The sequence below is a fragment of the Canis aureus genome, chromosome 11 (genome assembly GCF_053574225.1).
Source record: "Canis aureus isolate CA01 chromosome 11, VMU_Caureus_v.1.0, whole genome shotgun sequence".
In the NCBI taxonomy this organism is placed as follows: domain Eukaryota; kingdom Metazoa; phylum Chordata; class Mammalia; order Carnivora; family Canidae; genus Canis; species Canis aureus.
In genome coordinates, this window is record NC_135621.1 from 62,241,741 (window position 1) to 62,729,327 (window position 487,587).

At 39.5% G+C, this 487,587-nt stretch overlaps 1 protein-coding gene and 4 long non-coding RNA genes across 36 annotated transcripts in view; 4 read left to right on the top strand and 1 right to left on the bottom strand.

Annotated features, from left to right (window-relative positions):
* LOC144324194 (uncharacterized) overlaps positions 1 to 38,258 on the top strand; it is a 580,701-nt gene extending 542,443 nt beyond the window's left edge. For all 4 annotated transcript variants that reach the window (XM_077915487.1, XM_077915489.1, XM_077915486.1 and 1 more), the window contains 4 exons: positions 9,658 to 9,823; positions 23,110 to 23,232; positions 37,154 to 37,256; positions 37,356 to 38,258. The gene's annotated coding sequence lies outside the window, so the exon portion shown is untranslated. The remainder of the gene's footprint in view (positions 1 to 9,657; positions 9,824 to 23,109; positions 23,233 to 37,153; positions 37,257 to 37,355) is intronic.
* Positions 38,259 to 186,221: 147,963 nt separating this feature from the next.
* On the bottom strand, positions 186,222 to 471,235 carry LOC144324204 (uncharacterized). 17 transcript variants are annotated; one of them, XR_013389721.1, is made up of 15 exons: positions 362,111 to 362,231; positions 349,411 to 349,478; positions 347,412 to 347,568; positions 346,927 to 347,100; positions 343,093 to 343,247; positions 342,236 to 342,333; positions 341,041 to 341,134; positions 340,351 to 340,445; positions 312,549 to 312,619; positions 286,297 to 286,384; positions 278,084 to 278,148; positions 277,575 to 277,778; positions 269,925 to 269,973; positions 268,744 to 268,781; positions 267,518 to 267,998 (listed from the first exon to the last, which is right to left on the bottom strand). It is a non-coding gene; the product is annotated as an uncharacterized LOC144324204 (long non-coding RNA). The 17 variants fall into 17 exon arrangements; XR_013389722.1 differs by lacking the exon at positions 268,744 to 268,781; XR_013389716.1 differs by lacking the exon at positions 268,744 to 268,781 and having other exon boundaries at positions 269,684 to 269,973.
* LOC144324201 (uncharacterized) lies at positions 318,542 to 350,416 on the top strand. 4 transcript variants are annotated; one of them, XR_013389696.1, is made up of 6 exons: positions 318,542 to 318,676; positions 334,681 to 334,797; positions 338,827 to 338,982; positions 343,603 to 343,726; positions 347,281 to 347,475; positions 350,135 to 350,416. It is a non-coding gene; the product is annotated as an uncharacterized LOC144324201 (long non-coding RNA). The 4 variants fall into 4 exon arrangements; XR_013389697.1 differs by lacking the exon at positions 350,135 to 350,416 and adding an exon at positions 347,855 to 348,204; XR_013389694.1 differs by lacking the exon at positions 347,281 to 347,475.
* On the top strand, positions 359,001 to 407,112 carry LOC144324200 (uncharacterized). 6 transcript variants are annotated; one of them, XR_013389692.1, is made up of 4 exons: positions 359,001 to 359,388; positions 363,453 to 363,498; positions 396,780 to 396,891; positions 405,506 to 407,112. It is a non-coding gene; the product is annotated as an uncharacterized LOC144324200 (long non-coding RNA). The 6 variants fall into 6 exon arrangements; XR_013389689.1 differs by lacking the exon at positions 359,001 to 359,388 and adding an exon at positions 362,270 to 362,403 and having other exon boundaries at positions 363,453 to 363,586; XR_013389691.1 differs by lacking the exon at positions 359,001 to 359,388 and adding an exon at positions 362,270 to 362,403.
* Positions 450,629 to 486,396, top strand: LOC144324203 (uncharacterized). 5 transcript variants are annotated; one of them, XR_013389709.1, is made up of 8 exons: positions 450,629 to 450,822; positions 453,232 to 453,382; positions 469,629 to 469,817; positions 470,054 to 470,106; positions 483,503 to 483,576; positions 483,985 to 484,220; positions 484,564 to 484,665; positions 484,777 to 486,396. It is a non-coding gene; the product is annotated as an uncharacterized LOC144324203 (long non-coding RNA). The 5 variants fall into 5 exon arrangements; XR_013389708.1 differs by having other exon boundaries at positions 484,567 to 484,665; positions 484,777 to 486,395; XR_013389706.1 differs by having other exon boundaries at positions 484,567 to 484,898; positions 485,838 to 486,376.
* The last annotated feature ends 1,191 nt before the right edge of the window (positions 486,397 to 487,587 follow it).

Below are 487,587 nucleotides of genomic sequence, written 5' to 3' on the forward strand. Positions count from 1 at the left end.
TTTCCCAGAGCTCAGCTGTTATGGATGAAATTGCTTTCCCCCCCCCCTTTTTAAGGTCTCTGTCATGTTGTAACATCAAAAACACAGTACCATGGGCTTCCTGCCCCCATCCCCACTCAAAAGGAGAGATGCTATAGGAAACGATTTGCCTAGGAGAATACAAATATTATATTGTAAGTTTTTTTTATTTGTTTTGTATTGTAAATTGTATATTTTAAATGGCTTATGGGAAAAGATAAGTTCCTGGGCTAAGATATACCAAAAGCTCACAGGGGGTCTTTTGTGATGGGAGGTGGGTTTTTTACCTTATTTCAGATTCAAGACCAATAAGAACTTTATACAATCTTCTGGACAAAGCTTGCTACATCCTAATCTCTGCAAATCCACTCCGTTCTGTTCACTGCTCTCCGTATTAATCAGTTCTACACAACTGTACCTTTCTCAGTACTGTTACACATACTGCATTTTTATGCTTCTGCTACTGAGTGGCCATTTCTATATTTTTGCTTTATCTTGCATTCAGTTACTCACAACTTGGTCTGTAGAATAGGATACCATCATTGCCTACATTTAGGTAGCAGCACATTATGTCATCTTGCTTCATATATTTTACTTCTATGTCTTTTAAGAGGAAGCACATTTGAGAAATCTTGGCTCTGCCTTTGGGGAGGAATCATTTACCTTCTTTCATTCAGGCTGAAATTTGTCTCCTCACTCCCTTTGGTAATAAAAGAAACAACAACTTATTTACATCTTCTCAGATCCTATTAGCTCAATTGCCTAATTGTTGTAGTTTTAAGAAAGACCAAGTCATTTTCTTGCTTTCAATCATTGTTGGTCTATTTTATGGGATCCACAATGCCACATTCACACGTCTGCTTACTTTCTTCGGAAAGGTTTTTCTGTTTCACTCTGACGTGCAGCATCCTGTACATGGTCCATTTCCCTCCCACGAATAGGAAATATGGCTGAACAGTGTTCCTGTAAAAGAACAGAGAGGAAGGTATTAGTCCAGGCAATCTTGCCCATCGGACTCTATGTCTGAGGATGAGCGTATTTGATTCTATATGAATTTGCTCTGGTTTTTCCTCTCTCTTGTCTTTTCTTGTGTCTTAATACTTCCTTAGAATACATTTTCCTACCTAAGATGGAGCTCTCCTTCTCTCTTTTGGCAATGCGAGTAAACCAGGGTGTGGAATATTACCCATGCAACCCACTCTCTGAGAGGTACTGCTGGCTGAAGCCACACTGTTCATATGCCATTCTATACCCAACTGTGGATAATAACAGAATTGATTTTACCCGAGGAAAGACAAAGGAACCTCAGGGCTGCTTTCTGCATTATTTTGTTCTCAGGTTATTCTGCTCCGAATGGTAAGATCTCTCACTAGAATACTGGGTCACATTTAGCTTCCTTTATAGCAAGGCCCCCGTGGGGGAACTTCTGGCATTGGGCTATGAGGTGTTACTGTTCTGTGCCTGTGTGTGTGTATGTGTTGTCATCGTCAAATTGTAACATAAATAAATTTGTATTTTCAAGTCCCCATGAATACCTTCTTCTTTTTCTTAATTATTGAGAAACTCGATTTTAAGCTAGAGACTAAAACTTGGCTTTCAGATACCATGAAAGGTGGATTTAAAGAAGAACGTTCTTCAATAAATTGTACTATGACCATGAATAAGTCAACCTACATAAATTATAAGGGCAATGCTGATAATGGCCACTATAAATCGGGTGCTTAGTACATCTCATGGATGTTCCAGTTGCCTCAGGCTTATTAATTCACTAATTTGTTACAACTCCATTAGGTTATGTATTACTTTTATCCCTATCTTCCAGATGTAGAAACTGAGGCATAGACAGGTCCTACTTATTCAAGCCACAGGTGGTGACAGATCTAAGATTCAAACCAGGTGGCATTGGCTCCTGAATCTTGACTCTTAAATTCTGCACTTTCTATCTCTATTGAGAGAAAAATCTATAGCCTTTCAAATAGTGAGCATCATATCAGCAAGATCTGTCACAAATAATTTAAGAAAATTCTGATGAAATAATGTCTAATGGTAATGACTTCATTCCTAATACCTTAATCATGATTCTTTCAACTACTTTATCCCTTAATATTTAAACAACCCAACACTCTATCTTGAATAATGTAGGGCATTCTGTGAAGTTAATAACATCTAATGGTGGTTGCCTTTAAAAAAAAATCCAAATCTGGTGTATTTGTGATATGATTCTTTATACTGTTACTTAGAATTTACATTTCCATCTGACTCTACTTTCTGTGGATGATGCCTGATTCTTTTGGGAAGGTGAGTAGGTACCTACCCATCAAGGGTGTCTCTGGAAAGCTCAGAGGGAGAATCAACTAGAAGGTTCAGTTTTTGCCTGTGCTTAACAGTGTGCACCACCAGATGTGCGTTCCAGGGCTGATCTTCATAATCAGATGTCTGCAGAGAAAGTCAGTGAATGTTTAAGGGTCCATGCTCACAGCAACTTTCTAAGCCAATGTCAGGTTGAGTTCTTTTAGCTTGCTGTTCCAGAGTTGCCATGAATGTGCTTGGAAGTCCTACATACACACAGACAAAGAATGTATTGGATATTCTGGAATTTTGAAGGTTCAAGGAATAGTGGTTTTATATCTATCCATATATTATCTATTACTAGCCGACAATCGCTTGCTTCTAGTTCATGTAGAATTAAGAATGGTGAATGGAATGTTCTGTTGGTCTTCTACACGTGTTACCTATTGGATTGTGTGAATAAGCATCAAATTACTGGTCGGAAATTGCAAATTAGCACAGTTTAGCATAAATATCATAAAGCTTTCTGGAGCCCCAAAAGAATTCTTTATATCTAGCTCTGGCTCCAACTGAGTCTTCACTATTTGATCAATACATCAGATCAAGAATAAGTGGAGCCCCAAAGTCACACCATCTTATCAAAATAATTATCTTTAATTAATATAATTATTGATCATGTAGTAGAAGTCACTGTCTACATGATATAAGGCTTTTAGGATTTCATGGGAATGCTTTACAACTTAATTATGTTTCCCTGGGAGATTATAACATAATTCAATTTATTTTCCCATGTGTTTCATCAATCATTATGTGAAGAGAAGGAATATCAGAATCTCATTTCTATGTCAATTCTTGAAGAATTTAGACAAGTCATTTCAGTAGTACAGAGCTGATTAGAAGAAGACAGAGTCCCTCCCACATGAGAAAGATCCCATGTGTGATCTAGTGATCGTTCCACATTATTTTAGTTTTGTAGTATGTGATGAGACTAACTACAAAAGCCCGTGATAGCTCGTATGTTCCAGCTTTCAAAGCAGACCAAATTCAGCCCTACATAGAGTTTCCTTCATAGATGTGTAAGGAGGTGTGTTTGTTCTTCTCCAGGCTTTGGTTTTCTTTTCCAGGGAAGCAGGTGGTATTTAGGCTTCCTTTCACTTGCAAAGCTCAGTGCTCTAGTTTTGTTTGTGATTTAGCTCTTCCAGTGTCTATAGTGATGCATCTCAAAGTTCAGTGTGCTTCTGAATCACTGAGAATCTTGTTAAAATGAAGACTCTGAGTCAGTGGGTCTAGGTGGGACCTGGGCTCCTGCCTTTCTGGTAGGCTCCCAGATGATGCTGAAGCTGCTGGTCCGTGAACCACTCTTAGTAGCAAGGATCTAACTGATTCACAGAGACAAAGGGGGAAAGACTAGCTCTTTATCTTCCATTTGCTTTCCTCCCAGGGCTACGATTCTCAACGACTTTCTTCTGCAGATCACTGCAGCATGCCTCCTCTTCCCTAGCTGTACTACATAGAACTGGGGCTTCAAGAACACCGAGTGCATCCATACAGAGCACAAATCCCTTTGCCAAGAAGGAAACCACAGAGCTTATCAGGAAAGATGTGTGTGCCTGTAATGTCAGCCATCCCCGGCATGCTGAAATATGAAATAAATGAGGTGGAGTTTAATTTTAGGGTCTACAAATTTGTAATGTGTTCATCATTCCTGTTGCCACTGTGCATGGCAGGTTGAAGTTGGCAGACATGTTTTGTGAGGAGAGCTGCGTTTGAATTCTGGTTAAATCAAGCACTCAGCCCAGCCCCTCTCTTGTCCCTTCTCTAATCTCTTCTTGCAGTGGTGAGAAACAGATGCCACTCGTCCTCTTCGAGGGATCCCCACTGGAGATGTGCTTTGGCTTTCCTGGGGGCAGGCTTTTGGGGGGATTTTCCCAAGCTGGACTGCAGACCGGCTTCCCAGCAGAGGGCGCCCTGCCCCAGTGCCACAGCCCCAGAGCAGTTTCCTCCTCTTGGTGGGGTTGACTTCTCTCCCCCTGGGCTGGTCAGGGCTCCCGGAGGATCAGAAGTGGGCTCTCACGGAGAGAGGAGATGAAGACTACAGTAAGGGAGAAAAATCAAATCAAATCATTTCTGATCTGAATCAGTGACTTCTAAAATGAAAGGTCTACTCTGCTACTGTTAATGGGCAGCTTTTCCTAATTCTCCACTATTACAAGACTAACTCGCCTTTCTTAAAGCTTCTCTGAACCTTGCATTGTCCAGCATTTGTATCTTTCACTTTAATGAGAGCTAAATAAGAATTATATAGAGAATTTTAATAATTCTCACTGGACAGTTAATTAAGCAGTGAGAAGTCTTTAGAACTGTTACTCTTTCTGCCTTTTTACAGACAAGTGCTTCCACAGATTCCAACGGAAGAGGTCACATTTATACATATATAGAAAATGATGTGTGGGTTAGTAATTTTTCTCAGTAACAAATGACCTCCCTAACGAGCTGAAATAGTGAAGTAAAAGTCCACCTTTTGTGGCCCAGTTTCCCTGAACTCTACTTTCCACTTCTCCTCAAACTTCTTTGCACAGGAAATGAATTCCCTCTACCTTTTTTGGGGGGTGGGGGGTGGCGCTTAAATGTGTTGATCTTAAGTTTTCCAAATTTGTTGTTCTTCTGTAAATCATATGGGCATGACCCAGCCTAGTCATTCATTATAAAATTCTTTTCTTTTCTTTCTTTTTTAAAAACAGCTTCTGTTTTTCTTCATTTTTGATGGATCCTACCACAAACTTCAGCTAGAGTGAGTGCAGACGACCATAACATTACTCTCACATAGAGGGTATTTTATTAAGTCCAGCAGTTAAAAATGTACAAAGTTCCTTGTAATAATCCATTCATTCTGTTCTCGCCTGATTCTTGGAGTAAGCCTGCACAATTATTCAAATCCCAGCTTTTAGCTACAGCATACACCTCGCCATGGGGCTATGCCTCTGTAATCTTGCTTTGGTCTTGCATGTCAAATGGAATTAACTCCCATAAGAAATGTGTGCGAAGACAACCCAAAGTGTCTAATCCTGCTGCTGTCTTAAATTTCTGAAACTCTGAGCTGTCATCTTTTTCTATTGCTTTGTTGAAGTTCTCACTTATGCTTCAGTCCATCCAAAGCTGGAGTTTAGGAAAATTTGCATTTTTATATATTTTTTCAGTTATGCTCTCCCTTGGCCTTTTCACATGTTCTCTTTGTAGAAGGATTTTTTTTTTCTTCCTTCAAATTCCAAGACCATTTTATACGCAGTGGAATTTCAACGAGAGGTGAATTCACTTTTTTTCCCCCCTGGGAGTACACAACTTGAAACACAGACAACACTAGTTGAAGATTCACAAGCCAAATCCAAACAGATATGAGCGAGGGTGTGTGTGTGTGTGTGTGTGAGAGAGAGAGAGAGAGAGAGTGAATGTGTCTCAGAGTATTGCATGAGAGAGAGGAGAGAAGGAATAATGATATCATTATTACTATACCTTAGCCACTCACCTAGCTAATCACAAAAACTAATTCTATCTCGATTGAATCTCAAACTGCATCATCTCCCACATGAATAAAATGCTTGGTGAAATGAGCTTGGTGAGTCTACTTGTATGTTGTATTAAGAGTAGATTAGCTCGATGAGTAATTTCGTACTCTTCCTTCTCTAGGGGGCATACCGTTTTAAAATCTTGAATGCAGACAGTGTCCTCTTCCTTCTTCACCATATCCTGAACTCCATTTACCACCTCCTGCTATTCCTAGACGTGAGGAATCTGGAAAAATACTCAGTATCTTGAATGCAAAGCAACCCCTTAATAAATAGTGTTAAAGTCCTTTGGATGAGTAAGAACAGATTGTTCTATTCTTTCTGAGTGGCTTCTCCTGTTGCCTCAATTTACAAATTATATCATTCAATCTGGAAAAGAAAGCTGCCCGGCTTTTAGTAAACTTTCAGCCTGTGTGTTCATTCTGATAATTACACGTGGTACCTATTTTTAAATCACCAGTTATTCAGCATCGTGGGTTTTCCGAGGTGTCTTGACTAAGTGAGGTGTGGAAGGGTGAAATTGTAACTTGGTGTGGTGGATATTTAATAAGTGGTAAACCGCAGCATTCTCCATTTGGAAGTTAATTAAGGCCACTAGCTGACCGGGCTTGTGCAGAAAACATGTTCATGGTTTAGCCATGGAAACAGTCACAACAACGCTCAGCTAAAAATAAATGGCCTTAAGAGACATTTTCACTGATCACTCTCGAATGCTTATTGTTTTTTTAATAAAGGAATTGTCACACGTTTGAGGTAATACCCAGTAGCACCAGCTCCTTCAGAGACTTTAAGTTTTACTTATGCCTGGTCAGTGGAAATCGGAACGATGAGTGATGTTTGGGGACAGCCACGTGACCAAATCGTGTTTTTAATGCTATGTGCAAGAATGTCTCCTAGAAAGTAATCATCTGCTATGTTCTCTTGAATCTCTTTGCCTAGTTAATAATGGCCTTTAATATGTGGATGCAACTAGTTTTGGCACAAGATAAGTGAACTCTCTAGCATCAAATAGGTTATTTTATCCAAATTGGGTTTGAGTTTGTTGAAGAGCCCTTCTTTAGTGACAGACAATATAATATGAATTATGTTTCTGTGTGCTCATTGTTTCTTCATGATGAAAGGACTGTAATAAGACAATATATTTTACTGTACAATATATTACTTTGGCTAATAGGATTGAAAAAGCACATGAAATGTAAATGTCCCTTCAGCATCTGGATGGTGAAGTTGGATTGTCTTATCAAATATCTTCATGCTCTTCTAGGATCCAGCAATATTTAGGGCAGCTGAAATAGGTGATAGCGAACGTGATGAAGGTGTAACTAAGATAAAGCGGTATCAAGGAGGCCAAAGTGATTCTGGGGCTTTGTGAGGCTGCTTGATTTCAAGTTGTTTTTAATGGAGCTCTAAGGATTCTGTTTTAAACCACTGTGGTAATGAACACACTCAGGTAATCTTGGTCTGTGAATCCTTCCATTTGATTTAAACTATCTTACTGACATCGGAGCATATTGGGACCAGGTATTACAAGAATTCATCTGCTTTTCCATCCCTCCATACTCCAGTGGGTCTCTCTAGGCACATCTTGAGCAGAATTTTGAGCTCAAATGACACTTCTTCCTTGGCAGGACTTGTTAGAGGGGGAAAAATGGCACAATGGGACAAGTATTCTTACCACTTTCCAAGATCTGTACCTCGTATGTTGCATACCCCATCATGTAAGCAAATATAGATCCTATCAAAGTCTGCGAACTATAAAAATTCAGGTCTAGGTTGCCTGGGCGGCTCAGTAGGTTAAGCGTCTGCCTTCAGCTCAGGTCATGATCCCAGGGTCCTGGGATCGAGTTCCACATCAGGCTCCCTGCTCAGTGGGGAGTCTGCTTCTCCCTCTCCTTCTGCCCCTCCCCTAGGTCCTCACTCTCTCTCTCTCTCTCTCTCTCTCTCTCTCTAAGAAAGAAATAAAATCTTTTTTAAAAATTCAGGTCTGGATTTAAGACATCTTCCTTTTTCTCCTGGCCTTATCAGCATCAGAATATTCTATACAAAATTGACCTGGACTTGTCATCCCTACAAATTCTCATTTGTGGCTCTTTTTAGCCTAAGAGGAGACAGCAAACGTCTATCTCTATTGATATCAGTTGAGTTTTTTTCTGGCTCCATTTTTCTCATTGGCTACTTTACATGAATGCAATTTTTGCTGGTTTGTTCCTCCTCCTTCCCACTCTCCTTTCATTTTTGTTATTTGTTCTAATTTAATTTGAAATGCCCAGCATCTGACTGTAATCAGGTGAGGAGGCTCAGGAGACTTCCAGCAAGAGCAGATCTCCTGAAAAGGGTCTTTTGGACACAACAGAATGAGCCTTTATTTATTATCTCAGGGATAACAAAACCGGGAGAGAGCAAGACTGCGTGGCGGCTGTCCTTTCAAGCGGCAGCAACTTAGTGAAACACTCTTGTCCCTAGGGTGTGAACAGACCGCCCCTTGGCTCAAAGTCATCCTGCTGTCCCTGGCTGCTGGTTCTCTAGGCCAACAAAAACAAGCATAACAAAACATACAGAGAAAGTGTCAACAGAAACCCCTCTCTTAGAGCCTCGCTTTTGGAAGTAGACTGGATTTGCAGTCCACACAAAGGCTCTGGGCAAGGATTCACTGGCCGTGGCCCATACTTAATACTGCGACTCCCATCCATGGGGTGGGACACGTGGCTTATTAGGCACATGTGATCTAGTTCTTCCATGATTCCCTAAGGAAGAACCTCCCTGTACACCAAATGAAGATTATTGAAGAGCAATGAACACTGGACTTTGCAAAGAATGATGTGGGCTTAAATTCGAGCTTTGTAACCTGCAAAAAATTACCCTCTCTAACCCTCAGTTTCTTCTTTGGCAAACTGGACACAGCATGATTTCTCTTCCTGATTGTGGCAATCAAATGAAATACAGAGATGTGTTATCGTTGAGAAAAATATTAAAATGTTTATACCAATGTAAAGCCAAAAAATAGGGGAACCATTCAGAAGTATGAGATACTACTATCATTAATATTATTATTATCTTCAAAATGCTAGGTCACTTTCCTCCACACCAGAAATGGGTGGTGGTCCTCATCCCGAAATTCAGGCCTGGATCTACCAAATCCAGAGTCTCTTCTGCTCTCTTGCAAAGAGGAGACAGCTTATGTCTGCTCCCTCACTTCGCAGAAATGTTGCAGAACAGCTCAGTGAGAGGAGCTGTAAGGCAGCCTCCCCTGGGTCCTTCATGCCACAGATATTACAGATAAGCAATTATCTTGGGTATTTAATGTTCATGTGTTGTGAGTTTTCAGGAAAGGTTGAGAAAAAGTCAAAAGTTCATGATAGTCTGTGGTTCAGTTCTTGCAGGAGAGAAGCATGATGAAGTGGGAAACTGACAGCTCTAACCTATCAGACCATAACCAGTGTCCAGCTACATGATTTTTTCAGGATGTGGATATATTAGCTTTTGTGTAGTTAGTAGCCAAATGGAGTTTTGGTCAATGCAGGTACTTCATCTTGCCACATAGTCTGCCTGAGACTTGTGTGGATAAAGAGAGATAATGAGACTCCGTAGGAAACAGGGGTAGAACAAAGGAAGGATGAAAAGAAATGATAAAATCTATGGCCCAGGCATGTCTGTTCCCTTTATCCCTAGCATTTAACCCAGGGGCTGGTTTTGTTGAATGTTACATGATTGAAAATAACTGTAGAAGACAGTGACCATGCCATCTTTTTTTTCCTTTTTCACACTCCACGCCGTTAAACCTACGCAGGACCTCTCACAGCACCATATACAGAATGGGCACCCAGTGCATTGTGATACCAAAAGAAATTTGCCAGAATATTCCACACTCATCAATAAAGCGGAAGGCCCTGGAAGTGTTGACAACATCTAGATGATGGACAGAATGCAGTGGAGTCTGTTTCTGGCAGTCTGGAGTAAGTAAACCATTGAACGTTTTTCCGTTGCAAGGGAAGAAGTGACCATGCTCAAAGCTTAGACATGAGCCTGAATTGCCTGTCATCTGGGCATTTCCCAGCTGCTTTTGCAACACACACCCACAAGCCTATGAGAGGAGAAGCAGAAAGTAGAAGCTGCTTAAGCCCCGACAACCTTTGTGTCCTCATCTGTAAAATGGGCTAGAGCTTTCTGAGTCTCAGAATTGTAGGAAATGAGTGATATAATGTGGGTTAAACCGAATCCCGGTGTCTGGCTTGGAGGAAGCATTCAACAAAAGGGAACAATTTTTATTAGGAGGAAGCGTATAACTCTTATCTTTGAAAAGAGCCCCTTCTCTCTCCCTGCCTCCTCCTTCAAGCCTTTGAGGCATTTCTGTAGTAATTGGCTGCTGGGGCTTGGCATCTATCTGTAGAGAAATACATTTTTTTGTGAAAGGGCTCTGAGGTGGTGGTGCGAGGCGTTTATTAGTGATCTAAGGCAACCTAAGTTGCCTCTGGTTTTTATTGACGGTTTCTAGCTGGAGGCACACAAAGCACAGGCACTAAAGGGTGAGTTACTGTTGGTTGCTACTCTCTAGACCAGCAGGGACTTGGTGAGCTCTTGGAGGACAGAGTGTCTTGCATCAATCAACAGTGACCCCTCTGGCTGCATATGTACAGGCATAAAGAGGCTCCTAAATTAGCCTCTGTTCTCCTTAGCTGGACAGATAGAAGATGAAATGCAACCCCTGGAGTGGGAGGAAATGTGTGGTAGAGGATTGAGCCATAATCTGGAAATTCAGGCTGACCCCTCCTGCCCAAAACATATCTGATGTGGTTTTATTTTCTACGAGCCTATTAAAGTATATATACCTAATAATCTGACATTGTGTGAGAAAACAAAGGGAATGGAAGATCTGAGGGTAGAAGGGAATAGAAGTTCCAGGGATAGAGCAAATAGTAAATCCATGAACTCATGATTATTTCCTGTGTTATGAAATGTCCATTGCTTGCTTTCTATGAGGCATAAGACCAGTATGTGGAATCCCATTCCAGACGCATATGTCACAAAACTACATCCAGGACCATGGCGTCGTCTCAGAGACAACTAAGGCAGAAAGTGTGGCTAACTCACCACAGACCCGACCCTGCTGCCGCCAAAGTGAATTCAGAAGGCCTGCTCCACATCTGTTCATGCACACAGTGGTCACCACCACACACCCTTGAGCTCTGAAGAACTATGAGAAGTATTCCTTTCTCAGAGTTCCCAGGCCATCTCAGGATTATCTTCCTTGAGGAGGGGATAGGTTGTAAACCTCAGAGGCTTGTGGTGGTCTGGACACACATGGGGATTCCCTTTTTAATAACAACAATTAATGCGTATGGAGTACTCAGGCCAGATGCTGTTCACGTCACACTTCACACATGTCAGATGCATTTAAATCTGTCAAGAACCCTATGAAATGGGTCCTATTATAATCCTCATCTATGTTGAGGAGTTTAAGGCAAAGAGGTTGAGTGATCTCTCCAAAGTTACATAACTAACAAGGTAGAGCTGGGATGTGGATCAGACTGTCGGACTTGGGTCATGTGCTCTTAACCATTAAAGCATACTTACTCTGCCCTACGCTTACACCAGGGAACTTGGGAAGTGAAGCCAGACTCTTTGTCAACAGATGATTCCTCTTCTAACCCGGGGAAGAAGGATACTAAGGAGATCCCAATTTGGAGAGTCATCTTAGAATTTGTCCTTCTGGGATCTGTAGGTCCTCCCTCTGAAACAAACATAAAACCCAAATTCAAGAGGCAGTTTCCAGATTCAAAGTTGTCCTGATCAGGACTCCCTTCTAGGACCACTCTGAACAATGTCGATACGGGAGGTGGCCTCGGGAGTCACACAAGGAGACCAACAGCTTTGAGGTACTTTTGACTCTCTTGAAGGCGGCCCATTGCTCTTAGCAGCAGCAAGTTCTACAGAAAAATGTCAACCTGAAGGTGGGTGCCACGTTATCACCGGCGTGGGATTAACCTGTAGAGATTGTGAGCATGCAGGAATGCCACACAGTGACTCCATTTACTTCTGTTTGCAAATTAACTCAGGAAGGACCTTTGAAATTTATGTTATGCAAAGATACAACCTGGTTCCTCCTCTCATGTCTCCTCACCCTCCCCTGACTCCCCTGCCTCCCACCACCAACACCACCGCACATTTTTAAAGTCCTTTCAAGTTTTCAAAGTGCTTTCATATACATACTCCATTCTTTATGTCAGGTCAGAGCAAAATTTTATTGCATCTGGCCAAAGGCCATTTTGAAACTTTAAGAGAAAAAAAGGACATGCTGCGTGATCTTTGACATGAAGGGATTAAAACAGAGCAAAGTTAAAGTTAGAAAGAATTTATGAGTTTTATATATATATACACACACATACATATAACAGACTGACCAAAGACTTTACGTGTTTTTTTAACAGTTGAGGTTTAGGCAAAAACAACTAGAAGATGTAAACAAATTATTTAAAAGTAGCATTTATCCATCTCTGATTTTAAACAGCTAATAGAAGCTCATGACAGAAAAACTGAGGGATGCGGAAGTGAAAAATCAAAAATATAAACATCTATAATCTCATTATGCAGAAAAAAATGATTATGTTTGAGTACAATCCCCTAGTTTTATGTTACACACACACACACACACACACACACAATGGAGTTGGAAATTTCTTCATGCTGCGCTCAGATATGCAGAAAATAAATGCTGCCCTTTAATTTCTAAAAACTCTGATCTAGTCCATGTAATTCCACTTCACTGAATGGTAAAAACAACTTATTATCCATTAGCAGTATTTCAGTCACTTCTGGTTTGTAGGTCTCCTTTCATTTTAACATTCAATCCATTCAAAGTTACGATGGTTTATATAGAGTCTTCTTTGAAAGACTTAGTCTCTTGAGGAAAATGCTCAGTCTTTCAGATTGTCCTCAGACTCCCCTCCCCGCTTCTCTTCCTCAAGACGATGTCCTGGAGTCTGAGAAATAAGGCTATAGCTAACACAGACTTCAACCCAGAGTGGAATACAAAAAAGGCAAAGAAGGCCACTCTTCTGAGATGCCTGATGTCAGAGAAGCTCCTGACTCCAGCCCCCGGCACGTGGCTTCCCAAGCGAGGGCACCACCTTGAAGCACACATTCATGCACGACTTTGCCAACCCGAAGTCACATGCCTGCCAAGGGGCTTGATTGGAGGCAGAGGGAAAGGGCTGCTTGAGTCTTTGTCCTGGGTCTGGTCCTGCAGCTCTCTGAGGCAAGGTCTCTCCTTGGCCTGGCTGCTCTTTGCCCCCCGGGTGTCTACAGGTTTGAATTGGGACCTGCTCTTCTATATGGTCAGATCTCTCAGCTAACCACACCTTCCCCTCATGCCTCTGGCTCACCTCAGCTTTGGTTGATGCTTTTTGAGTCTGTGCTATTTAGTGAAGCCAGCCTCTGCCCTGGAAAGTCCTCTTAGTGTCTGCTGGGAAGACTCCATGCCCTCCAACAAGGGGAGCCCCACGCTAAGCCCACTGTGCCCAGCTAGGCCACTCTGAGCCCTCTCTTCAGGGATTAACAGATTTTTGAGTCTTGTTCACGCTATATGGGAAGTGGGAACAGCTTATAGGATATAAATTGTCCACCTTCTTCTTTCTACCTAGGCAATACCACTGGGTTCCTTTTATGTCGTCATCCCCCATTGTGCATCTAATTGAGATAATTTGAGCGTCTACCTGATTTAGAACTCTTAAACTAATGGAAGGTCAAAGGAACAAAGGGAGAGGTTTTAAGAAACTTTTGTAAAATTTACAGTGTGTTTTCTGCGTCTCATCCCAAGCTCATACTTTTTCTTCATAAAGAATCGAACCCCTATGGAAGTGTTTTAGTGCTGCACCTCTTGAGTCCAGAAGAATTTTCAAGGGAATCATCTGCTTCAGTGATTTTGGCTTCTGCTAAGTTTATGTTTGTCATCTAGAACAACTTTTGGTGCAAACTCACAGCATGATATACAGAACCAATTTTAGTTGATTATTTATACAGTTGATTGAAAATTTGCATTTCTGCTCAAATTCTCACTTCCTTATTTGTAAGAAAAATAATTAGTGCTCCTTGCAATTGTTATGGGATTTGAACAGTAGCCTTTTGAAACTTATACAGAATGAAACAGTAGAACTTCAACATTGAGAAGATAAGAGGTTTCTTTCTGGCTAATTAAAGGAGCAAGAATTATGGAACTTTATAGCCATTTAATTATGTCATTAACGTGAGAATTGGCCAGCAATGGAGGGAGAGACTGCCATGGGCCACCCTGTAGATCAAATCTGATCTTTCAGGGCTTTGCCAGTGCTTAGACCGTGACTCACTGCATTTTTGAAAGATTGTAACTAGATTGACACATTGGCTAGAAAGATACCTAATAACTTAGTTAAAATGTCACCAACACATATTTTCCTAATAGGTTTCTTTTTGTTGTTGTTGTTGATAGAAGTGTTAAACATGGTCGAATCACCTCTGAATATTAAAAATCAAGGAACCAAAATGTTCCTTCCGTGTGGTCAGCGGGGTAGTTAGACACACTTCCGACGCGTATGTCTATGTGTCAGGTGGAAAAATAATCATACCTTTGCCATACTGATCCTAGATGGTATTAATAATTTTTATTTTTTACTTTATAGATATTTCTTTGATCCTACATACCAAGGCCTCTGTTTTCCCTCATTTAATCTTCTCAACAAACCTATGAGGCAACTTCTATGACACCTGTTTTACAAACAATGGCAACTGGGCCTCAGAGACACTAACCAACTGGCCCTACATCCTATAGCTAATAAGTGAGAGTCTGTCGAGACGTTAATGACTCAAAGACCGTCCCCTTACCTACCTCGATGTGCTACCTCCTTTCCCTACACTACCCTACCAGATCTGTTGTGAAGATCAAATACAACCAGGCATGTAAATACATAAGCTATTTTCAACTAGGGAAATTCTTTTCAAGGTATTTTTCCCGCTCTATGCTCAGTTATATTTTGTATCTTTACACTGTCAATAAAAATATAATGGATGACATGTATTGAGGATTACAAAAATTTTTTTAAAAAAGGATATAATGGCATCTGCCTGTTTGCCCCATTTTTCGATTTGTCTTTGATTTCTGTCAGAAGAATCATAAAATTATTTCTAGTTTGTGTATTAGAATTTGTGGTTGGGAGGGAATCATCTATGATTTTCCATGATTTGTATCTCAGTTAATAAAGCAGTGCAGTCGAAGTCCTAGTAGTGGTATCCTTTGGAAGAAAAGTTACCTAGGAAATTATATGCTCTCTGGGAGATATGCTCTCCTACTCAAATTATCTTCTTCGAAAAAGACATACACAAACATGAGAAATGATTTTTTTCAGGAAGTATTAGAATATGATTTGCTACTAGAACATTGAATCTGCATAGCCTTCTAGGACGGTGGGAGTAGAAGATGGAGCAGAATGATACAGAGAGAAGGAAAGATAAATATTGTTAAAAGACTAGCTTTTCCATGTCATTGGCACAATTTTGTTCTGACAAATTTGAAAGATTAAAAAATAGAAAGCAGACATAAAACAAACATTTGGGGGGATATACATGCACTTTACAAATTCAATTAGCTAAACATTTTCCAGCTATCTTCAAAATGCCCTCTACTAAGTCAGAAAAACTTTGACCACATAAACTCTTGACCCCCTGACCTCGAAGGGCACCTTATCTTGTCTAATCAATCAACCCACAAGAATTGTTTTTGAGTTTCTATGAAGTGCTCCAGACTCTGATGATCCCTTGTCCCTTCACACCCTCATCTTGGCAGACCAAATTCCATCCTGGTTTCTCCTCTATTATACAATTTGGTCTTCTTTTTACATTCCAGACTTTTTCCACTTACTTTTTAATTTCTCTTAACTGACTTCAAGTGCCTTACCAAGAAAAAATAGGCACTTTCGACAAGTGGAAAAAGCTGCTTCAATTGGTAGATTTTTGCTTTTCTCTCTCCTAGAATAATTGCTGTCTTTTGCTTCCTTGCCATTTCATCATGTTTCTTGAGATTGTGGTATGGTGTGTATACTATACGCCAGGAGAGAGTCTTCTAAGACCATGCAAACTCTTCTTTTTCCTCTTCCATTAGTACTTCAGTGTATATCTGGTCATCCATGCATTTTCCTTCAGTGATACACTGGTATTTAAATTCTTATATGGAGGCCACCCTTCCTATAAGCATAAGCAAAAATGTGGGAACATTTCTTCCATATCATTATCTGTTCTGTATCTCCTCTTCTATTTCAAATCCCACTCTTTGTTGGTCCCTCAGTATCATTGGGATGCCCTATTTCTGTGTTCTTATGATGTATTGTTCAGTTGTAGCATTTATTTTAAAACAACATTATCTGATTATTTATCTTCCTTCACCAGTAGACATCTTGGTGGCAAAAACTATATCTAACGTCTATCCTCAGGATTTAGCACAGGATGGAGGCCATAGTAGAGGCCGGGTGACAACAGATGGAAAATAAACTGTTCAGTGGAATGGTTGCATTAAATGAAGGGTGGGATATTTGGGCTAAGGGAAAGGATTGCTAAGGAAGAATAAGAAAGTAACATGAGTTGATTTGGAGAATATAAAAAGCTAAAGGCACATTCATTAATATCTGCAGAATTCTTCCCTTTTCATCTATGGAAAGAGAAGAGAGTACTTTGCTTGAGCCGCAGGCATCATCTATCTCCTCCCAGATTAGAGAGTTTCCAGCCAAGTGAAGAATTAAGCAAGGCCTGCATTATTTGCTGATGTCACCTTAGTTATCTCCCATAACCAAAAGCCAGGTAGGGTCTAAAAGGCTTTTACCAGCTCTGAAAGTCAAGTAATTTGCACATACATGTATTGAGAGCCCACTTTGGACTGCAGCTACAGACATAAAGACAACTGGGACATGGTCTCGTAATAATTCCATTTTCTCAACCAAATTAGCTATTCGTGTCACTACAGCTGTCTCTATCTCAGACATTCATAACACCACTTGAGGAGATCTCTAATCCTTTCTTGTGAAGTGACTTCTTTTCCTATAGTGTGCCATTCCTCTCTGCTCATTGTGAATTTAACCTTAAATTTTCAGTAAATGAGATAGCCAAATCGGGTTCTAATAGTTAATGTTAAATTGGTAGTTTCTTACTATATATTACATTTTCAGCTATTTACTTAATATATTTATTGTGCAATGACCATATGTCAAGAATGCTCCTGTCCACAGGAATATATACATGAACAATATAGAAAATATTCCTATTTTCATAGACCTTTTATGCCCATGGGGCAGACAGTAAACACACATATAAATGTATCAGCCAGCATTTTTTTCTACAATAATGCTGTGGAACAAATAGCCCTAAAGATTTCTGAATTAAAACACCAAACACTCACTTGTCTCATTAGCAATTCTGTGGGTCAGCTGGAATTGCAGGGTTCAGCTTATCATGCTTGAAACTGTCAGTTGAGATCTGATCCACTAGTCCGGAGAAACCAAATCCCTGGACCAGTAGCTATCTGGGTCATGTGTTTCTCATGAGGAATGGCAGGAGTACAAGAGAACAAGCCAGATCATGCCAGCAAGTCTAAAACTCTGCTACTGTCACATTTATTAACATTTTATTAACCAAGACAATTCACATCCAAGCCCAATATGAATGGACCAATGAAGTCTTTTTCATTCATGGTGGGAACACTTGTAAGTCCTATGGAAAAAAATGAATGCATAATTTCATAGTAGGAAATAAATGAACAATTAAAAATAGTAATTCAATCTATCTACCAGTGTCTGCTGTCTTGGTCACAATTTTTTAGGATCCCTCTGCATTTGAGGTATACTCAGTCTGTACCCAGGAAACCTACAGAGGCTCACCCAGTGATGGCATCAGCTTCAAAGTCCATGATCTCATGATCTGTGTCAGATCTAGATGAACTGCTCTTGATCTAGTCACCTAAGAGTTGAAAAGATATGTTATCTGCCTCCACATTTCTAACATACAATGTTGGAATAGGGACAGGATAAACAAACACCTGCATGCAACATGGAACAAACTAGGAGAATAGTAGAAGTCACCGCTTTCTAGCAATTTTGAAATTCTGCTGGGCAAATTTGGCTGGTTTGCCTACAAAGAGCTTGGTTTATACCTTGGTTAGGCTCTGGTGCTACACCTGAGAGTTCATCACCAGTCTACTCTGCCTTTGGAACTTCTTCCTGTTTCATCCTGGTCTTTCTGGCAGTTCTAGAGAATATGCCCTGCTGTGTTGCTGAGCAGATTTCTCAATCTGCACCCTGCCTGTGAAATTTTGGGGGCCCAGAGATCTTTATGAATCTCAAACATACATAGTCTTTTAAAATCCAGGCTAAGGGGCACCTGGGTGGCTCAGTGGTTGAGCATCTGCCTTCGGATCAGGTCGTGATCCCGGGGTCCTGGGGTTGAGTCAATCATCAGGCTCCTTGCAGGGAGCCTGCTTCTCCCTCTGCCTATGTCTCTGCTGTCTCTGTGTCTCTCATGCATAAATAAACAAAATCTTAAAAAAAAAAACAAAACAGGCCAGTGGCAATTTTCCCAATACAACTCTCTCAAAATTTCTGGGGGATTCCCATGTAGATTCTAGTCAACTATACATGCTGAATGCCTACTCATTGTTCTTTTAGAGGCATGAATCTTTCTAGATGTAAGTGTAGGTCCTCTACTCGTGAGTTGCATTCTAGATCTCCTTGATCTTTTCAGGGGTCTTAACAGAGTGTGTGACAACCACTTTTTAAATTTTGTCTTTGCTGTATGGTAGTGTCCTAATGTCACATTTTTAGAGAGAAATGGTTTAAATTTTCAAACTTACACTTCCCAGAATTCCTAGGTTCTTTCAATACCCCTCAATCCTCCTTACAAACTAGTCAATTTTTTTCCAAGTTCATTTCTCTCATGTAGTTATTTATCAATTGTGGATAATAGCAGCCAACTCATACCACGAATACTCTGTCTCAGAAATGTTCTAACCCTTGCTGTAAGTACACATAGTACATTCTTCTGCCTTCTAAGTTATTGCAGCCAATGGTTTCATCCAGTTTTTTGTTACTATACAATATGGATTATCATTTTTTCCCCAGCTTATTACAGTTTTTTTATAGTTTTCTCTCTACTTGCTACATGATCCCAAACCAAATGATGCATATTTTAAAGGATTTTGACAGTAGAAAGCCATTTCTGGTATAATTTCTATGTTAATTAGTAATGGCCACATTAATGATGAATGATAAGCCTCACACTCAAACCCAAATAATTAGAGGTTCAAACAGCAGTGTTTATTTTCTTGTTAATGGCCCTATGGGTTGGCTGAAACAGCACTACTTCAGGTTATGGGTTCTAGGCCTCTGATTATGTTCAGTTTTGTTCTAACAGTATCTTCATTCTTCTTCAAAAAGTGACCACCTATGACATATTTTTCTTATAGGGAATGGCAAGAGCACCAGGGCACAAGCAGACACACAGCATATTTAAAGTCTCTGTTCTTATCAAGCCTACCACCATTTAATAACCAATGCAAGTTAGTCACATGGCTAAGCCTAACGTCAATTGGGTGGGGATCATTTTCCACCTGTGGTGACATGGCATGCATATTATCGCAGGATGGGAATCAAGAATTGAGAACAGTTCGATCTAGCACACATGCAAACAAAATATCAACTAGGATAAATGCCGTTAAGAAAATAAATCAGAGTCATGTTTAGACAATGCCCAGAAAACTGTTAAGAATAGTTTCTTGGAGATGACATTTACACTGAGGCTGATTGTCTTCCAGCCAGAGGGAAAAGATGATATAAAGACCCGGATGTGGGGATAAGCTCAGCTCAGGGTGATGATGGAGGAACTGAAATAAGACCATGGGGAAAATGGTAGGAGATGAAATCTATGAATCAGGTAAAGGCCAGGTTGTTTAGACCTCTGTTAGAATTACTGTTATATGCAATATTATTCTGGACATTTCAGAGAATTATTTACCAAACGCTGAAAAAATTATTCGTGAGTTTTACTGGTTGTCATGATAACCCATGAATTCAACCAGTCTGGAAAGTGTTATACAAATTGAATTGTATAAGCAATTCGAAATAATGTACCTTTTCGCCAGTTCTTCCTGGAGTGTTGACCTACTAAGTTGTTTCAATGGGGATACCTGAAAATGCTAAGAATTCTTGACTAGAGAGGGACCAGCTCAATCAAATACCCAAAGAGAGAAAATGGTGGCTTCTGCAACAACTTGGTTTCTTAACATTTCTGGGTATTTCTTCCCCCCCTGGGCTTCTTAGAGCTAAATGGAGATGTAAAGGTTTCGGAGGCTCCTTTCTCCCCTTACTCTCACTCTTGGGAAAAACCTCTTATTTTTTTGCTCCCCAGGGGGGTTTCTTGATCTAAAATGCGACAGCTCTGATTGCTGGCAATGCATCTTCCTGGGGAAGTTACGTACTGTGGCTCTGGACAGAGCGGCAAGCTGGGGTGTGAACCGTACAGGTGCAGCCCATGCCCTTGGGAAAGTTCATGCCTTATCAGGGTGAAGAAGGACTTTCAGTGGGGCATACTCACGACCACTGAGAGTGTGGTTACCTGCAACATTGGCTATAAAGTATCTCAGAATTTCACCAAACCAGAAACACAAAGATACTAAACATTCAGAAGCCCAAATTCATGAAGTCCGGAGTCTGGTGGTCTCTAGAAATGACCATCGATCTTTGTCCTATGTGAAAACTTTTTTTAAAAATTGGTTTTTAACTAACCAGATTTTCTTTTGTCCTCACCTCTCTATAGACTCGGGGAAAAGAGAACTATTCTCTTTTCAAAGACATGAGAAAAGTAAACCCAAACTAGCGACAGGGAGAAGCTACTGCTGTCCCTGGGTTATGATGACACCTCTCCAGGTGTGCCCTTGACTTCTATTAAGAACGACCAGCTACACAGGTGACACACACAGCTGTAAATTTTCGCTGCGGCATCTTTTAGCAAGAAAGGGTCTGGGTCTAGATGCATCAGAATATGCCGGCTGGCAGAGCTCAGACACAATTATGTGGTTTTTCAGGAGAAAAAAAAAATGCGACAGTGTTTATTTCACACACATTTGTTTGTCAGACTTCAGAGCGCTGGGCAGAGATCAGTTAAGCATCGCCACCTATCCCATAGGTTGCACCTCATTTTCAGGTGGGTCTCCGAGGTCATTAGCACTGAGGCAGCTCATCCTGTGTTCAGCTCCTGTGCCACGAGATAGGACAGGAATCCCGCCAGGAGGAGGACGTGGGTCCTGGCTCCTAAGCATCCCCGCTGGACTCCAGCTGCCAGCACCGCCCAAAGAAGAGAGCGTGCCGCCTGGCCTGAAGAAAGCTCCCAGCCCAGGAGAGTGGCAGGTTAAAAGCCTATAGGATGGTTCAATCAAAGGCATTGCCTTCCTCTGTCCTGTGCCGCTATTGTACATTGGAACACATGCTGCTAGGAGACAAAGAGGACACACGTTTATTTTCAAGCGTAGGACTTTGGAACCACTTGGGAAGAATATTCTTGATTGAGAACCAAAACATTCCATGATGCTTAACAAACCTGCAAATTGAAAAATCAGCATCGGCCTGTGCAGCCTCGAGGCAGGAGAAGGACCTATACCCTGCAAAATAAAAAAATAAAATAAAATAAAATAAATCAAAATATCCCTTAAATGATATTTGTGTGCATTTGCAAAATTACCGCTTTCTGAATCAAAGTCTCAAGCTGTTTTCATCTGAGAACATATGTTGTGCCGTGAGACAATATCTCGGCTGCCGCCGCCCATGCCATACCCGGCGCATCGCATAATGGACAGGCCTGCGAAGGAGGCACTGCAGCTCAGGCAATGCCCCTGTAATAATATTTTAAAATAAATGATATGCATCATTAAGTCACCGAGGATGACTAACTCAATTTTAGAAAACCCACAACTCTAGCAATCATAGTTACAGCTCTGATTTGAATATTTTCACTTTCACCTGCGCAGCCAGTGGGAGCCAGTCAAGCAGATTCGCGTCCAGACTGTACTCTCAGAGGAGCAGGAAGGAACCTATGATTATGTAGTTACAGTAACGTCGGCTCCATGCCTCCTGTCCGCCTGGGCCTCTTAGACTTTTCCTGCCTCCCTTCCTGCCTTCTTATTTACATATCACAGGCATCCTCTTTGTAAAGTTATTTTAAATAATTTATTAGATTGATCTTTTTAAAATTCTACCCTGGCTAAATGTCATAAGGAGAGAGAGAGAGAGAGAGAGGGAGGGGAAAAAAAAAAGTCTTCTAAACTTATTTAAAGGTTTCTACTGGAGTAGGCCAGTTACCTGCTTCACTGCTGATATTCTAAAAATACCTCCATGTCCGTACTATTATCCATTCTTCACGTCCAATTGCTCTGTTATGGTAATAGTCAGAAGCACACCATGCAGTAATTACTTACAGCTGACTGAAGAAAAGAATATTCAACTCCCCCACTGTTCCACTAGAAGGTCTTTATGCACTATTAACTCATTCCTGTTTATTAATACTCTACTGGTAATTCAGACTGCTGCCTCTCAGGTTTGTAATAGGAGGACTATTAAACAGCAATTACTGACCATATGGGTTGGCGAATATTTGTTGTTTTTTTTTTGGTGGGCATCCCCCCCCCCCTTCCGACTTGTTTTTTAAGAAGCCATATTACAACATAGTAAAAGTAACATCACATCTGCATGAGATTAACAGGCTTGGCAATATTTCCCCCTTAGAAAATGCGAATTTATTCCCAGATTATCATTGCTGGCTTAGGAGAACGAGATCGGGGGAGAGAGAGGAAAATGGGGAAGGTTGTGCACGTGTGGGGAGACCCCTACTTTGGAAGATATCTTGGCTCTTGCCTTCCCTATCATTGCTCCGTAGGCTGTTTCCTCTCCGTAGGCTGTTTCCTTCCTGACTCACCCTCAACTTCTGAAGCAATAGGCATATTTATTGAGGAATCCAAACCGAATACCATTTCCCCTTTCGAGTTCCCCTAACCATTTGGAAGTGGCCACTTTAAAATTTAGCATTTAGTACACGCATCCCCCAAAGAGCAGGCACGTATAGGACCCCAGGAGATGGCGAAAGGCCCCTCCCGGGAGAGGGATGGCGTGAGTAATGGGTTCAAGTGGGGCAGGCAGGTGGTAAACGATGATTATGGTGATAATAACGCCTGCCTCTCTCACAGGTAGTGAGCCCTAAGCACGTGGCCAGCATTAAACGCATTTAAATGGAGATACATCTTTGAGATCAATAGGGAGTCCAGGAGCTGATTTCCATGGAGAAGCTGATGAGTTGAGAACCTGAGCAGGTAAGTCACGATGGGCCACCTCCACTGGAGCAGTGGCAGAGAGCCTGGGTTGTCTGGGCTCTCGAAACAGCCAGCTTTTGCTCCAGAGTGGCCAGCCTCCTTCAGTGCTCCTTGGGGCTTCTCTTCCACTTTCCCCCATTCCCATGAGGGTCATTCTCTGTGTCCAAACCCTTTTAGCCCTTCAGTAAACAGATCAGTCCTCTGAAAACTCTAGCTTGCCCCAATCTCACCCTTGCCATTCTGTCAAGCGAATCTTGTTTACCTCTGGTAGGTGATTGTAGCTGGCCTAGCACTGGTCCTTTGTCACCTGCTGGTGTTACCTGTGGGAGTGCTTTCTCTCTCAGATATACTCTAAATCCTTGAAGACAGGGACCATGGCCTTTAAACTTTTCTTCAATTTAACCCTGCACCTGATTTGGTAATGGACACTCAGTTGGCATTAGGCAGAGGTTGGAAGAATCCAATGGAAATATGTGAAGGAAAAATGAACACCAGTCCCTATGTTTCCTTACTCTATGGAGGGGTAGGAGTTGTAATTTCTATGTTAAGTATGGGAACACAAACAAGAAATAACAAAAATAAACAACAACAAAAACAAAATGACAAATACCAGCCCCAAAGCATAATAGTACCAAGCTAATGCATAACATTTAATTGATGTTCAATGAAATGAATTCAATTAAATGTGTTAAATCAGATCAGAGCTTCTTCACAGTGGGTCTAAACGCTAGGGAAAACTGTAAGGAATTTACTTCATCCACGAGCTGATTTGATCTAGAATCCTGGATTTCTAATGGCCCAGAGTATCTTCAAGGGGATGGGGTGCTTCTTGAAGAATCTCTATGGTGGGCTCCTTTAAAAACACAGACTGAACCCAGGCTGGATCAGACCTACTTGGGATGATTCGAAAAGCACCATAGGCTCAGCCTGTCCCCAGATGTCTCATAAATTAAAGGACCTGGTAGGCACCTTAGAGATTAGCTACTCCAGTGGATTTGCAAAGTAATTTTGTTTGTTTTTATGACGGTTGTTTTTAAAGCAGAATTTATGTTTTCCGTTTAAGCATTATGCAGGATACTGATTAAGATGGAACAGCTCTGGTTGAAGTCAGGTTGGGAAGTGTAGATACCCAATGTGGTAACTCAGCTGATAAAGCCACAGAGGCCCTTCTAGGAGACCCTACTGTTCCTTTATGAAACTATCTGAACACTGTATGAGAAGCATTTTTCTACTCCAGCACCCTTTTGATACAAATGCATAGACTGAATGCCTAATTTCTTTTTTTTTTAATATTTATTTATTCATGAAAGACACAGAGAGAGAGAGAGAGAGAGAGAGAGAGAGAGGCAGAGACACAGGCAGAGGGAGAAGCAGGCTCCATGCAGGGAGCCCGACATGGGACTCGATCCCGGACTCTGGGATCACGCCCTGAGCCAAAGGCAGACGCTCAACCGCTGAGCCATGCAGGCGTCCCTGAATGCCTAATTTCAAATCCACAGTTAGACAACAGCAGTATTATCCCTGGAATTCAATCTCTTGGCTAATTAGCAAAGTGGTTTCTTTTGTCGTTTGTTTGTTTTCTGTGTCACCTACCTGTGCTGGTGGATTATGTCTTGGCGACCAGCAGGCCACCGTTAATAGGTATGTAAGGGCCATTGGAGGACCAGTACACGAGACCTCCTCTTAACACAGAGCTGAGAGGGGTTTGAAGTCCGATGAGCCAAGGGGGATTGGATGGAGTAGGCAGAAACTCCTGACGATCCTAAATGCCAAACACATGTGGGGTGGAGGTGGTTCGCTTACACTTGGCCATGCTGGCGCTTCGTGGTCAAAGTCTCGGCACTGGCTTCAGCTCATTTGAGTATCACACATTTGTCCGGTCCTGGGTCACATGTGCGTACCCATTTCAGTGCTGCCTGAGTTGAGTGGAATTGCCACAGGGATTTGCTCAGAGTGCTGGAGATTCGGCTCCCCCTGCCTCCACCCTACTCTACAGCAGAGTAGAGGTCGTATTGTCGTCTTTTTAGTGTTTAAAAATTGGGCTGGGGAGAGGAGGGCTGGGGGAAGTCCACATTGCAGACTGTCCTTTCCTCCTTTCACTAACAGAGGCACCAGGAGGTAGGAAACAATACGACATGGGGACTCAGAGGATCTGGATTCCAGATTCTCACCAGTTAGCTGCGTGTCTTGGGGACATATTATTTAACCTCTCTGTCCCCCCGTGTCCTCATCTCTAAAATAATGCCCTCTGGCCCAGATTTGCTTCTAAAATATATTTGGCTTTACTGGGCCATCAAAAAATATATATAATTGTCTCTATATTAGTCACCCTGAGATAAATAATATTAAAACAAAACAAATGATTATAAATAGTCACATTATGAATAAAACACTCATATATGCCAAGAATTTTAAATTAGGCTGCATGACAAAAACATTTATTTCTGATATCAGTGAAAACTCGAGATAAGTCAGTAAAGATGGTATTAAGCCTTGTAAATATCATCCAACTGTGACTTGGAGCTGCAGAACTCTCCCCGTGGGTGAGAACATCTGGGCAGTCTGTTGGCTTCGTTGCAGGCATTCACTTACTCAGTACATACTCACTTTGTTCTTACCAAGTCTCATTATTCAATTAGTAGACATATATTAAGTCGATGCCATTGATTCATTCAATAAGTGTTATTCAATGCATCTTTAAGGAAGAACCTGCTACCTATGTAACACTGTTGACAAAAGTAATAATAATAATAATAATAAATAATAAAAAGGTAAGTCCTTATTATTATTATTGCAAAGAGCTAATACTCTCATTCAGGCGTGATTTACCTTTATTAAAGATAAATAACTTTACATGACAGTGATGATAAGGGTCCAAGAGAAGGATAAAGGCTATAAGGGTGGGGAGTATGGGGGACTGGTTATGTGGCTAGCATGGACCAGAAGGGTTTTAGCAGGCCTCTGGCTGTCCCTTGACATGTGATAATATTAGCACAGGTGGAGAGGATGAGAGAGGTCACTTAGGTTAGGGAACAGTATGTACAAAAGCAATGAGTTGCATTAGATTAAGAGGTGTATGAATTTAGTAAAGGTCTGTGTCTGTCTGGAGAAAAGGGTTCCCATAAGAGACTAGTGGAAGCAGCGAGTGTGGAGCCTTCCATTTGGGAGAGGTATGGAAACTCAGGTAAAGGATTTTGGCCATTATCTCACAGGCAGAGAGATTTTTCTTTTTTCTTTTTCTTTTTCTCTTTCTCTTTCTTTTCCTTTTCCGTTTTCTTTTTAAGGGCTTTTTGATTAATGGAAATGTTTTTATTAGTGAAATCACAGCAGAATCCTCAGGACCAATGCAGAAAGAAAAAGGGAGGCCACAGAAAATCACTGGGGAAGCAGGTGAGACAAGTTCCAGCAGCAGAAAACCTAACTGAGGTAGCAGAACTTGGAGGGCCCGTGGCAAAAGCAGACACCCAAACAGAGCCTCCATTTCAGGGCTCAGCTTCTCTTGCTCTGGATTCCGTGGGCTAGAAGGCAGTGTGGGGTGCAAAAGGAAATGTCTCGAGGTGGATACGGGAGGAAGAGAAGAATTAAAGGAAGAAATGGGGAGAAGATAGATGGAGACAGGGAATCAGACAAGAGTGAGGGATGAGAGGAACAAACAGCACCTGGTCAATGAGGTGGAAGACAAAGGAAATTAATCCGAATTATTATGTGGCAGGTTGGAGTTCAACTCCCAGATTTAGGTGCGCAAGTGAATGCAACCATTTTTATGGGAATTCTCCTGTTTCTATGTCAAGGCCATGTTTTGCAGGATGCAAGTCATGTCAACTCAGACACTGCAACTTCCTCCCATCGAATCCCTGAGGTCGTCTCTCATTCCCAGGGCCCTCAATGGTACCAAGGTGATGGAGATGGCTGGCGGCAGCGTGGGGCATCTGCCCTCGGTTGCCATCTGTCCGCTGGGCACGTGTCAGGACTGCCACAGGCAGCAAACCATACAGATCACCCTGAGGCAAGCTGCATTCAGGGCCTCCCAGGGCCGCTTCTGTCTCTTCTCCTCCACTACAGAATCATGGCACTTGTGCCCTGCTGGGGGCGGGGAAGGAACATTGGCCTGGAAGGAACACCCAGTGCCATCTTCCTACCAGAGTTGCTATATCCCTGGCTGGGTCTTCCTTGCTTTTGGAAAACAAAGGTATCTGAGGTTCTGTCCCCCAGCCTTCTCCCCACCCTCAGAGACCCAACCCCACAGTAGGACCGATCTGTTTCTAGATCTTCCTTCCTTCTATTCCAACTCCCCCCTACCCCCACAAATGCAGGCAATTGTCTCTATTCTTTTTTTTTTTTTTAAAGATTTTGTTTATTTATTCATGAGAGACACAGAGAGAGAGGCAGAGACACAGGCAGAGGCAGGCTCCTTGCAGGGAGTCCGACGTGGGACTCGATCTCAGGTCTCCAGGATCACACCCTGGGCTGAAGGCAGCACTAAACCGCTGAGCCACCGGGGCTGCCCAATTGTCTCTATTCTTGAGGGCACCCCGTCTGTGATGCAGCTGAAACATTAATAGGCAGGAAAAATGACATAGAGGGTTATGTGACTAAAGGTCACTCATCTTATCAGTAAAAAAAGAAATAAATAATAAGTAAAAATTTGCTAGCTTGACTACCTTTCTCTTATCCTTCTTTTCTCCTTTCTTTCCTTTTCTCTCTGTTCTTCTCTTTCTTTCTTTGTTACTTTCTTTCTCTTCTTTCCTCCTGGTCTCCCAGAGGACTTATTACGTGCCAGGCAGTATATAGGGACTGGGGATAGCATAGCTAACAAATGAAACATATGCTTTCATGAACTGCCATTCCAGTAGGGGCGATGGACATTGAAGACGTGCACACACAGACTCACAGTTTAAATTGTGGTCAGCGCTCTGCTCACTCTGGCAGCACATATACTAAAATTGGAATGCTACAGAGATAAGCAAGGATGACAGGTAAATTCTTTTTTTTTTTTAACTTTGTCAAAGACAGGTAAATTCATGAAGCATTCCATATTTTTTTAGAGAACAAACTGAGGGTTACCAGAAGGAAGGTGTGCAGGGGGATGGGTTGAAAAGGTGATGGGGATTAAGTAGTACACCTGTGATGAGCACCGGGCGATGTATGGAAGTGTTGCATCACTATATTGTACACCTGAAGCTAATATAACACTGCATGTTAACTCACTGGAATATAACTAAAAACTTAAATTGTGGTCAGCACTATGGGTTCTATGAGAAAGCACTAGGGAGGACTTAATTTAGGCAATCAAAGAAGATCTTTCAGAGGAAGACGCGTTTGAGTTGAGAACTCAAAGATGGTGATGAGAGCAGTGTAGGCAGAGAGGATGGCATAGGCAAAGACTCGATATGTTCACGGAGCTCAAAAATACTTGTGACAGAAGTGCTTCAAAAAGGAAAAATGGAATAAGATGTGGTTGGAGAAAGAGACAGGATCAAAGTCTACATGGCTATATCGGGCAAGTTAAGAAATTTGGGTTTTATTTTAAGCTTAATAGGAAATAAACTTAAGCAGTGGAATGGCATAATCTGATTAACACTTAAAAACATTATTTTGGCCGGTCTGTGGAAAATGGATTGAAGTGAGGAAGGATGGAAAAGAAAAGAGTAGCGGGAGTTGGGGGCTCTTCAGGTAGTCCTGGGGGGAGATGACGTGGCTTTGGAGCAGAGTCCTCCAAGTGAAGATGGAAAGGAATGGAAGAAATCAGGGTATGTTTTGGGGTTAGAGTTGTCAGGTTATTGGATTTGAAGTGTTAGGAAAAGAGATGTCCCCAATTTCAGACATGGAAGACTGGTTGTATGTGATCCTATTTACTGATGAGAAAGACTACAAAAAGAACAGGTTTGGACAGAAAGATTTTTTTAAAAAGATTTTATTTATTTGTTTATTTATTTCCTTACTTATTTTCAGAAAGAGAGAGACCGAGGGGCTGAGGGAGAGAGAGAATCCTAAACAGACCCCACTGAGCACGGGGTCCAATGTGGGGCTTGATCCCACAGTCCTGAGATCATGACCTGAGCCAAAATCAAGATCAAGAGTCAGATATCCAACCCAGGCACCCCCAGACAGGAAGATTTTGGGTTCCCTGCAAGAAGATCTTTCGTCTTGTGGTATTATGACCATAGCAGAGACAATGGTGTAGACTAACATGGTGTTTCCAATTTCTGAGCGTGAGAAAGAAATTATTTACTAGCATCCCTCGTCATTAATTGCAATCTTTTAACCAAGTTCGAGGAAATGAATTTTGAGAAAATATGTCCTTTTCTGTCCAATTCATGTGACCATCCCAACTCTTTCTGTGGTAATTTTGGAGGCAATCTCTTCTAGACGCCACAGCTGCCAGATGGGGGAGCCTTTTCAGCCTGGGTCCCTGAAGGCCTGGCTCAGAGCTCTCTGCTCACCCTCAATGTGTCCTTCTTAGGAGTAGGGATATGCTGAGATTGCGAGAATTATCGGTGGCTAACTCTTTAGGAATTCTGAATTGTTTATTAGGTAGGATCACTACTAAACATTAAATAAGGAAAACTTAGAGAAATTATGGTACAAACGCAGGTACTGTATATTCCACACTTACCCCTTCCCAATTATCTTACCACATTCATCTGCATTCTTGAGGTGTTTAGGTCAATTTTACTCCTGTGCTAAAATACTACAGGATGGTGCGATCGTGTGCTTCTCTTTCCCACTCTGTGTTCAGTGGCATCATGGGGGGAGCCTGAACTCAGCCATGGTGGGAGTATTTGTGCCTTGACAATGAGCACGTGCTACAGAGCAGGGCTTGGTAAATTGTTGGGCTGAAAACTTATGAAAACGGTGGGGAAAATGTCAATAATACAGATGAGAGGTATGCTGGGTTTGTAGCTGTTATGTTGTGAACAGCATAAAAAGTTAAGAAAACGTTTAGAACTATTATCTAATCAGCAAGAAGCTGCTGACGTCACCGGTGAAGTTCTAGCAGTCATCTTTGCAGGTTTACTTTTATCCAACTTGTCAATGTAAACAGGTTATTCAATCAGAGATTGAATAAACAGGTGTGGGTTTTTCGATGGCAAGAGTGAGCGGTGCATTTCTACACCATTTTAGGTCATCATTATAGCCACAGATTTATTTGCTTTTTTTTTTTTTTTTTTTTTTAGTATGGGATAAAACACATGACGGTCTCAGCAAAACCCTGTGCTGAGCTACCAGCTAAGCTACATTAATTCAAAGTAAGGAAGGAAAACCTCTCTCTCTCTCTCTCTCTCTCTCTCTCTCTCTCAGATCCTGCATCTAACTCCTCACCACCTGTTGTTCATTCTGCATCCTGTAACTCTCTCAACTTTGCTTTCCACTCTCTCTGCTGACATTGCTCTAGTCCAGCTCTTTGTCATAGTTTTCTGAGCTCAAAATAGTTCCAGCTTGTCCCTCTGGGTCTTTTGCCACATTACTGCTAGAAGTGTTAACTTTAGACTGATGAAGCCGGATCAAGTACTCCAGAAGATGTGGTATAGAGATGCAGTGGGATATTATTCAGCCACAGGTAAGAGGAGAATTCTGTTTGCAACAACCTGGATGGGCCGGAAGAGCATTATGTTGAGGGAAAGAAGTCAAAGACAACCACCATATGATACCGCTTACATGTGGAATATGAAAGAGCCAAACTTGGAAAACCAGAATAGAGTGGTAGTTAACCCAGGGTTGGGGAAAATGGGGAGATACTGGTCATAGGTTGTAAACTTCTAATTACAAGGTTAAATTTGGGGATCTAATGTGCAGCACGGTGATTTTAGTTAGTAATACTATATCATATCCTTGAATGCTATAAAGAGAGTAGATCTTAAATGTTCTCACCACAAAAAGAAAATGGTAATTATGGGGCATGATAGAGGGGGAAACTAATACTATGGTGATAATTAGTTTGCAGTTTGTAAATATATCAAATCAGCATGTTGTAAAACTTCAACTTATACAAAGTTATAGTTCAATTACATCTCAATAGAGCAAGCAAAAATAAATTAAAAAATAAATACTGGCCTTCATGGTCCAAAAGATAGTATCTGGACTTTTCGATGTGTATACGAGGCCCTTCACCGGGTGTCCCTAGCCTACTTTCAAATCTTAACTTCCATTTCTCTCTCTCATGCCCCTCACACAGCCACATCACCACTTGCTGGTTGCTGAATATGCCACACGGTTTTAAATGTCCGTGACTTGCCCTACTTTTCCACCTGTGATCTCATTGTTTTATTTTTTATTTTTATTTTTTGATCTCATTTGTTTTAAAGCCTGGTCAAAGGTTATGCTCTCATTTAAGCTTTCCTCAGTCTCCCCAAATGGTGGTCCTGCCAATGTGCCCCTAGTGCTCGTCTGTCTGTACCTCTGTGAAGCAGCACATTGTCTCCTAATCACTCCGGTAGGTGTCTGACCTGTCCACAAGCCTTGAGGGCAGGCACTTTAGACAGCCCAGGGCTCGGCACAAAATGGACACTCAAAAGTTTTTGGAGATTTTTCTTTCCAAATGATGTGCATGGACTTAGGACCCTTCACTGACGTTATTTATCCACAGCCTTGAAATGAAGTACAATTTACTGAAAAGCCCAGGACCGCTGATCAACTTGCTAAGTAGTGCTTTGCCTAAAATGAGTTGCACAAGTGGCAACTTTTCTAAGTTTTGCATCCCAGGTCAGCCACAATACACCACTGACATATCTGAATGCATTTACAGAACACATTTGAAGGTTTTCTCTTCATGCCAGGAGGTTCCCACCATAGGTGGGTTTGATGAACATTCTCATATGCATGTGTCCAGTTATATGCTAAACAACTGCTACATGAATTTATTTGCAGTTTAGACAACTTACTTTATTTATTTATTTTTTATTTTTTTAAAATTTATTTATGATAGTCACAGAGCGAGAGAGAGAGAGGCAGAGACACAGGCAGAGGGAGAAGCAGGCTCCATGCACCGGGAGCCCGACATGGGATTCAATCCCGGGTCTCCAGGATCGCGCCCTGGGCCAAAGGCAGGCGCCAAACTGCTGTGCCACCCAGGGATCCCTAGACAACTTACTTTAATGTCATGTTTTTTGCTGTTTCACTTTTTAAAAAAGTAGTAGGTCCAGAACAATTCTTGGGTGTCAGAGCTCAGTGCTCCACAGTCCATAAAAAGTAAGTGATGTCGTAAGAGTGTTATTATATCCAGGCTCTGCTCACTGATGTATGCTCCTCCACACTCATGTATAAGGTCTAAGCTTCCAAGCGTGTGGTATTAGGTGGTTAAACTACAACAGTGTTAATTTGTGGAAAAGTGTGATTCATATAGCCATGCAATAATCACTAACCCAAGACTAGAATTAAGGGGAAGTAGACAAAATGAGTTTTGTTCCCATGTATTGGCTGGATGACTTACATATCTCTTACTATCATGGGCTGAATTGTATCCTGCCAAAATTCATTATTGAAGTCCTAACCACCAGTATGTAATTGTATTTGGAGATACGGCCATTAAATAGGCAAAGTTAAAATGAGATCACTGGGTTGGACCCTAATCTAATATGACTTGTGTCCTTAAAAGAAGAAGTTAGGACACAGGCATACTCATAGAGGGAAGATGACACTGGGAGAAGTTGGCCATCTGTAAGCTAAGGAGAAAGGCCTGGAACAGACCCTTTCATCATGGCTCAGAAGGGGCCAACTCCTCCAACAATATGATATTGGACTTCTAGTCTCCAGAATTATGAGAAAATAAATTTTTTTTCAGCCTCCCAGTCTGCGGTACTTTGTTATGGTATCCCTGGCCAATTAATATACTTACCTTCTAGGGTTTGGGATACCTCACACATTAATGGGAAGTAATAACTTATACTTATGTATCAGTAGGTCATTGCCACCACAATGATGTACACAAAATCGTACTCTAACTCAGTAGCATACAAGTTATTTTGATCCACGCTTCAGTGGGTCAGCTAGGCGGCTCAACTTTAGGTTATGGGGTGACTGAGAAAGTTTCTTTATTCTGGAGCTTAAACTGAAGGGATGAGGACTGTGGGGAATGTTCTTCTCATGGCAATGAAAGAAATGCAAGATAAGTCCAAGCATACAAGCATATTTAAAATCTACTCTCAGGGGATCCCTAGGTGGCTCAGTGGTTTGGCACCTGCCTTTGGCCCCAGGATCTAGTCCCTCATTGGGCTCCCTGCATGGAGCCTGCTTCTCCCTTTGCCTGTGTCTCTGCCTCTCTCTCTGGTGTCTCTCATGAATAAATAAATAAAATTTTTAAAAAATATTAAAAAAATAAAATAAAATCTGCTCTCAAATATCTCCTGTGATACCCCATTGACTAAATCAAGTCATATGACCGAGCTCAGTTTCAGTAGATGGGGAGGGAAATATACTCTGAGCATCATGAAGCTAAGGCAATTATGTAAATATATAAATATGTAAGAGAATGAAGGGTTGGAGGCAATAATTAAATTTAAATCATTTGTTATGTAGAGGCAAGAGGCTGGACATGATAACTTTTATGGTCATTCCTCTATAGGGTATATGGTTTCATGACACTTACTTAGAGTCTAATTTAATTGAGAGCTTACTATGCACTAGATCCTCATCTAAAATCTTTACAAGGGTTAGTTTATCCAGTTAAACCACACAAATATATAATTTATTATGAACAATACCCTGCATGACCTGATCAAATATGAGATAATGATTTGTGGTATAACACATCAGATGGTGATTTACCATTTGCAGACATTTCAAATTCAGTCCCCAGATTCAGAATAAGGTGGGTAGGCATTCTACAGTACACAAAGCATCCACAAACTGGTCAATTCATTGGCAAATGTCATCATGCTTGTTTTGACCTTTCTCTTAACTCAAACTATAGGATCCAAACAAACACACAGTTGAGGTCTTGCCTCGAAATGGGCATTTGACTCACCTATCAAGGTGTATCAGAAATAAGTTTCAGAAGATATTGCTGCAGTTAGTCTATATGTAAACTCTGTGCCTTGTGACTCCAAAGCAGTGGCATTCATGGTGGGAAAACATGGAAGATTGGAATGGCCCCTTTTAATACTGTCCCATAGCTACCAATATCTGTATTCTGCTTTCTCCTGGTTCAGGGAAGTGTCTAATTTTTGCATGGTAAATATAAGCCAACCCATGCTAAATAGTCCTTATAAAGGAACTGAGGTTCAGGGATGTCATTGCATGATTATTACAATTGGTTCCCATGACCCACAATTCAGAGCCTATTACTTTAGGGAAGATGTGAAATCATTGCTAAATCTTAGCTTTGAGGACATAGGAAAATGGGAATGATTGCTATTTTTCCCTCTTCTCTAGAAACCCCTTGAATCCCATTAAGGGACAAGTTCAGCTATTATAATAGAAAACTACGTGAAAGGGCCTTTTCTAGAATCACAGATGTCAGTGCTTTGAGGATGTATGGCATCGAGATGACTATATATTTTGTGGCCTATAGATTAGATAACAAGTGGATAAATCAGGAATCTTGTATAAGAAATGTGTTTGCAACATCCAAGCCTGTTCTTAGATACTGATTAATAATGGTTTTTCTAACCAAATAATACCAAAGCCTGTTACTAATATTGATCACAGGGCACTTGTAAATTTCCAACCCCATGTATGCCTCTTGCCTATATTTGATCCCTCTGAAAAATAAGGTGGATTTCCCCCCCATGCAATAGAAATAAATAGGGCCCCACTAACTGATGACATTTGCCATAGATCAAATAACAATTTGGAGCTGGAGAGGAATGACTGGAGCCTTCACCTTTGTAACAATCATTGAGATCTGAGGAGAGACAAGTGCTACCTCACAGTCCTTTGCACATGTTGACTCACTCCAGTTTGGGTGTAAAATTTAGAAAGGCAATGTGTAAAATGGTCCCTGGGCCTTGGTGAGATTTCTCAAAGGCAGTGTGAAGTCCACGTGAGCAGTGCATACGGTTAGGATGAGAATAACCATCAGTGTTCCACAGTATGTGCTCGCTCCAACATCCAGATTCTTATTTGGTCTCCCAGTTTGGGACAGTTTGACATCCTAACAAAAGGTAGTTTAGTCACCTTGGTAAATGACTTCACGTAGACTATTCTTACAGGATGTAGTTCTATCCAAGCAAAGAAAACAAACCTGAACAAAAACAATGCTGGAGGAGCAGGTGTTCTAGCCGTTGGAGAGAAGTCATTAGCGTGACATTACTCAATCACTTTGTTTCTCTTATAATAATATATTATTTATTAGAAGCATTGCTTTTTTTTTCTGTCTGTGTCACTTTTTATAAATTTCACATCTAACATTTTTCCCCTTTGGGTGTGCCACAACAGAAGCAAGTCATGTTTGCAGAAGGTGAGCCAGAGAAATTTTAATCCTGTTTTGACTAAAGCTCTCTCCTAAGCTCCTTTAGAAACCAATATAACATTTAGCAAGACACTGCTGATACTTTTTTGTCTTTTCTGGGTTTCTCAAATCCAAAATGTTGCATTTCAGCGCTTAGAGAAAATTAAAAACAAAAAAACCCTATTTCTCGTGTCCCTTCCTTGAAAAGCATGAAAGGAAGAGTATCTGCATTAAATGATTCCATGAACACTTTAATAAGCAGACCAGACACAGATATTCATGGTTAGTGCATTTGCTTGCAGTGTGGAAAGAGCAGTGAGACAGCGGAATGCTTTCCCCTCATCATACTAGTTGAGAGTAAAAGGGATTCCATTTTCTAGGTATCTTATTTAGTAAAACTAAACAAAGCTTCCAGATTTAGAGCCTTTAAGTGAAGACAATAGAGTGTGTTAAGTAGCCAGCTAATATTCTGCTAAAAACCCGACAACCCTCAGGGAGGCCTCATAGAGTGTCTATTATTGGATTGTGAGTCTCATCCAACATGTTTTTGATTTGGATAACTCCAATTCTACCCCCATTCCCTCGCCATTTCAAGCAGCACTATCACAGTTCAGGCAATCAACAGAGACCTGGAGGAAGAGAACATTAGATCTGCTCTTGGGAACGCAGGGGAGACAGCATGTTAAAACTGGGGCATTCGCCTCAAAATTGGGGCATGTGGTGCTCTTACAGAGAAGACTCTCCTCAGAAACTTCCTGTCATTCCCTCGAGACTGTATCAAGTTAGCTTGGATGTGACACTATGAAAATGCTACAGATGCAGCAGGAGAAATCATTTCTTTTCCTAAGATGATTATCGCCAACAAAGAACTTGTGCCAAAAATAAGTAAACTTACCTGATGCATTTAATAGGCACTCATTGGTGGAAGGAGAGGGAAGGTGAAACTTGGAAAATTTGTACTTCCTGCGTGTTCATCTTCTGTAGTCTGGCTTGGGTGAGTAGGGGTCACATAGAAAGGAAAGTAGGCCAAAATGAGAGGCAGACAATAAAAAGGAAGTTTTTTTTTTTTTTTTTTATCAAGAAGTTTCCCCATATTATTGATAGTGTCATTGTTAGGATCTAGTGTTTCCACTAGGAACCTCAAATATGCAAATAAAAAAGTGGTCGTGAACATAGTCACTTCACAATTAGCCACGTTGATGGAAGACAAACATACGGCGGGGACTTGGGGAAGTGGAGAGAACACATGCACTTAGGTAGATAACTTTTCATTACCTTAGGCTCCTATTGGCATTAATGATGTTTCACAAGGGCTCGGACTGTAGGGAAGAGGCTGAACAAAAATGAACATGTAAAATCTAGCAGTGAGTGTGTAGGAGTGCCATCCAAGGCCAGTGTGATCCCTGATGCTTGCGCTACAGTTAGCAAATGTTTACTATCCCCTCATAATGTGCCAGGCAAAGCTCTAAGTCTCCTCTGTGATAAGTTATTTAAATCCCCACAACAATGGCAATTGTTATTTCCATTCTACAGAAAGTGGTACTTTTACCTGTGTACCCCTTCATTTGAAGAACATCTCCTTGAAGTATTGGGACATTCCGTTCTTGAATCTCCATCTCTCATTCTGAAACTTTTGGTGAGAATTGTGCGGATCTCATCCTATAAAAAAATGAATTGTCCTGTTTCACCGAAGATCCTACTTTATAACTATGTCTAAATATCATTTGTCTTCTAGAAAACCCATAAAGAGAAGAGCCCAAGGATGTGAAAGAAGGCTTGGAACATGATGATGGTGAAATAGCTCTCCTGGGGAAATGAAGGGACACTCTCACCCCGAATTCACCTGAATGTGTGGCGTCCAGTGAAAGGGACCAGAGAGGATGGTGTTTGTGAAATGTACACGTGACCTTTCCAGCACTGATGCCCCTGTAGATGTTTTCCCAGCCCCCTTTACACTATCCACACAGCATGATGTGCTTGGGCAGGCCTTTTGCCTCATTTTTAAGCCTCGAAGATGGAATTAAGAAGGTGGTACGAACAGAATGAATGGAAGCAAATGAAATGCAAAAAGAAGCATTTATTCAACCTCAGGAAGAAAGACAAATAGGTCTTTCTTAAGTTGGTATAGAACTATTGGATCATTCCTTATAGAATTGTTCCTTCTTAATTTTAGTAAATATTTCAATTTGGGGGAAATACCTTCCCTCGCTAATAAGATATAAAATGAGTACACTTCACATATTTGCAGCTCTTTCTCTAGAATTTCATGCTAATTTTGCCTCTCTCCCTCCTCTTGGTATTTCTTTCTGTGCAAGTCATTCCTGTATGTTTCTTCCAATGTGTTTTGCACCAAGAAAACACAACAGAGCATCAAAGCTAAGCAGAACAGATCAAGGCAGAGCTTCACCTTTCTCCGTGAAGTGCTTCCAGACTTCTTCAGATGTAAAGCTCTTGAAGGCAGGAAACATGTCTATTGTATCTTTGTTGGTATCTGGCACATATTAGGTACACAGTAAATTATCTGACGGTATCAATTAATGAGCAAACAAGAATGGAAGAAGAAAGTAGATGTTTTTATAAGGCTCTTGAAGAAGAGTTATAGAACATTTTGGAAATGGGCCCACTTTGTTTCCAAAGGAAATTTATATGTTTCCAAAGGAAATTTTACTTTCAAATTAAAAAAAAAAAAAAAAGTTTACCCAAATGAGATTTTGGGGGATTTCATGTGATTAACTCTTTACATTATCTTGTAGTAATTATACAGAAATCTCTATTTATGTAAACATGGTGAATGCATCATAACACTAGAATAAGTGTACAAATACTGCATGTCAAATTAGGTTATAATCACTTTCAAGGGACGTGATTTCCTAGTTAAACAGATTCGTTTACATCTTGCGAAATAAAAAATAAGTGAAAATAACTATATAAAATCAGGCTTACAGCTGGACAGATCTTCTTGGCAATGGTCCAGGCACTGAGCAGGGAAAGCCCTCCAGCTGAGGGCTGCTCAGGATGCCCAAGATGACTGCAGGCTCGGCCTGGAGAGGGGTCTTTGCCTGCTGTCCTGACTTCTCTCGGTCCCTGGCTGTCTGTGGGGAGATGGGCTTGTCTTCACATTTTGACTGAGACGCTCCGCCGTGAGGGGTTTGTGGAAGGTTGCAGGGGAGATTGGAACCTTGCTCGGTAGAGGAGAAAACAAAGCCAGTTCAATACTCCACCCTTAGGTAAAAAGCATAGTAGGATGAGTCAGGGATCCTCTAACTGGAAAGCAAATAGTTGAGGTAGATTGGAATCGCGGGAGCTCAGAGTCCGAGTTTGAGAACCACCGACCATTTGGTCCAACGCTCGTAACACAGATGAGGAAACCGGCTGCAAGGCCAGAAGTGGCCTGAGACGGAGACCCGTAACTTTCCTTCCAGACCTGGTGCTTCTCTGTGGGAAAACCAGAGCTCACCCTGTCAAGGGACTTTTTAAAAAGCTGTTCATGTTGATGCATATTTTAAAAAAAAATACCTTCTGCGTCACCCTGGCTCAGCTGACACCGCCTGCGATGTCCCCTGGCTCGGTGACGGAGGGCCGTCCGGTGACCCCAGCCGGGCGCAGCGGAGCATGTGGCTCTGGACTCTGGGCCAACCGGACACAGTTGGCCTTTCACGAAGCTTCAGTAAACAGGGGGCTTTGGGTTATCTTTTCTCCGTGTCCCCATCATATTCATTTGCTACTTATTTTCATGAATTACAAGAAGTTACCAAAGCAGTGATTTTTTTTTTTTCTTTTAACCCATGAATTCTGACTTGGGGGTAACTCCACATTTCTGCTATTGAATACTTTCCTGTTGTTGGTGTTTAATTGATACTCCTGTTTGTTTAAAATATATTTGTTGAGCACTCGTTCTATGCCATGCTGCATGTACATTAGCTGCTTCTCGTGTTCCGTTGGTTGAATTGTCCTGAGCAGGGCTTGGCAAACGATGGCCTGTGAGCCAAATCTGGCCCACTGCCTGTTTTTGTAAATAAAATTTTATTGGAGCACAGTCATACTCATTTGTTCGCATATTGTCCATGGCTGTTTCTGCACGACAGCAGCAGTGCTGAGTAGCTGGGCTAGAGACTACATGGCCCATAAAGACTAAAATATTTGCAATTTGGCCCTTGACAGAAAATTTTGCCAACCGTGGTCTTGAGTGTGAACGCTCGATGATCTAGCTGGCTCGATAAGAGAGCCAAATAAAATAGATGACACTAAATTAGCCACCCCGAGCACTACTCACTCACTCTCAAGTGTTTGTGGCCACGAGTCATAACCGTGGCATGGAACAATGAGGAGGGTAGAGGCAAAACAGTCTTCTGAGAAACACAAGCCTTCTCCAGATTCATTTAAATCATTTTCAAACCCTGTTCCTGGAACCATCCCTAATCTGTACTAATACTACAAACTTGTAGCTTTTGCATTACGAATTTATTGTTATTTCTTTTACCTCCTTTTTTTTTCAGGGAAAAGGTAATTAGGCTATAAACAGAGGCCTGACAACTAATTTCAGTCAAGGCAAAATTAATACAAAGCAAGCAGATAATTTTAGTCACGTGAAATTAAAATAGATATTTTTTAATGACATTCTGAAAAAAAAAATCCAAGTCTATTTTTTTTTTTTTTGCCCTTTGTTTTCCCCTACCTTACCCTGTTCTCATGTAATCCCGACTTGTGTAGGTAGTGACATGTGCTAATTTAGGTGAAGCGCCAGCCCACGGCTACAGCCGTCCCCACTATTGATCTTCGCGTGGAGGCCTGCTTCTTCTCTGGGCTTTTCAGGGATTTCTGTACGCCGCAAAGACAGCAAGCACATCAGAGGGAAAGGTAGGCACTGCCCACCCCTTAAATTGCCAAATTTTCGTTGACATTAATAAGAGCCCGTTCGCTCGATCTATTTTAGAACTTCAAAAATTTAAAGGGTCGTGGCACCAGTAGGTGTGTGTGTATTTCCGGGGGGAGACACCGACACTGCTCGGTCCTGTCACTCCAAGAACGTGCTGAATGTGCATCTCAATGTCAGCAGCACCTTGAGATGCTCGCTCCAGAATTATCACCTGCCTTCGGAAAACCATAACCCTAAAAATATTGATTGGTTAAAAGGCAGGATCTGAAGGAATGAGCCAGTGTCTCTGTGAATTATCCTAATCAAATAAGGGTAGTATTAACCTAGATACTCACTGATCTGCCAGTATTTGGTTTGAAATGTAGGCATCTCAACTGAAGTTATGTGTTTCATTCTTTTGAATATTTCTCCCAGACATTTAAATACATTACCACTAAGCCAGAACCAAGAAAAGCATAAAAAGCATTTTAGGGAATAAATTCAGCAAGTTTCCATTTGTACCAGATAGTAAAATTGTTGACATGCATTATGAGGCGTGTGTATTTTTCAGCGTGTCAGGTGCGGGGCACGTGCTCAGGACGGGCTGTCGGGGCTGCGAGGGGGTCTGCGGAAGGTCCCCGGCCACTCAGAAAGCCCCGAAGAGAGAATTTCCGAGTCACCTGGCAGAGCTATTTAGGCAAGTCAGAAGAAAAGCTTATTTCATTAATTATGCTATAAATGTAACTTCAGCGAAGGGTAACCAGCTAAACACAGGACGAGGGGCTGGTGGGGGTGCTCTCCGCTGAAGTGTGGCGCCGAGCGCAATTTTATTTAGAGGCACTTCCATTACTAAGGAGGCTATGAGTTGATCGACTGTGTCTTCGAATTAACTACAGCGCTGGAAACACAAATTGCAAACCAGCGTGAAGTCACAAAGGGAACGGAGCAAGGAGGAGAAGTGAAGGCGGGGACCGAGCGGGCGCGTCGCGGGCCTGGTCGGAGACAGGTGCGGGCCCAGCTGCCCCGAGGCCGGACGGCCTGGTCCCCTCGCTGGGCACCTGCGGGCGGCCCGATGGCTTCCCGGGCACCTGCGGGCGGCCCGATGGCTCCCCGGACACCTGCGAGCGGCCCGATGGCTTCCCCGGCACCTGCCAGCGGCCCGATGGCTTCCCGGGCACCTGCGGGCGGCCCGATGGCTTCCCCGGCACCTGAGAGCGGCCCGATGGCTTCCCGGGCACCTGCGGGCGGCCCGATGGCTTCCCGGACACCTGCCAGCGGCCCGATGGCTTCCCCGGCACCTGAGAGCGGCCCGATGGCTTCCCCGGCACCTGAGAGCGGCCCGATGGCTCCCCGGACACCTGCGGGCGGCCCGATGGCTTCCCGGACACCTGCGAGCGGCCCGATGGCTCCCCGGGCACCTGCGAGCGGCCCGATGGCTTCCCGGACACCTGCGAGCGGCCCGATGGCTTCCCCGGCACCTGAGAGCGGCCCGATGGCTCCCCGGACACCTGCGAGCGGCCCGATGGCTCCCCGGGCACCTGCGAGCGGCCCGATGGCTTCCCGGACACCTGCGAGCGGCCCGATGGCTTCCCCGGCACCTGAGAGCGGCCCGATGGCTCCCCGGACACCTGCGGGCGGCCCGATGGCTCCCCGGACACTCGCGGGCGGCCTGATGGTTCCCGGGGCGCCGGGGCCCGTGGTTTCAGAGGAGCCCAGGTATTTGCTGGAGGCAAACGCTGGCGTCCCGCCTGCTGTGCTCCGACGCTAGGATGGAAGAGCGTCGGTGAGGGAAGGGGCCTGGCCTGGGAGCGTCTCGGCCACGAGCTGCTCGTGGGGCCCCTGAGGAAGGTTCGGTGGAGCCCGGGGTGCAGCGAGGCCAGAGGGCGGGGGCGGAGCCTGCGGCGCCCCTGGGTACCCCCCCCCCCGCCCCGACCCTCCCCCCCGGCGGCGCCCCTGGGTCCCTCGCCGCCCAGATCCGCCCCCCACCCCCCCCCGTACTGCGCCCCTGGTCCCGCCTCCCCCCCCCCCCGTGCTCCACTGGGTCCCACCCCGACCACCCCCCCCCCGGGCGCCCCTGGGTCCCACTCCCCGCCCTGCCCCTCCCCTCGGTGATGCTCCGCAGGGTCCCGCCTCGCCCCAACCCCCACGGCGCCCCTGGGTCCCACCCCGCCACTCCCCTCCCCTCCCGCGGCGCCCCTGGTCCCGCCTACAAACACCCCCCACCCCGTGCTCCGCTGGGTCCCACCCTGCTCCGACCGCCCCCCCCCCCCCCCCCCCCGGCGGCGCCCCTGGGTCCCGCCCCGCCCAGATCCGCCGCCCCCCGTGGTGCGCCCCTGGTACCCGCCCCCGTGCTCCGCTGGGTCCCCCCCGCCCCGCCCCGCCCCCCCCCCGCGGCGCCCCCCCTGCGTCCTCGGGATGGAGAGGCGGGGCGCACGGCAGCAGCAAGCTGCAATCCTCCTGAGAGTCACGGTACCTTTGTCCTCTTGTCCTGATGCCTTGGCTGAGTTTTCTCCAGATTCGGGGCTCAGGATTATAGTTCGGTTCCCCCACAAACGTCCGGGATGCCGTTTCCTCGTGAAAACCCTAAATCACAATCTATGGAGGCGTCATTCTGTGCCCCGTCCCCGGCAGCGCCACGTTGCCCTGGTGGGGAGCCGCGCTTGGGGCCGCAGCCACCCACCCCGGTTAGGCCCTGACCCGGGTTAGCCTCCCCCTCCCCCCGCGGTTGGCAGAGTGATCCTGCAGCTTGAGCCCTCTTGCCCTCGGAAGATACCCCAGGGCAGACTGTTCCCCACGGTGTGACATCTTTGGAAACCCTGTTTCTCTCTGGCCTTTGGGCTCTCCAGCTCCTAAATCCAAGTCAAGCCAGTTGAAAACCCTAAGGCACATGCGCGGTGCCTGGGCCTCACCGGGCCTCACCGGGCAACCGCGTGTCCTCCCACCACCGGCTGGGGGGATGTTAGGGCAGCAGCTCGCCAGGGGCCTGACTGCCGTGTTTACACGCGGGAATCGACTACCACCACCAGACACTTGGTTAGTCACACTCCCAAGAGAGTTGGTTGTCAACCATCTACCAGCACATGGCTGGTTAGAAATCTGGGCACTTGGCAAAAAAACTCTGCAAAAAAACCCGCATCCCGATTTCATGCCACTTAGAGTATGTCCCGATGCGCTTGGTTTGTTAAGACACTAAATTTCTTTGCAAAACCTTTAAATATATCCTTTCACAGCCTTTTGAAACTACAGGTAGGGGACCCTCAACGTGTCTCCTCGGAGAGGGAGAGGGAGGTCTGGGAACAAAATTAGCTACTTGTTTAAGGCTATGGATGTTTGTGAACATGCAAGTGTGCTTTAAATTACACATAATTTTAAACAACTGTGTAAAAAGAGTTTTAAAAGTTTAATGGTGCTGAACCACGGAGAGGAATTAAAAATTGAAAAGGAAATACAAAGCTATACCTTGTTTTTCTGCTCGAAAAAATAAGTTTCCTTCTCATTTGCAATTAAGATGGACGAATTTGCATAAAATGTGTAAAATTAGAGATAATTGAACTACAGTAGCTATAAAATGGCTTTTCCACTTAAAAAATAAATCAGATGTCCACTAAAAGGGTGTAAGAGCCATGCCCCCCCCTCCCGCCGCCCCCCCCGGCTTTGCCTCCCTCTCACATTCGGGTCTCTGGTATTTTTCACACTTTTATAGCTGATTTTTATTGCCAAACAATCCTTGGAGTTTGTGGCAGCTCTGAGACAGCAGCTGGCCCAGGCAGGCCTGTTAACTCTGGCACGTTAAGGACCCTTCAGAAGATTTCAAATCCAGCCTCAGCACCCAGGTCAGTAGATCAAATCCAGGGAGACCTTAGGGAGGCTGCACGTGGGGGCTGGAGGAAGAGGGAACATGGGGGAAAGGAAGACAAGAAGAGCCAAAGCACAGAAATGCCTTTAAACTATACATCAATAGCGGTTTTTGTTTCCCTGCACCAGGGCCTCCCCCGGGAACCTCGAGTTTAAAAGGGCCAGTCTGGAAGAGAGTGCACCAGTGATCAAAGTGGCCGCAGATGGTGTCCCCAGACTGATGTCTGTGTCCCACTGAAGGAGACTTTCTTCCCGGGGTGAGGTACAGCCTCCATCACTCGGAAGGTAAGCGGAGACCAGCCCTGAGCAACCTCGTGAAGCCCGGGCTCGGCCTCTTCCCCGTGGCCCATGGCTTGGGCCCAGGGGTGGGCTTTGCCCTCCCGCGTGGGGGCCCAGGCCTGTGGTGACGGCACCCAACAACCGTGTACCGTTTGTTTGCTGTTCTCCCGAGATGTTCGGGACGTTCGGTATGGACAGGTGTTCTAGCCACTTGCCTCAGCGGCCCTCCTCCTCCGAGCCACAAGCCCTCCAAGGGCAGGGACCATCTTGTAAGCACAGCCTTGGGGGGGATGGGGGGTGGGGGTGGTGAATTTCGCAGCTAAAATGTGGGATTGGATGTTGAATCCTCAGAACTGTGACAAAGCTCTCACGGCTATATAAATGGAAAAATGAAACTCCAATAAAAAAAATATAAAAAAAGCAAACAACCCAAAAAACACTACCACCACCATCCATTTCCAGAAAAAAAAAAAAAAAAAAGGAAAAATGCTAGCTATAGTGCTCTGTCTTCTGCTATGGAGTAAAAAAAATCACAGTTGGTTTTTTTGTTTGTTTGTTTTGTTTTGTTTTGTTTTAGATCATGATAATAAGTTAAAACAAAGATGAGTGGTCTCTCCGAGCACGGTGAGATGTCTCCTACCAAGCCGTTTTGCCCGTGACCCTGCACCATCTGCTCATGCCATGCCTGTGTGGTATGCAGTGGATCCCAGAGCGTCGAGGAGGTATGTAAAAAAAATGTTTGTTGATTTGATTTGACAACCTTTATTCTCAGGAACCCAGAGCCTTCTCGGTCAGCTCTGTCCGGAGAGGCCCTTCCCAGCACCGCTCTCTGCTGCTAATGTTCCTACTCAGTCTACGTCACATCTCTTTAAAATAAATACCAGAAAAGATCCTGCAGTTCCCTTAACTCGTCCCCTCTCTTTGGAAGTTTTCGGCTGATTTGATAATAGGGAATTGGGTTACCGATTCAGTGTGGGACCCCTGCCCAGGAGTTTGTTTGCCTTCAATTCGGGGCATCCTGGGGATGACATGTTGACTCACGGTAGCAGTTTCGCTGGCATCGGAGACACCACAGAGGCCGGTGGGGAGTATTAGGAGCAGGACACGAATATTCTGAACCCCCAAAAAACTGCACTACCCGGAGAGCTGTCTTCTCCATTTTTTCCATCAAGCTAGCCTGGAAGGGCTCCCCCTTGACCATGGGTGTGTTCATTTCACTTACCCTCTGGCATGTCCACTTCCCAGAAAGAATCAACATAGACGTAAAATTATTTTTACACATTCTGGTTTCCATGTGAAGGTGTGTGGCTAAAAACGGATTCATCTTGAATAACGCATGGCACGTAAACCATCTAATGTGAATGCTGCACCATCAGTCTTTATATGGCCTAACGCACTAGCACGCCAGGATGAAGAAGGGCTGGAGGTGTTCTTGAGGCCGCACCTTGAAGAATGAGGAATGCAGAGGGGCCGCTCAGGCCAGAGAGGGTGATGTCGGAACCTGGTCATTGGCGGCCGAGGGTTGCGAGGGCTGGACTACACACCACCATTCCCTTCTTTGTGCCTATTGACACCTCCCACGACTTCAGAATCTTGCTCAACGTAGTGTCCCAAGAGCAGCTAATTGGGGTTGGCCAGAGCGACCGTGCTCCTTTGGCACTCCGGATATTTAGCATAGAAAAGTATGGTGAAAAAAATAAATAAATAAAAATAAATAAAAGTATGGTGAATAACGCTGGGGGTAGGATGTGCAAGTTTCTGGATTATTTTTTCTTCTAGTTGATGAGTACAAGCTCTTCCAAACCTCGGGAAAGACTTGGGCTTTGCGGACACTGAGTCTTGTTATCTTCTTCCTTTTACTCCACCAGCAGCTTTTCAGCCTGTTCACGTGGGTATGTAGGAACACAAAACTAGTTTTCATGCAAAGCCAGAAAAGTCAAAAAGAGAGAAAAAAAAAAAAAAAGAAAAGAAAGCAAAAGTAAGATACGTACCACATGATCTTCAGAGTTTTTGCCAGTGGGCCGCAGAGTTGGATCGCCATTGGCTAGCTCTCTACTGTCAAAGAATGTCCTTCACGAGCCCATTCGATGACTGGGACTCCAAGGACAGGGCACTACACTGCTTGAGGTCACTGAGGGGCATCACGGCACCTTCGGGGCCACTTGACCATCATCTTTGCATTCACCCTGTCCTTGTGTAATTACTGAATGTCCCTTCCCTCCCCATGGGAAATGAGCCCTTAGCTTCTTCTTTCCAGCTAGGAAACTTCCATCTTCTTGGAGGTAATATAAATTCTACTCAACGTAAGTTCTACAATTACTCAGGAGTCTTTTGTGTAATATGGAAACTTCAAGCAGGGGACCCGGAGCATTTTCTTTCATCGGCCTGATTCTAATGTTCCTGGACCACTAAAAAGAAATCTCCTTGGCTTTTCTCTTGTCCGGCGCTCCGCTTGCTCTGAAGCACGTTCAAAAGCCAGCCCTGTGGTCGGATGATGCCTCCTCCGCTGATGTCATTGGTCCAGCGCTGCCACTTCCCCACACTCGCACTACTCCACGGTACCGCAGAGCAGACTACTGTTGTGCAGACCTTCCTTATTGCGTAAATGGCTACATTATCACTGTGTACACATTAGGACGGGCAAATGGGCCCCTTAAGGCAAATAAGGGTTCAAATAACCCAGACAAGGTAGCCCAACTGAATTGAGGATTCACCCTTGTTACAACCTTATTGCTTTATGGCACATGAACTAGTGGAAGGGACAGACTGTTGCAAGTGTGTTTCTACTCATCCTGCTGGCAAATCACAGCTTTATTACAGTAATGAGCCTGACCATATTTCTGTGCTTATGCATATTAGGCACCAAATGTATTTTCTGGCCTGCCAGCCTGTGGTAGTAACTAACACGAGCAATTTGTCCTGGGTTACAGTGTGTGTGCATGCATTAGGTATGAGCATGTTAGTTGCTTTGGGTGATAAAATGCTACATGTTTCATCATGCGTATTTTTATATGCACAACTTAACTGTATGCAAAATAGCTTGGCAATTAACCAACCCAACTTATTAGTTTACTACAAGATTATTGCATAAATATGTGAATTGGGGATAACCACAATTTCGAGTTAGCAATATTAAAAATTTCGTGGGGTTATTAAGTATCTAAAGAAAAATGAGGTCTTCTTTTTTTCCCTCTATGGTATAAGTGTTAAGGTTCTTTTAAAAAAAAAAATGTCTTCAGGGACACCTGGGTGGCTCAGTGGTTGAGAGTCTGTCTGCCTTTGGCTCAAGGGCGTGATCCAGGCATCCTGGGATTGAGTCCCACGTCGGGCGCCCTGGCTGGAGCCTGCTTCTCCCTCTGCTGGTGTCTCTGCTTCTCTCTGTGTGTCTCTCATGAATAAATAAATAAAATCTTTTTTTTTTTTTTTTTTTTTTTTTTTTACAAAGTGCTGATTCTCTTCTCAGGTGCATTTCCATAGATAACCCTGAGTGACACCCTAACTTTTTGGACGCTGTGGGATCTGAGACCCTGAATCCCCCTATACTCCTCGTGAGCTGACATTTGGCCTCTGGCCCATCAGCTCTCGGGTAAAGGGGGATGGTCATTATTGTAATTTCTTCCCCGGGATCATCTTTTCTGTATGCCAATTGTTAGGTCCATGATTATTAAAAAGTGACATGAGCATAATTCAGCTCAGCCGCTAAAAACCGTGTATATTTTCCGTGGAGCGCGGGGATGGCAGGGCTCGGGGCTGTTGGCCCAGGGGCCTGCGGGGACAGGACCGACCCCGGAGCACACACCCGCGGAGCCACGTCCCCCTGAACTCACAAGCAAAAGCCAACGGTCTCTCCCGCCCTGCTGCAAAACAAACAATCGGACAAAAAAAAATGAGTACGGAATATGGAATTGGTGCAAAATTAGAGGGTTGGCTGGAGGGTTGCCTTCTGCCGAGGGCACTGCTCCTGCCGCTGCTTGTGCACACGTCGTGTGCTGCGCCATGTCACAGGATGGCTCCCTTCCTCCACTCGGGTTGGATTTATGTAAATGACCGCACGGGACAGGTGCCTTTATTTAGTTGCTACTAAAGCCGGAATCATGTTGTACAAGAGCTGATAACATGAAATAACATGAAATCAGTGGGCTTATCCCTTCTGAAGCTTGTTTTACGGTACTGGTATTTCTCCCTAGCAAATCCTGCTGCGTTTTTAAGTAATACGATAAAACAACATAAATGTCTTTGTGGCTAAAACTGATTGTTTCAGAAGGACCAGGGCTGTTTTATTCTTGTTTTCATCTCCTCTGCACTGAATTTTTGAACACATGACCAGCTCCCTGGCCCTCGTGTGTGCAGTAGGCTATTTGCGTGTGGACCCCCACAATTATTCAGGCACCAAAGGGAGGGAAGGTGGGAGGGAACCCCATGCTGACAATAGCAACACCCCCAAATAAATAGAAAACCAAGACCGAAATGTGCCTTTTGCAGTCCTGTCACAGATTAATATGGCTCATGATAGATACTTAGTTCTCTGACAGTTTCCCCTGCACCTTCGCTGGGAAGTTGATAGAAATTACTCCAGCTGAATGCTTAAAGCAGATGTTATCCCATTAATTAGCTCTGGACCCGGGTACACTCGAGACTTTCCCATTTTCAGGCCGAAAGGAATTGGTCCCAGTGAGCTTGCTCTATATCCACATTTAGTATCATCTCATAAACAGCAGTGAAAACACAGCAGGCCCTTGATGAAGACACATTAGCTTATTTCTAATTTAAAGTTATGTTGCTTAACCTTAATGTAATTGGTCACCGGTGGCCAACTGTTTGTATAGTGTGTTGATGACCAAAGAGATGTAATAAATTATAAAACTCTCTGCTTAAATGGAGGGGACGACTGTTTTGTTAAAAGCTTTGCATGTAATAATGGTAAAATAATTACACCTCAAGCCGAATAACTGTGAAGCTGTTAATACGAACAACAGAGTTGTTCTCAGGATAGCTCGGTTCGTCCCCACTTAAAGCGAGTCCGTGAGCCTGGCTCTTGTATTTAGCAAAAGAGTAACTTTGAAAGTTGAGTCTCACACCGATTAAAATAAATGGGTAAGTCATCCTGTTATCTTACTCGGGGATGATGGTGATGAGTAGTAGCGAGGTGGAGGGAATGAAAATAGCCCATCGCTGTGGTTAACCGGGAGACAAAAGGCACAAACAATTCCCTTCTGTCCATCGGTTTGTAGTCACTGCCAGGCTCGTCTTTAAAGAAGACTTGATTAGCTGGTGGAGTAACCGGGATAATAATCAGATATGAAAGTAATTGACACAACTTTAATGTTTAATAATGAACAGCATGCCAGGGGCAAAATAGAGGGAAACTGTCTTCTTTTCTGAGAACAGGTTCTGACTTAAAATTTCTTAGGCCAAATCTAGAGAGCGATGCCTTGAGGTTTGGGAACTACGATTCTAGGATTATAATCAGAGCTATAAATGTGGCTAACGTGAAATCACACGAGTAACAATACTCCATCTATCAGGGGTAACGATACTCTTTCCATAGGTTTCCTGTGTCACTGTTGAAAATCTTAGCCCCCTCTCTCCCCGTTAAAGGCTCGCGACTCTAGTTGGAAGTGCAAAAGTGAAGTAAGCACGGTGGCGCTTCTGTCTGGGTGCTCTTTTTTCCTGTCCTGGTTGGATTGTGTCAACTAGCTTCGCTGTAACAAGTCTGAAAAGTTTCTGCTTTTCTCAAAAGATAGTCCTTTTCTCTAAATATTTGCGTTGTGAATTTGGATCACCTCCAAAGGGTGCTCGCCCCACAATAGAGAAACGGCATTTCTCTCCCTTCTCACATTACATTTCTAAGAAAGACCTTCCAATAATTTAAACTATTTACAGTACCTCCAGGTCATTATTTCCTCCTCTCCTCACCCCCCCCCCCTTCACTGGAATACCCTGGGATACTATTTAAGGCTGACTTTCTGAGTTACCCCACAGGATCAGTTTACAAAATGAGACTTCACCATGTGAAAGTCATTATTTTGTTTAACACAACTTGCAATGTTAAGGGATTCTTTTTCCTTTTTATTTTTTATTTTTATTTTATTTTTTTTTTGATTTGCCACTTTCACACAAACACTGTCGTGACCGGTAGTGTCAGTTATGAAAACCCCACAGCTCATATGTATCCCTTCAGGGCCGATCTATCAGCATTATTTGGGGCTAATTCATAAAATCAAAGATACTGATGAGAAAACAAGAGGAGAATTAATGGATTTTTTTTTTCCTTTCTTCCGGGGCAGGGGTAGTAGGATTTTTTTAAAAAAGGAAAAACTGCCTATGAAATGAACAATTCTGCACGATGACTAAGACCCTAACAGAGGCTTCTGAGCAATGAGAGGACAGTGGGCCATCCCACGAAGACCATGCTAATTGAAGCTGTAAAAGGGGGAGTCCCCGAGTTTGTACAGGAAACAGTTGTGCTCTGGAAATAAGTTCAGAGCTACCCCCTCTTAATGGTAAAAATGACTCGGTTGCTGTTCCAACTAAAAATCAATGTGGCTCACAATTTTAATAAGGAACATGAATCTGAAAACGTGTTTAGTATCAGGTTATATAAACACACCCTAATGAGATACCATAAAATCCATCACATTAAAGGCTGGTTTCCTGCAAGGTATATTAGCTAAAAATGCTCCATATATTAGGTCAGTATACAGCAGTACACATAATAAAGCAGCTCTGTCAAGATAAGATGCATGTTTTGCCCCTTAAAACTGTTATGTTTTGCACATTTTATAAGGTTCCTTGAATACATGAATAAGATAAGTTATTCCCATCTCTTTCTTAAGCAATCTCAGAAATGGCTATGACCTGAAATTGGAATTCTTGTAAACACCCATCCGAAGAAAATGTGTGCGGCTCTGTCTTAAAGAGACGGTACATGTTTAATTATCCCAACTTCTTCTAGCAGAATACTATTAACATGCACATTAGCATCATCTCATTGGTTCATCCTGCTGCTCCACCTTAGGGGCAGCAGTAGGAGCTAATCTTATTGCTCCCATGCGCATAATAATGAAATTTGGTCTTGTCTCAAGGCAGCGTTCTTTGGTCTAAAGTACAGCTGGAGACGTTCCTGTTCTGGAAATTTTCTGACCGATTCCTTGCAAAAGATAAAGAAATAAAATAAAATATAGTCCCAAACAACGATGGTGAAATACATTGTTTTACCGTGGGTATCAAATATTAAGCAATTAAAGATACGGATGACTTCATGTGTGAATAAAGCCAGGAGCAGAAACTGAATTCCTAGATGCCTCTATTTGTATACATACCAAGGAGCACACCCCACATGTAAACTCCAGATAATCAGTGGATACCAGTGAAAGTTCTGGTCCTGAACGCTATCTTCGGCTGCGTATGGGTGGGTTACAAATAAACCCATCCCATAGAAAGAACCCTTTCCTCGGGTCCTTTTCATCCATTTTCCAAGAAACAATGACAAGATCTCATGGAATATATAATACCCTGGCCTTTTTGCATGCAATGTTGGAAAGCTCTAATAAGAGAAATATGCATACACCGCCTCGCACACACAAGAATACATGTGAATTCAAGGCTACTGAATTAAGGGAGGTTGTTCCAACATTTCCCCCACTGTCCATTATTTGTATTCAAGGTTTTTGAAATGACATTGTAATCTGATGATGCACCAGCCTATTATATTGTCTAGCAGGACAAATATCCTTGCGTTTTCTCTGTAGAACTAACACAATTTTTCCATGTCAGAGGTGCATAATATCCTGGCGGTCATAAGGAATGATGCTATTAATCCTCTTGGGCAATCTCCAGGTCTGATTATTAGGGAAATAAATTTGCATGCTGCATATGAGCTAGGTGAATCACCGAGAGCACAAATTATATTTCCTGACAGCAAGTTAGAGGATGGAGCCGTGTCGCTTTTTTATCTTTCCCCCCCTCTGAAAGCTATAGAATTTCAATTCATTACATGAGATTGGTTAGAATTCAAGTCTCTTTTTAAGTTGATATTAAGTTGAGTCTGTTATCTCTGTGAAGGCTGGTAGGTTCCCCAGAGTATCCACCTAATCACTACTTAAAAAAATCGAAACGTATAGTTAGTGTCATGATTTAGGTACCAGAGCTCCTTTATTTATCAGCACAGAGTGAGATAATTTCAATTTGAGCCTCCATAGCCCTCATGAATTTAACTGACTTGAAAGCTTTTCACCCCTGCTCCCTTCCTCCCTCCCCCTTTTGTTGCATATTGTAATAATAGTCATTCCGGGCACCTTCCTCGCTGCCATGCCAAGCATTGCACTAGGCTCCTTCCTCCGTCGTACAGACCCGATGCCCGCCAGCCAAGCTTGTGCACGCAGCCCCGACTTCTCTCTCCACATCTGACTGCCTCCTCTTTGCCAGCAGTACTGCCAGGCGGGTCTGCATTCAATATCCATGATGAATGTATTTTTATTATTTCCAGGGGTTGGCATCTCAGAAACCTTTTTGCATTATTAAATTTGAGCAGAGAGAATGATAGCAAATAAGAGCATAATAAATTGCTTTATGTCCTAATGTATTAATTAAGCAGACATTTATTATAATGGTTGTTTTATAGACCCATTGTAAAAATGTATGATTGTGTGCTGATCCTCTTAGCCGGAGCCACATATGGGAACCCGGGTGGATGGCTTGTGACGTTTGTCAGATTGGAAAGGGTTCACCGGGTCCAGTCTGCAAATTCACAGGGAAGCCGAAGAAGCTGGCTGAGGGGTGAGTTTGGTGAAATAGTGTCGCTAGCTTGCAACCAAGTCGGGAATCCTTTTCTTATTATTGTGGTTACGTATAAAAATAAAAAATACACACGGCGCACGCAGTAAAGGCCTTTTGTTGTGTAGTGCTTTCCAGTTTTTAAAATCCGTTTACAGATGAATGCACCGCAAGAAGATACACTAGATTATAGAGCCGTCCTTCAATTCAAAAATGTGTATTATTACCATTGCTTGAAACAGAAATACGTGTGCACTTCGGAATAATAAGAATAATGGCAAATCCAGGAGGCAGGCAATCTTGGAATATGGAAGAGCGGAGGATTTTAGGTTATGTTTATTTATTCAGAGCGAACCCAAAGCAGCACAGCTCAGAGGGCTCTCTCTTGGCCTTCTGATTACCTGAGCCACGGGTAATCGGCAGAAAAACAATTCTTTTGTGGGTTGGGTTAAGTGATTCATCTACCGTTTTTCCAAACAAATAAACAAATAAATAAAAACTTATAGCAAGTTCTTCCATCACTTTGCTTGCCTATGCAGTTGAAATCGTTTCGGTGCAATCGTTTGCAGAACAGAAATACCTGTGTGTCACAGGTGTGCTTCTTAGGCACGCGGCTTGTGACTCTGCACAGTCAGAAAATGTTCTCTACATGTAGGGACAGGAAGCACCAGTTGGAAGGCACTCAGGGGATGTCCACGGGGAGGGATGCCGGGGTCTCCGGGGGCTGTTTCCTGACCCTCATATGGGGGCTACTTGGGGCTTCAAATAGTAGCGATTTTCAGCACTGTTTGCTTTAATTCCTGCCTCATCCTGGACACTGAGGCAGATAATTAGAGGTGATTTGTGATGAGCTCAGAAGAGGACATGAGGTTAGAAGCTAAAAACCCCTAAAACCGGGGATCCTTGGGTGGCACAGTGGTTTGGTGCCTGCCTGTGGCCCAGGGCGCGATCCTGGAGACCCAGGATCGAATCCCACGTCGGGCTCCCGGTGCATGGAGCCTGCTTCTCCCTCTACCTGTGTCTCTGCCTCTCTCTCTCTCTCTCTCTCTCTGTGTGTGACTATCATAAATAAATAAAAATTAAAAAAAAAAACCCTAAAACCAATTACTGCAAGTTAAGCAAACCAAACCCATTCCCAGAGCCCCCCTCCACTCCTCTTCGGGAATTCGGCACTTGGGCTGGCTGCAAAGCAGGTGTTGGAATGCCCAGGGAGGGGGGAGATGGAGAAGGGGTGAGGCGGGAACCCACTGCTCCCGGAGCGGGTGTGGGAGTCCTGGAGCCCCACCACTGGCCGACCTTGGAGAAGAACAGTAGGGGCCATGCAAGGTGCATCCACGAACTGGTAGCCAGACGACACACGATCCCGGAAAACGCCGGCCTCCCTATGCATGATGCGAAAACAGTCACCCAATTCAGTGAAAATACATCAATTTGACAGGAATCTTTATATTTAGAAAGTGATAAAATCCGAGTAATCAGGGTTTGCTACACTCGGACCAGTTGTTCAGATATTAAGTATAGGTTACAGGAGGGAGGTCTCTTCCTTAACGGAGAGCATCCTGTTAGGGACCTAGTTTAGGTTGTTTTCCTTGGGGCCCACGTGGGGCCTTACGTCAAGGGAAGGAGTGTAGCTTCACTTCAGATGTGAGCACGCTCCGGTCCAAGCGGTTCAGTCAATACCCAAGCTCAGAGCTAGTAGGTCATAGAGCTTGCGTTCAAATATGACTCTGATGACTAAAATCTTGTGTTTTTCTTCCTGAGCCAATGTTTCCCCTAAAGAGAGAGAGAGAGAGAGAGAGAGAAAGGGGTAGAAGAACACCTAAGAAGAAGGAGAGAGAGAAAGAGAATTTGGTTTTTCTAAATGAAAGGGAAAGAGGGAGGTAAATTCGATCTAAAATATTCTTTTATTTATGTATTTTTCTCCGCACTTCTGCTCCAAACTTGAGACTCGGTGCTCTGTCTTTCCATCTACAGGAATCACATGTAAACCGTTTCTTTCTTTTTTTTTTTTTTCATGTAAACCATTTCTTTTTTTTTTTTAAGATTTTATTAATTTATTCACGAGCGACAGAGAGAGGGAGAGAGAGAGAGAGAGAGAGAGAGGCAGAGACAGAGGCAGAGGGAGAAGCAGGCTCCATGCGAGGAGTCCGACGCAAGACTCGATCCGGGGTCTCCAGGATCACGTCCTGAGCGGAAGGCAGGTGCTAAACCGCTGAGCCACCCAGGCTCCCTGTAAACTGTTTCTCTTTGCTCTTGGGGATTAAAGGAAGGAGCTTCAGGTAGTAACATGACTTCTGGTCACTGTCTTTCTCAGAAGATTTCATCAGATCCAGGGTCTATGAAGCCACCTGTCCCCGGATTATACTGTTTGGACCCAGACAGGGTCAGGTGTAAATTAAATCTTGCTCTTTCCTATTACGTCTCTGAGAAAGCCATTCACCCTCTGTAAGTGTCCTATCATCATCAGCAGCAGCAGCATCATCATTATTATTATTATTATGCTCCATAGGCTGAAACTGTAAAACCTCATGAAGCTCAAAGTGTAAGACCTCATGAAGCACACTAAACTCTTCCAAGTCTCTGGCCAAAATGCCAATCTGTGTAGTCCAGACCATCAAGCCAGCAGAATCCAATCCTCCTAGGTCATTACCGACCCAGCATTAAAAGAGCCACCGCCTGGCCGGGCCCCGCGCTGAGCACGAGCCCCTGGCGGAGCCCGTGGGGCCTCTGAGAACTGCTGGGCTAGAATCACCATCATTTCTGCGCTACGTTTTCCCCGGCCCATGCAGAGAACAAGAGTTTGTACTTTAGGGTTTTCCCACGAGTCCCATCATTACCCCAATACAGGAACGGGGCTTTGGTGGACATTTTACGGATGTGGCAACTGAGTGGTGGCGATTTGGAAAGACCTGCCCGATGCCACCGATAACTCACAGACCAGGGCCCGAAACTTGGGGGCTTCGGCAGCTCGTGGCACCCTTTTAGGGTACCCAGCACTTGGGTCTTGAAGTTCAGGCCGATCGTTCAGAAAAGAGAGTGGGATATTTTCCACCGAGTTGCCCGGCCAGCGTCAGGAGCTAGAGAACCCCAAGCTTCGCAGAGGGTTGGGAGGGCTTCAGAAATTGCACAATTGGGACAACACTCGTACCACTTGGGTTTCTGCGGGCCTTGGATTCCAACCACAGCACACTTGTCCTGAAAACAGGAGCTAGCTTTCTTTGCAGGATTGTGCCCAGGGCCCTGGCATCCACTGGGGAGATGGCAGGGTACGGTTAGCTTCTGTGCAGTGACCTATCATGACAAAAAAGGAATTTCACACAGCCCAAGCAGCTGACAACACAGCTCACCTTTCAGGGAAAATGTAATATTTTCTGATAAGCAGCTTATGCTAGTTTTCTTAGCAAATAGCCCGAAAGCATTTCTGTCTGTGGCATTTCTAGATGTGATAAGTTGAAGGGAACCCTTCTGACCACGCCATACCCAAGCAGACCCTCTTGGTTCGGGGGACAGCTATTTGGAAAGATGTAAACATGTGGCAATTTGAAAATGATATAAAGTAATTGATCACGGAGACAGCCCAGAGCATGCATTGTTAGCACAAATACATGTCCCTGTTTATGGAGTTGTAAACAGAGGAGTGTATATTTATTGTTGGAGGCAGAGGCCAAAGCCTGGGGCAAGATTAGGTCAAAGCCTTGTCACTTTTGCACATGGCCATGCATAAAAGCTATGCACATATTTCAGTAGTAGTATTTTCTAACGCGTGCTGTTCAAAGAACGAGGGACGGGTGTGTGTGGGTGCTAGATGTCCCCATCCTGGGTTTCATTTGCTTGTTCTGACAACCTAATGAGGTGACACCCTTGGTGTTTTGAAGAACCGAGAGCCAGGAAAGTCCAGTAGCTCACCTGACCTTAGGAAGATAATTACAGGCAAGAGCGACAATGTGAACCGAGTTCTGACTCCAGGGCCCAGGGTCTCCACCACACCGTTCTGCCTCCACGACTGGAAAAGCCAGGTCCTCGTTGGGCCTGGGGCTTGCCCACCTGTGCTCGCCTGGGTGACACACCCAGACTAACGCTCCGAGCCTGTGAGGACAGGCACCGGGGGACTTTGTGCCCCTCTAATCACAGACCAAAGCAAATGAAGGAGGTGCGGGTCTCCTCCCCTGTCTGAGGCCCACAGGCCTGGTCAGGCTCTGGTGAAAGGTGGAGACAGTCCTTCGGGGAAATCTCCAAGTGACTCCCAGCCCTTGCATTGCAAAGAACGCTAGGGCGCCTACAGAGTTTGCTTTCATAAATTTGGTTGCAGGCTATTTTGAGGGAAAATGCATCCCATCTTCCCTTTACCTTGCAGGTATTCGGTAACTATTAGACCACATTTTAAAATGAATTGTGTGCACTGATGTTAGAGAAGGTTAGACTCTCTGAGCTGCCACCAGTGACATATGACTACAGTGACAGACAGTCAGCGGTATTCAAACTGAATTAATCAGAAAACACAGCCTACTTCAATGTGACGTTTAGAGGGAGGAGGAATAGCTACTTATTTACCAAAGGGATGTCACTGAACCATCTTTCTATCTGGAGATAGCCTATGGCTACAGAAGCCTTTCAAACCAGCGGGAGAGCGATAAACTACACTCAGAGCCAGGCCTTTTAGGCCGACGCCTCTTGTTCTCTCATCTCCTTCCTCAAGCTGGCCCCGGTTATTTTATTTTGGGCAAGGCCACCCGATGAAGTGGGGGCCCTGGACGCCGTGTACGGGGACCGCAGGGACACAGAGAGCCTTTGGGGCTGGAGGCATTGTCTCTGATCATTCTCCAAAGCGAACACACGTAATGTGGCAGCACCCTGGAAGGAAGGAAATTTGGGAAGAACGGTGATAGTGGGGCCCTAATTTTCCAAATATGTGACGCTAATTATGCAAACGGTGAGAATCCTGGAATCTCTTCATCACGCGTGTCATACAATGGAACTATCACTCAGCCTACCTCGACATTATACAGTAATAATGTTATTTCACGTTGGCTAGTTGACAAGCCTGGGCCAATGCTGTCTATCAAACAAAACTGTTGTGCCAGATTGTATCTTGGCGATAAGTAGAGGAGCCACTCCGAGTCTGTTTATGTATTAATCAAGGCATCAGACTCACATCGCTCTTTCAGGTACATCCTTTACTAAACAATAAAGAACGCCCCTGGATACAAGGTGTCTTAGCTCGAGCTGCCACAGCAAGGCACCATAGGCCGGGTGGCCTCAACGACAGAGATGTATTTCTCATCGTTTTGGAGGCTGGAAGTCTGAGATCAGGCTGCTGGCAAGGTCACGGTCACATTCTTGTTGCGACCTCACATGGCAGAAAGAGAGAGAGAGCGAGCTAGCTCTCTGATGTCTCCTCTTATAAAAACTCTATCCTCATGAGCTCATCTAAATCCGATTATTTCCCAAAGGCTCTGTCTCCAGATACCATCACATTAAGGGTTGGAACTTCAACATACACGTTTCGGAGGGGCAAGTCAGTCCACGGCACCAGAATATGGCTGAGACCACCCCTACCGCCACCTCACCTCTCCTTTGCTCACAAACTTTTATTTAAGCTCCAAGTATATTGTGATGAGTTCTTAGAGTTGGTCCCATTTTTTCCCTAAGAGTATAGGAAATCATCTTGCTATACCCCCCCCCTCCAATTGTACATGCTCCTCACACTTACGCAAGTGAGACAGACCCTATGCGAATTTGTCATAATGGCAAGCAAACTACTTTGCACTCAGGACCGGCTAGATGTGGTAAGATTTGTGGGATGATTATGACACTTGTCCCAATAAAAAGTATTTTGCTTCTAGAGCAGATCCAAAATAACACGTACATTTTTACATGAAGTCACTACTCCTCCTTTCTACTTCGTGCTTAACAGGCACACTTATTTTTTTGACGTTTCATACTAGTCACAATGGGTAGGGGTATTCGGATCTCGGTGCCCGAAAGGTCTAGGATTCCAGTCTGAAACCAAACCTACAGTGACAACGTCTGTTGGACATCTGAAAGCAACATCAATGATTTTCTTCACCCGGTTAGTGTTGGAGTATTTCAGATGAGTTGTTGAAATAAAAAAGCCTCAGCCCTTAGGTGATACGCGTGTAGGCAGGGATCAGATGTGAAATTCTTTTCTTTCCTTTGTTTCTTTTCCTTCTTTCTTTTCTTCCTAGAAGCTGGGAAAAAAACTGAGGGGTTTATACCATTTAAGGAAGAGATTATTGAGCAATTACGAGCCAGGATTGACTTGTTAAGAGGTTGGTGGAACTTAAAGGCTGAGTCTACATAACACAAAGTGAAGAGGATATTTGGTAATTATTATTTAATTTGAGCAATCTTTGCCAAGAGGTCCTTTTACAATTAATTAGTCTTCATTTAAACACAATTTCACAAGTGGACCTCCAAGTATCACCTCAGGAGAAAAATGCAGTACCAATGATGTTACTATACCAAGACATATCATAACGGAATCTATGACATGGCACAAATAATTATCCATGACCAAAACAAAGCAGTCCTTAGTGTTCAGAATATTTCTGTCTCTCTCTCTCTCTCTCTCTCTCGTTCTCTCAGAAAAAGATAGGACATTTTTCGAGACCTGTATAGAATGACTTAGTAAAATGTTTCAATTCATGTAGATTGGTGATGCTGTGGGACTTGAACTTCGAACATGCTGTTAAGTAAACTTTTCAAGGCTTTATCAGGGAGTTGCCTCCGTCAGTTGGTAGTACAAACAAAGAAGACCTTTCAGTCTGATCTGGGGATGATGCCAGGATGGAAGGCACAGTTTTCTTCTATGTATTTTAATTCAGCTCCATTGATTTCAACTACCTGGGAAGTACACATGCGTGTGACACCCACGCTGTTGCAGGCACTGTGCCTTCCAGGTAATGAGCTCCTGCTAGATAGCAAGTGATTTACGGACAGGAAGCAGATCTTAATGGACTTGGCATCCCCGATGCTTAGCAACGACAGGCAAGTGCGAAGGGGCACAGTGTGTTTGGGGAACGCAGTCCTGGATGGGACTGGACCGTGAGTGGGAGGGCAACAGGATGGGGGAGCTGATCACAGAGGGTGTTGAACACCGTCAAGAGAGTCTCAAATAATGATGCAGAAATCAGAGAACGTTCCTGTGGTAAAGACTTGAATCCACATAACATCCATGCCACTTCTAGTGCAATTTATCTGGTTGGCTTTTTTTGTCTGTTTGGTCTGTAAAGAGGGAGGTAGTATTTTCTGTTTTGTGGTCTCTGTTGCAGCCACTCAGTGCTGCAGCCATCGTAGCAAGGAAAGAAGCCACAGAGAATACGTGAGCAAATGGACCAGGCTAAATTTAGCCCATGGGTCACAGTTTGGTGACTTTGGATCTAGTTCAGTACTTGCTTTCTTTATTTTCCCCCTAACAAAAGATCTTTTGACTGAAGTTTCCTGAATGACAGAAGTAGTCTTAATGCGCAACATTAGTAATAGTATTCTTTTAAGTCACACACCCAGTATTCGGATCAAAAAATAAATAAATAAATGAATTGTCATTTATTAACTCAGAACTCTCCATACCTTCAAAGCCTATATTTGTAAAGCTCAAGTTGAATTATAGGAATATGGATTGAGTGGTGAGTGAACACTGCAATGATCCTACCAAAAATAATGTTCGAACAGAAAAATTGAATTTCAGTGACCCTGTTAGACTAATGTAAAGTGAAAATATCAAGAAACCACTCAATTCTTCTGAGAGGTCTGCATCCACTTCCAGATGACACTCGGCACGGAGACAAAGCCAAGCTAAGTTCTTCGACCTGTGCCAAATTTCCTCAAACATGAAAACTTGAGTCACGTGAGGTACCGGGTTAGATTCTCAGGTGAGCCTCAGGCCATCCTTGTCTGGCAATGAAGGAACCCGAACCCTGGACTGTGTCTGGCTTAAGAAGTTGCGCAACCTCTGGCAAGAGTTTTTCAGAGCACAGTTGTCACCCTGGCAGTCAAGTGTAAACGAACATCTGGAACTTCCACCTCCTTCCAAATACTACCGTTACAAGACTTGGTCACGTTTGAAAAGATAGTGGTAGTAATAGCAATGGCCCAGCAAGGAACTGGCTGGGGCCCTTTGGGTGGGCGAAGAGTGAGTGACATCGCCTTTGCTTCTTCTCCACTAGCTTCCTGAGCATCTCTTCTGCCCAGGCGTGATTTTTCTCCCTGTAGTAGTTTTTGAGTATTTGAATGGTAGATCACACACCTTTAAGGCTGTTATTTTCAAGTTTTAATAATGTTTTGCAACTCACTTCCTGTTTCTCAGCTGCCAACCTCGCCAGAAGCATTCCTTGTCAGGTACTAATTTGGGTGACGTGACGACCACTTGATCTAAATTTTTGGTGGGTAATTACTGAGTCAGAAGTGAGTAATTTTTTGATATCCAGTGGCAGTCAGAAAGGTGGGTATTTTACTACCCACTCATTAGAGATTCTCCAGTAGTGAAATGTCCTGAATTTTGCTCTGTTTGCAGACAGAAGAAAAATCTGACTGCTCAAATGAAAAGTAACTTCCTGCTTATTTTGGCAGCACTTACGGGGTGTATTGAAGTTTTTTATTATCAACCCACTCCAGATTTTCATTGTACCTGCAATATTAATTTTGTATTGATCAAAGTCTACTGAAATGACTTTCTCCCTTTTTTAAGTTATAAAGATCTTACATTTAATTTAAAAAAATAGTTGAAGATATTTCAGTTATTAAGGATTTAAGAAATAGGAGTAGTCCTCAGTAGTAAATCTTAGTACTTGAGAGTAAAGAGTGCCATCCTTTCTGTGAAAGTGCTAGCCTAGTCCTTTTCATGGAATGCTTTTGAGTGGAGACCTTTCATGTTTCCCAAATCATTCATTTGCTTTTCCTACCAGAGGAAATGAACAATGGAAATGTCTTGGAATTCCTTGGGTAATACATGAAATATCACGCAATCTCCAAGCAAGCTCATGTACCCATTTATTGGAAGAGGTCAAATGAAAGATGACATTTTTATTGTGGTAAACTTCTACTTCTAGTAACAGACATCAACATACCACATCATATCATATTCCTTTCACTGCAAGCAGAAAGTTGAATTGACATTACATACACTCAGATTTTTTCCTTTATTTTTTTTAAAGATTTTATTTATTTATTCATGATAGACACACAGAGAGAGGCAGAGACACAGGCAGAGGGAGAAGCAGGCTCCATGCCGGGAGCCCAACGCGGGACTCGATCGTGGGACTCCAGGATCGCACCCTGGGCCAAAGGCAGGCACTAAACCACTGAGCCATCCAGGGATCCCCGATTTTTTCCTTTAATACTGTCCCATGATTGAATCACAACTTTTCGCTGTAATTAGCCCAAATGCATAATATAGAGTTACGCTTTCGTAATGCAGTTTCAATATTGCAAATTCTATGCACAAAGATCCAGTTTAAAAGTGAAAAATTATTTAATTGATTTGAATAGATTATTTAAGAAATATTGAATTGCATCAAATACTTTTGTGTTAGTTTCCCATGGCTGCTGTAACAAATTAGCACAAAAACCTGTGTGGTTTAAAGAAATGTAAATTTATCCTCTCATAGTTCTGGAGACCAGAAGTTCAAAATCTCTTCTATTATTGGGTCTAAATCAATGTGTCCGCAGGGCTATTGCTCCCTGTGGAGGCTCTAGGGGTAAGCCTGTCCCTTGCCTTTTCCAGCTTTCTGTGATTACCCAGGCTTCCTTGCCTGTGACTGGCTCTCTCCAAATTCTGTCTCCGTTGGTCACATGGCATTGTCCTCTTCCGTGTGTGTGTGTGTGTGTGTGTGTGTGTGTGTGTGATCTCCCCTTGCATCCCTCTTACATGGATACATGTGGTTGCATTTAGGGCCCACTCGGATCCTCCAGGGTGCTTTCCCCATCTCATTAAGACCATTAACTTAATCATCTCTGCTAAGACCCATATTTTGATATATAAGATATATAGCAGGATATAAGATAACTAGCAGGATCCAGGCAATGGGAGGTGGATTTCTAGGGGGCAGGAGTTTTTCACTGACCCCAAATACTTATTGAATATTGACACTGTGCTATACAAAATACCATGTACATCCTCATCGCAGTACTATCTTTTGCAGGGGTTTGGACAAAATAAAACTCACTCCCACTTGACAATAGCAGAGATTGTTAAAGTAAGGAAAGGATAAATTATGCCTTGAAATTAAGTATGGATTTGAAGGCAGGAATAAGGTTGAGAGAAATTCCCAGTGAGCGGAAGACTTGGGTGGAAGCTGTAGAAAGAGAGGAGCTTGGCATGTAGACTGTGGCACTGGGGTAGATGGAACTTTGGGTTCTAAAACCAGACCCTTAGGTTCGAATCCTCACTTTGCCTTTTTCTACATATGTATCTTTTTGATCTTTCTGGACATCAGAGTTTTCATATTTATAGTGGAGATACAGGTATCTAACTCATTGGGGTTAGTGCAATTTAGTAAAATATCAGTTGCTGCTATCTTTCTTAAATGTCTAATATCTCCTTATGTTATTTGCTTAATTCTCTTCAGAGGTAGGTGGAGTGTAAGTCTTACGTGAATTACTGAGAGGAACTAGTTTCTCAAATGAACTCATTTCTTTATTAATTACAGTCCAGGGGTGCCTGGGTGGCTCAGTCAGTTAAGCATCCAACTCTCCATTCTGGCTCAGGTCATGATCTCAGGGTGGTGAGATCGAGCCCTGTGTCAGGTTCCACACTCAGCATGAGATTCTTTCTCTCTCTATCCTTCCACCCCTCCATCCTGCTCTCTTTCTTTAAAATAAAATTTAAGAAATATTAATCACAGTCTAGCCCTATTAATCACAGAGCCCTAAGATGAAATTGTAATGACAACACTCCAGCATGTTTTGTTTTTGTTTTTGTTTTTGTTTCTTACCTACAGAACCTTCAAGTAAGGAGGGGATAGATTTCAGCAATTCTGAGATGCATGTGGCTTTCACTACTGTGGCTTATAATCACTGCTATGTCACAGCTTAATTGGTAACAATTTTCCTTTCTCAGTGGTATGTAAAATAATGGCAAATTTTATAGCCATGGCCCCTTAGATTTGACAAAATGTGGGTTTTGTCTCATGATATGGGTGGGGAGACTGAGTCGCCATATGCTTTGTTCAGACAAATCAGGGATCCAGGTTTAGCGATAAACTTCAGTTTCTGGCTCAGTTGTGTATTTTCTTCTCCAGATGGAGCCCCTTGAGTGGTCTCTTACAGACCTTGCATGCTGGGGAAGAGGCAGCACGGTACAGCAAAAGGAACACGTGCTTCACAATGACAATGACACAGACCCGAGTTCATACCCAGACTCCGACCTGCGTCACCCTGACCAAGTCGCATGGCCTCTCTGAGCTTCAGTGAGCCCATCTGCTCGAAGGTATTGATGACACATTTCTCCAAAAGGTCAAAGTAGGAATCTCCTCAGGTTCCCAGGGCAAATGGGGAAGGCTCACCAGATGTTGCTCTGCTCCTTCTATCTTGCAGTGAGGGGGTGCCATGTGACTAGTTCTGGCCCGGGGGGCTGCACGTGCCACTCTGGGCCTAGGCACACTAGAGCTGTTGCACACTTCCGGTGCCTCAACCCCTGAGAACCTGGGGGATCGGATGTCCTACAAGGCGCAGTTCGTTCTGAATAATTCTGGGGGGCGTAGGCCAGCCCACCCCCAGACGTTCCCATGAGACCAGAGCTGGACAGAGAGGTAACTGTGTGTCCTGTGGAGCTGCTGAGGCATAGAGGACGCTATTTATTGCTGCGGAGTGCCACAGCTGTTAGTTCCACGATGCCACCTACCAGATGACCACAAACAGAGCAGTTTGACACCCCACACATTGGTTTTCCAGTTTCTGGGGATCAGAAGTCCAGGTTGAAAGGGGCTCCATTGTCTGCTTACGGTCTCATGGGGCTGGAGTGGAGGTTTCAGTGAGAAGGGAGCTCTTGTCAGGCCTTAGAATCTTCTCCCAATCTCACTGGTTATTGAGCACATTCGTTTCCTCAAGCTCCACGGGTGGAGGTCTCCTCTTTGCTGGCTGCTCTTAGCTCCTGGAGGCCATCTGCCTTCCTGACCGTGGGGTCCCTCCCACCTTCACACCAGCAACAGAGCATTACATTCTTCACAGGCTTCAAATCCCCGATTTCCCCTTCTGTGGCCAGTCAGAGAAAACTTTCTGCCTTTCAAGGGTTCGCGTGATTAGTTCGGAGCCACCCAGATAATCTCCCTATTTTAAGGTTAATTGATTTGGGGTCTTAATTACATCTGAAAAATCCCTTCTCAGCAGTACCTAGATTAGTGTTTGTGTGTAGGCACCAAGGGGTGGGAGTCCTGGGGATCAGCTTAAAATTCTGCCTATCCCAACGGCGTATCTTAATTTACAGAGTACCACCCACCTAACAGGTGCTTAACAAATATTAATTTTCTCATCACCACACTCGGATTGAACATTTATCCACATATCAGTATTTCAGAGTATTTTGTACTTTTAGTTTTTTTTAACAAGGAAATATTACAAAAACCCATCCCCCTTGTGAAGACTCTTAGTTCTTTCCCCTCTTGTAAGAGGAAGAGAAACCCTGTTATCACTTTGGTGAGAATAATGTCAAGCCATTTGCTATTATTTATGTGAATACATAAATACCGGTATCAAATAGAGAGTGTGGCTTGGTGTGTGCACATGTATGAGGTTTCGAGTGTCTGTGTGTGTGTGTGTGCACACAAATGCATGTTTTGACATAAACAGCATCACACTAAATGTCTGAAATGCTTGCTTTTTCACAGAAGAGCAAATCTTCTAGATGTTTCCATATTAAAGCATACAGAACACTTGTACATCATAGTCCACTGTACATCATAGTCCACAGTTGTTACCCCACATTATATCAAAGGCTATTGGTGGGCACTTAGACTGATTCAAACCTCAGCTTTCACAAATAATTGTGTAATAAACACTCTTGCATATGACTCTTTGTAATCAAGTATGAATGTCCCTCTAAGTTAGATGGTGAAAAATGGATTTGCCGTGCCATAACTAACATAAATATGTTTTAAATTGTGATCAGTGCTGCAAAATTACTATAATAGTTTTACTCCCACCAGCAAGTGTAAAGGAGCACCTGTTTCCACATATCCTCACCAACACTTGGTCAAAGTTGTTAACGTTTTTGCAACTTTATGTGTGAATATAATATCCTACTCTGGTTCGGGGATCATTCGTTGATAACGTTGGGTTTTTAAAATATTTGGATTTGGAGTAATTTACGAGATATTGAATTGCCCACTCTCAGCAATGTGACAACATGTAGTCTTTTCTCTACTGTGGTTCAATTTCCTGAATACTCGCCTCCTTATTCTTCCTTTGAGGTCTAAGAAGGACCCATTTCTTTCTTTTTTTATTGGAGTTCAATTTGCCAACATATAGCATAACACCCAGTGCTCATCCCGCCAAGTGCCCCCCTCAGTGCCTGTTACCCAGTCACCCCCACCCCCCCGCCCACTCCCTTTCCACCACCCCTTGTTCTTTTCCCAGAGTTAGGAGTCTCTCATGTCCTATCTCCCTCACTGATATTTCCCACTCATTTTCTCTCCTTTCCCCTTTATTCCCTTTCACTATTTTTTATATTCCCCAAATGAATGAGACCATATAATGTTTGTCCTTCTCCGATTGACTTACTTCACTCAGCATAACACCCTCCAGTTCCATCCACGTCGAAGCAAATGGTGGGTATTTGTCGTTTCTAATGGCTGAGTAATATTCCATTGTATACATAGACCACATCTTCTTTATCCATTCATCTTTCGATGGACACCAAGGCTCCTTCCACAGTTTGGCTATTGTGGACATTGCTGCTGTAAACATCGGGGTGCAGGTGTCCCAGCATTTCACTGCATCTGTATCTTTGGGGTAAATCCCCAGCAGGGCAATTGCTGGGTCGTAGGACAGATCTATTTTTAACTATTTGGGGAACATTCACACTGTTTTCTAGGTTGCATTTCCACCAACAGTGCAAGAGGGTTCCCCTTTCTCCACATCCTCTCCAACATTTGTGGTTTCCTGCCTTGTTAATTTTCCCCATTCTCACTGGTGTGAGGTGGGATCTCATGGTGGTTTTGATTTGCATTTCCCTGAGGGCAAGTGATGTGGAGCATTTTCTCATGTGCTTGTTGGCCATGTGTATGTCTTCCTCTGTGAGATTTCTGTTCATTAAGAAGGACCCATTTCTATTGATACTCTATTTCATGTCCTTGAATCTCCTTTGAAGTCATCAGCATTTTGGAAATTCTTTGCCTTGAGATAGGAAGAAAGAGGGCAGTGGGAGATGATAAATTAGAGATATTAATAATAAAAACCATCATACTGCCCCTGCCCCAGATGGGTCTGATAATCTTAATGATCAGCTGTGCTTGTGTGCTGTGCTCAGGTGCTTTTGTAAAGATACCTATAGCAGCAAGGCACAGAGCCACCAGTTAAGACTTAAAGAGTAGGACTTTGTAATATGCATCGAAGGCAGCATTGGCTGGTTCAATGCCAGCCCATCGTTTGCTATCTTCTACTAGTAAAACTCTTTCAGTGAATATGGAATTAATGGGGAAAATATTGATTTTGGTTGTTAATTTGCTTTCAAAAATTGAGCTCCTGCAATCTTGGAAGAGTAAGTCTAAGACATATCTGTTTATCCATTTATTCCTATTAAAATGACACTTCTAGAAAATATTATCTGGTATTAATCAGGTGAATGGTGTTATAAATGCCAGGGTTTATGTTTATTATACTTATTAAACTGGTCCTGATATCTCATAAAAATAAAATAAATGGCAGGGTTAGAAATGGAATACTTTGTATAATTCTTCAAATCTTTAATATTCTGTTTATTAAGTTTTTATTGAAATACAATACATGGAGGACAGAGTGAGTGAGTGGAGTCTCAGAGCTATATAGCAGCTGAGCTCCAGCAGTCCTAAGAGAAAACATAGTCCTGCGTCTGTGGTTTTTTTTTTTTAAACAAAAATCTCTTAGACTTCTGAAGTCTCTACATTCCTGGAAATTTGTTTTTCAGAACTAGCAGGGGGAAGGAAGCCACCTTTCCCTTTAGGATGTGCTTTTGTTGAAGATAAAGGGCAGACTTAGAGACTTTCCAATCATCCAGAGCTGATTGCATTTACCATTGCCACTTGTACATAGAAACAACCTTAGCAGTGGGAGCAGAAGGAGCAGGGAAGGGAACCATGACAGAGGCTTATGGAAGCACACAGGCCGAGAAGGCCACTCAGGGAATTCTTGGGAACAAAAATAATGGTGACGCTTGCACCATCGTTCCTTCACCTAATATTAACCGTGCTGAGCATGGGATATGCTCTTGCTTCTTGGTCTGGGGAAAGAGAGCAGCAAAATTGAAATGAGCAGCTGGAGTAGGAACTTCATGGCAGTCCAGTCGAGTGGAAGGCTGGCTCTTTCAGGGGATAGGACACAGGAGCAGCCCTGTTGCTAAAACATATGAGCAACTTTCACCGTCAGGGGGTCCAACCCTTTCGCGAATCATTGAACTCCCTGTGCCTGCTTTCACAAGCGGCCAGTGATAGTATCAATGATTTTTGAAATAGCCCTCATATAGCCGAGAGAGGAAGCTAATTATGATAAAGCAATCTGAGTGCTTCTAAAGTAAAGCAAGATATTATTAGAGGAATACTAAAGCATTCCACATGCACCTCAAATCTGAGTGGCCACATTTCTTGTCTCTCTCTAATCTGCATGTCAGCTCTGACCACACAGAGGAATGACATGTAAAGTAGGCACAGCAGGTAATTGCTTTCATAGGACAAATGGAGAAATTCTAGAAATACCTCCAGTGTCTATGACTGAGGATAGAGACTGCAGAATCATTTTTGTTGAAGAAATCATTGAAACTATAGGGAGGGAAAAAAAAAAACATTCTCTAGGAGAAAACATCTAGAGCTGATACCATTCAAGACGGACCTATAAACATTCTGGAAACTTTTTCTGTAGAAGGACAGATAGTAAATATTTTAGGTTCTGCAAACCACACGGTCTCCTTAGCAAATATCCAATTCTGCTGTTGTAGTTGTAGCAGGAGAGCAGCCACAGACAATACATACAGAAGTGAGTGTGGCTGTGCTCCAAGAAATCTTCATTTGCCAAATCAAGTGGCAAGCAGGATTTGGCCGTGGGCCCATATGATGACTCCTGCTCTAGATCGTAAGCCTCCTGAGGACAGGGACCCTTTTCTTATTCATTATGTGTCCCCAGTAACCCCTGTGATTGACAGAGTGGAGGCATAACTAAGATTCATGGAATGAATAATAAATTATTACTTTCCTCGGTTTACTCATTCAAATTAAATGTTGTGTTCAGATTCTGTTTCAGCACACTTTTTGTGGGTGCCTAAAATGTAACAGGCACTGGGCTATTTTATCTGACAGCTTCAACTGTTTTCCTTCTTGGCCTTATCCTTCTTTAACGTCAACTCCGTTTTTGTTTTTGTTTTTATTTTTATTTTCTAGTTGCTTCTGTTTAGCTTATTTTGACTGTCAGAAATCCCTCAGAAGGGATTGAAAGTAGAATAAGCATATGTGAGAAAATAAACAATGAGTGTTTTATATGAATTTGCATTTTTGATGTACTTATTTTACTGAAATTTATCCTTTAAATGAGACATCATTCCCTAACATGATTCTATGTAACACCAGTCCTGCAAGATGCTTCTTGAGAAAAGGTTTCATAAAAAAAAAAAAAAAAAAAAAAAAGTTGAGAAACTGTATATTTGGTGACTGGAGAGTCAATCAACAAAGACCCTAGGTCCTATGGTACAGAATCAAAGAATCCTGAAAAGTTTTGTTTGACCCCCTCATACAAGAGCCTGTGTGCAAACACCACCAACAAATGTCATTTGGTGCAGGATCTCAGCAAGTGCATGGGCCCCTCGTTCTTTCAGAGTCCTTTGGAGATGTGAGAGAGGTTTGCAGGAGCACACAGCAGGCTCTACTGAAGGACTGTAAAGGAATCTGCCACCATTTTGCTTTCCCTTTGTATGATGTAAACATGAGAACAGCCTTCCGTGGGGAGAACTGGGCTCAGACATCTTGCAGTCTGAACTTGGACACCAGTCACTTGGGGTATTGCTGGAAATTCCAGTTGCCCAGCATCCAGAGTCTCAGGGGCCTTTGGGAGATTGAATCTCATTGCCATCCTGATGCTGAGGAAAGGAACTTCTGTACCTATGGGGAGTTGTAGCTGCCCCTGCTGAGAATGTTGGAGCCACTGACCCTGCTGGCTCATTCTTGGGCATCACAGAGAGGGATCCCATAAATGCAGTTTTCCAGTTGTCTTTTGTATAGAAACCCACTCTTCTTCCTTTCCATAGGTGTCCATATGTGCTGCTTTGCAAACTACCAGTTAATAGTTTAGGGAGCCAGTGTTCTGTGGGACTTGCTTTGGAAATACTCTGTTAACTACTGTGACTGAATTTTTTTTTTTCAAATGGCCGCAAATGTTCACTTTTCCCTGTATCCACACCCTTTGCACTGTATCTCTGTGGCTTTTCCATTAAAAAGTAGAGTCTCTTTCCTCTACCCTTGAATCTGGTCTAATGCTGTGAGCTGCATCTGCTAATGGAATTTGGTGGAGATGCAAGGGCACCAGCTCTGAGGCTTTCACTCCTTCTCGGACCACTGCCAACACTATGTGAATAAGTGTGGGCTCTCTTACCGGGTGTTGGAATAATGCATGAGTCACCTCTGTTGTCCTAAGCCAACCATCAGACAACAGAGTGAGGGCATCCCAGACCACCAGCCTCCAAAAGATCCCTAAACATGTGAGAGATCCCAGCCATGACCATCAGAGCTGATTACCCAACCCACAGCTGATAACAGCAAGCCCAGCAGACATCAGAACTACCCAGCTGATCATTAGACTCATGAGCAAAATAAGTGTCTAATGTTTGAAGCCACTGAGTTTTGGGGTTCAGGTAGCTGTGGGCTATTGTTGTGATGCAGTAATTGCCTCCGACACAGCTATGAATTTTTGGCCTTTTTATATTCCCTCTCTCAGTGAAGAGAATCATACCAGGAATGTATATGTGTTAACAAAGGATTATTGTAGAGGTATTGTTTTCACTCAACACAGGCAATCTTGTATCATCATAGACCAATAATATGAAATTATTGCGTGTGTTGGAGGCAGGTTGGATCTCAGTAGTCTAAAAGAACATATGCAGAGCTATTTTTCTGCTTCTCTCCCATAGAGCCTTTCCTTCTGACTGAATCCACCAGGTAGCAGATAAAATACACATGCAATCAGGCGACATTTCTGGAGATTTCTTTCCGTTCTGAATTTTTTTGATGACCTGTTTTTGTCTGGAAATAATAATGGGCAATAATAAAAATGAGAGCCTTTTTGTCACTGGGTTTTAAGCTCGAAAGGTAGAAGAGGAATCTTCTCAAATGGCTAGAAGGATAGAAACAGTAAAATGACACAGCAGTACCCTCCTTCCCTCCCTCCCCCAGTTCCTGTCCAGGGGGAAAATATCGAAGCACAGAGGCCTCTCTCCTCTCAAAAAAGCATTCATGGGTAAACAAATCGGTGCCATTTTGCCTGTGCCCTGAGAAGCTGTGAGTGTAGCATGGGGAGAAAGGATCTATCTTCTAGGGCAACAAAACAACTGCTGAGCTGCTCACAGAAATCGGGGGCTCGCTGGACCCGTGGAATTCCCATACCACACACTCGAGGCACTTAACTAGTGCTGTTTGCTGGGATGCAGCCAACTAATTGAATTTAAATTAATGATGTACATTTCTTTTAGTTTAAGTTGTTAAACTGTATTTCCATGTTTGATAGTCATTTGCTAAATCTTGGGAAAACATTGCATATATAATAATATGCTCGAATCCCCTGTAGCATTAAAAAAAAAAAAGCTAACAACTTATATATGATTTACTCATTTGAAACACATCTGTATTTTAAAGAAACATTAGTATAATCAGGAGAGGGATTGTGCTATTGATTTGAATTCCAATTCAGATATTATTTAGGGAGACTGTATCAGAAACAAAAGATGTGCTTCTGTCCTTCTCAAAAGGGGAAGACTTTGGCTCACTTTTTTTCAAAAAAGAAAAATGAGATGTAAGAAATAAATAATTCTTCATGACATAATAATTCTTTTTAAATTTAATCAGGCATAATTCTTTTTTACTTTTCTTTAGCTCTCTGAACCCTAAACAGCAGAGGTAAAAAATAATTTACTCCTAGCCAACTAATTTGAAAAACTAAATATGTAATCTTTTCCCAGCATAAATGACTTGATTCTTTGCACTTTGCTAATTTGGGAAAAAATGCATAAGGTTGCAGAAAATTAATGAAGAGCATTTAAAGCAGATTTCTTGATTTTTTTTCTCATTATCTTTATCTATAGTGAATTTATCACAAAACAAACATAGACAAGATGCTTGCATTTGGCTTATAACATATGTGGGTCTGCTCTTTCCCTATCTATAATATCATGGTGGAAAATACATAGAGCTAAGGGTGAGAATACATGGATTCTAGTTTCATCTCTAGAAGTTAGGAACCAGGAAAGCTCGGGTGGGTTGCTTAGCATCCCTATAAATTGGTTGACTTATGTATTAAATAGTTGCAAATATCAAATTGCCAATATTTGGCCACTTTGGAACAGCAAAAATGACGACTTTATATGGTTTGACCTAAACCACTCTGTCTTACAGGGTTACTGCAGGAAATAAATTTTTAAAACATTTTGCAGTACTAGAAGATGTATGCAAATGCTAAAATATAAGATTATTATTCTACTGTGTGTGTGTGTCTGTGCGTGTGTGTTCGCAGGAAACCCACTTGGTGCAGCTGTGATAATAATTGATACAGATAACCACACACTGATTTGCCTGGAGTGCAAAGGGGATTGAGGGGACTGGATGGCATGAGCCCACTTTCATGATGGCCCATTTCTTCTCCATTGGGATGTCCAAAATTTGGCCTTTACTTTAAAAAAAAAATACGAGTTAGAGATTGAGTAGCAAGAAGAGGATTTGTTGCCTACCTACCAGTCTTTCTTGACCTGTCAGGCAAATTAATAAACTAGCTTCTCTGTAGCCATCATCAGAATGCCAAGCCTTCGTAATGCGGTCCAAATGTGTCTTTCCTTCAAAGACACTTAAGCGCTAGATTCTGGTTCAAAAGCAAGTCATGGGGGGCAGTCCCAGGTTACCAAACACCTGAACCCCTTAGGTCCCTACTGCAACGTCTCTGCTGCCTCCCATCCCCTGTGCCCTCCACCCACAGGGCGCCCAGATGAACTCCACAGCTCCTTCTTCTTGCTGACTTAGGCGGCTCATCCTAGCTCAGCCACGCTGGGTCTTTGACTTGAGCTCCTGTGGAAGTTGCCAGCCCATCTGCAGGGTTGGCTGAAGAAGGGACACTACGCAATGCCATGGTGGGATTTAGTGGTTTCGGGAGGAGGAAACAAGTTACCTTTCTCACAACTTTCTCATTTATGACTCTGGCCTATTGTGGGGCCTGACTCTACAGTCTCCCCTAAGATTTTGTGGACTATTGTGCATTCTTAGAATTTTTACTTATACTGGTCTGGGTGGGTTTCCGACACCTCTAGACGTGGGGCTCATGCTCAGGGTATGTGCCTGTTCCAGGGACACCGCTCTTGCTTCCACAGACCTTTGGCTTGCTTACGAATCCCTAGACCTATTCCTTCTCCTGCCTTTAGACTCCTGTCTTGCTATTTTATGTGAATTATGTCATCATATTGAAGGTTTTTTTTTTTTTTTTTGTTAATGCAACTTATTTATCAGGTTTATATTCAAGTGATATTTGGTCTTTTATCAGAACTAAATTCAATCTAACGTTTAAAAGAAAAAAAGGGGGATTTATGAATATTAAAGCTATCCAAAGGCCTGTGTTAATAGACCAGAAAGTCCACATCCAAAGAGGATGTCCAAGAACCTTCTGAGTCATGATGGCACTGTTAGAATATTTGCTGTGGGCACCCCCGGTGGCTCAGCGGTTTAGCGCCGCCTTCAGCCCAGGGCCTGATCCTGGAGACCCAGGATGGAGTCCCACGTCGGGCTCCCTGCATGGAGCCTGCTTCTCCCTCTGCCTGTGTCTCTGCCTTTCTCTCTCTTTCTCTGTGTCTCTCATGAATAAATAAAATAAAATAAAATAAAATAAAATAAAATAAAATAAAATAAAGAATATTTGTCGAGCCTCCCACACGGCCTATTTTTGAGGAGGCAACTTTTGATGGTTGCAAGAAAAAAGGAAGTCACATTTCAGAACCGCACCTGGAAATGCATATTTTAAGGTCACCTTCTGATGTGATTATAAGTGATATCAATACTTTTTCCACTGTGAACCCCAAATCAGGGCTTTTTATCGATTCAGATGGACAATTACAGCTGCCAGTAGCTTAAAATAAATAAACATAAACAAACGGCAGAAAACCCAAATCGAACATTTTGCCCCCAGTCTCACTGATTCCCAAAGGTGTAAGTGGAGCAACCAGGAGGCAGTGGGTGTTCTTGAGTCTGTTTGGATAGAGCCTCTTACAGACCTGTTTTATGCAATCCTGGCATGGATGGCCTTTTGTATTTTGCAGGCAAGAGGAGTCCTCCTGCTGTAGTCTCACTGAAGGACAGAAGTGACACCGCTCTCCAGGAGATATTTCTTGTTTAAACAAGTTACAAGAAGATTATTTGAAGGGTAACAGCCAGGTTATGTACCCCATAAAAGTACGAATGATTTACAAATATTTAACAAGGAAAAAACTAATTATGCTGCTCCTGTCACAGAGAGGCCAGCCTCAGAAATGGTATAATCAATATGGGAATGTTAGCTGTAATACAGTCTGTCAGCTTTTTAACCAACCAACCAAAGGGGGAAAAAAAAAAAAGAAGAATCAGAAAGTCTATAAACAAAGTTGAGGCCTCTCCTCCAACCTTGTGAATAATACGTATGTGGTTTCATGCACCTTCCACATGTCAGGTATCTGAACGTACAGAAGTTATTTCTAAGGCCATGTGGTCCGAGTGTAAATGGAATTCTAAAAGAACTGGTGGCTTCACCATGGGTCACTGTACACAAAATATAACATTTTGTTCTCTGGCTCTGGTTAGTGTTTTTTAGAACCACCAAGTCAACAGGAATTTGACTCCACTAGAGACTCCGGAAATCATTTTTCTTACGATGTGCATGTGTTTGAAGAAGTGCACGTTGTTGCCTATTTTTGAGTGGTATTACATGGCTATATAAATTTAATGATACAGATGTGTTGGTGGGTATCTAAGAGCCAGGAAAATTGCCTGGTAGAGAAGCATCACCCTGGAATACAAAAAGCACAGACGTAGCTCTCAGAATAGTGTGGATAAGGGGGGAACCACATAATGGGCATGAGCCCAGCTGGAGTCGGACTCTATGAGTTTAGTTCCCAGCTCCGGCCGCTCAGTATCTATGATTATGGGTAAGACAAATGCAGTACAAATGTTTCATCTGAGAATAAAACGAACGGTGGGGGTGATTTTATAGGGTCATGGTGAAGATGAAATAATACATGGCAAGTTCCGAAGACAAGCTCCAGGACATAGTAGATACTCAATAAATATTAGCGAATAGCATAAAGCCAAAGGCTTTCCCATCTGTGATTTATGTTGTCTTAGCCTTGCTAACCTCCAGGTACAAACGAGGTGGCCTCCCAGTCATGGGAAAGGCCCAAACTTTGCTGTCTTTTCGCCAGCAACTGCCCAGCCTTTGGAAACGAAGCCCTCGGAGTGATGCTCGCATCACTGGTGTTCCCGGACTGTGTCACATGAGTTCAGAGGTTGCCTCTTACTCTTCTGCGTGGTACCGGTTCACCCTAAAGCCCCTGGTGATGATACGTTGCCGTGGAACCTGCAGCCAGGATCTATGCAAACGGTGATGCCCATGCCCAGGGCTCTGTCTCCCTTGCGCTGCTGCCAGAATCACCAACCGCAAGGAGTTGGGTTGGGGTCATGCCTCTGACTGTCCCCCTCACTACTCGGCAGCCCCACGGGACGTGGAGAGGTCTCTCTCCTCCACGCCACAGCACATTTTATTGCTATGGCATTAAAACGGCTCCTTCGCTTCTGGTGCCTTTAAAACAAAGCAAAACTTCAGCCTTTGCCCACAGCACCCTCCACAAGCTGCACACACGCATCTGTAGGGGCCGAATAGAGACCGACAGGCGACAGAAATGCTGTGCTTTCCTCTCCGTTTCTGGCTTTCTGTCAGGCATCAGTACAAAAGAGCACTTTCCCAGCCAATTTTCTCAGGAAATTGGTTCCTCGAGACCCTGGCCAATACACCAGGCCTTGGTACAGGCCCAGGCACATCTGAGCACCAGCTTAGGCTCAGTGGACGTAATTGGCATGAAATTCTTCTATATCCCAACAGGATTTTACCCCATGTGGTTTTGGGGGACGTGATTTAACCCATGGCCAATATCTGGGTCATATAATATTGATGGCTCTGACAAGGCTCCCTGTGTTACATGTTCGGAGATGGGAACCCTCCTGGCTTCTACACATAAAGTTCGCGGAGTTGGGCAGCCTCTGATTTGTAGCTTTGTTTCAGTAGTTTGGGTTGGTTACCACATTTTACATTGTAATAACTTTACTTTATTGCTACTGTCACAACAAAGCAAAGCAGCTATTATCTTATAACAAACTAAAGCTACATTTCTAAACCATCGCATCTAACCAAACTACAGTGCTGTAACACCTAATTTACAGTTTATTCCAATTGCATGGACACGAGGAGCATAAAATAAAAATAAAAAAATATATATATCAGATTTCATTGGCTCGTCTGGGCCGAGGGCTTTGAAGTTTGGGAAGATGGTTATAAAACTGCTGAGGTTCCGAGTCGCTCACGAGACTTCTGAGCGCCGGCAGCTCTTCGGGGCTGACTTACAAGTGTCCCCCTGGTAGATGGCTGTCGCACCCCGGTCCTCTCACTTCTGTCCAACAAGCCGGGGCCTGCTCCCCCAGGTTTGTGCAGAACTGCCTTTCCTGGACTGCGTACAGACACTGCTGCATAAGGGATTCTCAGACGTCCCCAGAAGGTGAAAGGATCTCAGAGATAACCCAACCACGCCAGCCAGTGGAGGGCTTGGGGGTGATAGGAGAGATTCCCAGTGCAGAGGCAGAAGCGCAGGGTGGCTTGTGGGTGCCCCTACACAGCGCACTGGCGTGTTTCCAGCGAGGAGCGTGGCTCTGGTTAATGTTAGGGATCAACTACCTTTAAAATAAACTAGAGAAATGAAAGCCTGATTCCTTTTTCCTTCTTACAGGCTCCTGCCCAAGATCCTTCAGGTTCAGAATGGCCACTCCGCTCTCACCCCAGACGGATCTTTCCTTTAAGAGCCAACCACTTCCAAAAGATAATGGCTAAGAAGTTCCTAATGAAGACTTAACCTGGGTGTTAGCTCCCCACCCAACACACACACACACACACACACACACACCAGCCTGACAGGATGAGCTCTTCCCGGAGCTTCCATAACTCTCAGTTATTCCCTAAACCATGGCACCTGTGGCAGCGTGGCACTCAACAATCTGGGTGAAGAAGCATTTGGAAAATGGGATGGCTGAAGCATAATATGGTAGCATGGGACTGGGAGAAATTTAGAGTGGCTCTCAGGCTCCCGTGGTCATGGGTCAACGTGAAACTGCCATTTACTGGGAGCGGTAGAGATTTGTGATGGATGAGAGTGGATTGCCTACTTTTTTATATGGCCATTTAGCTACGCTAACCGTTCATCACTTAGGCTGTATCTCCTTACATTGCTAGTCATATTTTTCAGCCTAGCCTGGTGGTTTCCACCAGTTAGTGACCAGGAAACACCGGTTTATCACTATGGGGGTGGTGCTCCCCTCAAACCTGGGCAAGATGGACCTTGGATATCAGACTTTAGAGTCTCTCTGCTCCTCTCTGCAAGGTGACCAGCTCGCAGGATTATGGGAGTGAGCCCAAGCAGAGTGTTTGCCCTTACTTCTAGACCATGTTCCATGCATGCTGAGCATGCTTCCAAGGCCAGTGCAGGCTTCCCCCAGCTCCAGCTCTGTATGGACAACTACACTGTGCATGACTCGTAGGTGCACATTTGGGCCTCTGGAGTGGTTGAGGTGAGCATAGGGATGGCTGTTCGCAGGGATAGAAGGTGAAAAAGTCTAGATGTGCAGATGGGGGTGTCTGCATAGATGTGGTGTGGTTAATCCAGCCTATGTGGGAAGTGAGGGTGTTATGTCATGAGGCCGGATTTGGGAACTGAAGTCCAGCCTTCTCCATACCTTCAAGTTCCAGTGGAGCATTCCAAGGACTCCAAAAAATTTAATTTGGAATCTGAATTTCTAGGTTATTATAACCATGTATTCACCAAGGTAAGGGGATAGAACCCCCCCTTTTTTTTTAGAATAGATTGTTATCTTGATATAATTTAATATTTAGATGTGTGGTTACATGTACTCTTGCCCTGGATCCTGAAATGTCAGAGGTGGTCTGACCGGGGCCACTAAGAAACACTTTATAATTTACAAAGCACGCCTTGCAGAATGTGGCCATCACAGCTCCCAGTGTTGAACCTCATGAGGTTCTATCATGGAGAATTGGCATTTCAGTGGGTCTGAGACATGGAAAGAGACATGTCATGGGTTCAGGAAGTTGGACATCAGGAGGAACCTGATTCTTTTCTGCTAAATTATTTTGATCTCTCACTATTTCAGACCCAGTCTCATTATCTTCAAGCTTAATCTATTCTCTGATCCTATCATGTTAATTTTCCTTCTTTCCTTTGAAATAATAACATTATAGTATTTGATTTTGTTTGTCTCTCCTCACCCTACCCCCTGGGTGTTGTACTGAATTTCTTCGTGTTTGTGTAATCTGTGCTACTCGTCCACATTCTGTCCATCATCGGGAGGGTTAGACTACTTTATTTTCCTTCCAGTTTTAGTAACGTCTGTATTTCTCAAATCTGAAGCATTGCTTTGACTGTTTTCTGCTTCTCTCACCTTTTCCTTCCATTCTCTCTGTCTTTCCTTTGCTAGTTCTTCATTCATGTCGAGCTGCATCTGCATAGAGCAGGACCACTTGATTTTCTCAAAATACACTGGGCAGAAATGCCCAGACCAGAGTACAGAGAGGTATCTCCAAGCTTTAAAGGGAGCCTTTGAAAAACCAATGTACGCAGGTGAGACCAGAGCAGGATTGTCCATCATCCCCTGGTTTAGGAGGCTGTCAGGCAAAGAGGGAAAGAGAAGGTGTTTGTTGGGAAGGCGAAGGCCGAAAAGATGACACTGAGGTGAGTGCAAGAGGAGAGTTTGAGAGAACCTGGGAGGCAAGGGGACATTCATAACCGATAGCTGAGTTTCTGTGGAGAGTCACTGGGTTGCAGCATTATTTTCCTTTCCTGCTCATCTCTTCAGTTGCTACAGTGACATGGAAGTGAACGGCCGCTGCAAGGACAGCTCCTTCAGCAGATCCTTAGTGAAAGGCATCTGTCTGCCCACCTGATGCCTCGACAAGGAAGTGGGAGGCAGTTCCTACTCTCACGATGCTTACCATGATCCTGGGGCACCTACATGCACACACATGCAGATACTATGGGCTCGAGTTGTTTTCTCAGAACAGGCAAAGGATAAATCTCAACCTCACCTGTCTTATGGTCTTCATTGACATTTGTCCCACAGGGAAATGGGAAGGAGGTCTCTTTTCTGCACAGCCAGGACAACACACACAAATGTATGAGTGATTGTCATTTAGAGCATGCCGTAACAATGGGTTTAGTTACAGGAATGGAGGAAAGGGAGAGGGCAGGGCAGGAGTCAGGTAGCCCAGCTCTTCTCCAGCTGGAGAATGGAGGAAAGAAGATTGATACGTGGTGGGGAGGGGGGGGAAGGGAAGCCATTAGATGTCATGGGATGTGATGGCCTCTCTTGGCTGCAGCTTGGAAAAGGCAGATGTGTTACAGAGGTACATGGGGTACTGGAAGGACACGGGAGTTCTGTCCACATTCCAGCTGGGACTCTAGGATAGAGCATCGCTTCTTGGCTGTTCTCACTCTGTTCATCTACACCCTTCGATCCTAACCCCACCTTACCAACTTCAAATGCTGCTATATGAAAGTAAGCCTGGCTTCCCAGCCTGGTTAGGCAGAGAGAAGTCCTTCAATTTATCTTTCACAGGTCACTCTCATATCCTGTGTGCTCAGGAAAGACTCAGAAGTCCCTGTGTCTTTTTTAGAAGGGATTTAGAGGGCAGCTGAGTTGTGATCCAGTTGGATTGTGATAGCACATCATAAGCCTACCTGAGACAAGATAGCTTTCAGCAGAAGCTGGGGATTGGACATCAGCCAGGGGTCGGTGGAAGGTGTGGCAGGTCCAAGGTAAAGGGAGATGTAGGGAGAAAGCTATAAGACCTTGATACAACCGAGAGAGAAAAGGTTATGAGTTATACCAGCCACAGTTTTCATCCATGACCACTGAAGGCAAGAGGCATTTTGAATATCCCTACCCCCTACACCCAGTTCACTTTAATTTTTAGGAGAGTTATATGACAGAGATAGCCTACATTCAGAGTGGGTTGGGGTCTGCAGTCAACACGGAAATGGTTTTCCTACTGAAGATGAAAAGATACAGGAAATCAGCTCTGTCATCCAATTTAGGGTGGCCACAACCATCCCACTTTCGGCTAGACTTTGGGAATCTGAGCTAGCTGCCCACCCAAAGAGGGGATGGAGGACCCAGTGATCAAGCCCATAGCTGGGACTAGCACACAGCAAAATAGCAAAACAGGCAGGGATAAACTGGCCAGGTGACAGGAACAAGAGAGCTTAATCTGATTTTAACAGAAATGGGGATTTTATTTCCCTCAAAAATAACAAAATGGTAAAAAAAAAAGAAAAGAAAAGAAAAGAAAAAGGGCCACTGCAAATGCCCTCCCTCCACCCCAATTCATGCCTTGTGGCTAACTTTTAGCTCGGTGCTGATATGGGCATCCTCAGTTTCTCTTCAATTGTACTTAAAGAATACATTCGCTTATTGCAAAGTACTCCACAGGCACAAACTTAAATTCTGGTCCGTATACACAAAATGCTCACAATTAATTATGTCAAGAAAATGAAACTCACAAATATTCACAGGCACCACAAGAAATAGAAGTAAAAGGATAAAGCATGTGGCTGGCAATCAGGTTACAGGGACAGGATTAAGCTGTGCTTCGCTAGTGACTGCCCACGACAAGAAGAGGTGGACTCCGGCAGGGCGCAGCCAATGGCCAGGACCCAGGAGAGATGACATCAGCTTGCGGGGTTGGTGGGGTTTACCCTGAAGAAAAAACCAGATGAAGGGTAGAAGCAGGCAGTCACGGGGCGGCCAGATGAGCTACAAAGGATGCAATCAATCAGAAATATGGTGCCGCTTACCCCAGCTTGAAACTCCTTGCTTTGGTATCACACTGTCAACTGGTCCAGCTACCAATAAAGCGGGCGACACCGTGGGGTGGGAGAGTGACAACCCCCTCACCGCACTCCTAGCTTCGAAGAGGGTATTTGCGAGTTGGGAGGGACAGCCCGGGTTTGCCTCCAATCACAAGAGCAGCTTGCAGATGCCACCTGGTATTAGAGTTGCTGGAAGCTGAAATTCTGTGATAAAACTATGGGTGTTTTCGTGCAATTCACCTGCATCAAGACTTTACCAAGTATAAGTAACGACCGTGATCCAATCACAAATAATAAGGGTGGGATGGAGGTGGGAAGGAATCTGCGAAATGAAAAGCAATTCCAACGAGATTGAAATACCATGTCCCATTCAATTCATGATATGAACGTGCAGCGAAAGGTGTAAACATTTTATTCTTTGAAATTGGGCTTGTGAAAGAACGCCAAATTGTCAGCTGTCCACAGTGACCACTTGTCTCAGTCCAGCTCTGAATAGAAGGAACGCCTGAGCTGGATGTTAAACAGAGAGCATGATGTCAAAGTGCAAATAGTCCAGATAAATAATAAGGCAAGAGGAGTGGATTTCTGATGGGGAGGACTCATCTGGTCTGGACTTCTGCTCCCAAGCACATGAAATTTGGGGAGTTCTCATGGCGGGGCTTGCTGGGCTCATTTGCCAAACAGAAAAGCCCTAACTAATGTCCTTCTTTGGCGAGGATGTACCCCCACCCCGAGCCCCACCCCCTGCCCCAGATCTCGCAGCTTAGCTTTCCTGTAGGCGTTGGCCACACTCTGGGATGGCATGGAGACCAAGATAGGAGCTGTGAAGTCAGGCAGGTTTGGGCTTGACTCTCGGCTCCATCCCTTACCGGTTGTGGACATGAGCCAAATATACTCATCCTTTTTTAGAAAGTCTTCAGCGTCCTCATGTAAAAAATAAGAATAATATCAAAGACCATGTAGAGATATTGTATTGCTTGAAATAACACAATTAAAACATCTATCACCTGGGGAGAACGCACTGAGTGGTAGCTGTGATCATTACTATTTCAGCTTTGTCTTCCTCACTGCAAAAATGGTGAAGAACAGCAATTCTTTCTGCTACATCCAGGCTTTCCCTGCCTGGAGTATTGAATAGCAGATATGCATCTGATAGACTTTTAAATAGTCATTTTCTTGGCATATCTTGACATTGTCCCATTTGATAATTTACCCATCTGCCCCAGAAAAAATCACCGAAACATGACTGAAGATGGGTTTTCACGACCTAGGAATCAATTGCCATAGTAGGAAATCTACTTGCACATTTTTTTTTTTTTTTATACTCTAGACTACGGTGGCTGTTGATTTTGCCGGCCCGTTATGCCTTTCCATCGTTCTTTGAGTGACATCTCTTCCTTTTAGTTATAGGATTAGAGTTTGACCCAAGCCTGGCCATTCACAGTCCTCCAACCACTTGGCCATTGTGCTTGGCCAACACATAGCCATGTGACCCAAGCTGGTCCAGCTGATGTACTGGGAGAAAAAAAAAAAAAAGCCGTTGATTCCTCTGAAGTTATGAAGCTAAATCTGTTTAATCTGGTGCCATCAAATGCCATTTCTTTATCATAGGAAGGGCACCTTGATGCTAGTACTAAGAGCTAACATTAGTTGAATGCTGACTATGGACAAGTACTGTTCTAAGAATTTTATTTGTGTTATCTTACTTAATCCTGTTCAGGTTTTCTATTTCTTCCTGTTCCAGTTTTGGTAGTTTGTGGTTTTCCAGAAATGCGTCCATTTCTTCTAGATTGCCTAATTTATTGGCATACAGCTGCTCATAATATGTTTTTAAAGTCATTTGTATCTCCTTGGTATTGGTTGTGATCTCTCCATCTTAATCCTGACAATATGCTTATCTTGTAGTTAATTCCATGATAGATAAGGACATTCAAGCACTGAGAGGTAAAGCGACTTGTTCCACATCACATAGCTAGAAAGTGATGGAGACAGACATGGAATCTATGTAGTTGGTGTCATTAATCTCTTGGCCAGTAGTTCTCAGTTGGTGGCAGTGTTTTCTTCCAGGGGATGTTAAGCAATGTCTGGAGATATTTGTGGGGGTTGAAATATGCGCAGGAAGCATCACTGATACCTACAGAGGAGAGGCTAAGGACGCTGCTAAACATCACACAATACACAGAACAGCCCCCACCCCTGCACACACACCACAAATAATGATCAAAATGCAAATAGTCTCGAGTTTGAGGAACTCTACTGCAGGTTATTCGAGTTCCCAAGTCCTGATGGACAGAAGTGACAAAAATACCCAAATGATGCCAGTGCTAGTCCCCGAGGCTCGCGGTATCACGAGCCAACCTCAGAACCTTCTCAGCTATCTAAGCCAGAGATGCGCTTTATGTTGAATACAGTTTTGAATGAGGTGTTTTTCCGGGTTGCAATCAGGAGAACCCTGACTAACGCATATACAGATCTCCTTCTTACACTACTCCGGTCACAGATGTCTCAAAAGATGTGTATGATTCCGCATGTGCCGCCGATTTTCTACCGACCATCAGGATTATAGGGACTGTTTTTCTCTCTACATATCAAGAAGCTTAATTAGCACTTTTGGGAAAATGTGATAGTGATGAGCTATAAGCCATCACACTTATCACATGGGTCAGGGTGGAAATGATCCTCGACAGTGTTTTTCTCTACCTTTAATTTAGAAATTATGATTCAGTGAGAGAGACTTTCTCAGACACTTAGACTTAGAGGCAAATGCATGCTCAACACATCTGCTCCGGGAACCTTTCTTATGTACATTTTACTTTCTTATCTTTGCATCCGCTTTGGAATTCTTTCTAATCCTATGTGCATAATAATAGACTCATATGTTCTACAAACCACAAATAAGTCCACGTGTCTGTGTGCCTGAAGGTCAGCAAACTACTTTCTTTTTTAGGCATAATCAAATGATTACCCGCACCTAGAAACAACTAGAAACAACTGGAGAGCTGGAAACGAAGTCTTTATGTAATACCTAGGATATCTGCAAATTTAGGAAATGTAGAACAGACCTGGGAAGTAGACAACAAGCTCCCATCAGTATATGGGATGCTAATATTTGTTTAAAAGCCTCAAACTTGGGGCACCTGGGTGGCTCAGAGGTTGAGCATCTGCCTTTGGCTCAGGTCATGATCCTGGGGTCCTGGGATCAAGTCCTACATCAGGCTTCCTCCATAGAGCCTGCTTCTTCCTCTGCCTATGTCTCTGCCTCTCTCTGTGTGTCTCTCATGAATAAATAAATAAAATCTTAAAAAAAAAACCCTCAAACTTAGGATGTCTGCTATATATTGGGCATGTCACTTGTAGCAATGAGGTGAACATTTTGATACTTAAGAATAATATATCTTATAGGCAAATCCGTGTGTGTGTGTTTTAACAGGTCTGGGTTTTTCATATACAGATACTTTAAATTATGAAATAAATCCTTAAGTAAACCAAATCTTAAATTATGAAATAAATCCTTAAGTAAACCAAATCTTAAAAAACCAAATCTGAATTACATTGAACTCTTTAGATGCTCTTAATTGTTTTTTATGGAGTATGTGGCTTTAAAACATTTCACGTTGTCCACTGATGCTAGAATGTGTTTGGTTTCTTACTCTTAAGGCCTTTCATCTAATTAAAACAAATGATCGAAGATCTCTGTTTTATAATGGAGACACTAAATAATTCTCAAATAGACTTCTTTGGGGTTGCAGAGATCATAAAAAGATAAAAATGATTTTCCCCAGCCCCATTGAGACCACTGTAGATGACATCAAGTAACTTCTCATCAATGCCAACCATTTCCTTGGATGGCATTTTCTAGGTATTATATTTTTCTCTCTTTGTTTTACTTGTACTTCTTTCACTTGTAAACATTTCCTTTTGTTAAAACAACTTTGTAAAATGTTGTCTCCCATCATCTTTAAACTTGGTGAGCACAGATGTTAAAATTCACTATCTTATATTGTTTTGTGCGAGTGTATCATTGTATTCCAATTAGATAAATGTAAGGGGTTCTTTTAAATCTAACAATCTTCTATCTATATGTTCCATTAAAATCTGCTGGATAGTTAATGGGCAGCATGACAGAAGGGGAAAACTATAGCTGGGTTTTAATTGTATTTATTAGTTGTGTACACTGGAAGAGGTGCACTGAGTCCTCAGTGGCCCCCATTGGTAATAACACACTAATGTTTCTGAGCATGGAAAATTAACTAGTACCAGACTTAGAGAGCGCAAACAACTGGTGAAATGGACAACATATATGAAATAACCGTTTTCAATTGATGGACACCAGGCAATGCAGAACCGTGATCCTTCGGAAAAAGAAACTAGTGAGGTAAGTCCTATAATGGCCCTGACTTTCAGCCTAGAGGCATGTGACAGACCACAGGAAAAGGAGGGAAATAAAGAATGGAAACTAACATGAAGAGACAGATGTTGGAATTTGTGATGCAGAGTGGTATAGAGGAGCAACACAGAGAACTGCTCTAGGACTCTGTTAGGGGTTTTTATGAGTCTCTGGCTAGAAATCGCACAGGGGATCTCCAGGTTGCTCAGGAAAGAAACACTGGGTGCTGCCAGCTGAACAACCCCCAGACTTCACAGAGCACTGGAAGACTTTCATGTTTGCATCAATAGGTTGGAGAGAAAAAAAAAATCCAACATCAGGAAAGGAAGAGGTGATAACACTGTATATCCAAAATTCATTAAATATATATTAAGGTAATATAAAAAACATTAAGCCAATAAAGTTGACAACTTAGATGAAATAGATAAGCTGTTTAGAAGGCAGAAATTACCAAAACTGACACTTAGAATAAATAGGAAATATAAATAGCAGTATATGTGTTAAAAGAATTGAATTGGTAATTTAAAAATGTTCCCAAAATAAAAATTCTAGGCCCAGATAGCTTCGCTGGTGAGTTTTGTCAATCATTAAAGAAAGACATGGTACCAATTTTATGCAAATTCTTTCAAATACCAGAGGAGGAGAGAACATTTTCCAACAGAACTTATGAAGTCATTATTACCATGACACCAAACCAAGACAGACATTATAGGAAAAAATTATAGATCAATATCCCTCAAGAGCATAGATGCAAAATTGAACAAAATGTTTGCAAATCAAATCTAGCAATTATATGAAACGGATATACATGATGACCAACTGGGTTTTATTCCCAAAGTGCAAGATTAGTTGAACATTCACTAATCAACATAAAATCACCACGCCACCAGAATAAATGAGGTAAGTTGTGTGTGTGTGTGTGTGCGTGTGTGTGTGAGGGATTCATAGTACCTGCGGAAAAAATGTCATCAAAATTCAACATCCATTCCTGATATAGTCAGCAAACTAGAAATAGAAGGGAATTTCCTCAAATTGAGGAAGATAAGTATCAGAAAACCTACATGACAAAGCCCCATTTTCAAGTACTCAGATCCGTGGAACCAATGACTTATCTTCTCTGATCACCTCCTATTGCTTGATACGTGCACCTGCTCCAGTGTGGGCCTCATCTTCGTGTGACTAATGACTTAATGGGGTCTACCTAGACTTGCTGTCAATGAACCTAGGTTCATAAATCGGCAGCACTGAAACACCTGGGTGGCTCAGCGGTTGGGCGTCTGCCTTCGGCTCAGGTCGTGATCCCAGGATCTAGGATCGAGTCCTGCATCAGGCTCCCTGCATGGAGCCTGCTTCTCCCTCTGCCTGTGTCTCTGCCTCTCTTTCTCTCTGCGTCCTTGGGAATAAATAAATAAAATCTTTAAAAAATTCTGCAGCACTGATTATTGCAAAGATTGTCTACCTTAGCAGTTATTATTCTCATGTTCAATTCTGATATTTCCAAATAAGCTATAACTTCTCTGAATGCAAGGACCAATTACACAACTCCTCTACTGCTGTTCCCAAATCTTGTATTTATTATAGCTACACACTTAACAAATGCTTTGTGGTTGATGATGATGGTGTTGATTTAATTTGTTGTAGCCAATAGCATGGTATGAGTTAGAATTTTAGATAATTGTGAGCAAAGATAACAATCGTATTGTTATATCAACGCTTCCATGGTTTAAAAATGCACGTGTTCTGATTATAGACGTTTTGATAAGAACAGGTGTTGAAGCACCCCGGGTAAAGATCCATCACTTTCGGAAGCATGGACTTCAGTAACAGAAATGCCAACCAGTGATGCATCTCAGGGAATAAATATTTCATGCCCATAGATGCTTTCAAGAAGAAAACATGGGTTATTAAGTAATATGCAAATTATTAATAATGTGAGCCTGAATCACATTAGTGTTTTCTCAGTAATCTCTAAGTGTGGCTAATTTTCTGCAGTATTCCAAAATATATGAAAGCTACCATTTAAATATGTCCTCTCTAGATGCCAAATACAGTGATAGGTTTCTATTCTATTTTCCATTTTCCTTAGTGTATTGTTGAAAAGTGATATTCATACCCATTAGACAAATGTAGTTGGAATTGTTGCAGTTATATATAACACATCAACACCTGCTTGTTTCTTCTCATTAAAAATGTGATATGTACTGAAATCTGGTTGCATTTGAAAGGGTGAAAATGCATATCAAAAGCAAATCAAAGATTTTGTAAAAGAGCAGTGGTGCAAACCTCTGAGAGTATCACTTCTTGAAGATGATGTATTGAAATCTGTCCTTTCTATGAATTTCCATGCACAGCCTCTTTAACTGGTGAAGGCTCCTTCTCCTAACCTGATGGGTTTTTAATGGATGTGTTGGGGGATAAGGTGTAGGGCTTTCATTTATGTGACCTTTCCAGTAGTAGGTGAATAATGAGAGTATTCAACAAACATCTTTTTGACTGTCGCATCTTATCCTGCATCACTGTGGAATTCACTCAAAGGACACTTGGACTGCACTGGCATCACAAATTTGTGAAAGACGTAGTTTCCGTGTATCTAGAACCTACCTGTGTTTTTCAGGGTGGTGCAGCTAGAAGAAATGAAGCTGCTTCAAGAAGTATGACCTTCTTTCCATGATGATAAGGGTTTTCAAAGGGGGGTTTAAACAGGTCTTGGTTATCTCTAGTTTGACCCAAGAAGACATGGGTTAATGATTACTGACACAGGCCACTCATGGTGCATTCTCATGCCTGAACTATGTATGATCAAATCACAGAGTTTTTTATTTTAATCAATGTGAATTGCTTATATGTTGCTTTCTTCGACTGCCCCTTTCCAAACATGATGCGGCAATCTATGATTTGGGTTATATTGTCCTTAGAAGGGTGTTTATATGATTTGGCTATTCATCCTTTCTTCTCAATAGTAAAAGCTATTTCTTTTTATTTAGCTTATTCCTTCTGTTTATTAGATACAAGAATGTGGGCCAGTTATAATTTGGCTAAGAAATCAAAACACGAGAAAAAGACACAGGAAAGATTTTGTGTTTAAAATAATTAGACAGTAGGCTACTCACTGTTACAACCTCAAATCTGAGTGACTTTACACAACAAAAGTGACTTCTTGTTCATTTTAAAATGAAAAGAAGACCTGTATAGTCATTCAAGAGCTATGTTCCTTTCACATCGTGTCTCCAACACCCTCTAGGTCCTCAAAGATTTCTCCATTCAACTGACACAGACATAAAGACCAGAGTAAGGGTCATTTGGGGGAGATTTTATGGACCAGGACATTTGCCAGGACCTTGTGATGATGCCCACAACTGAACTGCAAAGGAGGCCAAGAAATGCACTCTGTGTGACCCGAAGGAGAGAGGATACTATTTGTTGGATAACTAGCAATCAGTGCTACATAAATTGATATGCCAATTTCAGAACTACAGTGCAAAACTCAAAGACTCAGATAAAACTCCAAGCCCATCACTAAAGCCTTCTATGAAAAATTGTGTAGGATGTTTACTCAATGAACCACTTGGTCAGCGACATACAATGAAGTTTCTTCCACAGTATGCTGGATATTAGTAATAAAAGAATCACATATCTTCACTCTCATCATCCATTCTTTTGTTGATTGGCAATTGATTGGCAACCACATTTCTTGAGTTCTAGAGCTCCCAGGCTTAAGGCAGTATTAATCTTGAGTGTGAAGCTATATATCCCTCAAGCCAAGATTCTTAGAGTTCATCATATAATTAAAACATCTCCAAAATAGTCATCATGTTATATTCATAGTAGTAAGTAAGGCTACGCCAGAGGCTACAGAGCTGTGGGGGAAAAAATAGGGGTCATTCTCCTTTAAATAAAATGTGGCATATTTTCTACTAAAAATGAAATTTTTTTGAAATAATAGGTAAGCTGTCCTTGTTATTCATAAACATCTTATTTATGCATCTTCACTGTTGTGATAAATTAGCTGGGTTTGTTTTATATTTCCCTACAGTTTACTTTAAATAATCCTTCACAGTCATTCACCACAAGACCACATAAGGTTCTTTTTTTAATACCCAGAATGCTGAAATAGCATTTTGAGCACAGACTGTAATGCATAACAAGTGTATTATTTCTTCCTGGGAATGCCATGCAAAAACTTGTTCCTCTCATATTGTCTGTTTTTAGTTTAATTCCTTAAGGCTTCTCTGTATTTTAAAGGGTGATATACTTTGACCTTACAACCACAAATCACCCCCAACTTTCCTTCCCCTGCACTCCCTATCAGCCACATTCTAGCGTAACCATATCCTGAATTTCATTGCCACAAAACACTGACCATTTAAATGAGATTATTAACATAAGACACTGCTCACTCTTTTTCCTCTAATATCATCTTTTAGTTTTTCAACCACACCCAGAAAGCCTGCTCTATTTCTTAAGAAGCATTCACTCCTTCCTCCCACCTGCCTCTCCCAATCCAACAGGGCTGATGTCTGTGACAAAAGGTGGCTTAAAAACAAAACAAAACAAAACAAAACAAAAAAAACACGTGAATGCTGATTTTCAATTCTAACATCCGCCAACCACCCAGAATCCATGCACCCATCCCACTACCACTATTGTCACCTATATGCCCATCTACAATCCATTATCATAGAGGAGACACCCGTTAAAGGAGATGTATTTGATCTATTTGAGTTCCACTTTAGGGGTGTCTTCTTGTGTTGCAGACCTGACTGAGACTGAGGAGCATAAATGTGTTAAAGTGCTTACTCATCTTTTTAAGTGAAAGGCTGTAGAGAATTCTATGAAGTCATTCGTTCAAAAGCATATTGAGTATGCTTGGTGAAGCAACTTGAAGATGACAAGATAAGACCTACAATCTGATTCTTGGAGTTCACTGCTAAGTGGGAAGAGACAGCCACATCAGGAGTAGGAATGCGGTAAAGGCTGTGGGGGTAGGTGCAAGACCCACACAATTCCACATTTCTTTGCTTTTCCCTGTTATTTTCTCTGGCCCAAATGACCCTCCACTTTCAATTTTAAAACATTACTCATCTTGTGTTATATTCAGTATTTGGATGTCCTTAATTCATGCCCCACCCTGCCAGGAAGAAGCACCACTTCCTTGGTACTAATAGTAACTTCCTGTATAGCCTACATTATCTATGTTATCATAATGTATCATAATCACCTGGTCACATACCTCCTTCCCTGTGGGAGTCCTTGAAGCCAGGGTCACTTCTTACTAATTTTTTTTTTCTTACTAATTTTATATCACTGGTGCCTAGGACAGTATCCAGAAAACAGCACATCAGTATATACATTTGAACCGAACAAATTCCATCAGGCAGGACAAGCCAGGGAATATTTATACAAAGGATGATGTTTGGGGAGGGAAGAGGGAGAAATATACCCCAGATGTGAGAACAGTATGTGCAGAGGCACAAAGATGTGGGAAATACAGAACAGGGGCAGGGTGGGAACAAGGACTCAGCATTTCAGTGTTTCACAAGCATGCAGTAGGCGATGGGAAGGAGATGTAGGAGTGTAGGAAATGAAATTGCTGAAGTGGGTAGATGATAAAGGTTTTCATAGAGCAACGTTCTGAGAGAAAACCTAATTCAAAGCTTTGGTCCTTAAGTTTTTGAAGAGTACAGAGCCCTTCGAAATTTCCGAGCATCCATACACCCTTCCACAGAAAATAAGCAACTTGAATGCACAAGCACTGTCACTATTCTGGGGGCCTCGAAATACCCAAAATCCATCCAGGGAATCCTAGGAGGGGGGAAAAAGTTTGCTGAGCTTTTGCCTTCTCAGTAGAGAGACCACTTTTATGGTAATCACTTATTAATGACTCCGTTGTCTTGCCACTGGGACTTTTCCCCCACACGTCATCTGTCCATCAGAATGTTAGGAACCTACGTACATGGAAGCTTAGCAGAAAGGTCCCAAAGAAGCCACACAGCCTGGGCTAGCCTAGGCCCAAGCTGATGATGGCCAAAGAATTCTTGTAGCTCAGTTCATCGCAATGGAACACCGCTGAGGAGGTTGAGACCCACATCTTGGTGTGATAAGCCTTGTGATCTTTGTGGAGCATCCTGGCTACTCAGCTTCTGAAGAAATGACTAATCCGTAAGAAGGCCGTCCTGAGTCAGATCCTAAAGTTTGTCCAACCCCTCACTCTATCTCCCATACCGTGAAGGGGTTGTAGGGAGGTATGGCTGGGTATGAAAACAGACTCTGACACTAAACTTGGAAACTTATGGATGTTTTCTATTTAAGCCTCACATCCCTCCATCTCCTGCTGTGTATCTATTTTCCATAAACGTTTTTCATTCTGCAAACTTTTCATGAGACCCGTTATTGTTTATTCCTACGCTGTATCTTAGATTAAGATCTTTTATAAGCTAAAGAATTCTCTGAGGCAAGAGTATTTATGCAGAAATATTAAATAGAATATCATTCCATGCAGGGGTTCCCGGGTATAGAAAGTGTGGAATGTTCTTTTCTGAGATTTTTATGTTTTCTTCCAGAAGTTTCTTCCGTTACCAAGCTCATTACTATAGAGGTTTTCAAGTAGGTTCATTTAGGGTCCCGAGTTTGAGGAAATAACGCAAGCCAGGTTTCTTTGTGATTTCTCAATTTTTGTACAGCGGAGAGAATTAGTCTCCATACATTACACAAACGTAGTAAATTCATGAATTCAGTGAAAAAAGAATTCAAAACAATGAGTTGATTCATTCAACAAACCTTTCAATACCATGTTAATGCTGCAAACACACACATGGTTTACATTAAATAAATATTGAGTGATTGTAGTTGAGAAACAGGCAAAGCAGGGGAGGGAGTTAGTAGGTTTTCCTATAAGAGCAGAAACAATAGAAGAAAAGGAGAAAGGGAAGTGGTTTTGTTTGTGGTGGTCTGTGAGTGGTTCTGAATTATACGACTTTATAGGGAACCCTGATTCGACCCTGGGAAAGAAAAAAGACTGATACAGTTAAGTAAAGGGAGAAATGATCTTTATTCACCCAATTTGGGCTGGAATAGGTGGGAAGAGGCTTTAAATTATGAATTTTGCAGCAACAAAACTTACCAAGGCAGTTTCTTAAAGCCCCGGAGAAATTATTATGGTTTTCATCTTCAGGTCGGCCCTGGCTTTGAATAGCAGCCTCGGAGAGTTTGAAGCTTCCTCTCTGTACTCCCGTTCCCCCCTCCAGCCATCCAGCGTTGGAAGCCTTTTCATTTCAGAGACCAATCGAGTATGTTTGCCAACGAGAAAGTTTTCACTAGACTCACTTCTCTATTTTCTTTCTGACGCAGAAAGCTGGAGTCAGACCTCTGGCCAATAGGAGGGCATTGACAAATCCCTATCCTGGCCAGGACATAAAATATTTATACTCGGAGAAAGCTAGACTAAGTAGTCTGCGGAGTATTTTGCAGTGTAGAAGCCAAACACCTCCCTAAAAGAGTGGAGCGTGTTCACAAAAGTTCCTCTTTACAGATTGAAAAGTAAACTATGATTTCCATAGTAGAGGATCTCTTGATGTTCCTTGGACCGGTGCACACCATGGAGCGTCTCAAATCACAGTTTGCTTGATGGAAGGGTGGGGGGAGATGGGGGAGAGGATTTTTCTTTTTTTGAGTTACTTCTTTACTTCCTTATTGGCATTACCAAAGGCGTCAGCTCCTGGGTGGGAGGGGTAGGATGCAAGGAGGAGGCAAGATTTCCCTTCCTAGAGACGAGTCGCACAGCCCCTGACCTGGATGGTGGCCTTGGGTGGGAGTTTGGAGCAGGGCCTCTTGTCTCACCGCCTCGACATTATTTGGAATTGTGGAAAGAGGAGACGGCTTTGATGTTGAAGACACTCAAAGGAAAGCAAAGGACAAGGGGAAAAGCGCCGTGAGTATAGCACCGCTGACCCTAGACAAGCCTTGGCTGGTCCTCCTGGCCCCGCCTCATAGCCACGGCCTCTCCATCAGCAGCAAGGGGCAGAGAGGGCTTTCCTTTTAGTTGAAAGCAGAGGGTGAGCTGAGCAGGCGGTTCAGAGGGTCATTAGAAAGCATCAAAGGAGGCAGCCTCATGATGGTAATAAGACGGCTGTGAGGAAATAAAGTGGGCATTGATCTGCACTATCGAGTGTGACATTTTAACCGAAGCTAAAAGCCAAGAGCAAATCTAGCCCTCTTATTCATCTGCCTGCCTGTTTTAGTAAATTGTCTTCCCCCTCCCCCCAAACCACTGGCCTCAGAGGTCACTTCATATTAGCTGGCTTGTTAATACTGAGGCAATCAATACTTAATCAACAAGTAATGGGATTTTGCAGTCATCCTGTATGATCTTTCAATAAAGCCCCGAATCCATCTCGGCCCATTCCAAGCCTGACGAAAGGTGTGCAGTTGCAGCAGCCCCTGGATTTGATGGTCTGATGCTCCTCGGCTGATCTGCATCTTATTAAGACACCAGGCAGCCACCGTCCTTCACCCCTTTGTGTCCTGATCCCCACAGAGCACAGCGTGGCACAGAATCCAGGCATCTGAGATTTTACATGCATCAGTAGGAAAATTCAGATGTCTTTACTGCACAAGGCTCAGGACTCTTTGGTAGCATTATACAATTAAAAAAATGAATACATAGAGGCCTGGAGAGAGAAGAGAAGCAGCCAACAGGGGAATTTAAAAAGGGATTAATGGCTGATTTAATAGATGATATTAGGCCAGGGAGCCGGAATCCCTACATGTCCCAATTTTTGAACTCTGGGCTGCCCATGCTATTCTCCAGATGGGCTCAGGGTATGATGAAGGGAAAGAGACAGGGCTTGGCCCCAGGCTCTGGACATCCAGAGAGCTTCCGAAGGAGCCACCTGGGGACTATGATATGGCGAGAAATTGGTTTTGGGACACAGAACTCGGTTTTCAGTACTCCCTTGGTATCTTGATGAACGTAGGTGTTTCGTCCACTCCTAATGCTGTAGTACTGCCTTCCGTAGATGTTCGAAGGGGTCTCCTGACCAGGGAAAGCCTTGCTGCAGGCCTCACAGGATCCTCCAGAGCAGGCTTTCTTTGGTGAATTAGCCACTTGCCCTCGTCTCACCCTTAAACTTTCAGGCTTCGAAAATGATCTTGGTAATATCTGACTCTGTGGTGCCAGTTCATGCTAATGAAGGTCAGTGAGTGATGACTAAAACTGGAAAGCCCATTTATTGTTATAAGTTTCAAGCAAATAACCTATCAGACAAATGGGACAGACACAAGGGTCTCCGCCTGCATATCCCTGCGCTTCGGAGAAGAAGCTACGTTATTAGAAGATTGATTGGCAATCACAGAATGAGATCGAGGGGAATTAGGAGATAGTATGAACATCTAATGGCAGCTAGATCTAGCACCATGATGCATCTGACTCTACAATCGGCGAGGCCTGCCATTCTGCATTGATGACCAAACTTTCTGTGAACACCTCAACCGTTACGTATGTGTATTGTTCCCTGACAACCTAGTGAAATAGTGTCCACGTTGTACAGATGAGTAGACTGAGACTTAGAGAGTGGTTGAAAGGTGTATCTAAAGACATACAGGAGCTAACATATAGGGAAGCAGAGATCCAAACCCACACAGCCTGAGGCCGGGCCAGTGATAAAAACTCCCAAGCCACGTTGCCCTGCTTCTGCCATTTACTAGCTGTAAGACCTTGAGCATGGCCCTTAAAATAGCTAGGCCTTAGTTTCTCTAAACAAGGCACTGGGAATACTAACCACGCCTATCTCATTGGGTTGAAGATTAAATGAGTGATGCAGTTATAGTCTTTAGTAGAAGAGTTTGGCCTAAACACTCACTAAATGTTAGTAATATTATGATATGGTTGTAGCATCATCATAGGCATGCTTGATACGTCATCTTCTCGCCTGCACTCTGTGGATGGGCTCTGCCAATGTTTCCCCCGGGAACACTTCTTTGTTTAGGGTAAAAGCGGACCTACTACTTCTCTAAGCGGTACAGTCTTCCTTTAGCTATGTTAGTGACCTCAGTCATGGGGTAGAATCTTCTGGGAGGCATAGGAGTTATTCTATCACTTTTTGGTTCATATTTTATCTCCTGGAGGTAGAACAGATTTCCAGGTACTCTGGTGGAAGCTGTGAGTAGCAGGGTGCTAGCTAAGAAAATGGATAAATGGATGGTTTTTCCCTTTGTATTGCCTGTGGCTGCTAGGAGGATGCACAACATCAAACATCTATTTTCAAGAAAGTCATTAGATCGGCATTAAAAATAGTCATGAGGATCCTAGCAGCTAGGGTGAAAAAAGAAACTAAAATATATGGCTTCCTTTATCTGATTTAATTTACCTGTTTCCAGGACAGATAAAAATGTCCCTAAATACTAAACTTCTCTTTTAATGGTTCATTTCCTTTTACAGACTCTCTTTCCTAATAACAGAAACGATGCAGGTTCACCTTTTAAAATTCAAACTGCATGAACATTTCCAAAATAAGAAGAAAAAGATTTTGGTAATGGAACTCCTTAGTTGAGCTTGACTTCAGCCATTGTGCTTTCCATCACCGGCTTGGTTGGCTTGCCCTTCCCTAAATATTGTGCTCCTCGGGTCCCTCGGCTGCTAAACAATTGCTTGTAATTTCTGTAACTGCAGAAAGCCTCCCCCGCCCCGTTTCTTTATTCAGCCTAATGCTGCCACCACAGCTAACCTTGCTCACACGAGTGTCACAGCTCCCCTTGAAGATCTTCCTTTAAGTTAGAGTTGTGCTCACCTCCTTTGGAACTTTCCTCCAGTTGTTATGATCACGAGGAATGCCCCCGCCTCAGCCTTACTAACCCACACCTGAATTGAAGATGCTTTCTCCATGAAATTAGTTCTGAAACTTCAATCCTGCTGATTTTCTTCTGTGAGCCTCCCCAGTACTTACAGTCTATACTCCATGATTGGCCAAATTACGTTGTCCATGTTTTCTGTTCTGATACTTGCATGTGCATCTTATCTCCCCTATTAGATCACAATTTCCCTTGTGGAGGGACCCAGTCTTAGATTTCTATCAAGTTTGTATAAAAGCATTAAGCACATGGTAGGATTTTAATATATACTCGTGTTTGTTTTAATATATACTTAATTTGTTATCATGGTTAAGAGTATTATTATTATTACCATCATCATCATTCTTAAAAGCTATAACAATACATGCTTCACCATATAAACGTAATAATTGCTAAATTATTCTTTACCAAGCAATCCTCCAGCTAAAGATTTGACATATGTATTCTGATTCAATCCTCAAAAAGTGATCTGGGCAAAAAAAAAAAAAAAAAAAAAAAAAAAAAAAGTGATCTGGGCTAGGTATCATTACCCTTACTTTATAATAGCTGAGAATTCTGAGTTTCTAAACATTTAAGCAATTTGGTCAAGATTGCAGAACTGGGGGAATGGTGGACTTGGGATTTGAAAGCAGATTGATGTGATTCTTATTAATTCACACTACACCACATGCACCTGTCTTGCAAATGTTCTTTCAGTTTGTTTCTTTGTAAATTGACACCTGACCTCTAAGTTTGTGAAACTGACCAAAAGAACTTTCTTTGAGTGAAAGAAATTCTACTTTTTACTCTTAATACACACAATGTTACTGCCCCAGCGACCTGGGCTTTCGTCTCCCAGCCCATAGCACAGCTCTTCACCTGTATTGCTCTTCCTGACACTCAAGAGAATACTTCCTTCTTCCTATTTCCCAGTCTTTCTTCATTTTGTAAAATTGAATATTCAGGTCAGATGCTTAGAAAACACTTCAGAAGGAACACTTCTTGGGCCATCAACTATGGCTCACTTTTCTTTTGGAAAACAGAAGTATCTATACAATAATAGATAAGGGACTTTGAACCAGTTCCCTGAAATTCCTAGAGGAACCTCTCAAAGAGGGCAGCTCATTTTGGCTTTCATCTCCTGCTTTAGGATTGCTCAGAGTATCATGGTTGGAATGGGATCTTGGAAAGTGAAGTTTTCTGGGCTCTACTGAGGTAATAACACTTATTTAAAATTAATAAACTACATTTTTTAGAGCGGTTTTAGGAACATAGCAAAACTGAGAGGAAGGTAAAATATAGATTTCCCATACCCCCCCGCCCCGCTCTTACACACACATATGGCCTCCCCCATTACCCGAGTTCCACACTACAGTGGTACATTTGTTACATTGGATGCAGCTCCATTGACACCTCATTGTCATCCAAAGTCTATAGCTTACATTAGGGTTCATTCTTTGTGTTGTATAGCCCATGAATTTTGATAAATGTAAAAATTACATGTATCCACCATGATACTATCACTGAGCGTTCTCACTAAAGCTATTCCTATTCATCTCTCCCTCTTTCCTTTTTTTTTTTAATTTTTTTTTTATTTATTTATGATAGTCACAGAGAGAGAGAGAGGCAGAGACACAGGCAGAGGGAGAAGCAGGCTCCATGCACCAGGAGCCCGACGTGGGATTCGATCCCGGGTCTCCAGGATCGCGCCCTGGGCCAAAGGCAGGCGCCAAACCGCTGCGCCACCCAGGGATCCCTCTCCCTCTTTCCTAACCCCTTGCAATCTTTCATTATCTTTTTATCGTTTCCAAGGTTTTGCCTTTTCCAGAACATCATATAGTTAGAATCACATGGTATGGAGTCTTCCGAGATTGGCTTCTCTCACAGTGCTATGCATGTAAGTTTCCTTCATGCCTTTTGGTGGCTCCATGGCTCATTTCTTTTGAGCACCAATGATATTACATTAACTGCATGTACCACAACTTGTCTATCCACTCGTTTACGGAGGACATCTTGGTTGCTTCCAAGTTTTAGCCATTATGAACAAAGTTGCTATAAATATCCATGTGCAGGTGTTGGTGTGGATGTAAGTTTTCAGCTCCTTTGGGTAAATACCAAGGAGCACAACTGCTGGATTGTATGGTAAGAGTGTGTTTAGTTACGTAGGAAACCACCAAACTGTTTTCCAAGTGGCAATACCATTTTGCATTCCCATCATCAAGGAATGAGAGTTCCTGCTATGTATGGCATATCTTTCCCAGCATTCATTGTCAACATTTTGGATTTTGGCCATTCTAATAGACATGTAGTGGTATCTCATTGTTGTTTCAGTTTGAAATTTCCTAGTGACATGTGGTGTTGAACATTTTTTCATAGGCTTACTTGCCATCTCTATATCTTTCAGGCTAAGTGTCCTGGGAGTATTCAGTATTATTACTGAAGAACATTTAGTGTTCTAAGTATGCTGGTATGTAAGTAGCTCCATAGCTTGACACAAACCATCAAACTTCAAGAAGTTACATGTCAGACGGTAAGAAAGACGTGATTGCATAGAAAGACTGCTCGAAAAGCAGCCATAGTAATAAACTTCACGCCACAGAGCTTAGCTCGGGGACCTACTGACTATGTTAGTCCCCACTTCTCAGCATCAGCATCAACAACATTCTGTTTCTCCTCTGCTCCACTTCCCAGCACTCTGAGGTCCTTCTGACTCCCTGATCATTCTCCGGCCTGTCCTCCTTAATTTGCCTTTTAGTAAATAGGCTCTTCTTTTATATTCAAACCTGCCTTTCATTTCTTGATGTTGACTTCAGAGACATTCAGAGACCTGGCACCTGTACACCAGGGGCTGTGGATCTTAGAGCCATTGGTGCTCTGGGTCCTCCCAGTGCTTTCAAGGCAGGGCAACTGATGCCAGTGACTATTACAGTTTTCCATTAGGAAAGTCAGGCTCATCTCTCATTCTGCTAAGCAAAAATGCCCAGTTGCCATCTGGAGAAATTGGCCATGCCGCTTCTTTGTGAGGAAAACTGACAAGTACTAGTTGAGTAGGTCCTTCTAGTCACCTATTGAAGAGGGTTACTAAAGGGAAGTAAAGAAAAATCTCTAGACCACTTAGAGGGAAGGACCCAAAAAACCAAATCTGTGAATGCATGTACCTTGATTTCTTTTATGCCCTGAGCTAGAGGTCAGTGCTGACTTTTCTGGCTTTTCAATGACTGTAGGAGAAGGGATTTTGTACTTTCCTTGAGACACTAATTGTCATGCCAAGAAAAATTCAAAGGCTTTAAAGTGACTGGATATAGAAGGAAAGAAAACCCCACATCTATGTGCTGTGTAGCTCCCTTTGTACCCTCCTTTCCCCCTCCTCCCTCGCCCCTGCCCTCTCCACCTCTCCACCTCTCCACCTCTCCACCTCTGTACTGGCTTTGGGCAGAGAAATCCCCATATGTGAACTACTTCAATGTATTCCTTACCATCTGGCTTATAGTTGCTTTTGGCTAAAGGGAAGCACCAGCGGGAGATCTGTAGGCAAGATGAGAGGGGGGTGGGTATTGTTCTTTAGGCTCCCTTCCTGCGGGGTCACTGTGGGTTGACCATGTTTCTCTAGTGAAGACCCCAGCTCCTGTGAGTGAGGCAGCCTTTTCCCCTGCTACAGCCTGCCTCCCTGGGTTCTGTTCTTCCTCCCTTTGCCCATTCAGTCAGGAGAGGTAACGGATCCCAACTGTTCCCAGCCTCACAGTACTACATATACTTTTATGTTTCCCACATTCCTGTTTTTTAAATTGCCCCTTTATTAGGCTTTTAAAAATTATCCTATTGAGTGTGCTATCACTGACTGTCACTGATACCGTATACAATAATAACACATTAAGAAGGAGGAAATGCCTAAAGACTCTTAATATCTAAATAGAAATGCAAAATTTGGAGGGCTTCCTGAAAGAAAAAAATATTGTACCTTCTAACTTGAGAGGACTCTTTTACGTGAGCTATGAGTATAGTATATGTTTATATTTTGGAAGGGGATGGTGGTAAACTTAGAAATTAGGATGAGCATCACATGTGAAAATAAATGATGCTGTGAATGGCATACTTCTCTAGTGATTATGATAAAGCCCCAACTCTTAATTTGGATAAATTGCTAACAACCCAACTTAGCACACCCATTTGCAGTAATCATTATTTTGCTGACTTGGCTCTATGTCTGGCTTGCATTTCAATAGTGAATGCAAAGCCTATAAGCATTTAAGGGCTTTCTTGCTACACATCTCCCTATTCACAAGGAACCCAACCCAGAATCAGAACGTCCCAATGCCTGTGCTGTATTTCTGGTTGAACATTAAGAACTTTTGAAGTATGGTTTAACTCTTAAATGCTGTCAAGGGTCTTTTGAATCAGTTGCGAAAGCCAGTTGTAAAGTTCAAAAGACATCATTTCAAAACTAAAACCATTAGCCAACTGCTTTATGGACATAGTGAATTGTGTTTAGATGAAGCGCTTAACCTCAGCATGCACTCAGTCCTTGCTCTGTCACACATGCACGATAAAGGACATGAGCGGGCATGTGCATCAAATGAGTCTGGTCCAATCATTACCTGAATGTCTTTCTAACAATCAGCCAAATTAGCAAGCTGCGTTATAATGATCCCCCCCACCCCCCCGTTGGCCACTTTTGTGAGTTAGGAGAGTCATTTAGAAAAGAGCCCTGGTCTGGGAGTTCTGGCCCTAGTCTATTACTAAGCAACCAGTTTGAGTGTTTTGGAACAAGTCATTTAACTTCTCTGAGCTTCTGTTTCCTTATCTATAAAGGGGAGCATTTGCTAAAGTTCTTTTCCATACTGAAGTACTCTGGCCAGGCCCCTCCAAATGTTTGTGGGTTCCATTTCTCTGCAGTGGTGTTACTTTGGTATCTTGAAGATGGATGTCTGGAGTTTATCAGGGCATTTATTTGCATGCATAGACATCTCAAGGAGGTTGAGAGAGAGAGAGAGAGAGAGAGAGAGCTATGTATTCTGAACATTGGTACTCTGTCCCCAAGACACAGTGGTACCCACCTCTGCTCCCTAGAAACCAAACGCATCTGCTGGCTTAATATCAGCTTGACCTTCCAAGTCCATATCTTTGTTCCAGGCCAGCTTTGATTTCATTTTCAGCTGAGTTGTCTATTTTTCTTTGATGTGATAGTTTATAAAGCAAACTTGAAGGGACTCTGAAATTGGTCTGGGCAGTGTTGTTTTAGCAGAGGCCTTGAACCTCAGTGGAAGAAGGCCAATCTTACATTCTGCATGTATTTTACCAAAGATGACAGTCCGTAGCTAATGCCTTAGAGCCTGCATTTTGAAGCCACCTTTAACTGAGTACAGCTCAGATGGAGAGAAGGGCAAGGAAAGGCAAATGAACATCTGGCAAGGCCAAGAGTGTTATGAGTTGTATCCAATACCAAGCATGTCCTGATTAAATATTTCATGCTTTCCCCAGCTAGACATCACCTAACTATCAGCTGTTCTCTTCAGCGGGGATAAATTCACCTTTATGAGAGGATGCAGTAGCTGGGATTATAAGAGCATGTTTAAGAAGCATCATGAAACCTTTGTTTGCACCTGCTTGTGTGACCCAACTCCCATTCCTCCTTCCCTCCTCTCTCTTCCTTGCTTCCTTGCTTTCTCTTCTTTTCTTCTCGTCCCATCCCTATCTTATCTTGAAGGACAGATTTTACCCAGAAGAATTAGGCTGTTCTTTCTTTCCTTCCAACTCCAGGATCCACACTCTCCGCAGAGTTAAAGGTGGCTACAAGCTGCTTCCTGCTAGCTCTGGAACCTTCCAGTATGGGCCGTGAGCTGCACTGGACTGTGCTGTGTGTCTGAAAATTTGGTATTGTTTTCTTTTGCAGAGTTCTTAGCTATGTTGTTAGGTGAATAGGCTTTGTGGTGGCTGTATCTTTTGTTGGGTTCCTCATCATTAATATGTAGTCTTCTTAATCCTATTAGAGCTTTTTTCCCCTTAAATATTATTTTGTCTTATATTAATATTGCTATCACCTTCTTTTCAGTGAGTATTTACATCATGCATATATATTTCTTTCCTTTATCTAATGTGGCTTTGCTTAGGATATCTCCTTTGTATAGCATATAACTTTATCTGTTTAACCCTATCTGATCATCTATTTAATACATATTAAATTTATTTAATATGCATGTTTATGTACTTACTGTGCATTTGTACATATTATTTGCACTTATTGTGATTACTGGTATATTTTTTGTTATTTCAACCATCATACTTTGTGTTTGCTATTTACTATCCTTCTCGTTTTCTTCATTTCAGCCTTCTTTTAAATTGAGGTTCTCTATATGCCTCTCCAGCCATCACCATCTATTTTCTTTCTACATTGATTTGGAATGTATGCATTACTTTTCAATTTGCTTGATTTTTTAATATACTTACATGACTATAACTTTTTACATATATACAGAAACTCATTTTTTTCCTGTTTTTGTCCTAAATAGTTGAATGGTATTAGCACAATCTAGTTACAAACATTCCTTCTATTGTCTTATAATTTTGCTTATATTAATGTAAAAACAAGGGTTTGGAAAGGCAATCAATACAGACTTAAATTATCTGTTAACTTCAATAAGTTTCTGTGATCTTCACAGTTTAATTTTCCCCCTAAATCTTTCTTTTGGTATATTTCATTTTATTTCTGAAGAAGTGTATATTTAATCATTCTTTTAATGGGGATCTGTCTGGGAAAAAGCAGTCTTCATTTTTATGTGTCTAAAAATGTCTCTATTTTTGAAAGATAGCATAGCTAGGCATAAAATTCTAGGGTTGACAATTTTCCATCAATTCATTGAAAATAAGAATCTGCTATCATGTGGCCTCTAATGTTGCTACTAAAAGCCTATTGTCTCCAAAAAATAAAATAAAACCAAATACCTATCATCTCCTCTGGGTAACATGACTTATCTTTATAGGAATGTATAAGATTTATTTATTTATTTGTTTCTTTTTTTCTTCATTAACAATATATGATATTTCCAGTGGCTCAACAGCTTCATCAATAGTTGGTATTTTTAATTTTAGTCATTCTAGCAGATATAGCATATTGTCATTTTAATGTGCATTTTTCTAATGGTTAATGATGATGAACATCTTTTTCTGATTGATTAGTTTGTTTTTGTGTAAGTACAGGTTTTTTTTTTTTTTAACTGAAGTGTAACTGACACACACTGGTATGTTGGTTTCAAGTGTTCAACATAATGGTGCTGTAACTCTATACATTATGCTATGCTCAGCACAAGTGTAGCTACCATCTGTTACCATACAATGCTATTAGAATACCACTGACTATATTCCTTATGCTCTACTTTTCAACCCCATGACTTATACATTCCATAACTGGAAGCCTGTATTTCCCACTCCCCTTCTCCCACTTTTACCCATCATTCCTTCCATCTCCTCTCTGGCAACCATCAGTTCATCAGTTTCTTCCCTATTTATGGGTCTCTTTTTGCTTTTGTTTGTTTGCTCGTGTTGTTTTTTAGATTCTACCTATAAGATAAATCATATAGTGCTTGTCTTACTCTGTCTGACTTATTTCACTTAATATAATACCCTCTAAGTGCATCCATGTTGTTGCAAATGGCAAAATTTCATCCTTTTTAAAGGCTAAGTAATATTCTAGTGTGTGTGTATGTGTGAGTGTATCTCACATCCTCTTTATCCATTCGTCTTTTGGTGGACACACTTAAGATTGTTTCCATATCTTGACTATTGTAAATAATGCTGCAAAAAACATAGAGGTGCATATATCTTTTTGAATTAGTGTTTTCCTTTTCTTTGGGTAAGTAACTAATAGTGGAATCACTGGATTATATTGTATCTTTAATTTTTTGAGTAACCTCAGTACTGTTTTCCATAGTGGCTACCTGAATTTACATTCCCACCAACAATACATGAGGGTTCCCTTTTGTCCACATGCTTGCCAACACTTGCTATTTCTTGTGTTTTTGATTCTAGTCATTTTGTAACCAGTGTAAGGTGACTTTATATTATGGTTTGGATTTGCATTTCCCTGATGATCAGTGATGTTGAGCATCTTTTTCTTTTTAAGATTTTATTTATTTATTTAGTCATGAGAGACACACAGAGAGAGAGAGGCAGAGGGAGAAGCAGGCTCCACGCAGGGAGCCTGATGTGGGACTCGATCCGGGGACTCTGGGATCACACCCTGGGCTAAGGGCAGATGCCCAACTGTTGAGCCACTCAGGCACCACTTGAGCATCTTTTCATTGTGTCTGTTGGCTATCTGTATGTCTGTTTTGGAAAAATGTATATACAGTTCTTTTGCACATTTTTAATCAGATTATTTGTTCTTTTGGTGTGCAGTTGTGTGTTCTTTATATATTTTGTAATATCAACCCATTACCATAATTTAAATTGACATATCTGGTAAGGGGTTAGTATTATTATTTATTTATGCATTTAAAATAGAGTATATATGTTAAAGCATGAAATTATGGCTCCATCTTGAATGAACAAACTTTTAAAAAAATACTGGTGATATTTTAAAAATGTTAATAGTCAGAAATACAAACAGGCAATGAAAAATTTGATTCAACCACATAGAAAACCTGAAGTCATGTATATTTTTGTTTAATTGTATATTAAAAACATCTTTCCACTTTGAGAGATAACCTTCTATATCACACTTTAATGACTTTATGGAGAAACATCTGAACTTTAGCTAGAGATACTCAATGGTACTTTAGGAAAATCGCATATAGACATTGTCTCTCTTTTCTAATATTCTGTTAACTTCTGAAGGGCATGAGGAAAGGATGAGGCTATGCTCATTTCATATTTTGAGATAAATGGATGGGTACAATAATAAGTAAACAATGAATGGTTGAGTGTTTCAGTAAAAGAGTAAGCAAATGCATAGTTGGTAATGTGAACAAGAAAACCACTACAAGTTGTACATTCCTGCTTATTTAATCATCTCCCAGGTCACGTGGTTACAAGGAAAGATGCTACTAAGGCCCTTAAGTCTTGTAATGACTTTCAGCATGTTTTAGTATAATGTCAATGTATAAAACAGCACTATTTAGAACATCTTACTGCATAAGGAGTGGCTCTATTGCTGCCTCTCAAATTTCTTATAGGTCTTGGAATCATTTAGAGGATCACTTAATTTTTGAGAATGAATAATTTTATATTTTTTCTAAAAAGAGTGAGTCCTTCTGCATGTCTGTTTACACATTGACTAGAAATGTGTGTGTGTTTGAACACACACACACATGTGGGCATTAAGTACATTATTCAGACTGACCTCAGCACAAGTATTTCTGCATGGAGCTCACACATAATCCAGATACCAGAGATGGATTCCTTTCTAGAAGTCCATAATGGCTAAGAGAATCAGTATTCCTGTGTCAGGGACCAGCATGCCATGTTCTGAAGATACAACATGAATTGACATTAAAATCTTGCTTGGACTTATTAAAGCTAGACTAGAAAAGACCCTGTTTCTGGACCAGAAAAAGGACCTTTACGTCTAACCACGCTCTCTGTAACCTCTTTGTAAGAGGACCAGGCAAGAAACTGTATATCATTTGAGATATCTCTTATACCAGAAAATAATTTAAGGCTCATCAGCTGATGATTGGTTGATAAAGCCCAACACATTAGATTTTCAAAATCATCATTATTTGAAATAAAATAGTCAAATTTAATTTCTACCCACTAGAAATGTCTATTAAGTAGTCGTAAATCTTAGAATTGCAGGGGCTGTCTAGAGAGCATCTCATCCAATGTCTCATAGTCATGTGGGTAAAATGCTAGTATTTTTATTTAATAGTACTATGTTTCAGGCAATGCACTAGGCCCTGCTGAACAAAACATAAACACTGCCTTCTAGTAATTTAGGTTCAGTATTTTACAGATGAAGAATCTGATATGCCTCATGTTATGTAAAGGTCTTACTCATAGACATACAGCCAATCAATGATACAGAAAAGATTAGAACCAATGCTTCCTACAGATAAATGAACTGCAATCCATTTTACACAAAGCAAATCCTACATGTATTAACTGATATTAGTGTAATAAGGTTTTTAAATGGAGTTCCAGAATATTGAAACAAAAGTAACCCAAATGTCCAGCTCCAGTATCATTTATTATAATAGTAATAGTTATTTCTTTATATTTACTAAATAATTACACTTCATAGAAATCCAATGGAATAAACTTATTAAACCCATTTTACAGAGGAAAAAACCCTAAGGCACTAGTTCATAAGGAATTTGCCTTAAATAACAGGGCTTATAATTGGCAAAAGAGGATATAATATCCTGGCTCCTAACCACTCTACTATCTGGCTTCTCAGGAGAGTAATCATTGATATTACAAGGTCAAGAAATATTTTCAAATCATAAATAAGTAATAAACCTCATTTTTTGGCTACATGCTCCCTAGTTCTAAAAAATCTTTGAAAAAAAAATCAAGAAAAAAAAGAAACAAACCAAAAAATATTCCCTTAACTATAGAAAACAAGCTGGTGTTTACTGTAAGGGAGGTGGGTGAGGGGATGAGTGAAATAGGAGATGGGGGGATTAAGAGTACACTTATCATCATGAGCACTAAGTAATGTATAAAATTGTTGAATCACTATATTGTACACCTGACACTAATATAACACTGTATGTTCACGATACTGAAATTAAAATAAAACAAATAAAAACAAATAAAAAATGACCTTTGAAAAATCTATAGCTCAAATTCTTATTAATTAGAAGACCTCACATCTTGGCTATGACAAATTAAAGGCTATTCTTGAGTGCAGTGGGTCCCATTTCTCTTTGAAAATGGGTACTTTTTTGACATTTAAAATTCTCAGTTCTTCTTTATACATTTAGTTATTCATACATTTCTTGCCAAACCTATAGATTTCTGAACACCTTACAGTTGTTTACAGTCTTCTAGTTCCTAAAGTTGGATTAGCATTGGGCTAAAAGCATTTGAAAAACAGAGATGCATTTCTTGATACATTTTTTATATTGGTGTTTCAGTTTTTGTTCTCTTAAATGCTCTATTTTTCTCTGAAATAAAATTAATACTTTTTTTTTCAATTGTTCATATTTTGAAATAATCCCTCCAGGACAAAGACAGGCTCTTAAATCTATAGTAAAATAGAAACATTTCACCAGAAAAGATTTCTTTGCACTTTTAGCTCTTGGAATTATATCTCCTATGAAAATGAACTTCATACTTCCACTTGCATAGCCCTGCAGCTCTCACAAGAAGGAAAAGGAAAGAACAAGGAAGGCAGGGAGGGAGCTCTTTGGGATGTACGCAAGTATCACACCAAGTACTAGATCATGCTTTTAGTCCTAGAAATTGGAATTTATAATAGCTTATTCTCTCTATGTTCGCAAGTTAAAAGCGTATTATCAATTTTCCAAAGAAGAATGCAGAGTTTTTAGAGTGACAATCCAGAACACATGCATTTATAATTATATAATATAGTGTTCAATATATAGTAGGCAGTCAATGTTCTCTGGTTGATTTGTTTGATATACTACTATAAACAATATGCCATTAAGTGGAAAAACTAATAATTGCTCTTAGCCCATCCATATCATTTCGATGTTAGCAACACCAGGGGCCTTAGTCTTTATTCCCTAGTTATACTTAAGGTTGATCTCAGGGAGAAAGCCTTATGACTCTGAGGATATAATTATTAGCTAATATATTGTGTCTGAACAATCAAACTATTGTGTATTGTAGAAGGAAACTGTGTTTCCTAGGTTATCCCACTACAATATACAAGATAAAACTCTTAAAAGTTTTACCTTGGAAATAATAGGCTTTGTGTACCAAATTTAGGAAACATATACATCACAAAACAAGCCTTTGTGTCTCATTATAAAGCACTCAGTGGTAAATTTCTTTGAAAAGTTGAGCAGGATACAAAAGTAAAATAGTGTAGGGAAGGCCATTGTGGGTAGAGACTGCTAGTTTTCCCCCAATAAATATGTTCCTCTAGTCTTGCAGTCAAAACTTCAGATGTGTTTCCGTATCTGGGATGGCTAAATAAGCTTTGATTGGCTGACTCCCTCACAGTTAACAACTAAAAACTATAGACAAAATATACAGACAGTGACTCAAAGGCACTGGAGATTGAACAAAGCAGGTGGATTCTGGGGGAAGTTGACATTATGAAAAAGAGAATGGCCAGTTGATTTGCCAATTTTTATGGCTTTTAGACTAAGGGCAAATCACAGTTGGCACTGAGTAAGACTTAAAACTCTAAGAAAAAACCTACAAGCTGTTGATAGAAAGGAACAGAGGAAAGAGTTTGAGGCAAACAAAGCAAATGTAAAGAAGGAGTCCATTCCAAAAATGAGAAATACAAAGAGAAGGGATTCCAATTTCTGTGCCTAGAATCTGTCCAAATCTCTGGCTTTACTCTGAACCATATATGGGCAAAATAGAGTCCAGCTAAATATTAAAGAACTGAACTGGTATTTGACCTGTAGCTCAAGAGACAGAATTCTTGGTTTGAATCTGACCAACTTAATTGCCTCCTAAAACAAACAAAAACAACTTATCTTTCTGGGGGAATAAGACAGAATCCAGTGTCCTTATTACAGAATATTTACAATATTTAGGGTATATTTCAGAATTATTTTACATACAAAGAAAGGGGGAAATGTTACGCACTTTTAAAATAAAAGACAATCCATGTAAACCAACACCTTGATGACCAGGATTCTGGAATACACAATTATGTGCAATGATGTGGAAGGCAATATGCTTATAATTAATAAAATATAGGATTGTTCAGTAGAGATATAAAAACTTAAAAAGAAACTAAACAGAAATTCTAGAACTGGAAAATTATAACAAGAAAGAAAAATGTAAGTCGATGGACTTAGCAAGAGGGTGGAGACAGCTAAGGACAGTCAGTGAACTGGTAGGCAGGGGATTAAAAATTATCAAACCTGAAGAACAGAGAGAACAAAAGATTTAGAAAATAAGTCCCAGGGGCAGGTAATGCACAGGCATGCCTTGTTTTATTGTACTCTGCTTTATTGTGCTTTGCAAATATTGCATCTTTTATAAATTGAAGGTTTGTGGCAACCCTGCGTCAAATAAGTCTATAAGGGGTACTTTTCCAAGGGCATTTGCTCCCTTCATGTCTCCGTGTCACATTTCGGTAACTCTTGCAATATTTCGAACTTTTTAATTTTGATTAACTGTGTTATGGTGGTCTGTGATCAGTGATTCTGACTTGATGAAAGCTCAGATGATGGTTGGCATTTTTTAGCAGTAAAATATTTTTAATCAAGATCTGTACATTTCTTAGACATAATGCTACTGCACAATTAGTAGACCACAGTATGATGTAAACATAACTTTTATATGCACTGGGAAACCGAAAATTTATCTGACTTTCTGTAGGGTGATACTTACTTTATTGCAGTGGTCTGGAACCAAATCCACAGTATCTCCCAGGTAGGCCTGTAATAACAAAAGATCAAATATGCCTGTAATTGGAGTCTCAGGAGGGAAAGAAAGGGCCAAAAAAACTATTTGAAGAATAATGGCTGACAAGCTCCAAAGTTTGGGAAAAGACATTCATTTACAGAATCATGAAGCTTAGAACATCCTAAGCAGGATAAATAGGAAGAAAAAATATGCTTAAATACATCATAATCAAACGACTAAAAAACAAAGATAAAAAAGAGACTCCAGATTTTCAGCTGGCTATGTGGTTGCCTAAAATAAAAATTACACTTCTCTGGAGTGCCTGGGGGGCTCAGTTGGTTAAGTGTCTGCCTTTGGCCTAGGGTCCTTGGGTCCTGGGATCGAGCCCCACATAAGGGTCCCTACTCAGCATGGAGTCTGCTTAGGATTCTCCTTCTCTCTCTGACCCTCTCCCCACTTATGTGCTCTCACTCTCTCTCTCAAATAAATAAATAAAATCTTAAAAAACAAACAAACAAAACAGGGGGATCCCTGGGTGGCTCAGCAGTTTAGTGCCTGCCTTCAGCCCAGGGCATGATCCTGGAGACCCTGGATCGAATCCACATCGGGCTTCCTGCATGGAGCCTGCTTCTCCCTCTGCCTGTGTCTCTGCCCCGCCCCCCCCCGCCCCCCGTGTCTTTCATGAATTAAAAAAAAAAAAAACCCACAGAACTACATCTCCCAGTCTCCCTTACAATGAAGTATGGTCATGTGACTAAATGTTGACCAACTGTATGGTAGGGACAATGAGACATGCAATTCCCAGGATGTGTCCTTAAAGAAGAGATGTGCATCTTCTTCTCCTTTTCTGCCTCCTTGCTGACTGGAGCACGATGTGATGTGATGGAAGTCTTCTTGGGCTGTGAACCAGAGCAACCCCCTCAATGGGAAAGAGACAACTGAGAAGGAACCCGGGGCTTCTGATGCACAGAGGACCATCTTGGCTTCAAAATGACCTCGTACTGGCCTCAGGATGCTGTCTGAGACAGAAATAAATGTACCTTTTAATCTTGGAGAAAAATGAAATTTTTATCTGTTGCTTTTGATTTTCCGATCATACAACTAAACTTATACTACACGATACAGCTAAAAACATTTTGTATCAATGTCAGGGAACACTTTACACAGGGCAAAAAGCAAACATGAATAAGTCAGAAGTCTGGCAAAGAAGTAATTAGATTTTTTTTTAATTTCTACTTTAATAAGGTAAGAGGTTATTAGTGGAATCAAAGTGCTATTCTCTTTGGTATTTTTCCCAAGCTTAATGTAAGTAATGCTTTGTTAAATGGCTCAGAGGAGTTTTCAATCAATCAACTTCAGAAAACAAAGGAAGAAAGTCATAAACATAATTGAAGGAGCTTACTGATATTTTCCATTTTCCTCCTTATAAATTAAAGCCAGTGCTCATTCACTGTCTCTCACCTGTTCTCATCTAACCTCTCCCGAAGGTCTTGGCTTGCCAAGAGGTTTCCCCAAGCCTCTATCTCTTTTTACTAGACAAGAAAGGCTCCATTGTTTCAGCATGTAGGGGAGGTGGCTGGCTTTCTCCACTTCCTGTTGGTGCAGAACTGTGGCCCCCCGATGGGGCTGCGGATTGTGGTGGGTCCTTCTAGATGTCTTATTGGACTGGCCCCATCTTCACAGGATTTTCAGCTCTGCCCCCAACTCTCCCTGGGGTTCAGTGAGGTAGATACCATTTAACGTTGTTGCCCTATTAGGGAACAGGTACCTCTTGCACCATTTTTCAGCACCTTTTGTTTTTAAGAGTATAAAAGAGCCAGTATTTTTTAAACATCAACAATGGCATCTCTATCTATGTAGCGGTGTATCTACGTATCTGTCTATTTATCGAGTTTGTCTAAATACTTTCTAATATATACGTATGTATCTCTGTATTGGACAAAGTGTTTAGGAAATAAGCCATTAATTTAAAGCAGGAGCTTAGAGCCAAACACTGCATTAGGCCATTTAAGTGGCTGACTATCTAGTGGTGAATGTTTCTCCTGTTTTTTGATCTCGTGGGTTGCCTGTGAAAGGGGTGGCCAGCCAGCTTCCACGTGACTCTCACGTGGCTTCATCGTCAGCAGCTGCTGATGCTCCAAGAATCAATACTTGAGTGCAAAACATCAGGGAGATTTGATGTCAAGACTTTCTCACTAGTGCTGTCCAACTGATACCTCCTCTGAACACTCGCGCAAGGAAGCAGAGCTTTTCTCTCTGTGCCTATCTTGCACTTAATGCCAATTTAAATTAAATGTAGACAGGAGGATGGCAGCTACCCAGGGTCCTTCATTTCCTGTACCCGTGTAATGACTAATCCAGGGAATTTTGGTACTTTGCAGGTTGCAGTATCTTCTCTTGCTTCACTTCGATAAAATCCCTGTGACTCATCCTCTGTGGTCTCAAGCTCGGAGCCCTGGTTGACTTGGAGGGTCATCGTATGCTCTACGAAGGCAGGCTTCAACCTGCCTTCAACCCAGGCTCTTTGAGCCCTGATGGGCAGGCACAGAGAAGGCAAAAAATTAACCCGTGTCTCAAAGGAGCTTAGAAGTAGAAGATTAGGAGAGGTGTTTGGTGTAAGATGGGGGCTATGACCATTACTGTTGCAGGTTGAATTGTGTCCTCATCCCCAAAATTCATTTGTCGAAGTCCTAATCCTCAATGTGACCTTATTTGGAAGTAGGATCTCATAGATGCAAGTAATTTAGAGGAAGTCATACCGGTGTAGGGTGGGCACCTAATCCAGTGTAACTGGTATTTTTATGAAAAGGTGAAATTTGGGTATAGACACACACACAGGGAGCACACCAGGTGAAGACTGGAATTCTGCTATCTCAAGCCAAGGAACCACCAGAAGCCAGGAGAGGGGCCAGGAACAGAGCCTTCTCTAGTGCTTTCAGAGGGAGCACGGCCCTGCCAACACCTTGATCTCAGACTTCCAGGCTCCAGCGCTGTGAGACAATAAATTTCTGTCGTTTAAGCTGCTCAATTTGTAGTACAGCAGCCATAGGAAACGACTACAGTGAAAAATACAGAGACGCGAATCTACAGGGCAGATCCTAGGGAACGCTACATCTATAGACACTATTAATATCTAGCATTTTCCGAATGTTTATCATGAGCTACATGTGTGCTTTTCCATTTAAAGCTCACAACCAGTCTCTAAGGTAAGCTCCGCCACCACCCCATTTTCTGGATGGGAACTAGGGATCAGACTGGCTAAGGAAATCGCCGAAGGTCACATAGCGAGGGGAGTATGGGAAGTGGACGCGGGAGATCCTGAAAGAGCTGGTGAGTGGAAACAGGACCAGAGTGTGGTGTAGACTCCAATCTCTCTCACTGATGCATCTCTCTGTACCAAACACGAATCGATTCTCAGAAGAGCAAAACTACGCTCTTGAGGAAAATAGAGCCACCGTGGTCTGTTCCTGGAAAAGACCACCAAACTGGTTCTGCAATTCTCCCACTTTAACAATGTGAATTAATACCCCCAAAGAGATATAAATTTGCATGAGACCAAGAAGCTAGTGTGGGATTATCAGCAGGGACCATGCCCCCTGGCCCCTGTTCAGTCCCTCTTCGCTCCACCACCTACCCGTGTAAATCATGTTGACCTGGTGAGGTCTCTGGACCACATGAGCTCTCTCCCCACCATTCTTTTTTAATGAGAGCTCCGCAGAGTTCCCTCCTCCTGGCTGGACCCCACCCAGGGCTGGGGAGGAGGTTTCCAATCAGTGGTGCCCAGCCCTCGGTTTTGCACCCTCTTCAAGCTTGGACAAAAAGAAAAACGGTCCCTCTCTTCAGCACTGACACACCACTCTTTCCCCAAGCACGCAAAGGTCCTGCCAAGGGCCTTCTTGGTAAATATTTACCTCGAATCGTCACAGGCCTGAATCATCCGCTGTCCAGAGAAGCAGAATGGTGATTTTGGACATTTGGAATCTGGAACCCGTGATGAATAGAAATACAGCCCTGCATGCCGTCAGAGTCTCCGTTCTGCCAAGGGAAAATGTACTTTATACAGCCACAGGCTTGACCTCCAAGAGCCTTAAAAGGCCTCACATATTCAAAGGTGCATTACCAGGCCTTACACTAATTCATCATGATAGCTAAAGTGCTCTGTGTAAACCACAGGAGATCTCAGTCCCCTGGGCATCCAGGAGTCAGCTTTAATTGCTTCGAGTTTAGCACAGGGAACCATAAGGGAACATAGGGGAAAGACTATTTGCATATTGTTTGCAATAAAGCTTAGAAATGGTTCCAGATGTCTGAGCTGAAACCTTCTCCCCAAAAGTTTATCCAAGGTTGGGACTCAGCACAGGCCAACCTGAGAGGCGTTCCAGCCAGCTTCTCGCCTCCTTCTCCGACTCAGAGTTTGCAGGTTGCAACAAGAACACTCAAGACAAATTTCTATTCTGAGCAGGCTGGACATGATTTATTAATTCACTTTTGAAATAACAATTGCAGTTGGGAGGGATCTGCTGAAAGCCTTAATTACATTAGAAAATATGCTTCACTATAGTCTGCCCCTATCCAGCGTACAGAACACATAATTATCATAATTTTCAAATTTTATTATTATTATTTGAAAAAAAAAAGTGACGGAGAGCAGACTCGACCAACTTGGCCACTTCAAAGCAGTGGCTGAGTCGCATTTGAACCTTCGAAGGGGTGATTTCCCCAACTTGCTTGTTAAGGCCCCTTAAATGGGAGACCATCTTCGGGCTGTGGGAGCCGCAGAGAGCATTTGCCCGACAGAACCAGCTTCCCAGTCCCTCTCTCCTCCTTTGTGCCGAGAGGGAAATGCTCAGGTGTGCTGTTGCCAGAGTGATTAGGCTAGCTGGGAACTCTCCTTGGACAGGAGGTTGGAAAGCCTTTGGGATCATGCCCTCTCATCCTTGTTAAATGACTGCGAGTGTGTGTGTGTGTGTGTGTGTGTGTGTGTGTGTGCGTGCGTGTATCTGTGTGTGTGCTGCAGCACACACACCTGCCTGGAGGGAAGCAGTTTGATTTCATTTCTTTTTAAAGGCCCAGAGTGTTTTTTTTAAAGAGAAAGCAAAACATTTCCGGAAATGAAGGAGGGGGTGGGGTGTCTGTGTTAAGCAGCAAGGGTAGGAAGCAGAAGTCTCAACTGTTATCATTGGCTTTGTTATCAACGGCCCATGTCTTCAGAAAGCCTCTGTCTCTGGGTCTTCCATCTGTCACCCCAGGGCAAGCAGACCCTCCCTCTGTTTCTTTGGGTGGCTGTGATGTTTATCAGACTAATGAGTTCAGTTCTCGTGGTGATGCTAAAGTGGCGGGCTGCAGCACGCCCTGCCCCAGCCTTCCCCTCACCTATGGATTATCTGCCTTCCCTTCTCCAAGCCTCCTCATTCCACGTTTCCTTGATCTTTAGATATTAAGGAAACTCGGGCTTGAGTTAAAGCATTTTGAATAATTCAAACTCTGTTCAAGTGGATCCATTTAGAAAAACCAGCCAAACAAACAAACAAACAAAAATTAAAAAAAAAAAAAGCAGCAACAAAAGGCATAGGGAAGACTGGTTGCCTCAAATTTAGCTTGAAGATAACTCATTGTTTTGTAAACTCTCCCCTCCCAGAAAGGTGTCTAGTGGTGATCTGAAGAGGGGGCAGTGGAGAAGGCACAGTGGATTTGAACCAAGTGAGCTGGAGGGCAGCCCTGGCTCGGCCATGCACCAGGGCCATGACCTGCAGAGACTCCCTCACGCGTGTGGGCTGCTTCTCCCTCAGGTAAAACTGGAGTCATCATCCTGGGTCTTCTTCCTGAGAGAATTTCTCTGAGGATCTTATAATAGAGCTCACGTTGACGTTGCTTCAGATCTTTCGAAGGGCTTTGAAAATGCAAGATGGCATTATCAGAACTGACTCAGAGCCCTGAACGGTAGGGACATAACAAACATTTCTCGAAGTGGGTCAACTTCCTACTTTCCATTTTACAATAAGAAACAAGGCAGATGCTTTGCTATCTCCTCAAATGACCCAGTCCCTGCCTACATATTTCCTGAATGTCTGGGCTCTGGGTTTCTTGGTGAGAAGAACTGCAAAAGCAAACGTGTACACTGAGGGGACTGATCTTTCTTGGAAAGAGCATTTTATTCTCACCCAAGGACACGGACAAAGCATATATGTGGAACAAATGACAGCATGTTAGTCGTGAACATCTAAAGATGAAGGGGGCCTTGGAGAAATTAATGTTCGCTTTCCATCTTCCAACTTCATTTTCAGAAAGAAGAAGCCAAAGCTGAAAGTTTCAGTGACTCTCCCAAATCCTGTGGTTTTGTCACATGGCTGCAGGAGGTCTCTGATTTCCCACCAAGTCCTAAAACCTTTGTATTCCTTTTCCACGAAGCATCCAGTAGGACCACTTCTCTGAAGAACATAACTTCAGAGATACTGCCCTTGTCTAAGAGCCACGGCTTATAGATCAGGAGCCCGAGGTCCATAAGGCCCTCTGCTGAGCTGGAAGCAAGAGTAGCTATAGTTACCTGGAAAGACACAGAAAAGCTTTCTTCCGGGCCCCAAGCAGCTCCCCCATGACTCACATGGACAACTGCTTCTTGAGAGGCACCTGTGTAAAAACTTTCTTCATACCCTCAGCTTTATTTGTTTTGGAGGCTGCTGTATGGACAAAGAGGGCTCTACTTCAGTTGTCCCTGGCGGAGATGACCAGAGCTTGTGTTCCAACCCCTCGTCGCTGGGAACATCCACTTCTCTTTTCAGGTCACAGGCAAATATCCCCGTGTGCCTCAAGCTCCTCCCAGCATTCATTTTGATTTCCTTCACACAAGTGGATGAGTCAATCTTCTGACCAGATTAAGAAGAAAGATTGCTCTCTCTGGTTTTCTGAGAGAACAAGGTCAGCTGGCCTGCGGACCCAATGAAGAAGAGCAAAGACCAAAGAAAGAATTTTAGGAGTTGGCACTCTTTCAGGTCTTCTTCCTCGAGTAAGTGCATCTTTAAACAAGTGGAGATCATGTCAAGCAGCCCTTCCTTCTACTCGGAGACTTATCAATTCAAGTTCTTGTAGCTCCAATGGAAGAGTTGAGTAAAGTCTTCCTTCAAGGACATATTGCTTCCAAGCACTATTATTTCAGAACTCCGAGTTTATACACTTTGACGAATATTCTGGAGACCTGAAAGGAAGAGAATAAACAGACCGTGTGACCCCAGGAGTAGAAGGAATAAAACAACATGGAATCCGAAATTTGACGGCACTATTGGCTTAAAAATTTAAGAATAGTTCACCTAACACTTTGGCCACTTGGGTGCGTGGGGAGATAGCCGTGCGCAGCTCCTGGCACAGCAGAGTGGCCGGGAAGAGAGAAGCAAATGGCTTGTGTCTTAGTTCTTCCCACAAGAACTCCTCCTCTCTACCTCCAAGCTTCTCTAGCACAACTGGATCAATTTTTAAACCCATCTAACTAGTGTTGGTGGTAGTGAAAACACCTTGCTCATCAAAATATCAAAAATGGGAGCACATCACCATGGGCCCTGCTCTTGGGAGTGTAACATGGGAAGAAGGCCCATACTTCCTGACTCAAACTGTGAGAACTACAACCGGCCTGAGACTCTGCTATGTCTGCAGTCCACTGTTTCCACATCTCCACCATCGTCAGACTACCCTCAGCCCGATACGCACAGCACATTTGCCCCTCTCCCTTCGTAGTCTTATTGCAGATATCTGTGTCAACCTGATTTTACAGGTAGGAAGTGGGGTGGAGCATAATAGTGCATCCTCTGCACTGCCTTGAGTGAATCTCTTGATCAGCCTGGGATGGCGGAGTTGACCATGAGGTATGGAAGAGGACATGGAAGATTAAGGAAGAGCCCAGAAAAGCCATTGGACGAAATGCCTGGATGCTTGGACCAGTGACCCACTGAGCAGTGCCAGAGGTGCTCTGCCCTGCAGGGCAGGGGTGAGTGGAAAGGGACTCTGGGAACCCAACCGTGAGGCTGACAGCTGGCGAGACCAACAGTGCTCACTCTTTTTGGCTTATTCTGAAACTGAAGAGTTGCCTTTCGCACGTTTGCTTTTAAAAAATTCTTCACCTCCCTTGTCTTGAATGTTTACTGTCAACATCCCTCCTCTTCTCCCCACTTTGGAAAGGTGTAAAAGAGGTACCATATGTGGACTCCCTCTGCTGACATGTTTCTAAAAGACCTTGTCAACTGGTACTAATTGTTGTGACTGCACACTTTCATTCGTCTTGGATGCTGCCGCACACTTGTCTTGCCTTTAACATTCTGGGCCAATCCCACATTCCTGTACAGCTTCGTTGCCACGGACAAGACTTTAACTTCCAGAACCTTCTCCTTTGCCAGTACAACACCCTTCCTATCAGGTGGCCCAGCATCTGTAGAGCTCAGTGTGACTTGAAGCGAAGGCTCCTGTTCCTTTGGACCTACCTTTCCCTCAGTGGAGGGGGCCCAGTCACTGGCTTTACTCCTTCGTTCCCATTAGAGGCTGTTGAGCAGCATATTCATCACAGGTGGGCCGTGTTTAGGAACTCAGTGCATTATTCATCAAGTTACCTCTGTTGATATGCGCGTTGTTGACCTGCACCTCACAAGGGCACCAATCAATGCTACAACTTTCTATCTCCAACAAAACCCCTGTGATCTGATGGACTCACTGGGCAATATTAAAACCTGAGGAGGGAAGCGAAAAGGGAGGCTTTATGAAAGCGACTTCCGAACACTATCCAATTATTAGTATGCTTTTTCATAATACTGACGGTTTCACATTTTATTGAGAGAGTGAATTTTTCCCTAGCTCTCTTGGGAATGATTTTATTGAAAGCATCAGAACGAAGAAGATGGCTGCATCATTTCTGCAGTGCCAAGGGTCAGAATCTTTGACTGGCTCGGTGTAATGTGCACATATAAAATTTCACTCAGTGCTTATTCATTGCCTTTTATTTAATATATAATCTGGCTAGATCCACTTTTGTTTCTTTACATTTACTGCTTGCCTGCGTTAAGCTCTTCTTTTGGCTGCTTTAATATGTATATATTAAATTGTGTATACACACATGCACACACACACACATATTTACTCTGATCGAGTCTTGCTTAAAGGGAGTACTTCCTTGCTTTTGCTCTTTTTATACCATAAGTCCAGGGGCATAGGTAGAAATGTCAGGCCGTCCACAGGAAAGTACTTTCCTGGAGATCCCCATTTAGTCGAGAATGCTACTGTTCCTTCAAAAGTAAATGTCTGCTCCTTTCCTTATCCCTCTTTGCTTTCTCTGTATCCCATACCCACCCCCATCCCATTAAAAATCATTCTCACTCCACAGCCAACAGAGAGCACTTTAAAATACGATGGTTTTTTTTTTTTAGTTGAATTATTAAAATGCACAAAACCAAATCCAAAGAGCCAAGTTTCTGAGGAGAGCTTTCCTACTAAAAGGAGTGACCTCTCCTCCAGGTTCTAATCAATGAAGAAGAGTCCCAAGTTGACAAATGCAGAATGATCAGTTTTATTTGTGAAACTCTCCAAATAACTCTCCAATAACTCCTAGGGGAGTTATAATCCAACTTCATAAAGTTGGATTAAAGAATGACTTTGAGATCTGGGCCAAAATCATTGCTTCTTACACCTCCTTGTTGGATTGATGGTAGCAGATTCTCGGTGAAGAATGGGCCTGTAGGTTAGCAGTTCATTAAGCCGCATTTATAGAAAGATCCAAGCTAACACTACCTAAACAAAAGGGAAATGCATTTATCTCCCACATAAAGGGCTCTTAAAGAGGCAATATAGGGCTCCCGTGGTGGCTCCAGTAAGTCATCAAGGACCTAGATTCCCTCTAGGTTATGGCTTTGCATTTCAAATATGCTTGTGATCCACTGGAGTGTACCCCCTCACTCCTTCAAGACACTTTTCAGATGCTCCATGTAACATTCTCACATCTCTTTGGCCAAAACCTAATCACATGGGTGTAAGGAGCTGCAAAGGAAGCACATCTTTTAGCTAGATACTTTTAGGCTGGCTAATCATTAGGGTTCTTATTTTTAAAGAATGGTAGAGAGAATCTTTAGAGGCATGTAGCAGTCTCTGCAAAACTTGACTATGAAAGGATTATTTCTGAACCTTAAGTCTAAGCTTGCCTCCTTCTTATTGACTCCATCACCCATAAAATAAAAACCAACCTTATAATCATGACATATAAATAGGGTGGCCATATAATTTATCATCCAAACTGGGATATCTTTGTGAGTAAAAGGGAAAACTATTAATAATACACCAGGACAACAGGAGTACACTGACTGTCCTAAGCAAATTGAAATATATGAAGTAAGGCCTATCTACCTTTTAGATGTCACCTCCTTCCACTTTCCCACTTGCACTTCATTCTATATCTATAAAAAGAGTTGAAATTTCCCCAAATGCAACATGACTTTCTGCATGTCAGCCCGTGGCCTGGAATTTCCTTGCTCAACCTTGTACCTGGCAAATCTCTGTTTGTGCCCTCCACTTCCTACCCCAGGTCAGCTGTGGCCCTGAGAAATCTCCCCTAACAATCTCTCTCAATTTACAGAGCAGTAATCACTTCCTCTTTTATGCGTTTGTCCACTGAAAATTATTTGCTCGCATGTTTACCTTGCTGTCGGGTTAGGTAGCTTATGCTATGACAGCAACCAAACTCATCAGAATTTATCTATGGCTTATACTTCGTGACCAATTCCATTTGGCCGAAAAGCTCCGGTTTCTTGTCACTCATTGCAGGTTGAATGAAACTACATGAATTTGAAGTCAGTAGCTAAATATCTGTGTCCAAAAGGACTAGCAACACCAGAAATAATCACATGGGAAGTGTGCTCAAAAAAAAAAAAAAAAAAAGATTGAGGTCAGCATTCTATTTTTCAATCAGATATATACAGATATATAGGCTAGTATTCTAGTGCCTAAAAGTTAAATGATCATTGATCAAGGATGAAGGTTGGCTGAATTCTCTACTAGTCTTTTTCTTTTTTAAGAATAATTTTTAAAAAAGATTTTATATATTCAATGGACACAGATAGAGTATAAGCAGGGGAAACGGCAGGCAGAGGGAGAGGGAGAGGGAGAAGCAGGTTCCCTGCTGAGCAGAAAGCCCGATGCTAGGCTTCATCTCAGGACCCTGGGATCATGACTTGAGCCAAAGACAGATGCTTAACCCACTGAGCCATCCAGGCACCCCTGCTCTAGTCTCTAACACCCTGCCAGGAACACATGGATAAGGTGTGGTAGGCAAGCATAAAGAGCCACGGAGGGAGAGAGACATCCCTGAAAGCTTCTCAGATGGTGAGCGCAGTTGGCAAACCTTATTGAACAAAAAATATGTTGCCAATAACTGAGGAGTGGCCAGTTATTATCAATAAAACTAAGTCCTTCCTTCCAACCCATTTTTTTTTCATGCAGACGTGCCACGTCTTTTCTCACCTGAGTCATCAGAGATGCAGTTGCCAATTTCTGAAGAACAGAGGAAGTAAATGGCCGTTGAGTGCTTCTTTGCACATCAAGTTAGGGAGGATGTGGTGTCCATAGTGTCTCCCGGCATGATTAGAATGTCTGAGTAGGGAAGCACGCCGTCCGCTTGACTCTTAATGACCATATAGGACACTGGGGAGGCCCTTGGTGGGAAGATATTCTGCAAACAGAGCCATTCTAAATAAGGCTCATTGAGGTGTACACTACTCTCCGGGAATGCCTGCTAGTAATAATAAGGATGACCACTTTCTCTCTGCTTCACTTCTCATCTGTAAGATGGGCTAATAAATTCTTCATTCCCACCCCCACCAACGTCCCAAGAACAAATTCATAACAGTCACTCAGTCATCATGCATTTATTATTCAACACATAGAAGTTTACCAGGCACGTACCAAGGGGCCACGTAAGTGTGCAAAAGCATCACCGGTTTGACATTCCTTCTGAAAGTACTTCCTTACACTGGCTCTTCTAACGGTACATTTGATCGGTTTAATTATTTTAGCTATAAAAGGCGGAGACATCAGATTACCCCCAATCCACATGCACCCAATGGAACAGGAAGCAGAGACAGTCTCTTCCCTGCCTCTGCTTTGATAACGGCCTGGGATGCGGTAAGTGTTAGGATGAGGGGTAGAACCAGACTGTCATTTCTGACCACAGGTTTCTCTCTGTATAGCTGTTGGAGAAACAGGCCCCAGGCCGTTCAGGGGGCTGCTGTGAATTCCTTTAGCCTTCGGAAAGGCCAACCCACAGAGCTGAAGGGGACTGTGAGAATGTTATTGCAACTTCTTAATTCAAAACATCACTGGAAAGAGAGACTTCTTGGGATGGGGCCGGAGAGACTGGGGCCCACTCAGCTGGGATGAATTAGGAGGACTGCAGGGTTGGTTTTGCCCCCTTGTGGTTAGAGGCTTAGGGACCCCAGAGCACAGCAGTGATACTTACCATTGAATAAAGGAGGTAGCGGCACCTGGATGGCTCAGTGGTTGAGCGTCTGCCTTTGGCTCAGGTCGTGATCCCAAGGGTTCTGGGACGGAGTCCTGCATCCGGGCTCCCCGCAGGGAGCCTGCTTCTCCCTCTGCCTATGTCACTGCCTCTCTTGTGTGTGTCTCTCATGAATAAATAAATAAAATATTTAAAAATAAATCAATAAAAATAAAGGCAGTAGCTAGGTGGAAAGGAAGGGTGCTATTTGGGATCGGCAGAGCCATTACCCATTGGTGTGACCTCAGCTCTCAAGACCCTAGTCCTTATGCAGGCAAATTGAGAAGGATGGACTAGATCACAAAGCATTCAATTCTTTCTGCCTTTACTGGTGAATGACTCTAGACACATAACCTGTGACACTGGGGTTCCCCCAACACATTTCCTGAAGGCAACAGAGGCCGTTTAAGTCCCGGTGGTCTCTCCTTTAGAGGCCACTACATCTAAGTAAGAGCGAAGATAGAGAACATATTCCTCAAGGAAGTTGGATTGAAGCAAATCACAAAAAGTGACTCACTCTAACCCAGAAAGGACTAAGACCATCCCCAACTCCTGCATTACAGGGGCAATAGAGGACCCATCTTTAAACTCATAGAGTGACACCGCCCCCCCCCCCAAAAAAAAATGCATAAATTCATGGAGTGAGAAGTGAAACAATGGTTTTTAATTGCTGGGCTATTGACCATCGATCGCTCTACGTAAGGATGAGAATCCCTCGAGAATCCCTCGGGCGTGACGTTGTAGGGCTTACTCTTCTCCCCTTTCTGGAGCTTGCTCACTGATCTTACAACATTGTAAAACAGATGAACACGCCATTTATTCTTTTCTTTCTATATTATCTTTCTAGATTTTCTAATCTGTCCTATTGTATTAAGCAGATAATTCTTAATTTAAAGGTTCTGACCAGATCAAGCTGCAGATGTGCATTTTGGGGACTAGTGTTTCTTAACTCAGTGGCTTGTTACCATCTCTTAATTTTTTGGCCCAAAGAGAAATGGATTGTATGCTCTTTTCTGGGGCTGTACCAGGTTTGAACAAAACTAAGGATACCATTTAGTTCATCACATAGAGAAGATGAAATTAATTTGGGGCACGTTATTTAAAGATGGGTTATAGTTAATCTTTTAGGGTAAGCTACTAATCCTCAGTCACCAGGGATTGTTAACAAGAAGAATATCAGGTAACCAGAAAAAAAATGGATTACACTATTCAGTTAAAAGTGGCAGAAAAAAGAGAAACTCATAAACTCCTTTACCAAAACCTGTTTCTGCCTGGCAAGAGTGAAAATGGAGACAATGAAATCATTTTCAGCAAATTATTAGTGCAATATATTTTTTTCCTTTCAAGAAAAAGAAACTAAAGAATGGTTGTGGCCTTTTGTTGTAGATAGCTTTTCAGAACAGTGTAACGTAAACAGATTATCTGCAGTGTTTATTCAGTGTGAAAAAACAGTTCCAAGAGCCCCAGGTGCTTGCCAAGATCATAATTGTACCTTCTTAAATACTTTCATTACTTGGAAGTACAATAAGCGAAGCGGGGACACATGCTTTCCATTTTCTTGTCAACAAAACACCTCCAAGAAATTAAGCTCTATTTTCTCTAGAAAATGTCTCTAGAACTGTTCAGGGTACATGAAAAGGGAAGGAAGGTAGGGCTTTCGTTTAATTTTTTTATGACCTTCAAAAGTAGCTCATAAAAATGGCCCCTCCACAGAAAGAGGAGAGGTGGCATAAGCATGGGGCCCAGGGGAGCTCGAAATCAGAATATTAAAAGTAAGATGGTTTCTGTTGGGTTAAATGTGGCTGTGAGGGTGCAGGGTATTCAGGTAATATGTCCAGATTTCTCACTTGGTGAATTTTCCCATGGAAAGAGCTAAGCCACACTCAGCGAGGCGTGTGAGGAAGCCACAGGGCCAAGCTCAGGTCCTGTCTGTGTAAACTCACTGGGCCAAGTCCTGTCTTCCCGGTGGGATGAGAAATTCGTGTTGACCCTTCACCAGAGCTTGTCTGATTATGAGGTGGAAGGGGGTCCATCTCTGCCCGGTGCATTGGAAATAACTTCTGAACCAGTGACGTATCCCAAGATAGAAAGTCATATTGGCACATGTGCCCAGAAGAGGTTTGGGTCCTAAGGAAAAAGGTTTTTATGGCTTAATTCGCTTCTGTCCCATCTTGCTCTGTTCTTTCACTCCTTTTTCTCTGAGTTTCTATCCGGGCCCCTCCCAACCTGGCCTTTCTCCTTCACCTCCAGTCACCCAGGGATCACCAGCTTCATCCGCCCTCGATCTCCAGGGCGTGTCACAGCTGCGTGGAGTGTGCAAACACCTTCATGCTGCCCCCTGCTACTCTCTTCCTAGCTTGATTATGATGTGAGAGTGGTGGAAGGCCTCCTAGATCCGGAGCAACCAGAAAAGATCTCTCTCTCTTCCCTTCTTTGGTCAAGTTGGCCTCCGAACCACTGCTTGGAGGAATATACTGGTTTCTAGAGAATGTGTGGGAAGTGGAGAGAGAGAGAAAGAGAGAGATTCTGGGTGTGTACATGCGTGTGTATATGTGTGTACAGGAAGCCAATTCACTGGAACTTGTCTGATCAAAATGGTCCATGAGTTTTTGCACCTGAATTTTGGGAGAAATAGAAAGGATGCAAGGAATTAGCAATATTTGAACTCTTTTGCCAGAAGCTTCTGTATGTATCATTTTAGTTCATCCTCACACCTACCCTGCCAGCTAGGTTTTGCTAAGCCCATTCTACAGACGAAGAAACCGAGGCTCAAGGAGTTTACAACTGAGGCCAGCAAATTACAGCCCATGGACCAAAACTAGCTCACTACTGCTTTTGTAAAAAACGCTCTCTAGGGACTCAGTGACACCCGTAAGTTTGTGCAGCCTGTGACTGCTTTCACTCTCCACGGCATGGTTGGATTGTTGCAACAGGGGCCTTCCAGCCTGCAAAGACTTTACAGAACAAGTTTGTCAGCCTCTGATTTAAATAGTGTCACTGTCCTCACCCAAAAAAAAACACGTGCTAGAGATAGGATTTTAACCTGTACCTTTCTGGTTCCAGATGTCACTGGACTTGGAGACAAGAAATAAGAAACCAAGTTGATATTTGGGTTTTTATTGACTAATCACAATTTCAAATACCTATTTAATTTACAAAAAAAAAGAAAGGAAGAATGACATTGGAATGCTCTGGGGTCAATTTAGAGTTAATCCTACGTTCAAAATGTTTACAAATCCCTTTTTTTAATCCTGAATCTGAGAAATGAGAGAGGTACTGCAAGATCTTGCCAGTCATATGTGCGTCCCTATCCTTACTAAGGAAAAACAGAAGTTATTACAGTGATTTAGTATTTCTGGGGTGGCGCTGAAAAATTTGCATTGATAAATTCTCAGCTAACTCCCATGCTGCTGGTCCTTTGACGATACCTGAGTAGCAAGGGGTTAATGCCTTCATGCCAAAATCCTCAACCAAAAGATTTTGGGGTCAAACCTAAATTATGGAAAAATGAGATAATCTCTACTCATTCCCATAACCTTTGGGTTAGTAGTTATTTGACTAAAAGTGACAGATTTGAGTAGCTTAGGCACTGGTTCTCAAAGTATGATCCTAGGGTACTGCAGCATTAGTAATATTCTGGAACTGTGTCCTATGTCCTGATAACCCCTCCAGGTGATTCTTTTCTACCAAACCCATTCCAGTAATTTTGATGCCAGCTAAAGCCTGAGAATCACTGGTTTGTGCGATGGATATTTACTCAGGGTTGGTTGGTTGGTTCAAGACTTGACTTATTCATTCATTCATTCATTCATTCATTCATTGAACATCCTACAAATTTATCTTTATAATATTTCAGTCTCTGTTTAGACATTGCCCTTGTCTTTACTTAGCGGAGGAGCTAGGAAAATGTGGAATGGGGAAAAACATTCTGACATTATTCCAGAACTTTCTTCCCCTTTAGTGGGGTGCAAATAATTCCACAGGACTGGTATTATTTGACATCAGTTGATATTTCCATAGCAAAGTTTCTTATTTAACTAGTAAAGACTACCACATTTGTCTAAGATGAAAAAGGCCCTGATATACCCCAGGAAAAAGGTCTGCAAAGGCAGGCGAGGGTGAGTTCTGATCTTCAGGACTTTTTATTCAATGTCTTATTGTTCAATTCTCTCAGTACTACTGTTCTTAAGACAATCACCTGAGGATAAAAAAAACTGACCTCTTCATGGAACTAGGAGAAAAGCTTTGTCATATGGGTCAGGCACCTCCTTGTGCCACTCCAGATTATGTTGGCTCTCTTATGAAGCTTCTGGACACAACTGCCACTTCAGGGATGAACGGGTCTATGTGCATGCTCCCCACTCTGGCTTTTTTGCCCGTTGGCACCAAGGTGCATGAGGCTGCAGGACCACTGAGAACTCACCCATGCACGGCCCCAAAGGGTAGGGAAGCTAATGTCCCACAGAGAGAACCTTTGACCAGTGGTAGGCAGAAGTCCACAGATCAAGCTGCCCCCTGCCTCTCACTAACCAAGTATTGTGAGATGCAGTGGGCAAAGAGCCTTCCTTCAGAATAACATCCACCACCGTGGAGCAAGCCATGACCCTTGCTCCCCAGCAGGGCCAGCTCAGCACTCTCCTTCTTGTCTTACCCCCCCTTTCCATCACCTTGCTCCCTGGGCTTCACTCCCTAATCACATAGAAGCACAAACACGGTTGCCCCAGGTCAGCTTTCAGGAAGTGCAGGCTATGGTGCCTTTGTACACCAGAGCAGAAGTCAGAAATGCCCTCCTTAGGTTCATCCCAGGCCATGGTCAGTAGAAGTTCTAGCTCATCAAGAACGTTTGGGAAGTAGGGCAGAACGATGGCAACAGATGACTTCAGGATGGATTCGAAGAGCTCCTTGGTGGTGGAGCATGGGGATGCGAGGTCATAGTGAAGGACAGCAGTCCACACTACCGCCTGGCCTTCAGAAACCCCTGCTGAGAATTACCCAAGCCCCCACCCATAGCCATGGCAGTGAGATCTCTTGGCATTGGTTGTAAAATGTTTATTATAGGTTTTACATTTCCAGGCATGATTCTGATGGGCAAATAGAGTTGTGAACTGTTGGATTCGCATAAAAATACACACCAGAGTGAACAGATATGATTCTGAAAGCCTGAGTCTTCCACTTATTTGCCTCATGGCCTTGGGTAAGCTGTTTACCTTTTGTGAGCGTCAGTTGTGTCCTTCTAAAATGGCAGCACTGATGATACCTACCTCAAAGACTCGGGAGAGTTAAATTCATTCATAAAGAACCTGGTGCATGGGATCCCTGGGTGGCGCAGCGGTTTGGCGCCTGCCTTTGGCCCAGGGCGCGATCCTGGAGACCCAGGATCGAATCCCACGTCAGGCTCCCGGTGCATGGAGCCTGCTTCTCCCTCTGCCTGTGTCTCTGCCTCTCTCTCTCTCTCTCTCTGTGACTATCCTAAATAAATAAATAAAATATTAAAAAAATATATTTAAAAAAAAAAAAAAAGAACCTGGTGCATAGTATGCGTTCACAGCTCTCAGTTTCCTGGGTCCCCTCTCCCTACAGTAGCCTTTTCAGTAGCCTCACACTGAGTCCTCTCTGACCACACATCACCAGAACCCCTGTGGCACATACCTGGCTCCTCACCACGTACCCTTCCTTTTCCCCACTGCCCTTCACTGCTGGGAATTGCCATCCTCCAACCTGTCTGGATTATAGTCCTGAGAGATCCTGCCCAAACCCTGTCCTGCCCAGAAAGCCCTCTTTCGTGACTTCAGCCCACAGCAAGCCCTCCACCTCTGAACCTCTCTGGCACCCACTGTCTCTTCTGCTTATATTTATCCCTTCACATCTTTGGTGTGATTTTTGCATCTAATTTTCTTTTTTTCCTTTTATGTTTTTATTTTATTTTATTATCTAAAAAAATTTTTTTATTGAAGTTCGATTTGCCCACATATAGTATAACACCCAGTGCTCATCCCATCAAGTGCCCTTCTCAGTGCCTGTCACCCAGTTACCCCATCCCCCACCCACCTCCCCTTCCACAACCCTTTGTTTACTTTAATTCCAGTACCATTAATGCACAGTGTTCTATTAGTTTCAGGGGTACAATATAGTGATTCAACACTTCCATACATCACCCAGTGCTCACCACAAGGCCACTCCTTCATCTTGGGGTGATTTTTTTTAACAAGATCACACCGCTTGAGGGGAGGCATGGTGTCTCATGCTTCCTGGTAACCCCCAGAGCGCCAGCACAGCACTTCCAGTATCGGTTGCTAGTGTTGGTTGGAGAGGCCATTCTCCTTTCCTGGAGAAAACTCCGTGAGTTTGAGAAAAATGGTACCAATTACATACTCCCAGACTCCAATCCTGAATCCAGCCAAATGACTTAACAACAGAAAAGTGTCTGTTTTTCCCGGTTTGGTTTAATGATTTTCCTGTAGATCTACATCTCTTTCTATCACAAAGAAATCACTTTATCCTGCTGGGTAATTAATACAAATGTACAGTATGGCAAACATATTCCTGTAGACTGCTTATTTTGCTGGTAAATTACAGGAAATCCTATACAGTACACCTGGGATGCCCTGCAGTTTGAAATTAGAATATAAAGTGTGTCCCAGTTCCTCCTGCTTGGCCACGATACTGGTCTGATTGTGCAAGTCTTTGTAGTTAGACAAGCAATAAACTCGAATGATGGCAAATTCATTTACTTCTCTTTAGCTTAAAATTAACAAAGATTTTAATTCTAAGCTTGGAAGACCTCACCACCCCAGGTACAGTCCTCTGAGTTACTAGAAGTGGATGTGATGTGGCGTTGGCTCCCAGTTGTGAATTCATTCAAAAAACATATGCCACATACAAATTTGTAACCAAATCCTTAGAGTTTAAGGTATTTGCCAGTAAAACTCCTTGGCCAAGCTTTAGTTCTGCGTGATGTCACATCTATATGAGCCCTATGATAGCATTAAACTGGCCACAGCTGTTTCTGATTAGAGCAATATAGACCCTCTTAAAGGCAGGGGTGCACCTCTTCTCCGCCCCTTCCCCCCCTTCCTTAGTGCTTTTCTTTAACAAAAGGAGCTCTTTATGAACATGGGCAGTGGGCTCTAGCTGTTTATTCTCACAAGCAAGTTTGTGGTAATTTGGTTCAGCCCTGGAATGGTTTTTGTATGCCACAGGTGGGTGAGGCCACTCACGCACACGCACGCACACACGCACAGAGAAGGCCCAGAAAGGCTTTCTTCCTGATAATAGGTGTGTAAATCCTCCCTATGCCTGTGCCCCGGAGTATAAAGCAAACACTGTGGCAGCTTCCTTTTGGGAAGGAGTAGCCCAGCCCAGAGCAAGAAGCTTGTGGGAAGCATCCGATCTCGTGTCTCCTTGGAAGAGGAGCAGGTAAGGTGAGGACAGGTGGTGTCAACTTTGCTGAAATGTATCCTGTCTTTTTGTTACTTAGTGTGTCCAGTTCAACAGGGGTCCACATACTGTTTCTTAAAGGGTCAGATGATAAATATTTGATGCCTGCAGGCTATAGGCCCTGTTGTGACTGCTCAACTCGGCTGTGGTAGTGGGAAGCATCCATGGAAAATCCACATGTGTCTGACAATACTTTATTTGCAGAAACATCCATTGGGTGGGATTCAGCCCACAGACGTAGTTCCCCCACCTGCTCTAGTACAGGGCGACGCATGGTGTGGTGACCGGGTGCCAGTTCAAAACTGTGTGGAGATGTCCCATGACATGTCCCCTGACGTGGCAAGTATGGGCCCTGGAAGTAAATAGTTAGTAGCAATTTGATATTGCCACAATATTCGAGTGCACGAACAGTCCTTTCTTTTTCTGAAGAAAGAGGGGGCCAGCTCAGATGCTGTCAACCTGGTGTAGGGTGTTTGCAGGTGGTAAAGCCGTATACTGGCCATGCTCAGGTGGATACATATTTGTGATCGATTTGGAAACCAAAACCAGGGGCACCTGTGTGGCTCAGTGGTTGAACGTCTGCCTTTGGTTCAGGTCATGATCCTGGGGTCCTGGGATCGAGGCCCACATCGGGCTCTCCACAGGAAGCCTGCTTCTCCCTCTGCCTGTGTCTCTGCCTCTCTCTCTGTCTCTCATGAATGAAGGAAAGGAAAGGAAAGGAAAGAAAAGGAAAGGAAAGGAGAAAGGAAAGAAGAAAGGAAAGAAGAAAAAGGAAGAAGAAAAGAAGAAAGAAAGAAAGAAAGAAAGAAAGAAAGAAAGAAAGAAAGAAAAGACCAAACCCAAACCGATGAATGAGTCATTTACCACAAACAGTTCGAGACGCAACTCTACCCAACACCTGAGTCAGAAAGATGTCAGTGTTCTGTCCCAACTTCTAGCTCTACTTGCCTCTCTGAAGAAACGTGGATGTGGATGTGTAGGAAGTAATCCCCTTCTGCCTGCCCGAGACCCTGAAACACAGCATCTCTATTTGCCTTGTTGGTAGTTGAGAAGCAAAAGGCCTGTGCCTCTGTTTCTGAGAAGGTAGTGCAGTAGCATCATGAAGAAGGTTGGATTTTTTTTTTTTCTTCTTTTGGTCATGGGGTGAAAATTATTGGTCAGAGTAGACCCACAGAGAATGGGGAAGGAGGTGCAAATTCCTGAACATGGAGAAAAAGAAAAAGAAAGCATGACTTCTTGAGCCCAGACTGTTTTTGTCCCTCTCCTGACTCTCTGGAACCCCCCTCCAGCAAAGCCACCTCCCCAGCCAGACGTCTTTTATAAGGTGCTACTCACAGGGTTGGCCTCACAGTTTGTAAACACATAGAAACTTATCTGGGATCTAGAGTTAAAGTCTTCAAAACCCAAAGAAAACTTTGGAAACTTAAGGTTGTTAAGGAAAAGTATTAAATGCCAGATTTTGATGGGTTGGGAACATTTTAAGATACTAGCGCCATTGGATTCCTAGCCTTAAAAGCCATGATGTCACTGTAGAGGAATATGATGTCAGGCTGTAAAAAAGATCAGAAAGCTATTGAAAATTCCTAGGCCATGTTGGGAAGTTTATGTGGGATGCTGAACAGAAAATACAGTGTTCTTTTTCTTCTTCCCTCCACCTCCTTCACCAGCAGCTCTGCCAAAAGCACGAAGGTGAGGCAGGCGTTGCCTGGGAATATAGCTGGCTTTTATTACTAGAACTTGTTCATTCTTTAACAGAGTTGCAGTAAAACTGTTTTTTAAAAGTTCCTTGGCTTGACTACTACATGAAGTATTAAATGGTCAGCCATCCCCTTTTAGAAACAGCATTTACTTTCCATGAAGTAGGGAAGACACTTTCCTTGTGTTGACCCAGGGCTCTCGGCGACATGGCACTCATTGTGTATTTTCATTTAGGGAGACTCTGGACTTCTTGTCCTAGCTCTCTCATTGAAGGCTTATAGCCGTTCTCTCTGCTCTCTCTCACTCTTTCTCTCTCTCTCCCCAAGGACTCAATACTAATAATGTTTTTTTAAATAATTTATATTGATACACTTTCAAAGACAACGATCTCACATTCTGATGGTAAACTGTTGGGTAAATCATCTGTCAAGAATGATTAAGTAGCTGGAGAGACTGATTTATGGGGAAAGATTAAAAGAACTAAATGTGTAGAGCTTGGCTAAGCAGAGACTGGGGCACCTGATAGTCATCTACTAAAATCAGGAAGGGATGGGACTGGAGGAGAGAGGAGAATTATCTCACCTAGAAGCTGCGCTCTAACGGAGAGTAATGTGAAGGAATTCAGGAGAGGAGGATGTGAGATGGGTATCACGGAAGTCTTCCCGACACTGAGATCCATTAGGCGGTGGGCTCATCTCTCAGGAGAAGTGTAGGTCCCATCCTCTGAGATGGGAGTGCCCAGCAGGGGAGCCAGCCATACTTCAGGGACCCTTCAGATGGCTGAGCGTCTGGGAGATGGGCAGCTTCCTTCGTTCAGTTCTTTGTTTCATTTTTGCTGGGTTGCCATTCTGTTGTCTCGAGTCTTTGCAAAACATGTGTAAAACACTAGCAACTAGAACCAAAAAGAGAGGCTGAATGGTGGGTGGGCCTGGGCCCCGGATCTACTGGTTCCCCTACCTCTCTTCCCAGTATCTCAAAACCTACTGGATTAGCGAGGTGTTCGTTAAGTTAAAAGAATAAAATAAGGATAAAAGTAGAGGAAGAAAATACTCACTTTTCATTCCTGATTTGGAAGAGACACAATGCTTTGAACATTATTAGAAAAAGAAAGAAATTCACCTGAAATTCCATGGACAAAGATAAATAATGTTCACAAGCTTGTGTGTGTCACTTTTTCACCATCATGTATACATTCAATAATTTTCACTACTCTACAGTTGCTCTGAATTACTCCAAATTTGGGTGCCTCTACTTTCTACCACACTGCATATTTGGTTGCTCCAAATACAAGCAGAACATGAAACCAAGGCCCTGGTGATTGCCTTCGCCCCTAAATAGAGCTCTTGCTAAGTGCTGGAATTTTAACTGACCCATTGTGGGAATCCTCACTAGATTCAGTCAAAATGATTTATATTTTATAAATAGTAGAGAGGAGGGACCACAGATTTTAGAAAAAACAATTGTAAATATTTATAATTTTTCTCTCTTTTTTTTCTATCCACTGAGAGTGAATAGGGAATTATAAAGGGCAGATGGGCTTACTGGAGGTGAGAGATTAAAAGAGAGATAGCGAAGAGGGGAAAAAAGAGAAAGAGGAACAGCAAGAGGAAATAAAACTAATTCCAGGGGATTTACAACTTGGTTAATATTTCCATCCTCTCAAATCCCTGAGTTTCATATGTAGTTTCTGTGTGAAACACAATAGCAGCATAAGGCTAATATTAATTTGACTCTCTCTTCACAACGGATAAAATATCCTAAAATTGTGATGTTATTTAAACAAGGTCGAGAGAGAGAGAGAAGGGCATATATTGATGTGACAAGTCACTTTGAGAAAAATCAGATTATATAGCTGAGGAAAGATCATATCCAGTTAGGAAAGAAACGAAGTTTTCTGAATTTTAGATTATGTTTCATGCAACTAAAAAACTCAGAGAACACAATGGTGAAGACGAATATTTGACAGATCGCACCTGAACCCTATATATGAAAACAAACACATAAATTTTCCGATATACTGATTTCTCCAGCCTTAACTCAGTGCTCTGCTATTACAAACAAAAACAACCAGTTGTTTTCCTTAAAAGTCATTGTATGGATACTAGTGACCCAAATATTGAAGTATTTCTGTTGAAATTTTAATCTTCAAAATCTTCGCCAGGATGAAGACATAAGGTCTTAAGACTTTCCCCATAAAATTTAGGAACTCACACCAAAACTGAAAATGTAGTGTTCCTTTACCCAATAAATGGCTTTCCTCGAGTATATGTGAAATCTGTAACTGGTCAGCAATGAGACAGTGTGCCGAGCTGTACTTTGCCTTTTCATACTAATCCAAAAGGGAAGGGAAAATCGAGCCTCGCTCTTCCCACGCCCTTCAGCCCCAACTGACTTCTGCTCATTTCCCTTCTACATGGACATTCCTATACTAAAAGGAAACCAAAAAAGAGATTTGAATCTTGCTGCTAGCTTTTCTGGCTTTTCAGTTTTGTTTTCCTCTGCTGTTTGTCACTGTTGTGGATGTTTTGTGTGGGTGAGAACGCGCGCGCGTGTGTGTGTGTGTGTGTGTGTGTGGTTTAATTATATGAAAATTATACTGGGGGTTCAGTAACCAGTGGCTTGAAAATTAACTGAATTATGAAAGCTGAAATGTTGCTCATAGCATCAGTTAATGACAAGGTCACCGCCACTGTCATATTCAAAAGAAATGTCACACTTGAATGGGGCTGAGATGGCTGCGTTGTCCCAGGGTCCCAGGTAGAGACAATGAAACAGGGGCTCCTTGGGCACTGTTTCATCCAATGTTTGAATCTAATGCATTCTTCTTTCAACTCATTTTGGTTCTGCTGTGTTCCCATAACATATGGAGTCCCTAGGTATTGTGCTATAACATGGAAACTTTTGGGGCTGGGAATAACAGATCATGAATAGATTGGAAATTCTCTCTAAATGCCCCCTTGGGTGGTTGATGTAAAGGCTCATTGTGTGTTGTTTCTATCTTTTACAAAAATCAAATATGTCTAGAATTATTTGAGTCCAACAGGCTATATTAGGGATCTGAATGCCAGCATACCCCATACACTACCAGATAAATGATGACAGATGTATGCCCCTACTATCTCCTCCTATCTCCCCAGCTCTGGGCAACTGTAGTTAATTGAAAAAGAGGAAGGAGGAAATTGAGTTTGGGATGGAGTCAGTTGGAGATGAAGGGAAAATCCAAATAAAAGACTTTGATGTTAAGCCTGTCCCAAACCAGTTGGCAGAGTGGATGCAAGTACTGCATGGGAGCAGGGGGTGGGTGGCTGGAAGAGTGATAATTCTGCAGAGCAGTGAGCCAGAGAGGGAGCACGAGTGACGGGTGACTTATGACCCCAAAAGGAGATGAAGTGTGCCCCAGCTCCCCTGGACCCCAATCAACTCCCAAGGATCAGAGTGGGGCTTCAGGAGAAGAGGAGGCAGTTGGCTCCCCGGCCACCCCCAAATACTGCACCCCCGTTTCCTCAGCAGAAATATACTGAGTCTGATTTTGTATCTGCAGTGTTTCTTTTCTCTTCCTTTCTCTCTCAAGATGAGGGTTACCTAAGACATAAGACATAAACATGAATATACTTTCCTTCTTTCAATTTTTCTCTTTCCTACCTGGGGCCCAGATTCAAAGTGTCACCTTAGGGTCCTCAAGAAATTTTGTAAAAAGAAGAATTAAAAAAAAAAAAAAAAAACAGCCAATGAACAGCCAGTTTTCCTGTCACCACACTTAGGCCCTTACTGCTAACACCTCATTTACTCATCACCGTAGCCCAATGAGGCTACAACTACTGTCCCACTGTTAGAGATGAGAAAACCAAAACTAAGAGAGGAAAAACGAGGTAAGATGCCAAATACCACCCAATCGGAGAACAGCTCAACCTGGATCTGATCGAGAGCCTATCAGAAGCTGAAGTCTGTGCATGAATCTATTCACAATCTGCCTTTCGGTGCTGGGGGCCCGTAGCTAGGGTAACTCTAATTCCTGCTTTCCCCAGGACAAAATCGCTTTATACTTTTGTCCCAGTTTTCCATCTGTTTAACCTTAGCCTCAGACAGAAGTTTCCTGGTGCGGGTGATGCAGATGCTCCAGATGCAACAAAGCTCCCCAGCTTTGTTGCATCAAAGCTCCCCAGCTTTGATGCAACAAAGCTCCCCAGAGTGTTGAGGAGGTCTATCCCACTGTGGTTCCAGCAGCAGAAACAGAGCTTGGGCCTTGACGCCCCAGGGCCCAGGGAAGTGGCAGTGGCAGTTGAGAAGGTGGATTCTTGCCCTGGGCTGAGGGCTGAGTGCCCACAAGACAACAAAGGGATGTGCAGACATGTAGCACATGTCTTCTTCTCCCCAGTGTTTGTTAGCTCAACCGCTCTAGAAACTAGGGAAGGTGAAAGAAAGGGGCGGTGAGGTGGGTACAACTAGAGCAGTGAACCCTCAGTTGAGAATTAATCAATAATTCTGTCTAATTAGATAACTAAACAATATGTTGCAATTTTCTCTGATTAGTCATGCTGAAACAATAACATACTGGAGAAGGATATTCCTCAGTGTTTATAGTTCGTAGAACGAGAGCAGTTGCAAGGAACATTTTTGCAACTCTTAATCTTGGGGGAGAAAGTGTACCGACACCTAAAAGAAAATCTATCCACTCAACAGGAAAAGCTTGTGACATGCTTTGGGATGTCAACGTTGCTCAAGAAACCTCCAGGGAATAAGGCAAAAAGAAAAACAAATCCTGACCAGAGATGCCATGGGCCTAAATCTTATGATACACATAAATGTCACTGGTATCCTGTGGGGATGGAGGTGGTTGAGGGTCCCCTCCACTTACAGGTGAGGAGGGAAGCATTTGTGCCAACCTCCCATTCCCACCCTATTACCTGCCAAGATGCCCATATCGGCTGCTCTGGGTCACTACCTCAGCAAGGTAATGTGTCTGGGTTTGGTAGGCTTTTTTCCCAAAGTAGTGGGTGCTATTTCCTGTATGTGGAGCCCACATCATAGCCTTGATCTGGATTCTACGATGAAGTATTGGTCTGTAAGTATTTGAAAGCCAGTATGGGGAGAACTCAAATAGCCAATCTCTTTGAACACTTGCTAGATTGTGCTCTAATTTGACGACTTTACTTGGATTAAGTTCTTTAATATCTTCACTCCACACCTGGGGAGGGAGGGACTCATATGATCCCTTCTTTAAAGCAGACAAAACTAAGATTCCAGATGGAATATCAGGTCCAGAGTTATATCATTTGGTAGCCCATGGAGATTGGCCTCCCCTGTGGGATGGCTCTGAACAAGATGAAGAAGACTTTGAGTTTCCTCGGGTTCAATCTGGACCCAATTTATTGTTATTTTTATTTTATTGCTATTTTTTTCTTTTGTCATTTTAAATCTATTCCTGACATATTATTTTCAAAACTCCATCACGTCTGCTCTTCTCCTCGAACACGTGTCAGTGAGAGGCATGGTATTGGCACTGCTGAAAAGCAAACACCAAAATCTGATCATGCTCTGGACTGGGACAGAAACTACTTACTGCCATCGTCCTCCTTCCTCCTGATACCCACTGGGTTGGAGGCAACAGTGTGCTCAGGTGCAACCAAACAACAAAAACTCTCACCTACGTTCCTCAGACTCCTTTGCAGATATGTGGGCCCATGTGACATGATTCTGACTCAGAGAATAGATATTGAAAGATGTGTCTAGATATTTAAATAGATATTTAAAGACATGTCTTAAGTAGGAACCGAAGGAATAAGGAGGGGAATTCTGTGGGGAGATTCTCTCTTTTTTGGGGGGTAGGAGAGGGAGGAGATTCTCTTTTGACTTGATGCATGTCTTTCCTCTTCCTGCTGTCTGGAGCTATCACGGACAGTCTCTTGCAATTGGATATAAGGGAAGGACAATAGAATTGCAGAGATTTAAAGCTTTGAGTCACCGCATCAACCCTCCACTTCCACCTTCAGATCTCTCATTATGTAAGAGAAGACGTTGCGGGGATTCAGTGGAGAGTATGACAATAGCTCACAAAGTAAGGCTATAAGTACAGCTATTACTTATATTATTAAAGCCACTGTTTCCTAGGCTTCTCATTATGCAGATCAGAACCTAATCCTTAACAAATATTGGTGCTAAGTGTGAACAATTTACTAACGATTTATCTGATAAGCCCTTTGAGGACAGTAACAAGGGCTCCCGTGGAAGTTAACTGCTATCACATGGAAAAAGCATTTTATGGCCAAACAAACCTGAGAAATCCAGAAATAAATGAAATTTGACCAGATTTCTCTATTGCAGTACTTCTCAGCGCCTTTGGTAATTTAAATGTCCATTAAGAATGTTCAAGTGGGAGATTAAACAGGCACCATTTTCCAAACTTCTTCAGCCCAAGTGTTCTGATGCCTTACACAACACCCTTCCAGGAATCCTAAGCTGGATGTTTTTTTAAAAAATGTTTTCCATTTCTAATATGTTATGATTCTTTTCTCTCTAAGAATTCCTCTATTTACAGGATTTCTGAATGCACTGTGCTATTTCATTCCACCTCTTTGTTCAAACTGCTCCCTGGCCTGGAATGTAGCTTCTTAATGAACACATTAGTTGGGTGCTGTTTTGTTTTCAGTATTATGGTAAGAAATTTTCATACGTTCAATATACGGCATTAAATGTATGAAATCTTGGTGGCATAACACAAGAAATGCTTATTTGTTTCCCACAAAAAACTGCAGATCTGAGTGACTCTTTCAGACAACCGTCCTCTGTGTGGTGACTCAGACACATAGGGGGCTTTGAGCTCATGGCTCCGTGGCCCTGCCTCCCAACAGGAGGCCTCCCTCCAAGTTAACTGTATCAGAGAAAGAGAGAAAGGTAGGGGCTGTTTGTTCACCACCTCAGCTTGGATGGAAAACATGTCACTTCTTCTCATGGTTCATTGTCCAGACCTAGTCATGTGGCCCCATATGACTGCGAGAGAGCTGAGAACCCCAGTTATGTCCTATGCTAGGACACTGGTAGGCCCCTCAAGGTCAGTTACAAAGTTGGCTGAGATTGTCATTTTTTTTTTTTATTTCATTGCAAATGAGGAGAGTGAGGCTTAAGAGAAGCAAAATAACTTGTCCAAGACCACTAAAACACAGCCCAGATTTTAATCCAAGCAAAAGTCTTGGTCTCCCCGGACTCCTGACCACGGGTGGGTTTGTGTAACAAGCTGCTCTCTGCCCAGCCGCCGACCCCGTGAAGGAAAAGCTCAGAGAAGGGACCAAAAAGAAAAACATCTGATAGAAGGAATAATGTCTGCAGTCCCTCTTTACCCCCTGTGTGGACTGTGCCCCCTTTACTTTTCACCAACACTTAATGCACATCAATCCTAAAAAGAGAGAGAGAGAAGAAAAACCCACCCCTCCCCCTGCAACGCACAGACAAGTGATGCCCTTCTGCTGCTTTACAGAATAGAGAAAACAATGGGTCCCTGTGTAGAGAGTTCTAAGTCTTTTATCTTTCTGCAGATTCAACCACAGTATTGATTCTTTATTGACCTAAACTGTCCTAAGCACGGCTGTGGTTTTTTCTCATATAGTGTATGGGAGAGTTAAGGCAGATACTACTTTAATATTGATTTTTGTGAAAAAGGTGCAGGAAAGAGGGCAATTTGTGTCTGCAGTTGCTCTTCACTATAAAAGATACCATTGTTAGGAGCTTATAGCATTATATCAAGGGTCTTAATCTGTAGCAATCTTTTTTTACAACTTAGAAATAGGCTTGGGCAAATGTGTTATTGGTGTTAATGATATTTTGAAGTGAAGCAAATTTGTCAGCCTTTCTAAGTAAACTGCTCAACTTAACTATTTGAGGACTTGGCAAGTTGACTCAGTGATTGTGCAGAAATCCTAGGATTTATTTATTTTTTTGAAAGTCCTTTGGAAAGAATGTTTTCTTGTACGAACAGTGACAACAGTGTTTGCTCAATGAATTTTTGAGGAATGGGAATGATTATCTAGGGCTGAAATAAGCTATGCATCTCTGGGTAGGAGAATATTTCTTCTTTAAGAATCAAAGGATTCTGGTTCCTGGAATATTATTCTGTGATTCAGGAGAGAGGAGAGGGAGACAAAAAAAATCACTCAACAGAAAACAATTTTATTGGTTAGAGTAAAATGACTGTTGCACTTGTGGGTGGGATTTTCATGTTGTTGAATGAATAAGTATTTTTAGAAGCAGGTTCTATTTGTATGATAGAAAAGCTTCTGAAAAAGTTTCAAAAAAGCCATAAGAAATGGTAGCTTATCTGAAACTGGCCAGTTTCATTTGTTTTGATTTTAGCAAATGCACTAAAAATGGGCATTTAACAGTAAGTCTAGAGAGTTTTTCAGCCACTATAGTGTGGTTTTATTGAGGTTATTTGCTTTCCTGCATGTGGGAATAGCCAGTGAGTCAGTAAGAAATATTAATTATGTATCTACTGCACACAGAACATTCCCCAGGGCACTGGCCATAGAGGAGTACAAGACAATAATGATTTGGAGCCATGACCTCAGATAATGATGACCAGGGACTGGTAGGGAATGCCAAGGCACTGAGCTATTTGTGGGTGTGGCAAAGTGCCTGCTGAGTTATCTTTAAAAGCTCAAAGGGTTGGGTCCCCTTCAGTCACTGGATAAGTGTCATATGACAGCCCTCAAGGTTAAAAAAAAAAAAAAATCTAGTACTTCTCAAGATGCTGGGAACTCTCATCCTGATAGGGAAGTCTATACACTATTTAACAATATTAGAACGATGACTTCCACTGATGAATGGTGTATTAGTGAGCTTTAGCAGTCTCTCTACTGGGCAAAATACATCTCTTGGGTCTGATTCTTGCAGACAGATGCCAAGATGTATCAAATATTCAAATTATCACTTCCTTGTAACACCTGGTTTCTACTTAAAACCCCAAGAAATTCTGAAATAACACCTGCTCTCCAGATCATTAGTTGTATTTTAAACATTTTTCTTTAATCTAATGCTGTTGTCTGGAAATGTATAGTACTGGGACATTGAGCTATCTTGTATATATTAAAATATCATAGTACCCGGTACAGGTTATATAAGAAAAAGGCCAGAACAGGGCTCATTCCAGAAGACTAGTGATTTGATAACACCCTTAATCATCTTTTCTTTCTTTCATTTCATTTTAAATCTCCATATTGAGTTACCTGACAAAATTTGCAAACGTGCAAAAAATATGCCCCATATTGATTGACTCTTTGACATGAGAGTAAATTATCCTTACAGCTCATAAAATATATTGCATAGAAAACACATACACAGACATGAACACACACTTAGACACATACCCCCTCATACATTATGCCATGTGAAAGCTGGACAGCCATGAAAATTAACATAGGCCAATCAATGTACCAGACTCTCAAAGAAACCAATAACATGGTAAAATAAGCATTTTATAATCATTTTTTTGACACCCACAATTCCCTTAACAATTTTCTTTCTAGGGCACCTGTGTGGCTCAGTTGGTTAAGTATCCGACTTTTGATTTTGGCTTAGGTTGTGATCTCAGGGTTGTGAGATTGAGCCCTGTGTCAGGCTCCACGCTGGGCTTCAAACCTGCTTAAGATTCTCTCTTTCCTCTCCCTCTGCTCCTCCTCCACCTCCTTCTCTCTCTATATATATATATACACACACACATGTATATATGTATATTTATACATAACTTTTTTTCTAAAATCTCAACTTGTGAAGGAATTCAGACTGTCAACTTAAGGAAACTGAAAGCCGAAACCCATGACTTAAATGACGTGAGCTGAAAGCATTGAGTGGCCAGTTGGGGAGATGTCCCATGTGACTTGGAGTGGCCCAGCAAGTTAGGGGAAACCTAGTAGAGCCAATAAATATTTTTTATTTGCTTTGTTCAAATAAATCCTAATTATAATCATGGTGAACAAATGGCATACCTTTTCCTCAAAAAATTTAGACAAGAGTGGAATAAGTGGAGATTGAGGATCAGTGGAGAGAAGTTGCCACCAAGAACAATAACATCATAAAAAAATTGAAGCTCAGGGGTATGCAGGCCTGCAAGATTCCTTTAAACACCCATCCTCCCCCCTGCATGTATTCTTAAAAATACCTGCTGAGGGGATGGTCAAGAGATGGAGGATACTCTTGCTTTTACATGTTTTGAAATCATAGGAAGCATTATTAGTTCTCACAATGATCATGGCCAAGGATTATAGAGGACCTTGCACAATGAAGAACTTTCCTCCACCTTATAAAACATTTGAATTCCCTGTAACAACTGCATGTAATAAGTCCACAATGAATCTAGCCTAGGGGTGCCTGGGAGCTCAGTTGTTAAGCATCTGACTCTTAATTTCAGCTGAGATCATGATCTCAGGGTTGCAGAATCGAGCCTCACCTCAGGCTCCCTACTCAAGAGGGGAATCTGTCTGAGATTTTCTCCCTCTCCCTCTGTCCCTACCCCTGCTCACACACACTCTCTCTCTCAAATAAAGAAATAAATCTTTAAAGAAAAATCCAGCCTAGAGCATAACTCCACTTTAATATTTATGTGTTTAGCAAAATTTCAACATACACCGAATTTTTCCAGAGTATTACCCCCATGTAGGTCAAAGGAGAGCACATTTTGTTTCATTAGAATCAATGGCAGGAAACTGTTTAGTGTTTTTGGACAGTCTCATTACTCTCCTGCTTGTGGTACTGGATTTACCATTTAATCCACCTGTACCTCTCAGTCTGCATTTTAGCCATTTGACATGTACAGTAATTCTATATAATTTCAAATATCTGATTATTTTCACTTAACATACAATAAAATATATGTTTTAGGAAAGGAGTATTGGGTTTGATGGTGTTGAGAACCAACAATCAATCAATTGATCAATCAATCAGTCCAGTTTATCCATATACTATCTTAGTTCTAAACAGCCATCTTTAGGTCTTTCCTCATACTTGATTACCTCCAATTTCTTTAAAAAAAAGATTTATTCATTTATTTTATATAGAGAGCAGAGGCAAAGGGTAGAGGGAGAGGGAGAGAGAACCCAAGCAGACTCTGTGCTGAGTGCAGAGCCTGATGGTGAGGATCAATCTTACAACCCTGAGATCATGACCTAAGCCAAATCCAAGAGTTGATGGCTTAACTGACTGTACCACCCAGGCATTCCCATCACCTCCAATTTCTGACTTGATTCTCTTCTTCATTCATTACATTAGGCATTTAACACACTTTTTCTGGCCACAGTCTTACCACAGTGCCTTTGTCTATCTTGGATAAATCACTCTCCCAGGTAAACTCACCTGTGGTATCAACTTTTGTTTGCCTCTTAGAAGAAACTCTATGATCATATAATTTAATCTTATCATTTGAAGATGGCAGAAGTGATTCTCAAAGAGGTTGTCTAAGACTTGTTTAAGTTTTCCTATAGAACAGGAGGCAAATAAGACTGTGCCCTGATTATTATTCTTCCAATCTGCACATAAGGATCAGAGCCGTGTTCAGCACAGTTGTCTGCAAGAGGCTTCCAGGCTTATAAAACTGGATTATGATACAATTGCCATCTTCTGTTTTCAAAAATGCTAATATGCTTAATCAGCAGCTTCGTAGAAGAGATGTTGACAGAAATCTTCTAAGCTCCATCTAGGGCTGAGGGACTGTGGGCTGTTAGGCTTTGGATGTTCTAGTCCTATGAACAGGATTATCTCTATTATGAGATGGCTGAGTCTGGCTAAGTCCAATGCTACTAACCTCTAGTTGGCCCCATTAGATTCCTTCATTTTGAGTTCACAGTCACCATGCTTAGATTTGGTTCTCTAAGGAAGAAATAGGATGGTTATAAGATGGTCATTTTATTGTAAATTAATATGCTGACAATCTTTACGAAAAGTAAATTTCTGATTATGGTTGACTTTTTCAAGTAGCTTAACTACAGACCACAGCGAGGGAATGCATTGATCATGCTCGGACAATTACTTTGCTTCCAAGCAACACATATTTGCCATAACATCAGCTTCCTGGTTTCATTCATCATTTTCTCTAGGGTTAATTAACTGACATCTAGCTCTAGCAGATGAACCCTCTTTGGGTGCTCACTTATCAGGTATCTGATCCTGCAAGTCTGAAGTCCATGGATATGAATAACAATTTCCCACCAGAATGTAAACTCCATATGGGCAGGGATTGTTACAGGTTTTTTTCTTTTTATTCACTGCTTCATTCCCAGTGCCCAAGAGTGGGTGGCAGATCTTTTGCATGAATGCATATTTCTCTGAAGAAGACCAACCTCTAGCTTTTCCTCTGGGGCATGCCCCACCCCCACACCTCCCATCACTACTGGTGTCAGTCATACCTATTTCCTCCCCTTGGCAGCAGAAATGGTGTCCTGACATTGTCTTTCCTTCTTTTCATCAGTCCATTGTATCAGCAGGAAAGGGATCAATATACCCCTGTACACTTGTTCACACTCAGAAATGACCAATAACAACAGGGACTAAAATGAGCAGGGTTTTTTGTTTGTGTGTGTGTGTGTGTGTGTGTGTGTGTGAGAGAGAGAGAGAGAGAGAGGAAGAGAGAGAGAGAGATTTGGCTTCTGGCAGAACTGAAGAATGAGAGGAATGGGGGAGAAAACCATAGGAAAACAAAGACATTAAAGAAAGTTTACCTTTATTTATCTTTTACATGGCTTTCAGCAAATAAAGACAATGGATCATTTAGGTTGAGCCTTGTGAGTTAAAATTCAGGAAGATAAGGATGCTAAAGTCTAAAATACGTCAGTTTGATTTGGTAATATGGTACCTTTGACAATTGGTGGGGACCTGAAATAATGGTTGTGGTTTTCGGAAGGGATGAGAGGTGAGAGAATGGACTACTTTCTTCTAGAAGTTCAAGTCTGATGGAAATGAGAGAAGGTTGTAGCTAAAAGAAAACCACAGTCAAAAGATGTTTATATTTATTTTTAAATTAGGAAATACTTGAGTATGTTTTGCTGCTCATGTAGACTGAAGATATAGTGGAGAGGAGCTAATCCATGAACCAAGATTCTGCATGAGATGGGAGAGGAGAGCACCCAGAATGTAGACCCTTCCCAAAGCAACTTCAAGGTGGATCCCTAAAACAATTTCAACTTCTGCTAGGTATTAGAAATCTCACAAGAATTCCTTGCAAAGAGATATCATTGATCTTGCAAAGAAGCTTCATGATATAGTTCTGAACTATACATTTATGTCTGAACTTCCTTGTATTGCTTAGCTTCTCCCAAATACACAGCACACTCATATTTGAATTAGGTCATGGTATCTAGAGGAAACAACAGAAGTACAATGATCATACTGTTCTTACTTCTTTAAAAATCTAATCTGGAAAATTGTTTTACACTAACTTGACATCAGTCCATTGTACCATGATGCTTCTGTTTGCTAATAATGTGGTGAAAAGAAAAACCTTAGAGTTGGCTGGGGGGGTGGGGGGGGAGGTAAGAGCACCATGATGGATGAACCTCTGCATGTAGAATGATCAAAGATCCCAAATTAAACCAACAGAAATCAGAAATGACACCCCAGGTGAGTCTCTCTGGCAAGTCCTTAACAATATGAAGATATATAACCTTTTAAATTCATTTTTTCTTTAAGTGGTAGATTCTCAATAATTGTATGTCAAGGGTGGAATAAAGGAAGAGTTCAAACCCATTTACTCAGTGAACATTTCCAATCTGAACATAAATATATAGATACAGGAATACAGATGTCAATCATCACACAGAAAAGTCTCATAAATTCACTTCAGCTAACTTTACTATAACACAGAATCCAAACACAACACTAGCAGGCCCTTAGTTCATGGAAATAGTTGTAGAGAGAGTCCTCATCCTTAGCATATGTGCCTTTTGATTAACATAAATCTATAGAATTACCTTGGGAAGTCACATGCCTTAATTCTCTAATGATATAATTGCTAGCACAGTGTGGACATTTCTGCCCATTAAATATATTTCATCCATCTAAAAGGATAGTATTTAAAAGATTTGAATGACTATAACTTGCTAAAGATAGTGATTCTTTTTATCTTTCCTTATTACAAATATGGGTTTACCATATAGATTAATGAAAGGAGAGTAAATCTAGGGAAATAAAAATCATCCATAATCCCAACAGCCAGAGGCCTCAGATATCATATTTCCTTCTGGTTTCTTTTCCATGAATTTTGTACACAGCCAATATTATGTTACATAGCAATTTATAGTGTTCTGATTTTCTCATAACAGCATTCCCCCTATTATTCCAATTTTTCCAGATATTTACTTAACGAATGAAAAAAACACCATTGCATATATTAAATTGCATAATATGAAATTGCTGATATTTAACCTTTTTATTTTTTGACTTTATAAAATGGCAATTTCATAGAGTTCAGCTTACATATGTAAGAATTTACCTATCATTTCTCTATTAACATGATCGATGATTTGATTGTTTTTTTTTAAGAACATGTTGAAACGCGTGTGTTTTTGCATAATCTTTATTAGCATTTCTGATAACTTCCATAGTCTAGATTCTGAAAGGTGATAAAGCTGAGCTGAGAATAAACATCTTTATGGTATTTTAGCTTCTATTAGAAAAGGCTTTCTTCCCAAAATACTAAGCAAAATTAATTCCAATCAACAATGTCTGAGAAAGCCTGCTTCTCCACATACTTATCAACAGTGAATTTAAAAATTTCTTCAAAAAATAAAAATAAAAAAATAAAAATTTCTTCATTTATTGAAAACTTAATAGAAATACAAACAAACAAACAAAAATATAGAACCAAACCAAGCACCAATGACTTGTTTATATTTACCTTTCTTTTTTAATAGTCACATAAAATATTTTCCAGGGTTGTTAGGCATTTTAATTCCCTCTTTGGGGAATTGTCTTCTGGACTTTGCTTGTTTTGTTTTAGCTTAGTTTTCTCTCAAGTTTTGGTTGTCTTATTTACAACCTTTCCTTTCTAGTTTGTTGTTTGCTTTGATTTTGTTTATTGGACATACAAAATCTTTTATCACATAGAAAACCAAGTCTTCTTCATGTGGTCTTCTCTCTGTACCTATAGCGTGTCCAAATTGCCTCTTCCTGTAAGGGCACCTATCAGATTGGATTAGGACCAACACTAATGACCTCGTTTTAACCTCACCTCTTTAAGGACCCTGTCTCCATATGTAGTCACATTCTGAGGTACTAGGGGTTGGGGGCTTTAACATATGAATTGTTGGGAGATAAAACTTGGCCTATAACATTGTGCCAAGTAGTAATTTTATGGGTCAAACATGAGCATTCTGACTCCAGAGCCATCTCTCTTCCTTTTTTCTTTGTCTATTTTTTACTTTTGAAAGAGCTTCAGATTTATAGGAAAACTGTAAAAATTTTATATAAAGAATTTCCATATCTTTTTTACAGATTCCCTTATATTAACATTTAGATACATTTATTGCTCTTTATATATCACAATACTATTCACCAAAATTAAAAATTATTAACATAGTACTAATATCTAACCTACAGACTTTAATAAAATCGTGCCAATTAGACTGCTATTGTCCTTTATAAAGAAAGAAAAACAAGCTTTCTTACAGTCCAGAGTCCAATGTTTCATTTAGTTTATTTCCTTTAACTTTAAACATTATCTTTTTGAAAATTTTTCTTACCTCTGACAGTTTTGAAGAGTACAGGCCTGATATTTTCTAAAATATTCCTTAATTTGAGTTTGCTGATGCTTCTTCAAAATTAGATTCAGGTCATGCATTTCTGGCAGGAATTTCACGAAGAGATACCATGTCTCAGTGCTTCATATCAGGAGGCACATGATTATTGACTTGCCCCCTTACTAGCAATTCTAAATGATCTCTTGTTAAGATATTATCTGCCAGGTTTCTCCCCTGCAAAAATCACTATTTTTAATTTCCTAAATTAATAAATGTCTTGTGGGGAGATAATTTGAGACAACCTAGGCATCCTTTTCCCATCACAATTTTACCTACTAATTTTGTATCCGCTGATGATTTTTGTCTAAAATAATTATTACGATGATTATCTATGTATCCTCTGTATCTATGAATTGCAATTCCACCATTTGGAAGAAATCCTTCCTCTCCTCATTTATTTATTCATTTACTTGTATCAGTGTATACTCATAATTCTTATCTTATTCTATGGGTAACAATCTCTTCCTGCCATTATCTATTCTGTTGTTCAAACTGTTCTGTTTGGCCAGTGGTGGTCACTTCAATTTGTTTCTGTATCCTTGTGAAAAGGATACCCTTACAAAAGTCCCTATTATTCCTTGAGCATTTTCTTAATTTCTGGATCAAAAGATGTCCTGAGATTATGTTACACCCTCTCAGTTTCAGTCCTGGGATTATCTATTCCATTGAAGAGTCATAGTTTCCTTTCCTGGAGAATGACCTCTAAACAACAAGATCTAGCTCTAGGAATTCTCTCTGGTACTGAGGTATACTTGATTCTCAGCAGAGAACTAGGAAATAAGTGTTTGCATGTATACATCTCTACAGACTGTCACCTATCATTCATCTGTCTCTATCCAAATTTATTCTGTACATCTAAAACTTGTTGAAATCTTCACGTTGTGAAGATGGTCCTGATCCTGACCTACAGTCCTTCTAAATCTGCTTAAGACAATTCAATATCTCTTTGTTAAAACTGCTCAACTTTAATTTCCAGTGTATCTTTCTGACTTTTTATCCTGGAGCTTAAAGCAGACCTCACAAATCTAGGATTTGTACAGGAAAGTTAAGTAACATTCCAAAGGAACTGTATCGGAAATGATTGGAAACCCTACAGAGTTTTGATCTTTTCAATCTTTTTTTTTTTTTTTTTTTTTTTTTTTTTGGTTTGCAATTAAGAAAACCTTTAGGGCATGTACTAACCATAATCGTACCAACCCTGAGGTCTTAGGATTACTAAGTCCCTGGAAACATAGGTAGCTGAGGGGTAGGTTTAGGAATGCTGAACTCTGTCACAAATCTGGCCTCAATCCTATACTCAAGAGAGCTCTGTGTCCTAGATCAGGAGTCAGCAAATTATGACCATGCTCATTCATTTACATGTTGTCTAGGGATGCTTTTCTGCTCTCATGGTGACTTGAGTAGTTACTATGGACTATAGGACCTGCAGAACCTAGAATATTTACCATATGGCTCTTTACCAAAAAGATTTGCCTATTCCTGCACTAGATCACCCTAAGTCCTGATGTTGATCATCTTTTTGCCATATCTACATGCACACACTCATACATACACATGCACGCACACACCACATACACACATACCATTGCAAGACAATACCATCGGAAGATATTTTATACACGAGTGCTAGCTAAGGGGAAAACCCTGCCAGTGGTTGACTGTATAACATTGATGCAATCGCATTGGCATGAGGGCCTCGTCTTAGATTTCAAAGTATACTATCCCCAGACAGTGCATCAAATTAGTCTGCCTATCCATTCGGTATGGCATGCCACGTCTTTGAAAACTGGACAAATAAATGAGACCCTTGCATTTGGCAGCCTGTCTCAATTCTGTATAACTTATCAGTTTGGCTTCGTGGTACTGTCAGAGGTTGAGTGTTCATATGCCTGCATTTCTCATAATTATTTTGCGATCTAAAGAAAGGGAGACATTTGGAAAGACTATGAATACAATACCAAGTTAAAAGCCATGTGGAATGGTGTGATGTCTGCTGGTAGTGCCAAATTACCGCATGGTTGATCCAGTCGCCAAAGTCAATAAGACTGCTGGAGCAACCCAAATCCCCCTTTGTTCTACCCATAATCAGACATGTAGAGATACGGATACCAGCAATATGAATTTAACCCTGTTTTTTGTCTTACTTATTTTGGCCATCCAGACAAGAGACTCCTGTTGTTGACTTGATTTTTTTTTAAACACCTTTTACTTTACTGTGAATTAAAAATGAAACTATGCTTCTGAGCTTCTCTAACCCCAGTGTTTGCCTCAGGGCCCTCTGAACATTCTACGCTGCTGTGAAATAGTCTTTCTGGAATCAAAATATTCTGTGTGAAAATATCTTCTTCTTTGTTTTCTGATGACTCAGGCGGCTACTTACTTTGTGCACCCATCCAGATGTATTATGTTTTTATGTCCACTTCTTTTACCTGCCATAAAGCACCATCACTGTGCTGCCGGCTAAGCTTTTTGTCTTAGAGGTGGTAAGGAGGACACACACAGACTCAGGCACCAATGTTAACTCTTTGATGGGCTTGAGCGCAATGCCCTCCAGATGCACCAGAGGTTTGTATTGAGAAAGTGACGAAATTTTAATTTTACCATGCAAGGCTTTTTCATTTGTCCTCTGGTCATTTCCCCAGATCCATGAGTTCTTTAGGTGGCAAGTTTATCTCCTCATAGTGTAAAATTAGCGTTCCTAGAGAATGGAGGCTTTTAAGGAACTGGAAGTAAACATCACAGGACTCTTGAGAGTAAGAATGCTACTTTTCTTAATAATAATAATAGAGGCAGTATTTCAAATCTTTTTTTAGCATTTAGGTCACTCATTAACATCAGTGATAATCTGTCTACCCTTTCACACGTTGAATGCCCGCAAGCCTCAACACAAGATTTACACCATTCAAATCACCTCTGTGTTTCACCGTCAACTCCTAGAGGAGTACATATCACTCATAGCCCTCCCAGTCCTACCTGATAGACCTGATATCCTTGATAATGTTCAATAATGAAGCCTTTAAATTTTTTTTTTCTTTTATCCCAGAGTTTTGGCATCTTCGATCCACTAAGTTTAATTCAAAATTCTTGGGGCCTGATATTTTTCAGGAGTCAGAATATTTTGGAGTTTAGAGGGATGGATACTGAATATTATAATACCCCTCTGGCAGAGGGGGCAGATCTAGGACAACTTCTGAAATAAGATGTATCGATATTTCTACGGTGAATCATAATAACCATTCCTGGGGGTAAATAACAGCTATCAACAGTCTCCTATCAATTTAGGTAGGGTTGCGTCATTGTTCCCCAAAGATGTCAGGTCAGTTCAAGGTTTGCCACCAAATATGTTTTTTTTTTTTTTTTAAACTTTAGATATTGTGTATTGCAGCAAATAGAGGATTACTGATCTATACCAGAGGTCCGCAAAACTTTTCCATAAAGGGCCAGATAGTAAATATTTCAGACTTTTCAGGTTATGCTGTCTCTGTCTGCTACCATACTCTGCTGTTCGGCTCTTAGATAATATGGAAATGGGTGTGGCTCTCTTCCAATAAAACTATTTACAAAAACAGCCTATGGTCCCAGTTTGCTAACCCCTGATCTATATGATAGTCACTATATTAAAATTCCATACCATGGGTATCAGATCCACTGACTAGTTCGCAGTAATTTCTTTGAATTAAGTTTTAAGAATGGGAAAACTTATTTAAGTAGAGGAAGCAACCTCTGCTGCTTGTCATGCCTATTCTGTTATCTCGTCTCAAGGCAAAAGTATATACAAGAATTGTACTTATCTAGGATAGTACTTAGTATCTAGGTCTGAGTGTGAACTAGAATGTAACTTGTCATTGACCTCGTGGATAATATTATGTGATGGCAACATTCGAAAATAAGAAGTGGCTAGAATCTAGTAGTGTTAGTGTTTGTCACATTAATGATATTAAGGGAGAAAAATGTAGTTTTCCAGGCTTGACTTTAATGTCTGGTTCACTTCTTTTCTGTGACTAAAAACGTTAGCTTGAGTATTTGTTCTCTTTACATCTTACTTGCTCTGCTTTGTTTATTTTATTGGAAATAAAAGCATACAGGGGTGCCTGGGTAGCATAGTCAGTTAAGTGTCTGCCTCTTGGTTTCGGCTCAGGTTGTGATCTCAAGGTCCTGAGATGGAGCCCCACATCTGGCTCCAAGCTCAGCAGGGAGTCTGCTTGAGATTTTCTCTCCCTCTCCATCTGCCTCTCCTTCTCATACACACTCTCTTTCTCTCAGATAAATAAATCATAAAAAATAAATAAATAAAAGTACACAATTTTGGACTAAAACAAAGAACAGCTTGTCAGCTATTCATGGAAGTTTGTGTTTTTCTCTACACAATGTGGAGTAAGACTTTAATGGATCAAGTCTGAAGGGTTTCTTTGAAGGCTTGTTCTTTTAGTGGGTGTTGTCTAGTACTTCTGATTCAGATTAGGAATAGAGAGCAATAGCCCCTATGGGTGGCCTCCCAGTGTGCTGAGAAATTATGTGCCCTGAGTAGATGATCCATTGATTATTTGAATGAGATTGAGTTTAAGACATTTGATAATACTTTTTGGAAGTCAGAAGAAAAACCTCTCAACAAACTCACCAGTCTTTTCCCTGGTTGTATGAAAGGGATGATTGACGGGGGCAACCTCGAGGATTAGCTAACATTTTTGTCAATTATCTGCTAAGCTGACTGAGTAGTGACCCACGCTAAGCATGCAGCATATTTAGGCCTTCTTACCGAGCTCATTGCATCTGCTTTCTTGATGACTTCCTGTCTTTATGTGGGAAGCTACCTTCATGGTAGGTCTTATGAGTATGTGGATCAGATTTTGTGGTTTAAGGGGCCATGATCTTTTCTCTCATAGGTACAAACTTTCCAGACTTGACCTTAATTCTTAAGGGTATTGAGTTCTTCAAGAGCCTGTTGTGCATCTTGAAGGTATTTTTACATAGTGTTTCTCATGTAGCTTCACACCTTGGTTTCCCTGCTAGATCATGGGCTCCTTGAGAGCAGGAATGGGATTTTCATATGTCTGTAATCTCATCTCCATTGGTACCTGACATATGTAGACTAGATTTCAGATTAAACAAACAAATGAGCATTATGCAAACATATTGAATGACAGTTGAAAGTTAACCCAGATGAAGGTGAGGACAAATACTCTTGGCATAACTACTGGAAAAAGAAGGGTAGGTTTGAAGGACAAACTTTGTTGCTTTAAGCGGATTTGACTGGGCCAACGCTCAGAGCATGTACGAAAAGAAAAAATGCTGATGGTAATAATTTCTGCCTAATTTCACCCGGATTTAACCTGGTCACTAACTGATTTGGTTGTATTATGAGACAATGAACTTTTATCATCTATTTCTCCTTAAGGACTATTCATTTAGCAAATGAAGAAAGAAGAGTCACATGAGTTTAGAAATCACAGGCTAAAGTATGAAGACAAGCTGGGGTTTGGAGAACCAAGCACAAATGAAGTAAAGAAGACAGTTTCTGTGTAATTATTGGTTGAGGGAATATCATCTATAAGATCCTACAGGTATATATTGTAATATATACTGTTTCCCTTCTAGTCTGAGTGTGTCAGAGAAACAATCCCCCTCGTCCCTTCCATCCCATCTGGAGATGAGGGCATGTAGCAAGCAGACAATGACATCTACCCAGCTGCCAGGGCTGTGCAATGAATGAAGCAGCCCCTCAAAACACTCTGAATGGATTGCCAATTTTTATTATGTTTAAGGCAGGCGGTAATTTCAGTTTTCAATTCCACTAAGTAATAATAGTTATTAATTAGTAAATTAGGCCACTGGGTTCTAGAGGTGAGCTAACAGAATGATTAAAAATGAGAGAGAGAAAATTCACAGATAATGCTCAGGTTTCATAGAAGCCTGCCACGATTGAGAGTTTATGTTTGTACATCTCTTCAGAATGGATTGCTGCACTTAAGAGCAACTTACATTGCCTACAGTGCTGTCTGTTCAGTAATTGCAGCAAAGTGAGGTACTGCACCATACATTGTCATAAAGATGTCAAGAAATGAAGGGAGATGTTCGAGGGCTCAGCTTCTAATACTTACATTTTAAATCTGGGGGCATTAAATCCAGGGAGGAGAATTCCTGAGTATTTTTTCCCCCACACCAACAAAGGGCTTAGACATTTCTTGAGTAAAGGCTCTGAAATCAACCCCAGGGAGGATTTCTGGACTGGGTAGGTTTAATTCATTTTAGAGGCTAATTTTTGGAGCTTTATATTTCAAATATGGAGGTTTGTGCACTCTGTTTAAAAGTACTTTTCATGGCTGTACCTAGATAATAACAAAATCCCTAAAATATCATTAAGCTCCTCAAGGACTTGAGAGGTTATAACTGAAGTTTATCTTACAGGGTTCTAGATAGGCAAAAATGCAGGTAACATATCTTAAGACTATTGCAGTGTATTCTTGATACTAAGAGAAATAGTTGAAAAGTGGAAATGTCAGTCAAATTCATTCTGAAAATACAAAAATGTAGCAATTCATTGGAGCTTGACGTGATTTTTAAAAAAACTGTATAGAGGCAAATCAAATCTATGTATGAATACAGACTTTGCCTATAATGGCAAAGTGAGTTAAATCATCAAGACAGATCCCAGACTACTCTTTTTAAGAAAAATACCAAAGGAAAAGAAAAGAAAAGAAAAGAAAAGAAAAGAAAAGCAAAATAGCATTTCTTCATCCTTCTATTAAAAGTAACTATTGCGTGAATTTTGTTTAAATGAAAAATCAATCTACTTTACTCTGCTTATGTAGAAATAAGAAATAAGCATTAATTGAGATTTGAAGACAAATTTCCTGATCCAATTATTCTTTTCATCTGAACAGTCTCTCCCTGTCTTATCTTTATTTTTGCTGCCTCTGTAGAGATCCATGTTTGAAGGATTTTTCCTTCCATTTTTTCTTTTCTTTCTATTTTTGGGGGGTCTTTTTTGAGTATTTGCCTTTAGGGTCACCATGATATATTAGAAAGAGTGAGAGGAAATTAAGTTAAACCCTTGAGTCTAGTCAGTTATTTTGATCTTGGGAAAATTGTTCAACTTCTCTGAGCTGTGTTTCCTCATCTGTAATGTGGGGGATATGCAATACTTACCTCACACAGAGGTTTTGAGTTTGCTATAATGCAAAAATACTTATTCTTGGAGTATAGAAAAGAGAAAACTTGGAACTGGTTAGTTGGCACATAGCCAAAACCTTTGTTCTAGTATTTGTGTTAGACTAGATTAACTAAGACATAATCATTTGAGAGGTAGATAGACTTTGTAGCTATGAACACTGACACTGAGTATGTAACTGTGACAGCACTTAGAATGTACTTAACATATATTACTTCCTTTCCCACCTTACTAACCCTGTTCTTACGACAGACCACATGTGTGGGCATGCACACACACACACACACACACTCACAGACATACCTTGCCTTAAGTTTAATCTGTGTTTTTAGGTGTGTGTGACTTCAGTGACCTCCCGCTTATATTATATATCCCCAGAGTCCACATAAAAGTGTAAATTTCCATATTATACCACCTGACCCCATTCCATTATTTTCTTTTCAATTTGAATGCATTAGGAAATCTCATTTACTATGAGAATGAATGTTAGGTCTGTCCATTGGGTTATGTAAGTTTGGAGCTCTCATTCTAATTTTGAGTCTACAATGTAAAGAGTATAACTGTCAATTTCCGTTGGTGGAAGACCGAACACAATTTTAGAGACTGTACTAAAATACACTGGGAAGGAGAGAAAAAAGGGTTGACAGTGTTAAACTGAAACAAGATTTTCAAATAAGATTTGAAATAAGATCAAGTTCATCAGCTCTTATCATAGTAGGTCGCCCTGAATCTTGCCCTTGAGTAACCAACCAAATAACCTAACAAGCAAAACCCGGAATGATCTGTGAGGGAGACTAAGAGATTAAATCTAATGTTTGAACATCAATCCATTGCTCATCAATTGACTAGGAAAAACAAATGTCTCTGTTTGTGTCTAAAGATGTGGCATGTAAGTTCCCAGGGATCTCACCTCAGCAAAGGAGCTGGTGAGATTGAAAATGCATTTGAAGGTTAAGATGCTCTCCAGGAGTTTCTGCTTCAGTCATTGCTATCACTGAACTTTTCTGCCTTTAAGGGTTTGTAATATCTAAATTCAAATTATTCCGTCTCTAAAGCTACTCAGTGATTTTTTTCGACCACCAGCACAATGCAGTTTTCTTTTTCCTGTCACCTCATATCATCACCTATGACATAGTGTTGTGCAGGGAACACAAGCCTGGAGCTTTCATTCAAGGTCACCTCAAGCCCTCCATGGTGAGACATTTTGAATAATTTGGAATTATTTTTACTAGATATGTTTGTAGCTGTCAGACTCCAATCTACATGGTTCATAGAAGCTCAATTTATTTTCTATATTAATAGCTCATTGAGCGAACATACTATGCCAGGCTACATATATATGTAGCTTTTTTTTCCCAACGAACTCAGTGGTCTTGAATACCCAATGAAAAATGTTTCTATTATCTTTGCCTGTTTGCATTTCAAAAACTATAAGAATGTATTGATTTTTGAGACAATTATTGGGGGCTTATAGAACTTATCCTCCTGCTTGGATATGACTTTTAGAATTAAAGGGTTCATTAGATGTCCCAAGGGGAGTTTTCATATTCCAGGACAGAAAAGGGATACCATGGGTTATGCAAATAGCTCTGTCAAATGTGATGTAAAGTACTGGGTGAAATTGACAATTGCAGTCAAATATCTCAAGGTGTGATCTACATGAGACTATCTCTAAAATATTCAGGAATCCTGATAAGCTGCATTTTCAAATTTCCTTTATATTTCAGGGCTTATATTTGGTACTAGACTGTATATCAATTAAGCTATTGTACCAAGTGGAATTCAACCCCTCCCAGGCACAGGGGGCAAAACAAAGCTATTTTGAGGCATTTACCATGTAGCTGAGAAAATGAGCTTCACATAGATGAGACAATTAGAAAATTGTTGAACCACACAGTGAGTGACTAATCAGTATTGGAAGGGATAGATCAGTGTGGATTGTAAATAGCAGGTGATGACTTCATGAAGAGGAAAAATTTAAAGGAAATATTGGTATTTAAATAGAGAGGAATATAGGTTTGGGTGCAGTTCAGTGTGGGATAATAACATGAGAAAAAGCATAGAAATACAGTGTGAGCCAGCTTAATAAAATTGGAAGTGAGAATTGAGAAATAGTGGGGATAATTGGAACAGTCAAGAAGAAACTGATTTCTGGAAGTTCTTGTAAGTCAGCCAATGAGATCTGAGACTAACATGAGATATTAGGAAGTGTATGCAATACACTTTTAGGAGAGATGTGGCATGTATAGGAGAGTTATTTCTGTAGTATTATTCTGATAAAATATGCCAACGATCAAGGTTCTTAGGTCTTTGGTTTTGAGTGAACTATATGGCATCAGAGAGAAAACATGCACAACATGGTTGTGGAATTCTCAGTAGTCTTTGGAGAATTTTGTGGAAAATAGGAATGGGAATGGTATAAGAAAATAGGAAATAGGTAAATGTTCCAAGAACCAAAAAACAGGAAATGTGCATTCTGGAAACTACATGTTTTTACATCAATTTCTTAGAAATTTCAGAATTAATTTTTAAATTTCCATCTTATAAGCAAAAAAAAAAAAAATCCATGAGCATTGAATCCTTTTTTTCTTTTCTTTTTTTTATTTGAGTTCAATGTGCCAACATATAGCATAATGCCCAGTGCTCATCCCATCAAGTGCCCCCCTCAGTGCCCGTCACCCAGTCACCCCCACCCCCTGCCCACCTTCCTTTCCACCACCCCTTGTTCGTTTCTCAGTTAGGAGTCTCTCATGTTCTGTCTCCCTTTCTGATATTTCCCACTCATTTTTCCTCCTTTCCCCTTTATTCCCTTTCACTATTTTTTATATTCCCCAAATGAATGAGACCATATAATGTTTGTCTTTCTCTGATTGATTTATTTCACTCAGCATAATACCCTCCAGTTCCATCCACATCGAAGCAAATGGTGGGTATTTGTCGTTTCTAATGGCTGAAGAATATTCCATTCTATACAGAGACCACATCTTCTTTATCCATTCATCTTTCGATGGACACCGAGGCTCCTTCCACAGTTTGGCTATTGTGGACATGGCGAGCATTGAATCCTTTACAGGTTCACTAAAAACAAGTGACAACAGATAAAAGATATTTTAATTTTTAATAGCATTACTATGTCACTAGGTATTAATCTTGTATTCTAGGAAAGGATCTTATACATGGTAGGTGCTTAATAATAAATGTTGCATGGCTCCTTAAATGTATAAATTAGAGGAATAGATTTGTCTAAATCTAGATTTGTCATAATCTATGGCAATATTCTATGGGAAAAGGCAAAGAAGTGCATAGAAAATGATTATATATTTAGGTTGGCTCATTATTCCTTGTTGACTAGTCATAGTGTTTTGATTAGCATGTTGATTCCAATTGGAAATATAGTCAGTACCAATACACAGGCTGTGTTCTTGTCCCAACATTTCTATTAAAAGTTTCCATGTTGCTAAAAAATAAAATGCATGTTACATTTGAATAGGTGACACCAAGTTGGAAGGTTTGGCTATACATTTGTTGACAAGTTCAGAATAAAATATCTAAACAGGCTAGATCAGTGGCCCCCAAGATAGTTAAATGTATAACCTGAGTTAAGGAATGTGATTGAGCCATACCAGAGAGAGCAGATAGAGCTTTAGTTCAGCAAAAGAAATAGCTCAGAAATTTGTTCCTCAGATCAGGGACTCAACAAGGAGACATATATGGGCTCACACAAAAAGAGAGAGGCCTCTGAGGAAAAGAGGCCATAATTAATTATGTATCAACTTTTCCTTTCCTGGAGGTGGAGGTGGAAAACCCAAAGCTGGCCTCTATTAATCTGACACTATGACTTGTTGCCAAAAGGCCCATTTTAGTCCCTGTTCATCTATTAAGTGGAGTTGCTCTCCATTCAGAGTTAATTGCTATATAAATAATTGAAGCTCCCCCAAGATGAAGATTAAGCTCTAGCAGAACCCCTTCCCATTAGCCAAAAGAAAGCAAAAGGTATGAATTGATTAAATACAAATGAGAACCTGGAACATTCGCTCCAGCCACTCCTTTTCTATCCCTCTGTGGACAAATGCTGGTTCTAGGCTACTCTTCAGCAGGAGGCTGTCTTGCCACCGCACTCCAAGGAAATCTGTTTTATTTTTCTGATGGGATAGCACTGGGTCATCGTCAGACCTCTTCCTCCTCATCGATAGCCCAGAGTTAACATTATGAGGCAGTTAGTTTATTTAAGTGCTCTCAATTCCCCGGGAGTAGCTGAACTTGTCGTTCTTGGGATCTTTCCTCCAGAATGTATTCTCCTTCTGATTCCTTATGGATGTTCTGAGTCACCGAGTAGCATGACCCATCCCTACCTGTCCTTGGGAAACATCTCAGACCTCTACTCAGAAACTCATCCTCATAGACCAAGTCTATCCAGTTTCTCTCCCTCTCTCTCTCTCTCTCTCTCTCTCTCTCTCTCAGCTTTTTTGATGAATAGTCATCTAAAGAAGTCAGTTAATGAAATCTGCCACTCCCTAACCACACATGCGCACACACACACAAATGCACCAACTCTGCTTTAGGAGAACAATGACGGACTTCTGTGTAGCAGAATTCTACAGTCTTAAAGGGAGCACCCTGACAAACTAGCATCTTAATCAACGATGCAGTGGAAGAGGGGGTTGGGATGACAGCACCTAGAACAAATGTGGCACACGGTGTGTACTCTGTAAATATTTGTCAAATAAATGAATTATGATCACCATTCTAGTCAGTCCCTCTACTTGTATGAGCTATGACTAATGTCCTCACTGATTTTCCCAACAATCATACACACCAAGATAAGTCATGATTTTTTTTTTTTTGCAGAATCCCTCATAAGAGAGTTAGCAGGATTTTTATCTTACCCATTTGGAAACAATAACCAGGAAATAATTTTTCTAAAGACTTTTGACTATTTTCAGAGCCGAACTTAAGTTTCAAGATCGTAACACATTCAGAAAGGATGGCTTGCTCCCCTTTGTGCCCCTAACGGAAAGGACACTGAGACTTCCAGTCTATTCTGCTAGCCCAATAATGGAAACCATTTACAATGCTCTGCTTATGTGGCAGTTACTTTATAAGGTGCTTTACATACATTATTGGCTTAATCCCCAAAACAAACCAATTAGGCAGCTATTCTTCTCATTTTAAAGATGAGGAAATATATTATAAATGCTGTGCCTGAGGTCACGAAACCAGGTAAACAACAGAACAATGGTTACATCAAGTGATCTACATCTACGTTTTGATCTCTCTAGGAGAGCAGTGGATCTAAGCCAGGGTGGCAGGATTCAATCCTGACTCTGCCACTTACCATCTGTGAATTTGGTCAACACATGGAACCTCAGTGCACCTCAATTTTATCATGAGTAAAATGGGGAAGATAATATATTTATTCACAGGGTTAACCTAGGATCCAATTTAGTTCATGTAAAATATTTAGAATAATGCTTGGAACGTAGTAAGCACATAGTGTATCTTTAAAATTATTATTTGAATTCGTGTAGAACTAGCACTCAACTTTTTTGTAATTTAGCAATTAATAGTTTAATAATTCTTTGTTTTATTCTCTGTGGTGCTATATCAAGAATTAGATGACTTCATGAAGGAGTCACTTAATAAACTGAAAACTCCTTGAGGACTGAGTCCTTTGTGCCCTTTCAAAAACTGGAGGATTACCCAGCGACTATTAGACACACAATTAACACTTATGAATAAGGATGAAAAATCCAATCTACTACCCTCTCCGAACAATGTCTCTTTTACATTTGTCTGTAATTCTATAGTTTACAATGTGATTCACAGACTTAAATAGAAAAACCTCCATATAACCCCTACAAAGTATGCACCTTTATCCTGCATATCATAGCTAAGAAAGCCAAGCTTCAGAATGGCCACCAGATAAATCAAGATTTGCTTTTCTCACATAACAAGGAATACAAAGCTGTGTGGTGATTGGAATTGTTTTTCTGTCTTGATGAGATTAGGTTTGTCTCCGATGTCATATTCTCGAATTTTCTTTTGTGGTTATACTATAGCCACTTCACTTCTGGCCAAGGTGGTAGCATTTAAGGCAATGAGAAGACACAAATTTCACATGGGCCCGGTTGTTCATTGTCCTTTTGTGTGAAGGAAGAAATACTTCTCTAGGGGCTTCCTAACTCCCTAGAAAACTTTCTTTACATGACGTGGATCAAAAGTGCATTGGATGGCAGCCCCTCGTTGCAGGAAAGCCTGGGGAGGGGAAATGGTTTGGCTTTCTCACAGAGCGAGCAATAGCAAGGGGCAAGGCAGTGGTAACAGCTTTTGGTAAATTCTCAATAGTGTCTGCCACTTTTCACTACTACGCCTGCTATTCCTAACTACTGCTGCTACTAAACTTTGGCTTGACAAATACAGTATGCTCATTTGTTGTCCCTCTAGTTCATCAAGAAATGAGAAACAAGAAGCCTTTCTAGCACTGATAAAGAAAAATCGGGAGCACCTGGGTGGCTCAGTGGGTTAAGCGTCTGACTCTTGATGTCAGCTCAGGCCATGATCTCTGGATTGTGAGATTGAGTCCCGAGTCGGGCTCCACGCTGGCATGGAGGCTGCTTAAGATTCTCCCTCTCTCCCTCTCTCTGTCTCTCTCCCTTTGTCCCTCCCCCCACCAAAAGAAAAGTCAGTATTTAAAGGTGAAATAAGCATCCTTAATCCTGTTACCCTTTGACAGAAGACATTGATGACTAATATCTGGGCCTTTACAAGCACTCGACTCCTAAATTGGTCTTTAGCCAGAAGCCCAGAGCTGTAGCTTGTGTGTATGTGAGTTCCTGGTTATGTGATAACTGGAAGTACCCAGACTTTGAAATACCAAGGTCGGATGAAGCCTGTGACAATCTCTGAAAGATTCGGTTTGACTTAGATGGGGATTGAACGGTGTCTGGGCAGGAAGGGACAGAATGAATACAAACCAAGTTGGAACATTACCAGTCACATATCTTTCTCTTTAAAGTGGCTTCCTGGGAAGTTAGCAGAGCCTCAGAGGCCTTTTTCGGCAAATATAAACACCTTTCCAACATCAATCCTGGAGGCAGGGCCCAACAAGTGCAGAGGAGGGGAAACTAATTGAAATCTTTCTGAGTTTCACAAACACAACAAACTTACCCAGAAGAATTAAGTGAATATATGCTGGCATTTGTGCAAAGGATGGTCTGATTCCATCAGCTTTCCACCTCACAAGCCCTGCTTGCCCCTCTCCATATTCCCAGGGAGGTGATTACATGAATATGGTCTATTTGGAGAAGTAAAAAGAGTCTAGAACACAGGAAAAGTCAGGAAACTAGTGGGGAGGAGCATGATGGGACTGACTCAACTCTGGCTTCATATCCAAGCTGGCATGAAATGGTAACTCAGGCTATTTTGACTTTAACGTCCTCTGGGAATTCTGTAGCCACTCTACTCTTTGTGCCCCAACTTAATGGCAGTTTGGGAAGCCAAGACTGGATTTTGGAAATGAGCAAGTAAAGAGAACTTTTCTATTTATTGGATGTTCGGGAATGGAAGAAGGGGAGAAAGCATGCAGAATCACTCTATTATTGGAAAAGTTAGAAGGCCACTGGCAGTGTGTTTGCCTCACAGCTATGGTGCTAGCAGACCCAGCTGAGCTAGACCCACTGCGCTTTGTCTTTAGCACACATCTCAAAGTATTTGCAAATGTTTGGCACTTGGGAAAATGATTTTGAGCCAAGTACATTTTCTCTTAAGATAAAATGAGAGAAAGAGACAGACACACACACACACACACACACACACACAAACTGCCTATTCGGTGGAAGGGGAATCTTAATCTGATCTGTCTGCTTCTTTTATACTTAACTCATCAAAATGGGTTAGTGTTGGGTTCTTTACTGCACAAAATGCAGTGAGCTTCCATGGCCATTCCTTTTCCTAGAGAATAGGCCAGCTGTGACAGGATGATGTTTCAGGATATTGGTCCCAAAGCTAAGATTTGCGAAGTTTGGCTGAAGGCAAAGCCTGTTCTCCTCTGCTCATTATCAAACAGTTACACCGCATGCAATTGGCCATTTAGCTGCCTCCTAACACCTTGCATTGCCATCTTATAAATGCTACTGCTTTGTGGAAACACCTGCAGAGTTCCTTGGCTTATTAGCACCATTTGATCACACAACAGGAGTAAGGGAGGCTCATTTGCCTCTTGGCAAAACAGGTGAGGAGGTATTGAGCACTGGATTACCCCTTCCGTTAGTATGGCAATCCTATCAGCGAGGGAGCTTCCCTGCCATCAGTGGAAGGAAGTGGGGATCAGCAGCTTGAAGCAAGAGAAGTCTACCACAGGGCCACACAGTCTATTACTAGTAGACTAGATACTAGCTTAGCTACTCTTGCCCTTCACCTTACTGATGCTCCCCTCAGATATTGTTCTTCTTTCCTCTTGATTTTTCTCCTCAGAACAATATTCATTCTGGAACAATTTAATTCTAAGTCAAAGGTAGCTTTATGATTTTGGAAATGGTAGAGTGAAGAAAATATAAAATTGGAAATAATCACATTTGTGTCCTAAAAAGACATTGCCTAGAAGAGTGGTTGTTTAACTTTTCGGTTTCAGGACCCCTTTACACTCTAAAAAAAATTACTGGAGAGCTTATAGAACTTTTGTGTGATATGTGATATATATAAATTTTAAACATATATTATTGCAAAGCAAGACTGCAATGTAGACAAACTTCTTGTTGTGTTTCCAGAAAAAGAGTTCCAAAGAAAATTAATTTTTGGATTTCAAAATACTGATATATTAGATAATATTGGTGTTCATAGATGTTATAGCTAATACACACAAAGATAGCTAGTAAGACTACAGTAGAAGTAATGAGAAAAAAACTGAGTCTGCCTCTGAAAACTCACATTTTTAAGAAGATTATTTCTCATATACCCCTGTCCTCACAGATGCATAGCCTTCCCCATTATAAACATCCTCCACCAGAGTGGTAGACTTTTATAATTAATGTATCTTCACTGAAATTACCCAAATCCATAGTTTATATTAGGATTCAGTCTTGGAGCTGTACATTCTATAGGTTTGGGCAAATGTATAATGAAGGTTCTCAAGCTCCACCTTTTCAGGCCCCCATCCTCACCCCCAACCCCTGGCAACCACTGATCTTTTTACTGTCTCCATAGTTTTGCTTTTTCAAGAATATAATTTTGTTGGAATCATACAGAATATAGCTTTTTCAGATTGGCTTCTTTCACTTAGTAATATGCATTTAAGTTTTGATATCTCATTTCTCATTTCTTTCTAGTTTTGAATAATATCCCATTGTCTGGCTGTACCACAATTTACTTATCTATTCACCCACTGAAGGGCATCTTGGTCACTTCTAAATTTTGGCAATTGTGAATAAAGCTGCTATAAATATCCACATAACCCTGTTTATCTACATACTTATAAAACTTTTCCATATGCATGTAAGTTTTCAAATCTTTTGAGTAATATCAAGCAGCACAATTGTTGGATCATATGGTAAGAGTGTGTTTAGTTTCCAAAATGACAGTACATTTTGCAGTCTCACCAGCAATGAATGAGAGTCCCTGTTGTTCACAATGTCTCCAGAATTTGGTGTTGTCTGTGTTCCAGATTTGGGTCTTTCTAGTGGTTAAGTAATGGTATCTCATCTTTGTTGTAATTTCTATTTCCCCAGTGACGTATTATGTAGAACATCTTTTCATATGCTTACTTGCTTTCTATACCTTTTTTGGTGAGGTGACTGTATGAGGTCTTTGGCCCATTTCCTAATTGGATTGTTGTAGAGTTTTAAGAGTTTCCGTATATTCGGGATAACAGTCCTTTATCACGTGTATTTTTTGCAGATATTTTCTCCCAGCCTGTGGCTTTTCTTCTTATTCTCTTGACATGGTCTTTTGTAGAGCAAAAGATGTTAAATTTAATGAAGCTCACTTATTTTTTCATGGATGTGCCTTTGGTGTATCTGAAAAGTCATTGCCATACCTAAGGTCATCAAGTGTTTCTCCAATGTTACCTTCTGGAAATTACATAGTTTTGCATTTTACATTTAAGTTTGTGATCCATTTAGAGTTAATTTTTTATAAAGGATGTCAGGTCTGTGTCTTGATTCTTTTTTTAAATGTGGATATGTAGTTGTTCTAGCACGATGTGTTGAAAAAATAAAAAACTGTTTGTTTTATTTTATTGATTTTATACCTTCTTCAAAGATCAGTTGACTATGCTTATGTGGGCCTATTTCTGGGCTCTCTATTCTGTTCCATTAATTCACTTGTCTATTCTTTCACTAGCATTTTCACTAATGCCTTGATTACTGTAGCTTTATAGTAATTTTTCAAATCAAATAGTGTCAGTCCTGCAACTTTGTTCTTCTCTTTCAAGACTCTCCTTCAAGACTGACCTAGCTATTCTGGCTCTTTTGCCTTCCATATAAACTTTAGAATCAGTCTGTTGACATTTACTGATTGTGCACTGAATCAATAGCTCAAGGTGGGAAGAATTGACACCTTGAAAATATGGAGCCTTCCTATCCATGAACATGGAATATCTCTCCACTAAAACTCACATATTATTCCCTAAAACTACTACCTTAGGAAATTCTGGAATATATAGGCATATTGATCATCAGAATGATGCCATCATCATTACTCTTTATGTGGCTTCTGGAAAATTCTACCACATACTCATTACAGAATGAGAGTGAAAAGGCAAAAAACATTTTGGTATACTTGTAAAAATAATTTTGATCTCACAGACCTTCTACCTGGATCTTGGGAACTTCCCAAATTGATCAGCTGTTGAGCATTGCTGGACTACAGGACCAATGCCCTGAGTTTGAATCTGAGATGTGCTGCCAACTAGCAGAGGGGCTGTGAAGAGTTTAACCTCTCCATCTCATCGTCTGTAACATCAGATAATAAATAACAGAAGGTGAATGTTGAATTTGTTTTACTATGGAAAACTAACTGCAACTTCTCCTTCACCCCCTTTCATTTGTTGTATTAAAAAGATTCTAGCATTTGGGATGTGATGGCCACCTGCTTCCATCACTCCAACCACTTTAAAAGAATTTGGGAAGACTATGACATCACCATCAAGTAAAGGTAGAACAGTTCTCCTCCTGTTAATATTGTGGCCCAAATGATATTATGAGACAAGAAAGAAAGAAAAGAAAAGGAAAGAAAGAAAGAAAGAAAGAAAGAAAGAAAGAAAGAAAGAAAGAAAGAAAAGAAAAGAAAAAGAAAAGAAAAGAAAAAAAGAAAAGAAAAGAAAAGAAAAAAAGAAAAGAAAAGAAAGAGAAGTTTTTGTCTGCAAGGATAAAGGTAATAAGATGGTAGCACATTGAAAGAGGGCTACTTGAGAGTTCTTGGGCCTTAGAAAAGCAGCTAGAAACCCTGCCTTAGTGGCTACAGGCAAGTTACCCTCTTTATTGTTTTCAATTTACTTTAACAGACTTCTACATATAGATTTAGAAACGCAAATATGGGAGGGAGAGTGTGTGTACAAGATGAGTCTGGAATGTCTCATGTAAAAAGGAAAGGAAGTGCATAAAGAATGAGGACATGTTAAAACAACATCAGCTAGTTTGAAGGGGACCTCCGCTGGACATTTTGAACATACATAGATAGGTAGATAGATAGATAGATAGATAGATAATGATAGTAAGATATCATAACTTAATCAGAACTTAATCAGGTAACATAAGAATTTCTGAGTTCCTGATATGGTCATATATGGAGAAAGGGAAGTTTTCCCTTGCAGTAGAAGCCAACTAACAACAGTTTAAGAAATGAGGGAATTAGAAATCATAATTTGTTAATGTTAACTTCCTGATTTTCATTATTTTACTGCAGCTATGCAGACAATGTTTTGTTTTTAGACAATATACCTAGTAATGTGTCCAGCAGTGAGGGGTGAGAGAAAAAGAGAGAATGAGACATAAAGAGAGAAAGAAGAAAGAATGCGTCTCTCTGAAGGGTTTAGGTGTCTAGGAACTTTTTTTATTCTTGTAACTTTTCTCTGCAGGTCTGAAATTATGTTAGTTTTTTTAAAAACTAAAAACATTAAATACTTCATCACAAACTATAGGATATGCAATATATATATATATATATAAATCTATTTTACTCTATGCTATAAGGACTGTTAATTAACATCTAAATACCAAAATTAGATGCTGAGTTAGCATTTGTAATATTCAAATAAAAATGTTATATCTAAAAAGGCTGCACACCAATAACTTTATTTTTTTAGTAACTTCATTTTTGATCAACCCAGAGGTACAACTAATCAGTAAAGGGTCTTAGGGTCTTCTGATACATATGTGGGGCCTCTAACAAATAAAAAAATTATCATAATTAATATAAGTAGTGTTCAAGATGTATGGATTGACCAGAAATACTCTAGAGTACTTTTAACCTGTCATAAAATGTGTATACGAATCTAGCTAGCCATAAGGCCTCCACCCATTGTAAGGAACCCTACACTTAGGATTCCAAACAAGTCCATACACTGCCTCCCACTGTAGGTTTTTTGTTGTTTGCCTCCAACTAGAAATTTAGCTGCCAACCAATAGATGTCTCTTCTATATCTGGTGACCTTTCAGGCAACTCTCTGAGTTTATAACATACATTGGCTAACTGTTCTTATGCCTACTTGCTGATAAATATTTACTTGGTTTGAGGTTGCCTTTTAATGAAATATACCATCTGTATTATAACACCCTGGGAAAAGGAATTTTCTAGGGCTGTCATAACAAAATACCACAGATTGAATGATTTAAACAACAAAGATTGATTTTCTCATAATTCTAGAGGGTTCAAGTCAAGATTAAGGTGCTGGCAGGCTAGTTTTCTTTTGAGGCCTCTCGTCTTGCCTTGCAGAGAGCTACCTTCTTGATATGCCCTCGCATAGTTTTTCCTCTGTACGTGTGTCCCAGGTGTCTCTTCCTCTTCTTATAGAGACACCAGTCACCTGGAGTGGGGAGTCACCAACCAAATTAATGGGCTCATCTTAATGTAGTCACCTCTTTAAAGGCCTTGTCTCTAAAAATGATCACATTCTGAAGCCCTGAGGTTGGGAATTCAACCTATGAATTCGAGAGCAATAGAGACACAATTTAGCCTATGACAGATACTTAAAACCCAAACATTCCTTTAATTGTCAGAGGCTCCACATATGTATCAGAAGACCCTAATAATTGTGAATAAACAAATGGGCTTAGGTCAGTTCCTGCATCCCTTTATCTGAGGCCTGAGACAGTAGATCTTCCAGTCACAGCCACTGAGGCCCCAAACTTGCCAAGCTAGGGCCCAGCAGGCATAGGACCCAGATACTAACTAAAACTCTCCTGAGTCATTTCCAAATGCACTGGGTATACAATCTGCAAATGTTCTAAAATACCAATAAATGCAATGTGTAGTAAAAATTCATGAAAACTTTCTTAAAATACTTGTGTGGAAACTAAGGAATAGATTCAATCCAACTCCCAGACTCCCAAGTTGGGACAGAGCTTACAACTGTCATTACAAACACTGTCATTACAAACACAGACTTTATGGAATTCTGGTGACAATTAACAGCCCTGGTACATTGAGGATGAACCGTTGACACTCCACAGATGCTACTAGTACCTCGGAAAGCTACTTAGCCCTCATTCTTTATGCCTAAAACCCACCAAAACACTCTGTGGTCTCCCTAAATGTGAGTTACCATTTATAGAATTGATGGCAAAATTTAGTTTAACAATAGGTGCAACAAATATTGATGTGTGCTTTTGGAACAGTCAGGAGGTGTTTAAATGTTAAGTTCTTGATATCTCAAAATGAGCAAGCTGATGAGTTTCCTGGTTGTGTTTAATGATGTGTGATAATTCCATAAAGATCCAGTGTCATGGATATAAGCAACAAGTAACTCAAGGGGTAAGATATTAGAAGATGCTTCTCAATCATGCCTAATAATATCACCTTTGAGAGGAAAATTTTAAATAATACCTTTGCAATTTAGTTATTAATTAGAATCCAACAGGCATAACATTTACTGAGCGGTATATAATACACCATACTCATGTGCAGACATATATACATATATTCTGATATAAAAAGTTCGATTGCTCATGAAATATACATCAAACATATGAGAGACTCTCTTTTCCATGGCTCTCCAAGGAAACAGATTCCTTAATCTAACATCATTCATGTTCATCATTCCTTATGAATTCATGGCTGAGAGATCCCAGCTTTCAACTTCCAGTGATGGACACGTTCAATCTCAGCTTCAAGATGCTTTAAATTCCTTTGTTCGGTTTGGTATTGCTTTTTGGCAAAAGTGACTCTAGATTTGGGGTGGGTTAGGATACTGCACTTTCCTTTCTGGGGAATTAGCCAGAACCACCCATGTCTACGAACACAGCCACATTTAGCTCCCAGTTCTGTGGCACTCACTCTATGAGCTTTCAGTGTTCAGGCTTAGTCACTGACAGTGGTTGGTGGAGAAGAGCTGCCCAGGTGACCCTTCCAGGAAGTTCTTACTGGTGCCCTGCAGGAGTGCAGTGGGCACACTGCCTCCAATGTGGGCTCTTTCAAGATCTGCTCAGCTGACTAGACCACCTCACTGGACATGCTGCCCCTCTGGTGAGAGCCCACCACATCGGTGATTGAGTGGGGATCCTGACAGGCAAGTTTCTCTCCAGAAGACCTTCCTGGGGGACCACAGATTTGTTGGGCCCACAGAGCAGTTAGAATCCTCTCCCTGTCCAGCTCTGCTCTGCCCTCTTCTTTTCACAGATCTCAAGCTCTAAAAGAACCACATCTTATACCCAAACTTCCATTTGGGACCTGCTAGAGAACCTGACCGGTGGCAGCTTCTCCATCTGATCATCTTTTGTCTTCCTTGTCTTGCCTTCCCTGAAGCAGTGGAAAGAAAATACCCACTAATAGCCAGCAAGTTAATACCTAATTTGCATACCATTTTAAAAATATGCACAACTTTCACATGTAACTTTTTTTTTTTTTTCATGTTTATTCCATCAACAAACACAGACGGGGTGAGAGATGCTTCCTATTGGCAGAAAGCCAACACTCAGCAGTCGGGCCAGAACCACCTGACTCAAGGGCACTGGGGGCATTTCATGGATTCTGAGGGGTGTTACTCAAAACACCAAAGGGCAAGATGTAAGCTGGAGCCTGCTCTGTTTCTCAACCGTGGCCAAGGGAGAGCAGACTACTGCGAAGATTGTAAAGGAAGATGGAAGGGAGGTGGAGGGAAATGTACAGATCATTTCTTTTCCTCCGCTTTCCCAGGGGGAACAGTCACAGTGAAATTCAAGCATCAGGAGACTTGTCTATGGTGACAAAGCAGCCTCTGAAGAAAAGCACTAAAATATTTATATGTTAAAGGTAATGTTCTTTTTCCCATGAAAAAAATGGTGACTTTGGTCACCACAGCCAGACACCTGTCTGTATTTTCAAGGCATTGCCACCACTCGGTGTCACGCGTGGGTTCATCCCCATGTGTGTGGCCTGCACCTGTGTCGAAGAGGCCGGGACCATGGGACACATACGAGGAAGCCACATGCACTTTACACGAGGCTTAAATTCCTATGAAGGAATGGCTGGCTTTGTCCTTGATCTGCTCACCGAACGCTTTTTAATATTAATGCGCTGTTTAAAAATGCATCATTTACCTCCAAAGTAGCTCGGTGGGCGGCATTAGAGCCCACGGGCAAGCTACGGGGCCCGGAGCGCAGCAGCTGATTGCCGTTTATCACACACTACGGCTGGCTCCCAAGGGTCGAAACTTCCAGCACAAGTTGGCAGAGAAGAGGGGTTTCCAGCTCTTCCCTGGTGTGGAAACTCTTAAGATCAGTGTGACTTGAGCCACCCGATTCTTGGAAAGACACTGGTATGATGATACTTATGTATTTTTTTTAAGTCAGAACTTCATGTTTCATTAGTGCCATTACCCACCCCTCCGGTTAGAGCACACCTTCATGGCTTCTTTCCAAACCCTCCTAACTGTGCTTGGTGACGGGCTCAAAATACTCCTTTTGTTTCTACAGAGGCCACACACTGAAAGACACACTTCCAGTCCAATTTATGGGCTGCTCCTATTCCCACCTTCCATCCTGTGCTGCTAAAAAATATAGGATTAGACTAGAGCCAGACAGATGCTATAACTACTGTTGGAAAGAAATATAGATTTTAGCTGGGAAGCTCTAGACACCAGGAGAGAACCATGAAAATGTGAGCTGAGTGGCTGAGCTTTAACTCAGCAGAAATACTTGTTCTACTTAGTGTTTGTTATTCTCAAATGGTAAATCTTAGAGAAAACAGTGCTAGAGAAAGTGAAACCAGAGGTTTATTATGAAAATGAGCACAGAACTGAAGGCATGTTACGAGTCCCATATAATTGCCTGACGGGGGCATAGCCCATCCTGCTCAGCATGGGACTGGGCCTGGAAGTTGGATTCCGCACAGACTGATCTATTACCTTCCCCCCCCGAGTATTCTTGTACTGTTTTGTTGGGGGGGGGTGTTCCCACCTCCCTCTAACGTATATGGTGCCCAGAAATCATGTGGTTTTATTTTATTATTATTATTATTATTATTATTTTTTAATCATGTGGTTTTATTAAGAGTAGGGACCAAAAGAAAAAACATTCTTTGTTTAGCACAGTGCCTGGTTATTCTTTCCTGTGTTTGCAGACTGAAGTAAGCAGACGTTTCCTTCAAAAAACAAAGGGAAGATGGCTCAGCCTACATCAGAGTAGGGCTGTTTGTTCATTCATGTATCACTGATTCGTGGACAAAGTGTTTATCGAGGTTGCATTACGGGGGCTGAGGTTATAAAATGAGATTGAGACTGAGTTCCTTAACCTGCCCCATTGCTTGTGCAAAAGCTCTGGGGGTTCACAATTGCCCCATTATTGACCCCAACCTGGACCTGGGACTCTTCCGTGCGACCGTGGAGTTGTGTCTCCCTCTCCCTGAGCCCAGCCAAGTGGTTTATTTGGCCAAAGTGATCATCACAAATATGGAGCAACCAGAGGCTTGAGAAAGTTTGTATAATTGGACTTGCTCCTTCTTTTTTTCTTTTTTTTTAACTTTATTGAGGAATAATTGACAAATATAATTATATATATTTAAAGTGTACAGTGTGGGGATTTGCTAAATATACTCATGGAATGATCACCAACATCAGGATAATGAACACATCTATCACCTCACCTAATTAACTCTGTGTGTGCTGTGAGAACGTTTCAGGTCTGCTCTGGCACCTTTCAGGTATCCAATACCATATTATTAACTACGGTCATCATGCTGTACTCTATGTCCTGAGAACTCCTCATAACTTAAGAGCTTCTCACCCACATGGGTCATACATACCATATGCTGCCACAAACATTCTGGGTGTTTCTTCTGTCCATAAGGCAATCAGAGAGCCCTGGTATCTCTTAGTAACTGGACTTTCAAATGAGTGAAATGGATACATGGGACTATTTTCCCTAACCATGGGCTTTCCAGGCTTACCCTGTCTACTTCTCTTCACATCTGGCTCTTGGCCTCAGGCAGCCTTTCTTCACCCAGAGGTTTTTCAGGGGTCCCCCCACCTTTCGCTGCACAGAGCTATCTTCTCGGGCTAGCTAAATGAGTGGAATCAAATGCATGTGATTTGATTTGGCATTACCCTTTGCAACTAACTTAGATATTATTTAGAAGGATGAATATTGTGAAGGATATTAATTATGAGGAATATTAATCAATTTTAATTAAAGGTTGCATATGTGATTGTGCCTATGTTCAACTGGGCATCAGATTCTTGATCCAAAAAGTAACCTGATGGAGGACATTGAAAGCTGAAAGTTGTTTCAAATATCCTATAGTAACAGTGTCTTCCCTGGGAATATGAATAACCCTATATTTCCAATTGCCTGCACATAGAATCAGAGAATTTTAGAACTCAGTGGTTCTTGAAAATTATCTCCAAATCTGTGGTTGGTTTTAACAGGTGATGAAAACTGAAAAAATTTTGACGTCAAATTGGCAAATTTGAGACTATTATTAGATGTCTAAAATGTAATTTCCTGTTAAAAATTTAAGATGTGTCATACCACCCAATTTCTCGCCTATGCAATATTTGTGTGTGATATTTTAATTTTTGACTATTTAAGAATTCTTCTTGATCATCTATTTGTCACTTCAGGGCTTTAATAGCCATCCACAGGAAGCAAAATAAAAAAAAGTAAAGCCCAGGAATTTCAGAAAGATCCAGATTCTCATACTGCCTTAGGCACTTATTAGATATGGGCTACTGTTGGCCAAGTCACTCGACCTCTCTGAGCCTTGGTTGCCTATCTCAGAGGTGAGAAATAAATGAGATGAGTATGTGAGGACCTTAGTGCAGTGTCTGGCAAATAGGAAACACTCAAAATTTGATAGTTATGTTCAGTCTCCACCTCCTGCCTTATCTTTAGTAATTTTGTGTCCAAGGTGGGCTGGGAGGGGACCCTCGGCAAATTCTAAGAACCATCCAGTTAGAGTGTGTGGAATTGGCCTCCTGGAAAACCACATAAGAGCAAAGAAAACAAAATCGCAAACCCAGCATCTCACACAGAATTTTATCTCCATGTCAGAACGGGACGCCAGGAAGAGGCTTCATCATGTGCTGAGATGCTCCAGGAAGGGTGTCGCAGGCATGAAGATTTTCAGCATCTGCTCCACAGAAAATGGCTTATGTTTAAAAATAGGTATCTCTGTGTCTGTAGATCTTGAAACCAGCAGAAGATAGCTTCAGACTCTCCTCCCTTGCCTCAGGCATTTGCACTCACAAGTGTGGAGGAGGTCATGGGTATTACAAAGGCATCTGTTTAAGAAGTTGTAAGGTGGGTGCAATCTGGGAAGAGGACTTGGTCAGGACTGAGTTCAAAATTATGATGTGTAGGTGGAGAAATCCTAGCAAGGATCTAAATCAGTTTTTCATCCTAATAGTTCTTTGGGATTTGTGGGTATGGGTTAACGTTTGGCCAAGTAGGCTGGGCCGTAAAATTATATTTCAAATATTGTACAAAAAGTAATAGCAAACAAATCTAAAACCCAAAGCCTGTAGTTACTTTTGGAAACTGGTGTCTCGGGGTGCCTAGGTGGCTCAGAGGGCTGAGCGTCTGACTCTTGGTTTAGGTTCAGGTCATGATCTCAGAGCTGTGAGATGGAGCCCTGTGTCGGGCTCCATGCTGGGTGTGGAGTCTGCTTGCAATTCTCTCTCTCTCTCTCTTCTTTTGCACCCATCCCCTCTCTAAAAAAAATTATAATAATAATAACAATAAAGAAAAGAAAAAATGAAAACTGGTATCTCATAATCTTTCACTGTGAAACAAAAATGGGATTAATCAATTAATACTCTTGTGGGTTTTTTTGTTTTTTTGTTTTTTGGGTTTTTTTGGGGGGGTCGGGGGGAGGACAGTGTCAATCAATTCAAGTTATTCCAGGATAGTTCATATTATTTACATGAAGGCAGAAATAGAAATAGCCCCAACTCTTGGTGCCTATTAATAGTGTTCATGTCAAACAGCACAAGGGAAGGCACCTTAAGGAACTAAAATAATTGTTAAGAGGGCACCCAAAGCAGGTATTCACAATTTATTTCTATAACAACAATGCATTTGAACACTGTAACAATAGTAGCTTATTGTTTCCTAGTTTTAGAGGCCAGAAGTCCTCTGTCAGGTAATCAGCAGAGCCATGCTCCCTCCAGAGGCTCTAAGATAGAATCCTTCCTTGGATCTTCATAGCTTCTGGCGCCTCCCAGAGGTTCTTAGTATTCCTTGTCTTATGGTTGCGTTGCCCCTGTCTCCGCCTCCATCTTCACGTGGCCACCCTCTCTCTGTGTGTCTCTGGATCAGGGTGTCCTCTCTTCTTCTTATAAGGACACCAGTCATATTAAGATTTAGGGCCCATTCTAATCCAGCATGATCTCATCTTAATGTAACTGATGACACCTGCCAAGACGGTATTTCCAAACAAGGTCACATTCTGAGGCCCTGGTAAACATGAGTTTGGGAAACACTCTTCAACCCAGTGCAGACACCAAAATCAAGATAACGCACAGTAGTCTTTCTGTCCCGCCCAAGGAAGTCAGTCAGTCAATATTTCTTCATTGTGTGCAGTGTAATTTGTTAGATGGGAGAGCCAAGGGTGTTACTCTGGATATGAAACTTGCCTATGGTTTGTTTTTCTTCTACTTTTGTTTTCTTTATTTTTTCTTTTTCTTTTTTTTTTTTTTCTTGTAGACTCTATTGACATCATTCAACTTTGAATTTGATAGAAAGAAAACAAACAAAACCCTCCTATTTAGCAAGAGATATAGACACGTACTGTTTATTATGTCTCAAAATAACAGCCAAAGCAAAGTTTCGATGGAGAAGAGCTCATGAAAGAGATGCTTTCTCTTTCGTTTTTCCAGTTCATCATATTGTGATGTTTATTTTATTACTGAAGAATTTGCCGGACGATGGAGAAGAGAGAGGTAGAGGAAAGACAGAGCTAAACAAAGTGAACTTAAGAAATGAAAAAAAAAAAATCTGCAAACACACACACACACACATACACACAGAGTCTATATGGTTGAGTTATTTGATAGAAAGTAATATGTGCTGAACGTGCCTGCTTCCTTCCCACCTCTGGTCCAGATGTTGGCAGTCCTGAGTTCGATTCTCAGTTCCACCACTATAGGACCATGATTTATCAACCTTTCTGTCTCTCTCAAATGCAGATAATTATATGTGTCCTATCTATCTTCCAAATTCATTGTGAAGATTAAATATGATAACGAAAATGAAAGGACTTTGAATACTAAAAGAAAAATGTCCTCACGGCTGCCAAAATTATTATTCGATCCACTTGAAAACTGAATGGATATTCTTGGCAAAGCCTGAGATTTATTGTCTTCTCCAGCCTTGTAACAGTGGCCACCATTTATTGTCGCATTTATTGCTACAAAACAGCACGTGAGTTGCTTTGTATAAATTATTCCTAATTCTCACAATGACTCTGCAAAATCAACTTTATCATCCCTATCTTACAGAGAAGTCATTGAGATGGAAAAAGACTAAGTGAGCTCTAGCTGGTCCCCTCAAACTTGAGCCTGAAAGTTGCACAATTTGCAGGTGGCAAGGCCGGGATTCTTTGCCAAAGTCAAGTTAGTTTTCCTTTCTCTCCCCTCCACTGAGATTCTCCTGGGGTTTTTTATACACTCACTCGTCTGCATTGCCCTCCCTCTCCCCCATACCAAGGGTATTGAGTAAATTAGTCATTTGGTTTGAAAAAAAAAAAAAAAGTCAATCTCAGCCATTATTAGATGGCACTTGGGCTTAATCAAAAGAATTGTTTGAGAGAATTTTTCGGTTTTCATCTGGTTATTAGTGAGCTCTGAGTTTCTGTGCAGATGGAATGAAAATGAACCAACAGTGTTTTCTACACAGTTTTGCAAACCTAAGAACAACAGTTTTCCCATTTAATCCCCAGCTTAGTGCTGGTGCTTGGTGATGGCGAACAAGGGTTTTCCACTTGCTCCTCTGCTCCAGTTCAGCTGAGACCCAGATGACTCAGGGGCAACTGGTGCCCTGCCAAGTTCATCTGCCTCTCCACTGCTGGGAGTGGGTGTGTTGGCATGAGGGTACACAGAAGATGGGGTTCAGGAAGGTAGAACTGATTTCTCTTTTTTCTTTTAGCCTCTCCTTTAAAATTTTCTCTTTTGCTAATGCTTTATCATATATCTAATTTATCAGTACCATTGTGGACACGTTGGAAGTGTGCGCTCAAAATGTTTTCACTGTGCATGGATATGATCACAATGATGTTTGGAGACCACTGAGCCAGAGTAGTAGAGGCACTTAGCCCCATGTATTGGCTTGGATCTGAGTTTTTAGAACCCCAAGTATGGCCTGTTTTCTTCATAACCTCTATGAGAGTGATGGTTCTCTGGGTAAGTAGGATAAGAATGACAATATCACTTCATTTGTTTTCCCACATGATCAAGCATCAGGTTTTACCCAAGACAATGAATTAATGTATTTTGTACTAAACACCCCATCCTTCCTGGCTCACTCCAGTAGTAACTGTGCAAGGGGGACGTATCTAAATGGTAGGGAGAATCAACAACAATCAAACAGCAGCTCAGCTTCAACTGGCGTTTCTCGCAGAGCAAGCCTAATCACAGCACAGAATCACAGAAGCTCGGAGCCAGAGAATAACCAGATAACACCGAAAAATTCACTCAAGCGATTATTTTTGATTAAGCCTATTTGGTACCTCATAATGATTGAGATGAATTTATTTAAACCAAATGACTAATTTTTAATGCTCACTTTTCCAGTTAGTGACCGTTGTGACTCCTCGTGTGACCCCAAGTCACCTTGGATTCACCTTAATTTCCTAAACAGGCATGCATATTCCGTTCATTATGCGCGGAGCTCTCCTTGCCGTGGTGAGCATTGTCTCACCTCCTCTTGACTTTTGTTAATCTGACAGCCACGCAGTCCTGTCTTGGGGAATATTGCAAAGCATCTCCGATTCAATAGCATTTCTGTGGTCGAGGGGTTTTCTGTAATTACAGAAGTTCTGTAGTTGATTTGAATGTTCTATCCCTGTTGTGGAATTATGTTTGGACTTCATCCTAAAGGACCAGGAAGGGATTGTGTTTGTTTTGTTTGAACATTTCTTATCATAGAACTATGTTGGAGACAAACCCCAATGACACAAACATTCAAACAGCACCTTCAGATGTAATATTGATTTATAAAACAACAGCGCACAGCTGCCAAGCTTCACTCTTGAATACAGAAGGTCTTCAATTCCCAACAAATTACTGGCATTTCTACCAATTTACAAATTAGAGTTTCCTCAGAATGTCTCACAGTTCTTAATATTCCAGTCACCTTCCTCTTCAGCCTTCCCTCTTGAAATATGTGCGTGGGGAGGAGGGGGGAGCGAGAAAGTAGAGCATTTGTAAAATTGGAGTTAAAAAAAAATCTAGATCAACTTTTATCCTTAGGCAAATTATGCACAGAGTTAAATTAAACCACTATATGTACTTGTAGATTGAAGAATCAGAGGTGGAGGAGGGGTCAGAGACACTGAGATCAAAGTTTCTGTTCTTTGAACAAAATCCCTTTGAAAAGCCCCCATGCCACCTATTCTGCTTGTTAATGTTTTGACTGGGAGTGTCTAGCAGTGTCATCAGCAGCAGAATATTTTTCATACCATATTTTTTTTAATTTTCTGCGTGCAGCTAGCTCTGCTTAGCAGAGCACCAGATCCTTTGCCAGCTCTGTTCTATGTCTCTTAAGGGAATATTTTTGTTAATTGCAAATATTTGATTGACAAACATAGGATGCAATTAGCAGTCGGGCACAGTAGGAATGTGCAGTGAACTGGATCCCTGAACCAACGGATCTCAACTCTCTCAGCTTGATCTGAAATCGACTAGAGCATTTCAACCATATGTTTGCCTCAAACTTCCTCTTTCCTGTGAACGTTGTTATTTCCCCAAACTAGCTTCTTTTCACGTTGGTTCACCGAGGGAGCTAATTCCTCTCTGATCAAGCCAAATAAAGAAAGAAAATTCTTCACAAGTTTCAGTCTGGTGGGGCTCTTTGACCATGGCGGTAAAATTAATGTGGACAAGATTATACATGCCAGTTGTTCCTTTCCAAAGCCCTGGGTGGAAAAAGAACCTGACCTCTTTTGAATTCAACCTTTTTTATTTTCAAAGCTATTTAAAACCACCTGGCACCATCTGATTATCTTTATCAATTACATTTTGCTTCTTTCTACCTACAGCAAGATGAGTCCTTTGTTTTGTCTTATGGCAGCACATGAAATAAAGTTCTGTTTTTAAAACAGACCAGTCTTTATTAAAGGTATTCCTTATGCCACAAATCGGTTGGAGGTGCCGAAAAAGTCTGATATTATCATATATTCTGTACCCCCCTCCTCAGGGAATTAATTAAAACACAACTTAAAACTCACAGAATTTGGGGAGGGGGGCAAAGGGAAGCTCAAAGCCTTAAATCCTGGCTTTAAAAGTCTTAAGAAAATTTAAGCTGTTTTCCTACGTATATGTATCTCTCTCTATATATATATCAGAAAGTTGAAAGGCTGAAACAATAATCTCATTGAACAGGGTTCGTAGCATCGAAACACCAGTTGTCAGCTTCTTTTCACTGACTGATGCCATTCACATGTATTTGGGGGAATGAGACATACACTAGGAGTTGCTCTCTCTAAATGATAAGCAAATAGATATCAACATTGTGGATAAAGAGATAAGAAACCTCTCAAGGCAGTAGGACAGCATACTGCACGCTTAGGGACACTCCGCAAGTACATGGCAAATGATGTGGGGCCTTCAAGGAAGATGGGGAACCTGAAACCCAGGGAGATTTTAAATTAGTTCAAGGACACACTGGAAGTGCTCGGTGATATGGAAATATAGGGCAGGAATCCTGACATGCAGCCCATGAAACCAGAATGCTTGTCAAGTCTGTCAATTATAATGTGCCACACTCCAAATAAAGCTTTAAAAACGGGCATCTTAAGGCTGCAAGGCGCCTCTGTGGTTCATCTTGACCATCCTCCTTCCTCTAGAAAAGCTGCGATTAATTTTTTAAAAGTGGCGGTCTGCTCCAAACATACAAATAAATGGTGTTCTCCGTGTTTGGAATATAAATAAAACCGTGGATGAGCGAAGTAGGAATCTGGACAAACAAAAGGACAATCTCACGTTGTCTTGCTCTTCTCTTTTTTTCCCCCAACTCGGAGTGATCATCCCAAGCTCTGTGACCACGCAAATACAGGGGACAGATCTGGCTCCCGCTGAGAGCACTGGTGTAGCAGGCTCGTCGGGTGCGCGTGTGTTGTGACTCTTGCCATGAGTCAAGACTATGTCTAAACCGGTAACAAGAGCCAGAATCTCCTCGATCATATAAACCCACCATTCACCTGGGGGTCCTAGATCCTTGGATTCAGACAAATTCAGAGGTTGGAAGGGATCAGAAAGGAAATCTACCCATCCAACAGATGAGGCATCAGAGGTTCAAAGAACTGGTAAGGAGAGGGGGGTGTGCCTTTCAGATGAGGGCAGGATTACTCCTCGATGGAGGACCCATAACTACAGGGCTCGATCTCATGACCCTGAGATCATGACCTGAGCTGAAACCAAGAGTCAGACACTTAACCGACTGCGCCACCACCCGGGTGCCCCACCAGATGCTTTCCAATAGAAAACAGAACCATGCACCTGGTAGGATTGCTACATTTGTAAGGCATGTATTCACATCTGTGCTGTCTTCAGAGAAGACCGCCTGCCCTCAGGGAATCAAGTTTCTTTCCAGACATTTCTCAGTTTGCAGTTTGTTTGCTAAAGCTCTGGTCTCTGTAGGAGCTGACGTCTAAGATTTTAGACCTTGTTTGTAGGGAACCATTTTTTCCCCTTACAGCCTTCAAAGGGGCTTTCTGCTACTCAGCCAGAGCTTCTCAAACGTCAGTGTGCATCAGAATCACCTTCAAGGCCTGTTAAATTGCAGATTGCTGGGCTTCACCCCTAGACTTTCTCATTCAGTAGGTTTGGGGTGGAGCCCAGGAATCTGAATTTCCAACAAGTTCACGGATGCTGCTGCTAATGCTGACCCAGGGACCACACTTTGAGAACCATTGCTTTTTATAGAGAAGCAATGCTCAGTGTGTGTTATTGACTAAAGAAATCCTTGGCTTCAGCTGTATAGTGGTAGATAGTAAAAGAGTCAGAGAATGAAATAGTGCATGGCATGTACTAGCTGCTCAATAAATATTTCTGATTGATTGAATTGAGGCTCGATGTCACCCTCTATTTACTTATACAGGCCAAAAACACAATTTACGGTGCTGAACAGATTCCCAAACATTTCTCTTTTGGCCATACCCCAGGCTGGATTAAAATTGTGACACTGTCTAACTCTGTGAAATTGGGGAGATTTTCTATTGTTTAACAATTCTAAATCTTTGCTTCCTCAGTTTTAAAACTGCAGGAAAGGGGGATATTCTGAAGATGGAATAAAATTATTATTATTATTGCAATTCTCGGCACATTTAAAAAATATATTTTTTAAATATAACGCTCGGTGAAAACAAGTTTTCGGTAAGAGATGAAATAGGAAGCATTTTTAAAATAAAAAATACATCTTAAGTTAGGCCTTACGATCCAATTCTCTATAGAAAATCTACACATAGCCTGTGCACTGATGGGGCTCCAACGTGAAAAAAAATCATAGACATCCCCTGTACTAAAAAATATTTTTATTAGAACATTTGATGCAATTAATCAGTTTGTTTTAATTTATGGGAAATCACTAAGTGGTTTAATGGGTCGGCACATAACGAATAAATAATGGGAAACGTTAAAAACCAGTGCACTAAGTGGCCCAGATGTTCATCAGCTGTTTAGAAGCCTATATACCTGTGGCTTGGTATTAAAAAGTGAATAATATTCCACATACCTTTGTTAGTTTTCTTGCAGAAATATATATTTTAAATCTTAAAGAATAAGAGTCTAAAAAAAAAAAAACCACACAGAACAAGTTCATGGTTAGGTTTTACATCTGTTGATATTCTTTGAGTCAGATATTTATACTTTGGTTCTTTATATAAATAAGAAAAAAGACTCATTTTCTTTTTTAAAAAATATTTTATTTATTTGAGAGAGACAGTGAGAGAGAGCATGGCAGGGGTTGGGGAGCTGCAGGCAGAGGGAGAGGCAAAACCAGGCTCCCTGCTGAGCAGAGAGCCTGATGTGGGGCTTGACCTCAGGACCCTGGGATCATGAACTGAGCCGAAGGCAGATCTTAACCGACTGAGCCACCCAGGCACCCCAAAACACTCATTTTCTAAATGAGTTCCCATCATCGAATGAAATTGGGACAGTAAGTAGATCATGCAATTCCATAAAACAAATATATTATTTATGTATTTATTTTAATTTAACTCACGTAAGAAACTTACATGGTTCGTACTATATTCCATGCATTATTTTAAGTGCTTTACAAATATGATCCCATTTAATCCTTAAAATAACCCTATGGGATGGATATAATTAACGTTGCCTCCATTTAACCGTTAAGTGCAGCACAAGTAAATTAATAAAATCGCGGAAAGTCACATAGCCAGTAAATGGTTTAGCAAGGATTTGAATGTAGGCAATCTGGTCCTGAGCCCCTGCTCACTGTGTCCTACCTTCTAGTCACCCACCAAATGATCAACACTGGACTGGATGACGCAAGGATTAAGTGACCCTGCCTTCATGGAATTTACAACCTCTGGGATTAGGAATGCTACAGGGATTCCTTAAGTGACAAGTGCCAGTGTTCTGGAGTATAGACAGAGGGTGCAAACTGAGGAACCAGAGATCAAATATGGCTTGTGAGTATGTTTTACTTTGCTCCTATAATATTTTGAAATTTTTGAGCTACTGGTTTAAAAAGGAAAAACTTAGATTAATATTCCAGATTTTTAGCTGTGACAAACTCTTTAGTTTTAGAAATGCTATGCCTCAGGATCTACGTGAAACAATCAGATGGCACTAAATCTTCTTCTGTTTGCTCCAGTCCCTAACAGACACTCACACAAGACATTCACACATGTGCATGCCAACTGGTCGCATTTGCTTAGTACCTGAGTTGACCCACATACACACATATACACACATGCATATATACATATAGATACACAGACATATATATGCTATGTGTTATGTTTCATAGGACACATATATGTCATATGTCCTATGAAAGGGGTGTGGGGAGCCAAGGGGAAAGTTGTTGCCTGGCGTATTTGTAGAGGCCCAAGAAACAAAATGTTATTTGCACTGAACTTCAAAAGAGGAGGACAAGTGGTTATAACTAGACTTGGGCAAACCATCTGATTCTTTCTGATACCCTAGGCTATATCCATATAAAATATCTTGTAAATTCAACCAAATATTGAACAGCATTACAGTTTTCTGATACTTGTTTTTGCGGTGATTACCATTTGGCTAGAGTCAAACTATCCCTGCCTGCATAATGAATATCGTTTATTCAGTAAAGTATTGCTAACCTTAGTCCTCTGGACTGAAAGCTCCCTCTAAAATGAAAGAAAGCTCCCTCTAAAATGCTTGCCGCATGAACACAGCGATCTGTTTGTTCTGATCCATGCTATGTTTCTAGAACTAACACTGTGCCTGAAATGTTAGGAGAACTCAATGATGTGAGAGAGGGGGAGAAGGAAAAAGAGAGAAAAGAGGGAAGGAAGGAAGGAAGGAAGGAAGGAAGGAAGGAAGGAAGGAAGGAAGGAAGGAAGCTAGCATCTGGTGACTTATTTCTCCCAGAGCCTTCTCCCTCACTTCTAAGCACGAGTAATAGCTGCTGACCACGGGCAAGAATAGTACAAGAACTTAGTGGGAACTCTAAAGCTGTACAAGCTCTTTCTGCGTTTAGTAAAGGTCAAATTTGTAACTTGTTTTAAGAATCAAGCAGAGCCACAATTTCTCAAGGTGTGGCCCCTGGACTGGCTACATCCAAATGAAGCACTTGCTGAAAATATCAGCTCAACCCTGCCTACGCCGGATCTAATGACACACCAGAAACACCATTTCCCCGTGATGGGTAATTCCTTTGTACGCTAAACTTTGCATTCCAAACGTTGGTGGACCCACCATTCAGGAAAGGAGAGGGCTTAGCATCTCAAGCCTGTGAGCCTAGAATCACAAGATTCACACAATCCAATTCAATTCAGTTGAGGCGGAAATTATACAGTGACTTTTGAATAGATGTTAAGTCAGTCTCTCACTTCCTGATTAAGGAAGCTTTGACCTAGCTGGCGAGTGCTTTGTTAACACAGGTTTATGTTACCATGTATCTGCCAGAGTGTCACTAAAATTCGTCAGACCAAAGACTAGTAAATTGGTTCTCTCTTTGTTTGATGTAACTAGGAAACATGCTTTACTACAGAAGTTGCAAAACTTTGTTATGTTTGGCTGATGCTAGGGTTTCATAAAAAAATTTGCATGCATGCCTTTCTGGGCATGCTGCGCCCAGCCAGGCCACAGACTTCGTCACTTCCTATTACCTTTCACCAGGCTGTTGGACACACGTAGGCATAACTCTACTCAGGATGGCATCCCAAATCCAACATTTCTTACCAGCCTAGCCCAAGCCATTATTACCTCTTACCTAATTACTGCTATAATGTAATTATTGACCTTTGCTCTATATTCTCCACCCATGGGCCAGATCATCCTTTAAAAACAGCTCATGACCCTCTCATGGCTTCCCATCTCATTGGACTAAAATCCAATATTCTTCCCATAGGATTCAGTGATGCTGTTTACAAAATATGTATATAGCTCCCTGCTTACTGGACACATGGTGCAATTGTACTCCTACCCACAGATGTCCATTCTCCCCCAGCACCCCTGGATGTGGCTGTTTGACTAGATCTGGCCAATGACTGATTTGTGTAAGTGATGTGTCACTTCCTCGCTGGGACATACATTAATTGCTGATAGGAGACCCTTTGGAGATTTTATTTTCCCCTGCCATGAGGATGGGCAATTCCTGAGAGTGGCTACTCTGGCCCCCTGCCTCCCAGGGTGAGGCTGACATACTACAGAGCCTCCATGCTACCTGTGGTAGATGTGGTATGAGAAAGAAAAAAAAAAAATCTCTAGTGTCTTCAGCCACTGAGGTTTGGGGGCTATTTGTTATCCCACCATGATCTTGCATATCCTCACTACTACTCACTTTATCTCTAAAGCCCAATAAGATCTAACCTCCAGGGACCTCTCCGGGCCCTTGCCTCACCTCTTTCCCCCTTTCCCATCCTGTTCTGTTACACTCACCATCCTAGAGGAGAGCAGCTTTATTTCCAACTTGGCATCTATGCACTGTTCAAAATGCTTTATGACTACATCTTCATGTGCCGCCTTACTTTATCCAGATCTTTGCTCAAATGTTTCCTTCTTAGAGAGGATGTCTCCAACTATGTGTCTAAAGTAGCGTATTTTATTACCTTCTTTATATGTCCCTTTTTAGTTTTCTTTGTACCTCCCATAGTTTTTCTTTATCATTTTACATCCTGTCTCTAAAGCTAAAATGTAAATTCCTTGAGGGCAGGGATGTGATTTTGTTCGCAGATGCTTTCCCAGCACCTTGAACAGCCTGGGGTAGAGGATTACTAAACATAAATATTTGTTGAATGACGGGCGGCTGGGTGGCTCAGTTGGTTAAGCATCTGCCTTTTGTTCAGGTCATGACCGGGGTCCTGGGATGGAGCCTCGCGTCCGGCTCCCTGCTCAGTGGGGAGTCTGCCTCTCCCTCTGTCCCTTACCCTGCTCATGCTTTCTCTCTCTCTCTCTCTCTCTCTCTCTCTCTCAAAATAAATGAATAAAATCTTTCAAAAAATATTTGTTGAATGAATGAATTTATTTGAGCATATCACCTAACCATCTGTGTTCTCATCTGAAAGTATGAATGAACAGAGCTCTTGACCTACCGCATAAGGTTATGTTACACTTTTAGAAGTATCCAGCATAATGTGCATTACGGTCTCACCACAATGACAGGTTAATTCGCTGAATTGTTCCTGTCTCAGGTGTCAAGAAGAAACATCCTAACAATAAATGATGCATCTGAGACCAATGGGTTTGGCTTCTTTGGTTCCTTGGGTATTTTACAACCTCACTCTTGTGCCTTATGTTGAAATAATTTCAGAACGAACTCTGAGAACCAGCGGGCACCATAATGCTGCCCATGACATTGAAATCCTTCCTTCTTCTCAAAGGAGGATCCGTTTATCATTTATCTTGAAAGCACCAGCAGAGTTTTGCTTTGTCATACAAAGTTTATTGATTCTTTTATAGCAGACTTGTTTGAAAATTAATTTGGAATTTAAGCAATGACCTCTTTGAGAAATAGTGAACATTTAATTTTTTATGCTGAGCTTTCTGAACATTTAGTAATGGGGTATGAGTCACACTGAAATAGAAACTTCATTTTCCACTCTGAATACACAATACAATTTTACCTATAAAAGACAGCACATCTCAGTAAACTCTGGAAATATAAATTTATAATTTCCCTCTTCTTAGAGTTGGCCATACAATACAATTACCATAAGAAGATTGCTTTAAACATGCAATTATAAATATGGCATGATTCTATAAATTATCTGTAATTTATTTATAAATCTTCTGCTGGGGCTAATGTTTAACACATGCACATATTTTTTTTTATTCCCTTTCCCTTCAGTTCTGTCGTATCATTAGATAAATATACTTAATGAGGGTTTATTATGGAAATAAAATAATCTAAACAGCATTGTATGGTCTACTGTATTATGAAAGAGTTATTTTAAAAGCCTATTAAAGTCCCTGCTTGGGCTTGTCCAAGTTTGTGTGAGTGAGGAGTGATAACCTAGAAGAAAATTCTTATTTTGATTATTCAATCAAATACATTATCTTGTATTATTCAATCAAATCAGCTCTTTTCTCCTTTGGCTACTCCTTGTCTAGAAGTCACAGTCAGATAAAACTATAAGTCAGAAGAATAATTTCTTCTTCATGACACTACCTGAGGTATTAAAAAAGACCAGGTGGTGAGTCAACTTCTTCATGCGCTAGAAAAGCAGAAGAAAAACATGCTGCTCCTTATCTAAAAGATTGCTTTGAGGGCTAAGCATCAGTTTTTTTTTTGTTGTTGTTGTTGTTGTTGTTTTTTAAATAAATGCGTTAAGAATCTGTAGCTTGTATACGTCACAGGCAATCCTGATGTGGTCCTGCAGTCAGAGAGATACTTTAGCCTTATTGACAAAAGGGCAGTTCAATGTTGATTCATAAAATTGGATTTCTGGGGCACCTGAGTGGCTCAGTCCATTAGGTGCCCCACTCTTGATTTTGGCTCAGGTCATGATCTTAGGGTCATGAGATTGAGCCCTGTGGCGGACTCCATGCCCAGCGGTGAGTCTGCTTGAGATTCTCCCTCCCTCTCCCTCTGCCCCTCTCTCTGCTCTCTCTCTCTCTCTTTAAAATCAATCAATCAATCTATCTATCTATCCATCTTTTTAAAAAATGGGATTCCTCCAACAAATGAGGCACGGCAGACTTTTTATGACATTTTTATATTATAGATAGGACTGGCATGCTTAATCCCAATTTGATGTAATTCACCCACCTTACAAGCTTTCCAAATAAAACAAGCAAGCATCAGTCAAACTAATCCCCATGACTTGAGTTTGGGGATCCTATCCTAATCATCTCTGATTCCTTAGCATCTAAGTATACCCTTCACCTACCAGCTACTTATTAAGATACTGTACACAAAATGACATACAAGTGACCTATCCCCAAAAAGGCATTAAGGCAAAGATGGAGGGGAACTCAAAAAAATTCTACTGGGATCCCACACTCTCAGTATGTATCTCCATATGTAGATAAAGATGGTCAGAGACAATGGAGCAGGCAATGTTGGAGATGTTTCAGCTTTATTACAACACAGATGATACCAATATGTGTCTAATTCGCAAGGCAGGTGACTGTATTTTTTCCCATTACTTTTACATAGTCTTTTAAGGACAACCTAGGGCAATGGTTTTCAAGAAAGCCTTCTTCTCCCTTTGAAAACAAGTTTTTCAAGCAAAGGCTACATCAAGTCCTCTGAAATAAAATCTTACTCAAAATGTCAACAGCCTCAGCATATAAAAAAAGTACAGATGAAAGACCCACTCTGCCGGTTTCACCTTACTCACCATGTATGGTATTCCCCATGGCCATGTCCAAGGTCTTTACAGAGAACTTCAGGGCTTCTACTTAGAGAAGGAATGGCTACCTCTCGATTGTTGCACCCAACAGATGTGTGTTTGTGTGTGTGTGTGGGGGGGGTATGTATCTCGATGTTGCATCCACTAAACAGATAAAGCAATAAACACTGTATTCTATATTAATATTAAATTCGATATGAGTGTTTATCCAATTATTTTGTTCGTTGAATTATTTGTCCAGATCTATACAGGTAGACCCCTCTTAAACTGGTTGGTAAGGACAAATAAAAAAGATAGGACCCATAATCTGGTTCCATATTGTGACTGTGGAAAACAAGGAGTGATAGATTTTTTCCTCTATTGGACATATTTTCAGAATTATGCATGGGGATTTATGTGACTACCCCATGCCATTTATAACAGCGCTACAAATAACAAGGATTACGCTCATTAGCAAACATTGCTAATTTTCTAAAGGAGATGCTAGGCAGTCATGGCAGAAATGAAGGTCTCTTTTAGACAGAAGAGACAAACCTGGAAATGGGAATCCATATCTTGGTCCTGTGACTGTTTAGTGTAGTGTTTCACGAGCGGGAGAGGGAGGGAGGGAGGGAGAGAGAGATGATGCTTTGTATAATATCTCACGAGCACCACAAAGAAATGTGATGTTCATCTTAACCAGACACAGCTATGATTTTGCCATTTTTCTGTTTCTCAGAAATATTCATCAGAGCTGAAAAAGTTTCCACTCTAAGAAACTAGGGCCACATGTGACAGAGGAGAAGAGGGAACAAATAGTTATCTTAAAAAAAAAAAAAATCTTTTCTCTCTACCACTAACTTTGGACAAATAACTGACATGAAGGAGAGACAGCTTTTTATAAGGAATTAAAACTTAGTTGTCAAGTTGCCCTCGATTTTCCTCAGTCCCCATCTTACCCCAATCTTCTCATCTGTAGAGCTCGTGGTGTGCCTGCTGTTGTTTCTCTTAAGGATAATTTTTGCTTCTAAATACTGAGAAAGAATAATCAGGTGCTCGAGGAGTGGTGTCTCGGCTCGGCTCCCCGCACGTGACTGCTTTCTGTCTGGGGCTTTGTCCTGGTGCCTCCAGAGCAGACTTCCTGGGCTTTCTTTGTTGTCCTCGCCTGATAAATAAACAGCACAAAATTACTGAACTTATTATGGTAATTGAGAGAAGGAGACGGAATGCTGAGCCTGCCCCCCTCTCTGTTACCAGGCCACTGCCAAAGTTGGCGAAACCTGGGCTAACCCTCAGAGGCTGGTGTCATGTTGCCCCCCCCCACTGCCTGGACCCCCCCCTTCCCTCCCACAGGCCCCCCCAACCCTCCTCGATGATTGTTTTCTGCCCATCTTGAGCTGGGTGTCAGTTCATTTAGATTTACATCAAGTAGTAAATTAAAATAATCACTCAGCAAACACTCTGAGCTCAGTTTTCCCTTTCAGTCAGGAGTTGTGCGAGCTGCTTGAAGCATTCAAGCAGAAAATATTGCTGTCTAGATATTTGTCCTCTGGGTGATAAAGGAGGCATTGTCTTGGGACCCACTCAGGCCTCGGAGCCGATCGTCGCCGTGCATCACAGCTGTGAAGTGCGCTTTGTTATGTGTCTGAGGACTCGGGTTCAGGACCTTGTTTCTCTTGAAATACCAGACTGATCAGAGCTGCATATGTTCGGGGGAAAGCAGGGGTCGGTGGTTCTCTGTCCACATTTTTACTAGATTATTCTTGGACAGAACTCTGGGAAAATACCCTGCAGCCTAAACCATCCCAGGAGTTTTGCTTTGTTTTAATTCATTTTCTTTCTCTTTCTTGCATCTTTCTTTTTCTCCTCCCCCCCCCCAACCCTCCTCCTTCATATTCTGCATTGTTACAATCCTAGAAAATGCTGGAATTTATCTGCATGAGTCTGAAACAAAGGCTTACGGCACTGCTTTGAACCCAGTGCCATAATGTACCAAGTTATAAACCTGTTTCTTTGTGCTCTCGTTACAGTACATCTATCTGCCCGTTTAGAAATCAAAATGCAGAGTTCAGTCACCTAGGGTGAAATATAGGGTGGGCTAAAGAGATTTTTTCTTTTTTTTTTTTTTTTTTTTTTTACCATTTGTAAATGATCAATGGAACCGTGAAACAAAACAGGGAGTTGATGGGGGTGAAAGAATCTTAGAGTTGTTGCTCTGAATGAAAATTCTTTTTACAAAGGATAAAAATTATCCTTTATAAATTTCTAAGCCATCACATTTTTCTCACAGCTTTTTTGTGTAGGTATGTTATTGCTAATACTGTTTGAAGGAGTAAAATATTTGTCGCTCTAAGTAGTCAGGGAAAAATATCAAATGATAAAGAGCTTGGTGGTATTCATTCAGGCATCCGAATGAAAATCAAAATTTTTAGTCAATTATCTGATTTTTTTTCCCCAAATAGTTCCACATGCTTGGCTAATTGACTGCTGCTATCAAGTTTTGGCCAGATATATCATATTATGTTTGTATCTAAGCCGAGGTATCTATAGTAAATGGGATACTTGATACCTTCCCTATGTCTGTGCGATGGCAAATATACACCTTCAATGATAAAATTCCCTATTGGGACATGGAAGTGAAAGAACTATAATTAGCAAAAACTCACCATGAAAAAAATAGGATAGGCATGTATGTATTTACACACCCATGCATATGGTCACACGCAACTTCCTTATGAAGGAATGATGTCATATTCTGGAATTAAAATACATTCCCCTCTGAGGTGTTCTCAGTCAGGGGCGATGGAAGCTGTGGGACCCCCACTGTGGTCGCACCACGGCAGCTGCAAAGCTCACCCTTGGACCATAGGAATCTTTCCAGTACAGGTGTCCCTGCAAGAATGAGAGGTGTCATTGCACTAGCAATGCTAAGCCCTCAGGTTATGCCAAGGCTGTTGAAGTAGAATCGCCAGACAGCAAAATCATAGATCGATCCTAGTCATCTACATATTATAGTTTGTGATGTTTTTTGTGTCTTGGTGAGTAGCTGTTTAGTTCAGAATTAAAAGTTGAAGGAACGAAACCAGGGTATTTGGTCTGATTTGCTTGGGCTCCAGGGTCAGATAGCCTTTTTTGATTCTCTGTTCTACCAATGATGGCTGAGTAACCTTGAGCAAGTTACCTAACCACTCTGGGCCTCAGTTTCTCCAGTGATACGATGGGCATATTATCAACACGTACATCATTAGATTGTTAAAATTATTTCGTGAATAATGCACATTAAATGCTTAGAATGGTATCTGGCAGGTAGCAGACATGCAGCAAATATTTTATAAACAATGAAGAAATAAAAATAATGGTCCCCACAAGTATAAAAGTAATCCTGAATCCAGGAAATGCAACTCATGTTGGGATGAGATGTGTCCTAGGTTTTCTAAGGTTGATGTATGCGCCAAGATGAAGTTGTTCTGAATTAGAATCTCGTTTCAGCCATTTACTAATTGTGTGCACGAGCAAATTATTTAAGTGCTCTAGGTCTTATTTTCTATGTAATAAGATAATAACTGTCTCACAGAATTACTGTGAATATGAAAATAGAAGGTGCACGTAATTGGCTTAGTATAGCACGTGGGCAACAGGGCTGCCCTTAACGTATGCAGGATCCCAGGCCAAACAAACAAAACCAAAAATAACAACAACAAGAAAAATCTTTCCATATAACTGTTTAAATATGATTACAAAATTCAGGGGCCAGTCATTGACAATTTAGAAAAAGGGGTCGAGAAGAAAACTTAGGCATCTTCTTCTTGTGCAATCACTGTGTATTATAATCTTTCAGTGTCCAAGCACTGTCTCTTCCTGTTCAGGTACAAAGATCTTCTATTCATAGTTTTTTTTTCTTGTATATTTTAATTTTAAAAATATTAACGTTTCTGACTACAACCACAACTCCCATCATGAGAAAAGATAGCAGTGCTGTTTGTTATTGCTTATAATGCCAAGACTCTTCAGAACGTGTATGCAGTTCCCTGGTACCATTTTCTTAAAAGACTTTTATTTATTTTAGAGAAAGAGAGAGCACAGTTTGGAGGAAGGACAGAGGGAGAAGGAGAGAAGAAGACTCCCCACTGAGCTCAGAGCCCGAGAGAGAGAGAGAGAGAGAGAGAGAGAGAGAGAGAGAGAGAATAGAGCCAGACACGGGGTTGAAGCAGGGCTCAAAGCAGGCCTCAATCTCATGACCCTGAGATCATGACCTGAGCTGAAATCAAGAGTAGGATGCTTAACTGACAGCCACCCAGGTGCACCCCCCACCCCCATACCATTTTTTAAATTCTATTTACAACATTACTTGTTGTAATGTTGTTAACTCATCATCCACTGTACTGGCTTCCAATAATTCTCTCAAAAATTGTTTTTGTGCCTCGTTGACGAAAAGCATGAATGTAAGTCTTGTCCAGAGTATGCAAGATAATGTGAAGAATAACTTCTTACCTGATCACGTTAAGTTACAGTGCGGAATTCTAGTGGACGTGTAGAGCAATGTATCTACCAACTGCACTTTCTCTTGAACTAATTAGGCTAAAGCCGTTACATTCCTTGAATGTGATCTCTTTCACTGTTGTCTGCACCCCTGTCTTCCACACACATCCACCAGCAAGGAAGATAAAGGACAAGAGGCCGAACAAGAAGAATGGTCCCTTTTACATAAGAAATATCTGTCCTTGGATCAGCCTGGCTTAAACCTACCTGGACTAGTATGATGTAAACATAGCAATTAATCAATGAATCAGAAAATTAATGGAAAGGACCTATTGGCATTTTGGAGAAATGATCTTGGAAGCCTTTAGAGGAGATAGTTGTGGCCACCTGGAAATATGTCTGACACATGGCACAGAGCCTGTGGAAAGAAAGGGATAAATTCTTTGAATGCCAACAATAATGGACACACTGGGTAAATGACATCTGCAGTTGTACTCACCATCCTTAGGTATCGTAGGCTGAAGGTGTCACTGTGGATGGATGAGAGTTAAACACATGGGCCACATATGTCGCTCAAGTCAAAGGTTGGCAGAAGACTATAGTAGGTAGCCTAGAGTCCTAAACTCCTCCTATGTCTGACTTTAGAGCCATACCATTCTGACCTGACATCTCAAAAGAAATGTTGCACTTCCTCAGCAGGGGAAGTCCAGTCTCCTGGATTTGGCTGGCTGTGTATCCCCAGGACAGCCCAGGATGACCGCATAGGCTTAATTAAACCCCAGAGCTCCTGGTGTATCTGGTTGACCCCATAATTGTAGGGAATGTCTTGTTATCTCAAAGGAGAGAAACAGGTCAGGACTCAAAAGGATCCCAATTGGGGCTCAGGTAGACCTGCTAACACAGCCAGAGAGAGACAAAAATTGAGGAAGCCTCCCTATGGCTGCAATGGGATTTTCTTTTTGGGTAAGGAAGGTGAAGGAGTGAAAAAGATGCACATAGAGGCAGAGCAAATGAAAGAGAGAGGAATACACATGGCAAATAGTTGAAGAAAATACAAGGAGTGGGGTTATTGGCTTGCGTTGGAGCTGTTGGGGGCACTGAAGTAGACACAGAGACTAAAGGTGAAATGGGAAAGTTAAGAGCTTTGGGTAAAAACTCTATAATTTTAGGGGCTTATTTTATGGTAGGCTATGGGCAATGGCGACGCGATTCCAGGTTTGGAGGGAAAAGAGTAGATCATTGAAAGATTTTCAAGCAAGTGATCTGTGTTTTAGAAAAGTTCCTGGTAGAACTTTAAGGGTTGGATGAGAGTGAGAGAGGCCCTAGAGAAGAAGAAGCAGAGGGGAGGGGATAACCGAAGATTCTTACAGAGACATCAGCAGACTTCGAGAACTAACTGGATGGACACTCGAGAAGTAGATGGGCCGCATGGTGTTAGAGCATCTCTGAGATTTAGTCATTCAATTTTATTGACTGGTGTGTCCCCAAGCACTAAGTGCTGTGAAAGAAATAACAGGAGAAAGAGCAGGTCTGGTGGCGGTGGGCTGTCAGCAGGGAGGATCATCTGTATGTCAAATATGCAGACGGCCAGGCCCCTCTCTGCAGGAATGGATGCTAGAGCCCAGAGATCTCTGTTTTTAACAGGACCCCAGGTAACACCTGTCATCGGGGAAATTTGGGAAATACTGTGTGAGATAATACATTTGATTCTGGTTGGGTGGAAATAATCTAATCTATACGGATAGACCTTACAAGTGAGTCCATCTAGGGGATGCTACTACCTTTACGTGGGCGTCCGAAGCAAAGGATGTTAGAAGGAGATTTGCCGAGCTACTCTCTGGGGGAAAAAACCAACAAAAGGAGCTAAAACAGTAAGAAATAACCACCCTGGAGAGCACCTCTCTGGATTTGAGAAATGGAACTAGAAGCCTCTGCCAATAGAAACGTCTCATTCGTTGATTGAACGATTGACTCAGCCTCCCATCCCGATCCAGCCTCGGACTTTAGCATTGATTGCGTGGCCCAGACTCTCATTCTCTGATGGCAGGGCACTGCCTGCCCTGAAGGCCGCGCAAGGCCTAGCTGCTGGAAAGCCAATACCAGTGAAGGCAAAGGATCTTCTGATCGCAGGATGGGGGGGGGGGGGGGGGGGAGAGAGAGAGAGGGAGAGGGAGAGAGGGAGAGAGAGAGAGGATGGTTTATGCTTACTGCGATGCTTTTTGTCTCCATCGGGACCATAAAACAGAGAGAATTTGCTTTTGGTGCAGCCTTTAACCGGGATGCTTGTGTTATCCGAGGAACCCCCCAGACCTCTGATCCACAGCCTACACACACCATCCCATGCAAGCTAGAACCCTGAGTATCTGGATTGTTCCTGGTCTCTACAGCTAAGACTCAGCTTTCTCTGAGTGCCATTTAGCTTTTCTCTCCCCGAGGCAACGCTGTTTTAACCTGACTACTTGAAAAAAAAAAAAAAAATCTGACTACTTGATACCCGTCAAAGTCTTGGTGCATTGTTATGGCTGGTGCTTTACCTGACTCAGGTAGTATGCACTTTCACGGAAGATGTTGGCAGAGGTTCTGCCTTACACTAAAAGAGAGGCTTCAATTAGGGGATTTTAGGTGAGAACGGATGCTTTGTTTAGGTGGAGAGAAACTAACTAGTACAAGCAGAGGATGAGTAAGATTTAGGGAACAGTACTCTTTAGAATTAAAATTTTAAATTTTTAATTATAAACTCCAAATATCAATGCAGGCAATAACAACTTCTTTATTGGACCATTTAGGACTTTTAAATGAGATAACATATATAAAGTCCCAGCTGTTGGATTTGGAATATAATAAATATTAGGTTTTTTTCCCTTATACCCTCATCTCCATCTGAGTGGATATGGGTTGCTCTGTGACCATTTGCTGTGTATTTTTTCCAAGTTATTCAGCTAATAATTCTATTTAATTCCAAAGAGATAAGGATGTCAAGAAGGAACTGAGTGCCAAACCTTAGAGCTGGGGATTATATATATATATATATATATATATATATATATATATATACCATATCATATTACATATATACAATCTCATTTAAATTTTGGCAAACAGTCCTATAAAAAGTTGTAAAAATAAAGAAAAGCAGTTGCTTTATCGTATAATTAAGGTAGGGATTCTGGAACAGTCATCTTCAGGAGAACACCATGTTGTTCCTATGATAATTAAGTTGCTTAGTGCCTTTAGAAACAATAAGCCTGGCTTGACTTTAATTTTGATATCTACAGAAGCTTTAAAAATGTGGAATCTTGCACCTCACTGGCACCTGGGCGTACCAGATTGGCACCCCTATTTTGCCAAGCACTTTCGATACATCATACTCCACATGAAATAAATATATTGTGAATAAAATGTTCAAGTTGTAGAGCATGGATACTCTGATATTGCTGTGGTTGCTCAGATGCCTTTTCCCTCCTCAACTTTCTGTTTCTCAGGGGTGTTCTGAGTAGTGGAGGGTTGTCAAAGAAAATGGTGTGCTGGTGGAATAAAGTTAAGCTACCATGCTTTCCTATTCAACACCAACTCAAAGGAAATGCATATGCTATGCATTGGAAATGCTGTCAACAGTGTTCTGGCCGGGCTTAGGTACTCAAATCACTAACCTTGCCAAGGAATAAGTTTGTGAACCTCCTTTTCAGAGGTTCTGTCTCTGATATTTCAGAACCATTCAATTATAATTCTGATGCTTCCTTTTATGTGGCAGTCATGGGTTGTCAGCAAAGATAGAATTAAGAGAGGCACGTGAAGTGTGCTACGGCGCCTCATGCCTAAGGATCTCTATTTCTTTTGTTCATGGTGACAAATGACAGCCTTAAAGATATTTGTCCTGATTCCTCACTGTCCCTATGCAGGTAAAAACTTCCATTGAAGTCAAACAAGCTTCATTGAAGTTAATGGGAAGTAATGCCCTTGAAGGGAAGGAAGACTAGGGTGATTAATTTTAATTAGCCAAACATAAACAAGCATGTGTCTACAAGTAGTGACAGGAAAGTGGTTGTTTGTAACTCATAACTTAGCTTTAGGGGTCTAGGTATGGCAATTTTTGTAGAGAATCAAATAGAACTATTTCAACCCAGAAATCTAAGAATGTCCATAAGGAATAAAATTCATTCTTCATAGGTTTATCTCAAGATAAACCTCAAAACATTAATTCAGCATATAGCAATTAAAATATTAGCACATGCCAAACACTTTTCAGGCCTTGGGGATAGACAGATGAGTATAACTAGCTATCCACATAGAGCTCATTTTCAGGCTGTGTAGTAATTTTGGTACAAGTCATTCATTGGCATCTCCATCATTAATTTATTCATTTATTGATTCATTCAGGAAATACTTAGCAAACACCTTCTGAGTTTTTTATGTACTGTTCTTATAACAGGAATGTGCAACGTACTCTTGGAACCGAGTGGAATGAGAATGTGACTTGGCATAGAAGGGTGAGTTCTAATCATCGAAGGCTTCACAGAGAGAGTACCACCTGAGCTCAGTTCACCAAGAATAATATTTAGGCTAAGAAAAAAAGAGAAAGATGTAGGAGGTAGAAACTATATACGGAGAGGTATAGAAGCACAGAAATTCAGAGCATGTTCAGAAAAAAAAATGTGAACTTCTGTAGGCTCTAGTGTAAGGTTCAGCGAGATAGAGCAGCCCTCAGGCCAAATCCAGATCATCAACTATTTTTGTACAGGCAGCAAGCTAAGAATGTTTTTTAAAATTTTACACAGTTGGAAAAAAATCAAAAGGCCTATTGTGTCACATGTGAAAATCATACGAAATACAAATTTCAGTTTCTATGAATAAAGTTTTATTGGAACACAGTAACGTCCATGTATTTACATACTGTCTATGGCTGCCTTTACGCTGCACGGTAGAGTTGGAAGGTACCAACAGAGCATGTATGGACCAAATGGCCTAAAATACTTACTATCTGGCCCTTTCCTGAAAATGTTTACTAACACCTACCCTAGTGTATAAGGTGTTGGTACGTTGAGACCAAATTGTGTGTGTGACCAATCGAATATCATCTGAATGAATTTGGACTTTGTCTTGTGGGAACTGGTGAATACAAAAGTTTAAGTGCTTATTTTTATGTTATAAAATAGTTTTATGACACAGGACACCTGGTTGGCTCAGTGAGTTAAGTGTCCAACTCTTGGTTTCAGCTCGGGTCATGATCTCAGGGTCCTGGGATTGAGCACCGCATCCATTCCACACTCAGCCCAGAGTCGGAGATTCTCTCTCTCTCTCTCTCTCCCTCAGTCCTCCAGCTTATGCTCTTTCCCTTTCATTTCTCTCTCTGTAATACATAAATTATTTTTGAAAATAAAACAAAACAGTTTTTTGATAAATTTAGCATTCATTAGGCTGATAAAAACCTTCCATTCAGAGATGAATGTGGCCACATGACCCCAGAACAAAACGGTTCCTAAAGATCATTAACAGGTAGTTCAGATGTGTCTCAGGGCCTATAGGTCAAAGGAAAGAAAATAAGAATGTTATGTTTAGAAAGTCCCCTAAGTAACTATTTGGCAGAGACAGTTTCCTGAGGAAGAAAAGTCAAACATATACCTAGTTTTTGGCATAATGACGAAAGAGACTGAAAAAAGAAAAATCATTTGATTTAAGCCATTGTTTACAATATTTGTGAACAGGAAGAAATCGTTCTTTAACTCTCAAAAAAAAAAATCTCAGGTCATTTTCATCGTAACAGTTATACACATGAAAGAAAATGCATAATGAAATCATTTTTTTTTAAATTAATTTAAATTTAAGCCGTGTTTGTAGACACAGAAATAGTACAAATATATGTAAACTGTATTCAATCTTCTGAATAATCTTCTGGTATATGTGGTTTCAGGGACTTCAAAAAACTGTAGGGAACTAAATGTTCATGGCAAGAAGGCAAAGAAGTCAACTGATTATAATGCCAAGGAACAATTTTGACTGAACTGCTTAATAAATGAACTGATTTGCATTTTACTTGTGTGACTTCTTGTCTTTCGAATTAAAAAAGAAAAGCCAAAGCAAACAAGTTTAGTTTAAAAGGTAACCAGAAAGAAACAAGTTGGTTAACCATGTACGATGTCATTTTTAGACCTAACTGACTGATTTCTTTTAACGGCTGGTTCCTTGAAGATAATGATATGTCTTCAGATAAGCCAAGAAAAGAAAGGACAGGTTGGAAATTCACCTGTACCACACCCTCTGTCTGGGTTCTAATCCTAAACTCTTCACTTACCTTTTACCCAGATAAACTCTAAAACTGGTTCAGAGGCCACTTGGAGAATAGGTCCAATTATACTAATCGTTTGCAAAGCAAGGAAAAGTTGATAGCTTGTTCCTAACAGCTTAGGAGATATCTGGAAAATAAAGGATGAATAAAATCTTGGCAGTAGACCAATAAATTGGTGATATCATCAAAGCTAATCATGCCACAGGAGCCCTCACGCACAGAATTAAAAACAACTACTGAAATACAATACTCTGGGTTTCTGTTCAGCAAACTCTGCTGAATCCAGCTTAAAACCACATTCAGTGACTCCTCTAACATTTTGACTGAGGGGTGATCTGGAGGTCAGCTTTGAGGTCATGAGTAGGGCAATGTGATGAAACTTCCATTTCATTGTCAACCATGCATTTGAATGCAGTTCTTTTTTATAGGCAGAGTTAGAGCAAAAGGCCAGTAGGGATACCCTCACTTGTCAATTACTGCATGTTTTATGTCTTGAGTCATTGGCCCTAGAACCTGAAGAACTCTTTCCCTCTGTTTATTTGTTAAGAATTGACCCCAGATCCTTAGTCTAACCCCTAAACATGCAGGAAATTTCAAGGTTACTATTTTTCTTATAATTATGATTACTATTCCCGGTGTCATGCTGTTTACATATTGCTTTTAACATTTTTATTACCATCACTTCTAATCTCATTTGATTTTTCATAATAGTCCTGTATTGGTATTTCCATTAGACACATGAAAACACACTTGGTCATTTATCTTATTTTATTTTTATTTTATGTAGTCTTCACACCCAGTCTGGAGCCCAGCAAAAGGCTTGAACTCACAACCCTGAGATCAAGACCTGAGCTGAGATCAAGAGTCAGACATTTAAGCAACTGACCCACCCAAGTGCTCCTAGGTCATTTATTTTAAAGCCCATAAGTCAGATGTTTTATCTATTTTAATACAGGACTTTTTTGAAAATTAAAAAACAACAACAACTATTCTTCTTAATTATATAACTCCCCTTACTATATATCCTATAGCCAAATAAAAGAGATTTTGTCAGGTCATTCCCGTATCTAATCATCTTACTCCTAGCTGAACATTTAGGCAAAGATAAACTAATAATAGATTGATTGGTAAATAGGAAACTTGGCCAAGAGAAATTTATATAGTTTATAACTAGTCAGATGAATTACAGATAATACAGGATTAGGAACCTGAATCAAACATCAAATTAGAACTCAACAAACATCCATCAGGAACTTTTTATGGACAAGGCATTATGGTAGGCACTGAAAGACTAACAATAAATAAGATGTTGCTTTTATCTTCAAGATATTTTACAAATGCATTGAAAGAAATGTATTAATCTATTGAAACTCATATAGAATTTTTTCACTGATCTCCATCTAATTCAAGCATTTTCAAGAAAAGAAGTTAAAAAGACTACTAAATTTAAAGTTGAACACAGCCTACATGATAATTATGATGAATATGTAATTACAATATTCTTTGATTTAAACCTTAACTGAAAAGTTTGCATGTGTACAAACCACCTGAGACTTGATCATAGAAAACCCATGGAACCCCATAAAGAGTTCTAAACATCATTTTCACGAAATAATTAGAACTATATGGTAGAAGGAGAACTAGTTTTTCAGTCAGAATATTTAGATACAATGCTGACTCTGCCATGAACTAGTTTGATCTTTGATCGTGGTCAAGTTACTTCATCTTTAAAATGGTGATGGAATTGGGGTAGATACTGAACTAAGGCTTCCTACACCTCAAATCTCCATTGCTTAACTAAAACATGGTCCTAATGAATATTTACTAAAGAATCATAAAGTCTTGCCTTGGTTCCTAAGAAGACTAATAGGGATTTTCAACTTTGCTCAGCTTAATTCTTTGTTGGAGGCAAAACGGCAGTGGAATATCAGCAAGAGCTCTAACCCTTGGAGCTGGAAGGAGTCTTTATCTCAATTGCTTTTAAATGGTGTTAGGCATGCCCATCCAGAGGAACCAAGGTGAAGGATCTTGTGCGGATTGACTGTTGGGGCTCTGACTGATAATTCCTACTGTGATACACTTCAATGCCAGCCTACAACAAAAAGCTGGGATTGGATTTAGAGCCAATGTAGGCTCTAAATGGAGTTTTACTGTGAAACAAAACACCTGTCTTTCATCCCAAGCTAAATTGACAAGCAATAATTTAGTTGTCTAAACTGAGAGCTTTCAGGATTCTAAACTGCATAATGTCAAAAGACAATGTATAAAGTTGCATTTGGAAGGTTCAAAGGTAGAATGCCATGTAGGCAAACATATTAAATGACTGGTCTTTCCCCCTCTCTCTCTCTCTAGTTCTTTCTTCTGTTCCCTCTCTTTGCCTTTGCTACTTTTTCTTTGTGTTTGGGGGTGGGGGAGGTGGATGGGGCATGGTGTAGGGGGTTGAGACTAGCTTTGGAAATTGGATGGGTGTGTAACAAAGAGGATCATAAATCTAAAAAACCATTTTCCTCTTGTACTTTCCACTAGGTGAGCATTTCCTATGATCAGCTAAACTAATCAGAGATTAAATGGAAGAAAAACAATAATAATTGGGCCTTCGAACAAAACATTGGGTGAGATTGCTAAGTTGCTACACTATCTCCCTACATAAATGTGAAGTAATATAGCCTGGATTTTTGTCGTAACTTTTTCCGCACAAATTATGCTGATTCCTCTATCTTCCATTTCAGTTGTGTTTGTTGCAATCTGGGTACTTGGCATCAGAGCGTCCAAATTTAGACCCCTACACTTGACTAAGTTTCACACTTCTCCCTCAAGAATTTTGGGATAAATTGTAAAAATAATCATGGCCTTTGTTTCCCACAAGTTAAGACCACATATAGACACACACTGGGCATTTCTTTTTCTCTTTCTTTTATTTTGCAGGTTCACATGCTGTCTCTTCTTCTGTTCACTTTTCCAGTAGAGCAAAGGAAGGAAGCAGGGTTGTTTAGCAAAATGAAACAGATGCTACAAAAGTAGCCAGTTAGTTGTCTGCAGAAATATCTGATTGGACTCTGCCAGCTGTCAATTAGCATTTCCGTGTTTTCTTGATGAAGTGGTATTTACTTTTCCGGACTGCCATTGGCTGAGATGTTTAGTGTAATGAATGCTAAACTGAGCCTAGATCATTTTTTAAATCGTAGCTTGGGGCTTAACAGCCCTTTAAATGAATTGTATAAACAAGATAGCTGTTAATTCTCAATCAATGTATCATTAATCATCAAATAGTATTAAAAAAGAACTGTCTTTAAAAAGCTCAATAAACTCTATTAAAGTTACCAAATTACCCATTCAGGGGTTATTTTCTCATTTAGAATATGTCAAGATTTTAACAGAATTGTATTTGAAGATATATATTTTTGTGGCCTAGTAACTGAGATAGTATATATTTGTCTTCATAAATTAATATGGCCTCAAGAAATTAGTAACTATTATAGCCTTAAATCTAAAGCCATTAATAAAAATAGAAAATAGAACCCACAGTGAGTTCCAGGTGTCTTTAGATTGCTGATCTACTAGCAAGCATTGTACCAATTTCATGTTAGAAAATTAAATATGGGGAAATGAGAAAAATATGTGTAAGCCATTCTTCCCTGTAATATAAATGCAATAACTTAAAATTCATCTACAATTCCAGGGACTCAACCTTTGAGGAACAGCCTAATGATTCTAGCTTACCTCATCTTTTCCACTGAACTACAGTTCGGCTTCACTTATCATGGGATCCCAGCACAGTGCCTGGTATACAATAAGGAATAAATATTTATTTCATCAATGAATACGTGAAGATGAGGGATATAAAAGATTGTCAAAGTAAATGACATTTATTAACTTTTTCCCCCTCATCATTAAGCTGTATGCTTTATACCTATTATCTCACGTAACCCTAGTAATGACTTTTTAAAAATTTATTTGAGACAGAGAGATACAGACAGAGAGGGAGCATGAGCAGGGGGAGAGGCAGAGGGAGAAGGAGAAACAGACTCCTTGCTCCATCTCAGGGTCTGGAGATCATGACCTAAGCCAAAGGCAGGTGCTTAACCATCTGAGCCACCCAAGTTCCCTAATAATGATTTTTTTAGATGAGTAGTATTGTTCTCATATGTAATATTTAATTTGATAATTATTTACATATGAATTTATATAAAAATAAATATTTAATATTACCCTTAAATTTAATTAATTTAATATAATCAATAATATATAATCATATTTGCTGTATCATGACCTCAATTCTAAGAAGTGAAATAAGGACAAAAACCTTACAGTGGCAGCTACTTTTCTGTAAGGCCAGTTTCTCTGGAGGAGCATTCTTCAGCCTCTTTTCTGAGGATATTATGATGCCTGGATGCCATACAAAGAAGTGAGTAACGAATTCAGCCTGCATTTTCCAGATGGAGGTAATAGTAGAAGTATGTTGGAGGATAAATGAGATTTTATCAGTTTGACAGAAATAGAAAGGACAGCATTTTAAGTTGAAGGAGAAGCAAGGAGAAGCCTTAGGTTTGTGGAAGTTGCTGGTACATGTGTGCAGCTGAGAGCATAAGATATTTGCATGTGTGGTTGGGTAGATGGAAGAATGTCGGCATCAGGAAATGAAGCTGGAAAGATATACTTGGACTGTTACATAAAGGATTTAGAGTGCTATGCTGAGGAATTTGCATTTTGTCATGTATGTAGAAAGCCAAGCAAAACTTCAGGAGGTATCAAGTCCCTGTTTTGGAAAGACTTGGCAGCACCATGGAGAATGGATCGGGGGAGAAAGGGAGCAGGGTTAAGTCCACTAGTTTGGAGGCCATTGCAGTCTTCCATTGAAGAAACAATGGAACCTGAACCACCACTCAGCGTGCATTGTGGTCACTCACTGTCCTTGCCCTGCCCAATAGCCCAACTCTCACCCTCCTGTTGGGAATGGAATTCCACATGGGCTTGTGCATCCACTTCTCCGTGAGGCCCCCACACCTCCAGATCAGGAATAAATCCTTACTCGTCTAAGGCAGTTGAGGAAAATCCACTTCATTCGCCAATGATTGGCTGAGGGGCATGCCACATGACACTGTCTGAACAACGGGACGTGAAGGGACTTTGCTGGAAGCTTTTGAAAAACGGTTCCTTCCTTTTCTGAAGAGATACTGGGCTGGACAGCTCCTTCCACTAGAGGTTTTCATGCTCCGATGCAATGTTGTAAACCTCGGCAAAACATCTGACCACGTGGGAGAGCAGAGAGAAAGAACCTGAGCTTTTTATGACAGTGTTGAACTGCTGAGTTAATTAATCCTTATTCTAACTATTGTAAGAGATAATAAATTTTCCTTTATCCAAGCTGGCACACCACTTAGCCTTTTCCTCCTCCTCCTGCTACTACTGCTACAAATGACACCATGTGTCTAGGAGTATTACCACGTGGCAAGCACCATCCAAGACAACAACTCCACAAGGTGGATTCCATTTTTATCTCTATTCTATGGATGAGGACATAAGCTCAGTAAGGCTAAGTAGTTTTCTGAATATCACATAGCTTTTGAGGAGTCGAGCTAGCCAGAGTTTGAATTTACCTTCCTACCCAGACTATAAACTTTAACCTCATTGCCTCTGAAGGTGGGATAGTAAAGGAAGGTAGGGTGGAATTTTGAAAAATGTATAAAGGTTCTATCTGTATCCATAAGCTTAGGAACTTGATATTTTGGATAACAGACAAGGAACCAGATATGGTTGCAAGCATTTTTTTTTTTTAACTGAGTGACATGATAAATGCTGCTAAGATTAACTGAGGACTAAGAGCAGAGGTTCGGGGTTAAGAATTAGAAATGCCATGTAGCTGAGTTTGGGACCTGTTAAAAGAAGAGTGTCTGGAATATGTTCAACAGACGGTCAGGAATGCAAGACTGGGATTTTTTAGTTATTATTGCATTGCTTTGTCTGGGCTTAGTAAATGCTTGTGTAATAAAATCAATTGATAAATAAACCACCTGTGAATATGTATATACGCATGCTCTTTCCTCTGCTTCCAACTTCCACCACCTAGCTCAGATAGATATATAATCAAACATTAATGGAACCAGGAGAGAGAATATAAAATATCTCCACTGAAGCATGCTTAGTATTACATATAACTAGCTAGTAAATAGCAATGATGAAATCCTCTATTTTCTAAAGATTCATTGGCTGTATTTTTTATTCATTGGTTGTATGTTTCCAAATATGAACCCAAAGTCAAATACACGTCATAAATATCTTTATTCCTTTACGGGTATTTTTAGTTATCTCTCTAACAATTAGATCATCCCACAAGGTGGTTTTTCAAGTAGTTGGTGTATTTTTTTTTTTCCCTGAAAGCATTTTACAGCAAGGGTCAACAGCCCTATGATGCTTTTGGAATGACAACCAAGTGACAACACCCCACACTGATGCTTCTGTTGCGGTGCAGGTGTTTTAGGTGCCTGTGGCAGGGATGTCAGTGAGACAATCAAGCACTATGCTCTTGAACAGGCAAGTGTTTTCTTTCAGTGAGCTAATTTTTTTTTTTTTTTGCAGTAATAGAGTTAAATGAAGGAGGGTGGGGAAGATAGCTTGTTTTAGCTGTGAGACACTTACCTATGTCTCAAAGGTCACAACACAGTGAGAATGAACCACTGATTAAAAAAAAAAAAATTCCACGCATGGGGTGCCTGGGTGGCTCAGTCAACTAAGCGTCTGCTTTCAGTCATGATCCCGGGGTCCTGGGATTGAGGCCGCCCTCCTGCCTTTTCAGTGGGGAGGCTGCTTCTCCCTCTCCCCCTGCTCCTGTGCATGCTCTCTCTCTCTCAAAGAAATAAATAAAATCTTTAAAAGAAAAATTCCAGTCATCCGCTTTGACATTTATTCATTTATTCCAGGTATTTGCTTATTTGGGCACCATCTATTGATCATTCCCAGTGGGCCAGGCACTCTACCCATGTACATGTTTTTTTCCTGCCGGCAGACTAAAAACAACTTGAAGACATGGAATGTCTGTAGGTCAGTATTATGTCCCCGGAGCAGAGTCTAAAAGGCTCTCTGAGTTGATGTGAATTATGCTAGTCCTAAGGAGAAAGAGACACCAAAAGGAAAACTGATCCATAGGATTCAAATGTGGCAATGCACACAGTTTACATGGAAATGGCACCTCAGTGGAACAACCAAGTGATGGACTTGGTTTGCAAAGGTGTTCACAGTTCATTCAGCTCATCAGCAAAGAAGTGAAACACTCTACCCCAGGCTGGGCAGTCATTCCACTCGATTGTTTTAAAAACACCAAATAAGGGTATTTGCCACTTTTTGCAAAGTTTGAGTTATTCCACTTCACTTTAATGAAAGTCCTACCTTAGTACTTCCCCTGTTTGCTAACCAAAAGGAATCCAAAAAGGAGTTTTGCCTCAGTGCAAAAGGGCAAAAAGTTGGAAATAGCATGAGCATTTGTTCTGCAGTGAGTCATTATGGCGGCAGAGGGGCCCTCCAGGGGCAAGAGTGGCCCCTCCCAACCCTAGCTCCTGCCCCACCCCTACCCCCACACTCAGCATCACCCGCATCAAGCCACCAAGCCCCTGTGGCTTTGCACTGTGTCTGTGCACATTTGTGCTATATCTCAGTTTATTTTGTGCATCCATTAGCAAGACGCATCCTAGGGTATCAGAAAAGTCTGAGAGAGGTTATTTTGGGGATCTGGGAATGCTCGGAAAGTTTTCCATATAAGTCAATGGTAATTATCTCTTTGCTTTATGCCATTTCAGCCTACCAAAGGATTCATCGGGGTACTCTGCTTTCAGGTAGTGTGACAAAATCTGTACCTTTTATGGTAATAAAAGACCTGGATTGGAACCCTGGCTGGGCCACTTTCCAGCTATATGTCTGTGGTTGGCCCAACTATTCTTTTAAAGTTTTTATTTCCTTGCTTTTAAAATATTTTTGATATAACTGTCACCTAGAGTGATATTTAAATTAGATAGTGAATATAAAATGCTAAGTGTGGCATGGGGTAAGGTAAGTGCTCAACTAAAGGTACTGCATGTAATTAATTCTTTTTCTCATCATACTGCATATGTAGTGCTTGATCAAGGGCTCTTGGTGGCAGTTTACTTTCTGTTTTACCTTAGACTTCACTGGCAATTAGGTATTATCAGTGGTGTGGCTTTTCACCATTGCTTTTCAGCTATGACTCTATACAAGAGAGTACTCTGAGAAAAAAAAAGCTGAAAAATACTGATTACTAGAAGTAAACTTTAGGATTTTTGTTTTGTTTTGTTTTGTTTTTTGGTGGATACCACCTTTGCTCTGTTCCACAGCTACAGGCAAGACTATGGGCTCAGCGTCTCAGTTAAGAATGTCTTTAGCTGCAAATAAATACACAAGCAAACAAAACCTACAAGCAGATTTAGGTAGTCTAAGTTCAGTGCAACAGCTTGAAACTGTCCTTATGAACACAGGTGTTTTATCTCTTTGCGCTCCATCATCTTCTGTGTGCTGGTATTGGGACTTGTGTCCTATGGCTATTGCCTTATGATTATAAGATGGCTGCTGCAGCTCCAGGCTTTACTTCTGCTTTCCAGATGCAAGAATGGCAAGGTCTTGTCCTCTTGAAGCTTTGTATTTTTATTCCTGGAGTACTGTCCTCGTTGGCAGGCTTCTAATTATATCTTGCAGGCCAGAAGTGAGTCAGACATATGCCCATCTTTAGACCATTTTCTGGTTAAAATAATGATATTTCAATTACTAACTTTGACCAAAAGGATAGGTAGGAGCCTCTAGAGGTTTTTACCCAAGATATGAACTCACAGGGAAGAAAAGCAGCAGATATCTATTGGGAAGGGAACAGGTCTTCTACACTTCAAATTCCTTGGGAGAGATTGTATTTGGTTTAAAATTGAGGATAATTGGAGCATTTACATTAAACACAGGATGACCTTGGGCAAGTTACTAAACTACTTAGAGCATTAGTTTCTCCTCATGTAGAATGGGAAAAATAAAATCAATCTGAGAGGTTTGAAAGCTCAGGGCCCAGTCCCTCCCTGGCTGATAGTCACCTCTCAATAAATGTTGGTTTCCTACTGTGAGATTTGGACCAAGTTTACTTTAAAACTCTAAAACTGGGGCACCTGGATGGCTCAGTGGTTGGGGATCTGCCTTTGGCTCAGGTTGTGATCCCAGGGCCCTGGAATCGAATCCCACATTGGTCTCCCTGCTTCGAGCCTGTTTCTCCCTCTGCCTCTCCTGTGTGTTTCTTCATCAGCAATATGGGCATGATAACATGATACGGTGAGGTGATTATTGGAAAGCATGCAACATAGCTTCAAAACTATAGAGCTCGAAGACTGGTGAGCATGATAATGGAAGATGTTAAGGATAATTATGTCGGCTGGTTAGTCTATTTGGGTGATGTTCTTTGACAGTCAAAAGAAAAATATTTTGGCTGAAAATAGCTCCACAACCTTGAAGCTTTATTCTTAAAGAGAAATTCTTTGGGGACTTCTAAGGACCCTTGGTCATTGAGAATATTTCTTCATTCGATTCAAAAGTAGCACTGAAGGTTGGTGGTTCTTAATTTTATTAGCTGTTATCAGCTAAGACTTTAAAAGAGATGAGTGAGAGGTATCTGAGCCTTTTCTATAACTGTATTTACTGGTTTGGTAAGGTCAGAGAGAAAATACTATCTCCTCCTCCCACCTTCCTCTGCCTATAGATCTAAGAAAATTCATTTACAGGACTCCGGTTCTTGTCAAACAGACTCTCTCAAATCCAATTTTTCCCTTATGATTTTAAGAATTCGTTTCAGTAGGCCCAGCAGGACTGGCTTCTGCTTCAGGCGAGACAAGCCCACCTAGCCCAAGCTCACAGGTTAAGCTCTGGATGGCAAGATCTGCCAAGGGTGAATTCAGCAAAGCTGGAGAAACCTCTTGACCTCCTACAGGGCAGGGTGCCCTGAGTATTCTCTCCTCACACTCGTTTCCCTCCTTGTCTCCTATTTTCCTTTTCCTCACTGCCTAACAATTTTGACATTAAAAAAAAAATTCTAAATATAACCCCTTTTCATTCCTCTCTAGGAGACATGGTATCTTGCCTTCATGTGGGGGAGTCTCGGAAGCCTGGGAGTTTGGTAAAGAATTTCTCTAAGTAAAATCCAAGAATCAGGAAGGAACCTTTCAACTCTGAGACTTTTAAAATAGGAGGAAGCACCAAATAGTGTGGGGAAAGGAAAAATCTAGCAAGAAAATTAAAATGGTTGGGTTCTTTCTGTCGTCTTCTTCTTCTTCTCCTTTTTTTCAGCTGATGACTTCCTATTTTTTGATTCAGCCTTTGGATCTTGACATAATAGCTAATCATATACATGTTGTATTCTTCTCCTATTGTTAAAAACATTATCTTCCCAGTTTTGTACACATTGATGGAGTTTTCCTTCTTATGTAGTTCATTAATGATGCAACTGGATAAGAAAGAAATTACATATATTTGAAATGTGGGTTTGTTTCATATGTACAAGAGAGAAGGTACCTATCTGAGAAATAGAGCAATTAAATTTCTAGGTAAATATTAAAATTGGAACAAATCAACAAAAATGATTTTCTAAAAATGCTCAATAAATGAATGGATGGATGCTTTCAAATTCAGCTCCAATTTTAAACATTTGAAACACTATTCATTACCCTTTTTCTCCTTGGGAAGAATTAGCTGCTGTAGCTTAGTACTTACTTACTATATACTGTATTATAATGCCTCTCTGCTTATGGGCTGTAATCCTCATGAGAATGAAGATCTCACTCAGGAACTGGCCCATCAACATTTGCTGGTCCAAGAAGAGGTAAAAGAGAAAAGAGTCATCAATTATTTCTAGGATGGACGTTAAAGACTACGGAATCCGAAATACTCCAAAGATTGAGGTCAGCCATTTGGAAAGGCAAATTTTTGCTGGTACTAAAGGGATGGTCTTTTTTTATGGTTTGATCAATTTTTAAATGGACATCATAGGGTGTCTGGGTGGCTCAGTCAGTTAAGTGTCCAACTCTTGGTTTCAGCTCAGGTCATGATCTCATGGCTGTGGGATGGAGCCCCATGTCAGGCTCTGTGCTCAGTGTAGTCTACTTCAGATTCTTTCTCTGTACCTCTCACTCACTCTCTGTCAAATAAAATCTTTAAAAAAATGGACATCATAATTACATTTTTATCATGTTTATCATACTAAACACAAGTTTGTTGAAACTTGGGTACATCTAAATAATGGCATTATCACTGATTAAAGAGGTTAAGTGGGAAAAAAAAGAGTAAATCTCTCTAATAGTACCCTTCTTTACTCTTCTTTTTCTTTTTGTATGTCTTTAACCTAATTAGGCACATATTTAATCTTATGAAGAAACAATCACCAGCATCTAAACATGAGATGCACCATGTTTGTGCATTATTTACCTTCTCAGCCACCTAGTAGGAGGCTCTGTGCTGTGCCCTGTGAAGGGTACAAAGAGGGTCGAGACTATATTTAAACTGTTGGCTTTCTAATGGGCAAGGCGGAAATAATAGGCATTAAAATAGAGAAATTCAAGCAATAATATCAACAACAACACTAATATTAGCAATCATTATAATAATAGCTAACAGTTTAAAATTCTTCTGATTTATCAGACATTGTGCCAAAAGCTTTATACACATTTTTCCATTTAATTTTCATAGTGATCCAATAAAGATCTTATTAATGGCCCCATTTTATGGAGACTGAGATTCGATAGAAGTTAAGAAATATACCTAGTCACACAGTTAGTGCCAGAGCTGGGAATTGACCCCAGAATCTATTGGACACCAGAGTCTATGTTCTAAGATTAAATCTAATAATGAAAAATTCGGAGCTGGAAGCAGGAGGGGGATAGTTGCTAGGTCATCCAATATATCTCAAACCTAGGCAAGGACAACAGTTATTAAGGGGATTAGTAGTAATAGTCTGCAACTATTATTATTATTATTATTAATTTTTTTCGTGGTGATGATAATGTTGAAATAGTAAATCAGGATTTCTTATGTTCTTACCTATGTGAAGGAAAGATATTGAAGACATTTCAGATTATTCTTTTAGATCCTTTTTTATCCTCTTTCTCCAGCTTTTTTCTTCCCTTCCCTTTTGCTGTCTGATATTGATGCATCGTACTTCCATATCAGATCAAAAGCATATGGGATTTTGAACTTATTGACACTGTTCTGTTAAAAATTACATTTAGAAGCATGTTAAAAGGTCACCTCTCTGGTTACTTATTTCTTGACACTTTGCTAGCACGGACTGTAGCCTTGGTTCATTAGTCAAGGATATTAACAGCCAGGGTTCGGCTTTTCTGAGGTCACATGGTACAGTCTGGGCCCACACATATTTCTAAGGCTTGTTAGAGTCTTTATACTTTAAGAATTTCCCATTAATCTCTGCCCAAGAAGTGCAATAATAGGTTAGTTAGTCATCAGATACAAATCAGAATCATTTCTACAAGTATCTTTAATAGCGTTCATTAGTTCTGTGCTTGTGTTTTAAGGAAAATGAAGGTGGGGGGGACAATGCCCCCTCTCCAACACAGGAACCTTTCCCTTCTTCAAGAGCATCTCATTTTGGAATCACTGAAATTAAGATACTGAGAATGTGCCAAATCAAATGCAGAAAATGTGCTTTTCCTGTAGAAATGAGGGCTCCTACAATCCTGACTTTTTTTTTTCCACATAGAGGCATCATCTTTGATCATTATCAGATTTTACAACTCATTGTTCCCTTGCAGTCCTCAGGGTGAGAGGATCATGTAAATGGACAGGCAAACACTTGGATTATAGAAGGCATCCGATATTAATAACAGCAATAAAAAATGTTTACCTAACTTGAGTAGATTGTGTGTGTAGATAGGATTTGGTGTGTGTGTGTGTGTGTGCTCCCCCCTCTCACTTGGAAAGGAAATATCAGAAGATCAGGAAATGCATTATAGGGTTTTTGTATGCAATATTAGTCCATTTCTTGGCGGAGACCCAAATCTATTGTGGCGAGAAAGTAATAGATGAACTAACTAGGGACTCAGACTTACTGGCTAGTGTCCAAGAAACATTAAAAAATTGAGTACTGAACATAACAAGTAGGATGGTGCATGCAAATTTAGATGTCTTATTGAAAACAGCACATTTATTAATATATTAGACTTGTAGACGTGAGGGTGTTTTAATACCTACTCAGAAATTACTCATGGGTCGGCTTCACAGAAATATCACTTGCATAAGCGTGAGCTTACAGAAATGATGCCTGGCATGAGTGATTGTGGCTGGACTATTCTAAAGAAAACTAGGAAATAAGCAACATGTATTGTCACGGGTAAGGCATCATCTTTCTTCTTAATTAACTCAACATTAATTTACTGAATGCCTACTATGTGTCAGGCCCTATTCTAATATGCTGGGAATACCCAGATAAAAAATTTACAATATTATCACACTGGAACTGGTTAATTTTTTAAGTCAGCTTTATTAAAATAGGATTTATATACAGTAAAATTTATCCTTTTGAGATGTATAGTTTGTTGAGTTTTGGCAAATGCGTAAGGCCTATAACCATCACTATAATTAATAGACAGAACATTTCCATCTTTCCAAAGGTCTCCACCAGTTGATTCTCTGTAGTTAATAGTCTCCACTGATCCTCAGCCACTGGCCACCACTAATCGAATATCTCCCTGTATCTTTGCCTTTTCCGAATGCCATATAAGTGGAATTATACAAATCATAGCCCTTTGTGTTCAGCTCCTTTCACTTAGCATAATGCTTTTCAGATTCATCCCTGTTTCATGCATCAGTAGTTCATACTTGTATATTGCTGAGTAGTATTCCATTTGATACATTAACCAGTTGATGGGCTTTTGAATTATTTCCAGTTTTGGTGATTATGGATAAAGCTACCACAAATAGTTGTGGATGGGTCTGGTCCTTTGTGTGGTTACGTTTTCACTTTTCTTGGGTAAATACCTAGGAGCAGGGTTGCTGGGTCATATGGTAATTGTATTTTAAACTGCAAAAGAGACTTTTTTTTTTCCATTTTTTAAAATAAATTTATTTTGTATAAGTGTTCAATTTGTCAACATACAGAATAACACCCAGTGCTCATCCTGTCAAGTGCCCACCTCAGTGCCCGCCACCCAGTCACCCCCACCCCCTGCCCTCCTCCCCTTCCACCACCCCTAGTTCGTTTCCCAGAGTTAGGAGTCTTTCATGTTCTGTCTCCCTTTCTGATATTTTCCACTTATTTTTTCTCCTTTTCCTTTTATTCCCTTTCACTATTTTTTACATTCCCCAAATGAATAAGACCATATAATGTTTGTCCTTCTCCGATTGACTTACCTCACTCAGCATAATACCCTCCAGTTCCATCCACGTTGAAGCAAATGGTGGGTATTTGTCGTTTCTAATGGCTGAGTAATATTCCATTGTATACATAGACCACATCTTCTTTATCCATCATCTTTCGATGGACACCGAGGCTCCTTCCACAGTTTGGCTATTGCGGACATTGCTGCTATAAACATCGGGGTGCAGGTGTCCCGGTGTTTCACTGCATGTGTATCTTTGGGGTCAATCCCCAGCAGGGCAATTGCTGGGTCGTAGGGCAGATCTATTTTTAACTCCTTGAGGAACCTCCACACAGTTTTCCAGAGTGGCTGCACCAGTTCACATTCCCACCAACAGTGCAAGAGGGTTCCCCTTTCTCCACATCCTCTCCAAAATTTGTGGTTTCCTGCCTTGTTAATTTTCCCCATTCTCACTGGTGTGAGGTGGTCTGTAAAGGGGTCCCTGGGTGGCTCAGTTGGGTTAAGCATCTGCCTTCGGCTCAGGTCATGATCTTAGGGTGCTGGGATCGAGCCCCATGTTGGGCTCCCTACTCAGTGGGGAGCCTGCTTCTCCCTCTCCCCACCCCCCCATTCGTGCTCTCTCTCATCTCTCTCTCTCAAATAAATAAATAAAAATTAAAAAAAAAAACCTCTGAAGAATTTTCAAAAGAATTATGCCATTTTGTTTTCCCTCCACAACATGTGAGATTTTTAGATAATCCATATTCTCATTAGCACTGGATATCATCAGTTATTTTAATTTAAGTCGGGGATCCCTGGGTGGCGCAGCGGTTTGGCGCCTGCCTTTGGCCCAGGGCGCGATCCTGGAGACCCGGGATCGAATCCCACGTCGGGCTCCCGGTGCATGGAGCCTGCTTCTCCCTCTGCCTGTGTCTCTGCCTCTCTCTCTCTCACTGTGTGCCTATCATAAATAAATAAAAAATTAAAAAAAAATTTATTTTAATTTAAGTCATTCTATTAGATATGTGATGGTATTTCATGATTGTATATGCTTGCATTTCACTAATTACTAACAATGCTGAGGATCTTTTCATTGCTTATTTGCCACCCATCTCTCTTCCATAAAGTCTTCAAATTCTTTGTCAATTTTTAAATATTGGGTTTTGCCTTCTTCTTATGGATTTGTTCTGGGAATTTAAACATTAAGTGGAGATAACTACATTGCTGTATTTTTGTGGAAGTGAATAAAACAAAAAAATCAAAGTGTTCGGCATACTCTCTAATATATTATGTTACACAAATACTATTTATTGATGTTATTGTGAGACACAATCCCTGTCCTAAGGTGCTCACCATCTAGTTATCAATGGCTTTCACTTTTTTCTAGGTAACATGCCACCCCATCCTGGTCCTAATCCTACCTGAGCTTTGACTAAGCTTTGATAAAGCCCTAACTGATAATTAGGACATTACATGGTAATAGGTAATTGTGTAATACCACAGGTCTGTCTTCATTGCTTAAACTTAGAGATGTCATCTAAAACCCAGGGGCTATGTTGGTGAATTGACAGGTTAGTGGACTTGGTTTGTTGTGCAATGACTCTGACAGTTGACTCTAAATTGCTTGGCTTGCAACTCTAGAGAAGTGATGCCTTTGGGGACCGCATTCTGAGAAGGCAGGGCTCAGTGCTTCTGGGATATTTGAAGAGGCCATGGGGGACAGAAGTGAGGGAATGTCACTTCTCTAAAAGCTATAAAGATAGGAGTGGAAAGGGAAGCCCGACTGGCTAATAAACATATGGGGGAAAATGCTCCATTCCACTGGTGACTAGAGAACAAAAATCAAAACAATATCACATAGTATTTTACAACTCTTAGGTAAAAATTAAAGACTGATAACACTAAGGATCTTGACAATGTAAGAAAATGGTTAAAACCGCTTTAGAGAGAAATTTGGTAATGATGAGAAACACCATTTCCTATGCCCAGCAATGTGACTTCTAGGTATCTACCTTAGAGAAATGTTCTTGTACTGTAAGGAGATATGTTCAAGGGTGTTCACTGCAGCATTATTAACATGCAATAGCATTCACCTGTTACTCCTAATCAATATTTATAGAAACAATTTCTAATCTTTAATTAGACCCATTTCCTTTCTTTTTTCTAGAAGCTACTTCCTCCAGAAAATCTACCACGACTCTGATAAACTGGCATCCTTGTCTATCGCATCTCAGGAGCACTGGTATCACACAGAGATGTTTCTACTACCTGAGTAAATTCAGTGTTGTATATAAGACAGTCTGCACTCTTCAGGCAAATGTGAAAAGAATATGCAAGAAGTCTTTAAGGAGCAAATTGGGAAATTTAGATAATTTCTTGCTGAAGTGCTTAATATCTGGTAATATGAGTACTTGAAATGTCTTTGAAATGCCAGTTGGGAAATGAAAGAATTACATTTTTTAGAGAAAAACCTTGATTCACTAGAGCCCTCAAATAAGGAGTCTGCACCCTCTGGTTTCCTCTCAGAAAGGGGGAAATAATCACACTATAAGTTCATATTAAGTACTAGTCAGAAAAAAATAGATCAATATACCGTCAGAAACATTTCCTATACTTCCTACATTTTCATCTGGAGTCTTGGATGATTATTGGCATTTAGTGATTTAATAGTAATCTTGAAAGCACCTCAATGATTAAAAAAATTGGTGTTGCTCAATGTGCTATCTAATAATAAGAATAAAACTTTTGAAAAACATGATTTGAAACAATAAAGTCTGGATTTGGGGGTGTTGGTTCTAATTTATCAAGAAAATTTGTGTTTCACACATATCCATTCAGTGCACCAAAAATTTAGGTAATATGTATCAAAGGCATGGTTGTCAAGCCAATCTACTACTATACGTCCTAGAACCAAAATACCTACTGTGAAATATTTTTTGCCATAAGGGGGAAAGTACATATGTTGTTTCACATAATAATCAATTCTATGGCAAGAAGGAAAAAAGCTATATTCTTCAAAGACGTTTATTGCAATGTTATATTAAGTAACAAAACATCGTAAAGACTAGAATACCCCAAAATGGGATTGATGGAATGACTGAGCGCATCTAATTCCTTGAACATTATTCAGCTACTTAACATACTAGCTTCAACACACTGTATCAACAAAAATGGAGGGCATGATATATATAAAAATTCTGTGTCTATACTAGGATTATAATTATGCCAAATTTATGAGTTCATGTGAACAAGAATTTGAGAGAAGATAGCAAGTAGTCATCCACTTTGTGGGTGTTTTGGGGTCATGGAAGAAATTATTATTTTTGAAAACATTTTACTACTTTTACTTTTCTCTGTTATTTTAAAAGAATGGTAAATACAAGACCTTATATCTTGAGTATATTGACTTAGTTAGAGGTATGTCTCCTCTCTACACACAATGGCCAACATTAATGTGAGTCTTCTGAGTATATTTAGAATAAAATGAATCCACACAGAGGCTATGTTTTTCTCACACTAATCACATCTTCTTTTAAAAAGAAGGAGTCTTTTCCTTCTTTTCCTTTGGGCTCCAGCAGGTGGGATCACCTACATAAGATATATGTGCAGTACCTTGGTTCCCTACTACATCAGCTAAGCTTTCCCTGGATTTGTATAATCAAAACAACTTTAAAAAAAAGAAATAAAGATCAGGAAAGGTGGACTTCTGAGATGAAAGAGTTTTCTTAAGCTCTCGCGGCTCTAATTGTTACATGCAAATTGTTCAATAAATAACGCTGACCATAAAAAGAAAAGATATTAATTAAGAAAAGGATTTAGGCTGACTCAGTCTCATACATAGACAAAAGGTTAAGTAAATGCCAAGGCCGCTGTGCCTCTTCAAACAATGAATATTAGTTTTAGAATCATTAATGTCTGCTTAGAAAACAGAGTCATATTGGAGACTTGTATGCCAAAATAACCAAGGCCAGAGCTGCTTCTTTTCAATCTGGAGCAAAATAATTCTCCACCTGAGGGCTAAATGTATACAGTTGAGAGTGCAAGGTACCACAGCAGGGACCAGCACTTTCAATGTAGCTGAACTGAGATCCCTGCTTTTCTTGACTATGGTAACTTCCACAGTTAATATAGATCAGCAAGGTCTGGGTCAACTTTGCTGAGGAAAAGCAGGGTTGACTGGTGTTGGGAAGCCATTCCAGTCTCTGATGTGGATACAGCAAAATGCCTAAGAGCAGGCCAGCAAGGGACAGGAGTGAAGGCGAGGCTGGGACAGTTGTTTACCCCTGACCAGGTAGGCTAAAAAAAAAAAAAAAAAAAAAAAAAAAAAAAATCTTTAAAGCAAGATACTTTACAGACTTACCTTAATATCACCAACTGGTTGAGCCTTTGATACTTCCTATAATCAATCTGGAAATTCTACAAGCTGACCTTTATTTTCTTTCAATTATGGTTCCTCTTCAATCATTTTCTCACCTTCTACCAGGGGTAGGTACTCTGCTGCAATTGAGGTGAGCGGGAAGGGGAGATTGTGGTGTCCCTCGCATTTTGGTAGAGTTTACAAATATAATTTACATTTCTTCTATTTTTCTTGAATTTTCCAAATACCTTGTGAGATTCCAATGTCTCAGGCCAGAATAAGTCTTTTAACATTAATACTTCACAACATGGGCATAAATAATTCACATTTACATATCTGGGGAAGCAAAGTACGATACTCAAATTCTAACATTCAGAGGGTTTTTTGGTAGTAAATTAGTTTGTAATTATTGCTAATGTTAATTTGTATAGAAAATATATTTAATACGTAATTTTAAAAATCCTCTTAAGTCCCTTCTGCATATAATATCTGTGGTATTGAAAATAATTGGGGTTCAACAAACTCCTATTTTGCTGTCTAAACATGAATTCATTTAAAAGACAATTCAATCCTCTGCACCTAATGCATTTATTTTTATAATGTTGGCTTCAGAAATCAGATTTCTGTTTAGCCAAATATGAAAAATAAAGGCCTGTGATTCCAGATTGATCCCATTAATGATTAAAGTAGATCCCGGGATGTACAATGTTGAGGATTCCTAAGCTGGAGCAAAAAATACGTATGAGAAGTGACATGAGAGGAGGTGGAGGTGGGGGGAGTGGTCAGGTGCCAGCTCCTGAGCTACTTGACAGAGCGGGTTCAGCAAGGCATTTCACCAAGTCCTGCCCTAGTTTCTCCACTTTGAAACTTAGATAATACAACCTGCCTCCATTCTGCCCTTCTAGCCCTCTTCTCACTTCATAGAAATATTCTGAGATTAAAGAAAATGTATAAAGAAGCAAAGCAACAACAAAACAGTCGGTTGGTAGAAAGAAAAAAATAATGTGAAATAGGCTTCTTAAATATCTTTTAAAAAGCATGATAAAACTTTCAGAGCATTTTTAATCTTTATGCTCTAAATAGCAAATCATGAATTCGACAGATACTATTTCTTTTTCTCATTATAAAGTTCTTACTAAATGATTAACTCGATTATAATTTCAACTATAAGAAATATAGATATATAAACATCATGAAATATAGATATACAAACTATGTCTATAATGCACACACGTATTACATATACATATGTACACAAATATACATGCATTATGTGCAATGCATATAGATACTTTAGATACATGTTTATATGTGTATTTGGGTGCTTACATACATTCACATATGTGTGGGGGTGGAGTGAAGTCTCATTCTGTATGTGTGCATGTGTGTGTCTGTTTATAAGTCCGTGACACAGACATGGGCCTAAGGGGAAGAGCTGTTCCTTTGAAGGCTTCTCTAGAAGCAGCTGGCAAGCCATAGAACTATATCATAGGCAGGACAGTTCTGTATTAAAGCCCTTTTGTTAAACTCTCTTGGGTTAAAATTCAAAACAAATGGTTCCTATTCCGAATTACCTTCATAGAAGAGTGCAGCGGGAAAGTTGACCCGGACATAAAGCTGGTAGACATTGGGAACTTTGCATCTGACATCAGGCCCTGAGTCCCTGATAAAGACAAGTGGGTAAAGGGTGAGGTCTCCTGTTGGTCTCCCTCGAGACTGGAAGGGAGTGAGAAGCTTTTCTGGATGTGGCTGGATAAGTAGAAAGGTAATTCATCAGGGATGAATGAAAGGAGTGGTACATAATGGGAGATGGGGAGTGAAGCGCACAGAGGAAACAGTAAAATGGAGCTGGTATACATATATAGAGTGAAATAAACAACGGGAAGCACAGAAGGTGCCAGATGCAGAGGCAGAAACAACAAACAAAACTAGGGACCCCAATTAAGGAGACAAATGGGATGAAGGATAAAAATATAGTAGAAGTGGGAGCTGAGCCAAAGGAAGAGATTGTGAACCTGGGTGGAGAAGGGAACTGCAGAGAGCCAGGAGTTGATGGGCCAACATAAGGATGGACACGAAGAACAATGGCTAGCAAGTGAGAAAGTAGTGCGGACAAAGGGAACTCAGAGGGGTCAGAGAGACTGGAGCGCCCTGCCACGTCAGAAACAGAGGCACACAGACACTGGGGGGAAGGGAAAAAGAAACTAGAAGAATACAAAATTCTATTTTTAAGGCACAGGCATGATGGTTGTGTTGGAAACCCCATTGGCTGAGGAAGCTCAAGCCCGTTGAACGGAGACAGAAGAATGGAAAGCACATTGCCTTCCTTTTAGGGGAAGTGAGGGACACTAAACATTGTGGGAAGCATCTGTTTGCTATGCAACCACCAACCACGGAGCAAAGTGAGGAAGGTGTGCTTTGGCACCGAGCCAATGCTATGAGTCTGGAGGCCAGAGAAGACCAACTTGGCAAGAGACATTGGGAAAATTTGGATTAGCAAAGCCTTGAGCTGGGGCTCAAAGGAGAAGCAGTTCTCCACAGTAGTAGAGAGATGGCCATTCTATTCTTTGTCCCCCTAACTCTCTTGGGGATGTGACATTTGCGAGGGAGGTCCTGAGCCCCTGAACGCTATCACCTCTAATGCCTTATACCGCCCTTCTCAGGCCTGAACCTGGCACCAGAAGTGGCCACCCCAATCCCAAATGTGTTCTTTTCTTTCACAACCCCGTGCTTGGGGTGATAATTCTCCCTCCTGATTTATCCACCCTGTTCTACCCCAGGACATCTTCATCCATAAATCCTCCACCCACCCTTCTAGGCCTAAATCAGACGTTGCCTGCTGCTCCTGTCACTATGAAGTTAGTTCAAGTGTTACAGTTAAAGTTTCTATGACTTTTCTGAGCACAGAAGCACACATAGTGGCTGGTTTCCAGTTCTCTGGAGGATTCAGAGGATTGGCCCATTCAGACTTCATTTTCCCTTTCTTCTATTTGAAGAAACGATATTCTCAGTTTCCCCTGTGGCTACAACAGTTCACTATGAATTAAGTCCAGTTATGTTTGTACTGGTAAGACTTGGAAGGAGACAATGAGGTGGAGACCATCTTCTGGCCCCTAAAGCTGTTTTTGTAGGGACATAAGGCCCTGAAAACACGAGACTCATCAATGGTGGCATTGCTTGTCAATTTTCCAGTTTCCTGAATATTGGCGGGCACGTGGGGCGGTGACAGTGGCAAGAGCAGCTCCTTAATTCCAGTCCCGTTTCTAGCTCAGTGGCAGCCTGAGAGGACATAGCTCCTCTGCAGGACACACATCATTCGGGGGCGGGGGGACACTCCTGAATGCTCAGCCTAGACACCGAACTGTAATTGCTTTGCCATTTTTTAAGCACCCAATTTCCTGCATTAAATTCTTTCCACCTAAAAACATTCTGCCGATTTTCTGTGTCCCCTGCTGAAACTTTACTAATGTAACTATGGATCCAAACAGCAATTCGGACACTCAGTCGTAAGGCAATAACACTATACCGTGTGCGCCACCGTTAATTACATATGAGCTACACGCATGTTTTCCTGCCTTTTATGCTGTGAGTCCATCACTACACCATAACATACAACACAGGGCCAGATCCAGAGCAGGATATCCACAAAAATGGATTAAATAAATGACTGCACTCAGTTCTCAGTATAAGATCCTAGGCCACGTGGAAATTACCTAAACTGTTTATTGCTTATTCTTCCCCTGACACATCATACAATCTCCAACTTGCCAATGGGTTAACATACTTTATTATCAAGGTGGGGGTAGGTTTCAATGGTCTTGCAGCCCCTCTCCCAGTGAACACCCCAGTTACCAGAGGATTTCCCAGCTACGGTGGGATTTCATATACAAGTTTGCTTGTGGAGAAACTCTCTATGCTGATATGGAGTAGGTACACAAGAACCAGCTTGAATTTTGAAAATAGCGCCAATATAATGAAGTCATAAAATGATGCCAAAGGATTTTATTGTTGCTGGGTATTTCTGCAAGTCTCATCATAATTTCTCTAATTAACATATTTGTATTTGTAGTTAAAACATAAACCAGAACTAATAAGAGATCATAAGCTTGAGTTTTATAAGCTGCTTCTACCCACAAGCCTTGGGAATTTTGAGATGTTTTAGCCAGTTTATGATGCGGTTCTTATCCTTATTGGTGTTTTTTTTATCTTATTGGTGTTTGTTTTTTTTTTTTGCCAATTTGCAAATTGTCTTGCTCTCAATCATTATCCATTAGCAAAGAAAGCAGCAAAATAGTTTCGTTATTATTAATTTCCTTTACCCTATATTCAAAATTCCCAGACCATCCTAAGCACTTGCCTTACAAATAGAAAAACGAAGTAATGAAAGTTGAGGAAGCTAAGAGCTAACTGTGTACCGATTCATTGTCGAAGACCAGTCCGGAACAAAAACAAGAAACGTGGTGGCGTATAAAAATGCCACTCCTCAGTCTTGTAAGTGGCTTTCAAAATGTATGACCAAGAAATGTTTTTTCGACTCGTCCATTCCTCTTCTTCCCACTCATTCCCACTCTGCACAAGTGCACATGTCATTATATTCCAACAAACTTAAACAGCCACTTGGCAAAGATATATTTGGTTTTTCCCCAAATGCCCATATGTCCATGTCATGCAGATGCAAATGCTACTGGGAGAAGATATGTGATGCATTAAATGCCAGGACGTTCTAAGCATGTTGACTTGTGCTTCTGACGGCATCATCACTTAACTGAGTACTTCTTTAGCTCAAGCCTAATTCTTGACCTGACCGGCAGTGGAAGTCCTAAGTGCTGTAACTGAAATTCGTAAGTGTTACATCCTTTCATTCACCAAGAAGTTACCATAATCACAATTAAGAAAATGGAAAGTATGAGGAGGAGGCAACCATTTCCTCTTGCCTTGCATTTGTCTCAGAAAGGGGCTGGGCCCATCAGAGAAGCCAGCTTTGTAACTAAAGGGGTCCCCCTCTGACACCAAATGAAATACACCTGCCACTCATTACTTAATTCTTTCTATGAGCTTGACACGAGGCTTATTGAGACGGAGAAGTATGGCTTCAGCCTGTGAGCGCTCATCTCCTCCTCAGGAAGACAGACACATGGACCCACCTGCCCTGCCCGGTGACACCTCTGGCCGCAGAGGCATCGGCACTCTGGGCACAATCAGGCAGGGGCAACCGGAAGAGGATCCCTGAACGTGTTCTCAGCACATAGAAGAACTTCTCTCAAAAATGTGTTACGGTGGCAGTGGAGGACAAGTTGATGTCATTATATTCTTTTTAGAGAAAAAAAAAAAGTCTAAGATTCAGGAAAAAAAAAAAAACTGGAAGTAAACTTTCCCACAGCCATCATACAGAGCTGAGATTAGAACCGTTTCTGAAGGCACAGTGACTCAGCCCAACAAAATAGATGTGCTGTTCCAGCACTGCTTGGCAAAAAGCCCTCCTTGCCATGAGTAGAAAAGATGCTACATTTTGTTTCATATTCAAAATATGTTATATAACCCAGTTGGAATTCACTGAAACTATGTTCTCACTTCATTCCAGACCCTTAAGGGACACCTGGAAGTGAATTGTGGGCAATGAACCATCTGTTTTTCTGTTCAGCCTTCCCTTTCCAAAGTCAGCTCTTCCCCTTGACTTCCTTATTTGTGGTAGGGTGACTACCATTTCCCTGTTATGCAAAAAGCCAAGGGTCAGAACCCACTGTGAGGCCTTCCTTCCCCCCCCCCCCCCCAGCTGTTCGTGGCCTAAGGTTCACACATTCTTTCTGAGAGTCACATACCTGGAAATACACTCGCCTTCTCTTCTGTCTCCTGTCCCATCATTTGTATAACATCCTGCCCCTCCCCCTGGTATCCCCCTACCTGTCCATCTCCAGGCTCTCCTAATTTCTGCATTTCTCCTGTCATCAGTTAAGCATCCACCTTGTGCCAAAACCTTGAAGTGTCTCTTCTACCTGAAAAAAAAAAAAAATCTTAGTCTGACCCCTATTAGCTCTCTAGTCTCGTGTTGACTCGTCCTCTTCTTGCTTGCTTTCCACCCAGTCAGGTCATTCATTTCCTCACTGTTGCCCATATTTACCTGACATCCTCACAGTTTCATATTTGACCTTGCCTCTGGCCTCCTTTACATCTAGTTTTCCCGATCCCTCCTCTTGACAAGGCTCCACCTCAGCCTCTTGAACTCTTTCTTCATTGCTCTGGTTAATCACATCTACCTTCCACTCGGGAACCCTCAAAGGCTTTATAAGCTCTACCCCTACCCTAATATGGCCCTCGGCTTAGCAGACCTGGTCAGGAAATACTCTTTTATGGGTATGTGTCAAATCTTCCCAAATATTTATCGAGGACTCAATACATATCAGTCATTGTGAGAAATGCCTTACTTTCACTAGAAAAATCTGGCAAAAATCTCACGAGTCAGTATCCCATTTTCAGATGAGAAAACCGAGGTGGAGAGAAGATAAATTCCTGAAGGCCCTAGAGCCACACGGCTAGTTAGCCTCTGAGCTGGACTAGAGTTCAGGTCTTGCAGATGGCAGCTGCAATCAGTTTCCACTGCGATATTATAATATAAACTCTTTGATAGAAAGGATTACGTGCCGGACCTCTTTAGAGCTCACCAGCAGTTAACATAGTGCAAATCCTTCATGGTGTGTACTAATCACAGTCTTCCTTCTAAGGGTGCTCTGTAACCTCAGTATTAAAACAGACCACAGCAACAGAGTCGAAGCCAACTATGAACTCCAAATGTCATGGGACATTTAGAGTCTGCAGAGGTACACATCTGTTTTCATTTCAGAAATGCACACCCGTTTTCCTTCCTAAGGGAAGTGTAACAAAGCAGATTTGTCCAGGGTGGGAGAAAGGAGGTCTTAGAAACCACTCCTGTCGGTGAGAAAGGAGAGGCCTCAAACTGTGTGTGCTAGCTCCTTCCTCCTCACCATCTGATTTGGGGTTAGGCTGCTGGTCCACATCTTCCTCCTTTTGCAAGAGGCTGACCCTGCAACTGCATTCACAGGGCTGTGAATTTACAGTGAACAGCTCTTTGGGAGTTGATCCTCCACAAAACCCTTCCACTGTTTTGCTCCAATAAAGTCGGGCCACCCCAAGTGGCCCCGATGAGAAATGGTGACCTGTAAATGCAGTCATGTGAGGGACAGAAGGGGTGGTAAATCCTACTGGAGATGAGCCGCCGTTGGATATAGGGTAGTCTTCATCATACGAGATGAGAATAGGAGTGTCAAGCATCTGACGTTTCTCGAAACACTGAAAGACGGATGTGACTTGCTTTACGTTCAAAAAGTTCACGTCTGCAGAGCCAGTGATCAAGGAAATTTTTCGTAAAAGTCAAGAGGTTCTGTGAAGATTCTGGTGACTAAGAATGTCAGTCTCTGTGAGGATAAAGAACTGGAGTCAGGTTAAAGAGTGATGTTTGAATCTTCACTGTGTGGGTTCAAGAACTGTATTCCACTAGAGTTAGCTAATATTATGCAAGCTTTGAAAAGAGAGATGTTTTGTGACTAGGATAACCTAGGGAGAATAAAAAGTCTGATTTGATGAAAAGCCTCTGGTAAAATTAGAACCTGTTTCTATGCTTATTCAAGGAAAAGAGAAAGTAATGAAAATTAAAAGAGTGGCAGAAGAATCTTGCAAAAATCCTGACAAGATGGCAATCTAGAATTCAATAGAGTTGATTTTGTCTTTCTCTATGGTTTCATCAGCTTTTTTTCTCTTCCTTTCCATTTCTTTTTCTTTCTGTCTCTCTCAAATAGAGACACAGTTCTTAGTAAATTCATTATATGCATAAAAGCAATATTTTCAGGGAGTGCATGTAAGCTTTGAAAGAAGAGGCTCCTGCATGGAACAATGGGGACACTCTGCTCATCAGCAACCCATCAACAAGCAGTTACTACCTGGTGCGAACTTAAATCAAAGGGGTAGTGTAAGGCTCTATGGAGAGGAGAAGCGGCTGATTTTAGACAGACTTCAAGGATCTAGCCCGGCAGATGCATTTGTCTGGGTATCATGATTTGGAAACGATTTATCATCCCAAGAGCCAGGAGTAGAACTTGGACACTGACATGTTTAACATGGGGTGGGGTGGGCAGGAGCTGCTGAAGCCAGAGCACAAGATAATATTCATGTTGTCCACGGAGGACGGTTATTATCAATGTCGGGGAACGTGGCGTTTACCAATTTGAACCAGCATTCATTAATTTATTAAATCTAATGGGTGCCATACTCTGTGCTCTGCAGGCTTCAGAGTGTAAATAGAGGCCAGGCCAGACTCTGAAGTCAAAGCTGAGAGTACAAGAGAAACACTCAGGGGAGGAAAATGAGTTGCAGAAGTCTTAATCCCAGGGCCCTCAGGAAAACACCCTTAGGTTGCTGCCCTCTAACACAGTCTGCTGATTTCAGAGAATCAATGTCTTATCCCTGGGCAGGTTTGAACAAGCCAGGGGTGCAGTCTGACTCTACAAACCAGGAGCCTCCCAGGTCACTGAGATGGGAACAAGTTTCCTCTTGCTCCCCAGTCCAGCACCCAGGGAAACAACAGTATCATGGAAAGGTGTAGACTGCTGGGACTTCTCACAGTGGTGTTGTCATTAGGGATGATTATGGACATGAAGCATCTAGTACAGGGCCTGGTGAACACTAAAGTCTAGCCTGAATACTAGCTTTTATCCTGCAGTTACCCACTGGGTAAACCACATCCCCACTGGACTTCAGTATCTATATTTATAGAAAGGGCATCATAACACCTTCTGTGTCTGGTCTTGGGCGCTTTGTTTTCAGACCTATTTTCTGACTTTGCTCTGCCCTGCATTGCAAGAGGCTGACGCCACAACTGCCTTCATCTGCTTCTTGGTCAATGGGAGGCACCAGTGGGAGAACGGAGGGCAGGAGAAGGAGCGTTACCTGGGTATTTTTCCCCACAGTCTCGCTGGCCTGGTTGGCATTCGAGAAGTAGCTGTGTCTCCTCTGTGGTTGTGATTCCCTCCAAGCTCTGGCAACTCTATCTTCTTCCTTTTCCGGTCAGTAGGAAGGTGTCTCACCATCTCGTTCATCTCAGCTCTTGCATCACCTGTGTTATCAACTTACTATGTTATATTCTCTGTGTTACCGATTCTCCATCTTAAATCCTCTCTGTTATACATGTATAGAAGGTTACCTTTTCCTGCTCGGGTTCTGACCAATGCACCTTTTCCACAGTGTTCTTATGAGGAGTAGTGGTACATACAGACCTGAAGCATCTGGTACGGTGCCTGGTGAACAGTGAAGGTGCTTAGGTATTTGCCCAATAGATATGGTTGTCAAAGTAAGACCTGCTTTATGTTGGTCCTTTGGGTCCCTAGCTTGGGCTCCATCTCCAGCTGTTCTTCCTTATGCACTTACTCTGCATTTCATTTGTTTGATCACAAGATATACACATCTTTGCATTGGAGGTTAGATAATATTTTTAAATTAATGTTTTATTCCTTTCATGGCCTTAAATGCTGGGAATAGCAGGCCCTGATTAAATGCCTGTTGCTGGAAAGAAAGCCTTGAAATTACTTCTTTCTCCACTCTTATGGTAGTTTGTGAGATTACCCTGTTTCCCAGGTGGTCTGAGGCTGGGCATACCCTCCCTGAGCCCATCTGACACTTTCTCACATAGCCTGAGGGTCCTGTACGTGAGCCCATGGCAGCTGTGACAGATCCTGGAAATCTATCACAGGCCAAGTTTCTTTGAGCACAGTGTAAGCATCTGTGTGTTCACCTAGAGAAATAAAAGCAGTGCATTGTCACCATTACTTACAGGTGTCTTGTCCTCCTATGGGATACCATGTAATCCTTTGCCTAGAAGTATAATTAGTGTCTTTACTGTCCATTTCATTGTTAAAACTCAGATGTGTGGAATAGGCCTCCCAACCATATCATTTATCCTCGGTATAAAGCCTCTCTTCTTGGGAATTGGGATGCTGATTAAGAAAGATCCTCTGTACCATGTTTGGCAGGATATTTTACCTCTTTGAATCACACTGTCCTCATGTGTAAAATAGTACCTCCCTATTAAGATTATTTTCCAAATCACAAGTATATATAGGCATGTCTTGAAATCAAAGGACCCAAAGATGCCAATGACATTCAATGGGGAAACAATAGTATTTTCAACAAATGATGCTGTAAAAACTGGATATCCATATGCAAAAGAATGAAGTTGGACCCTTACCTAATAGCATATACAAAAATTAACTCAAAATGTGGAGCCTGGGTGGCTCAGTCAGTTAAGCATTTGCCTTTAGCTCAGGTCATGATCTTAGGGATCCTGGGATCTAGCCAGTTGAGCTCCCTGCTCAGCAGGGAGTCTTCTTTTCCTTTTCTCTCTGCCTGCCACTCCTCCTGCTTGTACTTTCTCACTCTCTCTGTCAGATATATTCATAAACTCTTTTAAAAAATTAACTCAAAATGGATCAAAGACCAGAATGTAAGACCAAAGACTATAAAACTCTTAGAAGAAAATAAAGGACAAAACCTTCATGACATTGGATTTGGTAATGATTTCTTGGATATGACACCAAAGGCACAGGTAGCAACCAAAAAAACAGACGGACTGCATGAAAATTTAAACATTTTTGCATCAAAACACACTGCCGACAGAGTAAAAAGGAAACCCACAGAATGGAAGAAAATATTTGCACCCATATATCTGATAAAGATTAATATCCAGAATATATAGGGAATCCCTAAAACTCAACACAAAGACAACTCAATTCAAAAATGACCAAAGGACTCAAATAGACATTTCTCCAAAGAAGATATACACATGGCCAGTATGCACACGAAAAGTTCCTCAGTATCACCAGTCATTAGGACAATGCACATCAAAACCACCATGGGACACTACTTAACTCACATGAGAAGGGCTAGTATCAAAAATATAGAAAAATGACAAGTGTTGGCAAGGACATGGAGAGTTTGGAACCCTTCTGTGCTGGAGATGGGAATGTAAAATGATACAGATGCTGTGGAGGAAAGTATGGCAGTTCCTCACAAAACTGAAAGTAGAAGTACCACATGACCCAGTAATGGGCCCCAAGACTTGAAAGCAGGGTCTTGAAGAGGTGTTTGTACACCTATGTTCATAATAGCGTTATTCGCAATAGCTAAAATGCGGAAGCAGCCCAGCATCCATCAACGAGTAAATGGATAAGCAAAATGTATACACATACATATTGTTCACTCTTAAAATGAAGGAAATTCTGACCCATGCTACAGCATGGATGAACTCTGAAGACGTACTAAGTGAAATAGGCTGGTCACAAAAAGACAAATCTCTATGTTTCCACTCTTCTATGAGGCGCCTCAAGTAGTTAAAATCATGGAGACAGAAAACAGGTCCTGGGTGGAGGGGGAAATGGGGCATTATTATTTAACATACGGAGAATTTCAGTTTTAGAAGATGAAAAACATTAGGGAGATGGATGGTGGTGATGGCTGCACAACATCCTGAATGTATTTGATCCCACTGAACTAACCTTGCACTTCAAAATTGTTAGGATGGCGGATTTTGTGTTATCACAGTAAAAAATGTTGGGAAAAGCTCCAAACAATGAAGGGCTTCCATGAAATAAAAAAACCCACCCCCGCTCAGGATGATCTGAAGACTCGTGGACTGACTGGGTATATGAGGTGGAGTCTCAGAACTCTGGAAGAACCAGAGCCCCTTGGTTTCCTATGGCTCCTTAAGTAACACTCGTCCGGCTGCTTATGTTGAAAACTGGAGACTTGCACACTTTAGGCTCTGTGGAAAGTCTGCAATTAGAATAAAACATAGTTCTTGTCTTCAAGACAGTTGTAGTTCAGTCGAGGAGAGGAAAGTATTCTTTTTATCGTGGTTCATTTCACTTCTTCTGTCTTACTCAGCTGCCTTAGAGAAAGGCTCGTGTCTTGCAATGTTTGGCCTTTTTTTCTTTTTCTTTCTTTTTTTTTAATACAGAAAGAAGCCTGCAGATCACTGGTAGTAACAATTCCTCTTGAGAAAGTTTCTCAAATAGTGAAGGAAAATCTAGATTTGGTGGTGAAAGCAAAGCACGAACTAAGTTGGGAGCCCAAAGCCAGCCTGTATAAAAGCTCATCCTTTAGGACTGAAAGTTCTCAGCCTGTCTTTGGGACTGACTCACCAGAAGGCACTTGTCACAGAGCGAGGCATCCTTTCTTTTCCAGCAATAAACTCTGAAAGATCTTCCTTTTTTTTTCGCCCCCTCTTCCTATTTCCTTCTTAAAACCCTGATCTCCAAAGCTTGGTGGAGGCTCTGGAAAAAATTAAGGTCCGTCATTTAGGAACCCGGCATCTTGTGATTCTTTCTCTTCTTTGATTCTTCCCTCCTCTAAATGGAATTTAGAGTTCCAGGTGCAATTTAGACTCACCTGTATGAACGTCAGCAGGGAGAACGTCGCTGGGCACACTTCTCATCCTGGACGAGAGGACTTCACGCGACCCGAAGTCACACACAGCAGAAACCAAAGGCAGAGGAACCGGGTATGGGGACTAGGGAGTCTTGCCTCGCTGGGTTCTCTGACTTGGAGAGCTCACGCCTGGATCCGTGAAAACGTGGAGCGTTCATGGAATCATCAAGATGGTTTAGGTAAGGGAGGGGAACAGACAGGAGCGAGGGCAGGAGAAATACACTCTTCCCATTGCCCAGCATCTCATCATTTCCTTAGTGGACGACCCACTGCTGTTACCTTTGAGTGGCTTTCTTTTCCCACCCTGGTGCCCCTTCCTCCTTTCCTACATCTTGCCCCCGCACCCCCGGGCCTTGGCTTCGCTCTTTCTCTGCAGGTTGCTCCCATCTGTAACGTCAGCAATAATCACTCTGGCTGGTGGTGTTGCTCGGGCAGTTGTGAGGAGTCAGAGTGGGCTGTAATTGAAGAGTTCATTACCAAGATCAGTTGGTTCTCTGATTACAGTGGCAAGGTGAAATATTTATCCTCACCAAAAATCGCCCCGCGCAACCGTCTTCCGACTCACCCACTTTCCACTTTTTTTTTTTTTTTTTTGCATTCGAACCCCAATGAGATTGTCAGCAAAATTAAAGGTATGTCATTCACATCGTGCCTGCATTGCAAAGGACTATAAACCTGCCAACCTCTTTGATGAAATAAAAGGGTTTTATTTATGATTCATGTAGGAATATGAGGTTATTTTTATTCCGTCAGTACACTAATAATCAGACGAGGGCTCGGGAAATGAGGAGCCCAACTGACAGGGAAGGTTCTGATAAAGGGGAGCCCTCTAGGGTGTTTGCCCCGCTTTGTAATCTCCTTTCTAGTGTGAGGTTACGAGTGTGGCAGAGTGTGAGCCAGCTATAAGGCTTGGCTGAGGGAACAAAGACAGTTGCAATCCGGCAGGACTGGGGATGCCATTCGATGAAGGGGAGGAAAAAAAAAAAAAAAAAGAAGCAGTCCCTTCCACGAGAAAAAGTTTTTGCTCCGGCCTCAGGTTAGCAATTTGGAGCCTCCCCAGTTTCCTGTGATGTCTCCAGTTCAAAAGACAGCCGATCTTCCAGTCTGCACTCCTACTGGGCATTCTAGCCAAAGTTAAAAAAAATAATAATATAAAAAGATAAGTAAAAGAAAGAGAAAGGAAGAAAAGCCAATTGGCCAGGTTCCTTCCACAATCATTAACCATTTGTTCTGCTACCCAACGTCCTTGGTTAAGATGATCTGACTTCAAGGCAAACAAATGTGGCTGAGTCGATTTCAAAGGACACCCTTGCCTTATTATTTCCAATACGCCCATAATTTGGGGGCCCCTTTCATCTTTGTCCCTGCTCTAGGAAGTGCTTGGAAGCTATTTTAATTCGAGTTGGGGGTAAATTCTCATTCCTACCCATTCCTCCCATTGAGGTGACTTAAGCAATTCTGAATAAAAAGTTCTCTCTGCATGAGCAGGGCAGCATTAGGACCTGCGATTTGCTCCACGGTGACATCTTGGCAGAGGAACACAAAGAGACGCAATCTACTGAGGACGAAGTGCAAGAAAGTTCACTGGAGGAAGGAAAATAATACTAATCCTTTCTTCAATAAGCAGTGAGTAAAATGAGGTGCTTTTTTTTCTGTTGTAAGGTTAAGTAAATGAAAAGTAAATTTAAAACGGCAGTATCAGTTCAGAGGAGGCAGGAGTAGTCGTGTGCGGGGGGCCCGCTGACAGTGGGGTTTTCATGGCAAAGTAGCGATGAACGTCACCTGCGAGTATTTACGGATCGGTGTCTGTGTATCTTTCCAGAGACATCGCACTGCTGGGAGGGCTGGTTTGAAAAGCAAGGGTCCTGGTGATTCCTTCGGAACTGAGAGCTCGGTTCTCCTGGGTGTATCCTCCTCGCTCCACACAAAAGGGCACCTTTCCTGAGGATGCTGTTGCCCCCGCTGGTGATTGGAACGAGCTGTCATTGGCACCAGAACATTCTTCCAGGATGGCCGATTGCACGGAGGTGGCATCTGCAGAGATAGAGCCCTTGGCTGTGCACCAGAGTAACCGAGGCCCGAGCCGGGCTCCTGCGAGCAGGTGTAAAAGGTGCCCAGGGTCGGTCTGCCTGGGCACTCGGGCCTACCAGCTGACGTCCGCCGGTCGCCCTGTCCCGTTAGACAAATCAGAGAAAAACGTCTGGCTTCGGAACTATCTGGTCCGATCATTAATCTATGCGGAAAGGCAGGTGGTGGTGTTGTGGTTTTCAGTTTTGGGTACACAATCTGCTAAGGTAGTGAGTAACCCCCAGCTGGGGAGAAATGGCAGGTCGGGAGGGGCCTTTGCTGGAAGCCTGCTGGTCCCCGAGTCTTGCCCGACTTCCACCACTGAAGTCCTGCGTGGGTCCCGCAAGGGGCCGAGCATCTGTGCCCCTCGGTTTTGTCATCCCTAGAACAAGATTCTCTTCGGCCTCTTGCCTGTTTGACGGGCAGATGAGATATGGGGGTGAGGGTTTGGGCAACGCTAAGGCTTGAGACAGAGTCAGGCTGGTTCAGGTGTGAACTTCTACATTGGGAAATGGGCTTCGTGGTCCTGAGGGCCAACCGGTCTCCGAGCTGGGTTCTAGAAAGGGTTTCTCGTGGAAGACAGGGGCTGCCTTTTCCCTTGCCGACTTTGGTGGGGGGAGGGGTAGCCAGACACACAACTGTGTCACGCTCGAGGCCCCTCACAGATCGCTATTAGAGGAAGCACTGGCCTGGTGGTCACCATCAGAACAAAGCAGGAGAAGTCCTGCGTCCCCAGATGTCGTGGCACCTACGATCTGGTGCACGGGGTCCAGGGCTTCCCAGGCCCGATTAATTTTCTTTTCTTTTCTTTTTTTTTTTTTAAGAGTTTTTTTTTTTTAATTTTTTTTATTCATGAGAGACACAGAGAGAGGCAGAGACACAGGCAGAGGGAGAAGCAGGCTCCATGCAGGGAGCCCGACGTGGGCCTCGATCCTAGGTCTCCAGAGTCACACCCTGGGTTGAAGACGGCGCCAAACCGCTGGGCCACCGGGGCTGTCCCCCGATTGATTTTCATTGCAATCACACAAACACGAGGAGCCCTTCATCCTGTGCGCACCAGAGACTGACAAGAACAATTACCATGGAAGCATCTGGAAACCCATAACATCTCCCTGGTTCCAAACGTGGAGCTTGGCCTGCAGCCTCCTTCACCACGGCAGAGAGGAGCCGGGGGTGTGAGGGGAGGGCCGTGCACCTCTATTCCCCAAAGCCACGGAGCACGCCTCTCGGCCGGGCCCAGTCCAGCAGGTGCAGCAGGTAGCTCCTCCAGCCCTCCAGTTCATTGGCATGGAGCAGGGAGGTTCATTATGCTCCCTTTATCAGCAGTGAGGTTTACAGCTGAATCCATAAGAGAGCTCCGTGTGAAACATGAGCCGAGAGAGAGGCACCGCGTCTCACCATTAATAAGCCCTCTTCTGGGATCCGGCATTAGCGAGATTCAGCGGATCATGGAGCACAGGGGTATCATTTTTACATGATTACTCTAAATTCTTAAACCAGAGGCTTAAGAGAGAGGCTTCTCACAAAAGCAGCCGTGGGAATTGTTGAATGATTGGTACAACACTTGCAGTGGGTTAAACCACTTCAGGTAGCTCCCCACTTGTGGGGCTTCCGACCAGGTATTTAGCAACCTGCTTTCCAAAGGAAGGGGTGCTGGGAGAGGAGGGGCTCTTGTAAGGGGAAGAGGGCAAGATTGACCGTGTGCCCTGCTGGGGTGGGCCCTCGGCGGTGGCCCCCCGCGCCCCCTGCTCCTGCCAGAGTTGCCTGGCTTCTTACCAGTTTGGTGTTTGGGGTTATCTGCGTTTAAAACACTGGCACCACTTCTGGTCTTTGGAGGGGCTGACACTTGTGTCCCTAAATATTCACCTTCTTGCTTCTCTGCAGGAGGGAGAGCCCTGGTGACGGTCACTGGTTCAGACCAACCAGAAGCTGCCCTCTCAGCCCCCTGGGACCTCCATCTTCGAAAACAGAGCCCATTTTCAGAAAGGAAAATGCTGATGCTCTTTCCTCTCTTCCTTTGGTCCAACCATCCAATGACTCCTGTAGGGAGCGTGCCTGCCTGTGCCTGGGTGACACTCTGCTGGGCTTCGTTGTCCATGCACAAACTAAAGTCTGATTTGCCAGCTCACACCAAGGAATACCTGCCTCCATTCAGAACAAACCAGCACTCCAACAAGGGAGTTTCCTCAGGGAAAAGGTGACGCAACATTCCGCTTTGCCTCTGAATATGGGAAGTCCCAGGGGACAAGCCGGGGGCTCACCATACCTCCAGGATTTGAACTCCTAAGATACATCTCTTATCTGATTGCCTAGTGCATAGGTGTATAATTTGAGGCCCCATCTTGCCCTTCATCATATTGGGTTTTGTGCTATTCTCATTATTGGAAAGGTTGGTTTCACCTCCCCACACAGAGAGACAGTGCCGTTAAGGGTGTAGGGACGGTGCTGCATGCTTCTTTTGAACACCCAGAGACTTCCAGCACAGCCCTGGGCATACTTGACATGCTAACAACAGACTGGCTGACTTGAGTAGAGATGCAATTTGCATTCTTAGACTCCATCTCCTGAAGCCTCTGACACTTATTTGAAACTATTTTGAAAATGTTTACATCTGCATGAGATCGAGACATCCACAACATTATGGACTGAATTTTGTCCCTCTAAAATTCACAGGTGGAAGTCTTAACCCTAAGATGACTATATTTGGAGATGGGGGCTCTAAAGAGGGTGAATAAGGTTAAACAAGGTCGTAAGGGTGAGACTGATCCAACAGGACCGGTGTCCTCATAAGAAGAGGAAGAGGCACCAGCAATTTCTCTCCATGCAGGTGCACAAAGAAAATAACATGAGGACACAGCAAGGAGGTGACTGTCTGCCTTTCAGAAAGGCAGGCCTCACCAGAAGCCAACTCTGCCGGGAGTGTGACCATGGACTTCTGGCCTCCAAAACTGTGGGAAGGTAAGCCTCTGATAAGGCCTCCAGTTGGTGGTGTGTTGTTCCGGCAGCCCAAGCGGACTAATACCTACTCATTTTACAGATGACTCAGAGAGATGTGTGGCCACACGGTGGCAAAGCCAGGGTCAAAGTAAACATCTGCTCTCACACTGTGCCCATTTCACTCACTCGTGTTGCAGCTGGGAGCCTGGCAAAGCTGGGAGCGAGTGGAAGGGAGCTGGACCACCTGGGGACATCAAACCATACTGACTGGTTTAGGTTATCTTCTCCTTTACTTGTGGGTTTATCTGAGATACACCAGCCTTTGGAAACCCAGGAAGTCTGCAGACAGTGGGAAGGAGTGGGAAGGGGTAGGGGAGGTTGGTGTCTTCCTCTGGACATCATAGAACTTGGCAAATCTCAAAATCACCCGAAGAGGAGATCTTACCAGAGAGGCACCCCCAAAAGACAGATTTTGTTTCTTGCAGACCGGGCATGTGAATATAACCTAGACAGCTGTTCAGAACGTTTTTCTCACAAAAGAATAGGAGGGCTGGTAGCTATTAGGACAATAGACTGACAATACAGAAAATAAAGTTAATCTTCCATATCAAAATTTTCAGATGGATCAAAGCTCTAAATGTAAAAATAAACCATAAAAATACTGAAAGAACACATAAGTGAATATTTATATATTTTTGAAGGAGAGGTCTTTTCACATGAAATTAAAGGCAGGAATTCTGAAAATTTCTAAAACAATTTATACATGTTACCTCTTGGGAATCGATCGTATCTGTATGACACAAAAACCAAACCAGTTAAAAACATGGATGAGACATTTTGAGAAATACATGAGAACATATCTGCAAACATGTGGCCAATAATGTTAATATGCTTAAATATGTGAACAGTTCTTCCTGTAAGAAAAAGATAAGCATTGCAAGACTATAGTGGGCAAAGAATGTGAATAAACAGTTCATAAAGTAAGAACCCTAACTGGCAAATATGTAGTTAAAAAGTTTCATCCTTTGAGTCAAATAATTGCACATTAAAACAATGAAAATAATTTTTTATATCAGAGCATATGGGTAATAGTTCTTTCCTTTTTTTTCCAAGATTATAATAGCTGGATTGGCAAGGGTGGGTTTCCTCCCTCTTATAAACTGCTGCTGGGAGGGTAAATCAAGAAATATTTCTTGGGGGACATTGAGCGATATCTGCAATAGTTTGTGTATAGGAAATTTATCAAAAGCCTTAAAACGTATTGCTTTTGACTTGACAATTCTGCCATGAGAAATTGGTCCTAGAAGGAACAGAAATGTTGATCTTAGGTTTGTTTATAAGGATAGAATTATTGGGGAAAAATCTAAATATTCAACACGAGGGCACAGGCTAAACCATACATCTGTTTAATGGAGTAGCCACTAAAATGTGGTTGAAGGTAATATGGGTTTGCCAACATGCAAAGACATTCCTGATATATTCATAAGTGAACACAACAACCTATAAAGTGTGTGTGTGTGTGTGTGTGTGTGTGTGTGTACACAAAAATTCTGGAAGAATGCACACCAAAAAGTAAGCAGTTCAATATGGTTATCTGTCTGGGTATGAGTTTAGCTTACATTATTTAGTTTTAATTTTATTTTCTAACTTTTCTACCAGCAATCCTGCTTTTCTTGCAAAACAGCTACAATAAAGAGAATGGGATCAAAGGACGGTGGATGTAATCGGAGAAACAATTTCTGGAAATGGAAACAACGAGAGATCTTTTACTCTACTGGCTGCTCTCAGTGTTTCTTATCACGTGGTCTGAGTCTCAGAACCCATGGGAAGCCTTGTTAGAAGCGCAGATTCCAGAGCCCGGCTTGGACCTATTAAATCTGGATCTCTGGGACAGGACCCAGGAATCTACAAATGTAACTCCCCGGGTGATTTTTACGTAGCATGGGGGGAGAATCATGACTGTAGAAATCACCAGGCTTCTTGAAATCTCAGCGTTGCTGAATAATGGTCATAGTGAATGACCAAAGGTCACGCGCCAAGTAGCTTCTAGTAGCTTCCTTATCAGTGCAGTGACTGCTGGGTGTTCATTGAGACAGCTGATGGATGAAGCTCAAGGCATCCTGGGTGCCAGGGGAAAGCCCTTGTTCTTACTGGCACTCTTCCTTGCTCTCCTCAGGGCTTCGCCTTCCATGATTTGTAGGCCATAGAACTCACCCTGGCCTCTAAGTCTCTTAGCAGATAGTGGATGTCTCCGGGCACTTTCAACCAACAACAAGTAGGCATTATTCTTTGAGAACAGAACTCCAAGATTTGGAGAGAAAGAGTCCACTTAGGAACCTGCCAAAGGAGCCATCCTGCAGTAGAGTGAAAAGAGAGGTGTCCAAAGAACTGAAGCTTTCCCCAGGCTGAGGTATGGCTGGAGTGGATTGAGGGAAAGAAGAGAAAGGGTTCTTTTTAAAATAAGCCAGTTTTCCAGGGGTGTGAGATGCCAAAACTAAGTTTTCCATAAGTTTAAACACAGGCGCTTCATCTGTCAGCCCTTCAGACTCTGATGATAACATGATACCCAAAGAGTGTGGTTGCACCCAAATGCCACAGTGAGTGTGTCAGTCCAGGGCTGGCATTTAACTGCTTTCCTAAATTACCAGCAGGTGGTGCAAGAGTTTCCAAGTTCATGAACTTCCCCTTCACTTGGCTTCTACTCTGGGGAGTCTCTGTCAATAGCTCACTCCTCCTTGCTGTGAGTTCCTCTCATAATCCTTACATGGCTCCTCTGTACTCGAATAATCACAAGGGAACAAGAAGCATCTTTAAAACGCATTTTGTACCTTTTAAAATGTGTTAAATATAAATGTAGAATCAAAGAAACATGCATTAATTATAGAACTGTGTTAAGGAAAAGGAAAAAAAAAAAATCCCATTACTAGCAAGCCCAGAAGAAACATAGCTTCCTCCTGTTGGCAAAGAGGAATGGAGAAATTTAGAGGAAACCTTTAGGATTTAATGCCCTTTACCTCCCACTGAGGAGACTGTGAATATGGATTTGAGAAGGGAGCTTGGTGTGGAGGAGGGGATTAAATTAGTCCAACTAGAAAAATCTAAAGGAGCGAAAGGAGATAAAATTGGCACTGTCTGAATTGTACTGGTAGCTTCACGGTTACATAAAAAGTGAGGAGGAATCGCTGATTGGGATTCCCAGAAGTGATGGTTTGGAATATTTCAGGCCAAAGTGGAGTCGAGAAAGACGATTAAGGCGGCACCAGGCGGTTAGAAGAAAGTTCAGCCAGGGTCCTGTACTAAGGAAGAGCTTACACAAAGGAGACCGAAGCTGGACTAAAGCTGGGGTGGAAAAGCCCATCCTGTGATTGAGAATCTGGCAAGGTCCCAAGTCACGGGTGCTGTGGGGTTCCTGGGTCTCAGGTGGTCGCAGCAGAGGGCAGAGTTAGAGAATGGTGGTGAATTTGGGACTGTGTTCACACATCACATGCAAGGATTCAGATGTGGAGACAGTTTGCATCATCTCCCTATTGCAATTCATGGATTTAAATGAGGAATCAGATAAATATTGGATTAAGGCGCTGGTGAGTATTTGCATATCTCTGATGAAAGCTGGAAAATGACACCACAGTCGTAGACAAACAGAATGCCAAAGGAAAAATGGTAGAATTTGGCTCAAGAGACAGAGTGTAGTTTAGGGGGAATGAATCTGCTTTGTCTAAAAAATCTTCCCCCTTCCGGGGACCCTTCACAGACCCTCCTCAGGGCTGCCCTATTGTTTCTGAAATCCCTAACTACTCTAGAAAATGAACCTATGAAGATCTCGAATAAGACATTGATGTGTTGGGTGGCTTTGGGTGAGCCATTGAAACTCTATGTGCCGTTATGTTTGAGGCCCCAAATGTGGAGTTCCCCACCCATAGCGAAAACCTGGGGGGTTACTCTGCAAACAATGGTTAAAAGGAATATACCAAATACAGATATGAAAAGGGGGATTGCGGACATGAAATCAACTCTACTGCACTCAATTACACTTGCTGAAACCATATTATATACATAAACTTGTTCTAAAAGCAACTGAAACATGGTTTGCTGCTTGAAATTAGGGCTTGTTGTGACAATTCAGGATATGCTGATTGTCACTAGAAATGACTGTGGGCACATAATGAAGTAAAATGTGCTCGGTGATAGGTAAGTGCGGGTGACGTATGACAGCTAATGAGACAATAGAATGTGTAATTGGAAAATGCACTACCTTGGTTACTGTGAATTGAATCACCCTTCATAATAAAGGGGCCAAGATTGTACATCAATAGTTAGTCCTCCAACATGTGTTAATTCCTGCATACGTACCGTGAAGGAAGTAGGAGGCCGGCAAAGTCTTGACAGATGCATGCTAAGAGAAAGTATTAAGCAAAAGCAGAGACGAAAGGCCACATTCCTGTGCAAAATGACTCAATTGTCCTAAACCATCTCCTTTTAGGAGTGTCTCTCTGGATTCATCTGACATTTTTGCTTCTTCTTTTTTTTTTTTTTTCCTTTGGAGGGAGAGACATTTCTCCTCCTCAACAGGCTGGATGTTACTTGGGAATATTTCTCCTCTGCAGCATACATCAGCATCTAAAAAATTATATATTTTACTTATTTTATTTCCTGGCTCTTTTCACTGGAATGTAAACCATGAGAGGCAAGAGGCAAAGATCTTTGTCTTTTTCTTTCACTGCTGTATCTCTAGCACTGAAAGCAACATCAGATGCATAGTAGGTGCTCGATAAATAGTTTTTACATCTCCGCACTACCTCTTTGAATCTTTAGACCTCCCTTCTTCCTAATGAAAAGCTTAGGAATTTGCACCACAGAAATAAGAATTGTCTCTCAAAGCCCATTGTTCTAACTCCTCCTTTTTCCATTTTTCCTGCCAGACAGCCCCAATAAGCAGTCTGCCCTTGACCACCTATGCTCACCGTCTACAGCTATGTTTTATCCATCGCATTCTACGCAAAGAGCTTTCTCAAATCTGACTTCCAAGTTCAAGAGGCCTTTTTATGGTCAATACCCTCTGCAACCTCTGCCACATGTAGCAGATTGATCACATGCCCTGTTGATTACTCTCTTCCTCCTGAAGTTTCCTCTTTATTTTGCCTTCTACAGCTCTGCATTATCTTGTTTTTTTCCCATGTCTTCAAAGGATGTATACCTGTCTTTACTTCGTCTACCATGAGCCAAAATTTTTAATAATGGTTTGTATGTATGTTTGTGTGAAGGGGGTGGGGTGGGAGCTTGCTCCTTTTTATGCCTTCCATTCTTCCTTCTAAGTTCTATCTCTTCCAGAGTTGGGGCACAATAAAGAGGAATTTATTTATTTATTTATTTATTTATTTTTTTAATAAAGAGGAATTTAAAAAAAATTTTTTCTCTTACTGTATTTGTTCTCTATTTGGAGGGAAATGGCTGATAGCCGATTGCTCATATAGAGTCGTTAATTGATCGTAGCCCTGGTATGATTTGTACTGTTTGATTAAGAGTATGAGATACTTGATACCTCACTTATATTATCTCCTGGCAACTCAAAAACTGGAATCCACTCTCTCAACATTGTTTAAATGGTGTGCCCAACTCTCAGAGTTGTTAGGTAAGTGGAACAAGAATTTGCCTAAGTGTACGGTACTCCACTGCTATTAAACACTCAGATCAATACATTTCCTAGTTCTGATATCCTGTTCAACAGCACGCCTTCTGATTATGGTGGTTCCTTTATAGATCTGCTTACAAGAAAAGGATGGATCATTCAAGCCAGTGGAAATGTACTGTTTTTTGTGAGTGTGTGTGCGTGTGTGTGACAGCTCTAGTTCTCATTGAAAACTGGTAATTCTGGTTTCTTCATCAGATTCTGCGAGCTGAGATAATTCAACTTTGTCCCTGAGAGATGATTCGTTATTGAATTATGATGATATGAACATTTAAAGCCAGAAAGGCTGATCATTGGATTTTATTTTTTTTTTTTTTTTTTTTTTTTTTTTTTTATTTTTTTTTTATTTTTTTATTGGTGTTCAATTTACTAACATACAGAATAACACCCAGTGCCCGTCACCCATTCACTCCCACCCCCCGCCCTCCTCCCCTTCTACCACCCCTAGTTCGTTTCCCAGAGTTAGCAGTCTTTATGTTCTGTCTCCCTTTCTGATATTGTTGGATTTTAGAACTGTGATAACCTCACAGTTCTTCACTGTAAGAAGAACCTGATGATGCCAATTTACAAAGCAAAGCATTTACAAAGTTACGCATTATTGTCTCAAGCTTGTCACAACTAAGATCAATAGTTGGGTAGATTTGCCAGGACATGATTGATAATTGAAGTAAGATTTCCTTTAATTCAAGTGAAGTGGATTTTGCATAACATATATGTGTCTGGGAAGACCAAAGTCTATTTTTTTAAGTTTTTAGATTAACCTATTACTTAAAGGAACCCTTCAATGGAGTGTTTTCTGTTATGTAAACATCTTTATTAATATATTTGTAAATTATGTTTCTTAACTATCAGTATTTATTTGTAATACAAAATATATTAATTGATCCCCTGCTTTAGAGGTGCCGGTGACCTCTAAAGCCCTTCAGTAAGGCAGTTATTGGAATTCAGGTGCCATATTAGAGACAGAATTTCTTGATATTTGTTACATACATACTTTCAAACAAAGCATGTTACCAAAACATAATCCCTAGACTGTTAAGAATTCCTTGGTGAGTACTTATATATTAGTATAATTTATGAAAACTACGTTGGCACTTCTCATGCTGGCCAAAAGGGGGTAAGCCCACAATACCTATCACTCCAACTGCTTACAGCTCAAAATTCTACACATCATTTTAAAAGCAACTACTTGAGGACTCTGAAAAGTTTGCAATAGCAGACAAATTGTAAAGGGAGCAAAACTTGAAGAATGACCATGACCAGGGTGAATTTCTAAATTTTTCCCCAACTTTGACCCAAGCATGAGATAGTAAAACCTCTGAAGGGGAAAAGCTCCCTGAATTCTAGTGTGCAGGAAAAATCTCAAAGAGGACAGGGCTGAAGAAGATAACCCCTTCCTCTCTATATGAACTGACACAAGTCCTGGGCTTACCCATAAGTTGTGCCTGTGTGTAACAGATACAAACCAGCACAACAAAGGCCTTGAGAACTGAACCATAAACCAACAGCAAGTCCCAGACTAACTGCTACACGTGCAGCACATATCTAAAGCAACATAGCAAAAGCTGTGACATCTTAACTGACACTGGAACCGCCACCCACAGAAGGCAAAAAGGCTTTATCATCTGAACCTACTTAAATTTAAAAAAAAAAAAAAAAGCCAACATTCACCACTGATTTTAATGACTAAAATCATCTTAATGATTTTAGAGTCCCAGAACATAATACACAAAATGTCCAGGACAAATCCCAAAATTACTGGAAAAACAATGAACCAGAAAAATATGATGAATTCACAGGGTGATGGAAGGTAATAAAAGTAAAAGAAGGGGCAATAGTCAAATCCACAGTTATAGTTGGACACTTCATACTCCTCTTCCAATTATCAGGAAAAACAAGGAGACAAAACTAGCAGAGATATAGAAGACCTGAACAATACCATTAACTGATTCGATATAATTGATAGTTATCAAACATTACACCTAAAACAGCTGAATATACATTCCTGTCAAATGCACACCAAAAAAAAAAAAAAAAAGACACCTAGACCAACTATATTGTGGGCCATAGAACAAATCAGAACAATTTTAAAAGAAAGAAAATTATACAAAGTATATCTTTGATCATAAGGAAATAAACAACAAAAATGCCAAAATATAAAATATTTTGAACTCACCGTCACTGTGGGGATGAAGCTAATTTTTTTTAGGATAAAGCTAAAACAGTGCCGAGAGCACAATTTATAGCATTAAACGCTTCTGTGAGTATGAAGAAAGGCCTCAGATCAACCATCTAAGCTTTATCTTAGGGAGCCAGAAACAAAAGAACAAATTACAGAGCAAGCATAAGATAGGAAATTATAAAAATAAGGACAGAAATCAATAAAGTTGAAAACGGAGAAAAACAATAGAAACAAGTCAATAAAACCAAAAGCTGGTTCACTGAAAAGATAAACAGAAATCTAAGACACACTGACTAAGAATAAAAGAAAAAAGGAATATCACTACAGACCATCAGATGATAAGGAAAGAAGGGATTCTAAAATAATAAGAGAACATTAAAAAATATTCTATGCTTATAAATTTGACAATTTAGATAAAATGGGCCAATTACTTGAAAGATGAATACAAAAACTCACTCAAGAAGAACTAGACAGCTTGAATATCCCTATTTCAATTAAAGAAAATTCTTCATTATTAAGAACTTTCCAGCAAAAAGCCTGGGACCAAATGGCTCTACTGATCAAGCATACCAAATTGCTTAGGAAAGCAATATCACAAATTTTCCACAATCTTCCAGAATTTTACACAAAAATGCAAGAGGAGGGAACACTTTCCAACTCATTTTGTAAGGCAGTACCTTCATACGAAAAGCTAGACAAAAATAATACAAGAAATAAAAAACTGTCAACCAATGTCATGACACAGAAGCATTCAACAAAATATTAGCAAAAAAAAAATTCCAGCGACATATAAAATAATAATAATACATCATGATCTTGTGGGGTTTAGTTCATGAGTGCAAGGCTCGTTCAACATTCAAAAGCCGATCAATGTGATTCACTACAACAGACTAAAGAAGAAAAACGGGATTATTTCAATAGATTAAGAAAAACAATCTGGCAAAACTCAGAATCCAATTCCCTGATGGCAATGATATTGAGGATCATTTTATGTTTATTTGCAATCTGTCTAATTTCTTTGGTGAGCTCTCTGTTCAGATCATTTCATTGGGTTGTTTTCTCCTTGTTGAGTTTTAAGGGGTTCTTTGTATATTTTGGATACAACCCCTTTCTCAGATATGTGCTTTGCAAATATTTTCTCCCAGCTTCTGATACTTGTCGCTGCATTCTCTGGATATGGTCTTTGGCAGAGCAGACCATTTTAATTCTACAAGGTAAAATTTACACGCTTTTGGCGGTGTATCTAAAAACAGATCACCAAACCTAACATCACATAAATTGTCTCTAATGGTTTTATTCCTAGGAATTTTACAGTATTGTGTTTATATTTAGTCCTACAATCCATTTTGAGTTAATTTTTGTGAAAATGTAAGGTCTGTATCTAGACTTATTTGCATGAATTTAGAAAATTCATGAATTCAACTTTTTTGCATATGGACCTCAAATTTAAATTCCACATATAAGTGAGATCATGCAGTAGTTTTTTCTTTCTTTCTTTCTTTCTTTCTTTCTTTCTTTCTTTCTTTCTTTCTTTCTTTCTTTCTTTCTTTCTTTCTTTCTTTCTTCTTTCCTTCTTCTTTCTTTCTGTGTCTGGCTTATTTCACTGTGTCTGGCATAATGGGTTCCAGGTTCATCCATGTTGTTGCAAATGGCCTAACTTCCATTTTAAGGCTGAATAATAATCAGTTGTGTATCCGTATACCCCATATTTTCTTTATTTATTTGTCAACAACAGAAATCATTTCCTTATCTTGGCTATGGTGAACAATGTTCAATTAACATAATGTTCAATTAACATATCTTTTTGAGATCCTGATTTCAATTCTTTTCTGGAATTGCTGAATCATATCGTAGTTATATTTTTAGGTTTTTTGAGGAATTTCCATATTGTTTTCTATAATAGTTATACCAATTTACATGCTCACTCAGAGTGTCCAAGAGATTTTTCTCCACCTCCTAACTAACACTTGTTATCTTTTATCTTTTAAATAATAGCCATCCTAACAGGATTGTAGTGATACCTCATGGCTTTGATTTACATTTCTCTTATGATTGGTGATGCTAAGCAACCTTTTTAAAAAAATTATTTGACAGAAAGAGAGAGAGCATAAGTGGAGGGATGAGTAGAGAGAGAGAATCTTCAAGCAGACTCCCTGTTGATACAGGGCTCCATCTCATGACCCATGAGATCATGACAGAAGCCTAGACCAAGAGTAGGATACTTAACCAACTGAACTACGCAGGCACCCCAGGCATGCTTTATACCCATTGGCCATTTGCGCGCCTTCTTTGGAAAAATGTCTATCAAATCATTTGCCCATTTTTAAAATTGGGTTGTTTGAGAGTTCTTTTGCTATTGAGTTGTAGGAGTTCCTTATATATTTTGGGCATTAATTCCTTATAAGGTATATAGTTTGTAAATATTTTCTCTCAATTTCCAGGCTTCCTTGTTATTGTGCTGATCATTGCTTTTTCTGTACAGAAACTTTTTAGTTCAATGTTGTCCTACTTCATTTTTGCTTTCTGATGTTGTTGCCTGAGCTTTTGGTGTTTCTAAGACATCTAAGAAATCATCCGGAGACCAGTGTCAAGGAGCTTTCACCCTATGTTTTCTTCTAGGAGTTTTAGAGTTTCAGGTTTTATATTTGTCTTTAATCCATTTTGAGTTGATTTTTGTGCGTGGTTTAAGATATGGGTCCAATTTCATTCTTCTGTATATGGATGTCCAGTTTTCCCAATTCCATTTGCTGAAAAGACTCTCCTTTGTACATTGTGTATTCTTAGTGACTTTATTGAAAATTAGCTGACTATATCCTTTGGTTCATTTCTGGGCTCTCTATTCTGTACTGTTGGTCTGTGTGTCTATGCCAGTATCATGGTGTTTGATTACTATATTTTGTAATATAATCCGAATGTGGGAAATGTGATACTTCTAACTCTACTCTTTCTTAAGGTTGGTCTGGCTATGTGGGCTCTTTTGTGGTTCCATAATGATTTTAGAGTTGCTTTTCCCACTTCTGTGACAATGCCATTGGAATTTTAACAAGGACTATATTGAATGTGCTTATCAGTTTGCTAACATTTTATTAAGTATTTTTGCATCTTTGTTCATCAGACATGTTGGCCTGTAGTTTTCTTTTTGGTGGTGTCTTTGTTTGGCTTTGGTATCAGGGTGATGTTAGCTTCATAAAATTAGTTTAACAGTATTCCCTCTACTTCCATTCTCTGGAAGCATTTAAAAGGATTAGAATAAATTTTTCTTTGAATGTTTGGTAGAATTCATCCGTGATTTGGTAGAATTCATCCGTGAAGTCATCTGGTTCTGGGCTTTTCTTTTTGGGGTGGTTTTTATTACTTCAATCTTATTTATGACTGGTCTATTTAAGGCTTTCTGGTTCTTCTTGATTCAGTCTTGGTAACTTGTACATTTCTAAAAATTTATCCATTTTTCTAGGTTATCCAATTTGTTTGAGAATCACTATTCTATTCGTCCTTGATGATCCTTTTTGTTTCTGAGACTCTGTTGTAATGTCTCCTTTTCCATTTCTAATTCATCAGAGACTTCTCTCTTAATCTAACTAAAAGTTTGTTGATTTTATTTATTTAAAAAACTCTAAGTTTTATTGTCTTTTTTCTATTGTTTTTTCAATCTCTGATTTATTTTATCTCTGATATTTACTACTTCCTTCCTTCAGTTGACTTTGGGTTTAGTTTGTTCTTCTTTTCCTAGTTCCTGGGGTTAAAATTAGGTTGAGATTTTTCTTCCTTTTAATGTAGGCTTTATTGGAAGTAACATATCAACATATGACACCAGCATGAACATAATCTTCTACTGTTCCTTCCCCTTGCAGTAAGAAGTATGAAACACAATTTGACAATCCACTGTTTAGAAGAGTGCATTAATGACTCTAAATATGCAAAACCTAGAAATAGGGACTTGGTGCTTATAAAGGTCTTTGGAACCTAGACAGTTTATCAAGATAGGCATTCAAAATGGGGGCCAGAGATAAAGAGGACTTTGATGCAAAACCTCATTATCAAAGCAGGGGGTACCTGATGTTGATTATTTAATGGCCACAAATATCTCCTATTCCAAAGTGTAGAACTCTTTGCAGTGTGGCATGGACATATCTTCTATCCAGAGGTAGAGTCTCCTTCTCTACCCCTTTGAATCTGTATTGGCCTTGTGACTTGTTTTGTCTGATAAAATGTGGCAGAAATGGCTCTGTGTAAGTTCTGGAACTTTGTCCTTAAGAGGTCATGCGGCTTCCATGGTCACTGTTTTGGAACACTGCTTTGAGACTGCCACACAAGGAAATCCGTCTTTCCTACTGTAAGAGACCACATGGAGTAGAATTAAGAGGCTCCAGACAAAATTGTTCTTATGGTTTTCAACCCAACCAACCCTCTAGCTAAATGCAATTGTGTGAGTGGATCTAGGCTAAACCAGCAGGGGAACCATCCAGCTAACCCACTGACTATGAGAAACAACTGCTGTTTCAAAATATGAAGTTTTAAGGTTATTTGTTATACAGCAAAAGACAACTGATAGAACACAGTAAAATAGAAGTATTTATGTTTTGAGGTTGAACAAACAATTTATAAACCCACTTATGAGCTCTGAAACCCTGTTTCTTAAGCACTGAGGGCTTAGAAATTGGATACTTGAATACACTTTGGATAAGTGAATAGAAGAAAGGAAGGTATTGCAGGCAGGTAAAGCAGCATGAGCATAGGCAAGAGACAGGACAGGAAATAAAAAGCTCCTTCTTTCATGCATTTTCTTCTTAGAAGTAGTTCTGTGTTCTTCTCTAAAGCTTCCGAGATTTTCTTTTATAGGGGATACATATAGTGTGTTCATCTCAAAGAGTAGAATTAGATTATAAATTCTTAGAGGCAGAGGAATAAAAAGGATCCCAACAGTTGATGAGTGTTCACTATGTATCAGGAATCTGATATGGATTAATCTCATTTAATCATCAAAATATCCCTGTGCCACAGGTATTTTTCCCTATTTCACAGTAGACGAAACTAAAGCTCAGAGATTAAGTAACTCACTGAAGTTCACTACATTAGTTAGTGGTATTATTTTGTTTGTTTCTATTCCAAAATCACGCTCTCTCCATAACCATTACCTCCCAGACTCTATCAGCAATGCTTAGTTTATTCCGTAGAGCAAACCAGGTACTCAAAAGTGTCTCTAAGATGGAATTTAAAATAGAAATCTTATGTGATAGGACTTTCATTGATCTTTTACTCTAGTGATATGAACAGATAGTCTCTTGTGCACAGCCTACTTCCTTTATGAGTCCATTAATTCACAACTCAGCCATTCATTGGTTCATTTAACAAACAGGTACTGAGCACCTTATAAGCACCAGTTTCCTAAGCACTAGGAACCCAACGATGAGGGGAAACATACATGCACATGTGCACTCACACTTACAAAGACTCTGATTTTGGAATGGTGAATTTTGGCCATTTCTTTGTCTTCACCAGAGATATTGAGCATAGTAGCATACGCCCCTTTTATCACTAAGTTGGCTTCTCACTCATTTGTTTCTATCTCTGCTTGGCCTCTGGACAAAACAATGGGGGTAAATAATATGTTCTAGTCTCTTTGTTTCCCTTCAGTGAATAATGGAGTGCCCCTTCCTGTAAGGAGCAGAATTTACTAAGAAATCCTTGTTTATTTTCAGGGATTACAGTGATTAGAACATATATTTGTTACCTGTAAAACACTTAGATTGAGGCTGGTTGGAATGATTTCAACTGATTTTAAAAATTCGATTCTTCTATAACATATATCAAAGCCCCTGGAATTTAAGCTTAACTGAAATGTGCATCTAAGTCAGACCACAGTCTCCTGAAGTTTCTATGGCAAGTTTGTCAAAAGTTGGAGAGTGTCATTTATTCCCAGCTGTTTCTAAGGTTCCCAACTTCCACCCCCCATACGTCGTCTGAGATTCTTGGCTGAGAGAGCTGTTTGTTTCCTTATTTAGCAAAAACTAGCACAGCTCTGCTTAGCAGAGGGACAAGCTGGAATTTGCAAGTCTCTGCGATATCACCCAGGCAATTGCCAAGTTGTCACAGGTGTACCCGACAAGAGCAGTGGGAAGAGAGAGCTGTGGACTGGTGTGGACCTGGATGCTGGGGCCCCATCCAAAATGTTCCACACTTGTTCCTGCATCTGTTAGAGAAAATCTGCTTTTAGTGATGGGCAAAGGTGGTGGTGGGGTGGTGGTGCAGGTCCTACTTAGGGTTTACAAGACATTTTGAGTCAGCAATTATAAGCAGAACTGTTGACAAAGAGTTGCTTGGTTATCAAGCCACAAAGAAAAGAATGGCAAGAGTAACTTGAAAAAGAAATAAATCAAAAACGGTGAGTTTTCTAAAAAGCAGAGAATAAAACTGCGAGATTAGTTTTATTTTTAAAAGCTGCTGAGTTGGTCTCACTTCTTTGATAACTAAGTCTCTTGATTTTTTTTTTTCTCCCTCAAGACTGAATACCTGACCTGAACTGAAGGGGAAACGCAGAGGCTCAGCTTACCGACAGGTGGACAGGTGGCTGAACAGGTATGGCATTTCTGTTTCAGGTCAGCTTTATATGGGACTTAATTGAATAATATCACCTCTCACTTTTTTTCTCTTCCCCCTCATTGATCAAGCTGCTTTTGAGAAAAGTGATACTTTGCATATCTGGCTAAGTGCTGTTAACAGCCTCTGCCTGCGGTTTGTTAAAATTAAAAAAAAAAAAAAAAAAAAAAGTGTGATCTTGCCGGAGAAGTAATTTGCTTCTCTCCAACCAATGATGGCTTGTACTTTATGCAAATTGGTATCTAGGGACAACAAATCCCATTTAATACATATGCATAGTTCATAAAAAAAAACGACGTGAGAGAAAGAGGAAAAAAGATAAAGCAACGAGTCAGCAAAAGAACAGGTTCCGAGGAAATTTATTGTCCCAAATTGGACATTTGTAACAGATGATGTGAACAAGTGTTAACTTTGTTTTCAGCAGCTCTTCACGTACATTCACTAGACATCACACAGATTATGTTTTAAGGATCTGAACTGTAATAAAAAAAAGTGTCTATGGGCTTTAGAGTGTTGTGTTCCATATGGTTAGGGAAGTACGGAGTTATTGCGACAAGCATCTTGTGAAGCTCATTACGCGCGGTGGTGTTAGATGCGAATTGCCGCGCATAGCTATAGGGTACGTACATGACATCCCACAGTCAGCAGATAGCAACTGGAAATGAAAGATATGAAGGCACAGAGTACAGCTTCAGGGAACATGTTAGACAAAACATCTGCTGGTATCAGAACACTGCATTATCAGATCATTGTGGCCATGAATTTTTTATAAAGACACTTTTTTTTTTTTTCCAAACCGCAACTTTGAAAGTGACATTTTGTGCAAAAAGTTTTTGATTGAAGTGTGATGTCAGGAGGAAGTCCAGTGCTGTGATTCATTGTGGAGAGAGCCCACATCGAGGGCCCAAGAAAACTCCTTTTTGCAAAATGGGGGCAATATCTGCTAGCAAAATCCATGCTGTAGGACATGTACGTGGGAATGCATAAGCAAGAAACTTTTCTTAGTACAAACATGATGGAGGTGCCCTGGCCTTTCATACCACTCAATTTGTGGAGCAGTCTATATTCGAGACATCCACTTAACACTCTCTTTCCTCCTGTGGCCAGTGTCGGTCACCAGCTCCCATTAAGCAAGGAGGCCATATACCATCAACTCACCTCTTGTGCTCTGCTTGTTAATGGCAGCCATTAACAAGCCATTTTGTGTCTCAAGAAATCTTGCCATTTCTGCCCAAGAGTGCTCTTGTAAGACGGTCCTTCATTGCAGGAAACGTGCATGGATGAAAAACTAGTCGAGCTCTGATCCTTAGCAGTGTGTGGTGTATACGTTAGTGCACCACAGTCCTTAGAAAAGGGTAAGATGATGGCTTGAAGAGGGAAAGAGTGAGGAGATGGCGCTCACCTTGAGAAGGTCATAGGTCCTGATATTTAGGTCCTATTACAGGATGTCACATAATTCATCTTGGGAGATAATAAAGTGCTTCTAAAAGCATTGTGACTTATGGAAGAACAAGACTATCTGCAGCCATGTTTCTGTTAATGTGGCTCTGAGAAATGGAATAATTTCACTGATTCAGAGTACCCAGGGCATAGGGTGAAGGGGTAAACATATTTCTCTCGAAAGATCTAATGCAAAAGAGCAGTAGAGAAAAAGGAGTTAAAAGACAAATAGCAGGGCCCTGAAATGGATTCTAGAAAACTTAGAGGGAGTATTTTCCTATACTGGCCAATCTTCAATTTAACCTTCTCTTCAGTAAACTACTAGATTCCTCTTTCAGCCCATTAGAGTAGTGACATGCTGGATGAAATCAGAGTGTGAGGTGGGGAAACCCTTAAGAGTAAGAATACATTCATTTATGGGTATATTTACAGGAACACCTGTAAAGTAATTGAAAATTGTTCCAGATACTAAAGAGAAATGTAAAAGGTACTCATTAATAAGTAAACTCCAACTACAGAAGCCTATACTTCACAGTTTCACCACCATCATTCTGTACATTCCCCCTCCCCTCCATTTCCTCTTCCTATTACCTTCTTTCTTTCTTCTTCTCTTTTAGCAAAGGCAAGGTGAGAAAGAGGGTTTCTTTCTCCTTCTTAATTCTTGTTCTCTGTTGCTTTGTAGAAGAGGTATTGATACAGAGAAATATTCCATGGGAAAAGGATCTATTCCCTACTATTCTCTAGGATACCTTGGAAGAACCATTGATCCTACATAGGAAAACCTGAAAAATCATTCATTCATCCTTTCAACAAATATTTCTTGAGCATCAGTTACTGTGAGTGACTTTTGCTAAAAGAATTAGATTATTTATGTCTGCATTCATTTTTTAATATTTAAAAAAAAATTTTTTTTGATTTATTTATGATAGGCACACAGTGAGAGAGAGAGGCAGAGACACAGGCAGAGGGAGAAGCAGGCTCCATGCACCGGGAGCCCGATGTGGGACTCGATCCCGGGTCTCCAGGATCGCGCCCTGGGCCAAAGGCAGGCGCCAAACCGCTGCGCCACCCAGGGATCCCCATTGAAAAGCATTTATAAGTAACAACTTAGAAATACTCAGAACAAAGGAGGAACAAAGTGAGTTAAGTAACCCTGAATCTGTCTTTGTATTGAGAACATTTGCTATTCTAAGTAAATTTAGTGTTGGTTTTCTTGATTTTTGAGGACATGGGGAAGACAAAGTCCTAGGGGTCGCCATAAGTGGGAAATCTAATATGAGACACTCCTGCATACAACTAACTCTTCAAGGGCCACATACCCAGTGTAATACAAAGCATGTAATATAAAGCACAAGTAAACACACCCAATCACCAGCCCATCACCAGCCCACAATCTTTGCCAAAGGAAGGCAAATAAAACTCCGTATCTGCAGGCTCTGTATTAGATGCAGGAAGGTAGCTCCTAAAATTCATAACCAGAAGCCAATTATGACATGGTTATGTCAATCAAAACTCCTACTATATGGGGTGTCAAACACATGTACATACATGTATGCACACACATGGACACATGCCTGTATGAAGAATTTGGTAAAAATCCCAGGTTGGTGGCAGAAACTGGACAGTTTTTTTCTAGTGGAACTCATCTTTAATATAGGCCTCCAGAAATCCCTGCAAATAAAGCTTCAAGAAATATGTACAAAAGGCACCATAAAACAAGATACCATGAGTGAGAATCGTTAAAATTTGTGGGCAACAAAAATCAGATAAAGACTTCAGTGAATAAATCAGATGTCATATATAAAATGAGAATGTATAATCAGATTCTAAGAAAGCAAATAAGAGACTGAAATTATTAAAAAATGTAAAGATTATAAAATATGAAAGCATATTTGAACAAGAAGCAAACAGAACTAGAAGAAAACAAATAACTCAATAGGTAGGTTTAAATTTGATTAGATACAAAGAAAGAGAAATTTCCGAGCTAGAAGATATCTCTGAAGAGAAGTAGAGATGCGCAGTATTTAAAAAGTTGAATCTATGAACCTAGCTAGGGGAACCAAAAGTTCTAATATATATTTAATTAAGTTTCAAAAAGGAAGAGGACAGAAGGGGATGGAGGCAATACTCAAAAGCATAGTGCTTGAGAAATTTCCAGAACTTATTTTTTAAAAAATACCAATTCTCAGATTCATGAAGCTAAATTCATGAAGCTAACCATAAAAATAAGTACATAGATGGACGAAAGTGCAGAACATAAGAAACATAAACATGAGAAAAATTAGAACCTTTGATGTTTGATGCATTGACAGCTAGCTTCTCAACAGTGACAAAGCCAGAACATAGCGTGATCAAGTCTTCAATGTGCTAAGAGAAAACAACTGCCAGCCGAGATTGCATGTTAATCAAGTAACTTTCTGTTTCCCTAGCTTTATTGAGATATAATCAACGTATAAGGCTGTGTAAGTTTAAGGTGTACAATGTGATGATTTCATATAAATATATACATATAGTGAAATGATTGCCACAATAAAGTTCATTAACACATTCATCACCTTACATAGTCGCAATTTTTGTGTATGTGTTGAGAACTTTTAAGATGTATTCTGTTAGCAACTTTCAAATACGCATTACAATATAATTAATTATGGCCAATATGCTGAATGTTATTATCTCTAGGCCTTATTCATCTTTTAACAGGAAGATTCTACTCTTTGACCACCCCCACCCATTCCTCCTATACAGCCTCTGCCTGTCCCTGGCAAAAACCGATCGACTCTCTCTCTTTCTACAAGTTTGGGTTTTTTAGATTCCACATATAAGTGATATCATACAGTATTTGTCTTTCTCTGTGACTTATTTTACTTAGCACAGTGTCCTCAAGGTCCATGTTGTCACAAAGACCAGAAGTTCCTCTTTTTAACGGCTGATAATATTCCATTATGCTTATATGCTACATTTTCTTTATCCATACATCAATTGATGGACACTTAGGTTGTTTCTTTGTCTTGGCTGTTGTAAATAATGTTACAGTAAGCATGGGGGTGCTGGTATTTCTTTGAGATACTGGTTTCATTTCCTTCAGATAAATACCCAGAAGTTAAATTGCTGGATCATATGGTAGTTCTATTTGTAATTTTTGAGGAAGCTCCACACTGTTTTCCATGCTAGCTATAAAAATTTACATTCTCACCAACAGTGCACAAACGTTTCCTTTTATCCATATCCTCACCAGCACTTGTCATCTCCTGTCTTTTCTTTCCAATAATAACAATTGTAACAGGTGTGTGGTGACATGTCATTGTGGGGGTTTTTTTTGTTTTTTTTGCATTTCCTTAATGATTAGTGATGCTGAGCACTTTTGCATGGACCTGTTGGCCATTTGGATATTGTGCATTTTTAGATCAGTTTTTTTTTTAACTATTTAGTTGAAGAGCTCCTTATATATTTTGGACATTAATTCCTTATTAGGCATATGGCTTGCAAATATTTTTCCCATTCTGTAGATTGTTTTTTCATTTTGTTACCATTTTTTTTCTGTGCAGAGACTTTTCAGTTCGACACAGTTCCACTTTTTTATTTTTGCTTCTGTTGTTTGTGTTTTGGATGTTATATCCAAAAAATCACTTCTAAGATGCACTTTGAAGATATTTTTTCCCTATGTTTTCTTTTAGGAGTTTTATGGTTTCAGATATTACATTTAAGTCTTTAATCCATTTCAAGTTAATTTTTGTGAGCGTTAAAGATTCAGTTTTAATTTTTCACAGGCAAATATCCAGCTTTCCTAGCATCGTTTATTGAAGAGACTATCTTTCCCCCATTGAATATTCCTGTCTCTCTTGTTAAATACTTGCTGACTATACATGCATGCGTTTATTTTGATTACTACAGCTTTGTAATATAGTTTAATCAGGAAGTGTGTACCTCTAGCTTTGTTCTTTCTCAGGATATTTTTGACTTTTGAGGTCTTTTCTGATTCCATAAAAATTTGGACATGCTTTTTCTATTTTTGTAAAAATGTCATCAGAATCTTGGTAGGCATTGCATTAAATCTATAAATAACTTTGGGTAGTCTGGACATTTTAATGATATTAATTTTTTCAATCCATGAATATGAGATATCTTTCCATTTATTTGTGTCTTCAGTTTCCTTCAACAGTGTTTTATAGATTTCAGTGTACAATCTTTCACTTCCTTGGGTTAAATTTACTCCTAAGGATTTTACTATTTTTTGATGCTATCGTAAATAGGATTATTTCTCTTTCTGATAGTTCATTGGGAATGTATAGAAATGCAACTGATTTTCATGTTTTGATTTTGTATCCTGAAAGTTTACTTAATTTATTTCCACAGAAATCTGCAAGTTTAATTGAACTTTTCACATATCTTTTAAAGTTTATTCCTATGTATTTATATGTTTTTTGCTATTATAGATAAGGACTTAATTTTATTTTCTAATGAGTTGTATTTTACATGTGAATACTAATATTATGGTATTCTATTTGCTTGGAGTGTATTTTTAGTTGATTCTTGTGAAATTTTTTGACACATAATCATATTATCTGATTATTATCATATAAAAATTTAAATATTTATCTTTCCTTTGCAGTATTATACAGTCAACTTATTTTTCTTACTTGATTGCATTGCCTAGTTTTTCAAGTTTAATGTTACATAGCTAATGTTACAAAAATTGTGATAAAAATAAGTATTCTTTGTTTTTTATCTTAATAGAGACACTTCTAGTACCTACCTACTAAGGGTCATAGTTATTTTTGGGCAGAAATAGATAAATGTTTATCATTATAATGTAATATCTATAAATTCCTACTTTAGCAAACTTTTCCCAGGAATGTTGAATTTTATCAAATGTCCTTCAGAATCTGTGGAGATGAACATGAGTTTTCTCTTTATATTTATTAATATAAAATTTATATTACTATATTTATTAATATTAAACATCTGTTTTCCTGGCATATAATCCTCTTAGTATTCTGCAGTCTTTATGGTGATATTTTATTTAGGAGTTTTGCAATGATATTTGTGAGATGTTGGTCTGTATTGTCATTTTTTTTTCATGAAATCAGTTTTAGCTTTTGGTATTAAGGTTATACTCAATACATAAGAATAATGTGAAAATATTGGAGTTATCCACTCTTTAAATGTTTTCCTTCTGAATATGTCTGGGCCTGATGCTTTATAGAGAACAGTGACATGAGAGATACAGGACATGGACAAATGTGGAAAGAAGACAGATTCTTCATTTAAAAAAAAATTTTTACCAGGTTTGAGAAAAATGTACATACCATAAAGTTCACTCACTGTGTAGAATTCAATTCAACATTTAGACAGTTGTGCAACCATCACCATAATCTAATTATAGAACATTTTCATTATCCCCACACCACAGAGCCCAAACCAATTAACAGTCACTCTCCCATTCCACCTTTGTCCCCACCACCAGTCCTAGGCAACCAATAGTCTATTTCTATTTCTGTGTATTTGCCAATTATGGACATTTTATAAAAAGGCTTTACACAATATGTGGTGTTTTGTGACTAATTTCTTTCATAGCATGATGTTTTTGAAGTTCATGTGTGTTGTAGTATATACCAGTGCTTCATTTCTTCACATTGCCAAATTATATCCCATTGGATGTACCAGATTTCATTTATACATTCACCAGTTGATTGACATTTCAGTTGTTTCCATTTTGAACCATTTTGAGTACTACTATGGACATTTGTATACAACTTTTATTGTGGACGTATTTTCATTTTTCTTAGGTATATACCCAGGCAGGTGTACAGAGAATTTGTAGGCTTAGTGGAGGTTCAATGGTAATTTTGGGTGTTGAGATCCTTTGGAGAAGGACTAAAGAATTGGGAGCTTTTTAATATCAAAAAATATTTTAAGGCTACACAGGAAGACATTAGATGAATTACCTGGGTTATATTATAACTCTTTGTTTAATGTTTTGAGGAACTCCTGTTTTTCCACAGCAGCTGCATCATTTCATGGTCCCATCAGCAGTGTGTGAGGGTTCCCAATTCCCCAGATCCTCATCAATACTTGTTATTGTATGTCATTCTTATTAACAACCATTCTGGTGGATATGAAATGGTGTCTTAGAGTGGTTTTGATTTGCCATTTCCAATGTTAAGCATCTTTTCATGTGTTTATTGGCCACTCATATATTTTCTTTGGAGAAAAATCTATTCAAATCCTTTGCCTATTTTATAATAAGGTTGTCTTTTTTATTATTGGCTTGTAGGGGTCAATTATATATTCTGTATATGTCTCTTATCAGATAAATTATTTACAAATATTTTTTCTCAGTATGTAGATCTTTTCATTTTCTTGATGGTATCTTTTAAAGCAAAGAGTTTTTCATTTTGAGGAAGTCCACTTGTCACTCTTCTCTTTTATAAGTTGTGCATTTGGTATTACAGCTAAGGTATCACAATTTATGATATAATAGCATATCATTGTTTAATCCAACATCATAAAAATTTACTCCTATATTTTCTTCTAAGGGTTTTATAGTTTTAGCTCTTATAGTAGGTCTATGATCCACTTTGAGTTCATTTTTATATACAGCATGATGTAGGGGGTCCAAATTTATTCTTTTGCATGTGGCTATCCATTTGTCCTAGAGATAAACTTTTCTTTCTATTTAGTTTATGTTTGAGCTATGTGAATGAATTCAGAAAAGTATTTGGATAAGTGAAAAGATAATCCTATTCACAAAACAAAATACAGAGAATAAAATCTTTATTCTGTCAGTTCATAGAATAGATATGATCTGGTGTTCCAGAAGCAGATGTTGCTTTATCCTTTTCTTAAATTCCCCAGATGGTTTATTAGAAGAAGGGTTATCTAATAATGTAATTTTTGAAAGTAGTTCACAATATATCTGTACAACAGAATATTCTATAGTCAGTAAGAAAAAAGGAGATGTTTCTAAAGGCATACATATGGAAGCCTCCAAAATACATCATGATAAAAGTTGCAAAAAAGTGTTTATATCATGCAAACATTCGTATGAAAAAAATTACAATGGATGCATGCAAATGTATGGAATATTTATGCAGGGAATCTACCCAGAATGATAGTCAAAAACTTGACCAAATGCATGCTCAGGTAGAGTAGTAGGTGGCTGAGGAGGTGAGAGAGAGATGAAAACTTACTTTTTGCTCAATGCTATTTTGTACTTTGTGAATTTTGAAAAATGCATATGCCTTGGATACTTAAAACTCAATAAAAGTTCATAAAATTGCCTTATTAACTTTACTTAATTTTAATGGAGAACATCTTTCCAAGTTTCCTCTGAGATACTGACTATAGCACTCTAAAATACCTCCTATTAAATGATATGACTATACAAATGATGCAGAAAAAGTTATCAAATTCAAATTCCCTGAACATTCTTACACTACAGCTGGAGACCACTCAGTACTGAGCAACACTGAAAAAATACCCAAAGAGAACATACACTCTTCTTATAGAGAACTTGGTGCATTAGCACACAGTTGTTCACAAATCTCAAAACATTCAAACAAACAAACAAACAAGAAACTTGCCTTGCATTTTGAGAGATGTATAATTTTACATGGTGGGTAGCAAACTCAGAGGCCAAGGAATCATAAATCACATTCTTCATCAAGGAGACATTAGGTAAAGCTATGGGCTTTGGTGAAAGAGAGATATGGAGGTGTGGGAGAGTACTTTCTAACATTTATTTGAGGCTAATGCAAGAGAGCAAAACCATTTACTCCCAATACTATGCTTCTCACTTATCACCATTCCTTTAACCAGAAGGACTGATGGACCCACTGATCTGGTCTGCTATAACATTCCTTGATACTCTCAAACCAGTTTAGAGATGGTGTCAATGCTCCCTCAAACATGGCCATTTGAAGTGATGTCCCTATTACTCTTCCAAAAGAAAAAAATATATATCCACACGTGTTTATTGTAATGCCTTGACTGCCCCAGGAGCTTTAATACCTGGTTTATTGTATATTAAGAACCACTATTTGCTAGTCCAGACTTTATTATTAGGTTTCTTTAAAATGAAGATAAAAGCTTGATATGAACAAAGCATACTTGGCTGTAAAATTCCAGTTGGTCCTGTTTTGGACATTCAGCAGTCTTACTATCAATTTGCTCCCCAATCCAGAAACGTTCATCTCTTACAGTGGACATCTAACAACAAATGGTTCATTCCTTTCAGATGAAAGCCTGAGCTGCTCAACTGCAAAGTGTGGGATCTTAGGTGCACCTTAATTCTAAAGAATCAAAAAAAATTCACAAATGAAGTTACCTCTTGGTAAGTTCCATGATTGAGAACAAAGAGAAGGCCTCTTTCCATATTATCCACCCCACTGCTGAGTCTGTCCATCCAGACTGTGTTGATGATGTCACCAAGACAAAGGGGTGCATTTAGTCTAAAAAGCCAACTTGAAAAGACATTGAAAGGTTGGAATTATGGATGGCAGAAGACAATTATGCAAGCTAAATGATTCTTTAATTAATAATTAGATCCATCACAGGCTAAAGAGAAAGACTTACAGGATGGAAAGCTTTGTGATTTACTCAGTATGTGTCCATATGTGCCTGCAGTGTATATATTTGGGGATATAAATGATATATGCAGAGTGTATGTATCATCGCATCTGAATCTACATGTTTGTTGTTTCTGCTGATGACTCATTTATATACTGAGTGGGTAGATATCTAGAATGTAAGAATTGTCTCTTAAGAGATAGAATGCATTGCCTGGTTCCTGAGGCCATGTGGTTTTATTATTACAAAAAAAAATTGAATTTCGATTTGTAATCTATGTTCCCTTATTTTCAAAATATAAGTAGTTGCTTTATATTGGCCATATTTAAATTTTTTAAACATTAAATCAAAACATGAATGTGCATAAATTTCTTCATGTATGTAAAGTCATACTAATATATCATCGTAAAGGCATAAACTAACAAAATGCTGTTTATTCAACTTTCAACTGTGTTCCTGTCTTTGGATGAACAACTGTTTTTAAGCAGTTACATTTGTTTCCAAATGTGTTCAGTGTGACTCTCTCTTCACCCTCCCCCACCCCCTTAAAAGTTACTCAGGGTGGGATATACAGAAAATGGGGAGACAGAGCTCTAACCCGTCTTTTTTTTTTTTTTTAATAAAGCATTCTATAGATCTAAATGGTCTTAAAACCACCATTAAAAGAAATCCTAAACAAAACTAACATTAGTTTCTTATACCACACACCCCCAAAACTTCATATAACATCCATGCTATATAGAACTATAAGAAGGAAATCTTTGGACAATTTTTGAAATGATTTTCTTATTAAAATAAAGACTATATAAGAAAAACTTTGGAAGATTTAAAATATATTAAACTTCCTTCTATATAGCACAAAACTACATTGTTGTTTTTCTTAAAGCTGGCTCCATGCCTAGCATGGAACCTAACATGGGACTTGAATTCATGATCCTGAGATCAAGATCTGAGGTGAGATCAAGAGTCGGACACTTAACCAGCCACCCAGATACCCCCAAAATAGTACATTAAAAGAAAGCTAAAGGAAAACACACTAGAAAGACATATTTTAACATTCATGATAGATAACAGATTCCTATCCATCGTAAGTAAAGACCTCTTATCCGTGTATTTAAGGGCAAGTAGCTAGATTTAAAACAGCAAAAGATATTACAAAGAAATTCACCATAGAATGCATATGGTCAATAAACAAGATACTAAACTCACTAGTAGCCAGGTAAAATGCAAACTTTAAAAATATATATTGTTTTTAGTCTTTCAGATGAAAAAACATATAAGACAGACCTGCTAATGTCAAGTGTTCTTAAGCTTTTGGGAAAATAAGCAATATTTAAGGACTTGAAGGATACATGAGTGCTAACAGTGCTTTTGGAGAACAATATAGCAATATCTTTCCACTTTTGAAATATGCATATGCATTTATGCAGCAACTTCTAGTAATATATCCTAGAAATACATCTACATGTCATTCATTTATTTATTTGTTCCCTTACTTGTTTATTATTTTTGTGGTGGTTTAAAAACATTTCTGCAAATTCTTTGACAGTTCTTCCTTTAAAAAGTGAAGTCTAATTCCCCTTCCCTTGAACGTTGGCCAGACTTTGTGACTTGCTTCTAACCAAAAATATGTGGTAGTAGGAGGAGTGATGTCAGGAATATTTCAAAATAGTGATTCTCAGCCCTTGTCCCCCAACCATATATGGACACAATACCTTTATGAGATTTCTAAAATGTAGTTAGAAAGTTGAAATACCCCAGAAGAGCACAAAACTGAGAAGAGCTACATTAAGATGGTAAGAAGAGCACTTTTTCTTTACCTAAACTATGATAAGCCCACAGTTAACTTCATACTCAACAGTGGAAAGCTGAAAGCTTTTCTTCTAAGATCAAGGACAGGACAAGGATGCCTAGTCTCACCACTTCTATTCAACATAGTACTAAAGTGTTAGCCAGGGTGATTAGGCAAGAAAAAGAAAGAGAAGATAAAAAAGGAAGAAGTAAAATTATATCTATTCACAGAAGACATGATCTTATATATAGAAAATCATAAAGACTCCACTAAATAACAAATCCAATCCATGAATTCAGTAAAGTTGCAGGATACAAAATCAACTTTTCAACAACCAATTACATTTCTGTATACTGACAACAAACCATCCATAAAGGAAAGGAAGAAAGCAATTTCTTTTACAGTAGCATCAAAAGGGATAAAATGCTTAGAAATAAACTTAACCAAGAAGGTGAAAAACTTGTACACTGAAAACTACAAAAACACTGATGAAAGAAATTAAAAAAGACACAAGTAACTGGAAAGACATTTTGTATTCATAAATTGGAAGACAATATTATTAACATTTTCATACTACCCAAAGCAATCTACAGATTAAATGTAATCCCCATCAAAATCCCAATCATATTTTTATAAATATAGAAATAAACAATCATATAACTCATATGGAACCACAAGATCCAGAGTAGCCAAACCGACCTCAAGTAAAAATAAAGCTGGAGGCATCACACTTCCTGATTTCAAAATATGCTACAAATCTACAATAATTAAGGAAAATATATATGGTATTGGCATAAAGACAGACAGGTGGAATGGAATAGAGAGGCCAGAAATAAACCCATGCATATATAGTCAACTGATATTCAACAGGGGTGCCAAAATACACAAAGGGGAAAGAACAGTCTTTTCAACAAATAGTGTTGGGAAAACTGGATATCCATATACAAAAAAGTGACATTGTACCCCTATTTTACACCAAACCGAAAAAACCCCAATTCATAATGGATTAAAGACTTAAACATAAGATCTGAATCTATAAAACTCCTAGAAGTAAATACAAAAGCAAAGCTCCTTGATGTTGGTCTTGGCAATGATTTCTTGGATATGACACCCAAGTACAAGCAATAAAAGCTAAAATGGACAGGTGGAACTACATCAAATTGAAAAGGCTCTGCACAGTAAACAATCAAAAGAATGAAAAGACAACCTACAGTATGGGAAAAAAAATTTACTTACAAACCACATACCTAAAAAGGAATTAGTGTCCAAGATATATAAGAAACTCCCACATCTCAATAGCAAAAAAGAAAAACAAAAACAAATAAGCCAATTAAAAATGAATGAAGGACTAGAATAGATATTTTTCCAAAGAAGCCATACACATGACCAACAGGGATATGAAAAGGTGCTTAACATCACTGATCATCAGGAAATACAAATCAAAACCACATGAGATATCACCTCACACCTGTTAGGATAGCTATTATCAAAAACCACCAGAAGGTAGTAAGTGTTCATCAAGATGCAAAAGAAAGGGAACCCTTGCATATTGTTGGTAGGAATGTAATATGGTACAACAGCTATGTAAAACAGTACAGAGGTTTTTTTTTAGAGTTACAGATAGAATGACCAAATGATCCATCAATTCTACTTTTGTGCTTATATCTAACAGAATTGAAATCAGGATCTTGCAGGGATATCTGTGCTCTCACCTGCACTCATTGCAGCATTATTCGCAATAGCCAAGAATGAAAATTACCCTTGTCCATCAACAGATGAATGAATTTAGAAATGTGGTATATACATACCTATATAGAGGTTTTCTTTTTAGCTTCAAGTTTTTATTTAAATTCCAGTTAGTTAACATGCAGTGTAATATTAATTTCAAGTGTAGTGATTTATCATTTACATACAACACTCAGTGCTCATCACAACCAGTATCCTCCTTAATACTTAATATTACTTAATTATTAATACTTAATAATCCTCCATCATTCATTTAACCTATACCCTCACACACCTCTAGCAACCCTCAGCTTGTTCTCTACAGCCAAGAGTCTGTTTTTAGGGTTTGCCTCTCTTTTCTTGTCCCCTCTATGTTCATCGGTTTTGTTTCTTAAATTCCACATATTGAGAGAAATCATATGGTAACTTGTCTTTCTCTGACTTACTTCACTTAGCAGAGTACTCTCTAGCTCCATCCATGTGGTTGCAAATGGCAAGTTTTCATTCTTTTTTATGGCTGAGTAATATCCCATTATATATATGCATAATATATATACTATATACTATATATAAAATGTATACTCTGTGTGTGTGTGTGTGTCCATTCATTAGTCTATGGACATTTGAGCTCTTTCCATAATTTGGCTATTGTCAATAATTCTGCTATAAACATCAGTATGCATGTATCCCTTCGAACCAATATTTTTGTATTCTTTGGGTAAGTACCCAGTAGTGCAATTGCTGGATCATACGGTAGTTCTCTTTTTAACTTTTTGAGGGATCTCCATATTGTTTTCCAGAGTGGCTGCACCGTTTACATTCCCACTAAAGTGTAAGAGGGTTCCACTTTCTCCGCATCCTTACCAATATCTGTTGTTTCCTGTGTTGTTAATTTTAGCCATTCTGACAGGTGTGAGGTGATATCGCATTATAGTTTCGATTTGTATTTTCCTGATGATGAGCAATGTCGAACAACTTTTCATGTTAGCCATTTGTATGTCTTCTTTGGAAAAATGTCTATTCATGGCTTCTACCCATTTTTTACCTGGGTAATTTGGTTTTTGGGTGTTGAGATTAAGTTCTTTACATATTTTGGATACCAACTCTTTTTTTTTTATTTTTATTTATTTATGATAGTCACACAAAGAGAGAGAGAGAGGCAGAGACACAGGCAGAGGGAGAAGCAGGCTCCATGCACCGGGAGCCCGACTTGGGATTCGATCCCGGGTCTCCAGGATCGCGCCCTGGGCCAAAGGCAGGCACTAAACCGCTGCGCCACCCAGGGATCCCCCATGGATACCACCTCTTTATCAAATATATTGCTTGCAAATGTCTTCTTCCATTCCAAAGGTAGCCTTTTAGTTTTGTTGACTGTTTCTTTTGCTGTGCAGATGCATTTATCTTGAAGTCCCAACAGTTCATTTTTGTTTTTTTATCCCTTGCCTCTGGAGACATATCTAGTAAGAAGTTGCTATGGCCAATGTCAAAGAGGTTACTGCTCGTGTTCTCCTCCAGGATTTTGATACTTTCCTGTCTCACACTTAAATCTTTAATCCATTTTGAGCTTATTTTTGTGTTTGGTGTAAGGAGGCAGTCCAGTTTCATTCTTTTGCATATAGTTGTCCAGTTTTCTCAACACCATTTGTTGAAGAGACCATCTTTTTCCCCATTGGATATTTGTTCCTGCTTTGTCAAAGATTTGTTGACCATGAGCACATTAGTTGTGCGCTCATTTCTGGGTTTTCCCTTCTGTTTCATTGATCTATGTGTCTATTTTTGTGCCAGTACCATACTGTATTGATCTCTATGGCTTTGTAGTATAACTTGAAGTCTGGAATTGTGATGATTCCAGCTTTGCTTTTCTTTTTCAAGATTACTTTGGTTATTTATTTATTTATTTTTTTGTGGTTCCATGCAAATTTTAGGATTGTTTGCTCTAGCTCTGTGAGAAATGCTTGTAGTATTTTGATAGGGCTTGCATTAAATGTGTAGGTTGCTTTCAGTAGACATTTTAACAATCTTTGTTCTTCCAATTCATGAACATGGAATGTTTTTCCATTTCTTTCTGTCATCTTCACTTTCTTTCGTGTTTTCTGAGTATAGATCTTTTATCTCTTTGTAATGACACACTGGATCAAATGAACTTAACAGATATAGATATATTCAGAACTTTTCATCCTAAAGCAGTGGAATAAACATTCTTTTCAAGTGCACATGGGACATTCTTCAGAATAGATCACATATCATATCACAAATCAGGCCTCAATGGGTACAACAGGATTGACGTCATACCATACCTATTTTCCAATTACAATGCTATGAAACTTGAAGTCAATTACAAGAAAAAATTTGGAAAGACCACAAATACATGAAAACTGAAGAACACCCTACTAAGGAATGAATGTCATTGAATGTCATTCAATGACATTGAATGTCAATGAACGTCAACCAGGAAATTAAAGAAGAAAATTAAAAATACATGGAAATAAGTGAAGACAAAATGGCCCAAAACCTTTGGGATGCAGCAAGCGTGAGCATAAGAGGGAAGTAGATAGCAGTACAGGCCTACCTCAAGAATCAAGAAAAATCTCAAATACACAACCTAATCTTACACCTAAAGGAGGTAGAAAATGAATAACAAGTGAAGCCTAAAGCCAGAAGAAGGAAATAATAAAGCTTACAGCAGAAATAAATGACATAGAAATGACAACAACAAAAAAGCCCCATTAGAACAGATCAATGAGGGGTGTATGGGTAGCCCTGTCAGTTAAGCATCTCCCTTCAGCTTAGGTCATGATCTCAAGGTCCTGGGATCAAGTCCTGCATCAGGCTCCCTGCTCAGCGGAAAGTCTGCTTCCCCCTCTCCCTCTGCCTCTCTCTCTTCCCATTGTACTCTCTCTCTCTAAAATAAATAAAATCCTAAAAAGAAAAAGAACAAATGAAGAAGGTTTCATTTTCAATGAAATCAGGAGCTGGTTCTCTGAAAAAAATAATAAAATTGATAACCCCCTAGGCTAGATTTATCAAAAAGAAAAGAGAAAGGACTCAAATAAATAAAATCACTAATGAGAGAGGAGAAATCACAAGTAACACCACAAAAATACAAACAATTGTTAACAGAATATTGTAGAAAATTATATGCCAATAAATTGGGCAATGTGGAAGAACTGGATACATTCCTAGAAACATATAAACTACCAAAACTGAAACAGGAGGAAATAGAAAACTTGAACAGACCAATAACCAGCAAAGAAATTGAATCAGTAATTAAAAATCTCCCAAAGAACAAAAGTCCAGGGCCAGATGGCATCACAGGGGAATTCTATGATACATTTATAGAAGAATTAATACCTTTTCTTCTCAAACTATTCCAAAAACTAAAAATGGAAGGAAAACTTTCAAACTCCTTCTATGAGGCCAGCATTACCTGACTCCAAAACCAGACGAAGACCCCACTAAAAAAGAGAAATACCAGCTAATATCCCTGATGTACACAGAGGCAAAAATTCTATACAAAATATTAGCAAATTGAATCCAACAGTACCTTAAAATAATCATTCGCTACAATCAAAAGAATGCATAAGAACCATATGATCCTCTCAGTAGATGCAGAAAAAACATTTGACAAAGGATAGCATCCATTCTTGATAAAAACCGTCAACAAAGTAAGGATGGAGGGAACATGCCTCAACATCATAAAGGCCATCTGTGAAAATCCATATCTAATATCCTCCTCAGTGGGGAAAAATTGAGAGTTTTTCCTCTAAGGTCAGGAACAAGACAGAGATGCCCATTCTCACCACTGTTATTTAACATAGTACTGGAAATTCTAGTCCCAGCAATCAGAAAACAAAAAGAAATAAAATGCATCCATATTGGTGAAGAAAAAGTCAAACTTTAACTATTTGTAGAGGGCATGATATTCTGTATAGAAAACCTGAAAGACTTCACAAAAAATTGCTAGATCTGATGCATGAATTCAGTAAAGTCACAGGATACAAAATCTGCCACATTTCTATACTCCAATAATGAAGCAGTATATAGAGAAATCAAGGAATTGATCCCATTTACATTTGCACCAAAAGCAATAAGGTACCTAGGACTAAATGTATAATAGAATATTATTCAGCCTTTAAAAAGAAGGAAATCCTATTTCCAACAAATGGATGAACCTGAAATACATTATGCTAAGTGAAAAAAGAGTATCAGAAAGACACATATTGTAAGATTCCACTTATATGACATATCCAAAATAGACTCATGGAAGCAGAGAACAGAATGATGGTTGCCATGGGCCAGGGACAAGAGAAAACGGGGAGGTATTCAATGGGTATAAGGTTTCAGTTATGCAAGATGAGTAAGTTCTGGAGACTGGCTGTACAACATAGTGCCAATAGCTAACAACACAATACCATGCACTTACATTTTTGTTAAGAGGGGAGATTTCATGTGAAATATTCTTACCATAAAAAACGGGAGGGGGACACAAGGAAACGTATAGAGGTGATGGATATTTTTATTACGTTGATTGTGGTGATGGTATGTGTGCTGCCGAAGCAAGCACTTGATTGTGGTGATAGTATCATGGGTGTATGTATTACATATAACTAAACTCATCAAATTGTATACATTAAACATGTATAAAGTCATAAAAAATATGGTAGTAGTGATGACAGGTAACTTCCCAGGGTAGGTCACAGATGGGATAGCTTCTGTTTGGCTCTTGCTGTCTTGGATTGCTCATCTTGGGGAAGCTGGCTGCTGTGCTCAATAGCCTGTGGAAAGGCCCATGTTGGAAGAACCAAGGTCTCTAATAACAACCAGTACCAATCTGCCCATCGTGTGTATGAGCCACCTTAAATCCTTCAGGCCCTTCCCAGACCTCTGATGAATGCCAACATCTTGACTTCACTCTCATGAGGATATGTCAGGTCAGAATCAGCCAGCGAAGAATCTCCAAGATTTCTGGCCAACAGAAACTATGAGGCAATAAAGGTTTGTCATTGATTGAGGCCACTAGGTTTTAGTGTAATTTGTTATGCAGAAGTAGATCATTAATACACAATATTTTCTGGTAGCTTTATTTGTAATAGTAAAAAAATCAGAAACAATTTAAACTTCCATCAATAAGGGTATGGTTGAATAAATTATAATTAATCCATATTGTGAAACATTATGCAACTATTAAATTAACAAGGTAGCTCTATGTAAATCTAAAATAAAAAAATCTTTAGGAAGTATTAAATAATAAAACTATCAAACATTATGTATTGTGTCAACTTTTACAATAGAATACAGTTGGAAATGAAATATGTAATTTACATATACACCTACATGCATTTGTCTGTATTTGTATTATGCTTTCAGAAACTTCTGGAAGAGAGGATTGGCCTGAATGAGGTAGCAAGGAGATTTCACTTTATACACTTCTATATATTTGGAATTTTTTAATAACAAACATGTTTTATGCACCCATGTTTACTTTCCTAATTTTATTTTAAAAATTAAACTAATGAAAAATAAATGAAGTAGTATTCTATTCTTTTAAGAGCTTTCATTGTTGATATTAGCTAATTACCTCAAAGTACAAGATAAGAAAATAAGATAAAGCCAAAATGTAGAATTTACTTTAATAGCTTTGTGGCTATGAAAAAGCAGGTGAAATGACTATTAGTTTTGAATCCAAGCCAGGTGGTTTTATGTCATTCTCTGGTCACAGCTTACCTGCCTGTTGAATGGGGTAGCGGATCTCAACAGATGACCTGGGCAAGGAATAAGAATGATTTGGCCCAAATATACCACTGATGTTGCACAAAGTCCAGAACCCACACCAAATAGCAGATGGACTGTGGGTCGATAGTGACATCTTCATGGACAAAGGACAACACATTAAAGAAGGGGATGAAATAGATGTCTACCTGTGGGAGCTATTGATTGGGTTTAATGCTGGGGCTTTTATCCTGTTATGCTGCATGTAATATGCTGAGGATTTCAGAAAAAAATAATGCATGGGCTGTCCCAAGAACCAGAGGTCAAAAGGGAGTGGATAATAGAATTTGAATAAAAAGGAAAAATTGATTAGCTGATAGTGATTATTAGGCCAGGTTACAGAAGGCAATATTACAACTAGCAGAGCTTCACTAAAGGACACTCATCCCTTAATACAAAGCCATCTGAATCAACCTGAAGTATAAAATATGAAGACTCAAGTGACCAAGGCAAACTTTAATTGGGATTGCACATATTACTTCGAAAACATCACTAAAAAGGCTCCTTGAGAGTGTTTATGTAAAACCTTATGCTTTTCTTTCAAAGATTCCTTATGAGGAGTTCCAAAAAAATTCTTTAATTCCAGTTTATAGATTTTCCTTATTTTAATGTTCTCATCTCTGGTGTAGGCATGTTATAAATGGAATTAACTACATTACTAATGCTTTTAATCTGATTTTACTGGTGCCTAGGGCAGATGACTAAGAATCAGCATGTGTGTCGTTAAAAGAAAAATATAGTTATATAGAAACAAAATCACACGTCCCAATAAACATATCTATCAGTGCATTTTATTTATTATCCCAACTAGCCATAGCACAAGGCCCTGACTGCATGTCTTGAAAAAAAGGTAGCTACAAAGCAGTTTGTATGGCTGCTAGAATAAAAAACTTACCCTTGATCAAAGAACTGGCAAGAAGAGCCACAATTTGATGGGTTCCTTTGTCTGTAGCTCCTGAATTTTAGTCCTGGAACTACATATTTGTGAAATACTGCAAGCATTTTTGTAAGACTATTCACATATAAGAAATAATTGACAGTTTTAATTCAGTCACATTAACTGCCAAACAATCCACTGGATTGCTGCAGGGGTGATCTGATTTGGCTATTCAGATAAACGCAGGATCAGTGCTTACTGGCTACTGTTGATTGAAAGTCCTCTGTGTTGAGGCCACAGCTTTGAATCTGGTAACAAGTGAAGGAAAGAAATGTTAGAGTACATGAGCTGAGAATTTTAAACGTAAAGATTAAACAAAGAGTATGGCAAAGTCCAAAGCATCAGAACTGGTTCCTGAAACCACAGTGGGCTCTTGCCTCAACTTACATTTGCTTGTATTTAGTTTGGAATATTTCCAAATTCTGTATGATGCCCAACATAAATCATCTCAATATGAATGGCTGCCATCTCCTCCCATCACCTATCGAATCTGCTCATTGACTCAGACATAACCAGTGACCTTGCCACGTGCTAAAATCTGCCCTGACCACCCTTGTGCAAGGGGTCCTGGGGGTCCCCTGCCCTCTCATGATACTTTCTGAGCTACTTAGTAGGCAGCAACTCTTTCTTTTGGTCATTGTATCTCTTGTTATTTTGGATATTTACATTTTTATGCTATCACTTGACTTTTTACATTGATCACTATACAAAGTACACGGGGAGCTATGGGGGTACAAATGATTGTGTTTCATCTTCTTTTCTTGCGTTTCATTTCCTGTCCCCACTTCCTCACTACCACTGGGCCTGCTACAGTGTCTTATGCTGGGAAATCCTTATAACACATTTGTTGTGCAGTTTGAAAACCATGATACGGTCAGCCAGCCCTTCGGCACTTTGCAACTCCACTGGGACAGGACGATATTTGCACCCAAAAAAGCTTCACCACCATTTCGAAAGCAGAGGCAAAGGTAGGGGAAATATGTTTAATGAAGAATAAGAATATTTTCACAATACAGTTGAATCTTCCCAGTGTGCTTATAATGAAGTGGGTACTATTAATTCTATTTTACAGATGAGAAACCAGACAGAGAAAGGTTAAGCAATTTGCCTAAAGCCAATCTGATTTGAGAGCTGATTCAAGCCCAGGTCAGCTGGGTTCTATCCTCTAGGCCAATTCAACAAAAACATGAGGGGCTGCATGAATAATCTGCAGAGCAAGGTGACCACTGAGGGATTGTGTGGAGTGATGAAAGCAGACAGAAATGGGTCACCAATCAGGTAAGACTTCTTGAATGAGGGATCATTGAAAGGAGAAAAAGAGATGGAATACAGCCCTGAAAAATAGAGGATCAAGCAAGTGGAGCAAGGTAATAAAGGAAAGAAAAAGCATTTGCCATTAAGACTATAGAAATATTTACAGTTGGTTTCCAATCTCCTCATATTTTCTTTCTAGCCAAACAGCAATAAAGGTATGTGGGAAAACATATATATTAAATTACTAGGTGTCAGATTTCTGATTTGATAACACTTGGTATAAAAATAACAGTTATTATTACTCTCCATTTATCTAGCTCTGAGCGTGTACACAGCACAGTATAATACATAGAATTTATCAGAGGAGGGACGAAATTGGTGCCCCAAGGGCTTTCCAAGTAGAAGACTGTGTGGCATCTGAGAATCAAGGCACTGCAATCACATGGATGTAGGGTGGCCTCCTCTCAAGGCTGTGGTCGAAGATGTGCAATCCTATTGCAGGAGGCCTTTTCCTTTTGTGGGATAAGGAAAGAGATTTCAGTGTCCATTTTTTACAAAGAAAGATGTTGACTAGAGCCTTTTCCTAACATTATGTGCCCCAGATTACTACATGAAAAACAAACAAGCAAACAAACAAAAAGCCAACCAAACAAACAAAAAAACCCAAGAACCAATTTTCCTCTAAACACTGCTGTCTTTTGAGTGATGAGTGAAGTTCAGTGATGATCCAGTGAGACCCTCCATCTGGAAGCAAGGGCAGATGGGCAGCCTTCTTCTCAGGGGCCCAGCAAGACAAGTTTAGGCTCATAATGATTAGGTGTATTAGTTATAAAGTATAGCAACTATAGCCTCAAGAATGCCCTGCTTATGCACCATTGCTCAGAGACTCAGAAGACAACCAAGAGAAAAACAAAGTTAGCTGAAGTTCCTTCATTTCCATCAGAGCACAGGCCCTCAATCACAGGTTGTTAACTTGTACTCTGGACACAAGTTTCATAAACTTGGTTTTATAGTTTCCCAGCATTGATAATTTAGCAAGAGCAGATGAGAAGTGCGTGGGGAAGCAGAGAGCTAGGCAACAGGGAAACAATGGAAAAGCTGAGAAAGGTAGCCAGGATTGGGATGGGATGGAGTGACAGGGCACAGAACACACAATCCTAAAACTCAGTGGTCCCTGACAACATCAGGGTCTGTCCAGGGTTATAACCCAGAGTTCAGCTCATCCTTGTTTGACTTGCGATGAATTATATATCCTCCATAATAAAATAATTACATTTTATGTTTTTAAAAAGAACTGTGACATTCTGTAAAAGTAAATACTGAATCAACTACTCCAGTGGAAATAAAAAAGTAAAATAATTGGAATAAAGAAATTAAGACAAGAGAGCTCATAATGTAGGGTAATCGCAGTAACATTTGGACTTAAGTCTAAATAACCACTGTCAATTGTTATGAAGATTTAAGGCAAATGTAACAAACAAATTTCTTAAATTCAGTGGTAATGCAGAATGCTAACAATCATTTCGAAAATAATCCCAGATATTTCAAAGAAATATGTCAGAGAGAAACTGAAATCATTTTAAAGTTCACTTAACACTGAGTAAGTATTTATTGAACCCCTGTTATGTGTCAGGAGTTATACTAGGTTCTAGGGTTCTAGAAAAAAAATACAAAACAAACAAACCAGCTCTTGCCTGAATTACAACCTCACATGTGAACAGACAATAAACAAGTATATAAATCTACATTGTCACCCCTGGTTATGATACATGGAACAAAGAAGAATAAACCAGGGTAAGAGAGTCAGGGGACATTCAAGCGGAGAGATAGCTACTATTTTTGATATGGTGTTTTTTGGATATTCTTTCTTAGGAGGTCACATTTAGACAGAACCTCTGAAAAATAACATGGCCATTCAGAGGAAGAACATTCCAGGAGAAGTGCTAGGTGAGTGCAAAGGCCCTGAGGCAGCACTGAATTTGGTGTATTTGAGAAATAGCTAGAAGCAGAACAAGAGAGGGAGGAAAGGTAAATAAATGACTGCAGACATGGGTAGTATTCCAGCAGAACAGGATCTACTGCTGAATTGGATGTGGGATATGATGGGGAGAGGAAATCAAAGAGGTATTTTAGGACCCTCTCTCTGAACTCCTGGTCACTCGATACTGGGATACTAGGTAATGGTGGACCCAATTACTGAGATGCGGGAAAATGAGGAAAAAAACAAATGAGGGATTCTATTGAGATTTGGAGGGGTTGGCCTGAAGATCAATGCCTGGGATCCATCAGAGTATAGATGGAGGGTAGAGCTAGGGGACCGGCCAAGAGACACCAGGCAGGATAGATGTAGGAGCCAACCGGCTAGAAAGCTGGCTTGTGACACATGCCAACATTTAGAAATGAGCAGAGCAGGGGGGAGTCCGAAAAGGAGCAAGGAGTTCAAGAGTCTAAGAAAAGCCACAGAAATTCGAGTTCTAAGGATGGAAAAAAAAAAAAAAATCTCCAGAAGGGGTGAATGAACAGCAGGCTCATTGCCTGAGAGTTTAGGTAAATCAAGTGAACTCTGAGAAACCCCCATCAGACAGAGGGGAGTGCTGGGAGACAAATTTATAGATTTACAGTTGATTTAAATTTCTGACAATGACAGAGAAATGTACAAAGTTGAAAGTTAGAGCCAACATCTAATCTAATAAATATGCCATGGTGCTGGGTGGGGATCACTCCCACCAAGCCCCTCCCTGGCCCGTGGCCCGCTGTCTGGTGACCTGTTTCTGATTGATAGGAGGGTGTCACATCCTTGGGTACAGTGGGATGCAGGCCCCAGGGTGGGATCATTCCTCCCTGGTACAGTGGATCCTATATACCCAGGAGATAAATCAGCCCGCTGTGTAGAAAAGGGCTAATCCAAACAATTTAGAGAAAGGGAAGTATTAAAGACGCTGATGGTGAGGCTACGAAACTGAGTGGCAAAAGGCCTCTCAGTTGTCCAGCAGTGACTCGCCTTGGAGAAAACTAATTCTAGTACATAGTGTTTTTCTTCTTGTTGCTTTTGGTTTGTGCGTTTTACTTATTTTCTTCATCAAGCTGCGTCAGTTAACTGGAATTCTGTAGGGAAGAAGAGCAAAGGGCTGTGGTGCTTTTAGGCGGAGGCATGGTGTGGGGGGCCAGCAGCCACACAGGGCCCGGGCCGGCCTCTACCATTGTCAACATGTGTTGTATGGAATCACCTAGGGGGAGGAAATTTAACCATCAGTGCCATATATTTTTTTTCCTTATAATCACCTATATTTTATTGTCCGTGGTGGTGGAACTGAGGATGCATGGTAATATTCCTTTTTCTTTTCTAAGTACTCCATGACCAGGGGGAAAAAGAAAGAAAGAAGACTTCCATTGTGATGGTGCAGCAGCCAAGATTTAAAGGTTGTGCTGGACTTACAATTGAAATGCAAATCACTCTTTGCAAACAACCTCCTGCTGAGGCCCAAATTTTTACAGATCAGGTTCTGCTGTCCTGATGAGGAATCACTGCACAGCATTTCCCAGGATTCACAAATTAGTTGCTGTCTAAGGTATCATTTTCTACGTTATAATTGTAACTTACCAGAGGAAACTTTGTCACAAAAGACAGTACCCCGTGCTTGCATTATTTTTCCAGCTGCACCGCCACTAAGGATCCTTTCACACACAATAAAAATACACACATCACGACCTCCCTCTCTGAAATACACACTCCTTGAATATAAACATTTTGAGAATATTGGTGTGCTTTTCTTCCCCTTCCTTTTTAGATGTGCAGGTGGTAAAATACTGGCTGCCATGAACTGCAGACAATAAATAAAAATTACCAGCTTCTTATGGCTGCCTGATAGAAATGTGCCAGCTTGGAAAAGCCTGATTCTCCGGGCACAGTGATTCCCTGGGAGAAGAAGTCCCTGGATATTCATTTGGGTCCTGAGCGCTCCTTAGTGCGTGGGGAAGCCTTGTCCAATTCAGACGTGCTTAGCTGCCCTGGAAACAGGACCCTAAAAGTTTCCCTAAAAGGACCCTAAAAGGTTCCCTCTCCTTCCCCAGGTTCAACAATAGGCTGAGAGTCTAAAAGCCAAAGTTGAGTGATGAAATGATAATTCATGGTTGTACGAGGTGGGTACCAGTAAGCTAGGACTCTTGCGCTTGGTCTTGTTACAGACCTCGCTCGCAGAGTTGTCCGAGACAAAACCCGACGTGTCTCTGGACATCAATCTCATATATAAATGTTCTGGATCAGAGTTCCTCAAAGAAAAGTCTGAGAGCCACCTGTCCCAGCAGCACACAGGGAGCCTGTTCTCAAAAGTGTTTCTGGGGATTTATCCCCAGAGACTCTGACTTATTATCCCTAGGACATGCAGTTTTAACCTGTTCCCCAGATGACTTCTATGCATGCTGAATTTGAGAAACACTGCAGTAGATGAACTCTGAAATTCCTTCCAGACTTAAGGCTCGAGAAATCCACGGGTTAGTCAAACATAGTCACCATGAACACTGTGTCCCTCTACCAGTAATATTGATCTTTGTGTCTTTATAGATCTATATGTCTATATCTTGTCTATCCATCTCTATCCATATGTAAAGCTAAGTTTATGTCTACACCTACATCTGCATCTGTATCTATAGCTCCAAGAGAAATAGAAGGCAAAAGCCGACTTCAGATGGGGTCACTATCTGCATCTAGATAGAACCTACCAGAGGTCCTCTCCACCCAAGTATATGATCAAAGGCCCCACCAACTGGGCAAGCTATAAATGTGATGAAATCTCAGAGGTCACCTTCCACGTCCCCTGGCCACTCTTACAGGTGGGGCCATGTTCTGCTGGGGCAGGAGAGATTCCTCAGGGAGGGACACAAGTAGAAGGAAGAGCAGGGTCCTTTCCTCAGCCTCCATGGTTTGGAGAGGAGGAAAAACTAATGAACAAGGTCAGAATAGGCCTTCAATGACCTCAGTTTCTTTGATGAAGTAGGTGGGAGAGAAATATATTGGGAGACGGGAGGAGAGAAGGACTGAAGGAAATTAGGAAAGTTTGGAATGATTATTGAAGAGAAGGGGTGTGAAATCTAAGCAAAGTCCATAGAAAAGTGTGAGTTGCTTGAGCCCTGCCTGGGATGAACGCTTCTGGAATTTTATCATCGCTAATCAGCTTGATTGTGAGGTTGTTTATAGTGACATTTAATCCTTTGAAAACCAGGGAGACTGGATATGTTTTCACATCTTTTCTGGTCATATGTTTTATGCATGGTGAATTATCTCTTCATATACTTTGTTCATACATTTTATTACTTTCTTCTTTAATTTCTTTGACCATAGATGTATTTATGGTCATATCCTTCAGTGTGTGCACTGCAAGTAATGTCCTTCACTTAATTTGTGTTCAAGTACTTGCAATGTACATACGTTTTTATTTGTATGTACCCAAATCTACTGAACTTTCTCTTCACATATTCTTCAATATTTATTAAACTTACAAAGTCTATACTGTCGAAGAGACCCAAATATTTCCAAGATTTATCTTTGCAATTTTTTTCTTCCCCCGGTGTTTTGCTTCACCTGATAAGATAAAGGTATCTTGATCTTTATCTCCTTCAGATGGCTAACTTCCGCCTGAATTATACAGTCAACTTCCAATTATTTGTTAGGGAGGCCAGTATAAATAACATGCATGGTTATAATACTATGAATAATTCCCCCAGAAAATACAGCAACTTGCTTTTTTTTTTTTTCTCCCTGTAAAGCTTTCATTTCAATAAACTCTTTATTCAAAGTATCAGTTTATAATGATAACATTTTTCTTCACAAAAAGATAAGCCTGGTTTCTTTAGGTGACTCTACTGTATTGGGCCTTAGTCTTCTTATCTATAATGTAAGACATTTGTTTTAGGTGATCCTCAAAGGCTTTCTCAACTTTGAAACTGTGTTATTTGTAGGAGCACTGTGAACACCTGCCATTGTGCTAACTAGAGATACAAAACAACCTGTCTTCCTGAGACTAGGGGCTCAACATTACTGCCTTCAGGCCATACCTGGCCAGTGGCCAGTTTTTAGAAGGCCTTTGAGCTAAGAATGGTTCTTATATTTTTTAAAGAGTTGCCAAACAATAACAAAAACAATAAGAATATTTGGCAGAGGCCCAGAGATCATGCGGGGTCCTCAGAGCCTCCAACAGTTCCTATGTGGTCCTCTGTAGAATCTGCTGACTGACACCTACTTCCATGTCAGCAGTCATGTCTTTTGTTATCACGGGCATACCTCCAAAAGCACCATCGGCAGCGAACATAACGTGTACCATATTTCCTTTTCGTCTGGGCACAAACTCAGAACACATTTCCCTTCCTCCCTTGCAGACAGGGCTGGCCACTAACTGAGTCTTGCAGAATGGAGCGTGGGTGGATATGATGTACACCACTTCTAGACTTCTGCTAAATCTCTCCCCTGCCGGACATCCAAATACAGTAGATCTACGTACACCCCCTCCTGTGTATGCTAGCCAGGAGTTGATCAGAAGACACCAGCACTTTAGGAGATGGGGGACTCATAAAGCGGAGGGGACTTGAGTCCCTGACTGACCCGATGGTAGGCCATCCACCGACAGAGAACAACACATTGAACTTCATGTGAGTAAAATGTAAACTTGTGTTGGTGAAGATGGCAAATGTAGGAGTTCATTACAGCTGCTACTATTTATCCCAGCGAATGCAGGGCTTCTTTCGCCACGGCTCAGCTAGCACATTGCTTCTGTCTGCTTTGAGCCAGGAAATCAGAGCACAGATCCTGTGAAAAACAGAATTGTGACGCTGAGGACTGGTCAGTTTCTGAGTGAAAGGAGAATTCGATGACATCAATTTGAAACAGTGATTTGGGTAGATCAGAGGCCTTTGTCCATTGGCTGGTTAGGCTAGGACTATTTTTTCTGAGACACAACTATTTTTTTTTTTTCAGAGAGATAACTCCAGTCAAATAAGTGGAGTGTCAGACCACCAACGTGAACTGCATTGAGGTTCTCCTTTTCCTACTCTCGGGCTGGGGCTAATCAGAGTGGAATGGCTTCAAGTGAGTAAGAGTGCATTTCAACTAACCATTCATAAAGTTGAGTTCCGAAGATATAGGAAGAAGAATTATCCTCTTTGGACATCCCTATTGCCTGGGAAAAAAATCACAGAAATAGTCCTAATAAGTTTCTAAAACAGAGAACCTCCATGACAGTACAGAAAATGCTATCTCCAGAATATTCGTATATGACAACAACAAAATTAATGAGTAGATGCGACTATGAAGACAAAATTGTCCCAAGGACAGCAGTTGAGAGCATGACTGAATTTAGGAAGCCTGGGTTTGAATTCTTGCTGTGCCACTGACTGCATGACCTCTTATGACCCCAGTCTCTCTGATAACGCTGTTTCCTCATTTGTAAATAGGGGAGAATGACACTAACAACACCTGCTTCTAAGAATTGTAACAAAACTTCAGTGATTTACTATTTTTAACTTAAAACAGTGCTGGCACAATAGGTGTTCATTCATCCTAAATATGACATGATTCAAAATAAGGGCACCAATCCAATAGGTGAGGTCTAATGTCACACTTTGAAAATCTCCACGTCCCCTCCTTTCAGTCATGCACTTCCGTAAACACCTTCCTAGTATTTCGCTGTTGCTGAAATCATTCAATTATTCCTTCCCAGCCAAATTTTAAGTTATGGATACAGTTGCAACAAGTGGGCAGGATAGGAAGGGCATTACAGTGGGATGTAATGACAGGGAAAAGAGCGGTAAGGCACGCAAGGGTGTGTCGGGGGAGATCAGTTCTGGCGGCCCTCATCTCTATAGAGCGGCACTTTTTGGAGGCCAGAGCTCTGTGTTCTAAGAGTGAGACTTAGAGGCCAAAAGCACCTTCCTATCTTCTCTGGAGGACAGAAGAGGTTAGCTTTTCTTTCAAAGCACTGTCAACTCGAGATATGTGTAAGTCTTCTCTTTATACTGAGTTGGAGAGAAAGAAGCAAAAATATTCATGATCAGAAGGGAAAGTTCATTTTGGAGAAAACCTTCAAGTTGCTACCACACACACACACACACACACACACACACACACACATTTAATTGCTTACAAATGACCAAAATTCTGCAGTTTAGATTATCTGAGAGTCTGAATATTTGTACATTATATATATATATATATTTTTATCAGTATGCCTGGCTTCCCTTTGTTAAACTTTATATAGTTTCTCAGAGCAAAGCATAAAGAACTGTATCCTTATTCAATGCATTTTGAAAAGATTGTTTTGTTTTCTTCGAGGAGGAGGAGATACTTTTGTCATAAAGCTTGTAGTCACCTTGTTTGCAATCTCTTAAACAAGTGATCATTTATCATGGAGAAAAATAAATTCACATACCATATGCAATATGAACACACTAGTTTCTGCTATTAATTCAGAATTCTTAGTCCATCCTGCATGTTTTATAGCCTAACATAGTGATATGAAAGGAATTTTATATATTTTAGTTCTGTCCCTCTGCTGGCAGTGGAAGTAAATCCCAAAGTATTTCAGCAGGTGCTATTAATATGCAAATAACAGAGAATACACTATTTCTAATAGACCTCCCAACTGCATGGGAGGCATCGCTGTTGGAGCAAATTAGCTTTCTGTAATTTGCATGCTTTTCACAACCTCCTGGGATTATATTTTAGATCAGAGACAATAAAAGCATATGCAGTTAGCTTAAAATGTAACTAATTTTAGACTTTGAAACAATTTTAACCTAACTTCTTTGTGGTGTTAAACAGCTATTTGCAAAGAAACTTTTATAACAGTCTATAATTTTCATAGCATTGATTTGCCATTAATGGCTCCATCTCTCCATAGCATGAAAACAAATGTGGTCACAGACCAGGTGTATAGGTTTCCCGATTGACTGAATAGATACAAGGGGCTGGTGAACGGGAGGCCTGGGAGTATGCATTGTGTGGGCAGCTACAAAGAATAGCATGAAGCAAGAGAAAACATGAAATTGGCCCAAATGGTATGATCAGCCAAAATGTTTCATGGCCAGAGCAATCAGCCAGAAAGATAAAGCCAAATTATTTGGGGTACCATGTAAGTCTCACAATATTTAAATACCTAAGTAAGTAAAACACTAAATACACTGATAGATAATATTGTAACTATTTCAATTTATATCTTACAAGCAATGTGGTTTTAGAACTATTGTCCTATGTCATAGAAATTCGGAAAGTTCCTTGAAAAATACTATCCAGTCTGGCAACATAAGTAACTGGGACTTTAACATTAATTCAGTAGGACTAAGTTTTCTTGTTGCTCTATCAATGAGAAGATGAAAATTGCACCAGCCTATACATATTTTGTTGAGGAAATAAGTTATTTTGATCCCTTCCTGGACTGATAAGCCAGTTTTAAAAAAAAAATAAAAGTAGTTAGATGATTTTTTTAGTGTTCTGTTGTCTTAAATCCACACATGAAAATTAAATTGAAGAAATGAAATAATTAGATGTTTAAAGCTAAATGTCGCCTTTGAGTATGTGGTTTTGATTTGGAGCCCAAATGTCTAATGACTAAATTATTCTGCATTTCCTTTTGTTTCTATAGACACGGCTGCATCATAAGTTTAAAATACAAATATGTCATAGGAGAAAATGTCATAAATGGGAGTTACTGGAGATTTACTGTCTAAATATGTTTCTTAATCATTTGTCCAGTAACCAATAGCTGACTAGAGAAGAAGAAAACAGAAGACTTGAGGAAAAGAAGGTAACTTTGCTGTGAAGAAGGAATATGATGATGAAATGCTCATCTAATACTTTTGGTTCCATCACATACAAAGATTCAATGCTGGTAATTTCTGCCTCATGATTCTTGCTGAAACGTGTAAATCAACTTACAATAAATAATCTGGCCATTTGACAGACTTTGGATCCATAAAGTAAAAAACAATAAATTTAAATATGATAAATTCAGCTAATTCAATCATCAGGCATATGTACATATTTATATGGATAGAGTAGCAGTTTTGTTTATCTGTGGATTCAAGTTTTAAAGATATTATTAGGGATCCCTGGGTGGCGCAGCGGTTTGGCGCCTGCCTTTGGCCCAGGGCACGATCCTGGAGACCTGGGATCGAATCCCACGTCGGGCTCCCAGTGCATGGAGCCTGCTTCTCCCTCTGCCTATGTCTCTGCCTCTCTCTCTCTCTCTCTGTGTGTGTGTGTGACTATCATAAATAAATAAAAATTAAAAAAAAATTTAAAGATATTATTAAAAAAATAAAGATATTATTTTTTACTCAATGATCATATTTTGGACAATTAGTCCTGTATGTCAAATGGCAAGAGAATCCATGTATGGTATACATAAGTAAAGCTAGACACTATGGAAACAAGTTCTTTGAACATGAAAAATTATATTGAGAATAATGATAATTTTGTAACAAAATTAAGATTATCTAATAACAAGTAAATATAAAACATATTAGTATATATAATTTTATGTGTATCATAAATTTATATAATTAATCTAAGTTATAGCACAGCTTATATTTGTGTATCATTTCTTCTTCGATATCTTTAGGACTTTGTCTTCAGTACCTCTTATTCCTCTTTCTTCTTTAATAATATAACCCCATGCAATGGCTTTCTTTTCACTTGTCTGTTGACAATTCCTAAGCAGTGCCTTCAGTTTTTATGATTGTTTTTTTCTCTTAAGCTGAATTTAACCCATCCTATGCATCCTTCAAAGTCTAGTTCAAATATAGGCTCCCCCATGAAGGCTTCAGTGATGCTGCCGGCCCAAATCCACTTCAGTTTTCTCAGAAGTCCCATTGCCCTCAAATCATTCTCATCTTAAAAATATGGCACTTCCTCCCTTTTTAAATTATATTGAAAATGCCTTATTTTCTCTGACTACCGTATGCTTCCTGATAGTAAAGTTTGTTATTGTACCCTGAAACCAATTCCTTAAAAATAGCTGAGACTCTAGAAATAATGATTATTAACAAATAAAGTTTCTATGAGGATTATTCTCTTATAGACTGTTAGATATGCAAACATATTTCCCTCTCCTCATATTTTTTAAACAGCTATTTATTCTTAGAGAAATTAACTCTGAAAAACTCAGACCACATTTTCAGACTAAACCAGTTTTGACTACTTTTGTGTGACCTCAAGTACATCATTTATCTCTGCTGTGTCTGCCTTTCTATTTGTAAAATATTAAAAGCTCACTCTCTCAACTGCTCTGAGCTTCTGTGAGGATTATCCACAGCAACGCACTTTGCATGAACATGTTCTGAAGGCAGGTTTTTATAAACAAAGACTGGCAGTTCCTGATATTCTAGTTCTGGCCAGCGTGGCTTCGAGCCTTGCAGTATCTAAGGGTTGCTCAAGGCCCTGGCTGCTTCTCCACTGGGACAACATCTGAATGTCCTCATCTTTAGTTACGTGGCTGGCACCTCCATGAAAAAGCCCTTTATAGTCTTTTCTCATGGAATGGGTGTTTGGACATGATCTCCTTACCAGCTGACTTCAAGTCAAGGAGAACTTTTTCTGGCAACTGATGTGAAACAAATTCTGGTCAGACATATTTAGGGCCTCAAGTCACAGACCTGTGTTTATTTTTATTGAAAAAGCACAGAGTGGGAGACTTGGCCCCACGGCCTTTTGAGCTCTACACAATAGCAGAGCTCTGGGTCCAGCAGTACATAGAAAGTTGTTTCAAGTATTTTAACCAAAAAACACAAGAAGATGATTAGTTTTTATTCTGGGCAACTAAAGATTGCCCTTCTAGGTATACCACACCAGTATAAGCCAGAGAAGAGATTTCTTTTCCAAGAAAATACTGCATTTGTCATTCATAAAGTTATCCCAAACACTCCCCACCTTAAATAATCACAATAGTTTTGCCTTTCTCTAGAAATCATGGATTCTATCACAACCTTCCCATGTTCCATCCTTTAACATCAGAACTTCTCTCTTGCAGATGATATTTTGAGCAATGGTAATGCTGAACATAGTTTTTTTTTTTTTTTTAGCAAATTCCCCACATCACACCTTTTTTTAATAGTAGTATTTTTATCACTATATTGTTCCATGCCACTAAAATCTTATGGGCAAGGCTTCTCTTTTTTTAATATTTTAATTTTTTAAAGTTTTTAATTTTAATTCCAGTATGGTTAACTTACAGTGTTATAATAGTTTCAGGTGTACAAATAGTGATAGAATAATCCTATACAGTACTCAGGGCTCATCATGATAAACCCAGTCTTTAATCCCCATCACCTATTTCACCCATCCCTCCACCCACCTCCCCTCTGGTAACCATTAGTTTGTTCTCTATGGTTAAGAGTCTGTTTCTTTCTCTTTTTCTTTTTTTTTTTTAAGATTTATTTATTTATTTATTTATTTATTTATTTATTTATTTATTCATTCATTCATTCATGAGAGACACAGAGAGAGAGACAGAGACACAGGCAGAGGGAGGAAGCAGGCTCCTCAAAGGGAGCCCAATTTGAGACTCGATCCCAGATCCTGGGATCATGCCCTGAGCTGAAGGCAGATGCTCAACCGCTGAGCCAACCGGGCATCCCTCTGTCTCTCTTTTTCCTTTGCTCATTTGTTTTGTATTAAATTCCACATATGAGTGAAATTATATGGTATTTGTCTTTCTCTGACTGACTTATCTCTCTTGGTATTATATTTTTAGCTCCATCCATGTCATTACAAATGGCAAGGCTTCATTCTTTTTTATGGCTGAATAATATTCCATTGTGTATATATACCATCTCTTCTTTATCCACTTGGGTTGCTTCCATAATTTAGCTATTGTAAATAATGCTGCAATAAATAGGGGGTGCATACATACTTTCAAATTAGTGTGTGAATCCGGGATCATACGGTAGTTCTATTTTTTTTAAATTTTTTGAGGAGCCAGTTTGCATTCCTACCAGCAGTACAGAGGGGTTCCTTTTCCTTCACATCCTTGCCAACATCTGTTGTTTCTTGTGTTGTTGATTTTAGACATTCTGACAGGTGTGATGTGGTATCTCATTGTGGTTTTGATATGCGTTTCCCTGATGATGATTGATACTGGGGATCTCTTTTCATGTGTCTGTTTGCCATCTGTATGTCTTCTTTGGAGAAATGTCTGTTCATGTCTTCTGCCCATCTTTAATTAGTTTTTTTTTTTTTTTGGTGTTGAGTTGTATAAATCCTTTATGTATTTTGGATACTAACTCCTTATTAGATGTGTCATTTGCAAATATTTTCTCCCATTTAGTAGGTTGTCTTTTAGTTTTATTGATTGTTTCCTCTACTGTGTAGAGTATTTTTATTTTGATGTAGTCCCAACAGTTTATTTGTGCTTTTATTTTCCTTGCCTCAAGAGACATATCTAGAAAAATGTTGCTATGGCAGATGTCAGAGAAATTACTGCCTGTGGTCTCTTCTAGGATTCTTATGGTTTTAGGTCTCACATTTAGGTCTTTAATTCATTTTGAGTTTATTTTTGTGTATGGTATAAGAAAGTGGTCCAGTTTCATTCTTTTGCATGTAGCTGTCCAGTTTTCCCAAGGCCATTTGTTGAAGAGACTTTTTCCCATTGTATATTCTTGCCTCTTTTGCCAAAGATTAATTGACAACATAATTATGGGTTTGTTTTTGGGCTTTCTATCCTATTCTATTGATCTATTTGTCTATTTTTGTGTTAATATACTGTTTTGATTACTACAGCTTTGTAGTATAACTAGAAGTCTAGAATTGTGATAATTCCAGTTTTGTTCTTCTTTTTCAAGATTGTTTTGGCTATTCAGGATCTTTTGTGGTCCCACACAAATTTTAGGATTATTTGTGCTAATTCTAGAGCAAACAGTTTTCTAGTTCTAGTAAAAAATGCTATTGGTATTTTGATAGGGATTGCATTAAATTGCATTATATTGCTTTGGGTAGTATGGACATTTTAATAATATTTGTTCTTCCAATCCACAAGGGAACATTTTCTCATTTGTGGAATGTTTCCCATTTTGACAATGTTTTATAGTTTACAGAGTACAAGTCTTTCACCTCCCTGGTTAAGCTTATTCCTAGGTATTTTATTATTTTTCATGTAATTATAAGTGGGATTGCTTTCTTAATTTCTCTTTCTATTGCTTCATTATTAGTGGATAGAAATGCAATGGATTTCTGTACAATGATTTCCCCATACCTTTTTTCCCCATATATCTTCATGGTCTAAATTTGATACCTTTGATTAATACTGGAAACAGTTTTGTCACAAGAAATGAGTCTTCTTACATTAACTTCCCTCAAGCCCTGTCCATGCGTGGATCATTTTTTATTTGTCATGAAAAGGATCACAATTTGCATGTATTGAACACCATTTGTGAGGCAGCCACTATGCTAGGAGCCATGCATTGTCTCCTTCAATCTTCACAACTATCCCTAGAGGTAAATAACATTCCGCTTATTTTAAGGATGAGAAAATTGAGTCTATGGTGGGCCCAAAGTAAAACTGCTAGATGGTGTCAGAGCTGTTATTTATATTCAAGGCAAGGTTATTGCAGCTTCCACATTCTTTCCATTATACAACCAAAAAAGAATACATCAGTACGCATAAATAAACATAACGACATATACACATATGTATACCTATACACAGAATACTTGTTGCTGAAGCTTCATTACACATAAAGCAATTTGTAGTAATTAGACAAAAATTTGTCATTTTAGTAATAGGTAGATGAACTAGGTACTATCCTAACCGTCTGTTTGTTACATTGTTAAGCAGTGTTTTAGAATGCTATCGGCACAGATTCATATATAAAAATATTTACATGTTTCACATATAAACAAGAAAACTCGGTAAGCTAGAATAATTTTCTTCAAAATAGTCTGATGACATAACCTCACTCTTTTAAAATTGCATATGACCCTGATTCAGCAGCCTATGGTACTAGGAGGACACACTGGCAGATGCTCAACAAGCATCAGGTGTTTCAGCTAGAAGAGGGTTGAGCAGACATTCAGATTGGAGGTGGGTAAGAGGCAGTTACCATCCACAAAAGAAGGTGAAGACCCAGATTCTGGATATGGGGTCCTGGTCCAGAGCAGAACTAGCAGCCATTCTGATCTGAAACTCAGCGTCTGATGGACTAGCCCAGGGGACCTAATTAGCCCTAAACACAGCAGGTGTTTCCACAGTCTGCAGCAAGACCTAGCCTATAGATGGTCAAATGCTCACAGTTTCAAAGATTAGAGGGCTTAAGAGGCAAGGAGCTGCCCAACTCACCCCAATCCTCTTCTATCTATTTCTTAGTCTTCTTTTTTTAAAGCTTTCTGGAGTATGATTACTCCTCAGCAGACCATGGAAAATGTGCCTGGGAATAAATGAAATTAAACTAGTGATTCAAGAATTCTTTCATAATGCAATCCGAACCAGTCTTTACTAATGAGGCCAAAATATTTCCCATCCAACTGAAGTCCTGCAATTATTTAAATGTGTAAGTGAAACCATTCTTTATACCTTCATTCACAGTCCATTTAAGTCAGAAACTGGGCTTACTTGGTTTACTAACTGAACATTAAGGACCACTTGAGCAGTTTAAGAACTATCAACAGTTGCAATGGCCCATAATAAATATATATACAATTATTTCTATATAGATTGTCCTTCATTTTTGAAAATGACATTGGCAATACAGGTACCAGTCATGTGCCTAACTCTTCCTGCATGGCTAGGATTTTAGTGCATATCTGTATGGGGATTTTCCATTTATAGGGCACTTATTATCTCATTTATTTATCAATATAATCCAACATATAATTGTTCTTATTAATATATAATTAAGGAAATATAATTCAATGATGTTGGATAATACAAGATGGATAAAACCAGGAACTGAAAGACCAAAGTTCTTAGCATATTGCATTCATACATATCATAAATAAGCATGATTTTTCTTTCATAGTTGCCATGCAAAATTCTGTGTTGCCTGTCATACTTGCATAGTCGTCCCTTACATAAAATACAAAGCCCATTTATGAGGAAGAATAGTTAGTTAGTCAAAATCATATATAGTTAAATCTTATCTTCTTTCAATAACACCTTCATTTGGAGTATTTAAATTATTTACTTGGGGTATTCAAATCAATTGTCATTTGCAAATATAATAGAATTTTACAGCAAAGTATCTCAAATAATATTTTTCATGTCTCAAATTTTATTTAGAATTTTTAGTTATAAATGTAATTATATATTTAATTTTCAAATATATACCATCCAGTAGACATGTATTGACAAATTTTTTGTTTCAATTCCCAATATATTAGAATTAGGCTGTTTCACATAAGTATTTTCTTAAAGTGTGAAAAAAAGACTAGAAAACTCTAACAATATAATTTCATACTCTGAGGCTTATATATTCAAAGCCTTGTTTTGTAGATTTTCGCTGTGTGAGATAAAGCTCATGAAAATTACTTCGTTATGTCATTTTGGACAGAGAAGGAAAAAGGTTTTTATTGATTTCATTATTTTTAAATCACTCTACCTTGAAGGATTGCTCAGAATAATTAATATGGACAAGAAGTAGAGTCTGACTAGATGTTCCTAATGCAACCTCTCCCTAATCCCAACAAAGTATCCATGAAGGTCCACAAGAAGGTGAAAATTTCACAAAAACTTCAGTAAATGACAACAAAGCTACTGCCAAAAATTGGAAAAATATCACATGATCTACAAAATCTATGTAACTGAATAAAATGGTACAATGAATGGTTATGTATATGTTGCTAAAACAAGAGACCCTATTGGCGTGAAAGAAGGGAAATACTTTCTCTCTCCATTATCGCCTGTCTTTGAAGCGAGATGCTTCCTATCCTTGCCCCAGGAAAACTTTGCTGCATGTATGTTATGGACTAAATGTTTGTGCCCTGCCCTCAAATTCATGTCTTGGAACCTTAATCCCTGATGTGGTGGTATTAGTAGGAGGGGCCTTTGGGAGTAATTGTAATGAGGTCATTGAAATGGAACTATAATAAATAGGATTAATGCCTTTGTAGGAAGAGACATGAGAGAAGTAATCTCTTTCTCAGCCATATGAAGACAGTGAGAAGCTGGCCATCTACAAGCCAGAAGAAGTTTCTCACTAGAATGCTACCATACTGGCACTCTAGTCTTCACAACTGTGAGAAATAACTATTTATTGTTTAAGCCACCCAATTTATGGTATTTGTTATGCAAACTAAGCTTACTAAGACAATAGATATTTTATTTTAACACACTTAAAGTACTGTTTCTTTTCTTTTATCTTTACATTCTTCCTTTCATTCAGACATTGAAATTCTCAGAAAATAAAACATTAGGAAATATGGAGATACTAATGGAAATGTACTTCATCTTTCAGACATAACCACAATGACTATAATGCTGTGGAAGGAAACAGTGATAGGATGGTTGTTGGTGGGACATGCTGATAATTGTAGGTTGTTTGAACTTAACTGGTTCAGTGTCAGTGAATCATGCAGTAAATGCTGGAGATAATCTTAACTCAATCCAGAAGAGATGTACTTAAAATCTGCTGAGCAGAACTGAATTGAGAATAGAATCTTAATGATACTTCAAATATATACTTAGTGATACTAAGTATAAGTGGTGCCCAAGCAAGCCATACATAACAACTTGCTAGAAAAATACTGAGTGTGCCAATATTACTTTCAATTCAGAATCAGTAGAAAATGTTAGAATAGTATTTGGCATTCAAAGAGTATGCAAAAATACGTGATTCGTGTCAATTAGGCAAACAAAGGGTCATACAAAAATCATGCTGAGTGGTAAAGAAAACATGTTAGTTACAACATAAGATGGGCAATGTAAGAAAAGATATGTAAACTAAAATTAACAATAGTAAAAGTAAAGTCGGTATTGTGGAAAATAAAGAAAAAACTGAATTAGTGTGTAGGGATGAAGAGGACAAACTTTAAAAGTTCTTCCAAAATAATAAAGAAATAAAAAACTATGAGAGAAGTTTATGGGAAAAAAGATAACACAAATGTGGAAAATAGTATTTTTAAGAGAGACTAGGAAAAAAATATAACAATGTCTGAGATTTAAAAAAAGGAAAAACATCATAATTAAAGTTTGAAATGGAACTTAAAAACACCTGCAGACATCAAATAGAAAAAAACAAGTTACCTACAGGTAAACACAAGTAAGTCTGGCCTGAGACTTCTTCACATCAGCGAACAACATGAGACCATGTCATAATAGTCTACAAAAATCTTTGGGGAAACATTTATGAATAAAATGTGAATATGTCAAGTTTTTATTAATATGTGAATAAAAAAGTCATTCTCTGATATGTATAGGAGGATAAATTTAGCATCCATTTCTTCTTGAAAAAATATTAAAGACTTATTGGAGACCAATTCCAGGAAACTGAAAGATAAATCAAGATTACAAAGTAAAAAAAGGGGAGATAGGATATTGGATAATAGTTTTTAGATGTTATGATTCTGAATCCTAAAGTCAATACTGTAACAAATATGCATTAAAAATTTGTGTTACCAATGCAAAATATAACGCAGAAGTCAGAAATATTTTTAAGAGAAAAAATACAATGTAACATATATCAATTAACATTAACCTATTTTTAAAGTCAAAAGAACAAAAATACTAAGAGAGAATTGGTAAAATTGTACTAATTTCCTCAAGTTATTGGTAGCATCTCAAGACATTGCTTTGATCTTTTAAAATCATTTATTTAATTATCAAAAGACATTCTCATTGAGAAACATACATAAAACAATATGAAAGTGTATGTAACTATAGTCACAAATTCCCCACTTGAACACTGTCACCAAAAGATGTAATCACAAAAAAATGGTTTGGTTTATATTATTTTCAGAACTGTATAAAGTTAGCCAAAATGTAAGAACAAGCATATATATACATATACAAACACACATGCAAATCCATGTATATATGTATACACAGAGCATGTATCTAGATGTATATATGTATATGTAAAACATGTATATCTATAATTATATCATTATCTGAATGTAGTACTTATGTTTTACACATAAAGTAGATAGTTATTTTGTATATTATTTTTACAAAATTCTGTTTTAAGATACTGCTTTGCAAGTTGTTTTCTTTTTACCTGAAACTTTATAATGGACATTATTCTTTTAAACTATTGAGATTACACCAAAATGAAAAGCTTTTGCACAGTGAAGGAAACCATCAATGAATCGAAAAAGCAACCTACTGAGTGGGAGAAGATATTTGCAAGTGATATATCCAATAAGGAGCTAATATCCAAAAAAATATAAGGAGCTTATACATACAACTCAACACCAAGAAATATATATAATAATCTGATTAAAAATGGGCAGAAGATTTTAAGAGACATTTTTTCAAAGAAGACATACAGATGCCAAACAGACAAATGATAAGATGCTCCATATCATTAATCATCCGGGAAACGCAAATCAAAACCACGGTGAGGTATCACCTCACACTTTTCAGAATGTCTAAAATCAAAAAGACAAGAAATAGCAAGTGTTGGCAAGGAAGGGGAGAAAAAAAGAACCCTGGTGCACTGCTGATGGGAATGTAAATTGATGCAGCCACTGTGGGAAACAGTATGAGTTTCTAAAAAAATTAAAAATAGAAATACCATATGATCTGGTAACTCCACTTCTGAGATTTACCCAAAGCAAATGAAAACACTAATGGGAAGATATATACACCCTATGTTTATTGCAGCATTATTTACAATAGTCAAGATATGGAAGCAATGCAAGTATCCACCCATAGGTGAATGGATAAAAAAGATGGAATACATATATTCCAATATAGTCATTATTAACATAATTGTGTAAGAAACATTCCTAAACATACATCCTTGTACACCTGTTTTAGTATTTTTGGAAAATACGCTTCTACAATATTTGTTTTAGTGAATATGCTGATTTTCTATTTTAAACAACGTCATATATCCCTTTCCTGAGGAATCTAGGCTTTAATCTAAGCTAACGTCAAGACTGCATCTCAAAACAAAGAGAGTATCCCATGTGGTAACCTGCTTCTGCTGCCTCAACAAGGAAGGTCTAAAACCACAAGGCAAGCATCCTGATGCATCTTTCCTCGCATATATATCATGTCTTGGGAGCTTTTAATGAAATTTTGTATTCACGAGTCTGCGAGAGTAAATATTTAGTTTTGTTGAGGAAGTCACTGCTATTGCCAGTAGTGATCACTTTAGCACTTTGGATACTTATTTATAAACATCAACAAAATAGACAAGCAAGAACAACTGTACTTTGGGAAAAATAAAAATAAAATAAATTAAAAAAACAAGAAACACTAGAATTAAGAGTCTGAATCATGAGAGAGAAAATATCCTAAGAAAACAGATGTAATGTAGGAAATAGAAGACAATTTTAAATTAGTTAAATTTGTATCCCCAGAAAGATTCAGTGATTTATCACAAACAGAAAGCAACTATATACTGATATGAACAAGAAAGGCAAAACAACACAAGTGCTTAGAAATTAAAAACAGAATTACTAAACTAAAAAATAATGATTGTGGTAACTGAAGAGTTGAGCTAATAGAACTTAAAAGTGAAATAATAATATGGATTTGGACTTAAAGGAACAATCACAGCCAGATAAATCAATACAAGTTATAGTTAAATCTAAATAGTATTTGACGTTGGAGTTGTTAAATGACTGCTAGTTTTAAATAAACAAAGGCACAACATGAAATCAGTTTCATGACTTTCTAGGAGAGGATTTCTAGGTAATTTTCACAGATGTGGGTGAAGAAGAGAGTTAAAGCAGGGGAGAGGCTGTACAAATAGTATTGTCTCCATTGAGGAAGAAAGGATAGAATGTTCAATGAAATTTGCCAAAAGCTTAAAGAGGGAGTCTAATTTTGTCTTAGTCAATTGATGAATACAATAAAGTGTGTCCATTTTAAGTGTAAATTTTTCCGAGAATTGAGAAATATGAATACCTGTGTAACTACCACACCATTAAGATAAATATTTCTTTCACTAAAATATGTTCCTTTTGCCCTTTCCCAGTCAATCTCATATCTCTAGTGCGATCAACCATTGGCTGACTTCCTGTCATTAGAAATTAGGTGTCTTTTCTACAGTTCCTTATAAATGGGATCAGGAATCATATAGCATGTACTCTTTTATCTGGCTTCTTTTGCTAAGTATATGTTTTTAAAATCCACCCCTGTTATTGCATCCATCAGTAATGTGTTCTTAATTATTTCTGAATTGTACTCTATTGCACAGACAGACCACGATTTGTTCATCCATTCCTCTATTGATGGATATTTGAGGCCATTCCTATCTAAGGTTAGAGTGTAACTGCTAGATTATGTATCGGGTGTATGTTTCTCAGTCATCTTTTGCCTGGCCTCATAGTATGCATGTGTAGGTTAGTTTGCAGCCAAGGACTTAAAGGGACCCCAAGCCATGCTGGGAATCTCCCTCTTTTTTGTTGCATGGTTCCCTTCTTTCTAGTTCTTTTCTTCCCACATTTTAGCTAACCTCATCTTCCTGAATACCAATCTGTCTCCTCAAGTCAACGAGACCTTTGGGTGCTGGTAGGGATCTCCTCCCCTGTACCCAACTGGGAATTGGCTTCAGGCAGAAAGCTGGGACAATATTGGGGCCAAACTCATTTGTTTATCTTCCTCTGATCACAGTCCTACTCTGCTCATTAGTCAGTGTCTGGAAACAGTGACTTCATATGTTTTGTCTAGTTTTTTTTGTTTATTAGGGGAAATTTAAGTTTAGACTTAGTTAATTTCTTAAGTCAGGAAATCAGAAGTTGATATTGATTAACTTTTAGTTGAATAGAGAATATAACTGCTCATACATTTAGCAAAAAACAACTATTAGAATAAAAATAGAGAAAAGAACTCACAAATTATTAGAACAAATAAGATAAAAAATAAAAAAGAAACAATATAAATTATAAAGGCAACCAACAAAATAAATAGACAAAAGCAGCAATCGTAATAAATGTGGAATGAAGTAATTAATTAATCTGGGGCAAGATGTAATACTTAAATTGTGTGTAAAAATCCAACTGCATGCTCTTTATAAGAGATATTTATATCTCTTATAAGAGCTCTTTATAATAGATGTAATTAAAATATTGATTAAATAGTTTGGAAATAAATAGCGAGATGGTCTTATTTTTTATTTTGCTACATAGAAAATATAGTTCAGGTATGCCTGGGTGGCTCAGCAGTTGAGCATCTGCTTTTGGCTCAGGGTGTGATCCTGGAGTCCTGGGATCGAGTCTCACATTGGGCTCCCTGCATAGAGCTTGCTTCTCCTTCTGCCTGTGTCTCTGCCTCTCTCTGTGCTTTCATGAATAAATAAATAAATAAATAAATAAAGTCTTTAAAAAAAAGAATAAGAAAATATAGTTCAGTGTTATTTAAAAATTAACATTCAATTGAACAAACATCAAGGTAAAACTGAATATTATTAGAAAAGATAAAATGCAAATAAAACATAATTCTCATAGTAAAATAAATAAGACATCTCATTTGTATAAAATAAAGGAAAAATATTTATTAAATTAAAAAATATTAAAAACTACAGGAAGAACATCAAACATCCTAATTATCATAATAAATGTAAATGGATAAAACTCAAAACATCTCTGACACCAGTAAAAGACTGTGATATATACTACCTACTTCTAAAAGATGTCCCAGTAATTAGAAAGTAGAAAAACATTACTGGGTAAAGATATACCAAACAAACTAGAAATTTTATTTTAAAAATTTTTTAAAGATTTTATATATTTATTTGTGAGAGAGAGAGAGCATAAACAGGGGGAGAGGCTGTTGGAGAGGAAGAAGCAGACTCCCCACTGAGCAGGGAGTCAGATGCAGGGCAGGGCTGGATCCCAGGACGCTGGGATCATGACCTAAGCCAAAGACAGATGCTTAACCAACTGAGCCACCCAGGCGCCCCAAACTAGAAATTTTAAGTGGTAGTATTCATATCAGAAATATAAAATTATAGAAAAAATCAGAAGAATGATGATTATTTTGTGTTAAGAAAATATATTCAGTGTTGAATTGAAGGTCAATTCAGAAGAATCAGTTATATGCTACTCTTCTCAACTTCACATTCAGTGATGTCACTTACAGAACTTGAAATTGGCTGTGGTAACTTAGAATTTGGCAAATGTTTCAGATTAGACCTCCTCTCCACTCCCTTCCCACAGAGACTTGGTTGTTAAACATTTACTAGTACACCACTGAATATAATCCAAAATGAATATATAACAGTAATGGCTCTGTAAGGCCTAATAGCGTAACTTAGAAATGTAGAGCACAAACTTATTAGAAATTCAAAGATAAAATGACAGAAACTCAATATTTGTGGGAGAGATTAATATATCTCTGTCAGCCTTTGATGATTCAAGTAAGCACATACAGAAAGTACAATGAAATAGGTGATTTGGATTATATAATTAATAAATCACCTATTTCATCATATTGATGTGTATTGCAAACACCAAAGAATATATGTTCTTTGTTGCATACACAAAATACTTTAAAAGCATAGTAACTCAGACAGAATTTCTCAAGAATTGCCAAAACACTTAAATAATGAGGTATACAGTCTTGGGCCTCAAGACAACCAATTAGAAATAACTGAGTTAACCACTGTGATTGTCCAATGAAATCTCCTCCCTCCCCCCAACACATAAAACACTCTAAATAACTAAGGTGGATTTGGAATCAGTATTTTAATTGAACATAACTTCAAAAATAACAATGACCATTGCATTAAAATAATAAAACTATAAATTCATATCTTCTGACTCAATGATAAGCTAGTGAAAGCCAGAAAAAGGCAAAATAATACATTGCAGAAATCAACAAATTACCTAATTTCTATACTGTAAATTTCTAAGTTATTAATAAGATGAGGAGGTTACTCATTTTAGACTGGGGGAGATACACAAAGTCAAAATATGTAACATACAATATTTAACTTTGGATAAATTTATTGTAAAAATGAGGATAAAAATTACACATATGATAAAAAGGATGTTTCCAAATAACAGGTCTCTTAAGTATGAAAGCACTATTCATAATGATCTCCAATAAATGTGGGGATCTTAGAAATAGAGAATAATAGCTAACATATTTTGAGTGCTTATCTAGTGCCAGACCATGTGCTAAGACTTTAAATCTATTAAACCATTCAATTCTCAGATAAAAGTATATGATGAGTGGGGTAGTTCACACATAAGGAAACTCAGACATTGAGATGTTAAGTAATTCACCTGAGGTGAAATAGCTGCATGTGGCAGATCCGGGGACCAGAAAAGAAATCTGGCACCAGAGTCCCTTCTCTTAGACACCACACTGCACTACCACCCAGAAGATTTTATGGGAAACTAAGCTAAATAAGAAGTAGAAGAGAGGGATCCCTGGGTGGCGCAGCGGTTTGGTGCCTGCCTTTGCCCCAGGGCGCGATCCTGGAGACCCGGGATCGAATCCCACGTCGGGCTCCCGGTGCATGGAGCCTGCTTCTCCCTCTGCCTGTGTCTCTGCCTCTCTCTCTCTCTCTGTGACTATCATAAATAAATAAAAATTAAAAAAAAAAGTAGAAGAGAAAGGCCAATTGCATAGAAAAGATGTAAAAAAAAAGAAAAAAAGAACAAAGAAAAGATGTGAAACCATTATGGATGAACTCTGAGAAAGATTTTTAAATCAGACAAACTTTACAAATGATACTTTTTCAAACTCTCAAGACATTACTGTCACATGATCAGGAATTAAACCAGTAATCAGAGAAAAACAGTACTGTGTGAGGAATTAAGTAAGACAAGGAGAGAGGAGACTGGGAGGAAGGAAAGCAGGGAGAAAGGGAAAAGAGAAAAGAGGGAGGCAGAGAGGAAGAGGAAGATAAGATCTGTTCTCCCAATAGCTAATTTTTAATGGCTATAGACTTTGTTCCTGAAGCAGTGGTGAGTAAAGATGATAAAGGTGTGGAGATGTGTAAGAAACAACAGGAAAATGATTTCACCAGAACAAAAGACAAATGTAACCCAAATAGGGTTTTCTTATTGATGCTAATGTTTTATAAGTATATATTTATAATTATATAGCTATTATTAATAATCATTCAGGGTAGAAAACATAAATGTAAATTTGAAAATTGTTTAACCAAGAACTACTTTCTATTGAAATAATTGTTTTAATAACTGAATTTACAAAATCATAATGTTTCTTAGGAAGGCAACTGGTATTATAGCAGAAGAGAGTACATATAGCTTTAACACAAGTAAGAATATCTATCTGAAACTGACAGCAAATATAATCTTTGTGAGTACCGAGAAAGATCATCAAAAAATTTAATTAGAAAAAAAAATTCTTGATCTCTGCTGCTATTATTACATATGCTTTCTGAACATTATAGGCAATGCAAAAGGATTAAGAACAGGAATTAGAGGTGTAATCAATGGGAGAACACAAAACTCTGTTTTTGTTATTCATAGATGGCATCTTTATGATATAGAAAAACCAATAAAAGCAAATGAAAATTTATTATGTAAGAAAATGTCAAGATAAAAGATACACATAGGAAGATCCCTTCCCTCTCCATAATACCAACAACCAATTGGAAGAGATGGTAAGAATTTTTTCCAAAAAATTTTTTTTCCACAGAGACAAATATGTTTACATGTATGTGTGTGTATATATATATGTATATACATGTGTGTATCAGAAATAATACTTGAATAAAATTATTTTCCCCACAATCACCTTTTAGACACTTATTTTGCTTTTCTTTACACTATCTATTATATGATTATAAAAAACATAATCTCTACCCCCCCAGCAGAATAAAAGACTGCTAAGAGCAGGGTACTGCTTTTTCACTGCTGCTCTTAGTGGCTGCCATATAATGAACAATCAATAAATAATTGTGGTGGTAGTTGTTGTAGGAGGGGGAAAATCTGACAGATGAAAAAAGATTTGTTCATCATCATCCTAGCTGAATAATCTGAATATTGCAAAGATGCCAATCTAATATATTTAAGGAATAATTTATTTGAGTCTCAATGGATATGTAGTTTTACAAACTAATAAAAATATTTTATGTCACAATTAGAAAAAGAATTAAGAAGGAATCACTAAGAATGTTCTGGAAGAGAGAAACCTGACATTTGCCCTAGAAGATTTTAAGGTAATGTTTACATTGTACCAAAATTAGCAGATAATCAATAGAATCAAATAAATAGCTATAAAACTGATCCTAGTTAAAATAAGAATTTGAAAAAAATAAAATAAAATAAGAATTTGGCTAATGAAAAGGAAAACATCACAGAATAATAAGTGAAGATTTGCTCATTCAATAAACGGCATTAGAAAAAAATGGATATTGGCAAAAATACATGTATTAAAATAAATTCTATGTATACTGAAAAATTAAACATGATATTGATTGCCACATAACGCAAGAAGAAAAGCTAGGAGAGTACTTAACTACTTGTGGAGTAGGGGAGTGGTTTCCACAGGTTCAAAAAGGCAGAAACACTATATCAAAAATACCTAAATATTAAGTAACAATAAAGTAAGCTGGTAGAAACTTATTTTCATCAAATATAAAGGAAGAGTTACTATCCTCAGTATTTAAAAAAACTCTTACCAATTAATAAAATAAACATTATAACTTCGATAGAAATATGAGCCAACAATAGAAGCAAATAATTGCACACATAAAAAAATTCAAATATCCAACAAATACATGAAAAATTGCTCAGCAATGACATATGACATACTAATTTAATTTGCTGAATAGTAAATGATTTTTAGAATTATTAATATTCAGTGATGATGATGATATGGAGTGTGGGAAGTGGCCAGTAGTGTGCTTGTAAACCGGCTCTCTTAATGAAGTTCTCACATGAATACTGGTCAATATTTACATTTAATATTAATAAGTAAGACAAAAGTAAAAAAATGAAAAAAGGACAAAAGTCTAAATGTCACTTATTTTTCAAAAAAATAACTCCTTTGCTACATAGGATAATTGATTTCTTGAATAGCTGAAGAATTATTTTCTCAATGTTTAACACTATTCATGATATAAACACTACAGACATGACAAATTTTTAAAGTAAGCCTTTATTTTAAATTATTCATATTTTGTCTATTGCTTTGTTAAGGCTTACAAAGCAACAAAACAATAATTCAGGCCCTGGTTTGCAATGTTTGTTGCATAGATGTATGAAATAATCTCACCAGCTTGATATCAATCTTTGAATGTGGAGTTGCTAAGAGATCCACAGTAGCACATCAATGTATATATAGTACTTCCACCAAACAGATATACTATATACGAATATTAGAAAATGATGAGTTCTTATCATATTATGGGAAAAACTATATGTTGTATATAAATTTGAGAAAATTATATATGGTTTGATTTGAACTTTGTAAAATCTGTTGTGTGCATGAGTGCATGTTTTTGTCTATGTGGTTATTTTTCAGGTATGTGTAAATATTCATATTTGTTCTATCTAGGTAGTACACTTACAGATGTTATTACAGATAATACTATGTTATTTCCATTTTTCCATTATTTTTCAAATCTTCTACAATTAGTACATATTTTTTTCTTTTGTTAAGAAAGTGTAATAATGAAGTGTAATAATGAAGTGTAATAATGTAAGTGTAATAATGAAGTACCTGAAAAGGAAGTTAAGAAAACGGTCTACCTATATTTGTAACAAAAATAATAAAATACTTAGGAATAACCTTAACCAAGGAGGTGAAAGACCTGTACCCTGAAAACTATAAAGTACTTATTAAAGAAACTGAAAGTGACAAAAACAGTGGAAAGATATTCAATGCTCACAGGCTGGAAGAACCAATATTGTCAAATCGTCCCTACTAATGAAAGCAATCTACAGGTTTATGCAATCCCTATTAAAATACCAATAGCGTTTTTCAAAGAACTAGAACAAATAATCCTAAACTTTGTATGGAACCACAAAAGATCCCCAGTGAGAGCAATCTTAAGAAAGAAGAACAAAGTTGGGGGTCTCACAATCCCAGACTTCAAGGTATAGTACGAAGCTGTAGTAACTGAAACAGTACGTTATTGGCACAAAGCTAGACACACAGATCATGCAATAGGATAGAAAGCCCAGAAATAAAGCCACGCTTCTATGGTCAATTCATCAGTGACAAAGGAGTCAAGAACATACAGTGGGGAAAAGATAGTTAAATGGTACTGGGAAAACTGAACAGCTCCATGAAGCTCGGCCACTTTCTTATACCATATACAAAAATAAACTCAACATGGATGAAAGACCTAAATGTGAAACCTGAAGCCACAATACTCCTAGAAGAAAACATAGGCAGCGATTTCTTTGACACTAGCTGTAGAAACATTTTTCTAGACACATCTCCTCAGGCCAGGGAAACAAAAACAAAAATAAACCTTTGGGACTACACTACAATTAGCACATACTTTTCAATCATATACTTTTTTTTTTTTTTGCAGCTCTTCCAATGGAAGCAAAAAAGAATTAATTCCTGTTAGAATATATTCTGCTTTATGTCTTCCAGGATTTAAGAAAGAGGGGAAAGAAAGAAGACACACAAAAAAGTAGAATGTTGTTCAAAAGATCAAGTCTTCTGGAATTTGTACATTGTAGCTTAATTTTACACACCATCAACAGATTACAATTTCAATTTTAGTTCGATGTCCAGCCAGCATAGACTCTAAATTCTTCCAAGCCGTATTCTTAGGCCCCCTACCAAATTAGAAATGTTCTTGAACTGCCAAATTGAGGTTCTTTCTCCTTAAACTGAACACTGCCTAACACATCATTATCATTGAGAATGATGCAGTGTGTATGTGAAATCTCTATTTCTACATACATTTTCCACATGCTGATTGTAGAGAATGTAGTAAGCTCCATTTGATTCATTAGTTCAGTAAAGGAGATGTTCAGAATTATTCCATGTAATTCATAGCACTTAAGAAAGCATATATTTTCATAATACTCTAAATCTATTGCTTACAGTAGTAACTCAAGCATATTATGATGTCTTTGCCATAGAACCATCATTTTGAAAATTGTGCTTGTGCTGTTTCTTCATTGTAACTGGCCACCATAAGAACTGATGTAAAATAATATTAAAATAATTATTTTATTTTTATGTTCTCTTCTAGAAATCAGTAATCAGCAAGATTTGGTCAGGAATAACCTACTCTATATATTTATATTTTGGTTTTACCTCTAGACATTTCTTGCTTTTTAAATTAACTCTGCAAAAAGCAAATGATGACAGAGAATTGTGGCAGATGAGATTTTTATGAAATGATAAATGTGGGGGTAATGTCCCAAGCAGATAAAATTGGGCAAGATCACAAAGCTATAGTAATTAAAACAGTATGATGCTGGCTCAAATGGTAGACACAGATCAATGTAACAGGATAGAGAGCCCAAAAATAACCCACGATTATACGGTCAATTAATCTATGACAAAGGAGAGTCAAGACTATACAATGGGGAAAAGATAATTTTTTAAATAAATGTGTCAGGAAAACTGGACAGCTACATGCAAAAGAATAAAACTATACCACTATCTTATACTATACACAAAAAAATATACTCAAAATAGATTTAAGACCGAAATGTGAGACTTAAAACCATAAACTCCTAGAAAACGGAGGTAGTAATTTCTTTGACATCAGCTATAGAAACATTTTTCTAGATATTTCCTCAGGAAACCTACTGAATGGGAGAAGATATTTGAAAATGGTATATCCAGTAAAAGCTTAATAATCTAAAATGTATAAAGAATCTATACAACTCAACACCAAAAAATCTAATCTGATTTAAAAATGGGCAGAGGCCCTGAATAGACAATTTCCTAAAGAAGACATACAGCTGGCCGACAGACACATGACAAGATGTTCAACACCACTAGTCATCAGGGAAATGAAACTCAAAACCACAGTGACTATAACACTGTTATGTTAACTATACTGGAATTAAAATTAAAAACTTAGTAAAAAAAAAAAAACAATGGGATATCACTTCACAACAGTCAAGTCTACAAAGATTCAAAAAGACAATTTCTTTTTTTTTTTTTTTTTTAGTGGGCGAGGATGTGGAGAAAAGGGAACCCTTGTGTAGTGTTAATGGGAATATAAATTGGCGCAGCCACTGTGGAAAACAGTATGGAGCTTCTTCAAAAAATTACAAATAGAAATGCCATTTGACCCAGTAATTTCATTACTGGGTATTTACCCAAGAAAACAAAAACACTAATTCAAAAAGATTATGCAGCTATGTTTATTGCAGCATTATTTACAATAGCCAAGATATGGAAGCAGTCCAAGCGTCCATCAATAAATGAATAAAGAAGATGTGGCATATAGTGGAATATGACTCAGCCATCAAGAAAAGAATGAGATCTTGCCATTTGCGACAACATGGATGGACTTAGAAGGTATTATGCTAGGTGAAATAAGACAGAGACAAATATCATATGATTTTCATTTATATGCGGAATCTAAAAAAAAACAAACAAAAAACTGAACAGATTCTTAAATACAGAGCACAGCCTGGTGGTCGCTAGAGAGGAGGTGGGTGGGAAAATGAGTGAAACAGATAAAGGACTTTAAGAGGTACAAACTTCCAGTTATAAAATAGGTAAGCCACAGAGATGAAAAGTACAGTATCGGGAATATAATCAGTAATACTTTATTGATTTGTATGGTGACAGAGAGAGACTACACTTACCGTGGCAAACACTGAATAATGTGTAGAACTATCACTATCTTGCATATTGGAAATGAATACAATGCTGTCCGTCAACGACACGTCAATAATAAATTTTTAAAAAATTAGGCAGGATCATTCTGGTGATATCTTTCTCCACTAAGCCTTTGATATCCTGTGATATTAGAGAAAGGCTCTGCCTACCTAAAAAACTAAGTTAATTTTGTCAGAAGTTAATAGATTTCTTTTTTAAAAAGTCAAGCTTGGTTATTTGGAACTAAATAAGTAAAATAGAATAAAATAGACAAAATGCAATACTGTGGCCAGAACGAATAGTTTTCTTGAAAGTTTAACATGCCCAATGAAAACTAAATATACCCAGGAACGCTAGAGTTTGAATCATCCTGGTTAATTCCATACCAATTATTTATTTCATAGCATTTTATAGCAGTGAGATGTGTTGACCACTAAATGTATGACCAAAAGTTAATTAAGTAAGTTTTCAAGTTAACAGATGACATAACAGCCAAAATGAACTGAAAAGGCATAAAGTTTACTTTAGTTCTGGTCATTTAATTGAGTAACGTGTATGGGTGAGAAATTTGTTTTTTATGGATATTCATTTTTAAACTCCTGGTAAACAGAGAGACATCTAATTTATAAAATGTGAAGTCATCACATTTTAGCTTATACTGCTTTTTGGAGCAGCAGCTTAATTTATTCCACTACTGGCTCGCTCAGGTCTGAGATAGAAAGAAAAAGGTGGGGTATGAAGAGTTATGAAGTGACCCATCTCCCATGTTTCATGCTGTAGCAGACAAAAAAATGAAGAAAGATTTAGAGAGAAGAGGGGGAGTTTGACCAAACAATCAAAGTCCATGTTTAAGGAAGTGCAAGGAAGAAAAAGGAATAAAAGAAATGTTGTTTGTTCTTTTTTTAATTAAAAAAAAATCATTCATACGTAAAAGAATGAGAGAAGCAGCACCAGGTTTGAAAATGGAAAAGGAAAAAGATGAATAAAATTCCATAATTGACAAATTTGGAGTGCTGATGGAACACTGAAGTTGCAATGTCTAGAATGTGGCTGATAATTTGAGAGAGAATCTCGGACAGATTCTAGAGTACAAGATATAAATAAGGGATGGATCCAATTAACACAGGTAAGTTGAAGCTTGTAGCTTTAAGAGTAATTACGTAGGGCTTATAGAAGGAAGTACAGAGAGCCATTGTCCCAGCCATTCCACTTCTAAGAATTTATATTTTAGGCGCACCCCTATGGGTCTAAAATAACACATGCTATTATAGAGATATTTGTAATAACAATAGATTGGAAACAAGCTAAGTGTTCATCAGTAGGGGAATGGTTACGTCAACCAGGGTATATCAACAAAATGAAATGTTAAGTAGCTACTGAAAAGCTGTATAGCATACAAAGATCACCAGGATATATAGTTAAGAAACAAACATATGGTGCAGAATGGTGTATAAAGCTTGCCACCTTTTGTGTAAAAACATTTGGAAAAACAGAATATGTATTTTATTTACTTGCATGTAGAAAAAGAGAAACACTAGAAACACACAAAACTAATAAAGGTAGTCATTTTTAGCGGCAAGGAAAAATGGGGAAAATAGAGTGGGGAAAGGAACATTGTCAGCATAAACTTGTAATATTGTTTTGATCTTTGAACCATGAGAATGTATTAACTCTTCAAAAAATTTTTTTTCTTTAACTTATTAAAACAAAGAGAGACATAAAGAGGGCAAGGATAGATTCCACTTGGATAAACATAAAAGGATGGGGGGCGGTAAAAGAGCATGTAGATGAGAGGAAGACCATACAAAGCTGAGAGATAAGAAAAAGACCGAGAAAATGAAATGTCAAAGAGGTAATAGGTAGAGAATGTCAAGGGAGAAAAGGTGATCAACTTCTTCAAATGCTGCCAAAGGGATGCAATGGTGAGACTTAAAAGGCACCCAACAAGCATTTGTTTCCCGGTGCTGGTGCACTGCCCAGCACATCTCAGTCTCTCTGTTGTCTGTAGTGTGTAATTACTAAAGACATAACAGTAAGGCTCCCTTAGAACTGGACATCAGATCCCTCCCTTTTAATTAAAAATACCCCATTTCAAAGCTATAAAATCAAAGAACAAACATGACAGATTTTAAAATTATCCTTATAAATAATAAGATCTAGTATTCATTGTAACCTAAAATAAATAAAGAAAGAACAAGACATGTGCCTGGTTAAAGAAAAAAAAAAGTTTCAAATGGACTTTTCCCTTGAAAAGAAGGCAGGATTTTTAGGAATAAAAGAAATAAACATTTGCGTGGAGTATTGAGGTCTGAAAGTTGGAATAGTAATTTTAAGATGGAATCATCCTTGGAAAAGTGAATTATTATGTTGGCACAGTGGTTTAAAACAGAAGAGAAGAATTGCTGGAGATTTGAGGAAGCTCTGGATTTTTAAATGGTAAACTAAAGGAAAGTGGGTCAATGAATCATGCTTGTTTTCTATTTCTTTTTCTGAAAATTTCTAGGCAAATGCAGACCTCCAAAAATTAAGGTTATTATGATTCCTCAATTGAATGATCTCCAATTTTTTATTTTAGTTCTACTAATTTTTTAACTTAGTAGAACTAAGTTTTTTTAAAAACTTTTAAAAACATTTTTTAAAAACTTCCTCAAGTTTTCTTGTGGCCAGTTTCCTTTTGGAACTGCAAATCTAATGTGTGACCTCTCTTGAACATGTTTTGTAAGGGGTGAAGATGTTCACTAACTAAAAAAGGTACTACATAAAGCATTTCTTAATAAAGTAGTTTTCTAGGTAATCTTCCTTTTACATCAAAGTGAAATAGGATTATTCCAAGTCTACCTGCAAAGGTAGAGAGTTAAAAAACTGGGAAAGTATATAATATTTATCTTTACATTGTTAAGTTGCATTAATTGTATTTTCAAACTCAAGTTAGAATATTCATTTGGATTCCCTGAGCACTCTCATTTCTGAATTAAAAAGAAAAATGACTTGAGGTGCCTGGGTGGCTCAGTTGGTTAAGCATCTGCCTTACTCAGGTCATGAGATCAAATCCCCATGTTGGGATCCCTGCTTAGTGAGGAGTCTGCTTCTCCTATATCCTCTGCCCCTCCCCTCTGTTCATGCTCTTTCTCTCCCTCTCTCTCAAATAAGTAAATAAATGAAATCTTGAAAAAAAAATGACTTGTTAGCTAGGCCTGTTCCCCACATAGATCGCTCAGTTCAAAACTATTTACCAGGGCTGAAAAGCTTGGAAACTCCAAGTATATCCTATAATAAGTCTGGTTTGTTGTTTCTGCCTTTCTTTTAGTGTCTCCTTCTTCATATATCAATCATTTATTCATTCAATAGGTAGATAGGTAGATGTACTATGGAAACATGGACATTCTCTTGTAATTTCTCAGTGAAATTAGCTATATTGTTATCAGTTGAAGATGGGAGGGATCTGCTATAGATTTATAGAGAGAGATCTAAAATAGTCATCAAGAAAGTAAAAAAAATGAATGGTCTAAGAAAATGTAGTAGCATGAAGATCCCATTGAGATTAATAACAAATAGCACCCTCTCCATCTCCTTCCAAACTCAACACATCACCTTCAGATGACCAATGTCCTTGCATTTGTCCCAACGGCCCCAGAGTTCTTCCCATGGAAGGCTCCTAAAGAGCAAATTAACTGGTCAATAAGATAATCCTCAGATAGGAGGATCTTACCTTACCTGGCACCTATTTACTTTTCCAGAATAGCTAATAATACATGGTTTACATGACAGAAAATAAAAAAAGTTGAACTCAATGTTTGGAAGATTTAGGTATTATGTAAAATGCTGAGTGGGAGATGCACTCCTTTTGAAATGGGCTTTAATTTATAATTGTGGGAAGTCATGCTTAACTATAGATTTTGGGAAGATACTAAAGCAGCATGGGGCAGGAGGGCTTCAGCTTCACGGAAGTAGCCATGTTTTCCCCTATTCTTCCTATTAACAATAGTTAAAGCCCTAGACAACATATAAAAAATAAACATAAGACTCGTAGAGAAGAAGACAGAATAAATGATGGCTTCCCCTTACCTAGGCCAGCAATAACCATGCTGGGAGCTCAGACTTTGATCCCTGTGGGGTAGGGGCAAGCTCCTTTCTTCCAACACCGGTATCAGTAAAGACCATATGGCCTAGAATTTGACATCCACTTGAGGTAAGGAGAATTCAGACCACTCTTCAGTTCCTCAATGGAGAAGTGTCAGAGCCAAGACAGGAGAATGCTATGACTTTCATCCAGCAATTATGATCCTCTTCCCACTACCCACTCTGTGTCAGTGGAGACAGCTGGAGGCAGTTAAGGAGAACTCAGCCCATCCCTCAGGAAAGTGGAGGCCCATGGAAAGCCAGAACTCTTACTCACACCCAGCAGTAATAAGGAGTACTACTCACCTTGGGTGTCAAAAAAAGGTGAGTAGGAAACCTGTATTTCTATAGAAACCTGGCTATAATGAGGTGACATTCCTATGCTGCTGGAGCAGCGCTAGAGGAAGTCAGCAAAAAGAATATTTATTTATTAAATAAATAAGGAATATTTATTAAAATAAAATGCAGACTCTCAGGATATAATAACTAAAATGCCAAAGACTCAATGAAAACCACTTACTCTGTTAAGAAACAGAGACATCAAACTGAATGAAAAGACAATAAATAGATGCTAACACAGAGGTGACAAGAGATTTCAAATTATTTGGCAAAGATTTAAATGCAATCATCATAAAAATGCTTAAATGAGCAATTATAAACAGACATGAAATAATGAAGAAATAAAGACACAGTAAAGAAACAGAGAGGTTTTTCAAAAAAGAAGAACCAGATAAAAATTTTAAAATGAAAAAATATAACAAATTTAAAAACTCAATATGGACTCAAGACAAAGTGGAAGGAACAGGAGAAGGAATGATTAACTGAAAGATAATGGAATACAATGACCCAATGTGAACAGAGAGAAAGTAAACTGAAATTTAAAAATGAACAGAACCTAAGGGACCTATAGGGCTATCACAAATATCTTATATTCATGTCATCAGAGTTCCAGAAGAAGAGGAGAAGAATGAGGCTAAAAACTTCTCAAAAAAATAATGGCAAAAAAAAAAAAAAAAAAAAATAATAATGGCTGCAGATTTTGTAAATTTGGCAAAATATATAGACCTACAGATTCAAAAAGGTATACATAAAACCCTCATGGGATAACCCAAAGGCATTCACACCAATACACATGCTAGTGAAACTTTTAAAAACTAAACACAAAGGAAAAATCTTGAAAGCAGCAAGAGAGAAATGGCACCTTAACCACGTAGGAAAAAAATATTCAGATGATAGGATTTACCATCAGAAACCAGAGAGGCCAGAAGAAACTTGCACAACTAGAAAAGCTAAAACAATTTTGAAAAAAAAAAAAAAAGAATATTGAAGAAGAAATTATTCTATCTGATTTCCAGATGTATTATATAGCTACTACAGTAATCAAGATCTATGGTATTGGCAGACGATAGACACATAGATCAATGGACCTCATCAATAAGAAATAGACCCACAGAAATATACTCAAATGATCTTTCAGGCTTTAATTACTTTTTAAATTAGTAAACTACTTCCTAGAGCAGTTTTACATTCACAGAAAAGCTGAGTGGAAAGTACGGAGTTCCCATATACCCCCCGTCTCCACACATGCACAACCTCCCCCGGTATCAACAACCTTGAGAACGCCTGAGTGTGCTTGAAAAGAATGTTTATTCTGTTGGATGGAGTATATGTGCCTGTTAGTTACATTTGGTCTAAAGTATGGTTCGAATCAAACATCGCCTTGCTGGTTTTCTGTCTGGATCTATCTGTTGGAAGTGGGGTACTGATACCCCTTACTCGTACGGTATTGTCTATTTCTCCCGTCAAATTGGATAGTGTGTGCTTATATATTGAGATTCTCCAATGTTGAGTGCATATATATTTCTGATTATTGTATATTCTTAATGAATTGACCCACTTATATAATGGCCATCTTTGTCTCCTGTTAACCATTATTGGCTTCAAATTCATTTTGTTTGATATAGACATGGCTACTTCTGCTCTCTTTTGTTTTCTACTTGCATAGAGTATTTTCTTTTTCTTTTTTCTTTTTTTTTTTTTTTGTCATCTCTTCACTTTAAGCCTATGTGTGTTTTGAAAGCTAAAGTGAGTCTCTTCTAGGCAGCATATAGTTGGGTCTTTTTTTTTTTAAAGCTATTCAGCCACTTTATGCGTTTTGATTGGAGGATTCATTCTATTAACATTTAGCATTATTATTGATAGGTAAGGATTTACTAATGCCATTTTATTGTTTTCTGTTTTGTAGTTATATTTTTCTTTTCTTTCTTTCTTGCTGCATTCCTGTGTTTTTGTTTGTTTGTTTGTTTGTTTTGTTTTTTAAGTAGGCTCCATGCCCAGCGTGGAGTCCAACACAGGGCTTAAACTCATGACCTTGAAAGCAAGACCTAAGCTGAGATCAAGAGAGTCAGATGCTTAACCCTCGTGCCCCATTGCTGCCTTCCTTTGTAAAATGATTATTTTCCATAGTGATGTGCTTTGATTCCTGTCTCTTTACCTTTTGTGTATCTGTTGAAGATTTCTGCTTTGTGTAAAATTGTGTAGATTGTTTAAATTTGTTCTTTGCCTTGTAAGGTTTACATAAAATATCATATATATATGGCATCAGTATATATATGTATAGTATATATACTATGAGTTTATATATATATATATATATACACATACTGATAACAATTTAACTTCAATGATGTATAAAAACTTTGTCCTTTTATTCCCTCTTTTATATTTATATTGTTATATTGTGTATTCATTAACAAATTTTTGAAGCTATAGCTATTTTTAATATTTTTGTCCTTTAACTTTTACACTAGAATTAAGTAGTTACATCACCATATTGTAGTATTAATGAATTCTGCAATTATTCTGTTTTTTTGTTCCATGGTAATGCTAAAACTTCTTAAGTGGACTCCAGAGGTTTCCCAGAACTGTTTTTATTCATGCATAGAATGCTCTGTTCAATCATTGATCTTTGTGGGGGGAAAGGGAAGCTGGGTTCTCCACCACAATCTACAATTTCCTATTGTCATATCTTCAAGCTCAGATTTTTTTCTTAACCATGTCCAGACTGATAATGAGCCTATCAAAGGTGTTTTTCATTTCTGTTACAGTACTTTTTTATCTACAGCATTTCTTTTTGATTCTTTCTTAGAATTCCTAATTCTGTTGATGTGATTCATATGTTCTTGCATGTTTTCTACACTTTCCATTAAAATCCTTAACATACTAATTATAGTTTTTTTAAATTTCCAAGTCTGATAATTCCAACGGTTTTTCCATTTCTGCCACTTCTTGTTCTGATTCTTGTTCAGTACTTTTACATGGTGTTTTTTGACATTTGTATAGACTTGTAATTTTTTATTGGAAGGTGGATATGATGCACTGGAAGGAAATGCAGTGAATAAGCCTTTAGTAATTTAGTGGTAAGGCATTAGGAGAAGTATTCTATAGTCCTATAATTAGGTATCAGTCTGTTGGTGAGCCTGTGCCCCTGGAGCCTGTGAATTTCACAGGTGCTTTCCATTTTTTTTCATTTCTTATATAGGACGGCTAACTGGAGCTGGATTTGGTATTTTCTTTACTTCATGTAGAAAGCCACAGAGAGCTAGGATGGGTTTTTCCCTGGTCAGGAAGACTCAGATAAAACCCTAGTACTATCTGGTAAAATAATTTCTCCTGAGGTCAGGTTTTATTAAAGAGAAGGGAATGCTCTGGTATATTTCAAAGTGTTTCCCTTTCCCCTTCCCTTTCTGGAAGCTTTGGGGGATTCTTCTCCAATATTTTCTGTGAGAACCTAGTAGAGCTCTTGGAGGTAAAACTCACAAATGTGTTTCTATCCTGCCCCCCAACTTCCATGACTGGGTCAACCTGGAGTTTTTAACTTTCAGAGTTGTCTACACTGAGCTTCCAGCAATTTGCCAATTACAGCTTAGGTGTTCCTACACTGACATCAGTTCCTGCAGAAGTTTCTGCTCATGAGTTTCTGTTCTGGAAAGTGTGACTCTCTGTATCTACCCACATATCTGTTTCCAATTCGGGGGGTATCAGTTTGTCCTACAACCTCACTTATATGATGGATCTAAGAAGAGTTAAATATTTTGAGTTTGTTCAGCTTTGTTAGTATGGAGCAGTGACTTCTAAGCTCTTCAAATGAAACTGGAGGTCTCAACTGATTTTTGATAAAGGTTCAAAGCATTCAGTAGATACAAGTGAACCTTTCAACAAATGGTTCTGGGGAAATTAGACGATCATTGTAAAAAGATGAGCCTTCATACTACAAAGCTATAATAATCAAAACGGTATGGTAGTGGCATAAAAATAGACACATAGATCAATGAAACAGAATAGAGTCCAGAACTCAAGCAACACTTAATATGGTCAGTTAATCTTAGACAAAGGAGTTAAGAGTATGTAATGGGAAAAAGATAGTCTCTTCAATAAATAGAGATAGGAAAACTGGACAGCTATATGCAAAAGAATGAAACTGAACCACTTTTCTTACACCATACACAAAAATAAACTCAAGTGGATTAAGGACCAAAATGTGAAACCTAAAACAAAACAAAACAAAACAAAACAAAAAGCACAGACAGTAACTTCTCTGACGTTGGCCATAGCAATGTTTTTCTAGATATGTCTCTTTGAGGCAAGGGAAACAAAAGAAAAAATAAACTATTGGGACTACATCAAAATAAAAAGCTTTTGCACAGCCAAGGAAACAATTAACAAAGCTAAAAGACAAAGTACTGAATGAGAGAAGGTATTTGCAAATCAATATCCAATAAAGGGTTAATATCCAAACTATATAGAGAACTTATGCAACTCAACACCAAGAGATAAATAATCCAATTAAAAATGGGCAGAAGACATGAACAGGCATTTCTCCAAAGAAGACATACAGATGGCCAACAGACACATGAAAAGATGTTCAACACCACTCATCATCAGGGAAATGCAAATCAAAACCACAGTGAGTTGTCACTTCATACCAATCAGAATGGCTAAAATCAACAACACCAGAAACAACAGGTGAGTGTGGAGAGAAAGAAATGCTCATGTACTATTGGTGGGAATGCACTGGTATAGGCATTGCCGAAAATAGTACGGAGATTCCTCAAAAAAATAGAAAATAGAAATACATATGATTCAGTAATTCCACTATTGGGTATTTAGTATTCAATGAAAATGAAAACACTAACTCAAAAAGATATATGCACCTCTATGTTTCTGTAGCATTATTTACAATAGCCAAATTATGCAAGTAGACCAAGTATCCACTGACAGGTGAATGGATAAAGTAAATGTGGTACGTGTGTGTGTGTGTGTGTGTGTGTGTGTGTGTATACATATATATGCACTCAGCCATAAAAAAGAATGTAATATTGCCATTTGCAACAAAATGGGTGAATCTAAAGGGTATCATGCTAAGTGAAATGAGATAGACAAATACCATACGATTTCACTTATATGGAATTTAAGAAACAAAACAAATGAACAAAGGGAAAAAAGCAAAAGACAAACCAAGGAACAGGCTCTTAACTATATAGAAAAAAATGATGGTTTGAGGGAGTAGAGGGATGGGTGAACTAGACAATGGAAATTAAAGAGTACACACACTTATCATGATGAGCACTGAGTAAAGTATAGAACTGTTGTAACTTGAAACTATTATAACACTGTATGTTAACTATACTAAAATTTTTAAAAAGTCCAACTGGCAAAAAAATTAAATTAATAAAATGAGCTTATATCTCATACCTTATATAAAAAATAACTGAAAATAGGTCATAGAATTATATGTAAAATTATAAAATTTTAGGAAAAATACAGCAGAAAATCTTCAAGATCTATGAATAAGTACATTTTTTTTTACTGGACAGCAAAATCACTATCCATATAAGCAAAAATTAATTTGTTAGGCTCTGCAAAAAACAAAACCTTTTAGTCTGTAAAATACCCAATCAAAAGGATAAAAAGACAAGCTATACACTGGGAAAGAATATTTGCAAATCATCTGATAAAGGTCCAATGATTAGAATATTTAAGAGAGTCTCAAAACTCAACATCAAAAAAATTCTATCAGAAAACGGGCAAAACTGACGAGGAGAATATACAGATGGCAAATGAACACATGAAAAGATGTTCAACATCATTAGCCACTAGGAAAATGCAAATTATACCACAATGAGATATTGCTGTATAATTATCAAAGTAGCTAAAATAAAAAAATAGTGACAACATCAAATGTTGGAGAGAATGTGGAGAAACTGTACCACTCATACACTGCTGGTGAGAATGTGCAATGGTACAGCTGCCATGAAAAATAGTTCAGCATTTTCTTACAAAATTAAACTGCAGCTACCATATGACCTATCTGTAATTACACTGCTGGACAGATATCCCAGGAAAGTGAAAACTTCCATTACACAGAAAATCGTACAGAAATGTGCATTGTAGAATTATTGGAATACTTCCAAACTGGACACAACCTCGATGTCCTTCATCGGGTAATGGTTAAACTGTGGTGTATCTGTACCATGAATATTAGTTAGCAATAAATATAAACAATTGGTACCTACCTGAATAAATCTCCAGAGAATTATGCTGAATAAAAAAACCCCGATCCCATGATTCCGTATACACAGCATTCCTGAAATAACAGAATCAGAGAAAAAAATTTGTGATTTCCGGGCTCTAAGGCAGGGTGGGGACAGGAAATAAGTGGGTGTAGCTCTAAAGCTGCAAGATGAAGAATCCTTGTGTTGATGGAAATCTCTGTATCTTGCCTGGATCAGTGTCAATATCCTGGTTATCATACTCCGCTATCCTGGTTATCGTGTTCCACTGTAGTTTCACCAGACATTACTTTTGGAGTAAACTGAGTAACGAGTACACGTGATCTCATTAGGTCTTTTCTTACAGCTGCACGTGAATCTACAGTCATCTTAAAATGAAAAGTTTAATTAAAAAAAGAAGCAAGGAAGGCACGCTGAAACCCAACCAGAGCAGACCAATGTATTAATAGCAAAAAAATACAGCATAAAAAGAAAAAAAAAAAAAAAAAGCTTCCTTGGAGAATTCCAGTTAAAAAAAAAATACTAAAACATTTCTTAATCAATCGCAAATTAATTCTGATTTCTTTGTGCAGGCCATGGAGAATCCACAGCCCTGGCAAGGCCTCCTTCCTTTCCTTCTAGGACTGCGCTGCCTTGCCCTGCAAGGGGACTCAGTGAGTTCGGTTTTTGAACAGGCCAACAGTTTCTCTGGATTCAAATTTTGACACGTCCTTTTAAGAGTGCAAGCAAGCTCCGTGGGCTTCCTTGTATTCCAGCATCGCCCTTGTAAAACAGCCAACAACACGGCCAAATCTATTGAGAGCACGCCCTTGTCAACCTTCTGAATTTATTGATATTTACATTTATGATACAAACGAGGTTTTTGAGAGCCTCCTTTTCTGCTGCCTGGTGTTTGCTTTCATAGGACAGAGACCAGACAATTGAGAGGGAAGGAGGCAGCACTTGTGCTGGATTTATTGGCACAGAACGCTGAAGAGCAAGCACACCACCAAATAGAGGATATTGATAAGGAGACTAAATTCATTTGAAATCACTAAAACTCAGTTAGGGGCATATTGTATTAAGTGAAATGCCATTACTGAAGGGCCCAGGGAGAGACTGTATGCCAAGTCATGAGAGCTATTCAGCTCACTGGAAAGCAGCCATTGCACCCACGCACTACATTTGATGGTTTGGAAGTACAGATAATTTCTGCATAGATCATAAAGGGACTTGAAAATGGCTCAGTCCCTAGGAGCACAGGCATGGGCTGAATTGTCCCCGAGTGAGAGCATTCAAGAGAGGATCCCCGTGCAGTAAAAACATGCACTGAGTGGGTATGAATCCCAACTTCCCTAAAGGCTTCCTCGTGATTGTGGTACATTAGTGTGTTTTAAAAACTCCACACTAAGGACCATCAGTTGATTCTGGGATTTTTTTTTTTTTCCCCAAAGCATCTTTTCCAAGAGAGGATGGCAACAGAACTCTGGTTTATGTAATACACTTGAACCATTTTTAGTTAGTTTCAGAAAGTTCCCTCAGCCGAAGGAAGTTCTCTAGCAGGTTGTGACAGCAGTTTGGGGTCTCTTCTCACTGCAGGAGAGAGCTTGCTACCCGCCGCCGCAAGTTGGAGGAGATTCAGAAAATCTGTTTTCTTCTAAGCAGCCTCCTAGCACTTTCCCCGCAGGTTGTTTGAGGTTTCCTCGCTTGATGTCGCTCACACCGCCCTTGCACCCCTAATCCTGGGGAGCAAGGACCCACGGTAAACACGAGTCCATTTCAGTGATGCGTATAGACCTTGTTCAGGTTATTCAGACTAAGGAGGCCCCTTATCTAACAAGCACCAGAGCAGACTTTTTGAAAACACTTTTCACCCGTGACAACAGTGGCCCGGTTTTGTCCTCACCAACGATGGAATAAATGCAGTATCTCATGTCACCTACCTCCATGTCTCATTGATGCCAAATTCTTCCGGGCTTGGGCATTGTAAGATGGGCTTTGCACTAGGATTTTATTCCAGCACACACACCTGGAAGAGCGCCGCTCTGAAAAGGGAGGAAAGGCTTCTCTTTCCTGTAAATCTCTGTAATGACCAGAGGAGAAACAAACTGTCCTTGCTGTGCTATTTCACCTGACCTCTCCTATAAGGTAAGCAGAAGAAATTGCCCTTTGAACCTGTACAGGGTATGTTGCAAGTCACCAGGACAATGCCGAAGTGCCACGAGATGACTCAGGTAGTCAGCAAACAGAACACATCTCTGGTTGGAGGAAGATCAAGGGTTATTTACTGCCCACTGAGAGCTTCCACCTAAAAGTAAGCTTGTTTTGTCTTTAAAGATACTGAAGATGGTGCAAGGTCCTAATGGAATCAGGAACACCCGGGATGCCTGGGTGGCTCAGTGGTTGGACGTCTACCTTTGGCTCAGGGTGTGACCCCGGAGTTCTGGGATCTAGTCCCGCATGGGGCTCCCTATGGGGGGAGCCTGCTTCCCCCTCTGCCTGTCTCTCTGCCTCTCTCTCTCTCTCTCTCTCTGTCTCTCACGAATAAATAAATTAATTAATTTAAAAAAAGAACACCCTAGAAGATATTCATATTTCCAGCAACAAGCACACATTTCGTTCTCTGTGGCCACAAATGCACATGGTGGGCCTTTTGGCAGCATGATCCTATTTTTTTTTCTTTATACCTCCAAAGTCCCAAAATAAACTTTATTCTACAGAACTGAGCTGCCAAGGGAAAAAAAAAAAAAAGGATTAGAAACTGTAAATGCTTGTAAGATTATCAGAGACATGGCCTGCAAGCATGTGTTTTAATATATCAAATCATAACAAATGTATCAATTTTGAAATACCCAAATCCATATTCATTAATTAGAAAGAGTTAGTTTAAGGAAGAAGATGGATCTCTTGGAAAAAAATAAAAAAAAAATATTTAAATGCTTAGAACGTGAATGCTCCCATATATTCGTCTAATTTATGCTCTATGTGACATCTGAGTGGTCTTTCACCATTTAGATGTGATGATATCACTTTCTCGGCAAAACTTTAAACGTGGCACACTTCCTTCAGGAAAAAAGCTAAATTCCTTTGAATGGTACCTCTACTTCTCTCTCAGGGTCTCATTTCTGTCTTGCTTGGCCATTCCTTTCTAGATCTTTCCCTGTCACATCCTGATGGTCCAGTAAGACCAAATGACTGAAACACACCATCTCCTCTTTGGCCTTTGTGTTTCTGCATTAGCCTAGAAAGACCTTCCTAAAACTTCCCTTTATTCTTTAAAACCAGAGTCTCCGTGTATTCCCCTTCTGGAAGCCTTCCCTATTGTTCCCAGCTGACTCTCAGGGTGTGACATGTCCCTGTTGGATTTTGTGCACACATACGTGGTTGTCATTACAAATACTTGTTGGCATATCTGTTTCCCAACTAGATTATAAGCTTCCTATGAGAAGAAACCATGTATTGTCATCTTTGTCTCTTCAGCACCACCTACTAAAGCGAGTGGTAAGGTCACAAAGAATTTTGTTGAATGTGTGAATGAATATATGAATCAATCAACTAGCGACAGTAGCTATAAAGAGAATAAACCTGCATTTTAAACACAAATCAGCAAAATAAAAACAGAGAAAACAAGAGAAGACAAATGCCTAATTTCGTCTCTTAGTGGTTTGTTTCAGGAGGCATAGGTGGAGTGCTCTGAGCTGATGGCATGATGCTCTTCCTTGCCACCACGAACCATCTTCAAATATTCTCAGAGGTACAATGGAATAGTCCTCCTCCTTACCATCACTGTATATTTTATCAACATTATATTCTTCTTTTGTTCAAAATCTGCCCACTCCCTAAGACAAAGTAAAAGAAATTCTTACATATATCAGTATTCAAAGAATACCACTTTTTCTGGGGTCTTGAGGTCCTTATTTTATAGAAGCAAAATAAACAGGAGTCTAACAGCAGATCCAAGGAGATCTGCAGGTCCAAATACGTGCTTTTGTCAGCCTTTAAAATAAAGTACTGTTTCAATATGATAGCTTCATGTTTGGGTCCTTGGGAGCACACCTTGGGAAGAGACCTGTGTCTGATCCAGGCAAGCGCATTCTACAGCAAAATGTGGGGAGATATTAGTCCTTCCAAATCCTCTTTTTCATTCTCATAGACGGATTATTCACGGTCCCCATGAATGAAAGCCTGTTTATTGAAATATTTATTTAATGGTAGTACTCTCAGACACAGTATTAACACCTACCTCACAGTGATATTGGTAGGTATGTAAGATACTATTTATAAAGGGTCTGATTTCTTTCTTAGGATGATATGGGTTAAGATTTTTAAATGTTGAGGATGTGGTTGAGCAGGACTATATTAATAATTGGAGTGCCCACAGAGTAAAGGGTGCTGGATATGTGGATTTTCTAGTTAGCTAAATGTTGTGGTTTCTAAGACAGCACGGTGATTAGGAGTAAATTCGAGCCCTAGACTCCTTGGGTTCAAAACTGGGCTCCCCCACTTCTCAACTTGGATAACTTTATTAATCTTTCTGGAACCCCAGTCTTCATTTTAAAAAGAAGATGATGAAACCATCTATATCCAATGCTATGATAAGTCATATCGAGCTTAAAACAAAAAAAAAAAAAACTGTGTGCCCCTGTACACATTATAAAGTATCCTCCCCTATTTTAACCAAGTGGAAAAAGAAAAAGTTAATAGAAGTTCTACAATCCAAAAAGCATGATGATACTTAAAGTTTCACATTGTCCAATCTGTCAGCTCATCATTGTCAACCCTCATAAGCCCACACAGGAAGAGGACACATCGGCCCCATGGCCAGAACCTCAGGCTGATTGGAAATTACTGTTCCCGTTGCACAATAATGCAAGGTCACAAAACAATAAACAATAGCCTGTCTTTATTTAAAATTTTGATATTTTGTCCATCCCAATTTTTTTTGCATGAATTTTTATTTTTTAAAATACTTCATCACAATGTCGCGTATCTTGACTACTAAATTCTTTGGTATTGCTTACATTTTTTTTGTACTAACCTGACCCTATCTCATATGTTGTTGTGAAAATTAAATGAAATAATAAATGTAAAGCCCTAAGAACCATATCCCACACATACTTAGTGCTCAGTAGTGTTAGTATGAACATTGTTTTGAATAAGGTTACATGCTTACGGGACACAGATTTTGAACTCTTTGGCATTAATCGTTTGTGAGGCAATCTTCTCAGTATGCCCTTATTATTCCTTAATTCTCTTGAGTTCTGTTAACCAACAAGCACCAAACTGACTATATCAATTCACTGGATGTCCTGTTATATATTCTTTATACAGAATCCGGACACAAATATCTTAATTTCTACTTTTTGTCTTTCTGAACAAACCAGCCATTTGTTTTTTGTTTTGTTTTGTTTTGTATATATTTTTTATTGGAGTTTGATTTGCCAACATATAGCATATCACCCAGTGCTTATCTTGTCAAGTGCCCCCCTCAGTTCCCGTCACCCAGTCACCCCAACCCCCAGTCCACCTCCCTTTCTACCACCCCTTGTTCGTTTCCCAGAGTTAGGTGTCTCTTATGTTCTGTCTCCCTCACTGATATTTCCCACTCGTTATCTCTCCTTTCCCCTTTATTCCCTTTCATTATTTTTTATATTCCCCAAAGGAATGAGACCATATAATGTTTGTCCTTTTCCGATTGACTTAATTCACTATTTGCTTCAACATGGATGGAACTGGAAGGTATTATGCTGAGTGAAGCAAGCCAGCCATTTGGATTGAAGAGGCTAGCCAATTCAGTCTGACACTCAAGCCCATGCTTTCTCACTGAATTGGTCATTTATATGAGTTGATTGATCTGCCAATGGAGTCATAACAGTTGAGCCAGATACTCATGCAGATTTAGTGGTATGGCTAACACCTGCATTGTGAGCTAAGTCAAGGTGGGCCCCTTGGAAACATAGATATTTGAAGACTGTTCTTTCCTATCACGTTGCTCTTTGTTTTGTCACAAAGTGACATCTGTGACAGTCCTACCCCAACTTGAACATATGTTATCCTTATAAGCAATGCACTCTACTCTTCTGAAGCCCTCTGAAACCAATCTGTCCCGCCAGATCATGATGTAGATTACACCTAGGAATATGACACAGAAGGTATGTTGAAAAAGTGCTTCCAAGAGTGACCTTGTCAAAATATATCTGCGCTCTCATAAAAGTCAGATACATGAAGTGCATGAAAAATAAGCAAAAAAGTAAACACACTCCAAAGAAAACTTAGCTGATGTTATTTTAAGTTGAGTGATATTTTGGAAGGGTTAAGCATTCCTACAACTAATATATGATTGAGAGGACTCCACTTTAGGAACTGTGTGAGAATATTATAAACCAAGCCCACACAATATTAAAATAAGTTAAAATATATGCAAAATTTATGAGAGAATGTCAGGTGTAATGCTTGATAAAGTAAGCTTAATGCTTAAGAAATTTATCTTCAGGCTGAAAAAGCCAACTCTTGCAGTTCTGAGTTAGAGTATAATTTTAGAAACTCTTTTCTGTAAAGTCACTCTTTTATTAATGAGATCAACTCTAGGTGAACTGAAAGAGGTAACTTCCTAAAGCATCCAGGAGGACAAACAAGATCCACGAAAGCACCGGGAAGTTAGCATGCCATGTTGAAAAAAAAAAAAAAAAAATGCTGGAAGTTAGCTTCATACTATTCTTTCTAGGGGAAAAAGGTGAAAAATCTGTCCTCAGAAAAATCTTTTGATTTGTATACATTCAGTCCATCTTTTTTTCTGTTTGAGGCATTGCTGAAACTTCTGAATAAATAAAGTGTTTGGGGCAAGTGGAAGCTGTGCATTACTTTAGAAGCTTCTCCTTCGTTTTGGGTGTGCCATGTTGTTACACTGAGGGACACCCTATTATCAGGCCGGACTTCAGTAACGTACCACCAGGAAGTCCAGAGAGCAGATTTCCATTGGCTAACTGGTCACATCCTGCAGCTCCCAGCTGAAATAATGCTATGGATCAGCAAGGCAATGAATGAAGGAGGAAATCTGCATATTACACAGTGCCTCTGCAGGATGACTCAGTCTATCTCTCATTTGTAACCCAAATGTCCTTCCTTCACAAAGCAGGCTGGGATGAACTCAATCAACCAGGGTAAATGATTGACAGCCAACACTGCTGAATCATCCAGCAAAGATTAGGAATGAACATCACACATTTAAATTTGTGAAATCACGTCATTTTCAGGACTACTAGCAATTTTAAGATGACCTTAAGATCTAGGCCTTTGGCACACTACTCAAAAGCTGGAATCTGGTGTGTACCTTTTTCTAATGGGCCCAAGTGATGAGAAGGTTCTGGGAGCTCAGGGTTTTCATGCACTATGCACTTGAAAACAGTCACTTTGCAAATATCCCAATTCCTGATTTTCGCCTCTATGTGCTCAGCTTTTCTAAACAAACATGGAATCCTGAAGCAAAATTGGAGACATAAGAAATTGTCTAAGTGATTGATTTTATATCTGTCACATCTCTTTTCAGTAGCTTCTTCAATTCTGCAACCCAATACCAACAACTTGAAATAAAACACACACACACACACACACACACAAAACACAAAACAAAAACAGAAAACAGAAAACACAACAAAACAACCCAAACACAAAGACCAAAGACGAATGAAATGGTTTGGTTAACCTTTACTATAATGGTTCAACTCTTTTCTGGCATCACTTGGTGATTCAATAAAGGATCACCACTACCGTAGAGTGGTGTTCCTGGTGACACAGCATCACAAGATACTTGGCATGGTAATCCTGCCTGTGAAATTCAAATAGAGCCAATTAACTTGTTCATAGCTGTTCCACATCTCTTATTACCTGACATAATTATTTTAAAAGCTATCATATCAAAGAACAGCATCATTTGCAAGACACCAGCTTCAGATTAGCTTCTCTTGCTCTGAAGTCAACCATCCTCTCGCTTTCTTTCTCCTTGTATTGTTTTATGTCTCTCTCCAACTCCTCCTTTCCCATCCTTCTTTCATTTCCATTCTCTCCAAATTTACTTTAAAAAATATTGTAAGATATTATCTTATGCTGGAGTTTAATTTCTTAAAAACCATTCTAAATCCCTCTTGTAAAATGAAGGTGATCAATAAATTGTCTGCTTGCCAATTTTAAAAAATGAAAGGTTCAAAATGGAAGAAAATAGCTGTGAAAGGGTGACTGCAGGCGCCAGAGTTTAGATGATGGAAGGCAAATCTCTCTACTTATGGAGAAAGAAATCTGTAGATGGATCTCTACATCCCACGGAATTAGCTGAAGCTCTTACATCGATATTAGGTATTGAATCTGACCTTCTTTGAGGAATACTTTATGGAATGGACAGTTGACATTATTTCAGGTCATATGGGTTACAAGGTAGCATACTTACTGTAAGCATTAAAGCCTTCTGGAGAAGGAAATGGGCAGCCTCAGAGAATAACAGCTCTCAATATTCATGGCCAGAGGCCAGAATGTCAGAAAGAAAGTGATCACCTACTTTTTCCGCAGTGACTGCCCCCCGATGGGGAATGGAAGGTCTCTTCGGTATTCACTATGCAGAGTCAAGGAGTGTGGCTGGTTCTGGGTTTTGTACTGGGGCTAGCTCTATGCACACTCGTTACAAGGTTATTACTATCATTACGGTGGACAATGCAATAATATTTTAAATGGGCCAAATTTGGCTCCCAGCTATTCATGAGCTACTCTTGCAGGCCTTAGGGAAAATGGCTTATGAGTGCAAGGAAATGGAGTCTGGCGCACATCCCATTGCTTCCTCTACTACAAATCAAAAAGGGCCTCTGTGAAGAATATCCATAGTTCTGGTTCTCCTGAGCTCTGATGATGAGATACATCCTTCATGGATAGCTCTATTGGCCCAACTTCAGAACTGGTTTGGGACACACACAATCTAAAACAAGTGGAGTTAGTTACCCCAACTCTTCATGAGCCCTTTCTAATGCATTTCTCTGACATCCTGCCTGTCTTCCCCTGATGCATTTTCTCATGCACCACTTTTCATCTTATGAAGAAGAAAACACTTCTTGAAGTCATGAAGTCAACATATGCCAAAGTATGTTTGCTGGGATAGTGGTCCTTCAAAATGTCCTGCCATAAAAGGATTTTGGGAAAAGTCTTTCTCTTTTGAAGAGTCATAGTATACATGAGTATGTTACAGGCTTTGAGTTGCTTTAGAGAGGAAAGGCACAAGTTTAATTGTAATGTGGGACCCCTATTTTGGTCATTAGATACAATACCTCTTAGAATTATTATTGTTCTAGAAAATTAAATAAAGATTCACGTTTTAGGGGTCCCACAAAGAGAGTAATGTTTAACTTTGAGAGTGCCATAAGGAGATCAGCTATATTTCAAAACTAAACTATACCATTGAAAATTTAAATGAAATAAAGAGTCTTTCAAAACTTTGTCCCCAAAAGCTGGCATTCAAAATGTAAACTTAAAAAAAAAAACGTAAAGGTATTTATTTTTTTTGAAGACACAACTAATTATATACAAGACACAGGTATCTGTTAAAGGAAAACTTTTGGCATCATGGGGTAGAATGATGTTCTTTAGGTAGTTTTAACATCTACAACTATAATAATTTAGTGTATGAAACATGGCAAATTGTCCCTAGCTCAGGAGGTAACTTTGCTGTCAGTTGGATGACTTCTAGAAACCACAGCTAAATTTTAGACATTATTTTGTGTTTATTCCAAATGTGAGCATTTAAACCAATTAACTCTGTTTAGGATATGTACACTTTCAACTTCAAAATGGAAATTTCTTTTCAACCAAATTTCTGGTAACTTTCAGTCCTGATGTAACGGTGAGCCAATTGATTTTTAACCAATTTAAAAATAGGATTCCAGCAAAAACACTTTGTGCATATAACCATCTGCACAAAGATGCCCTGGCAATTATTAGCTCGGTCTCCCTCTGCAGAATTCCTGGGGAAGCATGTTCTGCAGTCAACTAACCTTTTTTGTTAAGAAGCTCTCAGTGCCGCAGAGAGAAATTTAACAGGTTACTCCATCCATAGACTTTAGACAGCTTATGTACAGGGAGTGAAGGCTTCTAGGCTAGTCCTGTTTTTCTACTCCCATCCTTCAGTCCAGGTGGCATTGGGCAGGGGTGGGAGGGGGTGCAAACTTGAGGGAATTGGGCAGACAGAAAGTGGTGTACAGCCTTTCTTCTACAGGAGTAATTCTTTATCCAAATTAGGGGCAAGTTCACAGTCTCATCAGAAACAGAGACTCTGCTGTAATCATTATATTGGAGCATATGTGAGGAGACACAGAGCCTTATGTACATGCACCAGTGGACCTTTGTGTAGTATTGATGTTTCTTGAGATAAAGAGTAGAGAAAGTGAACATTCAGGAGTTCATTTTAGAATAGGCTTTTGCAGCTATGAAGTCAAGCAAGAAACCTACATCGAATAAGAAGTTTTATCTATGATTTTTAAAAATAATCTTCCACATAGGCTAATGCCAGGAGCACTATCTAAGATCTAGAAAGTTCTTGAGAAACATAAAAGCCAAGTTTTCCCTTCATTCGAGGCTGCTAGGTCGTGTGGAAAGGCGTGACCTAAGACCAACAAAGATGGAATTTTCAAAATTTAAGATTTATAAAAGAGGCTTTGGTGGACAACAAGGCACAGAGGAGGACAGAAAGGGGGGAGAGATAAAGACTAATTGAAAACAGGCTGAAAAAAACCTTGGCTTTCCAAATGAAATGAAGCATTTTAAATAATCCCATGAATTTACTGAATGTTTAATAATATTGTATTAGAATCAAGTGCTGCTCTAAGCTAGTTAAGGAAGTTTTTTTGTTTTTTTGTTTTTTGTTTTTTTTTTTAGCAAGTTTGAAAGCTACAGAGTTACCTGAATAGTCAGACTAGAGAGAACTGTAGAGTTCCTCTGAGGAGTAAAATTTTAATTCCATCTATTTATAATTCCGTCTATTTACATAGTTGTGAAGACAGTAGGATCAGACCATCTAGGAGAAGTAAATACATACTCTGGCTCAAGATGTATTGATTCAGTATTGTTTCTCTAGGTGTAGACCCAGTTTAAGTTAGTTTTAACCCCTATATTAGTAACTCACTTCCTTTAAGGTTTTCAGTGACCTTTGCCTGATTCTCATGTAGAATGTTGCCTTAATCTTGGCTGATTTAAGCCTATTATACTAAAGCCTTGTCCCTTCAGGAAATGCACAAGTTGGCTGATTTTCCTAAACTGCCTCTTTCACTCAGCCCCTCTGTATTTGAAAGCCTACAGTCATTTCTGGTTTTCCATACCCTGGTCAGCGCCTGGCACAGATATGAGGTGGGCTAATCTGTGCCACTCTAGACCTGTCATTCTCAACCTTCCTTCCTAAACAGCACCCCTCAATCCCTGAACACCCTTTCAATGCTGACCTCTGCCTTCTTCTGTCCTGACCCGTGACACTTAAGAACTTAGAGTGCTACTAACTCTACCTACTAGAATTTACAATGCCCTACAGGAGCACTTACAACCTAAAAGATTGAGCTACAAGTGGAAGGATTTCAGGTACAAACCAGCAGGCAAAGAAAAATGCAAGGACCACATCCAGACCACGTCCTAGTTTGCAAAGCAGCATGTTGTGATGTGTAAGGCTGATTCTTACTGTATTTCAGTTCCCTCGTTAGCAAAAAGGTAATTATGGAAGTCCTTATGGGGTTGTTATTAGGTATAAATGACTTAGTATTTGATAAAAGCTTAGAAAATTAATACGTTGCAAGTGTTTAATCATTAAATAAAAATAAGCATCCAGATTTGTCAGGGTATTAAAAATGTTAAAGTTGAACAGTTTAAACCACAAACTTCCATGACATGATTCCAATACCTTCCATCCATATGCAGTTTCTTTTTTTCAAAATATTTTATTTATTTATTTGAGACAGACAGGGATTGAGAGAGAGAGAGAGAGAGAGAACAAGAGAGAGCCAGCGCTTGCAGGAGTTGGGGAGAGAAGCAGAACTTCTCACTGAGCAGGGAGCCTGACGCTGGGCTCAATCCCAGGACTCCAGGATCATGACCTGAGCCCCAAGGCATATGCTTAACCAACTGAGCCACCCGGACACCTCTCATATAGAATATCCTCTGCAGACTGGTCTACTACCTCTCTCCTACACTTGAAATACTCCCTCAGACCTCATTTTCACATAACACAGCCTGCTTCACTTGGACTAGTCCTGTATCTCTCTGCTACCTCATTAAATTTTATTTAACTTCTAAGGCCCAGATTAAATTTTCTTCATAAATCAGCTCATGCCAACTGGGGTCTACACTGGCTCTGTTTTTTTCTGAACAACAATACTTATTGTGTAAAGCATAACTCTTGTGTTAGAAACATAGAAAGTACTCAGTAATTAAGCTGCAAGAGAGCTGACACTCAGAATGATATCTTATTTCCCTTCTTGCCCAAGGAAGAACTGATCTCCTTCATTTTCACTCCTCTATAAAGCAGATGCCCAGGCTAACTGACAACCCAGTCTGCCTTGGTTTACCTCTACAGAAGAGTGTGTTCTAATTGTGGAATGGCCCCTCTGTGTATGGCTTTATGTTTGTGATGACCAGCGCTCTTCCCCCTGTTATCTGTTCCAAACTACTCTCACTGCACCAATCATGATTTCTTCCAAAAAAATGAAATTCACAGGCAATAAATAATTGAATATTTCAATTATTCTAAATAGCTACTCTCTTGCCACAAAAACAAGGAAATATGGAAGTGCATCCGTGCTCACAGTTTTGTTGTGTTTTTTAGCAAACTTTACCTTTTTGTTGTTGATCTCTGGCTCATAGGTGCTACAGTATTCAACAAATGTTTAGTGAGCATCTATTGTGCAAGGCTCTAAAAAAAAAAAGGTAAGATAGCTCTACCTTCAAAGAGCTTTCTATAAATAATCAATTGGTGTAGCCCATTAAAAAGATAAGATAATAAAATAAATAAGATAATAAAACAATAAGATAATAAAATAAAAAATAAAAATTAGTAAGATGTTTGGAAAGCTGATACATAGAAAACCAAGAGAAATTAAAGTTTTCTATGAATCCTAGTAATTCTCCCAGGACCAAGTTTAAGGAATAAAGGGAAAAATATTTACCATTTTGTTACAACTATCCTAATTGTTCTTTTTTTAATTTGGGCAGGGCTGAGGTGTCCAACCTAGGTGAATAGTAGTAAAGCACTTCAAAAGATAGGGAGAATTAAGGATTTCTATAAGATCTAGAAGAACAATTATAGCCAGTATTAACTACCCTTAGCTATGGGAGAGAGGGCCCCTGCCTTACCCTGGGCTTTAGAAGTTCTTGCTCTAGCTCTCTCAGCTCATACTTCTCCCCACAGCGGGAAGAGTTTGTGAGGCTAAGGTAACAACCCTTTTAGAAAATGGTCCAGGTATCAGGATTCTGAGTTCCCCAACTGCCTGGTGTGTGCCTCCAGGCCTGAGGGATGGCCAAGGGGTGCTGTTGGTATGGAGTGTGGATGGGGATGAGCTGTATGCATTGAGATGCTTCCACACGTACACTAGGGCTTCTAATAGTGCAGGATAAAGTAAGGGTAAGAAAGAAAAGGGGGCTGGTTAGGGCCATGAGTTGTGGGCTGGCCCTCTCTACACCATCATTTTCCGTGGAACTCCCAGGAATCCAAGAATTCTAGGATCATATCTGAGCTTAGGGATCATTGTGAAGGTATACATCTAAAGGTAGGAAGACCGAATACATGTTATTTAACAGTTCATTAACTTGATTTATGACTTTTAAACATTAAAGGTAGCATGTGTCAGTCTGCATATTTATTCTTGCCCTAGCCTCCATGTGAGCACTAAGGCTGAATATAGCCATATGCACATATGAAACCGGGTTTGACCCAGACTGCCATTCCTCAAGAAATCACTCCAGGTTCTTTCTCCAGCCTCCCTACACTCTCCTTTACTTCCTGGACTGTTTCTAGCATAGCGCTGCCTCCCTGCCTGACCCAATGAGAGTGGGATACTTGTTTGGACCATTGGTTTGGTCTCTACTTTTTTCTTCTCTCTGAATGCTATCTTCCTTTTTCCACATTTTTGGGTTTCTAATGTTTGAAGCCAGGTTTCATTCTACTTTCTTGCTCAAAAATCTCAAACTCAAATGAGATTTGTTTTAGAGCCAGTTGCATCTTCAGTGGCTGGCATGTGTTGTTGCCACAAACCTCAGCTATTCTCTGTTACAATACATGATAAGCCTTTCTTTGGTATGAAAAAAAGAAAAAAGAAAGAAAAAAGGAAAGAAAAACAAATCCTCAAAAAGAAAACCCAGTGTGTTCACAATTGACGTAAAGAAGCAAAAGGGAAAGAGAAGTGAAAGTATTCACTCAAAAACTTTTGAAAGCATGAAAGCTTCAAGTGATGATATTTAGTGATGGCTGAGATGTATGGCTTGCACAGGAAGCTCTGTGGCATATGCAATCATCATGTACTGTACCCTTTGTATATATCAAAGTTTATCATAAAGTCAATTCTGATAAACTCCAAATATTTTAGTAGATTAATAGTTTTAAAATTAATTAATTACCTGATTCATTAATTAATTGTACAAATATTCATCTAGTGTCTGTCAAATAGACTAGCTGGTATGTTCCAAAATAAGTCCACCATGGCTGTTCCATGATACATAGAAGGACTTCGTGTCACAGCTGTCATGAAAAAAATCAGCTCCTCTTTCTACTGTTTTACACAACTGAAGCTCCCCCTTAAACATTAGCATGTCTTACTTTAACTCTTTTTGATGGAAATATTTCTAAGGTATCCTCATTTCCTTAGTGTATACTAAATGTTCTTTAATCACTCATAAAGTCAATCGCTGTCTTAATTAATTTTTGATTCTGTGGTGTACTCAGAAAATTTCAATGTATAGATAGCAGTCTGTTTGGTTTTTTATTTGTAACATATAATTTTTTAACCTACTCTTGCTCATCATTTCTATTCTTGCACCTTCTCTAGTACTTCTACTCCTTTTTTTAAAATATTTTTTTCTTTATTTATGATGGTCACACACACACAGAGAGAGAGAGAGAGAGAGGCAGAGACACAGGCAGAGGGAGAAGCAGGCTCCATGCACCGGGAGCCCGACGTGGGACTCGATCCTGGGTCTCCAGGATCGCGCCCTGGGCCAAAGGCAGGCGCCAAACTGCTGTGCCACCCAGGGATCCCTCTCTACTCCTTTTAATGTTCCTCTCACCTTTTAACTGGGAAACCAGATTTGGTAAAACTTTTTCCAAAATAGCAGTGAGTGTCTGACATATTGTTTATGACATTTAGTACACTAATTTTACACATCTCTTTTAGCCGCTTAAGACTGGTTTTGATTGTTTCCTATTTCTCAGGTGTATTGAGAAGAGAACTTATGGATGAATAGTAACTAGATAAATGAGATATTATTAAAATGTTTCTAAATATATTACAAAACATGTCACAAGATACCTGGCTAGTTTGGAAAATATTATTTTCTTAAAGAGGCTAATTCAGTGAAATTGCTTTGATTGAACTGACTGATTATTAACCAGGTCAGTGCACTCAATTGTCTGTATGTCTACATCTAGTATTAAGAATATATTTTGCCTCCTAAATACTCTGCAACTCAAACCCTGAAATATCTATAAAGCTCGTAAAACAAAGATACTAAAATGGGCTAAGAGATCAACCTCCAGTATGATAGTATGAGATAAATGTTGGCCAGCTCCCCAGTGAAACTGGTGAAAATTATTTTTTTAAAAAAATGAAAGTGTCTGGAATTCTTAGTGGGCAAAGAGCTTATAAAGATACTATTGAAAAATATCTATGAAAATTTGGTAATAAAAATAAGAGTATATGGTATTTCAACCAAGATCACTCTCTCTCTCTCTTCCACTCCAGTTCTGTGAGGGGGAGATTCCCCTCCAGATTAGTGTCACTGAGAACACAAGGTTCCCTCTCCACCCAGGACGCAGAGAGAGGTCTTCTTCCTAGCAGGAGCAGAATGCCAGCATTTTTAATCCAGTCCCAACTGTCTTATGGCTGAGGCTAGATCCCAGATTAGAGCAGTTGAGAAAGAGGGACTCATTCTTTGCACCCAGCCTCCAATGTATAATGGAGGCTCCACTGCTACCCAAATTACTCTTTCTCTGGCTCATGGACCATGGTTTCACACCAGAAGAAGCAAGCTGAGAGAATCTCAGTTCTCTGCTCCCTCCCCATGGAGTTGTTGATTCCCAGAATAGAGGTGACCTTGAAGAGATACTTGCCATTTCCCTTCCCTCAGATCCCTGGTGCACAGACTTTTGACTGGGGAGAAAAGCAGGCCATGATGCAGATAGCTCTGTATCTCTTTCTAGGCAACTACCTTCTTTTGCAAGCTAGAATGAAGAAATTCAAGCCTAAAGGCACTCTTAAGAACAGGAGAGGTTGTGGTGCAAGGCAATTGGGAGGAGATTTGAAGATACAGGTTAAACTGTAGGCCAACTAGTTTGCAGAAGAGAACAGGGAACAATACAACTGGGAAGAGCCCTCCAAGGATCAGAACAAAAATCAAACCCTGATCTCAGAAACTACTCTTTCAAAGCAGCCAAAACCTGCAAGGATTAGTTTGTAGAACAATTTATATCCCAGGGCATTATTAAATGCAATAATCAGTGGGCAATTAGTGGAATTTAACAGCTAAATGTGGTCAGGGAAGGCGAGGGAGAGTCCTACCAATGCCACTATCATTCTGGGTGGCTATGAACACATCCAAATCTGTGCATCCCCGAGAAACAACACTGATATCAGAAAAAAGATAGATTTTAAAACAAACAAAAAAAATAATACTAGAAATAGAGATATTTTATAGTGATACAAAGAGTCAATCCATCAAAAATATAACTATATACATATACACTAAATAATAATGAGTGCCAAAATTCATGAAGCAAAAATTGACAGAAAAAAAAGAGAAATAGTTCCACAACAGCAAGTGAAGACTACAATACCCCACACTCACTAATGGAAACAACAAATAGACAGAAAATGAACCAGGGAATATAAGACTATACAACAATGTAAACCAACTAGACCTAAAAGATAACCATAGAACACTTAACTAAAAACAACAGAATGTATGGTCTTTCCAAATGCACACAGAACATTCTCCAGGATAAGCCATAAGCTCGGCAATAAAACAAATATCAATAAATTATAAGGGCAGAAATAACATAAAGTATGCTCCTGAACCACAATGGAATAAAATTAGAGATTAATAACAGGAAAATAATTGTAAAATTCACAAAATACGGAAATTAAACAACACTCTGCTAAATGACCAATAAGGTAGAGAAGAAATCAGAAGGGAAATTAGAAAGTATTTTTAGATGAATGAAAATGAAGACAAAACATACCAAAACTTATAGGATGCAGCTAAAGCAGTGTTGAGAGAGAAATAAATAGCAGTAATGGTCTATATTAAGAAAGAAGAAGTATGTCAAATGAATAATTTTCCCCTTTCAGACACTGAAAAATAAGAAGGGCAAATTGAATCTAAAGAAGGCAGAAGGAAGGAAATAATAAATATTATAGCTGAAATTAATGAAATTGAGACTAGAAAAAAATGACAAAATTGATGAAGCCAAAGCTGGTGTTTTGATCAACAAAGTTTACAAACATTTAGCTAAATTGTCAGGAGCAAAAGAGAGGAGGATCAAAGTTTCAGAATTATAAATAAAAGAGAAGACATTACTACTGACCCTATAGAAATAAAAAAAAGATTATAAAGAACTACTGTAAACAATTGCATGCCAACAAATTAGATTAACTGGACTAATTCCTAGCAAGACACAAAATACCAAAACTGACTCAAGAAGAAATAGACAATCTAATAGACAATAGGCTTATACCAAGTGAGAAATTAAAGCAGTAATCAAAAACTTAACAAGAAAGGAAAACTTAGGCCAAGATGGCTTTACCACTGCATTTTACCAAATACTTAAAGAAAAATTAATGCCTATTCTTCACAAACTCTTCCAAAAAGTAAAGAGAAGACTTCCCAACTCATTCTGTGAGGTCAGTATTAACCTGATACCAAAGCCAACATCATCACACACATGAAAGAAAAATACAAATCAATACCGCTAATGAATATGATGCAAAGACCCTCAACAGAAACTAGCAAACCAAATCCAGCAACATATATAGAGAATTATATGCCATAATACAAAAATGGTGCTGGGTAACCACATGCAAAACGATAAAGTCAAACCCTTTACTCACACTATCTACAAAAATTAAGTCAACGTGGATCAAAGACCTAAATATAAGAGTTAAAGCTATAATACTTTTAGAAGAAAACAGGGATTTGTAAATCTTCATGACATTGGATTTGGCAATGAATTCTTAGATATGATACCAAACACACAAGTAGTAAAAGAAAAATATAGATAAATTGGACTTTATCAAAATAAAACATTTTCATGCAAAAGACACCATCAAAACAGTGACACTCCAAAGAGTGAGAAAGAATATTTTCAAAGCATGTATCAGATAAGGGATTTGTATCCAGAATTTATAAAGAACTCTTACAATTCAATAGTAAATAGACAACTAAAGGTTTTAAAAATGGGCAAAGGGTCTGAATAGATATTTCTCCAAGGAAGATTTAAAAATGGTCACAAAGCACATGAAAGGATATTCAACATTATCTTCAGGGAAATGTATCTAGAAAGCTAGAATTAAAATAATAACTGGTATATAGTCAAATGCTCTATTTCTAAGCTATACCTTCAACAAGAACTGGTATGGATGTGGAGAAATCAGAACCCTCATATACTAATGGAAAATAAAATGATGTTGCCACTTTGGAAGACAGTCTCATTATTTCTAAGACCATCAAATAGAGATTCTAAATGACCCAGAAATTCCATTCCTACATATGTAACAAACAAATAAAAACATTTCCATGTAGAAACTTATACATGAACGTTTATAGCAGTATTATTTGTAATGGCCAAAATGTGTAAACATCCCAAATGTCCATCAATGGATAAATGAACAAAATTTAGTATGTCCATATGATGAAAATTAAAATTATTCAACAAAAAAGGATTGGAATAATAAAATGTGCTATAACACAGATGAATCTTGAAAACATTTATGCTGAGCAAAAGAAGCCAAGCATACAAAAACCATATATCAGTCAATTAATCTGAAAGTTCTGGACAGGGAAATCTATAGAGATGAAAAGTCTATTTGTAGTTTCTTAGTGATGGGAGTGGGGGGTAAGGCATAGTGAGATGACAGATAAATGGTATAGGGTTTCTTTTTAAGGTGATAGGAATATTCTGAAATATGGCTGGATATCTTTGTGACTATACTAAATAAAATCCATCAAATTATAAGTACCATAATAAAAACAATTGATAAATTTGACCACATATAATATTTAAATATCTGTATTATAAAAGAAACCAAAGTTAAAAGAAATTAAACTGAATAGAAGTTATTTTAAAAATTTAACAGAAATAAAAGTATAGTATTAATAATCTATAAATAACTTCTGCAAATTAATAAAAACGACAAATGAGCAGAGAATTTAAGTGCCATTTTACAGAAGAGGAACAGTGAATATGAGTCAAATGAAAAGAATTTCAGCCTCAACGGGTACTCATGAAATATAAGTATTAAATAATGAGACTATTTCCTACTCACAAAATTAACAAAAATACAAAGTCTAAGAGCACCAATGTTGGCATTGAAGTGGAGAAACAGAACCTCCACATTCAGACTAGTGGGTCTATAAGCTGGTATAACCGATTTGGAAAGCCATTTAATCAAATGTCATAATCTATGTCCTGGTAATTTGACTCCTAGTTATACTCCCTAAAATAAGTCAAGCATATGAACTGAAGAAGACACATATAAGATGTTCATTGTAGCACTGTTTCTAATTGCAAAAACCTAGAAACAACACAAATGTCCATGAGCAGGAAATTCATGATATATTTACCATGGGACAGTAGACATCAGTTAAAATGAGAAGCCAAGGACATATACGACAATAGAAATAGATCTTAAAAAAACATGTTGAGTAAAATTAAGGCAATTGCCAAATGATACATATTTAAATAAAATTTTAAATCTTTCAAAAGTATTAGTCCACAAATACACACACAAAAGTTAATATAAGTGCACAAGTAAAAGGGCAAAAACACATGGGACTGATAAACATTGAATTAATAATAATCATCATCTCATTGAGAAAGTCTATGGAATGGAACTGGAAAGGTGTTTACAGAGGGAATGCTATTTTTAAAAGTCTAAAGCAAATGTGTCATAATGTTAGGATTTAATGGAAAGGCAAAGCAAAAACGTAGTGTAGGATGAGAATTATGTGCACAGGTTCTGAACCAGAATGCTTTGTTTCAAATTCGTCCTCTGCTACCTACAATCTGTGTGACTTTATGCAAAGTACTTAACTCCATGCTCACTCAGAAAATCAGGATGATAATAATAGTACCACATAATAGGGGTGTTCTGAGAATTTAATGAGTCAATATGTGTAAAAATTCAGATGAATGCTTGGCATGTAGTGTTTAATATTTTTATTTGTAAGCTGCATAATTAAACCTCAATATTTATTTTTCTATTCTAGTTTCTCTGTTTGAAATATCACACAATAAAAATACTATTATTTCTTAAATTATACCAGACTTTACATGGGAAGAAAAGGAAGAGAGGGGCTATCCACAGAGACACATTTGATATAAGCTGATCAGTCTCTGCTTTATAACCTGGATATTTAAATTTCTGAGAAATAAAAGTTAATTACAGGTAAATATTCTACCAATTAAGGCAATGACTACACCAGGTAGCCACTTACTGAGTTAAAAAGTATTTGGTAAGTTGTCCTCTGCTTGTCTAGCTTTTCCTTATGCAGTAGACAAGCTTAAAAAAAAAAATCAAGCAATAGTCAACAGATTCCCTGCCCTTATTAGCATACAGTGTGTTCAAAATAACCAGAGAACAAGGCAAGGAATTATATAAATGGCATATTTTATGACCCTGTGTACTGGAGTAATGCAGTGATGAGAAAGGGCTGTTTGGCAGGAATAATCAAAGAAGGTTGATGGGTTGGTGGGGTTGGGTGTTTGTTTGTTTGTTTGTTTTATGTGAAGATAAAAATCAGGAAGACAGGAAACTGTATAAGAAGCAAGAATGAACATATCCTGAAAGGGGATTATCTGTTTGCTGGGATCAGAGGGCTTACCCCAGGGGGGCAGGAAAGATTAGCAGGTTAGACAAGCACGGTGGGTGCCATTAATATCAGAACCATACTTTATGAAAGTTAAAGGAGAATTCTTTAAGCGTGACTTCTGGTGGAGTTGATTCTGAGAACCTTTTTACCAGGAAGCAGTTTAGTTTGAATGTCTAAAAAAAGAACTCCGAATTTCATACTTTTGACATAAAGACAAGAAGCTATACCTTGAAGCTATAGATGAAGAAGACATTTGGAAGGATTTTCAACGTGACAGAGCCTCCATTCGAGCAAATACATACATAACTAAAGAAATTTAGTTTTAAAAACAATGGCATATATTTTAGGAGAGGAAAAGCAACTGGCTGTGAAACCTCTCCCCACATCTTTTCTGGAGCTCATGGAGAGAACCCTACAGCAATCTTTACAACTACCCAACAAGCTCTTGGAAATTGGCTTTTTCTGTGATTTAATAACACCATTTACAGGAAACAAAACTTAACTTTTTTAATACTCACTAAGAGAATGAAGGCAGAGGCAGTAGCCAGTGAACAATTCACTATCTTTGTGAAAACAAACATGTAAATAATCCTTTACTTAATTTCATGAATGTGGTGTGGGAAGGGAGAAGTAAATCCTTTTCAGATACTATGCTGGTGGCTGTAAACACCCTCTCACCCTACCCTGTGGTCTCAGTGGCATGCTGGTGCTAAAGTGAAAATATTCAACCAATTCTAATAGACTGAAAATAAAAATAAACAGCTTAATTACATGGTGGGTGTTTTTGAATGGTTTTCTGAATTTTAAAGTGCTCATCATATGTCTCTATTATTTCACACTCCACAAGACTTCCTCGCTTGGAGTACTCAATGAAGTGAGATGGATGCAACAAATAGCCAGGAAGCATCATGTTTCCAAAGCTAGTATCTCGGCTCATTTCATCATTGAGGAGGGCAGTGAAATGGTAAGCATTGTGGCAACATTGCTGCCCATACTTCTACTTGAATATAATGCGCAGCTCAAAACTTTTATTTCAAATCAGGAGAGGAAGAGACACTGGTTGAGAAATATTTGATTAGTCTTTGGTCAGCTGAGATGTGGATTTTTAGATTTCAGGATATGTTGTAAACTTTCAGAAGACAACCAAATCTATCAAACGTGGTGGCACTGCATTCACAGGAAGCCTACACAAAAGCTTCATGACAACAGTGAAAATACTGTGTCATGTTACTAAAGAAAAATCATTTTGAAAACTCCCTTTCCCTAAAAGTCAATTAGTAGACTATGTGATCCAATCAGGCATCACTTTTTTTGAACTTTTTGGTGTTGAAACTGTGGACAAAGGAGAGAGTGAGAAAGAAAAGAAGAGAGATAAACATAAAGTCAGAGATAGAGATATACAGATAGACAACAGAGACAGAGACAGAGATAGAGGAGGAAAAGGAAGTGAAAAAGGAGGAAGGGAAGGTGAAAGAAAAGAGAGAGTGAATGATGAAAGGGAAGAAAAGAATAAAAGATGAAAGGGAGAAAGTAATGTAGGAAGGAAAGAAGAAATGAAATACAAAACTTTTACAACTAGGAATGCCTGGGTGGCTTAGTTGGTTGAGGTCTGCCTTTGGCTCAGGTCGTGACCCTGGGGCCCTGGGACCTAGTCCCACATCGGGCTCCCTACAGGGAGCCTGCTCCTGCTGCTGACTATGTCTCTGCCTCTCTCTGTGTGTCTCTCATGAATAAGTGAACAAAATCTTTAAAATAAATTTTTTTTAACCACTAAAGAAATAATGAATTTCAAAAGTTTTCTTTCAGGAGCTTAAGGATATAATGGAATAAATTAATAACTGGAATTCATCTTTGGAAACTGTCAATTTATTTCTCATAAATACATTAGATGCAATTTTTACATTAGATACAGTTTTAAATCTTTATAATAACAAAAATGTCTTATCTACCATATTCATCGATCTTACTTGTGAATTCCATTTTTTTCCTCAAAGTCAATCTAGGCTGGTCTTTTGTTTTGTTTTGTTTTTAGGATTTTATTTCTATTTATTCATGAGAGATACAGAGAGAGAGGCAGAGACATAGGCAGTGGGAGAAGCAGGCTCCATGCAGGGAGCCCGACGTGGGACTCGATCCCGGGACCCCGGGAGCAGGACCTGAGACAAAGGCAGACACTCAATCACTGAGTCACACAAGAGTCCCTAGGCTGGTCTTTTGAACAGAGGTGATAGAAGTATGTGGAAGATATACAAAATGGAATTCTTGCCATGTGTAGGAAAAGAAAAACCGAGTCTACTGTGAGAGAAGTACAAGGCTAATGCACAAAGAGACATGTGGGAAGGGACAGTCTTTTTCTGAATTTCTGACAATTTTCCATTTCCTGTTTCCTGAAGTCTCTTGGGTTCTGAGAAACACTTTTGTTGTTTTTATTTTGTTTTATTGCAGGTACAGATGGTTGATTAATCATATTTCTCAGGTCGTGGCACTTTCTTACAGGTTGATGCCAGGCTCTTTCTTGTTTTATGACTGTGTGTGTGTGTGTGTGTGTGTGTGTGTGTGTGTAAGAATATAGGTGAAGTATATACGCATTTTTATTCTCATTTGCCATTCCCATTTTCCTTATTCTCATAACAACCACTTCAAAATAATTAACATATATGCTTGAGATTGAATTTAACATTGGAAGTATATATGGTATCTTGTGTGTATGTATGTTTTTGATTACATATGTGACATTGTGCTTAGAGTTTCCTTTCATCTCTGTGCTTTAGAGATCCATCTACGTTCCTGTGTGTGTGAATCTGTCCATTTGGTTATTTCTAATTGCTACATAAAATTCCACAGTGGGAATCTTTTACATCTTGCATATTTACCTCCTTTATATATAACTTGTGTTCCATTTTACACTACCCCACGTAAATCTAGAGTAAACACCACAGAACATGTCCATTATGGAATTTCACTGTATTGTATTGCTGGATCATAGGCATGTGAATACTCTGTGACAGATACTGCTGGATGTCTGCCCAGGAAATCACAACAACATCACCATCATCTAGAGTACAAGAAGTCTTATCTCTAACTCTACTAATATTTGCCATTATACAGGTCTAATTTTTTTTTAATTTTTATTTATTTATGATAGTCACACACAGAGAGAGGCAGAGACACAGGCAGAAGGAGAAGCAGGCTCCATGCACCGGGAGCCCGACGTGGGATTTGATCCCGGGTCTCCAGGATCGCGCCCTGAGCCAAAGGCAGGCGCTAAACCGCTGCGCCACCCAGGGATCCCCAGGTCTAATTTTTGTAAATCTCCTGGGCATTAAGAGATATCTCTTTCTTATTTTGGCTTTCAATTATCTAATTATTAATGAATTCGAACATCTTATCCTTTAGTTGCTACCACTCACTTTTATCGTTCTGAAACTTGTGTTCATATTCATTCCATTTTTCACAATTGGGTGACCTCTTTCTTTTGAATCATTAATTTCCATAAGTTCTTTATATAGTCAAAATATTTGTTTCATTTTACAGTATCTTCTGTATCTTTAAACTATGATTTCACTCTGTGGTATGTTTTATTGAGCAGATATATATATATAATTTTGGAGTAACCACATTTAGTTGTTCTACAGAACAGCTTTCAAGAAATACATTATTTTCCTTGTTTAAATGCTGTTTCAGAGGACAGGAAAAAAAGAGAAGTCAAAACAACTCACTCATAGAATTAGAAGAGTCTGAATTTAAACAATCAAATAAGATCATTACAAAAAATATACTCCACTTGAATTGTAATACATTACAAAATACTAAACACCAATAAATTTAATACTAATAAATTACTAACTTTTCCTAATAGTGGATTAAAAATAAAATGATTAATGGTTTATTAAGAGAATTCAAAGGTAGTTCAATATTATCTATAATTCAATTATACCTCTAGAAGGAGAGCTATTGCAGGATTTTAAATAACAAAAATCAACAGGCAACACATATTCAAAGGAAAAGATTTAAGTGGATTCACTTTAAGGTTTGGAAAAATAAAAGTATTCTGTTATCTATTGTGTAATGTAGTACTGTGGGCCATTAGCAACTGCATAGGCAATAAAAGAACTATGAGGTGTAAGACTAGGAGAAAAGTCAAAACTTCATTATTCTTCCTAGAATATTAAACAAAATAAGGCAAGTTATTAAAACTAAAGAGAAAATCAAACCAGATTGCCCAACAGAAGATAATTTCCTCCAAAACTAATAGTGTTCTTTGACTATATAAAAATGAACTGGAGACAATTTGAGAAAAACTAAGATTCCATTGACAATGGAAAAAAATCCCCACCAAACAACCAAACCTATTAATTATCTGGATATTAAATTGTTAAAAAACACATGAAAACTCTTTGGAAAGAATTTTAAAAATACAAGAACCGATTTAAGTTTAGCCCATCCTCATAGGTGAAATGGTCTAACTTTGTAAAGTTATTAATTCTGGTCAAATTATCCTATAATTTCAAAACAATCCTTATCAAGGTATCAGCTGGATTTTTAAAAAGAAACTTGATAAATATTATAAACTTAAATGTAAAAATGAATATCTTTGAAAAAAAGTCAAAACTGGGGACTTGACGCTTGGATATTAGGACTTTGAAGCCATGGCAATAAAAACAGTTTTATAGTTCTAAAGGGACAAACATAATAACAGAACAGGCTAGGGAGAGAGGTCAGGGTTGGGTGTCCACAGGCTGCCCTGGTCTCTGGGGAGAAAAGCAATTGGCCCCTAGATGCCTGCAAAATTAGAAGCCTGACCCTCAGGCAGCAGCTTTTAAACTATGCAGATAGGCCTCTTTCAGGAAAGACTGGGAGATGGGCATTTCTCTGTGTCTTCTGTGCTGAGCCCTGGCAGGGATAGCTGGTTAGGAACTGTTTCTTTATTTGGGTTGCTAAGTTTTAGATATCATTGCCAAAAGAGACAAAGTTTTCTTTTTCTTTTCTGCAGGCTCCAGAGTAGCATCTGACTTTTTATTTGAAGACAATAAGTCAAGTTTCTTGGGAAATGATTTCAGTTTTAAGGCAGCCAGTTCCATACACAGAGAATTATGGACTGTGGAATTGAAAGAGACTCTGGAGATGACCACTCTGGACAGTTACCGAGGTAGGGAAGGAACACTGCTCAGTTTGGAGGTCCTAGATGCAGAGCTGATGTATTTTCTCAGTGTTCTTATCTTCTGAGGTATAGTTAGCTCCTGTACTGCCTTGGAAGTCTCCAGCAGCAAACAGTTTATGTATTCCAACTTGCAGGTGGCAATTATATTGTAAAACTCCAGGTACATATAATTTTCCTCTATGTTTAACGGAAGTGTCCTTCCTCCTTGACCTCGCTTAGTCACTGATTCAAAAATTTTCTGTCAGCAACAGTACTTTTACTAACCACTGAATGCCATTGTTTCATATCGCTGATTTCTAGAACAGCAAAAATGAAGCTCTTCCAATATCCTGTAGAACTTAAAATACTGGCATGACTTTGGATTTTGATTCTTTCAACCATGACTTGGTTTTCAGACTTTCTTCATCTTGGTTTTCTTCCCCTGGATTAAGTGTCCCCATTAAAATATGGCACCCAGAACTGAACAAAATATGCCGGATGTGGTCTGAGCTACAGAGTGTAGGAAAACGATTACTGGTTGTAATTTAGACAAAGGGCTTCTACTAATGCAACCTCTGAATTGGACTTTTTAAAGGCATCTGCCTCAGACTGATGGGTCTTATTAAAGTTGTGGTCAGCTAAATCCTCCAGATCTTTTTCACATGAATTTCTGCCAAGCCAAGTTTCTCCATCCTGTACTTATACAATTAATATTTGAACCTTTATACAGGACATTGCATTTATTGCTATTAAATTTCATCTTATTGGAATTTGCTCAGAATTCCAGCCTGTCAGAACATTTTTGAATGTTGATTGTTGTATTTCTGATCCTTTCCAACTTTGTGCCTTTCAGATTTCATAAATTTCCTTTCCATATTGTCATCAAAATCACTGGTAAACAGGCCTAATGAGACTGGGCCAGAGAGGGAATGAGTGGTTGTCCACTGGCAAATCGAGACTGAAATAAATTATTTGGGCTGATTGTTGAATTCAGCTGACCCACTTTTACTCAGCTTAAATTTCATCATGTACGTTAATTTCAGAGGAAATACTACTGGCTATTTTATTTAAATCAAGTTGTTTCTGCAGATGATTGGCCAACTTTATAATATTATTTGGAGAAAAAAGAAGTTCATTCATTCACTAACACCTACTGTGTGCCAGGCAACACTGTATGCTAGAGAAGTGCCATACGCCATTATAAGGAATTTGAATTTTAATTGTGAGGACAAACCATTAGAGAGTTTATGAGGCGCAGTAAAATGATCTGAGTTCAGGTTTAAAAGATCACTTTGGTACTAGGTAGAGAATAGATTGTAGAAGGGCAAGAGAGTGAGCAGGGGACCAGTTATGGAGAGTAATTGAAGAAACACCAACTTCTGTGACAGAAGGTCTAGGTTCTACTCTCAGCTCCGCCACTGATGACAAAAGTTTAGGAGAGATGTTCCAGCGAAAAACAGGGTTTCCCTTATCTGTGAAATAAAAGAGCAAGGTGCTTTGTGAAATAACCTCTACAACACTTACCAGCTCTAATATCCCACACAGCCACAGTTGGATCATCACTAGTTGATTTGTTTTCCGTCAACCCCAGAATGTTTCAGGCTCTACCACAATGCCACGTTCCCTTGGTTTCTGAGATCCATAATCCTCCCTTACTTCAAATCGAGACTTTCTCTGTTGCATGTGATGCTTCAAAAGTTGTGAGGGTTGGATCTTTGGAACAACATCTGCTAATTCTGTATGTGGGCCGGTAATGCGGAACTTACTTCACGCAGATATGTTCTTTTTCACGAATCCCTCACTTGGATGACAATCTTCATTTTACATCATTTAGCTGTTTTCTCTCTGAATACCTTCCTCCTTATTTGGCAGGCCATAGCAAACTAAGAGCTGAATAGTTCTGCCTTTTTGTTATTGACTGTATATTTGGACGTTGTTATATCTGTATGTCATTGTAGATGAATTTGCCGCTGCCACAGCTATCATTGGAGTTACACAGGGCACACACCCAGTGGATGTATTTCTGCAAAAATTAGCTAAAGAGACCTTCTTGCTGCATAGGCCTACCGTAGACCAGGAGTAGTCTCTCCATCTTCAGGAAGAAGTTCATCTTCTGCTGGGTTGTATCATCATCACCCGCATCAGCAGCAACATATTGTTCCTGAAATACATTAAATGTGTAGTATATGCCTGGTACTGAGCTAAAAGATTTATGTGCATTATCTCATTTTATAGGGCAATTTATTCAGACATCCACTCATTCATTTGATTACTATTTATGGTACACCTCGGATGTACCAGATACTGAGCAAGCACGGAGACGTGGGGGTAATCCAAGCAGTTGATTTCCTGCTTCGTATTGTGTGCAGCTAGAGGGAAAAGATAAGCCCTAAACAGGTGATCATAATGAAGTAGATATTATTTTTTGAAAAAAATGCAAGGTCTATAGGTGCTCCTAAGAGATGGACCCACTAGATAACTCCACCTTTTGCTATTTTCTGAATACACCACACACTCTTCTGCTTGAAGATTATTGATTTCCTGCTCCCATTATCTAAGGCTCTCTTCTAGAAATCCATATGGCTTACTCCCACATTTTAGTCATTCAAGTTACAACTTATTATATTGGTGGAGCCTTTTCCTGCCACCTTACTTAATGATGCATCTTCTCTCCTCATGATTTTCTATTCTTTTAGCCACCTGATTTTTCCTCAGGATTCACCAACACCTGAAGGAATATGTATGTCTCCCTCCAACCTACACCTCTAAAAAGTAACTTGCATGAGACCAGAGACTTTGTTTTATTCACTGCCACTTCCAGAGTACAAGGACAATAACTGGCATGTACTAGGTTCTTGCTTGATAAATATCAGCTAAATGGTTGATTGATTGAATGAATAAATGACTGGGTGAATGCTATATGAGAGCCTAGGCAAAAGCTTCAAATTCACCAGGCTGTGCCATAGATCAGGGCCTTGTGTTTTGCCCAACATGAGTAAAAGAGAGACAAGCATCTCTGGCTTAGAAAATGGCCATTTCACATTTGTGTTGGAGGATGGTTGTAAGTCTAAAATCCTGCACAGAGAGAAGAAATAATCTTGAGCAATTTTGTAAAAGAGACAACAGGATTTGTTACAGACAGGTGTTGAGCTGATGAATGAATGTGCACATTTACTAGCAAATGAGTGCATGTCTTGGTTTGTTCCTTTATGTAAGATTATTTGCAATATTTCCATTTCCCAGTGTCCTGTGAACCTCTTACCCTTTCCTGGCCGAGTCAGTTCCTCTTCTCGTTTTTCCTAGCCCTCTTTCTACATATATCTGGCCCAGATTCTGTCCTCCCGTGTGAACAGCAGAGGACTATAAAAAGAAGGCAAGATCCAAAGTCAAATAGCAACAAGGGTCACAGAAACACACAAAAAAATCAGCTGAATGAGAAGCAGTATGTGGCCTTTGGGAAGCAGCACTGGGGAAGAGAGGAAGGAGCCAAGGGCAGTCTCTTTTCCTAGGCACAAGCTGGCTAGGAAACAAACCAACTTGATAGGGGAGGTATTATCTCTAGAGGTGGAAAGTGAAGAAGCAGAAGGGATGCAATTGATGAGAAAAATCGGGTCCTCACATGGAAAGGCACACCTGGCTTCAGGAAGTCAGGAGACACAGAGATCAAGAGGGTCATAGTAAAGTCTGCAGGGATACCAATAGATCATTAAGGGTGTCCCAGCAACCAGGAGGAAGAGAAGGCAAAAGACCGGAGTTGTGAGGGGAGGGTGAGGGGAGGTGGTTTGGGGAATTGAGAGCATCCCAGAAGAAAGAGCAGAGCCTGGATGAGATCACTCCTCCATTGGAGCAGACCCTGTTTTTTCCCCTTCGCATAACAAGAATCTCAGCATCTCACTCCCTTTCTTCACAGGAGGCAAGGTGAGGTGCCTCGGCAGCAGCAATATTCTTAGGCATCACCAAACAACTGATGAAAAAAATACTCAAACTCGTTTGTGGGTCTCACGAAATAAAAAATATGGTCTTTTTTTTCTTTTCTTTTTTTTTTTTTTAAATCTCCCTGGATTTCAGCTATTCCAGTATTTATATGCGGACAGGGCCTCAACTTGCAGCTTCACTCACCTAAGATGAAGGAAAGGAATAGTGGGAAATTATACTGAAGGCCTGTTTTTAAATGTAAATGTACAAATGGGTCTCTCTGGAGAGTCAGCAGAGTTAAGATGTCTTGGCAGGTAAATATCAACATGAGGCCTTCTAAGTCCATTCCTTGTTTCTTCCTTTAAGAAATAAGAGATAATGTTCAGTGAATCACCAGATGGAGAATTTGTTCAGGCAAAATGGCTTTGCAAGTTCCCTTGTAAATCGCCTCTGGCTTCTAAAAAACAGTAGCAAATGTGCCGAAGACTGAATTAGCTAGAACAGAAGTTTCACTTTTTCACTACGAGAATTATCTGGGCCTGAGCAAAAACCTGGACTCCCAGAGTTGGAAGGGATGTGAAAAGACTGTCAACCAGGCCTCTGGTTTTAGTCAGAAAGGCTTAAAAAGTTAATGAAACAGTGTGAGGTCCCCTTCAGAAGGGAGAAATCCATTCCCTTTATAACCTTGAATCTATACGAATTTGCTACCCACAGGATGTGGATACTGAGGGAGCGACATTGACCTCTACATGATACATTTTGCAAAGCCCTTGCAGAGGTTTCCAAATGGCTTGATGTCTTTGGAAGAAGACAGCCATTTTAAAGTTGACAGCAAGAGGTGAGACTCTTCTAGAAAGCCTGAGGTTGGAACTTTGTCATGCTTTTCACATCTTTCAAAACTTCCAGAAGATAAGATTTGGTCGAAGCTGAATTGAGCAAAAAACACTGTCTACACTGAAAGATCCAGACCACCATATAGCTGCAAGGCCTGCATCTTGAGCATATTCAGCATTCTGAAGTGTTTTCAGGAAACAAATGCTCATTTAGAGTATTGTCTTAGAGGTACCCCCCCCCCATCCCTCCCAGGACTCCATAGGGCTTTCCTCTCACAAGACTCCACAAATGGGGGTTCTGCTGAGGAAAACACTTCCACCTTCAGTCCTCCTGAAGTAGAAAGAGGAATTGATTAAGTCATGGGACGGGGTGGGAAAAATAGCAGTTGGGTATTTTTAAGCTGCACCTTTCAACAGCTTGGGTTAAAATCAAGGCATTGAGTTAAAACCATAGAGCCACCTACCCAAAATTTACTGGGCTTTACATACATGTATTTCTTTTCTTGAAACTAAAGCTTGCACTTGGAGGAGGGGGAAAGCCTGAGGGGATTAAGGACTGTGTGCAATTTAAATTCTTTTGCATTTAGTGACTTTTTCTGGTTAGGGAAGGATTCAGGTATTTGGATAATTTCATAAACCATTGACTCTTTAAAGAGGAATATGAAGAAACATATGCCAATTGAGTTAGAAGCTGGGCATAACTGTGAGATAGATATTAGTCCCTTTTACCAAAATGTGGTTTATGAGGCTTTTAATAGAGATTAAATTGGTGGAAACCAGGTTTTACCTTATTATGGATTTGATAGTTTCTACATTTATCTCCCCAACGTAATACTGAACTGTTGGACCCAACGCAGTCTTTAACTCTGCATAGATCACTTAGTTCCATTTTACAAATAAGACATGACAAATTTCTGTATACAAATCAAGACAATTCAATGGTGATTAGCTATTTCCTTCTATACAAACCCCTCCTGCTATCTCTGTTTCTGTTAATGGCCCTAAGAACCCTGGTGTGTAACTTGGGGGGTCACTTTGAGGTCTATACTCATGTCCCATCCTGGGATGTTCTTCACTTGCCAAAACTCTACCCATTCAGTGAATATTACTGAGTTATTGTCACTGCTAAAAACTCCTTATAGACGGTGATATATATACTATGAAGAAAAACAAAGCAGACTAAGGGGAAACAAATACCAGGTTTGGAGGGATGCAAATTTTAGAACCGCAGTCAGGAAGACCTGTCTGTCTGAGGGGGTGAAAAGAATGACCATTTTAAAAAGCAAAGTGGGAGAAGCTGGTGGCTTTCATGAATAGCAAGGGGCTTGGTGGCTAGAGGGAGGTGAGGGGAATTGTGGAGAGGCAGGCAGGGGCCACACATGTGGGGCTGGATTTTATTTCAAGTGTGAGAGCAGTGGATGGTTGTGACAATGACAGTGATGAGAGTGACAAAGTGCCACTCCTCATGGAGCTTCCGCTCCAGCGGGAAAAGAAAGAAGATGAATGAGTACACCAGATGTGAGCTGGTTCCTGCTTTAAAAGATTGCACCGCATTGACATTTACAAAGTCATGAATTCCTGGGGCTCCAAACTGCTGAGTTTTTACCCCAGTCAGCAGAGGGACATTATCCACCTTGAACTTTCATCTACTTGAGGGTAATATGTCAGCTTTTCATTGCTCTGCAGCATGGATTTAACGCTCAGGATGGTATACATATTTTCCAATCTACCTTTGTGTAGAAAATAAGATTTGATGTCTTCAGGGCCCTCATTAAGTCATTATACAAAACTGATTCAGAGAAGACTCCCTTTTCCCAAAAGAAATGTTTCATGTATGTTTGCTTTCCGATACTGGTTCTTAAGATGGATGAAATTATGACTTAAGCTATCAAATGGGAAATCTTGATGATATCCTGTCTAAAAGGTTAGAGGAATGTGTGTGTGCGTGTGTGCACATTGTCTGCCATCATCTATGTGAATTCAACATAAATGAATTAATGAAGGAGGATATGAGAAGAAATGAGCTGAGGCTGCTGTTTCTGAACTTCATTGTCTTTTGTTCTCTCTCTCTCTCTCTCTTTCTCTCTTGGTTCACTTAATGTAACTAAGTGAATATACTCCTGGATGAAGTAGCCCCCTCCTTCCTCTGTCTCACGTGTTATGAATCCCCCAGTGGTGACCACGGAAGCCAGCGGCCTCTAGTTCCCCCACCGGATCTCTCAGACCGCTTACAGAAGAAAGGATGGCTCTAGCCTAGTGGTTAATTTCTAGTATCATTCTGGAACCGTCCATATTCTTTGACCCTGTTTCCCTCTATCCAGATAAAGAGGTGAAAATCAGTGTCTGGCGAAATAAAAACAGATCTACGTTCCCATTACTCTCCAAACCACAGAGAAGGAACTGGGTCAGACCACTTGGCCTGAAGCTGCTACTTCTGTATAATAGCTTCAAAGGACTACCCTGGGCACCCATGGTTCCCCACAGGCCTTGTAGCAGCGATGATGTTTACAGGCAGAAGAGGGTAGGACCCTGATACAGAGACAGGAGGATGGAGCCTGGGGGCAGTGGGGGGCAGTGTCAGAGGAATGACAGGTGGAGACAATCCTGCAAAGGAACCAAGCCTTCTCCCTATGGCTTTGTATCCCCCTGTACAGGTCCAACACTTTTTTCCCATTCAGTTAAACTCCTATTCAGCTAGGAGGAACCAAAGAACCAAAAGGCTTCTTTAAACAAAGGAACCCAGCAGGGTGGAGCCCGGACAGGTTGTGATAAAGGCCATCGTTCAAAAGAGAAGTGATGAGTAACAGAAATGCTAGCACCCTGCTTCAGTTTGAAACACTTATGTGGCTTTTTAAAATTTTTTTTTTGGGGGGAGGGTGTGTTGTGAGGGGAAGTTGAATGAAGACGAGGAGGAAGGCAAGTACCCACTTTATCCAAAGCCCGGGGGATTCGAGGTCCCAAGCGATGCCAATTTTGTTCAGTTTGTCTGAATGAGGGCTAAATAATAAAATCACATTATACAATGCAGAAGTCAAGCCAGAGCAATGAATACAGAACAAAGGTACTTTGGAATATGCCATCCTAATATTCCTGTCTGCACAGTTTCATGTTCTTAAATGTGTTTTATGTTTAATGAAAGAAACAATGACTTTCAGTGGAGGGAAAAAATAGATCTTTAAAGATAATCAAGGCCTTAACTACCTACCTTAGGTAGCTGAGAAAAAGCTACTGTACTCTTTATTTTTTAACACTCCAGATATGTAATTTAATGCAGGTCTAATGACAGTCTCAAACATGGGGCTTTAATCGAAATTGTTCAAGCTCAGTACTGTGACAGGAACTCACAAGCCCCCAACAGTGCTGTCCATTTTCTCAGGTTCTGTAAGAAAAAAGGAAAGAAGAAAAAAACCTCTTGAACTTATGTTGCTATTGATGTGTAATATACAATAAAAAAACAGTTAAATTTCAATTACCCACAGGTAATTATAATTTTATTGTTTGACTGTACTACAGGGATTTTTGTAATTCCCAAGACTAATAATTTTCTATAATTTTACAGGTTGTCAAATAAACTATTAAAGATTATCTTTGAAAAGGCGTCTGCAATTGTAAGGACATATCATACTGTTCATGTACTGTATTAGTAATTAGAGATCCCTGGATAGTGAAATATCTGTGCTGGGAGCTCACCACCGGGTAGCACATTTCCTCACGGCCGCCTCTAATCTCCCACGAAAGCTTTCAAACTTCTCAGGTATTCTCTTCACTGCTGTAGGACGCGTGTTCAAATTTTATTAATATTCCCCCCAGCAATTCCAAACGGTTTGTCAAGATAAATCTCTGCCGCCTGGTGGGAAGAAGTTAGAATCAGAAGGATGGGCCCCACCTATTGTTAAAGGAAAAATCTCAGGGCCAAATGCAAATTGAGAGGCGATGGATTGGAATGCTGGCAGGATTTGGGGTGTGTGTGTGTGTGTGTGCGTGCACACGCGCATGTGTGCGCGTGTGCGTGTAGAATAGAAAGGTCTGGGGGCAAAGATAGTTGTATAGTTATTTCTACCAATAACTATTAGAATCGATGATATGAAATTAGCCCCCATAGCAAGGTTCTTTCTGAAATTCTCTTTTGCAAGGCAATTTCCTTCTGTCATTTCCATGTATATATGGTGGAGTGGAGACCGTGGAGCCTAAGGAGATAAAGCCTGGGCTTTTTGACTTGGCATCAAGACTCCCCTCTATGAAACAGCCGCCAATGACAGATGAGGGAGCTGCTGAGATGACTTCTTCAGGGAGCCTTTCATTCTCCTCCAAATGCACCAAGCTTGTCTGGCTTTCCTGCTTTTACGCAGCCTGCCTTTCTCCCCTTTCCTGTCAACTCCAACTCGCTCTTTAAGACCAGAGGAAATGTACATCCCTACTGAAGATGTTATTAACTCTTCTATTTCTATTAAGTAGTTTCTCTTCTGGGTTCTCAGAGGATTTTTTTTTTTTCATTTTTATCATGGGGGCGAGAGGCACCATGTCACCCCAAAAAGAAACCTGGAACTAAATAAACAGCCAGAGAATGCCTTCAGGTGTCTGAGGGATACGGGGAAAGACCTGGGAACCACCTTCAGGTCCAAACCAGAGATAAAGCCTGTGCTCCAGGTGCTGGGGGAAGTTGGATACCAGAGCAATGGTAGTGACTTAACCGCAAGGACAAGAAATTGAGAGGTGCAAGGAAAGGCAGACAAGGAGAGAAAAATAAATGCTGCCTGGTTTCACTGGGTTATTTGGACATACTGTCTGAGAAGGTTTGAAAAGTTCCATGGGGTCTGTAGGCTTGTGCCAGACATCATCACACCAGGCCCTACGGGGGGGCCTACCAGTCTAAGCATTGCATTGTCCTGCAACTCTATGCTTCAAGCATCTCCAGGACTGGCCCATGAATTCCTAGTGGGCGGATACTGTTGCATTCACTTCTGTGCCCCAGGACCTCACCTAGGAGGTAGTCACATGTTTGCTGTCTGGAGTTTTACGTGCACTGATGATCTGGGATCGTTCCCTGGCCCTGACAGTCTGTCTCTATAACCAACAGAAGATTGAGGCTCAGATTTCTATACTATGTTATACTCCCATTTCCTTTTCAAAGTCCGGAGGGAGAGTAGAAATCATTGTTTACTAGCACCCTAAAACCTCTCCCACGTGGATACTTCTTCCTTGAATTCCAAAATAGGAGAGTAAAACTGTGCAACCAGAAACAAGTGCAAATGCAACAAAGGGCAGCAACCAGTTAGTTCTTTCTCACCACCGGCTAAATGGTTGGTTGGAGATTTTGCGTGAGGACCCCATTTGGTGAGAGTAAGAATTTACTGGTGTGACACAGTGTCCTGTGAGTGTGAGTGAAGAGATGTGGAGGGAGAAAATAGTCATGGGAGACAAAAAGGAACCAGAAAGAAGGTCTTAGGAAATCCAAAGACATTATTTTGTCATCTTTACATTTTGTCCAGAATTTTCCTTGGTAAGAAAAATTGATCGTAGTTTGGTTTGTAGGTCAAAAAAACCAAGGTCAGATTAAGAAGTAAGGCGATAATTATATCAACCTTATAAGATAATAAAGCTTTAAGGAATGTAAAGATGATCATTAAAAAAATTCTCCAAGGCCACACTGGACAACCGCATAGTAAGGACCCAGAATGAAATCACTTGCCTTTTCATCCCGTGCTTTTAGTGTACTTTTCTGTTTCCAATCTTGGTGCCGGTGCTTAAAAAGATACCCTGCAACACACAGAAGAGACACTTCACAATCAAATGATTATGTTAAGATGCAAATGAAGTAAGTACAGAATAGTGACAATATTAGTGTTTAAACAAAGACGATTTTTCTTTAGCAGTGCACAATCTCCGCGCAGATTTCATTCTCGTATAACGTCTTCTCCTTATTGGCCACAGCAAAGCTAGTATTTGTCCTGGTGGTGTAAGCATTCTGGGAGCTTCACGTTCAAAATGTAGAATTACAAAATAAATAGACCTTATTGCAGCATGTCGTACTTCTCGATAAGTCATTTGGTAACAGCTTTGTGCCCTGGGCTGAAGCAATGTCAAGGTCAATTATTTCATTCAAGGCCCCTAATTAAGACTACTTTTTTGAGGTCAGGATAATGCATTACTTTACTTTAACAGAGAGGAGATCAAAGCTCTACCTTAAATTTTCCTGATGCAAAGCAGTGCTGCTTTAACCTAGGTTATAGTAACAAGGGGAGAAACGATTTACTTATTTGGAGCCCCCCACCCCCATCCCTCGAACCCAAAAATGGTGTGGAGATCAATAGAGATAGAGGATAGGGTTACAGACAGGCTCAACTTCTGCTTTCCTTCCATGTCCTTAATCATTTTCTTTTGTCTGTTTGTTTCTTTTGTTTGTCTGTTTTCAGCTCCAGAAGGACCTTGATTTCTATGGAAGAAGCTTGCATGAGCAAAACCAGTTTGTCCAGAAATGTATAGATAACACCTTCATTTACTTCTGATATCCTGGGTTCCCATAGCCCCTGTGCTGATGTTGCTGCTCCTATTGGAGCAGAGACTGTGTGGGAGATGGGGAACCCCAGATGTACTTCGTGGGGCTCAAACAAATTCACCTTCTACAGTGTTTAAAAAGCAAGATATTTCCCATGAAATCTCCATCTCTGGAGTCTCAAGGAGAGAAACAAAAGCTCTCCCAGTATTCAGCCCATATTCTTAAATGGTAACACCTGGCTAGAGCTGAGGAATGGCTGCCTCTTTGGGGCAGGATGTGCATTCAAGTTTGTCACCATCCCAATTGCTTGTTGTTGCAAGGGTTACAAGCTGGGTGACATTGAAACCTGGCTAACACAGTTTGTTTGGTCAGTATAACCCCTAAATTATTATTAGTATGTATTTTTTTAGAAAGTTGTAATGCTTATGGGCAGCTTTGAAACTCTGCAGTTCCACAGGTCAACCTTCCCATTGCTCTAGACCTGGCCAGATTCATGTACTTCTACGGCCGGCCTTGCAGGGTAGCAGCCCTCCCCCTTGTCCTACCCCATGTCCCCTCAGCCTGCTGGAACTCCCCTGAGGCCCACAAAGGCGGTTTCCAGCAGACACACAGCTGTCTACCTCAAAAGCCTGTGTCTCTCTCTCCCTTTCACTGCCTGAGGGCTTCCCCCTCAACTCTATGCTCATTCTGCAGGCACAAAGAGGTAGTGCCGGGCATAGGTGCCCATGCTATAGCCCTCCTTCTGCGGGGGGGGGGGGGGTAGGGGGTGGTGGTGGTGGCAGTGGAAGCACACCTCAGTCACCCTAATACCAGGTGGAATGCTTTTGGATGCGTTTCACATGGTTTCTCAGAGGGTCCCCCGTGCAAGGGAGCCCCACTGCCCACAGCAGGAATCCGCTCATGAACTCATCCTTTGTGGCTTTTCTCCCTTAGAGAGAGCTGAGACCACTCTTCTTAACTTGAGCTTCCTGGGATTGCCTCCCAAATCCACTGTGTGCCCCAAGCTTTGAGCTCGGGTTGCTACCCTGGGAAACTACCCTCAGACATTATTTAAATGTATTCTACTGTTGAGGGCTTCTTTACAGCTACACACTGTGAGAATGGCTATTGGGGTTGGGAGGGTTCTGGGATCCATGTCACGGAAGGAAAGCTTGTAGGAATTGTGCAGAGAAGACTTAAAATAAGCCTGATAACTATAGTCACATTTAGGGGGAAAATGTTCTCTGAAAAGAGAGATAAAATGGACAGGTTAGCTCTAGAGGGCGAGATTAAGACCAGGAAATTTGACCCAGGCAGATGGTAGGTTTAATATAAGGACACATTTTTAATCTTTAGAGCACACTAAAATGGAATGGACTGCTTTGTACAGAGGTTCACATTTCCTTTCAGAGATTTAAAGTAACGAAATTCCTTTACTTTACAAAGACCCTTATAATCCATGTTGCCCACACGCATTTATTTAATATCACAAACATGGGACATACAAGGGAATCTTGCAGTTTATCGGACTGAGTGGCTTGTCGGATGTTTCTTTTAAGGTGCAAGAAAGGGAAAAGAAAGAGATAAAGCTGGCATTTGGTGATGGGAGAAGTAGTCCCCCTCCCATTATAGGGATATAATTTAGCACCCCTATAAAACCTAGGAATGCCTCAAATCAAAATGCATTTTTCTGTTCACACTGAGAATCTCTTAAGTGCACAGGAACACATGAGATCAGGTGAATTATCTATTATCGGAAAGATATTTACGATGCCTAAGGTGGAAGGGCACGATTCCTATCTGCTCCTCACAGGAACTCAAACACGATAGTAAGCCAGCAGGGAGGAAATAGCTGAAATATTTGGAGGAACAGACCCTCCCTGCCAGAGGTTACAGTGAATTCAAGTGTTTTCCACTTCTGCCCTTCTTCAAAGCTACAAAGCAATGAGGTAGTCAAATTAATGAAGTATTGTAATAGAAATGGAAAGATTAGAGTGTGCCGAAGAGTGGAATACAGTTTTGTTCTTAAGAGGCACGATAGATAGGAGAGAAGCACTTTGATGTAAGAGGCTGGCTGGAGGGGCTATTCAGCTTCAGTGTCACCAAAAAAAAAAAAAAAAAAAAAAAGAAAGAAAAGAAAAGAAAAGAAAAGAAAAAAAAGAAAAAAAAAAGAAATGAAAAGAAAGAAAGAAAAATCAGAATGGGCTAGCATGATTTTGTTATCATTACAGATAGATAACGCGTGAGAAAATAGACATTAGCAGGTTGTAATTCAATGGAGGGTTTCAGATAAATGTAAGCTATAAGAGCAGGGCTCTATCCAGCGTACACTTTATCAGAACCTCCTGTGGGTTGAATTACAGCTCCCATAATGGCCAGTGGTCTTCCCATTTATATTTATGGATTCCAGTCCTCCCAACAAAAGTAAAAAAAAAAATAAATAAATAAATGGAAATTTGCTACCAGAGCCCACACAAAGACCTGAGTGAGGGAATCCCCAAAGTGACGGTGTTCAACTTTCGGCGAAGTGGCAACTCCAATTTGCTCACAAGCCAGCATCACATGGTGGAACTTTCACATGTTCATGAGAAGCTTAGTCCTAATTTTGAACATCAAGGTCTTTAAACCCGAGAATGAGAGTGTTGGTTCTTTGAGCACAGATTCAATGAACTGTTAAGGCCACTCACATCATTCCTCAGCCTTGGGGGTTCCTTATGATGACACAAGCACTAGGACAATTAGGAGACCTAGTGTCATCTTACCTACCTCCTTGGCCTGCCCTGGCGACACCTCCAGCACAGGGTACTGGCTTCCATCCCGCATCCCTGTCCTCCTGTGGGTGGGCCACAACAGGTGACTTTTTCAATGACACGCTAGTTCCTGCTCTCCTGCTTGTGCAAGTTGATTTCGCTGGGATTTTCTTTTGATGATACTAATTCCGCCAAAGATAATTAGGGAACAAGGAAGTCTGCTTTTACATTCGTGCCTTGGGATGTACAGATTTAGCATCGGAAGGAAAATGAACTTCACTGACTAGAAAGGCTAGAGGAAACTCTCTTTTCAAAGAGAAATGAATGCTTCTTAGGTTTTGAAATCATCTGAAAGAATTAAACCTTTTTATTCTGACCCTTCTGGTGATACGAACGTGCCATCATTTGTTCAGCGTTCATTTTCTGCTCCGACACAGCCAGACAATGCAATGGGTTGGTAATTGTAAGAAGGAACTTATTTTTCAATCAACAAACTCTTCAAGCTGCTGCTGGTGGTGTTAATGGGTGTCACTGTGTTATTAATGTTGGAATATTTCACATTTAACATATTTCCTGAAGAAAAAGATGAAAAAATAATAATTCCACAGCCCGGTCTGTTTTTTGGATGATGCCTTGCATGGAACTTTCTGATTAGAGCCAAATGTGTCTGGTTGTCGAAGACATTCCATGTGGTAAGACTGACAGTTTGTTTTAAAGATTTCAGGATAAGACAAGTGGCAGTAAAATGTCACAAAAATGCAATATTTTAGTGGGGGAAAAGATCGCAACCTGTCCGAACATCATCCCTGTCTCTTATCAATATACCTACCAGATTGAAAATTCCTTAACAACAGTTACTGTGCCTATTCTGTATAAGTGCTGTTGCCCCACAACTGCATGAAGAATGTAGCAGGTCATTAATACACATTTTTAGGATTTAAAATCTTTTAAAAAATTACCAATAAGAGATGGAAAATACTCTCCCTTAGCTGCTAGAGATATTGCTGTTAAGTATTTTAATGTAGCTAGGAGTTTACAATAACACTTAACCTTCAAAGGGGAATGTGACTTGTAGCATAGGAAAGAATTCATACAGTACTGGAAGGCAGTTGCTCAATGTGGGACGGTTACAGAATTGGGATAACATAAACAAATTCTGCCCAACAGACCAGATATGATGATGTTTGACAAACTTACTGATATTGCAACTCGTCTAAATTCACACAGCTAATACCAATGAGTTCCAGTGAGTATGTGGGTCTGAGAGAGGAGATGAAATTAATATGTAGACTGAGAGACTTCAGAGCAAAGTCAATTATCTTTTCGGTGACTAGGGTACTTTGCATACACAAATTAAATATTATAAGTAACCGAGAATTAATTTTATACTGGAATCAACTCTGAATATTGTACTCTCGTATACCTGTTATATTAGTGGGATATTTTTCATAACAAAAAATAATGGAATTGACTATTTCTCTAATTTTAAAGTTTATAAAGAATCCAGTTATATGGCAAGAAGAAAAAAGGCAAAAATGTGAAGGAAAGGAAAAAGCAAGTAATTGCAATTTTAAAAAATGAAGGTTATATCCTTGCATGTGAGAGAAAAGCACTTTTTCAAAAGAAATTAGTTATTGTTCTCTTTCATGTAATATTTGCTACTTAAAACAGTATCATTTTACCTATAAACAAGTTTAAAGCATAACAATGAAAGAAATATTTATAAACTCATTACCTGAAATACCAGAACATTAACAATTCCATTATTTTGACATTCTTCATCTTATCTCTGTCTTCCCACTATCCTGAATTTTATATTCATTATTCCTTTGCTTTAAAGAAATAGTCTTAACCCCATGCATATATCCCTAAATACTACGTTATTATTTCTTGTTTTTAAGCCTTATAAAAATGGTATAGTGTTGAAGATAATCTTTTATGACTTGATTTTATCAGTAAATAGGTTTTCTAAGATTTATCCCCTTGTGGGGTATAGCTGTTGTGTATTCATTTTCATTGCTGTATCATGCTCCACTATGTGTATATATTACGAATGGTCCATGTGTTGTATTAGTCTGCTGCCATAACAAAATAATGCACATTGGGTGGCTTAAACAAAAGAAATTTGTTTTCTCACTGCCCTGAAGGCTGGAAGTCCAAGATCATGGTGCTAGCAGGGTAGGTTTCTAGTGAGACCTTCCCTTCTAGCTTGCAGACAACTGTCTTCTCGCCGTCTCCTCACATGGCCTTTCTTGTGTGTGTGTATGTGTGTGCACTCCAGGGATCTCTTCCATTTCTTATAGAGACACCAGTCTATGAGATTAGGGCCCCACCCTTATAACTTCATTTAACTTGAAGAACTTCCCTAAAGGCCCTGTCTCCAAATGTAGTCATACTGAAGCTTAACACTTCAACATACGGATTTGGGAAGGTGGGCACAATTCAATCTATAGTGTGTATCATCCTGTTGAAGGACACTAGGTTTTTGCTCTTATAAGCGATGCTTCTCTGAACATTCTTAGACATGTCTCCTGGAGCTCATGAGTAAGAGTTTCTCTGAAGCATATAAATAGAAGTGGGATTGCTGGCCCATAAGGCACGCAAATGTTCAAATTCACAAACTGGCACCAAATCATTTCCCAACATGGTTGTATCAAGTTTTATTCCCATCAGAAGTGTCTATGCAACCCCAAAGGTCCACACTCTTACCACCAGTGGTTATTACCAAACATCTTAATTTTTACTAACCTAGTGAGCATAAATGTTACTTTATTGAAGTTTTTAACGTTATTTCCTTAATTACAAAAGATTTGGGGTTTTTTCATTTCTTTGCAATTTGGATCCTATTTTCTATAAAATTTCTATTTCATCCTATTCTTCATTTTTTGTAAGCTTCCATTCTTAAAAAAAATCTATTGGTAGACATTTTGTATGGATTTTAGATGCAAGATCTTTGCTGATTGTATGTGTTGCTGTATTTCCTAAGCCCTTTATCTCAACCCCACTATTAAAATAATAAAAAAAAAGGCTTGGGTTTAGGCTTTACTAAATCCTTCACTATTTTGTGTCCTAAACTGTTTTAAGATGAAGCATATAAATTTATTTGTTTAATAAATTCTTTTGACCCATTTTATTAACACCTTCTCCATGCAAAGGCACTGAATGCAACACTCTGTAAATTGGTTATGGTCCTTGCTCTCAAGATGCTGAAAGTCTAGCTCAGAAAAGCAACTGAGTAGATGTATGATACTAAAGCATATTATCTGGGTTATAATAAAAGGGCCCGGAGATCCCAAAAATCCTTTAAAATAATTTAAAGCTAAAATTGATTGAATTCTTACGATATACAAAGGTAATCTCACTTATACCTTTGAAGACCCTATGAGATTGTTGCTCTACTGCTGTATTTTAAAAGTGGTAAAACCACTGGTTTAAGCACTCTGCATTGCTCTTCTGTTTTTCATGAATACTCCTCCTTCCCAGGACCCGGAGTGTATCCTCCTACCTACTGTTTGGGTCGAAACGTAAATGTCACTCATTGTGGAGGCCTTTCCTAATTATCTTGTCTAAAACTCTAAGTCCTGGGGCACCTGGGTGGCTCAGCAGTTGAGCGTCTGCCTTTGGCTCAGGTTGTGATCCCAGGGTCCTGGGTTCAAGTCCCGCATCGGGCTCCCTTCAGGGAGTCTGCTCCTCCCTCTGCCTATGTCTCTGCCTCTCTCTCTGTGTCTCTCATGAATAAATAAATAAAATATTAAAATACTAATAGTATCTTAATAAAACCCAAAACTCTAAGTCCTCTCCCTCTGTTCTTTACTTTGGTTTTTCTTTTCTCATAGCGCTCACCAGTACCCCAACTTATGCTATATCACTGTTTCCTTACCCACTGGGCAAGATCTTGGATGGTTTTTAATCTTTGCAAAACCCCCAGTACCTAGACTGTGCCTGCTATACAATGTGTGGTCAACAAATAGTTGTCAAGTACATGAAATACAGGAATGAATGATGGATGAATGATTGAATGAATCAACAATGGGCTGAGGGTACCATCAGAGGTTTCGCAGGTTGTGACATGAACCCATATTTCCACAAACAGTCCACAGAAACATAAAGTAGAGAAATGGGAGGGAGAAAATAGAACAAATTATAACAAGACAGGAGAAGAACTGTGAAGTTACACAAGAGCAGCAGGGAGGCCCGTAGTTCAGAGCTTCAATTCTGGTATCAGATTATCAAAGTTCAAAACCCAGCATTGAAGCCTCTTTACTGAGTAATTTCGGGCAAGTCACAGAGGTTTTATGCCTTCTTCTATCTGTAAAATGGGGATGCTATTATCACTTGACTCATTGGACTGTTGGAAGGGTTAAATGAGATAACCATAATGGCCAGTAGCAGTAACAAGCACCTGAGCTAGGGCAGCGTCTGTGCAATAGGAAGGAGGAAATCAGTGAAGAGACGTGGAATGGTAGGACGAAAAAGCCTTGGGATATATAAAAGGGAAAAACCTGCAAAAGCCTCATATTTCTGCTCTTTCGGATCAGGGAATGGCAATAACTTGAGGTGAGATCCAGCATCCAGATACGGGATTCGATTTTGAATAAGTCAGAAGGTAGGGAAGAGTAGCAGGAATGGCCAACTTTGTACTGCAATATTGGAGGGTTACCCAGGAATTTTACATGGAGATGTCTAACAAAGGTTAAGAGTATACACAAAGGAGTCAGGACAAACTTTTAAAGTTATTTGTTTATTCTCCAAGAAGTTCTTCAACAAGATTTTCTTTAATAGTTCCCTTCCCTTTGTATCTCAAATATGGTTTACCGAACCTGAATTTTGCTCTCTCTCTAAGCCTTATTACTCTAACAAGTACTTCGCAGATCTCATGCATTCCATGAGAAGCCCACAGTCTAGTGGATCAAAATAAAGACCCAGTCTCCATTCTTAATCCCACCCTCATGCCTGTCCCCAATCTTTCACTGCCTTGAGGAACTAAGTAGAGATTCTCAAGCTCCATGTGGATCCTAAAGACTTGATTCAAATGTACTGTGGGGCTGAATAAAATGGTTGTTAAGGGACCCCCCACGGGGTGATGACCAACCCTCCAATTTGCAAACCAGAAAGCTCTTGTTTACCACGCTCAATTTTAACCACACACATTCCCACTCAGAGGAAACAGCATGCTCGGAGGCAGTCAAAGAGCGAAAAGGGATAGTTAGAAATCTGTAATAAATGTATGTAAGTGAGACAGAAAATTAGAAAATGGCCACCTGCCAGCAGCCACATAAATTTTGGAGGAAATGCATTTTCTACTGGGATGCTTTATCATAGGAATTGCAAATATTTATTAAAAGTATTAAAATAGTCAGAATGTTAAATGTTTCCTCCAGTGGCGAAATTTCACATTGCCACATTAGAAGATGGGATATTCTGATACAGTGTTTATGAAAATGACTTCATTTTATTAGTCTGTCATCCACAATAAATGGGCAGGTACCTTTAAAACAAGATCTATTGAAGATAAAAGATTTGGGGGAGGGATAGCATCTCATTGAGCGAAGGTGGCTTTGCCTACGCAAGTACATCCATCTCACAACCTTTCCCAAACGATGCCAATGAACTTTTTTGTTGTTTTGACATTAAGTTTCTTGGCTTTTGCCATCCTGTGAAAACCGAAAGTAGTATTTGCCACTCACCGGCCAGGCTCTCTCATGCAAGATACACCTGATGACTACATGGATGGTCGGGCCTTCGCGGGTTCTCAGACGCAACTAACAAGCACACCCGAGCGGAGATGATAAACTGGACTCTGGACGAAAGGCAGATGGAAGGAGGTGGCCGCTGTACTGCAGCAGGATAATAGAGATGACAGCTAGAGCACATCATTACCAAGTGGCACTAAGTTGAAGAGTGACAGGATGAGCTGGACAGATTACCTCCCTAAGAGGCTTGTGGTCCGTGCGAGGCACTGACCTAATAAAGATCTTATGCCATCACCCAGCAAAGATAAAGAGAGCCTTTTCCCATCATAAGATACTCTCTTGTGTGAGTCAGAACGGCTTCCTGAATCCTGCCCCTGAAAATGTGAATGGTGCTAAAGGGAACCCTGCCCAGCTGAAATACGAGGTGGGGTGAGGTGAAGTGAAAGAAAGGCAGGACCCATTGGGAGGCCAAGCACTTCTTGGTCAGAATAATTAAGAAGTCATTAGCCTTCAGTAGATGGGTAGATGGGTGGAGTGGCCATCATTCTTATCAGAAGGCAAGCATTCTGTTTCAAGTGTGAGTTCATTTATGCAATGGACATTCGGGGGGCATCTTTGCAAAGCTGACAACAAATCTGGATGCTGGAGATTGGAGGTGAACAACAGAGACTCAAGTCCTGCCTCAGAGATCTGACAGTCCGGTGGGGAGGAGATGACTGTTTACAAATGAATATACAGTGTGTTACGAGGTAATGATGGCTCTGGAGAAAAAACAAAACAGGGTCAGAGGGTGAAAAGTGACAAACAAGGTCAGAGAAGGTTTGCTGGATGTGGCGATGTTTAGCAGGTGCCTGAATGCAGTTAGGGATCTGTCCAGATCCCACGGGACTTGAAGGAAGAGCATTCCTGGTAGAGGGAACAGCAAAGGCAAAGCTCCCTGGTGTGAGCTGAATGTTGGGGTGTTGTTTTCTCCAGCTTCCAGCCAGCCTTCCAGAAAGGAACATTAAAGATCTGTGAGTATGTCAGACCTGCTCGGTCACTGCTAATTTAGGTATCTCTTTTGGTTTAGTTTCTGACATGGTTTCAAGTTCCCTTGATCTCCCCAGAAGTGGGATAAAAATATCTGATAGCAAAAAAAACATTCTCCAGCCACTTGCAAGGGTGTGTCAGTAGTGTCTCAACTCGTGTGATGTGGGAGCACCTGACGGTTCAGTGGAATGAACTTCCAAATTTTGCTACAATCTCAAGATGATAGCACAATCATCTTCATGACGTATTAAATTGTGAGAATTTATATGTCGGCTCTCCAGAAAGCCATTCATTTATTCTTATCCTCCTTACCCCACTCTCCTTCATTCCTCTTGCAAGTATTATCTTTCTACAGGTGTAATGCAGTTGGCATGAGGTACTCTGGGGGATACCAAGCAGTGGGCAATAGGCTAGTGGGATGCATGTGGACAGTGTTTAGATAGCCCTGGTTTGAAATCTGTGTTCTAATTTCCACAAGCTCTGTATGGCCTAGAGATTCCTAACCATATCACAGTGGTGTATCAGAACCTGCCCCCCTGGGCTTCCACGGGGGTTAAATGAGATTATTTTAATGGTTTAATACAATGCCTAATACAAAACATGTGAATTTATAAATGTTGGTACAGAGTCATCAGTTCCTCAACTTTTATCTATTCCTTATAAAACATTTGGATCAGTTATTCTGAATTGGTATTGAATTTTAAGATCACTTGTTTCTACAATTTATTGAGATACTTTACAAGTATGAGAAAGGGGCACCTGGTTGGCTCAGTCAGATAAGCCTTCAACTCTTTTTTTTTTTTTTTAAGATTTTATTTATTTATTCATGAGAGACACAGAGAGAGAGATGCAGAGACACAGGCAGAGAGAGAAGCAGGCTCCACACAGGGAGCGTGACGCGGGACTCGATCCCAGGTCTCCAGGATCAGGCCCGGGGCTGAAGGTGGTGCTAAACCACTGAGCCATCTGGGCTGCCCCAAGCCTTCAACTCTTGATTTTGGCTGAGGTCAGGATCTCAGGGTCTTGAGATTGAGCCCTGCATCAGGCTCCACACTCAGTGCAGAGTCTGCTTGAAATTCTGTCTCTGTCCCCCTCCCTGCTTGCTATAAATAACAAACAAACAAATAAATAATTTAATTAATTAAAAAAAAAACACTTTACAGGTATGAGAAGAGAATGAAGAGTGAAAAGAAGGCCATGCCATTCTCAATAATATATTTGTTCATTTATTCCACACATAGATATTTAGTGTCTGCTTTGTGCTGGGACTGAGGATCTAGCTGGAAACAGTAAAGGAATTCAGGACTTGAAGATAGTAAAGAGGATGACTTGGGATGGAAAGGATATAGATAAAATCAGGATTAGAAAGCTAATTATTTCTCACCGCCGGAGATAGAGATGCTGCATTTGATAGAACTGTGAGGTAACTAGCTCGACGAGACCTGGGACCACAGGAAAGAAGAACTTGTCACTTCCTTCCTCTTCCTGCCTGGATTGCAGGGAATTCTAGGAGAAGCTGCAGTCATCACCAAAATATCATGAAGTCACAGTACCAGTCCTAGATGATCTGCCACTGAACCTCTTGTTCTATGAGCCTGACACACCCCCATTCACTTGGTTAAGACAGTACAGTTGAGTTTCTATGTAAGATCCTGGCTCTCACTAAGGCCAGGATCTGCTATTTTCCAGACATTATTCTAAGGACTGAGGATTGTGCAGTTGTGTTTCTCTGTGGGCCAAATCTGTTGTCTGAATTTGTTTTCATTTTCTAACCATAAAATATAGGAGATAATGCCCTATGATAGCCCAATCATGGAAGAGCTTTGACCTGGGTTAAGATTAGCATCATACTGAAAAATCTGTGTTAAATGTTCCCTATGAACCAAGCAATGATAACCTCTGCCTGAATGCATGTACAGGCTCTGGGGTTCCATGGATCCCTTCGGACTATGTGTTTTTAGTACAACATAAAGGGATGAAGAGAAGAACAACCTGATCCAGCAACACCTCAAAAAGGGGATTTTGGCATGGGATTCTTAGTTGGGAAAAATGAAGGGAATGCAGAAAGTTCTGGCTGAGAAAGAAGCGAATAGAGGCAAACATTCATCAAGATGGTTCACTGTAAACCTTTTGAAAAGTCAGGAATAGAAGTAGTGTGCGCACGTGTGTGTTGTTATGCAGAAAAAGAATCCTTAGGCTTTTTCCCACACCTAGTGCAGAGGGACAGAAGGGAGGCAGGGAGAGAAGGGAAGGAAGGACCAAAAAAAAAAAAAAAAAGGTGAAGGAGGGAAAGTTAAAAGAAAGGTGGTGGGGGTGGGAGAAAGAAATTAGGAGGGGAGGGCACGAACAGAGCATGGGGACAGTGAGAAGGCAAGGTACATGTAGAGGCTGCCTGCTGTGGGAGACAAATGCTTCCCTGGCCCTCTCTCATCATATCCTCACCTCTGCTCTAAAGACGCAGATGCTTTCATCTCTCTGCAGAGGTTAAGGAAGCAGGTGTAAGGAAGGGAATCAACTTGCTCATGGTCCCATGGTTGCTAAGTGGCCCACATAGGATCCAAAGTCCAGGAATTCTATAGAACTCTGTGCTTTATGCAATCTCTGTAAGGGCACGAGCCAAGAATCTCTGAAAAAGGGTTAGTTTATTAAATGAATATTTATTGAGAACCTACAAAATGCCCTGGAGATACACCAGCGGGAGAGCTTAAATCCAGGAAGGGGAGATAATTTAATAGGTACGGTGATGTTAATAGCTGTGGAGAAAATTTAAGCATAGAGACGTGCACAGATTTGGGGTGAGGGTTACTCTTGATATACGGAGATTGTGAAGCGTTCAATGGTAAGGCGGAACTTGAACAGGAATCTAATATAAATAAAGGAAGTGAGCTATGAGGCCATCCTGGGAAGAACATTCCAGGGATGCACAGCAACAAGAGCAAAAGCCCTGTGGCTTTTAACAGCTTGAGACAACAAGGTAGCAGGTAATTTATACTCAGGTGTGTAGTCAATTCAATTAACAGCTAGTCAGTGGTGGAAGCATCATCCAGGAAATACTATAAAATGTATAAAGTGTATCAAATGCTTCAAGTACAACGGAGTTGGAAAGAGACCGGATCAGAGATGGCATTACAAAAGATGTTTGCATGAGTCTTAAAAAATATCTGCCAGTGAACCAGGCTCTATTGTCTCTAGAAAACTACGGCAAAGAAATAAGAAAGAGAATTATCCACTAAAGTTTGACGCAGGAAAAAAAAAAAAAAAAGATCTCTGGTATTGGGTCAGGTCATATTTTGTGTTTTTGTTCCATTTCCTGCTTGAAGGGTTTCCATATTGTAGTGAATCTGTGTGTGGCTGTAATGGGGGCTTCCATCTGTGATCCTGGAAGAGACAGGTCCCAGAGCATAAGCCTGGTCATTCATTGTCTTGGGAGGAAACTCAATTCAGACCTTAGGCAGAAGGACATCCATATAGCACAACAGATAATCTCCTCAAGACCAGCTGCTCCTTGCTTTTTGGGCATGGAAGAGGACCCAAATTACAGAATCTGGGACCAGCTCTGTCCTGGGTGCCACATATTGTTTTCCCTCCTGGCAAGAACAATCAGTGTAGCCTTTTCTGTAAGATGCATGCCAATGTGACACAATAGAAGAACAAGCCCATCGAATGTGAACCAGGGTTTTTGGTGGCTACAGAAAGGCCTTTGTCAAAATGAACTCTTGTTCATTAGAGTCCAAATCCAAGAAGCTCACCTTCTTATTTTCATGCATTCCTGTTTTCCCTGCAGCCCTTTCTCCCTGACACATGACTCCACCAGAGACCACTTCCTGGAGGTGAGTTCCTTGAGATGACAAACCATGTCTGATTCTTCTCTGCATCCCTGCTGCTTTCGTTACAGAGTTGGGCAGGCACACATAACAGGTACCCCGTATGTTTATGGAAGAGAACTGAAACATGTCCTGAGGGTCAAATCAGCCTGAGTTTGTTCAGCTTGGTTAAGAGATGGATGGTAGACCTTTCATGAAGGCCCCAAGTGTTACTCTGGTTTTTGGAATTAAAAAAAAGAAAAAAAGAAAAAAGAAGAGGAAAACATTATGGGCATTTTGGGGAGAATTCAAAGAAAAGGACATGCTTCTAGAAGGAGAACTTTATAATCTAAAGGGAGAGTCAGAACAAAAGCAAATGAGGATGCAAGTGGTGATGCCAAACCTGAATAAAAGTTTCAACACCACAGAAGAACATGGCCAGACAGGTCCTTCTCCACTGCTAAGTGAGGGGAAAAATAGTAAGTGCTACAGAAGGTGAGAAAAGGGAGACATTTTTGTCCTCTTGGATGGCCAGAAAAAGATCTAGGGGTTTGGGATGGGGAGAAATACTTGAGCTGACTCTTAAAGGAATGAGCAAGATCTCTCTCTAGTCGAAGAAAAGAGTAGAAGAGAGTGGGCCAAAGCCAAAGCACAGAGGAGAAGGCTTCAGCCGCAGGAAACGCATGGAAAAGGCAGGGTGGTTAGAGCGGGGGTGGCTGCGCAGAGGACTAGTGGGAGAGGCCGGGCAAACAGAGGTGGGGACTGCGTTGTCCAGGGACCCCAGGGGCAGTCTGAAACATTTTTCTCCAACAAACTTGGACAAGGCCATAGGTCTTTGTCTTGATAGTGAAAGAAAAAAAAAAAAGAAAAAAAAAAAAGAAAGAAAAAAGAAAAAGAAATGTATGCATGACATGATTTCACTTGCAGCCTGATTTAGCAGCAGCGTCTTTTCTGGTTTGCCTCTTGCTGTTGCTTTTCCTAATTTCCTCACTGCACAAAGAAAATAAATAAATAAGTGTACTATAGTCTTATTTATCCTTCTTTGGACATTTCTTTACCAGGCAGATGGTCAATTAAGAGCACTAAACAATGACACTGTTTTCTCTGTAAACATTTTTTTCTAATAGCCTAACAAATGTAAGCCTGTGCTGCCATGCTGCTGAATACCATCTTGACTTTCTAATTACAAAGAACTGTGTCTTGATAGTTACAATTACAGCTGTAACAATGATGCCGGGCCCTGAACAATACCGTTAGAGGCAAAGTGCTTATCCGAATATTCACAAATAAAGGCTTAAATTTATGCCAGAGATGTAGATGGAGGTTAAACAATTGGGAGGGAAAAAAAGGTTGAAAACACTAGTTTAATGCTACAGATGTGAATTTGAATCCAATTACTGTGGGGAGGAAAAAAAAAAAACTTGAAAAGGTGCTGTTTTCTTCTGTTTTAGTAATCAATAGGTTAAGAGGTGGTTCAACTTAGCATGCTAATACCTCTAATTTTGATATTTGGCTACAATCTAGCATTTTCAAAGCATACTATCTTTTTAACTAAGTGGGTTTTTGTAAGGCGCAAATGAGTATCTCGAGGTTTAAAGGTACCCATGCTTCAATCTGTTAACCCACAAGTGAAATAACAGGCGCCCCTCCAAAAGTAGCGTGCCCTTGAAACCTTTTGTTGGGCCAAAATGGTATAAAGCAAAGAAGCGATTACCATTAATTTATATGGAAAGATTTTCGAGCATTCCCAGACCCCCCAAAATGACCTTGCGCAGGCTTCTCTGATACCTTAAGACACATCATCTTGCTAAAGGATGCACAAAATGAATCGAGCTAAAACACAGATGCGCACGCAGGTCAGGGCTGCGGTGGCTTGATCCTGAGATGCTGAGTGTGGTTTGGGGAGAGGGAAGGGGGCTGAGCTGGGCAGCGCCCCCTTAGTGCTCAGGGTGTGCTGCTGCCTCTACACGCCTCTCTGCAAAACAAACACCAAACCGTTCTTCACCTTTTTTTTTTTTTTTTTTTTTGTAAAAGTGGAAGATCCTCTTTGAATCTCTTTCAGTTAGTGAATAGATATGAATGCATCTATTTCGTAAAAGCTAAGAAGCATAACTCAAACCTCTAAAAAGCAGAGGATATCTCCACATTATTTTTGAACAACTAGTATATATGATATATATACATATAGTACTATTTTAAGAAGTCACTATCATAAAGTGATGAAGCTCCTTAAGGCTGTGAAGTCAGATGGCTAAGCATCAAAAAGAAACAAACAAACCTTGTTCTGCCTCAGTTTCCTCATCTGTAAAATGGGAATAATAATGGCAATATTTATATAAATAGTATCACTGGATTGTAGTGAGATTTAAATGAGTATATATAAAGCATGCGATACATTAATTGCTATAGTATTTTTAAAAGGGCAGGAACTGGGATGCCTGGGTGGCTTAGGGGTTGAGCATCTGCCTTTGGCTCAGGGCGTGGTCGTGGGGTCCTGGGACCGAATCCCACATCGGGCTCTCTGTGGGGAGCCTGCTTTTCCCTCTGCCTATCTCTCTGCCTCCCTCTCTCCCTCTCTCTCTCTCTCTGTGTCTCTCACGAATAAATAAGTAAAATCTTTTAAAAAAATAAATAAACAAAAAGGGCAGGAACTGTTGTTATTAGTGGAAAGTGGGTTTCAGAAAGAGCTTTTCAAACCTGGAAATAGAAAAGCAAAGGCAAAATAGCTAGTAAGAAAGCATCCATCTCCAGGACAGCAGGGTCATTCAGTATCTCTGGGTGTGACCACAGTCTCTCCATGGCTCTTGGCCAAAGAGCATGATTATTTCATTTAATGGTATGATTTCACCAATCCAGAATTGCACCTTGCCATTAACAGCATTTTAAACTTTCTTTTGGGAATTTCCTTTCCAGCTCAAGGCTGAAGTTCACACTGGGATTCAGTGTGCTAATTAAGTCTTTCTTCTTCTCCTCCTCCTTCTTCAAACTATCCACAAGCTACTCAAGTACTAAAACACCAAGTGTGCTGAAAAATATGAGGACAGCTATGTTCCCAGCCCTGGATAGAGTAAAACCTGTGCCTGTCGATTAGCTTCACTGCTTAGTTAAAATAATGTCCACAATAACTTATGCTTAATTGTGCACATGTGTACTTGCCATGGCTAAGCCTGTGACATGAAAAAAATTATTTAGTCCTCCCAAAGACTTTGTAAGAGCAGTAATATTTTATTTTCTTCGTTTGACAGATGAGACTAGACACATTAGGTAACTTAATCAGAGTCAAATCATAAAATAAGTGGCCATGGCGTTTGAAATCTCATAAGCAAACTAATAATGTGAAAACATATAAAGGCTCAAAAGCAAACAAAGACGAAGGCTCATTACATATGTTAAAGTGCTGAAAACTCCATTCCAGGTTTGGTTATGCTCACTCGCATTATGAGGAAGCTTGCCCCCCTGCTAATCATGTCCAGTTCACCTGCACACAGCTGTCACAGTGATCTGCAGAAGGGCCCATCTAATTACATTACGGTTTCTGTTAAAGCCCTCGCTGGCTTCCCCATTTGCATAGGATAAAGGCCAAGTCCCTTAGCTTGGCACACCGATCCCTGTGACCTAATCCTCATCTCACCTCTGAACATGCCTCCCTCACAGTCGACTTTCAAGCTGAGAATCGCAGTTCCATGAATAGGCCCTGCTGCTTCACACTTTCTTGCCTTTGTCCCTGCTTTCCCGCTGCCCAGAACAGAGGACAAACATCGTTTTCTTTACAGACCTGCCTTGAGCCCACCAGGTGGCACAGTCCACACCACCAATGCATGTCCCCCATCTTCACTCAGTGCATCTGAGCCCGGGCATCACACAATTTATTTCTTGGTTTTCTCCCTTGATTAGACTTTTAAACTCCTACAGAATAGAGAATCTATCTTAATGACGGTTTAATCTCTAGCACCTAAGTCCTTGCAAAGAAGTACTCAGTGAAAGCTGAGTGAGTATAAAAGATGAGAAAGAAAGGGCTTTGTAAGTATTCAGGAAAACAGAGAAAACCCCACCCAACCTCACTGGCTTCAATATTCAGTCTGAAAAATGTTCACTGAGCCACTATACTTTCCCTGCTTATCTAGGATGAACATTTAAACCCTTGCTCTGTCTCTGGTTTTCTCCCAGTGAATTAGAGATCTGAAGATGGGCCATTGGGGGGATGTATGGTTTGGAATATGATGGGATAAGGAATGGAGACCAACCATTATCTTTGAGATCTTTCCCTTTCAGAGAAATCATATATTGAGTTAGAAGATTCATGAGTTGTCTTGCCATCCCTTGGATTAGCAGGGCCATACATCTTTCTCTTTAGGTATTAATTGTAAACCCTCTGAGCTCAAGATCTGTGTCGAATCCATTGGGGTCTAAATCCACCTTGTGCACCTTGCCCAACAGCTATTTGTCAAAAGTGTGGGTGTGTTAGGCAACCCATTATTGAGAAGAGAAAGCAACCTGTAGGGTGGGTGTGATACTTCAGATTCTCTTTACGCTAAGAATACTCTTGACTCCTCCTCACTTTCCAAATCTGGAACAAAAATAGGCCTTCATGGGAAGAAAACTAGGTCTGGGGTTTTCATCCCAAAAACTGAGGGTAGGTGGTCATAGTTTCCAAGATGGCAAACTAGGAGGAAAAAAGTTTGGGTCCAGTTCAGCTTGGCCATGTTCATTTTGAGACGTCTACACTTTCAAAGGGAGACACTGAGCGGACAGATGAATATATGACCCTGGGGCTTTGGGGAGATGTCAAGGTTAAAGATGTAAATCAGGGTGTCAATAACATGGCATTTGCAGCCATGGGCCTGGATGTGATGACTCGGGGACAGTGTGAAGACAGAGGAGATGGGAGAGAATGAGAGTGGGGCGCTCTAAAATTTAGAGGTCAATAAGAAGAGAAAGATCCAGAAGAGGAATCTGAGAAGTATCATTCGGTAAGTTAAGAGAGAGTGGTATTCAGGAAGCTAGGGTAGAAAGTCCCAAGGAGGGACCCACTCTGTTAAATGCTAGAAAATTGTCAAGTGAGATAAGGCCTGAGAATTAAATGCTGGATTGAGGAACATGGAAAAATCCCGAAATTCAGATTACTGTGGTTTACTTCTTACAGATTATATAGCGCTTGACTGTTGTCATCGTTCCATTTGATTAGTCATCCTATGCTTTTGTGCTTGCTTCCCTGGGCACCAGCCTTTCAGACTGAGCAGTGAGGAGACCTCCCCATGTAGAATTCTGGTGAGGAGTTAAACCTCGAGGAACTGAAGCAAGGGTCACACATCATTAAGGAAAGGTCAATTCCCAGGCAGGAATTGGTATTTTCTTTTCTCCCATTTCCATATTGCAAAGATGCCTCAGGCTTCCTGTAGTTTCTATTAAGAATTCCAAATCTCCCAGCAATGATTTTTAAGTACTAGTTTTCCCTAGGACAGTTCTCTTTAGCGTGGCTCAGCCCCACAGTAGTCAGGGCCCTTCAATCACTGTAAAAGTCTTTCATCACTTGGACTCTACTCTGTCCCGTACACCATCTCTAGATCAACCTCTCCAGAACAGTGCATGCATAACTATAACAGCTGTAATTCATCTGCCCTGCATTATCTTCCCCAATCTTATGCACACAGTAGGCACTCAACAAATATTTGTTGTCTGGTTTGAAATTAGACAATTTTTCTAAGTGTATTCTTAAATTTCTTCCTTCCTTTTGATTAGCGAGATTCATTTTGCTTTTGTTCTCCTCTGCCTAGCTATTTTTAAATATAATGAGAGAACAGTATCTCCAGATAGTGTGTGAAAGCATTTTAATACTTTAATAATTCCATATAATTCCAAATGATCTTTTCCCTCCCATACTTTACAGTAAATAATAAGTACATAGATGAAAAATATGTGTTTTGTATCCAAGGGAAGAGCTATTAAGTATTACCAAAAGATCGAGAACATTTTTATCTTAAGTCAGCCACATAAATACCCATTAATTTTTTAAATGATTTTATTTGGTTGATGGAGTATTACATCTTCAAATTACATAGTTTAGATTTCCCATTACACGCTCCTTATGGATCATATGCATATTCACAAAGTTATACAGAAGATTCTATGATGGGAAGGAGCCAATTTTCATTTTCTCTGTTCTTGTTTGAAGAACCAAAACTGTTAAAGGGATAAAGCACTCAGAAGTGCCTGTTCCAGGTTAATTGTCTCAAATTGCTCATTTAAAGCACCATTATAGTACAGCAAAGCCAGTTAATCTACTCTGAAGCTTCCTTTTTTATGACCGTAGCTACATTTGGTGAAATGGCACCTTTGGCAAATGCCCAAATTGGATAAAATTGCCATTTTTCTTGGAACCTAGAAAGAATAACACATGTTTTGAAATCACTTTATATCATGTGGCTCTAAATGGTAAACTGCATGTTAGTCTTGCTCTGGAATTCACTCTCTTTGGCATTTTCTGATTTGACCCTAAACTTCCTTTGCTTTACTGACATGAGTAAATGATGCGCCTTTGTGCACAATGCATAGGTAAGAGTTGGGGGAAGGGTGCAGAAGGAACTGGAGAGAGGAACCACGGCAATATTTTTAAACATCACAACTGTGTAAGAAAATGATGTGTCCCTGCGCTGACACTTGTGCACAACTTTCAGCTGATGGTACCTTTATTATTGGAAACACTGTAGTTTGAGAGCCTCTTCAATGTCGACATAACTAGCAGGTGCCGCGATCATAATGGTAAAAACATTCACTTATTAATCAGCACACATAATTCCTCTCTAATGCTGTCAATTTAAGATGGCAACCTGATACACACACACACACACACACTCACACACACACACATACACATTTTTTTTTTTTTTTTGGAGTGGGGAGGAGGGTCAACAATTTAATGAATCTCGTCTGCATTTTAATTCCAACCTAATAATCTGCCTCTGGCTCTTTTCCCTCCCTCACTCTGAGAACATTTCTCTGGATCCTGCTATTAAGCACAATGGGATATTTACCTTCCTACCTCAGTTACGCATTAGGATAGGGGAAACAGACAGATAGCCAGAACCTCCAATCCAAGCAGAACTAATGTTAACCTGTCACCAACCCTCAGTGGCATCATCCTCAAATTCCCTTCTCTCTGTTTGTTCATATAGAATCTCCTCCCTCCCTGATTCTGACACTGTAGTGCTTTACAGGTTTCTTTTATTAAACACCACTGGGACCCAGACTCAGAAATGTGCAGTATGTTGACATAGTTAAAATAAATAAATACAACCCATTGCCAGAAATATTAAAAAATTCATCTAAATGTGCTCCTGTCAGAGATGATTTGTTTTCATCCAAACAGGGAAGACTGATGGCTTCAGGATGGACTGGGTAGAGAGACTCCATCTACTCATTCACTCTTTCATTCATTCATGCCTTCATTCATTTCCTTATAAAAAAGCAACCCACCACCCCTTGCTCGCCATGTCAAATGTAAACAGAATAGACTTTGTTATTAGGAGAGATGTGACTCCAAGTGTCTGAGCTGCAGAGTGACAGCCGGCTCCTCTCTGAATTTCAGGCAGCCTCTGTCACTTGCCTTGACAATGAAGGAAGTTAATATATTCATGACATTACCACACATGCATTCGCAATTCACAGCATATTGTATTGTTTACCCCTGTTCTTTTGTACTACTGCATGTAGTAATTTGCCTTCTAGCAACAGAAAAATTCCTCAACTTAAAATTTTACCCTCATTTTATTTACCCTTAATAGAAAAACCACTGCTTCCTGGCCCATCCGTGGTTGGCAAGACCACCTTTCCGCAGCATTGCAAACAGATAAATGTCAGATTTTACATTTTGATCAGATGTGTCTACAGTCATTTCCTATACATATCCCTCATCTTCTGCCTCCCACGCCTTCCTTCGGCAGTCATTGCCACCCTTCCCGTGTATTCTTAGCACATTTTGCACTAGGTGGCCAGCTCTTCTAGGGGAGAGTGAAAGAAGTGTGGCATGGATCACGTAGCAGACCCTAACAACAGGGGAGATGCTAGTGAAAATGAAGAGCATCAGGAAGTTCCACTCTTTTGCCACCTATGTTCACTATGCCCACGGTGTGCATGGCTTTTATACACAGTAACACCTCCTTCGGTTTACTCAGCACTCCCAGTGGGCTGGATACATTCCCGGACATGTATGGATACCCATAATTCGTTTAAAACCTGTCTATGGGACATTGATTACTCAGCCTCCTCGGTCTAACTTATTTATTCTGAAGGGGTGCAAACTTGTAATAATGTTGAATGCTTAGACAGATGGTTTTGCTAGGATGAGTATGGGGTAGAGTTGTTATTCTCAGACATCACACTATTGTTCTTCAGAATTTTGCTGTTGAGGACCAGAATTGAAACACACTTTGAAGGCTTAGGGCAACTTTGTGGAGATGGTTGGAGGAGGCAAGCGGTCTAGTAGAGCAAGACACAATGGCTGTTTCATTTTCCTCACCGTGATGAGCTGTCTGCATTCCAATGCATGTCACAAAATACTCGGGCTGAGAGAGGCTGTGAGGGGTCACTCAGTCCAATGCCCTGCCTTTGAGTAGAATCATTTAAAAAAAATACCTTATGTTAAGAGTCTTCAAGACAACCTATGCCCTTTAGTCCAACTGAACATTGAAATACTTTCTTAGACTAGACATAATCTTGTCTGCATAATCCTGTCTGCATCTCCTGCTCTGTTAGAGAGAAAGCATTTGGTTGTTCTTTATATTCAAACCCTTTTCACACTTAAGAATTATAATTGAGTTACATTCTCTCAAATTCTGCTGCTCTTATAGTAGGCTATATAATTCAGCGTTTAGTTGTGTAACCTCCTGATTCCTTTGTGCTAGTTATTTGTTGTTCCATCTGTGGATGTCTAGCCAATTAACTAGTAAGCTCATACTGGGCAGGAACTGTCTTTTATAGACGCTTATAAATAATTAAACAGAGACTCTAGAGAAGTGATTCTCAGCCCTGGCTGCATATTTGGATCACCTGGAAAGATATTTTAAAATACTGATGCCTGGATTATACCCCCAGGGGTTCTCAGTTAAATGGTCTTGGACATGATGTGGATGTGGACAGGATGTGGTAATTTATTAGAAGGCACCGAGGTGATTCTAATGTGCAACCAGTGTTGAGAGTATGCTCTTGGGCAGATTGCTTAGCATCACCAAGTCTTGATTTCTTCATGTAAGAAATGGGGATAAAATAGCAGCCACCCTTCTCTTGGAGGATTAAAAAGTTCATGTATGTAAAAGCTTTAAGCACAGTGACTAAACCAGAGAATATTATCAATAAATGATAGTTAGCATTACTATTGTTGAGGTTATTATTATTACTAGGCCCAAAGTACTTAATATGTTATCAGAAAACTAACAATCACTTAATAAATGCATATTAACTAACAGCTTCAGGGTATTTAGCCAATTAACCTGCATCTACAATAAGAAAACTAAATAATTAAGGTAAATATCAAGTAATTCAAGCCAAATTGTAGTTTCATCTTATACATCAAAATGCTTGAAGGATATGTGTTTTGGCATTTGATCTAGGCAATCTTACTTGTTCACAATTTCCTTGAACATATAGAATTACTGGATTGACTGTGGACTGGAAGATGTATAGTGGGCAAACAAAAGGGTCATAATATCTGAAGGATAAAGTCAAAATATAAAGAATTATAAAATGCTTATGACAACCGGATGTTGCCAATCAAAGATATTACAGCATTGTAAGGTGATAAGATCATTGGGTTAATAATAACATTTACTACACAATATCATATTTCACTATATAATGCACAAATTTTGCAAGTTATCTGAGAAATCTAGCCATGCTATCTCCTCATTTTACAGATGAGTAAGCTAAGTGTAAGAAAGGTAAAATGATTTGGCTACAAAAAGCTATAATGCAAACTATGATAAATTAAGACAGAATCAAACTAAGAAACTTAGAAACAGAGAAAGAAGAAATTGCTTGTGATGTAGATGATCAATGAAAGCTTCATAGAGGTGGTGACATATAATCTATGAGTGGAAAGAAGGATATAATTTGAACAGGCAGAAAAAAAGTGTAGATCATTTTAGACAAAGAGAACCAACAAAATAAACAAAACAATGGACCTGGCTGACTGAAATGTAATGTACATTAAAAGGGCAATAGATGATAAGATTGGAATAGAAGTCTGGGGTCAAATGTTGAAAGGTCTTGGGTGATAAGCATAGCGTGAATCTCAGAGAAGCCATGCTAGGCTAACACTACAGTAAACATATCTTTAGGTTGGCCAGAATAGAACTGAAAATCATACTTTCAAGGGATTAAGCTGATAAAAAAGTAATTCAAATTAGCATCAAAAAAAGGAGAAAATTCAGTATTATTTAAGAGAAGACAAACAAAATCTATACCCTAAAAATATAACAATAGCTATTTTCAGCATTCAATCAAAGCTCACTAAACATGTGAAGAAGCAGGAGATATGACCCATAGTCAGCAGGACAATCAATTAATATAAACAGACCCAATGATTACAAAAATGATGGAATTAACAGATAATAATTTTAAAATGGTTTTCTAAATATACTTGAGTATTTGAAGGAAAATAAGAACAGACTGAGAAAAAGTGGAAGGTATAAAAAGAACCAAATAAAAGTTCTAGAGCTGTAATATATACTATTCGATACTAAAAATTCACTAGATTAGTTTAAGAGCACAATTATCATTGAAGAAGAAAAGATCAGTAAACTAGATGACACAACAATGGAAGGGAAAGTAGTTGAAGAAAACACAAAGTTATTAGTGATCTGTGGGTCATTTTATTTTTTTATTTTATTTTTAAAAGATTTTATTTATTTATTCATGAGAGACACACACACACACAGAGAGAGAGAGAGAGAGAGAGAGAGAGAGGCAGAGACACAGGCAGACGGAGAAGCAGGATCCATGCAGGGAGTCCGACGTGGGACTCCATCCCGGGTCCCCAGGATCACGCTCTGGGCTGAAGGAGGTGCTAAACTGCTGAGCCACCCGGGCTGCCCTGTGGGTCATTTTAAAGTGTTCTTATGTTAAGTGGTATTAGAGTCCCAAAAGGAGGATCAGAAAAATATTGAAGAAATAATGATAGAAAATTGTCCAAAATTGATGTAAACAAAATAAACTCAAAGATGTAAGAAGCTCAATGAATACCAAGTAAGATAAACACAAATAAAATCACACATGGACACATTGCAATCATATAGTTATAAGCCAATAAAAAATGAAGATCTTAAAAACAGCTAGAATAAAAATACACTTTAAACACATGGCAACAAAGATAAAAATGAGGGATACATTTTCATTAGAAGCAATGAAAGATAGAAACAATAGATCAACATTTTAAGTGAAAAAAGAGAAAAAAATAATATTACACTTTATATCTAACAAAAATATCCTTAAAAATGAAGGTTAAATAAAGATTTTTCAGTTAAAAGAAAGGAGAAAACTCATCACCAGTAAACCTGTAGCAAAGTATATTAAAGGAAGTTCTTCAGGTAGAAGAAAAAATAATACCAGATGGAAATTCAAATCCATACAAAGGAGTGAGGAAGATTGGAAATGAAAATACAAAAGTAACTTTGAAAGACTTTTTTCTCTCATTTATTATTTATTTAAAATATAGCTTACTGTTTAATGCAAAAATAATAGAGGATTTTGGCAAGTGTAAATGTGCAGAGGTAAACTTTATTACAATAAGGCAAAACCGTACAGGAAGGATAGAAAAATATTGTAATTTTTAAAACTGTACTTAAATGATACACCTTCTAACACCCACTAATTAAAACAAATGAAATTAGGGATATACTTAAAAAACCAAAGAGAAGTTGTCACCAGCTAGACTCCAAGACCTGACCTTTGTTGTGCACCTGCTCTTCTTTCCAGCTTATTGCTTAACTCAGGCAAATGGAAAGCAAAACCACCCTCAACGAATAGCAACTGCCCTGACAAGACCTCCAGCCTTCCAAGACCCTCCAGACCAGTTTGAGCTTATCCCCTGACTCATGCTTGTGCACCCGGACCATGGAGTGACCTCTAGAATGACTGATGACTACCTTTCCATCATTACATTAATTGGACATTTCCCCAAGCAGGAGCACAAGCCTCATTTACATAACATACAATGGGAGTATAGGCACATTTCCTTAAGATACATGTGCAACCTCATGCCTGCCTCTACATAGCATGACAGGGCTTCCCTATTTAAATATTCATCCTATCCCTAAATAAAGGAATTCGTTTACCCTTGTTCAGGGAGTCATGGCTGTGGAAGCCATTTCCTGTGATCTCCTTATTTGCTGCAAATAAAGGTTTCTTTGTGCAGCAGCTCAACCTGGTGCAGTTTCTGACTCATCAAGAATTGAACTCACATTGGTTTGGTAACAAAGTGACATCACCAAGATGATGACATAAATTGTTCCTGACTTACTCTCCTCATAAGAAAAAAAACTAACATCTATTCAAGAACAATACATCTCTGAGAGAATCCTAGGACTTGGGGGTAAGGCTCAAGCACCTTCTTGCACTGGAGAGATCAAAGAGACAAGACAGACTGCACAGGAAGAGAAATGGCTACAAATGACTGCACTGCCCCTGCCCACGGTCAGCACAGAGTGGTTTTCCCTGAGCCTTTTTTCCACCAGTGGGAAAAAAGAATCCAGGGAGGATAACCAGCATCCAAGCTATCACTCTCGGACACTTTGTCAAAGCCCCTTCTCTGATCTCATACCATGGGGATGACCAGGTAATGAGTGGGGCTCAACTACTAGGAATATGACTGTGTCAGAGAAAGGGTAAGGGGCTTGCAACAACCAACACATTGATCTTTACAGACCAAGTTCATACCTGAACCGCCCAACCAGTGATCTAGCTCATCCACAGAACCAAGTTGGTGGTGGATTTTGACCAAGGAACTTGGTGCAGTGCAGACATGCGTGATTTAGACCCTCAAGCAAAAAGTTTTGCTGGCCCTAGAGCCCAGTTTGCCTTCACCCAGGGAAGGAGCTGACACAGCCACGCCCACTCTAAACAGTATCTTCCGGTTCCATCTGATCAGAAAGAATACCACTGGCTGACCCAGTGGTATTCTAGAGGTCAGATGTGTAGGCAGAGCTGATCTCTCCAGAGCAAAACAGTCCCAGACACCAGACATGGAGCACAGGCAAGAGTATTAATTCATAGCCAAGGCTGAGGTTAGCTACTGGCCCCTCCCAACCTGAGAACCTGGATGGGAACTTGAGAGTAGCCTGGAGCAACCTCTCCCTGTCTAACCCAGGCAAGGGAGCTGGAACAGCCCCACCCACTGTGGAAAGTGACTTCCAGCCCTATCTTACTGGAGAACTGGAGACAACTCCTGGAAGCTATGCAGCCCAAGGATGTTCAAACCAAGAGGTAGGCAGAGCTGATAGTTTATAGAGCAAAGCCAGTGGCCCTAGTCAGCCAAGGAACTTGGGATGCAAGTCAGCTTGAGTTAAGACAACAAAGAATCTTACTGGTTTTCATAGCCCTGCTCAATATAGCCTTAAGCTCATCTGACTCGAGAACCTAATCAGAGCACATGGGAAGCTGCATAATTTTTTCAGCAGTGGCACTTGAACAGATGGAAGTGTGTGGCTTTCCCCATCTGCAGAGCAAAATTGGTAGCTTCACCTGATCAGGTTGTATATACAGGACTGATTTGGGTCACCAAACAATGAATTATACAGGGCAAGAAAGCTAATTCACGGCCCCACCTACTACTGAATATAGTACCTAACTGGTAAGTCTGAGCAAAGAATCCAGGCAAACACAGAGCTCATCCTATACCTCACTTGGGTAGGAAACCAAACCAGCAGTCCTATCCAAGTTTTCTTGGCCAATGGCACAACCTACACACCCATCCTCAGAGCTCAAACAGTTGCCTTGCTCCAAAATAGACTATAGTAGCAGGACTCACTTGCTCAAGGACATTACCAGTAGAAACACCCAGAAACACAAATGGAGTTAACTGGTAAAAAGCTATCTCAGTCAAAGCAAACCTGTAAAGTCTCAAAGGGGAGCTTGATTACTCAAAATGTGAAGATACTAATGTAGGAATCAAGGATCATAAAATATCAGGTAATTATGAAACCACCAAATGAAACTAATAAAGTTCCAATAACTGATCTTAAAATATGGAGACTGATGAACTGTCAGAAAAAAGTTCAGAGTAATGTTCTTAAGGAAGTTTAATAAACTAAGAAAAAACACAGATAATAAAAACAAAATTAGGAAAGCAATGCATGAACAAAATGAAAAGTTTGACAAGAAAACAGTAACTATCAGGAAAAAAGCCAATCAAACAGAAACTCTACAGTTGAAAAATAGAATTACTAAATTGAAAAGTAGAGTTTCAAAAATGGAGTTGACACTATAGAAGAAGGAATCAGCAACCTGGGGGATGTAACACTGGAAATTAAAATTTAGGTTATATTAAAATATATGTAAATTTAATTTATATTAAAACTAAACTAAACTAAATAATGAGAAGAGTGGAAAAAAGCCTATGGGAAATATGGAGCACAATGAAATGAAGAGAAACAATTGTTGCATTATGGAAATTCCAGAAGAGAAGAGAAAGAGAAGAGGACAGAAAATAAAGTTAAAACAACAATGGCAGAAAACTTCCCAAACCTGAGGAGAGAGATGGATATCCAGTTCCATGAGGCCCAAGGGACCCCAAAAAGTCAAACCTGAATCCAGGGCTACACTGAGACACACTATAATTAAACTGTCAAAGTCAAAACCAAAGATTTTAAGAGCAGCAAGAGAAAAAGAAGTTATATACAAGAGAATCCCCATAAGACTATTGGAGGATTTCTCAACAGAAACTTTTCAGGCCAGGAGAGAATGGGTTGATATATTCAAAATATTGAAAGACGATAATGGTTAACCAAGAGTTCTATACCCAGCAAAGCTGTTCTTCAGAAAAGAATATGGATAGACTTGTCTTAAACAAGCAAATACTGAAGGAATTAATTACCACCAGACATGCCTTATAAAAAAATGCTAAGGGGAGTTCTTTGAATAGAAGTAAAAGAATGCTAATTAGTATTTGTTTAAGAAATAAAAGAACATAAGAAGGTAGTATAAAACATAAGAAGGTAGTGTAAATCTCACTGGTAATGGTAAATTTATATCATAATTAGATTCTTCAATATGGTAGTAACAGTGTTGTGTAATTCACTTAAAACTCTAGTTTAAAAGTTAAAAAAAAGTAGTAAAAATACAATAATTACATATATAGAAATATAAAACCATAACTAATAATCTGTTAATAGTTAAAAGCATGTAAACTATAAGAGCAATAACCTAAAATGTGAGGGTCAAGAGAAGTAAAAGTGTAAAGTTTATGAGTACTATTGAAGTTAAGATTGTTATTAGTTTAAGGGTGTTTTAAGTTTAATATATTTTATGTAAGTCTTACAGTAACCACAAGGTAAAATCCTGCAGTAATTACACAAAAGAACATAATAAGGAAGTCAAAGAAAGCATGCTATACCCAAGCTATCAAAACACATTTAAAAAAATCAGCAGGGATATAAACAAAGAAGGATGATCTATAAAACAAGCGGAAAACAAATAATAAAATGGCAATAGTAAGTCCTTACCAATTAATATTTTCTTTAAATGTAAATAGATTAAATTATCCAATTAAAAGAACATAAAATGGCTGAATGAATAGAAAAGCAAGATCCAACAATATGCTGCCTACAAGATACTTACTTTAGCTTTAAAGACACACACAAACTGAAAGTAAAGGCATGAAAAAAAAAACTCAAAACATTTCAAGCAAATGGTAACAAACAAACAAAACCAGACTTTATTATAAAGTGATCAGTACATCAATAAGATATAACAATTGTAAATATTTATGCACCCAACATTGGAGCACCTAAAACAAAAAGTAACAGAGGTAGGAGAAATAAACAATAATACAGTAATAGCTAAGGAGTTTAATATCCCACTCTCAATAATGAATAAATCATCCTGACAGAAAATCAATAAGGAAAGAGTTGAATGACACTATAGACCAAATGGATCTAACAGACATACACAAAATATTCTCTCCAAGAAGAGCAGAATACATAGTATTCTCAAGCTCACATGAAACATTATAGGATAGATCATGTATTAGGCTACAAAATAAGTTTTAGGAAATTCAAGAAATTTGAAATCATACCAACTATCATCTCTGACCACTGGAGCATGAAACTAGAAATCAATAACAAAAGTAAAAATGGAAAATTCACAAATACTTGGAAATTAAACAAGATTATTGTGAGAAACCAATGGATCAAAGAAGAAATTAAAGGGAAAACAAAAAAATTATTGAGACAAAATGGAAACACAATATATCAACGTGTGCAGGATGCAGCCAGAGCAGTTCCAAAAGGAATATTCTTAGCAATAAATACCTACATTAAAAAGCAAGAATGAGGGATCCCTGGGTGGCTCAGCAGTTTAGCACCTGCCTTTGGTCTAGGGTGTGATCCTGGAGTCCCGAGATCAAGTCCCACATCAGGCTCCCTGCATGGAGCCTGCTTCTCCCTCTGCCTGTGTCTCTGCCTCTCTCTCTCTGTATGTGTCTCAAATAAATAAATAAATAAATAAATAAATAAATAAATAAAATCTTTTTTGAAAAAAGGAAGAAAGATACCAAATAAATAGCATAACTCTACACTCTAAGGAACTGAAAATGAAGTACAAACTGAGCTCAAAATTAGTAGAAGAAAGAAAATAATAAAGTTTAGGACAGAAATAAATAAAATCCAATCAAGAAATGGGGATAAACATGAACAAACATTTCTCCAAAGAAGACATTTACAAATGGCCAACTGACACATGAAAAGAAGCTTGATATCACTTGGCATCAGGGAAATACAAATAGAAACAACAATGAGATACCACTTCACAACAGTCAGAATGACTGAAATTAATAGCCAGGAAATGACAGAAGTTGGCAAGGATGTGGAAAAAGGGAAATCCTCTTATACTGTTGATAGGAATTCAGGCTGGTGCAGCCACTCTGGAAAATAATGGAGGTTCCTCAAAAAGTTGAAAATAGAGCTACCTATGACCCAGCAATTGCACTACTATGTATCTACTCCAAAGATACAAATGTAATGATCTGAAAGGGAATCTATATCCCAATGTTTATAGCAGCAATGTCCACAATAGCTGAACAATGGAAAGAACCCAGATGTCCACTGATGGAGGAATGGATAAAGAAGATGTGGTATATATGTATATATACAAATGGAATATACTCACCCATCAATAAAATGAAATCCCGCCATATGCAATGACATGGATGGAACTAGAGGGTATTATGCTGAGGAAAATAAGTCAATCAGAGAAAAACAGTTATCATGTGATTCCACTCATGTGGAATTTAAGAAACAAACAGAGGAGCATGGGGGAAGAGAGGAAAAAATAAAACAAGATTAAGTCAGAGAGGGAGACAGACCATAGGAGACTCATAATCATAGGAAACAACCTAAGGGTTGCTGGTGCGGAGGGGGTAAGGGGTAACTAGGTGATGGACATTAAGGAGGGCATGGGACGTAATGAGCACTGGGTATCATATAAGACTGATGAATCACTGAACTCTACCTCTGACACTAATAATACATTATATGTTAATTATTTGATTTTTTTAAAGAAAGAAATGAAATAGAGGACAAAAATACAGAAAAGATTAATCAAATTATAAACAAAATTGACAAATCCTTAACTAAACTAACCAAGGAAAAAACAAAGGACCTAAATCAACAAAATGATAAATGAAAATGGAGACATTACAACTGTAACACAAAAACTTAAAAGATCATAAGACACTATTATGAACAACTATATGCCAACAAACTGAACAACCTAGAAGAAATGGAATAATTCTTAGAAATATATAATCTACCAAGGCAGTATAAGGAAGAAATAGAAAATCTGAATCAGCCAATTACTAGCAAGGACATTGAATAAGTAATCAAAAATTTCCCAACAGAGACAAGCCCAGGTCAGATGGTTTCACTGGCAAATTTTACCAAATATTTAAATAAAGATTTATATCAGTCAATCTCAAACTGTACCAAAAAAAATCAGAAGACAGAATACTCCTAAACTCATTTTATGAAGCCAACATTATCTTGATACCAAAACCAGGAAAAGACACTACTAAAAAAAGAAAACTAAAGTCCAATATCCCTGATGATAATAGATTCCAAAATTCTCAATACTAGGAAATCAAATTCAGCAGCATATTAGAAGAATCATTCATTGTGATCAAGTGGGATTTATCCTTGGGATGCAAGCATAATTCAACATATGCAAATCATTCAATGTGATACATCATATTAATAAAATGAAAGAAAATAATTATATAATTATTATAATAGATGCAAAAAAGCATTTGATAAAATTCAAATTTTATCAATTCATGATAAGAACTCTTAACAAATTAGGTATAGAAGGAACATATTGTCACATAATAAAGGCCATATATGACAAGTCCACAGCTAACATCATAGTCAATGTTTGTGAAATGTTGAAAGCTTTTCCTTTAAGATCAGGAACAAGAAAAAGTATGCACTCTCACCATTCTTATTTAACAAAATCATAGAAGTCCTAGCTAGAGCAATGAGGCAAGAAAAGGGTCTAAAAAAGATAAACAATTGGAAAGGAAGAAGTAAAACTGTCTCTTTTTTCAGATGATATGCCTTATGTATAGAAAATCCTAAAGTATACTGTTGTATCTAATCAATGAAATCAGTAAAGTTGCAAGATACAAAAGTAACATACAAAAAATCAGTAGCATTTTTAAACACTAACAATGAATTTTCTTAGAAATAAATCTATCCCATTTATAATAGCATCAAAAATAATAAAGTAGAAATAAATTTGAAGAGATGAAAGAGCTCTACTTTGAAAACTACGGGACACTGATGAAAGAAATCAAGTAAGATACAAATAAATGGGAAGATATCCCATGTTCATGGATTGGATGAATTAATATTGTTAAGATTTCAGTACTACCAAAAGCCATCTATAGATTTAATGCAATCCCTATCAAAATTTCAATGGCATTTTTTTTACAGAAGTACAGCAAGCAATCTTAAAATGTATATGGAATCACAAAAGATCCCAAATAGCCAAAGGATCCTGAGAAAGGAAAACAAAGAAGGAGGCATCACACTCCCTGATTTCAAACTATACTATATAAAGCTACAGTCATCAAAACAGTACGGTATTGGCATAAAAATAGACAAATAGAGCAATGGAACAAAATCAAGAGTCCAGAAATAAATCCAATCATAAATGGTCAACTAATATTTGACAAGAAAGCCAAGATACTAAATGGAGAAAAGAGAGTCTCTTTAGTAACCAGATATTCATATGTGAGAGAACAGAACCAGAATCATATTTTACACCACTTACAAAAATTAACTCAAAATGGATTAGACTTAAATATAAGACCCAAAGCCATGAGACTCCTAGAGCAAAACATTGGAATAAAGCTCCTTAACATGGGTCTTGACAATAATTTTTAGTTATGACACCTAAAGCACAACAAACTAAAAAAAATAAACAAATGGACTACATCAAACAAAAAAGCTTCTACATAGCAAAAGAAACATCAACAAAATGAAAAGACAACATACAGCATAGAAAAAAAATATTTGCAAACTGTGTAAGCAGTTCATTCATGTCAGTTTCATAAGCAATTAATATCCAAAACCTATAAAAAACTCACACAATTCAATAGCAAAAAAACACACAAATAACTCAGTTAAAAATGGGCAAAGGATCTGAACAGACATTCAGACATTTCTCCAAAGAAGATATATGAAAGGCTAACAGGTACATGAAAAGATGCTCAACACCACTCACATTAGGGTAATGCAAATAAGAAGCACAATAAGATATCATCTCAAGCTTGTTAGAATGGCCATCAAAAAGACAAGACATAAGAAATGCTAGTAGGGATGTGGAGGAAAGCAAACCCTTCTGCAGTGCTGGGATTGTAATTTGGTTCAGCCACTATGAAAACCTGTATGGAGGATCCTCAAAAAATTTATTTAATTTTAAAAATATTTTGCTTAATTATTCATGAGAGACACAGAGAGAGGCAGAGACATAGGCAGAGGGAGAAGCAGGCTACCCATGGGGAGCCTGATGCAGGACTCAATCCCAGGATCCTAGGATCATGACCTGAGCCAAAGGCAGATGCTCAATCACTGAGCCACCCAGGTGCCCTCTCAAAACTTTTTAAAAAACATATAACTACCAGATGATTCAGCAGTTCAACTTCTAGGAATGTATCCAAAGGAAATAAAAACACTACGTCAAAAAGATATTTGCACCCCCTATATTCATAACAGCACTATTTACAATGGCCAAGACATGGAAACAACCTACAGTGTCCATCAATGCATGATCAAGAAGTCGTGATATATATATGTATATATATACACATATATATACATACAATATACATAAAATATATACATATTATATATATACATATTATATATATATATATATATATATATATATATATATATATATATAAAACCATTATTCAGCCATAACAATGAGGAAATCCTACCATTTGCAACAACATGGATGGACCCTGATGGTATTTTTGTAAGTGAAATAAATCAGAAGAGAAAGTAAAATACTGTATGATCTCATGTATATGTGGAAATCTAAAAACAAACAAAACTCATAAACAGATTAGACTTGTGGTCACCAGAGGAAGGGGATGGGGATGGGGGCAGGGGGAATTGGAAGAAGGTGTCAAAAGGTATAAACTTCACATTTATAAGGTAAATAAGTACTAGGGATACAATGTACAACATGATGACTATAGATAATACATAGGAACACTGATGAGAATAAATGCTAAGAATTCTCATCACAGGGAAAAGTTGTTCTCCTTCCTTGCTTCCTTCCTCCTTCCTTCCTCCCTCCCACCCTCTCTCTTTCCCTTCTTCTTTCTCTCTAAATCAATCTTTTTCTTTCTTTTTTCTCTCTCTCTTTCGTCTTTTCTTCTTTCTTTCTTTCTTTCTTTCTTTCTTTCTTTCTTTCTTTCTTCTTTTTCTTCTCTTTCTACCTATATGAGAAGATGGATGTTAGCTGAACCTGCTGAGATAATCATTTCACAATATACATATTTTGTAATATATGTCAAATATAAGATGCTGTACATCGTAAGTTTATACAGTGATGTATGTCTATTATTTCTCAATAAAACTGGAAAACAAAGACAAAAAGAGATAAAATAGAGTGTTTAAAACATGTTTAGATATGCCAAATGAAGCAGAAAAAGAGAAAAAATTAACAGAAAACGGATGGGACAAAGTGCACAAAAAGAGCAAAATGGTAGATTCAAACACAACTATATCAATAATTACATTAAATATTAATGTCTTGACACTATAATTAAATTACAAAGGTTAGTAGATTAGATAACTAAAACTAAATAAAAATATATGCTATGTACAAGAAAAAGATATTCACTATAAAAACAGAAATAGAATAAAATTTAAAATATGAGAAAAGGTATACCATGCAATTACCAGTCTAAAGAAAGCTAAGGTATCCATATAAACACTAGAGAAAATTGACTCAAAGAATGGTCAAGATATAAAGAGGTATGTTTCTTAAAATAAGTAGCCAATTCACTTAGAAGATGTAAAAAACACAGTTAAGAATAAATAAGAATCTTACATGTGTACTCAATTTTAACAGTTTCAAAATATACAAAACAAATAAGTCACAGAACTACAAGAGATAGATAAATATACAATCATAATTGGAAATCTCATTTTTTTAAAGATTTTATTTATTCGAGAGAGAGACAGAGAGAGAGAGAGAGGCAGAGACACAGGCAGAGGGAGAAGCAGGCTCCATGCAGGGAGCCCAATGTGGGACTCGATCTCGGGTCTCCAGGATCAGGCCCTGGGCGGAAGGCAGCGCTAAACTGCTGAGCCACCCGGGCTGCCCCATAATTGGAAATTTCAAAACCCTTCTCTCTGTTTAACAGAAGCAGACAGTAAATCTATCAACCAATATGGACTAATTGATATTTATGTAGCATGACATACAGCAACACCACAATACCCATTTTCCCCAAATATACATGGATTATTCACTCAAATACACCATAAATTGTGTCATAAAAGAAGAGTCAATAAGTGTCACAGGGTACAAAGTATATTAGCTGACTATAAGAGAATTAAAATAGGATTTTATTTTTTAAGAAGCCCTGCAAAATTCACACTTATTGGGATAAAACTATACTTTTAAATAACACAGCTCAAGAAATAAAAGTGGAAATTAGAAAATATTGTGAGCTGACTAAAATACAACATATCAAAATGCATCTACATCTAACATAGTATACTGGGGGAATTTTTAATTTAAAATGCTTGTATTAGAAAAAGGGAAAGATAAAAAATGTAGGTTACCACAGTAATAAACAAAATATTCCACAAAAAAAAGAGCAAATCAAACCCAAATTAAGTAGAAGGAAGGAAATAATAAAGTTTAGAGTAAAAATCAAGGAAATGGAAAATAGGCAAAGAGAAAATTAATTAAAATGCTGGTTTACTAAAAAGAAAAATACTTTGATACATTTGATAAATGCTTAGCTAGAGTTATCAAGTAAAAAAGAGAGAAGACATATTTGCTAGCATCAAAAATGAAAAATAATCAGTACTAGAGATCCCATACTAATAAGACATCATGAGGAAATTACAAGACTTTAGGCCATAAATTCAACAAATGGCACATTAATCAAAACAAATTGCCAAAACTAACACAAGAAGACATTAAAAGCTGAAAAGTCATATACATTTGTAATTACAACCTTCTTTCTTAAGAAAATTCCAGGCTCATTTAGCTTCACTGTATTTTCTATAAAATAATAATACCAACTCTGCAGGAACTCTTAAAGAGAGTAAGAGTAAAAAAATAAATAAAAAAAAAAAAAGAGAGAGTAGGAGTACAAACTTCCTAAACCATTTTATGAAGTTAGCATTACTCTGATAATAATACTAGACAAAAATCTGATTAGAAAAAGAAAACCATAGGCCAATATCTCTGATGAACATGAATACAAAAGTACTTAACACAATCCTAATAAAGAGAATCCAGAAGTATTTCAAAGACGATTTATCCCGAGGTTGCAAATTAGTTTAACATTTGAATATCAATTATATATTTCACTATAGTAGAAAAATAAAGGAGATAAGATATATGCTTATCCTAATAGATCCAGGAAAACATTCAATAAATTTTAAGACTCTTTCATGATAAAAACTCTCAACAAAGTTAGAACTTTACCCTGACAAAGAGTATATATAAAAGAACTAGAGCAATCGTCTTGTTTACTCATGAAAGACTATTTCTCCTAAGTATTTGGGTAAGGCAAGTTTTTCTGATCACCACTTCTATTGTGTTTAATACTAAAAGACTTAATTAATGAAATGAGCTAACAAAAGAAAATAAAAGGCACAAAAATTGGATGTTAAGAAATAAAACCGTCTGTATTCACAGATGATATCATTTTGCACATAGAACATATTAAAGAATCTACAGATAAGTCTCTAGAAGTAAAAATTGAATTTAGCAATGTCACAACATAGGACACCAATATACCAAAATTAATTGCACTTTTAGATACTAGAGATGAACAGTTTGAAAGTAAAAATTTAAAATTTCCTTTATTGTGCCTTTAAAATAATAATATTATTAGGGGAAAATTAATCAAATATATGCAATATCTACATACTAAAGATTTAAAAAGCATTACTGGAAGAAATTAAGACATTGAAATACATGACAAGATTTGGAACGTTCATGAATTGGAAGGAAGACAATTCTTTCATGATACCAATTCTCTCTAATTTGGTCTACAAATTCTATACAATCTCAGTCAGCATCCAGGAAAATTCCACCAGGCTGTTTGCTAAATTTATCAAGCTAATCTTAAAACTTATAGGAGAAATTTTTATAGTAGAAATGCAAAAAATGCATTTTTTGCATTATTTTTACAGTAGAAATGCAAAAAATGTAGAATAGCCAATATTGAAGAAAAATCATATGAAGAACCCATACTAATTGGTCAAAGACTGACATGAATTAAATATTGTATTTAATTGTGATTAACTGCAGCCTTTTCCTTATACCACACACAGAAATTAACTCCAGATGCATGGGGCCTAAAATAAAATCTAAATCTTTTTATAAGAGTTCATGGAGAAAATCTTGGTAATCTTGAGGTTGATAAAGACTTCTTAGATAGGACATACAAACACACATATATGTGCACACACACACACAACCATAAAAGAATAAAAAATCAATTGGATTTCATAAAAATTTAAACTCTCTTATTTAAGAAGCACCCTTAAGAAAATGAACAAGCAAACAATAGACTGGAATATAATATTTGCAATGTATGTATCTGACAAATTATTTTGTAGCAACAATGTATAAGGTGCTCTTTCAACTCAAATATAAGAAGTCAAACAACTCGATGTTGGACAAAAAATTTGATCAGATACTTCAGAAATGATATGCAAATGACCAATAAGTACATGAAAAATGGTCATCATTAGTCACCAAGGAAATGTAGCTTACTAACTAATAATTAGTTACTTCTACATACCTGTTACAATGGCTAAAATCAAAAAGGTTGACAATACCAATTGTTGATGAGGATCTGAAATACTGGAACGGGAACTCTCACCTTGCTAGTGGTAGCATAAAATTATATAACCACTGTGGAAAGGAGTTCAATAGTTTCTTATAAAATTAATCATACTTAATCTATGATCAAACAATTCTGTTTTATTTGCCTAAGAGAAATAAAATGTATTTCTACAAAAAGACTTGTAGTTAAATTATCACAGCAACTCTCTTCATGATCCTTCCAAAACCGGAAAGTGAATAAATGTCAATCCACAGGTGAATGTATAGACCATTGTGGTATATAGAAGGGAGTACTATGCAGCAATGAAAAGAGACTACTGATATACTCAACACTGTTTTGCTGCATGGAAGAAGCAAGAAATAAAAGCTTACATGCTGTAGAATTCCTTTTATATGAAATTCTAAGGCAGGAAAAAAATCATACCTGGAAACTGGGTATGGTGGTGGAATGAGGATAGTCATTGACTGCAGTAAATCTTACTGAAGTGACAAGAGTGTCCTAAATCTTGATTGTGAGGGAGGTTACATAAATACACACATATGGCAAAATTTGCCAAACTGTTCACTAAAAGTGGGTGCATTTTACTGTATATAAATTATACATCAATTGACTGGATCCTGCTAAATTTAAAGACTTATAAACATTTAGCAATCAGAGTTAGGAAGATACTTTTGCCTAGAAGCAAGCTTTTTAGGAAGATTTAAGAAAAGAAGCCTGCTATAAAGATACACTGGGACTGGAATCTGAACCAGAACTTATCTGATAATCTCTTTACAACAGGCAGTTCTTAGCAAAGGAGCAAAATTTAAAATGAGGGAAGCATGGGACAAGCAGGAAGGCAATCAAACTCAAGCTCACTCAGTAGTTTTACTGTGGCAGGTTCTATGCTAAAGGCATTTCATAAATAATCTTGCAGGTTTATCAAAACAATATATGATAAGCATTACTAAAGCTTTTAAATAACATACTCAAGTAACAAAACTAGAAGTAGAGGTGTTAAGGTGTGAACTTAAACCTGTTGTCTCCAAAGATACAGATTTTTTCACTTAAGAAAAAGCAATTTATAAGGCAATGTTTACTAAAAATACAAGGATGGGTTGTTTTGTCTGTAAAAAGGATGACAGATTTGTCTTTCAAAGAGAATGAGAACTTCTACCTCTGAGAGCGATGTCAGAAGTTGTATAAGAAAGTACTCAACATTTTGAAATGGAAGGAATTTGATATTTATATTTCATAGTTAACTTGACCTGATTTCCAGTTTCTGAACTGACAGACCTCAGAAAGCCTCTTAAAATTTCCCCAGTAACTAAATAAATTAGGCGGAATGATATTCTCACATTAGTAGTTTTTTTTAAATAACTGGTCTAAGATTATGTTCCTTTTGAGAATCATCATTTTAGTTGGCTATCTCCAGTAGTATTATGCAAAAGCCTGGACTGTTCTACATTTTTATAAATCCTTCAAATATTCTTATAAAGGCATAGTAGTATTACTTTCCCCTTTGAAAATGATATAATGTTATGGTAGAAAGTGATGAGTAAAAGAACTTAATTAAAAATTCTGAAGAGAGAAAAAATGGGAGATTCAAACAAAAATGCAACCTAGTACTAAATATGAAGTCTTATATTTAAGATGAAAACCTCAAAGGCACAATAAGGGATAAAGGGACCTGGCTTCCGCGAAGTCCATTTGAAAGAGACTGTATAGAACTGTGTGAAATAGAAGCATAACATGGACCAAATATATATGAAACTAACAAGTGTTCAAAATGTGTTAAAGAAAGTTTCCAGAATGTTTTAGTCTAATCAAGTTGAGTGTAGAGTGTTGTGTTCAATTTGTGTCACTTTATTACTATTTTTTTAAGTAGGCTCCACACCCAGCCTCTGCGGGGCTTGGATTTATGGACTTAGGACCCTGAGATCAAGACCTTAGCTTAGATCAGGGATCCCTGGGTGGCGCAGTGGTTTAGCGCCTGCCTTTGGCCCAGGGCGCGATCCTGGAGACCCGGGATCGAATCCCACGTCGGGCTCCCGGTGCTTGGAGCCTGCTTCTCCCTCTGCCTATGTCTCTGCCTCTCTCTCTCACTGTGTGCCTATCATAAATAAATAAAAATAAAAAAAATAAAGTTGAAAAAAAAAGACCTTAGCTTAGACCAATGTAGTCAGATGCTTAGCTGACTGAGTAACCCAGGCACCCCTTAATATCCACATTTTCAATTGGACTTGGACAAACTACAGTTCATTTAGAGAAGATAATCAAAATAATGAGGTATTCAGTAAATACATCCTAGGAAGAATGTGTGAAGTTGAAATGAAAGGGTTTTGTGACAATGGTTTGATGGATACAAACTGATTTTGCATTTTTCAATGAGAACAATCAGTACATAAAGCAGGATGTCTGACAGATGTACCTTTCCACAAATGAGATGGGGTGTTTCCCAGAGGGATGAAATTCCTATCATTCAAACTATTGAAGAAGATGACAAATGATAGTCTTTTAAGAAGAGTATAGGTAAGGGTCTAAGGTTCTTAGCCTTCACTACTATCAGGTACCTTGCATGTTATAGATCAACAGGATTTGGCCATGATTTGGTTGAGAAGGATGAAGAAGAGGAAGAAACTCAATGGTAGTTCCATAGATTACTGAGTAAGGAGTAAAAAGACAGAAAGGCAAGAAGAGCAGATGTCTGGGGAGAGTCTAATAAACTCTATTTTATACTAGATTTTAAATTTATAGTGAAATGCCAATGTTATAATCAGTTATAAATATTTGACATTATTTGCAAATGTAGGGCTGTGTTTCATGGAGAAAATGTAAAGTAGTTATAGTTCTGGAACTTATTTGCCTGGAAATAGTTGCTGAAGATGAGGGTATAAATGACATCTCAAGGGAAGGGAGTATAGAAAGAGGAAAGGATAAGGATTGACTCTTGAGGAATTATTACTTTTCAGCCTTAGAAAACAGTAGAGGCAGAGAAGAAAATTAAAAAGAGAAAAATAGGATGTTTATAGAAGCCAAGAAAGAAGAGAATACCAAGAAGTCAGAGGCCAGTGAATATACTTAAAATACTGCAAGGAGGGTTAAAGAAGACTCAAAAAATTCCATTTAATTTGACCATCAGGATCTGGACTTTGGAGATAATTTTCTGTAAATTAATAAGTACAAATGTTAGTAAATAGAAGTAGTGAGTGTACTTTTTTTTTTTTCAATGAATTTAGTGGCAAAGGGAATAATAAGGAGATAGCATGTTGACTGTCAAACAAGATAAAAGCAATTTTATCTAGAAAATTAGATGCTTTTGTGTATGTTTATGTAAGCAAAAACAATTAGAAAGAAAGACCAACAATGCCAAAGAAGGAAGAGATGTATCTTGCAGATCCTAGAAAAACCAAGCAGTAAAAAGACCCAAAGCACTTGGTCACCTTGGGGTCATTGCTAACTCTTAAGGCTCATTTTCCTGATACTGTGCCTGAGATATCTACTTTTAATAGTCACTGAGAGGCCTACACGTGCATAACAAGTCTAGCTCAGTGCTTGATACACAGTCATTATTTTTAAAAACCTAGTATTTCTTTTGGAAAGGAGATGGAAACAGGAGGGCAGAGAAGGAAAGATGAAGATACCAGAGAAAAGTTTCAGAGAGTGAAGCATGGTGACAGATGGAGAGGAGGAAAGATTATGGAGGTTGTACCAGATGGCCTCTGCTTTTTCAGTAAAGTAGGAAGGAAGGTCATCTGTTCAGAGTGAGGACAGCATGGTTGAGAACGAGACATGAAAAATGTAGAAAAATGTTAGAATACTTTTTTTTTCTCCCTAGAGAAAAGGGATATACAGTTCAGAGAGGCACGAGATACTGAGTTCCTGAGGAGTAAGATGCCTGGAAGTGTGGTTGGAAAGCAAGAGTTTAGCAGGCCCAATGGGGGCTTTCTCATAAGCTTATCTGGTAAAGCTTGGCAGCTTGGGAATGAGTGAGTAGCCTACAATGGTAAGGTAACTCATTTGGGGGATTTGGCATGATCTAGGGGTGATTCTGCTGTTATGATGAACCACCTAGAAGTCATAGAGTCTTAGTGCCCTGGGGAAGTCTCATGAAGCTGGAGTCAGGATGAAAAACTGGATACGTGAGAGGTCATTGAGGATACAGGAGCCATGATAAAGATGAAAAAAAAAAAAAACTGATGGGGGAGATGGGAATGAAGATGGTTGAAGTAGGTGAGAGGAGCTCTTATATATGGGTTATTAAAGCTGGGTCAGTTTTGAGAGAAGATTAATGTAAGTAGAAGGTATAAGTAGAAGGGTGGCTGAAGTGCATTCACATCAAGACCATAAAAAATGAGGAGATTAGATAAATTTTATATAAAAGGTATGGTTTTGGACACCCATGAAGATTCTCAAATTATTGGGCTGATAAAAGATTTAAGGAAGAAATATGTAACATGAAAATAGCAGTAGTAAGAATAGTAGTTAGGTGACAGTTCTAAGGCTATGAAGAGGCCTTTAAATGGGACCATACAATTTCGGAATAAAACATTTACCTGAGGCTCAACAGATCTGAGTTTAAAGCATGGCTCTGCCACCAAGGTTTCCCAGATGAAGAGCAAGAGATGTGGAGTCTGAGATTACCTCCAGTTAGATCTAATAACTGTGACCTCTTAGACTGACCCAGTCTTCGTTTCACCAGAAGCATACACTCAAGTTAAAGAGATAAGTACCTGTTCATGCAAAAAGAAAAAATAACAGAGAGGTGACCCTACAAGACAGTGTTTGAATGTTAGGGGGTGGCAAGGTAATTCTTACTACAGATGTATCTCGGGACAAGAGCTCCATGTTAAGGTCACCAGCTTTCATTGTAGAGGAGTGAGGAGGACCCATACTCTTGGCTTCTGAACAAGAATCAGGATCACCTAATCACTGTCACTGACGCATAGCTTCCCAACCAGCTTGGTGTTTAATGTCTTGCCCAATGAAGCTCCAGGCTAGCACCACTCCCTCGTTCTGAGGAAGACTCACAGTTGGGAAAGGAGCACAGCCATGGCCTTCAGGAAGCCTCCTAGTTCTACCCCTGGCAGTTTCAAGGGATCTTCAGCAAAGCTCTCTGGAATCTGCCTCTGCATATCTTCCATCCACCACAGCCCATACCTAGTTCTGCCTTAAACAACCACATCCACCAACTTGCTAACCTCTCATGGTTCATTTTTTTTCCTACTTCAATCATGTGACTATAAATAGTTCAGGTCATTCACTACTTTAATTTTTTTAGCTTTATTGATATGCAAAAACGTCACATGCATTTGATGCTTATATCTTGATAACCTTGGAATCATTACTATCTGAAGCCAAGCCCAGGGAGACTGAAGTCCTGCTGAACTCAGCTTCTATTAATTGAAGTCCCATGAACTACAGAGTGACCATATCTGGGATAGACCCATTTTACTTCCATAGTCCTGATATAAACAGGGCTGGCTTCACCACTGGGCATAGTGGTAGGGCCCAGTGTGGCATCAGAGGTCTACGAAAGTGTTTTAATTTTTATTTCTTTTAGAAATAATATAAAAATAATGAAAGAAAAAGTGAATATGATAACATGAATATAATATAAGGAATCCAGCCTGGATTGTATTTGCTTTTACAATAAACGGTCATAAAATATAAATTTTAATTTCTTTCCTAGAGGAAGAGGACCATGGAATCAAAAGTGCCTAGACATGATGAAAATTATAATACAGTCCTGAGTGTAATCATTAGTAGCTTCCTTTTTTCTCCTCTTGAATTCTTAGTTCCAATGATAAAGTTATAGAGTGACCCTAATAATGAGAGAGTGGAAAGAGACCTAAAGGAGATGCCTAGAGATGGAAACTCTCAAACCTAAAGTAAAATACAGATGAAGGCCTATTTCAGACCAATAGCCATGGTAAACATATGGTCATTTTTTTAGTGTTCTCTGTGAGCCTGTACACCTTTGAAGTCTCCCTTCCATTCTTAGAATCATTCTAAGAGATGCCAGTTGACCAGCTGGAACACCGAGAGGTATACATGAGAGAAGGAGCATGGAGATTGTGACTCCACCCATCACTGCGGAAAAATCCTAGCCCAGTGGCCCTCCCCTATCATCTATTCTTTTCCCACACCCCTCTCTCCTTCTCACTTTCTCTGTCTCCCAGGCTGCCAAATTTCATTACAGTTAGTTTTGAAAACATGCCGATTGGCTCTGCCACAAATTTGTGTTCTCTAACCCCTCACTGTGGCTCAGCAATCCTTCTTTTCATCTCTTGTTAACTCCATTTACTCTTCCTCCCATGGCTTGGCATAGAGGAGAATGAGAAACAGGTCAGTCTCTCACTCACTCAGCAAGTCTTGGTTGAGGACATACCACAACACCCAGGACAATTCCTGGTCCTGTCACAGATCTGACCTCAAGTCGCTCACAATGTAGTAAGGAAAACAATGTGATTCACCTTTTTTTTTTTTTTAATATGCCTACTAGGTGGCAAGAAGGATGACGAACACTTGCTTTGAAAAGATGAATTCGACATCAGCTCTGCCTCCCCTGAAAAGTTCACTTCTCAAATGTACATAAATGGATCAATATCAAGCCAAATGTTGCCTCTCTTTAATTGGGAATCGGGAGCTGATTATGCAAAGTATACCTGAGGGCAGATTACAGTTGAAAGTTTGACCCAACTTGCACAAGAGACATCTCTTTGCTCTTAGTTTGGGCCTCCTCCCGTCTCCAGACATTTCTACATTAGAACCAAAGTGAATACAAGCTTATTTTTAAATCATTAAAACCCTTGGCCCAAACAGCTCACTACAGCATGTTGTTCCTTAGTTAGGAGCTGTCAGAGTCACTTAAAAACAAAGCTGAGCAAAGTGTTAAATAAACGTACAAGAAGGCAGAAGGGGCAGTTCAAATATCACCAGGTAATCCAAATCCACTGTGGATTTGGGGAGAGCGCATCTGCAGACTCTAAGAGACCGCAATGCTGATTAGCTTTTTAATCTTACCCCAGTAAGGATGGAAATTTTTCCTGTTACTGAGAGACACGAGGAAACCATTATTTCTTTGTAAAGACAAATATCCATTTCAGTAAGTAATTTAAAGCACACACTGTAGAGAACATGTGTGGATATTTGGCAGGGAGCTGGAAGTACTAATAAAATAACTTCTCCTTAGCCGGTCTTTTCTAGACTAAAAGACAGAATTAATGGTGTCTTCTTTCTGGTATTTACCATATTATAGATGCTTACAGTTGATCAACTGTTAGAAATAAAGAAGTCCTATGCACATAAAATAAGGGAAGGAGGACAAGAGAAATCTATCACTATTTTCTTTTTTACTTAGAATGTCATCAATGTTTAACTAATGCCCTTGATGTCAGCCTGGCTAATGACTCTGTCTTTCATTATTTAGATATGTCTATACCTGCATAGCCCTGGGATTGTCTCAATCATACATATTTAGCTTTGATACTGTTTGCCTCTTTAGGATTTGGTTATATATCCGAGGGAAAAAAATGCACTTATATTTTTAGATAAGTGTTACTTCATGACATGTTTGTGAGGCTAAGAAGATGACTGGGGGAAAAAAAAGATGACTGGGGGTTGATAATATTATAGGACACTAAAAATAATTTCACTTTAGAAATCACACATCTTGTCACCTGTCCCTCATCCTGGCATCATGCTGGGCAATGGGAAGATACATTCAGTATTTATACATACAGTCAGAGCAGGGTGCTGGCTGTTGTGGAGGAATGATCCCTACCTGTCTCTGTCATTACCCTCTTGGAGTTTACTATGGCTTTGGGTAGTAGATTATGGAAAAGGACAAATGCAATATTTAATTAGTGGAACCAGAGCAAAGAGTAGAAAAGCTAGTGTTGTATCTCACGACATAAATGAAGTGTCTATCACTCTGCCTGGTTCCTATAGGTGCTCAGTAAATATTTGTTAAATGAATGAATAAGTATTTTCTAGACCCTAGATGATGGCCCTGAGCTATCATATACTTGGGTCTCCAATGGCTAGTAAGAGGCTTCAAGATTCTCTGTCATTTTTTTTCTCTTGGAGAATTGGCTTCTTAATATATAGTTTAACAAATGACTATCAGAATGTCAAGTCTGCTAATCCTGTGTCCTGGGAGGTTTCCAAGACAGAGGACTCTACTGTGCATTAGAGGTGGGGACGGGGACCCACTGGTGAAGATTTTTTTAATGGATCTTCATATGTCACTGTTCTGCAGAGCCTCTGTCTCTCTTTAAATCTTTGGTGTCCTTCAGGGACTCTTCATATTAGCTTTCTAATTACCAAAAACCATGTCACAGAATTTCCTTTTCTCTCATTTATGCCGATTGCAATGCATCATCTTCTGGATCAAGTTAAATAGTTCTTCTTCCTTTGCTTTCCTACCTTTGAAATTTTTGTGGACTGTAATTATTTCGCATCTTGGCAATGGCTTCAATGAATTATCCATTTTCTTTAATCCACCCAGATAACTGGATTCTTCTATGGGCTTAATCATCTTGCTGCTCTTGCCTGGAGTTCCTCTCATTGCTCTTCATTTGTTCTGAAAAGAGATGCCTCAAACTGAACCCTGCACTCTGGTGAGATTTTTAAGAAGCAGATGTTCTCATGGTATCCCTATGATGCAATTTTATTGCTATGAAGCTTTTTATGGCATTATCAACAATTTGTATTTTCTCCAAAACTGTGCCTAAAGCTTTGCAAAACTTTACTTTCACTTATGGGTCTTCATTTAAGTTACATTTTATGAAGAGGGAAAGAGAGACAGACAGACTTGCATGTGTGTGTGTGTGTGTGTGTGTGTGTGTAAGATAAAAGAGAAGAACTGCCAAAGGTGTTGACATTTTCTAACTAAAGAAATAATTTCTCTCTGAACTAATCCCTTAGAGATTGCAACTATCCAACTTTATAATCTTAAAAGCTCTTATTCACTTGATAGGTTATAAAATATTATTTTATAGATATATATTAGATGCACAAATATAGACTTGTAATATTTAATCCTGTGAGGGAGAATTATTCCCATTTTACAGATGATGAAAGCTACTGTCTGAAGAATCCAATAACTGGCCTAATGAAGCAAGGGGTAGACCTGAGACACAGCCCTGGATTCCCTGCCTCCCAGGCCAGAGCCATCTCTGCTCCAAAACAGCTGCCTCTTCCATCACAGCTGTTGTTTAGAGAAACCAATTCCAGTTTCAGATACTGCATATACAATAAAACACAACAGTAAACTTTACACTCAGCCTCCAATACTTATTGCATACTTTGTTTTATCAGATTGCCTTGCCACTGTCAAAGGAAGAGAAAAAAGAAACTAGGAAAGTGAAGTGTAGCTTGTGTTCTTCTTTTCAGAGATCCCTGCAAATATCAGTGTCGGGAGTCAAGGGCAACCTCATTGTTCTGAGCTTTTTCTGGTATAGGGAGAGAGACTAAACATCACCATGCTCTGATGGTAATAAAACAGAACACACGATGTGGAGCATACAGTGCTGATCCACTGGGCTGAGGTCCCCAAATTATGAACAGGTTGCCTTCCAAATGTTCTCTTGAAGGAAGTTGTTTAGATTAATGAATGCATGTTCTCATGCCCAAAAAGGCCCTATAAATAAGGTTAAGAGTTTAGGTCTTAGCCACAAAATCCTGGCTGTAGTTGTCTGGAGTGTAGTACCAGGTGTCTTGGCATCTCTATAATAAAAAATAATAATAAATAAAATAATAATTATTTTTAATAATAATAATAAATGAAATTATATATGTATACACACACACACACACACACACACACGCTATGGCCTAGAGAAGGGGCTCTAGAGAGGTGGTGAAAGTGAAGATCAGTAGGGGGCATTTGCAGAGAGTAGCAACAGGGCTTTAACAGTAGAAGCTATTATGACAGCAAGAGACTCCAGTTAGATCAGTACTGGGGAAAGTTTCCTCCTTTTCTTTACTCTTGTCAGTCCAAGACACCACTTCTCCTTTCTGCTATCAGCCACTTATTGCTTCAAGTTTCCCTTTCACCAGAAGCAGTTTGAGTCAGAAGAGAGGTCTGGGTCTCTCATCTCATGCTCTGTTCCCAAAGCCAGCACACAGTGATACAAAAAATTGGCTGAGTTTATCTATTTGCAGGTCCCTTTGTATGAAGATCATACCAGAGGAAAGAGATGCTCTGGGCCCCTACTGTGCCATCAGTATCATTCTGTAATTTAAAAAATACTTTATGTCATATGTAAATTCACAAGATGTAATTGGCCAACATATCAGTTGCTTCTAGGTTGTGCTTATTGAGAGAACTTAGATCTGATATCATCTAGTATAAATTACCCAGATTGATATCCTTATTCTTAATGTGAATTATTTATATCTAAATATCTAGTGTAGATTATCAAGATTTTTTTCAATGTAGTTGCAAAAATGATGGGCTCTGGAGTGGGACTGCCTGGTTTACAAGCTTTTGCCTTTTATTTAGTTATTTATACAAGAGTAAAAATAATGCCTACTCCAAAGGGTTGTTGAGAGGATTAATGGCTTGGTTCTTACAATGGGCTTATCCCAGTAATTACCAGAGAGTAAGCACTCAGTGTTTTCTCTTGTTATTATCATCATTGTCTTTGTTGTTTAGTTATGCTTCAGAGTTATATAGATTCTAGATTTTCTATGGAATTTTAACAGAGGCCTTGTGAAAGACTCTGTTTTAATAGGGTTCTCTGGGATTGGAGAATGTGAGGAAAGGGGTCTGACACCTGTGAAGTTATAATGACCTCCCAAACTCTTCCAGTGAAAGACGGGAGAGTGGGAAGAAAACATGACTCCTCTTCTTTGCTCTCACCACTACAGAGATTGCTCTGCCCATGCCCAACCCCAGGATGCATGAAAAGTGGAAATGGCCATAAGGCCAGCAGGTAGAGAAGAGGCAGCAGAGTGTGGTAGTGATGAACATGTATTTCGACGGGCCAACTCTCTGGGTTTAAACCCCATTTCCATCCCTTAATACCTGTATGACCTTGAGCAAGTTACATAAACTCTCAGCTTTCCTGTCTGTAAAAAGGAGATAATGATAGTATCTACTTACAAGGTTGTTGTGAGGATTAAATGAGTTAATGTCTATAAACGATATAGACTAATATCTGACATAGTTCAAGTACTACAGAAGGAAGTGAAGAAAGGGGTGATAGCCCAGATACAGTTAATAATAACAAGCAACTCTTCCAGTGGCTCTTCCCGAATCCCATATGTATTCAAGATGTATTTATATATCAACTGTGTTTACTGACCTGAGTTTATTTTTAAATAATGATTCAACTGTCTTCTCATCTTCTTTGGTTTTACATGTTTGCATTTTTTCTACCATGGTTTCTCCATGTCATCCTAACTTTATTATTAATTTTAGAAAAAAAATCAGTCTCTCCTTGCATGAATAGACTCTTAGTCTGCTTTCGGAATGTATCCAGACTTTTCCCCCTTGGTGTCTAGAATGATAGGTAAGAAGCAGTCAAATCCACGTCTATCTTTGCAAGAGGAATGACCCAGCCGCCCATTCCTCCTGTACAATTTCTGCTCTGAAGTGATGCTAGACACTTTTGATGTAAGGCTATGCAATTCCTCCAAAACATGGCCTGAAATGATGAGAGACAGAGGACAGAACAACCAAGTATTGCCAGATTAAATTAGCTATCTGTCCCTTTAAATTGTTATTAAGCCCATCTGAACTTTAGTTTTGTTCTCTGTAAAATGGACATATTACTACATACCATTTTGTGCACCATTTATTGAGTAATCTGAATTATTATTGAATGTTCTATTTTATTATAATAGGTGTGTTTTCTTTCTTGGTTTCATCAAAACTTGCATTCATCCGTGGAGTGTGTTATGTAGGTGAGTACTGTCTTTTGTGTGTAGTGAGGCAGAAAAAGGTTGAGAATAGTTGATCTGAAGGACTGAATGGATTGCATGCACCTCAGGAATTCCTCCACAGATATTGTTTTCCTCATCTGAACTTCTGATATGTCCAGAGAGGTGGAGAGCTCACCATTGTGCCCCCTGAAAAAGTATACAGTGCTTTCAGTTTGTGCAGAAACGTATGGCCAAGCAGCCAACCCAGCTGACACAAGATTTGACATTGTCTTATGAACATTAAGGAGCCTGACAAGGGCAGTTGGCTGAATTGAAGGCCATCTTTTCTTCCCGTGGACTGAACTCAGCGCCAAGCTTTTCCGGAAGTGGTTTGGGGTTACCTCTGGCACAAGGGACAAAAACCCAATAAAGATCCTAGTGTCCTAGATCATAGTGCATGACTATAATCTTAGTCTAGAAGATTTTTAAAGCAGATGTTACTAAACATCTGTCCCAGTCATAATAAAATAAGTAAATAAAGATCACAAAAGGGAAAGCAGCCATAGATTGTAAAAAGCTCAACTTTCAAACTACCATGTGCCCTCCAATGATTTTCTCTTGGCATTAAATGTGTTAATTTGCTGTGTCTACTCATCCATGAGGGTCTGTGACAGCATTATGAAAAGTCAAAGAGATCTACAATAATGAGGTTTTTTTTGTTTTTAATTTTATGTTTTCACATTGATTACAATTTTTAAAATATGAAAGGACAGGACATATTCTGAATTATCTAGTAAACCACCTTAGAACCAAGTATTGCCATATGATTTCAGTGCTCAGGTTTATGTGTGAGTGAATAATCTTATGGGTATCCAGTGATAAAATATAGTCAGAACATTTCTGGCTGGCTTTAGGTGATCACACCCTAATGTTAATGAGACAGCGATCATCATGTGTCTGCTATTGTACTCTTGTTGGATTCTTTCACTAATTATAAAGACAAAACTTCTTTTACAGTGATCAGCTACTATTGAAAGATATTTTCACAGGCTAGGGTTTTAGCTTCATAATTTATTTAATAAATCTAGAATGTTTTGACATCATGAAAATGACAATGTGGTGGAATAATGTTCTACATTAATTGTCACAAGCTAATGAGAAAAGAACAAAGGCAGACTTAATATATAAATGGGATTTTTGCACCAAATGAACAGTAAATGACATCACAGCACCTGGTACAAACTTCCAAAGCTTTTTATCGTTGTTCAAATAGAGAATTCTGGTTGAATAATTAAATTGTCACCAGGCAGTAGTGGTATAACCACTAAACTTAAAGAAATCCATGTAGAGGAGTAAGTATCTTCCATGTTGCTTATAGATGTTCTCTGCAGACCCATATTTGTACATCACAACTTGCAAAAGTTCATGAGGATTAAGCAATAATAAACAATGAAGAATTTGTCATTCTGACAGGTGTGAGGTGATATCTCACTGTAGTTTTGATTTGTATTTCCCTGACAATGAGTGATGTTGAGCATTTTTTCATGTATTTGTTAGCCATCTGTATGTCTTCTTTGGAAAGAACATCTATTCACATCATCTGCCCATTTTTAAACTAGATTATTTGTTTTTTGAGTGCTGAGTTTTATAAGTTCTTTATATATTTTGGATACTAACCCTTGATCAAATAAGCTGGAGATTATGCTAAGTGAAATAAGAGAAAGACAAATACCATATGAGGTCACTCATATGTGGAATTTAAGAAGCAACACAGATGAACATAGGGGAGGAAAAAGAGAGGCAAATCAGAAAAGTCTCCTAAATATAGAGAGCAAACGGACGGTTGCTAGAGGGGAGGTAGGTGGGGCGGATGGGTTAAATGGGTGATGGAGATTAAGGAGAGCACTTGTTGTGATGACCACCGGGTGTTGTATGGGAAGGCTGAATCACTAAATTCTACACCTGAAACTAATATTATACTGTATGTTAACTAACTGGAATTAATTATATTAATTAAGATTTTCTATTTATTCCTTTTGAGAGAGAGCGAGCATGCATGCAAGTGGGGAGGGGCAGAGCAGGAGGGAGAAGGAGAAAGAATCTGAAGCAGACTCTTCACTGCTTAGAGGGCTTCACCAGCCCTCATGGGGCTGGATTCCATAACTTGAAGTCAGACACTCCACCAGCTGAGCCACCCAGATGCCCCTAACTAACTGGAATTTAAATAATAAGTTGCAAAAAGAAAAAAAATGCCATTAAATTATATTGTATAATTTTTTGGTATTAATTTTTGGGTGAATTTCTATATATTCATTGAAACAATGTATTGTGGTCCAAATTAGATATTCTTTAAAAAGGAAAAGTGACAACAGTGATGCATATGATTTAAGGAAATAGTCCATTAGGTTCAACATTACAAATATACAAATTGACAGAAAGCGAATCAAATGCCAATTTGTATATTATTTTACAATTCAACCTACATATCATTTAATTTAGCAAAATATCATAACATCATCTGCCACATTAAATCATTTTGAACAGTTTTGGCTACATATTTTTATTTGTATTTATTAAAAGTAAACTGAGGCATATTAAAATGTTTAAGGATATATCTGAGCATTTATCCACTCCAATTGGGCAGCACCAAACCAGAAGTGATTATAAGTGCTCCACTGACAGGAGTTAGGGAAAAGATTTTAATGGAGAAAGTGAGACAGCAAAAAACAATAAATAAATAAATTCTCTTATCGGCCACAGCTTAAAGCCTAGTTGGCTGTTCCCGATTGGTTGTATTTAGTGTTTTGATTTCATCACCCTGAAGCATTTACAGGCTTAGATTTTTGTTTTGCTTACATAGACCTCCACGGCATTAGAGTAACTTCAATCTAGTGGCCTCCTTGTTTAATTAATTAAACATATACAATGTGAAGCTTTGTTTAGATTTTTTTAAAATATATGAATTATAAGCACAGTCGCACATACTTAAGTAAAACATAATAAAAAAGCAATTTAAGACAACAATGAAAGCTTATAATTTTTTTCCTCCAAAAGTTTACTTTATTCAGGTGCTAAGATTTTTTTTAATGGATAAAGATTTTAATAGTAAAATTTAACATTGATGGAACACCTATTATACATACATAGTTAGTATTACCCTGTCACTTTAAAAATAGAAAAATGTATTCCAAGGGAAAAAAATGACTTGTCCAAAGTCATAAAATTATTAAGTAACAGAACAAGGATTTGTAGTGAGAGATGTATGGTTGCAATTTCTATTCTTCTCTCAAAACAACAAAATGTCTCATGGTTTGAGCCAGGAAAATACAGAGGGACAGTTAACAGAAATAATGAATTTGGTTTTGTATGAGTTGGCCAGTAGTCCTTATTCTTTGATGATAATTGTACGATAGGTCTGGGAAACTCATGAAGCTACTCTTCATCATTATGATAAAACAACACTATTGTGTAAGAATGAAAAGCATTCTACACTAGCTCAGAAGAACTCATCAAAGGTGGAAAATTTCTGGTAACTGCTGCATGAGTATCACTCATCCTCACTTGTAACATGATATTAATATTCACTATTAACAAATGTGATTTATAGGGATGCCTGGGTGGCTCAGTGGGTGAGCACCTTTGACTCAGGTTCTGATCCCGGGGTCTTGGGATCAAGTCTCACATCTGGCTCCCCCTGCAGGGAGCCTGCTTCTACCCCTGCCTATGTCTCTGCCTCTCTCTGTGTGTCTCTCATGAAAAAATAAAGTCTTTAAAAAATGTAATATATAGGTAAAACAATTGCTTTTCTACCCCTCTTCACTTCTCTTCTTTCCTCCTCCTCCTCTCTTTTAACTCCTCTTCCTCTCCCCTACTTTTCATCCTCAACTCTCTCCTTCATTTTTTTGTTCTGTTCCTTTCTCCCACTGTACATCCTCTGACATCATTATCCACCTCCAGGGACATTTTTCTGGTGTTGATCTTCTAAGGAGGAAACTTTGCCTTCATGGAGTGACTTAGAGTGATACCATCTCCACTGCCCAGGGCAAGGGAAAAGAGTTTCATTTATCTTATAGGCAGATTATAATGTTCCAATAGCTGAGAATCCAAAATTGTTTAACACTGAAAGACTGTATTTGCTGGAGGGAATGAATATATCAGAAAGGCATAAGACCTTTTCAAATAAAAGTAAATCAAATATTTATTGAGCACCTACCATGTGCAAAAGCTAAAATAGTAGGTAAAAATTGAAAACAAGGATAGGGCAAGCCTTGCCTTCAGATTGGGCATACAAAAATTCAAATCCTAATGCAAGCTAAATAACTGCTCAAGGCAATTATAGAAAAAAGTTAAAAGGAGATATAAAAGTAATTTATAAATAAATAGTGAAGACTAATGCTATAAAGTTGAGACAAGACACAGGTAGAATTTGAATTGTACCTGGAAATTTTACAAGGACTTGCACAGTTGGAAAAGTGAAAATATCGTAGGATTATTATTGGACTCAAGTGGTGAGTTATTCTGATCAACTCTTTGTAAAATTGGACAAATCAATAACAAAATGCTTTAACAACATGCCAAGTCACTAATGAAGATCTTCATTTGGAGAAACTGCATATTCTTATCAGGAGAGTAGGGCCAGTAGTAGTGCTAAGAGTAGAAAGAGCAGTAACAGTGGTAGTTACCACTTTCAGCAACCCTCTACATCTACACGCTAAGAAATGCAAATAATGCTAGAGAACCATCATGAATCTAAAAGATTAAATGTGGCAGGTCATGAGTGGTAATTATAAATTGTTTATTTTTTCCTTAACTTTTGGATTCCATCTTTTACATGTAAATCTGCATTAACTTAAGTCTTAGAAATTGTCAGAAATGTGATTTATATAGGGAGAGGAGCATTATTTCGGCATAAGGCAAAATGAAAAAGTCCTTTTTTGCACACATGTTTCCAGTTTTGCTGCTTAATTTTGGAAAGAGGTAATTCTACGTCAAAATTAGGCTGAGTGAAAAATGCACACACAGTAATCTTCATTTTCATTATCTGGAGTAGTTCAAAAGGCTCAAAAAATGGAACTATTCTCCAAGAAAGGAATGCATGTTCAGGTAATTACAAATAACAGACGCATCTGGTTATCTTAATTGTTTGGGAATGTCTCAATTAGCTGAGAATGTTTTCATGATGACTTGGAGACAGTGAAAATTTTTCACAGCAGATTGGATTCAATAGTGAAGAAATATAGGCAGCTCACCCTGAAGTCTATTTATGACTATAGAATCCGTTCAAAGATCCATATCTTTTGGATTTTATTTGCCTGTAAAGGGAATAGAAATGCTATTTGCTTTTGTTTTGCTTTATCTCTGCAGCCTCGTGGTTGGTCTGAAGAGGACTGCAGGACTGTTGGTGCTGAGGATGCCCAGGCAAAGGCAGGACATGCCAGCCTCCTGTTCTCCATCCTGACCATGATTCCATTTCCTAGCACGAGTTGCCTTCTTACTGAAATTTGATGCTCACGCTTACTTAGTAATTTGGACTTGCTCCTTGGGAAGATTAGAAGGATCCCTAGCTACAGGAATATTCTCAATCTGGTTGAGGACTGATGGTTTTTGGATACTTGAAAACAATTCATACTGACATATTTTGGTCAGACAGTCAGCAGCATTACTTGTCTTAGACCTGCCACCATACGAATGCTCTCATACCCTATCATGCTTCTAGTAGATTGAATTCAGCTCAGATCCTGCTTTTATCTGAGCTTAACTTCCTAGTTATTTTATTTATTCATACTTTTAAGGAAATAGGTTTGTCAACTGCTGGATAGTACATAAATTACTATATGTGGAATACAGGGCAGTGTAAGATAATACAGGATAGTTCTGGAGGATGTCCAACAAATCAATGTCTTAGACTCCGAAACTTCCTCCCTGGGTGCAAAAGCCCTCCTATACAATTTCCTTGCTTTGTGGTATATTCATGTAGATTAAAAGAGATGGCCTCACCTGTTACAGGGGCAATTTGGCAATTTCCAATGCAATTGTTTATAAATGCTTCTAGAGTGATTTTTCCAATCTTGACAAACACTCTCTCAAGCCAGAGGAAACTTCATAATTTCTAGTGAAGAGGTTATGAATTATTAAATCTCACTAATTCTTCACTTAACTGCCACCTTTATATAGAAAACATGATCTGGGTTAAATCCTACAGATAGAGGGAACATGCACCTGGGGTTAATCTAACCAGCAAGTGGATGCTCCACTGCCTCAATCAAATTTAGATCAATATTATTTATCCATCAGCCCTTGAAGTAGAACATGGGCTCTTCCACCAAATCTTTCTTTCTTTTTTTTAAAAAAGATTTTTATTTATTTATTCATGAGACACACACACACACACACACACACACACACACAGAGGCAGAGAGAGAAGCAGGCTCCATGCAGGGAGCCCGACGTGGGACTCGATCCCAGGTCTCCAGGATCACGCCCTGGGCTGAAGGCAGCGCTAAACCACTAAGCCACCAGGGCTGCCCCCACCAAATTTTCTTACCTGTAGGAATTAGAAGGAGAAACCTAATACTGTCTGGTAATTTATCTACTCCTAGAAAAGTCCGTCTCTTCTAATTTTTCAATGCAGCACCACACCTATACAGCAGAAATGCTTAGGAAGTATTGAAGAGAGGGGTACAAATGAAGGGGAGTGGAAAAAAAGAGAAATATTAGGGAAACAGATGCTCAACTTCCTCTCTTGTGGTGTAGGATGTAAGACGCTGGCGCTTCAACCAGCCTGCAACTTCCAGCCTGCAGATTCTCCTTTTAAAAAGTAGAACCTACTCCTGTCTGTTTAACAGAGACTTACAAAGTTACAAGGCCCCTAATTAACTAGGCATTTAGTCAATACTATTTCTTCTTAAATTATGGACCTTTAGACTCAAAATACCAATGTAATATGTTCTGTATTAGTACGTTAAATAAAAGATCCCACATGAACCATGGCTCCATCTTTTAGGGCTTCTCTCCTAGCACACTTTTTCTCACCTGATCCTTGCTTGCCCATCTCCATAGTGATGTTAGACAATTCATTGTTGGATTCCATATAAATCCTTCATGTGGGACACTTGGGTGGTTCAACAGCTGAGCATCTTCCTTTGGCTCAGGTCATGATCCTGGGATCAAGTCCCATGTCAGGCTCCCTGTGGGAAGCCTGCTTCTCCCTCTGCCAATGTCTCTGCCTCTCTCTGAGTCTCTCATGAATAAATAATAAATAAAATTTAAAAAATCATTCATCTTTTGAAAGATAACAAGCAATCCCTTGACTTCCATAGCCTGGAAAGCTTTTCTTTGTGAATAGAATACTAAGAGACCATAATGTAGATATATATATAAAACCCGCCTGCAAGGAATATCTTCTTACCTCTTATTCCATGTCTTTTCTCAAAAAGACTTTGTCTTGGGACAAAGTCTGACTGACTTTGGGGCATTCCCTTTATTTTTTTTTATTTTTTTTTAATTTTTTATTTAATTATGATAGTCACAGAGAGAGAGAGAGAGAGAGAGAGAGAGAGAGGCTGAGACATAGGCAGAGGGAGAAGCAGGCTCCATGCACCGGGAGCCCGATGTGGGATTCGATCCTGGGTCTCCAGGATCGCGCCCTGGGCCAAAGGCAGGCGCCAAACCGTTGCGCGACCCAGGGATTCCCCCACTCCCTTTAATATATAACACTATCTGTCAGGGTTTCTAATTGTCATCTTTCTTAAATCTGCCAGAATTGTTATCTTTGTTAGAAAATACCACACAATGGTCTTTCCTTCATTACCAATCCATCCCGGGTAGCTTGGGCAAATCACCTAACCTCTCTGAGCTTCTGTTTCTTCACTAGTAAGAGGAAAGTGCTAACACCTCACAGAATCAAGTAAGATTGAAACTCAGGTAATGTAAAAGTCTCAGGGCTTAAAAGCTGCAGAATATAAATACTGTCTCAGTAACTCTATTACTCAAATTTTGGCACCCCAATATCCCACTTGGTCTCTGCAGTGGAACAGACTTACAGACTTCCTTTTCCCCAAATACTTCCCAACTCTAGAGTGGCTTTCCAATTCCACTGGTCTGCTCTATATTTCCATCCCTACTCTAATGGTCTCAGCTGGGATTCCACAAAGCTTAGAGCTCCACAGTGCCCTAAGAAGTCATGCTTCAAGCTGAAGCCTTGTTCCCTTCACTCACACTACAGCTGAAGTAAAAACCACCTCACTATCTTATTAATGCAGTAAGAGTAGAGCTATGGCATGGCGCCAGTGCATCTGGCACTCAGGTGTGCTTGCCTCTGAAACCAGGGGGAATCTGATGTACCAGTGAGTTCCATATTCACACTCATAGAGTCAGGATAAAACTAGCTCCTTCTAGTAGGTTTGTTTGGATTGGAAGAGGGAGAGGAAGATACCACAGTAAGACTGATTGAGGACCTAAGTACTCTAATTTTGGAGTAATCTCCACTGGGAAATCATGACCTCCTTATCCTAGTGCTTAGAGAGGCTAATGGAATGGCTTGGGCAGACTAAACCTGATAACTACTAACAGATTATACCCAGGAACCAGATTATACCCAGGATTCACTGTTATCTTCAGGCCCAAGGTCTGTTACCAGGCCTGCATGGAATGGAGACTTGATCTTTGCTTATGATACAGGGTTTTACTGACCCCATTATTTCCTCTATGATGTAGCTTCCAAATGAAACTTTACCCAAGTCTGCCTGTTTGTCTCTCTCCATCAGTTAGGTCCCCTTACTCCCTGGACTCTTCTATGTAAATCATTGGATTGTCCACCTGGCTTAGTACATGAATCTCAAAGCACTGAATAAATACCTGACATCTACTACACACAGAAAAAGAAAGTCAAGAGCCAAAGGTTTGGAGAAGCAAGGGGTATGTAGATCATATCAGAACTTCTCCAGAAAATTAAACTGAAATTAAAAAGGTTTTAAATACACTGAAAGTTGGCTGAGCTTCACCCCTGAGTAGGAAACAGATAGACAGGTTTACATGCTAATTGGATAATTGGTGAGCTGCAGTTGATTCAAATATAAAGACACAGATTAAACCAAATTTCAGTAGTTAACAACCCACTCTGAGGTTGCTTATTTGTTTGTTTTTGCTGGTCTAATATTTTTAATCAATGCTTTTCCACACCCTGCATGGAGGAGGAAGATTGCTGGGCATGGTTACAGAGGCCAATAAAAAAATCTAGAAGAAGATGCTAATAACGAATGAAAAAAAATGGAATTTTAGTGGAAGAAGGCTTAACTCCTTGGAATCACACAGTCAGATGCACTAATATTTATAGATGAGGACAATGGGGCAGAGAGAGGTTATAAGTGAAACCAAAATATTATTCTTCAGAGTTTTAAGTAGAGGCTTAATTAGTATAAGAAAGTCTTAAGAAGAGAACTGAACTTATGACATTTCCCAGACTTTCTGGGTATAGCATACAAAATAATTTCAACTTGTGAATCTCAGTTTCTACCTAGTATATAGGGGACCAACATTATGGCTAACAGTCATTATACACATTGGATCTCGGGTTGAGAAAGCTGATATTTGCAATTTGTAGATGATTTGCTGGGGTTCAGGGATAAACATTTGTATATCATTATTTAATTTTAGAAGGAACAGCAAAGTGTGTTAGAAATGGTGAAAGAACCAAAGGCAAGTGTTCTCATCATGATTTCCACAAACTGAGTACAGTGAGGCAGGAGCTATCTTCCCCCTCTTACCTCCATACCCTTCGTAAGGTGACTTTGCATCTCTTCCCATCATGAAGTGGTGTCTACTTTCTTAGTCTAGGCTGACTTTGTGACTTGATTTGACCAACAGAATATGGGAGGAGTGACAGCACGAGAATTCAAAAGCTAGGCCCCAGGGAGCCCTGCTGTCTCCTGCTATAAAACAAGCCCAATCTAGCCCGGCTGGAGGAAAAGAGACTGGAGGTAGAGAAAGTCAGCCAAGTTTTCCCAGCTGAGGTCCTAGATGTGTGACAGAAACAGCTAAGATTGCAAAGCCATTTAACTGACCTGCAGCTGATCTCAGATACATGTTGATCCCCACTGGACCAGTACTGCCCAGTGAATCCAAAGCTTCATAAGCCTCATAAGCAATAATAAATGGCTACTGTATTAAGGGGAGTAATAGTTATTATGCATCATTATTGTAACAACAGACAGCTGACATATGTGTCTGATAGGATTAGCTCCCTCTATAAATATTAGTATGGCTCTGACTTCCAGTAGAATGGATTAGATGTCCCTAATTTGACTGTGGAGAAAAATATGGGGAGATAAATATCTATTTATTTACCTACATGTTATATACATATATTTTTCAAAGTGTTTATGTATATAAAGATACACACACACATATATATGCAATATATATAACCACATCTCTGTAGATACGTCCAACTTTAAACACATATATTCATCTATATCTAGATTAATAGACACAAACTGTAAAATCAGACAAGATGCTTTACACAGAGCTCCTCAACCAGATACATTCATCTTCGTATAAAGGTAAATTACTCATTTCTGTCATCAAGGATTTAGTAAAGGCTCTATTGATAGCATATCCTGTGCACTGACATAAAGCGGCCCAGGGCAGATTTATTTAGCAGGTTGGGCAACTAACATATCTTGTGATTTAGCCAAACACAGGTTTTATTTCCTCAACCATCTTTTCTTTCCTCCTATTACCATTCAGGTGGCCCTGCATAAGATTTGCTCACATCAGTGATTAGTCCCTGTATCATTTTTATAGGTCTATTTTTAAAAGGTGCTTATTTAAGTGACTGGTAACTAATCATAGTTCTATAATTGACTGAAAAGTTGACTCAAATTAAATTGGAAAAAAAAAAAAACACCAAACTCTCATTATAAATTATTCTTCCCAGCTCCACAAACACTCATTTTACAAACAGCGAAAGCATGAAGAGACAAAGTTTGCCTTCCTGCAAAAAATATGTTCAACAATTACAGACCAAAATTTATAGCAAAGGAAGAATGTTCCTCTTTCTTCGCGGTGACACTAATAAAAGGAAAGAAATATAAGTACTGCTTAGTGTAGGCTGGGAAATGCCTAAATTTTAAAATTAGAATAGTAGCATTTTATTTCTGGACAAGCTCGACTGATCTTTTTACACAGAGCGACAGACAGGCTTAGGGGGGCATGACCTCATCACAAAGATGTGGGCTTCAAAGGCCGCTCCTCAAACCTCTTGCTGATCACCTGCCCTTCTACTACCCCAAATTAAACATTTAAAAGTTTTGAAGCCTTCTTGCTTTACATTAAACATTTTTCTACCATCCTCCAGTCAATTACCCAGAGGCCAAAAATATCTCTTCCCTCATTCAGCCTATGGCACCTCCACTGTGAAGTGCTCTAAATCCATTAGCAGGGCCCTCTCTGCATGCTACATCATCGGAGGAACAAAGCCGTGATGATGTAGAACAACCCACGTTCATGTATATCACTAGAGTTCTAGCCTCCTGATCAGCCGGCGGGCTTAATAAACATTCCAGATGGCTTGCTCTGCCTGAAGGAAGAATGGATAATCACACTGCACTCCCCTCCAAACAATAATAAAATAAGGCCATGGTAGCACAGAAGCCCGAGCCTGCCAAAAACATTGAAAGGACTGCTTAGAACAATAGAATCAAGTGATTGGAAGGCACATCAGTGCCCTCACCCTTTATGAAGGAAGGTGGCCTGCTTTCCTATAAAGCATGCAAAACCAATTGTGTTATGCAACAGCTCTGCCGAAAAAGAAAGTAAGAAAGAAAAAAACCCAACAACAACAAAAATTCCAACTAAATACTTTCTTTTAAAAGATTTTGGTGAAAAGGGAATTTAAATAAAATAACCTTTGCAAGCCAGAATCCTGAGCCATATATACATAGTCTGACACATACAGCTGTGTGTTATGCTTGTCAATAGGGAGCAGAAGAGGTATGATCAGTTCTATATTCACTTTAAGGCATTTTGGGTGGAATTCCATAATTAGAATATATGGAGGTATTCTGCAGAGTGTCTGAAGAGGCTTAAAAGGATGAATTCACACAAAGAAGTGAGTTGAGTACCACCGGTACTCAGCTCTGAGGCCAGTTCTTAGGGCGCACATCTCTCCTCTCCACTGTTTGCCCTGGGTTCCTCTCTCTTTGCTCCTTGGGTAGTACTTTCTGTGCTTTGAACAGATACCCATTATAGTTAATATGTTCCTGATTGATAACTTATGTCTCCTTCTAGTTCAAACATTTGATCTTCCTGTTATGTGATTGGAGTATATCAGAGTTGGAACTTAACATCTGTTCAGTGTTTATCATGAAAGGTCTATGCAGAACAGAGAGGATTTCCAGGGCAGTGAAACTATTCGATATGATATGAAAATGTTGGATCCATGTCACTATAGTTTTGTCAAAACCCGTAGGATGTCCAACAGCAAGAGTGAATGCTAACATAAACCCTGGACTTGGGGTGATAATGATGTGTCACTGTAGGTTCATCAATCACAACAAATGTCCCAGTCTGGTGGGCAATGTTGATAATGGGAGAGGCCTTGGACGTGTGAGGGGAGGAGGTATGTGGGAAATCTCTGTACCGTCCTCACAACTTTTCTACGAACCTAAAACTGCTCTAACAATTGGAGTCTATGAAAAAAAGAAAGAAAGGTCAAAGCAGATTCAGGTATTTTCTGTATTTATTGGTGGTTAATTGGGGGAATATAGTTAGAAGTCCAAGTAGATTCCTGATACACAGCTTTGACTGCCTCTAACCCAAATAAAAAATTTCAGGTTCTGACTAGATGTATTTGCATATCAGAGTATAACAAGATTCCTTAATGGTAAGCCAAAAATCAAAAGATTATTCCTCCAAGGAAAAGCATCTATAAATAAGGGGCACATGTTGCTGGCTTCCATCTCTCCTGGTAATGCTTTCCACTGCTTATTATGAGTTGTGTGTTGTTACGTGATGATAGGAGGAATGAGCCAACACAGGTTGTGAATGATGTTGCCATCTGAAGAGAAGTATACCCATTTTAGGATCTATATGGTTTAAACATGTGCCTACATATAAGATTTGTGAAAAGTTACTCTTTTAAGTTGAGCTTGATATTTGATATCTTTTATTCCCATGATAGTAGCTTATTTTATGAGTCTAATAAATCACATTCTGCAAGCCAAACAGTCCTCTGTCTTCAAAAAATTACTTAATATACCAAAAAGCTAATATAAGAGCATGGTAACATTAAAAAACATAAAAAGGACTATGTTATATTATGGGTTCTGTTAAGACATCAGTTCTCTAATCTGCTTTTAAATATAGCACATTTCAAATCAAACTTGAGTGAGTAATTCTTTAAAAAGTTCAGCTGGCATAAAAATAGATAAGCAAAACTATGTCGAAAAAAGAGGAAGAATGTAAAAATGTATTATAAAACCACAATAATTAAAACAGTGTAATACTAGACCATGAAGAGAGAAAGAAAACAGTGAAATAGAATCCATGTCAATTAACGACAAAAGAAAGGTAACTTTTCAAATCACTGGGGGATAAATGGATTATTTAATTAATTTAATTGACACAATTGCTAATTTGGGAGGTAAGAATAAATAAAATTAGATAGTAAGTTCCGACAAAGAAAAAAGATAAATGTATACATTAAGGAAATAAAATAATAAACTTGCTAGCAGGAAATAAAGAAAGGCATTTTCATATATATGATATGGATAATTTTTAACATGATGTCAAGGTCATACACTATAAAAAAAACACTGGAAAATCTCAAAAAAGCAAAAATCTATTAAAATAAAAATAAAATAAAAGTAAAATATCTATTTACTTCAACATATACCAAAATCAAAGAAGAATAAAAATTAAATTGAAAGGAACTCTCAATGTATACACAAGGTTAATAACTTTAAGATGTAAACTGTTCTTAAATATCAAAGAAAAAGATTAAAATGACAAGAGAAAATGATATGCAGGAAAAATATATTCATTCACAAATTAGACATAAACATGAAATGGCCTTATCCAAGAAATACAAGTAAAAATAGAGTAAAAATTCTAAGAAATTTGACAGGCAGATATAGAGTGGAAGAACACTTCCAAACATAAAAATGCTGGATAAACTACACACACACACACATACACACACACATATATTATATTTATTATATTATATTATATTATATTATATTATCATATTATAAACATTAAGAATGGTGACATATCCCAATCCCCTTCACCTACTTGAGTCTTCTCTCAGAAAATAATGTGTTATAAGAAAAGATCTACAGATAATGACATTTTGGGGATGCCTGGTTGGCTGCCTTTGGCCCAGGGCATGATCCTGGAGACCCAGAATTGAGTCCTGCATTGGGCTCCCTGCACGGAGCCTGCTTCTCTCTGCCTATGTCTCTGCCTGTGTGTCTCTCATGAATAAATAAATAAAATCCTTTAAAAAATGATGTAGTCTCTGAATGAAATCACAGATTTGTCACTTTTTCATCTAGAGTGAAACCCACAGGATTTCTATCAATTTTTTAGAATTCCTCTCTAAATGAATGTTTAGTTTGAGATCAATCTTAGGTGTTTTTTTTTTTTTTTTTAAATCTTAGGTATTTAAGGAAAGCCTTAAGCATGAACGAGAGACTAAAAGAAATAAAACAAAACACAGACGAACTTAAAGAAAACAAAGACAATATAGATATTAGAAGAAAATTTAAAAAACTATAATCAATGTGCTCTGAAACAGTAGAAGAAACTGCTTTAAGGAACAAACATTCTGAGAAGAAGAAATAGCTGCTGGAAAGTGAAAGCATGTTAGCTAAAATTTTTTATTTTTTATTTTTTTAAGATTTTATTTATTTATTCATGAGAGACACACACACACAGAGAGAGAGGCAGAGACATAGGCAGAGGGAGAAGCAGGCTCCATGTAGAGAGCCCAATGTGGGACTTGATCTCAGGACACCAGGATCACACCCTGGGTTTAGCTGAGCCACCCGGGCTGCCCAGTTAACATTTTTTTAAAAGTAAAAGAATTAGAACAAAAAATGACCTTCTTAGAAGAAATTAAATAAAGAAAAACTGGCAAGGGCATGAGAAAATAGGTAAGTACCTAAGGTGGCCAATATCGAAATGATAGAAATCCCAGAGAGAAAAGAGAAATGTTGAGGGGAAATTATAAAAACATTAGTAAGAAAATCTTCCAGAGCTAAAGATCAGGAGACTCCAGATTTAGTCTCCATAGAATATTCCCAAAATTTATGAGTTAAAATCTCATAACTCCAGGGCCCATCAATATGACATTATAGATCAATAAAGATAAACAGAAAACCCTAAAAGTTTCCAGAAAATAAAGTGTATGACATAAGAACATGAGGAATCAGTATGGTTCAGTTATTGCACTGCTAGGTATTTATCCAAAGGATACAAACAGTGATTAGAAGGGGCATATGCACCTCAATGTTTATAGCAGCAATGTCCACAAAGGCCAAAATGTGGAAGGAGACCAGATGTCCATCAACAGATAAATGGATAAAGATGTGACACACACACACACACACACACACACACACACACACACAATGGAATATAATTCAGACACCAAAAAAGAATGAAATCTTGCCATTTACAACAACATGGATGGAACTAGAGAGTGTTATGCTAAGTGAAATAAATCAGAGAAAGGCAAATATCATATGATTTCACTCATATGTGGAATTTAAGAAACAAAACAGATGAACATGGGGGAAGGGAAGGAAATATAAGATAAGACAAAAACAGAGAGGAAGTAAACAATAAAAGACTCTTAACTATAGGGAACAAACTGAGGGTTGCTGGAGTGGGGATGGGTGGGAGGATGGGGTAACTGGGTTATGGGCATTAAGGAGGGCACTGGAAGTAATGAGCACTGGGTATTGTATGTAACTGATGAATCACTAAATTCTACCTCTGAAACTAATAGTACAGTATATTATAATTAAATTGAATTTAAACTAAATTATTTTTAAAAGATGAGGGATCAGAATGAAACCTGTCTTCTCAAAAACAAACCTGGAAGCTAGGAAACAATGAAGAAATTAAGAGGAAAACAGATTTGCCACCTATCAATCTATAATTCAAAAACAATCAATTGTGATGGTAAATTGAAGACATTTCTAGATACAAGGCCATTCTCCCCAAATTATATTATTATAGTGTATATTATAATACACACATTACGTAAGGCATATTTAATACTACAATATATGTACTTCCTTAAATAAAGGAACTAAAGCAAAATAATAGGAAGGCCTGGAAGTGGGCCTAATATTTGATCCACATTCCTCTTCAAGGCATTTGTCTGTTCTTAAATTGCCAATATCGAATGCTAAGAAGCCAAACATAAAACAGCTGAAAGGGAGAGTGGAGATTTTAATAGTCACCCTATTCTTGTGACACAAAAATTGAATTAGGATACTGAGAAGCCCCACTAAAAAGTTAGTCTGCATCCATTTATAAATTAGGGTTCTCCTAAGAGAACAGGGAAAATTTCTGTCTATCTATCTATCTATCTATCTATCTACCTACCTATCTAATTATTATAAGGAATTGGTTCATGTGATTATGAAGGCTGGACAGTTCCATGATCTGCTCTCTATAAGCTGTAGACCCAGGAAAGCTGGTGGTATAGTTCTACTCTAAGATTGTAGGCCTGGTCACCCCGGGTAGCGCACCAGTTTAGCGCCGCCTGCAACCCGGTGTCTGATCCTGGAGACCCAGGAACGAGTCCCGCGTTGGGCTCCCTGCATGGAGCCCGCTTCTCCCTCTGCCTGTGTCTCTGCCTCTCAGTCTCTCTATCTCTCTGAATAAATAAATTAAAAAAATGCTTTAAAAAATAAGATTGTAGGCCTGAGAACCACAGAGTTGACAGTGCAAATTCCAGTCAAAGTCTGAAGACCTGAGAACCAGCAGTGCCAATGATGCAAGACCTAGTATTAGGGCAGGAGAAGAATGATATCTCAGGTCAAATAATCAGAGAGAACAAATTCTCCCTTATACCACCTTTTATTTTATCAGACCTTTAATGCATTGCATGATGCCTACCCACATTGAGGAGGGCAATCTGCTTTACTCAATCTACCTATTCAAATCATTGAGAAATACCCTCACAGACACAACCAATAATGTTTAATCAAATATCTGGGCACCATGTGTCCCAGTCAAGTTAGCACATAAAACTGAACCATCATGGGGCACCTGAGTGGCTCAGTTGGTTAAATGTCTGCCTTTTGGCTCAGGTCATGATCCCTGACTCAGGGTCCAGGGATCACCTCGAGTCAGTCTACCTGCTCAGTGGGGAGTCTGCTTCTCCCTTTTCTACTCCTTCTCTTTCTCAAATCAGTCAATCAATCAATTAATCTTAAAAAAAAAGAACTATCAGAAGCTCTTTCCCATACATCTTCTTAGAATGCAAGGGAGTAGTGCAATCAAATCTCAAGCAGTACAAGAATCGATAAGAGAAATTCCACTGAGGTGCATGGGGCCACTTCCCTAGCATCAAGAATCTTCCTGTGGATGACTGGATGACAGAGAACTAAAAGACATCTTTCCAAGGCCCTATAAACCCACACTGAGTGGACTGCGGATGTCCTATAAAAGCTGAAGATGAGAGGAGAGCCATTAGAAATCTTAGTGAGGCACACTGGGCTTTTACTGATTGCACTGCACTGGCTCTCTGAAAGCTGAGAGCAGGCAGCAGGGCAAAAGCTGATCTCCTGAGGCACAGAAAGATGGAGGTAGAGGGAACAGAGATTGGAAAAACTCCCCAATAATCTGAGATAATGGCATACAGAAAGTAAAACAGAAAACTTTCATGAAATGAAAAAGTTGGAAACTGGTTGTAAAACATAAATATGTCTCCAGAATTTTATAAGTGTGTAGATCCTAAGCTCTGTTGAAGGAAATGTCCTTTTTCTGACCTCAACTCATAAGAAGCCAATAATGAACAGAATCTAAGTAAAGCTGCATCAAAACCCAGATTCATATTAACTACAAATAAAATTTATCCAGCTTCCAACATCAGTGGCCTAATAGAGAAGTGGGCCCTTTTCTGGAGAATAATGTTACTTATTTCAAAATAACTCAATTTTTCTGTTAACAAAATGTTTAGTATATAATTAGTACTTGAGAGAGCATGAAGAAGCATAATAATGAGACTGGAACAGAAAATAGAATTAGACCAAAAGGCTTTAATTATCAGAGACAGATTTTGAAATAACGGTGATAAAAAAGTGAAAGACTCAGTGGAAAAGTGAATACTTGTGTGAATAGTTGAATGATTTTATCAGAGAAAGAGAAACTATAAAACTAACCACATGTAAATTCTAGAAATAAAAAATCCACATATCAGACATACAGAATTTATTTGATAGAGTTAAATGCAGCCTAGCCAGAGAACAGGGCACAAAAAAAGGAAAGATCAATACATTTGATGATAGGATAGTAAGAAATTATACAAAAGGGTAAAGTCAATGAACAGAGAATCTGACATTAGTGGGAAAATATTAAAAGGTCAAACATACATGTAATTGGGTTTCCAGAAATAGAAACAGAAGAAATATTTGAGGAAAAAGTAGCTTAGAAATTGTATAAAACTGATGAAAGATATCATTCTACAGAACCAAAAATTTCAGCAAACACCAAGCAGGAAGAATATTATAAAAAAACCAAACTTAAGCACATCAGAATCAAAATGCCAAAAATCAATGATGATAAAAAATCTTGAGAGTTGCCAGAAAAAAAGGACACATTATATAAAGGGAAACAAAGAGAGAAATGGTGGTTGATTTTCTTCAGAAACACTGGATGGCAGGAGTCATAGGAAGATATGTTTTAAAATTGACAGTGAATTTAAAGATATTTGCAAATAGATTAAAAATAAGAGAATTATTTCCAATTGATCTGCACTTTGAGAAATATAATAAGAAGAAATTCAAGCCATAAAAAGACAATTTAAAAAGGAAACTGAGATTACAGGATGGAATGAAGAGTACCTAAAAGGGCCAATATCTGAGATATTATAAAAGACCTTTAAAGTCTGTGTGTGAAGCAGTCATCAAAAAACCTCCCAAGACACTAAATTCCAGAGCCAGATGGCTTCCCAGGGGAATTCTATCAAACGTTTAAAGAAGAAACCATATTTATTCTACTGAAGCTGTTCAGAAAGATAGAAAGAGATGGAATACTTCCAAACTCGTTCTAGAGGCCAGCATCTCCTTAATTCCAAAACCAGACAAAGACTCCACCAAAAAGGAGAATTATAGAACAATTTTCCTGATGAACATGGATGCAAAAAATTTCAACAAGATACTAGCCAATAGGATCCAACAATACATTAAGAAGATTATTCACCATGACCAAGTGGGATTTATCCCCAGGAAGCAAGGCTGGTTCAACACTCATAAAGCAATCAATGTGATAGATCACATCAACAAGAGAAAAAACAAGAGCCACATGATCCTCTCAATAGATGCAGAGAAATCATTTGACAAAATACAGCATCCATTCCTGATCAAAACTCTCCAGAGTGGAGGGACAGAGGGAACATTCCTCAGCATCTTAAAAGCCATCTATGAAAAGCCCACAGCAAATACCATTCTCAATGGGGAAACACTGGGAGCCTTTCCCCTAAGATCAGGAACAAGACAGGGATGTCCACTCTCACCACTGCTATTCAACATAGTACTAGAAGTCCTAGCCTCAGCAATCAGGCAACAAAAAGAAATAAAAGGTATTCAAATTGGCAAAGAAGAAGTCAAACTCTCCCTCCTCGCAGATGACATGATACTGTACATAGAAAATGCAAAAGACTCCACCCCAAGATTGCTAGAACTCATACAGCAATTCGGCAGTGTGGCAGGATACAAAATCAATGCCCAGAAATCAGTGGCATTTCTATACACTAACAATGAGACTGAAGAAAGAGAAATTAAGGAGTCAATCCCATTTACAATTGCACCCAAAAGCATAAGATACCTAGGAATAAACCTAACCAAAGAGGTAAAGGATCTATACCCTAAAAACTACAGAAAACACCTCTGAAAGAAGTTGAGGAAGATACAAAGAGATGGGAAAATATTCCATGCTCATGGTTTGGAAGAATTAATATTGTGAAAATGTCAATGCTACCCAGGGCAATTTACACTTTTAATACAATCCCTATCAAAATACCATGGACTTTCTTCAGAGAGTTGGAACAAATCATCTTAAGATTTGTGTGGAATCGGAAAAGACCCCGAATAGCCAGGGGAATATTAAAAAAGAAAACCATAGCTGGGGGCATCACAATGCCAGATTTCAGGTTGTACTACAAAGCTGTGGTCATCAAGACAGTGTGGTACTGGCACAAAAACAGACACATGGATCAATGGAACAGAATAGAGAATCCAGAAGTGGACCCTCAACTTTATGGTCAACTAATATTCAGCAAAGCAGGAAAGACTATCCACTGGAAAAAAGACAGTCTCTTCGATCAATGGTGCTGGGAAAATTGGACATCCACATGCAGAAGAATGAAACTGGACCATTCTCTTACACCATACACAAAGATAAACTCAAAATGGATGAAAGATCTAAATGTGAGACAAGATTCCATCAAAATCCTAGAGGAGAACACAGGCAACACCCTTTTTGAACTTGGCCACAGCAACTTCTTGCAAGATACATCCATGAAGGCAAGAAAAACAAAAGCAAAAATGAATTATTGGGATTTCATCAAGATAAAAAGCTTCTGCACAGCAAAAGAAACAGTCAACAAAACTAAAAGACAACCTACCGAATGGGAGAAGATATTTGCAAATGACCTATCAGATAAAGGGCTAGTATCCAAGATCTATAAAGAACTTATGAAACTCAACAGCAAAGAAACAAACAATCCAATCATGAAATGGGCAAAAGATGAACAGAAATTTAACAGAGGAAGACATACACATGGCCAACGGGCACATGAGAAAATGCTCCGCATCACTAGCCATCAGGGAAATACAAATCAAAACCACAATGAGATACCACCTCACACCAGTGAGAATGGGGAAGATTAATAAGGCAGGAAACAACAAATGTTGGAGAGGATGTGGAGAAAGGGGAACCCTCTTGCACTGTTGGTGGAAATGCAATCTGGAAAACAGTATGGAGGTTCCTCAAAGAGTTAAAAATAGATCTGCCCTGACCCAGCAATTGCACTGCTGGGTATTTACCCCAAAGATACAGATGCAATGAAACAACGGGACACCTGCACCCCGATGTTTATAGCAGCAATGGCCACAATAGCCAAACTGTGGAAGGAGCCTCAGTATCCATCCAAAGATGAATGGATAAAGAAGATGTGGTCTATGTATACAATGGAATATTACTCAGCCATTAGAAACGACGAATACCCACCATTTGCTTTGACCTGGATGGAACTGGAGGGTGTTATGCTGAGTGAAATAAGTCCATTGGAAAAGGACAAACATTATATGGTCTCATTAATTTGGGGAATATAAATATTAGTGAAAGGGAATAAAGGAAAAAGAGAGAGGATGAATGAAAATATCAGTGAGGGTGACAAAACACAAGAGACAACTAACTCTGGGAAAGGAACAAGGGGTAGTGGAAGGGGAGGTGGCCAGGGGGTTGGGGTGACTGGGTGATGGGCACTGAAAGGGGCACTTGGCAGGATGAGCACTGGGTGTTAAGCTAAATGTTGGCAAATTGAACTCCAATAAAAAATTTTTTTAAAAAAAGTGTGTGTGTGTATAAAACTTAGTATATATAAAAGACCTTTAAAGTGTGGAGATATATATATATATATATATATATATATATATATATATATTTGTATATATAAAACTTTATTCAGTAGCTTCTTCAAAGAACTATTAGATAAACAAAAGTAATAATTGTATTATGAGGCTTTTTGCATATATGGGAGAGCAGTTGGGATCAGACACTTGAGACACGTACACATATACATTTTCTCTCTATGTATGTGACTTTCATAAGATATATGCATATATAATGCATATATGTATATATATATGTCTTACAGAAGACATATATCTAGGATATATAAAGAGGTCCTATAAATAAATTAGAAAAACACAGACAAATCATAAAAGATGGTTAAAAGTTTAGATAGTGAATTCATAAAGATGGTATCTTAATAACCAACAGATGTGTATAAAGTTGCATCACCTCATTCATCATTAGGAAAATGAAAATAAAGCCATTTACTGCAATGACTAAAATTAAAAACTCTGTTAACAATACAAAATTTTATGTGGATGTGGAGTAACTTAATGTTTCACAAATTGATGATGGGAGAATTGCTTAAGGCAAAAGCTGCCTTGAGAAGAACAGTGACATTTGACCAACAAACCACTCAACCCCAGGCAAAAGTTAGCAAAAAGGAAGCTGTAGGAATACATTTTTTGACCAATCTCTCTCCTTCCTCCCCCCAATATCTTGACAGTGCTTCCGATTTTATAAGCACAAAGTCAAGCAAAGCTTTGATGTTTCCCATATAGGTCAGCTGCTAAGGGCAGCTGAAAGGGTCTAAATGGGGCAAATGGAAAATAGAAAAATAAATAAAAATAAGGTAAAATTATTAATTTGGGGGGCTTATATATGAAAACATATTTAATTATATACTAGATGTCTTGGCTATGAACAATATTTATTCAACCACAATGGCATAAAAACTGTATATTGAGGTATCTTAAAAAATTGGGATGGGTTTATATGGGAGGAAGAGGTAATGATATCAAAGAACAAAATTCTCACTTTACACATTAGAAATTCAATAGATTGTCTTTAATATTGTTTTAATCAAGAAGGAAAGTAAACAAGTAAATATCCACTCTAGTCCAAAAAGATGGAGATAAAAAACAGAAAAGTTGACTTGGGAGAGAGAATCAGGAGGTGAGAAAAAACAAGTAAAATAGGTCTGTTTTCTTTTAGTTGTTGCTGTTCTTAAAAACCATATAGGACTATATGCTATTTCAACTATATGTGTATATTATGGAAATAAAGAAATAAAAGAATATTGAACAAAAATTAGTAAACCTATCACTATTTTAGCTCATATTTTAATGAGCTATTTGGGAATTTTTTTGGATCCAAAAGAAAGGCAATTTCACATGGTTCAACCCATTAAGTAAATCATATTAATTATAAATATTTTGAAGTTTATAATGGGAGCATTTAAGAACAGTGGAGAATTCAAATTCGACATTAATAATATGGAAGAATGGATAGAGGAGCTAAAAATGAAAACATTCTAAGCTCTTTTATTGCTAAGGAAGGCTATAAACAAATTAATTTTCACCTTTGTTGCACGTTCAGATTAAAATTTAAAGGTAGCTACCAAAGGGGGTGCCTGAGTGGCTTGGTCGGTTAATTGTCTGCCTTCTACTCAGCTCAGTCCCAGGATTGAGCCTGTCCATCAGGCTCTCCGCAGTGCGGAGTCTGCTTCTCCCTCTGCCCCTTACCTTGCTCATGCTATCTAATAAATGAATAAAATCTAAAACAAAAACAAAAACAAAAAACAAACAAACAAAAAAACAGTAGTTACTAAAGACTAGTAATAAAATATATAGATTTCAAATAGTTCCTGTGAATAATGAATTTCAGCTGATCAAATGGAAAGCTAGAAAATTAAAAAGAACACACAGAAAAAAAAACAAAAATGTTAAAGGAAAGACAAAATAAGATTGCGAAAATAAGTCTAAATATATCCATAGTAATTATTATGCGACATGGATTAATCTCACCTATTGAAAGACAGAGGCTATCAAGTTGAATTAAAAAAAAATCTAGCTGTATGCTGTTATAAGTGTTACTCATAAGGCAAAATAGTGCAGAAAGGCTAAAAATCTTGAAGATATACAAGAAGATATGCAAGTATAACCAGTCAAAGGAAATATTAGGTATGTAATCTATTTTTTAAAAAGCTAATATAGAAATTCAGACAATTTTAGACAAAATAAATTCCAGAATAATAAAAATTAAGGCAAAGCTACACATTAGTTTGTATAAAAAGGGATGCTATACAATGAAAAGAGAAACAACCAAGAATATGTAACAACCATATTCTGTATGTACCAAAAACTGAGAGAGTTAGGAGAAATTCACACATCCAGAGTTGGATATTTTAACAGAATTCAACTACCAACTGACAGACTAAGTAGAAAAAAATGCTAGAAGTTTTTAAGAAAACCTCAAGATATGTCAAAATGTATATATTGTAAAAAATAAATTTTTGATAATGCTAAAAACTTAGAATCTGCTATAATAAAATAATAAAAAGCAGCATGTGTTTCACTAGGTAAGAATGTGGAGACACTTCCCAAATAACCAATAGACTAAAATATATATATATTAAAAATTCCAAAATATTTATAATTAAGACAATAATTTTACTACATAAGAAACTTGTAGTACATAGCAAAGTAGTCCTTAGAAAGAAACTATAGTCTTAAGATTATTTATTTTAAAAACAAGAAAGAGTGGGGAGGGAATGAGCTAAGTAAAGAAGCCTATACCAATAGTAGCATACATCCAAAGTAAGATGATGATAACCATAATGATACATTCGATTTTGATTTTTTACTAGCATGGGAGAAAAGATACACATTTGTCCAAAGTTGTAAAAATATGAAGGAATAGTCACTCTCTTTTTTTAAAGATTTTATTTTTTTATTCATGGGAGACACAGAGAGAGGCAGAGACATAGGCAGAGGGAGAAGCAGGCTCCCTGCGGGGATCCTGGTGGGGGACTCTGAGATCATTCCCAGAGCTGAAGGCAGACTCTACTGAGCCACCCAGACATTCCAGGAATAGTCACTCTCATTCACATGATTGATGGGAGTATAAATTGACTGAATATTTCTGGAAGATCATTTGATAATATGTTTTAGCATTTTAAATTGGGTATATCTTTGAATGTATTTTCTTGGGCAGTTTTATATTAAAGAAGAAAAAAAAGAAGAAGAAATGAGGCAAATAGACAAAGATGAACTCCCCTCCCCAGATGAAGGCAAAGAGAAAAACCTAATGTCTAATAATAAAAAAATTGACCAGTCATTATACAAGTTTGATATAATAAAATATTATACAATCATTTAAAATGATGAAATATACCTCTACTTATTGACATGGAACTATGTCCAACATCTACTGTAATATAAAATAATCTGATCATAGACTGGTATATACATAGTTCTAGTTTTCTTAAGAATCAAACCAGTATATACCCAATAAATAATATACAATTATTGTATAGGAGTAAAGTGGAGTAGTGAATTGGCAAAAGTGTCTTTAATGTTCTTTTTGTGAAAAACCAAACCTCCATGGGCATGATCCTGGAGTCCCAGGATCGAGTTCTGCATTGGGCTCCCTGCATGGAGCCTGCTTCTCCCTCTGCCTGTATCTCTGCCTCTCTCTCTCTCTTTCTGTGTCTCTCATGAATAAATAAATAAAATCTTAAACAAAACAAAACAAAACAAAACCTCCAACTCCATAGACTGACAAAACCATTATCGCTTGCAGGATTTTTTTTTTTTTTGTGTATGTGGTCACTTTGGTCTTACACTCTTTATTGTGTTTATTTACATTGATATAAACTGGCTATCTTCATTTCTTGTCCTGGACAATCAAAAACTGTTTACAGAGATTTATTCCCTAAGGCAGTCAGATAACCTGGACATTTTTAATCTTAGGGCATAAGGAATCCCTTTTTTAACAGTTATACCAAAGTCTTTGAGATGCTTGCCCTTTTACATGCTTAATGGCAGCATTCTAGAGCAGAGCTTATTCATAGGGCAACTGGGGACTCCAACTACAAAGAATACAATTTCCTTTGTTTATTGATTAAATGCTTTTCTATATTGGACAAATTTGTTCCTTGAAAGCAGGGACAAGAGCTCATACTTTATACAAAATATAGTACAGAAGAATAATGAATGAACCAACATTTTTTGGAGCCCCCCTCTCCCTAATATTGTGTTCAAAATACATTCAAATTCAAATATAGATATATATTAGCTGATTCTGGAAATCTAAATTCTTTCTTTGTATTTTGCAAGTAGAATGCTGAAAGGTGCTTTGAAATCTCTAAGTCTGTCTACCTGTCTGTCTTATAAAAAGGTTTAATGGCAAAATTTGGGGAAATAGAAAATGCTAGAGAAGGGGTGGGCAGCAAGGGTAGTCTGTCCGTGTTAGTGGGGGTAGGAGCAAGGACAGTAAAATAAGAGGATTGAGGGACCCTGAAAAAAGATACTGGAACTCTATTAGCATTTTCAAAGCAAGTCTTTATTGTTTGTCTTTATTATCTTAGAAGAGATTCTTGAAGTGTACTAAAGGATCAAAGGGAAAGGAAAACATATCAAACTATGCAAATTAGGCCAGGCTTTATGTGCACCCCCTTATTTATATCAGTGCTAGTACCTGAGAATAAACTGAATGTATGCTATTGGTCCAGAAAGTGATTAGAAACATCCAGGTTATTTCATTCCTAGCTTATCATAATTAGGTAAGATTTTCCTGTCTATTTTGACCAGTGTGATGGTCAAATCCTCAAATTGAATGGAATTATCAGTCATCCTAATGTAGTTAAAATCAGTAAAGACCACTGACAATTTTTTTTGAAACAAAGAGAAAAAGAGGGTAAAGCTGTTGAGATGAAAGACTCTACTTCAGGCAGTCCACAAATATTAATTCTGTCTAGGTTTGTAGGTCAGGAAAGTCACCATTTTATTAAGAGTCCCTCTCTCAATTCTTTGTTTCTTTCACCTGGAATGAAATGACTTGTGTGAGGTGATTCTTGCCAGGGCTTATCTTTATAGATCTAAATACATGAAAGGCCTACTTACCATATATTTTAAGATTTTAAAAACTTGTGTCTTGTGAAATAATGACTATTTTGGGATATCCTCTGACGATGGCTCCAGGATTAGAAGGTGAACATGAAGCTGTATCAATCAATGGGGTGGAGATGTAAGCTGTCAAGACACTGAAGCAGCAGCAGTAAATATAGGCACTAATCCTGGCTTCCCAGAATACTCAGCACTCATCAGAGTTACCAGAGCCCTGGGACAAGATTTGGCTCTTCAACATAAAAGTCAAGGCAAAAGGAAACTCCCTAAACAAGTAGGTTAGAGAGACAAAAACAGTATCTTCTTGATGATATTGGCCAAAAAGAATGAATAATAAATGGAAAAATGAAACCTCAAATGTATTTTGATCTCAGGATTGAATCAAGGGAGTATTGAATCAAGTACAGTGGTCCCAGTTTATAAATTAGGTTAAAATTATCGGAAGAATCTGTCAAAACTTCCCTTTTCAAGCAGGTCATAAGAAGAAGAGCTTATGACCACCAACTATGAGTGGGATATTGGGCTGGTCTCTAAACAAAGGATTTCACACTCTATAGGGGGAAAGCTGCTTGCTCGCTTGTTTCCATCTTTCTCTTCTGCCTCAAACAATGTGAGACAATGTTCAGACAATATTTGTCTTCTTTATCCTGTGATGTTTTCCATCTATGAAAATTTGTGGCCAAAACTTTACCTTTAGTGCCTCTGGGGACTAAAGGATGCTCAGAAAGGAAAAACTATACTAAATCAAGAAGAAATGAGACTCAGTGGGAAATGAACCAAAGTATGAGTGAGGATTCTTAGAGGCAGCAGAGACAGAGCGGGTTTCTAGGGTAAATTCAGGAGAGCAGGCAAAAATACCAACTGCCCCATGTGTGAGATGCTGGTTGTCAGCCATCAAAGAGGCCCAGATAACAGAAAAAGTTTGCATTTTGTTGCAGTTAGGCATGTTGAAAAGATTTAACATCGCTTTGCAGAATATTTATCTTGAGCTTCTATTTCTTTCTTTAGATATCAGTTTTCTTTTAGATAACTTTACTCCCTTCTTCAGGAAACCCACAATAGGAAAAAAAAAAAAAAAAAAAAAAACTAATAGGGAGAAAGAAAAAAAAAAAAAACTTTCCAAAGCAATTGCTTCAGAAATTCTTTCCTTGTGGTGGACTCAGAATTTTTTCTTTCTTTCTTTCTTTCTTTCTTTCTTTCTTTCTTTCTTTCTTTCTTTCTTTCTTTCTTTTTAGTTTTTGTTTAATTAGGTTTTAAATCTTTCCTTTCTTAATTACTTTTTTTTTTTTGGTATTAACACCTAAATATACTTCTATTCGGAGCACAAACATACAGTGATAACAATTAGCAGAATAATTACACTCTTTCTGTCAGTGTAACCTCATGGCATAGAAAGTATTACAAATCCATTTTAAAACATATTAAATGTTCATATTAATGAGGATAATAGAGAACAAGTACCAGCAAACTAAATATTGTTAATGATTTTGAGCTATTAAATTCATTACCATTTTCTTTCATAATAAAGTGGTTACTTGCTAATTAGACCTTTTTTAACTCATCATTATTGAATTCATTACATTGTGTGCAGTTAACCCTTGGAGGTCTGTGGGTGTGTGCACACAATTAAAATCATTTTAATACCATATTAAAGGAGATATGGGGAGTTCTTATGGCTTTTCTAACAGTTGTTCCATATACTTTCCTTATGTACATTTTCTTGGCAGGATATGCCTGGCAGCTTCATAGCTGTCACCGCATTTTCACCAACACATAATACTGAAGCAGCCTGAATTCATTAGGGTTATTACCATTAGTATTTAAAATAAAAGTGCATCCCACTTGTTTCATTATAAAAATCAGATGTACAAAAAATACACTAAAGCAAGTAGGCAATAATTTAAAATAGTTGTAGTGAACTCTATGAGGCAGTTGCCCATTAGGCAATTTTTCTGCTAATCTCAAGTCCAGTAAAAATTAATACTGACCTGGGGGAGAATTACAGTCTCAGATTGTTAGGATTTATTTTTCTGTATAAAGATGATATTATTTTACATACCACTACCCTCGGACTGTCTGGAATACATATATAATATATATGTATATACATATATATACATGCACATCATATATATGATACACACACACACGTATTGTATATACATGCATACACACACGCGCACATTTTGATGCTAATTTCTTAGATGTGGTCACACTGCCCCAGCTGTGCGAACTCTTTTTCCTAGTTTCTCTTGTGATCAAACATGCATATTTTGGTCATGGCTGCTAGCCTAAGGAGGGAAAGTATAACCAAGGAACAGATTTTTGGTCTATATATGTATTTAGTGCTAAAATCTAAACTGTTATCTTCAGTGCCAATAAGCTCAATCTAAAAACAAAAAGTTCAGGTTGGTGGATAAGTGTGTGAATGAGACAGACATTCATTAGTAGATAACAAATCTGTGTATGTGTGTGTAACACAAATCGACAAGGTGTAGTGATGAGAGTGTGGTACAGGGCGGGGGGCGGTAAGTGATAGGACAGGGCTAGTGTGGTAACATACACACTTCGAGGCATGGGTCAGTAAACAAACCAGAGGACAGAAGACAGAGCTCACTGTGGTAGTTTGTCTCTAAGATGATTGCCATCAACCGTGAATATATATGTCATTCACTCACTGAGAAGTGGAGTCTACTCTTCTCCTCTCCTGGAATTTGGGTGAACATTTATGACTGGCTTGACTAACAGAATGTTAGGACTATAAATCTAGGTCATAAGAAGCTTCAGAGTCCTCCCATCCACCACCAAGTTTTTTTGGAATACTTACTCTGGAGGAAGCCAGCTTTCAAAAAGTCTAACTACCTTGAGAGTGTATTCTGTATGAAAATCCTAGCTCTCCATTTGGAGAGGCAACCTGAAGAGATGGATGACAAATAAGTGTTCAACTGTTCCGGCCACCTTAGCAGCCCTGGTACTGAGTAAAAGAGCCTTTAGATCACTTCAGCCTCAGCTGTTCTCTGACTGAAGCCATGTGGAGGGCCCCCAAGTGAGACCCAGCTAGCCCACCAGCTCTAAGAACCAGGAGATAACTTGTCACTTGAAGCCCCAAAACAATAGATAACATAGCAACAGATAACCAGGGCATTGTCCCCTGTCTAGGTGTGGACTTCAAACAACTTATTCTCAAGTTTTTCTCAACTTACTTCCATTTCTCATTTTGCAAGTCTAAACAACAACAACAATTTGCAGGACCGCAAGAACTGCCGAATTCCAGTAGACTACCACTGAAATGTAATACAATGTGATTATGCCTTGAAGCATTTCATTTTATGTGAATGGCGCCTTCTGAAGTCTTGAAACACCACAGTCTTATCACGCCTAATATTTTTACAGAGCTGTACTTTTAACAGATAACTTTGTTCTTGTATCCCATTTCCTTTTATGACAAGCACCGGCAGTACTGGGGATGGAAAACAGAAGGTCAAAGTGGACTACTGGATTGCTAGAAGTCCCACAGCTGGTAAGTTTCAGAGTCCAGATATGGACCAAGACCCACAGCACTTTGTCCTGTATAATCCTGAAGGTCTGCCTGGAACAAGTTTCTGAGCTTTCTGTGAATCCCAGTGTAGTATCACTTTCCTCCCTCAGCTCTGTTCTTTTTTTTTTTTTTTTTTTTTTTCAGCCTGTTCTTAAACCAATAGTTGAGTCACCTTGGACAGTCTCTTACTACTTTTCACTTTCTATGTGCTTATCATTAAAACAGGCTTACAATACCTCCCTCAAATTCAGTGAAATTAAAAAGGTGAAAGCAAAATATAAGTTGTAAAGCATGATACAAAAGTTGGACGAGGTTACTATTACCTCTTGCCACTATTGCCCTTACCAGAAAATGTTTCATTTCATTGTGGAAAGTAGACTCTTAATGCTAAAGTAATCAGAGTAGGAAGATGTTAGCATAAGGAATAATCGGAGGAAATTTTATGGAGGAGGGGAAATTAGAGGTATGTTTTCAAGAAAGCAAAAAGCCTTTGAGTAGATTAATGAGGACAGAGAAGAAGGAAAAGTCAAGAACATGGAGCAGTCATTGGGGAGGGAAGTCTGAGAGGAAGCGCTATAGTAGGATTTCTGAGCAGATGCTTAGCAACAGAAGGGTGCTGAGAAAAGGTGTCAAGGAAATGTGCTTAAAAAGGATACACGGAACTCAGACCATGGCACTTACCACTTAAAAAACCAGAATCCATTACAATAGTTCCTCCTTTATTCCCCCTCATCCTCCTCATCCCTTTTCACCCTTCCTATTCCAGTAGCCCTTGCACATTCCTACAAGCCACCTCCCTGCCATGCATCTTCACATTTAGTGAGAAAATACTTAACGAAGACATGTTTCAAATAACGTCTTGTATGGGAGCTACACACACATGAGTGCCCGCATGCACACACACCACCACCACCACCACCACCACCACCATGACTCTCAATTACCGAAACAAAAACGAGTAATATCTTGTCTCATGTTGTCATCTTTCAGAGTAGAAACTATGTCTATTGTGCTGATTAGTTTTATTTATTAAACAAACATTTTTATGACAATAGGATACTGCATGTCATTGTAATAATATAATAATGCATAAAAAAATCCCCAGAGGAAAACCTGTTTTTACTCTGCACACAGCAGTTAATAAAAACACACCCTTAGTATAGTTTTATCTTCGCCTTCCAAGAACATGTGATTCTAATTCACAACAAACAATATATTACCTGCTGAGAAGAAAATGTCCCTTTTAAGAAAATTCTTGTTCATTAAAAAGAATTCCGATTGATGGGAATCACAACAATGATATATAGTCTCTTGTCATTTGCATTTGGAAAAAAAAATTACCTCCTAATCTTTCCATGCTTATCATGCTTGGAGAATTAAGAGTAAAAGTTGATAGAATTAATAGTCTCTTTTCTCTATTTGCTATTATTTTGTCCTTTTTTAAGAACTGAAGCACAGAAAATATGAAAGTAAAGAAAGACTTGGATTTTGCAAATCAATATACTGAAAGAATGTAGGTCAGGTTGCTACTCTTCTGAATGTGCTAAATGTCTCTCAAAATTACTTTTTAAAGGATCTGGGGCATGAGTTCTGTCCCTCTGTGCCTGCCCTGATAAAAGGTTATCAACTCTGAATCAAGATGGCTGACTGAACAAACGACTTTCCTCTCCTCCCTCCTCAAATCCCATCAAGATGACAGAAAAAATATAAAAATAAATCTATATCAGTTCCAGGAAGCCCACTGGGGGATCCTAGACGAATGATCAGTTAGGAATTCTGGAAGGTATTTAGTAGATGAGAACTGATAGACTACAAAAGTCCCCTAGAATAGGGACAAGAGAAAGGACCTCCAAGAAGGAATGTTTTTCTAGTTTTATCCCCCCAAAACAGATTAGAGGCTGGAAGAAGGAGCAGGTTTGGTAACTTACTGTAGAGCAAACAGCTATTCTTAGAACATTTGACTCCAGCATGTGTCCTCTGTTAACATATTGAGTATAATCTTTTCACGTTGGGTTTCTTGCACAGGTAATGGGTTATCTGGGGAGGGGGGGGGAGTGCTCAGCTCAGTTAATTCATGGGTAGTACTATTAATGAGATAGTTCTATTAATCAAGACCGAGTTGTGGTTCCAGTTAACTTATTTTTATTTATTTTTTTCATTCATTAAGCAATTTGGTGGGTGCCAGATATTGTGCATAAAGCGCAGGTACCAAAATATCTTTCTAGTCTGTGAGGATTGATCCAAATTATGTTTCAAGTTTCAGCCACCACTTTTCCGATGTAACATGTGCCATGTGAGTGAGGGTGATATAGCTTCAGGTATGCCTCATTTCATCTTGGAAGAACAGTATTGTCACACGGAGCTTCTGGGGGTATATCAGCAAGTGCAAACAGAACTGCAGTCTTAGATTTCTTAAGCTGTGTGCTCAAAGAGTTAATACCATAGTTTTAGAGACAAATTTTGACCATGTCAAGATTCTAGGTCAATGTTAATGTTGAAGAGAACAATAGGGTACAGTAAGACTAAAGGATCTGTTATCCAGAAGATCAATACGTAAGTCAAGAATAAATAGAGCTGGGAACATATAGCCTCCCCCCCACACACACACACATGTAATTAGGTGTCTCTTAATAAAATGAGTACATCTGTCTTCGTTTATGTGTTTTTATTCTATGGGAAATTCAGATTATATGTCATAAAATAAAAGGGCTAAATTTATGAAAACTAAATAGCAAAATAATCAATAATAATACATTTCTATTAAAAGTTATAACTTGGCAAAATTTTGCTCTTATTCCAATAATAAAGGTTCATTTAATTCCCCAGTTTTGGAACATGTCTTTAGGTTTTCCGTTAGGGTCCAGGACATATCTCTTTAAACATTCTCAAATGTGACACCTTTTTTTTTTTTTTTTTCTTTTTAAAGTGAATTTGACTCGGGTACAGCCAAAAATCATCTGACTAAAGATTGGTGACAAAGATGATTAGTTAGCTGGGAATACTATTTTTCATAAAAAATGAGATTGATTTCACATGTGGCTTAAAAATCTGAATCTCAAGGAAAGGACTGTTGCTTAATAGCCAACTCTTCCCCATGATCACCAATACTATGACCTTCCAATTGCCACTCAGTTTATGGTGGAGAGATGAAGAACACGGAGATGGATCAGAGGAGGACACAGTAGTAAAGTTACCTTCATAGTCAGGGGCTGGGAGGCCTGTGGATCTATTACTCATTATTCCACTACAGAGTTAAATGTATTCAAGAGTTTTATCAACACTGCTTTAGATTATGTGATATTTGAATAAAATCATGCAACTTAAATCACCCCATTCTTCAACTTACAATCTCCCAGTACTGATTGGGAACAATCTAGCATTCCAATATTCCAACAGAAACTCAGGACTAAATTACTCTCTTTCTCTCTCTAAATGTCTCTCTCTCCTTCTCCCACCCCCAGCCACCTCTCTTCTCTCTCTCTTTCATACACACACACACACACACACACACACACACACAGATGCCTCACAGACATACATACATTCCTACCAGTAGTCTTGTCTTTTATTTTCTACTTATGAAGAAAAGTCTCTCTTTTTTTTTTTTATTCCCTGTTGCCCATTTCAGTGTTAATTTATCCCCTTTAAATGTAATATTCTGTTTTAAGATGTTTAACATGGAACTTTTCTTTAAAATAGCCATTTTTGTCTTTGGTCCTGGCAACCCAGAAGGTCTGTTTGGGGAAGCAAACTATCCCCCTTTACAAAATACAGGAGGTAGAAACAGCATATTTCAATTTGGTTTTGTTTATTCCAAGTATTTCGGTGAATAAGGGCCTGCAAATCAAGTTCAGGGTCTTTAGATGTTTTGTGTTCCCAAAAATTTATCCAAATGCACATGTTCATATTCATTTGTTTGCTTGTTCTGCTCCATAATGAAATCTTCAGGCTCTCGGTGGCAGATATCCTGGCAGATAATCCGGATTTTGGTGCTGATGCTTGCTATTCTTAAAAGCCCTTTCAAACTTCTAGAAATCTCTGTATCCTTTAACAACTAAGACATTCCATTTGAAAATATTCACCTCTTTGTGAAAGGTGATGTCTACCTAAGAGATCCCACTCAAGAAGGTTACTCCCACCTTTCATCTAAAAGTCTTTCTGTAAAGCAAGTAAAGATCAAGCGGGGAAATGAGGGGTACAAAGTAGATGTTCACCTGGCTACAAGCCCCTCGCTTTCTAGAGCTATTCCTAAGGGTTTGCGACAAGAACATACTCAGCCCGTGTGAATCCGGCTCCATATCCTAGTGGGAGGGGATTTATGTGGGCAATTCCTTCTGTGCAACATTATAAACATAGCCTATTATCTCCTGACTTTCCCATTCCTAGTTCTTTTTCCCTAATGAATGATTCATGTATTAATAATGGTAAAAATAATACTTTGCAATTATAGCATGTTCTTTTTCTCTCCAGGGTGCTCAGTGGACATTAAGTACATAATCATTTTTTCATTCAGACTGTCCTGGGGGGTGGTTGGGAGGCTTACCGCTGGGGATACCAGCTTTATATTATCCTTGTTCTGCAAACACACTTTTCTGTGCAAATGCCAATTTTCTGCATTCTTTAGGAGAAAGAAGCTAAGATGGCTCCTGTTTTTGAGGTGCCGGAAAACTGTGGCAATATGAGTTGTTCAAGACAATGAACTTATTGAATTTTTAGACTGATAAGAACCTTGGACTGACTTACCAACCCCCACTGATGGCTGGTCCTCTACCTAACATGTAAATGTTAGAGCGCTTTGAGTTTCAGTTCAGGTCCTGTTTCCTCTCCATCTCTACTCTCTGTTTTGATGATGTCATCCAGTACCACAGCTTTAAATGACAACTTTCTGCTGATTATTCCCAAATTAATATTCTGTAGTTCCAATTTCTCCTCTGACTCATGCATCCAGCTTCCTGATTGAGATCTCTTCTTGGATATGCACCGGGCATCTCTGAATGTACATGCTTAACTTCCCACCTCCACTCCACACCCTCTCACACTCACACCTAATGTGTTCCTCCCCCCAGTTCCTCATTTTAGGAAAAGGCACTCACATTTGCCTAAACTTAGGAGTCTCCTCAGCTCTTCGCTTTGCCTCGCCTCCACCGCATTTTCCCCATGAAATCCTATTGGTCTATTTCCAGTGCCCCCATGGTGGTTTCTGCCATCATCTTTTGCCAAGACGACTTCAGTTATTCTCCAGCTGGCCCTCTTGATCTATTCTTGCCACTGTACAATCCATTTCCACAGTAGCCACAGCGAATGTTCAAACTTTGGAAATTTTGAAAGCGACTCCTCTCTTGAGACCCCTTTCCCCGTGTATTTAATTCCCACAGAACACAGAGGGCATGAGCTGGAAGGACTGCCAAGCCTTGCCTCTGGCTCTCTCAGACCTCATCCTGTGTCACCTGCCTCTTGCTCACTGTGTTCCAGTCACACTTGCCACCTTTTTGTTTCTGAAAGAACTCATTCATGCTTGAGCATATGTACCTTTTCTTCCTCTGCCTCCATCCACATCGTCATAAGAATTGCTTCTTCTCATGTTCTGATTTTCTCATATCTCAAATATCATCTCAGAAAGATTTCCCTAACAACTTCATCTAAAGTAGCCTCATTTCTTTCATTTTCATTATTCTTATCTAAAATTAGCCATTTTCTTGGCCTTTCTTCAAGGTCCCAGGGGGGAATGGGACCTATGGTGTCTTAAATCTTGAAAAAAATAAAATAAATGGAAAAAAATTATTTTGAGAGACAGAGAGCATGCACAGGTGGAACGGGCAGAGGGAGAGGGAGAGAGAATTTCAAGCAGACTCCATGTTGAGCTTGGAGCCCAACACAGGGCTCAATCTCACAACCCGGACATCATGGCCTAAGCTAAAACCAAGAGTCTAGCAATTTACCAACTGCACCATCCAGGTAATCTCCCCCTTTTTTCACTTTCTATCTTCTCAAGCAGTATATGGCTCATAGTATGTGATCAACAAATAGCAGCTAAATAGTAGTGAATGAATAAATATAGGTGATGGTGAAAATACTTTATACCCTAATATAAGAGACTGGTGTCATTCAATTTGTGTCCTAAAAATATCTTCATATGGATATAAGAAACAGCACAGAGGATCATAGAGGAAGAGAGAAAAACTGAATGGAAGGTCATCAGAGAGAGAGAAAAATCATGAAAGACTCCTAATTATAGGAAACAAACTGAGGGTTACTGGAGGGGAGATTGGAGGTGGGGTGGGGTAATTGAGTCATTGGGCACAAAAGGAGGGCACATGATGTGATGAGCACTGGGTGTGATATGCAACTGATAAATTATTGAACATAACATCTGAAACTAATGATGTACTATATACTGGCTAATTGAATTTAAATAAAAACAGTGAAAAATAAAAATATATATATCTTTATATAGAATGTGACTGTGAAGTAAGGGGAGGGTTCAGAGGCTTGGGAACATTTTGAAGACTATTGTACTAATCCAGGTAACATGAGGGAGGACTTGGCTTAAGGCATCATGGATGGGAAAAAAAGAAGGGGAAGAGATAAAGGTAGAAACCGCAGAATGTGAGGACAAGATAGAGAGAGGTGAGTCAGGGATAAGGTTTAAGCTTCTACCCGCAGCAACCTGAGAAGGTGATGATATTATTGACTAAGGTTGCAAATTAGGGAAAAAAACAAATTTAAGTTCTGTAGTTGAAAAAATTGGGGGGAGTATGAGTAGATTATGATAATCTTCCTTTCCTTTGAGTTGGCTCCCTTCTACAAGGATGGGACGGGCTCCTAGTGCATATCCTTTGTTATATAATCCAGTCCAGGAATTTGGCTACAGCCAAGTGGATCTGGAACGGTCATCTGATCCAATGATAGCCAGACTCTCTTTGCCTGGAATTTAGAATTGGAGCTGGTTGTTAGCTAGTCAGTCTCTGGATATGGCTAGAAATGAAGTAACAAATTCTGAAACGGTGGGGATGTCCCCCTAATAGCAATGTAGATAGTCAATTTATATACCGAGAGAGTAAAAAATCAGATATGTAGAGAGAAACAGAAATGAGACACTGAGGGAGAAAGAGGGCTGCCTACGTTTCTGAAAACTGCTTGAGAAGGGGGCCAGGTGGACAGGTACACTTCAATAACTAATGAGGACAGAGGTTAGGGCTGGAGGAATGGCTAGGGTTTGCACAGCTGGACAGGGATACGCATGGAGGAAGATGTCACCACCAGGAGGTCTTCTGTGAACAAAAGCAGCTGGGGAGGGGAATTTCAGAGCTCAGAAGTCCAACCACCTTGATCTGAGAAGGATTCTTGGTGAGTAGAAGTGACCACAAAGAATGCTCTAGTCTGCAGAAAATAATTTAGCATTTTCCCCCAAATGGAAAATCCTCTTGGCTCCCCAAAGAAAAGATCAGTCTCCTATGAAACTCCTTTTTACCTGCCTGCCTTTAAATTCACCTTGGCTAAAGGGGTCCTTATTCCAGGGCCGGAGCGTGATGGCAGCTTCCGAGCAAACAACCAGATCCTCGAAGTTTTGCTTCTGTCATTTCCATGGAACTAACAATCCAAGAAAACTTCCCAACACAGGAGTATGAACATTGGGAAATGAGCTGCTCTCCCTGTGTGCAGGACTGAACAGCTTGGAGAACAGGAAGGAGTGAGCTGGGGAGTTGGCAGCTCAGCCCCAGTGTGGGTAACCGGACTGGGAATGTGAGCCATGTGGAGTACATCAGGGCCAACATGGCTAAATCTGTGCTGGCCGGTGTCTGACCCTGAAAGAAGGAAACCTTCATAAGCTCAGGCCCAGCTCAGCTCCCAGACACATGTGTAAGCAATACCACCCCCGACCTGCTCCTCGACACACAGGGTCAGTGTTCTCCCTAACAGAATGCAGATGGGTGAGTCTCCATTCGCCCAGCCAGGATGCACCAGCTTGGGCCTCAGCTTCCTCTTTCGAAACAGCAACACATTTCATAATGAATCTTTTAAGACACCAATTGTAAATACAAACAAACCTCAAATCCTGATCTGCTGCTGGAAGCTAGCATGATTAAAACAAAAGAAGAAAAAAGGAGAAACCCAGTCCTTCAAGACGGGTGTTCCAATTTCCACTTCCCATGTATAATAGAAGACTCATTTATTTTTATTTTTTATTTTTTTCACCTACTTTCCTGAGGAAAAAATTCCAATCCTTAGGTGCATTTATTCAAACCAAACTCTAGTATGAAAAGATCTGATTTGTCAGCATTTTTCCCCTTTCAGACACTCAGGTCGTATTTTATAGGTACTTAAGCCACACAATCACAAACTGTCCATGTCTTGTCCAGACATCAGCATCGCTATTTCCATATGAATCTAGGTCAAGGCAATAGCAAAATGTTAAAAACCTGGCATGCCAGAAAGACAGAAAAAGCAGCAGAGCTCAGACTCAGCTCTTGGCATAGTTCCCCAGTGTCACATCGAGAAAGTTAGAACTGACCCCACAAAGTCAGTCCTCGCTATGATCGGAGCAGCATTTTAAAAACACACGAACAGCTGAAAAGTCCAAATCCAAATCAAATTTCACTCTTCGAAATGCCGTAAGCCTTTTTCCTCTCCTCTTTATGCCACATGAAGGGGGGAAAAATGAAGAAAGAGACTCAGAGAAAGCTTGTTATTAGCATGTAAAAATCAATGAAGCTAGTCTATACAATGAAAAGTTAATACAATTAATTAATTTTGAACCTTAATGTTGGTAAAGCATTTGAGATTCTCAGATTAAAGACAGAATAAGTATATTGAGGCACTGTTTTACGATGTCATTCTGGCTCTTAGAGCTAAGGTGCCACATAGTGATATTATTAACACAAATAATGAAGCTATTCTCAGCAAAATAATCTCAGATATAGTAGAGCTGTCCACAAATTTCTAAATACCAGTTTACATTCATGCAGAATGCTGCAGTGGTGCAATCAGTAGGAAGCTCAGAGAACTCTATGATGCCCAAATGGGGGTGAATTTATTATAATACCCGGGTACTCTGAAATAATGGGAAAATTCCTGGCACATGAATTATTCCAAATGAATTACTAACTAATCCTATTATGTATTTCTGCTCCAGCTAAGCAAAATTACTTGTTCTTCCTCAAAATGCCTCACACTTTTCCTACTTGTTTGCCTTTGCTCTGATTTTTCCCCTGCATCAGGAGTGACCTTGTTCCCACCTCCCCTTAGCTAAGCCCTGTCCATTTGTCAATGTCCATCTAAAGTGTCAGCCTTCCATGAAGCATCCCCCAAATCCCAGAAGTTAGAATTTTCAGTTTCTTTGAAGTCCCTTAACTCTATATTCAGGCCTTTTAAGGAATACGGTCTATTAATCAGGATGATCGTGGCTATGTTACAAATCATACCTCAAAATCTTGGTGACTTAAAACAACAATGTTTATTTTTTGGTTATAAAAAACCGACAGGGAGATGAGGTAATTTGTTTGACATAGAAGTGATATGCCACTGATGCACAGTTTGCCCTGATTTAGATTAGTTCTTTCAAGAATGTTCTATATTGATCAAAGATGAGGAATGGATCCTAAAATACAAGTGTGCAAGTTTAATTTCTCTGAGCTTAGAACTCACAAGTTCTTTTTCTCTGCCTTAAAGACTCTCCTTTCTTCCTCTTTATTTTTTTCTATTTAATGAGCACAATGAAAAATTAATTTCTGTCTCAAAAACAATAAAGGTAAGAATTGCTGGATAATTATGGGAAAATCATAAAACTACTGGAAAGTCATAATATTCTAAACCTTAAAATTTCATATGGCACTTGCTTTTTGTCTCATTAAAACTTTCAAATGTAGAAATATGTCTGTAGACATTAACATTAAAACAATCTCTCTTGGTGGATTAAGTATATTTTTTGTATATTTGGTTTTTCTATTTACATTTTAAAAACTTCAAAAATTATTATCAGTGTAATATTTGATCTTTGAATATTGGTGTCATTTTAACTTAGTCACCTCTTTGAAGGTCCTATCTATAAATATGGTTACATTCGTTATTAGGATTTAGGGATTCCATATATAAATTTTGGAGGAACACAATTCAGTCAATAACAACACCAACAGACCACTTCCAGAAATACCTGAATAATGCTTGCACTTTATGTAGCATATTTGGTATAAAATTGGTCATCTCTCTTTTAATTTTTACAACCATCTGATTTTCCCAACTGCTCTTAGTGGAATTCCTTCCCATTTTCCTTCCTTCTATCTATCTCCTCTTCTTCTTTTTCCCCTCTCTCTCTCAGCAAAATCTAAATTCAAACAACAAATAGGAAGTGCATGGAATGACATATTCAATGAACATGTGTGAAGAGAGCAGCACCAAGATTCGCAGAGATTCCATGTATCTGGCCCACGCAGGCATGATGAGCCTCTAGTGGGGGCTGCTGCTTAATGAAGGCAAAACTGGAAGAGGACAATAGGCAAGCACCAACATGGGGCACATGCTGGCTTTTGGGACTTCTAACCGGAAGCACAGCTCTCATTTCCCAGACCCCACCAGTTTCAATCACAGTAACAGAACTCGTCACATTTCCTGAACCCACATCCACACCTTTGAATCAAAGGCTTCTCCTGAGTGCTCTTTAATGGCATCATTCTCATGCTCATCTCTTAGAAACCTCATCTTGTACTATCCTCTAGGCTCCTCCAAAAGGTGTCCAGTTCTCTTTGCTGACATCACTTCTCAAGGCCATACACAATGTTCCTGTCACTCATGTAATAATTTGAGGTATTCATAAGCTTATTAATATTGGGAAACTCTTCTGCTCCAATAGGCATCACAGTGAAATAAGGAAATACACTCTTCCTGACCATTTGCTGTTAGTACGCCACAAACAAGGTGCTACAGCTCCCAGATTCTTACAGATAAAATTTGTCACTTGACCAGCTCTTGACAGCCACCACCATCCTAGATTGTAACAAAGATCCTGGAAGCTTGGGCCCCAAAACCAAAGATTTGTATGACACTGCACAATACCAGAATCAAAATAATTGCTGTTTTCTAACCAGCTACTCCCTGTCTTCCAAGTTCAAGTAGTTGAATTTCTTTCCTTCTGATGGATTCCTTCCTCATCAGTTGTGCTGTTAGAGGAGTCTGGCAAGGGGGCAGGTGTCATTCTTTAAATTCCCATCATCCCATATTTACATCGTTCCAAGATGAGTTTTTGCATCTAGTTACTATTCTCCCCAGAGACTATTAGGGGCTATGCAAACAGAATTCTTTCCGTCCCTGAAAGCATGTCTATTTTTAAGTGAATTTGCAATGAGCATGAAGTGTAGGCATTGTTGGAATCTTGCTACATAAAGACATTTTGGGTCACATCTGCCCCCAGCACATGGATAAGTACATTGAGCCTAAAAAGTAGCAGCTCTCCATTACATCCAAGGAAGGTGGCAAAACTTCCCAAAACACTATCTGTCAAAACTTCATTTCAGTAAATCACAGGTTAAAAAGCACAGTGTAAGGAATATAGCCAATGGTATTGTAGTAGTGTTGTATGATAACTGATGGTAGCTATATTTATGAACGTAGGGTAATATACAGACTTGTCAAATCACTATGCTGTACACCTGAAACTGATGTAACATTGTGTGTTAACTACACTTCAATAGTATATGTTATGTAATAATATATATACATACATACATACATATATACACATAAATAATTTTTGGTTTATAAATCCAAAAAAAATCCTATTTTTAGATATGTTGGTCAGTCAAATTATCTATATAGGATTAATATAGGCATAATACTTGTGAAATGTGTAGCACTAAATAAGAATGTTTGTCTAAACATGAAAGTGATCCCAAAGTGTCATCATAACAAGAATTCTCTGCTTATATTTTCAATACACTCAAAACTTCAACTACTTGATATCCTGATTGATTCAGATTGATGTCCCCACCATGCATAAATGTCCCCTCTGGCATGCTCCAATCACAATCTCTTCTCCATGTCTCTAGTTTATACTCTAAGTAAACCTGGCTGCTAGGTCTGTGGCTGGTTCATAGTAGGTGATTAATTATATTTGTAGAATAAATAAACGTCAATGCAAGAGAAAAGCCAGGTCCAAAATATATGATACCTTTCTATCTTGGAATACAATCAACGGAAAAATGTTACATTGGCCAGCTAACAGTATAAAGTGAATGGGATTTTCAATCTACCCAACTCCCACTAGAGTTAAAAAGGCATCTCAGTTCCTAATTTTATCTTCAGTTAGAGGTTATGAATTGAGATGGACTGGACTCCCCTAAAAGTCACATTCTTCACCTTACTCTAAGATACATCTGAGCTGTGGGTTGGGCTGAAGGCTGGAGGAGTAAGGCCGGGTGATGGGGTACAATGCAGAGGCGGGGCTCCACCACCTTTCCTTTTCCACATTGAGCCCTGGAGAGAGGGTTGTCAGCATAGGTGTTATGAACCCTTTGATTTGAAGCTTTCTCATCTGGCTGCACAATACTTTGGTGCCTTAATAAGATTCAGCTGAAAAGAGACTTCCTTCTTTTCACAAATTGAAAGAAAATCTGTTTGGACATTTTTTAAGGGAAAGGGGAAAAAAATTCTGGGTTTTCTTGTATTCTTTTTTTTTTTTCCCTCTCTTTTAAAGTTGTTTCTGTCTCTTAGCAGCTCTCCACCTTGTATGTTCGTGTCAACTAACTGGATCTTTGGGGGATTAAACAAGAGAAATAATGAGAAAATATTTACATTTTAGACTCATGGGCTTGGAGGTCCAAATGGAACCCCATCCAACAAACATTTTTAGCATGTAAATTTTTTAAAATTAGTAATTCTAGGAATAAGTTAAAATTATCTTTATGCTGTTAGGGAAATTTCACCAAATGCTTATGTATTTTTAAACTTTGCTTTTTTGTTGAGGTATAAATTATATACAATAAAAGGCAAAGATCTTAACTCTTCAGTTATATGAAATTTGACAATTGTATAAATCCATAAAACTATCACCCAAACCAAGATATAAAGCATTTCTATTATCAAAGTAAGGGCCATCCCTTCCTAGTCATTTTTCCCCATCCCTTAGGGGAACTTTATTCCTATCAGCTAACATGAGTTTTATCTCATCTAACCAAAATGTAATATAATAAATCATGTATTCTATATCTGCTTCTTTTGTTTAATATAATTTTTTTAGTGATCCATTCATTGTGATATACCAATACTATGTTAATTTTTATTGCTAGGCAGTGTTCTATTAGAGAGGTACATCACTATGTGTGCCCTTTATCTGATTCTCCTGTTGATAGGCTGAGTTTGTTCAGGTTTTGACAGTAATGAATGAGGCTAATGTGAATACTGTTGCATAAGCCTTCTCTTGTGAACACATGTCTACAATTTTCTTGTGTACATACCTGGGAGTGATATTTGTGGGCTATGAGAAATGTGCATATTTAGCTTTTGAAAAAAACTGCCAAACAATTTTTCAAAGTGGTTTTACCATTTTTTGCTTTCATCAGCAATGTATGAGCATTCCAGTTGCTCCACATCCTCATCAACTTTTGGTATGACAAGTATTTCTTATCATTAAAAAGTCCATTCCAAAAGAAGCAAAATTATATGATATTTTACCTTTATCCATATTTCTCTGATGACTGTCTAAGGATATTGAGCAAGATATTTATATGTTAGCCATTGGGTATATATCTTCTGTTATAACATGCCTGAGTTGCTTACCCATTTAAAAAAATTTACTGGTTTGCCTCTTTATTATTTAATTATAAAAGATTTTTATGTATTCTGAATGAGGTCACCTTTAAGATATATATATATAAATATTGTTCCAAGTTTGTGGCTTATGTTTCACTTTCTTGGCAGTTTATGCATTGACTTTAAACATGACATAAAAAACAATAACCATAAAGGAAAAAAATTAAGTTGGACTTTATTAAAATGAAAAACCTGTTATTATTTGCCTAACCCAAGATCATGAAAATATTCTCCTATTGTTTTTTTTACGGCTGTACAGTCTTAACTTTTACATTTAGAACCACTAATATTCAATTTTAAGTTTTGTATATGGGTGAGATAAGGGTCTAGATTCTATTTATATCTTTGCAGATGTGCAGTTGTTCCAGAACAAGGACCCCAAAGGTTTTCTTCTGTTTTTAAAATAGTTTTATGCTTTTGTATTTAATATCTATGAAACACTTTTAAATTAATATTTATATAACATGTGATATTTAAGATTTATCTTACTGTTTACTGTGGATGCCCAATTCCTCCAGCACCATTTATTAAAATGATTTTCTTTTCTTTTCTTTTCTTTTCTTTTCTTTTCTTTTCTTTTCTTTTCTTTTCTTTTCTTTTCTTATTAAATTGCTTCTGCATCTTTGTCATAAATTAATTGAGAGTTGAGATCAGTTGAAAAGTTGGAATTGGCCATCCAAAAGTCCCCTCCTGCCTAAAAAGCAATGAGAAGACTGGCAAAATGTTATCGAAATTAAATTTTCAGTACTGTGGATATTAACCAAAGTCTTGCAAAAACCACAAGGCATTATTTCAAGTATTATGGCTCAATCTTGGTAAGAACAGCAAGTTTTATGGTGTTTTTACTTGCCTGATTCCTATCCCCATCTCCCCAGCTCTGCTATAGCCCTGAAGATCAACAGCTCACAATTATGGTGAACCTAGCACCCTAGTAGCCATTGATAGGTGAGACCAGAAATAGAACACTTTAAAAGTTTCATTTCTAGATAATTATCATTTGAGCTGTTTAGCAGGTACCTGGAAACTCAGCTTTCAAGGCTTGTCTTACTTGATCTGACTCAGAGCTCATCCTGTGTGAACAATAATTTCCTAGGCATTTATTAAAAACAATCAGTAGCAATGGTTCAATATTGAAGGTGCCTGAGACAGCGATAACACTCGGAGCATTCAGCAAGCTAACAACAAAACAAACAAGCAAACAAAAGAACAACAACAAGAAGAACAAACCCCAGAGGAATACAATATCTACTGGGAACTTTGCAAAGTTCCGACATTCCCCTGAGAATCTAGAGGCCTTGTGTGTATACACAAGGCTGTGTGCATGCTCAAGAAAAACCTAAAAGAGCCCTAAGTTCCCAACTCTGGTTGAATTTACGTCTATAAAAACAGGAAATCAAGACTAAGGCAGAGTTATAACTTGTCAAGCTATGTGTTGGAGGCATTTTGCACACACACAAAACTAATTAGCAAAGACTGGGAAATGTATTGGATCAAGGTAACTATGGAAACCTCTATCCAAGCATTAGCCAATTAATGTTAATGGAGCAGAAGTGTAAGTGGTCACACATGACAAAGAGAATATAGATGTCACAAAATTAGCTGGGGAAAATCACCAAACAAATAGTAATGACAACAAAGAGCAAAAATGAAAAAAAATGAAAAAAAATAAAAAAAATTAAAATTAAAATTAAAAAGAAAAGAGCAAAAATGGCAAACCTTGGGGTAAGTTAAAGAATATGATTGTCATAATTATCATATTATATTATCTTAAATGCCCATTTAAATAAATAAAAACATATGGCATATACACAGAAAATAAAGTATCAACAGAAATGGTCCTCAAGGGCAGCCCGGGTGGCTCAGCGGTTTAGCACCGCCTTCAGCCCAGGGCGTGATCCTGGAGACCCAAGATCGAGTCCCACGTCAGGCTCCCTGCATGGAGCCTGCTTCTCCCTCTGCCTGTATCTCTGCCTCTCTCTCTTTCTCTGAGTCTCTCATGAATAAATAAATAAAATCTTAAAAAAAAAAAAAAAGAAATGGTCCTCAAGAAAGCCTAAATGTTGGACTTACTAAACAAAGAATTTAAGTCAGACATTTAAAATATGGCCAAAGAACTAAAGAAAATCACATCCAAACAACAAAAATATGATAATGCTGTCTAACTATATATATACACACACATATACATATCTAGAAAGAGCTAGAAAATATGAATTATGTGATTTCTCTAGAATTTACATGATGAATCTTTATTTTCTCTGTCTGGAAAGTTTATGTTCAAATAGTAGTATATTACTTTAAGAACCATGTAAGAATCTTATAAAAGTATAATTGATTAACCCTTTCCTTTCCTTAGTCTTCTAATTATCTGAAATTCTATTATTTTTTTCTCAAAGACAGACATTACTTGTGTCCACAACTATACATTTTCCCTCTCCTTTCAGGCACACAAAAGAATATAATGCCACCATGTGAGTAATCCTGGCCAATGATCTATGAGTGGGAACTTTGTGAATCACTTCCTTGCAGAAGCGTATAGGACTAAGTGTGAGATTTCTACGCCCTCTCTCCCTTTCCCCAACTACTGTCATAAAGACTTTGGGTTAAGATGGCACAGTCATACAAAGAAACCTGGACTGCCCCATCACTATAGAGAGGTGCATTTTGCATGTGACAAATAAATTTTGAGTGTGTTAAGCAACTGAAATTGTGGGCTATCTTGATTTATACAGGAATTGTCATTATAATTTATTTCTTGTTACAACTGAATGGTAAATTTCTCATTGTCTGGATTTAACCAAGTGTGCAGCTTTTTTGTGTCCCTTGTCAAAAACGAAAGAGTAATTAACAGACCCCTTGTTCAAGCCTACATAGAGCTTGACATTAGGGTTTCAATCTCTTCTCCTGAGTTGGTGATGAATAAACCTGCCCCTTCACATTGCCCTGACTTGGGGTTGCTGAAGTCCACAAGTGCCACAGGAGGCTTCTCTGACCTGAAGCAGAGATGACTATGAAAACTATAGCCATTGATTCAAAAATATGTATTGCAACTGCATTTTTTTACTATTGAACTTTCATGCACTTATATTTGTAGCTCACATGATTCTCATATCCTGCACATAAATAGTAACCCACATCTAGGGGAAGGAGCCCCAGACAACAGAAAGGCATTTTTTCATTCTCTACTCTCTCAGAAAAAAAAATGAATGGAAGGCAGACTACAAGCACCAGCCAACTTTTAGTGTTTGAAAGGCAACAATTCACCTGGGAAAGGATGCAGTGATAGCAATGTCATGGCTTTATTTTCCAAGGACCTTCTCTGTGTCGGTCTCTAGAGATACATATGAGAAGGCTCCGACTATGGTCTTTCAAGTAGTTTTTCTGTTCTTGATGGTTTAGGAAAGGACAGATGCATTTAAAATCACAAAGTGTGCAGTCTCAGCACTCTTTTTATATTGTTCACATTTTCCCAAGGCAATCATGCCCATCACATGCTTTTCATCTACATTTTAAGGATTACGAAATCTGTAAATCTTGACAAAATTTCTCTTGAAACTCAAGCTCTACATATCAAGCTGGATAGTAAGTAGTAGTAATACCTGGGCATCCCATGAATAACTTCAATTCAATGTGCCCAAAGCTGAAGTCATCATCTCTTCCTTCCAAATCTGCTTTCCTTCTGTAGGGCACATCTTGGTATATGTGTTTTCTCTAAGCAAGCTTTCTAAAATTTGATTTAGATCACCTAATTGCAATCTTCAAAAATTCTTCCAAAACTTTCCACTATATCTACAGTATACAAGCTAACACTCTGCCTCAGCACTTTTTCACTTGCTAATCCCTTAAATTAAAATTCTCTTTTTCTAGATATCCCCATGTTATGCTCTTTTACTTCCTTTAGGTCTTTGTTCAAATTTTGTATTATTAGAGACAGCTTCTCTAACTGCCTGTACAGAGTAACTGCCACTCTTTACAGAGTAAAAGAGAGAGTAACACTCTATCTTCCTTACCTTCCTTTCATGATACATAGCTTATGTGTGTGTGTGCGTGTGTGCGTGCATGCGTGTGTATTTCTTTCTTTTTATTGTCCTCTTCCTCCACCAGAATATAAGCTTCTTAAAGGCAGGCTTTTGTTTTGTTCTCTGCTCTATCTCCAGAGCCTAGAAAATTTTATCACATAGAAGGTCCCCAATTAATATATTTTGAATTCATGAAAGGAGGCAAGTGAGTGAGGCACCCCAGACTAGATGGCTCCATGGTCCATCTGTCATTCCTTCCTTCCTTCTTTTTAATAAGAACACAAAACTCTTCTGAGAATTCCCTGGCAAAGCTTTCTTGTCTCTTAGGCCAAAAGTGGGTTACATGGGTTCCTTATTCTATAATAAGGAAGGGTGAGAAAATAAGTTTTGAGACTTTTCTCCTCTATACTTAAGGAAGGTAAGGGAGAAAGGGGTTGGGAACAAATTTTGGATAGCCACTCATTGGTGTCCCATTCTTCACCTAGCTGGGTCTTGTCATTTATTCTTTTATTAAAAATTTAATTTGCCAATGTATAACACCCAGTGCTCATCTCATCATGTGTCATTTACTCTTTATATTTCAGTTCAACCATCACTTCCTTGAGAGGCTCTCCTCTGACCACCCCCTCTCCAATGTTCACTTCAGGTTCTTTTTAAAAATAAATTTATAGAATAACTTCCCAGGAATGACTTGTATTGGCTCTTTCTATTCTCTCTTTTCCTAGAACTATCTGTTCCAGATTTTCATTTAGATGATTTATTCTCACCTCCAATATAGGAGAAGCTTGCTTTTGCTACCTAAAATATCCCCATCCCAGGCCTCATCCCGCCACTCTTGATCTCACTGAAGTGTTTTTTTCATAGCTTTCATTGATATCTGAAATTATTGACTTATGAGTTTATTTTATGTTTTCCTGTATTGGAGTATAATATTGATAGAATACAGTCCTTTCCTATCTTGAGCCCCAGAACCTATAAAATAGTCCATAGGCTTCTATTAGTCTCAAAAAGTCTAATGTTGAAGACATGTTAGAAAATGAATCAATAGTGAAATCTATGCTATACTGAGTATTTTTACTTCCTTTCAAATAAATGATTGAGTAACAAGAGTTCAAAGGCTTTTCTGACCTAAAGTCTGATGATAAAAATTCAGAATCTGAGAACACCAAAGTCTAGGCCTATGGTATTCAACTCTGAAAATTGCCCAAGGGAGTCAGTGAACTAGACTCAACATTTATCACAGTTTGATAATATTTTGACTCATATAGAACTGTATATAATCCTAAGTACAGATGCCCAAGAAATGTTGAATGCCTCTAAAAGTCATGCTAAACCTTTGATAAATAATTTATACAATTCCCTACATGTACAGCATTAGGTCTAATGAGGCCATATTATCTAATTGAGTAAACTGGCAATCAGAATGTCTAACTGATGGATTGAAGTCATTTTGAAATCATGATCATTTGTTATTTTCCCTAAAGTTATTTTTTATTTCTTTCTCTAAATATGAAAAAAGAAAAATTTATTTAAAAAATATAATGATGTATAAACATTGAATCACTGTTATATCCCAAAGCTAATACAATGCTGGATGCCAACCACATTTCAATAAAAATATAGTTATACATATATAATGATAAAGTCACATTATAACTGAGGGTCATTTTCTAGTCTAAACAATGGGTTGGGAGCTTAGAGGCTGAAAGTGCTAGGCATCTCCAAGGCTCTCAACTCCTCCATCTCAGTTTATCAGACTAAAGGACAATTTATGAGCTTGATCAAAGAGGAAAAATGGGAGTGGCTCAGCCTAAATAAAACATCAATAGTAGGTTTCAAGCTGAGTGGCTCACAAGCATTGCTATTACTGTCATATCACCTCTAACCTCCAGGGGAAGGTTTCTTGAAAAGAAACATGGCCCTAAAAGCACCTAATGATTCTGGGAAGTTTTTAACTGTCAGTATATCAGATATGGCAGGGCAAATAATACCTTTGTACTCAATTTCCTCATTACGCTTATCACCAGAAAGTTTTATCAGATGTATAGTAGTCTCTGAACTCCAATTTCCCCCACTTGAGAAATGCAACTCTCAATGGCAATCCCTCTTTCACACTCCATATAACAGAATTCCCCAATTGTCATGGAAACCCTGATTCCCAACTGCAAATATGGGGCATCATTAGAATTTCTGGAATTCCTGTTGAATTTACTCTAGGGAGCTCTTAAAAATTCCAAAGTACTGAGTAAAGAAGGAAGCTTAGAATAATCCATATGGTCATTTCCTGTGAAATAAGGAAAAGAAGGAGAATGAGGAGAAGAACTCATTTCCTCTGAGAAAGAAGGAGGAGGAGAAGAAGAATAAAGAAGGAGAGAGAAGGTGAAGGAAGAGGAGATGTAGGGAAAAAGGGAGAGGGATTTAGATAAGCAGGATTTGAAGGGTCATCTGCTTTTTGAGGATTACCAGTCTCTCTTTTGCTATCTTCTAAGATCAAATTAGAACTAAAACCTAATTTGAATGTTTCCTCTTTCAAGTGTCCTTGCTTCCCTCCAAACTTGTAAACCTTTATACTATGTATTAGTATCAAAATTTTCTATTATTCGACACTCATGCTTTCCTGTTTTGTCTCCACTAGACACATTTGCAGTGTCTTTCTTCCAATGGCATATGACATGGTTCTGGGACTACAGAATCTTCCCCATGAAGACTTTCTCTGTCATCGTTGGATTACTTGACTATCTTTTACATTGTGCATTAGCCTCCATCATAGCATGCAGAGGTGCTTTTGTTTCTTGGTGTCCTGCTGCTACACCCCACCCCTCAAATCTCACCAAGCCTAGATAGATACCCATGTCTGAATTTTTGACACTCTGGGAAAAGGTATCTAAAATAAAATATCAGCTTGTGATTTGCTTTTGTATGGTTTTGATATATTGGAATATGTTCTCTAGTGATCTTTACCCAATGAATCAAAGTATATGAAATTCCTTCATCAGAATAACTCCTAATCCCTTTCCATCAATTTAGCTTTGATGGAAAAGCTGTGAGGAAGAATTAAATTGTCCCATTTCCATATTCTTTAAATACTCTTTTGGGGGTGGGGTGAACATCTCAGTGTTCTGTGAGACTCATTTTTGAAAGTCTTCTATAGGTAGGTAGATAAAAACCTCAAAATGTACCTCAAAACGTATACATGCTGAGTTTTTTTATTTTTTTATTTTTTTTATTTAGGGCTTGGGTGCCTGACCCTGAAACTTGGTTTGGGCCAAACAAAGCAGCTTCTCAATAAAAGTTTTTGACTGAAGTTGCTTTTCATATATATTTTTGGTGAAAGGGTCTTCATACTTTTCAAGAGTAAAGATTTATAATTGCCTATACAATTGAATACATTCTTCAAAATACTATCTATGACACCCTTTCAAAAATGTCAAATTGACATCCTTCAGGGTGTTTCATATGTATCCAGATTTTAATTTCTATCCCTTATTTTCCATATTTTTACAACCTTCAGCTTACTAGTTTGCCCATAAATGGCTTGTCATGCTCACATCTCTTATAATTAAAAACAATATGGGCATCCAATTTCTATCCTACTGAGGTAAATGAGGCAAAGTTTAGGTGAAGAAGATCTCAGAGGACATACTAGGGATTACCCAGCACTCCTAGCAGTGGGAGAAGGACATAAAATGACCTATATTCTTCCTCTGAAAAGTCTGCCTGAAGATTTCATATGACTGGGTTCTTCTGGGCTCTTCTAACTCTTGGCAAAAAGAACAGAGAAGCCAATCCATAAATATTTATCACATCTATAATTTGCAACACTTTTAGTGGTCTACTTTATATTTGTCCAATTCTTCACATTTATGGTTATTTCTCCCTGAGTAGACAAACACCTCTGTCCTCAGCTTGCTAACCAAGCCCAAGGTATCTACCCTTCTCTCTCTGAGGTCATCTCAAAGAATAGTCTCATTTCCAGGATTATGAAGCATCCTACTCACATTTAATATTCCCAGTGTTCAAAAGGGTGTGTGCCATAGATGTAAATTTTGGTGTCTCCCCCCTCCACATATATGGGGGAAAAAAAGCTCAATGCTTAGTTGAGCTCATCTAGACATAGGGAAAATTATGACATTGACAAAATTTGCCGGAAACACCCCCACCTCATGTTCCTTCTCTATTTCTTTCATTTCTCCATACCTACTTTGGAAGTGAACTGAAAACAATGAGACCCTAGCCCCTCCTGTCTTCACAGAGTTTATTTATACATTGGACATTATTATACCATGTTACCTACTTTTAGGTTTTGTCTCTGAAAAAAAGAATTGAGGGGAAAATATCTCTCCCAGGTTTTCTTACACTTTTCATTTCCTCTCTAGGGTTTTGCCACACTTATTCCTAATGGTCTCACCTTTCCTCCTTCACTAGGGTTCCTTACTGCCCTGTCTCCCTGACCCAGGTGTAAAGAAAGATTCCTGGGTATTCTTAGCACAACAGAGACAGCCTCAGGATATCAACAAAAATTTACCAAAATGAAAAATGAAAAAAAAAAAAGATGACAGAAAATAGAGATAACGCAGAAAATAGTCACATTCCAACATGTAAGTTTTTTATTTCAAGGATTCTAGTAAAAGGAGAGCAGGGCCTTACTAACTGAGTACAAGAAAGGGCTTCTCAGTTAAGGACACTTAGTCTGGTGATTTTTGGCATAAATCAAGAGATAGCGTTTTCTTCCTCCTGGACTCCTGGGTCTATTGCCTGTAAGTTCTGTTTTGTTTTCTCATCTTTTAGGGTGAGTCTATTGAAACTTTTCAAAATGAAACATTGTCCTGGTTCAACCCTCCTGACCAGAAGGTTATATACACCATTTCCAGTTTCCAGTCTGAAAACAAAGAACCTTTGAAACGTAGGACAATTGTGATTAACAATATAAAGACATAAGGTAATTCAGTGATTCAATTCTTAGCTTTGCTATATAGTAGTTGTGAGATCCTGGGCATTTTGTTTTACTTTTATGTGCCTCAGTTTCCTTACTCATGAAATGGAAAAAATGGTATATACTTCATAGAATTTTGCATTAAATGAATTATTAATTCAAGTAAGTACTTAGACAAGGCTTGGAATCTTATTGTTGTTTTTACTACTGACACGCCAGAGCACAAAAGAATGATCTATTCCCTTCCTGCTCATCTCTAACCATCAATTTGATAATTTTATCATATTTATTAACTCATCTACCTGAACTCATTCTCAGGAAAATTATCTTGGAAATATGTGCCTATGACTCTTCCATAATATGATGATCCCGTAACCTTTCTTTGTAAAGATTTTATATTTATTTATTTATTTATTTATTTATTTATTTATTCATTCATTCATTCATTCATTCAAACATGATCCAAGTGCCCCTTTCTGTCTTCTTTTTAGAGAGGGAGAAAGAGAGAGGAGTGAGGGGCAGAGGGAGAGAATCCTAAGCAGGTTCCACACCCAGGGCAGAGCTCAATCTATGGCTCATCTCACAACCCTGAGATCACAACCTGAGCCCAAATCAGGAGTTGAACACTAAACAGACTGAGCCATCCAGGTGCCCTGATCCCTTAGCCTCTTAACAACAGTTCACCCCCAAAATGCTGATCACTTATCATGTTCCAAATACTGTGCTAGGTGCCAGAGATGTAATGATGAGCAGAAAAGAAAGAAAATGCAAGTACAACCCTTGTCCTCATGAAGAAATAGCATCAGTGTAGATGCTTGGTAAAAATATTGCCTGCTTTGGAATCACACTGTGGTCCCCAAAGGTGGTCTCCACAAATTATGCTTTCAGATATCCATGACCCTGTGTGGTCATGTTCCCTGCAATGGATCTGAGCTGGCCTATGACTCATTTTAACCAACAGAATATGATGAAGGTATACATGCCAGTGTCAGGTCTAAGTCTTAAGAAGGTGTGGCAGGTCCTGCTCCTGTGCTTTTGGGGAGCCTTGAGCTACCATGTAAGTGCTCCAGCTGACCTGCTAGAGGGATTTCATGGAAAAGCCATGTGGTGAGGGAAATACCTTACAATTACATGGAGAGAGAGAGAGAGCTCCAGCCACCCGCACATCCCAGCCAACCCCCCAAGGCTTCGGACCATGAATGAGGCAACCTGGATGTTCCAGCTCATCACAAGTCCAGGTGACTGTGAACTCAGTTAATGTCACCCAGAGTAAGAGCAGCTCATAGAACCCAGTCAACCCACAGAATCATGAAAGACAATAGAATGGTTTTTGTTTTAAGCCACAGAGTTTCAGAATAGCTCTCTATTAGAAACACAGGCGAAAACATCTTTCCCACTGACAGAGAGATGAACGTGGTGAAATTACTTAACCTTCCTGAGGCTCAATTTTCTCAACTCTAAAATGGGGCAAGAGTAAAACCTCACAGAGCTGTTGTAAGCATCAGATATAATATATGTAAATTCCAGGAAACCGGTGCTAATAAATGATAGCAATTACAGGTGGTTAAAGACTGTTGGTTTTCTGCACATTCCCAGGTGGATTTTTACTTTAAATCAGGATCCTGAAGACCATGAGGCTTCCCCCAAGTTGCTATTCACATTTGATTAAAGGCTGCTTCCTCCCTATATGTGAATAAAGTCAGGACTGAATGTGAAGAGCTTTCTCTCCACGCAGAGAATTCAGGAGATAAGAGCCCATACCTGATCTGATATTTTCTGTGTTTTTTAACCCTTTATTTATATTCGCAAGATATGCCTCCTTGTTATGTCAACATTAAGGAATTATAATTGTTGCTAAACATGGCATCATAAAGTTCTCACCCTTGCCTCCAACTTAAGGCTTCCTGAGAACCTTTGGAGATTGTAAAATAAATGATGTAAAACATGGGATGTTTTGGGTACGACAAATCTCATTTATTTTCACTGTCATCACTCACCATGGTATATAATAGCTGCTCCATGCAAACTGAAATATTGCAGATGTTTTCAAAATACTATTGGGCTAGGGAAAGACCACTTGAATTTCTCAACTGCTTACTTTCAGTTTAAATCCCCATCCACAAAGTTTCTTTATATGTGTATTTTAAAGTCTTGAGCTTCTTGTGTGTTCGCTCCTAGTGCCACTGCCCATCCAACATCCAGTCACAGAGAACTTGAAAACGGTTCCTGGCATTCCATGAGGCACATAGGATTGAAGAACAAGGAGGCAAAAGATAAAAGTAGATATAACTATTCATTAGTTTTTGGTACATCAGATAATTTGTGCAATGGCTTCAGGGCTTTAATTGAATCACTTTTCCCACCTTGTCTTAATTTTAATTATGCAGCAATCATTTTTACCAACCTGTGCAAAGGAACCATATGAAAATGTGACATATGACAATATACATTTACCTAAGCTCCAGGACTACAGTGACCTACAGGCAATTAGCTACTGCCTCTAGCACTGAACGACCAATTAAAGAGTTAACGAAATGCCCTCCAAATCACCTACATGTTCAGGATTTTTGGACTGCCAGGAACATTGCACTTCAACTGATATAATTTTTGACTGACTGATTTAGTAAGTCTACATCTGCTAAAATTCCAGACTCATGCCTGTAAAACTGAGGAGTCAGGTTTTATGAGGTGCTTTCACTGTCATTAAAGACGATCCCACCTTAGCCCTTCTCCTAACAAGACAATCTTGCAGCCGTCATTAGGAGGCGTGATCCTAGCTTGTCATCACAGAGAAAAAAGGCTTGCTAGGTCAATGAGGATGGTACTGAGTTCATCTCAAGAATGTAAGACATTCATTCCAGTGGCTATAAGCCAGAAACTAAATATAAAGAAGGAAGGAGGGAAGGAAGGAAGGAAGGAAGGAAGGAAGGAAGGAAGGAAGGAAGGAAGGAAGGAAGGAAGGAAACATGACATTTTAAGATATAATATATATATATATGATACATATATAAATATATAAGATTATATATATTTATATATATCATATATATATATGATATATTTATATATATATCATATATATATATATTGTTTAAAGTAGGCTCCATGCCCAATGCAGGACTCAAACTCACAACCATCAGATCAAGACCTGAGCAGAGATCAAGAGTTGGATGTTCAAACTGACTGAGCCACCCAGGCGCCCCTAAAGTTAATACTTAAATATATTTTTAGGGTTTTGTAGTAGTAAAGCTTGAAATAAGAATTTATTCAATAAGTGATTCCACAGACTCCTGGAAACAGTGAGGAAGCAGATAGAAAAGGGAAGGAAGCCATAGGGTGTGTCCATGAGCAAATTACCATTGTGGTCAACTGGAGACTGCTGGATGACAGTGTTGAATGTGCAGTACTGTCCCATGTGAGGGACAAAAAAAGATTCCCAAGGGGCAACTCCTGTCAGTCACTGGCCAAGAGTGCACTCATATATTGGCTCCCTAGCACTTTGCCTACTCCATACAAAGGCTGTGAATGCTCCAAGAGCCAGAGAAAGCCTTTAGACAGAGTCAGAGTGCTCACAGTACAAAGTTCCAAATGCACAGAATGGTGAGAATTGGGGCAATTTGAGTAGGACACTGACTGTTTACTATAAAACTTGACTCCAATTAATTGTGTCTGAGTGATACCAAGTTTCGTTGTGGAGCTTGCTTCATCTAGTCTAATCCACACAGTTCATTCATTATACCCTGGATCTACATATGATCTGTTTACCCATTGTTACCCAATTTAATCCCTAAAATCTGTCCTTGGTGTAGAACATCTCAGAGCATCACCCTTGCCTTGTGGGATGTCATAAAGTGTAGGGTACAGTGAGGGACAAGAAACAACCTATGCTTGATGAGGGAACTCATTAATTCTCTGTAAATCACATATTTGATTTGGCTGGGGACCTGACTGGGATAAGTCTACTAAAAATGTGTTTGTCAGATTCAAATAAATTGGGATGGATGATCTAAAAACTAAATATATATGAGAAACAAAGAATAGATAAAACTGAGGCTTATAAAAATGTAGACCAAATCAAACCAGTGACCCAAACACTTTTCTAAACTACTTTTGCTGAGACCTAGACATGTACATTAAATACCACAAGGATAAAGACAGAAAAAATGAGAAACACACAGGCTATGTTGGATCTTGCTTTTGGATGAAAGCCTAAATCATGCAACCTAAAAGGAGCTCTCAACTTCTGTTGTTATTCTTAGCTGAAGAGTCAGTTCTAAAGAGAGGTCCAGATACCACAGGAAGAGAAAATCCTTTTCCAGATGCTTTCTCCTCCCTAATTTCTTGGCAGTACTCCCAGGAAGCTGTCAATCAACCAGTCAAAATACATGGAGCAACTGTACTGAGTCAACAAGGACCTGTTCAGCACCTACTACACAAACGCACTAGGTTCTTGTCTATGATTCAGAGAAGCCAAATGAACTGCAGGGCTCTGATGTTTCACACCTGCGAGAGATGGGCTGATGGACAGAATGGTTGACTGATTAAGTGATTAAACCAAGTGAATGGACGGACTCCTAAAGCCCAACTTCTTCATGGACAATAACCTTGTCTTATTCTCTACTCTGTAAAAACCATCCCACCTCTGCTGCTTCATGCATGTTGTGGGCACTCTGTAAATGCTTGTTGATGGCATGAAATAAAAACAGTGCAAAGATTTGTTCAATGCGAGTTGCCATGTAAGATCTGTAATTCTTCAAGTGCTGCAGGCATTTCTCTTGGTTAAGGGTTAATGGAACACACAGATGAGCAAAACTCTTAGCTCATCTCTTAGCACCACTCTTTCTTTGGCTGGGGTTTACAATCCTGGCTTCAAAAGCTTAGAGATTTCCAACTTATCAGGGAAGACTTTCTAGATTATGAAACAAGCAGTTTTTCACTCACTTCTTACTTTCTCTCACTTGCCTCTTTCCTGTTGGGCCAGATAATCCTTCACTCACAAGATGAAGTTTCAGCTTCTTTCTAAAACCTGTCTTTATATTTATCCTCATAGTTCAACATTCTGTTTATTATATTTTTGCTAATAAAGTCTCCCCACTGCATGTCTTCTGTCCTTACACACTCTCTTGAGAGTTTCCTTCCTATTCAAATTGGTGCAATCAATAGGGCATACAAGTTAGGCGTGTTACTGATCAGTTGGGTTTTTTGGTCTGGAAGTTTGAAACTTCTTAGAATTTTATTACATTCCTTGGGCTTGAAACAATATAAATAACTTTATGAACAGGTCCACTTCTATACAGTTGTCTTTATTATCTCTTCTGTTTTATTGAGCCATTGCTGCTATTTTAGATTAGAAGCTCCCAGAAGGCAGGGATTGCAAACACAGCCTCATTTACCTCCAGACAGAGTAAAGATTTATCACTATGTCTCAGGGTTAAAAGTCTTCGAGGCTTTGTGTCCAAGTTGACCATCTACTACTCCTATTCTTCCTATAACATCGCCATTTCTCTTCTCATTCATCAACAACAAGAATAAACCAGTTTAAGATGAGTGTAAAACCTTGCATCCCACAGAGCATATGCTTAAAATATTAACACTTTGCAAATAAGTACCCTATTAAATTAACATTTATTTATAAGTGACTGAAATCAGACATTTTCTTGAAAGCAGATGTTGGAAAACTGTGATTAATAGACACTGAAGAGCAAAGAGAAAGCCGGGAGGAAAGCTGACTTAAAGACATCAGTATTGGCTATTTCTTATTACAGTAATGCAGCATAACCAGAGCAGTTCAGTGGCATCCAGCAATTGATAGCTATTTTTGCTGTAAGTCTGAATTTTTGGTTGAGTGGCCCTGCCTATTTAAGCTGGCCTTGCTCATATCCCTGCAGTCAGCTGGCAGGTCAGCTGAGGAACTAGCTCATGTAGTAGGGTCTCAGGTGGGATGACCTGGCTCTGGTCCATGTGGTCTCTCTTCCTCCAGCAGACTAGTCAAGAAATGTTCTCATGAAGCAGAAATCCAAGATAGAACAAAAGAACATGGTCCTCTGGAGGCCTAGACTCCAAAAAGGCACATCTACACTGTTATTTACACCACATTCTACTGGCCCCAAAGCAATCACAAGACCACCCTAAATTCAAGGGGTGAAGTAATAACCTCCATCTGCTGCTGAGTTGAGGTGCAAAGTCCCATTGTAGAGGAAATCTACAGAGCAGGGCCATCAAGTTAATCCATTGCTCAAGTTCTTTAACAAAATAATTCAGGTAGATCTAAGCTAAGGAAAGCCAAAAATAGAGCCAATCCTTTTAAATTAATTGCAAACTAACTGGGGAGAGTGAAGGAACAATTATGAATTCATTCATTGAATAGACATTTACCAGTTGTCTGCTATGCTTTAGGCTTCATACTGGGTATACATATGACTAAGATATAGTCCCTGTTCTCACGTACTTCACAATGCCATGGGTTTGCATGCAGCAAGCATCATTTAGATACTACTTTGTGCATTATGATAGGTACTCAATGAATATTCGTTGGCCAGTGGTAGGAAAAACACTAAACAGAGCATGAATTTGTCAGAGAGCAAGTGTTCTTTTAGACTCCATAAAAATGTTTTAAGGGATGCCTGGGTGGCTCAGGGATTGAGCATCTACCTTTGGCTCAGGGCATGATCCTAGATTCCCAGGTTCGAGTCCCACATCGGGCTCCTTGCATGGAGCCTGCTTCTCCCTCTACCTGTGTCTCTGCCTCTCTGTGTGTGTGTGTGTGTGTGTGTGTGTGTGTCTCTCTCATGAATAAATAAATAAAATCTTAAAAAAAAGAAAAGAATGTTTTGAGGGATAATCCTCTAGTGTTTAGAATATGCTAGAAAATGAAGAAAATTTAAATGTCTGAGAGAGGTCAATGTACACAATTTCCTTGTATAATTCTTTCCTTTCTCTCTCTTTATCATTATTATTAGTAGTAGTAATAGTAGTGTTTGGAGGCAGGGCAGAGGATGAACCTCAGCTGGCAAAGTCAAAATAGCAGTTAATGGATCTTCCTCATTGTTAGGCAGCAGCTCCTAAGACGCTTCGGGAGCCTCTCAGACATCAGTCACCAGAAGGCCCTGACCAGGGAAGAAAGGAAGAAGCCCGATGTCAGGCAGTGTCCATAGTTCCCCTAACTGCCAGGTCAGGGAAGACAGAGAAGAGACAGGGTGTGACTCTTGCATTCCCTCTCCAGTACGTTATGGAAAACAATTGTAATAACTTTGTATGCTGACAGATGGTAACTAGACGTATTGTGGGGATCCTTTCCTAATGTACAAAAACACTAAATCACTATGATATACACCTAAAATGAACAGGATATTGCATGTCATTCAATAAAAAAAATAAAAAGAGCAAGGTCTAAGAAGTAAGAAATAGAGAACTCAAAGTTAACTGTATTTCAATGTATACGTACACACGCCTACATACTACATCGTGCATTTACGCACACACCCACATTCAGCCAATCAATCCACAGTGAAAAATCTTTGGCCTTGGGTTTGTTCTTAGAGAAATCTTTCTCCGACCTCTTTGTGGAGGCCAAGAGAGCAGCATGAAGGGGGAAAGCCTGTGAGCCAAAGCTGAGGGCTCCTTTGATTTGAACAGTGAATTGCAAGATGAAAATAATCAGGGAGCACCAATGCCACACGGTTGTTTATGTGCGTGTGTGATTGTGTGCACGTGAATGCATGTGATTATGCTTCAGTGTGTGTGGGGGTAATGGGGCATTAACACTAACTCACAGAAGCTGCTCTGCTTTATGAGTTGGGATTTTTTTTTAAAGGAAATCAAGCCATATTTTTTTTCTTCCCGTTCTCAAAGATGAAGCAATTTACAGATGCTGAATCCTTTTTTAGGAATAATTCTCAATGCATCATTCAAATATCCTTTGAGCTGAGCACACGATATGCACATCATGAATACATATAATCACTGCACGGTCCTTTGTGAAGATTTTGAAAATAGCATCTGAAAGAGTCAACCCTAGGTCTCCATCTGAGGACGTGCACTCGGTGAGCGTGGCCGTGCCAACTCTGGACACTCATCCCCTCTTTCAAAGGCCCTGCTCCATTCCTGTGGTCCTCGCAGAACATTTCAGTGGTCCTGGCAGTTCAAAAGTAAATCATAATTTGGGACCCCTGTACAGATTATATGCTTGTGTGTCTGTCCGATGCAGTCAGCACTTGTGGACTTTCAACACATGCCACAACAAACAGACATTTTTTTTAAAAGAGCATCACCTTAAGACTAGCTAATTCCACCCTCTTCTAGGCTCGCTTGGGCCTGATGGGACCAAAATTTCAGAGCCTAATGGTGCAAACTGCATTACTACTATGTATCACTAGAAAATTTGCAGATGCTCACTGTACAATGCAACGACCACAACAATCCGATCAGAAGGCATCTTTCTTGCTGTCACTGTCACTCTGTTGAGTTGAGGGCTATTTCCTTGACCTTTTTCTTCAGAAATATGAAATAAAGATTTTTTTTTTTTTTTTTTTTTTTTTTTTAGTATATGTGCTGCCCAAGCGAGCACTAAAGATTTTTTTTTTTTTAATTATGTTTTCTCTGGAACTCCGAAAACTCAGAGAACTGTACATGTCTCTCCCTTTTCCCTTTTGAGATATGGGAAAATCTGAAGTCATTGGCTTCTTTTTGTTCTTTTCTTTCCTATGTTCTCCAGTTTGGAGCACATAAGGCTTTTTGACATACTACGTCACATGAAACTAAAATTCATCTACACAAGGTGGTACCCCCAATGACTACAAACACCCTAAGCCCTTTTATGGACCCAGTGATCTTTAGATATTTTTGACCTATGATGTATGTAACAAATATCCAAAATCATGCGTTATTTGAAACAGAAAGGAGAACACAAAGCATTTGCATCTCATTACCATTTATAAAGATTGCCTTTGAGACGCTAAAGGTGTTAAGAATTGCCAGCAGGGAAGTGGTTCCTGCAGCTCTCCACCCTCACACATTAATACTAATAATATTAAAATAGGGATCCCTGGGTGGCGCAGCGGTTTGGCGCCTGCCTTTGGCCCAGGGCGCGATCTTGGAGTCCCGGGATCGAATCCCACGTCGGGCTCCCGGTGCATGGAGCCTGCTTCTCCCTCTGCCTGTGTCTCTGCCTCTCTCTCTCTCTCTGTGACTATCATAAACAAATAAAAAAATAATAATAATAATAATAATATTAAAATAAGTAAAATAACTTAGTTCAGATAACATCTATTCATTCAAAGAATTTTCAGATATCTACCTATATTTCTGGGTTTATAGATAATTCAGGGAAAAAAACAGGCCTCATTAGCTACCCCCTGAATTCCAAGATTTATTTCTCAATTTAGAAAGCAATTTTTTTAAAAAAATATTATTTCTTAGAGAGAGTAAATGCATGAGTGGAGGAGAGGGAGAGGGAGAAGCACACTCCCTGGTGAGCAGGGAGCCCAATGGGGGACTTGATTTCCGGACCCCAGAATCATGACCTGAGCTGAGGACAGACGCTTAACTGACTGAGCCACCCAGGCACCCCTAGAATGCGATTTTTGAGTGCCTTTGATGTGTCCAGCATCATACTCACACTTTAGGCCAGTGTGTTTTTAAATAAAGAATAAAACAATTTTACTGGATAAACATGTTAGAATAGTTTAATATTAAAATACATTAGAAAACAACACACAATTCATAACCAACTTTTCCGGATGCATAATAGTTAGCAAACTAATGGGTACTTTTGAAGAAGCTGCAATATGTTGAGTAGCAAGTGAAATTTATGATCCAATCCTTAACCTCGTGTATCACACAACAGATTTGGAGAGAGGCTAGCAAAGGTGTAGGGAGGAGAAAACCGGCTGCAGAGGTTCCAGAGGCCGAATTAGACCATCACTGAATTTAGCTGAAGAGAGTCAGGCTAGACCCTGTGGAATCATCTCTATGTCCCTATAGACAGACCAACAGCTGCAGCAAGACCTGCCATACCAAGAACTGGAAACAGATGCTGAGGAACCTCTGCCGTGAGCCTCCTAGAGCCCCTGGATGTCACTGTGTGCCGTACACAGAGAGGGACATCTGAGCACCTGTGATGAAAAGGAGGAAACCACCCCCCCAACCTCTCCTCAACATTCCCTTCAGTCAAAGGGTTTCATTACCTTTTCAGAAGCAAACAGCCTCTACTCACCTCCCTAGCTTCATGTCTTGTCCCTGAACCCTTGTCATCTGGCTCCAGCCATATTTAAGTAATTTCAGTCCCAAATATGGATCATTCTCTTGTTTGCTGTAATAGGGCTATACTGACTCCTGGAATGTGCTTCTGAATGTGCTTCTCAATATCTTTTGGGCCTGATTGCTACTTTAGACTTTACCTTTAATGCAACATCTTCGGTGCCCCCAATGCCTGGGTTATTTTGCTCCTGAACAACACACCCTCATTGTAGTCTTTATTGACCATTCTAAATGTTACTTCCCTTTCCAAAAACAAAATTAAATAAATTAGCACGTGGTAAACAAACACTTAGAAGTGTAGCTAGCATATCATACCCAAGAAATATTAGCCATTAAAATTATCTTACTTTAAAAAAAATTCTGATTCCTTGATACACTCCCTTACTGATATCTGAGCCAGTTTCTCTCTTGTTCACCAATACAACCTATTGCCTAGCACTGTGCCAGGCACATGGTGAGTGGCAATGAATATGGGATGAGAGAGATTCAGTTATTACATACAGCCACTGGCACTTAGATCTAGTACTTTCTCCTCTCTGCAGTAAGACTTCCTATCAAAACTCCACGCATGATCTTAAAATGAGATGATTCTAGATTAGCCATCCAGATTGACCCTAAATCCAATGCAAGTGCTCTTGTAAAAGAAACGCAGAGGGAGATCTGAGACCAATAAGAAAGGAGAGATGTAGCCACAAGCCAAGAAACAGCTGGAGCCACCAACTGGAAAGGATAAGGAAGCATTTTCCCCTAGAGCCTCTGGAGGAAGCACAGCCCTGCCGATGTTTTGTTTACTTGCATTTTATTATTTTTCTCAGAATATTTAATTTCTACTCTCAGCAAATTTCATTTATATAATACAGTGTTATCAGCTATTGTCACCATGTTACACAGTAGATCTCCCAACCTTATTCATCTTATAAGGGAAAGTCTGTACCTTATAACCAATCTCTTCCTATTTCTCTCACTCCCAACCCCTGGCAATTACTTTTCTACACTTTGTTTATGTGAATTGGACATTTTTTAAAGGATTCCATCCATATGTGATATCACGCAGTATTTGTCTTTGTCTGTCTGGCTTATTTGACTGAGCATAACGCCCTCTAGGTTTATCTACATTGTCACAAATGAAAGGATTTCCTTCTTTTTGGAGGCTGAAAAACTCCATTACACACATATACCACATTTTCTTTATCCATTCCTCCTTCGATGGACACTTAGATCTCAGACTTCTGGCCTCGGGAGCTGTGAGAGAATAAGCTTCTCGTGTTTTAAGCCATGATATTTGTGATCATTTGTTATGGCAGTCGCAAGGCCAAAGGAGATAGCACACGTAGGGTATGCCATCAGTTTCTGGAATATTCTTATTCATTCACTCATTCACTCATTCATTCCACAAATAGAAGTGTTTGCCATGTCCTAGGACTGTTCTTAATACTAGTAACAGGGGGCCAAAAAAGAGGTTAGCTCTGAGGACATGATACTTGTTATAATTTTATATAGCATTAAGCTATAAGTTCAGTTGCATTGTGGCTGAATCTCCAGCTCCAGTTTATGTTGTCTTTGAAATGCTTTCCTTGTTCTGGTGAAACACACACACACATGCACACACACACACACACTTTCTAATTTCCACACATTATAGAGCTTCTCCTCTTCACATCCTCCACAACTCCCACTTCCAGTGTGATCCCAAATTCGCCTGCATGGAAAACAAACTCTAAAGCTGTGGCAAATATAAAGGGGCTGCTGCTCACTGCAGAGCATTTGTAGTCTCTCTCTTACTGGGAGAAAAGCAAGCGAGCCTTCCTTATCATTTTGCCCATCCTCTCCACCTTCTGGAACATCATTTGTAAACTGGATGTGGGTACCTGGTCCTCATTCACACGTATCACTTTTGCTTTTTGATTTCTCTAGACCACACAGATGGCTCCTTCGCAGAGGAAAGAGCGGAAGGTTCCGTAATTTTAGATAACACCTGTGTCAGCAACAGAGACTCACTCTAGAGCCATTCAACCCACAGCAGGAAGGTTATTTTCTGATGGAGGCCTTTCTCCTTCAATTGGCTTACAAGAGAGAATAGGAAACAAACTTTGTCACATTTATGGTACCTGCAACTTGAATACAATGTCTTGCCCCAAATATAGGATTGAAATCCTGATAACCCATAACATCCGTATTATATCTCCCCATGTCACTGGATCGATGTGTCCTGCTCTTTTGTTTTCTAAACGGATTCTTCACTTTTTATAAAGTAAATTTTTCATCACCAGTTTTTTCTTCTATTATATTTTGTAAAGATCCTTAGAAGACTCGTTTCTTTCAGGAAGTGACTGTTATGACAGAATTATAAACAGCCAAATATATCCAGATTAATATAAATGTCCTGCATGTGACAATTTGCCCCTACCAGAAGTGATTCTTTAATAAGACTGAGCAATTTACTGGAGAAAAGCACTTGACAGAGACAGAAACTGTGTCATTTGTCCAAAGGGGGACACAGACAAATATTTTCATCTGGCTCTTGCTCAATGCCTGACTCTAAGCTACACATCATTCATGTTTTTATCCATCACACTTTAAGCACTGCTGTTGTAACGCACATGAGCAAACTGCAAAGCTCAAGAGTATGTGTTCTGTCCCAACCAACGGACAGCTGATTGGGTGGACTTCAACTTCAAGGGAGTGGACAGATGGATTAATTCTATTTGGGAAGAAAAGAGAGCCGAAGAAAAGTAATGATATCAACTACCAGGCGATGCTAGGACAGGTAGTTCTGTCTTTTTCTAAATCTTGGGATCAGGCCAGGGTCACTGATTCTAATTAGCAACAAACCATCTCCTTATCCCACACAAGTCACACGGAGCTGGAAAAAATGACCACAGTTTGCCAAATTAGAGCTGGCATTTAATTTAGGGAGGGAAATGGGCAGACGTATTTGGCCAAACCCTCCTGCTGGACTCACTCTTGGGCATCAAATAGCCAGAGGAGGGTAAAGGTGAAGAATGGGTGGAAAAGAAAACACAACGTGGGGGAGGAGTATAAAGCATTAGATAGAGGAGGTTTCAGAAAAGCAGATGGGGAAAAATGGAGAAGGGGATAGGGGAGTGCCAGAAAAACCAAGGGGATAAAACCAGACAGCTTCTCAAGGTGCACGGATTTGTTCCATCTCATCTTCCTGGTTTCCTACTTCCATAGCATCTACAGCTCATTTCATCACGGTATGTATCTACCACATGCCTGCAGTGGACCGGACACTGTAGCAAGAATTTTGCTTATCTGATTTTGTCTAAGCCTTGCAACAATCCTGGGTTTTTGGCTGTTGTATACATAAAGATTCTGAGCTTTGGGAGAAAGCAAGTCCTACCTCTGGGTTGTGGCAAAGTCATAATTCAACTCCAGGTTCGGCTGACTCTCAAGCTTATGTGCTTTCCATGAGACCCATAGAGTCAAAATAGTAAGAGAGTGGTTCATTAACTTCTGCAAGGGGGAATTTCTTAAATCAATACTTTAATTTTCATAGAAAGGCAGGGCTGGAACAATGTATTGCTTTAGGGAAAACCCCACTGAGATGAAGGTCCAGGAAAAGATGCTGTGCTCCTTTTAATATTTCTTGTGAAATTTCCAACAGGAGAAACTTTGAGGGCTATATTTCTCAAAAGTTTCATGTGATGGACTGCCTGGAAATAGAGATCTTCACTAGGCGTACCCTGAGAAACAGACACAGAAATGTGAAATGTGTATAAAATGTGTACTTTGTGCTAAATTAGACATCATTGCACATCGCACCCTGGCTAGCAAGCACCATAAGCACCATTAGCACCATTTCTAATAAACATTTGCAGAAGGAAAAATAAAAGTTGAGAAAATAACGTGTGGAGTATTATTTTTCTTCGGTTTTTCCTTCTGAGTGCTCACTTTTCTACTTCACTTTAGGATACCAGGTTTTAGGGCACAGTTTGAGAACCCACACTTTGGGGAATGGTTTGTCCCACAGTGGGTTTGAGGTTTTGAAACAGAGAGTGAATAGGTGGCAATATGATAAAATTTACTAAACCTCTCACCTCCCAGAAGTATCTAATTACAAGAAGTTTGAAATTTTCACAGGGAAGCTCAAATCCACATTCAGTTGGACAGCTAGAAATCTGAACTTAGAAAAATTCATAAATAATTGACTAGAGCAGAGCATAACAGAGCAGGGAAAGAACATAGTGGAGCAACTAGAGAATTTCATTTTGTTGATACCTTCTTTAATTCCATATTTGCTTGGAGTTTCTTATATATATCAGGGACTGTTTTTTTTTTTTTTTCCTCAGCCCTTTAAAACATATTCCTTTTGATGAGCCTGAACACCTTAGTTCCAACCCTAGCCAAACCCCCAACATTCATGACTACCATCGCCACCTGTTGAGGACATGGTCCACCAAATTAGTGATGAGTGAGTGTTTGAGTTTATCTTTTGAGTCTCTCTGTGAGCTATGACTTTTGGAGACTGAGTTATAAAGGAATACATACCATTGGAGCCAAGATTCTGTTTCTCCTCCAAATCCTTCTTTCCTTTGTTCTATACCCCAGAGCCTGGGCTCCCTGGCTCTGGTGGGGCAGGCTATGCTTTATGTCGTCCCTGCTTCCTTTGCACGAGGCAGTGTTGGCAGCTGTGTTGGCAGTGGCTCCCATCTGGAAGTCCCCGTGCAATGCCGCATTACTTTCCTAGACCTGCCATAACAAATTACCTCAAACTGGGAGGCCTACAACAACAGAAATTTATTCTTTCACAGCTCCAGAGGCCAGAAGTCCAAAATCAAGAGGTCAGCAGTGCCATGCTCCCTCGGAAGGCTCTAGGGGAGAATTCTTTCCTCTTCCATATCCTGGTAGCTTCAAATATTCTTTGGCTTGTGGCTACAGGGTACTTCAATCTCCATCTCTGTCTTCATATGGCCTTTTCTGCTATCTTCTCTTCTTATAAGGACACTTACTGGATTTGGGGCCCACCTGCATAATCCAGCACGATCTCATCTTGAGATCCTTAATTACAACCACAAAGACTTTTTCTAAGTTAGGACACATTCACAAGTTCTGTGTGGGTGTATCTTTTGAGGAACCATCTTTTAACCCTCTACAAAGTACTGCAGATGTGAGGGGTCCTGGCTGGTGTTCTCCCCGTCTTCTCCTTCAGGCTTCCTCCTCTTGCTAGGACTGCCATGCTTCACCATCTCTTGGTGATCTCCTTAATCATGCCCAAGCTATAAAATAATCCCCGCTTTAAACTTGCTTCTATTATCCTTTAAAATGTACTGATTGAGATAGTTATATAAATCATATAGTATAGTGTTGCTTAAAAAGCAAACAAATGAACACCAAAAAACAACTAAACATGACTTGATCAATTAAGATTCTCACATGAATTCCCAATCTCGGCCAGAGACTTCCCCATCTCCATTGGAATATATCTTCCCCGATTCATCCAGCAGGACTCATCACTGAAAACTTGGAAACATGCTTACAAAAAGCCACAAGGGCAGAGGAGCTAATTCTGCTGTTACACATATATATTTTCTACTCTGTTACAAATGGATATTTTCTAATTTTGGCACTTTGTAAAAAGAAAGGGGTAATCTTTATAATGAAGCTCTCTTCATCCTCCACAAAGACATAATGAACTTTTATGAACATATTTACCTATATTTCAAAAATTCCCCCAAATAAGAGAACAATTCAGTGAACGAGACTGTTTGACACCATGCTCATCCATCACCTAATTTACTGTAACCTATTGGCCTTTACACTTCTTAAACAATTTCTTTTATATTGTGGGAACCCACACTCATTTGTGTGTCCACTCCTTTCTCATGCTTAACCATTTATTCTCTTGTTGCTGATCCAGCTCTACGTGAGTACATTCAGAGCACAGACTATTTGCCAAATTAAAGAGAATTCTGCTGAGATATTTTATCTGGAGATTGATTTTTTTTTTAATTATCCATTTTCTCCTTTGTAGCATGATTGGGTTGGACTGGGTGATTTCATCTTCAAGGCTGTTTTCTAGAAGGTCCTGGAATTTACATAAATTGGCCCATGGAACTCAGCCACTCTATCATGTCATCACCATGATGTCACAAGGAATCCTAAGGCCCCGAGGGCTCCTTAATGAACAAAGCGAAGTTGTTTAACTTTCCAACTAAATTTGGTAAGTGTTCTATGTGTCTGGATTAAATTCTGTCCACTGAATCTGCCTCCTGCTGATAGAGGCCAAAACCAGTCTAAAACCCTCTGTCAAGCCACTGCTTCAGCAAGTTCAAATCAAACATCCGACCACACCAGTACAAAAACAAACAAATGCACAGAAATAGGTCTCGCTGCTACTTCTGGCCTTCCCTTGTTCTGTGGGGCATTTAACCCTATCGGATTTCATTTGCTTCACAGGTCAGCGCATCCCCTTCCTGCCAGGTGTGTGGACCTTGAGAAACTGGACGCAGGTAGACTATTGACACCACGTCGTTAACAGAAGGTCTATAGCATCACTCATTCATTAGTTCACTCATTGATTCATTCATTCATTCATGCCAAATCTCCCAACTGTGCCATTCAGATCTTCACAATTAGTGCTTACTATTTGCGAGATAAACTTCAAATATGAGGTCATTTCTAAAAAATATCTAAATTGAATCTTCCCTATATGGTGTTCATATAACAATTTAAGGGAAATAGTGCAAGGAAAATGATATCTAGCAAATGGGGGAAATGCATATACAAATGTGCATATATTCATATGCATATGTGAAATATGTGTGTGTATATATTTAAAATTATGGTTCGAAAAGCTTTTGCCAAAATTCAGGACTTCGTGTAAAAATAGCTCCACGTCTGTATCAGTTAGTTTCTCTTGGAAACTTTAAAAAAATATAATATTTTTTGATGGCTTTACCCTGTGCTGCCCAGCTACATTAAGATAACAGTAAACTACATTCTTATGGCTGTCATAACATTTAGCTTGGTGCTGCTTGCAATGTGAGTAATCTATTAAGATATATAAGGTGCAAAATGCCGCCTTTGTGTCTTGGAGTTCCAGCTATCAGCTGTAACAACCAAGTGCAATTACTGCCAGTGTGGGGCCTGGCTGCTTCCCACCACAGCCCTCATCGGCCAGAGACTTTGCAGCAGTGACCCCTAGCAGCCTCGGCCACCGCCACTGGGGCCGCCCAGAGCTCCTTCTCCCAGTCTCTGTTTCCTCGACTCCCTCCCCTCTCCTCTTTCTTGCCTGTCATCAATCTTACTAAAATGACAGCAGACAGATGTTAGCCTTTGCAAAGATCAAATGAAATCTATGGCTCTGGGGCTGTTCACCAAGGAGCAGATCAGTCTACACCCGACGTAGGCACACACACGGGCGACAACCCACCTAGAATCAATTCGCCAGCCGTTGCAAGTATCTCTCCATAGGCGTGGGCCACTCAGGGATGGATTTTGACAAAATTTAATCCTTCAGTTGCTTCAGAGAGGTTTGATGGTGGAATGCTGGGAATTTCCTGCAAGAGCGTGTGTGTGTGTGTGTGTGTGTGTGTGTGTGAGTGTGTGTGTGTGAGCATGGGCTTGCATTTGAAAACAATTACTAATACTCAACTTAGAGGAGACAGTATTTATTTTGGCCACAAATTCATGATTTTTTTAACCCCTTCTTCCAGAAGTTGGACTGGGCCAAAGCATCCCCCACACTTGCCCTTGAGTTTTCAGATTTCTCTTACTGAGCAAACATTACTCTATAGTAGAACTATGCTGAATGTGCCCTTGTCTCATGCAATTTCTTTACATCAACGTACAGGACTATTTATCCCCAATAGAAATGTTTACCTAATCTGGAAAACGTCAGGCCATATGGTGTACATTGTATGAATTTCATCCATCCTTTTTAACTCTTTCTGAAAGTCTTTTTTTCCCCTGCTGCCCGTTTGTTGTGGACCAGGCAGAAATGATTAAAGGGGATGGAACTCAGAAGGGTGGGGGGCAGGATGGGAAGGAAGCAAAGAGAAGCACAGATGGGGCATGGGAGAGCTGCTTTCTTTGCTGAACACATCTTGTAAACCAAAGGCTAAAGAGGTCTCAGGATAAAGGCAACCTTTGTGCAGTTAGAGCAGATCCAAAACAAAAACAAAAACAAAAACAAAACCCCCAAAACAACAAAAAACCCCACACATCCACAGTGACCTCAAGATGAATATGATGCATTATTAATAATAACATCCCCATGGGCTACCTGAAATTCAGAAAGGCCAAATCACCTTTAGGCTCTTATTTCCCTCATCACTTCCTAGAAATAATGAAGTCTTAACTGCATGAAGAAAAGAGCAACCCTCCGGTACTTTGAGCTGAAGCAAATGTTTCTGTAATGTATCTTTCTACAGTATCTTAGTAAAAGATAGATAGCTATTTAAAATAAGCGATATCAAGGAAGAATAAACTATTATGTTTGTGCCAATGCTTATTCATGGTTTTATAACAAGACATATCTGTTTTCTTCATATAAATCTTGACTCTATATTTAGAGTTTGCAAACAATGATTCTAGTTTTTGGCTGCCTGCCACTTCTGATAGAAAGCTGGGATAGCCGTACCACATTACTATAACATTAAAAAAAATTCCCAAAATTCCATGTGCAGAACTTCGTAACATGCAAGAGAAAACTATAAAGTGTTCCTATATATACTGAGAAGAAAGGAGGGCAAAGGGTTACAAATTTCAAGGAGGGGCCTGAGCCAATTTTTTTTTTCTGTCAATCTTCCTAAATTAAAGGTATCTATGGAAGCTGTAGAAACTGGGTAGAGAATACCATTTCAGGCCTTTAATGGCCTTCATTTTACCTCTAAGGGAAAGACGCCCCTCTGTCTTAGCCACTCTGTCAATTCTTAAACAGTGCTTGAGCATTCATCAAACACTCAGTCAACAGTACCAGTTTTAGCAGGATCAGTAATAGGGTCAAATAATCTCATATATCCTAACAGTTCTGGTCTCTTATCTCTTTTCCATATTTAATAGTGCTGAAAACACTTCGTGGGTACCAGAAAATAGTCATTAGCTTGATTTTGTTCTTGGTTGTAGGGAAGGTGGAAGAGAAAGCAATAATCCCTGGGACAGCTAATTCCATGAACTCGCTAGTCTAGTAGTGTTTTAGAAGTGTGGAACTCACTCGGAAAATTTCATTCATTCAATTACTCTAAGCTCATTCATACACTCCTTGTACCAAATCCTACAGTTTCCAAGCTGAGTACTAAAAGGATGTGAAGCTCAAAGATGGGATCTCCCCTGCAAGAGTCTCCCATTCAGATGCGGGAGTCTCCATAGTGCCTGTGACAGGCAGCATGTGGGGCTCTGTGATCTCAGGGAGAAAGGAACTTTTAATAGTCCTGGGGTGTCAGAGGAGGAGATGGCAGGTGATGCCTTCTGAGTCACCCTAAAGAGGGCGAAGGGCAGCTCTGGCAATGCAGGACAGGGACAGAGGCTGGAGAGAGCAACCGAGTAGCCTGATGTGGTCATGGGGCACAAATGCCCAGAGGAGGGGGGAGGGGAAAGGGGAAGAAGGGGGAGTGATGCAAGCAGATGAGGCCAGGGCAGCAGGAGGTTAAACCACAAAGAGCCTTGGCATCTAGACTGCCATGGCCCGAATTTGCAGCTGTGAGGTTGCCACTGAAATTCCGAGCAGGAAAACTTGAATGGAAAGGATAGGGAAGTCATGAGAAGATCTTTCTTCACTTGAAAAAGACATCCGTGAGTACAAGAACTAAATACAGCGCCTCAAACACAATGTGAAGATACCAAACAAAGCCTTGAATGTTGACATTATATAAAAGTGGAAGATGCCCAGTGGCCCTCAGTCCTGAGATTAATTCAAGAAAACACAACCAACTCAGGCAAATTGAGAAAGGATACTTCAGAAAAGCAAGAAAAAGGTGGTGGTGGTGGTTGGCAGCGAGGGTGGAGGGTAAGAGGTCCTCGTGAAACAGATTTCAGGAAACTTTCTATTAGTCTGAATGAACTTTGGTCACTAAGTTGAATATTCTACGAGTAAATCGTTTCTTATTGGGTAAGAGAAAAAGACCAAGGAGAGCTGACACAGGCACTCTAACTAGAGTTTGAATAACCAGCCGAGCTTATTTCAGGCAGTACAATTTTTAATCACATCTAGAGGAGAAAGTCAAATGCATTAGTTCCATTTACAACCAGTGTTGTTCAGCATATCAATTAAAAGCACAAAGTGCTTTCTCCACATTCCTTCTACCCAATTTTCAAATATTTATTGGTGCATTATCCTGAACATTTCATCACAATTAGTGTGGAAGTGATACGAGGCCCATCGAACACACTGAGCTTTTCATTATGAAAGTGGATTGAGCAGGACAAAGACTAAATTGTTAATATCTTAAAAACAAGAGCATTAATTATTAAACAGAAGTAGTAATGTATGGAGTTATCTGTGAGAAGTAGAATGTGCCATTTAGCCAGTTTTTAAATCCCCCATTTGTGTATTTCCAATAATAGCCTTATTAAGTTATACAGATAGTTCAGAAATATATCACTAAGTCAGATGTCTTAAATAAGGACCCTGGCAGTAGGCCCACCAAATAGGAATTAGAATCCCACTTGGGTTACCTTGATCTTTATTTTGAATGAGTCAACACGAGGCAAAATTCAAACTAAAGAATAATCCACAGTATCTTTTGAAATGTAGGCTCGTCCTCACAAGTAGGTAAAATCAGAAGATACTGCAAGGAAGGGAGTCAAAGGAAGGGAGGCAAGAAGGAAGGAAAAGAACGAAAGAAAACAGTTCCCTGGACATACTCAGCTCACAAACCAGCTTGCCATGAAAATGTCCATTTGTGAACCACTTGTTAAAATAGACAATAAAGTGTTGTAGGGGGTTTGTTTTCCCCAAAAAATTCAATGAAATTGTTCTTTGCCTCTCGGATGAATGTTGAGGGACAAATATTAATGTTAAGTAAGATAAAACCCATAGTTCTAAAATCCTTGTGGTCTACCCAATAACTCAGTAGGATGCTTAAAAGTCTCTCAGGAAAAATTAGGCAAGAGTGTAAGTGATGTCCTTTCAGATCAACACTTCCTTGTGGTTCTCCCTCCCCCCACCCATCTGAGTGTTGGTGCTTGTTTCTCATTCGAGAAAAGGGCCAGAGCAAAGGGAAAGTCCTGGGAGAGAGAACCCAAGACAGAGATGGTAGGAAACACGTTCCTATTATGAACACAACATCAGACTCTGAGTATTAAGCCGTCTGTATGATGGAAAGGGACACGTACTGAAATCTTAATCTCAAATATATCAAACTACCTTGGCCAGTTTTTTTTTTCCAACTTAAACTTCATCCTAGGAGCATTTTTTTTTTTGTCAAATATGCTGCATATCAGATTGAGTGCAAGCTATTTGACTGTAAATTTGCCTCCATCTACTACTTAAAAACTTACTCGGTTGAGGTGTTTTGAAACTGAAGTGTTCTTTTTGTTATTGTTGTTGTTGTTGTTGTTTAATCTAAGATTTGAGAAAAATCTCAAAATTGTACACTCTGATCATGGATTAAACATTGCCACCTATAGCTGAGATTAGGTTTTCTATAAATGGTGGGTAAAAGAACACTCGTACCCCGTGCAAAGTGGCAAAAGTGTCCCCCTTCAGCTCCTTATTGCTCAACGTGTGGATGAAATAAAATAGTAAGTGATAAAAATTATGAGACATAATATTTATTGAGGCTGCCACTTTACCCTCATCATCTCATGTAATTCTCTCAGCTTCCTTAGGAGACCAGTGTGACTCTCTGCTTTGTAAATAAGAAACAAAGGTCAGATGCATTAATAACTTGCCCATAGTTCTAAAGGGAGGGGCTGCTATTCAGATCCAGCCCTATCGGACTCTAGAATTCATGCTCTCAAACACTATATTCTCCTGCCTTTCCCAGTGAACTTGCTTGTATCCTTGTTCCCAATGATCGGCATGCACTTGCCCCATCCTTCCTGCAGAATCAAATGAGAACTTCACAATAAATCCCAAACCTTGGCTTTCTCAGCAAAAGCCTTTAGGAAACAGTTTAGCTCTTGGCTGCCCCTTCCTCCCCAGGGCCCTCAAAGGCACAGGATCAGCAGCCAGCCTGTTGCTACAGAAACATCCCAACACTGCATATGTCTTCAGGGGTGGAACAACTGTCCTTTCTTGGGCTCTGGGCTCTGCACTGGAGTCCCTCAAGGGGTTAATCCATGCCATTCCAAAGTTCAGAGAAGGGACAATCAGAACTGAACAGCAGGGATTTTAGAATGTTAATCGCCCGCTCTCCTCCGATTGGCCCAGAACAAATGCAGGGTACAGTAAATTGTCCTTGTCAGCTCAGCTCACATGATGATATGCTTTATTTCTAGACATGCCTTGAATCTGTCCCCTGAATTTATGTTCAGAAAATAAACACTTCCAGACGGCAATAAAGCATTCAGTTGTGGCTGGCGATTGCATAGTCTCAGACCCACCAAAGCTCTTTTCTTGGGAGGTTTTAAAGGTTTGACTAGTCCAGGTTCCAAAATCATATTTCCTCCACTTACCGGCCTGGCAGGCAAGCGTGCTATAACAACCAGAACCCCAATTTCATGCTTATTCCCTGTTTGCTCCCCTATCCCCACTCTCTTTCTCCCCCTGGGCTCTCACCTTTAGCATTTTTTGTGGCAAAGAATTTCATTTAGGGTTCCATTCAGGCAAAACTTTCTTTTTTGCCAAGTCGCCAAATGAGAAGGAAGTTGCTCAACCTGTTTTATCCCTGTCGTAAACCATGATAGATTATGACGAGGAAATATTACCATGCTGCCCAAAATTTAGGCAGTCACTTACCATGTTCATACTTTCTGTCCAGATATGAGTATTAGTTATATTATTATTTTCTCTCTCAGAAAAAGATACTTTAAATCAACTCTCATTTCATTTCTTAATTTTATTCTCAGAAATAAACTGAGGATTTGAGGAATCCACATATGTTTTCTAATACACTTAAAAATAAATCTACCACTATGACACTATTTTAAATTCATCAAAGTCTCCCCTAAAATCATTGTCTGTACTACTAGTATGCCATGCCATACACTCAGAGAGAGACAATTCTAGAACAACACAGTGTTCCCAAGGAAGCTCAAACAACCACAGTATAAATAAATAAGTTGCAATAGTAATAAGGATATCAAAGATTCAGGATAGGACTTTCTTTCATAAAAGCTAAATTAAACAGCTGTTTCATTTTCACCTGAGGTGGCCAATGGGACAAGTTGTATTTAGGTGATTTGCTGATTAGATTGTGTGTGATGGTCTCTGGGTGTTGCTGATAAACATGCAGCCAGCCTGCAGTGTTTGTTTGCACCTTGTAGTTTTTATGGCCACATTCTAATTCTACCTTGCTATCCTTGGATGGTGTCTCCCTGCAACATGAGGCTGCTAAGACTTTGGCAAAACCAAATGGAAGCAGACCAACCTCCGAAGGAGGTGACTGGCAGGACAGTGCCAAAGGGAAGAGAATGGGGTCTCCCGGCAGGCTGCAAGGCCCCAGGGATTGAGCTGGGATTGAGAAGCGTCCTTTAATTTATGGGAAGGGAAAGTCAGTGACTTCTTCCATTTCTAAGTAAAACTCTACAGAAGAATATAAGAGCTACAGTCAGTAATTAAAACAGTATGGTTTGGCAGAGAGGAAACTGCATCCAATGTTAGTTACTCAGCTACCAGCACACAGTTTCACTGAACCATGAGCCCCCCGACCCCCCAGGGCTTCTCCCTTTTATTGCAGTGACACCGCATGCTCACTCTTCTGTAGGAAGGGACTATAGAAAAACCCTTAGAAAGCATTCTTAGAACTTTCTCATATTCTGGACCAGGATACTATGACAACATCCCAATTCACACACGGAACAATTTTAGTGTAAATATTAAGTTGATATTCTACTTAAATCAAAGAAATAGTTGAGACCCATATTCCTACACTGCAATTTTCTCTTCACTGTCCCTCTGTTTTTGGTTAGTATTACTAGTCTAAGACTACTTACCCTACATTTGATCTAACCTTCTCATTTCAGAAAGCTTAACAAGGTTTTGTGTGTTCCCAGTCGGATCCCTTTAGTCATTGTTGTCCATAAGCAACGATCTTCCAATTAAGGTACAAAGACAATGTGGGGTCACAGAAAATGAACTTTAAGTTAGAAACTGGAAGAGGAATGCCATATAAGCTGTAAATTGTGACAACTGTCTGAACAAATTAGAATGGGAGCCATAAGAATTTTCTTCTTTTTTAGTTATTCAGTTAACTAATACTTGCTAAGGATCAACTATCCATCAGGTCCCGGGGATGTGGTGTGCATGAGACAGGTAAAGTCTCTGCCCTCCCCAAGAGCATGTCCCAGTGGTGGAGAAAGAAAAAAAAATATTAAAAAAAATGGAAAGACATAGAAGAAAAAAAAACGGAAGAGTTATATGAAGTAGGAAACAAAACAAATCCAAATAGTGTCGTTAAAAAGTCCTCATCAAAAAAACCAAAGACATAAAGAAAAAGGAACCAGCCATACAAAGAACATTCTAGACAAAAGCAAATTGGGTAAGATCATGATGAGCAGGAGTGAGATCAGCAGATCTGAGGATGAGGCCAGAGCAGTATGGCTGGAGCAGAAGGAGGGCAGAGAGGCACACGAGTGAGACTGGACAGTGGGGAAGACCCCATCTGGTGGGACCTTGGAGGCTTTGGGGATGAGTTTAGATTTTGGTGTTTGTTTGTTCAGTCCATACAGTGACAGTCCAGTCATTGAAGGATTTTAATCAAGACACAGACTTCTCACAATCTGAAGTTTGCGAAAATTGTAGTAGCTGCCACAGGGAGGGCAGTGGGTGGAAGACACAGGCCGGAGGCTATTGCTTCCTTCCAGACGAGACATGGGGGTGGCCAAGCTAGAGCAATGGCATGAAAGGGACAGAAAATGGACTCAATTTAATGCTGTATGTTAGAGGTGGACTTAATAACTTTGCTGAAGAGTCAGATCAGACATAGCATCTGTGAGGAGAAGGGAGGAATCAAGGCTAATTCCTAGATTCCTAACTTGAGCCTCTGGAAGCAGAGCTGTGTTTCCTGATGTGTGGAAGGTTGAGGGAAAGTGAAGGAGGGAAATGACAGGCTGAATCAAAAGTTTGATTTTAAACTAGTCATCGTTGCATCAACTGAGAACCACCGAAGTTGCAATCTTAGGTAAGAAGTTGGATGTGCTCACAGAGAAAACTCACTCTGCGTGAAAACTAGAGCCAAAGTCTGATTCTAAAGTCCATATTCTTCCCAGTCCGCCAGGAAACCAGTCAAATGAGATCTCACCCTCTGAGAACTCTTAGTGTTTATTTATTTTTGTTTTTTTTCTAAGATTTTATTTATTTCTTCATGAGAGACAGAGAAAGAGAAGCAGAGACATAGGCAGAGGGAGAAGCAGACTCCCCACGAGGAGCCCGATGTGGGACTTGGTCCCAGGACCCCGGGATCACAACCTGAGCCAAAGGCAGATGCTCAACCACTTAGCCACCCAGGTGCTCCACAACATTGATTCTAACACAAATTTGACAATTAAACATACACTTGCTTACAATTCATCTTTGGGAATCATACTGCTCCAGATATTCTTATACAGCTCTTTATAGGGTCACGAGTTAAATCTCTGCTGACATTTTACTTCCCTTAAAAGAAATAAGACAGGAAGTCTTAAACCTCTTTTTCTGTCCTAGAGTATCTAGTATAGTATAAGTCACATCTAAATGGTGATAAGTTTCAACAGATTGGCAGATTGCATGTAATAGTAAGTTATATCCCATAATGCCTCACCTGTTAACAATTTTTTAAATGTCTTTTCTTCTTTAAAAATAAGAAATAATTGTGAAATAATTCATTTTCACTTTCGCAAAGTGGTGGCCATGAGCTGAGATTCACAAGAGGCTGTAGAGTATCAAGCCAGGAAAATACATAGGTTGTGTCCTCATAATAGCTTTAACTATTTTTATTTTCACTGAACAGTAAGAGTTTAACAGGCTCTTTTGGTATCGTTTAAAAAAAATCATTGAATTCTAGCAGCAAAGGATTGAAAACTGGTTAAAAGAAAAAATGCTAAGAGAAATCACAGGTTATCGGCTAAGAAATTAGTTGATGGCCTCTGAATCATATGTGGCACTGGTGTTCCATAAGTTTATTAACAACCTGAAAGATGGGGTGAATAGCAGGGCAACAAATTTATCAAAACCACATAATTATTCAGATACTAAACATAGATATAGTCAAGAATAAGAGGTGGGAAGAACTTCAGAAAGACCAAAGGCGTTAAGTAATCAAGCTCCACAATGGTGAATGGAATTGAGTGTAGCAAGTTCAAGGTAAGACCCAGTGGAAGAAGCAATTCAAACTACTCATTCACAGTACACTAATGGCTTCTGAATTACCCTCAGCCTCTCAAGAAAGAAATTGAGACGCCACCATCGACAGCTCAAAGAATATGTTGACTTGACATACAGGAGAAGATTAAAAAAATAAGTAGGATATTGGGTTGTAATAAGAAAGAAATCGAGGATAATGTGAAAAAGAATACATCTTTGTTATAGATTAAGACATCTTAATAGTCATTCAGGAAATATGGAATTAAAAGGTCACCTTGAATGTTGCCTTTAGTTAGGAAGGCTTCATCTTTTTAAAAAGATAAGAGAGAAAACATGGAGGAAAAAAATCTAAGGAGAGGAGTCAAACCATCCAAAAAAAAAAAAAAAATGATTAGAATTCCATACGGAAAGCTTGAGAGATTTCATGTCTTCAGCAAAAGAAACAAAACAGAAAGTGAGAAAAGATTGTGAATGAGAAAAGGAGAGCCAACGTGGATTTTTAATTGTTTTCTAAGTATATGTGGATGTGCGAGTATGCTGGCATGAAAAGATGTGACATGGTGAATGGAGTTTTACAATGGGTCTTATTTAGACAGGCTGGAAGCTGAGCTGGGGATCAGAACACACACGTAGCCTGACGTGACACTGCCACTCCAGGCCTTGTAAACCACTGCCATGTCTTTGTTACGTATTCCAAAAAAAAAAGGGGGGGGGGCATTTTTTGTTACAGAGTCTTTATAACCACTAAGATCCTAGTGGAATGCTTGACAGGAAATATCTTTGCATCTAGAAATGATGAAAACCTCTATGAAGACATCTGCAACAGAAGAAGAGTGTCATAAGGCTATTTTTATCAGTTGGACCACCACTACTCACTATCTGCATCCAGTGAGGCCCAGGTAGTTTGTAACTATTTAACATGACCAGGTGTTCATTCGATGATTTATTCTCGCCCACCCGTATCGATTCCTTGAAGGAAGAAACGTGGTGTGGCAGTTAGAATCCTGGAAGGAAACAGAGTCCATTCTCAAACTGAGTATTTGACCATTAGTTTTTAAAGGGGCTATTTAAAAATTGTGTTAAGGAAACCAAGGAGGATAGTGCATTACCATGTGTCTAGTAACGGCAGTTTCCCTGCCACCCCTTGGCCTGGAGGAGGCGGGGGGAAGAAGCAGGTGTCAGAACCTAGGAGGGGTAGCTGTGTGGTAAGTACCCCGATAGGAGCCTGCGCTGCAGGAGCACAGCCCAGCCACACAGAACCACCCGGCAGAGAGAGGGCTGGAGGCAGAGAGCACCCCAACCTCTCTCTTTCTTCCAAGTGCATCACTTTGGCTCAGAGCAGAAAAGAGCTTGTTGCTGACATCCACAAAGATCAGGCTTCCACGATATACGGCAAGGAGAAGAAAAGTGGAGGGTGGATGTGGAAAGGTAGCAAAGATGACCAGCACGTGTTTGTGTCAATCTTCCCATCTCTTAAGATTTAAGAGTATCTGGCACAGATGTCACTGGAGTGAATGACAATGAATGTATGAACAAAGGATAAAAACTCTCTAAGTTGTCTAATAGAGCAGAGTGCCAAGTCCGTATTGGAAATAATGCGGACACAGTTTTTCGTGGTATCCACATAGTCCTCACGCCAGGAGGAAATTAAGAAAGGCGTGATATAGGTTATTTTTAAGGGTGGAGTATAATATATTTGCAGTAGAATTTGAAATAAAAAGTAGCAGTTATCAAGAATCTTTTTAAAAATCTTTTTAAAAGATTTTATTCATTTATTCATGAGAGACACAGAGAGAGAGAGACAGAGACATAGGCAGAGGGAGAAGCAGGCTCCATGCAGGGACTCGATCCCAGGACTCCAGGATCACGACCTGAGGCAAAGGCAGATAGATGGTCAACCACTGAGCCACCCAGGTGTCCCAATTATCAAGAATCTAAACAGACAAACCAAAGAGAAAAAAATGGCTGAAGATCAAAGTCTTTGGACTTAATTCTCTTAAACAGATACTAGATATCCACCGAGCACCCTTCTTATTCCATTTCTTCACGTGAATTAAAGAGACAATAATTTGGAGTCCATTACTGGCTTGCAGTGATTGCCGCCGTGCTGATTGATGGAGTCGATGGTCTATTTTCAATGAAATGTATCTAGGTTGCTTCCTATCTTTAGTGGGCAACGTTTTTTTGAACAGTTTTACTCAACCAAGTTTGAGACCATTAAGTTTCCTCGTAAAAATGTCCAAAGCTTGAAACAACTGCAGTCATCCCTGGAACTTCTCGCTATCCAGAAAACAAGCAAATTCTTTCCAGTCCTATTTCCATTTTCTTCAGTCCTGAAGTCAGTCCCGATGGCTCAGCACTGAGCTGAGCATTGCCCAACGGTGCTGCCTCTGCGTTCACACCACCCTTCCCACCTCTTTTAGACCTGAGACCTGAGCTCCTTGCAGAGAAACTCCGTCAGGCGCAGGGCACGTTTTCATCGGTGTACAGCTAAGTACCAAGGTAACAACAGGCAATTTGGAATGTGTGTTTTTATAGCAAACAAGCAAACACCTGTGCTATTAGAACATGGGAGCAGTGCTGTTCCATAATGAGCTTGGTATCTTCCTTCTTGGTCCCAGTGGCCAGCGCTCTTGGTGATCTCCAAGGCAAGGGCCTTCAGTCTCCTCTGATTTCCCTTCAGTCTGTTTCTGTTTCCTTTGCAGAGCTCTGTCCATCTCCCACCTCTGCCTTGGGTCTTTCCTTATCCCCCTTCATAGATGGCAAAATCCTCCAAGGACAAAGGTGGAGCGCACTCATGCTTGCAGTTCCTTGCAACGCCAACAGTGGCTCTTCCTTCGCTTTTGTAAACTTCAGAACTTGCATAATCATCCCTCCCTCCCTCCCTCCCTGTCTCTCTCCCCCCTCCTCTCTCTGTGTCTCTCTCTTTCCTTCCTTCCTTTCCCGTCGTCTCTTGCTGGAAGTATCAGTAGCTGCCACAACTGCAAACTGAGTCGATTCAGGGCAAACAACAACAACGACAACACACCAACCGGTAAAACGTATCAATGCAAGCTGCTTATCGAGCTTAAATCATTTGTCTCCTCCAAATCGGCTGCTAACTATAAATATTCCCAGGAAACATCTTGCCAAACAAGCTCTGGTTCGGAATCACAAATGAACAAAGTCCATGAAGAATAAGGGGCCTGTGTCGGGGGTTCTCATGGAATAAGTTGAATTTCCAGAAGCCACAGGCACAGGGAATGAGATTTTACATAGAAGAAATCAAATGGCAGGGGGGTTTCTTGTTTGACAAAAGCTCCATAAAGGCAAGAACAGCGACAACAATGATAATGGGCCACAATGAAAACAGTGACCATTTAATGCTCATTTTCTATTCGCCAAACCCAATTCTAAGCACACGTCTCAGGAGCTCATTTGTGCCTCACAACAGCCTCTGACTTCCTTTTGTTTTTTTACAGGCTGTAAATCCAGCACCTATCGCAGCACTCAATACGCAGTTTTGGAAAAGAATGAACTAAATCCATGGTGTCCTGTAAGTGTATCTTTGCTAAGTAAATAGCTTTGCAAAAGGTTTACTTAAATAGTTTGGAATAATTTATCAGCCAGAGATCGGGCGATGCCATTAAACACACGGAGTTTATGATCAGTTCTGCTGCAAATTACATGCACTTTTGGCCAGGCTACTTTGCCTTTTTGAACTCTAAGTTTCTTTCCTATAATATTAGGAAATTAGATTATTTCTAAGATATGTTCTAACTCAATAAATGGTATGGTTATGAACTGGTCAGAGTTAAACTTTTCAAGATGGCTTGAATGAACGTAACCTAGAGGGCCCACAGGGACATATTTTTTCTTCAAAAAATCACTTATTTTGCGTGTATTGAGGTTCCATTATGGTCAATACACCTATGAGTGGAACCGTCTTTATTATATTTTCCAGATCCAAAGGAAGGATTCAGAACTCTAGGAGATCACCTGTGTGGATGTCACAGTGCTAGAATGGAGTCCTCACTTCTTTTCCAGAAACATCCAGCTTGTACCCTCAAGCAGCCCCGGGATCTCCTCTCTCACTGGGTAAGAGCTGAACATGAGCCTTGGAGAAGAAGCCAGCCAGGCCTTGAACGTTCACAACGGCGTGCCAGTCTGCTTCCTGCCTGCCTAAACTTTAAACCATGCGTATCCTTTTTTTAACTCAAAGCACAGGATCTCAATATTTCAAATACTCATCAGACAATTCAACCATGAATGGAGTGTGAGCCATTACTGGTCCAAAGCTGGTTTGGGACACCTGATGTGTATAAGAAGCGCTCCAAATGGGTCACGAACAGCCACTCCTTCCAAACCTCTAACCTCTGCCCCTGTGTTAACTGAGACCAGCAGAGAGGTCTGTGTCTGAGCCACCCAACCTCCTCTTCCCTCCTTTCCACTCCTGACTCAAGATTTAATATTGATTCTTCAGGGCTGTAATTAAAAGAAGTAAGGTCCACCGGAACGTGTCTTTTCCCTAATGGAATCGGAGCAGAAACACTATCTGCTCCATTCCTGAGCACACCTTGAAGACAAGCTTGTAGGTGCTGGAGTCGGAGGAAACGTAGAGAGCATCTCGTTATACTTCAAGGAGGTGAAGGAACGTGGCGCAGAGGAACCCTCATTCTGCAAGATGTTATCAATTGGTGTTTGTGGCGAAAACTAGCTGTTCCCAAGACACGGTTCTGTTTCCTCCTGGGCATAGGTGGGTCTCCAGAGCCACAGAGAGGAAGGAGCTAAAAAGGGAGCTGCTTTTCAGCATGCAGCCGCCTGGGCGCTCTGCTTCTAGTCCCCGCTAACTTTATTAAGATATCAGAGTCGGAGCAGGTAGGTGGCTGCAGGGGAAACCGTGAGTGCGCAAAAAGATGGGGGGGGGGGGAGGCAAGCACTTAATAAAAGATATTTCTTTTCCCTTTTTTAATCTAAGTCTGGCAGGAACACCGTTAAAAGGTGATTGAGGGTTGGTGATTTCTTTCCTTCTTTCTTTTTCTTTTTTTTTTTTTTTAAAGAAAAAGCACTTTTTCCTTCTAAAGAGGAAAGAAAGATGCCCATTTTCCCCAATTCACTTAGTGCACAGAGTGTTTTCCTCTAGGTATTCACCCAATTAACTGGTCAGACAGCCAGAATTTGATACAGGGAATAAACAATTCTTCAAAGAGAAGCCACTCAGCTCTTTTCTTTGAGGACCTCCCTCCCCCCAAATATGACGCGCCCTCCCACCCCACCCCACCCCCTTTGCTTTTCTTCCCCCTTGTTCCCTATAATCCCAGGTCTGGCCTGGATGTCACAGCTTCAGAACTGAGAACTGTCATCTGCGGTCTGCCACTCTCCCCACCCTGCCAGGAATGACACTTTAGTCCTGTGTTAATTGCCCTACTGCAGCTCGGCTATCAGCCAGGGCCTGTCTCAGATTTACTGATTGCAGACGTGAGTGGAGTGAGTGAGCAAGCATGCCGGGGTCGGGGCTCAGAGGGACCAAGTTCAAGGGCACCGAATGGTACAGACGCATAAACAAGGGAATGGTATGTAAGCAATAAAGACATAAAGGTTAGGATCGGGGCTAGCAGTACAATAAGCAGCTGTGATAACCCAGTTTGTTTATAGATAAAGAATTTACAGTAAAATCCTCAACTTGCAGCCTACATTTGTTAACACTTTAAGAGATGTATAATTTCTTTACATCCTTGCTCGTTCCATCTTCTGTGCACTCTGCAAACATCTGTGGCCATCTCAGGGATTTTTCTCCCCTTTTCTTTCCAATATTAGAAGTGTACAGTCATCACAACAGCTAGAAATAGATGCCGAACCCAAAATCTCAGTGTTTGGAAGCAGCAGCAGCAGCTACAAATTCCAAAAGACAGCGACTTCTACTTGCTACCACTCTGGCGTCCCATTAAAAAAATCTGTATTTTTCAAGCTGCGAAATGTTCTTTTGCACTCCATTTTTCCTAATTTTATTTTAATATACTTAAGTAGAGTAAGTAAAATTTCATTAGAATGCCTATAAATTTGACTCTATGTATGTTGTGCTAACTTTCTTTTTAAAAATAGATTTCAGAGTATTACCAAGCATTTGGTGAAATCACCACGGTGCTTCTTAACTGTCCTAGGAGGCCCCCATCAGAAGTACAATATATTGTACTGTAACTATTGATCCAAATGGCTACATTTCTAAAGCAGAAAATGATTGTGTAGTGAGAGCAGTGCAGAGGTGCAGTAAAATGCCCTCCAGTATATAAAGACATAAAGATTAAAGTCACCCTGTAGATTCCCTTTAACTCCTCCAAATCCACTGTGTAATGTGTTCTTTTAGGATAAATCAGAAACGTGGTACAAATTAACATGACAGGGCTAGTGTTCATAAATACAAATGCTTCACAGCATTGTCCAGACCAGACCAAGATCATTTTGCTTTAAATACATGGAAAGGCTGTTAATTAAAACCCCAGATGTCAAAAAAGGGAACATCTGAATATCTTGAAGGCAAAACAACACCCCCAAAATTTGTCAGACAGAACACGTATTCCGGATAAGGAACTGAGACATCGGTATACGGATGCCCTACAGTGTTAATACCAACAGTTTTCAGGGCTATGGGTAGTCTTCAATTTCTATGAAGTTAGAATGCTTTCCGGAGGACAGGTGCAATCTGATGAATGAGATTTTAAATTGTGCTTCGCTCAAGATGCTTGTTGTTTAGCCAGTTCTTGTCTCTGCCTCCTGCTGTAGTAAGTTGCCACTTAAATAGTTTTTAAACAAGCCATATTTAAATAATACCCTGTAGAGTCTGGTTTATAAGGGCTACTACCAAATTAGCATTTAAGTTACTTTCTGATAGGAAAGGGGCTTTCTGGCTTTGATTTGGTTTCATGCTAGAAAGAGCACAAAGGAAGGCCACGTCTCAAAATAGCCTCAGAACACGGATGACTGAGCCAAGACTTTCACTAAACACATTGAAGTTTAGGGGAATTATTTATTATCACTTTAATTAATAAACCAGCTTGTTTTCACCAATGTTCCCTCGTGTGTTGAAATGCCAGTTTGTGTCAAAAGGAATCCATACATTGATTGCACATACAAAGATCTGACTGAGGAATTTTAATGACTCGGCAGTGCGCTGAAGGTACCAGCCTTAGCCTTAAAAGTAGCAAGCAGAATTGCCATTTATGTTTCAAAAGATTCTAGGGCCCTGTGGAGGTCTGTGATCTGCAGAGGAAAATGTTACAGGGAGCCAGGGGTACACTGGTGCTCTCCCGCCCGCGCCCCATCCTCCCCTGCTGCGTTCCTTCACCTCTGAGCGGATGCCCAGGGTGAAGCAGGCTGGGACAGAGGCCTGCCAGGACCCGACTGGCTGCACAGAGGGGTGGCAGGCCAATGCTCTGGGGGACGGAGCTTACCAGGCCACAGGACAATCGCCATTGCCTATAGCTGGCCCTGAAACTATCCTGGCACTTAGAAGAAATGAAGAGCTCTAGAAGGAGAGAGAGAGAGAGAGTGAGAGAGAGAGAGAGAGAGA